The 466,029-nt window shown below is 40.9% G+C and overlaps 1 protein-coding gene and 2 non-coding genes across 4 annotated transcripts; 2 read left to right on the top strand and 1 right to left on the bottom strand.

Moving 5' to 3' along the window:
- Positions 1 to 34,716: 34,716 nt before the first annotated feature.
- LOC105065303 (uncharacterized) lies at positions 34,717 to 453,283 on the top strand. 2 transcript variants are annotated; one of them, XM_074346104.1, is made up of 5 exons: positions 34,717 to 35,253; positions 138,397 to 138,444; positions 211,833 to 211,886; positions 384,630 to 384,713; positions 452,980 to 453,283. In XM_074346104.1, the coding sequence occupies exons 1-5, from the start codon at positions 35,185 to 35,187 to the stop codon at positions 453,004 to 453,006; spliced, it is 282 nt and encodes a 93-aa protein (XP_074202205.1). In that variant the 5' UTR covers positions 34,717 to 35,184; the 3' UTR covers positions 453,007 to 453,283. The 2 variants fall into 2 exon arrangements, with proteins under 2 accessions (XP_074202205.1, XP_010948692.2); XM_010950390.3 differs by lacking the exon at positions 452,980 to 453,283 and adding an exon at positions 448,812 to 452,654.
- TRNAD-GUC (transfer RNA aspartic acid (anticodon GUC)) lies at positions 40,977 to 41,049 on the bottom strand. The gene has a single exon. It is a non-coding gene; the product is annotated as a tRNA-Asp (tRNA).
- On the top strand, positions 198,048 to 198,154 carry LOC123615491 (U6 spliceosomal RNA). The gene has a single exon (XR_006723079.2). It is a non-coding gene; the product is annotated as a U6 spliceosomal RNA (small nuclear RNA).
- Positions 453,284 to 466,029: the final 12,746 nt, after the last annotated feature.

The following is a 466,029-nucleotide window of genomic DNA, read 5'->3' as shown; positions in this document are numbered from 1 at the left end:
CAAATTATCTAGTCAGGAAGTAGATGATTTTTCCTTCCTCCCTGCCTTCAGGAAGCTGCTCAAAAGACATCTCTTCAGAGACGCTGTCCCAGACCACCTACCTAAAACAGCACCCTTCTTTGCTCCATACCACCTTCCCTGAGCACTGTTCCAAAATGTAGGTTTTATTATCATTCATGTACAGTGAGGGTCAGGGGATGATTGCCATAGAAAAGGTAGTTCATTATTCACAGTTCCCAAAAGGAAGGGACATGCCATGCCAGGCAGGGCCACAGGGGGCAGCACCAGGGCCAGTCAGGAGGCAGAGGGAGGGTAGAAACTGGCAAGAGCCTTTATTGTGGTTCCCATGGGAAGGAACAGGCAGGCAGGATGGGCAGGCTTAGGACTGACTAATCTGAATAACTCTGGTGGGGTTTTGGGTTGGCTGTGCCTACTTGTCTGGTACCTGGCCCTGGGTGACTAGGGCCAGAGCTAGCGACCTGAATGAAGTAGCTGGGGTCTGGGCTTGGAGTGGTTGCTTTACATATGAAAGATTTGCTGGAAGGGGAGCTGTTTACTAGCTCTACAGGAATTGGCTACCCTGGGAGGGGTGATGGAACCATCAGAATAAAAAGGCTTGCTTAGTAAGGCACCACTTGACGTTATACTGCATGTTTGTTTGTTTGTGGAGCAGAGCCACAGCTGGGGCTGGGGTGAGGGGAACGAGGCATTCACCTCAGGCACGAAGTGTAAAGGGGTGGCTGCCAAAAAGCTCACTAATCAAGTTGAATAATATGTTACTGTTTAAATCAATCAACATGAATACAGAGATATCCATGATGAACAAAATGCCAAAATTTAAAATAAAGACAGCATCCGTCACAGCCTGCTGGAGCCTGAAACAAAAGGAAAAATCAGTAATATGGATCCTGTCTTTTTGATTTTTAAAACTGTTGCATTAAAATTAACCAGCCTTAAAAAGGAAGGCAGTTCTGACACATGCTACAACGTGACTGAAACTTGAGGCTAAGTGAAATAAGCCAGTCACAAAAAGACAAATACTGTATGACTCCACTTATGGGGAATACTTCGAGCAGTCAGAATCACAGAGACAGAGAGTAGGATGGTGGCCTCCAGGGGCCGGGAGAGTGGGAAGTGGGGAGTTAGTGTTTAGTGGGTGCACAGTTTTGGTTTGGGAAGATGAAAAGAGTTTGGAGATGGATGGTGGTGATGGTTGCACAACATTATGAATGCGTTTGATGTCACTGAACTGAACACCTAAAAATGGTTAAGAAGGGAAGGGTAGGGTATAGCTCAGTGGTAGAGTGTGTGCTTAGCACGCACGAGGTCCTGAGTTCAATCTGCAGTACCTTTGTTATGGAAACGACAGGCCAGTCAAGAAACAAGCACCACTCGGAGGGTTGGAGTACTCAGATGTATTACGCCAGTGGGCTCAGAGGGGCTTCTGCTCCGAAGCTCTGAGCACCTCCAAGACGTGCGCGTGAGGTTTTATAGGGTGAAGTACAAGCTTGGGGTATTCGGCCAATAGGCGTGGAACAGCTTTAGCAGCATTATCATCACAAAAGTGGAGGTGGGGAGGCAGCAAACCAACATTCCAAAGCCAGATATATATCTTTGAAAACCCAGCTGGCTAGCAAAAAACATGAACAGCAAACCAACACTAATTAACCTAGATTTACAAGTTAGTCCAGCAGAACTCAGATCAGTATTCCAATACTTAGACTTGTGAGTTATCTTGTTAGCCCAGCCCAGCCTCTCCTTCACATTCCTAGACTTGTGAGTTATCTTGTGAGACCAGCCCGGTTTTTCCTTCACACCTTCATTAAAATAATTAAGTAAGAAAATGAATAAATAAATGTAATCCCCTCCCTATAAAGCTTAAAAAGGGAATTTAAGGTTCAATTAAAAAATTTTTTTTAATGGTTAAGATGATAGATGTTATGTGTATTTTACCATAGTAAAAAAAAAAGGGCCCTGTGAAGGTAGTAACCATGTCTGCCACAGGCTTCTTGACTGTTGACTTCCTTCCACAGAAGCAAAGATACTGGTACTTTGGCATATTTACATGTTTTTCCTCTTGCAGGTAGAGTAAGCATTTTCTCCACTGTACTGTGTGGCATCTAGCGGGTTGGTTTTATGGGCTTAATATCCTGAATCATTTAAGGGTACCCCTATGGTACTCCCGTGGGCCGAGGTGGGGGGTCTACCCTTCTAGCTTTGAGGAGTGATTAACACAGAAAGCATTAAAAAAAAAACATGGCCCATTTTATTTTTAAATGATGTAGAACTGGCTTAGTGTGTAATCCTTTACTCCTGCTGGGTCTTCTGTCCTGTGTCCTCACCTCATTGCTGGAGACAAATGACTTCCCTGGGCTGATGAGCCAGGGAAGTGGATCATTACATTTTTCTCTTTAACTACACACTGAATAATCAACCTGCTATTTACTGAGTTGGAAAACTTTCTGTCTTAGATTTAAGATCCACTCAAACAGGATGGAGATGCCTGAGGTTCTCATATTTCATTAAAAAAAAGTTTATACAGATTCCATGGTCTAGATGTCCCAAGGTCAAACCCATATCTGGATACTCCCCAAATATTTTAATGTGGAAGAAATAGATTCACTAAAACAGAAAAGAAAAAAGAAATGGACAAAACATCCTGAAGAAGTAACACGTCAGTTGAGATGGGGGCAGGGGGAGGGACCCCTGCCTGGGGGATGGTGGAAGGAAGAGTCCCACTGATGGGCAACAAGCACCGTGGCTTCCGCATCAGTGTCGATTGCCACTTGCTTCTTCATCTTTTCTTCCTCTGCTTCCCTGGGTCTCAGTGAATTCAGAGCCTCCATTCCTGGTTCCCGTGCTTGCCCTCTCTAGAAAGTTTTCGGGGGAAGGTCTTCATTTTGTGCACACAGAGCACAGCTGTAAGTTGTACCATGTTTTACTACAGATCCTTACAGTTAGAGGGGTCCTAAAGCAGGAACTGAGTTCTTCTTACCTTCTCTTGAAAGATCCCCCCAGAAATGGATGGTGTTTCCATGTGAAGAGCCAGAGAGACTTTGGCAGGGCTGATCCTAACTACATCCATTGCAAACTAAATTTAGAAGCTCTGATAAATATGTACTTGCATATGGTAGTTTTCTAGGCAATGTACAAAGAAAGAATCCCAGACCTGCTATCTGGATACTCAAAATCTAATGTGAAAAATGAAGTGTAGAATAATTGACCATCATCATTGTGTTGTGGAGTGACTGTTCTAGGTTCTTCTCTGTGATGCACAGACATCATCATATTATCATTATTATTTTCAAAAGTGAGAAATGGAACAACTACCTCACCGGTTCTGCAGTGACAGCCTCAGCATACCTTGCTTCTTGCTCAGAACCTTTCCCTGCCTGTACTGACCCTCAACTTAAGAAGTCGACCAGTCCAAAGATGCACCTGCTTTTGATATCCTAAGAACTCTCAGACCATTCTATAAGCTATAAAAAATGGACATTCACTTTCTCTAATGAGACACTGTTTCAGAATTTGTGTGGTGTTCTCTCTAGCTTTAGTAATTAAAACTCAAAATAATACTGAAAATAGAACTCAAAATTAAAATTTGCTTATTCTCATAAGGGCTTTTCCATGTAGATAAATTGAAATAAGTGCATCTTTTGAGGATTTGGAGGAAGGTTGCAGGTGAGGATGAAGAGTGAAGAGCAAATCCACTGAAGTTCACACTCAGGGCACCTGATTCTCCAGGTTCTCCCTGGTGTCTCCAAGGGAACTTCTTCCATAATCTTTTCAGGATAGTTTAGTAATTCTTGGCATAAATATTTGTTGCATAATCAAAGGCCTGAACGTCTAGGTTCTCCGAGCCTCCAGAGAACCCTTAACAATGCTGAAGACCATCTCTGAAGATATTCGAGGATCCTCAGATTCGTGAACACCTCTGTAGCTAATAATTCCCCCAGAAAATGGGTATTTTTTCCACTGGCTGGAGCAGTCACTGAAATAGGTTCAGGATACCCCTCCACCTTGTTTTTATATAAAGCGTATTGTGGACTCTTTCAAGTCTTAGATCCAAGTTCACTGCAAAATTTAACATTCTACCCTTAACTATCCAAAATTCCCATGGGAACTCATTTCAGTACCTCCAAGGAACCCCCAGGGAATTTCAAATTATGCTCCAAGTGCTAGGTATCTTTCCTTCATCTTGTAGCATTTACCCTGATGCTATAAGGTGGTACCTCATCCATCTTGTGCCTGCCTCACTGGCCACTGTGGCGATGTTCCTTTTGCTGCTCGTCCTGAGAGTGGCTCCTATGTGGCTGATGTCCACTGAAGGCACTGCTGAAGATACTACGTGAGCTGCTGATGCCAGTCAATGCCTGAGCCCAGGATGCTCAGATGCCAGTGCCTAGTGGTGAGGCCCTGCAGTCTGTACCAGGAGTGCTGGTTCCCAGGCCACAGAGCTGCTGGCACCAACGCCAAGATGCCTTGTCTCAGAGATTATAATTGTGTTGTTTTCAGCACCATAGGGTTATCCCAGGCACCCTTCCTTCCTTAACCAAACCGAAGTAGTAAATAATTTAAGATAGAAGAAGAATCAGAAACCCTTGTAGCATAAAAATGTGTAAGAGAAATGTTAAGAAGAGGTCAGTTGAGGCAATGTGAAATGTCTGATAGTCTTTGTAATTATTGTTATTTGTAATATACCAAACTTGGGTAGTTTCTTGCTTCTTCAGTTATAATAAGTAGTTATATTGTATACTGTGGCTACATTCTAAAGCCTGTGTGTAAAAAAAGGAAAATAGACAAAGCCTCTCTTGAAATCCCCTAAACTGCTCGTAGACTAAGTATATGTGGCCATATTTACATGCCACAGTGTAGGCTGACAGGCCATCTTTCAGTGAATCTAACACCGCTGGTTTTCCCACTGGCATTGAAACAAACCATTGTTTCTTTGACCGACTGCTAAAAGTAGTTGACTTGGGCATAGGGGCCATGTTGTATGAGAAGTATAGATCTTTAAATATTAGCTCTGTGGAATGCAGTAAGATGTTTACACTATGAGAGGCATAAAAACTGAAGCCAACTAAGCAAAAAAATGTGGCGTATCCACTCCCTTCCTAGAATAGAATAATAAATTAACATTTATTGAAGACTTAGGCTGTCAGGCACTCTTTAAAACACTTTACATGTATTAACTCATTTAATCCTTACAACCCCTGAAGGAATTCATTATTATTACACCCATTTTTTTTTTAAGAAGTAAAACCGAGGTCAGGTAACTTATAAAAAGTGGCATAACTGGAATCTGAACTCAGGCAGTCTGGCTCAAGTGCTCTTGCTCTTAACTGCTTTCCTCTACACTTTTAACCATTACTGCACTATTTAAATCACTTTTTGTCTCCCTCCTTTCGCTTTGGACGAGGTGGAATTTACCTATTTAATGTTTTTAACGATGTGACTCTATCGCGATTTCTTACTGTAGCAGAAATTCAAACTATACCGAAAGGCGTAAAATATATAAAGGGGTGATGTCTCATGTTCTCACCCTTAGATAGAACAAATGTTAATGGCTTATGCGTTCCCCCCCCCCCCCAGGGATTTCTTTCATGCATGCACTCACACATTTATTTTGTTTTTGTTTTGTTTTTGTTTGACATATAATTTATTCTAATTTCCCCTTTTTCACTTAGCAATGTCATAGACCTCTTTCTGTGTCAGAATATAGAATTCCACCTCCTCCTTTTAAAGACCTGTTTTAGTAAGCACATATTATTCCAGTGCATGAATAAAACATTATTTACCCTTGCATACTCCCTTACTGATGGATAATCTGGTTTAAAATTTTTTTTGTCAAATTTCTACTGTTATAAACTCTGGCAAACATGATCATTTGTTCTCTTAGTATTTTGCAGATTTGTTTTTTAGTTTTAGATCCTTAATCCACATGGAATTTATTTTGTGCCGGAGGTGAGGTGGGGATTACATTGATTTCTTGACTTTCCTCATTCAAATGATTACCCACCTGAAGAGATTCAGTCTCCAGGCGCCCAAGTAAACACGTTACATCTGTTGAAGAAATACACTGAAAATTGTAATAAGGAGAATCTCTATGGTGGAAGATAGTAGGTAGTGTGTGTTGGGGAGAGGAAGCAGAAACAGCGGGCTCCGCCAGTATGCACTGGAGGCGGGAGCCCCGCTTTCAGGTTGAAACGCTGCATTTTAATTAGTGATATTACTCCCAAATGTTTAGCTGCAACAGTGGAGGGGAGGTTTGAGACCCCTGCTTGCTCATCATAATTCAGAACCTGCACATCAGAGTGTCTAAGTAGATCTTCTCACTTTTGAAAGGTCAGCCAATAAAATTGTCATGTTGTGTCATTCAAGGTCTAGAAGTTACTCTGTTGGTGGATTTTTTTTTTTTTTTTTTTTTTTTTTGAGTTAAAGATGGCCTGTTCACATCTAGTGTCTTTTAGCAACCTTTGCTAGACTAAAATTCTGGCAGGCCATCACACAAAGGATCTCTGAAATCTTTCAGCTACTTAGAACAATCCGTGTCCTTCGCATTTTTTTTTCTTTATCACTTTGGACACTCAGCTAGAGAGAGCCTCTGTATCTTAAGCTATTTGGTATATTTTCCTACTTACAAGGAAAACAGCACTCAATTCAGTCTTTGTTTTGGGTCTTGGACTCTGCAATTGAGTATTAATTAATTTCCACTGGAAAAAAATCCCCAAATAAGCTGTGCTTTTCTGGAAATACTGTCATCATACAGAAATTAATGGAGCTAGATTTTCTCAGTTTTATTACTTGGCTATAAGGGAAGTAAGTTAGGGAGCTAGCTTCATTCTTTTAAGCCACCGGGATCTTAATTAGAATTCTGAAGGGGGTGACAAGTTCAGGGGAAAAAAAACCGTGAATTATGGGCAACCTTTCCTATGACAGTTGCTGCAGTCTCGCTCGGCTTGCTCAGCCTCCACTAGAGGGGCTGCCTCCTGGGCTCGTCAGAACCCATACCAGCTTTCTACATGCTCCAAGCAGTTGGACTTTTAGCCTGAGGATCTGTGACTAGGGGAAGGGAGTATTCAAAGCTGAAAATGATCATGACTCCTATTTCAATTATATTATGGGTGAAATTAGCTTTTGTGGGGGTATAAAGAAAGTCTTATCAATACTGATAATGATGTTTTCCAAAGTGTGGTTGCATCAGAATCAACTGGGTATTTAATCAAAATGCTGCTTGTTGGAGTCCATCCCAGAATCGGACTCTGGTGGTAGAGCGCAGGGATCTATTTTTAACAAGCCTCCTATGCTATTCATTTGTGCATTAAAATTTGAGACCATTTGATTTATAGCATTACTTCTATGGGAAAAACGGACTCCCACTTCCTACCAATCGGCTTTCAAGTGTAACTTTGGAATTTAGCATGTGGGTACGTTGGGGCTTCCCTGTGTATGAAATCAGTGGTCTGGATGACAGTCACATTTTAAACGTGTAAAGCTAACAACTGGTGAGCAGATTATGGCTCTGAGTATTCAGGTTAATTAAGTTCTAAGACATGGAGCCGAGGACTACACAGAGAGAGACTTCCTGCTGGAATTAAAGCACACAATGGATATTCAGCTAGCAGGCAAAGCTACAAGAAGAGTTTAAACATCTGTACCCAGATGTCAGCTGGTTACTCTAACACTTGATCTCTAGATAAGATGGTTCAAGCCTTTTTCTAAACCCTTTGGAATGTCCAGTGCTATTTCCAAGATTTCTGCAAATCCTGGTGGATTTAACCTTCCCTGGGCTACTTCTGGGGGATCCTTGTTTTTTCTGCTCTGCTTCTTACGATGGTCCTTTATCTCTGTCCAGGATAGAAGGCTCCTTCTTTTTGATTCCTCCAGCAACAAAGAGTTGTTTCATTAATCAGAATCTTTACAGAGGCTCATGGAATGAAAGGGCAGGAGTCACACTGCCACATCACACATCACAGATTACAGCACACAGTCCTGTATTAAACATCCTTGTCCTTCAAGGTATTTTTGGCCACACTGTCATGGGACTATGTCTCACTGGCCCAGCCACACCATATTGTATCCTGGCCTCTCTCCATCTTGCTGGCTCCTGTTTTGTCTTGGCTACTTCTCTAGGCTTGCTCTCAGAACTCCAGATTCTTCTTACTCTTTTATTCAGAAAATGTCAACGTCTCATTCCACCCCCTCCACTCCCAAACTCATCCCCAGGACAACCTTTGCACCAGCCAAGGTACTTGACTGAGCAAAAGGGCCACCCTGTCTTTTTTGAACAGAATCCATCCTCCTTAGAGTACGGTTTTGGGATTAAGTAGAATTTTCCTAAGATCTATTATATATTTCTTCTGTGGAAAAATTAATTCTGTCTAGGCTTTCCTGAATGCTTAAAAGCTGAGAAAGAATCTTTTCTTCCTGCATCATTATAGAATCCTCTTTGTTGGGAGATGCTCATCTGGAAAAAGTGAAACAGGATTTTTAGCAGGCGTGTGCACATCAGTGCACTCCTGTTAGTTAACCTCATCAGTCTTTACAACCCTTCTGCTAACATGTTTAGGAATAGATCATCTCTATTTGTAGCCAAATAAATGCAAGCAGAATTATTTCTTATTTGCCAGCAAAAAGAGTGCCACTGATGCAAGGTGAGTGGCACTGGCAAGGCCACGCAGGGCATTCTGTGTCATAAATTGTATCCTGAGAATAAAGCAACAGAGTTAAATTGTTTTCGGGAGGGTTTGCTTTCTTGCTCTCTTGTCTTTTGTATATCTGAGAGCTTTTCTGCTTTCTTTGAAATGGAAAGTCATTTCTCAGGCGAGAGATCATTTTATTTAGTGCTCTTATTTTCTTGGTAAGTATTCTGATTTTCTTCCTATCAATTTCTATTTTTATGCACAGCGATTCTCAATTGGTGAGAAAATTATGATCTCATAATCTTTTTTCCTTGTACTTGCTGAATGATTAGCCTCATTTGCTGTGTGGGTTCCACTTCACGGCTGTGAAATGATGACTCTCCCTGACTCTGGCTAAGCATGTCGACTTGATGGCTTTGACCTTTTCCATGAAAACAAGGGAGATGAAAAGATGTGACATGTGTGTAAATTGTCACTCAAATGGGGTTATTTTGGCTAACGGCGCGAAATACATGCTTTGCTAAACTCCCAGAATGTACCAGTGGAGTGTTTTGTGTTTGAGGTTTTCTAAGGCATTTGACAGTCTTGTTATTTTTAAGCAATGAGAGAAAAAAATCCTGATTGGCCATTAAATACAAACAATAAATGTATATCCTCAGCCACAAGCTGTGTGAATAAATGCATTACAGATTCCCAGGAAAAACCCTGTTCTCAATTGGTGTGGTTAAATTTGCTTCATCTGAGCTGTGATAGATATTACTTCCACTGCACTTAATTGGGATAACTGACAAATTCAGATTCAGAACATTTCAGTGACTCCAAGGGATGTATAAATATTTCACCAAATCCATTTAAATCGTATTCTGGATTTGGTCAGGGGTCTCACTGTAGTAATTTGCAGGTGTGACCAATATTAACTTATAAATTTCCCATGACTGGTCCTTTGTTGATTTCAGGCTTCCCTCCTGTTCAGTAATGATGGCTCAGCAAGCATATTTTACCTTCCTTCTCTGCAGGCCCTTTATTGCTTTGAGATGCGTGTGTGTGTGTGCGCGCGCATGCACGCCATGTTTTTAATAGTAATGCACGAGACAGTATTTCCCACTAGAGCATATTCATATGAGCTGTTTCTTACTGGACATATTTCTCTCTTCATTTGTGCTTTTAGTAAAGGGGACTTGGACGATGTCTGACTGGATAAACAATGAGAAAACAATAGGGATGGTGTAGAAGTACATACATGCTCCAATGACCTGTACAATGTCACACTTGGCTAATGCTCCTATGATATTTTTAGTAGTCACCATCAGGGTGGGTTTGAAGAACAGCACAATAACCCTAACTTGTTGCTGTAATGGAACTAATACATTTATATATGGGTGGAAATGATTAATTTTTTAAGTTCTTTTTCTTTTTCATGACTGAAAATGAGATTCTTATTCCCTGGCATGAGAGCATGATCTTTCTATCATTTGCTCTTTTTTCCCCCAATCACTAGAATTTTAAACTGTACTGTATGGGGTTGCGTATCTCACTGGTTAGTTTTGGATTCATTTCAGAGACTTGGAAATATGAAATGTGTTACAAACGTGTAAGATTATTTAAGGCAGGACTGCTTGGCTTGTGCTGTGAGTGATCATTGTCCTCAGCTAGCATCTTTCTGTTCGAATGAAGATCTTTAGGGTATTTGTTACTACTTTAGAACCATTTTTTCCACTGGTCATTCCAAATAGATTTATTTATAACTAACTTAATTTTTTAAGCTTTTTTGAGGTATAATTGGCTAATAAAAAGTATATATATTTAGAATGTATAATATGTCTTTTTATGGTATACAGTGTGATGATTTAATATAAATGATTACCACAATCAAGTTAATGAACACATCCATCACCTCACATACTTACCATTTTTTTAAAAAAGATTTGAACCATTTTGGTGTTACAACAAATTAGCAGTAGAAGAGGTACCTGTGTGGCCCTGTACATGCGGATGTGTCTTTTTGTTAGTAATGAAGAAGGCATTTCTAACATTCAGTCTCACTGATGAGCATTAAGGCGGGCATAAAACCTACCTTCATGAGATGAGCATTAAGATAAGGACAAAACTGCTAATAATAATAATGGCCATTACATAGCTACAGTGGTTAATATCGAGAACCTACATGACATTTGGTGTTCTAAGTCTTTTATGTTTATGTGAACTCATTTAATCTTCACAACAATTCTAGGAGGCAGATATTTATTACCCCAATTTTAAAAACAAGAAACGAAAGGACAGAAAGGTTAATTAACTTATCTGAGGTCACACAGCCAGGAAGCCACAGAACTGAGGTTTGAACTTTGGTAGAATTGTCAGATTCAGGGGGAAACACACACACACAACACCAGCAGTACTTATGTTCTTTTTGAAATATTTGGGACATACTTACACTAAAAGGTTATTCATTGTTTATCTGAAATTCAAATTTAATTGAGTGCCCTGTGTTTTCTCTGGCAAATCTAAACCTCAATTATCTAGCTTCAGAGCCCATGTTTTTAACCTTTATGCTAAGTCTGCCTATAACCCGAGCTTAACTGATCAATGTTGACTTTCACATCTCAGGTCAATTCCTTTTAAAATCTAGAAGATTCTTCTTTCTAGATGTAGAACTACTGTCTATGATAATGAGAATGTATCAGTCGGCAAATACATACTTATAATTTACTCCATGTTCAGTATTGTTTCAAAGATTAGTGAGATGTGATTTTGCCCCTAAAAGAGTTCACAGTAGATAAGATGGAAATGTACAAAATACACTGTACTTTCTATTACAATATAATAATAGCTTTGTTGAACTATGAGCTGTTGGCTCTCCCAAGGAGGTTTGGGGAAAGCATCATAGAGTAGGGAATATTTGAATTGGGCCTTAAAAGGTGAATGAATGGGAGTTCATCAGGGAAAGAAACTATGGGTAGAAAGGAAACAACATGAGAAAAGGCAAAGATTTGTGAAGGTGCGGGGTGGAATCATTTTTAAAAAATGTAAGGCACTTGTGCTCTGCTTAATAGTGAGTGATGAAAATTGGAGAGTGGGATATGGATATAACCTGAAGGACTTCAATACTATACTTCCAAAACCTCATCCTAGACAACTGGGAGCCATTGAAGATTTTTAAACAGAGAAGTGACATGATCAGATACATGTTTAAAAAAAATAACTTTAGTAGCAGAGAGGCAGAGAGATTGGAGAGGAAAAGACTCTCCATTCATCCATGGATGGGATGGATGGAACCCATCATCCATGGGTCACTCATTTGGAAAGGACAGCTGTGGCTTAGAGGTACAGATGAGTCATGTGAGTGGGTGGGTTTGCTCAGGAGAGTGTGCAGAACAAGGAGAGAAGAGGGCAATGATCACATCCTGGGGAGCACTGGCATTTAATTTGGGAGCAGGATGACAGAAGTCAGAAAAAGAATAAGAAAGGGCAGCAGAGTGTAAGAAGAAGCAGGAAAGAGCAATGTTATGAAAACCAGGGCACAATGGGTGGGTCAGCAATGTGGAATAGTATGCAGGCAGAGATGATGCCACTGGATTGGACAGTTAGGCTATCCTAATTTATTTTTAAAAATTTTAGCTCTTAGGGGCCATTTTTGAAAGCACCGTTGACCACCTCTTGGTGGTTTGGATGTGGAATTTGCTACAGGTAAGGACTTAAGTCAAATGCTCTGAGCTGCCTTTGATCACATATTCTCTAAGAACTCATTTTATTTACATGATGCTCCAACTTCTATAATTCTTAATTATTGTGTATAAAACAGGACAAGAATTTACATGGGAAATAGTATGGTCTAATACTACTCGGAATATTTCAAAGTATAAAGGAATTTGGCTATTTTTCAGTGACATTAGAGAAAACTTGCCACCCACTGTTGACGGAATTCTGTTGACTAGTGGACGTTGCTGGGTCTCTACCTGTTTGGCCCTCCAGGCCCAGGAAGCTGGCCTGTAAGAATCACCTTGAGGAGATGCCCCTGCCTTCTGGCTTCTGGTTGGGTTTGACCAATGGAGTGAACTGTCAGGACATCAGGAGAGGAAGGTGAGTGGAGGCCCGGCTGCCTCCGTGCTGGGTCATCACAGGTCGGCCGCTGCCTTTGCCTGAAGGCCACAGCTCCAGAGCCAGGCAGGGACTTCTCCATTGAGCTCTTCTCCCTGTGTTCTGATAACCCATGCTCTGTCCTTGCCTTCTCAGGCCCTCAGTCCCTCCCCGCCATCTTACTGGCTCTAGTGTACAGTTCTGTCCTTTACTGATTTCCCTAAACCGTATGCCCTGCCCACACCCTTATGAACAGTCTCCTAATGGCCCAGGATGAATGTGTCATCTTTTTCAAGCTGGGACCCTGACTGATACAACTATGGACCCTCCTTTCAGAGTAAGATTTAGGACACAGTGAGAGATGCTAACTTGGGAAAACTAAAAAGGAAAACGCAAGCTTCCTGTTAGAAACGGTGCTTCCTGAGGTCATTTGTGTTGCATGCAGGAATACTGAAATTGCTTTTTGTTTTTTTGCGGGGTCAGAGGCAGGAGAGAGTAGATTCTCCTAAATCATCAGAGGACCTCTGCTGGCTTTTAGATGTTACACTGGAGAAGAGAACAGCTCTGTGCTTGTGCTTTGTGCTTGTGTATAAGTCCTTGAGGGTTCCTAGGGCCGCAAGAGGATGTAGCCCAGCATGGTACGGGGCAGATTAACCAAGCTTAATCCTGTGCCTCTGAGTCTTGGTCATACTACATTAGCTTGTAAATTTTATTTTGTTAGTGGTGAGGTAAAATTAGAAAAAAAATTAAACAACAAATGGAAACTAGTTCAGGAATGTATTTTTAGAGTATTACAAATCTGAGAAGGAAAACAAATTGCAGAGGCATAATTATAGAAGGAATATCTGGATTTATATTGTTAATAAAATAAAGGTATTGTATGAAACTAAACACCCATTCAGGGGGAGTGCCAAGATGGCGGAGTAGAAGGATGCACAGCTCAACCCCTCCCATGGATAAACACCCATTCATTTCATCACATGATATTAGACTATGCAGATGGATTATAAAATGTAGGCATTGAGAAGGAAACAAACCCACGTGAAGCGTTTTGCAAACTATGCTGTCCTACATAAATGAAAGTTATTACAATAGTAATCCTACCTTTCAACATAATACCATTATATTATAGGATAATATTATAGGATATATTATGGAATACTCAGTTTAGTCTTACTTTCCAACTTTAATTGAATTCTTTTAAGGAAAAACGAGAGGGCCATTTTTTGATCAAGATGACTTAAATTTAATTTCATTTGCTGCAAGGACTTTATAATCTCCTGAGTTACCTTACAACCGTGCACTTCCGTGGGATAGGACATTTTGCAGGAAAGATGCTTTAGCGAAAAGAAATCTAAAATATCTTCTAAGCATCACATTTTGATGATGATAATGATAATTTTTGAATGTTCTGGCTAAGAGGACCTGAACGTGTTGTGAATAGAATAAGCAATAGGAAATGTGACCTAGGAAGAGAGGGTCATCCCACTGCCATCTTAAACGCACGTAGGCCTCAAAGGAATAGTGTCCACGCCTACACGTGTTCTCAATGCTGCTTCATTATAGCCCACTTGGTGGAAAAGGAGCTAGAAGCTGTTTGAGTCTGGGTCCCAGAGTGAGTATGCACAAACTGGGACCATAATCCAAGTCTCCTGACTTCCACTTATATGATAGACTGTCCCAGCTTTCACTCTGGAATTCTACAACTCTAATGGGAAACTGTGCAAGCAAGGGAGGGAGGAGAAAACCAAAGAGCCTGGGGCCCTCTGCAGTCAGTCTTTTAAAATTTTGTGACTTGCTGCTGGTGAGAAAGAATTAATTTGACAACAAAGCCACCATAAGGTTCTATTCATCAGAGAACCATGTAACTGAAATCCAACCCAGTGTTATAATTAACAGATACAGCAGGCTCCCTATCTGGGCCTCTGGAGCAGACAATAGATGTTGAATTGAGAGTATGAAAGCTGGTTCACATTAGTGTCTCTCCCTAGCTTCTTTTCTTGATAGCTTTTGCCATCAATTCAGCTATATTTGTATTTGATAAAGTGACTCTTACTACTTTACATGCTTCCAATGTTCACATCTGTATTTTTGACCTCTCTTTGCAAATCTCCTATAAACAGACTTCCGAGACTCAAATGAATAATAGGTCTCAATTATAAAATTTAATGCAGTGAAACCAACAGTTACAGCAATACTGCTGTCCAACTCAAGTAACTCAGTGGCTTCCTGGTTGCATCTGTACTTGAGAATCATTGTGGCAGTGACAAATTCACTGCTGCAGGTTTGAACTGTGACGAATTAATACCAGTGGCGTAGTACCCTACTGATGCAGCTCTGGTCGCCCAGCTGGAGTAGGGAAGGATGCTCTGGTGCACTTTTTATGGCTAATGCAAATTAGCAGATAGTTGTGGGAATAAAGTTCTCTTCTTGATCTATGGCAGGAGATAGCTAGTCTGCAAGAGTTCATTTCAAGACTGTAATTAGTTTATTCATTAAGGTTGGGGAATTCAATGACACAGCTGCATGAGGTACCATTGAAAGCTACCTGAACATATGGCAGAAGGATAATGCAAATTTAGCTCCTGAAAGAAAAAGGCAAAATGGTACAGCTTTGTGCTTTGGTTTTACATCCTGCAGTGATTTCCTGAAGGGGGGTGGTGAGTTGATTACAACCCAAACCTTCTAAAATACATTGATTTTATTTTATTTTCTTCTAGAATATATACACTTCTTTATTGCTGACGTTGTATGTGTTTTATATTTTTGGGCTTCCCACTCTTTTTTGCAAAAATATACATTGATTTTTAGATGGAGGTATTTATTTTCTTTGAATGTTACACATAATACATGTAAATGTTATGACACATCCCCACACACATCTCTAGACATCTAGGTACATACACAGCAGACTAAATGCTGTTCTTTGGTTTCTAGCAAGAGAGACTAACACCTACAATTATTTATAATGTTTCTGTTTCCCCTTATGTTTTTAGTATTATTAATCTAACAAAGTTTTAAGTCTGATTAGAGGTACATATACAGAGGTGAAATAACACCATTATATCTGATCTGTAAGACTTACAAGTATTCAAACATTGTAAAATTCAACCTTTTGGTTGTGAAATGCAAGCACTTGGATAGCAGAGATTCTCTTAAGTCTGTTTTTTGTATGGTAAAGGCTAATCTGACTTCAGATGTAGCCATGGTTATATAAGGTTTAACATTCATATATTGCTTGACTTACAAAAATCAAGTCCTGTAATTCAAGTAGGTTACAGAAAGAATTAAATTTGCATTGTTAGGAAGGAAGCTCAGTAAATTGGGAAAACTTATTAGAGCAAAGCAAAACTCGATTTGAACGGTTACATCAAACCATTCTTGTGTTTCTCTTTGTATTCTTCATGTGTCACCTATAAACATTCTCAATGAAAATGTTATTGAAGTCAAAGCATTCAACCAGGGAAACAGACAGGTGTGGAATTGCTCCGGATCCCTCATACTTCTGTTCTTGGCAATTGATGTACTCTATTTTAGTGCCAAAAGCCATTTACTGACTACATCATGTGCTCATATGGTTTCTTCTTCTTGTAACTCTCAATCCAAATTGATGGATAACACAGATGAAACAAGAGTCTTCTGCCAAACCTAAGATGTTAAATTAGGAAGGATCTCACAATGCACAATAAGATGTTACCAGTGATTGAAGCTTTACATCCTATTTTGTGGTTTTCTGCACTGTATAAATTTTATTAAAATGTGTGTGTGTGTGTGTGTGTGTGCTGCTTTCGTAATAATTCAAAGCCTTTCATGTCCAGGAATATAATTTTTTTCTGTGCAGAACCTAATGTTTGTGGTTGTGGCTCTGAGTGAGACGTGGTTGTGAGAGGCAGACAGTTGTAGGTAAACAGGCAAGAAGGGGCAGCCACAACTGTCAGTGGAAGGTTGGAGACATCAGGGAATCAGAGTGAGGAGAGGACCTGAAACTAATTTGCCTGTCAGAGCAAACCTATCCACAAATTCAGCCAAGTAATGGGTCTAATTAAGTGAGCATATGAAGACTCAAGTGATGATGAAGTCAAGGAGTCAGGCCAGGAGCATAATCCAGGATCTAGTCTGATGGCAGTCAGTGAGATCTGAAATGAAACAAACCAGGAGTCAGATGGTACAGGTGTCAGATCCTCCCGGAATCACGAGGCCTTCCTAGATAAGGCAGCTTCCTACCTCATTCTCCAAAACGTTCCCATCTTTAGATAAAAGAATCCCCATGACAGGGAGAAACCTACTCAAATGTAGACAGGAAGAGGCAAGTGGAAATACCTGAATGGGTTAGGGAGTGCAGGGCCTGGCCTCAGTGGCCTTTATAGTCCCTGGTGTTAACCTCACGAATATATTACCACAGAGGATCAGGACATTTCTCTGACAGTCAATGGACAATTCTGCAATTTTTAAAGAAACTTTTTCCTCTGAGAGTGAGGAGTGGAGCAGCAGAGTTCTGTATCTCCTGGGAGCACATTAATTTAGGTGGGTTGTGTTGTGGGTTTAGAGTCTAGACTGTTCTGTCCTTCACTTTGGTGAAAGCTGTTTCTCTCCAGAAAATGTATCTGCTAAGGAGTTTCTATTGACTGATTCCTAATTAGTCAATCATCTACTGATGTTTTGTGTATGAAGAAGAAATAAAAGTTACAATCCCTGCCTTTGGGAATTCTATAGCTCCTTGGAGGAGACAAGATAAAATTGTGCATTCATTTTTACATTCATTTACTTACTAACTATGCTAGATGCCTACAGTAAATATGGTAGATACCTCTCTGTCTTCATGGAGATTATAGTCAAATGAATTACTTACATGATGCAAAACTTCCATTCTACTTGCCTGCTCCAAATGCATACCTTTTGCTTAAGTCACCTTTTATTTTGCAAATGAATAATAGAATAACATTAAACAAGGCTTTGTAGTGTTAAAGCTTTGTTAATTTTACAAGATGGTTTCAGCACGTTTACTAGTGTCTGGTGATGAATTGTGATAATTAAAATTCAGCTATACTAATTAAAACAAGTGAACAAAGTCTTTAATGTCCTTTTCCTCACAATTTTTAATTTCCTTTTTGCTTACTCCTGACTTTGCAGAATTCTGTAATCCTCACTGGGGTTTTTACTGTCATTAGGGAAATTCATGAAGTTCTATAGCTCAGGAAGCCTTAAGAAATTCTGTAACAGTAATATTTGAATAAATTTAGGTTCCTTTGGGTCAACTTTTTAAAATCAATGAATTTAAATTGATATGTATTCTGAAAGTCAAACTTTCATAAGAAATTCTGACCAATGTTTATTATTTTAATATGCTAAGGTTAAAACTGAGTGCCTGTATGCTTCCCCAAGTCTCCTCAGGAATTAAAAGCTGTATCTGTGATATGAAATCAACTAAATGAAAACTGCATAGAAAATAGACAGGAAGAAGGAAATTATACAAAATGCTAATAGGGGTTGTCTCTGGGTGCCGAGATCAGAAGATTTTTGTTTATTTGTTTACATTTTTTTCCATATTTCTAAATTTCAAATTTAGCATATAGGAGACTTAGAAAACCACAATAATAGCAAGTTATAAATGCTTTTAATGGTTGAAATTTCTGCCATAGATAGGACTCTTCTTTCAAAGGCAGGTCTCAACTTCCTTTCAAACAATCATTCACATTTAGGATGGAGGCATCCTTTGGCTTATTTTGTTTTATGAATTGGTGTTTAATTTATTTCTTTCTTTAGAAAGAAATTTGCCAAGAACATTTCTTTCTTTAGAACACTAACTCATTGGGTCCTTTCTGAATTGGTTTGATAACTTGGTGTCTCCACTGGATAATGGAGAGCTCGCTTCATGTTTTGAATTTAGTCCACCTTTGAAAATACAGCGCTGCCTTGTGATTTAGTTTAACATCAGTAATAGTAAAGATGATGATGATAATAATAATTTCTTTATAAAGTGCTTAATCATATAAATGGGAGAGTTTTGTGGGAAATCAGACTTCCACCTGTCAATGTAATTTCCAACCCCATCCTCCACTCCAAGAATAAGAGGAACTTGACAAGTGGTTGGAAATGAAATGAGAGAAGTTCAACCCTGGCTTCATGAGTATGGGGGTGAAGTTTCAGGCTATGAGTTGTGTATCTGGTAAGGAGATGGGCCTTCAAATCTAAGAGCTGGTTTCAGCTTCTAACTCTTTTACTGGATAGCTGTGTGACCTTTGACAAATTATTTAATCTCTCTGAGCTTCCTAATCTGTGGTATATAGAAGGTAATTGCTACCTTTCAAGGTTGCTTTGAGTAGGTAATATGTGTAAAATGTTTACCATTTTGCTTGGCACGCATGGCTATTGTTGGACCAGGAGAAAGATGCCTATGGGTGGAAAGGTCCTCATGTAAGTGAATATTCCTAGACTACTTAATTTAGGAAAATCAACCATTCTCAAGAATAATTGTCAAGTCTGACAGGAAGTCATGAATTTTTGTAATACACAATGTATTACAAAGCACCATTGGGGTTTAGAGTCTTGTTAATGACACTGAGTGGTCCTCCAAGCATGGAATGAGTACTGTTGCCCACACACCAATTAACTTCCCCCCTCATTAGTAACGTGTGCCTGCAGACATTACTTCTATTGCTCTATCTTATGTCGCTAGGATGCCATCCAAGAGAACACTTAACTAAAAATCCAGTTGTCATGTCTTGCTGTTAGCTGAGCAAGTGTAGGGTAAACACCATTAAGGTTAAATGTATTACGCTAACCTCAGCTGAATGAGTGACAAGAAGGCCAAGAAGAACTCCATCTAAGCTGAGGAACAGCCGATTTTGAGTGACCAAATGAAACCTTCTAAATGTAGACCTGGGTTGAATTAGGGGTGTTGGGCATTCTTACCTGAAATCACAAGAGAAAAACTAAAACTGTTTCTTCATTTAGGGTCTGTTTATCACCTCTCATTATTCTCTCTATTCAAGATTATAATTGAGAATCTTTCATATATATATATTTCCTCCTTTTGCTTTTTCATTCTAATTAAGAATTATTTACTTCTAATGCACAGGGAACTATATTCAGTTTTTTTTTTTGTAATAACACAAAATGGAAAAGAATCTGAAACAAAAAAAAAAGTGTATGTATAACTGAATCACTTTGCTGTGCACCTGAAACTAACACTGTAAATCAACTGCACTTCAATAAAAGATTTAAAAAAGAAAAGGATTATTTCCTGAGGATCTATGGCCAAAAGACTAAGCTAAATTTTGGGAGAGCCGGAAGTGTAACAGAATTGCTGCCCTCCGTGTCTGTTCGGGCAGTTTAGTTGCACACAGAGGGGACAGAATAGCCATGGTAGAAGGGAGATTGGATGATGGTAGAAGGGAGTTTGGATGATGGATGCCGGATGAGTTTCTATATAAAATACTCTGTGTTGAGTTTGGTAAAAGTAGAGAGTGAGCCTGTAGTTCCCTCCAACTCTAATACATGAAAACACTTTATTTACCTTCAATTTTCCCAGATCACGGCTGGTGCTGCTGCCTTAATCTACCTTTTTTATGGGCAGTAAAATTCCAAGGTGTCATCTGGAATTTGAGAGCCATGCTCCATTAACACTAATGAGTGACTTATGGTTAAATCTTCATGGATCAGGCTGCACATCTCCCTGTAGGTATTGGTTCACATTTCATTTCAGTGGGCATCGCACCGGCTTGCACTCGAATTGTTTGCATCATTTAACCTGTAAGGGTGTCCAACAAACCTATGATTTATGGCTTGGAAAGTGTTCAACTTAGTCCAGGTTGTTTTTGAAAACTTCTTGGTTTCTTGTTTATAGTTTTACATTCAGGTCAAATACAATTATAAATTTCCAGGCCCCTCCCTTATTTCTTGTAGGATGTGGGTCAAGATACTTTATATATGGGCTAATATGACTTGAAAGTGACTGCTCTAACAATAATGGAATCATATAAATTTACTTCTGAAAGCTAGAGGTTTAAGTTAAACCTCCCTGGCAGTTGAGCTGCCAGACCATGTATTTTTGTCGTTGTGATGATTTGTAAAATAACCTTCAGGTTTACAGGCATGTGGGCGGGCAATTTTTAAAACACTTTCATGAAAAACCCAAGGGGCCTCCAAAAAATCGTATTTCCATTTCCTACTAAACTCTGAATAGTGTTTATATTAATTGTATCTACCTTGATTGCAAATGCAAATTTAATGTCAGGAAACATTGTTGAGCTGTGTCATTCAAGGTTAACAAGAAGGTGTTCTGTTATATGATTTAGTCATAAGCAGCAGCTTGAGGCCTCAGCCTCCCACCGCTAATGAGTCACCTCCAGATTTTCCTCTCAAGCTATAAGATTTTGAGCCTTTGAACTGCTGGGGGGGGGGGGTGTCTTTGTGGCTGTGTGTTTGCCCTTTTGTTTAGGGAACTGGTCCTCGCCAGCAGTTTCTTAACAAATCTAGTCTCTGTTGCTGTCTGTCTGTTAGATGGGGAGCCATTAATAATTGGCAATTTGTAGCTGTCACAGTGATGCTGGGGACTTTCCAGATGGCTTTTCCCTTTTTCTCTAGCAGGACTAAGACTTACGCTTATTCCCTTTGATAGGGTTTTAATCCAGCAGACATTGTTCATGACCCCGACCCACAGTAGGGACAAGACTTGGACAGCTCATCTTTGGTCTGGGGAAGGGCCTGTGTCTTGTTTTCCCTGGGACAGGCTCACATGCTCATCAGAGCTTTGACTGTCTGATTGAAGGACAAGGCTTCAGGAGTGTAGGAGTCGGGCGTATTAGGATGGACATGGTGGAAGTATTGGGGTGTTGCAAGTATGTATTTGAAGAAAAAAAGAGAAAGAAATGTCCCATTGAATTTTTGAAATAACTAGACCAACTGTGACGGGAACAGAAAGTAGGGAGAGGAGGGCACTCTGTTTCCTTTGGGCCGGTCTCTGTGCTGCTTGCAGGTGAGGCACCTAAAACAAGTTTAGATCAAGGACAAAATGGGAGTTTCTGCTATTAAGTTTAACAGCAAATAATTTTCTCACATCCACCTTTGTTCCGCTTCTTGTTCTACTACACCTCCCACAGAAAAACAGGAAAAAAAATGGAAAATGTTTCTCCTGTGGAACGGACGAACGGTCCAGTGTCAAGCTTCTTTCTGTCTTGGACTGCCCTTTGACTAAAATCCTCCTTTTTGCCTTCACTGAGGTTTCTGCTTAGACATTACCTGCTTCCATGCTTTCCCTGACCTGCTCCATCCGAACTGGAGTTCCCCATCCCTGCCCTGCAGTATCCTCAGCCCCCTCACTGCTTTCTGCTTCACGGCACTCATCACTCCCTGGGAACTGCTTATCCTCTGCCTCTTCTACCAGAACATAAGCTCTGTGAGGGCAGGGACTGTGTCTTACTGCTGTACCCTTAGCACCTAGTACCTGGTAGAAATTTAAAAAATATTTATCAAATTAATGTATTCATTTCTCACCTTAAATTCTGCCTGTGGAATCTGAGCCTCTATAAAAATGCAACTCTGCTCTGCTTGTTACCTTATCATAGATGCCCTAGTCTGGATGTGCACTTTTTCGTATTTTCATGTTTCTGAAGTCAGGATACATACTAAAAATATACATTTAATTAGGTGGTGACTATCACCCATCACAGCTGTCCCTAAATTGATACACACGTTAACAATTAAATATGCCTTAGAATCAAGGACATTGTGGTAGACAGAATCCCCCCACCCAAAGGTGTCCATGCTGTCCTAATCCCTGAAACTTGTGAATGTGTTTCCTCACATGGCAAAAGGGACTTCGCTGATGTGATTCAGTTAAGGATTTTAAAATGGAGAGATTATCCTGAATTATTCAGGTTGGCCCAATGTAATCACAAGGGTCTTTATAAGAGGGTGGTAGGAAGGTCAGAGTCAGAGAGGAAGATTTTTTCCCCCATTTTATTAATGATAAAGTTTTTTTTTTTTATTGAGGTATGGTTGATGTATAATGTTGTGTTAATATCTGGTGTACAGCATAGTGATTGAATTATACACACATACACATACACACACACATATATATATTCCTTTTCATATTCTTACAAGATGTTGAATATAGTTCCCTGTGCTATACAATAGGACCTTGTTATTTATCTATTTTATATATAGTCACTACTATATATTTGTATCTGTAAATCCCGATTTCCCAATTTATCCCTTCCCACCCCCTTCCCCTCGGTAACTATAAATTTGTTTTCTGTCTGTGAGTCTGTTGTTGTTTTGTACATATGTTCATTTGTGTCTTTTTTTTAGATTCCACATGTAAGTGATATGGTATTTTTCTTTCTCTTTCTGGCTTACTTCACTTAGAATGATGATCTCCAGGTCCATCTATGTTGCAGCAAATGGCATTATTTTATTCTTTTTTAATGGATGAATAGTATTCCATTGTATAAATATACCACAACTTCTTTATCCAGTCATCTGTTGATGGACATTTAGGTTGTTTCCATGTCTTGGCTATTGTGTAGAGTGCTGTTATGAACATTGAAGTGCATGTGTGTTTTCAAATTAGAGTTCCCTCTGAATATATGCCCAGGGGTGGGACTGCTGGATGATATGGTAACTTTATTTTCAGTTTTTTAAGGAATCAGAGAGGAAGATTTTATGATGGAAGCTGAAGTTAGAGTGACTCAGGACTGTAAGCCTCGGGAAGCAGCCTCTAGAAGCTGGAAAAGGCAAGGAAACAGCTTGTCCCCTAAAGCCTCCAGAAGGATCATGGCCCTGCCAGTCATTCTAGACTTTCACCTCCAGAACTATAAGACAAGAAATTTGTATTGTTTTAAGCCACTCAACTTGTGTTGATTTGTTATAGCAGCCTTAGAGAACTCCTACAGGTATGTTGTTACAGGCAATACACATATTACATTCTTGAAATTTTAAGTTCTATTTAATCTCTCCAACAAGGAGGGGTGAGAGTCAGTGGATACGTGTCCAGAGTCCCTGCCCCTTGATGGGAACATTCTGAGGCACGTTTCATGTCACCTCCCAGAGGATGCCCTTCAGGATAGAGCCCAGATTGCCCACAGCACTCATTACTGACTCTCTTACTGACTTGCCTGGCTACCATGTCTTCAAGCTTCCTGGATGACTTCCCGAATAAGCCTTTTGCACCCTAATCCTTGCCTCAGGATGAGCCCTAATGGGATGTCACCCTAGGCTCAAGAGCCCTGGCCCCAAACTGCTAGCCCCCGTCTTCCCCTCTCTCTTCGCCCCTGCTGCCCTCTCTCTGGCCCACCCAGCCACACGAGCCGTTATTTAGAATCTCACCTGTTTCAAATTCCTTCCTCCATAGGCTGTTTGCACTTATTCCTCCTGCCTGGATGCTCCTCAGTAGTGTTCATCCTTTAGGTTCTCAATCAAATGTCACTTCCTCAAGGAGGTTTCCCTGGCCCTCCAGACTATGACTGTTTTTCTTGACCCTCCTGTACTTTTCTTACGTGGCACTTACTGCAAAGGAAATGAGTTCATTATTTTATGGGAAGAAGAGTATCTGTTTCTAAGTGGGTCTTGCAAAAGACTCGAACTCTAAACGTGGTGTGGGTGTAAGGTAAGGTTTATGGAACACTCACGGTGGGGGGGCAGCGTGGTGCATCTGTTCTGGTCCTCTCACCTGCTAGCTGAGATGCGTGCTGGGCAAGGCGCGGCTGGACAAATCGTGGGAGGTGCTTCAAGAGAAGGCTCCTGCTGTGTACCATTCTTTTAAATAAGGTAACTGGGAGGAGAAAGGGGACAGCTAGTGAACACGAGACAGAGATGTCTCTCTTGTACCGGAGCTTAGCTGAATGTGTCATCCTAATTTTTAAGTGAAAAGCCCCATCAATTAAAAAAAACGTTGAGTTCACACTTCCCAATATATGTATATTTATTTATGTATCCCTGTCAAGTTAAATGTCAAAAAGTAGAGAAGCTGAATTTCTTTATGGAGATCATCATAAGCAAAAATAAAAATAAGCAAAAGTAGAAATGAAATTTTAAAAATAGAAAATTGTAAAATTTCTTTGTACATCCCGACAGATCATTTTGTCCGTGCCCTGAGTGCACACACCGCGAAGTGGAGATGATTGCTCTGGGGCAGTGCTTTCCTGAGCAGACAGGTCCCCTGGGAGCTGGTTAACAGGCAGACTCTGATTCAGCAGGCCTGGGCGGGGCCTGGGACTCTGCATTTCTAACCAGCTCCCCAGTGATGCCAGAAGAATTGGTTTGAGAACTGCACTTTGAGCCACCAGGCTCTAAAGCATCTTGCTGTCCAAATATTCATAAGCTGCTGAAATTTCGATGATCAGGTTAAAAAGAGTGAGATGGTGTCTTCCATTATTTTGGAATGCTTTTCTCTGTCCTGGCTGTTTCCAGGTGGAATCAGTGGAATGTGTGTGACTCTCGCTGCAGTGTGGAATGATTGCCCGTCAGAAAAAACAAAAAGTGAAGGACAACTGGGCAAGGTAAAAGTCTGTTGACTCTTCGTTTCTCCTGGCCTTTACAATCTAATAATCTGTTCTTATTCCTCTGTAGGGATGGCAAAAACACAGTGAGCCCCGCGAACAGGGTCTATGCTGGCTGCTTCCCGTGTGCTGTTTCATTTCCGATCTGGCTCTAATGGCAGAAACCACACTGAACACAAAGGGACCCGGGGTGTGTGTGTGTGTGTGTGTGTGTCTGTGTGTGTGTGTCTGTGTGAAAGAGAGAGAGAGCACCTCGGCCTTCTTTTTGGACCCTCCGTCTGATCTGTCGTGAGGCCTGGGCCAAACCATTCAAGCTCCCTGTGCTCAGGGAGGCAGTGAGGATTTCCCAGTTAGTGACAGAATCTGAGTGATTTGTAGGCATTTGTGTGCTGATTGTCTTGCCCTCTAGGCATGAGCTATGTTGTATCAGGAGGGCAAGAGGGTTCCAAATAGATTTAATATTCCTTGTAAGAGCTTCAACCATCTGCCCGCCAGCTCTCAGTGTGAGCATAATATATGTTTCCAGAATCAAACACAAAGAGCCTGTTTCTCCGTCCTTCTTTTTCCTTTTTTTTCAAAGGCTTTTAGTTTGGATCATTTGTCTTTTCCTAGTCTTTTGGGATAGGTTACTAGGGTCGCCCTCTCTACAGTTATATTTGATTTCATTTTGTTTTCTGATTCCTCTGGTACATTTAAATAAATGGTTTCCTCTTTCCTGATTTCCATGTACCCCCTACAGAACTGTACCCTTGAAATTAGTGTATATACCTGTGAAACCTTGTGGTACACCTGTGAGGTGGTAGGGATTGAACTGCAGGCATTCCCAGTGGGTACAGATGAGACTGTACAGGCATCTGACAGTTCTTTCCAGGCTAAATCTGAATGCTGTTCTCCTGAGTGACGAAACTTTATTTTTCCCCCTTCTTTTAGGGGAAATTTTGTGACTGTTGATGGGCCTGCCCTAGTAGCTACAGCTCATTGTGGGACTAAAGTTATTTGGATGTTGGGTGTCTTTCACCTGGAACCCTTGTGTTGTTTAAAGTAATTGACATACGGGGATCTTAAGCTCTGAAAGTGATGAAAGAAAGGGAAGCCAATCAAGCAGAGTTCTTCGCTTAAAATCTCATTTAAGTTAGAGAAATTTAGCAGGAGATTTGGAAAGTTCTTTACATGAAAGTTGGGTGGGAGCACTATTAGGACTCTCCTAGCATTACTCAGCAAGCAAGTGTTGGGCAGGGAGTGACTGATGGAAAGTGAACTTGGAATATTGTCTTGTAAAGGCTTCAGGGCATAGGGGTCAAAATTCTTCAGTTCTGCTAATTTTTATTTAGTCAGCAAAATTTGCATTGTTTTGCATTAGACAGTATATATTTTAAAACTGCTTTCTCTTTAAACACATTCTACATTCCACATTCGGTTCTCCCTCCAGAGGGGAGGCTAAAAGAGCCTCCCTTGCTGCTCTTCTAGTCTAATCGTGATGGGATGTAGGGGAAGGACCTGGGCACTGGAGGACTGCCTGGATGCCTGGCCAGGCTCCATCTTTTTCTAGCTACATGACCTTGGGAAGGTAATAAACATCTCTGCGCTGTATTTTCCTCAGTTGTAAAGTAGGGATTATGATAGTGTTACCCGGAGGAGTTGATGAAATGATCACATGTGATTGTGCATAATAATATGTGTGAAGTGCTCAGCCCAGTGCCTCCCACACTGCACCTATTGTTGGCTGTTGTTACTGTCATTACCATAGAAATGAACGATGGGGAAGATTGGGAGTGTGGATTCCACATCCTGACTTGGCTGTTTGGCTGTGGAAGATGTTGTCTGAGACACACCTCTGCCCGGGGAAAATTGGAAGGTCAGGGCTGACAGGAGAAGGAACAGAGGAAATAGAAATATTATTTTAAAAAAAAGCTTCGGTCTAAGTACGTGGCTGTTATAAAACTCATGGAGTGGTACGGTTGGATGGGAACTGTCCTTTCCTTCCCTGCAGGCTGGTGCAGGACTTGCCTTGCTTTCTCCTCCTTTCAACCCCCAAGTATTTAGATTTGGTCTGAATTTGAGTCTTTTTTTTTTTTAATTGTGAGACTGATGGGGCCCTAAGGGTGATCTTGTCCAGAACTCCTTACTCTCACTGACTGTCTAGTGCAGAGTGGATCTGGGCCTCTGTGGATAGTTAGAACTGAACAAACCTTTAGGGGGATGGTGTGCTTTTGGCCAGAGCCAAGAGCCTGTCCATTCACTGTCGCCGCTGTCTTTCCTGTGGACTTTTAAGGACACAGGCCACACCAATTATGATGGACCAGTCAATGGAGGGATTTGAAGCAATGAAATGCAAACAAGAATGGTGTTTAGTTTCTGGTTCCCATGGGATCCCTTCCCACCGGGGAGTCAGGCTGCCACGTGTTCAGCTCTATCCCTGTAGCAGTCTGCTTTTTAGTGCCAACTTCCTCTGCCTGCTCCATTGTTTGTGGCCTGTGTGGCCACCATTGCTCCTGAGTGGTACCACGGTCCTGGCCCTGGTGTTCCTTTGCCTAGTGTTGGCTATGCTCCTACTTGCTACTGGCCATTGGTGCACTTGGCCCCAGGGGTTTCATATGATGCCCCACTTCCTTCCCAAGTGAAAATGAACTCTGGCTCTTCATCTTTGAGCCATGGTTTCTAAGGGTGTGGCATAGCCTTGATGCCACAATGGGTTTTGTTGTTGTTATGCGGTATCAGTCCTCTCATTGTCATTGTGGTCACCTAGGCACTCTCACCATCACCAGGATGAACTAGGCCCTTTCCCACAAGCATAATGACACTTATTTAAGCCCCAAACTGGGAGGAGTAACTTAGTCTCTTATTATACCTGTAATATTTCCACTTTCCCATTTATTGATTCAATTTCTTCAGACTGCACCTCTCTCATGAGTCAAAATACAAGTTCCCTCCAGCACTGGGTTGGAAGATTATTAATATCACACTGAATGACTTAACCCCTTAAATAGCCCAATTTCCTTTTGTGCTGACCATCAGCCAATTATATTACTTAAACATTGAATCTTTCCCACATTAGACAACGTCTCCTTTCCAGCCCAGACAGCCAGAACAAGGCTGGGAGGATCAGGTGTGTCTCTTTGTCTATTGAAGAGTCTCTAGCCATCAGTTTCAAATATCTTGCAAAGATTCTTCCAGGGAGCATCATTATAGCTTTCAAATAAATAAACCTTGACATGTCCCTGTACCAGGACTGAAACCCCAAATTCCTGCATCAAAGGAGTAAGCTTGGCTGGGATGTGGGAGTGGAACCTAAAGGACATGATGCTGGGCCCTTCTCCCTCCCTCCACCTCCTTCCATCTCTCTCTCTCTCTCTCTCTCTCTCTCTCTCTCTCTCGCTCTCCCTCTTTCCTCATTTTTTCTTTTGTTTTGCACCTAGCTCAATAGAAGTGCTATTTTGGGGGGCAAAATCTCAGCCTTGGCATGATTTAGTGAAGATGTGAAGGGGCACTGAAGAAATGACTCAATGGAAAGAGCATGGGCTACCAGGAGATTTAGAATATGGGTTCCCCTCTGTCAATATACTAGCTGTGTAAACTTGGGCAAAAACCTTAACCTCTCTGTGCCTATGATTCTGTAAAGTAGGGTCAGGGGAGGGAGAAGTGGTGGATTGGACTAAATTCTTAAAAACATTCTCTTTTAATGGAAATGACCTTCTAGCAACTAGTGATGGAGAAGGCTTAGTATATACTAGGCTTTCCCACCTACCTTCTGGTTAAGGAAGAATGGAGGTCCAGCCATGTGCTCACTTGTTGTACCAAGAAAGAAGTGAGGCAGTTATTAAATTTAAATCAGTAGTATTACTTGAGCACAGAAGATGGAACTGTTTTCCCCCAAATTGTTTTGATTGCTGCCAGTAGCTGCTATTTGGTATGAAATCCATTCAGATCATCAAAAGCCAAAGGAACATACAGTGCATGAAAAGATTTTGTAATTGGCACCATTGTAACTCTGTACGGTGTGTGATCTTAGCTGGGAGGAAGGGAGGGCTGTCGGATAACTTGTAATCTAATTTTCTTTGTTGTAAAATAGAATGTTACTATTGTATTCCTGTGGAATAATAATTATACCATCTCAGCCAAATAGAGCGCCTTTCTCAGGAGGTGCTTAAAGAGCTCAATAGACATCCATTCAGCCTTGTAAACACAGGAAAACCTGGCTTGCTTGCATTTCTCTCAACTGAAAATTCCTATTAGCCAGCATCTCCCCTCATCTGTCCTACCAGGATAAATGATTTTTATGCTGGTGAACCTGACGGGCCAAGAGACACTGAAGTGCCTTCTGAATCATCAAAGAATTATGAAACCTTCAATGGAGTTTCAGTATTAACTGCAATTTATGACAGCCTAATTTTTTTGAAAAGTGGTAATTCACGTGTTGCATAGGTGATAATTGGTTGGAATAGTTGATTAATCAGACTGCTCTATTTTCTGACCAGACTGAAGTACAGTATTTACAGTAACTGCAACACTGGCTCTCAGTGGAAGCAAGGTAAATGAAACTAGTATTCTCTATCCTTACCATTTTTTTAATGAGGTATAATTGACATACAATATTATATTAGTTTCAGATGTACAACATAATGGTTTGAGATATATATATATATAAATGATCACCACAGTAAGTCTAGTTAACATCTGTTACCATACATAGTTGCATTTTTTCTGGTGATAAGAAATTTTAAGATTTACTCTCTTAGCAACTTTCAAATATGCAATACAGTATTAGTAACTAGAGTTGCCATGCTGTACATCACATTGTCATGACTTATTTACTTTATAGCTGGAAGTTTGCAGCTTTTGAGTCTCTTCACCCATTTCAGCCCCACACCCCAGCCCCAATCCCTGCCTCAATCTGTTCTAACTATGAGCTTTTTTTTGTTTAATTTTTTTTTTTAAGATTCCACATATAAGTGAGGTCATATGGTATTTGTCTTTCTCTGTCTGACTTATTTCACTTAGCATAATGCCCTCAAGATCCATCCATATTGTCTCAAATGGCACAATTTTATTCTTTTTATGGCTAAATAATACTTTATTTATATATAAATAAATCATCCATTCAGCCATTGATGGAGACAGTAGGGTTCTCTGTGGCTTGGCAGGCATACATTATTACTCTTTCTGGGAAAATGATCATTTCTAGAACTTATTCTTCAACTTCTACATTAATTTCTAAAATAAATGAGAACAGAAAATAGGTAAATTATAAAAATAGAATATATTGCTTCTTATGGCTTTGCGATCCCCAGGGTCATTGTTGATTACTAGACTGTTAGCTCTTATAGTACAGGTGAGTATCTTTAAAACTTAATTTTGTATGATATTTATTACAGCCTCTTCAAAAACAGAGATTCCTTAAGGAGAGTATCAGTGCAGTAGATTTAATTGTGTTAATTGATCTATTCTAAATGTTTTATTAAAAGATAAGATCTTAAATCAATTAAGGTTAACTTGATCACTTTTTTTTAAATGTCCAAGCTCTTAAAAAGAAGTATTAGAATTGGTGTTGTGCTCAGGTTCACTGCAAAGAATAGAAAAACTCAGGAATATGTAAAGAAGAAAATAAAAAAATCCATTATTCCATCACCCAGAGAAAACTATTATTGCCTTTTGGTATATTTCCTTTCATTGTCTTCTTACGTAGACATGTAAACATTTTACATATAGTACAGGTACTGTATGCTGTCCCCCACCGACATTACATAAAGGAGATTTTCTAGGTGAGTTAAATATTCTTTAAAGACATAGTTACTACTGACTATATTTATGAATCATCATTTATCAATCCAATCTCCTGTTATTAGACTTTAGGTGGTTTCCAAATTTTGCCTTTTTAATGCTTCAGCAAGTATCTTTGCTCATTTGTTTGTCCATCCATTCATTTATTCAATCAGTTTTTACTGAGGACTGTGTGCCAGGCTCTGGGCCAGTAGTTGAGAATACAACATTAATCATAACCCTCCTAATAGCTAACATTTATTACCATTACTAACTATGGACCAGGAACCTTATTAAATGTTAGTATGTTAATTATATAAATATGTATTAGTATAATACTCATTCTAATAAGTTAGTATAATAGTATTAATTAAATCCTTATGAGGTAGGTATTATTATCTGTTTTCTTATTTTCTAGATAATAAAATAGAGGCTTACATAATTGAAGTTACTTGCCTAAAACACTAAGTTGGTACTTGGGAGAGCCAGAATTCAGTCCCAGGCAGCCTGACTCCAGTCCAGTTCTTTTAACCACAGTGGCTACTTTGTCAGTAAAAAAGACACTCCCTTGCCCCTACGGATGTGCAACAGTTTTAAATGTTATACTCTGAGTGATTCTCTGATTATTTTCTTAGGATAAAGTCTAGAAATATACTGGGTCAAAGAGTACAAATAATCCCAGTGAACAATACTGTGGTCAAGGTCCTAAATGGGGCAGGACCGGAGATGACAAGATTACCTATCTATCTATCTATCTATCTATCTATCTATCTATCTATCTATCCATCCATCCATCCATCCATGCATCCTGGGTCTCTGTTGTTGCTCTACCAGCAAGGTAGATAGCAGGAGATAGGTGTAGGGGTGATTCAGGCCCCGGGGAAGCTCTGGGCAATGCTTTTTTTGCTGTCAAGGCAGAGTCAGTGGGTGGTTGCCCTTCAGAAATGTGTATTTTCTCTTGACACTGTAGGATGCAAGATAGCAGAGGGGAGGCAGCAAAAAGAGGAAGAGCTAGCTCATCAGAGGAATGAGTCTAGATGGCAAGTGAATGTGTAGCCCCTTTGAATGAATAGCGTCACAAGAAAATGCCTCTGCTCGCTACAAATCACCAGTGCAGTTAGAAACTTTCTTATTTCAATCAGTGTTTAGGAGAGCCTTCCTTGCACCTAAATCATAAATTACTCATATGGCAAGTGACTGTAAATTTTCTTTCTGCTCCTCATATTCCATACTTCTTAAGTTCCACTCCCCCAGATGAACATTACCTGTTCGTTGCCAGCTTTTTGTGATGCAGTACTGTGTAGTAGCAAAAACACAGACTTGATTGGTGGCTGTCCTAGCTTTGGTTCCTGGCTTTGCCACTAACCTGCTGTGTGGGATTGGACAGTCTTTTAAATTCTCGATTTCTTACCTTTAAAATAATACATAGTTGTAATGATAGTCAAATGAAGTGCCACGAGCTGAAAAAAATAACAGCTAACCTGTACTGAGTTCTTATTATAAGTAGCACAAAATAAGACACTGTTCTAAGTATTTAAAATGCATACATGTATGTATTCCTCTGAATAATCACATGGTAAGCTGGATTCTAGATAGCTCTATGGCTTTCACACCTGGTGTTACTTCTGTGATTATGTTACATAATGTGGCAAAAGAGACTTTGAAGATGTGATTAAGGTGACTAATAGTTGTCCTTAAGATAGGAAGACTATCTAAGTGGGCTTGGATATTATAGTCATGTAACCACATGAGCCCCTTTAAAGCAAAAGTTTTCTCTGGCTATTGGCAAAAATAGAAGTCAGGGAGATTTGAAGCATGAGAAGGACTCAAGGCAACTGTTCCTTAGAAAATGGAAGAGGTCATATGAGGAGCCTGGGCAGCCTCTCCAAGCAGAGGTCGGGCTCCCTGCTGACAACTGATAAGGAAACAAGGGCTTCAGACCTATAGCTGCAAGGAACTGGATTCTGTCAATAACCTGTGTTTGGAAGTGCATTCTTCTCAGAGCCTCCAGATGAGAGCCCAGCTGGCTGTATCTTGGTTTCAGCCTTGTGGGATTCTAAGCAGGGAACCCAGTTGAGCCCGCTAAACTTCTAACCCACAGAGCTGCAAGATAATGAATGGGTGTTTTTTAAGATGCTAAGTTGTGACAACAATAGAAGAAGAATACAGGTTGCATGCAGTAGCTACCTTTATTCTTATGCCTGTTTTGCAGATGAGGAAACTGAAGCACAGAGAAGACACTTGTCTGAAGTCTCACAGCTATTAAATATCAGAAGTGGGATGGAGGTAGTCTGTCCCCAGAGCCCACAGTCTGTCACAGCAACACAGTGCCTGAGACGTTTGTGGGTACTCATTGCGTATTAATTTTCCTTCTCGTCTCTTTTTAGTGTAGCTTAGAGGGCACCCAGCTGCCACATTTCTCGATTTTGCCGCTGGTGGGTGTCTGGTGTTATGGCACTGGGTTTGGGATAAAGATTGCATACTTGGAGCATTATTTTCATTCATGGGAGTAGGTCTTTTTATAATATAACAAATCTGAATATTTCATAGGCCATAGAATACAAAAGGTAAAACCAGAGATTTCAAAGAAACTATGTTTTTGATGATCTCTTTACTGTGAAAAATACTTGATTAAAAAATAGTCTGAGACGCACTGAGCTGATACAGTCAAATTAATTTACACCTTTTCTTCCCATTTTCTTTCCTAAACTCACAGTGAGTTTGCTGTACCAGCTAGAATTCCTGAATGAGAATCAGGAAATCTGGACCCAGCTATTCATCGCCATCCATCCAACCATCCATCTTCTATTCATGGAGTCAAACAAGCATTTGTAGAATGCTGCTATTTGCCTGGAGTGTCTCGAATACAATGTGACTTGATGAAGTAATACAAACTTTTCTAGTTCTGCTTCCTTGCATTTAAAACTAGGCGATTTGAAAAACCTTTCTCTAGGGTCTCTCTATTAACAAATGAATGCTTTTTACAGTTCTTGTATGTGCTGACCTCTGGATTTGACAAAGGAGGACAATGTTTCAAAGTCCAGCCTGGGCACCACCTGCATCAGAATCTGCTCAGTGAAAAAGCAGATCCTGAGGCTGCCCCAAACCTTCTGAATCAGAAACACTGGGAGTTGGGGCCCAGGACTTCTGGTTTTAACCAAGTTCTCCGGGTTATTCTCATGCACACTTAAAGTTTGAAAGGATACGAAATAAAGATATAACATAGGCTCTGTGTCCTAAAAATATCTCCCTTATTAAAAGACAAGCCTTACAGGTTTGGAAAGAGAAACAGGGCATACCTGCGTGTATCGGTCTCCTGGCCGTCTCCCCCACCCCCACCGGAACCTGCGACCCCAGCCAAGGCTGTGATTATGGAGCGCATCTGGCCCAGCTCCTGTGCCTGCAAAGTCACCTTCCCCCTTCTGGGGCTTACCCCCATTCAGTCACAGGGGTTAAGGTGAGAACGTGTGCGGGAGTTCCCCCTCCCAGGCTTCGGGAGCCTTCCCTTTCCCAGAGGGAGGGTGGGGCTGGCGCAGGCCGCCCGGGAGCCCCTGCGGGCAGCTCGTGCTTTGCAGCGGTAACCTGCCTGGCAGCCCCGGCCTGAGGCAGCCCCGGCCTGAGGCAGCCTTTTCCACCTCCTTCGGCGCGGAGAGGGGAACTGGGGAAGCGGGTCACCCCGGCCGGCCCGGTAAGCAGACCCTCCCGGCCTTAGCCTCTAGCTCTCCCGCGGAGCGTCAGGCCTCGGCCACAGCCGAGCGGCGTGGCCGAGGCGTGGTGCCCGGAGCCGGGCCGCCAGTGCCCGCGCCTCGGCGCTCTGCCCGCCGGTGCCCTTGCCGGCGCGCGGCGCCCGTCCTGCGGCGCGTTGGCCCTCCCGCCACCCCCTCGGCGGGGCCCTTCCCTTTACTCTGGTGATAGTGACATTCAGCGGGAAAGGCGAGCGCAGACGGCAGCGCCCCGCTCCCGCGGCGCGTGCGGCTCGGGCGGTGGACCTGGCCGCGCGCACTCGCACCCCGCACCCCGGGCGGCGGCGGCCCGGCAGCCGGCGCGCTCGCCCCCGGCCCCGCCCGGGCCCGGCCCGGCCGCGGGCAGCCCTCAGCCCCGGGCCGCACAGACCGGCCGGCTGCGGGTGAGACCTCGCCGCTCCGGCTCTCGCGCAGGGAAAGGACGGATCCGGCGCCTCGGGAGAGACCCTGCCTCACTGCTCGTATATGGCAAAGTTTCTCGCCAAGCTCTTGGGCTGCACGTTGCCGAGCAAGGGCGCCTCTCCCATGTTTGAGGTAGGTGGAGGGTGTGTCCCCGCAGCGACGGCCGTCTGCGGTGGCCGGCGACCCCTGACTGGGGCCCTGTACCGTCTCACTTGCTTGCTTTCCACCTGCAAGTCTGGGGTGGGGCAGGGAGGATGGTCGGGGGAGACCAGAAGCCCGGGAGCCTGAATTCTTGCTTCCCTGGACTCAGTGAATCTTTTTTTACTCCCTTCTCCAGTTGACAGGTCAACACGTTTTCTGTCAATCTGGACGAGTTTTGAGAGTTGCTCTTTACCTAAAATACCACGAATGTCCGAAAATGAGGGGTATCCTGCCGTCCCTCTTTGCTGCCTAATATGTTTTTCCTTTTCACCTGAAAAAAAAAAAAAAGCAATACGTGCAAGCTTTCAGAAGGTTCCCACCTTCCCGCCTCCTCTACTCCCTTCCCCCAATCTCCAGCACACCGCAAACTCCGTTGAAGTTAACTCATTTCTTCTTCTGGGAGTGAGATACATTGGGGACGAGAAGGGTTAAAATGCCAAGTCAGGTGAACAAATCGCAGTTCTGAAGGCAGGTCCATCTAATTGCTCACACCTGTCTGAGGTGGCGGTGATGCTGCTCTAAGCATCCCTGCAAGGGGTGGTTTATGAGAATGCTGGCTTGCTTCCCCTCCTGGGGCCGAAGGTGGTATCAACTGCTTTATAGGAAACCTATATTGGCCACTCAGTGGGGACAGATTCACACTGTGCAGAGGCAGCCTCCCAAACCCCCAGCTCCGAGTGGGAACAATGTGTATCTTTTGTCTCTGTCTACTCCTGGCCTCCCCTAACAGACTGCCTGACTACTGACTACTGGGCCTGGACCAGAGGAAGGTGGCTGTGGCCAGGTTAACCAGTGCTGCAGCGTGTGCCTACCCGGCACTCCTCCCTCAGTCCTAGGCCTCAGACAACTTTCCCTGCCAGACCCAGGTTGCTTCAGGAGCTGCCTCAGCCCTCTGTCTGCAGTTTCCTGACCAGCTAGAGAGAAACCAGACTGAAATACCTGGGTACTTGGTAGCCTGAAATCTCAACAACTGTGAGGAGCCGGGAGAAGTAAAAGTTGTCCAGGCCTGCAGATAAAATTAGCTACTTCCTGTGGCACATGGCATCTCTGCCCATTTGCTTCTCTGTGACGTAAATGTTAGGCAGCATCTGGGGGTCGTTCTAGAGACCTGAGATACTCCTTTAAAATTGCTTTTCTCCTTGGCTTTCTCTTCACTTGTATTTGGATTTTTGTTCTTAAATTACCAGATCCCATGACGAGCAATTTCGGTTGTATGTGCTGCTTTTGGGTTGTATATTTTTGCCTGTTTTATACTCCAGCCAATTGATGCCCCACCTTGATTTCTTAGAACAATTGGCTCCCAGTCATTGCTGGGAGGAGGGGGCCTCAAAAACTAGTCACAGACCTATTTTGACAGTTGAGAAAATGAGTGGCTGTTTTGTCTTTGAAGAGCTCTAGGGAAAGGGAATTCGGTGCTTGGTAACTCCTTACATCTTGCTCTGTGTTATTTTAATAACAAACTTGAGGCAGGCGCTGCTGTAGCATCTGCTCTCTCCTTTCTACAGATGATTGATTCAGTGTTGGCTGAATCAACCCCAAATACTTCACCCGGGTATCACTTTTAATCACTGTTGCTGGAAGTGTTAAGTGATCATCCGTTTCCTACCTGTGGGGGAAAACCTTTGCTCCCAGAGAAATGAGTAACTGAGTCAGTAATGTGTTTCGAGGATGCTTTCTGCTCAGGCAATAACACCCTTCAGCACACTCTTACTCATAAATGAAGAGGCAGTTGTTGAGAGCTCTCTGCATCTGGGAAGGAGAGAAATGTGTGAGAAAGAGGGTTCTTAAACCTTTCTAAATATTCATATCCTGAAAGTGGAGGCAGTGCTAGGATGTGAGAGGATTTTAGGCAGCTTTTCATTTCCACCAAATGCTCTCATTCTAACTTCGGAGGTTACCTTTAGTTTCAGGGAGATCAAGAGTGGAGATGGATGTTTTCACAGCGCGTGGTCTTTGGTTTCATTTTGGTCAGGAGGTGGGCCAAGAATGTAGTTTCTCCCTGCACAGGCCAAATAGGCTTGCACAGAGGAGATTCTGCCTGAAAGAGTACTGAGTCCCGATGGGACCTCTTGTGTGTTTGCAGTTGTCTGACAACTGGGTGACAGGTTATGGAGAACATGGGAGCAAAAAGTCACTGTGCTTGAAAGACGACGCCCGTGCGTGCTCTGCTGCGTCATCTTCAGAGGCTAAGGACAGATGGTGTGCGTTTGAAACACAGGATGTCTTCATGATCTTTTTGTTATCCTTTCCTTCTTCTTTGTCAAGTATTTAAGTTTACAAACCAAGTCTTTGAGAAGTAATTTTAAAATTTCAAGAAAAAGCAAAGGATGCCAAGTTTACCCCAGCCGCATCAGTGCCCTGAGCACCGGGCTAGATGTTTGGAATGATGTTGGCGCCCCACCAAGGCAGGGCCCCTGCAGAATGAGTGGGCTTGCTGGGTATCCAGCTGTCTAGAAAGGTGGGGCTTGCTGAGCACACAGCTAAGGGTTTCAAACCTAGCAGGTTCTGCTTATATGTGTCCTGTGTGCTTGGGTGGATGGATGTCTGGCCCTGGCATCCATACCTTTGCCTTTAAGCTCTGGTGTATTATGAACCTGTCTCCCTCCTCCAGCCTCAGTGTTGCTTTGCGTTGTACCTCAGGGCTAGTAGTGATGGGTCGGGCTCCAGGACAGGAAGTGACAGAATTACATAGTCAGAGGTGATGGCTTTTTCTTCTTCCAGGCCTCTCTTCCCTCAGTCTACAAACCTGCATTTTTAATCCTTCCATCCTTTGTCATTTAATGGTGGGGGGACCTTTCAGCAGCCCTGCTGGACAGAACACATCTGGCTCCACAGAAAAAGGCTGTCAGTTCCACGCCCACTGTTCATGGATGTGGTCTCTAGAATTGTTGCTCCTCATGGATATTTACTTATTTCCACATTCTCTTTTCTGATCCCACCAGTACTTCTGCCTCACTGCAACTACAGCTTTATTTAAATTTATCCATAATACATAATAACTATCACTTATTGCCTTCTCTGGGCCAGGCATTATTCCAAGGGCATAATATACCTGGTATCAGCTATCCTCTCAATAGTTTCACAGTATAGGTGTTAACAGCCATGTTTTCCAGATGGAGAAAATTAAGGTTTAGAGAGTTTAGGTAATTTGCTTAACGCCACTCTGGTAATATGGGCTACCGTGAGGATCTCAAGGTTCACCTCCCTCAACTCCTCAACTGTGGTGACTTGGTGTTTAGGGTTTTGCTTTGTTTTGCTTTTTGTGTTCTACCTCAGCTTCCTTTCTAGATGTACTCTTTCTCTTTGGAAGTAGGAAAGGCAGCCCCCCACTCTTTCAGTTTCTTTCTTTCGTTGCTTCACTCTCACTGTGGTACCACTGGGATGGCATAAGTACCTTACTCCTGGAAGGGTTCAATCCAAGGTTGACTGAACTCAGAGGGATTGTTAAGGGAAAGATTCAGGGTCAATCGTGGTGACCCTTCACAGGCAACTTCCATCTGTGGAGCATTTCCTGTATGTTGTCCTGTCTTACTCTCCTATAATATTGAGAAGGAAGTCGTGTTGTCGTCCCTGTTGCAGAAATGAGGAAGCCAAGGCTCAGTCATTACATGAATTGTCCAAGGTCACTACCTACTAAGGGTCTGATCTGGGAGGTAAATCCTGGACTCTGATGTGGCATGCCTTGCCAGCCAGCTGGGATTGATTTACCTCATCTTTTTCTTGCCTCTGATCTCTGTCTCACCCACTCTGTCTTTTGGACTATAGCCAAAGTCATCTTCCTTAATAGCCCAATTCAACACAGTATCCCATTTATAGATCCCAGATCCTTTGGTGGTTCACCATTGCATGCAGGTTCAGCAGGGTGCATGATTCCCCTCGACAGTGTATTCCTACCTCATTTTCTTGTCCAGTCTTACCTTCCTCCTCTTATCTTTCCAGTATTCCAGAAACTTTAGTCTATTCCGATTTCCTGATCATGTCCTCTCAACTCCTGGCTGTTCCTCTGCCTGGAATATTCTTCCCCTAATATTCACCTATTGATGTCTCTCCTTTCTTCAGCTCAAATCTTATCTCCAGATCCACCCCTTGGGCATCATCCAGCTCCCCACACAGGCCCACTGATGTTAGTTGTGTTTGTTTCTCTATGAGACCTTGGACAACTTTCTCTTGTAACTTCTCAGTGCTTCAGTTTTCTGTGTTCAATGGGGATAATAGCAGTGCTGAATGATAACAGCAGGGCGGTGAGGGCCAAATGAGTTAATGCCTGGAAAGTACTTGGAATAGGGCTCAATGCATGGTATTTGCTGAGGTTCCTGCCTGTGTGTCTCTGACCTCTTCAGCCTCAAGAGCTGAGTACTTTTTCCCCTCATAGCACCTAGCAGAGGATTTTACACATAGTTTTGCACCAGATAAATGTCTGATGGGTTGAACTGATCTTTCATTCCTGAAAGTTCATGATTTTCTTTGCCCTTGAATTATTTGTTGCTTATCAGAAATTCCAATTTAACCAGCATCTGGTATTTTTATTTGCTACATTTGGCAACCCTGTCTTACCTTCTTCCTCTTCCCCTCAGCACCCAGCTCCTAGAGACCAATCCCTCTCAGTTGGGGATGACTTGTCCCCATCCTTCCCTCTTTATAGCTACTGTGCCAGAGGTCCTGTCCCAGGCCAAGGGTACCACCTCTAGGGACTTGCAGCCGAGCAGCTGTCTATACCCAATGCCTGACTAGTGAGCAGGCTTGATAAGTGATGATAAAGCTAGCAAACTTCCCACTCCAAGTGCCAGAGCTGTGGCTGAGAGAGGCGTATTACTGGCATTCTGTTTATTCATTCTTCACGTGTTCGCTGGTTCACTCAGTCATTTACTCATTTAACAAATGTTAAATGCCAGCTTTGTGCTAGATGCCCCATGGAAGCCTTGCTAAGAGACATTCAAACAGTTATGGCTGTGACCCACAGTCAGAAATATCTTTTACTTAGCAATACTGAATGCACATAGCTATTTATACCTATAACTCTGAAATTAAGTTTCAAGAATAATACTTTTCCTTATGATGGGGATGTACTCTGATGTATGCAATTCTGTTCTTTCCTTTCCGTTCCATTTCGTCCATTCTATTAAGAATTAAACTGGGAAAGACTCACTGAATTGATTTCATGAGTTGTGACTCATAAATTGAAAAGCGCTGCTGTATGGGATGGTAAGATTCTATTTGCACAGAACAGTTTGTATCACTTCATTATCCCCAAACTGTACTTGCACATTACTGTACTATACATTGGGGGATTTTTTTTTTTTTTTGGTCTATCTTGGGAAGCCAGTCACCATGCAGAACATTATTTTGGGGGGAGAAAATATTTTCAGAGTTTTAAACATCTAACTTACCAAATAACTTTTGATGAATATCCTGCCTCTAAATTGGGTAAAAGGTTTGGTCAGGTTACATGGGCATATTTCATGACATGGTTTTTTATTTTGAACACTGTACTCAAATTTCAGTTTATTTCTCTCTTTGCATCTGGTAACAACAGATTTGCTCCATGGGTTGGATTGACTTCCTAGCCTACATTTAGTGGGTCTTTCCATTTATATATATATATATATATATTTGTTGTTGTTGTTGTTGTTTTATTTTTTCTTTTTTTCCCTTTAAGAGAGGCACTGGTGATTGAACCCAGGACCTTGTGCATGACAAGCACATGTTCTACCACTGAACTATACCATCCACCCCCTCCAGTTATATATTTTAATTGACCCTATCCCTTCCCCCTTGAAGGGAGTTTATGCTTTGAAGCAGTTTCTTCCCTCTAATTTGCCTGGTGAAGATCTTGATTTTATCCATTACAATGAGCTCCTTTGTTGGTTTAAATGAATCTTGCACACTCTCATCCACTTGATCATTCTGATCGGCTTCAAGCATCTAAAGGATGAACCATGTGGTCTGGCTGTTTTGAAAGCAAATAACTTGGATGAGTGTGGCGGTAGCTTCAGTGATTGGATGTTGGTGGATGATCATAAAGGATAAGTTTACTTTAAGAATAATAGCTCCTGTTGCCACAGCTGGGATTCCTATGAGGGTCATTTGAATTTTAAGCTAATGGGTACTGAGTTTGCCTTTTAAATTTACCATTCAGTTGATTTGAGGGCCAACTGGATGTCTCTACCACATCTGAGCCATTATATACACACGGGCAACTCTGCTTACCTTTTGTGTTAGCTGCTTTTAAACCCTGCATGTGGTCCTAAATGCACGCATTTCACTTATAAGAATATTTGGTCCCATTATGATTACATCTGTCTAATGGCTGCGTGCTGAGAAACTGTTACATGATTTTCTCCTTTTTTTGTATTTTGATAAGGAAAGGCTGGTGTTTCACATCTGTCAGATCGCCAGTGCTGGCTGCATGTCACAGGGAGCAGGGTTAGGAGCTTAACTCTTTGGTTTATTTCCTTCTGCTTAGGTCTTTTCAATTTGTAGTGATGTTCTTGTACATTATGAATTTCTACTTTGCAAATCTTTGATAAGACACAATAGGTCTAGTAGTGATGTTTATATTAGGAAAGCTCTACCTACTTAGAGTTGCCTATGGAAGTGGCCTATAAATAAAAGTACAACTTTAATTTGAATTTTGTGAGGAGTAAGGACTGTGCTTTCCACCCTTGGAGAGTCTTAAAAGTATTCTAGGCCTATTTCTCCAAATACCTATAGTATATTAACGATATTCTATGTCTCTTTCAAACCTCTACATTTTCAAACCAAAATAGAGGACTCATCATCCTGCTCCCACGTGAAACCCACTTCTCCTTCTAACTCCATCGTCAGCCAAAAGCCCCACACGTCCACGTCTTTTTTTTTTTTTTTTTAACTCAGAGTAGCATTTTGGTACCATCTTTCCTTCCTTCCTTTTCTTTTTCCTTCGTGAACAGTTTGTCAGTGACTCCTGTAGATTTTTTCTTGCCTTTATGGCTTTCTTTTTATTCCTACTAGTCATCATCCACTGACCTGACAAGCATTTATTGAGTATGTGCTATGACCAAGCTCTGGTGGGGTCTGTAGGGGATTTCTCCATAAGCCCCTAATTAGCTTGCTTCCCTGAAGTCTCCCTCCTCGCCCCTTTTCCTGGATGTGCTGCTAGTGTACCACAGAGCCTTTTCATTGTTACTTTCCTGTGTGAGAGTCTTCATGACTTTCTATTTCCAAAGGCTCAGGGCTCTAAATTCTGCCTAGGTTGTTTGTAAGGTATTCACTTAAGTGTCTCACCCTGCCCGCCCGACTTTGCTTCCTGCCGTTGACTTCCTTCAGGGATCCTCCCGTGTCCCTTCTTGCCCTGTGCCTTTGTTTATGCTCTTTGTCTATCCTGCTGTGTGAGGACCTCTCCTCATTCTTTCCATTCTTCCTACCTAAACGCTATCGAATCTTCAGAGCTGTAGTAAAGACCCAGCCCTTCATGAAGCCTTCCCTAAATAAAGCAAAGAGGCTAGGAGTACACAGGCTGGCAAATCAAATGCTAAGATTGACTTCCAGTCTTAGCTCCCTCACTTCCTAACAATGTGCCCTTAATTAAGTAAATTACTTGCTTGTGTCTCACTTTTATTTTCTGCAAAATTAAAATGATAATAGTAGTTATCTTACTGAGTTGTTATGAGGATTAGATAATTCAAATAAAATACTTAGCATAGTACCTGGCATGTGGTAATTGACAAAAATAAATAATAATAATCATTATAGTTACTATAACATACATTTTCACCTTGATCCCCATACCCTGAGTATTCTCTCTTCTTTGACTATTTTAGAACATACCTTATACTTTTCTGAATTCTCTACAGTGCTGAACACAATATAGGTGCTCAATCAATGCTTATTAATTTTGAAAACATGCCATATACTGTTTTATCAAAATCTGGGAACTGACTTATTTCTGCATATATTTAATTGTATTTCATGGAAATATGACAGCCACTGTCCTTCAGTGACTTGCCCCCTCATCTGTGGGATGTATGTTGATGCTAACTTAGGCTGCAGTTGGATGAATGATGACAATGCACTTTTACATGCAACTGTGGCAGAAGCAGGACTTGAAAAATGTGCCAGTTGTAAATGCCATTTAAATGGAATTCGACCATAGATTGCAATACAATTAAACAAAGCGTATTTTTAATTTTTCAATTGGTTTGCAGAACATGTATCCTCAAAATAGGTCAAGTGAAGCAAATCCATGCCATAGTCAAGATTTTAGTCCTCAGACTTTTATGTTCTAAGCTGTTGATGGAGAATTCTGGCTTAAAGTCAGGTTAGATTATTCCAAAATTAATTTACTCCAAAGAACATTTACCCAGTGGGCTGCCTTATCATTTCCAGTGGGAAAGAGGCAGTAATGATGCCCTGCTTCCCTGGAAAACTCTGTTAGATGGACTGAGAGCATGGGAATTTACTGTCATGGAGATTATTTGAATTTGGTTGAAAGTCTAGTGAGGATGCCTACAGAGAGGCACATGGGCTGAAAACTAAAGAGAGTCAGCGTTATGAATTGCAAAGAACCTATACCCGGAGCCTTAAGATCTGGATTCTGAGCCTGGCTCATCTCCTCACTAGCTGAATGCAACTGGAGGAAATCTCCTTACCTCTCGGAGTGTCAATTTTCATAGCTCTAAATTGCAAGGATCAATACTTGATTTGCTTTACTCACAGAAATGATGTGAGGCTCTAGTGTGGTAATAAATGTGAAAGTCCTTTATGAAATATCAAGCATTATACAAATGTGAATTGCCATCACTGGTCCTGTGATGAAGAGGACAGAAACATAAGGTGTATACTTGGCATCCTGGGCAAGCAGGGACCTGCTGGCCAGTGGGCTATTCGGGATGGTATGAATGATAAAGAAGAGAAATGCTTCTGTTTGAAAGATAGAGAAGGAAATATGAAGCAGTCATAATTTACAGCTAGAACTTTGACCCTTGTGTGATAACCCCTGGGATCTCTTTGTATCCAGAGGTTTCCTTAGGGAATAATGCACTTTTTGATAACTAAACTTGAACTAAGTTTATGAATGAAATTCTATCAACATGGGGGAAGGAATGCAGATAGCGGTGACAGAAGGCAAATTGCAGGGAAGGACTGCTGGACCAGACTCAGAAAGAGGGTCTCAGAGTATAGGATTATAGATTGAAGAAACATATAGTGGCTATTGTTTGAATTCACTCCCTATTCCGTCTGTCCCCCTGAGTCTACCCTGTGCCAGGAAAAAGAGTCTGACATACAATGACTCAAGCAACCTTGTTATGGGGCCATTTCCGAGAGTAGAACTCAGAGGAGGGAGCCTTTTCATTGCAAGGGGAGCACTGATGGTCTGGCAGGAGCAGAACAGACACCCAGACAACCTGCAGCCAGCACGGTCTGATAGGTGTTTGGACTGGTTTGAGAGCTCATATGATGTAATTTCCTCCAGAGGACACCTACTGATACCAAAGGAGGAAGGGATCCTTGGAAAAGAATCTGATGTGCTCAGAATGGGGATGGAATTATGTAGCTAGCAAAACTGGGATATAAGTGATAAGGTGACTTCATTTGTAACCACATTTGGGTACATAAAACTGGCCCCATATTATCTTGTCAATTTCCTTCTTTCCTATTCCATTTTTGAATTAGGGTAGGCCTTTTGTGAAATCTAACCCCCAAGCCATTTTTTTTTTTGGCCCAACAAGCTTATTCTTGATATTTATTTTAACCAAATTTCATGTGTGTTAAAATGTATTGTGTGTCTGTTAAGAGAAGGTGGGGTAGTGTGGGAGAGGTCAGACCACATGCATAGCCACACACAGACAGAAAGACACAAAGACATACAGTGACTTGATCCTGGAATGGCCATGGTGATTGAACCACATCATAATCAGTGGTTAAAATGAATCCAGAAATCTCACTGATTTTACTTACCAACTTTGCTCCAAAACCTTAAATGTGCTTATGTATGTGAAACCAAGCTCATGGGCCACTTCTCAAGGGTTAACAGATTGAACTTCCTTGCCTTTTGAGTTTCCCTTTTGCCTCCTTCCTCTCCTCTAGTTTAGGGAAGTCCTTTCTAAGAGTCTGTGACATAGCTGTGTGCAATTTTCATTTTTTCCATCTCACTCTGCAAATAGAAACTGATTTCATTTTTTTCTCATGTATAAAGAAATAGTGCATCTGATTTCACAGGCCAGAAAAAAATGATTGGAAAGCATCCAGCCAGGCCCTAGGGAAGCCCCTAAAATTATTCTCTACCTTATGGACTGTACAGATTGTTTGTGTGTGTGGCTGGGGAAGATGAGGGCAGGGAAGAGGGATTTGGGAAATAAAATTTTCTTGTGCCCAGATGTTGTGAGTGAGTCAGATGGCTGGGTGAGTACCCTGATGCCGACTGTGATTTTTAGGAGTCCATTTGCTCAGTGCCAGGTTGGATGTCCAAGCAGCTGGGTGGACCCTTGGGGGTTCCCAGTTAATGTAGCTCCCTGTCTCTGCATGTTGTGTGGACTTCCCTTATGTGCGACAACTTCTTGGATAGGTAGAGAGACTTTACTTGGCTTACCTTGGATTACATCTTTGATTTGGAATTACTGCACGTTAGAATGACCAAGAAATCTGCCCTCACCTAGCAGAGTTGATGGATAAGAGACAATAATAGCAGCTCTTTAGAATTCACCAAAACACCTCACATACATAATTTTATTAGAAATGGAGAAACAGTAGGGGGTTATTTTACTCTAGTTACAGATGGAAAAACAAAGGAACAGGGAATTGAGAAATATTAGCTATTGGTAAATAGCTTGGGTTTAAAATTGTCCAATAGCCTTGCAGATAATAAAAATTATTTATCACCTTTTCCTATATATGTCATTCTCAATAGAATTTAGAAGATAGCACTATAAAAACACCATCAATTGAAATCACGAATTATGAAATGCTTTGAAAATCATAAAATAGTGCAAAAAATTTGAGGTATCTTGCCTTAAATACAGTTTGGAATAATACAAGGTATACCTAAATGCCGTAAAATATTAGTAGTGTTATTTAAATGAAAAATTCCATTATTAGTAAAGGTCCTTCCCATTTCTGGCCTTGCAGATGAACATGATAACAAATGGGAGCAGCTTTGATGATCTGTTTCCGAAATTATTTCCAAGGCCTTCTTTGTCCCACAAAATTAGCATAAATCCCACCTGCCATCTCAAACCATCCCCATCTCTTCCTTCAAGTTCCTTAATCACTAGATGAAGAGCTCCCAAGCCAAGATCTGTAGAGAACAAATTGGTTTTTCTCTCTAGACAAACTATTCCTGAGGTACAATATGTTGGAGTGATTGCCCAGGATTTTATGTCACATGGGGTCTCCTTGCTGCTGGTGGAGAGAATAATCAACAAACTTTTGGCACAGTGCTTTGAGATTTTGAAGCACTTTGATTGAGTCCTCTTAAAGAGCTTTGAAGCACTATCATCCTCACTTGACAGATTAGAAGCCGAGGTTCAGAGAGATAAAGCGAATGTGAATGTGCCAAGATAACCATCACCAGGAAGCCATGGAGCTAAGACTTCAACTCCACTCTTTGTAGGGCAAGCTAGGTGTTAACTGTGATGCCCTCACCAGTGTAAGGAAGCATCCAAGACTCATATACATTAATCATCTCTGTAATGACTCTTCCACCATCAAGGCAAAGGCATGGCCCTTCTCACTCCCTGTATCTTTGTTGATACTAAAGGCTTCCGTTAATGATTATCTTCTAGAATTTGTGCTAAATCTCTACTTTCACTTGTCACATTATTATGTGACCACAGACAAGTTACTTACCTTCTCTAAGCTTCAGTTTCTTCATCTGTAAAAACAAAGATGGTGGTTATTATGAGGATTAAATGAGAAAACATGTGTAAAGTATTAAGCACTCTGCCTGGAACATAATTAACATTTGATGTTACCTTTCTTCTGCTTATTTTAAAAAATTTTCCACTTCATGGTTGGGCTTGATTTACATTTTAGCCTAGTTCTTCCTGTATTAATGTTTTGGAGGTCAGGTGAATATTGAGTGGGCATGTGATGAGAGTGGGAAAGGCCCAAGAGAAGGCACCTACTGTATATTTTCTTCTTGGCTCACGTGAAAACCAAATAAGATTCCATAGCACTAGTGGTGATAAAAGATTGGTTTGATGATTTTTTCTGGGTAAGTAAACTGGTGTTTACTTTTCTTTCTGCAGTGTCTTGCCTATCACATACTCTGCTATGTTGATTACTCATTGAACAAGTTTTTTTTTTTTTTTTCTGGTGTGGGAGGTGATTAGGTTTATTTATTAATTTTTAGAGGAGGTACTGGGGATTGAACCCTGGACCTTGTGCATGCTAAGCATGCGCTCTGCCACTTGAGCTATACCCTCCCCCTTGAACAAGTATTTTTTAAATTCCAAGTATATGCCCTATTCATGTGGTTCCTTACAAAAGGAACAAGACATGGTCTCTTCCCCAAGTTCACGTGAAGAGATTTAATTTCTAAGCACAAAAACAGAGGACTATTCTGAGCTGATGCCTGGTAGGAAGCTACTATGCCTATTCCAGTGAAAAGATTTTATAGGCTCTTTCCCCAGAATCCTTCCAAGTGCTGTGACAACCATTTAAAATATTTTCCAAAAGAAGAAGTTGACTTTAGAAGAAATTCTGTTTTTCCAGATTGGTATTATAAATAGGCAGAATAAGTTATCCTTTGTGGTTTACCACTTTCCAAGACACAAGAAATGGTGGTGGAAAGGTGGGATTATGTCTGAGGTCACATCAGATGTAAAACCTTTTTAAAACTATACCTCTTTATTGGATTTTCAGATTTTGTTTCATAGTGCCTTAGGCAAATTACTTTCCTCATATGTAAAATGTTCTAAACAAAAATATCTCACTGGGCTTCCATGCAGATTTCATGAAATATGATGTGAAAGCACTTAGCATAGGCCTTGGCACAAGTTAGCAAGTTAGCAGTATTTTAGTATCCAGTTAGCAATCTTTTTCTTTTTACATTGATGAATATGCTCTTTGTCTTTTCTAGACCAGAGGTTTGAATTAAGTCCTCCTTTTGAAGCCTCTCCTCCTGTTATCCACTTTTATTTTGGAACATTTCAGTATTGTCTACAGCTCAGCATGGCTCTACATAGCCCATCAAAGAGTTAATAATGCTGTGCTTCAACCTTTCCAGTTTGCTAGAGCTACTTAATCAGGGAAATCATTGTGGCTCTTTTTGTGCAACTCATTGATGTCCAAAGCAACTAATTAGAGAGAGGGAATATAGAAAATCAATCTTTACTAACATTGACATTTCTTCCACTTTAAGCAATTGGTTTGCTTACATTCTTTGTGAAAACCTGTTGAGATCTAAAATTACCCTTGATGACTACATTAGAGGGTTCTAATAGGTTCTTGGTGTTAGAATAAAGATTTTCTGAACATTAAATACATAGCCAGGGTTTGGAAGGGATCCAGCATATTACAGGAACTCACTAGACAGTAGTTTGTACCACGACAACATTAAAGAACCTTTAGGCAAAGATGGGACTATAATTCTGTGAGTCTAGCCTACTTAGAGAAAACAGGATTGTGTTAGATCTGTTTCTCTTTGCACCTTTAGTTCTTGATCTTTCTCCAGGAAGTTAAGCTGTATGAAATACATCTACAGAGTTGGTTTAGCCTCAGCATCTAATTGACTTTGACCAGTGGGGGACATTGGTTAGAGACTGTAGGGAGTGGAGATTGTGAAGGCAAGATGTTTATTACCCTGACTTGCTATTTGCAAGTCACCTTGATCTGGCTGTGTCTAAGATCACAGCTCCTATTTAAGGTGGTCCTCTCCATGTAGCCTGCCTGCCTCTAACTTCTGTGACTCTCCTTTTTCTTGCTACTTTAATGGGGGGTAATTGGGCATGCTTCTAGCCCCAAGACATTGTACCATGCCTAATGGTTTTCTTATACCCTTCTAGCATCTTTGTAAAATTTTACTGAACTTTCCTTACATTACCCAATTTGAGTATGTCATCTGAGTCCTACTAGAACCCTGAATGATTGAGGAACAACAGCAACTTCCTCTTGAAAGATCACTGTATGAATTACTGGTCTGTAAAAAATTCTGCCAATTCACAAAAATGGTGTGTGCCTCATTACATATTCAGGTCAAAGTGGGTGAATTCACAAGAATGATATATAAGATGTGGCTTTTGTTGGTTGTGACTGTGGTTACATGGAATGTCATTTGGGTTGAATGAGATATTAGAGTGTCAGTAAATGCCAGAATCTTTAAAGAGTAGAGCCTTTAGAGATGGAGTGGGAGGCTGAATGCATTGCATCTCAACTTTGTAACTTGCAGGTGAGGAATCTGAATGGCCAAGAAGTTAAATGAGTTGCCCAAGGTCAGATGATTATAGTGTGTGAACCACGTCTTGTGTCTCTAAGGTTAGTAGTTGTTTTAGTGCTCCAAACTGTGGAAAACAGTTAAATTTAGTTTCCATGAAGCAGAATACTTTGTTCAGCTTGCAATGAACTAGAAATGTGCTTGAGCACGGTGTTGTGAGTTTTGATTTGTCTTTAACCAGGAAATTAAGTGTAAGAGAAGAATTTCAGTTTATAATAATTCGTCTGTCACATCAGTTTAGCCAAATAGAATAATGTAACAATGATGTTAACATTGTTTTAGAATTGGTCTATTGGTAAGGGAATTTTTTTGCTTTATAGCACTTTTAGTTTCAGAAAATATAATTTATACTTGTACTGAGTGATGGATTATAAAAATGCTCAGAAAACAGTCCTAATCCCTGTATGTATTTCATTATCAAAAGAGTTTTTGGGGTGCTGATCTCTCCTCACTGTTTCATGCTAGAAAATATTTGATTTTCTATTTTGTATGTGGAGTGTATACCCTGAGAATTGATGTAGTTGTTATATGAAAGGTGTCAGTGTTTCTGCCCTTAAGATAATAACAACCTAATGCTGTTTTATGGGTAGAGAGGATAGAGGTATATGCAAGGTATATGGGATAGAGATTATATCCAAATGGGAAAATAAACAGGATAAATTTCCTGCTTAAGTCAACTGTTGGGAAGAGCTGCAAGATAACCCCTTCAATTAAAGTGTAAGCCCCTGAAATCACAGGTAAAAACTTACATTTCTTCCATAGTCTCTTCTGCCTCTTTTCGTGGTGAGCAGAAAGAATGATAATTACTTAGTAAATATTTGACAAATAAATAAGTGAAACAATGATAGCTGTTCTTGTAGCATTTCAGGAGTAAGAAAGGGAGTTTGGTCTAATCTGTTGTTTTATCTAGTTCGTAATTGCTAGGCTAGGTGGCTCACACATTGGGAGTATTACTTTGGTATATACATTGTGTATGTGTGCCATTACTTTTTTTTTTTCTGTTTAGGTTTGCATATAGAAAATTGGATTGTTAATTCAATCTTATCTTTTTAATAAATTAAAAAGTGAAACTGTTTAGGTAAACAAATCAATAATAGGTTGATTTAAATCAATTTTTACTATGAGACATCAATTTTCTTATACATAAAACCTAGAAAATTAATAAATATAAGCTGTTTATTGGCTTCAGTTTTTGTTCTTTGATCCGTAAAAAGTGACTCACATCAGCTAGAGATGTTAGTTTTCCTTGTACCTCTGTAGTGTGCTAGGATGATCTTTGCTTTGAATCTGCTTTCCTGGATAATGCTACACATTGCTATATTACATGCATATTTTAGAATTTCGAACTATTGGTTTTGTCCCTGTGTGGTGCAAATACATGCCATTCCCTTTAAAACATCATAAATTGGTCCTTTTTTTTTTATATCAATATTGGCTTAATTATCTTTTGAATGGTAGAACTTTCAGAGAAACAGTTCTGTTGAAAAGATAGCGATCATCTATATGCTTACCCATATGTAAAAATTATATTTTGATAATGACATTTCCTCCAAACAGAAAGTTAAGTAGAAATTTACACCATAGTCTATGGGGTGAGTACTCAGCATTCCTTATTGCTCTTCCTATCAAATTAGTTCTCATTTGACTCCAAGGTGGAGGAATACAAATCTGCAGGTTGCAGACCTCAGACTGGGCCATATCTGTGAGTAGGGGGGAGTGTCTGTATGCATATATCTGTCTCTTTTTCCTTCTTCCTGTCTTCCTTGTAAAATAGTAAGGACCAGGGATACTTTGCACTTAAAAAATGCACAGCTAACTACCCCCTCTTTCCCTCCCCCCCTTTTCTTTCTTTTTCTTCTGTATTGTGAAAGTAGAAAGCTGTTCCTCAGAAGAGGTCCAGCAAACTTTCTTGCTCTCTCTGAATTCACTCTCTTCATTCCACACTGTAACAAATATTGAGTTACTGTCCTAGCAAGCAGCTCAACATTAGCAGTGAGAAGAACTGTGTTTATTTCTTCACTGTTGTGTCTCCTGCATATAACAATGTTTCCCAAATAACAGGCTTGTAGAATTAATACACATATAAATAAATTCATAAAACCATACCATACCTTTTTCCACAGACCTTCTTCTTTCCCTATCACCAAGGAAACTTGAAAAATTTCTGCTATATAAATGTAAATACTTAAGGATATAAGATACCTTTCCGATGAACTCCTTTCCCCTTTTTCTTTGGCCTTGAGGACTTACATATTTGACTTTCCTTTAGCCTGACTTCATTTGCTTTCAAATATTGAGATGAATAGACAGAGACATTAGAATGTGATTTTGCCCATCTTTCGGGAAGGCCCTGGACCTTAAAATGTCTTAGGATGACTTTGGTTGTAAATTCTAAGATATATTATGATAACAACTTTAACATTGTTTAAATTGATTAACAATATTTTAATGTGTGTGACATTTTTAGTTGATATAGTCGAAACTGTTCATTATTTTTAAGTTACTAGGATTTAATTGAAGAACATAAAATTTAATATACTTTTACTTCACATTTTTGTTAATTTTTTGTGTGTTTATTTATGCCTTTTGAAGCATTTTTTGGTGTAAGTCTTTAATCACTATTAATTGGAACACTTGTGTAATAAATACAGATTTTCTTCACAAGGCAAGTTGTTTCTGCTATATTCCAAAATGTTCATAATTTTGAAAGGTGGTTATAAAAAAATCAAAATGAAAAAATTTTCTTATTATCATAAACACCATATTAACTTGAAATATTAAAACCATTTGTGCACTTTTGCTGCATTGAGTTTTAAAACAACACCATTGGTTTTTTCTGCTGGAGTCTGTGACCTTGTCTTACTTGTAACTGTCCATGGTGCTGAAAGCATTCTGTCTTGTTAGACATAGTTACAAAATGATGGGAACGTGAGAAATTTTCAGACTAATGCCCCCATATTCAGTGAAGAATTATAGAGAGGTGAACTTACTTACCTAATTTGATATAATTTATAGTGGCTGATCAGGACAAGAATCCATGTGTTTTTTTCTACCTCGCGAGGCTGGCAAACCTGTCTTCAAACCTAGAGGACCCCGTAGAGTTAAATGCACAAAATGCTAGAGTTCAATTTGAAAGAGCAGTTTCTGCATTGTGAGTCTTAATAAACCTTTTGGATACAGAAAATATATAGTTTTTTTTCTTGTTCGGTACACTGATGAGATTTCATCAGCTTGTAACAACTCTAATGGTGAGAGCTATAAACCCATTTGGAAAAAAATTTTTTAAAATTCTGAATCATTTCTCACATTTGAGTCTTTTGAAAGTGTTCTTAAAATTCTAACTGACTTGGAGTACTTTCCAGATATGAACAATTACCTCATTATCTTAGGACTAACTATTTAAATTCAGTGTCCACTCACGGTTTAAAAAAAAACTTTGGGGAAAGATAGCAAGACATAGAAGAATAAATCTTGAGACTTCTAAGTAAAAATTCTGAGATAGAATATGAGCCACCCTTATGAATCATGTTTAGAAAAATTTTATCTGGTGAAGGTTTTATTTCCCTTCCTAATAGTTTGAGATGCTACTTAGTTTGTTCTTGCACATTGCATTACTAATTTTATTTTTCCCATTATTTTTGTCTTGGTTTGACTGTCTTTTGGAAGGATTTGAAATCTGTTTTGGTACCTCTGTTGAAAAATTAATAAGATTACTTGTATTTTATTTAGAATATGGGGAAAATTTTAGAACAATTCAGACATTTTGTCTTCCAAATGTAGGGAAAATAGCAAAAAAATCCCTTAATTTAAACTTATGTTTTCATTGTATTATGCAAGTGCATACAATTTACTTTTTTGTTTCTTGTTTATAATATTCTTCTTTTAAAAATTGAAGTGCATTTGATGTACAATATTATATAAGTTACAAGTGTACAATATAGTGATTCGCAGCTTTTAAAGGTTGTAGTCCACTTATAGTGCTTATAAAATATTGGTTATATTTCCTGTGTTGTATAATATAATCTTGTAGTTTATTTTATACATAATAGTTTGTATGTCTTAATCCCCTATACTGCCCCTCTCCCTTTTCCTCTCCTCACTGGTAACCACTAGTTTGTTCTCTGTATTTGTGAGTCTGTTTCTTTTTTGTTATATTCACTAGTTTGTTGTACTTTTTAGATTCCACATATAAGTGATATCATACAGTATTTGTCTTTCTCTATTGACTTTTTTCACTTAGCATAATACCCTCCAAGTTTATCTGCATTGTTGCAAATGGCAAAATTCCATTCTTTTTATGGCTGAGTAGTATTCCATTGTGTGTGTTGTGTGTGTGTGTGTGTGTACCACATCTTTCTTTTATCCATTCATCTGTTGGTAGACACTGAGGTTGCTTCCATTTGTTTGCAATTGTAAATAATGTTGCTATGAACCTTGGAGTACATCATACTCTTTAGTCTTAACTGTACTAGAAAAAAATTAATTTATTACATTGTACTGATTTATCCTTCTTAGCTTGTAATTTAGTTTGTTTAAAAACAAACACTCATTTTGTAAAAGCTTTATTGGGATATAATTGATACACAGAATTTTGCTCTGAAAGTGTACAGTTGCTGCACAGTATACAATTTGATAGATTTTGACATATGCATGCACATGTGAAATTATGATAATTAAGGTAATGAACTTATCCATCATTCCCAAAAGCATCATTGTGTCTGTTTATAATCACTTCATCTGTTCCTTACCCCTCACCTGTACCCATAGGCAACCACTGATTTGTCTTCTGTCTTTATGGGTTAGTTTGTATTTTCCAGGGTTTTGTAACAGTGGAACCATACTGTTTGTACTCATTTTTTCTGTGGTTTTATCTTGTTCTTTCATGTGGAATATATCTGTTTCTTCATTTTCCTTGACTCTCTGGGCTTGTTTCTATGCATTAGATGAAAATAGCCACCTCCCCCAGTCTTGAAGGAGTGGCCTTGTAGGAGATAAACTTTATCATTCAACCTCACCCTAACTCTTGGTCCTCTCTCAAACCTTTGTGATGTCCAAACAGCTTACTTTGTTTTTACTGGCTCCCAGTAGTTGAGGATGTGCCAAGACTTGTCAGTGTCTCAAAAAGGAAGATCTAGTTAGCATGTAGATTCAGGCTATTTGGAAGCCAAACCCTCAGGCAGCAGCTTTTAAAGTTTGCAAATATACCTCTTTCAGGGGGAGACTGGAAGATGGGTGTTTCTGCCTGCTCCCTTTGCATTCAGACTTTGTACTTACTTTGTCTTGCTTTTTTCTCATTATTTTGTGATCAAGCCATGTTATTGTGTGTATCAATAGTTCATTATTTTTCTGAGAGTATTTTTTTGTATAAATATGCCATAACTGGTTTATTTATTCACCTGTTGATAGACATTTGGATTGTTTACAGTTTTTGGCTTTTACAAATAAAGTTGTTATGAATATTCCTGTGCAAATAGACATATACTTTTATTTCTTGAGTAATACTAGAAGTGGAATGGCTAGATTATATGGTAGGTGTTCATTTATCGTTTGAGGAATTGCTGAACCGTTTTCCTAATTGGTTGGCCTACTTTACATTTTCATTGGCAGTGTATAAATGTTCCAGTTCCTCCACATCCTTAACTAGCACTTGGTATGGTCAACTTTTTAAATTTTAGCCATTTTTTAAAAATTGAAGTATAGTTGATTTACAATGTTTCAAGTGTACAGCAAAGTGATTCAGTTATACATATATATTCTTTTTCAGGTTCTTTTCTATTATAGGTTATTAGAAGATATTGAATATAGTTTTGTGTGCTATACAGTAGGTCCTTGTTGTTTATCTATTTTATACATGGTAGCGTGTATCTGTTGATCCCAAACTCCTAATTTATCCCTCCACTGTTAAGTCCGTATTGTTTACCTGTTTTATACATATTAGTGTGTTAATCCTAAATTCCTAATTTATCCCTCCCCCCATCTCCTTTGGTAAGTTTGTTTTCTGTGACCATAAATTTGAGTCTATTTCTGTTTTGTAAATTCATTTGTAACATTTTTTTAGATTCCACATACGATACTCGTCTTTCTCTGTCTGACTTACTTCACTTAGTATGATAATCTCTTGGTTCATTCATATTGCTGCAAATGGCATTATTTTGTTCTTTTTTATGACTGAATAATATTCCTGTGTGTGTGTGTGTGTGTGTGTGTGTGTGTGTGTGTGTGTCTGTGTGTCTCAAATCTTCTTTATCCATTCTTCTGTTGATGGACTTTAGCCATTCTAATAGGTGTGTAGAGGTTATTTCATTTTGGCTTTAATTTATGTTTGCCTAATGACTAATGATGTTGAACATCTTATCATGGATTTATTTGACATTCATATATCTTCTTTGGTGAAATGTCTATTCAAATAATTTGCCCATTTTGATTTTTTTTATTACTGAATTTTGAGAGTTCTTTATTCTGGTTACAAGTACTTTATCAGATAAATGATTTGCAAGTATTTTCTTCTAGTCGGTTCCTTATTTTTTTTATCCTCTTAACAGTATCTTGTGATAAGAAATTTTAAATTTTTATGAAGCTCAATTTACCATTTTTCCTTTTGTTGATCATGCACTGATATCATAGCTATGAAATATTTATTTAATCCAAGGTCATAAAGGTTTTTTCCTATATATTCTCATGGAAATTTCCCAGTTTTACGTTTTATATTTAGGTCATCTATCCATTTTGAATTAATTGTTGCACATAGTTAGAGGTATGAATCAAAGCTTTTGTGTATGTGTGTACAGATGCAAAATTATTCCTAACACTTGTTGAAAAAATGATCCTTTCTCCACCAAATTGCCTTTTTATATTTGTCAAAAATCAGTTGTCTTGAGAACTCTGTGTACTTTCTACTCAATTTTGCTGTGAACCTAAATCTGCTCTAAAAAATAGTCTAGAAAAAAAGAAAAGAGCAGCAAAAGCAAACAAAAATCAGTTGTTCATGTAAGTTTGTTTCTGAAGTTTCTGTGTTCCATTGATTTATTTGCCTATCTTTGCACTAATACCAAACTATCTTGAATACAGTAGCTGTATGGTGTCTTAAAATCTGATCCTCTCACTATGCTATTCTTTCTTAAAGTTGTTTTGGCTATTCTAGGTTCCTGGAATTGCCATATGAATTTTAGAATCAACTTACCAATTTTTATAAAAAAGCATGCTGGGATTTTTTTGGGGGGAGATCTATAGATTAGTCTGAGGATAACTGACCTCCCAACAATATTGTATATTCTGATCTATCAGCACGATGTATCCTCCCTTCATTTAGGCCTGTTATTTTTGTCAGCAACATTATAGCTTTCAGAGTATAGGTTTTGCATCTTTTACATTTTTGCAATGTGTATCTTTCATCTGATTTATCCCTGAGTATTTTGTATTTTTAATGTTATTATAAGTTGCATTGTTTCTTGAATTTTAATTTCTGATTATTCGTTGATTGTTTACAAAAATACAGTTGGTTCTTCTATATTTTTCTTTGATCCTGCAAAACTGCAACCTTCACTGCTTAGTTCTAGTTGCTTTTCTGTAGATTCCATTGTAGTTTCTACATAGGCAATCATATTGACATAGTTTTCTTTTGTTACTTTAAAGATGTTGCTCTATTGTCTTTTTCTGTATCCTATTTCCCATGAGAAATCTGCTGTCATTTTATATTTGTTCTTGTGTGTATAATGTGTTTTTTCCCCTGGCTGCTTTAAAGTTTTTTTTCTTTTGTTTTGTTTTTGTTTTTCTCTTTTTCTTATTGAAGTTTATTCAGTTACAATGTGTCAGTCTCTGGTGGACAGCATAATGTCCCAGTCATACATATACATACATATATTTGTTTTCATATTCTAAAATTTTTTTTCTTTATGTCACTGGTATGAGTAATTTTATTATGGTGTGCCTTGGTGTCATTTTCTCATGTTTCTTGTGCTTGAAGTAAGTGAGCTTCTTGGTTCTGTGAATTAATTTTAATTAAATTTATAATATTTTCATCAATTATTTATTAAATGTTTTTCACTCCCTACCTCCTCTTCTTTGGGACTCCAGCACATGCATATTAGACCTCTTGAAGTTGTCGCATGGCTCACTGACTCTCCATTCATTTCTAAAATTCTTTTTTCCCTCGGTGTTTCATTTTGAAAAGTTTCTATTAGTCTGCCTTCAATTTAATAATATTTTCTTCTACAATATCTAACCTGCCATTAATCCCTTCCAGTGTATTTTTGCTTTTAGATGTTGTAGTTTTCATCTTTAGAAGTTTTGTTTGGATCGTTTTCATATCTTCCTTATCTCTACTAAGTTTTTGACAATAAGAAATATAGTTTTAACAACTATTATAATGTCCTTGTCTGTTCATTCTAACAATTATGTCTGTTCTAGGTCAGTTTTAATTGATTGGGTTTTTTTCCTCATTAAGATTTATATTTTCCTGTTTCTTTACATTCTTGATAATTTTTGATTGGATTCCAGACATTGTAAATTTTGCCTTTTTGAATGCCAAACATTTTTGTATTCCTGAAAGTATTTTTGTGCTTTATTTTGGAATGCAGTTCAGTTACTTACAAACAGTTTATTCCTACCAGGTCTTATTTTAAAGATTTGTTAGGCTCACCTAGAAGTGTGTTAGTTTAAGGGAATTATTCCCCACTTCTGAGGCAGTCTTCTTCCCAGTACCCTACCCAATGATGCATTGTGATGCTTCCCTGTCTGCCTTGAGGGAACAGGCACTATTTGCAGTCTTAGGTGGACTCGAGGGTTGTTCTTTCTAATCCTTTTCGGTGGTTCTTTCCCCAGCCTCAGATCGTATCCTCATATTTATGTGCAAATTGGTACCTTGTTCAATTGTTTAGAGAGATCTTCTGCAGATCTCTGGAATTCTCTCTCTTTGAAAGTCTCTGCTCTTTGGTTCTCTGTTGTGTACATTCTAGCTGCCTTGGTCTCCCTAGACTCTCACTCTGCCTTTTCAGCCCAGGGAGTCTGCTGGATTCCCACTGAATTCCCTCTCCCTGGGCTGCACCCTGGAAGCTCTCAAGGCAGTATCCTGGCACAAATGTAGGCCTTGCCTTCTTTGTTTCTCATTTCTCAGGGATCACTGTTCTTAATGGCCTGCTATCTAGTGTCTTGAAAACCATTGTTTCCTATATTTTGTTTGTTTTTTTGGTGGTTTCAGGCAGGAGGGTATATCTGGTCTGTATTACTTCAATACTCATTTTTATTGGGGAATAATTATATGCTAAGCCATGTGCAAGATACAGTAAGTATAGCTATAGGAATTAAGTAGAAGTAATTTCCAGAGTGATAGGAGAAGGATACATGAAAGAACTCATGTTTGAAGGTTAAGTAGGATTTGGATATATACAGTGGAAGTCTCATATCCCTGAAGTCAGAAATAGTCCTCCTGTCAGAAAGAACTATGGAGGCATGAATGAGCAAAATTTTTGCTGTTGACTATTTTAAGGGAGCAGCCCACATATTTACCTCAAGGAATTTGTGTGTGTGTGTGTGGTTATCCATGTCTTTTAGATGGAAACTATTAAGAGATACAGTGAAATGTAAAGTTTGGCCATTTGGGAATATGTTATTTGTTAATACTAAGTTTTAATTTTCAACATCAAGTTATTTTACAATATGAATTTTTATTGTAAATAATAAACAAATATTAAATAAATGGGTTTGGAATCCAACAGATCTGTATTTGAACTGGCTTTGTCATTTATTAGCTGTGTTTCTTTAGACTAGTTACTTCTCTTAGTTTCAGTTTTCTCATCTTTAAAATGGGAATAATGATGGTTGTTACCAGGGTTAAGTGAGGTCATTCCTATAAAGTACTTGGAACAGAGCCTGGAACAGATTGAATGTTCCATAAATGTGGGTTGCCCTTACATGTTATACCACGAAGGTGAAATGTTATTTCTCTTTCTTGTTTTTCTCATAGACTTATATAGTTGGGAAAAAAAAAACAACTATTCAAATGTAATATTCCTCTATTCATTTCTTAATCTTCATTTTATTTCGTATTCTTAGTCTTTGCCTACATAATAACAAACATCTGGATAAAAAAATGAGGAAGTATTAGATTTGGATGAATGGATTCATCTTAATGGCCATACTGGATCAACCAGATGACCTTGCCTGAATTAACTGTATCTGTGTTTCTTTCCCCAACTTTTTATCTGGATCTTTTCTTGTTTTGTCTCTGTTATCCCTGTCCTGCTCAAGTTGGCATCTCCTCTCCGCAGTTTTTCTTCTGTGGATTTCCTTCTGGAAGGGAGCTTTGCTTGGTTAGTTTTGAGACTTTGTGGGAACCAAGCTCCCCCAGCCCCTTTAGATGTTGCTGAGAACCTCTTGCACTGCAAATGGGAATGTAATGAGTTCTTCTGAGTTTCAACCACTGTCTTCACATTGGCCCATGGTGCTTCCCCGTGAACACTTGCTGCCAATTTTGGGGTTTTCCTGTGCTCAGATCCATCAGATGCTCTTTGCTTCTTTCTCTTTCCTTGTGCATGGCAGGGGATACCACATGGTTCTTGTGGCTGCTGGTAGCTTATCCCCATCTGCTCATATTTTCAGGTTCCTAGGGAAATCTTATCATTTGTTTGTCACCATTTGATGTAAATATTGTTCATGAGTTTTTGGTTTTAGTATCCTGGTTGCTCTGTCTGCTTTTATGGGGGGATTTGGGGAGATTTAAAAACTATATTGTGGCTGTCATCATATTCCCAGAATTCCTCCCTGATCAGTGTGTTTTTCACATTTATCTCTCCATTTGAGATACAGCCAACAGTTTTCTGGAAGCTCTGACCCAAAGGTTAATGAAATGGAAACTAGATTGTGATAAAAGAAACTAGCCTAGCTGGAGGTGGCTTGCTAGTGGGGTTATTTTAATGCAACCATTTAATTTTTCTGAATGTGTCTGTCTGTGGCTTAGGATACATTGCTTCCTTATTATTTAATTTACAAATATGATGACAGTGTATATATCATTTTTATGCATTTCAGATATGCCATAAGCCAGTTTCTGTTTTCTTGCCCTATAAACATGAAAATTACTAAAAAATTTTTGATACAGCACCATTAGCTTAAAATTCAGGTATTGGTTCTATTCCATATCACTAGAATAATGAAGGGATTTTACTTTTTACCATGTTGAGCACTTTTTTTTTAGTCTTCTTTTGTGAGCTGGGGTTGCTTTCTTTTTTTCCCCCGACCTCTTGTTTTTCTTGGTCTTAAAAATCATTCAGATTGGAAATCTAGGTGTTGAAAAGCTTTTTAGGGTTTTCATTAGCTTCAAACCTAGACAGTGTCAATTAAACCAATCCAATTTCTTTTGGAATTTTTCTTCTTTTTTTTTGAGGAAATTAATCACTGCAGAAATAAACATGTCATCTGGTCACTTGAAACCTTATAGATTTTTGTTCAAGTTTAAAATTGATTAGAGGTAGTGCTTGGTAGTGGCATGGGGTGAGTGAGAAAGGAAGGGGACAGAATTAATTATCTCCCCAAATCTATCACACTCCAAGGGCATTTTCTGAAGCATTCTTATTAGGAGTGTATTGTTAGACCTCATCATGAAAGGTAAGTGTATTAGCAATTTTTCCTGATTCACAGGAGAGGAAAATGGGAATCTGAGAAATTCTTAAAAGTCCAGAAAGATGTAATTAATTCCCACATGTCTTCCTTGTGTTCCGTGTTCTGCCACAGAAATAGCTGAACTTCCATCAGCAGTGATCATTAATGACCTATACTCTCCCTTACAGTAACGATTTTCTCTTAATTTTCAGAAAGCTCTCATTTTGGAAACTAGAAATTACTGCTATCACACAGATTTTTGTGCACAGGTGGACTTTGATGTACTTGGGTGATTTACGTCCAGGAGAGGTTTTCTCCTTTTCTGACCTCACTGCTTTGTCCCCAGTACAGCCCATGTGCTCCCCTCTTGAGTCTCGCCATGTGTGGTACCCAGCTCAGGATTGTTTAATTCCCAGTTCCCCACCCTTGCCAGGCTATTGTCTGCTGCCTGAAAAGCCTCCTAGTGTCAGCTTTGTTAGTAAGAGTTAATCTCTCCATTCTTATCTAGCTCAAACTCAATTCCTGCAGGAAGTTTTCTATTAAAGCTGTTTATTCCCTCTGAGGTGCCACTGGGGCAAAATCCCTTCAGCACGTATATTTTTGATTTGAATAATAATGCTTCTCACTGCATTTAATATGGCTTTTAGTCCAAACTGAGCTCTGAGTAATGATTACTAACCAACTAACCTATTACCTTTCCTTGTAGGAAAACCAGTAAGTAAGACTCATGTATCAAAAGTCTGTATTTATTAACATTTTGAGTGTAAGAGGGTAAAACAAATGTTCTATGGAAACAAAAGGAGGATGAGTTTAGATAAATTGGGTTTTATACTAGAATTTGGTTATTTGCATATCAACATTTAAATATGGCGTATAGTAATAACTTTATAAATGTTATAATAAATAATAAATGTTTGGATAATAAAAATAGCTACTATGTATTACTGAGTACCAGGCACTCTGTAAAGGAACCTGGATTACCTTGTCTTATCCTCCCAATACTGGGAGGTATGTACTATTATTGTTATACTCATTTTACATGTAGGTAGCGACCTTGATACTTAAAGAAGTTAGGTAACTTGCCCAAGATCACCCAGGTTATAAATAGCAGAGAAGTGGTTTTATTACAGTTGATCTGCACATAGAACTTAGGTTTTTAACCACTCCATTCAGTTCTTAATACCAAGAATAAGAGCACCATAGTGAATCATCTTTTGTCCTGTCTGTTTTATCATATCCAGGCAGATTTAAATAGTCTAGAGCAGTGGTTTACAAAAACGTTCTCCAGACCACCTGAATCAGAATCACTCTATTAATATGACCGATTCAGTGATTAAGTGTGACATGTAATCTAAGTGCAGCTTTAGCTTTTTCTTCTACCTGGTTTTGTTCACAGGTCCATTCCCCACTGATTCTTGCTTTAGGAGGTCTTCCTGGGCAGGACCTAAACCAATCAGAGGCCTGCTCTTTCTTGTGTGGCCCACCTGTTCTAAAGAAAACACACATGCATCTCTTGCACCTGTAAATTCTGAGAGCACATACTGATCATAGCCCCCAGCCAACAAGATTTTGTGACTTCAGGACACTTTCACTTTTTCAGAGATTATGTGGATCCCTGTGTCTTTCCATGACCAGGAATACATTGCAGGTTCTGGGAGTGGTCGCATGAGAGCCCCACTCTCTTTTCGTATTCTGACTGTATTTTATTTCCTTGTACAGATGAGGCATTTGATGTCATGGAACTGGTTTGAAACATTTCTTTCATAAATTCTGTGCATAGAAGGGTCGGTGAGCAGGTGTGTTTTATGCTCGCTTTGATATCTATTGTGTTGGTGCCTGTGTCCCTCCAGACCCACCCTCCATCTCTACTATCCTCCTGTGTGGCCCAGGACACTGATCAATATGGATTTTACCAGTGGACTCCCTTGCCTGCTGGCTTCCTGTGGAGTTGGTCAGCAGGGAGTCTGGGGAGAAGCCAGGAAGAAGAGTAAGGTGGGTTAGTAATCCCCTGGCCCTTCCTCCTGGTCTCCCTGGGCTGCCTGCATCCCTGAGCCAAGGCTGTTTGTCAGGCAGCCCTCTCCACCCAACTCTTCTTCTCACTGATTTTGGTGACAGCTCCCTTCCCTTGTGTTTTTGGGTATAGGGATGTTGACAGGTGCCATGCTGTTACTAGACTAGGGCCACTGCATCACCCCTTGTGGTTTTGCTATACTCTGCCCATACCTTTTGTAAATCCTCCCTTTGTTAAACTCTCTTCATGTTACCCAGCTTCAGGGTGCCATCTGCTTCCTGCTGGGATCCTATTTGATATGACCCTTTAGTTGAAATGGACATAGAGATGCTGCCATTTTAACATTCTGTTACGTGCATTAAAAATAGAGATTCCTTAGGCCCCCATTAGACCTACTGGATCACAGTCTGTGGTCGTGGCATTTGGGAGTCTGCATTTTTAACAAGCACCTCAGATGATACTAATGCTCACTAAAGAGTCAGATTTAACAGAAGCCTAACATCAGTTCAGGAAGTGTAGAGATCAAGTTTTGAGTGAGGCCCAACCTGTAGGGATTGAACTATTTTGCCGCCTAGAAGGCTTACTAAGTTCAGATTGGCAAAGTGCTTCCAGGATCAGTAACTGAAAAATATTGTTTCCATATTATCCATGTAGCATTTGTGTTTTCTTATATTTTCTCTAGAAATTACTTCTTTTAAGTGAATTAATTGGTATTTTTGACTGCCACACAAAACTCCTATGTGTGGTTATTTTCTTTTACTTTCCTTGAGATTACAGACATCGATTACCAGTATCAGTTCAAGTTAATTGTTGGCCTAATACACAGATCTAATATCACATGTTGTTAATACTCCAATTTAATAAGCAATGTTTGAAATAACTATTACTGCTACATGTTTCCAGAACAACATTTTTTAAAAGGGAGATTTTTGGAATTAATTTTATTAAGGACGTGACAGGCATAATAATGGTCCACCAAAAATGTCCATGTCCTAATCCCTGGAACCTGTAAATGTGTTATGTTACATAGCAAAGAGGAATTAAGGTAGTAGATGAAATTAAAGTTGCTAGTCAGATGACCTTGAAATGTTGAGATTATCCTGGAATATCCGAGTGGTCTCATTGTAATTACAAAGATCCTTCTTAACAGTGGAAGAGGAGAGCAGAAGTCATTGCTATGTGATCTGAGAGGGACTAGATCTGTTGCTGACTTTGCGGGTAGAAAACGGTCATGAGTCAAGGAGTGAAGGCTCCCTCTAGAAGCTGGAAAAAACAAGGAAATGTGTTTTCCCCTAAAGCTGCTGGGAAGGAACACAGCCCTGCCAACACCTTGGTTTTAGCCCAGTGAGCCCTGTGTTGGACTTCTAACTTACAGATATGTAAAGATAACATGTTTATATTATTTTAAGCCAGTAAGTTGCTGGTAATTTGGTACAGCCACAGTAGAAAACGGATATAAAGGTTTAAAAGAAATACGGAGAGATTTCAAATAAGAAATCAGTGCTTTAACTGGGGTCATTTACCCTGCAAACCTCAAAGTATTGCAAAGGCTGTAATTATCATGTCTGAGTGTTTGAAAATTTAAATTCATTCCTTTGGCTCTCTGGTGGGTGACATCATGAGTTTTTGATATTTTAATTATGGGGTTGGTCGGGGAAGCACATTATACACAGAGAGCAAGAACGAGGAACCTGTGACATGCTGTTGGACCCACTCTGAGCCAGGGCTTGACTGCCTGGCTGACCTTCAGTGAGTGGCAGGCCAGCCCCTGAGAGAAGATACCTCCTTAGAGACCCTGTTCTGTTGTGTCTCTGGGAACCTGTCAGCCCATCACTGTGCCGGTGGTGGAGGGTAGGCAAGGAGCAGGAGTACCTGTCTGATTATCTTTCTTATCTTTTCCATTTTCTGTTGTATTTTTTGTTTTACTTATTATCTCCCAATTCTCATACTAAAATCTTTACATTTGCTATCATATTTTTAATTCCCCAAAACTAGTTTTTTATTTTTGAATGATGACAAAGACTCCTTCCTTGACAAAACAGTAGTCAGGCTCTGCTGAGCCCTCTTCTTGACATGTCTCTCCTTGACCTGCTGGCCCAATTTTAGTGAGAATCCTGCTAAGCCAGTTTAGTGAGAATCCCCCCAACCCTTGATATCCAATCAAATTCCTCACCCCCCCTCCAACCCCTTTGAGACCTAACAAATTTCTTCTTAGCAATTTCCCATCTGCTGCCGGACTCCCTCATCCTGCCCACCGGCTGTAAATCCCCAGCCGTCCCTAGTGTATTTGGAGTTGAGTTCAATCTCTCTCTGCAACTGCAAATAGTCATGGTCCTTGTTGCAGCAATCCTGAATAAAGTTTTCCTCGCTTGTTTGACTGTCCAGTGCAGCTTCTCTTTGACAATGCTTCTTTCATAGACTCTTTTCCTTCTTTGTTTTAGTTCAGTATCTTCTCTTATCAATCAGAGAACATTAGGGATGGGCTTTTAAAGTTTTCTTTTCTCAGCATTTTTGAAAGTCCACATTTAGATAGGTTTTTTTGAAAATTTTATTTGCCCCATTCTGTTTTACATATTTAAGAAGGGGGCACTAAAATTCTGATTGGCAGTTCTGTGCGTGACTGGTCAATGGAAGGGTTTAGTGGAGGGTGATTAGACGAGGCCACTTCAGTTGCCTCTGCCTCTTCCTGCATTTCCCCACCATCAATACCTGTGGCTCCATTCTCTGGGCCTGAGTTTTTCCAAAGAGAAATTTCCCAAACTCCCAAACTCCTGCCTGTTGGGAAAGATATAAGGCTAGCTACGTGAGTTCTGGATGCAAGCGTGAGTGAGACACGGGGAATCTCACCTTCTAATATGTGGCTTTTATGTACTCCCCCCGTCTTTAGTGTGATACCCCTTATTCTCTGTGTCCCTGGTGTCCGCTAGCCCACAGTCCCTCCCATTCCCCATCTCCAGAGAGTGGATTTGGAGTTCTCTGCAGGTGTGGGGTGATAACTAGAGCAGTCTTACGCAGGTGCCCAGTCAGTCGTCCTGTTTTAACCCCAGCCCAATTACCCAGTCTTTTGGAGGTATATGGTTACTCTGCTGAGTCTTTTAATCATTCTGAGGAAGTAAAGTTGGTTGGTTTCCTGGTTTCTTTCACTGCTGTTTTAAGATTAAATTTTCTCAGGTCTGCGAAGTCAGGATCACTTGTTTGTCTACTCTCCATCCTCCAATATTTTGTTTCTGTCTTCTGTTTTTGGAAGGTCTTTCCTGAAAGTGGAGTATCAGAAGGTGTTCAATGTATCATGTTTAACTGGAAGTAAATGTACATTTTAGAAAGGTTTCCAAGTTATTAACCAATTATCTTCTGGTTTCTTCTCAGTCAATAAGAAATTCAATTTATCTTAACATCCCAGTTCCTCCCAGCAAATGTAGAATTAATAAATGGTGATGGAACTATTGATTTATTATATAAATAGGTACACTATGTTTCCTTGACACTTTTAAAAGGATATAAAGAAGTACTATATTAAAGAAATCCAATTGAAGGCAAAGAATTTACAATAGAGTATAAATTACATAAATGGGAACTACCTCACCCAGCATATTGCATTAGAGCTGAGGATTATCTCAGTAATCACCTAACAATAGGGGTCCATATTGATTTTAACTGCTAATTATGTCAGGGATGTGCCCCTGAGTCAGAATTTTAAATCTAATTCTGTTTAATCTGAAAACACTTCCTGAACTCTGAGTTGTAATTTAAACAGAAAAGATTACAGACCCTGGCAAAACAACAGATCTGAGTAGCTTATCCCACAAGAACTGATTAAGAACTTTTTCATCATCTTTTATGATGACAGAATCTGGGCTTGTATTTTGGACCAAGGGGTTATAAACTGGGATAACCCAAGTGGAATAAAGCTCCCAACAGACTCAGAATTAATAAATGATGATGGAACTATTCAGCCATTAGGATTGGGTTTTCCCTTTGTTTGTTAAGGGCATTTGAGTGAAAAATAAATTAGAATTTTATTAGAATCTAAGGAATGAAGTAAAGAAGAATCAAGAGTAAACATGGAGGAAGATAGTGAGTTCCTATTTGGTAAAATCCAGGACTCACCTTTCTCTGGAATAACGCCCAAGTCTCTGCCTTCCTTTTAAAGGATCTAGAAGTAAACACTGACAACAGCTTTTTGTCAAAGCCAAGACTGATTCTTGGATCAGTGCTGTCATGTTCTTCTTTTACATAAATTAAATTTGATAGTGGCTGAGATTTTTGAGAAATATTTTAGGTCATTATTGATCAGCTCAGCCACCCAAAGGACTCTGTTTAAAACAGTGTCCTGAAACATCATATGAATGTTTCATTTTCTTAGATGTTTAGATCCAAAACAGGGCTTAAAATATCTTGTTGGTAGATAGATACGAATTTTTGGCTGTCAAGGAGATGCGAAAGATTAGTTGAATTGACTCCTGCTTCACTCCATTCCAAATACATGTTATAATGTTCCAGAACATTTCCAAATTAAAAAAAGAATGCTTCTTATTGAAAACAGAGTTCCACAAGTTGATGCCAGGTGGTAAGGAGAATCAATTTCTAAAGAATCCTCTGGCACATTTCTTTTTTTATGAGTAGCATAACCTTTAACAATATTCTTTCCATAAACCTCTTTAACCTACAAAATAAGATTTATTTTCAGATACTCTTTCAACAAAACCAAACAGTTTTTTATACAAGGAAAAGTATACTAGATAGGCCTTCATACTATGTCTTTAGTTTCAATACAACAAAACAGACTTAAAATATTTTTTTGAACTACTTTTGTCAAATACCCGGTTAGACTATTGCATTGTCAAATATTTAAGTCTACAAGTATGTATCAATTAAATGTGTTATTGTGTCCTAGACTACAGAAAAATATGTTTTCTGGTTTAATTTTATGAAAACACCTACCACAGTGCCTGTCACATGATAGATGCCTATTAAACATTTTCTGGACTTCAACACCTGTTAAATTTTTTGACTACCCACTGAAAAATAAAAGGTTTTCAGAAGCAAATGATTAAGCAAGACTTAAGCCTTTTAGGCAAGTGAAAATGAAGAAATGTTCAAATCATAATCCTAGAGCAAATAAGTTATCTATCACTTAACTCTTAGGTAGAATTGCTATTTTGTTAGTACTGGATGTAAAATATCAACTGTACCAGTTGGTGTATGGCTGCTGCTCTGAGTACCTACCCCTTCTACTGCCCTCAGCATCGTGGACCTCCCTATGACCCAGCAATTAAATGATTTATTAAAGAATCCAGCTTGGCACAATAGGGGGTCTTTAGGACCCAGAGGCCATTCTGATTGACAGATGTCTGGGGTATACTGTTGTCAAAGATCTTGACTATCTATCATTCTCTTTACTCACCAGGTGATATTTACTTGGGAAAATCAAATAAATTTCAAACATAACTGGAGGCAGATTTTATTAGTGTGCAAACCAGTTCTTTTTGGGTGGTGGGGGAATAGGATGTATCATTTCCTAAGCTCTTTTTCACAGAAATATAGTTCATTCACTTGAAAAATGCTGGATTGAGCAAAGTTACACCTATTTCTTTGTTGTAGAACTTTTCAGAGCCTTTAACATATGACTTTACATTTTAAATCTCTAGGAAGGGATATCTCTATTTCCAAACCTTACTTAATGATGAAACTTTTTTTTTAACCATGGACACCAATTAATATCAATTGATATGATGTGTATTAAAATTTTAAATATTTAAGATAGCCCTTGCTGCTTCTCATATTTATTAAAAATCAGCATTATTCACTTTTTGAATTATCAGTTTTATGGCAGAGCAGAAGAAAAGTTAATGTTGATCAAAGCAAAGAAAAGTCAGAGCTGACTATTGTAGTCAGAGCAGGCTAGATCCAGCTGTGGGAACGCCCAATCCCCGAATCCTAGCTGGTTTCACACAGCAGTGGCTCATGCAAAGGCTGCTGTGATTCGAGACACTTTCCTTCAAATAGAGACCCAGGGATGGGGCTGCTTTTTTCTTGTGTTGAGGAGCTGGTAGAATCTTTGGTGAGCCCGCTGTCTCTACTGAAACTGTATTGCAAAAATCAGGATTAGGTACTTTCGTATGTTGGTTGTCCTTCATTTTAATTTTAGTAAATAAATACATAACAAGCTATGTGTTTTCACCCTCCTCCAAAAGTATTTTTTCCATTCTGCAAATTATCCATGGAAAAGTACCAACTGGCTTTGCTTAGAGTGTCTGTCATTTTTACCATCACATGCTCAGGTATTTAGTTCACGTTTTTGAATATTCAATCGATGCTGTAGACACACAGGTTGAGAATTTGGTTATCAGATTTCTATGCTTTTTCGCAACTTGTTTACATATCAGTATTGTTCATTTTAGTGTTACTGACTCTTTGTGACTATTTGGTTAATTTATGTGTAGATACTTAAACAAGAATGCTACATTTTTTCCCCCTAAACGTCAAACATGCTTTCTTTTACTATGATTATTTTCTAAAAGACACTTGCCAAGTGAGAAATCATCCCTGATTTTGTCACAGCTGACAGTCTCTGTTGAAGAGATTCTTGTCTTTGTTATCAAGGGAACAGTGCAAAGGGTACGAACACTGATGGAACTTCACAAGAGCAGATGAACGTGGTACCCTGTGGTGCCTGGCCTAATCAATTATTATTAATCTTTCAGCTTTGTGAGTAGCATAGCCACTCACATTTATTCAGATGTTAATAAAGCTTCCAGTATTACCTCCTGCCGCTCCTTGCTTTGGAACACTTTATTGGAAGGAAAGCAGCTCACTTTAAGCTGATGTAGACCGGTGCTGAGGGATGCTGTGGTGAGGGAAGGGATGAGCTCCTTCTACTATTACTTAGATATTTTTCTGAAATGATTTGGACTTAACACGGTATGCTAATATAGTTTTTCTTCATGATGCTATAGGGGGGGAAAGTATCTTTTCCTTCTGTTGCAGGAGAAGAGGGTATGAGAAGATGGTGGTGTCCCAGGTCTCTTGCAAGTCTCTGGGACGCACCCTGCCAAGTGAGGATCCTTGGCTTCCCACGGGAAGGAATTCAAGAGTGAGCTGTAGTCGAATAAAAATAGATTTATTCAGGGAGATACACACTCCATAGACAGAGTGCAGGCCATCTCAGAAGGCAAGAGAGAGCGACTAGAAGTTATGGGGTGGTTAGTTTTTATGGGTTCGGTAACTTCATATGCTAACAAGTGGGAGGATTATCACAACTATTTGGGGGGAGGGGTGGGGATTGCCAGGAAATCGGCCACTACCCACTTTTTGACCTTCTATGGTTAGCCTTGGAACTGTCACGGCACCTGTGGGTGAGTCATTTAGTATGCTAATGAATTACAGTGAATGTACAATGAAGCTCAAGGTCTACTGGAAGTCATATCTTCTGCCATCTTGGGCCAAGTTGGTTCTAACCAGTTTATGTCATATCCTCAATTGCTGTGTCATTCTTTTAATGGTTGTGCTGTGCCCCCTTCCCTTCTGTCTCACTTCTACCCTTCTAAGTTCTTGTCTGGGGCCCCTATAACAAGACAGAATAACAAGAGAAAAACATATCAAATATATTAATGTAATTTTTACATGATACAAGAGTCTTGATAAGGAAAAAAAGTCTTAAAGAAATAGTTAAACCAGAGTGTTTTCACTCTAGGTTTGATGAAGAGTGAAAAGTCATGGGAAAATGTGATAAGACAACAATATGGGCTATGCTGGGGGAAAGAGCATGGCCTGTTCAGATTCCTTTCAGCGTCCCTCCATCTTGGAGATAAGGATGTCCCTTTCCTCCCAGCATAGGGAGGGCCCCTCTCCCATGAGGGTGTTGTGACCTACTTCGGGGGAAGTTCAGAAAGTCCCTTCTGCATGTGCTACTTCTCAAGTTTTTTCGACTTAAAATGTTCAATATGCCCTATTTGGGGGTAGGTTGTTCTGAACTCCATCAGTGCTATGAGCAAACATCCAGGAAAGCTCACAACTGTACCTGGTACTTTCCTTCCTGGGTTGCCTTACTCATTCTTCCCAAGTTCTCCCAGCAGGTATGGCCTTTTCCAATTTAAGAAATTCATTTTGAACAGGTACTGGATAGCAGAGATACTAAGCCCCAAACAGTAGTATTTTCTCCTAGTCTTGTGAATTCAACGCTTTGAGAAAATAATTTTCCCTACAAAGAAGTTGGAGTTAGGGTTTAGGGAGGGTTTCAGCCTGTTGGATCAAAAATTAAAAAAATTAAATTAAACTAAAAAGCAGTATATGTTCATTGTAAAAATATTAGAAATGACCTATAAAGAGTAAGGAAAAAAAAATCCATCCTTAACTGCTACCACTCTCCTACACAAAAGTGATGATTGTCATATGTGTGTACATTTTATGATCTTTTTTATGATCTTTTCTCTGTAGGTATAAATAATTACCGCTATATAGATCCTCAGGGTGGCAACAATAGAATAGACAATTCCATGTTTTCTTCTGCTCTTACATTTTGTAGGTGCTTTTCTGTGTTTTTTACATAATCTTCATGGTTATCATTTTAGTGGCTAACAGTTTACTGAGTTCCATTTTTGAAAATGAGCTATTGTTAGAAGAAACAGAAGAAACAGTGCAACATTTCCCCTTCTATCCTTTTGGTTTGAGCAGCGTTCTAGAAAATATAGGATGTTTCCCCCTCCACCTTGGGCATGTGTTCAGTCACCTCCTTATTCCCCTGTTTTCCTCTTTCACATAATATGATAAATATTTTTTCATCCAGGCATATGAATGATATTAGAAATTTACTTGGAAATAACACGTGAAAGAAATATTCTCTGAGGAGGATCTTTTTGGATAGGGTTGAAGACAGCGTTTTTCATTGTATCTGACATTGTCTTCCAAGATGAAAATAGAAGGAAGGGCAGCTGTATTTTAACTGCAGAATTGTGCATATATGCATCTGAGGAAATTTGTGGAAACAGCTTAGAAAATGATCATCAATGCCTTGAACAGATTCATTACAACGTGTGTACTTATTTGAGCATATTCTTGGGTCCTCTGCATTCACATGGCCTGATTTGTAATATATGCCATTTTTTCCCCAGAGTTTGCATATCAGAGATGATTCCTTTTTATTTTTTTCCCCTTCTTGTGCTGCTGCTCCTGCCTCTACCTGGGATTATGCAGATTCTGGTTTAAGTCTCTTTATTCTTTTCTGCAAGTGCACAGCATGATGGGCTTCATTTCTGGGAGGAAATGATAATGGATTTCAGTTTTCACCAGTGACATTTGGAAACTACATGTCTTAAATAATATGTGTGCCACACAATAGAAACGGTCACCCTGTTCCAAGGGTGTGAAGACGTAAATAAAATAGCAGTGCTGTAAATATGTAGAGGCTAAATCTTAAAATGAAGGTAGGGGGTCCTAATTATTTTAATGGAGCCAATTTTATGATTTTTTTCAAGCTGGATGTAGAGGACAGTCTTATCGATAGTGGGTACTTGGGATAATCAAGGGAAGGCTCTTAGAAAGGGTTTAATTTATTCTGTCAGATATTCAAGGCCATAAAACACTTCAACAAATCAAAGCCATCATTTGAGAAATAATAAAGATTAAAAGGCAGCGTCGGACACCACAAACCCGGGTCCTCCCTGCCCTTTAATCCGAGTACCAGTTTTATATTAAATAGAGCGTACTTAGCATTGATTAGCATTTATCTCAGTCTGACTGGGTGTAAGTGCCTTTTGATGGTCTAGATGTAAAGGGACTCAATTTCTTGTCTCAAACAACTGAGTGTCTATCTTTTGTTTATAAAGATAAGCATACTGTGTGGAGATTGTGAAGAGAGAGCTTCCATGCACTTGCCAGACCTGGGCTTAATGGCACGGTCCGCAGACGGAGGAGAGGAAACAGTACTTGAAAAGAGCAGCGGTATTTCTCTAAAAGGCAGTGATCTCGAGACATAAGATTGCTGAAACCCCAAATCCCAGTTTTGGCTCTTGAGGTCAAGAAATCTTTGCCTTATTCCCAAATTTCCATTTTCCACCTTCCCACTTCCCACTGGCAGAGACGGGGAATCAGTTACCTACCTTTACGAAAACACATTTTACCGGGCTTCTCACTCCCACGCTGTCTATTCTGTAAGAGAGAGAGGAGGCTTTTCTGTTCCAAATGCCTGGGAGGCCCTTCCTCATTTCATATGCCTGAATCATCTGGGCCCTTGCGCTTGGAGTATTGACTGGTGGCAGTGACACCTCCACCTTGGTGTAATATGTCTTTCAAGTGAGAAGCCTCTCCTGGTCAATACTGAATCAATTTGCTCTGGCAGTCTAATTGAATGCCTCCCTCAGACAAATGGGTCACTGGGGGAAAGGGTAAAACCTTGATATGCAGATCTGCTTTGAGGCCCCAGAGAAGGCTGTTTTAAAATGTATATTCCTCTTGAGAATATATCTATGTATCTCAATATTGTGTATACATAATATAGCCTGTAACAGAAGCAGTGCTGGTTATTCACTCAGCAAAATGGATGTAAATCAATCTGTTGACAGCCTTCTTTTTTGTTGAACTACTATTTTACTTTAACTTGATCCCTGTATAGCAAAAGAGAGACAGACAGACAGAAATGGAGAGGAGAGAGAGATCGAAGCTCTAGAATCACTCCTAGGATGAGGAATGTATTGCCTTAGAATTTTAGGTATGTTGATGTCTTTTTAAAAATTCACATCATTTCCATTTAATAAATTACACTGATGTTCAAATTATTTGATATCCTTAATATTCATAAAATACAGCTTTTTCCTAAGAAGACCGTGTTTCTTTCTTAGTGTTCCATGGGGGGCTTATAAGAAGAAAGGGACAGGAGACGCTCCTGTGAGTGCTCCGCACTGTGTTAGCTCCTTTCTGGAAACTCTCCCTTTCTGCCCTTACTCCAGCCCCACGAGAAGTAATAATCCCTGATTTACAGAGAGGAAGGCTCAGAGAGCTTGGTAACTTGCCCAAGGTCATTTAGTTACTTATCAGTACAAACCAGACTCTGGTGTCTCCAAGCCAGTGCTGCTTTTCCCATGGGGCAGGATTTCAAATCACTTTTGAAAATGGTGTCTTGGGGACAGCTTCTCTTACTCATCTTTTTACCTAAATGGTGTGAAAATGCGTTCACACTGTGCAGACCAGTTTTCCGTTGCTGCTGTAACTAACTGCCACAAACAGTGACTGTAAACAAAACAAGTTCATTAGTTTTCAGTTTGGCAGATCAGAGTTCAAAAATGGGTATTACTGGGCTAAAATCAACTTGCAGGCAATCTTGTGTTCCTTTCTGGGGGCTGTAAGGGCGAAACTGCTTTCTCACCTCTTCCAGCTTCTAGAAGCTGCCCTCACTCCCTGGCTCATGGGCCCTTCCTTCCTCTTCCCGGCCAGCAATAGCCGGTCTTCCTCACGTTTTATCTGTCTGACTTCTGCTTCTGTCATTGCTATGATTATTTTGGGTCCAACTGGATAATCCAGACTAATCTTTACATCTCAAAGTCAACTGATTGATAAGCTTAATCCCATCAGCAACCTTAATCCCCCTTTGGGTGTGTAGAATATGGACATCTTTGTGGGACTGTTATTCTGCCTACTGTATGTTATGGAATCTTTTTAACAGAATAATACAGTAGTGAGAGACCCAGGATTTGAAGTCGGATGGCCTGAGTTCAAGTTGCTCTCTCACTGTTTTCTGGGGCAAATCAATTACATCCTCTGTGCCTTGGCATTCTCATCTATAAAACGGGAATGATAATTTGTGGTGGAGATTGAGCTAATGTGTACAAAGTGCTCGGCACAACCAGCACGTGACATACAGTAGATGTCCAATCATTCTTGGCTATTATTGTCTACAAAACATTACATGGGTGCATGGTGCACTGTGCTGCACAAAAGGTTTCACAGATATTATTTTATTAGATTGTATACCATACTGTGGCACTTACTGTTAATACACTTATAATTTATCATGAAGTTATTTTAAATCAAAGTTGAAATTGTAAAAAAATGTTAGGCTTAAAATTAAAGGGAATTTAGGGGGAAATCCACATATTAATACTTTATAATTATTTAATTTTTTTAATACTTTACCTACATACCTTCTATAGTTATTTTCAAGCTTCTAGAAAGTAGAGACAATATTGTTCATTCCGTAGGCACTTGCTTGAACATAATTAGCATGTGATGAATGCAGGTAAATGCCTGAAGGGATCCAAAGAGATAGAAGTGGCCAGAGGTGAGGGCCGAGGCTGGGAAGTGGTGAGCTGTTTGCATTCTACTTTTTTTTGCTGCATTGAAAGTCTCCTAGTGGGTCCCTTGACCTTGATATGTTTAAACTTTTTGACTCGTGGAGGACATAGAAACTCACTGAGGGCGTAAGAGCTGCCTTGGTCAATTCAGTGATTTTGGCTTTGGCCATAGGCAAGTAACAGAAAACTGTCTCAAACTGGCTAAAACAATGAGGCATTTATCAGCTCATGTACCTGAGAAGTCACAGAGGTGAGTCTTCAGGTCAGGCTGGAGCCAGAGGTTCATTGATGCCATTGTTTTGTCCCTTCCTTCTCTTCTCTGTTTTCATTATGCCTCATGTGATCAGCAGATGGCTGCAAGCAGCTTCTAGAAGCCCTGTGCTTCCTTGTGTATGCCCTGCAGGGGCAGACAGCACAACTTTCAGTAGCAGCCACAGGAGAGCAAAGAACTGTGTTTCTTAGAAGGTTCCAAGAAGGACTTCTCTATATCTCATTAGCTGAGGTGGAGTTTCATGCGCTTGTGACATCCCTCAACCAGTCATCACAGTGGCCAAGGGAGAGCAATGTGAGGTCACCTGGAACCACTGTGTGTGTGTAGGGGGGAGGTGGGGGGGCCAGCTTTTCCCTAAAGTGGGGTTGCCAGCTAAAATATAGGATAGACAAAGGTGCATCGGGGAGAGGTGGATTCTGAGCAGCCAAACCCAGCAAAGGTGAAAATGGCTCAGCACATCTCGGGGTATAAAAGAAGAAATTCTTCTCGTAGGTAGTGAAATCTGGCTGAGTTGGGGTCCTAGTCTCTTACCCCTTTGTAAGCAGATCTTGTGAGTCATTCTTCTTGCTCATCATCCTGTTGATTTATGGAGCATTTCCTAAAGGTTTCGATGGAGAGATTTACTGTTAGAGTGTAAGCACTTCACTTAGTCACTCAAGGGTAAATCCTTGTTGGGTTCCCAGTCTGACTGTAACTGGGCCAAGGAAGCTAAATCTTCATGCCTGTACACAAGTGTGAAGAACTCACTTAGCTCAGACGGAGGGATTTTGGGAAGGATTCAAGTAGTGTGGGTGAAAGGTGCATAGTCAGTAACAGAGATTGACAGTTTAAACTTCTCATGCTGGAGTCATAAACCTAGGGTGGCTAGGAGTGGGACAGGCTGAAATTGGAATATAAGATGGGGTGGAAGCCTGACATGCATTCCATAGGGCCTGGTGTGAACTGAATTGAATGGTTTGAAACCAAGCAGTTACATCACAGTTCATGACCTCTACTGGGAGGCCCTAGAGAGGAACCTAGGATCGAATCTGTCAATTAAAATCCTATTTTTCTCTCCAAGAAGTAGGCCCTCTGGGTCATCCTGAGAGCTTCCACTGATGATGGACTTCACATTTTAACTGCTCTCTCTCTAAGTAACTACCTCCCTAGGGTGGAAGGTGCAGATCCCTTGGTGCATACAAAACTTCCTTAAGCAATGAATTGACTTCCTGCAGGTCAGCTCAGGAAAGGCCACAGGGCAGGGGCTAGGCTGAGGGCAAGGACTAGGGTTAATCCAGGTTGCTTAAACAGCATCCACTTATGTGGGTGCCATTTTTTCTCTGTTTTGTAATGTTTGAGTGCTAGAAGAACAGAGGAAGCCTAAGTATATTGAAACACATTTATTAAATTTCACACGTTAACATTTCAAAGAAAAATAAGAGGACCCACATTAATCATATTTTCAGTAGTTATTATATATACGACAATTAGTCATAATGGGATTTTCTGCCAGTTATTCTAATTAGTATTACATAGCCAGACCAGTATTGAGTGTTCCCTCTGCTTTGTTAGTTTTCCAGAATCCATAAATAGCATTAAGGCTTGTTGGGATCCTTGAAGGCAGCCCATTAAAAAAAACCCTGTGTCCTGCCTGAGTGCTAAGAAAAGTAAGAATTAAGACAACAGAGTAAAACAGATGAGAATTCAAAATACTACCTTAGTTACTCCTAAGGGCTCAGTTGGAGGGTGCTTTCCCACCTGGTCATTGGCTGTGCTGGGCCGTGGCTGACTCACTCTGCCGGGGGACAGGGACTGGGGATAAGGGATGCTAGGGGCTGACTTGGGGCTACCCTGGAGGAACACCAAAGAACCAAGAGGTGTAAAGGAAGGGCTGAGTTGAGCATGTCCAGTTTATTCCTGCAAACTTATCAGTCAGATAGATCACTTCCAGAGAGAGGTCAATGGGAGTTGCACTAGATGAGTTCCCTTCATCAGGAGTAGAGAAGTATTCCTACTTTGTTTGCTTGTAAACAGTTTTTCTAGATGTTTTATACTGTGTAATCCTCTCTTTATATACTGACTCAGCCATACTGTCATCCAAAGACTAGATCTTGGACTTGGAACAGCCATATGATTTCCTTCATCCTCCATTGTCCCTTCCTCTACCCAATTCCTCCTCCTTTTCTACTAAATCTGGCCTCAGGATTCTTGAGGTCCTCTTCTATATTTATTTAAATTATTTATATGAAATCCCATATTTAATCCCATTTGGAAGGTTTATAGCTTGTCATGTGCTAGTCATTTTGTATACATTATCCCATTTGATCCACAACAAACGTGAGGAATAGGGCTTATTCTTATTTATTCTTTATCTAGATGTAGAAACTGTCTCTCAGAGAGGGTGATTCATCCAAGGTTAAAGGGATAGTAAGTAGTGAAAACAGGATTCATGTCCCTTCACTCCAAAGCCTGTGAGGAGCTGATAACCCCCAAGCACTTAGTTCTGCAGTTGTGGCAGGAGTGAAGGATGAGCATCAGTCGGAGATGAATGCAGCTCCCCTGACCCAGGAGGTGAGCAAGGTCACACAGGTCTTTGATAGAGGTGGGTACAGGAAGGAGCATAGTTGGACATAAAGCTCTCTGATAAAGTGGAGGGAAGGTAAGAGAAACATAACTTGCATTTTTAATACAGGTCTCTGTCCTCCTAGGCCCTACTCTGTGGGAAAAGAAGTTAGAAGCTGGGCAGGCTGCAGAGTTAACTTTTCTAGCTTTCATGCACACTGTAGGACATGGACTTGGGAAAGGCTTGGTTTGCCTTTGGGTGGCAGCCCTGGGGTGGAGAGATAGATGTTCAGGTGTGTAAACAGTTGAATTGAATAGTTTCTTGACCTGCTCTTCTCAGACAGGCACCTGTTCTCAACTGCTGGCCCCCAAAGGCCTCTTCTCTCCAGGGACACCTCTTTCCTCTCCTCCGCTCTTTCCCCAGTCCAGGACCCTGGCAGGAGAGGAGTGCATGGCAGCCTGCACTGCTGAGGGTTCTTCTGGCTCCACTGTCAGCAGGACCTCTCTGTTGATGGAGGAGAGAGAAAAGGAAGCGTGTATTCCATTTTTCTTTCTTGGTGCATGGATAGCTGTGCCCTTGCAGGGCTGTTTCTGAGGATCTGTGGTTTCCTAACCATCTTTGTCTCTGGAGCAGAATGTTTTCCTTTACTTTCTTCTGGGTTGGTAATGCCATAAACCTTGTATTACTTCTTCCTCTGGGAGACCTGTGTGTGCCACACCCACCCAACTCCTGACCACTAATCTAAATATTAAGACAACCAGTCATTCAGACCCCATCTATCTATAGCCGTGCACTAGGAATAGTCATCAGATGACTGTACCATGTGCACCGAATTTGCTTTTTGATTCAGCAGAAACTTGCAAGTGTTATAGCTCAGGGATAGTGTGCTGGTAAATTTATAATATTTGGTTTTCTTCTTTCCCACTTGTCTGGATACCTGATAGCAATAATAAACATCGCACCCAGAATTATGGGCACTATCCTAAGCCTGCAGTGTTAGCATGACTCAATATTTGGCTGAGACTTGTGGAATCCATTGGTAATTTACTGGTCTGTTTTATGGTATGGGCCCAAGTTATGTCATGAAATTCTTAATTGCAGAGGGGTGGCAAAAGGAGGTTTTAGAACATTATTGATGATGTTTTTGAAATACTTAGGATTTCCCAAAGCAGGGTATCCTATTGCTTGATCTCTGGTCCATTGGTAATTCTAATTGGCCTCTGTAGATTTATTCATTTCTCCTGTTTATACTAAAAATAAAATTAATAAAATAAAACAATAAAAATTCATTCTCTTCATTTCTACCCTGCCCAAGGAGACTACATAGTAAGTGCTTTAGGATACTTAACTTGATTTTAAATTCTATCTGTAAATGTAAAAAAAAAAAAGAAAGAAAAGAAAACCATTTTGATTGATTTCTTTCACTTTGCATCTATCTCCTTTGCAAACAAACAAACTGGAAACTCTGACAAGATTCTGTTCTATTGATTTCTCTCTTGTTTGGGGGTGATGAGGGAGTCCATCAGTCATTTCTTTAAAATTGTGTCTTTGAGATATCTGTGTTGTTTGTGAAGTACTTAAAGGTTTTGTCCTTGAACTAATTCCCAAGCAGGGACTCATTTATAGACTTCAGTAGAAATATGTAACCCACATGACCTTAAGTTTGGCAGGACCACAGAAAAAGTGCTCACATGTTATGTACAGTATGTTTTTTTTACAAGGCACTTTAGTGCCATGTCATAGATTGAAATGGGCAAGGTGATTCTGGCCAAGAACATAGAGGTTGTTAAAGCTAGCTAGAGATGGAGAAATTTGGTTTATGTTTAGCTCGAAGTTTCTCTATCACTAGACAATAGTTTGACTCAATTTTCTTTGTGTAATTGCAAAGGTGAGGAAAAATTGGAGGAAAATTCTTTAACTTTCCAGAAGGTCCCTGCTTCATCTTTTCTAAAGATAATAGCTCTGATTTCTTGAGAGCTAACTATGGGCTAGCTCTTGTGCTAAATGCCTGGGTACACTGATAAACGCTAAGCAATCAGCTCTCAATTAAAAAAAGTGTTCTAATTTGTAGCGTCTGCCAGTTTCTGTGGTTTTAAATACTCTCACCATGACCAGTGTCAAGCCATGAGTGTGATGTCACTGACAAGAGACTTGGGAAGAGATGCTGCCCATAGGCTCTTGCGAGCTGATAGGAGTCAACACCAGTGCGTCCCTGGCTAAATGTTCCACGTGTGCTCACTCTCACTGCAGCTCTATGATGTAGGTACCTTCACAGCCTCACTTCAAAATGAGAACACTGAAGCACCGAGAGGTGAATTAACAACCACATTACACAGGTGCCAGGTAGGACAGCTAGGATGTGCACACGGCAGTCTGGCTCCAGAGCCTAGCTCTTTTTTTTTTTTTTTAAATTTAAGTCTAATGTTGTGTTAGTTTCTGGTGTGCAGCATGGCGATTCAGTCATATACTCATATACACATGCACATATTCCATTTCCTGTTCTTCATTAGAGCAAATCCCGTGCTCTTACCACAGTGCCATGTCACCTGCAGTCTTCTTAGTGGTTCCACTTCCAGTTTAGGAACTTGGTGGAAGTACTGTTTAGGAATATGAGGTTGTTGAGTGTGGAAACCATGAAGCAGAGAATATTCCTATTAATCTATTCATTTGTATCAGTGTAAGTTCATCTCTGTAAAATTGCTTTAGATAATGGTTATGAGGAGCCCTCATTTGGGGGCCAAGAGAGGGCTCACATGGGGCAATGTCTCTACAACTAAGTAAAAACCATCTCAGGACAGAGTGTACAGGTAGAAAGGTGGAGGGGAGGGTGGGGAGACCCTGTGCTGTGGATGGGTGGTGATGACAGGAGGTAAGGCTCTGTGTGCAGGGGCAGATGAGCCAGATGCCACCAGCTGGAACAGCTTCATGGAGCACTTCTACCTGGGTTTGCTAGAGAAACACTTCTGCGTGTCTGCTCATCCGCCAGTGAACTCCAGGGAGCAGCTTGGACTTAGCGTAGCGTGAGCGGGGTTGTCTCCATTATCTGAGCCATGAATGCTAAGGAAAGGTAATATGCTCCCTCAATAACCCCTCTTTGGCTCTTTGATGTTGCAGTTTTCTTCTCTGTGTGTAGTTATGTATGTCGGAATAAATGAGATATATATATATATATATATATATATATATATATATATATATATATATATATATATATATATATATATGTATATATTTTAAGGATTGTGAACGAAAACACTGTTTCTGTACTCACGAGACTTCTGACACCAGATATGGTTTTTTTCCACACCATGCAATTTTCCAGTTCTCAGCAGACACCAGCTGGGAATCCTACAGTTTCACTCAGTTTTGGCACTAACTGCCCAGAATTAGCAGACCTCACAGGCTAAGGACTCACAAGACTGTCCCGCAGTTTGGATGCCAGTCACAAGTCCCAGGTTGTGACCAACTGGCTGTACATTGGAGGTTCCCACAATCCCCTCCTCAGATTTGATAATTTGCCAGAGTGGCTCATGGAATGCAGGAAAGTGTTGTACTATTACTGGTTTATTGTTAAGGATACAACTCAGGAACCGCCAAAAAGAAAAAACAGATGCATTGAGCAAGGTCTGGGTGCATGGAGCTTCCACGTCCTATCTGGGTGCGCCACCTCCCAGCACCTGTGAGTGTCCACCAACCTGGAAGCGCCCTGAATTCCCCCCATTAGAGTTTTTATGTAGGCATTATTGATAAATCATTGGCCATTGGTGATTAACTCGATCTCCAGTCCCTCTTTCCTCCTTGGAGGTTGGAGGTTGGAGGGTGGAGGGTGGAGCTGAAGGTTCCAACCCTTGAATCTCCTGATTGGTTCCTGTTGGTTCCATCCTCCAAGAGTCACCTCATTAGCAGAAACTCAGGTATGGCTGAAAAGAGCTTGTTACAGATAACAAAATACATTCCTCTTAATGCTGTCACTCAGCAAATTCCAAGGGTTTTAGGTGGGCTGTGCCAGGAATGCAGGATGAAGACCAAGCAGTATTTCTTATTATATCACAATATCACAGAGCCGTTTCTCTGATTTAGGCGAAAGGGTCTGTAACAAAGAAAATTATTACTAATCGTAATTACTGTTTTTAACATTCACAATCAATCTAGTCGTGCTGGTGTAATCCAGGTGTCCCTTGAGGGAGGCTGTTTCATGGTCACCTCTGGCTTCTAGTTCTGTTTATTAAATCAGTGCACTGTTTCACACGTGCTATCCCAGTATTGCAGAGTCAACAGAAACAGAAAACAAAAAAATACCTTTTTTTGGACAATCCCTTACTGCATATCCCCCCAACCCCATACCAAAAAAATACCCACCAAAATCAATCACCAGAGATCTCTGAGTAGGACCTTATGGAGCATCGAAGGGGGCGTGCATTCTGTAACAACATTAATAATTTGAAATTGAAATTAAATTTTGATATTTCCATTCACAAAAAGACCTCTTGGCCATTTCCTTGAACTCTGATTTTTCTGGTTTTCTGTTTCTGAGTTTTCCTTTACTGGTCCTAGCTACTCTTAAAAGTTCTCCTTGTCTGGTTTTCTCTACCTACTGTCTTCAAAGTCTGCTCCAGGCTTCTCTCTCTGCAAACGGAAGAGCTGTTAATGTACTCTGAAAAATATGGGCCTTTCTTCCTTCTCTGGTCATCTTTAATAGAGAAAGAAACCATGCAGAATAGATCCTCACTGATATGAAATATGCCCCCGTGCACCCCCCTCCCCCACCCCCCACACAGTAGAACTGGCTCATTCATTTTGGTTCTGGTAGCATTTGATATGATTTTCTGTTTGCACATAGAAGAAATATAGTTTTAGAATTTTGCTCAAACGTGCTTTGGCTATAGGATAAGTAGTGATGATCTGGCATAAGCAATCATTGCTTAGTGTGACTGTCTTACTACACAATCTGTCCTGCCCCTCAGGGGCACAATTTGCTTTGTGTTTTCTTATCTCAATATTGGTTTTATCCGTTAAATCAATCCATTAGGATAAGGGTAGGTGTGATGGAATAGAGATTGTAGAATTGTCTGGCAATAAGCAGTGTGTCCAGGTATGTTTGGAGAGCGGCTGCCTTTTGTGAACAGGCCCAAGCCAACTTGGATATTGTTTTTGGATGGATCTCAGTGGTCCCTGCTAGTTAGAGGGGCAAGATGATAAGCTACCCCTTCCCCTCTCCCTCCAACACATGTATACTCTTGATGCCAGGTTATAATGAAAGCAAGCCTTAGACTAAATTGTTCCCCTCATGAAGATGCTAATTTGCAGGACAGTCATTTGGCTTGTTCTGCAGGCAGGTAGACGAAGCTCCAGCTCTGCCCCGTGTGGTCACCTGAAAGCATCTTGCAGGAAAGGCTCGCCTGAGGCAAACGTGGCAGCATTCCAGTGTCACGATTCAGTGAACTGCTGGGAAACCACAGATCCTCCGACCCACTGGCTGGGCACTCATCTGTAGAGATTAATCTACAACTACAGGGCTTATTATATTATTATAGTGTTTTCATGTACATTCAGGTGAGTGTCCCAAATCATCTGTTCTGATTATACCTAATTTCACCAGTAACCCATCCCTAGCATCCGTGGTGCTAATTAACAAGCCATTAATTTTACCAGTGAAAACCTTTTTCAGCATTTCTTGAGCCGAATGTCAAAACCTCTGGTGTTGATCAGAGGTAAGGAAAGCTGAAGGCTTGTGGTTGCCCCTGACTAAGTGGTGGCTGACTACCTTGGGGTGTGCATTTCTAATTAGGGCAACTGCAGTTTGAGTGTAGTGTAAACCAACAACGATGTAACATCATGCTGTAACAAACAGGAGTTGTGAGGGGGAGCATCTCTTGTTCCAAGATGTTCAAGTATCTGGAATGTTCTTTCCAACCACCGGGCATCATTAAGAAGCCTCCTAGACTACAGAGACAAAATGACATCTCTCCTTTCTCTGTGGTGCAAGATTGCAAACAAGAGCAGAATTCGCTGTTGTAAGCAGACATGAATGGAGACAGTCTGGTTTCACAGGAGCACGTCTTGGCAGCCGTTCTGACGGATTAAACTGTAGACCTTTCTAAAGGGATAGGTATCTACTTTTCTGGAGTGTAAACTTTGTTCCCCTAAAGTATGAATTGAAAGAAATGCTAGAAAAATGCAGAAAATAAATTCCCAGAAACCTCTATGTGATTCCTTGTTTTTCATTTCTTGTGGTAAATATTGCTCACAATTTGCAGACCAAATAAGTGCCATGGCAACTTGAAACTCTGCCCATCATTAAGTCTGTTTTTTTTTTTTCTTTTCTCTTCTTCCTGTTCATTTTGTGTGCCAATTCAGACAAATTGATAGCTTGTCCCATTAAGGAGAAAAAGACAAATAAAGGAAATAGACAATTAACCTTCCTAACCAACCTCCAAAATAAAATATTCATGGAAACTAAGGTTCTTAATTAGCCAACAGCCATGGAAAAACAAGTTTATGAAAGGCCACTTGAAAATTGGGATTGCAGACACATCTGAATTTTTACATTGTTTAAGGTAGATTGCAAATTAATTTCCCTAATTGGGATCTCAAACATTTCAATAGTAGAAATCTTATGTCAAGTTCTTTGGGAGGAGTTAGATATGAGTTAATGATTTGACTGATACTTGTGTCCTAGAGAGCAGAGTTCAAATTATGATGTGTGCTATTTTATTTTATTTTTTTATACATACATATATTAATTTTCATATTCTTTTTCATTAAAAGTTATTACAAGACAAATGTGAATGAATGGGTTACTATCAGTCATTGTGAATTGCTTATGCTTGGACTAATTCTACACATTGTGGCCATCACATCTATGAATGGATTTCCCTCAGTCTGCACTGTTCTTTTCTTGCTGTCACCCTGACCTCTCCAGTCTGAACTATGTCATTTATATTGTGCTAAGTCTGGAGTTTCTTCAACAATAGGATAGTGAAGCCAGAGGGGAGACTTGGATTTGGGTCTGGATCCATTCTGAGTCTCTGAGGTAGGGTCAGAAGGACAGATCCAACTACAAGTGCTGGGAAGTAGGTGAGTGTGGTGAGTGAAACATGGCACTGAGTAAGGAGGTAATTAAAGGATAACAGTCTGTGAACAGGGTCAGGAAGGATGCAGCCCTGGTCCCCACCAGCCCTACGCCTGCATGCCATGGTCAGCCGTCACTATTGATCATGACGTCCCGTCCTCTAGGACCTAGATGAGACCTTGGACTTGTTTTCAACAAAGTATTCTAGGCAGCCAGGACACTGAAGTGAATTGATATTTGTGGTCTAATTTGCTGACCCATCTGGAGCATAAGAAACCACAGAGCCCGCAGTCTGCGGCCCAGCAGTCAGGCAGGCCGCAGCACTGTTGGAGCAGGCTCCTGCTACCTACCGGCCTGAAACTCCAGTCCTCTGGAGAGTGTCAAGTAACAGCAAGGCACAGAGCACTCAGCTGTTAAGGATGTGGATCCAGGATGTGGGCAGGTTACCAAGATGGGGAGCAGGACAGAGTTCTAGAACTGGACTCTTAAGTGGGGCCAAGTGCTCAAGAAGCAGGAAAAGTCCTGTTATCAGGACAGAGGAGCAAAGGTAAAGCTGAGTTGACCGCGAGGAGAGCTGCCACTGCTCCCGGGAGTCATGGGAGAGAAACAGGAGAGAGAAAACACAGTCTTCAGTGGGTGCCTGCTGTGTGCCAGGGACTGTTTGGTACTTTACAGACGTGATCTGATTTCAAGGGTAGCTTCCAATATCCCTTCTGCCTAAGAGTAGATTTATTCCTGAGGTGGATCCAGGCCAAGCTGCAGAGGCCTAGGGCCAGGCCAGGGCCATCATTTGCCACCTACTCTCATTACTTGTCTTTTTAAATCCCCAACTAGATTTTAAACATCTGAGGGAAGACACTGGGCCTCCTGCTTCTTTGTATTCTCCTCAGCATCCGACTTGCTGTAGGCACTCAGTACATACTTGTTAATTGACTGCTGTATCCTGGTACATGCAACATCTGTTTCAGAAGAAACCTACTTCTGGGGATTGTGTCTCAGAGCAGATCTCTGTGAGACCAAGTCCCAATTGGCCTTGCGTTGTTATCTCATGGAGTCGTTGAAGCAGCAGTTAACAACAGGAGGAAGCAAAATCTAGATCTAAACATGGCATAAGTGATTGGACAGAATTCATCCAGTGGGACACTCTCCACGTGGAACTTCTATGTGAGGAAGAGTCTAGGCTGAAAACTACGAAAGCCATGAAAGGAAACAGTACAGAATTCTTACCATGTCTCTAGGATGGGACTTCACGTGTCCCAGGATCTGTCCTCCACAAGCCCTGTTCACCTCAGTGTGCCTTTTGTGTTGTAGAAATTCCTATGAGTGAATATGTTAAACATGTTAAAATATACTCTGTCAGCCTCTAGAAAATTTAAATTAAACCAGTCCTCTGTTTTGCAAAATCAAGATTATGATATTCTTTCTGCTAGGGCTGTCAGGTTAAGATTGGTATGGCAAGAGGAAACTTTTGCCTAAATTAAAAATAACCCTAAAAGACAGACCCAATCGTCATTTCTCAACGGGGGCATCTCCCTTTAGATGTGCATGGTGGGTGCTGTGACATGTGGGTGAAATGACAGGGCTCTGGTCTTCTACGTTGTCACTCACTTGTTTGGGCAAGGTGATTGGCCTCTCTGATTCTTGCTTTCTTTGTCTGTAAAATGAGGATAGCAATGCCTGCTGTGCAATTTTTATAAGGATTCAAGAGAATGCTCACAAACTGTGTAGCGTGCAGTGGCTGCCAGATGAAATGTGGGCATTATTACTAAACTTTTGATTGTTTTTTGGAAATAAGGAGACCAACCCATTCTTACCTGTTTTTCATTCTTTTCTGACTTTTCCTTTATCCAAAAAACAAATCAACAAATCAACAAAATGCAAAGTCATTATGATGATTTTTTTTGGTCTTTTTGTTCATTGGATGTGGAAGTATTTGTCATTTATTATTTTATCACTCAGGCAACAGAAACCATAACGTGTGTGCAAATGCAGACATCGAAGTGCATGCTTGTAATCAGAGCAATTTATACGAAAAGTTAGGGAATTCACAGTAGGGAGACAAGGGCAAGATGAGTCTTTGATCTACAGGTACTACTGAAAGAAACAAACATGAATTCCAAAAAGCAAATTTCGAGGCTGTCTCCCCACCACACCCCCATCTCTGCCATGTTCTTCCTTTCACGTTACGGTTTTGAGTATTTGTTCTAGCTTTCAGCCATCTTTCAATCCTAAGTGATCTTACTTAGGAGCTGTCTCTCATATCTCTTAGGCAACCATGAAAAATCAGAGCGAAATGACCTAAGGCAATTCTAACCCAACAGCATCTTGGTGCACCTTTTCACTTAAAGGAAAACATCAACTCATGATAAGAGGGAGACTGCTATGTTGTGTGCATGGGTGTGTGGCCCTTGTCATACAGAACTGTTTAATATTCTGCAAAAATATTTTTACAAGCTTAGTTCCAGTTACCATAATCATGACAATAATTTTTCACACCTTGGCACCTATTAAATTAGCAACCAAGTTCTTTTCTTGAGCCATTATTCAAATGGATTCTGTCTGCATTCAAATAAACCTCAAGATCATAGAAATTAACAATGGGGAAAGTACATTAAATCACCTAGTCTATTTCTTTGATAGGGGAGAATTGATCTTTACATCATAATCTCTAGTGCTTTGTCCAGTCTGTTTTAAATGTCTTAAATGTTATGCTCATTCTGGGTGGTCATCTTATCAAATTCCAGGGGAAATTCTTTTTCACAGCCTGCTAGAATATATATGGATTTTCTGATGCTCTGCAATTTGCCAGTGTTCAGAGCCGCCAGGAATCAGGCAATGAATTTTCCAGAGCAGAATGTGTGTGTGTGTGTGTGTGTGTGCATGCATTGAAGTGGGTAGGGTAGGCTATGTGAGGGGGCAAAAAGACAAACAGAGGGCAACCTGAGAAGGATGATACGTTTGATTATATTTGAGATTTGACAGTTGTTTGTTTTCATTTTGTAATATTCTGAGTGGCGTGGGGAATTGAAGTAGATGTAATCACAAAGCCAAGAGAGAGGCAATGAAGAATGTGGGCAGATCTGATGCCAGTTTGAGTAGTAATTATGAAATTTTTATTAGGTCAAATATCTACAAGCTACCTAAAAAAATTCTTTAACTTAAGTTTAAATTTTATTAATCTTACACATGGATAGTGTAAGTTACAGGCTCTAAAATAGAAAGTCAGAGTGTAGGCATTCTAATGTTACCTGTTTTTCTCTCTTTATAATTCATTTGCAGTATTCCAATTAGATACCTAGGAAGATAGACAGACAGACAGATGGACAGGTGAAATAGGCTTCTGTAGTCACCATCCAGCTCAAGAAACAGCATTATTAGTACAATGAACCCTTCCTTGATTGTTGTTTTATTTAACTCAAATGTTCTCTGTGTCCTTTTTTACAAAGCGAAATAAATGGAAAGTATGAATCAAGCACGTCATGAATGTTAGGGCACAACAAAAATGAAACAGATTTTATGATCTTATTACAACATATCCAGTATTCAGATTTAACAAGTTTAATAGAAGACAGGGAAGGAGTTGGTGCCCGGAACTGACATGAAAAGCAGAAGGATCGCTTCTTTCAGAATCTCATGAAATACAAGGCTCAGAAAGCACTTTCAGTTCATTCACCCTCTGTTGAGCGGCTTGAATTCCCCCTTTGGCATTGAGGACAAGTATTTGTTCAACTCCTGCTTGAATACCTTCTGTGATGGAAAAATCATTAGCACTCAAGCCTTCAGAAATAATGGTTTGAAGTTCCTTGTTTCCACTGAGACCCAAACTCTGCCTCAACACTTTTACCCATAGACCCAACACTTAAGGGCCAGACAGAACGAATCTAATTTCTTGTAACAACTCTTCACACACTGAACACAGTTGTCATGGCCCCTTCCTCAACCCTCTTGGTGTTCCCACCCCTGTCCCTTAAGCTCATTCACTCTCTTGCAGATGAGGCCACTCCTGCTTGGCTTGTACCTGCCTTTCTTAAGCGGTGGGGTGGCTCCAGGCAAAGCCATTCTTCACAGTCTTCCTGAAATTCGTCCCTCAGTGCCTGAGATGTAACAAGGGCTTAATAGATACTTACTCAATGGATAAGCATAGACTAGCCAGTCCTGAAGCATGTTTGTCTATGTTGTAAACCTTAGATTAGAAAAACCCATTTTGTTTTTTTTAATTGAAGTATAATCGATTTACAAAATTGTGTTACTTTCTGATGTACAGCATAGTGATTCCGTTACACATATATATATTCCTTTTCATATTCTTTTTCCTTATAGGCCATTACGAGGTACTGAATATAGTCCCCTGTGGTATACAGTAGGACCTTGTTGTTCATCTATTTAATATATAATCATTAATATCTACAAATCCCAAACTCCCACTTTATCCTTTCCTATTATCTACCCTCCCCTCCTTGAAAGCCCATTTTCTTTAATACCTCCCATATCATTCTCTTCCCAAGTTTCAGTCCTCAGGACAGGTGAAAACACCACCTTTGCTTCCAAATTCTTCAGTCTCCCAGGAACTGAGCCATCCTTTTTGATAAGCCAAAAACACAGCAAGCATTACTTCAAGCCTGCCTGTCCTCCACCTATTCTTCAGAGAAGTATGCATCGAACACGTACAATGCCTTCAATCGCCAGCTAAAATGTACTGAGTGTGAGCTGTTCACACACCGCAGAGCCCTCCTATGACCTCTAGAGGCTGTGGCATAGATTTTTACAGCAATGGCATGGTGCTGTTACTCGGGCTGCTGCTGGCATGAGGGAGGTCTTTGTGCAAAGCAGGAAAAGGGGCCCCTCTGGTGGCTCACAGAAAACCTCTTGCATCCCCAATCTTCTGGCAGCCCCATTGCCTTCCCCACCAGACGCCTTTGTGGGCTCAACTCTCAGACAAGCCAGTAATCAGATGACTGATAATAGAAAAACTCTTGGAAACATTTGTTGGTTAAAGGATGAAATTATTAAAAAAAAAACAGACCAAATGCTCATAATTACTTTAAGGGAAACAAGCCACATGAATTTGTTTAAATTTGGCCAGGCCCGCAAACCCAGTCCACTTTGCTCAGACATGTGCACTTTTACATCGAAAAATCTAACAAAGCCCTGAAGGGTGAGGAAGGCTTGTAATCTGAAAGTGGACCTGCTGTGGTTCCCAGTGCCGTTGAGTCTGCTGACTACAGAACCACGAGCTTTGCCTGTTCAGTTAAGCGCTGCTGCAGGGACAAAAGGTGGAGGAACCAACCCAGTAGGTTGCCTGCTGCTTGATGGTCCCAAGTCTTCAGCCCAGATATTTGTCTAGTGAGGAAAAGCTGAGCTCATAAGGAAGTGGGGAATGCCGGGAAAAGCTTTAGCACATCTCTCGTAGGGAGGCCAAACACGAGATCAGTCACTGCTTCCAGCCACTGCGGCAACTGCAGAGAATGAGATGTTAATTTATGCACATTGCCATCAGCAGCCTGGGAAGTGAGTTCTGTAATCTGTCTGATTCTCAGGCCCACAGAGCTGCCGCTCTGTAACCTCTGGGCTCCAGTCAGGAGCAGAGCCTTCCACTGCAGTGGCCACCACTGGGATCAGCAGACCTGACCCTACTTCCTAACTTCCTTTTCCATCCCCACGCTCTCCCACGAGTTCTTCCTTGCATTCCCTGTACAACTCTGAGATGCCCTGGTAGTAGGACAATAAGGAAAACTTTGCATCCACTTAGAACAATTGGTGACTGGCTGGAAATGGTTTTCTACAGCCCATGGGGAAACAATGATTTGTGCGAGAATGAAATAGGTTTATTTCATGTGGTTTTAAGAGGCCATTTGGAACCACAGAAAAATAGCACCCAGCTTTGCAGTACTGGAAAGTTGAACTTGCAGGTTGTTTATGATTTTCCCCCCTAGAAAAGCCTATAATTTGGCTTTTTGGGGGGAGGGGGATGGAGAAGAGGTAATGAAATTATCAGCAAGAAAACCAGAATTCACCGCCTAGCAGTATGAATAATTGGAAGTTCCTAAATGGAAATTGGTAAGGTTACAGATGACATAGTATTTGTTGATGTAAAATGGGATGTCCCCAGCGGCATAGATAGCTTTAATTGTTCCTATATGAGAGCTCTTATGAACCCGGGAGCTGTATTTTGTAGTATCTTTGTGGCAGGTGCCCTGGATAGCAACAAAGATATGTTTAATAAAGAAAACTTTAGACGGAGCCAGAAGACTCACAGGGCAGTGCTTTGCACTGCATTGCAAGCATCATATGCCAAAGCTAATTTCCATTTGCTTTTTGTTCGAGTTCTATCACATGTAGGGTGTCCTGTAGGGTTTAGCCATGTGCTTGACCTTGATGAAGTTCTCTGTTCATTTCCTGATTCATGTCCTGATCTCTGCAAGTGTTTCTTACTCAGTGGTGCTGGAAGGAAAGGAGACATGATTGGAGTTTTAGAGAGGCACGTGGGAGATGTGCATGGTTGGGTGTGAGGAGAGGTCAGACCGAGCAGACTGAGTGAGAGACTCCTTCTGGTGGACCTCTTATGCTGATGGCCCCGGTCACCCTCCAAGAGCTTGGGAAAATGTTACAGCTTTGGGTCATGGAGGAGAGGTCTGTGCCATTATTTCTGAGGCTGGTTGGTTCTTGATGTCGACTTGCCATGGTTCACTGGTTATTCACAGAATCACAGACGAAGAAACCCCACCTCAAGGGGTGATCTCTGCAGTGTGTTCAAACTCATATTCACTAATTTCTGAGCCTCCTGCAGACCCCGTCTCAGCAGAAACCCTCTTTGAGCCCACTGTGTCCATTCTAATGGTCACTCATCCTCAGAGGAAAGAGTTTTACACGCTGCTCCGGTACAGCAGTGCAAATATGCCCGGACCTTGGGACATGCGTCCTCCTCCCTTGGCTCCACCCTGAGCACAGGCCTCACCAAGGACTGGTCCATCTCCGAGGCCCAGACACCGCCCTGGTCACTTTTTACCCACTCTCTTTGAGCTGCTCTAAATCTCACGTACTGGCTCTTCGATCTTACCGAGATGGCTATGCTCTGGACTTGCCTCCGGGGCTTGTCAGCGGCCTGATCTCCACTGCTTGCTCTAACCAGGCCACACTTCATGGCTCTCCCTTCATTCAACATATTTCTAGATGCAGGCAAAGAAACCTCTGTCCTCATGGAGCTTACATTCTAGTTGGGAGAGAGAGAATTAAAAAAAAATAAGTAAAAAAAGAAAATAAACAACACACACACACACACACACACACACACACACGACTATATATGAGGGTAGCGGGGGCATGTCAGACCTGTGGCACTGAGCTGCCCCTCTTCCCATGCTGAAGGACTCTACTAAGTACCAACCACCTTCTTTCTGGGGAGCCACAGAATGAGCCTTCCTCATCCTTCTTGGAGTTCTATTACTAGCTCCTAAAGAAACTGGGTAAAGGGAGCAATTTTGCTGAAGATGGAGAGCTGCTTTAGTCACGACTCAGGAATAGACCCAGTATAGTAACCTGAAAATACGTGCCTTTGCCTTCATCCAAGTCTGAGTATTTGATTTGGGTTGATAGACCTAGTTAATTGTGGCACTGAAAGATTGGGCTCATCAATGCTCATGTCCAAAAGAAATGGATGTACCTATACAAAAAAAAAATAATAATTTTTCCATTTAAACAAAATGTTGTTATCAACACAGTCTCATTTCAGCCTCACGAGAGTCTAAGAGGAAGGCAGAGCAGAGAGCACCTTCCATGTGACAGTATCATACCGGTGAAGTCTAGGCCTACACTATGTTTCCGTGAGCAAGTTTCTTAAATTCACAAAGTCTGTTTCTTCTCTAAAATGGGAATAGAGATACTTACTTTTCAGAATTCTGGTGAGGTTTTCATGAAAAATACGTAGGTAAGGTGCCTGCCTAGATCGTGCCTGGCACGTCATAGGGGTGCTGGATGACAGCTGTTCTTGTCATTATTACTATTTACAACTGAGGAAACTGAGGCTCACAGAGGAAGACCCTGGCCCACGGGTGTTAATGGTGGGCTGAGAACCCAGATTCAGAGGCTGTCATTTTCCCACTATAGCACCAGTGTCCAGAGTCTGTCATGTGGTTGGTAGGAATCTCTGTGCAGTATCCACATTAAATTTCGGGCAAATTGTCTTTTGTGCTTACGAATAATTAGTGCGGGTGATCTTGTCATGCGATGCTCATTTCAGAGGGAATTACACCTGTAGTCAGAGACACTGGCTTTTTAGGATCTAGATGGTCTCTTTAGGTCCTGAAGCATCATCAGGGACTTGGGTGAAGAAAGCACCAGGCTAGAGGAAGGAAGAGACGGCGAAGAAGGTGGCCCCAGGTCTTTCCGGTTCACTGGGGAGCTTCATGTGCCTGCTCCCAGACTCTCTTTTTCTAAGGAATAGGGTCTGCCATCTGAGGTGTGTAAATGAACTGATTCCCTAAGTGTGAATGATTGAGACCTTATTCCCTTCGCTCCTCCCTGAAAAAAAATATCAGGGTAGACATACTGCTTGACCAAAATTGGCATGAAGAAGTGTTTAAAAACAACTCCACCCACCAGATTTTATCTGTCTTCAGACAAGACTGTTCTCTGCAATACAGCACAAATGGGTGTTAAAAAAAAGGCTGAATGTCCCAAGTTTCAAATAATCAGTCCCGTTTTATAGGGCTTTATGATGATGAAGTGCCATGGACAAATGCCGTCTCATTTGAACTGAGCACCAGTTTTGCCAAGTAGAAGGGCAGATGTTCTTCTGCTGGCTTTAGTGGTGGCGGCTGAGACCATGGAGGGTGATCAAGTTGCAAACTCAAACCCCTGGTTCATCAGCCATGAAACAATAGGGGATGGGAGGCAGTCAAAGACTGCCTGGCCTGAACGTGTTTACATCTAACCGTGAAAACAAACAAGCCCCGTGCTGGCCTATTAAGATGTGTCTGTGGGGTCAGCGGGGCTCATCTCTTCTTTAGCATGTTATTGATAAGAACTTGTTGGTGGCAGAGCTGGCCCTAGATTCTAGGTCTCTGTCTCTGCATTCAATGCTCTTTCTGTAGATCCTTATCACCTCACATGTGTAGTCTCTTGGATTCTGTGAATAATAACAATAGTACTATTTACTGAGCATTTTACAATTGCCAGGGCCTGCTCTCTCTCCAGTGCGTTTGCTCATTTATTTAAATATCATGACAACCCTATAAGGTTCTACCATATTGCACCCATATTGCAGATAAGGACAGTGAAACCCCAGGAGGGGAAGAGAGCTGTCCATCACCTTCACACGGCTCAGAGCCAGAGGAGCCAGAGTGTATGGTGTATGCTTTTAGCCGCTGTGTGGTATTAGAGCACTAACCCATTCTCTGAAAACTGAAAAGCAAACAAAACCTTTGTTAACCTGAGGCACAAGTACAACGTCTTCTTAAAGTATGCTGTTTTTGAGAAATCTCTTTATGATCTAAAGGTAAAGTAAAGACTGAGCATCACTCTCAGGGCTCTGGCTGGCTTTCCAAGCCTTGGCCAGGATGGCATCTGGAAGTCAGGACCCTCTAGCAGTAGGAGAAGCCTTGAGGCAGCAGGAACAGAACAGGGAGAGCTAGCCCGGGGAGATGCATGCTTCTGTTTGGTAGGAAATATGACGGGAGGTATAATGGATGTATGTCCTCAAAGTAATTTGCATATGTTCTCATATCTTTCTCCTCTCAATCAAAATTTCCTTTTATTTAATTATATTTATTTATTTATATTCCATTTATATATATATGGAGGTACTGGGGATGAACCCAGGACCTTGTGCATGCTAAGCATGTGCTACCACTGAGCTATACCCACCCCCTCTTCCACTTTGCTTTTTAAATATATTTTAAAAAATGGTTCCACCACTTATTTGCTGTAATTAGGGATGTGGCCTAACCTCCCTGTGCCTGTTTCCCCCTCCATAATGATGTACTTACATCAGGAGTAATCTGAGGAATAAATGAGTGTATGCAAAGCTCTTAGCATAGTTTCCTGGCATATCCATTATAAATGCTCAGTAACTGTTAACTGTCATCATCATTATTCTTTTAAAGAGTGAAGGTAAACTCTTATGACTGGTATATTTCAACAGGAGCCAAGTTGGAAACACGTAAGTGATCACTCAGGTTAGAGACTTATTTCATCCCAATGAAAAAATGTAAACAGAACATTTACTGAGCCTCCCTGCACATCAGGCCCTCTGCTGGGAGTTTACGTGCCACTTACTGACTTGATCCTAGCTAGTGTCAAGCCCCTGAGATAGCTAATGCAGAAACAAATATTCTTCCCATCTGATGCATGTGGAAGCCAAGGCCCAGAGGGAGTAAGTGGTTCTCAAAGTCATGCAGCTAATAAAGGGCAAAGCAGGACTAAAGTCCAGGTTTCCTGACTTAAAGCCCAGTGCTTTCTCCACAGTCCCACCCTGCCACTCTCCCCAGACCTGCTTTTGTCCATCTCTGCTGGTTACCGTGCTTCCCCCAAGTCCTAGCTTGGCACAGTGGCAGCCTCAGTCCCTCTGCTTGCAGTCTCCAGGATCTGCTTCACTCTCCTTGCTTTACAAAGATTTTTAATGCTTAAAAAGTTTTTTTTTTCCTTTTACATGGAAAATTTCTTCTCTTTCAGTTTCCTAAGTCTATAAATTCAATGTCCTATATCCTATATCTCATTAAAGAATCAGATGATGGCTATACTGAGTAATCTTCTGGGTTTATGCTGAGTAACTTGAAAATGACCGTATTAAGATGAAGATCAATTCGAGCTGGTGGCTGTACCACCTATGAGAAAGGCTCAGAGTACCATAGAGCCTGTGTGTGTGTTTTGAGTCATGAATGAAAATTTGCCAAGTTGTGCAGTTGATTGTAGCAAAAGATGGGAAAATGTTCCTTTATAAAGTGAAAATTTAGCTTTGCAAATCTTAAGTTTTGTTTGACTTTTGGTTTTAATTTCATTCTTGTCTTTCCTTTTCTCTGGGCACTTCTCCATCCACTGTGATTCCCAGTGTCTCAGTCTCTATGATAGTCCACATGAACGAATCCTGCAGAGCCCTGAACAGGTCCACCCACAGTCAAGGCTTGGCGCGCTAGGCTGGTGCTGTGTGCTGCATGGTTACGCGGGCTGCAGAAATGCAGCAGCTTGAAGGGGACATCATGTTAGTTAGGTCCTGAGTGGGGTGGGGCTAACCCCCTCAAATCCCTTTACCATTGGCTGATGTCAGAGAATTACTTAGTAATCTGGACAGTTTCTAGTCTGTTCCCGTGGGGAGAAAATGCTAAGGATCAGATACACAAGGGAGTCATTTGTATATTCATCCATTCATCACAAAGTTTTTGGGGCCGCCTAAGTGTTTCTCTCTAGAATGTAAGCTACCAGTACTTGGCATGGTGCCTTACATGATAATTTTGTCTTGATTCAATGAATGCATGAATGAATGAATGAATGAGTGAGTAGAGAGAAAACACTGCTATGGGAGCATGTTAAGAGGGAGAATTAATTCCTCAGGAAGACTCCAGGAGGAAGAGAAATATAAGAGGAAACTTGAAGGACCAGTAGGCATTAGTCATGAAGTAAAGAAACGTTTGTTTGAGGATCTGTGTTGTCCAGAGTCCTCATAATAAGAGAGGACAGTAAGTGGCAAAGAGGGGCACAGCCAGCTGCAGAGAGACCCTCCAGAATGAGAGATGCTGGCAACACAAGAATAGAGCTGGATATGCGGGAAGGGGTAGCTAGATCAATTTTTTATTTGTTTATTCAACAAACATTTATTTGCACTTAATATGAGTTGGGCACTCTTCTCTGTGCTTTATAAATTCATCCTCATAACAAAATTATTATTCCCATTTTACAGATGGGAAACCAAGGCACAAAGAAGTTAAATATCTTACCCAAGGTCACATAGAAGGTGGTAGGTAGAGCCGGGATCCAAACCCAAACAGCCCAGCTGCAGGGCCCAGTTTCTTAATCCCATTGCTGTGCTCACGCTTGCGGATGAGTGAAACAGATGACCAGAGATTTGGTCTTTCAGGGCAGCAAGGGGACGGTTACATCTGGACTCCTCGAGGCTATCCGAGGGCACGGAGGGGTCCTCTACCAAAACGGATGGACGGTGCAGTTACCTCTTCCTGTTGCATTTAAAGAGGAAAAGTTCTTAACATTTTCTGATTTTGCTGTTGTTTGTGTGAAGAGGAGGACTAAGTAGAGAGAGGAGACTGGCTATACAGATAGGGGAAGTCAAGCTCAGCGTTTTGGGTGTTCAGCCAGACTGTTCATTCCCAGAAAGTAATCCCTGCCAAAGCTTGCTCCTGTGTGCCCAGATCTGCTTATTACTAAGTCTGCACTGGCACTTTTGCTCTGCATTGCTTCAGGCCCAGACAGAATCTCCAAATGATTTTTTTTTATTGTATTGTGGTGCGAACACTTGATGAGATCTACCCCTCTTGACACATTTTTAAGTGTACAGTACAGTGTCCTTAACTACAGGTACAAAGTTGCACACTGTACAGCAAGCAGATTGCTAAAACCTACTTGTCTTGCAGGAGTGAAACTTTGTATCTGCTGAACAGCAGCTTCCCAGTTCTCACTCCCCCAGCCCCTGGCAACCGCTACCCAAATAATTTTAAAGTGTCTGAAATGGTGGTGAGCAGAGAGTCTGATGCAGAGATAATTTGAAGTTTCCCTCCCCATATTCCCTAGACAAGAGCTTGGTGGACATACTTACAAAGTTTTATCAGACATAGTTATAATTATGACCCCAAAATAAAGAGTTTGCCTATTTCTGACATTTCTGGAAAGATATTAAAACAATTTCTATGTTTAGAGTAAAAAAATGACCAATTTCTCTTACACATGTTTCCACACAGAGCTCTTCTGGGGTACTATGTTTGCCAGTGAATATAATGCTTATGGTGGGGTCAGGAGAAATTGCATGAAACTCGAATATGGGTAAGATTCATGGTTATGAGTCCGTGGAAGAAATGCTGGTGACTCGGATTTGCGAGGCTGGATCAACAGAAATGACTCTTGGTGAAAACAGCAGGTAGCTATTGTTTCCAATAGATTTTGTTTCTAACCTGTATTTAGTGAGTACTGTCTATTGGCTTCTGGACCCAGGAGCTCAAGCTCATTTTTCTCTCCCTAAAAGCACTGTCGTTTCCAGAGGGCAGCGTGTGTTAGAAACCTGTTCCGGGGGCTGCTTTGTCAGGAGTGGGAGATATAGTAAGAGTCTGTTGGGAACAAACAAAGACATCCTTGACAATGGCGATTTATCTTGCTACCTGCAACATGCCCTTTGGTTTGATAGCTGCCTGGGCTGGCTGGGATTATTTATCTTGCGCACACACTGATATATGGAAGTGTGCTCCTGGCAGGCTTCCTTCCTTTCTTCCTTCCCCGCCTGGCCAGTCTTCTCCGTTCACTCTTCCATATCAGAGGGCTGTCAGCCAGTGTTGTCCTGGGGAATTAGAGGGGAGGGCAAGTGCCTAGAAATATCTTAGGAGAAATGATCGTCTTTGCAAGCAGGACTTGATCTAGTTTCTTTTTTCCTGTCAGTCTAGCCTTGGGAAATCAGAGATGCCCAGGGGAGTGTCTGGCAGGTGTAAGGAGTGGAGAGCTGTGCGCCCCTACAGCGGGGAGCTCCTTTCAGCAGACCCTCCCTCTCCTTCTGCCTGCTCAGAGAATGGCTTCTTCCCTGCTTCCTTGTGCTGCTAGGGCTTATTCCAGGTGATGCTAACGGTTGCAGGAGAACCCCTGACAGCCATTCGCCTCCATTTGTGCCTTGGAAAAGGCTACCTCCTCTGTTAAGAATCTTGCCTCCCCCTCCCCTGGCTTCCCCGGGCTAACTCCTGCTGGATACTATGCATTCAGCTCAGGCATGACCTCTTCTCAGCATCCCTTGCCCGGTTTCCCATCTCAAATTGTGCAGAGTTTTTCAGGGCAATGGAAAGCTGGAGAAAGAGTTATTGTTCAGGGTCCCTGAGCATTTTTCCCCACTCCCAAAACAGATATGCAACACACACACACACACACACACACACACACATACACACTCACAATTTTGCACTCTGCCCTCCAGTGAGAGTGGGGTCATAGCCTTGCTGGTTTAGTCTACAAATCGTGAGCCTAGTGTCTGTAAATGTTATCAGGATGGCAGGAAATGGAAATTGTTTTCAAAAGACTTTAGCTGAGCAGAATTTAATGAGGGGAGCTTTCAGCAGTGTGGGTGAGTTAAGGAACCAACAAGGGTTAAAATCTCAGGGACTGGTAATGGGAGGAAAGGACAAGGCTCAGGAATAAAGCTACTGGGGCCTTGGGAGAGATGGAGCTGTGAAAGAGGGCTGACTGTTGGGAGCGATGGCTGCAGAGGAGTTAAGTCTCTACTGGAAGCCTAGTGAGGCAGGGAGGGAGCGGGGTTTCATACATCGCCAAACCAGGGGAGGGGAGGGGGGAAAGAAAGCCTTCAGGTGAGTCCATGCAGGTCACACTTCCGGGGCACAGGGCAAGGCAGAGGAGCATGGAGAGCGAGGGCCATGTGGGGCAAGGATGCAGGGGAGGTGGTGGGGGAGGGTGGAGTAAACGGAAAATAGCCACCATATGAACATACTGTTTCTCCTATGAACCCCTTTGGCAATCTGGAAGGCTAGCAGATGCTTTTTCAAAATAATGTTTCTAAATGCAAAAAATAGAATATATAGAACTACAGAGGAAACCAGTTATATTGAAATACAGTTATCAAAAGACTAAAGATACAAAATAGTGATGTAGTAATATATATATGCTTGTTTATTAACACATGGACTAAAATACCCAGTGGCAGAACCAGCAATCACCAAACTTTCTAAGTAATGAATAAGGGTAAGTGATATTTCAAGACATCTGCAACAGCTGAAATGAATATGAAAGCACCTGATGTTTTTATTGGTGATAAAGTCTTAGATGATTTAATACTACTGTGTTTTGTTGCTTATTTTCATAGTTGAGGAAAATGCTAAATTTCAGTTGAGTAGAGTTTAGTGATGTAGACTGATACACAGTTTTCTTCCATCTAAGTTCACGGAGCCCTGAATTCCAAGGGCTCCTTGGGGGTCTGAAGGCCCCAGGTTGAGAACACTTGCCTTAACTGCAAGCACAGGGATGCTGAGATGCTGAGTTCCAGTGAAGTGATGATGGAAGCCAGAGTATGAGGGACAGCAGTGTGGCCAGAACCCAGCTTCTTAACAGTAGCAGGATCCTTTCTGGGCAGTGTCCCAGGGCCCCGGGAAAACCCATGCTAAGAAATGATGCATCTGCTCAAGTCTCGGGTCGCCTTCTGCTTCTGTTACATACCGTACCTCGGCTCTGCTAGATGTAACATCATGAGGACATACAGTTTTGAAAACTTGTTATTGAAGTATTACATTTATAAATGTAACTTTCACCCAGCATATGGCTTAGTGGATTTTCATGAACCGAGCACACTGGTGTGAGCAGAACCTGGATGTTACCAGCATTCCAGAAGCTCCTTCAGGTCACCTTCCTGACACCCCATCTCCCCTAAGGGTGGCTTCTAATCTGATTTCTAGTAATAGAGAACAGTTTAGCCTGGTTTTGTTCTTCTTATAAACAGAATAATGCACTGTATCCATTGTTGTGTCTGGCTTCTCTGAGTTCACACGTATGATGCTGGGATTGTGCATGTCTACGACCACCTGCATCATTCCCCGCAGTTGTGGACTGCTCAGTCTCTGTGCTGTGTAGCATCCCATTGTGTGACTTCACCATACTGTGTCCATTCTGCTGTTAATGAGGCTCTGGGTAGTTTTGAGTTTGGGGCTATTTTGATGAATACTTGTTAAAAATATTCTAGTAGGTGCCTTTTGGTGAACATACTGAAAAATTTCTCTTGAGTATATCCTTTGGAATGGAATGGCAAGTCTTGTGTCTGAGTGTGTTTAGCTTCAGCAGATGTTTTCAGTTCTCCAAAGTGATTGTGCTGACTTAGGCTTCTACTGGTTCCAGTGGCTCCAAGCCCTCCCCAGCACGTGGCATTCCCTGTCTTTTCATGTTAGTCATTCTGGTGGTTTGATAGCTCTTTGTGGTTTAATTGGCCTTTTCCTGGTGACTGAAAAAGATCACCTTTTACCCAGGTATTGACCATGTGGATATCCTGTTTGATGAAGTGTCTGTCTAAGTCTTTTGTCCATTTTTCTGATGTCTGTCTTTAGACATCTTGAGCAAATTATTCAATCATTCTCAGTTTCCTCATTGTTAAATTAGGACATTAATAGAGCCAACTCATAGGGTTATCATGGTGCTTAAGAGAGAAAGGCGTATGAAATGGTTAGCCTTGTACCTAGCCCCTGGCCCACAGTAAGTGCTTAATAATTTGTAACAATTATTGTTAGTTAATCACCAATGCAGTGCATGTCATGGATACTCCATCTGTTGCATAACCAAAATTTAAAAATATCACTGTGATAGCATTGTGACTGGCATCTGCTAATCTTGGCTACAGCTGGGTGGGAAGCTCAGTGGAAGCTGAGTCACGAGCTATATTATCTGTGCTGCCACGTACATCCAGGTTGTGCACGGAGAACAGGCATGTTTAAGGGTGGTGCAGGGGAAACCTTTAGAAGACACAGGTTTATTCAGGAAGCTGTGATGTCCATGTGTTATGTAAAAGTTATAATAAGGGAAGGAGACGTAAATTATGGTGTATGATTAATGTTTGAGTGTTCCCAGACCTTAGTGAGATGGGCAACAAAAATATCAGAAGAAAGAAGTGGAATGTTCAGTCCGGCCACTCAGGGTTCCAAGAGTCTTGAAAGGACGTATTTTGACCCAGAGTCCTTGAGAGTGAAGGCACACATCTCCATGTCTCTTGGAGGTTTTTTTTTTTTTTAAACATTTTTTATTGATTTATAATCATTTTACAATGTTGTGTCAAATTCCAGTATAGAGCACAATTTTTCAGTTATACGAACTAAATGAAATGAACATATATATATATTCATTGTCACATTTTTTTCTCTGTGAGCTACCATAAGATCTTGTATATATTTCCCTGTGCTATACAGTATAATCTTGTTTATCTATTCTACAATTTTGAAATCCCAGTCTATCTCTTCCCACCCCCCACCCCCTTGCAACCACAAGTTTGTATTCTATGTCTGTGAGTCTATTTCTGTTTTGTATTTATGCTTTGTTTGTTTGTTTGTTTTTTAGACTCCACATATGAGTGATCTCATATGGTATTTTTCTTTCTCTTTCTGGCTTACTTCACTTAGAATGACATTCTCCAGGAGCATCCATGTTGCTGCAAATGGCGTTATGTTGTCGGTTTTTATGGCTGAGTAGTATTCCATTGTATAAATATACCACATCTTCTTTATCCAGTCATCTGTTGATGGACATTTAGGCTGTTTCCATGTCTTGGCTATTGTAAATAATGCTGCTATGAACATTGGGGTGCAGGTGTCATCTTGAAGTAAGGTTCCTTCTGGATATATGCCCAGGAGCGGAATTCCTGGGTCATACGGTAAGTCTATTCCTAGTCTTTTGAGGAATCTCCATACTGTTTTCCACAGTGGCTGCACTAAACTGCATTCCCACCAGCAGTGAAGGAGGGTTCCCTTTTCTCCACAGCCTCTCCAGCATTTGTTATCTGTGGATTTTTGAATGATGGCCATTCTGACTGGTGTGAGGTGATACCTCATTGTAGCTTTGATTTGCATTTCTCTGATAATTAGTGATATTGAGCATTTTTTCATGTGTCTATTGATCATTTGTATGTCTTGCTTGGAGAATTGCTTGTTTAGGTCTTCTGCCCATTTTTGGATTGGGTTGTTTATTTTTTTCTTATTGAGTTGTATGAGCTGCTTATATATTCTGGAGATAAGCCTTTGTCGGTTTCATTTGCAAAATTTTTTTCCCATTCCGTAGGTTGTCTGTTTTACTTCTGGTTTCCTTTGCTGTGCAGAAGCTTGTAAGTTTCATTAGGTCCCATTTATTTATTCTTGCTTTTATTCTTGGAGCTTTGTTGTGCATAAAAAGGCATTTGTCTTTCTTGATGAATTTTATGTTGCATCTATCCAAGATAAGTGGCTTTGAGTGACCCAAGAGAAGCAACAGAACTCTATCAGGGTGTATTTCTAAATTATTATTACTGATAACAGTACCGCTAATGACGTCCTAATTTGCATCATGTTTTTCATAGCGTATCAAGTATTGTCAAATACATGCTCTTATCTTCTCTTCGGACTAACTCCCAAGAAGGACAGCTATTGTCATCTCCATTCTACAGGTGGAAGAACTAAGGCTCAGGGGAGTAAGGAAAACGAGGGAGCCAGCACTAAAAGCTGGTTTGAAAGTGGAAGAAGTCCACAGTACAGTGGCAGGTATCAGGGTTGAGATGAGATGTTTGAATGGAGAATGATGACTGGAGAATAATGAGAATAATGAGTGGAGATGTTTGAAAGGGAGAGAGCAGTGACTGCTGCCACCCAGAGGGATGGTTGTGGTGCCATGTCCTGTGACATGCCTACAGATCGTGTCAGTTCTGAGCTTTGGTGTAGTCCCAGGACAGTGAACTTGTACCAACATTCAATGTAGTGACTTTCTAAACGGTTCTGCTTTTCTGTTTAGATAGTATTGTTGTGTGTGTGGTTATTTTTAAAAAGTATCATTTTAATCACCACACTTCCTTAATCTTCTTTTCCTTTTGGATTCCTTTAATTACAACATCTCCCCGTAAAAGACAGTCACATTTACTACTACTTGATTTCCCAGGTCATTTATCTAGACTAGTTAAATGGTAGACTTGGGAAACCCATTCAAGATCACTTACAACCACTTCCTTCTAATTTTATAAATGAGGGACATCAAGACCCAGAGAGGCAAAGTGACTTGTTCAACAACACACAGCTAGTTAATGTGGAGGATGGAATGAAATAAGCTGGAGGAGAGCGAGAGAGCAGAGTTGACTTTCCACAGGGAGGATTTTCTGTAGAAGTTAATTACATTGAGTTTTAAGGAAGACAGAAGTTCTGGTAGTCCCATGGAAAGAGAAAGATTGCTTCTGGATCAATAAGAATTTTACTCCTCTACCTGCCAGATAATGATGGCAGATGGGAGCCACAGGATTATTGTAGCTGTGGACCCATAAGGTCTTTAGTCACAGCACTCACTGATATACCCTCAGCTTGGCACTTTGATCCTGAACCAGCGCTGAAAATAGAAAGTCATTCTGAAAGGACATGGCATATGTAGTAGGCAGAGCACCAAGGTGGCCCCCAAGGTTATTGCCCCCTTTTGCACACACTCCTTGTAATGCTCTCCCCCTTGAGTATAGGCAGGTCTGTGTATATAACACTTTCACTCCCATGGTTAAGTTACATTACATGACAGAGATGAAGAAATTTTGCCGATATAATCTCACGTCAGTTGACTCTGAGTGGGTCAAAAGGAGATTATCCTGGTTGGACCTGACTTAATTGGGTAAGCATTATTCAAAAGGGACTGAGGTTCAAAATGCAAGAGATCCTCCTGCTGGCTTTAAAGAAGTAAACCTCCACGTTCTGAGACAGCTCCTCTGGAAGCTGAGGGTGACCTCTGGCTGACAGCCAGCAAGAAAGCAGGCTCAGTCCTATGACCACAAGGAAGTGAATTCTACTAATGACCTTAATGGGCTTGGAAACTCTGCTAATGAGCTTAGAAAAAGAGCCCCAGGTTCTGATAAGACCATACCCCCAGCGGACACCTTGAGACCTAGTGAGACCCTGAGCAGAGGACTCAGGTAGTCTGTGCCTAGACTTCTAATGTACAGAAATTGTGAAATAATAAATTTTTGTTGTTTGGAAAAAAAAAAAGAATGTTACCTAAGTACCACTGTCCTGGAACGTCCCCAGGTTCAGGAGCATAAATTCAGGCAAGAACAGCCCTTTGGGGGATGCCTTGTTTCCACTTGGGGTTCAGGGATCTTGTGTTTCTTCACAGTATAGCCTATTAATTACGCAGGGCAATGATGGTAAGATTTTCAAAGAGTTGGCTCATCATAATTTCTGTGAATCATTTTGCAGAGAAAAAATTTTCTCGAGGGTCAAATCAAACTTCGTTAGACGCTTTACTTCAGGGAAGATAATATCCCTGGAAACCTATCAGAGATTCAAAGCAGATCTCCCTGCCTTGGATACAGAATTTCTTCATTTTAAGCAAAATCTTCGCTTGCTTAAAGAAGAAGAAAAAAGTCTTTCTGATCTATGAGGGAGGACACTTGGGTTTTTCTGCCCTGTTCCTTTATTTCTAGACTACCTCCTAATGCTTTCTTGTACTTACCAAACAGGAAATGCTAAACAGCATTCATTTCTGTTTGGTGCAAAGTGTGCTGGGGAGAGGAGGATGTCTATGTGTGAAAGGGCCTGGCCTTTTTCTTCCCTTTAGACAATGCCCCTTTGTTGAGTGGGGCTCTCTTAATCAGCTGCATTTCTGGTGGTGCCCCTGCTGCAAAGCCTCTGCTCCCAGTATCGGGCCCTCTCTGTTGTGAGGGGAAAAAGGCGGGTTGACAATATTCTCGCTCAGGAAGAGCCACTTGGTGGGACTTCTTTGTGATATTTCTAGTACACAAATTTAGAAAGTTCTGTATTTTGACTCTCAGTCGTGGCGCAACACCTGTAAGGAAAAGATTGTTCTAATCATGTTCAGCTGTATCCTCCAGATTACCTGGACATCGTGACTGTTCAGCCAAATCAAAGTGAGTGACAAACCTCCTGCTTTGTGGGTCTCACAGAATCGTGTCTGTCACCAAGGGACCCCTAAGATGTGGGGGTGCTGCTTGTGTCCACAGCTCAGTGTCCAGGCTCCTTTGTGAGATGCAAGCAATGAGGGCAAAGGGATGAAGTAAGAATGTCGCCTCCCAGGAAACATGCCAGATTCGTTCGAGTACGTTCGATAGTCAGAAATAAATCCTTAAGTGAGAGTCCTTGCAAGCGACTCCACGCAGGAGAGTGGGAAGAACACTGGACTAGGATTCCTTCCTTTGTTCTTTTACCAGCCAATTATGTGCCCTTTGCCAGTTCACATAACCGTTCTGAGCCTCAGCGTCCTCGGGTGTAAGTATGGGTGTTTCCATCAGCGTTCTTTGTCTGCAAGGAGCAGAAACCAGCTTTCGCTAACTGAAGCCGCAGGGGACTGTTGGGAAGGTGCTGGGCTGCTCACAGGACCTGGGGAGGCCTGCGCCCCAGGCTGGGCAAGGGTAGGAAGCAGAGCGGGCCTGGGCTCAGCCGAGCAGGAGCTTCTGCCACGTCGTGGCCGCGCTCGGCCTCGGTGGGCTCTCCGTAGGAGGCGTACTTCCTTCCCACGGCAGTCCAGGCAGCCCAGGGCTGGGCCCGAGGCTTCACAGTCACTGAGGGGCCTCCTGGCTGAGTCCCTGGGTTTGGTTTCTCACTTAGTGCAGAATTTCGGATTCATGACAGGCATTTTTAATTTAAAAGAACAAAAAAAAGATGGACATGTCCAGCCTTCTTTACTGGAACAGTTCCTCTTCTGGAATATATACATCCGTTCAGCAAAATTTTGATTTGATTGAAGTTAATATACCTGGAACCAACCTGAAGCTTCAAATGTTTAATACAGCTTTAATTTTATTACTTAATGATATAAATAAGGCAGAGAAGGCCCTAGGCTTGACATACTTGACATTTAAATCCAGCTTTGCAAAATAATTTACTAGGCAAGGAAAGTGTTTCCTCTGCTTCTCAGGTCTGCCCGGATGTGTTGTTAGAGGGTGGTAATGAGCCTCTCTAGAAGGGGCAAAATGCGTATTTGAAGTTACATTTTTATTTTTTACTTTATTGAAATAGATTCTCTAGGTCAAAGGCTTTTAAACTTATGTTTTCTCTGTGCTGGCCACATTTAGCCATAGTTACTATAAGAATTAGGACTTGGAAGATATTTATAAGGAAGTATATTGGCATTGAATGCATCAGAACCCTTTTCCTGCTGTTCTGAGAGTCAGTTCATGCCATTCATTCTGTTTACTGCATATTAATCACTCACTTGGGAGTTTAACCATTTCAGATTATTTTCTTCATCTAAAATGACTGAGAATTTCTGTGTACTGATACCAGAAATATTTTTCATCAGCATAAGCAGATATTTTAATCAGCAAGTATTAAGTAAACACAAAGGATTGACTTTACATCCTTTTTTTTTTTTAAATACTAGGTGATGGGTGAGGATTATACGAGCCTTGATCTTGGCTTTATAGTCAAGTTTAGGAGACCATGGTCTGTGCATCTAGTGCTCTCAAGCAGCACTGCCCTCCCCATCACCAGTGACTGGGATATGCTGTAGAAATGGGGTCGATTGTTTTCCCATCAGATTCCCCAGGGAGCATCTCCCCTAGGGAACATCTCCCACAGACTATCCTGTATCCCTGAGTAATGGAGAGCCCACGTGATCCCCATGTGGCAGAGGTGGCTAGCTGTACCCCCCAAATTCATGTTCCTCTTTCAATAGTACACAGTTGTCCCTGGTAAGTAGCTATCCAGCTGGGGCTAAATTTCCCAGCCCTTTTTGCCCCTAAGCATGGCCATGTAGCCGTTTCTCACTAATAGAATGTGAAGGGGAATGATATGTGTCACTTCCTGGCCATGGCGTTTAAGAAGCAGGGATGCTTTTGTGTTCCTCCTTTTCTTCTCCACTGGCTGGATGCAGATGACTCCACCTGGGCTGGGCAGAGCTACAGGACGGAACCGCTGTGAGGAGCAGCGCCACCTGTCAACTAGGAACATCCACCTTGGATTCTTCCCTGAGCAGGAATAAATTGTTAATTGTGTTTGAGCTTTTGTACTTCTGTAGGTCTGTTTGTTACATCAACTAGCATTACCCTATTATAGGAAATAGATTCCCCCGGGTAGACCTCTGATCTTGCTACTCAATATTTATTGTATCTTTTAAATTCTTTGTCATTCTGAACTTACAGTAGAAAGAGAAGACTAACCTATGTCTTCCAAGCTTATCAGATCTACAGGAAGACACAGACATGTGATTATAAATCATCTTCCTAAATTCTTCTCCCCAATGTTTACCCTGTTGAGAGACAGTGTTGCCTAGTGGTTAAGCATGTGGACTATGGAGTCAGAATGCCTGGATGTAAATGTTGCTTCTTATCTGTTGCTTATTATCTCTGTGAACTTGGGCAAGTTGCTTAACCTTGCTTTGTCTCTGTTTCCTCCTCCAAAATAGAGCTAACTGCCTACCTCAAGTGGTTGTTACGAGGATTAAGTGAATTAGTGCAGCTTAGTGCTTGTGGTGTTTTCTGGCTTGTGGTAAGCATACAATAAATGCCATTTCTTACGATTATTGAGGGTCCTTGTTGTGGGTTAGCCTAGGATTTCTAAGGACATTAGCATTTATGTTCTTTGACCTTAGTGTCAGGAGAATCCAGGAAGCTTATATATGAAGGGTGATGTCATTGTTCATAGCACAGAGGCAAATCTAATGTTAAACAAAATGAGCAACAAACACTAGCTACCTTGTGGATTAGAAGATCTAAGAACATGATGAGGATGGTGACAGTTTACATTTTTAGTGCATAATAAGTGTCAAGCATTGTTTTAACTTTGCATGTATTAGCTTATGTAACTATTGCAGGGACCTTATGAGGTAGGTATTATCATTGTCCCTGTGTTCCAGATGGGAAATTTGAGGCTCAGCGAAGTTACATTACTCATCGCAGGTCACACAAGCAGTAAGTGGCAGAGTTATTGCTTTAAATCCGGGCAGTCTGACTGCAGAGGCCATGTATGGGGCACTCCTGTTCCCCTTGAACCCCTCGCCCAGGGGGCCCTCTTCCGTGAGGGCTTCTGTGCGGTCTCTCCTGGTCTGCTCAGGAGGTTGTTCCCTGCTTTCTATGCCCGTCACCCCCCATCTTGGACTGATCGGACTGTGGTTGGAGCTGTGCTGTGTTGTAGTTATTTGTTCATGTTTCAGTGACATCCTTGGGTGCGTAGACCAGACTGGTGCTTCTCCGACGGGCCTGTGAATGGCCTGGGGGATCTTGTTAAAATGCAGATTCTGAATCAGTAGGTATGATGGTTAATTTCATGCGTCAACTTGACTGAGTTCCCGGATAGATGGTCCAGCATTATTTCTGGGTATGTCTGTGAGTTTTTGGGTGAGATTAACATTTAAATGAGTGGACTGAGTGAAGCGGATTGCCTTCCCTAATTCTGATAGGCCTCATCCAATCAGTTGTAGGCCTGGATAGAACAAAAAGGCTGACCCTTCCCCAAGTAAGAGAGAATTCCTCCTGCCTGATTGCCTTTGAAGTTGGACATTGGCACCATCCTGCCTTTGGACTCAAATTGAAACATCAGCCCTTCCTGGGTCTGCAGCCTGCCAGCCTTGGACTGGAACTATACCACTGCCTCTCCTGGGCCTCCAGCTTGCCAACTCACCCAGTAGATCTTGGGACTTGTCAGCCTCTATAGTTGTGTGAGCCAATTTCTTGTAAGTCTCTTTGTGTGTGTGTGTGTGTGTGTGTGTATCTCTAAATATATCTATCAGTCTCCTATTAGTTCTGCCTCTCTGGAGAACCTGACTACTACAGTGGGTCTGAGCGGGGCCTGAGATTCTGCATCTCTAACAAGTTTCCAGGTAATGCTGATGCTCCTAGGCAGTGGACCGCATTTTGAGAAGCGGAGACAAGACTGCCTCATTCACCTTTTTATCCTTGGTCTCTAACACAGAGGGCATTCAGTGAGTTTCTTTTGAATGTTTTGGATGAAATTTCTTACCAGGCAAAAGATTCTCTAAAAGAAAAGGAAGTAGTGATAAGATGACGTGATTTTGAAATAGTGAAGTAGTGAGAAGATGAAGTGATTTTGAAAACTGTGACTTCAACTTTAATATAGTCCCAGTTTGACCTAAATAAAGAGGAGAAAAGAGAAGGGAAATCAGGAAAATGACAGATTGTAAAAGCTAAACATCTAGGAGGTGGAAAGTAAGATTAATGAGACTGATTGGGCCTGAGTGCCTCTCAGCATAGAGAAGATGAAATTGGTTTTAGCACTTGTGGTTTTAATAGCATGGATCTGAAACTATGCACTGCTTGTGTGTCTTAATGTTATAGAAAATTCAGCTCTATGCATTCATGCATCGAGAGTCTTTTTAATCATTTGTAAGTGTGATAATGCATCCATGAAGTCTGAGCCCGATAACCTTCAGTCAGTTTCATGAGTCATTATTTTCTGCTGTGGCGATGGTGCGGCTCATTGGCTGTGTTTCCTCTTGGAACTTTGTTCCTAAAGTTTGGTTACACTATAAACAGCTCAACCAGTGCAGGGCTTAATTTCCGTATGGTGAGTGTTGACAACAGGTTTCATCATTGACTAGTAACTAAGGTTTACTTACCAGACTTACAAACCTGTGACTCTAAGACTGACATTACCTCAGGAAGCACGTAAAAGATAAAAGCGCTGAAACAGTAACAGCAGAGGAAGACAATAGGAGTAAGACACACACACAGAAACGCACATACAATTGAAGACGTGTTGATTGTAAGGTGTACCGTTAAGGTATGTGGTGCTAAAATGGAAAAAACTGCTGCACTATAATGATTTTAGTATTATAATGATGTCACGTTATTATATTATAAGATGCATCCCAATGTCAGAGATGTTAACATGTGAAAAAATGTGCATTTTAGAATTTCTGGAATACATTGTGAATTTTGTATACATGTCCATAATGTGTGGATGTATAAATAAATTAATATATGAATTTATTTATACATACCCACTTAGATATACAGGTAATATTGAGAGCCTTCTCTCTATATGTTGAAGGCCAGACTCTGTCTAGAAGGCTACAGATAGTCTATGCAGAATGTCAGAAAAATCTGTTTCCTCTGGTTCTCCAGAGCAAAATAGGAGCTTATTTTAAATGTCGGGAATGACTGAAACAGAGGCTCACTGTAATGTTCCTAGGGCTGAAACTATTGGAGGCTTCAAAAATAATATTTATTTTGACCTGTGAAATTGAGGCTCTCTAGTTAACAAAGAAAATTATAATTCAAATAAAAGCTGTTTAGTTATTTATATGAAATATATATCTGTGATATGCCTTCATGCTATCTTGATTTTTTCCCAGACATTTTGGTACAGATCTGCCGCTTTGTACAATCGTGTTTGAGCTGAGGTATCGCTGAAGTTGACCCTGTTAATAAAGCCAGCTTGCCAAGGCTTTCACTGCTTGACCTTGGTTACAATTGCAGGGCAAGTTCAGAACTGCTCCACACACACAGAGCTCCCAAAAGTTCAATAATGATCTTTAGGGTATGTGGGCTTTGTGACAAGTAGCAATGGACTTTATGTGGGAAACAATTAAAATAGCATCAGTGCCCACTAATGTCTTGCACCGAGGGATCAGAATTGTGAAAAAGCTGTGAACCCCGGGAGCATGATGGATATCGTGGGCAAGCCACAGTTGTCATGGAAAAGCTAATGATCATTATTTTCCATGGGTGAGACTTTCACACTGCCAATAAAACCTTTCAAATGGTGGACATGTGTCCCCCAGGAAACATGTTTAGGCCTTGCTAAAATCTGTTTCCTTTCTTCTCTCTCCCTAAAGTCCCTTTAAGAGATTGATTATTTAATGTTAAGCCTTGTTTTATTTCATGTTGCCTTCTGTTGATCTTGTATTTGAGTTAAGGCTAGCTTGTTTACTGCTAAAGCAGGAGAGAGAAGAGGAACATTAGGGGGTTCCAAGATAGCAAGACCATAGTGGTCAATAGCAATAAAACCTCATTTTTAGGGACAGAAGAACCACGGGAATTCTGTAAAATACTGTTATTATGCAAAGTAAAGTGTATTTTTTGCCTTGAAAAAAGAATCCACACTGTTTGAATAATGACCGAAGACACACTGTACTTGCAGTTAACAGAAATTGAGAGTTTCCTGGGAGCCAGGCACTGGCAATAATCCCATAAGGAAGATACTCTTACTTGGCTGGTTTTACAGATGCAGACAATGAAGCACAGAAGTTTTAGATAACTTACCTAAGTGTGTCAGTCAAGGTCCTGAAAAGGAACACATTCAAATTGGGTAACTGGAAGAGAGTTTATTACAGGGGTTACAGAGTATTGGCAGGGTTTAGGGAAACCAACACAGAGTTAGCAAGATCGAGGGTCATTTCTAATCCTAGGGTTGAGGAACTGGGGGGAGGAACAGTTTCTGGATTCAAGCTGTATAGAGAGGACCGCCTGACAGGATCTGTGGATTTTGGGAGAGATGTTGGCATCTCAGAGATTTTGTAGAAAGGGAGCTGGGGCAATAAATATCCAACCTCACTCTCCTTCTGCCTTTGGATATCCTGCTGGTCCCTTCCACTGGCTGAATCCTATTGGAAGCTGGAGGGCAGAAGAGCCCATTGATGTGGTCAGTCCCTGTGGCTCAGCCTCTTGGGACACAGAGCAGGATGGGATGTGGTCTAATTCCAGCACCAGTGCTCTGAACTACTGCCTCATGGCAGATGCCTTCAGGTCACCTGAAGAATGAATCTAGGATTTTGAAAAATTCCATAGAAATGTCTTAGCAGCCCCAAACATCATTAATTTGTTCTTTATTATTCACTTAAAATTTTATGATCTCTAGTATTACACAGAACATCTTGTCTTTCTTTCCCAGGATTGCATGAAGTTCAGGTTTATCTTTGGCTCTTGAAGACTATGTGTTTTGTTACTTCTTCATCCTTTTGTGCAGTGTTCTTTTAGTTTTGGAAGCTCTTCCCTAATAATTATTTTAGTTGAGGAGAAATAAGTTCTTTTCTTAAAAGTGATCTTTAAGCCAGGTAGATTTGAGAGTATTTTGTAGTGTCAAGAAAGTATCTGTTTCTAAAAAAGACAAGAAATTGCCTTTTAATATACATGTTAAAAAGCTAAATTGTCTGGAGAAAAATAATCCAGATAAGTAAATAAATGTCCATTTTTGTATTGAAATGCAATTATTTCCATAGATACCCGACCCATAAGGATTAATTATACAGTTATGTTTTCGAAAGTCTATTTGAATTATATATAACAATGGTATAACAAACTTCTAACTTCCTATTCAAATACTTTGTGCACTTATTTTAGAAATTGTTGATGTACAGTGCTTTAAATAAAGATTAGTTTAATAGATTCAGTGTTCTGTTTTTATTTTCACTTGCTACAAGATACATTTTGGAAATATGTTAGAGCTTATTAGCTACAATGATCTTGATTTTTATTTTTTTATTGTGTAAAAAAAGTGTAATGAAGATTTTATATGTTAAAATGGGGTGGTATGATGATGATGTTTTGACCAGAGCAAGCTATTCTTTGTAGGGAGGAGGGAGCTTCAGATTACCCAGGAGTCTACATCTAGTCATGGGGTGTGTGGTAGTCACAGAGCTTAACGTGGTTTCTGGTGGCCTTAGTAGACAGCCAGTTTGGTGACTATCTTGCTTAATAGTAGTAATAACTAGTATTTGTATTCAGCTTTAAAACTTGCAAGATACTTTTATATGCATGCATTATTTGATCTAATTTTCAGCCTTAGAAGTTATGTTTTTATCATTAAAGTACAAACAAGGAGACTCATTGTCTAGTTTCACAACTAGTAGATGTTAAAGCCAGAACCCTAACAAGTTTTCTGACTCCCAAGTTTGGATCTCTTTCTAATTTCTAATGCTGACTCACAAGACATCGCCATCCCACCCAACTGAGCAGACAGACCTGGGCTGATTGCCTCCCACAGTGAAGATCATTATCTCAACAGAGCCTTGGTGGTGTCTCCTTCAACCATGCCATGGCTAGGATTTTACTGAGAATTGGGCGTTTGGTTTAAGGTGAGTCTTTCAGTGAGGGCACGTGACTAGGACTGAGCTGAGTAAGGATGGCAGTGTAATAGTTCAGGACTGGTGAAAACAGAAAGGTGAGAGGGTCCAAGAGTGTTGATACTTACTGAAGATTTTGGGAAATTCTTGTGATGAACAATCAAGGTACTTTCTTCAGCAAGTGTCCCCTGGAATAGTAAAGTAATGCTAATGGGGACAGTGGAGAAGGAAAGTCTTGTAAATGTAGCTAGTTCTGTGTGTGTGTGTGTGTGTGTGTGTGTGTGTGTGTGTGTGTTTGTGTGTGTGAAAGTAGGTCATTCCACAGTAGTTCCTTGGTGTCCAATCTGTGCACTGAAGGTACAATCATTCCCCCTTTATCTGTGGGAGATACGGTCCAATACCCACAGTGAAAGCTTGAAACTGTGGGTGGTACCAAACCCTATATATATACTATGTTTTTTCCTATACATACATACCTATGATAAAGTTTAACTTATAAGTTAGGTACAGTAAGAGGTTAATAACAATAACTAATAATAAAATAGAACAATTATAATAATATACTGTAATAAAAGCTGTATGTATGTGGTTTCTCTCAAAATACCTTTTCCATCTTAACTAACCACTTACCATGCCCTGTGGCCTTAACTTTTATGGTTTGAGGTGTTACAGTAAAACTAGCATGAATTTCTTTTTACTTTTTCACAATTTCATAGATAGATTTGTTCTTACTATAGATCTTAGCATGGGATTTTTTTCTTTTCCTATTAAGTTGATAACTATCCCTTTTTCACTTAAAGGACGCACTTTACAGCTTCTCTCTGGCATATCCAAATTGCCAGCATCACTACTCTTGCACTTCAAGGCCATTATTAAGTAAAATAAGGGTTACTTGAACGCAGGCACTGTGATACTGTGACACTTTATCTGATAACCCAGATGGCTACTAAGTGACTAAGGGGCAGGATATGCTGGACAAAGGGAGGATTCATGTCTTAGGCAGGACGAGTGAGATTTCATCATGCTTAGAACTGCATGCAGTTGAAAACTTAGAATTGTTGATTTCTGGAATTTTCCATTTAATGTTTTCGGAAGGCAGTTCACCTTGGGTAACTGAAACTGCAGATAAGGGGGGCCTGCTCCAGATGGCTTAGTGTTCCAGTGTTCCCCTTGTGGCTGTTCTTCAGCCTGAACTGAAGGACAGGTCATTTCTATCTGGGGTGTGATCATGCCAGGTCTTCACCAGTGTTTGAGGTGCCACTGTTGCATATCAGGTATCTGGGGGTTGTTGTTTCTACCCCTGTCAGTATCAAATTTTCCCATTCTTTTTGCTTAATGATTGCTTGTTGGGTCATTTGATAGGATGAAGGCCGCACAGCAGGATTTAAGACTCCAGAGATCATACATCTCAACTCCGTGACACAAATACTAAAAGAAGGATTGTGATCAGAGTTCTTAGTTTGCTTCTCAATCAGAAGTCCAGAGTGCCCAAATTAAACCAAGAGATTACGTCTTATACCAAATGTTGAAGAGCTCACAGAACAAGATATGGGATTATTAGCGACGTTACCAAATTTCCTTTGCTTCTTGGATCTTTTTAGTGTTATTAAAGATCCAGGAGAAGTCTGTTGGGATGTAAGTACAATATTCTTCCTCTGTAACAGCACATGTTCCCCCTCAAAAGGCTAGTATTGTATCTCAGGCAGCCCTATTCTGAGCCACTGTCTGTCCAGTTTGTTCTCTACTCTTGGACCCATTGTTTGAGTCACCTGCGAGTCTCTGAACTGTGGCATTTAGGATTCTTCTTACTTTCCTGGACTCTTGTAAATCATGATGTGAAAAGGAGAAAGCAATCAAGAGTTTCCCTGAGAAGTTATGATTTTGGTTCTCTTACGGGGACCCCATTTTTCTCCTTTTTCTTAGAGTACAAACTGATGAGTTCGAATGGGCCCTGGGTGATTTCAGGGACAATCCTGAAAGCAGGCACTAGTTTACCAAAGTAAGAAATTCCTGTTCAGTTATTGGTAGTAGTCAGTAGGCTTATCTTCTGCAAATACAAGACCAGTCATTAGGGACTACACATTTGTCTGCTTTTGGGCAAAAGACTCCTATAGGGTTATCAAATAGTACTGTAACATTTGGTGCCACTCATTAGCTAGAGTTTAGCATCACACAATGAAATTTGTGGTATTGAGATCGTTAGGTAGGTCTGAAGCAAAAAAAAAAAAAGAAAAAAGGTGTCATCCTTGTAACATCTGTGAAAGGGGGACAGCTTACAAATCCACACCAACTTAATAAACCACCACTACCTGTCCTAGTGACTGTTTCTCAGGAAAATGAAATATTTCTCCCCCTGAGAATTCACTTATGCTTTCAGTTAATTTGGCGCTTTTTGAAATATGTCAGGCATTGCACATGTTGCAAAAATAATTGTCTAAGACCTTCTTTTTCCTTTTTTCTTATACTGGAAGTAAGTAGCATAGCTGGCGAACCCTGCACCTACTGCAAGTTCCCTCATGGCCACTTCTGCTGCCATTGTGACCCTGAGACATGCTTCTCTCCCGAGCCCCCTTGTGTTCCTGTGGCTGCCCAAGTACTTCAGAATCCTGGAGAATACTTATGTGGGTCTGTGTTCTGTGAAGCTGTATGGATTTCTTTTTTCTTTTAAAACATTGTATGGATTTCATATACATACTGATAATTATTTGGGAAATGAAACTGACAATTCGGGAGGGAAAAGAGAGATCAGATGAAGCACGTGGGAAGGTTGAAGATTTTTCACAATACAGCATTGAATCATGGAAAGAAACTGAGGTCTTGGGACAGCATTCCTACCTTTTAGGACAGCCCACATAAAGCAACCTAAGGGATACACAGAGTATCTTACTATGTTTTGATGTGTTCTTAGATGAAAGTACCTTGGACTGGGTTATGACCAGAGAACTTTATGTACTCAAGAGTTGGCTGAAGAAATGTCATGAAGGCATAGTCAGATTACACCGTAGCTAACAATACCACCACCACCATGACTGCCTTGACACCTATCATTTCTTGTCTGCTTACTCTAGGCCAGGAAACATGCTAAGTGTCTTATGGCATTTCCTCATTTAACCCTCTAGCAACCCTATGAAGTGACTATTATTAGTATTCTGATTTTACAGATGAAGAAATCAAGGCTTAGAAAGCTTAAGTAACATAGTCAAGAGCATATGAGTAGAAATATGGTAGAACTTGTGCTTGAGGACAGGCCTCTGATTCAGCAAAATACATTAATAAAGTTCCAATTTGAGCATCCAAATGGTTGGATGTGGGAGCAGCCCCTATGAGACCTGAGAGTGAATCTCAATAACTTGGCATAGTTAGCAGGACCCCTAAACTCATAGTAGCATGTCTACAGTGATGTCATAGAAGTACCCAGTGGGCTCCCTGGCAAAAGGGAGGCTTTAAATGTACAATTGGGGAATTTATGTTTAGTGTCTAAAATTCCTCTGGGAGTCCTTTAAAGAGCTGATGACCAGATGGGTATGAATGAAGGACAGTTGTGACTCCTAAAGCCAAATCAAATTTTTTGAATCGAGAAAAAGTAGAATCTTCTTTTATGCCAATGGAATAGACCAACAAGCAGAATTTGTAGGAAGTGGTGGATATACATCAGTCCTAGGAAATTGCTGAATAGGTCAGAGTGGAGGTCAGAAATCCAAACTGAAGTTCTGCTACAGAGTAGGTGGCAGAGAAGGGGATATACTTCAGACTACCAGGAATTTATCCTACTTCTGGGGTCTCTGAACCTTTCTTGTGAGGTTTATGGGGACTACTCTGACTCTTGTGAAGAACATGAGGTGGCTTTCACTAGATGTTTTCAGAGTCTATACTTCATGTATATTTCTTTCCATCATCTTGAGAGTTGGAAGGGGGAACCACAGTAGTGAGAGTGTGAAAATATTGGTCATAGCGTTTTGTCATCTATTATTTTAAGAAAACGTAGGTTTTATTATTTGGTATCCACATTAAATTCTTCAACTAATTAAGCAGAAAAATTAGAAGATCAGTATCTACTTTTCAAAGGATCCTATGCTTTAAAGAAAAGATTCACTGTAGGATTTTTTTCTTACACAGTGTTATTCCTTGGGCATTAAAGTACACATTTATATAGAATTAATTCAAAGTGACTAAGGAGAAAAGGAACATAAATGTGAAGAGTTAAAAGCCACTATCAGTTGGAGATCAGTTAGAAACAAAGATAGACTTTTCTTAAGGCAAAATGTGAGTCAATAGGACAACCAGGTTTGATTTACAAAAATCCTGCTCAGAGACGTAGCTTATCAAGTATACTTGTGCTGATTCTGTGTTGGGCACCTCTCTTTGTCTTGGTGTGTTTATGTGGTTGATTCCTTAAACCACTGCAGTAGGAATGGGAAGTCAGCTTTCAGAAACAGTTGGTACTATAAGGATCCCCTTCCTGGGTAAGCAGACTGCCCCTAAGATGGCCATAGATCTATCATATATTTTTATAATTTCAAATCAGCACTCAGTATTGACAACTGGTAGAGCAGAAAAATAATGGTGCACACCTATGTATAATCTATGTTTATGAATTTTCTACGTAGGGATTCTCTGTAGATGAGTTCAGTATTGTGGTCAGAACTTTGTATTCCTATGTTTCAGTCATTTATAAATAATACAGAGGGTGATAATTAGTCACATAAATAACACAGAGGCTATCCATGACCTTATTTCTTTTTATTACAGTTATCCCTACTTAGACCACTGTAATATATATTTGGAGGAGAAATGGAATTAGTCCCTACGTTTTTGAACCCCTTCTTGTTTATTGCCAAAAGGAAGACATGAAAAATAGATAAAGGCTGAAATAGCCTTAACCATTTAAAAACCAGGAGAAATAACTACACATTAAGGCAGGTAGCCATGATTTACCAAACATGATGTTCAAAAGGTAGTCTTCCTGTCTGACCTCTCCCTGGAGACATCTCACAAACAGCTCAAACGTGGCACATCCTAAATGGAACTCTTATTTTCTTCTCCAAGTCTATGCCCCTATCTTCAGTTTCCTCCATTTCCACAGATGGCACCCACACCCACCCGACTGTTGTTGTAGCTGTTTCTGATACATCTCACATACAGTTTATAAGCAAGTCCTGCTGATTCTGAAGTGTCTTGAATCCATATACTTTATCCACGAACACTGTCATTTTCTTAGTCTAAGGCGTTCTTATTGCTCACCTGTACCATAGCGTTAGTGTACTGACTGGCTTCCCTACTTCCACCCTTGGCCCCTCCCATCAATTAGCTACCCAGAGATAGGAGTGATTTTCTAAAAACATTTATCAGACCATTTTATTCCCCTGGCTATAATTCATTAATAGATTCCTATTGTATTTGGAGTAAAATCCAAAGGCCTTTTAAGGGGCTACAAACTCTTACATGGTGTGGCTCTTGCCTCTCCTCCAGCACTTGCATTCTACTCTTCAGCGCACACTGTCCAGTGTTTCGAACACATCGTGGGCTCTCTCCTTGAGGGCTCTGCTGTGTCCCCGCACACCCAGTGTGTATGCACAGCTCGCTTTCCATCCTATAGGTCTTGGCTCAAATGTCAGCTCTTCAGAGGGGCCTGGCCCTATAGGTTTCTCTGGTTATTCTCTTTCTCACTTTCTTTTTGTTTCATTTATAACATATAATGTGAGGCTATCATTATTTTATTTGCCTGTTTGCTTGTGTATTTCTCTCTTCCAAGCCAGTATGTAAACTCCACGAGAACAAAGACAGTTACTTTTGAACAAGTTCCATACTTAGTGTCTTGCACATAGTAGGTAGCCAGTAAATACTGGTTGAGTGAATCATCTTGGAATTGACTGTCCCACAGAAATGTTAAAAATAATAGTTGATTTCATAATCACCTCGTAAAAGCCTGTTTATTTCAAGGCTGTAGTTTGCCCATGGCTCTAGGATTAGCAGCTCGAGCTACGGGTTCTGAGAGCCAGGGCTATGAGTGGGGTTCAGGAAAAGGAGGAAGGTAGTTTGCTCTCATTTTCTTTCTTTCTTTCTTCTTGTGATGAAAATGTTTAAGATTTACTCTCTTAGCAACCTTCAAATATACGATACAGTATTATTAACTCTGGTCATCATGCAGTACATTACAACTCCATGACTTATTTTATACCTGGGGTTTTGTACTTTTTAACCCCCTTCACCCATTTCTTCTACCCCCTCACCCACTGCCTCTGGCAACCACCCATCTGTTCTTTGTGCCCTGAAGCTCATTTGGTTCTTTTTTGTTCTTGTTTGCTTAGATTCCACATATAAATGGGATCACACAGTATTTGTCTTTCTCTGACTTAGCATAATGCCTTCATGGTCCATCTATGTCGCAAATGGCAAGATTTTCTTCTTTTTTATATGATAATATTACATGGTGTATTATATATATATATGTATACATATACACACACATCATTCATTCATTGATGGACACTTAGGTTGCTTCCATATTTTGGCTATTGTAAATAATGCTGCGAACTTGGGGGGAGGTGCATGTATCGTTTCAAGTTAATGTTTTCATTTTCTTAGGATATATGCCCGAGTGGAATTGCTGGATCATATGGTAGTTCTATTTTTAGTTTTTGAGGAGCCTCCGTACTGTTTTGCGTAAGTGGCTGCACCAAGTTTACATTCCCGCCAGCAGTGCACAAGTTTCCCTTTTTTCCACATTCGTGCTAGGGCTTGTTATCTCATCTTTTTGATGATATCCATCTTAACAGGTGTGACGTGATAATTGACTGTGGTTTTGATTTGCATCTTGCTGGTGATTAGTGACATTAAGCACCTTTTCACATACGCATTGGCCGTTTGTATGTCTTCTTTGGAAAAATGTCTATTGCCCACTTTTAAATTGGGATAATTTGGTTTTTTTGCTATTGAGCTGTATGAGATCCTAATGTACTTTAGATGATTTTCAAACATTTTGCCCCATGCGGTAGATTGTGCTTTCGTTTTGTTGACGGTCTCTTTGCTGTGCAGAAGCTTTTTACTTCGATGTAATTCCAGTTACTTATTTTTGCTTTTGTTGCCTTTGCTTTTGGTGTCAAATCCAAAAAATTATCTCCAAGGCTGATGTCAAGGAGCTTCCTTTCTTCTGGGATTTTTATGGTTTCAGGTCTTATGTTCAAATCTTTGATCCATTTTTAATTAATTTTTGTGTATGGCGTAAGATAGGGGTCCAATTTTATCTTCTTACAGATTTAGCTGTAGGCAAATTACAAAACTGATACAATTTGTCTTCAGCATCTTTATAATTCCTTTCCTGCAGCTTTCTTTATTTTATATTGACTGTTGTAAGGGACAGAGATTAATTCAGGAAAGGCCAAGAGAAAAGGAGATTATATAATGGGCAATGAAGAAAGGAACTAGACCTCACAGAAATAGGAACTGGGAAGCCATTGAGAAAAAGCTTGGTTTCTCTCTCTTTCCCTACCCACCTCAGCGTCCAGCTATTCTCTGTCGTATGTTTTATTCTCTGCTATCTCATTTACTTTGCTTATTTGTAACTTGGATTTTTAAAAAGTCATAATGGCCAACACTTTCTAGCATCCTTTTGGATTGTAACTCTTAACCTTTGGTTCCCATCACTGACTACTTCAGACTCCTTCTATTTCTGAGAGAGAGAGAGAGAATGAGAGAGAGAGAGGTATCTTACTGGTCCTCCTTATCTTTCTGAGCCAGGCTATAGGCTGCTTTCCAGCCCATCTGTTGGCTTCCCATTGGATCACTTGTCCATCCTCAGACCAATTGTCTGTGCCTGAGGTGAGGAGCGAGGGCATGTGATGGGAACATGGCCATGGAGGCAGCAGGTGTTGTGAGTTGGTCACCCTTCCTTAGAAAGGAATATGCATGGGCAGGAAAGACCTACATCTCCAGTACCATGTCTCAGTCCATAATGCCCTCTTCCTGGCCTAATACCCTTCCTGTGGCCTAAGCATCCATTCTAAGCCTAAAGTTTGCCCAACACAATCCATAAGTACTCATCCTTTTTGTTCAGCTAAAGCCCTTTACCTAGATAGAGTGGATATGGTCCCTACGTGTCAGGCACTGAACCAGTCACTTGAGATACAAAATTGAATGGGATATGGTCCCTATTTTCAAGGAGTTTGCAATATAGTTAAAGAGATGGACCAGTATACCATCAACTAAGTTTTAGTGTGCTCAATGCTATTACAGATTGGTATAACTAAAGTGTGTTTTCAGAGTCCAGTGGTGAAGGTTAATAATTTTGCATGAATAGAAAGAGAGAGCTGAATAAGACTTCACAGAAGACCTGACATTGCAAGTGGGTTTTGAAAGATGAATTGGAGTTGAGAAGGGGATGAAGGAATCAGCAAAGCCGTAGAGATATCAGTCACAGCCTGCGAGACAACTGTTCTGCCTGATGCATGAAGTTCACGGGAGCAGGGGTTCTGCTAAGTTACGGGCTGGAAAAGTAGGGTGGAACCTAACTACTGTCACGGTGCAACAGCAGGTGCTTACTAAACCAACAATAGGTGTTTACTAAACATCTAATGTGTGTCAAAAAAGAGCTCAGAAGAGAGCTGTATTTATGACATCATAGTTAAATGCATAGGTGTGGATGATATCTTCCAGGAAGACCATGAAAAGAAAAAATGGACTGGGGGTGGTGATGAGGGGGAGATATCCCCAAACAGCATATTGAAAAAGTAGGAGGAGAACCAGGGGAGTGTAGAGGTAGAGGCCAAGGGAAATAGGAGTGGTCAGCAGTGTCAGGAGCTGCAGAATGGTCAGATCAGTTGAAGACTGCAATTTGGCGTTTAGGAAGATTATGACAAGTGAGATATAGAACAGCGAGGGAGTGGGGGTCTGGGGGTTGAGGGTAGCAGGTAGTCACCTCCCCGTTTCGCCTAGAGCTGACCCTGCACAAAGCAATCTCATCTACATCAGACTGAATAATTTGTTAGAAGCTCTTGGAAAAGGTTTGTTGAGGAAGGAGATTGAAGCTCTTGGCTTCAATGAAGGTTCTGGATTATTTATGGATTTAATTTATCCCTGTGATCCATGTCCCCAGTTGACACAGGCTATCCAGAGCTAGCTGCATTTTTTTTCTTCTTGAAAAAGTGGGAAGAATATTTAATCACAACTGAGTTGCACTAATAGAGATTTTAATAAAACTGGGCTGAGCTAGGACTGGGAGGTTGCAGGAGCAGTCAGAGAGTGAATGTTCCTCTGGGTGCACTCTGTGCATGGGCAGAATTTTTAGGCCTGAAATATAGTATTTAATCCAGAGAGCTCACATGGTTTTCACTAATGCAGTTTAATTTAAAGTCCATACAAACGCATAATATATAGACAGAATTTTCTGAGAATGTAGGCCTCCCTATAACTTGGACAAAACTTAAAAAGAAAATGTTTGATAAATTTGATAGCATGCTCATTTAAATTAGTGTACCTTCTGTGGAAATCAAGGTAAAGACTATTGACTGACACCCCACCCTCCCCTTCTACATATTTGTCAACCTTTCTTTGAAAGTAAGTGAGAGGGTCTGAAGAATTATCACCACCCGCAGCTTAGGGATCATCTCATACAACATCTCCATTTTGTGATGAGGAAACTGAGGGCCACGGAGGAGAAATGATGTGTCCAGGGTGCCTAACTGTTTTGTGCCAGAGCTAGGAAGAGAGCTGCATTTAGGGTACTTGCTAAAGGGCAAAACCCACCTTACTACTGACGCTAGCAATAAAAAAGCAGCATGGGCAAAATCCTACCAACTCCCCTCACTCCTCTCTAGGCCTCTTTAATCCAGCCGGAGTTTTCTTTCCAAAACAAGTCTAATTGTGCTAGTCCTTCTACATAAAAGTCTTCAATGGCTCCCCATTGCCTATGGGGTGAAGTTCAGATTCCTTTGGATAATAAGCAGAGCCCTACCCATTTCCCTGGTCCTGTGTGCCCACTTCCTCCCCCTCAAGCTCTGCCATTCGGACGTAATTCCTGGTGTGCAGTCCTGGAGTCATGCTCTCACACCTCTTCTCTGTCGGTCTCTGGGGTCCCTGTCTGGCTCCCAGTGCTTAGCAATGCCTGTTCATCATCCAGACTCAGCCTAGGCACCGCTGCCGCCAGAGGCTCTCCTGCACCTTCTCCCTGCTGCTCCCTGTCATGGAGGTTGCATTTCTCTGTATAATACCTGCCACAGTGATTGGAAGTCATCTGCTTATACGTTTGACTATTCGACTAGGAGATCCTTGAGTTCAGAGAGAGTGTCTTACTCATCTTTACATTCTGAGTGCACAATACCTGGCATGTGCGGGTGCTCCATAAATGGTCATCGAATTGGATTAAACAATAACACCAACAAATCCAGTAGTTGTGAGCCCCTAATAGAAAACTGAGGTGAGGTTCTCCCGTGAGCCCTTACCAGTTTGACACTGCACCCCACTGTGCCCACCTCTCCCATCTGCTCTCCGTAACCTGATGGAAAAATTGGCCAACTCATTACTCTCCAGGGACACCATGTGCATTTATTGCTCCCACTGTGCCCTCGTCTGTAGTGTTACCCTGCTGGCAAGCCCATCCTCCTTGTTTATCTAGAAGCTGTTGACTACCTGTATGCCTGACAGTGTGAGGCCTCGTATCTTCACCTTCCAGGCCCTTCAAGTCTTGTTCATACTTGTGTCTTCTAACCAATGGCCTCAGCCCTCTTTATCACTTTATCACTTCCTATAGGTACTGCATGTTTGATATTTAATATAAACTATTTTTACGGTTAATTTTCATTCTGGGACTATTACATACCTATTCAACTAAGTTATAAGACTCTCGAGGGCGGGAACCGTATCTTCAGCTCTTAACTTTAGGAAGTGCCTTAATAGATATTGGCCAGTGTTTCAGAGGACTCAGGGGACTTTCTCATGGTGAGGCTCTGTGATTTTGCTACTGGATTCAGCTGAGTGTGTTATTCATGGTGGCAGGTCAGGCTGGCCATGGTCAGGGATTCTGGAACTGAATGGTCATTTTCTGAATAATTGTCCCCAAGTTCACTAAAAGTAAATATCTCCCAGATGGGAAGACTAGATCATGTAAAGATTTCCCCAACTTTAAGTGATTTACTGACTTAATACATTAGCAATTAAAATCTGATTGGAATGGAAGAGAAGGGTTTATCTGAAAGAACAGTCAGAATTTACAAAGGAAATTCTGAAAAAGTGTATTTTGAGAGGTTATCCCTATCAGATCTTGAAGCACAAAAAGTTATAGTAGTTAAAATATTTTGTACTCATCCACAGATTGAAAAATATTTCATTCTTTTGTTGTTGTACGTATATATGTTTCATATTATAATGCATTTGTAAAAAATGTCTGTAACCAATCTCATCTTGCTCTCGGTCTTCACCGGAACAGTACAAATCTTAGTATGCCTTTTCTTTTTCTCTTCCTAGGGACAGCAGGGGAAGGAAGTAGATTATCCAAAAGAAAAAAAAAAAAAAAAAAAAGGCATTGGGAAGTATTTCAAAAAACCATGGCCCTTTCACCTGAAAAAATTAATTGTATGATTCAAGACATAACAGAAAACAGAGGCAAAGGACAGATTTTTTTTCTTCTTGAAAATACTATTGGGATGACTAGTTAGCAGTTGGGGCTGGACTTAATTTAGACTATCTAGTAAAATAAATACCAAATGGAAAGTATAAAAAGAAAAAAAAAGTAAAAAAAGTCAAACCACAGTTGAACATGAGGAAAATAATGTGAAGGTTTATCATAAACCAGAGGAGGGTGTATTTTATGTGTTTGCATTTTAGAAAGGGCTTCATGATGACTTTGCAGCACATGGAGATCTACAGTAATTGTGCCGACTGCCCAGCACTGTGTCCCTAGCAGCGTCTGGCATGTCGTGGGCTCAGTAACTACTTGTGGAATGTGGGGACGCGTGGACATCTGAACGGATGTGTAGACCCTTCAATGTGATGAGCTGTGAGGGGTCTCTGTATGCCTGTTTTGGTTCTCTTGAACCTGGGAGAAAGGAGGCGAAAAGACCTCCTGGGGCCATCAGGCATCACTTCGGACACTTCAGGGCTGAGCTAGTCTTCATGCTCTGTGGGAAGATGGTGCAGAGGAGGATGAGACCTCAGAATCAAAAGGTACAAATATAAAGCTCCTTCAAGGCTGTAGGATGGGGAGGGAGTGGACTGGTGGAAGAGGTGAGTTTCTAAGTGCTCTTCAGGTCGTCTTAATCCTCTTCTCCTTTCTGTTGTGGCAGATCCAATGGTGGCCTCTCCTATTCCTGCTCCCTTTTCTAGCTAAAATAGCTCGCAGAGGTGCAAGCCAAAAAAGGAGTGCCTTCCTCTGGACTTTTGTTGGTTTCATGAATTAGTGCCTGCTTTGTGCCTTCACAGAGCTAGAGAGAAGACGGACATTACCCTTCCTTTGGAGTTTATCAAATGAAAATATCTGGTCTTTATTAGTATTTTCCTTGTGGCATTGTGTTTTCAGAGAATGCTGAAGATTAGGCTTTGGCAGGTTAATTAGCCTTGGAAATGTATGAATCCAGAATACATTATAGTCATTTGTCTTGGCCTTGTTCGTGCGGCAAGTTCATCATTGTTTTATTTTTGAGCCCTGCTCCTTCTTTTCATCCTGTATGTAGAGTTATTAATAGTAATAGGAGCTTCCCGGCTTCAGTCAGCGGCGTGCCTGAGAGGGATGTTCAAAAGAGATAGGAAGGATTCATCTTCCAAGTAATTTGTATGCCGGGGAGTACTGCTCCTTAGAAACCCTGTTCTTTGTAGCTGACGTGGTTTGTGATAGGGCTAGCATAGAGGGGTGAACCACAGCAACCAGGGAAGACAGGGAAAAACTGGACCTTAGGACTGAAACCCTCCTCCCCAACCCCAGGGCTAGACAGGTGCTAAGGTTGGGCCAGGTGGAGGCACCAGCTAGCAGTGGGAAGAAAGAACAAGGCAGGTAGGCAGACCAGGGCACCCAAGTGGTCATGGGACAGTCTTAGAAGAGGGTTTGAATGTGGAGGGCAGGCAGCAGGGCATATGGGAGATAATGATTAAGTGCAGTGGTTAGAAAGGGCAGCTTTCAGAAACAATGCAGATGTTCATCAACGAATGAATGGCTAGGCAAAATGTGGTATATACATATAATGGAATATTATTCAGCCTTAGAAAGGAAAGAAATCCTGACAGATGCTACAATATGGAGGAACCTTGAGGACATTATGCTAAATGAAATAAATCAATCACAAAAAACCCCCAAACACTGTTTGTATGATTCCACTTATCAAAGGTTCTTAGATTAGTCAGATTCATAGGTACAGAAAGTAGAATAGTTGTGGTTTCCAGGCACTGGAGGAATTGAGGAAGGAGGAGTTGTTTAACAGGTACAGAGTTTCAGTTTTGCAAGATAAAAAAGTTCAGGAGGTCAGTTGCACAACAACGTGAATGCACTTAATATTACTGAACTGTACACTTAAAAATGGGTACTGTGGTAAATTTTGTTATGTGGATTTTGCCACAATTACAGATTTTAAAAGATCAGAGATGATCTAAAAGGGAAAAAGGAAGATGGTGTAGAAGACACACTGTCTGAGTCCAAATCCTGGCATAGACACTGTAATATGGGACTGACAATTACACTACCTATACTATAGGATTTTTTGTGAAAACTAAGTGAGATACTATATGGAAAGCCCTTGGCTCTTGGAAGAGCGCAACAGTGTTAGTTTTCACCATGATTATCAGGATGATATGTAACATTTTAAGTGCACAAGCAGGCAGTTTGCTTTACAATGTCTGCAAGTGTTCTAAGGGCATAGGGTCCCAGATACCAGGCTCAGATTGAGGAACGTGACTTCAGTTCTTAGTGGGGCCTGTAAAGAACAAGGTGTGACCTCATGTCAGAGTCAGCAAATGTTTATGGAGTACATGTTAAGGGCCAGGTTCTGCTCAAAGGGTAGAAAGACAATTAATGTAATCCTACTCACAGTATGGTGGATGTATTGTTGAGTTATTAACGGGAAAATCCAGTTATCTGAATTGCAATACCTCATAAGGACTTTGTTAAGTATGTTGCACAACCCCAGTCAGTTATTAGAGTAACGCCGCAAGAAAAAAACAAGATTAACAGTGATAGTTGTGCTATTTATTAAGACTTTGCCGATTCCTAGTGACAAATTCCACCCGAAACTAGCTTGAGCACATCATTTAATTTATTGTTTTCTGTAGGGAAAATCTGGTCATATACCTGACTTCAGGCATGGCTGGACCCAGGTTGTCACATGATGTTGGAACTCTCTCGGCAACTCTTTTTTTTTTTTTTTTTTTAACATTTTTTAATTGATTTATAATCATTTTACAATGTTGTGTCAAATTCCAGTGTAGAGGCCAGTTTTTCAGTTATACACGAACATGCGTATATTCATTGTCACATTTTTTTCTCTCTCTTGGCAACTCTTGACTCTGCTTTTCCCGGTATTGGTGTCATTCTCTGGCAGCTCTTCGTGACGTGGGTAACACAGCCACTAATGATCCGTGGTTTATATTCTAGTAAATTAACACTCCTGTTCTTCCTCTGTTTCTTTTCTTCCCATCTTTTCCTTTCCCTTCCTGAACCGTTCCACTTGAAAGCCATTAAATGGGGCTGAGCAAGATAAGAGTCTTCCCTGGGGGCAGGGGTGGCACAGAGCAGGGTGCTGGCAGTGAGAAGTGCATCCCAGCGGGAGGGTGGTCTGTGCCAGGCATTAGAGTCCAAGGTGGGTAACGAGAGCATCCAGGTAGGAGGGCTGCTTGGTGCATCATGTCTGAGCTTGAGTTGGGTGAGGAGGTGTCCATTCAGTGCCGGTGCTGGAGATCAGTGTCCAGGACGGAGGATGGCCTGGCATGGAGTGTCGGAGCCCAGGCAGGGTGAGGAGGGTGTCCATGGAAGAAGGTGGCCCAGAGTGAGGTGTCAGTGCCTGAGAAGTGTGAGAAGGCTCCCCCTGTGAAGGTTGGGGGCAGCTCTGGGACAGGGTCAGAGCCCAGGCAGGGAATGAAGGGGCCAGGTTGCAACTGTGACAGAAACGTAGTACAAACATGGAAAGGGAGGAAAGTAAAATCAGCCCTGTGGTCCTGGGTTGGAACTGGAGGTACTGGTGTGAATTCATGATTTTCTTGTTATGGATGGTTAGATAGCTAGCTAGATAGCTAGATAGGTAGATAAATAGGTGGAAAGTTAGAGATGTAGAGTAAAATATACGTATAAATGTAAATGTGTATCTATGCAGTAGAAATTACTTTCTAAATGTAAATATCTATAGTTTTTAATACCATTCTTCACTGAAAGGAACCAGGGGTCCTTGGAGAAATGGTTGATTAAAGGGTTGGGTCAGGGAAGGCACAGTGTGAGCTGGAAAGTTTTGTGCAGGAAAGTAAGGAAGGGCTCAGAGGATGAGAGGGACATGTCCAGAGGACTCAGGAATAGTTTGAAGGTCCCCACTGGCCACTTCTGGGGGCCAGTGGAATTTCAAAATAAATAACGATTCCAAGAAGTCAGTACCCACTGAATGAAACAGGGAACTGTGAGTTCAAACGGACACAGACTGGAAGCTGATGAAGAACTACGAGGCAAGGACATACATGTAGTCTCACCACAGAATACTTATTCACTATGAAGGGAAGGGGGTGGGAAGGAGGTGTTTCCTAAAGAAAGGCTGACGTGCAAACTCGTTCTGCTCGCTGCATGACAGGCCAACACATTGGTAGACAAACTGTTGAGACAAGGAATAATGACTTTATTTGAAAAGCCAGCAGACTGAGAAAATGGCAGACTCATGTCCTGGAGAGCCATCTCCCCTCCCCCACGTCACAATTCAGGCTCCTTTTATACTAAAAAGGGGAAGGGGTGTGATTAGTTGCTGTAAGCCTCTTGGTGTCAGAATCCTTTGTTCTTGCAGCTGTCCATGTAGGTCAGGTCATGGTGTCCCTGTAAACCTCCAATAAGGCAAGTGTTATTTCCTATTCTGCAACTTTTAATCTTTATACGAATGGGAAAGTGTTATAACCTTAAAGGTTGGAGCTTTGAGAATGGGCTAGCCTGTATATTTCATGCTACGGGCAAAATTCTTTTACAAAAAAGTACAGAACCAGCTTGACTGGAAGCAGCACAGGGTTAGAGCCAAAGGAACAGATTAATATGAAGTCAGATTTGTTCTTCCCTATTACAGGGTTGGAGATGTCCTGTTGCATGAGGAGGCTGACCTCACAGCCTCTAACTCTAGGGTCCTCTGGCTCCATTTGGGTTTGGCCACTGGGCAGTGGCATTGGAGTGTGGGAGGGTGCGGGGACAGAGTTCCCTGACTCTCTGACAGCTGGGTTGCAGTGTGGCAGCTGCGGGGCTCCCGGTGCCCCCCTCTCTCATGGCTGCAGCTGTCCCCTGGGCTGGCGGCACTGATGTTAGCCTGGGGTGCATCCCCACCCCTTACTGGTTTCCCTTCATCCTGTCTACACCTCTGTGCCACATCCTTTCACTAAACTCCCTTTAGAATGCCCTCTGTCTCCTGCTGGGAGCCCGCCTGCTGCAGTGATGTAGCACTGTTAATGGAAAGAAAGGCAAAGAGACGTCCAGCAGCAGCTGAGGCTGACTCACCGCTGCTCCCGGATAAGAACATCTGGTCATCTCCCCCAGACGGGACTGGGCCCACGGCTGTGCAGTGACCCACTGTGTGGGAAGAACTGAAAATCAGAGGAAGGGAATCTGGGAGGGCCTGACAGCAGCTCAGTGACCAGAGAGGAATTCTGTCCCAGTCACTTACACAGATACTCCTCCGCAAGGGGAGACTCCTGAAATTTCTGTTGGAGGTTCAGATACTTTCCCTCTCCCTCAGTCAAGGAGGCGGTGGTCCTACGTGATGAAAGAATTGCCGTTCAGAGCATCATAGGTCTTTTGAATTCAACTGTCTTCATGATTTCTTCCAAAGATAATCGGGTTAAAAACAATCCACAGGTCAAGGGAGTGTCTTCTTTTAACACTATGCAGTTTTACTGCACTGTTATCACCTGACAAAGCATCCAGTGGCGGATACTCCTGTTTCTGGAACCTTTCCATTTTTAGCCATTTCTTCTTTTGTAGTCTGGAAGGCAAGCACAGACAAGGACACGAAGTGGAAGGGGAGCGTTCTTAATGTCACATCAGCTCAGCGGTGTCCCTTGTCCCAGTCTCTGAACCTGGGGGTGACACTTCTGAGTACAGCCTGCTAAGAGAGCCGGCTTACTGGGTTGCTAATCACCCCATTTGCAGAGTGAGCCCTTAAATTACCCTGCAGCTCCAATTAAGGGAACTCAAACCAGGGCCCAAATTTAAGATTGCTCCCTTGTCAGTTTCATCTTGGGGTTTAAATTGAATTCTTAATGTTGGTAGAGAAAACTGACATGTGTCCTAGTTCTGTTGGAAGTAGGAGAGAAATCATATAGTGGGGCCCCTTTTCCAACGTGAGCAGGATCACTGGTGGGGAAAAGGGTTGATATTTGCTGGGAGAGGTCACTTAAATTCCCATTTGGTTTCCATTAAAGTCCTGCTTGTTCTGTGCTCAGTCACAACTGTAGACTTAGCTATCAGAATGCTCTTTGTCATAAACAGATCTGGTAAACATAATCATATCCCCCCCTGCTGTTTTCAGCCTTGGAATAACTTTACAGGACACACTGTTCTAATTCACATTGACTTACAAGAGTTCAGGTCTCAATTCCAGGACACTTGGTATAATTTGATTATAGAAGAAAATCATGGATTTCTTTTGTAACATTTCCTTCAGCTACTGCTGCCTCTTGTCAAGTACGTATGTGTCTGTGGTGGTGGAGGATTAGCCTTATTAGGTAGCCTAGCTTTATTTAAAGGTATTGAAGTCTACAATAAAGTACCTTGCAGAGGGTCGTCAAGTTAGATGCACCTGATATTGTGAATGTTTGTTGCAGATGTGGTGCCAGTTAAATAATAACCCTTCCCCATTCTGCCTCCCCGCAGAGCTGCCTCTGGACAACACCTTGGCGTCCTTGGCCGCTGATGCCAGCTCAGGTCTGACTTGGGTAGACTTCTGATCTACTACCTTTACCCCACGACTTCCTTTCTTTTGAAGCAGTTATTCGTGCAACGTGGTTTCTGGGTAGTCTCTGATTTCTGTTACTCTAGACACTGCTAATTCTTCCTTGGGCAGTTATTCTCATATAAATAGCAGGGTTTTTAAGACCATGGGCTTTGAATCAGATGGATTGGTTCAAATCTTGGTTCTGCCATTTCTCAGCACCATGACTTTGGGCAAATGATTTTGCTCTGTATGCCTCAGTCTTCCCATCTATAAAACTGAGATCGTAATACAATTATGCTTCTCTCGTGGCCGTATTATGAGAGTTCTGTAGAAACATGTAAGTTGGAGGGCAGGTGGAAACACATTGTAAATGCTCAGAAAATGTGCGTTGTTGATGTTATTATTTTTATTTTAGTTTCTTCTTTGTCTTTCTTCCTTCCCCATCTTTCCTCTCTTTTCTAATTTTTACTCATTTATTTGAGGAAAGCAAGTTTTTTCTCCCCCTTTTGATGGTCTCTTCTCATTTCTGAGTTTTTCGAGCTTGAACACAGGTGACAATAGGCAGTAAGTAGTCAGTCCCCAGTGCGGGCTGGCCTGGGCACGGTGTGCCCTGTGCAGGGAGCTGCTTAGCAGCTTGTTTTGTTCTCCTGCTACTCTTCACCGACAGTCGTCCTAAGTGCCCCGAGTCGCAGCTGCTCCAGAGCAGAGTAACGCTGGGCTGAACTTGAATCAAGAAAAGCAAAAGCATCTGCTTGGGAGGGAAGTTGGGGGTATCAGACCCGAGGCATCATTTATTAGCAGTGGATACCATGTCCTGAAATTTCTAGTAAGGCCTCTTCAGAATTCCAGAGTGTCTACTTCAGTCTCCATCTTCTTCAAATTAAGTATGCTTTTTTTATTCACACTATTCTTCAAGATATACAGAAAAAGCAAAATTGTTCTTAAATTGATTTTAGTATTTTTCTGCTTTGTATAAGTGTTAGTATTGTGATAGTGCACTATTTTTTAAGTGGACTTGCAGAGAGCATTTCAATCATATCAGAGGTTAAATAGGCCTTTGTGTTTTTCCCCTATAAAATTACTTCTATGGGGAAAATAAACTCTATGTCTTTAATGCCTAACTAATGAAAGACATTTTTAGAAGTTTATAAGTGGGGACTGAATGCAAAGCATGATATGGACAATACAGGTGATATTTTACCAGGCCCACTGTCCATTCTGTCTAGGTAAGACATTTACCAGGAGAGATCAAAGAACTCATTTATGTCAAATGGAAATGATATTTCTCTGGAATTGGATTGCCTTTTGTATTAGTCAAAATTCTCCAGACAAATAGAACCAATAGGAAATACACATATATATTATCACATATATTATATATATTATTTATATATAGTATATATTTATATGTTATACATTTATTATTTATATATAATATATATTTATATATTATACAAAGGCCTATTTAACCTCTGATATGATTGAAATGCTCTCTGCAAGTCCACTTAAAAATAGTACAGTATCACAATACTAACACTTACACAAAGCAAATATACTAAAATCATGTAATATATATATGATGTCCTGAGAACCAGGGAACTGCTAGTGTAAGTCCTGGAGTCCAAAGGCCTGAGGAGCAGGAGCGCCAACGTTTAAGGGCAGGAAATGATGGCTATCCCAACTCAAGAAGACAGGGAGTTTGCTCTTCCTTAGCCTTTACTCCCGTTTGGCGCCCCAACGGATTGGATGATGCCCACCCACATTGGTAAGGGTAGATCTCTTTTCTTCTGTCTCTTAAATCAAATACCAATCTTTTCCAGAAACACCTTCACAGACATACCCAGAAATAATGTTTTACCAGCTATCTGGGCATCCGCTAGCCAAGTCAAGTTAAGTTGACATAAAATTTACCATCACAGCTTTCAATCCCTTTTATAAATGGAAGTCTTGTCCTTGAAGTCATGTTTGCTATCATGATTTTGAAGTGAGTACAAAGGCCATATTCATGGATGTTTATGGCATTTAATATGGCATAGAAACCCAACTAAATTTCTAAAAATGTAAATAAGCACAAAATTTGTGTGTTTATGTTTTTAAACTGGGGAATTTAAAGAACTAGTGCAGATCTGCTTTTGGACTAGTTTGAGTAATTTACCAACATTCAGCCTGTTTCCATTATCCCGGCCCACCCACTGGCTCAATCAAATTAAGAATTTTAACACCAGGCTTTTAAAAGAGAAGCGAAAAGGGAAAAGAGGCTCATTTATTTGTATTCTTCAAAGAGAAAGGCGGGCAGGAATCAGCACCCATTTCTGTATTTTCCTACTTCTCATCCCAGATTCCCACAATCCTTGGTAGGCAAGTGGTCCTCAAGTTGTAGTTAGTGGACCATGTATCTCTTTGAATTTCCTTAGATGCTCAGTAACACTCACATTCCTAGGAGCCACCTCAGACCTCCTGACTTGGAATTTCCGGAGTTGGGTTTCAGCAAATTGTGTGGTGAACAGCCCCCTAAATGATCTTTGTGAGCTCTAACATTTGAGAACCAGACATTTTTCCTTCAGATGTATGTGGTTGACAATGAATGTGAGGATAATGGCCCCTTTTGATTCAGGATTCGGTTTTGCTGGACCTCCATTTTTGGATTCTTAACTTCTTTAGGGTAGATTAGTCAGGGTCTATGTAATACCAGGTTGCTAGGATTACATGATAGAGTGCCACAGACTGGGTGGCTTAACAGAAATTTACTTTCTCGTGGCTCTGGAGGCTAGAAACCCAAATCAAGGTGCCAGCAGAGTTAGTTTCTGGTGAGGTCTCTTTTCTCGGCTCCAGATGACTGTCTTCTTTGTCTTCACTTGGTTTTTCCTCTATGCTCATGTGCTGTCTGTGTCTTAGTCTCTTCTCTTCTGAGGACACCAGTCATGTTGGGTTAGGCCTGCCCGTAGAGTCTCATTTTACCTTATTTTACCACTTTATAGGACCTATCTCCAAATATAGTCATATTCTAAGATGTTGGGACTTAGTGAGTCAGCATATTAATTTTGCGGGAACAATTCAGCCCACCTCAATCTAGACGGATCTCAATACACCATATGAGCACGTGGGAGATGACCACTGTAGACGTCTTACGGTTTCTTTCCCCACTCCGACTGTCCCCCAGAAGGCAGTGTGCTCCTGCCTGCTCTCTTGGTCTCTCTTCTAAGGCAGCAGGAAGGAGGGAGGGAGGGACAATGGTAACTTGCTTTTCATTGGCTTTGCTCCTCCTAAGCTCCATTTCTTTGAATGTTCATTGAGAGTCGAATTACCATTGGCTCAACTGCTTCAAACGCCTAAGCAGCAGTTATCAAAGGAAATCTGAGAAGCCAAAGCTCTTTTCATAATTTATAGCAAAAACGCATTCTTTGCTTTTTTTAACCGGATGACATCTGCACTGACCGCAAGGGCCACGGTGCTTTGGCGTGGATGAAGGCGGTAGCACCAAGCTGCACCAGTAGTCCTTATAATTTCACCACCGTGCAACTGTATTGCAGGAAATAAAATGTCACAGTCACTTAAAAATGCCCTTGATGAAGTAGGAAAAATTCTGAAGTTCACTAAATTGCAACCTTTGAAATTTTAGTATCATCTTTTTAGTATCTTATGTGACAAAATGGGAAGTATTTGTAAAGCACTTCTACTGCATGTAAACATTCAGGAGCTGTTTTGAAGAAAAGCACTTCTGTGACTGAATTGTCGGCCAAGCTAGCCTCTGTTTTCATGAAGTATCAGTTTAACTTCAAAAGACAAGTGACAGGTGAACTCTGGTTATTCAGACTCACGTAGCTGGCAGACATGCTCGCAAAAATGAATGGAGTGAGTCTGTCGCTTCAAGAAAAGCAATTGACAGTCTTTGTTGCCTATGATAAAATTCAAGCTTTCAAGTGAAAATTAGAATTTTGGGAAACTTGGGTCTGTTACTGTGAGCTTGCCAGCTTACCAAGAGTTGAAGATTTTTCTGGTGAGGCTGGTGACTAACAAATATGATTGTTTTTCCATCTTATGTGATGAAATATGTCAATAGTTGGGAAACTTATAACTCACGGAATCACTGTTTTCCAGATAACAACCAATGCCTGATGCTATAAAACCAAGTGTGGGTAAAAGATCTATTCAAACTGCAAGATAGAATGACAAATTTTTATATAATAGAGTATAAAAAGTTCATTGATATAATTTAGATTCGACATAGTAACTAACCTTTAAGAAACTATCAATTGTCAACTTTTGGCGTATTATCAGAGAAAAATATTCACAATTATCTGAAAAAATTATTACAAATACTCTTCCCTTTTCCAACTACATATCTGAGTGAGGCTGAGTTTTATTCATTTACTTGAACCCAAAACATATCATATCAAAACAGATTAAATGCAGAAGCAGATATGAGGATCTGTCTTCTATTTAAGCTAAACATCAAAGATTTGAAAAACTGTGAAAGAATACCATCTTCTCACTATTTTTTTCTGCTTAGGAATATGCATAAAATATGTAAACATTTGTTACTTAATATGTAGTGGGTATATTATTGCTATTTTTAAAATGAATTAATAAATACATTTTAAAAATTCTCATTTCCAGTTGCTGAGTGAATATTAATGGATATAACCCACATAAACAAAAGCTATTTGGGGGCTCCAATAATTTTTAAGAGGGCAAAGGAATCCTGGGATTGAACAGTTTGTGGACTGTAGACTTAGCATTTTTCTAGCTACATTGTAGTAACTGGTTTAGAGTTAACTTTGATTCATAGTACACTTAATGCCAAAGGTATTCACTATCTGAATGCTCAACACAGTAAGCTTGATTTTTCCCTTTTCTCATTGGGAGAAAAACCATAATGGTATTCTATACCAAAATATTCTTAACTAATGCTTGCTTTACCTTTCCTAATCCCAAATAAGATTAGATATCATAAAGAAGCTGGAAAAGAAAAAGCCCTCTAGAAAAACTAATGTTTTTGAGAGCTTTGTTTCTGTCTACTGAAAATGTATTTAAATTAGCAGAGATTAAAATCCGTCCTATTGAAAGGCACTTGGAAATCTTGCCACAAATGTGCCCTTTCCTTCATTCTGCCTCTATTTTCTCTTTTTCTAATTTATAGAGCATTGTTTTTTCTTTCTTCTCCTTCTTTTCTTTCTGACTTATCTCTTCTTTTATTCATTCCCCTCCTCTCCCTTTGCCCGATTATAGCTGGAAGTATTTTCTCATGTGTTGTAGCTTCTGCCGGCATCCTCTAAGAAAGATGCTGAATCAGTAAAAATGAGCAAGGCATTGACAAAGCGTAGGTGCATCTTTGCCTTCTCAGCGCCCAGATTTAAACAGTCTTCCATTCAGTATGTAAAATTCAGCCCTGGAGTCTATGCTCTGCTTCTATTTTAGATTTCTAGGGGCTGTGAAGGAAGGTTAGGGGAAAGGATTTTAACTTAAAACTTATACCTTCTATAAGCCAGAAAGAGAAAGAAAAATACCTTATGAGATTGCTCATATGAGGAATCTAAAAAAAAAAAACCAAAACATAAATACAAAACAGAAACAGACTCATAGACATAGAATACAAACTTGTGGTTGCCAAGGGGGCGGGGGGTGGGAAGGGACAGACTGGGATTTTAAAATGCAGAATAGATAAACAAGATTATACTGTATAGAACAGGGAAATATATACAAGATCTTGTGGTAGCTCACAGCGAAAGAAAAATGTGACAATGAATATATGTATGTTCATGTATAACTGAAAAATTGTGTTCTACACTAGAATTTGATAAAACATTGTAAAATGACTACTACTCAATAAAAAATGTAAAAAAAAAAAGCATACCTTCTAGAAGAAATGACTTCAGAATAAGTTCTATCATTATATTGTGTTCTTCATAAATTCCTTTCTCATTTTTCCTCTAGTCCAAAAGTCACTCCCGCGTTGGCCTGAAATCAAGCACCAAGCAAAAGGTATGTTTTCTTTCCTGCCTCTGTGTTATCCCTTAAAAAATAATTATTTTGGTGACTTGTTTTTGGAAGTCAAGGATACACCCAGAAACAAAGTATTTTTTGATTTTCATTTCCTTTGCCTCCATAATAGCCAAACTGAAATTGGAAAGAGATCCTTGAAATGAAATGGAATGAGAGAGATTCTAGAAACCCAGTGAAAGAATCTGAGCATTTCCCCATGGCTTACAAGCAATTCTGAAAGCCAAGTCAGAAGCTACTCTCCCAGATTCAGCTCTTTTATTTTCTCAGCCCTTCACAGTGAAGGAATTTGTTCCTATCTCAGTTCATATTTTTACCAAACTCTCAGCATCTGCTGTGGAAAATGACCCTCACCTATGACCTGTGATGAATTGGCTAAATCATGAGCTCCGTGAGTCAGAAAAAGTTGGTTTCAATTCCTGATTCTGTCACTCTGCTAGCTATGTGACCTTGGACATATTCGTACAAAGATGATTGTACCTCCTATGTAGTACGTTTTAAGGATAAAATGAGATAATATATGTGAAAGCACTTATATCCCAGTGCCTAGCATAAAATAGGCAGTTAATAATTTTTTTAATTCTATAATATTTCATTGAAATTTTATGTATAAAAACAAAGGAAAATTTGAAATTCCAAAGTGTTAATCCTTGGACACACACGCTATGTTTAAATTATGTTATTTCCTGATGACATAGAGGGTGGTGAGGTAAAAAGATTTATTAGAATTTGGGAGATGTTTATGCTTAAAATTATGCTTCTCGTGTAGATGTTTGAACTATTTGGAGTACTTGCCTAACCTCTGAGGATAATGGGATCTTAACTCAGAATACCTTTCTGATGTCAACTGTTAGAGAAAAAACACTTCATGAATGTAAAGCACCTAAGAGGTGTTTAAGGAGATTTAAAGAGAGCGTCTGTGAAGGCACCAAGCCCAGTGCCTGAGATCACAGCTATTGTTACTAGAGAAACATCATGTTGATCTGGAAGAAGATGGACAGACCTGGGTTCTATGCCAGCTTCAACACTTTGCAGGAAGTCATAGCTGGCATTGAGAGGACAAACCCTGTGCTCCAGGTACAGTTAGGAGCACTTTACAAGGATCAACTTGTTAAGTACTCTCCAGTAGGTGTTCTTGTGTCCCTCAGGGTCTGTCAGCAGAGTAATCACACCAGCAATTTGAACGGAGACAATTTGAATATGAAGAGCTGCTAATTGGTTGTGAAGTTGTTAACTGGGAAATGGAAGGAGTGAAAAGAGAACTCTAAGGTGTGGGTGGGGGTAGCAAGTCCTGGAAGCGGTTACCACCCCCAGGGCTGAGGGAAGGAAGGAAAGAGTTGGGATTACTAAAACTTCAGAGACACTTAGAGGACGGGCCCCCGCAGAGCTAAAATGCAGATCTCTGAGGGGGAGGGTGCTGGCCCGCACGCTGTGAAGCTGGTACTACAAGTCCTGGGAACAGTCCAGCCAGATTCAGTGGCTCTGCAGGGAGGAGAGAAGGGTGGTAGCATTGGGCTGAGGCTCAGAGGAAGCGCGCAGGAAGGAGCAAGTTCATTTTTGCTGCTCCAGCTCCGTAGCACCCTCCCCTCCAGCGCCCCCTACTGGTAGAGCCAACAGGAAGCCTGCTAACTAAGCAGGAGTGTCTTGCCAGAGTCCCAGACTTAGCATCACAAAGCTGGTTATAAAAACCAAAACAAAACAAAGTAAAGCTGGTAACAGAAGGATAGGTGTGGAGATGAGAAACTGGTCCACTTGTGAGCTCCTTTCTGAAGATCAGGAAACTGAGGCACAGATATATTAAGCTGTGTTTACCCAGTGCTAGGGTCTGAATATTTGTTGAACCCTAACCCCTAAAGGGGATAGTATTAGTAGGTGGGGCCTTTGGGAGGTGCCTAGGTCATGAGAGTGGAGCTCTTATGTATGGGATCAATGCTTTTATAAAAAAGACCCCTTCCACCATGTAAGGACACGGTGAACAGTCTGCAACCCTCACCTGACTATGCTGGTACCATGATCTGGGGCTTGCAGCCTCCAGAACTGTGAGAAATACATTTCTGTTGTTTATAAGCCACCTAGTCTGTGGTATTTTGTCCTCGCAGCCTGAAAGGACTAAGTAAGACACCCATCTAGGAAGAGGCAGGGTCAGAACTTAAACCTAAACAGCCTGACTCCAAAGTTCATGCTGTTAACTTTTAGAACAAATGACTATAGGCAAACACACTTCTCTAAAGCTTACTTTTAAAATCTGCAAAACAAGGATGATACTCTCTGACTTGTAAGGGTTGTTCTAAGGGTTCCATAAACAATATAAATGACGTGCCTGTTATATTTCCTGGCACATAGTCAGTTTTGAACAATACTAGCTCTTACTAAATATGGCATTTTTCTCTCTTTGAGTATAGAAGAGTATTCATTTGCCTCCGTGAATCTATGTGTAGTTTTGAAAGTATTGCCTTTGCCTTGGGGTGGTTTCATCTCCGATGGGTTGTTTGTTTAGTTGATTATCTCTCCAGCTTAGCATAGTTAAGTGTTTCTGTTGGAAGGTGAGCAGCAGAGAGAAGTTCATGCTGGAGCTTGATCAATGGAGGCTTTCTTGACGATGTCCTGAAAAAATCAGAATTTATCAGGGGCTGCCTCAGGGCACTGAGTTAGCCTTTCACTTTGGGTTTTAAGTGGTGGGGGAAATCATTGACTGTATTCATTTGCTCTTTAATGCAGTAATCATTTATAGGGCACTTAATTGCAGCAGACATCGTACTAGGCATGGGGGGTGATATAAACAGACATAGGGACCCTACTCTAGAGACTGATTCTTCCAGCCTAGGGGGGAGTATGATGCAAAAACTCAACTGCTCATTTTCCCTCCCTCCTCCTTATCCTTGACAGGTGTGCATGTGTAAATATTTCTTGTTACACAGATATCATGTCATCATGTGGGTAAAATATCTCCTGGGCCCACTATGGAGTCAACTGATATCCAGGGGAGGTTGTATGGGGTGTAGAGGTGTGAGGGAAGGCAGCTGTCTGTCCTAAAGGACAGACTCATTCATTCGCTAGAGAAGAGGTAAGTCTCAGATCAGACACAGGGATTGTGTGGGAGGGGCTGGGAGGCAGCAACACTAGGAGGCTCCTGGGTCCCTGGCTGTAGGTTGTAAGACGTTTGTGTGCAGGTGTAGGAAGAATTAAGGGCTTCAGGGTGCGGACTGTGATGCTGTGTGGGCCCTTTTTCTCTAGAGTGCTCCATAGAGTCGGGGAGAGCCTGGACTGGGCAGGGCCCTAGAGCCCTGGAAGTAGCTACCTGGTGGGATCAGGAGCCTCTCCTGGTAAATCAGGCTGTCTTTATGCTTTATCTCTCCTTTGTGTTCATTTTCTTTTTGCTTAAAAGTGCCAAATATCTTGGTATCCCGAAGGGAACTAAGGGAAGGGCTTTATGTATGTGTTTTGGTCCGAACTTTAAGGGGAAGCATGGTAGTTGTGGCTTTCAGGGTGCTCATGAGAGAACCCCAAGGTTGTAGTCAGGTACTCAAGGTCATACTAGGTCTTGTTGCTTTTTCTATAAGTTCTGGTGAAAATTAAGGAGGTTAGGTTATATTGAGATATGTTTTGTAGGATGTGGGAATATCAAAACCTGTTCTTGACCCCCTCAGCTCAAGGGAATCAGAGGAAAATAGATACACAGAGGGCAAAGACTGGCAAATGAATATTCTATTACCCCAGTGGAGAATTTCAGTGAGCTGTGTTGAAATAAATAGCAGACACTTTTGTCTCCTTCCTGCAAAACTTTCTACTCCCCAAGTATCTTGTCAAGATTAATAACAATATTAATGGTAAAAATAACATGCCATCAACGTTCTGGTTGCTTTGCAAACATTCAGTAGTAGCACTGTTTGCCTTCGATTTTAATCAAACAGAAAATTGAATTGCCAGAGCCACCAGTTAACAGAGTGTTTTAAATCTTCTTAGTCTCCTGCCCACACATTTCTCTGGTGTTCAATGATCTTGAGTTTACTACATCCTTGCTTCTATCAAAGCCATCTTCTCAGATCTGAAAAAAATGAATTCACAGTAAGTTACATTTGAATTATATGGCTTAAAGTCTAATCTCTCCCAAGAGTATTTGCATTTTAATAGATGACAGAGCTAATGAAATCGAGTTGAAGGGGTGGAATTTCTGGCATTAGAAAACAGGGAACAATTTTTGGTTGGTAGAAAGATCTTATCCTTGCTCCTAAAATTACATCGTTTACCTGTAAGATTGATTCCGAAGGAGACATTACTGGTTAGATGATCTAGGGTCACAAATGTGTGTAGTTGGTAGGGAGTCAGTGATTTGGTTTGTAGCACTGATGCTGGCACTTGTCTGTTCAGCCCACGACCATCCCCTTCCATCCCCATTCTCCACCAACGTCCCTGTTACTGAATATAATGTCCCTCTTTCCCACGGAACTGGAAGCTCTCCTCTAAACACAAATCGTGTTTTGTTAATGTTTGTACCTTTCCTCTACCCCTTTCTTTCTGGCACCAAGTATCTGAGAGCTTCTTACACGCTGATAAGTGTACTGAAAAAAACACCCCATGCCCCATTTACACCTGAGCAGTCCATGCTGCAGACAGTAAAGGAGCCCAGTGTTAGCCTCAGCTCCCTGGAGAAGTTTTTAGTTTTTCCTGCTAGACTAAAAGAGGCTCTTGAACTTTTCCCGTGGTATTATTTTCATTTTCTATTTCTATCCTTATTCTCCATCAGCAGTGTTCTTCTGCCCTTCTGATTCCCCCATTCAACTCCCGCCACCCCTGCCCCAGGAGCGGACTTCCCCTCTGTCAGAATCCTGCACCACGTTGGTGCGTTTGTTAAGACTGGTGAACCTACACTGATGGCCCGTTATCATCCCAAGTCCACAGTTTATGTTACGGTTCACTCTTAGTGTTGTTCATTCTGTGGGTTTTGATAAATGGATGACACGTATCCACCATTTTCATTTCACTGCCCTGAAAGCCCTCCGTGCTTTGCCTGTTCATGTCTCCACCCCCAGGCTCTGGCAGCCACTGATCTTTTGAGTCTCCATTGTTTTACCTTTTCCAGAATGTCATGTAGTTGGAGTAATACAGTATGTAACCTTTTCAGATTGGCTTCTTTCACTTTAGTAATATGCGTTTAACGTTCCTCTGTCTTTTCATGGCTTGACAGCTCATTTCTTTTTAGCACTGAACAATATTCCATTGTCTGCCTGTACCACAGTTTGTTTATCCATCCACCTACTGAGTAGATAAAACTGATTGCTTCCAAGTTTTGGCAGAATAAATCTGCTCTTAACATCCATGTGCACGTTTTTGTGTGGACAGAAGTTTTCAACTCATTTGAATAAATATTAAGGTGTACGATTGCCACATCATTTTTTTCTTTATCATTTTCTTCTCGCAAATGACCCTCAGCCTTTGCTCTATCGTCCTCAAGTGTCTGCTCCAACTTGTGTATTTTCCCATATGCGCTTCTTGTTGTTGGCTGAGTCTTTCCTGCATTGAGCCTCTGGCACCCCCAGGAATGATCTGTGCCTCACTTGAAGGAAAATGTAAGGAAAGAGAGAAACTCTATGCAACATTAGTACAGAGAAGTTTTTAGTGTAGCCGCTAGATTTGGGCAAGTGAAGAAGGAAAAGCCATAAGCTGCAGTTATAGCACCCAAGAGTTAAATTCTATCTGCCCATGCAGTTCTTACTGGTATCAGGAAGAGTAATTTGGGCCTTTTACATCGTTGTGAGGATCTGAACACTGAATCTAGCTTAAGGGGAAGTTAAAAGTCACTGCTTTCTGGTGGTGACAATTCCCCTTGAAGGTCCTGACAGGAGACAGAGAAGAAATCGGACTCCCTGAAGTGGGGCCCATATTATCTTTCCATCCATGTTATCTTTTCATGGCTATGAAAGATGCCCAGTGGCTTTCTAGAAGATGTAGCTTGAATAAAAAAATGACAAAACCAACAAGATGAATTTAAAAGAGATGGAGATCATCTCTACAGACCCCCAACAATGGGGACTCTAGGAGAGCCTACTGTTTTTTTTTTCCCCCCAGGAAAACAAACAAACCTGAATTAGCATTTTTATATTTTGGGTTTTAAAAAATACTATTTTTTTTCTAGAAAGAGGGAAGGTTTTGAGACAAATATTGTTCAAAGGATCAAATGCCGTGTGTATCAGACTCACTGACGCTAACTTTTACAGTCAGCTCATTTCTGAATTCTAGCCATGACAGACCCAGAAGGACAAACTGGGCATTGCAGCAATGTAGGTCAAATTCTGTTGCCATAAGCTCCAGGGGACTGGCTGTCCAGTGCCTTTTTTTCCCCTTGAACTTGTGTTATATTGAATGGTATTTGGCAAAAATGAGCCCTGGGCGGAGGCTTTGGGAGAATATCATGGATTTTTAATGTGACAGCATTTGTTAAGTGGGCATCAGAGTCATTTAATTTTTCACTTACTCCTCTTTTCCCGCACCTGTCTTACCTAAGCTTGTGTCTCTCCGTGTCACATTTCCTTGTGGCCAAGGGTCTCCTTCAGTTCTGTTTCCTCTCCCTTAATTTTCTAGCACCCTGAGACATTCCAGAAATAGAATGCATGCTCAGGCTTGCTTTGGTTGCAGCTGAGCATCTCAAACTCAAAAAAAGGAGTCGACTTCAAGGGCAGTGTAGGCCAACAGCTTTAAGAATCCCTTTCAAAGAGCAGATATATTCATATAAATCCTGTGGGAGGTGAGGCCCAAGTGGGATTGCTCAAAGCATCCGCCTTGTATTTCTGGAGCAAAGGAAAAATAATAATGCCTCCGAGTACAGCTCTCCTTGTTAAATATTAAATGTGGTCCCAGCCCAACTCCCCTGTGGTTCTCTGAGTTTGGGTGGGTCTCTTCAGGCTGGTCCTCTAATGGGCTGTTCTCGCCTGTGAGTTAGACCCAGTTTTTCAGAATGACAGTCATTCTACAAGGAGAGCCAATGAGCTTAAACCTAATAGGAGGTAGAGACGAGGTGAGATTTTTCTGGGAAATGTCATAAAGGATCTATAATAATGCAATTTCTTCTCTTAACAGAATGAAATATTAGCTCTGAAAAATTCGTGGCACTTCAGTTTAGAAAAGTCGGTCTGTGTACCCTTGTGTCAGGCTGTTTTGAAGTCAAAACTTTGATTTTTGTGTTCACGGCTTTCTCTAAGTGGCCTTTTAGTTTAACTAAAACAAAGAAGGTGTTTTGATTTGCATAAATCAAAATCTTCCATGCTTCAGAAATGCTCTAGATAGGATTTCAGAAGGAAAGAATGAAAATGTATACTTTTCTCCCTTTCCTTGTAATAAAAATGATTCTCTTTGCGGAGGTTGGAAAGTCACAGTTCAGATATGTTTTGCTTTGTCCATTTGAGTGATTTTTCAAAATACTGAGCTAATATTTCAAAGCATGAGTGTTTTCACATAAATACCTGGATTTGGGGCTTGTCCTGAAAAATTGGAATAACTGGAACCTTAGTATGGATTTCCAAATGACAATAATCTACCGTAGCTAAGGGGTCACTGCCCCCTCTGAATAGAGCGAGGCCCCTCCAGTTCACCATGTTCCTTACTTTTCCCCACTGTCTTCCCAACACCCTCCAACTCATGCCTTTCCCTGCTTTTCTGGCCCCAAGAGGCATTTGAGCTTTTGACTTCTATCCTGTGTATAGTATGCTACTTCTTCCCTTGAAGAGTTCTAAGTCCTTATATAGATATTTTAGCTGAGATTAATCCCGAGCTGTCTTGCAAATGCATTCTATTTAGCAAATTCATTAATTAGGGTTCAGATTTTCTTAGTAACATCTTAGGCTTCAGCAAAGAATTGCTTTAAGCCTTCTTTGGTTTAAACTTATTTTCTTCGATACATGCATCCCAATGTTCATAGCAGAACTATTTACAATAGCCAAGACAAGGAAGCAACAACCTAAATATCCACTGATAGATGAATGGATGTATATATATATATATTACTCAGCCATGAGCAAGAATGAAATAATGGATGGACCAGGACATTGTCATTCTAAGTGAAGTAAGCCAGAAAGAGAAAGAAAAATACCATATGATATCACTTACATGTGGAATCTAAAAAAGAATGACACGAATGAACTTATTTACAAAGTGAAACAGACTCACAGACATAGAAAACAAACTTATGGTTACTAAGGTAGAAAGAGGGGTGGAGGGATAAACTGGGAGTTTGAAATTTGCAGATACACACTACTACATATAAAATAGATAAACAACAAGGTCCTACCGTATAGCACAGGGAACTATATTGTTGAATATAGTAATTCAATAATATTTAATTATTGTAATAGCATATAATGAAAAAGAATACGAAAAGGAGTATATATGTATAACTGAACCACTGCGCTATACACCAGAAACTAACACAATATTTTAAACTGTCTATAATTCAATAATAATAAAAAAACAAAGCTCAAGGAAAAAATAAACTTATTTTCATCTAGTGTATTATGGTATTTAAGACTTTTTTAGTAAAAGATAATTCCATGTTATCACTCTTCTGATGAGATAGGGCGCGTTCAGGGTGGTATGGCTGTAGACGTGTTATCACTCTTCTTTTTCCCACCAGGCGCTTGACTTACAGAACAGCAGTTCTGCATTCTAGTTAAGCTAAGAATAAATCTCCTTTAAAATGAAACTAAGGACAGGAGTCCACTACATAAATATGGTAGCTTCTGCATAATGACATTAGTCCAAGTCCCAATATTATTCCGGACACAAATTTTGCAAACAAAAATATTCTCAAACCTTAAGAACTCAATCATAAAACAACCAAAATGGGGAAGAAATAGAAGAGAGAAATAAGATAGTCCACAAAAGGAAGGAGTAGCAAGGGAAATCTGGACATTAAAATGCAAATGGTAGGTTTCTGGGAGGCAGCTGCCTGAGCTGATGGGTCCAGAAGCATAGCGTCACCGCCACAAGCAGGTCTAGATCTAGAATGAGGTGAGTGAGGTAAGCACAGTATTTGAGAGGGTGCCGAGAAACCTAGTAATCATGATGAACACTTTCAGATAATGTAATCTTTTAAAATGTTAATGCACTATTTTATAAATCAAAATTAATGTTTTTTAAAAAAAAAACTATGATGGATAACATGGTCTTGTTGGCCAACAGGCTGAAATCTGGCCAGCATTTAGGAGCTACCCTATGCCAGGTATGGTGCTAAGCACTTTTCATGCTTTTTGAAAAAAATTAATATACAGAACAACTTCATAAGTTCTATTATTTCCTATGTATCTCCACATTTTATGGATGAGAAAACTGAGGCTTAATGATGGTGAGTAACTTACTCAGGTTAAAGCTAATAAGTGACAGGGCCAAGATCCAGGCAGTTTGACTCTAGAAGCTACTTAGTCCACGGTACCATACCACCCACATCTGCTGGGGTGGCTCAGCCCCCAGATCATCAAGTTCTGTGCTTGCTGATGTGCCTCTGCTCTCCTGGCGTTCCTCCTGGATCAGGGATACAGTCATGAGCTCGGAGAGGCCATGTGTAGGTGACTGGCTCAGAGGAGCTGAATTAATTTGATGGGAAGACGTAGCTTATTGGTTTTTCTATACTATGTGGTTTCTGTTCAATCTGATGTTGGGAGAGAGGAAGAAAGAGACAAAGGAGGAGAGGGGAAGAGAGAGAATCAGGACACACACACACACACACACACACACACACACACACACACACCTAAAGACAGTGAGACCAAGGCAATCAATACATCTGTTGTTGGAAGAGGCAAGAGCAAAGAGGAAGAGGCTGTTTCACCATAAGGTTCAGGCCCAGAATGGAGAGTGAGGGAACCCTGCAGCTGAAGGGGACCCACACAGCTCAGCCCTAGAACTGCAGGGAAACGGTGCTCCAGTGTGTCTGAGCTCACTCAGGCCTGTTTTCTGGCTTCTTTACTGTGTGTACTTCACTACATAACCTCCTCATCGTAATAGACAGCCGGAGGTGTTTACCACAACCCAGAATAGCCCATCATGCTGTTGTTCCCAGTCTCACAGTCCTCTGCTCCCAGTTTGAGTTGTCCTGTCTTCCTATCCTTTCACTGTCTTCCCCCCTTTTCCTGGCCATCCCACCTCCTCTAGCCGTCATTACACTGATGGAAGAGTCTTCATCAGTGGAATGACCTTGATTTTTCCTTTTGCAATGCTTCATGTAACTGTACAGAGCTCAGCTGTCTGTGATGCTTCAGCTGATTCTCCAGATGCTTCATTATCTGTCAGATTCTCCATGCCTGCAGGGCTGGAACGGGTAAGGAGCTGAGAGGGCTGGCCAAGGAGGGGGCAGGGTCTGAGAATGCACGGGTAGGTAAGAAAGTTCAGTTAAATTAGCCGTACCCTGTAAGCACATCTGCTCATTTTAGTAGCATATTTACCATAGAATATTTACCTTCAACTTCACACTTGCTGCTACTGCTGTGACCAGATTTAATATACATATGGTAGATTTTTCAATACCACTCAGCTCACTAAAAATAATACCGTCTAACTGAGTCGTTGTTGGTCCTATTGGATCCAGTGACCACTTTAGGCAGTAAATGTTTAACAAACATTTTGTAATGACTCCTTTACTATTTGTATGGATAATATAACCTGTTTACACATACTTTAAGAAATGCTCCAACTGTACAAAAAATTAAAAGAAAGTAAATAAATGTAAATTCTTAGGTAGAACTATATCAGAGACATAAAAGATTGTGAGATATTTTCATCTCTTTTTTTAGAATCATTGAGAATGAGACTGTGAATAATGCAGACTGAGCAGGTGTTCTATCTTAGCCACTCAAAACCCAGGATCCTTGTCATCACAGTCAGTGATATGATTTCTCCAAATGGTGACTGTGCTAAGCAGAGTAATGGCCTTGCCAAGGATGTCTATTTGCCAATTTCTGGAAACTGAACACGTTACCTTATGTGATATAAGGTGCTTTGCAGATATTAAGTTCAGGATCTCGAGATGGAGATCGTATACTGAATTATCCCTGTGGGCCCAGTGTCAACCCAAGGGTCCTCATAAGAGACAGACAGGAATGTCAGAGGCAGAGAAGGTGGGACAGTGGAAGAAGAGGTTGGAGTGGTACGGGGCCTTGAGCCAAGGAGTGTGAGCAGCCTTTAGAAGCTGGAAAAGGAAAGAAAAGGGATTCTCCACAGAACCTGCAGAAGGAACACAGCTGTGAAGACCACTGTAGACTTCTGATCTCTAAAGTTGACAGATGATAAATATGTGTTGTTTGAAGCCACTAAGTTCGTGATCATCTCTTACAGCAGCAAAAAGAAACTAATACAGTGACCAACTCTTGGAAAATGCCACACTATCAAAGTTCAATCTTTATAAAATTTATATGATTGTTTCCTTTCTGGAAAATTTATTGCATAGTCAAAGTGTGCAAAAATACTTTGTGATGATATGTAAAATGGAGCTTGATTCTAGACTGAAATGACTATAAACACAGTTTTCATCGTGTTACCAGGTCTTCTGTTTTTTCACTCTTATCCTCTCCCTTCTCTTCTCTCACCCATCGTAGTTTCTCGTTTATATTTGGTGTGACTTCCTGCTTGTTGTGAGATCTCCTTGCTTTGTGGCTTCACCTTCCCTTTGCAGAGTAGTTTTTCAAGATCTTTTCCACGAACTCAGTTCCCTCCCTAAGGCTACCAGCTGTTACTGTTCTTGTTCGAGGAATGTCCTCTTTTTTAAAAAATTTTTTCTTTATTTTGTTTTGGGGGGGGTAGTTAAATTTTTAAAATTCATTTATTTTAATGGAGGTATTGGGGATTGAACCCAGGACCTCGTGTATGCTAGGCACACACTCTACCCCTGAGCTATACCTTCCCCCTCAACATACTCTTCCTTTAGCTTAAAATGACCTTCAGGCTCCAGTCCTGGGTTTGACTGATGCCTGGTGACCCTTCAAAACTCAAGAGCCCTCATTTCAAGCAGCTCCTTTGACCTCCACTGGCACAGGTAGTCCTCCTCTTGGGTTTTCATTGGCCCCTGAACTTACTTGTCTTTATCACCTGTTTTTGTTTTTTGCTATGTGCAGATACTGTACCAAGCACTTCAGATATATTTTGTCATTTCTATCATACACCAATCCTATGAGCTAGCTAGGTTTTACAGATGGGGACATTGAGATTCAGAGAGTAAACATTTAAAATCTAAAAATTAAAAAGAAGAGAATTCCTGTTCTTAGAATTCTTTATGTTCCTGAAAGGTTAAATTTCAGTGGATTACATTGAAAAGGATGAAATGTTTACTTTTTACTTATTAGTAACCATTTATTGTGCTTGTATATACATAGAGGAAAGTTTCCACATGCTTTAGGATGCCTGTTTTTAGAGTGAGTGAATGGTTTATTTTATCCATTTGTATCATTAGAACTTATTGCAAGATCAATTAGTGAAGTCAAATTTATTTGGCTTTCTTGTATAAATTCTACTTTGTATGGTGGTTTAAACGTTTTCTAGGCCCATTACTTGTTTTTATACGTAATTTTTCATGTGTAGGTACAAATTTAACTCATTCACATGTTGAATTGGTCCATACTCACTGAGGGTTACTCTGAACCAGCTTCTGTTCTAGGGACTGAGGACACGGCAGTGAACAAGAAAGACCATGGAGCTTAGGGTTTAGTGGGGAATATATTCACCAATACATTGAGTGGCCATCAACTAAGAGAGAAAGAAGGCAGGATAAAGAGATAGAAAGTGGTAGGGGGTTCTCATTTTATAGTCAAAGAAGGCCACTCTGAGGGGCTGTTGTGTGAGCATTTGCCTGAATGAAGTAAGGGGAAACGCCTCGCGAATATCTGATGACGTGTGTTCCAGAAGGTAATTTGTAATTTGTCTGCAATAGTTTGGACTTTATTTTAAAATCAGAGTTAATCATATCAGAAGTACTTATTGAGCAGGTACTTGGTGCTTGGTGGGTGAGGGGGGCTGTTGGATGACAGGGAAACATGAGATCTGACCTCGAGCACCTCACTGACAGCTTCAGCGGGAGTGGAGAACGATGCACATAAACATATCAAATGGCGACGCAGCATAGAATTGTTTGGTGCTGAACTGTGTGACACAGAGTCTAGAGTGCATCTTACATCTTCAGAAGTGAACATCTAATTTTACTAGATTCAAACATTTTTAAAGACAAGGCAGTAGAATAAAACCAGAGGTGGAAAAAATAATGTTCTGTAATGGAACTTTAGTTCTCACTCCTGGAGGGATTTCCTTTTCTTGGGAGGTTATTTATGTATTTGGAAATACAGTGCTAGTTGGGGATGGCAAACTCTGTTGGGAAATCAGACAATTGATTTGCTGTCTGCGGCATCCTAAGCAGTGGCAGCTATCCTTGTACTGTGTCACTGCAGGATGAGGGGAGGGTAGCAATGCCTTCTTTCCCCTGCCTCTCCTCCCCATCGCTCCCCTGTGCTATGAAGGAGTGGGAGTTGTGGTCTTAATTTAGACTTTTTAAAAAACCACCTTTATTGTGGTATGATTCCTGTACAGTCAACTACACATATTTCAGATGTACAATTTGTTGGATTTTGATAGGTGTATACACCTATGAAACCGCCACCACTCTCCATCACTCCCCAAAAGGTGCAAATCTCGAATTCCCAATTTATCCCTTCCCCACTTCTTTACCCCCTGGTAACCATAAGTTAGACTTAAAATCAAATTGGAACTGTCCACTGTCTAGCACAGAACTCTCAATAATGGATCCTGTTCTGGGCTCTCAATAAACAGCTTGTGACTGGAATACCAATATGCTAACTGTATTTGGGCCGGTGGAGCTATGACATTCTGTATATTTTCCAAGTTTCCTGTTTTCCACAAATCCCAATTGCTCATAACACAGTTTCTGATTGTACTTCAGTTTCTGATGCTATTACCACTGAAATTTGAAAAAAGGAAAAAATACTGGGGGGATTCAAACAAATCATTGGATTTATTACGTTAATAAGTGCTTGTTCAGTTTGCACAATAGACTTTTCTCTGCTAAGTTTAATTTTTGCATCAAAGACTCATTCTTGAATAAATTTTTTCTTTTCTTTTGATCCTGAGTATCATTGCAAGCATTAATTATAATACCTGGTGTTTACACAATGATTTTCACCTCAAATTGTAGAAACATATGTTTAAATTCAGCAATCTCTTAAACTTAAGCGTAGGCAGCAAGTATTTACATGTTATAGAATAACTTGGAGGTTAGGTGATTACAACAATAGACCAGATACATTTTTCTTCGTCCTGAATGGAAATACAGCTTTTTGCAAAACCGCCTAGTCTGTTCACAAAGCTGTTCCTAAGGATGCCAATGAGAAGGCTTGCTGAAATAACATTTAAGTGCTGCTACAAACCTGAGTCAGAAGGTTTTCCTTGTGGTTTTGATTTGTAATTTCATGAGCTGCAAAATCAAAGACTAGATTCCCCCTCATTTTGTTCTCTGGTGTTAGAATTTCAGGCAATGATCTGGATGTGCTGCTTCTCACATGGGCGCCTTCGATTATATGGGATCTTTGCTGCTGTGTTTAGAATGTCGAGGTGCTGGTTCCAGTCCCGTTTGCCTGCGTGTGCCTTCCTTGCCCTTCCTCTGCTCTGTGACCCCCTGTGACGGGGGTCGGGACCCCTGGCGGGCTGGATTGGTGCCCAGGCTCCTCCTTGTCAGTTGGTCTTTGGAAGGGGTCCACCGATGGAGGAAACTGGAGGTTGGGGGGAGGATGGAAGAGGCAGGGCCCTGGCTCCTCCGGGGCACCCTGGCTGCCTCCTCCTGCCTTCATCGTCTAGCCTGCGGCTGGTTGTGGCTTTCAGCTGCTGTAAACTCTGGGCTGCCTCGCTCTCCTGTCTGGTTTCTCAGCAGCTCTTCCATCGCGGTGCCACTGCCTCTCTTCCTCTTACGGAAGTCCCTGTTGTAGGTGTGTACTGTGGTTTCTGATTTCCTCATTAGACCTTGATTGATACAGGTCTCAGTTCTCAGGGATGATTGCCAACAGAATGAACCATCATCTTTGTGAGAATTTTCAGAAAATTAACGTTCATAGAATTTACATCACTTTAGACCTTGAGGAACAGGGTACTATGGGAAAAGTGAGAAAATAATTGTATCATTTTGTAGGCAGGTACTTCTGATGAACTATTTTATACGCTGCTATCAAATGAGACGTGTTAATTGCATCGACCTGTGAGTTTCTTTATTGTCCACCTTGGATTTATAGCACTTTGTAATTAGTGAAGGATATTAAGTGGTATAAAGTGACACTGCTAAAATGTATTAATTGAAGTATTTAAAAGTTTATACCTAAAAGCACAATATCTTTGTCCCCATCTGAGGCAGACACACTTCTTGGTAGTATTGCTAGAAGATCGACTGAGAGATAAGTTTACATGATGTTTCTGAAACACAGGAAGAATGTCTATCCCGGATGAGTGGCCAGCATTAATAAGTAAGTGGTTAGTATGTCGTGTCTCCTGCATTTCTTTAGCTACGTGGTGTTCTGCAGTGGGAAACCACCAGACTAGGAATCATGAACTATGGATCTTATCTTGGGTATGGTTCACTAGAGACAGGGATGTGTGAATGATTTATTGAGTGAAGGACTTGTAAGGAAGTGAGAGAACGGGACAGGGCAGGGGAAGAAGATTAGCAAAGATGGGTTTCAACTGAAATCTAGCCTCATCCTGATCACACGGGGAGCTTGGGGGCATGAATGACACCAAGAGAAGTCCCATCCTGAGATGAGGTGGCTGGGCTTTGGTGGCCCTTTGTCTGTCAGTTATTAACTCTGGGAAGCCCTAGAGTACGGTGGAAGTACACGCCCTCCCAGGCATTGATGTCCACAGACGGCAATTCTCTGGAGAAAGGTGTAGCTGTGAGCTCTTAGCAGCAACACCTAGAGCAGCTGAGAGATGGAGAAACTGACCTGATAAAGGAGATCTGTGTGGGGTACCCACAGCACCTGCGATCAGTATCAGGACACACAGTACCCTGTCCACACCACGTACAGATCCTTTGTTACTGGATGAGACACAACCGCTCCAAGCCTCAGCTTCCTTGTTTGTTTAAAAATGGAAAAGACTGGGAGTTGGTAATAACAACCACCCTGTCACTTTCCTTGTCACTCATAAGTGTGATATTTCTTTATTTGACAGAAATAGAGTGCCGTGGAAATAAGTATTGTTTCCCTGAGTAGCTAGTCTGTAGGAGAGAGGGCAGTGTAAGGTTGTAAAGTTAACTTGAGAACTCGAGTTTAATAGATAAACAGGGTCATACTGTTTAGCATAGGGAACCATATTCAATACCTTGTAATAGCCTATGATAAAAAATATGAAAAGGAATATATATAAATGTGTGTGTGCATGTATAAAACTGAATCACTATGCTGTACACCAGAAACTAGCACAGCATTGTAAACTGACTATACTTCAATATAAAAAAAAGAAAGAAAACTGCAGTTTAACATGATCATGCTCTTCCCTTGGATTTCTGAAAACTGTCTGAAACAAGGAGGTAGTTTATTTTGGAGGTGATCCTAGCAGGCAGGACTGAGCGGGTGGGGCGGGGGAATCAGGGACGGGGGAACAGCCAGTGGACAGGTGTGCCACTGGGGTCCGTGCAGGGCTGTGGGTTGAGCTCAGTCACACACCGGAGGGAAGGTGCCAACAGCAGGAAGTGAGCCAAGGCCTGTGTGGCCCTGGTCACAGCGCCAGAAGTGCCCTGTCTGCTGCGCCACGGTCTTGGCAGTGCTCAGATCCAGTGATGCTAAGTCCCTGCTCTGAGGGGGACCGTGGGGATCGGGAAGAGAAATGGGGGTCCTTGGTGGGGAAAGTCGTCTGAAGTGGTCTCTGATGTTCCACGTTCGTGCCTTCTGGAAGTCTCAGTGCTAAACTTGGCGGATCAGCAAATGACATGAAACTGGAGGTAGTGGACGCAGATTACAAACATTCTGTCTTTGTGTTGCTCTGAGCTCTTATCTTTTGCCCTGTGGTGACACCATCTTCTTAATTTGATCCCTAAGCTAGTTATCTCTGTTGGGAGGAGAGGAGCAGAGTGGAGAGGGAAGAGAGGGGAAAAGTCCCCTGTGAGTGGGGGCGAGCAGGACACAGGGGCCTGCCGGAAGTCCCTGTGGGATGTCTTCACACCACCCACGTCTCTTCTTCATGAGCAGAAGAGCTGGTAATGCCCCGTCCCGTGGAAGATGGGATGTGACTAGTGAGCCTGAGTCACAACAGACTGTGTCCTGTCTCTTAGGCGGGGTGGGGAGAGAAGAGGCTCAGAACCCCTGATTTAACCATTTCTTTTGCCTTATCTGTCTGAAAATTCTGGGCAGAATCCTTTCTAATTTCATATTCTTCATGATATCACAAAATTGCTAGCTCCCGTGTATGTTTGTTTATTCTTGCCCTTTGAGTTTATAATTAATTTTAATTAATGATAGTATGATATACACGATGAATATCACTACTAAAAGTCTTAGGCTCATAAGGTAGACAGTTCAGGAAAGTGTCCCCATTTCTTTCATGTTTTTGCAGTCGGGAATGGGGTAAGAGGGAGGCGGTTTTGTGTGTGTGTTGTAATACTCTGTCATGAAGACGTCCCCAGTGTTCTGAGTCACTTTTAAACACCTACAGTTATGGGTGAATAATAATGATATGAAAAAGAAAGACGACTGTAGATAGCTTTGTATTTTGGTCATTTGTGAGCCATAATTGCGGATGAGGGGGAGGGATTAATAATTTATTACCAAATCTTTTAAATAAAATGTTTAGTACAAATTGGTAGCTTAGCTCCACTAATGAAAAAGGCTTTTTTATTTCCCCAATGTATTTTAGAAATATTTCAGTTGTAAAAAGATAGGGCACAGGGTTAACTGTATTGTAATTTCATCCAATTTTTTAAAATATCTTTTTATTGAGTTATAGTCATTTTACAATGTTGTGTCAAATTCCAATGTAGAGCACAATTTTTCAGTTATACGTGAACATACATATATTCATTGTCATATTTTTTTCGCTGTGAGCTACCACAAGATCTTATATATATTTCCCTGTGCTATACAGTGTAATCTTGTTTATCTGTTCTACGTTTTGAAATCCTAGTCTGTCCCTTCCCACCCCCCGCCCCCTTGGCAACCACAAGTCTGTACTCTATGTCCATGAGTCTGTTTCTGTTTTGTGTTTATTTTATTTTTTTTTAAGATTCCACATATGAGTGATCTCATATGGTATATTTCTTTCTCTTTCTGGCTTACTTCACTTAGAATGACATTCTCCAGGAGCATCCATGTTGCTGCAAATGGCATTATGTTGTTGGTTTTTATGGCTGAATAGTATTCCATTGTATAAATATATCACATCTTCTTTATCCAGTCATCTGTTGATGGACATTTAGGCTGTTTCCATGTCTTGACTATTGTAAATAGTGCTGCTATGAACATTGGGGTGCAGGTGTCTTTTTGGAGTAGGGTTCCTTCTGGATATATGCCTTGGAGCGGGATTCCTGGGTCATATGGTAAGTAATTTCATCCAATTTTTTAACTTACATTTATTTTTCAAATTTATCACACAAATACATACACTTGGTTTTAGAAGTCAAATGGTGCCATATATATATATATATATATATATGTGTATATATATATATATATATATATATATATATATATATATATATAGTCATTCCCTCCCTCATTCAATGCCATTCTCCAGAGGCAATTAATTGCTCCTAATTCTGTAATTTGTTCTATGACTTCCAATTTTATAAAGCCAGAACTTTTCGTCTCATGCCCTGTCTTCTCACTTCCTTTATCCTTTCAATATAGTTAGTTACTTTACAACTTTTGGCATTTTTTTTAAAAATATTTTTACTAGGTAAATATACTTTTTTTCCTGAGCCAAATAGTAGGCGATGGTTACATTTCCTTTATTTTTATTCTGGAATTAATAATCGCCTCATTCATTGTTTTTATTTGCTTCACTGCCTTCAAATCTCTGGCCCAACTCTTTTCCCCATACCCTCCGATAGCTTTGTAAGATGTCCTTCTTAAAATTTTTCTCATAGTCAAACCTACCAAACAGTCCATCATATCCCGTCCTCTGTTTTATTTGTTATTTCTGAGACGTCTTCTGTGGCCCTCGGTTATTCCATTCTGCCGAGGTTGGCTGCTCCCTGGACCTGCTGCAGAAATGCCCTCCTTTGCCCAGTTCACTTTGCTTCTTTCTCTTGTGTCCAGGATTTATGTCATTTTCTTTCTTAGTTTGTTTCTTCATCCTCTTCAGCCTCCTGAAGAGCCATGGGGGGTAAATTTTCTGAGACTTTACATATTTGCAGAAAAGAGTTTATTCTCCTTTTACACTCGATTGATAGTTCGGTTAAATTTAGAATCATTGGTGGCAAATTATTTTCTTTCAGAATTTTGGAGCTGTTACTACATTGACCTCTACCTGTAATGTTCCTTTTGAGAAGATGGGTACTTTTCTTATTTCTGAGCCTTTGCTTGCGACCAATTTTTCCTTGCTAGAAAACTTTAAGATCTCTTTATCCCTGGTATTCTCAGCTTCTACACTGCCATCCTCAATTTGTGTTCCTTTTCCTTCATTTTGCTGTCTTTTAAGCAGGGAATTTCATTCTTCAGTGCTGGTGAATTTCCTTGGAGTATTTCTTTGAGAACGTCTTCTTCAGTGATTTTTCTCTGTTCTCTCTTTCTGGCACTCCTATTGGTTGGATTGAACCTCTAACCTTCTTAAATATTTTTGTCCTATTTCCGTCTCTTTGTCTTTTTGTCCTACTTTCTGGGTGAATTCCTTGACCTAATCTTGCTGCTCTTTTACTGTTTCTTATTTTTAAATGTTAGCAATATTTTTAATATCTAAAAGAATTTTCTTCTTTATGTTTGTTTTTATAATGCTTTAATTTCATGGATGTACTTTAAAAAATTATGTTTAAACTGCCTATTTCTCTCCCTCTGTCAGAAGAGCGCTAATATGCCCCTTTTGAGGAGAGGAAGGAGCTGGGAAGTCGTATCCCTTAGGCATGCTGGGTGAACAGTTTCAGGACCCCTGAGGACATTGAATAGAGTGTCTTTGTAGTTTTCTTCTTCTTCCTGCATTGCCTCCATTTCTCCTGACTTCCTCTTATTTTCTCATTACTTGTTTGCTTGTCTCACTTGAATATTGCAGAATTTACTCAAATACCTACAGTCCTCTGCTGTCCATTCATTTTTAAAAAAATTAATTGATTAATTTTTTTAATTGAAGTATAGTCAGTTACAATGTGTCAGTTTCTGAGGTACAGCATAATGTCCCAGTCATGCATATATATACACACGTATTTGTTTTCATACTTTTTTCATTAAAGATTGTTACAAGATATTGAATATAGTTCCCTGTGCTATACAGAAGAAATTTGGTTTTTATCTATTTTTATATATAGTGGTTACCTTTACAAATCTCAAATTCCCAAATTTATCCCTTCCCCCCCTTTCCTCCAGGAACCATAAGATTGTTTACTATGTCTGCGAGTCTGTTTCTGTTTCATAGATTAGTTCATTAATGTCCTCTTTCTTCTTCTTTTTTCTTTTTTTAGATTCCACATATGAGTGATATCATATGGTATTTTTCTTTCTCTTTCTGGCTGACTTCATTTAGAATGACAATCTCCAGGTCCACCCATGTTGCTGCAAATGGCATTATTTTTATTCTTTTTTATGGCTGAGTAGTATTCCACTGTGTAGATATACCACAACTTCTTTATCCAGTCATCTGTTGATGGACATTTAGGTTGCTTCCATGTCTTGGCTATTGTATATAGTGCTGCTATGAACCTTGGGGTACATGTATCTTTTCGAATTAGAGTTCCCTCAAGTTCCACTCCTGGGCATTCATGTTTATGAATGAGCCTTTACTAAGCTGTTTGGAAGTCCTGTGTCTATTCATTGGACTTCACAGCTGGTGGCTTTCACTGTAGGGTCTTTAGGATGACACTTATTTTTCACTGGGGACCTTCAAATGTCAGAATCTGTAGTATTTTGTCAGGGAGTTGTTCAGGTTTTCTAAAGTTTCTTTCAATCTTCTGCAAGTTCTCTCTGTTCAATCTGCAGACTTTTCATCTACTCTCTCTGTTTCCATCTGTATGCCTCACCTCTACTCCCCCATTTTATGTCTCATCTCTGAGTGTGGACCCTCACTTTCTCCTGCAGGGGTGGGAATGCAGGAGTCAGACCTAGCTTTACCCCACCTTCTGAGATTCTTGTGTTCCCAGCCTGCCTGGATTCTGTAGGTATCTTTAACTTGCTTTTTGCATTACCTTCCTTTGCAAGCACTTAGATGTATGCATTCTTCCTTCTCTCTAGTGAGTTATCTTCTTCTCTGTTGCTTTCTGCCATCTTATAATTTATTTCAGCATTAAAACTGTCTCCTAGACTGATCAAAGATTGAATTTCTATTTCTGGTTCTTATTTCCTTGAGTATTGGGGTGATTTTTAAGATGAGAAAGGTTGGAAAATGTCTACCATCTTGAAACTAAAAATTCAGTAATCATCACTTTAATTATAATGGAGAATGATTGGGGCTGGCTAAATTTGTCATTGTTGTATGAAAGGACTTTTTTTCCCCTCTTAAATTCCCCTCCTGCTGAAAGCTGAAACACTGGTATTATGATAAAGTAATCTTCTTCTTAAATGTGTGAAGGTAGTTGGGGGAACAATGAAAGCGATTGATTCTGGCTGAAAATCACATTGCAGCAATTTTTCCATCATTGATGGGGGGGAATTTCTTCCCTTTGTTTCATTGAAATTCATACTTTCAGATCACACCCAGGTTAGAATACAGTCGGAGGAAATTGTGACTTCTCACGTGGTCTGTGGTACTCTGCATTTTTGCACACAAGTCCTGAGTACAGCCTTAACCTGTGGGAAGAGTGCTTGGTCTTCTGGTATCATCTCAGCTGATGCATCGTGTTTCAAATAACTGAGTCAAATGGCTGGATTAGGTTGGGGGAAGGATGTTAAAGGGTTTCCTGGGAGACAGGAACTAGGTTATAGGTGGTCAGAGGGCAGTTGATGATAATGGATATTGAGCATTTATCACGTGGCAAGGACTGAGCTTGGCAACGCTTTTTATATACATTATGCCATTTAATCCTCATAATAGCCCTATGTGGAGAATACTGTTACCTGTTTCACAGATTAGGAAGCAGAGGATGAAGTGACTTGCCCAAATTTATCCAGAACCAGGATTCAATCCCTGGCAGTCTGACCCTGGAGCCTCTGCTCCTAACCTACTTCATAGTGATGAAGAGACCATGGAGAGAGTGAGTATAAAAAGGGAGGCAGTAGGGACAGACAAAGGAGGAGGGAGAGAGCCTGTATTGACAACATTCAAGGAAACTGTGCCCCAGGCGTCTTGTGAGTATTGGTGAGGAGAGGGGCTGAGGAGGAACTGTGTAAACATTTGCTTCTGCTTGAATGTGCACCTCCCAGCCCCCCTCCACCAATTAGGAGAGCCATCTTGAAGAATAAAGAATGCTGCCTTGGCTTCTGAAAAGAAGACCCCAGGACATGCCTTAATGAGAGGAGGGGGAGTCACAGCTGACAGAAAGATAAAGCTCTCCGCAGGAGCCCAGCCCCAATGAGGCCTGGAGCTTGTTGACTGAGCAGCAAGAGACCCTGCCTGTTGGCTCCCCCAACTCAGTGGCCTCCCCGCTCCATCTTGGAAGAGCGCTCTCTCCCCGCCTTGAGTCGCCTTCGATGGGACAGTTAATGAGCAGCATAGTGACTGCAGACAGCTCTCCATACTGTTCATAGCTTGGGCTTGTGACCAGACAGTTCGCCATTGCCCTCCTGGTTCCACTGGAGGAGAAGTTTGTAGAATTAGGTTGCAGAAGCAAAGGGCACAGAGTTAACTGCGTCACATCTTTCCTTTATTTAGTCACTTGCTTTTGGGAGCAGCATGGATTTAGAAGGGAGGGCTGTTTTGTTCTGAGATGTAATCCCTCTTTAGTCAATATTAAGATGCTTTTTAGAATTACTTTGGACAAGAGTGACTGGATTCTGTTACCCACTAATTCAATACAAAAGGAAATCCCTTAAAGTAGAGTTTTTGAAGGGCTTTCTTCTACTTAACCTGTTTTGCTTCTAAGAGGAAGGTATTACTTTCTTTCTAAAGATGAAGAAACTAAGGTGGGGAGAGGGATAAATTAGGAGTTTGGGGTTAGCAGATACAAAGTACTATATATAAAGTAAATGAACAGTAAGGTCCTACTGCGTAGCACAGGGAGCTATATTCAATATCTTCTAATAGCCTATACTGAAAAAGAATATATAACTGAATCAGTATGCTGTGCACCAGAAACTAACACAACATTTTAAATCAACTATGCTTCAATTAAAAAAATTTTAAAAAAGATGAGGAAACTGAGGCTCAGAAATGTTTAAGTAGGTGCCACACCCATGGCCACGCGGGGCTTGAAATGGAAGCGAAACCAATATCCACTTGCTCACGATCCTGGGCTCTTTCCTCAGCACCGTGTTGAGTTGCCTGTTGCTCAAAGTTTGCTAAAGCCCACAGAAGGCTTAAAAGCCCTCTTGTCTTGAGACCCCAGGAGATCATCCAGGAAAAGACAGGCACTCCCTAGGCATTTCTTTCTTTGATTATATAAGTGCTCAATGCATTTCTGGGCACACGGAGAAAAGAAATTAGGTCATGTTTTATGTCTCTGAGGAGTTTTCAGTCTCATTGGAAGAGGAATAATGTAAACAAAATATTTAAAGGAGAATTAAATTCCTAATTACAGCTAAATGGCAAATGTAGAGTTGCTCAGAAAAGGGAAGGAGATGGCGTAGGCTGAAACACCTGAGGAATGGGGAAGGTGGGGTATGAGTGGACGTGGAGGGGTGAGGGGGATGGAAGATGGACCGGACACAGGAAGGCAAGAAAAGGATTTTCTACCAGTGAAAACAGAATTAGGACAGGAGAGGGAAGGTTCTGGGCCAGCCTTGAAGTTTGGGGTAATGGAGTAAGTGTGAAGGGAGATAGGAATGTGTGTGTAGAAATACAGTTCTTTGATCTCTTATGCTCTACTTGGTTTTTTTCCCCCTCTCACCAGAATACATAATTTAAAGTGAGACCAAGAAGGGAAAAAAGCCACTTTTTATTGCACCTATACTTACTGTAGTTCTTAATCTATCCATTGTACTAACTAGTTTTTTGAAGGCAGAGGACAGAAGTACCCAACATTCAAAAAATTATTTTTGGGGGAGCCATTAGTAATCACTGAATATATTGTCTGACTTAAAATTCTAACAACTCCCCTCCCCCAATTCATTTCAGGGATTTTGTTTATTTGTTTTGCTTTGTTTTCAAAACAGGTCTCTATGTTTATCAGAATATCCACGTGGAGAAAATCTATATTAATGTTATACATTTAGAAAATATAAGTGAACATAAGATTGCCATGGAAATAGCAATGCCTCCCCAGGGGAGAAACCCCATAAATGAGTGCAGGCAGGGCTAGTCATTCCCCCTCAATATTTCCATAGTGTGAACAATCTTCTTCATTGCACCATGAACTCCTAGAAGGAAGAGACCGTGTCACTCGTGTCTTTACATCCTGGTGTGCAGTATATACCTAGCTGGTAGAGTTTACTCCAGTGACTGCTGCCATCCATTCTGTTGAATAAATAAGTGAATGCATAAGTGGAAGTCTCGCTTTCATGTTGTGTGCTAACGAGGGTAGTGCTAGCTGTAATGACAAGTAAGCCCCTACATGTCAGTTTTGCACAGCAGAACTGTGGCTATCACTCGCGATAGTCTAACATCGATGGGTGGCTTTCCTCCACTTGGTGATTCAGGGATCTGGCCTCTTTCTATCTCATGGCTCTGCTTTCCACTGGGGCTGCAGAGCCCACTGTATATGGCAGGCAGACAGAGAAGAGAGCATAAAGAGGGTACACGTACCACATAGCACTTCTGCTCACATTCACTTAACTAGAACTAGCCACAGGACCCTACCTAAGAACAAGGAGGGAAGGAACACGTGGTCCCTGGTTGGGTGGCTTCCTCAAAGAGACACTTAATATCAAGAAGGACAAGTATGGATTTTAGTGAACAATTGGCCATCTCTGCTACATTCAGCCTTTAGCATCTCCTAGCTGTGTAATCTTAGGCAATTTCATAGCCTCTTCAAGTCAGTTTCCTCCTTGCAGATGAGAATCCTGCGAGGTTGTTGTCAATATTAAATGACACATGGATCTGAAGTAGCTAGCAGTAGTGTTGATGAACATTTGCTTCATGTAGGAGAACTAGCATAGTATTGTTACTTTTCATGTTCCAGTTCAATTAAGATATTTATTGCGTTAATGCTTATTTTTCTTTGGCCGTGATCATGGCACATACAAGACTTGGGCAACCCAAGGAGCCGATGTAGTCTTATGTATTAAGGTAGAAGACCGGTAGAGACTTTTAAATTGACAGATCCTACTGCTGCCTTGGCACATACTAAGGCTAGGGTAGCATGTGGTGCCTGTTTGGGAGTGTGGACTTCAGATAAAAAGGAGAATTTTCTCTTGAAAATTTACTGCAGATCTGCTAAGAGAGGGTACATGCTGTCAGTGTGAAACGCTGATTGGCTTGTAGATATTACCTCATTCGACTGGAGGTGGATGGAATGGAAGTATTATAAACTTGTCCCATAGACCAAGGAGAGGCAGGACCCTGAGGAAGGGAGGACAGAGGTATGTAAGGACTCAGGACCATGGGAAGAGAAGAGAAGGGGAGGGAAGGGAAGGGTTGAGAGAGGAAGGGAAGGGGAGAGGAGCAGTGGCTGTGCCTGGCTCTCCCTCTCAGGACTGAATTACTCATTCCCCAGCTGCTGGCAGGGCAGTGTGTTGGCTGCTGAGGGCTCAAAGCTGAGTCCTCTCCCAGAAACTGCCCTTGTTTGAAGGGCATTGCCTCTCTCAAGGGCCCAACCCCCCCCCCCCCCCCCCCAGTTAAGGCAGCACAACCGAGACCCACTGTGGACATCTCCGAGGGCCACCCCAGCTTTACATTTCCCAGCGGGGATGGTCGAGGCCGCAGTGACAACTGAGTTCAACTTCTCTCTCTGCCCAGTTCCGCCTCCCTCATCCCTGCACAGCTGTGCTTCCCAGCGTACTTCCTAGGAAAGTTCCTGCACCGGACTCTGCATCTCAGAGTCTGTGCCCTGGGGAACTGGACCTATGAGAGTAGAGAAGGAAAAAGCAAGAAAGAGATGGGAAAGGAAGGAAGGTGAAAGGAAGGGAAGAGGAGAGAAAATTTTCCCTCATGGGTTGTCATATGTCGTAGTCCCCAGAGAGACATCAGCATAAAAGGACTTCACCTCTGGGAAAAGTCAGTGTCATTAGACAACGTGACTCCAACTTGAAGCAAGGGGCTCTTTGTGCATTCTTCTGGATTCTCTCAATCTGCTTGCCCAGCGAACAATGAGTTTGTTTACTAATGACTGTTCTGCTGACCTTCCACCATCAATGGCTGGCCCTGGTGTTACATGGTGGTTCTACATACACAATCTGCTTTTTACAAAATCTGTTTTCTCCCTTCGTCCTCCTCCTCATCAAGCATAGTCTAACTTACCCAGTTCTTTCTGAACAACAACAAAAATGTCCGTTCCAAATTCGCGTGTTGGAAGACAAGGGGTGAGGGGCTTTCGCTGAGAGGGCTCGTGCTGCCTCTCGCTCCTGCCAGTGGGGTATGGGAGTGGGCTTCATGACCTTCCGTGCCAAGCACACAGTGGGCCTGTAAAAAGTGCACTTCTGAAAGAATTGCACAGTCTGTAATCAGTGTGATCTCATTGGCTGGGGTGGAGGGGATTCCCTGGAAACCTGACCTGAGGTCACTCACCTTCAGACATTCTCAGCCTTCTCTATTTGATGCTTTTCTGGAGATTTGTTTCATAACAAAAGCTCCTGCTTCAAGGATACTGTGAATATTCTAAAATTTCCCTTTAGTTTATGCGCTTCTGTTTTCTTTGTGGGTGGGTTCGCCAGGATGAGATTCCATTTCCCTGATAGAAGTGTGTTTCTGGCCTCCCGTGTGTGATTAATTCAGAGGAAGCCTTTATCTGTTGTGATCTAAATGTGTATTTGTTTTACCCTCAGCCAACAAGACAATTACAAATGTTGTCTTGCCTGCAACTACAGGCTTAGAAATGCAGTTGTCACCGTGAAAGCCGCAAAGCATATGAGATCCAGGCTCTGGGCTGACACTTGACTAGCTGAGTACATGCAGGAGCCAGAAAGTGGAAAATTTTTTACAGGAGGTGATGAATGCTTTTCTGCCCCCCACAGAATTGGCAATGGGCTTTGCTTGGGCCTGAATTTAACCCAGAATTGTTCCTGAAAGTGTGCGGAGTGACATAATCGTAACTTCCCTACAATACCGTATGCCCAAGTGTAGGTACTGCAAGAATACTCGTTGTGGGGAAGTGTCCTGCCTTCTTCCTCCTGCCTCAGGGTTCTCGTGGACCCCAGAAGCTCTGGTGGGGCATCTGGGACAGACTCTGACTGGACAAGTGTCTCATTCTGTCTTCAAGAACTGAGATAGGCCGGTGCTCATGGGGGAAACTCAAGGGTGGAGTGTCTGTCTACCTTGCCATCCTGGGGAAGGTGGAGCCCCCTGGACCATAAATCCACATCTGTCATACTTACCTGCCCCAGACCCATTTGTCCTCTACTATCACATGTTTCTCATTCATAGCAAGTACCTTTCTGCCCATAGTTCTAAAGACAGAGATGATAATGAAAATATACCGATAACCGTGCCATCTTTGTTATTAAAGCTGAAAAAAATGTGACTTAGGGGGTGCCCTTCCTAGTGACAAGCCTGAATATTTGATGCTATCTTGAGATGGTTCCTCAGGGAGCAGTTTTATGTCATTTTCTTGTAACTGTCACTCTAATGTGCTGAAGGGAAGGTTTATTGTCATTTGCATATTCTGAAAGTTTACTGAATTTTAAGAGATGTGTGCCTGGGAAATAGCTCATCTTGATATATTTAGGAATTCAGTTTTTTTTTCCCCGTGGTTGGAACTGCCAAGCCTGGCTGTACTCTAATCATTTATTTAATACAGCTTTATGTGGATTTAGTCCAAGCCCTTGGAATTTAAAGAGGTATGACCCATGATCCCCTTACACAGTAAGCAGAGGGCGTCGCACATGCAAGCGAGCACTTGGAGCCCAGAACCCTCAGCAGAGCCTCTGCCAGGTCCTCTGAGGGGAGTGAGGAGGGAGGGAGGAAGAGATGACCAAGTCCCCTTGGGATACTTTCCCAGTGGGAGTGGTGCTTGAACTGATTTTTTGTTTTTGTTGTTGGTTTTCTTTTTCTCTTCTTTTTTGTGAGTTGGAGATGATTAGGTGTTTGAGGTACTGGGGATTGAACCCAGGAACTTGTGTATGCTAAGCACTCACTCTACCATCTGAGCTATTCCCTCCTGCCCTGAACTGGGTTTTGAGGAATAATTAGGAGTTTGGAGGATGGGGAAAGGCAGTGAAGACCACCCCAGACAAGGGGCAAAGCCCAAAGAGGCAAGGAGATACACAATGGGGTCTACCTGTGGATTTGTAAAGTGCTCTGTGGGCAAGAAGGCACTTAGAGATTGGGAATAAGCTTTGTATGATAGTCTAGGGGATTTGAAACTTGGACAGGTGGAGCCATGGAGAGCTTTTAGGCAGGAAACTGAGTGTAAGAGTGGGCATCAGTCAAATACTGTGTGTGGAGGGTGTGTGAGATGAGAATGAAACTGTGGCTGTAAACAGGTCAGCCAGGAGCCCTGTAACCTCTGAGGGAGCAGTTTCAGTGGGGCGGTGCTATGGAACCAGGCAGCAAGGAGTGACAGAGCAGGTTGGAGGTCAAGAATGTTAGCAATAAAGAGAGAGGGAGAGTGCGGTTGGTAGAGAGAGAGCGAGGATGGTTAGGGGAAGACAAGCTGGTGAAGATTGTGTAAGAATCACCACTCTGATGAGCATTTGTTGTTTGTATGTTCTTCTGGACTTCTTTGATGTGCTTGACCCCCACTAATCGCCCCAGGTTGAGATGAGCATTGCTTGGACTTTCTTCCTGTCTTCTGAAATATTAGAGAAAACTTAGCTGCTTATATATTTGCCTTCCCTTTCTAGACCGCAAGCAATTTGAGGGCAGGGTTTGTGTTTTATTAATATTTGTAGCCCCCATTCCTGGCACTTAGTAGGTACTCAAATGGGGTTTGTTGAAGAGGGATTGAATAATGGTATAAATGTTATAGGTTGAAGGGAAAGGAACCATAGAAACGGAGAGGTTGAAGATGGCAGAGAGAAGGGAGATATTGATAAGAGGAAATTTCAGAGGGTAGAAGGGGATAGATCCTCCAGAATAGGGGTCAGCAAACTTTTCTGTAAAGGCCTGAATAGTAAATGTTTTAGACTGTGGGCCAGATGGTCTTTGTTACTCAGCTCTGCCATCACAGTGTGAGAGCAGCTGTCCACAGTAGGTCAAAGAAAGGCATGGCTGTGTTCCAGTAAAACTTGGCTTATAAACACAGGCCCTGACCCCTGCTCTAGAAGATCTGGAAGGAGAGAGAGACTGGCACTGGCTTGAAAAGGTGTAGAAAGAAGGTGAGAGAAAAGGAGGGGAGGGAAGTTGCGGTAGTTCGTAGGAGAAAGGCTGTGTTAAGAGAAGAAAGGGTCAGAAGTGGGGGAGCAGGGTTTTAAGGAGAATGTTCTAGGAACGAAACCAGGAGCATTTCAGAGTAAGAGTAGGGCCAGATATAGAGTAGATAGCGTGGTCGCAGCGTGGTTATGTGAATTTCACCACTTTAATAAGAGTGTCCACTTCCCTCTTCCCTCAGCTTAGTGTGCACCTGCGTGCCCTGCCCTAGCATGGGCATAGATGCTTTTCCAGGTTATGTGACATCAGTACTGATCCCTGTCACCTGGTAGGGTGATCCTCATCAGCTCCCTCTCCATCAGGAATGAAGGAATGGCCTCTTGCTGTGGGTAGGATGGTGAGTGCCGATTTCAGAGTTTGTCATTTCTTGCATTAGGGCTGGGGATCCACCACCCAGAGTTCTCCTTCTTTCCTAGATGGTCCAGCACTTCCAATTTTTTTAGCCCTTAGACATAAAGGATTTACTACATCCCATCTCAGGAGATAGAACATTCCACTTGCCCACCTTATCAAGGGGCACTGCTATGAGGACAGTCTTCAAGTGATCCCTGTACCTTCTCTTTTTGACCTGTAAACATCCATTCCATGTCCAATACCAGACACCAGCACTGCCTGTTTTCTACTGGTGACTACTCTGATTTTCTCTTCTGGGATTCAAGGGTTCTCACCAAAAAACAAACAAACAAACACAACAACAACAATAAAAGACACACACACATAAAAACAAAAAAACAAGCAAACAACCATAAAACCCTCAGTAATTACAAGACTCAGCAGGAGCACCCAGGTGTGATCCTGGGCAGGGACTTGGTGGTACTCGCTGTGGACTGCCATGCTGGACTGCCATTCCACGTTCCCTCTAGTATGCTCTACACTGGCTGCCAGATTAAAACCTTTTAAGATTCTCTTCCCAGTGTGATTTGAATCCCTGCTGTGGGACCACTAGTAAGAGATTTGATGTGTAAAAGGAGCAGGAGTCAACCTGTGAGGTCCTACCTTCCTGATTCGTTGGCTTTTGCAGCTGCAGGGCTCTCTCTGTCCTGGTGGAGGAGGCTTGGTTCCATCAACAGTTCCCTGATGGGCTGTTTCATCCTGGGGACAGGAGCTTTTTAGGTCATGACAGAGGCTCAGCAATCATGGGAGCTGTTCTTGGAAGCTTGACTTAATCTGTTTCTTTGTTTCCTTTAATGATTGTTTTAAGCATCTAAAACCCAGCAGTAAAATATATTTTTTTGCTTAAACGAGGTATAGCAGTGTATGTTGTCTGCAACTGGACCTAAACGGATACAGTATCCCACCAGGCTGGCAGGTCGAGCTAGGAAGTCGAGAAAGAGATGGCTGAGTTTTGTCAGGCTTGATGAGTGGGAGAATAGATGCAGTGGGGGTTAGGAGGCAGGACACGAATGCTCACTGAGATGGTGAAGCCAGGTGGAGACTGAGAGAGCTGCGAGGGTGGGGAAGCCTCCTGGCACTGGGAGGTGTCCATGAAGGTAAAAGTTGCTTTCACTGGGTGTAAACAGGTGAGGTACACCTTGGTGTTAATCAGGGAAACATACCAATACTTTCGTCAATCTCCCAATATTGCTATTATTGGGGTAACATTTAAATTTCACAGTGCAGTGAAGTATGTCTGGAAACTTAAATAAACCTCTTTTAGACACCTTGTAAAGATTTGTGTGTGTGTGATTTTGCGTAGAGAACAATAAAACTGGGGAGAGGCACATGCTAGGTAATAGCTGGGTTCACTCACCAAGTTCATCATCAAGGAGCTGATGGATCTTTACATGTCATGGCCCTTTAGGGGTCACTTGCAAATAGTGAAACCACAAATACTAATGGTGTTTGTATGTTAGTTGTTGGCTTGTTTTTTAGTTAAACTAATACATTAGATAGTAAGTATGCCAGCTAAATCTTTACTTTGCTTTTTAAGTACTTTGTATGTTGATCAGAAACTTGTGATTATTTAATGAATACCTGATAACTGAATTGTTAGCCCTGAATTGTAATTGTGACCTTAAAAGTAATTGTGACCTTAAAAGTCTGTGGATAAAAATGAAGTCATCTTACCATTAATGTCCCATTTGTAAAGCCTTAGCTGCTATCTTGTGTCTCGAGTGTCTTGGATTTCCCTCAACCTTTCCCTCATTTATAACTAACAAAGACCTGGGTTTGTGTAGGTGGCAAATATTTTTAAGGAATTTAGTCAGATGATAAGGAAGTGGATCTATCACTTCTGTTCTTCCAGTGAGTTTCATATTTAAATAATTTGTCACAAACCAAAGGAACTGGAATGTGTTTTATTTGCGTGGCTTTTATCAAGTGTTTGAATTTGTTGCTGACAATAAAAATCAAGAATTCTTAGCAGAAAACCAGGTTTCCTAACGCCATGGGTGCTATTCCTGGCTGGGGCGGAGTAGCCGCTCTCCCAGTGGCAGGCCGTGGCAGGCCGTGGCGGCCGTGGCAGGCTGTCTCCAGGCAGCCCCAGACCCACCTCCTTCATTTACATTGCCTGCCTGACTCCTGTGGGCATTCAAGTTTATGACCCATATAATAGCTATGATTGAATAAATAAAAATTGTCACCTAGAACTGGAACATGGGGTCCTCTTAAAAAGTCACGATGTTAAGAATATCCAGCCATTGGTCATAAAAATTGTATTTGTAATGTAATCTTCCTGGTGAAAAAAATTATTTGGGTTTCTGTTCTGGGCTATGCAGATTTTGAAGATTCACCAATTAATTTCTATACTACATATCATCAACCTATTTATCCAGCATCCATTGAGCACTTTCTCTTGCTGAGTTATTATTTATGCAACTTGGAAAACATTTTCACAACCGTAGTATTTGTTTATCTGATCCCTCTGTGTGATCCTCTTAGCTCGCTCATTTATTCCATCATTTAGGAGTATCTATCTTTGCTGTGTTCCTAGGGGAATGGGTTCGGCTCTGTTTCCTCCTCTTTCCCCTAGAGCATTGTTTTGTGCACTAATATCTGTATCTTTTTCCCTCACTCTTTTAGCTTGAAAAATATATCACTTAATCATGAAGTGTATGCTTAGAAAATGAACATATACCTCCAGCCACTGTTTTAATAAAACATAAACAAAAAGCCAGTATAGCTCCTGTACTATAGATCAAGGAACTAAATTGCTTCATTTATTCATTCAGTCGTTCACTCTGCAGATACTTCTCGAGCACCTAATGAGTGCCTGATTTTCCAGATCCTCAGGATGCAATGGTAGACTAAAGAGAACAACATTCAACCACACTCTAGCAGGGAGACGGCAGTCAAGAGATACCTTATACCTGGTCAGGTGGTGCCAGTGCTATGGAGAACGGTGATGGAGGGGCAGGTGATCAAGTCCCATGGGTGCTGTGCTAGATGGGGGAGACAAGTAAGGCCTCGATGAAGAGGTGACATTTGAGCAAGAGACCTGAATTAATTGTGATGGGAAACCATGTAAGGAAGACGTGTTTGTTTTTACGATGGGAGACCCCTGAGCATCTACGTATATAGGTGGAGAGCAGAGGAACTGGCTACAGAGAATGCCTGATCAGTGGTGGGCTGGTTCCCAGGCTCAAGTTCAGGTTCACATGACCAAGGTGGTACACAGAGCTTGACTGTAACTATGGCGGGCTGTTGTGGTTGCCCTGCCAGGGCCCCTGGGCTCCTTCCCCTCTCCCTGACTCCCTCCTGCTGGTGCAGAGTATTCACTGCAGAGTGTGTATAGCACACTGCAGAAGTGGTGCATGCTGGCTTCTCAGACATGTGTGATTTGTGGTGTACCTGCTTTGGTGTTCATTTGAGTCTTCCCAGGAGCACATGGATTCCAGGAAACATGGTCCACATATTTTTGAATATGTGATCTCACCAATATGAATATCTGAACCCTTACTTGGGGACGCATCAGTGTTTATTGGAACTGACAGCGGAAACTCTGGCTCTGCAGCATCTTTATGTTCAGAATCCTCCAGGTGCACGTTTGGATGGATATGCATTTAGTCCGGTGTATCTATTAAGAGGGCTAATTTTGACAGGCAAATGAATTTGTGATACCCCATTGATCAAATGACAAAAGCACTCACTTCCCCATACTCCAGAGCAACTCGTAATGACTTAACTGTTTGGAATTATCATTCTCATGTTAAAGACCTTGTTACTTCTTGTAACACTGATTTACCTGTTTTTCTAGTAGAGAGGGTGGTCCACCATGGAGTTCTAACTAAAGCCCATTGATAGTAAGTATTCCCTTTGTCAAAAATCATTTGCACCCTAAGTTAGAAAATTATTAGATTATTGTTTTGTTCCTACTTGTGCTTTGGCATGATTTTAAGCAGCTCAAAACGCTACCTCATCACCTGCTCTGCCTCTCATTCACGGTACTCCCGGATCCGGGCTTTCCTGTTTCCAGCCTCAGTTTTTGAACTTGCTGTTTGCTCTGCCTTGAACAGTCTTCCCAAGACCCACATGGCTGCATCCCTCATTTCCTTAAGGTTTCTGTACAAATATCAGCTTTCGGAGGCCTCTCCTGACCACCTTCTGTTGAATAAATTCCCCACCATGGCACTCATCACTTTTGCTCTGCCTTGTGTTTCTCTATAGCATCGTCACCATTGGCATGCTGTTTACTTTCTTGGCTGCTTGTTTATTGCCTCCCTCACTAGAATGTAAGCTCTGTGAGAGCAAGGACTTTGTTTTGATCATGGCTTGCATCCTGAGTTCCTAGACCTATGTTGCACAGAGAGGAGTCAAGCAGTATTTTAAAAATAGAGCTATGATGATCATGGCTGGTGAAGTCAAGTTCGAGTTCTAGACCCCCATTAGCAGCACATGCTCACCTGAACCAGCTGCCATAGAGATATTGGAAGCCCAGAGTAAGCACTCATTCCAGCCACAGATTTGTACAGGATGGTTTTCTTTGGATATGGGGCTGTTTTCTCTTAGGAAAGAGAAATTTGCAGGCGTGACTAGCAGACTATATTGGAGTGGATCTCTGAATCCTTGCTCCTCCAAGTGTGGGCCGCCCACCAGCAGCGTTGACATTGCCCTGAGCTTGTTAGAAATGCAGGAGCTCAAGGCGCACCCAACCCGCTATATCAGAATCCTCATTGTATACAGGTGATTCCTCTGTATAACTAACGTTTGAGAAGTATGGCTGTAAATCACCTGACTGAAATATCAGAAGATGTCTTCTAGAACTTGGTCACTTAACTTGGTTTTGGAAATCATCATTAGTAAAGGGGACATTTTAGATATCTTCTATTCCTTTTTTTTTTTTTTTCCAAATTGAAAACAGATAGGGATTTGAGTTGGTCACTTAATCTCTCTGTCCTCAGGTTCTGTCTCTATGAGGAGGCAGTTGCTCTAAATGTGTGTGTGTGTGTGTGTGTGTGTGTGTGTGTGTGTGTGTGTGTGTGTGTGTGTTGGGGGTGCCTTTCAGGCCCAAGTCAGAGCAGATCTTTGGGTATCTTCAGTTCTACTTCCTCCTCCTCATTTCCAACTTCTGTTCTTCTGGTGATCTGTAGAGTCTCAGACAGAGAAATAGACTTTCTGGGGAAAATGGCGACCACATTCTATTTGAAGAGACCAGTCCAATGTGCTGGTCCCCAGAAAGAATTCCAGCTGATGTGTTAGGTAGGCTGGAAAAATTCGTGTCTGAGCTCTTACTCTGTGTCAGGACCCATCTACGTGCTTTACATCATCAACTTCTATAATCCTACTTGATACAACGAAACAGATGCTCTTGTTCTCATTTAAAGTTGTGGAAACCGAGGCCTGAAAGGTCAGTACTTTGTCAAGTTCACCCAGTTACTGAGTGGAGGAGCTGGGATTCCAGCCCAGGTAGACTGGCCCCAGACCTAGGCACATCACTGTTTCTGAGGGAGAATCTTGCAAATTTACTACTATCTGTTGGAGAGAAGTGTGGATTAAATGCTGGTCAAAGGCGATTGTAGGTTCTTCAGTGAGACAAAGTATGAAATGCTGAATTTTGAGCTGAGTGATCAAGCTTTATTTCGTTTGAGGCTCACATTTAAAGCTTTTGTTATGTGATGCTGCTAATGTGATTTTCCAGTGCAGAAACCCTCCGGCATGTCGATCATGTTGTATGTATTATTCACTGTGACTCTGGCAAGTAGGATGACTGGAGATTGTTAAAGCTGCTCTTGAGCCGCCTTCAGGGGATCGTGAGCATCACGTGGAGGCAACACAAGGGCAATTCCGGGGCGATTCCACCCCTAGTAGGCGAGGGGAAGAGGGGAGAGTGAGAGGGAACCCATGATGTGTGTTTAACACCTTGCTGGATGTCTTACACACATTGCCTTGTTTAATCCTCACAACATGCCAGGGACAGTGTATCATCTCCTCCATTTTACAAAAGAGGAATACCAAGGCTTGGAGCCATTACATACTTGCTTTGAATCTTACAACTAACTGCTAACTGATGGAGGCAGGATTCAAACCAGGTTCACTTGCTCTCAAAGTTTATCCTCTTCACAGTTTAGCATTTTGGAGAAATACTGGGAAGGTGCACATGGTGATATGTTTAAAATATTAGAAATATGGCTTTCAAGTGAACATATTTAAAAATAGGTATTTCCACATCCTGGTAACACGATGCTACCCTCACGGCCTCCCAGCTCAGATTCGTTGACAACAGTAATATCAGTAAATTAAAAAAAAAAAAGATAAATGGTTTCCAAAGACATCACTGATTGACTAAAAACAAGAGTAGTGAACAATTGGTTTACTTGTAGTCAAACACATTATCTATTGCATCACCAATCCTGCTAAATTATCCATTTGTTCACTTTATTTGAGGGAGAGTTTGGCTTTGCAGGGAGGTACTTGAGGCTGTAAATACACATCTCCAGGTACCTTCTTCGCATTGTGCTCCGCAGCTGATGTGCATTGATCTGTGCTGTAAATAAGCTTGGCAGGAAATCCACCCCAAGACTTCATTCCAGTAATTTGCTTCATTGGATGAAGTTGCCCTGATGCTGGTGAATTCTCCAAATTAAAAGCCCATGCTGACTTTACTTATCCTTGTGCTCAGCCTGTCTCAAGTAAGGGAACTTTGATCCAAACAGGTCGGGCTAGCCACCCCTGTGAGGTGGATTTCTTGACATAGTTCCAGGTGTGTGGATAACGCAAAGTCTGCAGAGGAGAGGAGAACCTCCTCTTACTGGAAATGCACTGTATTTGTCACACTCCAGAAGGACGAAAGTCCAGCCCCTCAGCCACTGGAGGCCTGCTGGCTTTCTGCATTTCACAGAGCGCCTTTTCCGGAGGCAGCGGCCCCCGAAATTGCTAGGGAATCAGCATACTTCCTGCATTCTCACTGTAAGTGGTTTCTGCCCTTTGAAATTAAGGATTTCCTGGAAGTCCTCAGAGCAACCCGTTCCTGTGCTGCATCTTCGTGTGACCTTTCTCAGATAGGTCTCTTAAATGGAGTAATCTGGGGACAGATTTTGGAATATAGAGTTATTAAGGCTGAGGGAGTGATCATTCTAATGTGAATCACCCATGCAGTGTCTGGTACAGGATGAAGAGGGAGGCCAGTCAGGTCTCCATGCCTTTCCCCAGCTGGGGCTTCTTAAAATGCTCCCGGTTATTCTTGAGTGACAGTGTTTTTCAGCTTCCCGAGGCAGCCAGCAGAACTCTGATGTAAAAGGATTTGTCATTTTGATTCTAGTCGAAATGAAGCATTTTGTACAGTACATGAAAAAATATAGAAGTCTTTTCAGTGGATGAACAGCCTATTATCCATAGCAGAACTGCTGTGTTTTATGTCTGTCTGGGAATTACCGATGGCAGCGGCAGCCCGGGCGGGGGGCAGCCAGGCTGCTGCTAAATTGTCGAGGCCTGGAAATGGATGGGAGCTTTATTTTTTAAAGCATGTTCAGTTGGTGCCATCGTCTCCGTTTTCTAAAGTACAAATGAGCTTTTTGCTTGGAAATCCTGAGGGTGAAAGGCAGCCCCATAGACAGAGGAGACCTTCCCCGACTGCCCGTCAGTTTTGGAGCTGGAGCGGAATGATAGATCGATCTCGCATTCATTCCGCTGGTGACAAAGCCCCAAAGATGCCTCTTTGAAACCTATTTACTTCCGCAGGATGATCTGTCAGCATCCCGTCTTGTCCGTGATTAACACTTTGAGAGAAGATCAGTGCCTTTTATGACTAACATGTCTTAATTTTGGCAAGAACACAAAACAGACTTTATGGGGACTTACTACAGCTTTGGTATTCAGACGTCATGACCACCCAGGTTTCAGCTGGCCTTTTTCGCATCTTGGGTATGAAAACCCTGACTCCGGAATGGGAGACAAGAAAAAATGTAATCACAGAAGGAGTCGTTTGATGTTGTGAGGAATCTGGAGTAATCCTAATGACATCAAGCTTTCTGTTCCTTATCCAGGGTCTGCGTCATGGGGGTGTGGGGACATGGGGCTGGATTGAAGAAGGGCCCCACACTTGGTTTGATGCCCTATGGTCACCTTCTTGAAATTCTTTTTTTTTTAATTTTTTCTTCTCTTATTGATTTTTTAATGAAATTTTGTTCATTCTTTTGTTTTCGTTTTTTAAGTTTTTCAGGGGGAGGTAATTAGGTTTACTTATTTATTTATTTTAATGGAGGTACTAGGGATTGAGCCCAGGGCCTTGTGCATGCTAAGCATGGGTTCTACCACTGAGCTATACCCTCCCCACTACCTTCTTGAAATTCTTAACTTTTGAGCAAGAAGTCCTTCATGTTTATTTTTCATTAAGCTCCACAAATTATGTACCCAGTGCTGCTTGTAATTTAGTCTTAAAAGATGGTAAAGCAGGGATTCTGACCAAATATTCCCATCACTCATGTATTACCAGTTGACTTTCTTTTTGACTTTTGTTCTGCTTTTGTCCTTCTGTTTCTTCCATACAGAGAAGAGATTTGTATAATGTATGGATGAGACAGATTAAACTTGGAAAATGGAAATGATGATGGTATCTAACATAGGATGGTTGGGAGGATTAAATTAGATAATGCTTATAAAACATCTAGCATATTACATGGCAATGATAAGGACTCATTAAGTAAGAGCTATACATTTTATCTTTTACTGATTTTCTCCAACACCTTATTATGAAAAATCTCAAACACAGAAACGTTGAAGAATTTTATAGTGAACACTCATAATATGTCCTAGATTCTTCCATTAACATCTTACTAATTTACTTTATCGTATATTTATCCATCTATCTGTCTCTTTGTCCATCCACCAATCTTATTTTTGTGATCCATTAAAGTTTCAGACATGAGAACACATTTAAATATTTCAGCAAGTGAATCATTAACTAGAGTTCAATATTTGTTTAAGTATTTTTCTTTTGAGGTAATGTACATAGAGTGAAACACCCAAAGCTTGTGTGTATTCACTGGGTTTGGCAAATGCTTGTACCTGTTTAATGCAAATTCCTATTAAGTTACAGAATTTTCATTACCCCAGGAAGTACGTTCATGCTCCTTCCCAGGCTGTCCCTGCCCCACTCTCCACCCCCAAAGGCAACCATTGTTCTATTTTTTAACCTTGTTAGTTTTGCCTGTCCTATAACTTTATATAAATGTCATCATACAATATATACTCTTCTGTAAGGCTTCTTCCTTTCAGCATAGTGTTTTTGAGATTCATCCATTGTAGTGTGTGTTTGTTTCTCTTGCTGAGAACTAGTTAATATATGATGATACCACAGTTTGTTTCTCCATTCTCCTGTTTATGGACATCTGGGCTATATTTAGGTTTTGGTTATTATGAGTAAAGCTGCTATGAACACTCCTGTAGAAAATTTTTTGTGGAATTGCTAGGTCAGGGAGTAGGTGTATATTTAGTTTTATAAGAAATGGACATGAATTATCCTAAAGTTGTTGTACCCAGTGATATGTTGGTAAATGTTTATCAACTGATTCTCCAAAAAGGAAAAACAAACAAACAAACAAACAAAAAAAACCCAAAAAACAAGGAGGAGGAAAAGTAGGAGGAGGTAGAGGAGGAGGAAGAGATGGAGAAGACAATGATGATGAAGACTACCCATAACAACAAGTGCAAAATTGCCAATTTCATGATGTAAATACTCCCATTATGGCCAATTTCAGGCTACCAGTGTGAAGTCATTAAGAGCTAAGATGGGAAGAGATGTGCAGGACTGAGTCTTGTGAACCAGTGCAAACTAGCTCCTGCACACCACCAGTTGTACTGTTTTATATTCCCACCAGACTACAGGAGCATTTCAGTTGCTCTACGTCCTTGTCAACGTTTGGTGTTGACGGTCTTTTTAGTTTTAGGCATCTTGGTGGATATTACTGGTATCTCATTGGTTTTTTAAAAAATTTCTCTAATGAGAATGCAAATGTACTTATTGGCCTTTCATATAACTACTTTACTAAGAGATCTGCTGAGATCTTACCCATTTTTTACTGGGAAGATCAGCTGAGAAACATTCATTTTCCTCCAAGTGTTAAAGATATTCCCTACCTTTTCTTGCAAAAGCTTTATTATTTAACTTTGGTGAGAAGTGTGCAATCTATTTCAAATTAATTTGTACTTGATATGAAGTAAAGGTCAAAGTTCATTTTTTTGCATATGAATATCCAGTTATTACAGCACATTTGCTGTGACTTTTTGTCTTTGTCAAAAAATTAAAGGAACGTTTCTATTTCTTGTCTTTCTATTCTGTTATGTTGATTTGTTTGTTGATTATTATGCCAGTAACACATTATCTTAATTCTGTAGCTTAATATCTTGAAGTCAGGTAGTATACGTCCTCCAACTTTATTCTTCTTTTTCAATATTGCTTTGGATGTTCTAGATCCAGTGCATGCATTTTTCCATATTTTCTGCTAATTTCAGTTTGAGAACTTAGCAAATCATCTTTTTTTACAATAACCCGTTCACTTTTAGAAGGTAAAATTCCCTTTTTAGCATTTAGCATATTATGACTATTTTATAAATACTACTACACACCCAATCAGCAATTCTCCAACACTGTAGTAAAATGTTGTCATTGTTACTTTATTTCACGCAAAGGTTAACTAGAGCCAAGGGGTTAACTGATAAATGCCATATGGCTGTTCAGTGAGGTAGGAATCAGGTTTTCTGCTTTTAGAGACAGTGAATTCCATTAAATCCCACTGCCTGAGGTAAACAGTGTCAGTTTTCAATAAAAGGATACTGGATTTTCTAGTGGTCTGCTATCAGGTAAAAGTCTCAGACTGTTTCTGAAGAATAGACATGTACGAATAATTACTGGCTATTTGCAGTGACCCTTTTTGCCTTGCATAACTAGTGTTATAGATTGGAAGGAAGTCTAGTGGACTATTCCAAACAACATCCCCACTCCAGACACCATTTCTAGGCCAAGTCTGAATCACTTCTGAAAATTGTGAGGGATTAAGGGAGCCAATTAACCACACTCCCCTTCCTTTTAAATTCTGAGCGACTTAGAATACACATGGAAGTGAGATAAGAGTCAAACATTGACTCTAATACTGGCAAAGGTGGTTCAGAATCCTGTGGTCAGAGTGGCTTCTTGTGTCTTATCTCTGGGATTGAGCCTCCTGCCCAGGTGCAGACCCTAACGCTGGATGACTGGAGTTCTCCCCAGCCATTGCAGGGTCCATCCTGGGAGCATTCGCACAAGAGGAGGAGAATGGATGTGATTCTTGTATATAGGCAGCTCTGCAAGGGAGAGAGTCTGGAGAGAGCCTTGGCTGTATTACAATGAGCATCAGGTGCCTTCTCCTCCCAGGGAGAAGAAGAGCATGAAAGGGTGAGTAGAGGGGGCAGAGCAGCTTCTTTCCTAAGATGAGAGAGACGTGGGAGGGAGGAAGAGTCTCTGCCTGTCCGCTTCAGTCACGGGGAACCAATCTGTCTCAGGGCTGCTTCCTTAATTTTAAACACCTCGTATTATGGTTAAGTTCTTCCTTATGTTAAAGCTTTCTCTTTAAAATTCTACTTTTTGGTCCTTGTTCTGTTCTCCTGATACTCATGGCATAAATCTACATACTGTTTTAGCATATTTGAAGTTCTTGAGGTACTTTTTTTTTTAATTTTTTTTTTTTGGGTGGGGGGAGGCAATTAGGTTTACTTATTTATTTATTTTTAGAGGAGGTACTGGGATTGAATCTAGGACCTTGTGTATGCTAAGCATGCACTCTACCACTTGAGCTATACCCTCCCCCTGAGATAGTTGTCGTTATATCTTTATTAGTTGATCTCCTTTTAACATTCCTTAACTTTCTCAAATTCTTCTTCTCTTCCTCTTCCTCCTCCTCCTTCTCCTCCTTCTCCCTCCTCCTCCTCTTCTTCTTCTTCACTAAAGTATAGTTGATTTACAATACTGTGTTAGTTTCAGGCATACAGCAAAGTGATTCAGTTATATACATATATTTTATATATTTTTTGGATTATTTTCCATAATAGGTTATTACAAGATACTGAATATTGTTCCCTATGCTATACAGTAAATCCTTGTTATTTATTTTATGTATAGTAATGTGTTTCTGTTAATCCCATACTCCTAATTTATCCCTCCCCACTCCCTTTCCCCTTTGGTAACCATAAGTTTGTTTTCTATGTCTGTGAGTCAGTCTCTGTTTTGTATACAGATTCATTTGTATTATTTTCTAGATTCCATATATAAGTGATGTCATATGATATTTGTATTTCTTTGTCTGACTTCCTTCACTTAGTATGATATTCTCTAGGTCCATCCATGTTGCTGCCAGTGTCAATCATTCATTCTTTTTTGTGGCTGAGTAGTATTCCATTGTATATGTATATCACAGCTTCTTTATCCAATAATCTGTTGATGGACATTTAGGTTGCTTTCATGTCTTGGCTATTGTAAATAGTGCTGTTATGAACACTGGGGTGCATATGTCTTTTCAAATTAGAGTTTTCTCCAGATATGTGCCCAGGAGTGGGATTGCTGGATCATATAGTAGCTCTATTTTCAGTTTTTTTAAGGAACCTCCATACCATTTTCCATAATGGCTGCACCAAACTACATTCCCACCAGCAGTGTAGGAGGGTTCCCTTTTCTCCACACTCTCTCCTTTAGCAGTCCTTTATTTTCTCAGATTCTGAAATGAACACCATATGTTGTCACCTGCCCAACACCCATTCCCTCACTCTCTCTTCTTCTGTTAACAGCCCTCTGTTTTTTCTTTAGTGAACACCCTTTTTCCTACATGAGCTATTTAGTTGGGTGGGACTGAACACTGCCTCCCTCCACTCCCGTTGCCTTTAGCTCCAGGAGTAGGTAACTGATACCATGGCCAGTCAATGGGCTTGAACTCACCAAAGTTGAGAACTGACAAGAACTTTCACTTTCAGGAAAAGAACTGCATGCCTAGAATATTTATCTTTTGGTATGCTGCAACTTCAAAGCATTAAGGGGGCTCCAAATATTTTATTGAGGCCAAGGTTAGTATCCAGTCAATTTTCAGGAAGAGTCAGTCATTAGCTAAATATTTTGTCAGTTCCACCGGCTTGCTATCTATCATTGGCGTGACCTACAATGACTGGAGAGACAGTCCTTGGCAGTTTGTATCTGGATCCCCTGCCCCTGCCCCTTGATAGCAAGCAGATTGCTAAGAATATGCAGGCAAAGCCCTTTCTGCTGGGTGAGATTGCCTCAGTGAAGCTGGGCTTTTCTCCTCTATAAAATAAAACAAAGTAATCTATACTTCCCTTTGGAGTCCTTTAATGTACAATGAATGATGAAGTTTTCTTATTTTGCCCTCCTTATTTTCCATAATTGAGAATGAAATTTATTTAGTGGACTGTATTGGCTACTTAGCATCTCTACATTACCCAAGGTAATTGTTACTCAGAGCCAGTTCTCAGTCGCTTGCATTTAAAGGTTTATTTTTCTTTTGTTGTGGTTTCTTGGCTTTGCTTCTGGCAGGGTAGACAAATTAATAAGCATCAGGTACTAAAGTATTTGCAATTAAATCTAAGTGGTATTAAAGGTCACCTGTTCCAAGAAAGCTTTTCTTTAAAAAAAAACAACAAAACCCTGCTTAAATCAATGCACATTGTGTATAGATTGTTCTCTGCTGCAATCCCTTTTGCATAGTCAGGTTTGATATATTTTTATGCTAATTTAAAATGGGTAATAATTGCAAGTGTTAATCTTTAGCTTTACCACAGTTCCTTGATTGCTGTCAACTGTATTTTGAACTAGCTTTCTCTGATATAAAATAAGACAGATAGAAATGATGGCATCTATTTTAGCCCCCATACCATTCACTTATTCAACAAATATTAGCTGAGTACTTATGTGTTCGCAGCTGGGGATGTAAAGATGGAAGGTGATGGATTGTCCGCTAGCGGTGTCCCAGTTTGGTAGAGAGACAGAGGAAGGAATAATTGCTAAGCTATGTGATTAGCTCAGCAACAAAGTGATGTTGAAAGTAGAGGGGAGGCTTTGACTAATTCCATGTTGAACCATAGTCTTTAGGGAAGAGATGTGTTTTCAGGGACGAGTAAGAGTTTTTTTTCCCAAAACAGTGGGAAAACAGCATGTCAGGTGGAGGAAGGAGCCTGTGCAAACCAAGGCAGTGTCAAATAATCTTCCTTATTTTGAGAACTATAAGCAGTTTGATGTTTCTGGAATATAAGGTCTGAGGTGGGAGGTCTGGAAGTCTAGGCTGGGGGATTAAGTTGTGAAAGAACTCATGTTCTACCTGTGTTGAATTTTATCTTTTGGAGATAAAATGATGTTTAAAGCAAGGGGAATGAATGACATGATCAACACTAATTTTAATGGAACATGTAATCGGCAGCTGACTATTTATGATAGCATAAGTAATTACACATAAATAATTAAAATCCTTAAATGAAAATTATTTGGCATAGTAAGTAAAAAATAGGTATCAGGCCGGGTCCCATTCCATGGACATTAAGTAACCGTGTGACTTTCAGAAAGTCATTTAGCATCTCTTGGCCTTGGTTTCCTTCTGTTTCCTCTTCATCTGACCAGTGATGCAATTGCACACTTTCCCTGCCGTCTCCTCCAGTGCTAACTAATACTTTATGGATGTCACCCAGTGAGTTTGTTTCCTTCCTCCCCTACATTTTAAGAGAGCTTAAGTGGCAAAGAAAGGTGACTATCTCCAGCCCTGTTCTGCCAATAAAGGATAGGACATGTTCTATTCCCTCGTAACAGGATGGATTATTTTGATTAGCTGACAATTGCTGGGCTTCCTTCAGGACTGTTGTGCTTGGATAAATCTGAAATTTCATATCCTGGGTTCTGGCTGAAAGTTAAAAAATCTGAGAAGATTAAAGGCAGAAATCACGTTTTATTTATCTATCTCCATTCTCCTGTGGTGAATTTTCTTTCTAAAGAAGTGACTGGCAGGAATCTTTTTGGACTTGTTTAATTGGCTTTCTCCATGCTCATCATATTTTCTGTGCATCTCCTTTTCTGTTTCTTCTTAGCTTGAGGTATTCTTTTTCATTTATCTCAAGGGTTATAGATTCAACAGAAAAGGCAGTGAAATAGCTGTTCTGTGTTACTGGAATGAATTGAAGAGGAGGCTTTTTCATGTCTTCATCCGAAGTCAAAATGATATGGTGTCGAATGAGTTGTTCCCAGGGAAAGGAGTTAGCCAATGCGAATGACCTCAGAGAATCAAATACGGCTTGTTGTCATCTAGTTCGCTGGTGTATGAGTTAGGATATATTCATGGTCAGACTGAGTCTTCTCACCTTTATGACACCAAGTCTAATGTGACATGCATAACTTTTGATTAAGTGATCCTTCTGCTTCTGAGTACTCATTCAAAAGGGAGCTGATATGCTGTATGAAGGCTGAGGTCTGGAAATAGGGAGTCCTAAAACGTACTTAAAAACCGTTTTTAAATGATCATAGTGATACAAAGATCACAACATTTTCTATAGGATTAATTTACATTTTTGAATATGTGATTAATGAAGTTTTCTATGAGCTAGACTTCAAGTTCCTAGAAAATCTTACTATTGTGAGATTCACATTCAATACCCTCACTGCTCACTTCAGAAGATGTTTACATAAGGCTGAAAAGAAGAAGAAAACAGCTGCAGATTCTCTTTCCCTGGCTTCATGCAGCCTTGCATAGTTTGCATATGATTTGCATAATTTAATGTCAAAATGTACAGAATCTTCTTCCATCTTTGCAGCTTTCTCACCAGGGTCTTTTAGTCTTTACTTTATTCTGTAAATATCTTAAACTGTGGTTCTTGGTTATATTTACTTGCTCTTTAGTTTCTAGGATAAAATACCTGTAGTTGGAGGAAATCCCATCTTCACTTTGTCTAATAGTATTCATTTATCTATGCAAGTTTCAGTGGATCATTTGGCTTAGGAGTGACTGGTTTCCTCATTATTCCAGGCTTTTAGGTATATATTTACTGACTGAAGTGTGCTGCACAAAGACATTGTTTGATCGGCTTCCTCCACGGGGAAGAGTAATAAATGGCTTCCATTTAAGGAAAATACACATTGTGTGTTAACAGTATGAGGCAAGAGGATGTGGTAGTTAACCACATGGGCGTGAGATGCCAACTGGCTGGATGGGAACCTTGGTGTTGCTACTTATTGGTTATATAAGCTTTGGCGATTATTTAAGCTCTCTGTGCCTCAATAGAGATATTAAACTATCTATCTTAGACAGTTTGTTGTGAAAACTAAATGACTTCATTCATTTAAAAGCTTAGATTTGTGTTAAAAATATTAGCTGCTATCATCATTTCTTAATAATGATAATAACTCATAGACTTAATGACTGTTCCAAGCCCGCAAGTAATCCTCTGTATCTCTATGCCGCAATAATCGGTAAGGCTGCTCTTTCCTTTTCAGCTTGGTACCACAAAGGGATATGGGAAGAGGGATCTGAAAAGCCTGTTTTTTTAATGTTAAGAAGTCAAATGTAACTATATAAAGCTGAGCTGCTTTTGAGTTAATCTCTGCCCTCTGTCACTTAAAAACAAGCCAGAAAAACCCCAAAACAAAAACAAAACCCAAACTCTAAACACCTGTCCAGTAGCACAATGAAAAGTACTGAAAGTAGTTTTAATTGTAAGTGTCTCAGCCTCTTTACACAGTTTAAGGAAGGAAACAAAAACTCTGTCCCCATCTCTTTTTCTTTCAGTTCTATATTTCGTCAATACATAAAATAATGATGTCCTTTCTGAGCAGTAGCATCTCAGATTCAACGAAATAGGATGTCTCACATGGCATGGTAGTTGCTCCCCAAACTTCTTTCCTCAAAGGACTCTGCCACAAACAATCTGCATCTGTGTGTATCTTTCTCATTGTCTTCTTTGCATTTCTGGATCTCGTCTCTCCTCCTCTCCCCTCTCCCCTCTTCTTCTCTCTAGATACAAATCTTGTTAGCTGTTCTGACTCTTTCTGTCCTCTAATTCATCCTGTACCTCAACTCAGTGCAATGACAGACCCAGACCTGGTAGCTGTCCCAGCCATAAAGACCCATTTCTCTGGTAAAGGAGAGGAAAGGGAAAGGTTATGACTATATTAATTTTGTTTTACAAATCGTTTTGCAAGTATTTCTGCAGAAGCATGTTTCCAGGCCAAAACTCACCTCTCCAGCCTGCCTTATCTGAGCCCATTACCACGTAAGTCTACTCCTCTTTCTTAGACATCACCAAGTTAGAGAGCATACACCTGCTCCACCTCAATCTACTCTTGATAGAGAGCATGACTCAATAGATTAACACTGTGGCAGGTCTCAGGGTGCCTGAGATTTATTTTGGAGTTGAAAATAGCTTATGGTTTTCTACAATCTTTCCCCCAATATGATATAATAATAATCTGTGCTTCATTGTTAAGTGTTCGGAACATATAGCAGTCAGTGGGAACTCACAGGAGGAATGGCCATCTTTCTGAGTGGGGAAGGAATTTGAGAAGAGGTAATAATTCAAATATATATTGAACAGATGAGTGATTGCTGAATAGGCATGTTGCTGGGGTGGGGAGCAGATTTAGGAAGGGACTGGGTAGAAATGAGGAAATATAAGACCAATTCAGGTGAAGACATGAGCAAATACACAGAGTCAGGAAACTTTTAGAAGTGCCCATTCAGTGGACAATGAGGAGATTGGCTTTTGTGAAGCATAGGGCTCAAGGAGAGGGCAGGGTTCCTGAGGAAGCCTGCTAAATTTAATTTAGATGTGCTGAGTTTGTATGTCTAAATTACCCAGGTGAGGAGATCTAAGAAAATTATACACAGGTTTGAAATAGTGGTACATCTTTGAATGGAAATACAGATTTGGGAGTTTTGAACAATTTAATGAGTTGTTTGGAGAAATGGAATAATAAAGATGGATGGGCAGATGATTGTTGTCATAGATCATTATATTACAGTTTAGGATTTTAGAAGTAGAGCCGGCCTGAATGATAATAAACTCTAGGATGAGAAAATTAAAATGAAGATGATGCAAAATAATGTTAACTGATCGCTTTTATAATAACATTTGAAAATGCCTCTGCTGTTTTCAGAATGATTTTCAAATAAAATAATGAAGAACATCATAAGAACCAGATTAGGAGTCTGAATGTCTCCTTGTCTAGCTGCCCTGCCTTATTTCTTGTACAACTTAATCCCTGGTAGAAAGTAGCTACTCTTAGGCTCACATAAGCTTTGGCTTCTTTTTAGACTTCTCTAGAAGAGGGAGTGGTGCCTGTAAAAGTGCTCCAAGTGCAAGATAGTTGTCAGCAGTACTACACTGAAGACATTAGAGATTAGCTGTCAATAGGGAATGTTAACATGTCCCAGTGTAGGAAAAGTAATGGTCCAAGGCCGGTCTGAAAGTGACTGTACCTAGAGGTGAGGTTGGGGCCTTCTAAGGACTGCTTCTCGGTTCTCCTCCTACTTACGGTGAAATTCACTTGGGTTATAGATGATGTGGGTACCTGACTATCATCTTCTTGAAGGTGTTAATGAACTTTATACTGCTTGTTCATAGATGATACAAGTTGTCTTGTTCTCAAGTCTTCAAGAGGGACTAGTTTCCAACCTCTCCCTTACTTCACTCTGTGCGATCGTACAGTGATGCCCTAAAGATGTAATGTTGTATTCACCATCTGAGTCTTTTGGAGTGGTAATGGTCTAATCTTGTTTACTGAAAGCAGTTTTTCCTGATCTATATATTTATGTGTTAATTATTAATTATGTCAAGATGATTTTGACCATGATTGAGCACTTTAAATCCTTAACCAGTCATTTACCCAAAAAAAGATACACACACACACACACACACACACACACAATCAAGGCTAGACAAATGCATTCTCCTTGTTATGGAGGTTTTAGGTCACAAACCACCCTGTAGTCTCTTAAGTCTTCTGGACAGCAGTGAGCATGACCCCTTCCCCAAAGTAGGTCTGAGGCTCAGACTGAAAACATGCCCCTACTACTTGCTCAGCCTCCTTCCTCTAGTTTCACTCTGTACCATTATGTGCATCCTGGTGGTCAGAAGAGGTAAGAAAAGAGGGTGAAAGGAGAAGGAGGACATGTCTCTGGTAGCCTAGCACTAAGGACTAAGGCAGCTTCTACAGAGCTCATTTATCCTGGGTCTGACCCCTAATGTCTGCTTGCCTTTCTGAGGAGGGGATGTGGAGGGGATGAAGGAAGAAGAGAAAAAGAGGGAGGAGAAGAATGGCGCCCCCTACTGTTGGTTAGCAGTTGGGGATCCAACAGGAAGAGGGCAGGAGAGAGAATCCTAAAAGAAGTCAGGATTCTAAATCACTGAATTACCCAGAAGGCAGACCTTTAACCCTTGTTATACCCCTAACGTAACTGTCTGTGATCCAATACTGTCCTTGCTGCCACCATCCCCATCACATGCTTCCCTTAGCAGTGGAAGTAGAAAAATGGGGGAGGAGCTGTGGGCTCCTTCTAGAGATCATTTGTTTGTTTATTCAACACATATTAATACTTACTGAGTACCTGTTTGTGCTGCCATTTTTCTAGACACCATGTACAAACTTACAGTGAGTGAGAAAGAGAGACTTAGAAAAGAAACTGAAATTTTGATTGTTGTCTCTGGATTTAAACAGAATGAAAACTGTTCTCAATTACTCTGATATATTTAATTTTCCTTGTGAACAAGTGCTATATAGAATGTGGGTAGGTGATTTCTACATCGATTTAGAGTCTCTTGCTTCTATATATTTACAAAAAATTTATTGATATATTGTATTGAATTACTATAGATTGGGAAATTATACAAGTCTATTTCATTCTGAGTTAAATTTTGGAGGAGATGTACCAATTTACTGCCTTGGCAGGTTGCTTAAAGTGGCTGTATGGTTTTTAGTCTTCTGATAGCCAAGCTGAAGAGTGCCAGGGTATTTGGCAAGATTTCTGTCCCACTGTGCAGTCAGACAGACATATGTTGAACTGTGGAATAAGCCCAAACCTTTTCTTGGACTGGAGACCTGTAGACCCCATGAGGATGTAAGTCATGGTCACTAATTATAGAACTTTACATTGAAGACCTGCAAATGTGTAGCTGAGATGGTAAGTGTGTGGTTTTCTGTTAATTGAGAGCAGATATGAGCCACTTTGACTGAAGGTAGAGTTTCTGGACTACTGGTAAATTAGCTAGAGATTACCAACACAAGGATGTCCCCATGCTGATTTTTGGCCAGAGAATCTTGGCACCAAAGAAGGCTTTCTTGGCCAGCCCCCATGAACAAACTGGCCTAGAGTCTGACATTGAGAGTTGATAATAATCCAAGACAAAGGTGCACTTTTTGAAGAACATGTGAAGTCCTGATTTTACTCATTTTTATTTCTTTCCATAATTAATTTCTCTAGAAATAGTTATAACTGAATAATTTCTCCTTTATGAATTTCTCTATTAATAATTACATTTGAATTCAGCCCATCTGCTCTTCTGTAATGCTTTCTAAGTGAAATTACCAGTTATTTCTAAAGAGAGAATTGGTATGTTGTTCCCTTTGTTTTTGGTTAAATTTTAGAAGTTGAATTCTGTGTCTTTGGGCAGTTTAGTAGGTTCCACATACTTCTGATGACGGTGTCTGGAAACCTCTTCCTAAGTACTTAGGAGTAAAGAGTCTGGTAGGAATAACTGGATGTGAAAATGTAAAATTATGACCACATTTATCATCTTATAACAAGTTTTGTGCCCCTTGTGGCGAACCTTTCTGTGACTATGAGAGTTTGAACAGCAATAGGTTGCTTCCTTCCCTTAAGTTATGAATTAAAAGTCCTTGATCCTTCCTTGGTGAAAATGGGGAGATTTCCAGCAGGAGAGCAAAGTCGGCAGTGTTGGCATGGAGTGCTGTTAGCTGGACAGCTCTACCACCCAGACCAACCTGGTCCAATCTTTTTGCTACTTGTTCCATATTTTGGATAGATTAGTGTCCCTCTTAAGTGCTTACATATTTAATCATTCACTAAAATATATTTAATCTCTTCTTTCTCTAGGTCTTCATTTTGCCTTGTTTCAGGTTTTCATAGTATTGCATTATATGGAAACATGACTCATGTGTCTTATTATTTCTCCTATTATAGCAGAGATCAATGAATTTTGCTCTAAATTTCAAATAATTTTTTAGTAACTAGCCATGAGCATTATGACATAGGTGTATTCTTGTGAATTATGTCCTTACTTGAATACCTGCCTATACCGCTATGTTGAAATAGAATTAGCTCTGAATTAGTATGATTTCAGAAATAATGCATTCTTGAAATTCATATGAAAGCTGAATGCATCAAATATGTTCAATGGACTTCAAACTTTCATGATGCCATGGGGTCAGATGGAGAGCTAGTGCTACAAAGCTAAAGTGTATTTTAAAATCCTAATCATATTTCATGCACATTCTTTAATTTTTTTCTTTCCCATGGAACACACAGTTGACTTAAGTCCCATTATGTTCTCACTGAACATTCAGATTTGTCACTTTAAATAGAGCTAAAATTTGCTTCTTTTATTTTTTTAATCTAAGAACTTGGTATTTTTCTCCATTGATTCTTCTGTTATGACTTTAATTGAAGTTCAGTAGTTTACTTCTTAAGTAGTCAGCTACATTTCTTGTTAAGTTTATTCCTAGGATTTATCTATTTCCTATAATTTCTGGAATATAAGAAATCTATTAATTTTTCTATATTGATCTTTAGTTAGCTTCTTTGCTAAAATCTCTTATTAGCTCTTAGAGCTGTTGATTTTTCTGAACAGACTACCATGTGGTCTGCAACCAATGGCACTTTGTCTCTGTTTCCAAAATTTATGCTCATTTCATTTTCTTTTCATATTGGATTGGCTTTTAATATAATATTAAACAGTAGTTACAGTGGATGTCCTGTCTTTCTCTCTCTTTTGTATCATACTTTTCATGAAATCTTTATTTCTTATCATAAATTTAGCATATGAATCAATTGATTTTTATTTCATTTTGCTTTTTAAAAAGGGGACAAAAAGAAGAAATGAAATATTCAAATAATTGCACATAAGGTACTATGACATGGGCAAAGGGGTGTCAATGCTGGAACTGAATTGATGGCCAACTGGCAGTATTGCTGTACAATGGCCTGAAATGTTCTTGGGAAGTTTATGTTCCAAAGACTACCTTATGATAGAACAGGTTTGTTTTGGGATGTTTGTGAAGGTGTGAGTTGTATCATAGTCCAAAGTTATAAACTTGACATCTTCCTATAATAAATATGGCTGTGACTGTTGAAAACATGGTCGGGTTTTTTTTTTTTTTTTTTAATGATTGCTGGGATTAGATCACTAATTATCAAGAATGGGAGAGGGTACAACTGCCTTCCTCATTACCTCATAAATAAAAATTGGAACATGGTTTTCTAACAGTTTATGATTTTAGGCCAAAGTAAGTAGAAGTATAGAGTAAGAGAGGACACTGAGTAAGAATATTCATCAGCAGGGAATTAAATTGCTTTCATGTAATGAAATTGTTGGATCTTTAAATAAGAATTGATAACTTAGAAATATACATAACCAAGCACCAAAATACTCTATGAAAAAAAATCATCCTCTGATAGCAAGAAGAAATTCTAGAAATACTAAAAGATAACTGTAGAAATTTAGCTGATGAAAAAGTTTAAAACATTTCCCCCTGGCCTGGAGAGGCTGTAGTTTTTGTTTTTGTTTTTTTTAAACAACAATGGAATAGTATATTCAAAGTAACTCATGGGAAGAGGTTTGACTGAAAATCCCTCTAGGACGTTCACAGTGGATCAACAGAAAAGCAAATGCCTCTGTAGTGAGTAGTGGCCTCGTGACTGCTGAGCTGGCCAGGGCCCGAAGGGCAGTCACCAGCCTTCCTTATGACATATCCAAAGATGTGTGATGATCTTTGGCTTGGTCAAGGCCCCTGTCCTTATCTGAGGGTGTCTGATTTGGAGAGTATAACAGAACAAGAAGATGTGTTTCCAGGTGGATTCCCCCCTCTAGCATTGACTTCATTGATCCTTTTTGTACATCCAATGCTCTAGTCAGTCTGGATTAGTAGCTTTTCCCCAAACACTGCCACCACCCTTTACGCATCTAAGCCTTTCCTCTTGGCTGTTACGTCTGTCTGAAGTTACTTATCTGCCTTTTTCATCTGCCAGACTCCAACCCAGTGCTGAAAGGCTAGTTGACCTCGAGTGGTTTAAGCAGGAAATTGTAGCAACACTTCACGTCCCACCTGCTCTCTCTCTCCAGTCCTCTACCACTGACCAAATACAAAACTAACAAAATCATCTTCTCTCTGAACTTCCTGAGCACTTTTTACTTCTTTGGTACATTTTAGTTTTCACAGCAATTGTTCATTTTGATCTCTCTACCAAATTATAAACTCAACAAGGAAGAAAACACTGTGTCTTAGTCATTCACTTATTCATTGTGCATTTTCCTCTGCCCTCCCCCTATTCACTTTCCATTGTACTTTGTATATTGTAGATATTCAAACAAATATTAACTTACCTTGAAGGTAAATTTCATTGTTGAAATAAGATCAAAGCACATGACATGAACCGTTTAAAACGCTCTGAAATAGGAAGTTAAATAAAAGAAGGTAAAAGAGTCAAGAGCTTTTGTCTTTAAAGTCTCTTACATCAAGATAATGATAGTAGTGTATCTAGTGGAACAGTAAAAGGGCTCTTATTTGACTGGTTTATGTCAGATTCCTTGGAAACACACTCTGACATGGAGATTTGCGCATAAGAAGTTTCCTGGGGAGTCCCTCTTGCCTGTATGAGGCCAACGCTTGTGGGTGGGAGGAAGCAGGAAGCAGGCAGGACTGAGGAGTTCCAACATAGGTCTGAGCTGATTCCCCGCAGAGTTCTGATCTGGATGTCACTTCAGAGTTGTTCTATCTCATGTCTAGAGGGCCAAGTCTTTATACCACCCTGTTGACCATTATTGGAAAAGGGTCGGTGACCTTGGGCTAAGTGGCACCTTTTGGCTGGAGGCAATCATGAGAAAGGGACTCAGCTGAGAGCCACCAGCTGCCAATACTCCCAGCAGCTCTGACCTGGCCTCAGTTCTGAAGAGGGGATCTGAGTGGCACACCGCAGCATCCATCAGTGCTACACTAACACCATCAGGGTACAGGTTGGTTAAAACTCAGGTAAAGAGGAGAATAGTAAAAAGCAATACATACATCAACAAAAGACTTTATTTCAACTTAAATATATAAATATGTGTTTATTTGCTAGTCTTTCAATTATAGAAACAAGGCTTTATTTGAGCACGGACTCTCTGGTTGATGTTTTGCATCTTTCATCAAGTGACACGAGAAGATCATTGTGCAAAACATCCTGTTTCAATATTTGTGAAACATCATTGTCCTTTTTACATATAATTTGAAAGCAGTATTTTTACTGATTTGCCTTTGTTATATCTTAGTTTTAAAACTTGATCTTATATTTCATCATAGTGTTAATGCACCTATATGGAAGTATCAAACAGTTCTATAAGCCTTATCATTAAAAACAGCCGTACTCCATCCCACCCACCCCCACCTTTGATCGTCTCTCCATAGGCAGCCGCTTTAGCTCTCTTGTCTCCTTTTCACCTGGACTTATATCCGTATAAACATCTCGATGTTTATGTTGTTATTTTTGTCTTAATTTTTCAGTTTAGATATTTTCTATTGATGTCTACTACAGAAATTGATGATTCAGTTTTCTTATATCCCTAATCTCTGTCTCCCTGGCTCTGTTCTTCAACACATACTTCCCCTGATGTCTTCCAATTATCGTTATGTTTTAAAGTTGTGGTTTGTATTTTTAAGCCTACGTTACTCTCATTTACAGCTGAGCCATGGAGTATGCTATGATTTCATTTACTTTTCTATGTAGCTTTCAGGGGTTTTTTGGAGTTAGTAATTACCAGAAACTCTCTATGCCTCAATTTCTTCAACTGTAAAATGGGGATAACTGTACCTACCTCTTAGGGCAGTCAGAGCTATAAAAGTGTTAATTATTAGTTTTCATTGATTTTCTTCTTTATATATATCAATCCCTAATTTATCTCAAACTTTTTAACAGGTCTGTAAATATGCTTTCAGTACACTTCATCACATATTGAGTGCTCAGTCAGTAAGTGCCAAAAACATGCATAGCCAATACTCTAAACTGTGCAAAGTAATTTAATGGAGAGAACAAAGTGTTTGGAACTGGGAGGCCAGGTTCAAGGCTTGGGTCTCCGCTGCCTAGCTGTGTGACCTTGGGCTAGTCTAGTTGAATCGCAGTTTTATAATCTGCAAATAAGAGGATTGGATTAGATAATCCCCAGGGTCTCTCTCCAGTTCCATGATTCTGTTAATGAAATAAAGGATATGCAGAAAATGTCAAGCATGTTAAGATTGCAGTGATATTAGCTGCCACCACTTCTAGTGCCACGTCCATAAGACCTCTTAATAACCTCTGTCAGGCAAGATGATGGAGACATCCCTCACACTGCAATAAAGGAGAATTTTGCTTAGTCATTCCGCTCGAGCAATTGTCCCACCCCTTTGGGACACCTGGTTGTAATTTGAGGGAGCCACCACTAAATGTCGCTGTAGGTCACATAACTGGTCATAAGTGGTCAGGAGTACTCTGTGTCCGCCTCCAAGCCTCAGAACTACCAGTTGGCTCCTTACAGGTTTAGAAGTACACACTTTAAATACCTGAATGCAAACATCAGAAACAAGGGGATGGGAATTAACTATGATTTTAAAAGGAGAATGGTGATAGCTTCCAAACTCTTCCATTTGCCTGTTCCCTCAAAGGGTGTTTCTGCATATCTAGTTACTGCTGTAAACTGGGCAAACTGGTATTTAGAGGAATACCCAGTTGAGCAATTGCTAGACTGTTTGGTCTACACCTTCATGATTCTTCCCCCTCAATAGAAAGAGATTAAGCTGCAGAAGGGAAATATGGGACTCTTTGTTTCCTGGTTCTTGCTTCTGTTGTATCTCCAAGCTTATCTGGAATTCTAGATACTTAGTGTACTTCATTGATTTTATGGAAATATGCGCATATTTTCATATTTTAATGTTTCTGAAATTGTGATGCTTCATGGAATCAATGGCAACATATGATTAGTAGCACTTTTTCTTTTTTAGTGATGTCTTATAATCAATGATGTCTTTGATGCGATACGGTATTGTATCTGATACGGTATATCCATCTTAATTTATCGGTGGTCAGTACCGTGTTAAAAGTTGTTTGACGGATAAACTTCCTTTTCCAGTGTAATTTTTTAAGGAGCTCAGACTGGAAGAGAAAGCAATATTTGTTGAATGTCCACTGGTGTCTGAGCTATGGGCCATGCATATATGATTGTGTTTAATCCTTTTCATGCTATGAAGTGGGTTTTTGTTTCCATCTTACAGGAGACAAAACTGAGGCCCAGAAAGTTCAGTCATTTGTACAAAGTCATACTGCTAGTATGAGTCACTGCTGAAAACTGTGTGTTTATGTATTTTGATCACAAACCCGACACTTTCTGTACCATATTATATTGATATTTCAGGGTACACCACTTCTCTTTAACACCAGGTTTTTCTGACTTAGCCCAGAGAACTTAGCCCTCTTTCTGACAGCCTTTAAAAATGTTGAATTGAACAATGTAGAAGTGGTTTCTCTGAATTCCAGCCTCAATCTTTGTGATTAAAAGGATGGAGTGAGACTTGCTGCAGCTGAGATGTGAGTGGCTTCTCTGTGGGATGTGGGCTCTGGGAGTAAACAGGGCTGGGTAAGTGCTGCCTGGGACCCACCCAGCACAGCTCATGCGGGGCCTTTGGATTCCCGTAGTCTTCTGGAAGACCTTTCTAGGAAATAGTTTTCAAAATGCCTTGAATTAAAAAATATATATATATATTTTTCCTCCAAGTCTCTAACTTACAGAAAGCCAGTGTATCAGTTTCAGAACATAGTTCTAATCAGAGCCCACAGGGTCCTGGAGACCCAGGCACGATGCAGTTCGTAGGAAGGATTTAGTCCGTTTCCCTTAACTTTCCAAGGGGCAAAGCTGAGAAATAAGAGCAAATTCCTTTCACACACCTTTGCTTTGAGAGCCCCTCCCCCTGTACGCAGAGGGGCCCCCCCTGGGAGTCAGGAAGGACCAGAGGGTGGAAGGCAGTTTACATCATATCATCATTGTGTTTGCACAGGCCCAAGAGAGCTGAATCTTCCGTTCTCAGCAACTCTCAGAAATTGCTGAAATACATCCCATTCTACTTCCCCACCTCCTGTTCTGAAGGGCATTTGTTGTTTACAGGCTGCACTTATATTTTCCAATTCCAATCCTTTTTGTTTCAAGTTCTCATTTGTAAATCTAAAAGCAAAGCATTACCAATCTGTCAGAGGTTCTGTTCCATTCATTTGTCTAGAGATTTATCATACAAATATTCCTTTGATATCTACAACTTGGGGTCTTATGATGATACGATAATCTGTGGTTCCTCTTTGCAGTGATTCCTCAAATAGAGGGCATATGATTATAACATATACAGGACATAAGAGACAAAAATTCAAGGTCACTAAGAGATGAGTTGATTACAGTTTCTTAAAGTTCCCTTGGCTTAAGGAAAGTACTATTTGCTGAAGCAATTTTGAAATTATGCATTTAACTTTCCACTTCTTAAGGGAGGTAATGACTTTATATTATGTTTCCTGAGTGAAAACCATTGGATAAAGCCTGTCTGTACCTCTTCAGAGCCATCCATCCATTTCGTAGTGATTTGCTCTTGGAAGGAAGGCCAAATGACAAGCATGAGGCTTTTCATTTTATCTAAAATTCTTGAACCTTCCAATGTGAAACACATGAGAGTTACATGGGTATATGTGGTAACATACAAGAATAGAAGTCACCCAGTATCTTCCCAAATACTAAGATCAGGGGGCATCTTGCAATCCTCATTTTATGTGATTTCTTGACTGCATTTCACTCACTTATTTAATTATTCACCTCTTCAATTATTTGACAAATATTTATTGACCAGTAGCTATGATACCATATGCTGTTAATAAGACATAGTCCCTGCTTTTGGGAAACTAATATTCTGTGAGGGCAAGTAGACAGTTAAAGTGTGCTGTGGCAGCCACTCAGACAGGGTTTAGAATGGGATGAGGAGGGAGCACATAAAGGAGGTTCTAGTCCTGATTTGGGAGATCAGGAAGAGTTCCTTTGAGGAAGTGCTGTTCTGTGACAACATTCTGGCTCTTCCACTCCTCTGCTTTTTCTTAATTTCCTTAGCTGATTCTTCTTTCTTTTCATCCTAGTAAGTATCAGTGCTCCTGAAGGGTTTGTCCCAACCCCTTATTTCTTATACATTTTCCTAGGTACTTAAAATCATAACCATGGCTTCAGCTACCCTCTACACAGTTGGTGCTTAAGTATATCTTAAACTCGCCTTAGACTATTAAATTAGTGACTCATTCATTATTCTATCAAACATTCATTGACTGTCTACCTCATACCAGACCGTGCCCAGAGTAACAGAGATGAGTGAAGTTGACTTCTTTAGTACTTGCTGAGTTTTCAGTCTCACCAGCAAGAATTATGTCACAAAACTATAAAATATGTGAGAATTAAAAACTTTAGCAACACAGGAAGAGAAACCATTAACTGCTCTTGGTGGTGTCGGAAATCCTTGCAGAGGGAAGTAGGAATTGGCTAGGTGATTCAGGAGAAGGGACTTCAGGCAGAGGGAATATAATAGTATGTGCAAGGACTTGGAGGTCTCCTTGACTTACCCAGATAGCAATCAAGTGTTTATGTGCCTAGATTATAGGATGTGTAGTGGAAAGAATCTAGCCTTGATGGTACAAATTGTAATCAGGTTGTCAGTAGATACCATGCTCAGAAACAGGGACATTTTCTTTCAGGCATTAGAGAGCAAGGAAAGATCTCTTAACTGTCAACTTACAGAATCAAATTCTGCAATATCAGGCGGTAATGTAGAGGCTGGAATGGTGGCAGAGAGATCTAGTGGGAAGCTAAATAAGAGGTGACAAGGATCTGAACTAAGACAGTGGCAGAAAAGAAAATTTTATGACTTGAGAGTTTTCTGTAGTCACATCTGTAAGATGTGATAGGGAGGGAGCAGATAAGAATCAAAAAAGACACTGGAATTTGTGGTTGAAAGAGGGAATAGATGGTCTCACTGTTAACCAAGATATGAACAATTGGAGGCAGGTATGCAGTGGGGGAATACAGCTGTGGACAAGTCAAGTTGTCAACGCTTGTGCAACATTCCAGTGGAGATGTTTAATAGGCAATTGGAAATAATGAATTTGAAGCTTGGGAGGGGAGTCAGGGATGAATATACACATTGTGAATGAACATCAATGCTCATTTTGGCAGCACATATACTAAAATTGAAATGACACAGAGAAGATTAGCATGGCCCCTGTGCAAGGATGACACACACGTTCGTGAAGTGTTCCATATTTTTTAAAGAATGAAATAATGCCATTTATAGCAAATGAATAGACCTAGAGATTATCATATTAAGTGAAGAAAGTCAGACAGCTAAAGGCAAATATCATATAATGTCACTGACATGTGGAATCTTGAAAAAATGACACAAACGAACTCATTTACAAAACAGAGACTCACAGACATAGAAAACAAATTTATGGTTACCAGAGGGGAAAGGGGGGAGGGATAAATTGAGAGTTTGGGATTAACAGACACAAACTACTATATACAGAATAGATAAACTACAAGAGCCTACTGTATAGCACAGGGAAGTATATTCAATAGCTTGTAATAACCTATAATGGAAAGGAATATGAAAAGGAATATATATGTGTGTATAACTGAATCACTATGCTGTACACCAGAAACTAACAAAACATTGTAAATCAACTGTCAATAAAAAATTTTTAGAAAGTCAAAAAAAAAGAGAGCATAATATAGATTGTAGTTGAAGCCATAGAAGTGATGGATTATGTTCATATTCAACAAATTTTTTAAAAAGTCTATTATGTACCAGCCATTGTGAATATGAGTTTGTGTAAATTGTGAATTCACATTGTGAATAGGAGTGTGAGTCTGGCATGGCCTCTGATTCCAGAGTTCCCTGGGGCAAGGGACATAATCAAATAAGTGCAATATAATGTGAAAAAGGCTATTATGGAAATATGTACAAGGTACAGAAGTAACACAAAGGAAGAGATCACACAGAGAGGATGGAAGACACAGAAGAGAAGAAAACCAGAGTCAGAACTCAGTAGCACTTCTTCAAAGAACACGAGAAGCTTCACAGATTTGCTTGTTATTTCTTCAAGGCACATGTCATATCTCATTCATCAAGAGATCATCCCAGCAGAACCCGACCTAATGCCTGCAACATAAGTGCTCAGTAATGTTTGTTGAATAAATGGGCCCAGGGCAGTTGGAAAGAAATGAAAAAAAAAAAAAAAAAAAAAAAAAGCATGGGGTTTCCCCAAGCCCTGGGGAACACTTTAATCATCTCTTATTATCCTTTCACATGGAGAGCTTGTGCAGGTGGAACTCAAAATAAACGCTCTGAAGAAATGAAGATGCAGTAATGTAAAACTGGGCTAAGGGCCGCATCTGTCAGCGCTCTAATTATGAAATGTGCTTACGGCAAGCTAGATCTTTTATTTTTATTTCTGGCGTGCAGGAAAATTGTGTAGCCATCGACTTCCTGTCAGACCATCACTTGGAGGGCCTGAGATAATGCCACATCACCATTCATTGATTAACGACACTGCTGGGCTCTTAAACAGGAACCCATCACACTGAGCCTTGCAACCTCCATTCTTGTTGTGCGTCCATTTAAATGATTTGTAATAGCCAGTAATTATGAAAATGTCTTTCCTTCTTGACCTTCTCCCCCCCGCCCCCAATTTACAGGTTAGTATTTCATCAGTTTGGATTACAAATTAACATACTGGTGGGGTGTTTTGTTTTTTTTTAAGATGGATCTGTTTAGGCATATATGAATAAACAGAATTACTATGAAAAAGAAAATGAGAAAGACACCGTCAGAAAGCCTTATGATAAAAGATATTCCTACCACTTTAGCAATAAGAATCCCTCCAAAGGTTGAGCACCTCAACTTCATTGCCCAAGGCTGGTTGGCAGTTTCATTACCATCTTACCTGAGAAGTCTGAAGGAGAGACTCATCCTCCAGCACCTATAGCTAGGCTTGACGCTTAACGGTACTTCGTAACCACCTACCCCCTCCACCCAAATAACTACATACGGTATAATGTTTTTCATTGTTTTATCTGACTGATGTGTAGTTTTCCCAAGCTAATTTTTTTTTTTTTCCTGATCGTATCCTCTCTCTTGCTGCTGGAAAGATTATGCTTTCCTAGAAAATGAGCTATAAAGGCTCCTGGAATGTTTTCTCAATTACTCAGACCTGCAAGCATAGCTCTGTGTGTGTGTGTGTGTGCGCGCGCACGCGTGTGTGTGTGTGTTGAAAGTGATCATTGACATCACTTTTCTTTCCTCTCAGGTACTGCATAGTATTCACAGTATAAGTCATTATCCATCCAGTTTAACCAGGAGTGTGAAAAGGTGACAGCATACAGTCACCTGGAGGAGTGTGAGGGAGGTCATGCAAGGGAGGAGAAGGCCAGTCCCTAATCTCTGCCCCCACCCACATGCTCTTCTAGAGCCCAGGCTTCCAGTAACCTTGGAGCTTTCCCCTTGCTTTCTCATGCACCATTATGGGCTTCAGGGGCACAGATACATCCTGTAAATAGGCATTTGTGAAGTCTGTAGGGTGAATGCGGCTGGAGACAGAGCTGGAGACAAAGTCCAGAATTCTCTGAAATAGTAATAATAACTGCCATTTTTTTGAGCACACGTCCTCTTAAATTCTCACATAATACTCTAAGGTAAATGGCCTGGTTCCCATTTTATACATAAGGGATTGCGGTTCAGAGAATTTAAGAGATGAGCCCTAATCACATAATGTGGGCAGAGCCGGGGTTGGAGCCCATGCCCTTTCCATTAAGCTTCCCTGCTCCCAGGAGGAATAGGGGCACCTTTGGCAAAGCCATGCTTTTCTGTGAGCATCTTTTAGAAGAAGGGCATCACGTTGCTAAGAGATATTCAATCACCATGGCTTTCTTCTCTGTGCTTTTGAAGGCAGATGGTGATGATTGCAGGGTGGAGGTGGGAATGGAGAGGAAGGTGACAAGGAGGATGAGACTTCAGATCCTGGGGGCAGCCAGGAGTCAGCGTAAGATGTGAATTCTCTCCTGTTCACTTCGAACATGCATATGAGGAGTCAGGAGCTGAGAGTAAGTTTAGTAACAGCACTTCTCGCTACATCAAGGAAATGCATAGCCTTAGGGATAAAGGAGAATCAGGATAATTAATTTGGAGAAAAATCCCTACTTTCTAAGACTTATGACCATGGTGGGTTATGCTAGTCATTTGGAAGGGTCTGCTTCTCAGCTCCTCAAGGGAATAACTCAGTTCCGGCATGTCTACCGCCCTGCGCAGTGTGAGCAAAATGCTGTTTCCTCCTGTGAACTATTTTCTTTATTCCTCATTGCTTTCTTCAGCTTTACTTTGTGCCAGACCTGAAAGTCTGGAGCTGTCAGCTCTAGTCCAGCCCCTGCAGAGCCCAGTGGCAGGGTTCCAATTCCTGACGGTGGTGTGTGTGAAGACAGTTCTGCGTGCAGGGTGATATTTATGGCTTTGTCAGCTGTTGGCACCATAGAAATGGGCTTAAGATGGCCAAAGGAGCTTTAGTGGATGATGAATGTTTGTTTAGCATGATGATCTAGGGAGCTGAGTTACAGGACAGCCTCTCAGCAGCAGGTCCATCCTGGTCCAGAACGTTCCCTAAGAGAAGAAAGTCCTGGTTCAGCAGTTAGTCCAGGATCAAATGTGACCAAAGATGATGAACATTTGCCTTGGAGCTGCTGTTTACTCTAGAAGGTCCTCTGTCTGCCATGGCTTCGTGTGTGGTAGGCATCTTCTTGTCCTCTTCCCTGACCCATCCTAAGACTGGGTGATTGAAGGGGCTATGTCTTTGTTTCCACTCTGCTCTGACTCCATGGCTCAGAGTCACCTGATCAGCACCCTGACCTTAGTGTTAATATTTATTTCTGAAGAGTAAGACAGAGCTACATAAATCAAAGTACCAGTACTGTTAACCATATACAAAGTGTTTTAAAGTACATAATTTTCATTTCATCCTTAAAACCTTCCAGGTGGTGAGGAAAAGTTTACTGTGCTCTTCTGAAGACAAAAGCCAATGATTTAATCAATGTTACAAGAATAATAATCAGTGGAATCAGGACTAGAGCCAGGTGTTTCTGATTCCTAGAGCTGTACCCTGAGGTAGACCAGCTATAGCTTGCAGGCCAACTCTGGCCACTGTCTGTTTTTGTATGGCCTGCAAGCTAAGAGTAGTTTACACATTTTTAAATAGTGGGGGAAAGACAAAAGAAGAATAAAATTTCATGACATAAAATTATATGTAATTCAAATTTCAGTGTCTATAAAATAAAATATAAGCCTAAAATATTTTTCATATGTCCCTTTTTAGAAAAAGTTTGTCCAACCACTGTCACAGATGATCAGTAGAGACCCCTGGTACATTCTCTCTGCATCAGTTTGCTAAGGCTGCCGTAAAAAGGACCATGAACCGGGGGGCTGAAAACAACAGAAATTTATTGTTTCACAGTTCTGGAGGCTAGGCCCAAATCAAGGCGTCAGCAGAGCCATGCTCTGCCTGAGACTCTGAGTAGACTCCTTCCTTGCCTCTTCCTAGCTTCTGGTGTTGGTCCGCGATCCTTGGTGTTCCTTTGTTTGCCTCTGCATCCATCCAGTCTGCCTCCGTCATCACATGGCTGTCCTCTCCTCATCATCCCTCTGTGTGTATCTGTGTCCAGGTTTCTCCATTTTTATAAGGACACCAGAGTTACTGGACTAGGACTCACCGTACTGACTTCATCTTCACTGGGTCATCTTCAAAGACCCTATTTCCAAACAAGGTCACATTTACAGGTACAAGGGGTCAGGACATAGACACCTCTTTGGGGAGGACACAGTACAGCTCATAACACATTTCCTGCTGCAGAGTGTTAGCCCCACATTATTATCATTCTTCTATCATCATTCTTCCTTCTTTCCCTGCCCCCACCCTGTGCCCCCTTCCCTGCTTCTCCCTCTCTCCACCCTCTTGCTTTCCTTACCTCATTCACTATACATTCAACAAACATTTCTGAAGTTCCTACTGTGTCCTCATTCCTGTGCCCCTCACTGTGCTAACGTGTAGTGGCCGAAAATGCTTAAGAATTGGCTTCTGGCCTCAACGAGCTTACAGTGCAACGCAGAAGATAACCACCTGTGGTTAAGTTCCATCAGAGGGGTTTGTGTAAGGTACACTAGAGATTTGGAGGCATCTTAAGGTTCTAAATTATCACATAGTGAGTAATCTTTCATAATAATTGATGTGGTCTTATTTAAGTACCACAGTAATTAACTCAAAAAGTACAGATGCGAATATACATTGAATTGTAGTGCAAAGTCTCCTCACTGTTCTTTTGAAGTCAAAATGTACAGAAATCTTCTGCCCTTCGTATTTGCCTTAGTTCATTCAATCTCTCTTCCCTTAGCACTTATGTCAGATGAGGATTCTCTGCTCTGGAAAGAACAGTGGGATGACCCTGAGGAGGGGCCTCTGGCCTTGTTATATTAAGTTGATGGCTTTTAGGGAGCCTTGGTCTGCAGCTTTGTGGGGTGGAGCTGGACAGCACTCAGGGCCTTTTGTCTCAGTATGTTGCATTTTGTTGTGTTTTCTTTGAAGCTCTTTGTTGCTCTGCTCTCTCCTCCTGGCACTAATTGGTTACATTCAGATACCTTCGTGGAGTGCATGAAATGTGTTCTGACAGCTTCTCCTCCCCCTGCCCCAGAGCTCAGTGTCCCCCTGGTCTTGCAGGATCCTCCTGGGTCTGGGGTGTGAGGGCGCAGCAAGGGAGGAGGTTCGTCCTTCTGCAGGGGTGCAGGTGGGGACCGCATCCTCAGGTCCTATTGTTTTATCTCTGTGCAGCTTGTAAACCATTGAGTTCCTCGTGGTCCCTGCAGATTCAGAGCTTCCTACTGGTTGTCAGCCCCAAAGATGCTAACCTGGTGGAAGCATGGAAGACCCACTCCCTGTAGGAGCAGGGAACTGGTACTAAAAAGTAACACCTCTTCTCCTCTTCTCTTTAAAACAGAGCTCTAAAAGTAACACATATTCTCTTCCTAGGGTTCAGAGTTGCTGCTGACCTTAACTTGGTATCTGTACTTTGTATGTATTTCTCAGTCTCTGTTCTCCGTAGCCCTTATAAGGGAGGTTTTTTGGTCTCTTTGCTAAAATTCACTATGCATGCAAAGGCTCTTCAGCTTTTGCAAATGGTGCTGAGTAAGAAGAAATTAATATTTATTTAACAATAGTCTGCTCTGTTAATTTTAAGTGGATTTCATATTGCACCCTGATGCTCCCAGAGTACAGTTCTCACAGCACAGTCTACCCCAGAAATACTTCTGAAGGCCAGTGACGAGCTGTGGTTTGAGCACTTACTAGTGAAGAAAATTTGGGCAAATCACTTAACCTCTCTGTTTTCTTAGTGTCCTAGAGTTGAGCGTAGGACTACTTCATAGGGTTGTTTTGAAGTTCAACTGAAACAACGTGCGTCAAGGAGCTTTAGAAATTGGAAGTTTCATGTAAATGTCGGGAGGTATTATCACTATTGTCCTAATTAAAACTGGGCTATGGAAATTCCAGGCAGAGATACCGTTTCTTCTTGTGTGATGTCCTAAAAGGCATGATTATCATTGCTATTAATTTGCTTTGGGTATTTCTTACTGGTTCTCAAGGTATGGTTACCAGACCAGGAGCATCAACCTTACCCGGGAATGTGTTAGAAATGCAAATTCTTGGGTCACACCTCAGACCGCCTGAATCAGAGCCTCTGGGGGTGGGGCTCAGCCATCTGTGCTTTGACAAGACCTCCAGGTGATTCTTCTGCCACTAATGTTTGTGACCGACTAGCTTAGAGATGTGCCCAACCGGGTGTGTGTAGGCTCTGATATTCTTTACCTGGCTTTTCTTTCAGACATGGAAGGGATTCTGAAAGACAAAAATGTGTGCATCTAAAAGTGAGTTGTCCTTGTCAGTTGACCTCCCAGAACGTGCCTGCCAGCTGGGTGTGCCATTTTCAGCATTGAAGTAGATCCTAGGAGTACAGGTCCTTAAAGCATCACCTTGGTTAAACCCACTCTTGTTGGAGATATGCTGGGGGTCCAGAGAGGTGCCCCCTACTTAAGTGGGATAATGACTTAAGTGAATGAGATGACTGGTAAGCTATTCAGTGAAATTCAGTAGAGTTGCACTGAGCTTGATTCCTTTTCTGGCCACCCTTAAACTTCAGGTACCTCCTTCCCTCTAATGGTCTTTAGTCTTCCTCTCATGAACCCCCACCTCTGATGTGCTCTGACAGGTCTTAGAAACAGCCAGGTGCCCCACTGCACACTGTGTACTTGCCCTTCATGTCCCTGGATGGCACCTACGCCATGGCTGTCATGATGGATAGGTGGACAGTAGTTGCTTGAGTAAAATGAAAAACAGAGCTCTAAAGGTAATTAAGATGGAAGAGGGAAAGTGGTGGGAAAAAAATTAGGGAAATCATGGTACTCTTGGGATGATCCACAGGGCAGAGGCACATGATAGGTGTTCAATAAGTATGTATGGAATGAATGAATCAGGAAGGAATTGTGTGTTTGGGGAGCTAACCTGCCTACTTAACTTACGAGCATCTGTCTCATTACAAATGAACAGACATTATGCCTTGATTGAGTGAACTATTAGATATGTTTAGTTTTAAACGCAGTCATAAATAGATTTGATCTTTCCGTGGTTCGAATTCCCTCCCATCAGCTTTCCCTTAATTATCCACAAGTGTTCCAAACCTTCATTAGCTAAATAGGATGCAGATGATGGTCATTAGTCTGGGATATAAATCCTGCTGGCATATTCAATGGCTTTTCACTTGGTTAATTGAAATTTTCAGTATTCATGGACTACAAGAAAACACTGTAATTTTATCATTTATTCAGGGGTATAATTTTTTCCTTTAGCTGGTTGTGTTTTATAATTATGCAGTTTAAAAAAATAAATATGAATGCCACACTTTGCCTGGAGGGGAGACCACTGTTGTTAGCGCACATGTGTCAATACTGGTCTGGGAAAGCATGAAAACCAAATGGGAAGTCACACTTTGTCTAGAAATCATAAAACTGGCCAACTAAAATGTCTAAGAAACCATCTAAGTAGTATGTGTACTTTGGGGACCCATCGATTTAAGTGTTTAAGAGACTTCCAAATTGTTACTAATATGAGTAGATCTGGTCTTGACATCTACCAATGAATAAGAACTCATTCAGTTATCTGTGGGGTGCAAACTGCAGGCATCAAACGGAGATGCTTTATGCAGGCATCAATCCTTTAAATGGTTCTTTGCTTTCAACTGCATTTGACAATTTATCAAAACTAGCCAGCCTCTGGTGATACCTGATTGAGAGTGAAACACACACACACACACACACACACACACACACACACACACACACACACACACACACAGGAACAATGAATACTTGAAACAAAACTTAATAACGTTATCATCAGAGATTCAATTTCTGAATTCTTTAAATTTTTATAATCCAATACTTAAGCAGTTCTTGCCTCTTGCCCCCGACATTGTTCCAATTTAATCGAGTAAGTGTCATATGTTTGCTGTTTTAAAAACATAAATCCTAGATATAGACAATACGTGGCAGAAATTGGCTCAGTAGAGGCAGAGTGTCTCTATTTCTGTTCTTTTTCCAAACCTAATTTAGTGGGAATGAAACAACATTGTAATAACTCTAAGAAGTAAACTCGTCTTTAAAAAGGGGTGTAGAACCAATGGAGCCTCTTTTCAGTGCTCAATCACTTTGCCAAACGCACCCGCCAGTGAGGATGGAGTGAGAAGCTGCCCTTCCAGAAGTCTCTTTTTGTAGGCTGGACTGGAGGAGCCATCAGTTGTGGCCCTCCATCCAGTTCTCTGACCAAGGCCTTAGCAGCCTCAGTCGTTCATCCCAAGTCACTCTTCCTTCTGGGTTGCTTTAGCCTTTTGGCCCACTTGGAATATTTCTATCAATGGTTGTTAATGTTAATTTAAGGAAGACATGTTTAAGCACATCAGTCTTCTAAGTGAACCTTTATATATATATATTTAATATATATCAGTCAGTATGTAATTTATGTCTGTCTCAAAGTTGGATATAATGGCATTTTGTAAGTTACACTTTTGTGAATCCGCTGTGAAAGCCTCTCTAGCCCTGTAGATAATCAGGAGCAGACCATGTTATTCAGCCAAGTGTTCTGTCCTCGGAGGATGGAGGAAAGAAGTAGGCAGTGAGCTCACTGATTCTAAACAATGCCTGATAAAATCAGGCCCGTTTTCTTCAAAGTAGCAGGGTCTCATGGCCTAAAAGAAAAAAATTAGGGGGTTCCTCATTTCATAATGAAGAACGCAAGACCTCAAGGCCAGCAATCCGTCTTAAGCTCACAAGGACGTCTATTAAGAAGAGAGAAGAATTAAACGCCTAGACGCCTGAGCGAGTGGTCCGCTTGTTTATCTGTCCAATGACTCCATCATAAAAGACCGGCAAAAATATAAGCTCTGATAAGGGTCATGTTCAACTCAAGCACATCAGCCACAGTCAGTATCTGCCCTTGGCAAAACTGTGTCAAAGTAAATTGTATCATAGTGGACAGAGCAATGCTCCACGCAGATCTCTGAGCACACTGCCCTCAGCTGTCAGCCCTCTCAGGAAATTGCCTTTGGCTGAAAGAGACATTGTGCCCAGCGTCTGCCCTCTTCCCAGGGCATCCCTTTCCCTCACCCCAGCTTAGGACAAGTCTAACCCAGCTTCATAGCTCCCCATTTGGTTGGCTGAGACCTTTGTTGAATTTGCACCACAGCCCAACATCTCCCCCTTCTCAGTCCTGCACCTTTCCCTTCCCTTCTCCAAGTGGAGATCCAAGAGCACTCCCTAATAAGCCTCGTGCTTGCTGATCTCCATCTCACAGTCTGCTTTGCCGGGAGCCTAACCTGCGACCTGTGTGACCTATTTCTATCACCATTGAGTGTCTGGTGTCTTTGTGATGGAAGTCTTCATTTCTCTCCTATCGAAATCTGCTTTTGAAATTAATAAAAGACAAGAAGAACCTGCTTGTAGGAAAAAGAATGAATAAATTTATTCCCTCCAGGGTGTAACAGACCAACAAATTACAACACATGAAATTTCCAATTTTCCCCTTTGCAGTGACTCTTACACCCTAGCATCCCTTGAGGGATTGTTATGATTCAAAGTCTTACGCTGAAAACAGCTCTAACAAGTGAAATTTCAGGCATCAGTATATAAATGGACAACAGTGAGGCTTCACCTTTCTAGATTCATTTCAGGAAATTGCTACAACCGTCCATGTATAATACGGCTCACCCCATGCTGGTCACCCCGCCGACAGCGTTAGATGCCTGTACTCTAAAAAAGTCATTGTGCTTCTTCATGCTTGAGCTCCCGTGACAAACGCAGCACCAGGCGAGCTGTGCTGGAGGGACTCATTAGGAGTTTCCTCTTTAGTAGAAAAATATTGATGCAACAATCAAGAAGGTCATAGCATGGGTAAGCCATGTTTTGAGTCTTTCATTTTCGCTAATTAAAGTGAACGTGTTACTGGAAGATTTAGAAAGCCCACCCAGAGTCATTCACGATAGCTGCAGTTAGGAAACTGGGATGCCAGCTGAAGTTTTTCAATGGAATGAAATGAGACTGACCAAGCGTATAGGTAAAATCCCCTTAGAAAATGGCCAAATTAAGGACGTGGACTCTCATTGGCCAGACCTCTTTTACACTCGTCTCATGTCCTGAGATTTCACTGTGTATTTTGTCCTTTGGCTCAAGTGGTTCTTTGCTACAAGTGTAACGTTTAGAGCTGCCTGTATTAATATTTTTAGGGAAGCTCATTTTACCCATCTCTGACCCTAATTTCTCCTCCAGAAATTGTTCTCAGGTTATCTGAGACTGTTTTCGAAGGTTGAATAGTATTGTTTAATTTCGAAGATCATTTTCCCAGGGGCCAGAGCACTAATGTCGGAATTCTTAGACATGTTCCTTAATTTACTCTCCCCCGTGGTGTATCTTAAGCTTAGTTAAAAACGCAGTTAGAGTCACTCAAGTTGCCCCCGTGTGGATGACCACACAAAGTCTTCAGTAGCTGGAATTTCTGTCTCCCCTAGATTTTACTTCCATTTAGGACAGAGAATGAAACTAGAAATCAGGAACAGGAAGAGAACTTCCCACCATTAGACTTCTGTGTCCTGGAAAATTTCCCACTAGTCAGGGAATCAGCATCATTTCCATAACCAGCTCCTTTAGAGTTTAGACCTGTTGTTCTCGACTGGGGATGATTTTGCACCCTGCTCCAGGGGACGTTTGGCAATATCTGGAGACACAGTTGGCTGTCATGACTGATATGGGGAGGCGGGTGTGCTACTGGCATCTGGTGGGTAGAGGCCAAGGATGCTGCAAACACCCTATGGTGCACAGCACAGCACACACATCCCCACAATAAAGAGTTATCCAGTCCAAAACATTCATAGGCCTGGCCCTGAAAACGTGATTTAGCCAAACTAAGTGGATAACAGACAATAGATACATGCTCGATGGAGAGAAAATGTATTTCACTCTTCAGGACCCTTGCGTGTCTCTCCCTTGGCTTCACTTTGTAATGCTGCGACATGTGAGGCTGCTGTTCCAGCAGTGTGCTTCCAGAACAGTGTTTTGGGGTAAGGACTGCAGTCTTTTTTTTTTCCCCATCCAGTGCATATTTAGTGGTTACCTTTTTTGTGCCGGGCACTGGGCCAGGTAATTGGGTTACAGTGAAGAGTAAGTCTTCTTGGGTCTTTATGTTCCTCTGAAAGCGAACATTGAGGTCTTTCTCATGATATGGTACAAATGCATAAAGATGATGGAAGGTCATGAGAAAAACATTTGGTGGGAAGATTGTAGGGGTGGGGTGTGGGAGCTGTCTGCTTCCTTGGCTCTTCTCGCTTTCCTTACTGGACCAATTTTGACTTTGACCTTCCTTCTTTTTTTTTTTTTTTTTTTTTTCCCACCACCCAAATTTGTTCTTACTTTCCTCTTTTAATTTAAACTTTCTGAATAACATGTATCCCTCCTCTTACAAACAAAATGAAAACACAAATAAAAACTGCCAGCAAACCAAGTTTAAAGATCACACCCAACCTAAACCTTAAATTTAATTTTTCTTCATTAAAGATGCTTTTCTGTATGTTTATCCATGTCTGTGTTTTCTGTCCTTTAATACTGCCTATATTTTGGGTCTGAATATGTGCTGGCTCAGATTCTTAACTTTTTCTATGGGTTGTCCGAAAATGAATCAAAACCCTAGATGGGCTGATAAATATTTTTATGTTGCGTGAGGCAAGAATGGGAAAAAGTTGAAATACATTAGATCTTTGAGCCATATAAAACTCTTTATTATACATTTCTTTTAGTTCTTTTGGTTCTATTCAACCAAAATAAGATAGTCAGTATATATATATATATACACACACACACACAACACACATACATACATATATACACACATATGCTTAATGTGTAAGCATGCATATATTATAAAGCAACAACAAAATAATAAAATCTTGAAAACAATCTAATATTCATCAGTAATGGAAAGCCTATATAAAGTATGGTATATCCATATTGTGGAATATTATGCAGCTATTAAGAAGAATGAGTCACAGCATATTTACCTAGCAGTCCATAAATCCGTATGAGAAGAAGCTGATATGGTTTACACTCTTGTGTGCTGGAGGTTAACCTGCGGAAATAGAAGAGGTGTTCTGAGTTCATAGACTAGAAGAAAAATTAACCCCAAATTATTGTATCAACTCTACCAATATTTTATTTTGCTATCTGTACATTTATAGCTTTTTCCTGTATGCATTCATGCATTCATGGAATCAGGCCTTTTTATTAATGATTCTTTCACTAAGAACTATAATAAAACTTGGACACAGACTCAAAAAAATAAAGAATCAATCAATATGGACAGATTGGAAAGATGTTGATAATATGGTCTTAGTAGAATGGTATAATCTCAGGAAAGAAACTTCTCTATGTGCATGTGTAATATAATACATATAATCAATATGTAGTACTTATATATTTGCATAAAAATAGACAAGGTGTGGAAGGATGAACACAAATTTTTACTATTGGTTACCTCAGAAATATAGGTTAGAAAGGGGGCTGACTCATTAAGAATATATATTAGTTTTGTAATTAAAGAGAAAGTGGAAAATTTTACAGAAAAAAAAAATGTAATACCATTTATGTGGTCGACCATAGCTCCATTGAACTCTTCATAGAATAGTCCAAATGCAGCAAACTTGCTTGTAAATCTCAACTGGCCTTGAATGCTGACGTGAAGTGTCTTTTTAGTGGCTCATCAGGCCACGAAAATATCCACACAAATATGTGAAAAGTCAGTCACGGGGAGAATGAGGGAGCTGAAGAAAGTGGGGAGGAGATGGCAAACCCCAGGTCTGCTGTTCAGACTCATACATCTCGCGATGGGGAGAAGCTCCACTCCATCCCTCAGGCGCATCACAGGTCTCGCTTGAAAGATGTAGGCATCTGACAATTTGCACGTATCTCTTTGTGATCAAGATGGAGTACTGTGGATGGTTGAGAACGTGGGTTCTGGAGTCAGACTGCTTGGCTTTCTTTCCTGATCTAACTATTTCTGAGATATGACAATTAACCTAAGTGTGCTTCAGTCCTTTATTTGTGAAATGAAGATAAATACAAGTAATAACGAATGTTCCAACTTGGAGGGGGTGGCAGTGGGTGCAGTGAAGGGCAGACGCTTGAAAAACGCTTGAAAATCCAGAGAAATCAGTGGGGTTACGGCAGGTGGTACCCACCTGGGATTGGCAATGCACAGGGCAGCATCAGTATCATTGCGCTTTGACGGTTCTTACGTGTCTCCCCCCTTCTTGTTTTGCAGACCACCATTTTCAGCACATTGGCCAGTGAGAAGTCCTTATCTGACTGCAAAAAGGTAAGTCAGCCTCCAGGAATTCCAGCCAGCTGTCAGAGTAATAAAAGGCTTCAGAATTGATGACACTCAGTTGAAAAGCTCTGGTATCAGTGAGAATGTTCTGCTGACATATTGTCATCCTCTTTCCCCAGAGATGGAAATTTGAATGGTTCTTTTTAAGGATGTGGAAAACTCTGTTACAGTTGACAGCATTTTCTTATAAAGAAGCCTTGGTTCCATATATTTCTATCTCGCTATTATCTGATATTTTATTCTGCAAGATGAGCATCAAGGGAGTTCAGGCCAAGCGGCATGGCTGGTGTCTGTATCTTTGTTTGCAAATTTAAATCTAATAAACCTAAACCCACTACAATATAAAAATGATTTTGTATTTTGAAAGCTGATCATAGAGCATAAAAATCTGGTTTGGATTCACCACAGTCAAGTTTGAGAAGCTGTCATGCTTTGCAGAAGGATTAGCCTCGCTGGCATCCGAGGGAAGCCGCCCCTGTAATGGATCGTGTCTGAAGCCTGCCTGCTGGAGCGGTAGCAGCATGTCTAATTCCTGGCCTTTGCAGTCCAGGGGGCACTTTTATCTGCCCCTTTAATCTTAGGTTTAACTAGATCTTCTCCTTCTTGAGGGGAAAGAAGTGATTTCACAGTCTGAAAACTCAGATGAATCGGTTGACACTATCTATTGATATGGAAAACCAGGTGCATAAAGTGTTGGCCCGTGTCTCCTATGTTAGTGACTTGGCATTTCTAAGGATTTTATACCATGACATTGTTTGCTGTGCTGTTTCCATTTCTGAATTTACTAGATATGGAAATAGGTAGCAGGAATCATCTTTGAAGGTGGCGGGTCGGCCCACTGTTCTGAATGCCATCCATTTCTTTATCTTGAGAGTTGTTTTTATTGCTTATTAAGTCTCTGATTGAGTTCTGCAGTGTTTGTCTTGTTCTCAGCTTCCCGAGGGTGAGGTCCATGTAGAAAATTGTAGATCTTAGAAAACAAAAGGACTTTTGGGGTTCTGTAGTCCCCCAGAGTGGGACTGCCGCCGATATGGTTTATAGGTGGACTTCTAGTCTCCACCTGCATGTTCTACTGACAGGGAACTTAATGAGCCTGACTGTTCACTAGTGAGACAAAGTATTTTACCGAGCCAGTGTCTGCCTCCTTTTGATTTCTGCCTGGTGATTTAAGTGTGAAGCCAGCTAATATGCTTTCTTCTGAATCTTCTCCCCACCCCACTGCTAGGCTAATTATCTTCCTTCTTCATTTCTAATAAGATGTTGATAATGATTGATTTCCAAAAAACATGGCTGCCAGGAACTGGCCATCTGATTTCAAAACCTGGCTCTGCCACTTGTTACGTTTGTGACTTTGAGTTGGTTGCATAACACACTTGTGCCTCACTCTTCTCATCTGTACAATGGGGATAATAGTTGTACATAACTTGTATGGTAGATGAGTTAACTTGGAACAGTGCTCAGCACATACTAAGTGCTGTATTAGCTATTATTATATGGCTTCTAGACCAGGTTGTCTTTTTTTTTCCTGCATGGTCTTTATTACCAATGTCAAGAATTGTGCTTTTCACCCTTTATTCAACAGGCTTGGTTTACAAACTTGGTGCACGACAGGCACAACAGAAGACATGGCCTGTGGTGAAAGCATAAGCTGTAGGCATTCTTGAGTGTAGCACTAACGTTTTACTAACACAGTGTAAGATGGCACATGTTTCTATTTATAAGTGTATCCTTCTGTTGACTGTGTGAAGTGTAACATCTTCACATGTGCCCTTAAGACCTTTTTCCATGAGCTGGCGTTAAAACATGGCTCTCTTTATATTTCTGTAAGTGATTCTTTTAGTATGAATGCAGGCCATTGTGTTTATTTTTATTCATTTGAAATTTTTCATCAGTCAGGATAATTTAGAAACCCAGGTCTGTTATCCAACTTATTACTGCCTCTCCCAGTTCTGTCAGGCACAAACTGGACTAGCAGAGTTGGTCTCTCTGACTTCACTTTCACTCATCCATTCACCCATGTCTTCAGTGAACAGGGGTTCACTGAGCGTCTGCTGTGGGATATGAACTGGAATATCACAATGAACAAATAACATCTGACCTTTATCCTCATGGAACTTGTACATAGTCATTAAATGAGTAAAATTGTGATGCATGATACACTCTGATAGCAAAATTGTGATGGATGATATGACTTTTTTTTTAAGTTGGGAAGTTCTGAGGTCATATACTAGGAGGGCCTAACCAAATCTAGGAGTCAGGGGAAACGTTCCTGAAGAATTGACCTTCACGCACAGTGAGCGAACGGGATCTGGCCGTGTGAAGGCAAGGTGGCGGCAGAAAAACAGCAAGTGTGAAAGTCTGGAGGGGAGAGGTGGAGAGCTACAAAATGTTCAGAAGGTCTGGAAATTACAACTTGAAAAAGAGAACGAGAAGAGAGATAAGACGCAGCCCGATCATGAAGGGCCTTGTAAAACTGTAGTAAGAGTTTAGATTTATTGTAAGGGTCACAAGAAATTTTTAAAGGACTTTGAACTTGGGAAGGTAGGTGTGTGTGACATGTTTTTTATTTTAAGATCACTTGGCTACTGAACGACAGAGAAGCAAGATTTTAGGTATGAAGTCCAGGTGGAAGGCTATAATCTAGGCAAGAGATAGTAGTGGCCAGAATCAGAATTGTGGCAGTGGGATCGAGAGGTGCTTGGGTGATAGAATCAGCAGCGTATAATAATAGTTGGGTATGTGAGAGAGGACGACCCTAAGGATGATTCCCTGATTCCTGACATGGGCAACTGGCAGGACTACAGTTTTCTGAGAAGGAGCAGGGTTAGGGAGGAAGCTGATGGGTTCAGATTGATATATGTCAAATTTGTGGTCTGTGTGAGGTCCCTAGTACAGATGACCAGCTGGCATCTGGGCACATAGAGTTATAATTCAGGAGAGCTTTCTGGGCTGGAGATACGAATATGGGAGGAGCATGCATGTAGAATAAGATTGAAAGAGTAGGAATTGGTGAGATCACCCAGGGAGGGTGTGGAGAGTGAGAAGGAGGAGGGTTGAGGAACAGTGATACACAAGGGCTGGGAGAAGACTACGGACCTGTGAAGGAAACTGAGAAGACTGAGCCACTGACGTTGAAGGAAACCAGAAGAAAGTGATGTCACAGAAGTCAAATCGATAAAAAAAAAAGTTGTCATTAAAAATGAGGTAGTAATTAACATCAAAGCTGTTGCTGAAAAAAAAAAAAAAAAAGAACTGCTGCTGAAAGGTTAAGTAAAATAAGGACTGAAAAGCTTCCACTGGGTTTACCAGTATCATAGGTCACTGTTGGTTTTAATGAGAGCAGTGATGGGTGCACAGGCCAGACCGCAGCGGATTTAAAATTGAGTAAGGAAGGAAATAGAAATGGTAAAATAGATTCTTTTTAAAAGGAATTTGTTGCAAAGGGAGGAGAGGGATGAGCAGTTGGAGGGGGGTTACAGGGTGAGAGCGGGATCCTTAGGATAAATGTGAGCACATCTAAACTCAAGGCACACTCTTAGAGGAGACGCCTAAGTTATTATCTTCTGACTTTCTCCCTCCATGATCTCTCCAGCCCAGACTGTTTAAGTAGAGTTGACAACACGGGGTGGGTGTGTACTTGGGTAGAAGGCTCCCCAAGCATGTCTCATCGTGTCTCCTGCCGCCTGTTTTCTGTTCATTGATATTTATATCTTTGTGTCTCGATGCTTTTCCGTCTCTCAGTGCAAGATATTTGGACCCAGATGTGTTGTCTCAGCAGTTTTTGTGTAGGGACACTCTGACTCAGCACCATTGAACTTCCAACATTTTAATTGGAAGTAATGTGCAAAACAGATACCCTCACTCCTTCTCCCAGGCTCCTTGCTCTGATCCTGACCCCCACCCCTGGGGCATAGGTCAGAGATAGGTGAGGGGTGACGGATAGGTGAGGGTGATGGATGGGATGAGGGTCAAGGCTAAGATGAACCCCAGGGATGGGTTACAGGTTAGCGATTTCTGTTTCACAAATTACTTGGAAATGAAAAATGGTGGTTTTCCAGTTTGACGTCACAATGCCCTACCTTATCCTGCTGTAACTTCCGTCTACATAACGGTAACCCAGACTCTAGCCAGAATCCCTATCCGTAGATGTATAAATAGGTTTCTCATGTTGGAGAGTTTATTTTGAAAATTCAGCTGTCATTTTGATGGTTCATTGTACCGTGTGTGTGTGTGTGTGTGTGTGTGTGTGTGTGTGTGTGTGTGTGGAAGGGGCTCCATTTCTCTCTCTGTATGTCTCTCTCTGTTCTCTTTTCCTGGACTTCTGATATCTTAACCCATGTAAATGAGAACCTTTGAAAAACAGTACATTTAGGAAATATGTCCTTATATTAAAAGATGGTTTAGGGGCTATGTGGGAACCTCAAGGAGTGCCGCCTGTGGATGGTGGTAGTTTGTGGGGGTACTTGTGGTTGTGTTGACTGTGCTCTCTCTTCCATCCAACCCTTGGCTCTGACTTGAATCCTCCACTGTTACCAATGCCGTGTGCGTATGTGCAGAGCACGTGCCTTTGGCATCACTTAGCCCCTTGGATAATGTTTTTATTTTTAATAGACACAGATGACGCTTCACTCACATATGGAGGAAAGGTAATTTTCTTTCAGGAAGGAAAATATACAATGTAATGGGCTTTTGGAAGTTTTCATCCATGTTGATGAATGGGTCTCTGTGTAAATACAGCCCAGATAGTGATATCAGTGGTTAAGATATTTACTTACAGTCGGTTCCTCAGCCTCTGTGACTATATTATATCTGGCTTCCTCTTTTAAAGACCAAGACTTAATGTCTAGACGGTGTGCACTGACCTCCACGAAGCTGGCTGGGCAGATTCCCATGACTCTCAGCCTCTTGGCAGGCTTTCCAGGCTGGTAGGTCACGGTGGCTTCTTCCCATGCCCCGAGGAGAGGCACAAGGACAAAGCAACCCTGTCAGCAGTGAGGAAAACTTTCATTTCCCCCCGAGAAAGACAGAATCGCAGTTCTGGAGCAGTCCCAGTGAAGGGTATCATTTCAAGTAAACATAAATGCTGTTTACTTTTGAAATAGATTGTTTTGGAAGCTATGAAGGTTTACTTTTGGCAGAGGGCTGTTTTTACTGACTTGCTGTAGGGCTTTCTGCTGGATAAAGGGTGATGTATACATACGTGCAAAGTTCTGTCCCTTTCTCATATGTGCCAACAGAGGCCAGTAATTTACAGGAAGGAAAGTTGTGTCTCTTTGAACAGATGGGGCAGCGTTGCAACCAACCCACCCTTCCTCCCTCCCTCCCTCCCTCCCTCCCTCCCTCTGTCTTCCCCCTCACTCTCAAAGCAAAGAATGAGCTTTTAGCACTCATTTGCAACATTTGGGAAAAGGAGAGGTGGTCCTGGATTCCATGCACTCTCCTTTCAACTCTTATTGCCCAGTTTTGGTTTTTATTGTTGCATTTCCCATCCCCACTCTCCCGAGAGGCAGTATGGTGCATAGTCAAGAGCACAGACTCTGGAGAACAATCTCTGTGACTGCAGCCCCGGCTCCACCGCCCTCTACAACATCTTCCAGGTTACTCAGCCTCTGTGTGCCTCATCTGTCTCGTGTATAAAATGAGACAAATAATGGTATCCACCTATAGACTTGTTGTGAGGATGGAATAGGTGGATCCCACATAAAATTCTTGGAACAGTGTCAGAAAGAGATGTTCATTATTTTTCCATGCCTGTGCTTTCAGAGAATGTTTTGAGCTTTGGTACTTTGAGCCCCACTTTATCTTTCTGCTCTAAAGGAGCAATGACATCAAGGAAAGCACATCGGTGGACCTGGGCTAACATCAGCATCTGGAAAAATGTGAACAGTAATCGCACTAGAGAAGTACCCTCATATGGGTCTCTAACTCTTGCTTGCTCTAATTCTTAATAATTAGAATGCACTCAAGTTCAATATTGTTACGGATTCTAGCTCTGTAGAAGCAAAGCATTTCTTAATAAATGTAAAAACCTTCCTAATAGTACAGTGAATATACTTTTCTGTATCTCTAGCACCTGACACAATTTTGAGCACATAGTAGATATTTAATAATGCTCGTTAATTCATAAGCTTGGCATGGTATTCCTCCAAAAGCCTCCAGGACAAGGCTTGGAATGGAAAAGAAAGAAAGAGAAAGAATCTACTCTTTGTAGATGGACTTGTGACTTTTCTCTTCATCAAGAGAAGGCATTTCAATGGATGGAGCGTTTGGGTTGGTGAATACAAAGTGCTACGGGAATGTTAGGCTTCCTTGCTTTCAGTGTAGTAGCCATGGAGAGAATTGAACAGAGTGAATATTGGTGATTCTTCCATAATGTTATCACTTTATATCCCTAGCCTAGGAATGTTTTGTTTTTGGCCTTATGATCTTGAAATTTTCTAAGGGAAAGACACATATACCCAAGGTCAAACCAAGTAGTCATAGTTTCCAGGATTAAAATTGGTTATGATACATAGTCTTAGGACCAGAAGAAGTTCATTGCCTATTTTTGTGTATCTCCTATCTTTAAGCAAGAATCAAGGAATAAATTATAATCACTTTTTTGATGAGGTATAATTTACAGCAAATGAAATGTAGTGATCTTAAGTTTATAGTTTAATGATATAATTTTTTTTTAAATGTAGCAACAGAACCCCATCAATGGCATTAACTTATGCCTTTTGGGGTGTGGGCATTTTCGTGAATTGGGTCAGTGCTGTCCTTAGCACTGACCACGCCAGAGTCCCGGCCATTTTTCTCTCCCAGCAGCTGCTGTAATTGTTACTATCATTTCAGAAAAAACAGCACATTCAGATCCATAGATTGTGTAATACAGTCATTGTCTGCAACAATAACACTGCTAATAGGAAGGAAGGTAGTTAAGGGCAAATGTCATGAAATATGTTGCTCGAATCCCCTTTGAGCTGTAATTATCCCTCTGCATCTGCATTTAAACCAGTTTCAAGACTATGACCTTCGAAGTCTGTGGTTCATGCATAACTGCCCATGCGATCTACATTTTAGGATATGTTTGAAACAGTAATAATTAGCAGCACTCTCCGCCCAGCCCCACAAGTACACCTGAAAAAATAAACTATCTTGAGCTACAAATAAAACGTGTATTTCTATCACAGCCATTTCAGACTGCCAAAATCGTTCGATGGGGTAGTAGAAATAAAAGAACGTCGACTAATCTTGCAAATTTTACATGCAGAAGGACATAAGGATTGTATATACATGCGTTTCTGTGGGTGGGGATAAATGTCTCAAACAACTGCACTCCGTTCAGCTCTGTAATCACTACCTTGATTCCACTAGTTTCTTTTTCAAGTACTAAAGATATTATGGTGAACATTTGGCTGTAAATGGTGCATTTCCCCTGTGATTCTAGAGAGTTTTCTTTGTGGCTGCTCTATTGCTGAGTCTCAAGGGCACTCTGGCAGCTTTCTCTCTCTCTTTTCTACCCATTTTCTTTTTGGATTTTCCAGACTCTTCCATAATCAGGATCTGGCTATAGTCATTGAAACAGGATCGTGGCCTGTGCACAGATACACACATTTAATTTTACATAATATGCTCTGAAAGATGAGCTTTCAGAGAGATCTGTCTTGTTTTCTTAGTCTCCAGCACAGTGTGCTAGCTGTGAAAAGAAGCAGGAAAAAAAAAATTGAAAGATGAATTAATAAGAAGAATGGAGCAGAGTTCATGTAAATTGGATCTCTGTGCGGGCTTACAACTCTTTTTAGAAGAGAAAGTGGAGTAGTCAAGAATACTTAATTTGCCTCAATTAAGAATGCTCACTCTCGCTATTGTTGCTCAGAAATGGGACCAAGTCACTCTGCAATCAAGCTAATTGCAACCTCTGATTTAGCGGCTTAAGCTCTGCGCTTTGCCTTTGTTTTCATAAATGATCTGTACAGGCCAAATAATCCCTCCCCGCCCTCTCCCCGTGTTGATTGTTTTTCTTTATTATTTTAATTCCACACTTTGATGATTGCTCTAATCCCCTGAAGCCGTTGCTCAAGCCAACCACGAAATAAGACAGCTGTGGTAGCGGTGAGGGCAGGGCGTTGGGAGAGGGAGCCGGGGTGGCGGCTGCCTTGTGAGGTCCAGCACCAGCCCTGAGACGCCACTCTAAGGATTTTATGTGGATCCACCTCTCAACCCTTACAACGATTCTGTAGGTGGGTACCACTATTTGGCTCATTTTACACAGGAGACAAGTGAGGCACAGAGAGGCTGAGTAACTTAAGCAAAGTGGTAGAGCCCGTGGGGTCGTAGAGCTGGGCGTCCAGTCGCAGAAAGCGGTCCCCAGAGCCTGGACTCTGTCCAGCCCTGCCCTGGGACAGTGGGAATGGAAAAATGCAGCAAAGAAAACCCAAACCAAACAATATGAGCTGAAAGGAGAGTGCGTGGAATCCAGAACCAAATGTTGCAAATGAGTGCGCACAGCTCTTTCTCTGCTGGGGAGTGAGAGGAGGAGGAGAGGAGGAGAGGGAGGGGGGAGGGAGGCTGCCCTCCTCCACTCCCTTCAACGTGATTCAACTGCATCAGTGTATCAGCATCTGCTCAGTCACCACCCTACTTAAAATTGCAACCTGTTCAGTCTCCACTTCGTCAATTTTTTAACTTCACAGTCTAAGATACGATGTAATTCATCTTCCCTGTATTGTTTATTACCTTCTCCTGATTTTTTGAATCTGCTTTATTCATGGATGTGAACTGAGACTTGAACATAGTAGCTCCTTAAACATTCGTGTGAAATGAGTTACTAGTACTGCTGTTCACCACCACCACCAGCACCACCACCACCACCACCTTCAGTCATAGCAAGTGTGACCACAGAAATGTCGAGCTGGAAGTGGCCAGAGACCACCTGTAGTACGGCTCCTCCTTCTGTAAAGACAGAGACTACTGAGTCATGTCCTGGTCTGGGGCTGGAGGATGGGCTTCTCAAAGCCTTGCCTGCCCATGAAATGAGTGGGATAACTCTCCAATTTCAAGTGGCTAGCACTTTAAATTTTGTCTTGGGAGATCATGCCCTCTGTCCTGCTCTGGGGTTGAGCCTAAATTTGATGATCTTTAAAACCGCAGAGCATGAAGGCTGGCAAAACTGCTTAGATATGTTGGGGGGGAAAATGGTGCTGCTGGTGTGGAGTTGCAAGATAAGCAGAGAACCCAGTAAATGACTCAGTGGGAGTTTCCCCCAAGGGAAGGATAAAGAAAAGAGTGTACTGTTTCCTTGGCAATGGAAACTGGCACTTAACATGATTATTGCAACTCAGGGCCCTTGGCTTTTCCCACTGGGGAGATCAAACGTGGTAAAAGCAGAGCTGCTCTTCCAGAGCTGAACCTTCATGAGCTCCAGTCTCCAACTGAGATGTCAAAATGGCCAATATCCCTGGCAAGAAGAGCACTTTAATTAATTAGAGCCTTGTGCTGGCAGCTTGCCACAAAAGCACCTGAACACGGTTGCCCATGAAAAGAGGTGCTGAGGGCCACTGCCAGTGACTTGCTGGTTCCCCAGAAGCTGCCACAGGCATCCACCTGTCTCCATGGGAAAGAGAGGTGCCATGTGTTCCTGATGAGGGATCTGTTTCCACTTGCTGTCCTTTAGAGAGAGATTCCTGGAAAAGTCTTTCTTCTCATGTAGTTCTAGAGGTGAGAAAAAGATGAAAAGGAAATTGCAGCTTTCCATTTCTGCTCGGGGAGCCACAAATGTTGGCATCAGGAGCAAGCAGAAGGTATCCAACGAAAAGTTGCACTTCTGGCTGAATCAGACCTGTCAGCTTGCATTAACTCTGGAAATCCCAAGGTTATTTAAGGGCTCTTTAGTGTCATTGAGGTGATGTGGTGTTCTGAGGCATGTCCCCCTGTTATCTCTTAAGGGGCTTGGGGATTCAGGTGTCAAAAGCAGTGTTGCCGGGTGTCTCAGGGGAAGCACCCTGCAGGTTTGCAAATGTTTCTCACGCCCTTGTTGTGCTTCCGTGTGGCACCGTCTGCTCCTGGTGCTACAAGGGATGCCCTTTGGAAGATGTATCTCTGTTTACTTAGAAAGACAGAGATGTGCTGGGGGACAGAACTGTGCTCATTTCCCCCTGCAGAGAAGTGCTGAGATTGAAGTCATATGACTGGAACGAGGATCACTGACTGTGCAGCTTTGGGTCCTGATCCGCACAGGGCGTCTGACTTCCTTCCTCTTGTTTTATTCCTGGGCCATTCTTAATCTTGGTGGGGGAAGTGCTTTCTGTGACCATTTCTTCAATTTTCCTCTCAGGTCTCTAAAGTATTTCTAAAAATCTTTTAAGCCTCTAAAGAACACAATAATGTACTTTCACGCATTAAATGGAGTTGTTACGGATTAACTGGTCACACAGGCTATGTAATATATGGAATATTTATAGCATTGTGTGATGTAATTTACAGTTTCTAAGTAACTACTAATGCCTCTGGAACCAAACTGCCCTAATAAAATGCTACCTTAGCACCATTCGCTCTGTGATGCTCATTGTTACCTAAACTTCTCTGTGCCTCCTTTTCTCCTCCTCCTCCTTTGCCCGCCTCTTCCTCTGTCTCCTCCCCTCCTCCGCCTTCTTTTTTGGAGAAATCATTTGTTCTGTAATAATTTAGAAAGATCTGTCTCATTTTTATTGAGCAAAAGTCAGTAACAAACTTCCATATTGTGCTTAAGAACAGCTCAAAAAGCATCTTATACAACCTGTCACTGTAAGTCAGACTGAAATCTAGAGTTAACGTGTGCTTTGTTTTAAAATTTGAAAAAAAATGCAAAATTAAAATATTGTGTTACTTAGTGCCTCAGTGTGCAAAATTGATTTGGTCCAAAGGAGAAAATAAAACTTGGCAATATGTGGATTTTGTGTGTGCTTTCCTTCCAATCTCTTCTTAAAATCAACATTTTAAGCTACTTTAGTATTACTAACAATTTAGATTTGGAAGTGACCAACGAAGGATATAGTTACTAAAGCCATGAAAGGAACTGAAACCCTTCAGTTCCAGAAGAGGTCAAGGTTAGGAATGAAGTGAAAGGAGAAATTGGGGAACACCGCTATTTAGGGGTCAAACAAAACAACAGATGGAAAGGGAAACCAAGCAATGGAGCCTGCAGAGAAGGCTAGAGAGTTTGAAGATGGAGAGAAAAAAAAAAAAAGGAATCAGCTGATGCAGGAATGTTTTAGAGTTGGAGAGGAACGGGGATTGGTCATGGGAGCCAGTGGTAAGTGCAGAAATTAACCTTGACTAGAAGGAGAAACAGCTCACCTGCAAAGAGAACATTTCAGTAGGAATAGATTTGGGTGTGGATTCCTTCATTTTTAAAGTGGAAATAACAATAGTACCCTGCTCGTGGAGAGACCGTCCCAGTGGTAACATCAAGTCCAAAGTCCAGGATCTCATGAGAATCTCTACGTCGTATCTGGATCTAACGTCTCTTGATCTAGAGACACATCCACCCACCCACTCCAGGGCAAATCATCTATGCCCCACACATGCCGCAGGCAGCGATGGAACAGAAACCAGATGGCCACATGAATCCCTCCCATGAGAAAGGGGAAACTCATACCCACATAGCAGCTGCTGGTGGTACCGTCCTGACATCCGTGCAGGCACTGTCTCTCGGGTAACTCTCACTTCTGTTTCTCAGAGATAATTTCGCAGGCCTCTGGCTCTCCCTCCGAGAGGGTTTTCTTTTTACTGTTGTCCTCCTTGGCCACATGTGAGAATGGCCTTAGAGAATATGTCCTCCTTGGGAGAAAGGAGGACTTTCTTAGTCTTCTACCTGCTTGTTGATCAGCCACAGTTCCTTTTGGTCCCAGGCTCCATAACTCACTGGAAAACTCAGCTGGCTTTTTCTTATTTGATTCCCAGTCAGTTCCCTGTGCTTATCGGCATGCCCATGATTCTTTTATGTATTTTAATTTACATCCCCTGCCTTGTATCTTTTTACTGAGGTATAACCTATAGAAAATGCACATCTTTTTTTCCCCTTTCCCTTCAAGAAAATGCACATCTCTTAAGTATCGCAGCACAATCACTTTGTATATTGCTTTGTGCCCACCCTGCATTTTGAGCTGTAGAATTTTCAGCACCCAGAATTTGCGTGTCCCCTGATAAAGTAACCACTCTGCAGACCTCTGTCTCTGACTGTAGATTAGCTTATAGAAAGTTTTTGAACTTTCTATAAACGGAATCACAGAATATTTACTCTTTTGTTTCTGGCTTCTTTGGTCCAGCATTCTGTCTGGGAGAGTCATCTGTGGTCTTGCACGTAGCAGGAGTTCTTTTCTTTCCAATACTGTTTAGTATTCCATGGCAAGAACACACCACAATGTATTAATCTGTTCAACTGTTGGTACACTTTTGGTTGCTTCAAGTTTTAGGCCATTGTAACTGACACTACTGGGATGATTCTGGTACCTGTTTTTTTTTTTTTTTTTTTTTTTTGGTGGCCACAAGCACTCTTTCCCCTGGGCCTGCACACAGGAGTGGCATTTCTGGGTCATAAGGCGTAGGGCTTTCCTAATCTTTTCCGCAGTGGTGTATCGCCCCTTTTCATAATCGGTAAGGGATGAATTACGCTAACCTAATGCTCTGTGAGGCTGCAAACTCTTTACCACTTGTAGTAAATTTTGCCCCATTCTCCGATGTTGCTCATGGATCCTGGGTGAGGAATCTTTCTGACCAGAGCCCCTTGTTGGCATGGGCTACTTCAGATCTTTGTATGTTCCCCTCCATTCAGGGAATGGGAAGTGGGGTCTGCTCAGGGTTCCAGGAGGTGTGTTGGCTCCCTGGTCCTCTTTTTAGGGGTCTTAAGTTGCACCTCCTCAAGGGCCATCCTGTACCTCTTGGGCTGGTGTCTTCCCTCAACCCTCGAGGGACTGCCAGCTCTCTGTGCACACCCCAGGCATTATCGGTGAGAGCCTGGGAATCACTCTCCCAAGTGAACAGTGATCCTAGAACTTCTGTAAGAATGCTGTTCACAGACAGCTACCCCTTTGTTCAGAGACTCCTTGGGGGGGCAAGGACACTGCCTTCTCTCGTCCTTGGGGCTTGTTTCCTGATGGCCTTTGAGGGAACCAGCAGCCCTGACCTTGTGTCCAGGTTGTGTGTGACTAGAACCTCATCTCGTCCTTCTTACCTTTTGAGTATTTCCTTCCCCAAGGACATGCTGACTCTGGTGACTGTCAGAGCCCGCCATCCACCCTCCAGTTTATTCTCATTAGTACTGAATTGATTGAATTTAGGTCCAAGGTTAAAGATTCTGAGGAATCATGGCCTTATGTGCCCAGCGTGCGGGAGTCCTGGGGCTGGAACCGGATGAGGGAAGAGAAGACTGCTGGTCCACCCAGTGGCATCTACTGGAGTTTAGTCAACCTGAGGCTTTTACAAAATGCAGCTTCACTTTTGCGTGATATGATTGGGTTGATCAGACTGGAAGGCAGAAGGGTGGGCAGATGTGTCTGAGGAGGTGCTAGAGAATGACCTTTAATTCCCAGAGGCAGCCTGGTTGAGATGAAGGTCAGAACCCAGAATCTTCATGCTGTTAAGCTGGACTGCATTATTCCTCTCCCTCACTATCCTTCTATTTCTGTTGATTTCTTCCTATGAGATTTTAAAACAAGCAACTCTAGGATTTCTTGATCTCTCCAGTGTCTTCTACCCAAAAGTCCCAGGTTTCACCAGGCTGTGAAGACAAACATCCACACTGAAGACTCTACTTTGCCAGCTCCTGGCACCCACTAGTTGACATAAGAAACTCAGTTCTCAGCCAAGTTTCTCTCACCGTGTGTTTCTGAAAGTTCCCGAGTGTTTCTCACACGGACTTCTCAGGTTTCTTTATGGAAGTCGGCTGACTAGAGCCACCTGAGGGAAGCTTGTCACCGCCTGACTGTGAGCTCTGCGGGACAGCCCTGCTCCTGATGTCAGTCGGTTGGGTGGGCACCATGCCTTGTGGCTCTCTCTGCCCTGTGACCCGCAGGGCGTCGCCATGCTGTAGTGAGGAAGTGTGAGGCCCCTCTGCCCGGCCCTGGGAAGAGTTTGGGCCCTTGGCCTCAAGGCAGCCCTGCTTGTTTCAAGAGTTTCATGGTCTTTCTTGACACAATGCCTCCAGTTTCTGGTCTTAGCTACCCTACCCAGTGGGCTGAAGACTGGTTTATAATTCCCTTCCATTATGCTCATCTACCCCTCCGTGCCTGTGTCTTCTCTTTCTCCTGAACACTCTTGCTCCAAAATTTCTTCCTTCTCTCTCATCTAGAAACAGCTCCCAGATACCCTAGTCTGTAAACGTATGTGCTCAGATGGTCGCCAGCCCAGTTCCATAAGCAGGGAACCTTCGAATTCTAATCAAGATGGCTAGGATGCTCTGATAATTGGCCTCACCAAGCTGGTGAGTAGCCCAAAGTCTGAGCTCCTAAGACTTCTAGTTCTAGAAATGCGTGAGTTAATTAAGCAAAGTGTAGGTCTTTTGTTCCTCCAGACACCAGTCCTTGCGGGAGGAAATCCATGTTTATGTTTCTAATGCTCTTTATCTCTGTAATGTGCATTACAGCAATGTCTGGGTTTAACGGGTTGAAAGAGCCAGGGTATCTATAGATTCTTATCTCAACCTGCATTCATGAGGAAAGGAAGCCAGATCACTCATTGAACAGCCCCTTCAACATCCTTAGAACCAAGCCTGCTGTCTCAGCATTTTGAAAGTTGCCTTTTGTCTGCAAAGTCTTTCTAATGGAATCAGCGAGTAAGGTCACGACCTGGTCAGGAAAACCTGTCAGTTTGGCTTCAACTTAATGCCATTTTATTGCCATTTCTAACTGTAAAGTTGGGGGGGGGGAAGATTTTAGAAGAAAGCATAGACATAACTCCAGGAATAAAGGAAAACTGAAGTTTGTTGGATTCTGTGAAAATTAGTCACGTAGAAGCTCTGGGAAAATAATATCGACTGATTCAGCGGAGCTCCTGTTGGAGTTCGCACGATGCAGTGGAAAGACCTAGGTCTTAGACCTGTTGCATCACAGGTTTGTGTGTTTTGGGCACAGGGTCTTAAGTCTGACATCTGTTTCCTCATTCAACAAATGATTATAATAGCATTTAGGCCCAATATACCAAGTGATGGTGGGGATTAACTGTGTACTTGCTGGAACGGCTTGAACACGGCTCCCTTGCATGAAGGTGGAGAAGAGGTGGAAGCGGAGGGGGGGTGCGGGCAGGAGACAGGTTTTCCTTCCTTAAGGTCCGTGGATGGACAGAAGGGGAAGGTTTAAACCACTGTTGCAGTTTCTGTGAAGGAAAGAATAAAGGAGGAAGATCCCATTAGGGGAGGTTGGCTGGGGTGTTTCATGCCTTACTAATGAGAGAAGCTAGGGCAGTGCCCTTCTTCATGAAGCAAACTGTAGTGAACCCTACATATTGCTGGCACCTCAGAAGCAGGAGCCACAGTGTGGTCATTTCTGTCATCCCAGCACATCCAGACCAGGTGCTGGAACACAGCCGGTTTTCAATAGATGCATATTGAATGATGCATAAATGGGTGAATAGATTTAGGGTACAGCTCAGCCACACGAGGGTACAAAGCAATCTTGAGATGAAGGCTTGTTGCATAAATGAATAAGTGAATGCTCAACTCATTTCTGATGGCGGGGCAATGAGGTTAATTTGAAGACTGTAAAGTATACAAATAGGTGGGTGCAAAACAGGCCAAGTGCAAAACATCAGTGAAACAGCAGGGAGAGCGTTTTTAACCCCTGCTGCTGTTAGGGGTGGTTGGGAATTTGTTCATGTAGAAGAAATGATGGTATAAACATAGTTTGGGGACGTTCAAGTAATAAAGGAATCTCTTTTGTACTTTCAGTATGCAGATTTGCCTTCAAAAACTAGGGCTATTTGTAAGACCCCCGTCACCACAGTGATGTGCCAAAACAGAGCAGCAGCCTCTGTAAAACTGGGTGGATCTGTAGATGGGCTCAGAGCTGTGTCCAAGTGTTGAAAATCTGAGCTTGAGGCATTTGCCAAAAATGTAGACTTTAAAAAACTGTAAACTCACCAGGGCTTTCTTTGGCCATTGTTGAAGCTTTGTTTACATTTGTTCCATGAGTAAGTCAAGGGAAGTGGGATCAGAACTTCTAGAATCTTCTCTTCTGTTTAGCTCACCAAAATGTTAACTCCTAAAGAGATTGGGCAAATAGTGGATTGAGTAGATGGAAGACTGTGATACTTAAACAGCTCCATTCGTGCATCTGTTCAGGACTTGGCAGGGGAGAATGAGGTTATCTGCGGGCTTGCATTTAATTTTTTAATTTTTAATTGGAGCATAGTTGATTTACAGTGTTTTGTTAGTTTTTGGTATATAGCACAGTGAGTCAGTTACATATGTGTGTGTGTGTGTGTGTGTGTGTGTGTGTGTATGCATTCTTTTTCATTATAGGCCTGCATTTTTCATTTAAGAACAAAGAACAATTTTAGCTGCTATAGGGAACATCCAAAGATAAGCAGGCTATAGGTATGAATCAGGAAATTATTTGAATAAGGATATGCATCATTAGATGTTTTTTAGGAGTGAAGAATGAGGATAGTTGAATTTCTTGGGTCACCTCTGGGGGAGGAGGACATTTTTTATGCAAATTGACAAGGCAAGTACCCAAAGCCTAGCCTGCTCTGGAGGCTTAGAATGAAAGAGAAGGAGGAGCACTGATGCTGGTGATACCAAGTCCCTTGAATTAGCTGAGCCCTCTTACAACTCTGGGTCCTTGGATACGCTGTTCCTTCTACTTTCCCTCCCACGCTGCCAGGAAAGCTGCTCATTAGGACCCCCTTACCAGTTACCTCTGTGTCAGAGCCTCGCGTGGCACTCCAGGCTGCTCTCTGTTCTCTGTTCCCGAGCACACTGGGTATTTGTTTTGTTTTGACAACACTCATTCATACACATGCACTGAGCACCTACGTGGTGACAAGCACTGCGATGAACAAGTGTCTGCAAGGGGCTCACAGTCCAGTAAAGGAAACAACATTTGCAGTCGGATGATTAGGAGCTGGGTACGGAAGACGTGCTGTGGAAGGTGGCTTGGTGGGGAGTAGGGGGTATCATCAAGCATTTCAGGTGGAAAGGACAACTTAGGTAAAGGTGGGGAGGCTGGATGTGCCGGTGGGTGCATTTTTAACATTGCTACTAGTTCCATTTGGAACTGTCAACCTCATCTCCTGTTCTTTAAATGAAACTGATGTGCCTATAATATAAATCACACGTGGTAAATGGCATCAAAGAAAACCCTATGGAACCCCAGCTAATCCCATTCCAATCACGTCCATGTTGGAGCCAGACCTGTTTGCTTTACTATTCACTCTTGCCTCCTGGATTCTGAATTCCTGACTCTGTATCTCCACTGAGATAGAGACCCACCTCTGGGGCCCCCCTCAGGTGGTCCACACTTCTCGACCCTCCTTCCCGACACAGCTGCCAGTTTCACTTCCTCATCCGGTTCTGGTCTCTTCCTGGTGAGCTTGCTCGCTTTTAGGACCAAACACCGTGGGTGGGTAGCCACCTCTGCCTGGCTCCTCAGCTGGTACAGAAGACCTCCCGGGAGTTTGACTTTCCATCACCCACCTGACTGGAGCTGCTACCGCCGCTTTTTACTGCCTGTGCCTGGGAAACACGGGCCGGGGTGAGAAGAGCATGGACCTGGGCACAGAGGCAGCAGATGGCCATGCTGACGGGCACAGAAGCTGAGGAGAGAAACTCGAGGGGCAGAGTGGTGCGTGCCCCCACTCCTGAGGTCAGGAGCTAAGGCAGAGGTTACACGCCCTCACGACACCTCAGCAACTCCTGAGCACAGAGAATGAACAAAACTCGAGGAGATTCCTGAGCTCTCCTTCCCTCCCTGAGATCTGATTCTGTTATTCTGGCAGGATGCCTGGACACTGACAAATTTAAAAGCTCTCTGGAGGCTTCTACTGTGCAGCCTGAGTTGAGAACCACTGAGCTAAAGGACTGAGTGGGTTCCCATGTCTAAGTCTGTCTTCTGATGAACTGGCTCTGGTTAAGTGGACCTAGCTTGCTACCCACCCTGATCCCTTCTGTTCTGTGGACACGTGGACACTGCTCCTGGATCCCCGCAGTGGGGGGAGTGGAGAGCTGTGGCACTGCCCTCACTGACCTTTGTGTGACAGCACCCCTGAAGGGGCCTCAGTGCTGTCACTGTCTGGGGTGGCTTGAACTAGCCTTGCAGCTCTTAGATCTACCCCTTAGAGCTCAAGTCCTGAGCTGTCTGAGTCCACCCTCGTCTGGGTTTCAGAGAGCGGTAAGAAGTCACCTACCTAGAGACTTGGAAGTTCCTGACTGGATGCTGCCGTTCTCTCTGCACAGTGCCTCACCATCCTTCCCCACAGTGCTTCTCAACAGAGACATGTGTCAGAGTCCCCCGGGGAATTTGTCTAAATACACATACCCATCCCCACCAGCCCATCCAAGCAGAATGTTGGGTCTGTGAGTAGATAGGATTTGTGCATACATGGTTAGGAAAAACTTCCCACAAGACTCTAATAATCCAGACTCTGATTGAAATCTTCTGCTAAAGGTGAATTTGTTGGAACCGACACAGTTTGGACATTACCTGAAAGAGACCAGTATGTGTTTTAACTCCTGACCTGAAAAGTATATCCATTTAGGATGGAAACTGCTAGGCTGACTGCCCACCAAACCTGTTCATCCCTTCTTCCATAATAATAAGGGCCCATGGCTATTTAGACAGGAGTGAAATTTCCCAGCCTCTCTTGCAGTTAGTTGTGGTCCATGAGACTTCTCACTAATGGAAATTAAGTAGAAGTGATGTTTGCTGCTTCTGGGCTGGGGTTCTTAATACAGTGAGCAGCCTTCTCTATAGTCTGTCTCTATTTTTCCTGCTGGCTGATCTGAGCAGCATTGGAAGCCATATGTGGAAGATGGCAGAGCTGTTGTCAGCCTGGAGCCCTGAGAGATGGCATGAAGCAGAGGGGCCAGCCGACCTGAAACACTCTTCTCAGACTATTACCCTAGAGAAAAATGAGCTTCTGTTCCTAAAGGGTTGCACAGTTTCTGCCTGAGCTTGACTGTTCCCATCGAAATGCATGCCTCCGACAATGCAATGGCTACGGTTTTGTCCCCAAAGAAATGTTAGTTTCAAGTTAAGTTCCCCATTGTTTGGAAGCACTGCTTAGGAGAGGACCATCTGCTCTGACTATCCAGGGACCCCAATGGGGCCTTGACTAAAGCTGGATCAGAAGGACCTCTGTCTTCTAGTATTGAGCTTTATATCCACTATACATCTGGCACCTGAATGGTCAACCACTTTTTCTCATGAGCCGGAATATCAGGGAGTGACAGAAGCTTCCTGCTCTGAAAGATGGACCAAAGATCAAGGATACATCTAATGTTCTTAATATCTTAAATGCATTAAGCAGCTGTCAGATATGCCATTTAGCGGAATTTTCAAGGAAATCTGGTAGAGGCAACCAGCAGACGCTGCATACTTACTGAAATTCAGACAGACCTAGGATGGCTTCCAAAAGGTATTAAATACAGAGACGGTAGGTCCTTGTCTGATGGATTATTTGTCTACTAGTTATTTGTGTAGGGAGGCAACCCAGATACTGTGACTCTGCCGTATTGTCATATTACCAAACTAGCTGGCCTTTAAAAGTGATCCAAGATCCTGAGCATGGCTGTAGGGACTTTTGGGAGCCCTAGCCAGCAAAGCCCGTTTCTGTACAGCAACCACTGGGATACCCGTGCTTGGGCCAGACTCACCTAGAATTCACAAAGGCTGATAGACCACTGTTACAATGGATTTCGTCACGGACCTGCTCCCCTCCTGTGGCCACAATGAGGGTTGATACCCTCACCAAGATGGCAGATCACAGAACATGTTATCAGTTAGCTGTACTCTGTTCATTAGAGGAATTCCTGTCTCCACCATTAGTGTAAAACCTGACCTCTGATTCTAGGTATCAGTTATATCCTAAGTCTAGGAGGCATAGTTCAAAATTCTGCTTTTCCAGAACCATCCATGCTCTGCTGCTCATCCTCACACTAATGGTCTAGTGGAACATACTGTGGCCTCTTCTACACAGAATCTGACATGCCATGTACCTTGATACTGCTAGGTCTACATATAATGGTTTACATCTCTTCGTACAGAAAGCCCTACAGTTTCTCTTCTCTCTCTCTTTCTTTTTTGCTGTACCTCCAAATACTGCCACACCCCCAACATCTGGCAGGTACCTGGAAAAACTACCAGTTACCTAAGAGGATCTAGAACACCATTTTCTACATCAAGAAGCCATTCAGTGCTGATTCTTACAGTCTATGGGCATCAGGACAATAGTCTGAATGGAAGAAACCTATTTTCTAGAGGACCACTCTTTGGAACTATTTAAGATCAAGAAAAATAATGGCACTGCATTTCCTACTATCCTGTGCCTGTGGACACACCCTGGCTCTCACTGGTCTCCATTGCATCTGTCCTCAGAAACTCTGTTCCCACCCCCAGTTCTCAGTCTACCCCTCAGAGTCTAAGGTAGAGAAACAATGTGTGTGAGTGGAGTTCGTCACTGCAGAGAACAACAACAACTTCCAACACCTGACTGCAGGGATTGGCATGGGCCTCAGCCCACCACTCATCTCATCAGTCCCCCGGTGTGTGCCATCCAGCAAATCTGCGGTGGCCTCAAGACCCGCTGCCCAGGGATGGTTTTCTGCATTGTAAGAATAACAGTTTGGGGGAAGAATTTAATATATATCTCAAGAAAAAATGATGGAGCCCAAAGCAACCAATGTCTGCTATATGAAGCCAGCTGCTTAGAATAACTTGGCCAGAATATGGCTCTGAAGCACAACATTCAGGTGGAGTTTATAATATGAATATAAAGTGAGGAAGCTGATGAATAAAATCAGCAAGAATTATATACCACAATAAATAATAGATGCAAAATGTGAAGTGAATAAAATACTTTTTGAAACTCCAGCTACAGCAAAAACCAAATTATTTTTTTCCTAAAAAGCTGGAGAAAATCAGCAGGTAAAAAGTTTGAAGCTGTTAGAATTCCTATAAGAACAATGAAGAGAGGCTTATTATCTAAAAGTGGAAAAAGTCTGGTGACACTGAGGAAAAGCTGTGAGTCTAGAAAATTTCATTGTGGAACTGTCTCATGGCAGTAAAAGTGATTAAAAATGGGAAAAGGACAAATAACGCTAAGGCACTGGAAAATGAAGAAGAAACAAAATATTTAATAGCAGACATGGTGGCTGAGAAAGGGAATAGCACAACTGAGTTTTGAGGAATGGAAGCGTTCCAGGGCCTGTGAATCCACGGTTGCACCACACAAAGCTTTTTGAGGACCTTCGGCAAATAGAATGAAGGAGAAATAAATAATGAATGTCAAAGACTAAGAAAGATTTTAGAAACTGTAGAACACCACCACTACTGAAGACTCACTGCAGTAGATTTTACCTGCAGGACCTGCTGTGGTTAGCTAGGTTAACAAAGGGCGTGTCACAAGGTTTTGCAATACAGCATATGTGGTAGTAAATACATGAATGGAACAAAAATCCCAGAACATTCCAAAGGAAAATAATAGAATCTATGTTATATTTGAATTAATGAGATGCTTTTGTTTTATCCAACAAACTATGATTGTTTTTCTTTAAGACCGTGTTAAAATTTATGGTGCTTTAAGTTACCCTCAGCATATCTGGCCAGCCCATGTGAGCATTTTTGAAATCACTGAATAGAAGAGAGAGGAGATGAAAGCCTGAAGGCAATGAAATATGTCAGCCAACGTCTGGCTTTATTCTATATGTAGTCTGTTGATAATCTCTGCATTCACCCAGATATCACTGAGAGAAGCAGAACCAGTAGGAGACATATATCAATAAATTTATTTCAAGGAATTGATTGCACATTTTGGGGCTGGCTGGGCAGGTCTAAAATCCATAGGTTGAGCTATCAGGACAGGAAGGCTAGGACTCTCAGGCACAGGCTGGAGCTTCTGCCCACAGGTGGAATTTTCCTCCCCTTCTGGAAGCCTTAACTGTGCTCTTAAGGGCTTTCAACTGACTGCATGAGGCCCACTCAGGTTATCTAGGATGATCTCCCTTACTTAAAGTCAACTGATTATAGACTTTAGTCACATCTGCAAAATATCTTCACAACAGATAGATTAGTGTTTGACTGAATGACTAGAACTGTAGCTGGCCAGGCTGGCACATCAAAATACTACCAAACTCTCTTAGGGAAACTTGGTAAGAATGAGGTGTGAAAGGAAAAGGAATACAGTTATAGGAGCTCAGCCAAGGAGCATGTTGGTCATTTATTCTGATAATAAAGAAATGGAGAATGCATTTTTTAACCTATATGACTGGAATTTGAAAAATACTGGATGGAGCAAAAGTCATTAATTCACTCGCTTAATCATCGACTCACCATTACCCTTGTGCATTCATCAACATTTTTTTCCATCTAATGTGTGAGGCACAGGGTTATAACAATAAGGCACAGCCTTTTTGAATAAATGGCTCCCAGCCTGGTAAGAGAGATACAGAAGTAAAAAGGCATTTACAAAATGTAGAAGCGTATTTATGCTATGGGAACAGCAAGGAAGACCAATGAGATGGTAGATAAATGGAAATGAACATGTATTGAAGTGTAGAAATAGGTGATAGGCCAGTGAAAATTCTTGGCATATATGATAAGAAGATGAATAATGAAAATGGTAATAAAAATAGAGGAAGTAAAAAGTTAGCAGGCAGGGGAGGGTAACATTTTATGCTAATTTCCCTCTTACATATTCATGAAGTATGGCTCCCCCACCAAGAGTATGTGTGATCCCACCAACAGTAATGAAGATCTTTTTACGGCCTGTGGACAAGCAGCACGATCTCAGAGGGCAGGTGCCCATCTGCTGGGCTGGAGGGGAATAAGCATGCTGTGTAGGATTTTTTCACACTTCAGGGTTGCGGCATTTCAACTTTAAGAGGCCAGAAGATAAGAATGATGGCTGAGTATGCGGATAACTGAAATACCAAATTTCTGAGTTGGCTCAGAAGGCTCCACTGGAAAGGAATAATGTTTATAGTGAATTTCTCTGTCCCCGAAGGCATCAGGTTATGTTTCCTCCTTTCCCCCCGTCTTCCAAAATAGACCTCCACTGTATTAACTTGGGCTCTTAGTGGCAAGTAATAGAAATCAATTCAAACAGGCTGAACACAAAATGATTGTTGTAAGAATGAAGGAATAGATCATAGAACCGAGGGCGGGAGGGTAGCTGGGTCTCAGACGGGGGCTGCACTGGGGGTTTTCATGCTCACTCTCCTTCTCTCCTGTCTGCTCACTAACTTCATCCTCCCTGGGAACCAGTGGTCTTAGGTCTCCCGTCCCCGTGGTGGAATATCTGCTACATCACGGACTGTTTGCTGCAGAGTTAACAATTACAGCTGCAGCTACACAGAGAGATGGTCCCAGTTCTAAACCGCATGGACCTGGTTTGGACCAGGTATCTGCCCATTCAGTCAGGTACAGCCCAGGATGGGGAGCAGAGAGGCTCTGAGCTCTACAGTGGGAGAGATGGGGCATGGGCTAGTTAGATGTCTCCAGGGAAGATTGTGAACTCATGGAAGACGAGGTCATTTGCATCATACCGGGTTCAGTCTCTGACCTGCTGTATTGAGCCATAGGAAACTGCTGATATTTGAGTGTGTCTGACCTGTAACAGAAAGCAATTACATATGGTTCAATCCAATAGAAGTATATTGTATTCTTGTATGACAATGGCCAGAAAAAAGCATTTCTAGATTTTTTCCACTTAGTTTCCTTGATTTAGAATCAGGGTTTTTTTTTTTTTCTTTTTATGACCAGTGTAGTGAGTATATGATAAAGGTAACCAAATACTTTATGTGAATAATACACAAACTTGGGCAGGACGATTGACTCTATAAATATTTTTCATCAAATCTTGGAATTTCAACTCTTTTCTGAGTACACGACAACACTCCTGAAATCATAGATACAATCTCTTTTCCCCCTTAATGTAGATTCCACCTACGGCACATTCCACGCAAGTGGACTGGCTGTATACCAGGCGTTCACATTGATGCTACTGAAGTGCCAGTTGGTGTTCAATGTGTCCCTTAGTTGTTATCAATAAAATCTCTAGCCGGGCAAGATCTGTTTGTGTGTAACAGCAATGCCTTACACTTGGGTAGCCCTTGACAGCTGAGAAAGCTCATTCTCCTGTCATCTTCACACAAACATCACACAATACGTTGTCTTTCCCATATTTATCACGGAGAAGACGCAGCCCAGATAGCCGAACTCACTTGCTGAGGTTACATAACTTAATGGAAGGAGCGGGAACTTTAAGTCACTCTGGGCACTGTTACTTTACCACCAAGAGATTGATTCCCAGCTTTTCTGCACCTCGCTCATCTCCTTCCAATTTGCTTCTAACCCATTTTTGTGGATTAGCTCACCGCAGGACCATGAGTTGCTCATGTCACAGGATTCTGCACATTTTCGAGGCTGTGTTTTCAAGGAAAGTCTTAGCAGTTCCCTGCTGCATTCTGGTGAATGATCTCGTCTATCTCTGAGCTTGTTCTTGTTCCAAGATACAGAGCTGGCTTTGCAAATGGCCCATAAAGCACGTGTACTTTGAAATCATAGCCATCTGCGTGTGGCGGAGCTGGGAATGTGGCACCGAGCAGCAGGCTGTTTACAAACCTCATTTGCCTGGTTCGCTCAAAGAGGAGACATCAGGATACCTGGGTAGCTGTTGTACAGTAAGCTGAATTCAGAAACTGTGGAAAATGAGGGAAGAAAAATTGGTGAGGGACTTCTTAAGGTCCTGCCTTGAGTGCTGGAGAACAGCAGGGACTAAGTGGGAAATATGTGGCCATAGGCCAGCCTGGCTGTTACCAACTGGCTAGAAGAGTCCTTTCCAGCACAGGTGCAGATGGAAGGTTGGTCTCAGGCAAGATGCCTTGGAGTCCAAGGGCTGTTCCCAACTCTGCTCTGTGTCTGCCCGAGGACTGTGCATACAGCCCAGACACATAGATTGGAAGAAAAAAATTGTCCAAATCAGCAGAACGTTCCTTGTGGTCACAGAATAACACTGACTTTGTAGTTAAGGAAAAATTATTTACCGCTTTGTTTCAGTATCTTTTAGCACCGTTGCTGGTATCTTTTATTCTTGGAAGGAAAAAAATTACAGTTCTCATTTGCTATTGGGTTATCTGAATCTGTCTTGACTATTGTATAAATTCACAGAGTTTGCAGCTGTATCTTCAAATGTAGTTCACAGTTTCCCTAATTATGGATTTTCTTTCTTGTGAATTTATTTTTCAGGCTTTTGCCTAGACATTTATAGTTGCTTCGTGCTTTCTGGCTCAGTGCCACAGGGACAATTCAGGCACAAAACAAACATTAGCAGACTAGAATACAATATCAGTCTCCTCTCTTACTAATTACCACCCATTCCCGCTGACAGAGTCTTCAGATCTTAAGGAGAAAACACACGATTTACCTGAAAAGCAGGGGCAAGCTCTGTGTGTAATTTCACCTGACTGGGTGTGCTTTGTCAGAGCAGTTTTCAGTGCTGACTTTCTGGTTGGCACAACTTAAACAACAGCTGCAGCACCAAGGTCACCTCTAGCATTGGAATTGAACCTCGATTTCCCCATCTGTAAAATTGGAATAATCATAGCTACATCATAATGTTTGAAGGTCAAGTGAGTTAATGAATGATAAATGGCTTTGTAAGCTGTAAAGTGCTGTTAAGAACTTCAGCTGCTGTGATGAAGATTGCTATGATTTTTGGAAGTTAGAGAATTTCTACACTGTCAATTTTAAATTGCCCTTTCCTTTTTTTGTTCCCTTAATGAATTAATTTGCTTATAGGTATTATGATTAGAATACATACACATACACACACCACACAATTCCTTATAGATTACTTTCTAAGAATTGTGAAAGGATTGGTTTTAAAAATCATGACTACATAGAATTTTGAGAGGGGTTGGCAAACTGCAGCCCACTGACAAAATCTGGCCAGCTGCCTGTATTTGTAAATAAAGTTTTATTGGAACACAGCCTGCGCATTTGTTTACAAACTGCCTATAACTTCTTTTGAGCCACAACAACAGAGTTGGTTACTTGCCATAGACTGTACAACCCGAGAAGCCTAAAGCATTCACTGTCTGGCCCTTTACAGAAAATGTTTATGACCCCTGAATTTGACCAAAGGATTTGACAGAATAAAAGAAATGTTAACTTCTCAGCCTGAACATATCCTTTAATGTCCCCAGTGGTTCAGTTAAATGAACATTTTGACACACCAGTGGGGAGAATATAAACTGATGTAGCCTTTTTAAAGGACAATTTGTCAATACGTATCAAGCGTTTGAAAATTTTTCCTTCAATTTTAGTCGATGAGTATTAATAGTGTTTACTTCTGAGTCATGGTACTTCATGTGCTTTTAGAAACAAGTGAACAAAAACTCTTCTAACTCTTAAAATTCCCTGCTGTCAGCTTTAGAATCTTTATAAGAACCAGATAAAAACACAAACATACCAACTCATATGATGTTGTGGGGAAAACAGGCCCCTAGTTCAGTGCCACTTCAGCGGCTATTGTTTAAGGAGCTGTAGAGAGAGGCCCTTTGGTCTGTGGTTAGGCATTCTGTATTTTGTTTTGCAAGTTTAGAGCCTTATTTTTAGATTTCCTTTAGGTTGAACAGATCCTAGGCTCTAAATGCTTCTATGTACTTTCTGATCAAACATTTCTGTTTCTCTTATAATTGATACACATGTGTGCGTGCACACTCACACACCCGAAATGACGATTCAGGATTAGTAACAAAAATATTATTATCTATTTTCAACTTTTCTTTTTCTGGAGCAATTAATTTTATGTGGGAAGTCCTTGTGTTTAACCAATAATGTCTTGTCTTTGGTAGACAGGAATTACAGTGGCTAAATACATTATTTTAAAGATTCAGTTAAAAAAAAAAAGATTTCTAGTTAGAATAGCTAAAGTTGCAATAACGAAACTCAGAAAGAAAAAAAGGGAAAGAAATGGAATACGTTTAGAGCTTTTGCTATGGTTTAAAAATGACTTTATTCTGGAATCTATTTGCATTTATTATTCTTTTGTAGTCAGTGGTGTTTCCCTTCTTTGCTATCTTAACATTCTTCCTTCAGGGATAAATGCATGAGAGGAAGTGGTAACCCATGGCAACCAGGCACTGTGTGAGAGGGCCAGACTAACTTGGAGGTGTACTTAATATTTTCTTGGTGAGGAAACCTTGTGGAAATGATTTCCCTTTTCCCCATTTTCATAATTCACAAGGAATGCACGTGGAATGCCATAATGAATGCACTGTGAGATATGCTGCTAGAGGATGGAACCTAGTTATCAGCTTCTGAAGTTCTGTTTCAAGGCTGCATAACTGTATTAGAAAGCCTGGGGGCTTCTCAGTACATATGCAAAAGCTAAATGAGTGCTTATCAAAAGCATGTGTTTTCTCACACTCAGAGATGCAATTTTGGTGATTACCAAGTGACTTGTGCTTCAAGAAAGAGTCAAGAACTAGACTTATGAAAAAATAGACTGTGTCTTCTGTGTGTATATTGACTGAGATAAAGCATGCATACACAAGTAGGATCTATAGATAAATGTGTCCCTGAGCATAGAGATGGAGTTCTACTTTCTTGGAAGGGCTAGAGACTCTGATAAAAATTCTAAGAGAGACCTGTCTGTCCCCACTTACATAGATAAACATATCACAATGTATTATTTGTTTCACTATGGAAATGGAGTATTGCTTCTATTTTTACTGTTAATTTTTTCCTGCCAAATAGGAAAGCTTGACAAACTGATTATTAAATCTGAGTATAGACGAAAGCATGAAATAGGATGTAGAGGAAAGGGCTTACTGTACTTCACTCTCTAGAACAAAACTCGGTGACAACTCTTCTCAAATAAAAAGAAACCATTAAATATTTAATGATAAGAAATTAATGGTGATTCTTTGCATTTGCAAAATGTACCTCCTTCATTACAAAGATCATGAGCACATGGTGGCCTTATTAATTTTACTTTGCCCTGTGAGTTAAGTAGCAGGGCAGATTTTACCACAGGGGGAAAATATCACTGTAATATCTGTAAGTGTGTATTAGTGATATACGTGTGTGTTGTTATATGTGCACTTGTGATATGTATGTATGTGTGCATACATATGTACATATATATCCTCCATGCATACGTATACAGGCATCAGCATTATTTACAACAGCAGAAAACCCTAGAATCAGACAGCTTGAATGTGTATCAATAGGAAGTGGGCTAAATAAATCATAGTTCTATGAAGAGCCTTTAAAAAAATTAAGTTTGTAGGAAAGTGGCCAAAAGGTACCAACTTCCAGTTATAAGATAAATAAGTACTAGGATGTGATGTGCAGCATGATGGCTCTAGTTAACACTGCTGTGTGACACATAGGAAAGTTGTTAAGAAAGTAAATCCTAAGAATTATCATCGCAGGGAGAACATTTTTTCCTTCTTTGTTTTCCTTGTATTGTATCTCTATGAGATGATGGATGTTAGCTGGACCTATTATGATAATCATTTCACAATACATGTAAATCAAACCATCAGGCTGTGTGCTTTAAACTTATACAGTGATGTATGGCAATTATTTCTCAATAAAATTGGGAAAAGAAAGGAATGTAGTCCATTTCTATGGGCTACTATGAATGTTCTCCAAGATAGCAAATCAAGTAAAAAGAAAAAGTGCTAAATAGTGTGAATGATCTCATTTATATAAAGAAAAGACACACCCATGCTGGCCAGTTATAACTTTCTGTTTGGGAAGGATGCATAAAAAGCTATTGTTAATAGTTAGATTTGGAGAGAAGGTGTGGGGTTTGGAGGAGAGAGAATTTTACATCTCATATCTTCTTAACCTGCATGAAATTTTTATGTGCCAGTAGTAATTTTGTCATTTAAAAGTATTAAGGTTTATTTAGGGGGTAGAAGTTTTGTTTTGTTTTGTTTACATTTCATCATTTGAAAATATCTATGTGATTAAAAACAATTTTGTTAGCTGTAGTGGCAATTGACAGCCTTTTTAACCATATAGAATAGGAAGAGAATTTTAAAATTGTGTTCTTTTTATTCTCTAGTTAATAATGAAGTCAAGTGGAACTTAGTGTCATTCTCAGCCCTCCAGACATTTCCATTATCCACAAAGGATGCTCTCTGCAGTTCTAGCTGACATATGTGTTGAACCACCACAGTTACAGTTTCACATCTGACAACGCACAGAGCTGACTAGATCTAATAGCTGGTACTCCAGTAATTGAAACATCTAGGCTTGGGGTTCAGAGTTTCAATCTTGCAGAGCTTCAAATTCCATAATCAAGAGAGCCCAGATTTCTGAGCTATGTCTCCTCTCACACAGAAGAAACCAGAGAAGGAGTGAGGAGAGACGTGTCATACCCAGGGGGACCCTGTATCTGTATAATCACCTGTAGTGTCTGGTTTCTAAATTTTATGTCAGTAGTTTGTCTCCAGTGAGTATGTAAGTAAAGCTTTCATCAGTTTATAAACATTGATTTGAAATTGTGTTGTGAGACAAATCAGGGGGAAATATCACCAAACCTCTAACTTGGGGGCTTGTGATTTAGATAACTTTGGAGTAAGCCCTTTTTTGGCTCATTCATGTAATCAGTGTGTAAGAGAGAGTAACCCCACACCCCCTCACATTAAATCAAAGGAGGGGGTTACTGACTCCCCTGTCGGGGAAGTCCAGTGGTGACTGCAGACATAGGTAGATGGCTAAATCAAGGGCTCAAATGATGTTATCTTCATGTTCTTGTTTCTGTTGCATTTTGCATGTTGGTGTAATTCTCTCCTACCGCATACCTGCCTTTTCCTATGTAACAAAAAAAGATGGCTCCTGGAAACCCTCCTCTTATGGGGGGTGTACTTCTCTGTCCAGTGGGATAAGGACAGTCTTTTTCTTATTGTCCATTTTTAAAATAATCTAAGGAGGATTCCTGTTGGCCTTTTGCAGATCATGTGCCAGTTTCATGGCCAATCATTTGTCCTAGAGGATGTAGTGCTGTGGTTGGTGTGGCTTGGATCATTTACCCACTTCTGTGTCAGGGGGTGGTGACTGAAGGGATTTCAGGATTGGCAGCCCCACAGGGTTCTCCCAAGGAAACCAGAAGAAGCGTGATGTGCAGCATTTTGGAAATGAAAAAAGAAAAAACCCTGCAGTTGTTGTAGTCTACTACAGATGCCCTCAAAAACCATCATTTCCCTTTCATGCTTACCCCGAATGTAACTCTGTTTAATTCTGCTTCTATCCACAAGTACACTGACGTGAGGGATTGGGATGGAGTTTGGGAACTACAGTTTTTAAGTATCTTTCATTAACAAAAGACATTCTTGAACTTAATTGCCTTCCCCCAAATTTTCTCTCATTTTTTATAATAAAGTATCAAGAATTTTCAAAGCCAGGGCTAGTCTATATTAATTAATTTAAAAAGAGTCCTTGTCCTCCTAAACCTTCAATTAAGAAAGATTGTTGAGAAACCAAAACAAAATGAAAATAGGCTTGTTAAATTACCTGTTCAGCACATCACCTGGAAGTTAGAAGTTAAAGTGATGGCAGCAACGTGACTGAGTAAGATGACCCTCATTCGTATCCTCCCCTCAACAACTACAGTTTGGCAGCTGTCAGTGGACAGAAGTGCTGTGTGGGAGCTGTGGGATCCGGCACCATATATCAAGCCATCCCAGGACAGTCTCATCCCTGGTGCAGGCTGCCCGACCTTGGTCTGTGTTTTGGACCCTGCAGTGGCCCATAAACCGGCTCTACTCACCTTGGATGTGGTCTGGCAGCCCCTGGAAAACAGTCTTAGACAATCACCCACAGACGAGATAGCCTCTGTGGAAGCCTAGGTTTCCAGAACAGAAGTTCCAACAACTTTTTTTAGAGCCAAAAAATAAGACATTGGATACACTGGAGAGGATAAGAAATGCAACTTGACTTTACCAAGGTACCCTCTCCCAAAGACAGCGCATCTCAGTACCAAGAGAGACCTTCCCAGCCGTGATTTCTTTCTTGGGTGAAAATGGAGTGCTTGGCTTCCCCAGCTGTGTAGGATGCTACCAAAGAGGCCCATCTCTCTCTTGCCCTGTCCAGAGCACTGAAACAATGAGCTGAATGACAGGGGTGGGAAGAGGCAGGGAGATTCTCAGAGGGCGTTAAAGGGATGTGGGTCCTACTAGCTGTGTCCTGGATCCACCAAGAAGTGTGCCCATGAGCTGCTGGCAAGCCTCACCCACAAATCCCCCAGCTGGCCCAGAGGCACCCCTGCCCTTGATGTGCCTCACCACACACCCCCTCACCCTGTGGCCAGCTCTCTGGGCAGGCTCCTGACCATGGCAATAGTGAGCTTTGGCAGACGGCTAGAGAGCATGCATAGACATTACAGATGGCCAACAGGTACATGAAAACATCACTGATCATCAGGGAAATTCAAATCAAACACTAATCACTAATCATCAGGGAAATGCAAATCAAAACCACAGTGATATATCTATCACCTCATACCTGTTAGAATAACTGTTATCAAAAAGACAAGAGACAAGTGTTGGCAAGAATGTGAAGAAAAGGAAACCCTTGTCCACTGTTGATGAGAATGTAAATTGGTGCATTCACTATGGAAAACAGTGTGGAGGTTTCTCAGAAAATTAAAACTAGAACTACCACATGATCTGGCAATCCCACTTCTGGATATATATCCAAAGGAGATGCAGTCAGGGTCTTGGAGAGACATCTGTATCCCCACCCCCTCATATTCATCACAGCATTGTTCACAATAGCTGAGATATGGAAACGTCCTTAGCATCTGTTTTTGAATGTATGGATAAAGAAAATGTGGTTTACATAGTGAATGAAATATTACTCAGCCACAAGATAGAAGGAAGTCCTGTTATTTGCAGCAACATGGATGGACCTTGAGGACATTATGTTAAGTGACATCAGAGAAAAACAAACACTATATGATGTTACTTATATGTGGAATCGGAAAGAGCCAAACTCATAGAAACAGAGAGTAGAATGGTGGGTGCCAGGGGCTGAGGGGTAGGGGAGATATTGTTCAAAGAGCACAGACTTCCAGTTACAAGATAAATAAGTTCTGGGAATCTAATGTACAGCATGCATGGTGATTATAATTCCTAACTGTATTACGTACTTGAAAGTTGCTAAGAAAGTAGATTTTCCATGTAGTCTACAAAAAAGAAATGGTAATCATGTGAGGTGATGGAGGTGTTGGCTAACTCTACTATGATAACCATTCCACAATAGGTAAGTGTATCAAATTAATACATTGTATGCCTTAAACGTACACAATGTTACATGTCTATTATATCTCAATAAAGCTGGAAAAAAGTCAGAAGTTAATCACGAATATAGAGTTTATATCTTACTATGCATACTTTTATTACTTTAGAGATGTGGAGAAACCCCCAAACTTGAGTATAGCAAATCCTAGTAGGCTTTTAGGACCAATGGTGATGCAATCGGGAGACCACCATTGCTTTATGACATGGTATTGGCTAGAGGTGATGTGGAGGACACCTGAAAAGTCTGTTTCTTACTGGGGAAATAATCAAAACTTTGTAAATACGGGGTCCTTTTCTGAATGGAACTTTGTAAGCAGCCCTTTACACAGCAATTCAACCCATAAGCTGCCTGGAGATCTCAGTGAATGTTTCCTATTTCCAAAATTGCTTTAAGGCTCGTTCTAACTAGGAAACGCTGAGCCACAAGTTGTTTCAGGTAACCTCTCAGGTATGCTCATCCAGTTGGTCTCAAAGTGTGGTTTGGATGCTGAGTTATAAAACATCAAAACTGTAGAGTCATCACTTTTCTGAATATACTTTCAAAACTGTATTCTACCTTTGTTCTAAAAAATGCATATTTGGGTCTGTTGGGCCAATATTTTACATGAAGAAACAAGTGGGTTTCAGGCAGAACTCTGCTACTAAGGAAAGCAGGAAGGTAAAGTAGTTACAATAGTTTGGAGTCAGGGAATTTTTATTTTAACTTTGCTGTGTGACCAGATTCTTGGAAAAAGTTTCTTCACCTTTTTGAGTCTTCTCACTAAACATTAGAAATACTTAATAGATAGTGTTGCAAATGCTGATGAGATAGTATTGGTTAAGGACTTATGCCAAAATCAGGTATCTAGTAAGTGTGCTTAAGTGTATGTTTGTTTAAATTATTGTTGTTACTTTTTACTGTTATTATACATTTTTAATAGTATGGGGAAAATGTGTCAAAATCTGTACAAGATTATTTTCCCCCTTTATTGATTTCTGATTCTGTATACTTATTTATGCGCCAAGCGATGTGAACCTAAATTTCTCCTTGGTAAGTAAGGTGACTGTTTTAACTGTTGCATAAACCTTACCAGGTTCCCTCTTTTCAGATGTTTCTGCATTTGCCCTGAAATTGTAAAGATATTGTCTCTTTTGTCATTGAGTGATCCCTGCTGCCTCCTTACATGGGAAATTTCTGTCAGAGGTTTGGTTCTAGGAAAAGCTTTATCTCCCTTGGGAAAGTAGTGAGTTTCCTCTTCTCAGATCAAAATGACTTATGTGATTCATCACGTTTTCCTCTTAGTCTTGTTTGTCAGGAAGATTATATAGTTGGTCTTTTCACTCAATCGCAGCCACTTGACTCATTGTTATATTTTGAATATTTACTTTTCTCCTCCTATTTCCTATTAAACGTTTAGTTTATTAATTTATTTTTGTCTTCTTTTGACCAAGTATCCTTTTGCAAAAGAGGTAAGGCAGAAATGTATATTTTATATAAATACATGTGTGTATGTATGTGCGTGTGTGTGTGTGTGTGTGTATATATGTATCTTCATGAAGAAATAGTTTCTTGTTAATTTTTGTTTGGAATTTTGACACCCAAGTTCTGATATTAGCAACTTCTTTAATCCAGCTAGTGCTTTCCCCCTTTTTCACTTCCTTCATATGTTTGTCCAACAAATACTTCTTGGTGCCCAATATAATGGTTTTTAGGTGGGGAAGACTCTATGAAAATGAATCAAATTGTCATCAGTGAGCATCTGTGCTACCAGGGAATATGGACTCTTGAGAGGAGTAACAGGCCTAATGAGATCAGAATTGCTTTCTATAAAAAAAAATTCCAAAATTTGAATACCATGCTGACTCTGATGTAAAATGACAGATAGGAGAAAGGCCTGGGCTTTTTTCCTGACATTATTACTGAATCTAATGGCATTCCACTAGTTTGTCCACAGCCTCAGGAGAAATTGTTTCTTCTGTTCATTATCTTGGTACCTTTTCTACCATAGTTACAAATAAGATGTCCTTTCCTATCTGCAAAGAAAGAGAATGAATTTTGTTTTGTCACATCCCTGACTGTGCTTTTAAAGACAAGGAGAAAATATGGCTAAGAGCCTGTGGTTGTTGAGACCTATTTCCTTGTCATTTTGTACTACACTTTTAGGATGTTTCTCAGGACAGCTTAACTCTCCTAGCTTAATGTTGTCATATTTTCCTCCCTGTGGTTGTTTAAGGCAACGAGAGGCCTTTTATCCTATTTCATGAGGAAATGCAATGCTTATTAATCGTGGTTATTTTATTCATAAGTCAACACTGCCTCAGCAGAGCCTGAATCACCCCAAGGATAACTCTTCCTGTGTAAAGGGAGGCTTTCAGGTCGTGTGCCTCTTTAGGGAAGTTTCTTTTCATCTCAGAGAATGTTTTTTGACTTTAACTTAATGATACATTTCATTTAGGAAAGCTGCTCCCCTGTACTGGGGATAATGGTACTTATTTTTGGACTCATTCTCTCAATGCCTGTTGAACCACCATTGTGAGTTTTATGCCATGTTGGGACCTGGACTGAACATAACTGCACTATTTTACATCTTAAAACTGTATTAAAGTCTGGAAGTAAGGATATAAGGTAGTTTGTCGGTCTATAGTTTTGTTGGTCTTCTCTCAAACTTTGATTCTAAGAGCAAATCCTGGATATGAGAAGGGCTTTATGAATTTGGTATAAACCCTGTTATTGAAGTTGCGGTAACCAATCAGATTTTAGCACTGAAAGCTCTGGGTCCCAGGAAACTCCAGCAAATTAGCACAGTTGGTCACATTTGAAGCATAGACAGAAGCTGTACCGTAATACGACCATAAGGTGGTTTGGACTCTAGAATCTCAATTTCCCATAAGGCTATCTTAAACACAGCATTCTGTTTGCAAGGAAACTATACCTATTTACTAGCTAAATTATAACAAGGAGTTTTACAGAAATCAAGAAGGGTGTCCAGGGTCCAGGCTAGGTGAGACTCAGGTGGCTCTGAGGACCTCAGCAGCTCAAGTTCAAGGAATTTCAATGTAGTATTCTGCCATTAATATAAGCTTGCTCTCAACTCCCTTAGGCTCCATGCCCCTTAGTTCAAATTTTTGAGAACAAAAATCTCAGGGGCTCAACCATGCCTGTGGATTGGTTACTCTTAGGTCTTGTGTCCAAACCTGGTCTATGTAGCAATGGCTCCGGGCCCAGGCAGTGATCATTGCAGCCAACTGCCCAGCACAGCTGATCATGATAATTCTCTTCCCCTTGCCTGGGATCTGTTTAGGAATGGATATGTTACCCAATTCTGGTCAATGAGACCTGAGGGGCATATTCTGGAGGGCTCTTGGGAATGGTTCATAAATCCCCAGAATGAGATGCAATGTCCTCTCTGTACTGTTGTGTCTGCTTGTGTTGCCTGGAACTACAGCAACCATCTTGCTGGTGACCTGAGGATGAAGGCAACACAAGAAGAGAGCATCTCTGAGAGAGAAAAATCCTGAGTCTTTGATGAAATCCTTGAGTCCGTGAATCAACCCAGAATGTGCCCTACCTCTGGACTTCCCGTAATGAGAGTTTAAAATATTCTTTCTTTGTTTAAGCCATTGAGAAATATATAATATACCCTGTATCCTAGGGTAATAGTAATTAATAGTAGTAGTAGTAGTAGTAGTAATAATAATAATAATAATGACAACAACAACAACAACAACAACAATAATAATAATAGTATATCCTCCATGAACACCAGTTGGCTGGCAGGAGCTGGTAGGGCTGCTCCTCTGGGTGGAATACATTCTTTAAGAAAGCTCAAGAGGGAAGAAAAAATGAGGAGTATCCCGTCTGCATGGATCAAGCAGACTCACTGCAGTTCTTCTTTTGACTTGATTCCTATTTTGAATGTGCTGCATACACACCCCCTTTCTCTTTAAAGAGAATAAGAGATAAAAGATTCTACCTCCTTTTACTTACAAATGCACTGTCTCTAATCATAGCCCAAGAAGGGCTCCAATAAGCAGTGAGCCCTGGTATCTCTTAGTTATCAGAAGGAAGCACCTCAAAAATAAAGTTATCATGATCAGTTAGACATCTTCTAGTATTAACTGGATTATAATATAATTATAAGATAAAAAGTATCTTATCTGGTTACCCAGGGTACATTGTGTAAGCAGTTCATTTTGGAGTGTGTAGGAGGAGGTTTCATTGTTCAAGGGTAAACATTTAACAGGTGCTCTACATATGTGTGTGTATATGTATATTTTTTTTAATGGTCAAGCTAGGCATTTTATAGTATCTAATTCTGTAATTGTCCAGGCTTAACATGCTGCCATGTTTGTGTCATGGAATTCTGGATGCCATGACTGTTGACTCATCTGTGAGTTAGACTAGGAGGATCTCGGCAAGAGGGAAGCTCTGTGGGAAGGAGGGTGCTCTTGCCTAGCATGTCCTAGAATAATCTGACTAGCTGTGGAAGCATGTGTTCAGAGTTGGTTTCGCAGGTGTGTGATCTATGCGATCACACACGGCCCCACCTTCAGAAGGGCCTTGTGCTTGGTTTAATATTGTAGCCATCTTGAAATTCTTAATCATTTTGAACAAGGGACTCTGTAGTTTTATTTGGTATGGGTCCCTGCATGTGGTTCCATACTCATTGGGATCTGGCAGCACCAAACAGTTACATTCTTGGTCCTGATCAGAGAAGGAGTTTTGAACACACAGCCCTTAGTTCTTATCGAAGCTCATTAAACAGCATTTGTGGAGATTGGCTGAAGGATCTGTGGCCTTTCTATTCCACAAAACATGCTAAAATCAATTTCTGGGTTAAGCCAATGATCAGAGTGCCTGGACCTCATCATTTGCTGCTCTCATCCCTGTGGACCCCACATTGCTTTCCTGAATTGCCCTTTTTGTGGTAGCGAGCCCTCATATTGCAGGATGTTTAAAAAAGTCCATATCCCATCATCATCCCATTTCCTGGAGAAATGTCGTTGAGGGTGTTGTTTATAACAATAGGCATCATCCTTGTTACTGGGGATCAATGGATGATGTATTTCTTTGTTCTCAGTACCAAGAACGCTTTTCTTGGCCAGTTTAACTGGTTTATCTCTTGCATATAGAATTCTATGGTTACATTTTCGGACTTGTCTTGGTTGCTGGAAACCTTCAGAAAAAAGTGACAAAGGACTAAAGGCACAAACCTCATTGTTTGCATTTTGTGTAGTCACTTCATCCTTGCTCTCATCTTCCACACCTCATTTTCCCTCTGCCTTCATTTTCTTACCCACTTGTATTTTAATAGTAATCTATTTTTGTCATAGCATATGCAATATTGTCAGCTGCCTTAAGTTCTTCTGCCATATGGTGAATAGTAACTATAACAAAAGTTATTTCTCATATATGCTATGTTTCCACAGGGGAATATAAGGGGAACATTTTTAAAGAGTGGCAAAATCTGAGGGATAAAGAACAGTGACAGAATTTTTACTGTGTAGAGATAGATACAAAGAAGTCATTTTAGAATGGTGTTAATGCAAGAAATGGTAAGGAAATGCTTGGTAATAATAAAATACGACTTTGAAATAGATAGCTTTTTACCTGAAAATCAATTGTGTTTGAGTTTTACTTCATGGTGACTCTTGAAAAATCCTCATTTCTTTGTGCTTCAGTCTCATCTCTGAAGAGTGGGTAATAACATGTTTCCAAATATGTAGGAGAGGTATTTAATATTACCAGAGTTCAAAGAAAAAAAGAATTGCCTTGAAATACACATTTTTGTAAGCACAAAGAATTTATTATTGCTGATTTTTAATAAAGCTACTTTTGTTTCAGTGCTATTTTTTCTAGTTGTTTTGATTTTTGTAAAGAGTGGAAGATTGCTAACATTGGATATAAAATAAGTTTAGGAAGAAATACATGAAGTTGTAATACGTAGTTTTGTTTTCTCAAGTCTTGTATTGTCATGTTTTTCTCATAACATTTTTTGATCCAGTAATTAATTCAATATTTATTCACAAATGTATATTGAGGATCTATAACATATCAAATATTGTTCTAAGTGACAGCGTTCTTGTATCAGTGAGCAAAAAACACCCTGCCTTCATGGTTCTTACATTCTAATGATTTCTCCCAAATCAGCTCCATTGATTTCTTGAGTTTATGTTCCTTTTCCAGTGCTATATTTTACTTTGTTATTGACATATTAAAATCAACTTTGCCTGAGATATAACATCTACCAGTGTCCTGGGTTCTCCTCCTCTTTCTTTTTCTACTGATCAAATAGCTGGAAGCCTCACTTGATTTGCTAGTGAACTACATATTTTACGGATTATGGGGGTTATGTGATGTGCTTGATTTGGGCTAATTTACCTAAATTTCCTGATTAAGCTACGTATTAGCCTTTTGACCTTTGCACTTCTTCAAAGGTAGAGAATAATTAGCCTGCACAATTTGATAGAATTCACATCTGCTAAATTTTTTTCTTTTGCTTCAATTAACAGAGACTTCTGATAATATATAGATTTTCTTCCACGCTAACTATGAGTAAGCTATTTTCATTCTGTCAGGAACGGAACCATTGAGAATTGTCCGTATTCAAAGAATAAACTATGCCACTCTTGTTCAAAGCAAGTAGAAAAAAAATCAAGGCATTTGCCAATGGAGGACAGCAGTTTTTTAGCTGCAAGGGCTTCCTTTCTTTACAACTTACAAGGAAACGAAAAGGGGGATGCTGTTTGCAAAAACATGTGAGTTTTCGGGGAGCACTCAAATGAACATCTAATACAATGCCTGGTTAGATGGGGGTTTGACATTTCTTTTCTGGAAGGAATGCCACTTAACTATTCAACTCACTTCTCTGACTAGATGGAGAAAAGCTACCTCAAAATAGCTTTGTCCTGAGGATAACTATCCTGGAGGAAAGAAATAACATGACTTTTTATGGTAAGGCTTGACAAAGGCCACAGAGACTTTAAGCTGTGATCCTGTTTGTTTTGAGGCTCACTGCTATTAGCAGCTCTCCGGGGGATTTCGATGGCTCTAGGATGTCACTCTCCCTTCTTAGCCCAAGGGAAACTCACCATGAAGAAAAGAGAAGGCTTGACTTCTCAGTGCAGCTCCCATATCAAGACTTACAGGTCCAGATGAAGGGCTGATGTTGACTGAAAGGTTTTCTCTACCTACCTTGGCGTTGCTTCAGAAACCCCGGCTGGCTGTGTTACCTTAGCTAAAGAACAGAGACCTTGGACGTCAAGGGGTTAAGCTTGAGGGAACAGAATCTGCTTCCCTTGGCAAACCAGGCTGGCCCGTGCAAGCCTCTGAGCCAGCAGCGGAGTCATAAGACAATGGGCAAAGGCCTTCCAGGTTGTGTGACTTTTCAGCAGCGACCTTGTGTGGTGGCCACGGGAGCAACATCAACCGAGAGATGAAACTCACTAGTGGGCGGACAGAGTTTCGTTTTCTCAGTGTGAAGGTTTGGGTTAAGGATTCTGAGTAAACTTCCAAGGCGCTAGAATAACTAGGCAGGGAGAGGGGAAACCTCTGAAAGGGGGAAACTTCCTGTTCATCTGTGATGCCGGTGGGGTGGGTGCTAGAGATGGATATTTTTAAATTTGAAAAATAAAAGAAATGAAGTGGGATAATCTATGACATACATCCTGTTGGTCCATGTCAAGGAGTCTGCAAGTGGATGGACTGGGACGGCTTTTCTAAAGCAACAAGAGACCATTGTGAGCACTCCCAGGAGGAGCATTTCCGTGAAGCAGCACTTATGGATCCCTTGGCCAAGTTAACTCCGTGGGTCTTTCCAGTAGTTAATGTGAGTGGTATCATTTCAAATTAGAGTGTTCCCACTTAGTCTGCCTATGAATCTTTGTGTAGGCGTCTTACTGTGGGAGAAAGTCTATGCATAGTTTCAAATCCAAGCCTGTTTAAGGAGTTTACACTTTCTCATGAGCCAGGGGAAAGGAGTGAATTTTGTCTCTTTTCAAAAATTACCTCAAACCACTTCAGTCTAGGACACTTTTCTATTCTCTCTACACACAGAAATAGTATTTTTCGTTCTTTCCTTTTTTTTTAAAGGCTCTGGGAGGGACTTACTTGGTTCTCATCATAGGGCTTTGCTATGGAGCTTGGTTTTTCCCTCTTCCCAACACTCCAGTAGACACTATCATTTTTTTTTCCTCCTTTATTAAGACTGGTTATAATGCCCATGGGCCCCAGCCAAACTCCCAGAAGGCACGTTGCATAATAGTGGTTTAGCAGAATGTGAGGACTGGTTTCTCATAGATCTAAAATTTGTCCTGGAGCGCAGTCCTCGTTTCCATTTCAGAAACTATGTACAGTATTTAAACACTCAACATTTGATGGCCATGGAAAGCTATGGCAGGAGTAATAAGTGTGACATTGCCTAGCAGATAGCAGATACACAATAATATCTAGCACATAGCAGATATAAAATAAATGTCCACTGAAAAAATCAATGAAAAACTGCTTATTAAGAAAATATCATCTATTTGAAAGGGAAGAGACAAATTAGCTATAGTGATAAGTCACTGTCACATTTGCTAACTTACAAAGAGTCTGCCTAAAATTCCAAGGAATAACTATTTAAAGGAATTCTAATTAGCAAAACTTGGAAAAAGCACATAGCCTGTTTACATCCTGCTCTATGAGAAAACACCATTAGCAAGGTTAGCCAGCCTAAATCCTAGTCATTGCTTAGGAACAGGATTTACTCCTTCAAGGTTTTAGTAAACGTTCAAGGCTCCTGAACAAGTCAGGGAGGAAACTGACTTTCAGCAAAAACCTGAAACATATATTACATTTTCTAAAACTCCAGTTGTGCAGGATTAATTTAAATGATCTCAGGAGGCTCTAAAACCCCCAAACCACCTTGTACACATTACTCATATAACCACTTTTATGATGTATAAGGGGAAACAGAAAGAGAGCTTCTCAGGGTACCAATATTATGAGCACAATAACTTTGTTTTAAAAGCAGTGATGTTGAGCCAGTGATAACAGAGAAACACAGGCATTTAATGCCTTCAAAATGGGTTTCAAATCCACTGCATTACACCTTGCCCGTATACAAAAGACATGGCTAAACTTTTCCCTTAAATTGGAAGCTTCACCCTGAATAAAAGACACACATTCAGGAGATGATTCCAAATCACCAGTTGGTGGGCCAGCTGCATTAGAATGAGCTGGGAACTTGCCAAAATGTTGATTTGCAGGTTACACTCTTGAAATTGTGCCTCAGTAGGTCTTGGTGAGGCTCAACTCTGTGTGTATATTTACAATTTCTATTTATAGTGGTAGAATGGATCAGATGATTGGAGAAGTCTTTCCTGATACACATCTAAAAATTCCCAGTATGATATTTAAAGTTAGGAGTATCTATGTATTGTTCTTTCTAAACGAGAGGAAGAGAGCCCTGATCCCACACTTCATGCTTTTAGAACCGTGAAGTAAACACACACACATCCACACACACCCACACCCACACACACATTTTATAAGCAGTTGACTTGGAAGCAGAATAATGGAATTCTTTGTGTTCGAGGTGGTAAAGAAGATTGACTCCACAGAATGAAGCCCTGCCCTGGGGTCTCTGCTGATTGAAAGTGGTCTGCAGCGTGGGTTTCAAGAGTCCACATGTGTGCCAGAGGGAAACAAAGCTTAGGGTCCCACGCAGATTGAGGGGTCAGATCAGAGTTTGCACATAAACTCAGAACCCCTAAAAGATAATACACTCAGAGGGTGCCAGAAAATTGTCTGCCCCTGAGGTGTTGTGGCTATGCACCTGTTTAGTTCTGCCTCTGGGCGGAACAAAGACTGAAAGAAGACTGCCTCCTCTGATAATCCCCCCGTAAGCTCGCACTCACGCAGGACAGTGGTTTGAATTCACACTATCCTGTAGGTGCCAGAACACCCCCAGAAGTGTGTTTAGTGTGAGATGGCCCTGGCTGGTGTGGCCTCCAGGTGGCAAGTAGAAGCCAAACAAACCCTCCCTGAAGGCCTACACTTTAAACAGGGCCTCAAGAAATCCCACGGATGATGTTCCAAGTCAAATGAACTCATGATTTATAAAATCCCTACAGGTACGAGGAAGTAAGCCACTGTGAGTGAGAAACAGCAGTAGCAGAGACCTACAGAAGCAGATGTGCAAGAACTAGAGGTGTTGGAATGGTCACACATCAAGTATAATATGTAATGAAAATAGAAGGTATTCATGCATTTTATGATCAAGAATAAGAAGATGCCACTGTCGTTGCTCTGTATTCTCCACGGGCTCAGGAGCGCATCAGTGATCTGCGGTTTGCGTTGGTACTTTTTTGACTTATAAACAAATAAAAGTATAGTATGTCTGTACTAGTTAGCTAGGGTTGCCATGACAAAGAACCACAGACTGGGGAGCTTAAATAACAGAAATGTATTTCATCACAGTTCCAAAGGCCTGAAGTCCGGGATCAGGGTGTCAGCAGGGTAGGTTTCTTGTGAGGCCTCGCTCCTCAGATTGTAGACCACTGTCTTCTCCCTGTGTCTTTACAAGTCTTCCTTCTGTGCATCTCTGTGTCCAGATTTTCTCTTTTTACAAGGACACCACTTATATTGGAATAGGGCCCATCCTAATGGCTCATCTAATTTATTTATCTCATTAAAGACTGTTTCCAAATACAGTCGCATTCTGTGGTAAGAGGGTTAGCACTTCAGCATATGAATTTGAGGATGTTGTAATTCAGCTCGTATCAGTGTACAAGGATGAGAAGTGCAATAAGGGAAAACCAGGTGGGAAAAGTGGTTGGAAATATCCACAGGCTGCGATTTTAAATTGGGTTGTCAGGGAAAGTCTTGCTGAGAAAGTGACACTAGCAAAGATCTCAAGGATTTGAGGAAGCCGGCGGTACATAAGTCAGGGGCTGCACTTCTATATGGAATCTAAAAACGAAACAAACAAACAAAGAAAACAAAAGAGACTCATAGATACAGAGAACAAATGGGTGGTTGCCAGAGGGCATGGGGGTAAGGGAGTTGAGTGAAATACGTGGCTTGGATTAAGGCGTACAAACCTCCAGTTATAAAATAAATGAGCCATGGAGATGTAATATACAGCATAAAGAATAGGGTCAATAATGTTGTAATAACTTTGTATGGGGACAGATGGTTACTAGACTTATCATGGTGATCATTTAATAATGTATACAGATGTCAACTCCCTATGTAGTACACCTGAAACTAACAATACTGTCTGTCAGCTATATTTCAATACAAAATGCACAAAAATAAATTAGATGTATAAATAAAATACTATATAGCAGTAGAAGTGGATGAAATGTAGCTATGTGTAACAACATGGATGACTATCAAAGAAACAGTGTTAAGCATATATACAGTATGCTTCTGCATAAGTCAAGTTCAAAAACAAGCAAAACTGAATGATTTCTTTTAGGGATACACACACATACACACACAGATGCAGGTGTGCATAGCACACACACATTTGTGGTAAAACCACGAAGAAAAGCAAAGAGATGATTCACAAACAGTCAGGATGGAGTTTGCCTCTGATAGGGAGGGAAGGAAATTAGATTGGGAAAGAGCACACAGGGGAACCTGAAGTTCTTTTTGTTCTATTTCTTAAGCTGTTTTGTTACAACATGGGTGTTTAGATATTCAAATATAAAAATCCTTGACATGTTAAAATTTGTATAGATAAAGTATACATCGTGAATTAACACATAGAATAAGGATTAGGAACAGATTTTTTTCCCCCTAAATTGTCTCATCTGGTAATTGGGAATGTGTACTCCTGGTTAAATGAGCACTTGAAAACAGTGTTTTCTTTACAGCCTTATGTCTTGAGTGGTGTTTCTGTTTTTGTTTTTAATATAAGTGTGTATTTTCTGTGAGAGTTGGGAGAATTCTACATAATTTCTCCTGGCCACCGTAATGCTCTATTTATTAATGTGCTTTTCCTTTTCATACATTAAAAGAAAACGCTAACATTTTATCTCTAAAAATGTTGAAGCAGATTCCACACGAGGTAGTCAGGGCCGTGGTCTAATTCAAAGCAGGCAAAGCCTTGCTCGAAACACTGTCCAAGTGTAATTAGCCCTTATTTAAACTTTCACTTCTTTTTCTTTCAACCAACAGAGGCTTTTAGTTTCTCTGACCAGCTACTCCTATTGATGACCCAGGTAAATTCCCAAGGGAGAGAATATAACATAAGCTGAAATTAATAAAATAAAATATTTCTCAGCATTGGGGTATTGAATTTGTGGGATTAAAATCTGAAATCATTTTCCTTGGAGGCATGTCTTTAATCACACGCTGCATACGCTTTGTCGTAAGCATGTTCACGTGTGTTTGCTGACTTGGGCCTTAAACAACCATAAGATGTGGAGGCGCAGTTGGAGCTACAGAGTAAGAAAGTGTCCGTAATGCCGTCTGGTCCCTTTGTTAATAAATGGAAGGGTCAGAACTTGAGTCCAGTTCTTTTGACTCCTGTACATTTTCTCTTATAACATGTTGCCTTTCACTAGTCTCCCAGTTTTCAGTTTGGGAAATACATCATTTAGGAAGAGGCTTTTATTCGAAGTAACAAAACACAGTGACCGTGAGTTACATAAAGAGTGGCTTGTTCTTCTCACAAGCTCAGGGCAAAGGTAGGCATGGCTGATGTTGGTTTAGATGAAATGCTCAAAACTATTCTAACTGCTGTCTCTGTTCCCTCATGATCACAAGATAGTTGTGGCCGTTTTAGGTGCTATGTCTGTATTCAAGGCAAAAAGATTGGAAAGGCGATGCCAACAGATTTCCATTTACATCTCTTTTGTCCAGGGCTGTGGTATATAAATATCTCTCACTGAAAGAGAAGCTGGGAGATTATTTTGTTTTGTTTTATTTTCCAGTCTCTACAGTAGAGGCAGGCAAAGGAGAATGGGGTCAGCACTGAGTTGGGTTTTGCATAAGCTAAAGCCTACCATGTTTGTCACAAGAAATTGGAGGCATAGCTTGGATGCTGATATTGAAAACTTTGATTAATCGAGATCTGCACAAGCATTTCATTTTTAAGCTTAAGAAATTCCTTGTAAACCCTTTTTTATGGGTTGTTGCACACTAAACCATAAGTAGTTACTGAGATTCTGTCTCTCAATTAAAAAGGGGATTACTGGGAAAGTTGGCACGACTGTTAGCAGTTTCTCCGTGGTCATGTGACTTCCTAGTCAGTCTCCTGTAGGCATAGCAGCTGGCATTGCCCTTGGGCACTTACAGCTTTGCCTTTTGCTTTCACATAGCATCAGACAACTGGAGATTCAGGAGATCAAACCAGGGTCTAGATGTTAAGGGCTATTTTTTTAAAAATTCAGCAAAACATATCTGTAAAGAGTCATCATTACTGTCTTGTAATTTATCTAAACCCTTCGGGGATGCGCAAAAATAAGGGCTGGCAAACTTACTATAAAGAACCAGATAGTACATGTTTTAAGCTTTGTGGGCATTACTGCCTTTCTGCTGGAACTAATCAGCTCTGCCATTATACAGCAAAAACAGCCATAGACAATACAAAAATGAATGGGTGTGACTGAGTTCCAATAATACTTTATTTACAAAGCAGATGAGGGACTGAATTTGTCACCTGGGTCATAGTTTACCTGCTCCTTCTCTAGAGAGGTGCTCTGGAATAATTATAATAATATCAAATGATAGCCAAACTTATACAGTATTTATTAGGTGCCAGACCTTGCACAAAGCCCTTTTCAAATATTGTTCCATGTTGTTTTCATAATAATCCTCTGAAGTGGATACTATTGTTAACTCATTTCACATAGGAGAAAAGAGACACAGGGAGTTTGTCTTGCCCTACGTCCTCAGCGGGTTCAATCCTAATGAGCCTTCAGATTCAGAGAGTCTGGTTTCACTGTTTGCGCTCTCCTAAGATGGTTTTTGTAAATGTCTTTTGAGGAAAATTAGATAGTTAACAAAGCAAAAGAGTGTGTCTCCATAATCTGTCTGTCCTCCCTTAGATGCACCCATCCACTTATTCAACCAAGTTAACAAAATTTCTTTACTGCCTCTCATGCAGTGGGCGCTGTTCTAGGATGTGGAGACACCTCAGTGAACAGGGCTGACAGGATTTCTGTCCTCTTAAGGCTTGTTGTCTGGTAAGCAGAGCCACCCAGGAAAGGCAGTAAGCCAGAAAGGGAGGACGGTACGCCCGGGTGAGGTGACAGTGACTGCATTGGCCAGTGAAGGGCTCCCTGGGGGGGTATTATTTGATTTGAGATAGACATCGTGAGAGAAGCCAGCCACGTGATGGTTTGGGAGAGTGGGGGTTCCTGGCAGGGAGAAAAACAAGTGCAGCACTGTGGGGTGGGGATGAGCTTGGCTCGAGGGATGCACAGGAGGGTGCAGGAAGGGCCTTGCAAACAAGCAGCGTGAGGGCAGCACATGGAGGGCCTTTTAGGCAGAGGTGAAGAATTTAAGTCTTATTCTAGGTTTGGTGAAGAGTCATCGAGGATTTGAAAGAGGAAAGAGAATGATCTGATTTTCTGTTTGACACAATTACTCCGGCTTCTGTGAGAAGATTATAGCAGGGAGAATAGAGGCAGGAGGAGGGCAGTTAGGAGGCCAGTGCCCGAGTCCAAGTGAGGGAAGTGGTTGCTTGACTTAGGGGTTAGAAGGAGAGGATAAAAGTATAAAGTTTGGGGTTTTTTTTGTAGGTAGGGTGGACAGACCTGGTAGATGGATTAGATATGGGGTCAGGGAAAAAGGTAACACAAGGCAACTCCATCTGGTTTGACCTGAGCACAAGGTAACACTTACAGAGATATGAAAGCCCAGGAGAGAGCAGATTAGGAGGAAAAGAGATAATCAGGAGCTCTATTTTGGACAAGTTTTGAATGACTATTACATACCCAGGTGGAGATGTTAAATAGACGGTTATATATATGGATCTGGATTAAGGGCAGATGTGATGGCTGAGATAAAAATTTCAGAGTTATCTGCATGTAGGTGATTGTATCAGTTACAATATTTCCTGCTGCATGTAGCAGGAAACTCAAAAACTAGTTTAAGTGATAATGATATGTAGGAGTGTTACCAAACTCAGATCTGGTTACTCATCACTCATAAGCCACTACTCAAGAGGCAGGTGTTGGTAGGAGAGGAAAGGTTACTTTATTCCAGAGGCTGGCAACCAAGGGAGAAGGAAGACTCACGTCCAAAAGCCAACTCCCCCTGCTGATCAGGGGGCAAGAGCTTTTAAAGGGGGAGTTTCAGAGGTATATAGGCAGAGGGAGGGGGCTACATGCAGAACAGTTCAATCAGCTCTGACAGCCATCTTGAAATTGGTCATGAATGGTCTAATCAGTGTCATCTAGATTGTTTTAAGTATAGTTAATCTTCAGTTCCAGGGTCAGTTTGTTCCAATGCCTTAGAGGCCAGTTCTCAGAATTGTGCAAGATGGGGCAGCTTATGTCATGGCTACAGTCTGGTCATCATGTAGTTAACTTCTTCCACCCAGTGGGGGTTTCAGTATCTACAAAACAGCTCAAAGGATGTAGTTCAGAGTATTATCTATAGCCCTTGAGGAGGAACTAAAAGTCCTTGACTTTGCTTAGTGACTAAATTGTTATTTAGTCTTGTTTGACTGTTTTCATCTGCTTCTGCATTTTCTCACTTCTGTGATTAAGTTTATTCTTTGGCTCAAGTTTTTCTACAGACAAGATGCAGGTGGAGGACATGGAGAGGGTCTGTCCTGGGAAGGCCCCATAAGTTCCTGCTCTGTTTCAAGAGGAATCCCAGACATAGGTCAGGCTTCTGGTTTGGTTTGTCCAACACTTCAGTGACGTTTTCAAAGACTCAAATATTTCCTTCTCTTTGTTGTTCTGCACCAGTGTCTTCTATATCCCAAAGCTGGTTTCATGTAGTTGGCATCAGAGCTGTGAGCTTCCTCGTTCATATGTGAAAGGGGGAAGAGTGACAGACAGACAGACAGACAGACAGGCACTATGATTGGCTAACTATGGCTCTTACTTAAGAACAAAAAGGGAGCCCCCAGCAAACTTTTGCTCACACCTTATTGGTCCAAATTGGCTTAAGCCTGCCCATCCCTGAACCAATCACAGGCAACGATCCTGGGATTTCTGCTATTGACTTAGACAAAGTATCTGGTGTGAAACCAGTTTGGGAAGCCAACCTCAATGTCCATGATTTAAACCCATGAAATCACGGAGGGAAAAGGTAGAGAGAGCAGATGGAAGAGAATCCAGGCATGACGCCCTGTGGAGTTCTGATATTTAGAGGCAGACCTGAGGAACAGGCGGAGACAACAAAGTAGACTAAAAAGCAGAGGCCACTGAGGGAATAAGAAAACCAGGAGACCGTCATGTTACAAGGGTTGAAAGAGGAGAAAGTGTGGAGAACTCTGCAAAATGCTGCTGAGGGAAAATAAAATGAGTCAGAAAAGGGATCTTTGGATTTTATCAGAGTCAAGTAAGGGCATTGTCCTGTAGAGCATTCACTCCCTGTTGGATTGAGGCTGGAAGCTGGGTGCTAACTCCAAATTCATTAAAACCAATATTGATGAGTTATTGTTTCTGGAAAGGTAAGGAGTGGTAAGAGCTATGGTTCTTTTTTCCATTTACTAATTGTGAATTGATAGTCATTAGGAATGGTTGTTGTCCGTAATTGGTCTTGCTATGCAGGTAAAAATGTCTTTTTCCCAGACTTTTATATAGACTAAAAATCAGGTTTCACACATCCAGGTTTTTGATCCTTTATCACACCACAAGCTGGAATAAAAATGCAAAATGAATATGAAAATGTTAAAATCTGATCTCTTTCTCCTACTTCTTGGATTTCTACATGTTCTTTTTTTCTTTTTTCTTTCTTTTTTTTTTTTTTGAAAACAGAAAAGGAGTTTATTAGGTTACACTGCCGTAGACAACAGCAGGCTACACAGATAAGAGGTGCCTGTGTGAGCCTACGTGTTCTTTTTCTTTCTTTCTTTTTTATTGAGTTATAGTCATTTTACAATGTTGTGTCAAATTCCAATGTAGACCACAATTTTTCAGTTATAAATGAACATACGTATATTCATTGTCACATTTTTTTCTCCGCTGTGAGCTACCACAAGATCTTGTATGTATTTCCCTGTGCTATACAGTATCATCTTGTTTATCTATTCTGCATATGCCTGTCAGTATCTGCAAATTCTGAAATCGCAGTCTGTCCCTTCCCACCCCCTGCATCCTTGGCAACCACAAGTTTTGGGTGGATGGATGATGGTGACGGAATGCTGGAATGCTAAAATGCTGCATGTTCAAAACTTCTTAATCAAGCCCAGGGTGGGACAAAGTCGTAAGTCATACATACGAGGTGAGGGGCCAAAAGGAAAGGGAATCTGGAAGAATGGTAATATAGCAAGTCTTGCAGGGCATTTGGACTTCCTTTTGTCTTTGTTTAAAAGTCTGTTTCCCTCTGGAAGTTCCTAATTCCTTTAGGGAAAGGACTATATTTTACTTACTTTTGTATTTTTCAGGGCTTAAATGGAATGCTATGTCTATAAAAATGTTAAGTAAATGTAAGGAGGAAGGTTGGCTGGAATAGGATAGTTTGGTAAAGACTGAAGTCACACGAAGGAAACCAATAGTTTTGCGTCTTTGTATGAAGCCATTAGTTATGTTGTGAAACCTAACAAAAGAACCCCCATGTTAAGAAATAAAAGGTTTCCTAAAAGGCTTCATCAGTTCAACCAGGACCGATTTTGCTTCCCAAGGGACATTTGGAAACATCTGGAGACATCTGGCACCGTTTTCTGCCTAGCAAACTGTGCGTTTCCTTCCTGTTTCCTTGTAGAATAGACCCTTCAGTAATGACACCTGACAAAGAGCAAAACCCATCCTAGATGCCATGGTTGTGTGGAGCTTTTTAAAAATATTCTGTGTCGTGTGTTTGTTTGGAATTTACAGACACCTTGGTTGCAAAGAAGTTGAGCTTCACCTACTTATATTGTTTCTCTGGTTAGAGAGACTTCATCATCTTTACAGGAGGACCTAGTCGAGACACCTTGAGTGCATAACCAAGATTAAACAATGATCAAATGAATGGCAGGTGTATAATGAACTGTGCTCCCCAGCGCCCACACTGTACTCAGATGGCACTGAAACATGTAACAGTGCTGCTGTGTCCGTTCAGGTTTTCCATTTGGAAATGAACAGCAGGTGGTGTCTGACAAGCTAAAGGATGCTGAATAAAGACTCCACACAGCTGTAAATAGTAGGGAGCTCCCCAGGACAAGGCAGGGAGTGTTTGGATTCTTCCAGATCTGGCAGGCTTCTGTGCAATCACATCTGCGTGCATAGGCGCGATGTCTCTCATTACAATTTCAAATGACGAGCTTATTTTTTAATGCACGTAAATTGCCTTCAATAGACTTGGTGATTGAACACAGTAAATATTTTTCTGTGCCGCTAAAAATAGTAAGCCTGCTGGAAGGTGTTTCTCTTTCCTTCTCTGCAAAGGCTTGTCTCTTTGCAAAGCGTGAGCTCTTGAGCATGACTGTTTGCACATACCCTTCTCACTGCATTTTCTTGTCATCTCCTTTACCCGTGCGAGTTTTGTCAGGGTTTGGTCAAACTCCACTGCCCTTGCTAAGGCTGAGCTGACCTGGGGAATCTGTTGCCCTCAGTGTCTGTGGGTGTGTGGTGGGAGTGGGGCAAAGCCTTTGGGAAAAGCTTCTGGTCTTGGGACAGAAAAGGGCCCTCCTCCAGCCGGCTGCCTCGTCACATGCCTGGGCTGCTGCACCTCTGTTCCTTATGGCAAGAAACCTGCTTGCTCTTTCTGCATATTTTCAAGCGCTGCCATCCCCCGAGGAGCTGCTCACGCAAATTACATCTGGCAAAGATTGTCCCTCTCTGCCTTATGTTTTCTGTGCACGTTCACCTTTATGTTGCTGTTAGCAATCTTCGTATCTGGCTAAGGGGTCCCCGTTATCCAGACCCCAACAATGCATTCCTGTAAAATGCCCTTGGGCAGGGAACTTGTATAAAAAGAATCTATGCTTAGATGTTTCCGAGTATGACTGTTTAGGGTGGCACTGAATGAAATAGCTTCTCTTCAAATTCATACAAAGGACAAGTGGATAGAAAACAAGAAGTCGAAATCAACAGCCTAGGACAAAGTTCACAGGTATTCAGAGGGATGGATAGCTTTCAGACATTTCTCTTCAGTGTCACTCCATATTTCCAGAAGCTGGTGCATTTCTATCTTGCCTAAGAGTTTCGTAAAATTAAAGTAAGTTATCGTGGAGGAAGAATGGGTTTCTGTCAATTTTGCCACTTTGTTTTCTCATGTTATCTCTTTAAAGTCAATACTTTTTAAATTTGGTAATCTCATAGAGAAAATGCAAGAAATATTGCTAATATCTTCTGCTTACCTTTGAGAAAGTTCTCGTTCCATTGATATGTCTCCTTTCGCAGGGCTGGAGGGCAGCGGTTTGGATGAGCTCTCCCAAGTCAGTGGCAAGAATTCAGCATGGGAGTGGGTACCAGCTCTGCTTGATCCTTTATGTGTCAGCCTCTCTTTTGACTCCTAACATTCTTCTTAGTTCTTTCAGCTATAAAATGAGGAAAGCATGAGCTGTTCTTCCCCTTCTCCTACTTCTAGGCTAGGACCTCTGGACTGAGTTCTTTGGTGAAGATGAAGCAGGTGCTTATTCCTGATAACATGGTGATTATTGCCTCAATCGACTCCATCGAAAAGTCAAAAGGGAGATGCTTTTAAAGTCCCAGGGAAATTGCAGTGTCTGTTCTTTGAGGGGAAGACACTGGCTGACCATCCTTCCCTGTCTGATGTGTATATGTGTGTGTGTGCACGCGCGTGCGTGTGCGTGTGTGTGTGCGTATGCATAGAAGTCACCAAAAGCTGCTGGAAGGGAGTGCCAAGTAAACCAGAGGAGCAGGGAAAGAACTTTGGGGCTTTGCAGCTGTAAGGTGTGGTTCTCACCACTATTGTCACAGTGCCAGCAGGCAAGGGATTGCCTCCAATATGCTATTCAGAGACCAGAGGGGCTTCTTGCCAGAGAGGCTGCTGCTAGGCAAGGCAAGAAGAGCTGGGAATGTAGCCCCCTGCTGGCGGCGGGCCTGGCGGGTTGCAGAGCGGCAAGCTTGATGCACAAAGCAAAGGAGCTCCAGCCATAATTTCTGAGTGGACCCCTTCTGGCAGCTCTTTCTTGGAGCTCAACTCAGAGGAATGGAGAAATGACGTAGACTCTCAAGTCCTCGGTGGAAACAGGGCTACTGTTAATACATTTGCAAATAAAATAAATTAATGAGCGAGATTGCCAAGAAAATGACATCCACCTAGGTGTCTTTTATTTTCCAGTAAGCGTGTGAAACACTCCATGGTGTTTGTTTGTTTTTAATTTTAGGACTTGGTGTAATGTTAAATTAAGACTCCAAGGTTTAGAAACTAGCTCACTAGAAATTCTTCAGGCATTTTTGTGAGGAATGCAAATGAAGACACGTCTCAAGAGAAGGGAAAGGGTGAAATATGCTGATTTTCAGCCTACAGCTCTACATATATATCTTCTGTTGTGGGCTGATTGTGTCCACCCCCAAAGTCATATGTTGAAGTCCTCCCATCCAATACCTTAGAAATGACTGTATTTTGAGGTAGGATCTTTAAAGAGGTAATTAAGCTGAAATGAAGATTTGGGGTGGGGGGCTAAGCCTATATGAGTGGTGTCCTTATGAGAAGAGGACATTTAGGTACAGAGATGTGCAGAGGAAAGGCCACGTGAAGACAGAGAGAGAAGACGGCCATCTACAAGGCAATGAAAGAAGTCTCCGAAGAAGCCAACCCTGCTAACAACTTGATCTTGGACTCCTAGCTTCCTAAACTGTGAAAAAATATTTTTCTGTTGTTTAAACCACCCAGTCTGTGGTATTTTGTTAAGACAGCTCTAGCAAACTAATATAGCTGCCAATTCAGTTGAGAGTAATGTAAAATGGGCTACAAATTTTAGCCCAGAGTCTCCCTTCACTCCACATGTAAAAGAAAATATGAATAGAATGTGTTCTTTCCAACTCAGTCCATCCAGCCAAGCAAAGAAGCAGGTGGAGAAATGGAAGAATGTGGAGGAATGTGGAGAAAGATGCAACTGATGGACAGGAAAGTGAACGTCTAGTCCTCGACCATGACAGGGATTGAGGTCGGGAGAAGCATGACTGTGGATGAATTTGGGAATGGTGAGAAAGAGAAAGATGTTGAGGGGATCCATGCCTAGTGGGCTCTTTATTTTCCTGTGAAGTAAAAGGAAAGCTCGTCTCCTGAGAACAGCAAGTAGGGGATGGGATAGGGGCCTCTAAGATAGGAATGAAATATTGAAATAGCCCCTTGGTGAAATGCAAGAGGAAATTCACTAGCTCAGGCCGAGGAATTGCCGGGTGGTACTGCCGTCTGCAGAGCCTGGAGCTGTGAGTGGTCCCTGTTGATAGAAGGGTGTAATCTTTTTCAAAAGGGATCCATAGTCTGGGGAGAGGAACAGAGAACACATGGTCCGCGGATTAAGGAATGTGAAGGGCAAGTGCAAGGGAAAACGTTAAGTGGGTGAAGGAATTAAAGATGGTCGTCAGTGAGGAGTTGGAGTAATAATGTCGGTTAAGCCAATCCTGGGAGAAGGAAATGAAGCTAGGAGAGGGGAAGTGAGAAGTCGAGCCATTTAAAACCTTAATGAAGTCTAGATGCAAAGGTATTCAGTGCTAGGGATCTGAGGGCTGGTGGGATAGTATTTTGTGGTCAGAATGTGGCATTTTGGGATGTAAGATTTTGGAGATGGAGCAGTATTAGATACAGAAAAGATTACAGTAGCAGAAGGGATTACTCAAGTAAAGTGTCATTAAAAGTCATTGAAGTTTAAAAAAAAAAAAGAGGCAGAGGTTTATTTTTTATCACAATTTACCATGAAAAATAAAACAAGGTGAAATATCCATGAGGAGTGACCAGTCAGGCCTGGGGTTGCCAAAGAATGCTTAATGATGATTAATTATGAGAGATGTTCCCCCTAGGAAAGGGCGTTTGCTTGCTTATTTATTTTCGTGCACGCTTATTTAAATAAAGGCAATAGACAGTCTGGTTTTTTTCCATTCCTAATGTCAAATAAATCCCTAGGAGCTGGAGAAAAAGCAACACAGATGTGATTGCTGCTCTAAATAATGAATTTTCCCTCAATGCCACCAAATTGCAAATGAGTCATGATACACTCATGATTATTTCTTTAATGAAAATGTGACATTAAGACATTCCTAGCAACATAGTGAACTTCTGTTTGCTGATACAGCTGGCCTCTCATTAACCTTTTCACACATGCCATCGGATTCATCTTCTGTTCATCAAAGCTCTATATTCAAATCCCTCATAAATATGATATAAATATAAATGAACTTGGAGAGTTTTCTCTTCAGCTTGTGAGACAAGAGAGTTGGAGGCTCTACCTCCCAGTTCCACCAGCACCAAAGCCACTAAAAGCAAGATTGATGGCTGGAACAAATTGAAAGCTTGGATGACAGTTGTCCTGGAAAGTTTTAGGTCCCTATAATAAGTTCTCTTAGTGCACTGTGGTTACCTAACTGGCTCAGAGTCAGTCTTCACAGTTTACATTATTTTCTGTCTGCTTGTCTTGAGAATGAAGTTGATAGAGACAGAGAAGAGGTAAGACAACTTAGAAAATGCTTATCTAACAACTTGAAAATGCTTATCTAATACTTCTCAGCCATAAAAAAGGAATAAAATAATGCCATTGCAGCAACATAGATGGACCTGGAGACTGTCGTGCTAAGTGAAGTAAGTCAGCAAGAGAAAGAAAAATACCATATGCTGTCACTTATATGCAGAATCTAAAAAAATGACACAAGTGAACTTGTTTACAAAACGGAAACAGACTCACAGTCGTAGAAAACAAAATTGTGGTTACTGAGGGGGGAAGGGGGTGTGGAGGGATAAATTGGGAGTTTGGGATTTGCTAACTACTATATATAAAATAGATGAACAAGGTCCTACTGTATAGCACAGGGAACTATATTCAATTCCTTGTAATGGCCTAAGATGAAAAAGAATATGTGTGTGTGTGTGTGTGTGTGTGTGTGTGTATAACTGAATCACTATGCTGTGCACCAGAAATTAACACAACATTGTAAGTCGACTATACTTCAATTAAAAAAAAAACAACCAAAGAAATTGAACTTTAAAAAAAAGGATACTTATCTAGGTTAAGAAGAGTCTGTGAGGCTGATCTCTTTGGCTTTGAAGACTTGATTCTCTCACTTTTAAGTGATTTGTTAAGCATATCAAGTCCCAGGCTGTGCCCTGTAAATTGTCCATCAAGAGAATTCCAAATGACTTAGGGTGCAGTTTTCTTCTTCAAAGTTGTGTCTCAAACTGGTGCATAGAAAAAGCCAGAGCAAATTTACCTGAGCAGGGCTTGTATCTGCTGGCAAGGCGTCGGGATAGCCAGGCTGCTATGAAACATGCATTTCTCAGGCTTAACTTCACAGGGCCAGAAAATCACCTGCCCTTGTTTTCCTCTGCTTGGTTTCACGTTATACACTGTCAGTGATGCTGCTGTCAGAAAGTGAGTTGTGCTGGTTTGGATCAAAGGGCTTAGTCAGACAGTGTGGGCAGAGGGAATGCTGGAAAGCCACTGAAATGTAATTGGGCTAAGCCAGAAATGAGCTGTGCACAGTAAGCAACATTGTTGGGCTGCCAAGGGCACAGGTTCGCCCCGCACAGACTCTGCACCCTGGGTGGAACTTCCCTTCCTCCACTCCCCCAGGTATCTGGAGGTCTTGAGTCTTTTCACATGGGCTCATATCCCTTATGCCGGTACCAATATTTCCTGGAGTTGGCCTGTTATGCTCACCCCACCCCAGTCCAGTGTTCATTGTCAAAGCTTATGGGTCTATATTTATCCAACAACACAGATTTTCTAACCTCAAGTACCTGATCTTTTTCTGGTCCAATCCCTGTGAAAATCTTGCTTGCAAGAATCCCTAATTGCTAAGGAGAGTTTGCAGATGTTCCAGTCCACCCACTGCTTCAGATAGAAGAAGCTTTTCCCTTGGATGAAGAAGGCCATCAGAGGACTGTCTGCCTCCATCCTAATTATCAGTTCCTTGTTGAAACGCTCTAACAGAATTGCACTGCAGAATTTGCACTGCTCTTGGCTTGCAGTGCAGGCTGTCGTCAGCAACAGCAGATGATTTTACTGTGAGATATGTTTGAGGACCTTCCCTGCCACACCCGGCAAGGTCCCCTGTATGAGATCCCACAGGTGACATTGCTCTTGAGTCTCTCAACCAAGAAAAACCATGTTACTCCTGGGTAGCTAGTTTGTTTTCCTCTTAAAGACATGATTCATCTCATAATATGTTTTCCCCTCTTTGCTTTAGCTGTTAGAAAGTTAGAGCTAAATTTGGAACATAGCTCTGAGAGGGTATCATGCCAATTTTACCCTTAGCTTTAGTGTCTTCTCTTCCATTTTAACTTCTATACTGTCTCCTTCAAGAATTTCGTATCCTTTTGTGATTGGCATAATAACAATATTGGCATAAAGAATAAAAATGGAATTTTCTGCAACTACATAAAATTTCTCTCTTTGAAGAAATGAGGCTATACCATCGCAAGGGTTTGCAAGTAAAGTAGTAAAAATATACCTCTGATACTCAAAGAAAATGGAAGTAATGAGCCCACACCAGGGAGCCCATGAGTGGACATGGCTCAGTTCAAAGCACGTGTACTTTGCCAAGGATGTCTTCCATGCTGCTTCAGGTCATTTATTTTAAGTCAAAAAGATGTGGCTGGAATCAGCGTTCCCTGCAGTGTATTCCATAGGGCGTTAGTTCTGAAAGGATTCTATGTTCAAGGATGTGTGGGACACTCAAGGAATATATACAACTTTCTTTTAAACCCAAACTGCAGGATTTCTAAAAGTTCTTAACATACCTTCATTGCGAATCTTCAGAAGGCAGACTACGTGGTACAGAGTTTCTAAATTTATTTGACCATTTATTTTTCCTGGAGCATCTCCGAGAGCTAATCTTCTTTGAGAAGTGCTGGGGTAGAATAATGCCATTACCATTATTATTGTTATTAGAGAGGATCTTCTGTTTTTTCTTAAAAAGGATAGGGCAAAGGCTTATTTACTTCTTGCTAGCATTCTGAAGTTCGTTATTTTCATATTTAAAGTGAAAATGCACTGAAAACAAAGCAATAAAAGCCTTCATGAGCCGTGTGTGATGTCTTGTGGATTTCTTTAGTGGAGTCTTTTATATTTAGGTCATACTTTCTTAATTTAATGTTTAAGGTTCTTAACTGTAGGAAAATATGATGCTGAGATGGGATCCTTGGCAACGCTCTGGTTTGATGCCACCATTACACTTCAGGAAGGCACAGTTGTGAAGTGTCTGGAGTCTAAAATAGGACATGGTTTCAGTTTATGGCTCTGTCACTTATTAGATATGTAACTTACTAGATCTGTGACATTGGGAAAGATGTTTAAATTCTATAAGGCCTGGTTTCGTTGTCTGTAACATGGGGATTATTATGTAACTATCTCATAAAGTTTTGAAGACAAAATTAATTCGTGTGCATATGTGTGTATAGTACTTAGCGCAGTGACCTTCATATAGTAAGTACCTAATAAACTGTAGTTGTTATCATTTTTGCTTATTTGGGTAATGTTTATTGAGCAACTGCAAGGCGATGGGTACCATGCTGTATATGTGGATGTAAATGTGAATGAGTCACATGCTCACCCTGGAAGAACAGAGTCAAGTAGACAAATAACGGACTGTTACATAAATGTGTCAGGTGAAGTGTTTATGGATTAATGATAAACATAGGTGCAGAAACAGTGGTGTCATAGAAGAGAGGGCTGTCAGTTCTTTGGGGATGAGGCGGAAAGGTGGCTTACAGAGAATCCACAGTGAATGCTACCTTGGAGGTGAGTTTTAAAAGGTGGTTAGATGTTTGACAGGGAGAAGACAGTGAGGCCAAGGCTGCTGGTGAGAAGGATTCCAGGCTGACTTATGAGAATGAACAAAGGCAGAGTAAATTCAAGAAGCTGCAAGTAGCTCAGAACAGCTGTGAGTGACGCGTGCAGGGGGAGGTGGGATGAGAAACAGGGAGTGATGGAATGGAAACCAATGAAGGCTATTCTAGAAGGGAGTGGTCAGTAGTGGCAAAGCTTCCAAGCAATCATGTACGATAAAGACTGAAAATGTCCCTAGGATTTGATAATCAGGTCACTGGTACCCTTTGCCAGGATGGTTTCCAGGGTGAGCTGGCAGAGTAGAAATTAGATTTCAGTGTTTGAAGAAATGTTAGTGGATAAAAGTAGAGCCTGAAACTATGAGGAACTGGCCAAGGCTAGAAAGGATGGAAAAAGACATGGGGTCAAAGGAAGGCTTTTCAAGATAAGAGATGATTTAACATATATGGACTGTTGAGTGGGGGCCTGTTGTAATGAGGAGTCTAAAGTAAAAGAGAAAGAAGGAGAACTGAGCCTGATTCCAGCTTCCAGGAAGGGGTCAGGCTTCATGAAGGAGGATTTGCCTGGAACTGGAAGAGGGCCCGGAAGGGAGTGAAGATGCGTTTGGATGTTGACACTTTTATACGGGTGGGGAAGGAAGTTTTATAGAGAAGACGACTGATGCTTAATTTTCTCAGTGACATAGGGGACATGCTAGAAGTCCCTGTTCATGAACTCGTGTGTGTGTAGAGGGTGGTTTGGACAGGCTTGGGGTGTGTTCATGAAGAGGACTAAAGGTTCTCAGTAGTCCCGCGAGAGCTGAGAAGGAGCTGACCAGAAACACTGTATTCTTTTCTTAGAAGAGGAAGTCCTATCAGTTTAAGGTTGGTGCCCCTTATGAGTTCTGAGTTTATTAATTTATATGAGAACTTTGTATTGAGTATATAGGGAGTGCCACGAGGTCATTATTGATTTATGATATTATGCTTGAGAGACTATCACTGAGGGGAAAAAAATATTTTTAAAGGGCTATCCTTCCATAATTCAAAGAATGTTATTTGTCTCACCATCTAGATATTTATACACTATGCAAACAGCCTGAGCATTTAATAACAGTCTGATCCATGTCAGCCTCCCACATCACAGAAGGAAAAGGAAGAATCCAAGCATGTTATTACTTTGGTTGAATTTGTTACATCCCTTAGTTAAATGCATGAGCGAGCCATGCTGTCCTGCCTTGAATAAACTATTAATCAGTATAAAAGTATAAGACATACACCTTAAAATTATGGTTTTATGTCCCAAGTGCATATTAACATTTATTGAATTCTTATATAATGCCATATATTATGCTACAAACTTTCCTAGCATAATCTCATTTAAACTTTCTTAATAATTCTAGGAGGCAGGAAATCTTTAAGTTGTATTTTATAAATGCAGAAACAGAGGCTTAAGAATAGGTACCTTGCTTCTCTTTTAGCTTGCCACTCAGAGGAGAAGATGGAAAGTTCAGAGGGCCTGATGTTAAATCAGAGTTCTGCCTTTTAACTGTAATTTTATAACTTTTTCAATTTTACAATTTTACAGCATTGAATAACCTAAGAAGGGAGTTTGAAAGTCCAGACTAGCCTGAACTAGACCCTTGGCTGACGATGGACAAATACATGGCTGTCGTGCCTTCCCATTCCCCTCTGTACCCACTGCAGACATTAATAATCAATCCTGGCACACTTTTCAGAACTGGTCTCAGAAACCCTCATGAAGTAGTGATCCAGGCAACCACTCCTAATTGGTTTGTCATTCAGAAGCTAATATACCCAATTATTTTGTGAATCCACCTGGTGGGCAGAACAGTGTGTCATTTCAGATCCTGTGAGAAGCAACTAAGTTGGGATAAGATCTACATGAAGGCTTTATTGGGGGGAAATGCCAGTGAATTTAAAGGGGAAGGGAGAAAGGGAGCCATTGTAAAAAGGGGAGTGGTCTTCAGACCACAGTGCAGGTTTGACACCTGTGAAAGGACAGAGGGAAGGAAGGATCCAGTAGGTAGGGCTTCTGACTGTAGTGCATTTCTAAGAAAGTCTCAGCCAGGATGATGCATTTCCTGAGCAAAAGTGTTACTGGAAGAATCCCACCCTGGGCAAGAGAGGGCTGGCTCTCATTCCTGGTTTCCCTTACATGCTCAGTAACTGGCTGTAGGGAAGCATGGCCCTGGGCCTGGAAGACACAAGTCAACTAAATCCTCAGTGAGGATTTGAGTGCACTTTCACAGCAGCCATGACGAGTGTCCCTAGAAATATCTCAGCTGATTCTCTGTAGATCAACTAGGAACGATTGTGCTGCCAAAGCTGGCAGTTCACAAAGCCTTTGAGGGGTTCTCAGCAGCTAGAAGATTAGAACTCCATTTCCCTTTCCTGGAGTTGTGGCTCATCTTCCAGAGTTTCAGGAGTTGAGTGTGGAAGAAATTCCTGTGTGTTTGTGGAGCCCCCGGCTCCTCCCTTCACCATCAAACCCTGAGGAAGAAGAGGAAGTGACAGCTGCCATTTTCCTCATTTGCTCACTGATCCCTGGTCTCATCACTTTCTTCGGTTGGATATGTTTCACCTTCACTTAGCACAAGCTATCCTCTTTGTTACCAGGACTGTAACATAGTAACATAATGATTTACAAAGCATCACAAAACATTGGTATCTGCAGGGATATATTTAAGATCTTCAAATACTCCCTGAAATTACAAAAAAAAGAAATGTTTAAACAGCTTATTGGCTTTCTCCCAAATTATGTTTTTACTGAAAGACACATGCATTTACCTTTTTCACGTGATGGACTTAAAAATTTTTTTTTTCTTAGCAAAGAAACAAATTTTGCCACTGTAAGTGTTACTAACAATAAGTAGCAACTCAGCAGAGCTGACAGGCTGGTAGCTAAGTTTATTCACTAGTTAAGTGGATCGGTCCTGTACACCACTCTCAGAGCACGTGGGATTCAGGTGTACTTTTGGTTAAGATTCTGCATTACCACACACTGTAATGAAGACAACACAGTTATTCCCTGCCATTTATTCATTGCTCATTACCAAGGCACTGCATCTGAAATACACGAGTATCAGAGATTTATAACAGCCCTTTGAAGTAGATGGTACTACCCCTTTTAGAGAGAGAGGGCTTTTTTGTTTTTTCTTTAAGGATCAGAGAAGTTAATGAAGCTCCCAAACAGTAAGTGACAGAACTAAGATTTAAAGTCACACATCCTTTGACATTAAAAATAGAAAAGAGTTTCTCTGTTTGTCTCTTCTCAAAGTTATCTTTGAGGCCAAGCCTAGTGTTGTAAGGTCTAGGTGAGCAGAGGCCGTGTCTGGTTTATCCCCAGCTCCCAGCACCAGACCTGGAACAAAAAGAGCTCCATATAGACCTAGCATGAAGGCTTGCTGGCACATTTGGCTGCTGAGAAAATGTGATAGTCATTTAATAGAAGACCATAGGCAGGAAAAAACTATTATAAGTTCATATAAGTTAAGATGGAAAAAATCCAGAAAATTGGGGGCCCCAAGTCTGATCAGTAGTCTGCTCTTCTTTGAGGTTGAGGGTGGTTCTTTGTGGATGTGATTTTCCTAAAGGACACAGAAAGGGGCAGTTGGCTTATCCTTTGAGAAGAGAAAATGAAAAGGAACATCTGACCACTATTTTTTTAAACGTCTTATTATAAGTCCTGGAAAAATGTGTGCAGATCAAAACAGCCAGGTGCTTGGATAATAGCCCTCTGGGGCCAGCTGGCAGAGGGCAGCTGGTCATCAGAGTGGATGGAAAAAAACATCTTCCCAAAAATGAGGAGTTAGCCTAAGAGCAGGGACAGGAAAGCACCAGTGTGGGGGAGGCTATGGACAGACTGTAAATTATGTGGATGAAAAAAGGATTAAAGGAGCACATTTTAGAAGGTGCTGGGGTCTAAGAAAAGGTCTTTTTAATCAGTGAAGGCAGACATCCAGCCAGGGATTCAGTTGACCCTTGTGATGTTGACGGGTCAGAAGAGAAGGAGAAACTTACTTCAGTGCCAGCTCTGATGACACTGAGCACCTCCAGCAAATGAACCCTCAAGCTCAGGGGTCTAAATTACCAGGCAAGCCTCTCCAGGTTGAATGCAGGAGACTGAAAACTACTACAATTTGGACAAATACCATGTGATTAATGGCCTGAATGGGGAAGCGATCCAAAATATGTCTTGGATTTTGAACTTCTCGTCCAGTAAAATTATGAACTGGACAGCTGGCCTTCTGTATCTGTGGTTCTGCATCTGCAAATTCAACAAACCACAGATGGAAAGTATTTTTTTTAATTCTAGAAAGTTCCAAAACAGCAAAATTTGAATTTGCTGCATGCCAGTAACTCTTTACATAGCATTTACGTTGTATTTACAACTATTTACATAGCATTTACATTGCATTAGGTATTATAAGTAATCTAGAGAGGACTTAAAGAATACAGGAGGATGTGTGTAGGTTATATGCAAACACTACGCCATTTTATATAAGGGACTGGAGCGTCCACAGCTTTTGGTATCTGCAGGGACCCAGGAACCAATCCCCTTTGATACTGAGGGTGACTTTTTTGATAAAGGAGAGATTTGGCGTATTGCTTCTCTCCACCCCCTTCACTCTCCTCTGACTCCACTTATATTTCCAAGCCAACAACTTTCTGTAAATAACAACTAACATTGTTCGACACTGCTCTGAGTGTTTTACATAAATTAACTTGTTCATCCTCACGGTAGCTCTCTAAGGTGACACTTTTACTACCCCTTTTTACAGATGAGGAAACTGAGTCACAGAGAGGGAACTGAGAAAAGAAAAAAAAAAGAGCACCTAGGACTCAATAGGGTGAGAAAACGTATTCCCACTGTTATTACAATAAGCAGCTGGTTACAGACTAGCAGATGGGAGACATGGGCAAGAAACAAGACAAGAACGACCTTTGTGAGGGTACCAAATACGAGTGCTAAAAGAAGCAAAGAAATAGGCCTAAAGTCTATAAAATTAGACCAAAATTTACTTATTAAAGGGACTTTAGAGCTAGAGGACAGTCTCTAAATCTTGAAAATAAAACCCATTTGGCCTGTTTCAAGTCAGACTAATGAGTACAAACGCTGAGAAAGCACTGAGGATGCAAGGAAGTGAAACAGGAGGGATTGAGACCACAGACAAGGGGGCGCAGGAGGACACGTGGCCGTGTTGTTCCCTGTGGGGTGATGGCCATCTGTGGTGGTCTGTAAACCCTCAGAGCTTTGGCTCCCAAGCCCAGAAACTCTTTATGTCTTCTGGGGGCCCTCAGAGAGAAATTAACTAGGCCCCTCCCACCCCAAGCCCAGCAGGCTGTTGTTACACATTATGTTCATGTTGGGAGCTGGATGTGAACTGAATCAGCCACCAACCACTGGAGGTCCAAGGCCATTCCTGGCCGATGTCTTTCTCAGTCCCCATTCTTGTCTGGTCCCCTCCCTGGCTTCCATTGCTGCCTCCAAAGCAGGTGCCCTCACCCCAAGTCCTATAGTATCAAATGGTCCGTGGTCAAGGGCTCTTTCTGCCTCGTGATTCTCAACTCCAGTCACAACAAGAGACACTGTTGCCAAGAACTGGGCCAGTGAAAATACAAAGACATTTTTCAACCAGGCAAAAATATGCAAACAAACTGGTTTGGAGGGAGGTCCGAGGCAAATCCAGCGTCTTAGCATCTGAGCCAGAGCCAAGGGAGAGAACTCGGGTGTCAGTGTGATTGTCTGTGGCTCAGAAGTAGAAAGAAAGGGAATCCATGGCTTTCAGTATCCCTGTTGAGCCTGCAAGCTGAAAAATAAAGCATGAATACAGCAAATTTCATCACACTGGAGTCCTTAACATACAAGTATAGGTGAAAATCTCTCTTCTCTCATTTTGTAAGATGTCTGACGCTGTTTATTTGGAAGCTCACCTAGCAAATGGAATGGTTATCTCCTCTAATTTCCTCTCTGCTCTGGTGTGCCTTTGGGAGCATCCAGTTCCTGGCCACTCTGCCCCTTGTCCACTGAATAAGGAGAAAATCTCCTCCCTGCCTAAATTTTTTTTTAAAAAAACCCTCAAAGATTACTATCTCTTTTGTGAGGAGTTACTTAATCTCCAGAATCATCATGTTGAGGGAAGGAGAGGGGTGTACACAGTAAACTTCCTCAGAGGAGAGAGGGGGCAGAGGAGCAGAAATACCTCTGTCAGTTGCAAATCAGTAAAATGGGGCAGGCAGAGGGGGTGGGGTGGTGTGTGTGTGCATCAGTGTGATTGCCAGCGTCAGCGATCCTGTCAATTTACCGGGTAAATCTTCAGGACTGGCTGATCACAGACCTCTATTTAGGCTTGTGTCTTTGTTAGGCTCAGGGATATCTACACCGTTTTGTCCAACAGCAGTTGTCAACACTGGCTGCACGTTGCCCTTATCCAGGGAGCTTTAAAACACCCAGATGCGCGGAAGAGTTAGATTCAGTTGGTCTGGGTGTGGCCTGTGCATTGGGGCTTTTAAAAGCCCTCCAGAAGATTCTAATTTGCAGACAAAGCTAAGTACCAAGAGTGCAGAGTTACTTCCTAGTGAGAAACTTAGGAGGACTCCTCGGTCTCCTGGGCCAGCTGGAAGGATGTGTTACAGTGACACCACTAGTCAAAAGGAGGGAAAGACACTGGAAGTAAATATCTAAATTCAGGCTTTTCTGTTTACAAAACATTGGTACCAACAGCTCTGAGTCATTAGGGGAGGCCACAGAAAACACTTGATCTCTTTCAAGGTTCAGTCTTCTTGTCAATCCGTTGGCATCCAGAGTATGTTAGATCGATCCCCTTCTCTTAAACACTAAGAGATCTCAGGAAGCCTGGAGGCCAGGGCTACAGCTTTATTAGCAGTGTGTCCACTGGTTCTCTCTGGAGTTCAACAACAGAATAATCTCTGCAGACAAACCCCCCGTTGCTTTCAGTACGCATCAAGATAGACACCAAGCCAAGTTGTTTAAGTCTGTCACCCCTGATCTCTGGGTGAATAAACTGTGAAACCAGAAAATTATGCCACTGAGGGTTTGGACAAGAGAATGTCAGTCAGGTTCATGTTGCCTTTCTGCATCTTGGACGCCCAGGCAGCTTTTAAGATGTGACTTTGTTTTAGTTGGGGAGTTCCCGTCCTTACAACTCTATCAGATACGATCACTGCTATGTACCAGGCGTTCTGCTAAGGGCTTTACACGGATGGTCTCATTTCATCCTCACATCCTCTACAGGAAGTAGATGCTCTTTCCCTCCTTTTACGGGGGCAGAAATTGAGACTTATTGTGGCTTTGTGACATAGTCATTATCTAGTGGCTGGCATGTGACAGAGCAGTGGTTTAATCAAGATCTGTGATTTCAAAATCCAAGCCTTTATCCCTGAGTTACTGCCCCTGGTGTATAGATTTCCGGGATAAAACAATTCACTTTTGCTTGTTTATCAGTCTCTTGGTTTATCCCTTCCTAGAATCTGAACCCGAGTCATTGTAATGATGAGGAATTTTTTTGTGGTTGGTTTCTTTAAACAGGACCCTTTCTCAAAGAGTTTGCCAGTGCATATGGGAACTTCAAACAATAGCTGACTTTATGACTGGGGATTGTTTCTTTATGCAATCGGATTAATCACAAGAAGGAGGCAACAGCAACGAAGGCTTAAGGAACTGCTGAACGTGCTCGTGTGTGGACTCACACCACTGGTGCTGCTGTTTTGTCAACATGGAAAACCGGATTTTAATCTTGATACGGCTCCTTTTCTGTTTTCGCTAATGGTTGTTATAACATTTTGCTCAATCTGCCAGAGATACTTGAAAATCTTCCCAAAGCTATCATTAGCAAGTATTGCAAGACAGGGCTGGTCAGGGTTTCTCTGCCTGCCGGTCCGTGGGTGTATCTGAATAAGATTCCTGAGCTTTTCTAACCTGGACTGCATTGCTTCAGAGTAATAAACACAGAGGACAGGAGGATCACTAGTGACGGTTTTGTTAATTTACTTTCTCTCTGGGTGTATAGGAGTCCCCATGTGTATGTCTTCTACCAACTTCTGTCCTGCACACCTAGGGTGATGCCCAGCCTCCGAGAAGCCCTGCCATTTTAGTGCATGCTGAGTGCAGGGCTTGGGTTTAACTACTGTCTGCCCTTGCCCTGTTCTTCCAAGGGCCTAGATGGGATGGCTCTTCTCTGACAGGGGTGTGTCTTTGTCCATTACAGAACATTCAGGGGGTCTTGTTTGGGGCTCTGCACTTGAGCTCTCAGTGTCAGGGGGTGAAGGCCATCCATGTGGATTTATGGAATCTCTAGTGCCTCTAAAATCTGTCGCAACTTGTCAGAGTCTTCTGAGGCCAGATAGCCTAGAATAAATAAATCTCAAAGATCAGTTTATTCCCTTTTAAAGGTTTTACTCCTCTGAGAACATGACTGAATTTTTTACCTCCCCCAATAAAGCAAATAAAGGCATGTCTTTTTATGCTGGGCTCTTCTAACTTCTGAGTTCAAGAACGTGACAGACTTGGAAAGAAATCTTCTTATAGACCCACCATGGACATGCAGACAGAAGAGGAAATAATTTTTTGTTATTTGAAACTTGAGTTTTGGGGTTATTTGGATTGACGACATAGTCTGATTGACAAGAAAATCATCGTGTTAAAGCTCCACATTGAGGGGCAGTAGAAATATGACAAAGGAGATTGCTCAAGAGGAAAGGACTTGGAAATTTCTTGGTTGGTTGTTTGTTTTAACCTTAGGAATTGCTGGCCAGCAAATGTAGGAAAGGATTGAAAAGATATTAAAATGTCCAGGCCAAGCCCTAGAAAGCCTCTGTTTTTTTTTTTTTTTAAAGTTGTAGTAAAATATATAAAACATAAAATTGGCCATTTGAACCATTTTTATGTACTGTTCCATGACGTTACGTACATTCACGCTGTTGTGCAACCATTATCACCATCTGTCTCCAGAGCTTTTCCATCATTCCAAACTGAAACCTTGTACCCACTAACAATAACTCCCTGCTCCCCCTTCTCCAGTCCCCGGCAACCCCATTCTACTTTCTGTCTCTACAAATTTGACTTCTCTAGATAGGTCACATAAATGGAAACATACAGTATTTGTTCTTTTGTGTATGGCTTATTTAAATCCCCTACTCCTTTTTTTAAAGATGGCATTGTAGTTTTTGCTAGCAACCCCGATATCTGTTTAGCTGTTTGTAAGACAGTCTTTGCTCCAAGAAGGGAGAGGGGTGACAAGAATCTGTCTAATCACTGGCTCTGGCAGTGGGTTGAGGCGGTTGCAGGCTCTCCAGGCCAGAGCTCAGCGGCCTTTCTAAACTGGAATGTCAGAATTCCAAGCCCTGCATTACCCTTGGGTCAGGGGTCAGGGCGGGTTTCAAACCCTGAGTGGCCAAGTTCTGCCTCCTGCTGATGTGGGAAAGGCAGATTGCTCTCCTGCAAGTCGAGGTGGAGAGACAGCTTTGATTTCTTTCAGTTGTATAGGAAAGGTTAAGCCCAGTGACGGCAGGCGGTTACAGCTTTCAGGAGAAGCTGTGACAATGTTGACCATAGAAAACCATCCCATGGACTGTCAAAGAAGGCAGGAGGCTTGTTTGTCATTCTTTTCACTTGAAGGAAGGTAAGTTGCCAGAAGTTGCCTGGGGAAGTGACTACCTTTTTGGCCACTGCTTTTCTTTTTTCCAGAATTACACTTGTTAGAAGTGCATGGATTGTCTAAGGTGGACTTCGGAGAGGTGAGGGATGGCAATGGGAGTGGGGTCAGAGTTCTGCAAGTTGGAGGATGCAGACTGAACTGCATTGGTGTGGTGCCTGGGCTCCTGTTCAGGGAGGTGAGCCACCCTTGGAGGAGACAGGTGAGCCGTGGAGGCTGCCTCTGAAATCTAACTTCTGCATGTTCCATTAGATCTGAGGGCCACGTGGGCAGAGTGATGAAATCCCTGTCCTCTGGTCGTATTGAAGTTTTTGTTTGGAAATTAGCAGAATTAGAGGTTTATTTCTCTAAAAGAGTCACAGGAAATTTCAGTGATCGCCATAGAGATAATAAAACCGTGCTCTGGTTTACGTATTTGCTCAGTAGGTATCGGCTTTGTGTCAGGCATTTAACTTGGTGCTGAGGATGCAACAGACGCACAAACACACGTGGTTTCCTCCTTCATGGAGCGCCCAGTCCAGGGAGCAGACAAATATTAATCAACCAGTAAGTCGGTCAACAAGTATTCATTGAACATGCATTATGTTCCAGACACTGGGGATCTTCCAGGAAGCTAAGCAGACACAAATCATGTAAATAAAATGTCAAATTGCAACTCTGATAAAGGCTAGGAAAGAGAGGTGTTCTAGATCGTGAGAGCCTATAAGCCAAGCTTAATAGCCAGGGAGAGCTTGTTTGGAGATCCGATGCACAGAAGAGCTTGTCCCCAGGTGAAAGGGGACAAGAGTGCATTCCAAGCAGAGGGAATAAATAGCACATGCAAGGGCCCTGGGGGAGGGAGCTTGCTGAGAATGAGGATGAGTGGAGGCCATTTGTGGTTGGAGTGGGGAGAGAAGGATTGGTGGACAAATTAACGTTGGAGGGGTAGGCAGCTACCAGTCAGGAAAGACATTCTCAGAAACGTGAGAGGAGTCTGACCTGTCATTTTCCTCCTTAAAATGTCTTTCTTTTCCTCCTCAGCATAGTTCCATGTAGAAGAGCATCTATTCTGGAGCCAGACTACGAGGGTTGCTCTCCTACCTACAAGCTTTGTGTCCAAACACATGTTACTTAACCTCTCTGCCTCAGTTTTTAAATCTATAAAATGGTGGATATAATAGTACCTACCTGATAAACTTGTTAGGAAACCTAAACGAGTTTACATATGTAAAGTGTTTAGAACAATGCCAGGCACTAATAAGCACCACGTAAATAAGACCTATTACTATCTTACGTGATACGGGGATGGTAGAGAGCAACTTTAGTCACCAGATATCCCCTAGTCAGTTTATAAGTAAGAAATCCACGCTAAATATTCAGAACATGTAAGTCACAAACAGAGAAAACCTAAAACAAACTGTAGTCCTCTTAAATGTCCCTTTGTGATACGGAAAAATGCATTTCTCAAGTAAATCATCTTGGAAAATTGCTCTTTCAGAACTGAGAGAACTAAATGCCTTCTTCTTCTTCTTCTTTTTTTTTTTTTTGAGAATTAAATGCCTTCCACCTTGCCCCATGTGTATTTTGAGATTTTTGAAAGAAAGTGTACTCTTGTTGATGATTTGGGTGATACTCGGAACTGAACAAAGGGCAGAACTTCCCTCAGATCCTTTCATCACTTTATCAGCTGATGCCACTGAGCAATCAGAATGGTTGAGCCAGAGGCGACCTTGGAGATCAGCTAGTTGTTTGTTCTGATTTAATTGGCTATTGGTTTCTGCATGAAGTGATCACATTGGGGGAAAAAAGAGCTGGAAGTGTAAGAATCTAATAGACAAGTTGTTAATTTCACTGAGACACTCCTGGGAAAATCATAAATACCATCTACAGCTTCTCCTTTGGAAGGTGGTAATAATTTTTGCTGAAGTTTTTTTGGTATTTCTGAAAAATAAAAATAGTAAACAGCGTTACTTTGTTCCTATAGATTTGGTAACATTGTGAGTCATCAGGTCCTCCATGTGGACATTGGAACAAACAAACTTTCATTGAAAGCTCACTACGTATGAGGCCTTGTGATGGATGCTTTTATATGATGCCTCGTTTAATCCTCACAGAAATGATATGGAATCTTGAAGCCTGTGTCACCTGTCCTCTGCTCTGCTCTGGATTGCAGGGGGCCTGAATGCTATAGCTGAGTTTCCTAGCCTCTCCTGTCCACTGATTCCTGGCTGGGTTTGGGCACTGGGAGGCACTGGGGAGGTGGAGGGTGGGGTAGTGAGAGAAGTCATTTTTCTCCCATCCCTCTCTGCCTTGGGCTGCATCTTCTCTTTGGCTCCAGCTCCCATGGGTCTGACAGACCATGGTTCTAGCTTCCACTTGGTGGATCCATCCCTAGGCTCCAACAATATTCTCTCCTCCCTTGGTCTCTACAGCCAAGGGTTGGTAGAACTTCCTGCTCTTGTTCATTTCTGGATTACCCTGTTGTCAGCTCTTTGGCTTACAGTCTTTGTCACCTGTATAACCAGTTCCCTGCGTTAAATAACCTCTATTAAAAATAATTAAAGTGATTTGTTTTGTTTTATTTAGGCCCTAACTGATAGAGTTCAGTAGAATTATACCTGTTTTTTCAGTATATGGGGAAACTGAGAACAATACAGTTCACATGTCCCAATATTAAGCCCATTATCACAAATTTACTAATTAACCTTGCACTCCTAAGTTAATATATACCTCTTCTACTATTATATTATAGTGCCTTCATGACTTTCTAGAAAGGAGAAACCTTCTTTATAGGGGTTATTTTTCTTGGATCATCAGTATCAAGAGTTTGACCACAATCCCATTTTCGTTCAATTGGATTGTTGACTTACTGCAGGATGAGTTTGAGGGTCAATGTCTTACATCTCTCCAGAGACAGAATTATTAGACCCTTATGCAGCAGATCAGAAAAATGCCCATTTATATGTACACAGATGCTCATTTATATGTACACACAGCTTGGTTCTCTGGGAAATTCTCCATAGACCCACAGAGCCAGCAAGTTTGGGCCACTCTTCCAGGCCAGGTGATGGTTGCCCTCTGTTCCAATTTGTATAGCAAATTGAGATCTTTATTCTTCACCTTGAATTTATGCAGAGTCAGGGGAGGAATACTCTTAAATTATCGTTAAGTCCTACATAAGATCAAAGACTTTGGACTTTACCATAATTTTAGGCTTAATTTTTAGACTCTTTTCAAAGGAATAAATCATAGGCTAAAATGTCTGTGGTCTAAAAACACTGAAGGAATGTTTGGATACCACTGATTTACATACAGAAACTCTTTTTATGAAGACATTGGCATTCTAAAAAGTCAAATAAAATTTGAATCCTTTCCTGTTAATAATAAAAATAAATGGGACCAAGTAGTGGAGAAGGACGGAGTCTTGGTTAACAAGTATATGTGTGTGCGTGTGTGTGTTTGTATGTGTGTGTGTAGGGAGGTGGGGTTCAGTGCAAAGCCAAAGCCATCAAAGCAGTGAATGATTTGACTATGTGTTTAGGAAAATAGGTAAAATTGTGTTGGTTGAACTTAGAGATGGGGAAGAGGGTCTGGATGGAGGAGACTATTATAATACTAATCACAGATTGTAGACATAGCAAATGCTATGTATTATAATGCTAGGCAGTAGTTAAGAAAAAAAATGAAGACTTGAACTAAGTGACTTCAGAATGGAAGCTACAGGTGGCTACCTGAGATTATGTGGAGGTAGAATTGGTAAGATTTGATCATTGATTGCGGTAGGAAGTAAGGGAGGAGAAAAAACTTGAGGATTATTCCGAGGTTTAGAGTCTTCATGACTCAGTCTTTTCCTTCATATAATATCCAACTCAAGGAACAGTGCATCCTATTCTGGAGCTTTCAGATTACTACTGGAAACTGGTTTCTAGCCATCCTTCTTTGATGAGAACAGAGAAACATGCCAAGTGGCTTACAACACCTCTATTTCCATCTGAGGCAGGGAAAAAAAAGCATCTGGGAGATGCTGAAGTCATCAGGATTGCTGACCATGTGCTGAGACCATGAATGTCATGTAAATGGGGAGCCTTCCAGCTACTCATCACACAGATAGGGACTAAAAATCAAGGGGCTTGACAGTATTTTTAGATCTCTAGGTAAGATCTAAAGATCTCTGGGTGAGAATTTTGTACAGGCTCAGGCAAGGGGTGAGGGAATTATCCACTGCAGACTCACCAGGAATCAGAAGTAAGCCTTGCAGGGTGGTTCTCCTACCTTGCACACCCCAGCACTCTAGTCAGGAGGGTCTATGCACTGCCTGATTGTGCCTTTCCTGTCCTAGCTGCTGATCCTCTCACCTGCAGGACCCGCTCCTCACCGCCATTCAGATCCTCCCATCCTCAGAGCCTGGATGCCCCCTGCTGCCCAACGTCCTCCTCAGTCATTGGCTTTCCTTTAAACTGTCACAGTGCGCAAATTTCCCGTTATTTTATACTTCACCGTATCTTGCATTTTATTACCCTTTCATTTTTCCATTTGTGTCCATCTTGTCTTTCCAAGTAGATCGCTAACTCCTTGAGGGAAGAACTATTTCTTCCTCTTTACCGTCATCTAGTACAGAGTGAATACTTGTGGAGTAACTGATTTAGTGTGGACATTTTTTGCCCCAGTCTACCCCTAGCTCCTGGCCACCTGATCTACTTAGCTACCTCTTGCTTCCTTCTTTAGCCATTGGGCTGATGGCACACAGTCCAAGTTCTGAACACTCAAATCTTTCTTCCAGGACATAAAGAGCTCCAGACATGGAGTTAAGGAGGGAGGGAGGGAGGGAGAAAGAAAAATGTGTTTAGGAATAGCAACCTGTGACTATCTTTATAATAGCACCTACATATTATTTCACTTGGAAAATACAGTAATATAATATAATAATCTGTTTTGTGTATCTGTCTCCTCTATTAGACTGCAGCTTCCTTGAGGATAAAGTTCCATTTTTAAGTCTGGTGCTTTTTTTTCCCCCTCTATGTTACGTTTACACTGCCATTTTCAAACGTGCCATAGATCTTGGAATTTTAAACTAAAGCCTTCCCTTCAGTTACTGAGAATAATTACTAGCCTTATTATATAGTGACAGTTATTCAGTGCGTCCTTCCTCTATATGGAAGGGAGTATTTAGGACATTTTCTTTGTTATGAGACACCAGCCCCACCACATTCTAGAGGACAGGGAGGCTCTGCTTCTCGAAGTTAACATCAAAAGAAGATCACTTATGGTTATAATTGCTCCCTGGCAGAAAGGTTGCCACGGACACTGGAGAACATTCACGGTTAATTTCTTAGAACCATAGCTAATGGGACAAATCGCTCGGCCATGGAGACTCCTCAAGCTGAAAGGGCATAAAGGGATGTAAAGGGGAAAGCAGGTCACGGGCTGTGCCCTGGATCCTGGGGAGGTTCATGGCCAGGAGAAAGCAGGCAGATGTGACTCACTGGGATGGCTGTGGGAGGCATTGGACTCAGCTGTCCCAGCTGGGCGGACATCTGCAGCACGTGATTGATACCAGTGCAAAGACCGCGCCAGCCAGCCAAGGGTGTGTCGCAGGGACAATGAGGGTGTGAACCTGTGAGAAAATCTGATGAGGGACACCGAATAGCAGCAGCGAGCCCTCTCCTCCCGCTGAAGTCTAACTAGGCTCAGCTGACTTGGAGCACGTCAGAGAGGGGCTGTGACTTATCCTAGATCACGTGGAATGGTAGCGGCCAGGCTGGGACTAACAGCTGGATGGTCAGACTTCCGGGCTAGTGCCCTCACCGTAGACCACACAGAAAGCAAGACATAAGCAGATTTTTAAGAAGCTGTGTAATCAGGCCAGGAACAACCTGACTTTTGGGCAGCTTGCTTCTTCAAAGCCCAGAAGGTCTTTAGGATGTTCAGCGACCACAGTGACTTGACAGAGCGGCTTGTTATTATTTCCTGGAGGTGATTCTTGTAGATTAAGTTGGAAAAATATTGCAGTAGTGCAGTCATTACACATGTGCTGATCTTTATTGATGTATAAGGAGGAACAACAATGATGCATATAAGAAGGAGATTTAAGTGGGAACTCTTCCTGTGCAAGCAGCACTTTGTCTTTCAAACAGGAAGCAGTAGTATGTAGTTAAAACTAGAATAATCTTTACAATAATTTTTTAAAAGGTAATAAACAGCTTGAATTTGCCAAACACTTCACTTACTCAACATGCTTTGACAAATCCTATCTCACTGGAACCTCACAGCTAATGCATAACTTAGGAGGTAGTAGCAGTCCCCCGATTTGTAGATGAAGAATCTGAAACCGGGAAGGCTTGGTGATTTGCCCAAGAGCACACAGTAGTTACTGTCAGAACCAGGACTAGAGTTTTGCTTCTTTATCTAGTGTTTTTGTGTTGTAAAGTTCACAATCCCTTTCCGGAAATTTTGAAATCCGAACAAAAATAACATGTCTATTTTTGCTTTCCTAACTTACTTGGGAGCAAAACTACCTGTCCTGAACTACTTTGGCAACAAAACCTGTTTTGAGATGATGTGAAAGGTCTTTATTGTCCTCTTTAGGGAGAATATTCATACATTTTATTACAGAAATTTTAATGTGTTCAATTACAAGTTGCCCCAAACCAGTGTGTTATCTTTGTTATATGAGCCATCTTGTCTTTCTAAAATAAATTCGATTTCAAAAGCACATCTGAACAGAAGAGTTTTGGGTAATAATTGTAACCCTTAAATAGCCTGGCTCTGCCATCTGACAGGAAACTAGATGTTTATATTAACCAGATATAGTTAATAGTCAATATAGGTGCCATATATGTATCACTGATGTTGAATAAATTAGACTATATTGAAACAGACTTAATATCGATTCAGCAGTTGTTGGGAGGGTTAAAGAAGATAATTCAGGTAAGTCATTTGGCACAGTGGTTTACGGGACACATTCCCTAACTAGAGTGGTGTTAGCTGTTACCTTTCTTATTAACTTTGTATCCCCACAAGGAAGCAGTGACAAGCAGAGGTTAAGGAACTTGCCCAAGGTCACATGGCTAGTAAGTGGCACCACTAGGACTGGACACCTATACTGTCTCTTCCACCCAAAGCATATGCAAAACCAGTAGGGTAGAGATCATTCTTGGATCTTCCAGGGGGCTCTGGAAATCCTTCCAGATCATCATTATGAAAATTAATTACTGAATCATTGGACTGTAGCATGTGGAAGTGCTGTTTAATAGCCTGCTGGTTAAGCCAGGTTTTGTTGGCTACAGATGGAGAGAAGGAGAAGGAGAGGGAGGGAGAGAGGAGAGGACAATTCTCTACTAGAGAACGCCTATAATTGGGAGTTGGGATTAGCAGATACAAACCACTATATTCAGAATAAACAACAAGGCCCCACTGTATAGCATAGGGAATTATATTCAATAACTTGCTATATAACCTATATGAAAAAGAATATATATATAATTGAATCACTATGCTGTACACCAGAAACTAACACAGCATTGTAAATCAACTATAAATACATGAATAAATAGACCGAAGAGAATGCCTTATAAATTAAAAGTGTGGAATGATTTTACAGGGTGATTGGCAAACCTCTAGTCCAGAGAATTCTTACAAGAACAGTAACTTCCTTGGGTGGATTCCTGAGGTCTTTCTGGGAATTAGAGCAAAGAGAAGACACTCCCAGGACTTCCCCCCACGCCCCAATTCTGTGGCTTGGGCGGATGGAACCTGTGGTTTGAGGGGGAAATAATCATGACCTACGTATATATCATGAGATTTTGCTCCGCTCCCCTCCTCCGGCCAGCTTCTCTCACACTGGCTTTTGTGCTTTCTCAGCTTCCTTACTTTGAATTTAGGACTTTTCATCTTCCAACCTCCCTTTGGAGGTGAGGGCCTACCTGAGGGTGGGGGTGGGGCTGATAGGGACGAGGACGGGGATGGACTCGGGAGATGAGAGGAGATTGGTGCTGGCCTCACAAATGGCTTCTGATCTCGCAGCTCCTTCCTGCCACAACTCACATCCCCACATCCCAGATGGTGGGAGGAGAGCTGTGGTCCGGCAGGACAGGCTGGCGAGAAAGTGAGCCCCTCGGCAGCTAAGCCTGAGATTAAGGGGGCCTCGTGCCATTGTGCTGGCAGCTGCTCCGCCTCCCCCGCGTGCGGTGCGGCATCAGCCCACGTCTGGTTCTATTTGCTGCTTGGGGATGCGGCCCTTGAAAGGCGCCCCTCCCCCAGACTCCTTGACATTTGTCCAGAGATTAATTGGGCTAATCCCCTTCTTGGAAGAATAGGTTGGAGAGTGTGTGTTGGGGGAGGGTGGGGAGGCAGGCTGGGATTGAAGACAGGCATTAATGAAGGCGCTGGGGCTTCTGGAGTCTTTGAAGGAAGAAAAGAGCAAATTTCTCTGCTGTTCCCGGACAAGGCTGACAGGTGGGCAGGGAGACCGCAGTTCTTCTGTTCTGCCCGGCTTTGCCAGAAGGTCTGTGCACACCAGCAGTAACGACTTTTGACAGCACCAGCTGTCACTCAGGGAGGAAGCTCTCCCAGCACACCTTGGCTTGCCATTCCCGGCTCTTGTCGTGAGGGCGAAGGTGAGAGCCCCAGGGCAGGCTGTCCTGACTGTCCAAAACACACATCGCTCAGATACTTGTCTGGGAGACTTACAAAAGAACATTTACATTTTATTTTGAACCAGGCATTCAAAATAAGCATCATTTATTATTTGAGATTTCGGGTCGAGGGAAGGCAGGGGACCACGGCAGTGTTTTCTTGGGCTTCGTGCAGCTGTCCAGATTTCAGAGAGCACGCAAAACTTTTCACTTTATTGTCGAATAGTAATAGCAAGCATTTATTGGGAGCTATTTTGCGCCAGGACATTGTTCTGAACATTTTACATGTATTAATCAATTTTTTTTAATTCGTCACAATTCATATGAAGAAGATGGTGATATTGTCTTCATTTTACAGCGCTAGTAACCTGCTCAGGGTCCTTTGTAAATGGTGGCACCAAGACTCAGAATTCTACAGTCCAGAGGCTCCAACCTCTAACCACGGCACTAGGCTGCATTGCTAACAGAGAAAAGGGAATAAGCATTTTGCTGGGCTGGTCCCAGGTTGGAACCTGACTTCCGTGAGATTGAACAGTTAATTGAGGATAATGCATCTGGGGAGAACTAAGGCTAAAGAGCCATGGAAATACCTGGAGGTCCCTGGGAACCTCTGAAAGATACGTGCTTAGTTGTACTATAGGTGGAAATTTTCCTCCAGCGAACAGGATTCCAGTCATGTACTGTGTTTCTTTGTAAATTACTGCAGACACTGGCATGACGAAAATGAAGAGAGTGCTGGCTAATCAAATGAACTTATAAGAAGAGAGTTCTTAAAGTAGGACTATGTTAATGCACATTAGAAAAACTATTCGTAGGAATTTTTTAAATGTCACTGCAAGGTGAACGGAAATCTGCATAGGTATGAATATCTGACCATCTTTTATCAGAGGTAAGATATCTAAGTCACAGAAATTGCTTGGGGGGGGGGGACCTGAAATGACAGTTGCTAATTTCAGAACAATGATTGGAGAGTTTGGGGCATATCTTTGTGGTTTTTGAGCACAGTGAGCAATCTTTGACTTAGGAGCATCTAACTTAAATCTGCTTCTCCCCTCTATGTACCCGCTGTCCGCACAGCAGGCAGCACATACAACCTCTCCTTTTCCAGCCATGGTTCTTTTTCCTGTTGTGAGCATCAGTTTCTGGGCACTAGAGACCAGTGCAGATTCTCAAGTAGGGTGAGGAAGATAAAGGAGAGTAGATGTAGAGTCAGTTCGCCTCCTGTTTGATCTTCAAAACTATCCTAAGAAGGAGGGCTGTCTTCCCTTGATGATGTGGAAACCGAAGGTCAGAGAACTTGCTAACCCAAGACTCTCCAATGAGGCAGTAGCCGAAATGGCTTTATACCCAGGCTGTGGTGCCCAGAATGGGGCTTCCCACATTGCGTCCACTCCTACTTGTCACCATGGGTCCGGCCCCAGGTGGTAAAGATGGGGAATGAAGGAAGGGACAACCTTATCCTGCCACCTTGGTGTCAGCCCACTCCTTCCTCTGCTTTGCTGCCAGGCCATTTTGCCACACCTGGAGGAGTCAGTCTTCTTGCTTTAGCGCTGAGGGGGAAGGGACGAAAGTAGGCATTCCTTCTTCTTGATTTCTCATTTTGTACCTTTCTCCCAGTTCAGCTGCAGCCCCCTCTCTCACCTCCCAACTCTGCTCTCATCCCGTGCGGATCCTCATTGCTCACTTGGCCCTGGGAGAAGCTACCCCATTCTTGACTCCTTAAGATAGAAAAAGACTTTAGTCATCTTCATTAAACTCCTCAGCCTGACAAATCTGAGGGGGAAATCCTCCTGTGTCCTCAGGAAGCTGGTTTTCAATATTCCTCACCGGTACAGGGGTGCAGTTGAAAATTTACTACACCCAGAAAAAAACATGATGCTACAGTTTGTCACAAGAGAACCGGTTCCAAACCAAAGATTTCCTGATAAACTGAAACAGCTTCTTTTTCTGAGTTGAGGATCTCTAGCCAAATCTCCTGTTCCTCCATATAGAGTCTTTAGTTCCTGATAAAATGCTCAGTGGTTTTCAAGTCATACTCCTTTTTGCATGAATTTGATATCTTAATAGGTAATGTCATCTACACCCATCTGGCTTTATTTTAGCATGGCTTAATTTGCTAGGTGACAGGATCAAACCCAATCTTTCCTCCTCGGTGCCTTGGGTGGTGCACGCACCCCACTCTTCGTACTGCACTGTGGTCAGTCACTCACCTGCCTTTGAGTCACATCAGAAGTGACTTCTGTGGTTGCACAGACCATGTTGTAACTTATTTTGCATCTTACTCTAACATCCTTCCCCTTTTCCCTGTCCAATCCATTTTCCACACAGCAGCCAGAGAGAGCTTTTGAAAACATAAATCAGATTGTGTCATTATCTCGCTTAAAACTTTTCAGTCTCCCCACTGCCTTCAAATGCAATGTGCTTGCCTGACAGGGGCTCCCCACCCCCTCCCCGGCAGGTCCTGGCTCTTCTCCAGCCTTGCTCCAGGCCTGCCGGCCTTTGCTCCGTGCTCTGCTGCCTCAGGGCCTTGGAGCCTGCTCTTGTCTCTGTCTGGAATGTTCTCCTGGCTTTTGCATAGTTGGCTCCTTCTCATGCCTCCAGTCTTAAATGCTTAAATGTCACCTTAAATGTCAGAGAGCCCTTTCCCTGAGCGCTTCATCTGAAGTAAGTCTTCCCTGGTACTTGCTGTCTTCTGCATTCAGTTTCATTTCTTTGTAGCATAGATTACAATCAGCAATGACTTTATTGACCCGTTTTGCATTCTCTATTTCTCTTATTAGAATTCAGGCATCATGAGAACAGGGTTCTCATCTGTTCAAGGATGTATCTTCAGCACAAAGTGTAGTGCTTGGCTTGGGTCAGTGTGCTCCGTGTGTATGTGTGTTTAAGAAATGAATGCGTGAAAGAACAGATGAACAATCACCATTTTCTTACAGTCGTTACCCAATAGGAATTATGTGTAAAAATTCTACCAGTGGTTTGTAACGTTTGTGTGTATGCAAGTGGGCAGTGTGACATTTGTGAACATACTAACCACAAGGAACCAGAGAAAGGCAGCTCTTCCTATAAGAGCACAGCCTGAGAGCAGAGATGGTGTTCAAGGGTCCCAGGGCTACTCTGCTGCCCACCTCCTCCTGCTAAATCCTGTATCTTTCCAAGCCTGGGATGGCCAGCCTGGCTTTGGAAGCTCTAAGTACAAATAAGAATGGATTAGGAGATTCTCACTCCTGAATTTGGGAAAGTAGTCCAGCTCTTTAAATAAAGTATCTGCTTTTACAAGAAGCTTTAAAATAGATGGTAGTGGAGAACTGGGATCTAACCCCTCTTAAAGCTGCTCCCTGATACCGGCCTCACACCCTCTGGGAGCTGACTGACGGAAGCCGCTTATTTGTGCTCTCATATTCAAAGCCCTGTGGCTCTTTTCCAGGTCTGTTTTAGCATCCTGAGGAACAAGGGGGCGAGTCTCACCAACTCAACCAGCATTCAGGGTGACTTATTTTTTGGTTCAGCCTGAAAAGCCCTGCATGTATCTTAAAGGAAGGATGATGAGAACCCAGCAGACCAAGGTGTCGCCTGTACCCCTGTTGCTCCTCTGTTCAGTAAGGCCCGGGAGCATCCTGTGGAGACTAGTTCCCCTGACACATCCATGTGATATAGGTCATCTGGAATGTACCTTCTTGAACAAAGATGCTATTTCGTTTGACACTTTCTATCTGTTTATATTTACACTGCCTGCTGGAATTTTCAGTGTGGCATTTTGTTTAAGTTCCTATAGCACTATTAATGATGACTAATGTGGACTCAAAATATAAAATAACAGGGATTGTTCTAAGGAAAAATTTACTTCCTCCTTGCATTATCTCTGGAGACTGAAAAATGATTTCCTAAATTGTGGCCTACGGTGATAATCTCCTAAGTACAGTCTCCTCTCTCAGTAAAAGGGTTGGAATCCTTGTTTTGTTTATTGTCTTTGAATCATTTATGGATTTAAAGCCGCCCCACCGAGCACTGACTCATCTCTGCCAGGTGCGTTGGGCCTCAACGGGTTGGAAGTGAAGTATGGGGTCCCAAGCAGAGAAAGAGATGGAAACCACATTCACAGTTTATTTGCTCACAGATGTTCACATAATAGAAGCTGAAATTTAAGAAGTAGCTTCTTTTTCTTTGTATTTAATAGGGACAAAGAAAACCGGTGGTGTGGGGGTTGGAAAGGCAAGGGACGCTGAAACTGGGAGAAGAATTGGGAACACCCGTGTTCACCAGCCCTGGCAAGAGAATAAACTCATTGACAAGAGTATTGATTTTCTTTCCCATAAACACAGACCCGGGCCTTTGGCTCTTGAAGATTCATCGGCAAGTGACTTTTACATGAGAAAGGAAGTAGGGCTGATCCGGGATGAGGACCCATCACTGATTGCTCCTCTCTCCCAGTCCCCTGAAGAGCTGGGAGAGATCATCACGCAGCATCAGGGCCATGACAACTCCGGGTGCTTTGTGGTGCTGCCACGATGTTGCAGACTTCCTCTCTGCCCGAGTCAGCGCCGTCAGCTTTGGTCTGTTTACTGCAGTGACCTGTCCCCTTGTGGTGTTGAGTTCTCCGTTCTCTCGTGCAAGGAAAGGTGGGACGGTGTGATTAAAAGAGAGACGTCTGCTGTGACTGTCTCGGCTCGGACAGTCTAGGCTAGAAGTAGACGCTGCTGTGTTTCCACTGATGTGTGGTGCTCCCATGATCAATGACCAAGGGAATAATTGCTTCTAAATTGTGACTCTTATGGTCTGAACAGCGAGATTTCTTTTACGTTTGGTTAAATGAATCAGTGTTTAAGATGCATTTCCAATATATTACAATTTTTCTAAAAACTATCTTTCTCACATCATATGTTAAATTAATGTTTTAACAGGCTGGGAAGTTTCTCTCCTCTCCTTGCCCTAGCAACCGGGGCTTATTTTGATTGGAGCAGCAATGCAGACAGGACCATGCCTGATTTTCCAGACGAACAGACATTATTCCACTGATATCTCCAAGTATCTTATTTTTATCAGTATGAAACTCTAAATAAGCATATAAATAAAATAAAATAAGCATAAATATATATGTAATTGAACTCACATCCCTTACTTTCTCTAAAAGTTTCACTTTATGAATAGTAATAGTAACACTCACTAGTTGGGACAGGCTTACTGCTGTATGAGACAACCCCCACACGGCAGTAGCTTAACACAATACAGATGTGTTTCTTATTCAGATGGGAGGGACGGGGAGATGTTCCATTCAACCATTCAGAAACTCGGGGTCCTTCTGTCTGTGGCTCCACCTTCTTCTAGGGCCTTCTTCAAGTCCCTTCAGCTGGTGATGGGAAGAGGGTGAATACTGTGCACTGGAGCTGTTTGTGGGTCAATCCTGGAGGAGTCCACATTACAACCACTTAATTTTGTAGACTAGAATTTAATCACACAACCATACCCTAGCATGAGGTGGATTACAAATACAGTCTAGGCATGATGGCCAGGCAGAAAAGGAGAACACAGATATGGGTAAATACTAGCAGTCTTTACCACATTGAAAAACTAAAAAAAGAAAAGAAAGCTTTAAATAAAAAAACCCATTTATTGTTGAATATAAGGCACTACATAAATTTTTAAAAAGATGACATTAAACTGCTATAAATGCAGTAAATTTGGCAATAGCTACACACGCCACTAGAACAACATTAACTACAAGATCAGCCTGTGCAGAGGAAGTATTTGTTGAATGTCAGTGCTGGTGAGCACGCTCATCAACGTTGACCCCAGCAGCATCTCCATCCAGACGTGACTCAGGAGCACCTGGAGTTGAAGCAGTAGCCGATACAGAGGTTGTAGGCGAGTGCCGGATGCCTTCTTGATGATGTTCTGACATCTGCTTCTGGTGGAAATCAGTTTAGCTCATAGACGTTGTGTTGACTGGCTCATAACATTGAATACACTTTATAAGCAGTCATTGAGGGTAGGCTAACTTACTTCTCTTAAAAGGATTTTCTTCTTTTCTATTTCTTGGGAGATTTCTGAGTTAATGATAGATCCGTTTGGCCAGTTAAGGAAATTCATCCTAACAATCAACTTGTGACTAGCAAGAGCACAGGACATTAAGATGTTCTGTATTACTCTACCTTCGACTGAAGGTGAACCATCGGGGTATCTGGGTTACTGAATGCTGGATTATCAGACTTCTACTGTACAGTAAAATGATCTGCATGACACCTTTTTGGCCCATTAGCTCCTTGAGCCCTGGGACTTGTTTTATTCATCTTGTGCCCCTAGCTCCTGGCTGTCGTCTCTGATGTTGAGGCCTTCAATAAATACTCTGCAGTGGTTCTTGAAGCGTGGCGCCTGGACCAGGAACATCAGTGTTGCATGGGAACCTGTTAAAAATGCAAATTCTCGGGCCAATCATAGACCTACTGGGGGAGAGCCCAGCAATTCATGTTTTAACAAGCTGGGGTTCTGATACAGGGTTAAGTCTGAGAACCACTCCTTTACTAAACTGAAATGGACAGTATATATATCTATATAGAGAGTATATGTATATATATATGTGTATGTGTATATAGAGAGAGAGGAGAGAGAGAGAGAGGGAGAGACAATATTAGTTACTTCCTTGTTGTTCACTGTTCTCAGGCATGTTATTCTATCCTTGGTTTTAGTCCAAGTTTAGATAAAATACATTAAAAATCTTTTCTAGAATCAGACATTTCTTTGATTTATCCATAATAATGACATCCCTTCAGTTTCACCAGATGTCCCATAAAATCCCAGCTGATAACTTGATTTCAGCCTGGTGATGCCGCTTTTGGACTTCTGGCCTCCAGAACTATGACAGAGTAAATTTCTATTGTTTATGTGACCAAGTTTGTGAAAATTTGTTAGAAAGCCACAGAAAACTAATATAAGGAACCTTCTTTAAGTTTTTTTGTTTTTGTTCCTATTAGCAAAATCTTTTGAGTATATCATCCAAAATATGTTTACTCATAAATATTTGCACATAATGTTATGCCAATAGATTATATAGATTATATGATATATGACATAAGAATAAAAATGAAGTAGTAAGAAGGGAAATAAATAATTTTATGTTACTAATGATATAAAAATATTTTATTCCTACTTAGAATTATGTTTTAGTGAAAGCAATGTGACTGAATATGCTTCATTAGTTTGAAAATCTTATTTTAACACTTTCTTTAAGATCTTTATTAAGACTTTGTTAAAGATCTGGTTCGAAGTTTCGTTTATTTAAATATTTCATTCTAATGGCTATTGTAGCTGAAAAAAATTAGCTCACAGGGACCTGCAGATCCAAGAGAAAGAAGGACATCCTTGACTATGCTTACTAAATCAGAACATTCTTTTACTTTCCATCTCATTTACTAATTATGGAAATAATTTTAAAATCTCATTCAGCTAATATATTTCCACCTTAACTTTGTCAATCAGTTGCTCTTGTAAACTAACCAGATGATGTCAAGGCCCTAAACTTTTATCAGAGAGTTTCATCTCACGCTCTCCTAACGAATAGCTTCAAACCCCATTGAATGTCTTTATTTGGAAGACTTGAACATAGATGCAAGTCGTTAAAGAGAGCAGATAGGAGAATATTTTAAGAGAGACATAGTGTTTTCAGGCAACAAGATCACGTAATCATGGAAATATTTCTAGACATCTGTTTTTAAAATGTTCCCTTTTTTTAAAAAGCAATTTTTAAGTTCATTGTTCGAATACTGCTCTATCATGGAGGGGCAGATTGAAAAGAAAAAAAATGAGAGTTAAATTAGTGGATTTATTATTAGTGGATTTATTATAAGTTAATTAGTGGATTTATTATTTTGAAAAAAAATCTTCTAGATACCTGCAAGGGTTAGCAATCTCTTACATGACAGAAAGTACACTTGTATTTTTGTAGACAAGGAGCATGAAACTCACCGTCAAGTGTGAAAGCTCTTCAGTGCTGCCAGGAAATAGCCAGTGAACCTCTGTGGAACATAGGCGTTCATAGATACCACCATTCCACTGCAGAATGCTCAAGGCACTTAATGAGTAGTAATTGAATGTGTTATATGGGTGTAGAGGGGGTTTACTCTGAACATTTTAAATAAAATACTTAGAATTCAGGCCAAGAAAGACATAAGCAAGAAGAGGAGAATGCTTCCTTCCCCACAGAGAACCAAGAGATCTTTGAAGAAAAGCCTTTATTTCCCTTCCTGTCATCTTCAGGTCCTTTCAAACTCCTAGGCAGGCATTTCTAAACCGAGGCCTGAATCTTTTCTGCTGCTAGTGATCACTCTTAAAAGGGCAGGTGGCCCCTGTTTGTCGTAGCCCTGGGGTGAGGATATCAATTACCTATTAAGAAGAAGGAACTTGAGGCCCAGAGGAGACACTCAATCCACCAAAGGTCGCGTGAGTCAATGGCAGCTTAGGACCTAGAACATTAACTGGAGCTTTATTCACTTGAACACCCAGTTTTCCAGGACAGAAAGCAAGCTGGTTTCTCCTCAAAGATGGATATTTTTTTCTGTGGCATCTGGCACTCCATTTTTCTTAATTACCTGATTGTGGTGTTCAGGAAGAGCCAAGTGTGTCTTTGGGGGACTGAAAGAGAACAGTCAGACTGTTTGAATAGGAAACATTATGTGACCCAAAAGGGACATATCATCATCAACTAGCTGTCAGAAGAAACAGTGATGAAAAATTTCATTCAGAGAAAACTGATTTCTTTATCAAAAGGAATCAGTTTCCAAATACTGTGTGATGCCGTGTAAGCACTTAGACTGGGTCTTAACACACCATACCTTCCCTGGAGGGTAAACAAGCACCCTGTGAGTTGTACCCACAGAAGTCATAGGCCCCAGTGAGGGCAGGGCCAGGCACATAGTAAGTACTCAACAAATACTTGCTGGATAAATGCACTGGCTGCTCTCCTCAACTTCCAGAATCATTTCCCTGCTAGACTGTAGCAAACCCTCCTCTGGTCTTCCTGGTTGGGATGCTGGAACACAGGTGGGGTGGGATGACCTGTTGTTTCCAAGGCAGGTACCATTCTCATCTTCCTTCTACAGATACGTGTGTGGTGGCTAGTGTACCGAGGGCTTAGGAACCAGAATGCCTGTGTGTTCCCTTTGTCCTAGAGCCTTGGCTTAACTCTACTGTCAAATAATGGTGAGTTGGCCTGGACCTACACAGTAGTGGCCACCCTACCAGCCGTTCAGTGAGTACTTTTTGAAGACCTACTATGGCTGGGCATTACACTATCCTGGGAGGTATAAAGATAAATTTTATAGACCCTTCTCTCAACTAGTCTGTTATTTAATATGTGGCAGCCCCTAGAAAATTGGGGGTTGTGGGAAGCGGGTAAGTTGACCAGTACAGGAGCTGCCCAAGGTGTGTGCACTAGAAAGAAGGCTGTGCTGTTGACATATTTTATGGGCCTCTTGGGATGTAGTTTAAGACAGAGATGTCAAAATTGAATTTTAATGATACTCAGAAAGAAAGGAGAAAGATGAAGCTTCAGTGGCTCACTCTCAGTGTCACCCTCCATTCCCCAAGCGTGGGCCTGGGCAGGGGTCAGTTCCCCACCTAAGGATGGGCCTAGAAAGATCACTGTGGCAGCAGTGTGAGAGGGCAGGGAGGGTGCAGTTGAGGTCTGAGGAGAACCAGAGTGGTGCGGGGGCTGTGGAGGAGTGGTTGTGAGGTTGCCGAGAACTGTCTGTGTGTGAAAGACACGCTGTGTACAAAGATGTCATCAGAAGTTCGTAAATGGCCAGTGTTTGTTGAGCGCTCACCACTTGTCATACACAGCTCTCAGCCCTCTACATTCATCATTTCCTTGAATCTTTACAACCACCACGCATGGTGCTGGTGTTTTTCAGGTGAAGTAATGGAGTCGTTCAGTTACTTGCTCAGGGACACACAGCTAGGAAGTGGCAGAAGCAGGTTTTGAACTCTTAACCACCACTCTAAGCGACACCGTACTTGACAGATTGGGTGTGAGAAGGGCATGGAAGGGAGAGCCCCAGGTTGACACCAGGTTTCTGATTGAGAAACCGCTGCCCGTGATGTCTTCACTGTGATGGGGAAGACCAGAGCAAGAACACATTTGGGAGGCTAGGAGGGTGTGTGGTCTGGAACCGTTTGAGACTGAGACATCTTTGGGACCTGCAGATAGGATGTTCAGTTAGCCGATGGCATATGGTTCTGGAATTCAGGAGAGAAATCCGAGCCAAAAAGAAATTGAGCTAGATCTGAACAAACAAGCAAAAACAAAGAAACAAGAAAAATCAAACACGCACACACCTAGCAGGAAACCAAAATTTTAGTGATACTTGAAAATTTGACCTTATATTTTGAGCTGCTGATATCCGGTGTCACCAGATATCCCAACCCATAGCATTTATACAAAAATCGGCCTTTATACATAAGGCTGGTTTCTCTGGCTCTTCTCATTAGGAGGCCAAACTCTAAATGATATACATATACACACACATATGTATATACATATATACATGTATACATATGTATATGTATGTAATATACACATGGGTTGTTTTTTTTTTTGTTATCAGTGGTGGATTGGCAACCGTACATGCATAGCCCTTCACTCAGCATTGGTGACACCATTGGCTGGCATCATTGGTAGAGTCTGTGTCCACAGAACTAATCACCGTATACAAACACCAGATGCACGCCATTGGTCCCCTGGCACCACATGCCCACCAAAGGGGCTGGCCGACAGCAGTATCAAGAGAGGGGAGATGCTGTTGACATTTTTACGAGCCAGTAAAAATAGTGTTTCAGGGCTTATCTATTCCATAAATCTACTTCCAGAACTGATGGGACATTCTATATTGTGGGGAAGATGAATTAGCCTCAGGCCCATGCAGTGCTTTGTTCCTTGTTCAACAAAGGGAACTACCCACATGCAGCTGTTGCCCACAGGAAAGTGCATTTCAGTCTTTAATCAAGAGTGTCCTTCAAGGGCTGCACACACACCCTTTCCAACCCCAAATCAGAATGTGCCCCCATTTTCTGACCTTTGTTGAATGCCTATCAGGGTATCAGTTTCACGGAGATCTTAGGTGATGAGTGGTTTAAAACCAGAGGTCTTGGCGTTAGGTTAGTGATGGCTTCTGGTAGCAGGAAGTCACTCCTTGTGAACTCTCAAAGCTTCTCTCTGTCTTTCTGTGGGGCGGGGTGGTGGGCAGTGCTGCCCTACACCGGAACTCGGAGCCTGCTGGGACCCTACTAAGCAGAAAATGGACGGAAAACTGCAAAGAGAAAGAAAACCAATACAGTAGGCAACCAGTACTTTAAGCAGTGGAAATTCACTGTGAGGAAAAGCTGGGCCTGCAGAATTCGGAATAAGCAGGATGACAGGTGCCCCGGGACATGCCTCTGTTTTTTCTAATAGGAATTGCCTCAAGGGCCATTCTTTCTGTTCTCTGTGTAGCCAGGGTAGCTGTTGCTGGGTGAGTCACCTGTGAGAGAAACCCGTGTTGTCCTGAAAGGGGTCTAGCGTTATTCTCCCTTCTCTCTTTAAACAACCAGTCTTTAAACTTTTTAAATTGTCTTCCCCTGTCTACAGACAAAAAGTTGAGTAAAGATTCTCAGTAAACGTATGTACCCTTAAATTGTGTGTGTGTGTGTGTGTGTGTGTGTGTGTGTGTGCGTGTGTGTGTGGGCGTGTGTGGGCGTGTGTGCGCGCGTGCGTGTGTGCGCGCGTGCGTGCTACTGGCTATTATGTTATGAACATGACAACAGTTCTGCCTCTTGCTCACTCAAGTGAAGCATGTTGGAATGCCCATGAGTGAGAAGGGCGTGATCATTTCAGTTGTTAATTATTAGTCATTGTTGGTGAAAAAGAAAAATTCATTGTAATGCAATCTGTCCATTTCAATCTTGATACCCCAGACTAAGAAAGCCTGGGTTGGAGAGAGGAGACTGGGAGAGACTCCTGCTGGAGGCCCCAGAGAAGCAATGGGAGAAGTCAATACATTCGTCGTTCAGCAGTTCTGCACTGCACACCTACTGTGTGCCTCCGAGCAAAGCAAGGCTCTGGGTCCCATTTCCAAAGGCTCGATGGAGGCCCTGGGAGGGGGTGATGGTGTAGGAAATGAACATGCCTGCTGGGTCAGGTAGACCAGGAGGAAAGACAAGCAGAGTGAGGGGAAGGGGGATGGGAGGGCCTGCTCGCTCTTTTCTTTTTTTTTTCCCCTCTGTGTTTTATTTTTAAATGTTTTTTACATTAAAATTTTGTTATTGGCTTTTGTTTTTTATTGGAGTACGGTTGATTTACAATGTTGCGTTAGCTCTTTCTGATGCGGGAAATCTTCTGAGACGTGGAACTGAGGCCTGACCTGACTGCAGGGAGGCAGCTCCCGGGGGAAGTCCATTTTGGTACCCATTTTGGGTCCTATTCTTGTGTCCCTGGTTGCAGATGACCGCAGCCCAGTGGGCCTGAGAGTGACCTCCCAGGGGCCCGCAGGCTCCTGGGGAACAGGAGGCCCATCCTCGGCAGCTGTGAGCCGCCACATAAATAAGGCGCTGGGCTTTGTTACACTCAGTGTGCTCCCCGTCAGCCTGACAAGCGCAGTGCCCTTTGTGCTTGCTAATAAAGGATCTGCTCTCTGATTAAGGTTCCCAAATGCCAACTGTGAGCTGGTGAGCCCTGCTTCTCTCTCCCTGCCTCTTCCAATGTGAGGCCGGGGCCTCAGGAGCCTTGGAAGACGTTGAGGAATGTGGATTGCCATTGCCTTGTATAAAATGATGTTCAAGACATGCAAGCAGTTGGCCTCCACCTGTAGACAAATGAGCCTGTAGGACAGTGCCTAAGGAGAGGCTGAAGCAGGAAGTGTGAACTTTTGTTTTAAGGACGACTAGAAACCTTCAGAGTCTCTTTCCCGAGATATTTCTACTGAACTTTTTTTCAGTGATAGAAATAACACATTCTTTAATAAGTCCAACCACGCAATGGTATTTTAGAAATTAACCATCTCCATACAAATTTTATTTACAGACCAGAAGTAGACTCATGGACATAGAAAGCAAACTATGGTTACCAAATAAGAAAGGATGGGGGAGGGATAAATTGAGAGTTTGCGGTTAACAGATATACACTACTATATATAAAATAGATTAACAAAGACCTTTTGTATATCTCAGGGAACCATATTCAGTTTCTTGTAGTAAGCTATAATGGAAAAGAATATGAAAATACATGTATATTATGTATACTGTGTCTGTACATGTATAACTGAATTGCTTTCCTGTACACCTGAAACTAACATTGTGAATCAACCACACCAATAAAAAAATTTTTTTAAAATTAACAATCTCCAATTTTATCTTTCTCTGATCACTTGTATCCAAGAATAGCACAGAGATCAAAAGTGTAGGTTCTCAGCCAGACAGCCTGGTCTAACGCCTGCCTGACCCTTGCTAGCTGTGTGACCTGCAGAGGTAACCTATTTTGGCTACAGTTTCCTTGTCTGTAAAATGGGAGTGGTACGAATCTTTTACCTACCATGTGAGATTGTTGTATGATGCCCTTAAAATCTGATAAAAAGTAAGCACTATGTTCATATTAGCTATTATGAGGTGTCACCTCACTTTTTCCCTCTTAAATCAAATCATCGTATAGAACTTAGCAACTCTTTCTTTTTTTCACTTAATCTATCACAAGTGTCTTTCTAGATCCAAATCCAAACATAAGTAGGTATTAATTTTTAGCAGCTGCATACCACTACTTAATATGAATTGCCATTTATTTGAAGATTACATTTGTAGTGGCATTTGGTTGTTTATAAGTTTTCTTTCTTACAGACAAGGTAGTAATGAAGATTTTTGTACCTATTTCCTTTGGTACTATTGCTTTGGTTTCTAAAAGATTCTTAAAACTGGGATTTCTGGATCAAAGTGATGAGATTTTTAAAACGGTAATAGATGTCCCAAAATAACATAGCAATTTGCACTCCTCCCAGAAATATCTGAGTGCTCATTACCCCGTGTGCTTACCAGCAGTGGATATGATCAATCTTTAATTTTTTCCAGTCCAGCAGGCAAAAAATAGAATCTCATTGTCCTTTCAACTGACATTTCTCTGACTGCCATCGAGACTGGGTGCATTGAAAGGTTCTAAGCTAGGGCATTAAATAGTAAGATTCCTACTTGGGAAGATTCCTGGGACTACAGTATGGAAAACTGGTTAGGATGGGAGTGGGGATGGCTGCTCTGGGACGAGGGAGAATGGTCAGGAGGCTGTTCTGTTCTACCTTTACCCATTATTTTGACAATAACCTCTACTCCCAAGTGTCAACCTCTAACCCTGGATCTTTGCCCTGGGTTCCAGCATCGTGTTTCTTTTTCTGAATTACTCCATGGGTGTCAGTTGTAGAGGCAGCTCAAACTCCAAGTGTCCAGAATAAGTTCCTATGTCCTATTTCCTCTCTCTCCCAAACCAATCTTTCCTCCTATTTTCTTGATGTAGTTAATGGCCTTACTATCCCCCTAACTCACTCTCGGATTAGGTTTAGTTATTCTTGCCTGAACTACAGAACTTGGAGTCGCTGTCCAGTCCTTATCCTTCACCTCCCACAGCCATTCCGTCTCTAAGCCCTGTGACTTTTACCTCTGGTGAGTCCTTCAGGTCCCCCCGCCTGCCATTCCCTTTGCAGCTGCCATGTGCTCACAGCTTCATCATCTTTTTCTGGATTACTTACCTTCATGAGTTCCTGGCCTGATGATGTTACGTCTGTTCTCTTCTCTCTGTTTGAAATTCTCGTCCATCATTTACCCCCCAAGTGGTGAAGTGAATCTTCCTCCTAAGCTCAGTTGGATGTTCCTTACCCTGTGAAGCCCCCTGATATTCGCACTCCTACTCCAGGCAGAGCTGGTAACTGCTCCTGTGCTCCTGCTGTAATCTCTACATCCTTAGACGGCAACACTTACCCCCTAGTACCACCACTTGAATCCACAGCACTTTTTCTCCTTCAGATACCTATACTCTTTGAGAAAGTGGGCCATGACCTCCTCACCTTTCTAGCCAGCACACTACCTGGCAAAGGTAGCAGTTAACAGTTCGTTCAAACAAAGAAAGCACAGTGGTTTCAACTTTTGCTGCTAAGAATGCAATTACTAGTCAAATTATTTTAAATTTTAAATTGTAAAACACCACTTACTTCTTGTGGAAATTGTGGGGAACATACAAAAAGTAGAAACAAAAAGTGACAGCGAGTCATCCGTGTTCCCACTTATAATTTTATCTTGCCTTTCCCCCTCTTAGTTTAATGATTATATAATAATCTATAGTGGGATGAGTTTCCCCTCCATCTCCAAGTCTCCATTCCTATAGTCTGGGAATCTTAGACTAAACTGAAAAGGAGGGAACCTGCTGTAATGTCAATTAATACTGGGAAGAGAAGGGCATTCCATTAATATAAGAGAAAAAATATGTTAGCATAAGGGTATTCTTCACAGTGTTTTGATAAGATGTAATATTTTCCAGTGTAGTGCCATGGGTCTAGAGTTAAATTCTTACAGGAATTGAGCTTGGGATGAATGAATAGATTGTTGGCACTCATCTTGAATCCCTACCTGTCAGTGTAGGCTTTATCACTCATAATCGTGGTTTTTTTTTTTTTTTTTTTTTTTTTTTTCCGTAACAGTAGAGTTTCTCCAGAGAGAATCTACTTATCTGCCTTATTCATTTTCAATGACTGACTAAAGCAATGAGCAAACTTGCATTTGTTGTCTGCTTCATACTAGGGCTTGAGAAAAGACAAGGGAGATGGGATAGATCTCATCCCACCACATCTTTGCATCATCAGACTCAGAAACAAACAAGCAAAGCAGTTGAATTTCCTTTGGGATTTCCAGTGGGTGATTTCTTCATCAGCTATGACAGTAAATCTGTTCTGTAACTGACTCTTCTCCCTCCCTCTGCCATGATGAGGGATGTGATTGCAATTTCCATTTGTTTGATACAATATCTTAATTTATATCCTCAGTCCCATGATGTTGGATATTTAAGTTTTTCCTTTTTTACTATTATAATAATTATAATTAGTAAATTTTTGAGGCATTAAACATTTTTCAGTATTTCAGCTTTATATCCTTAACCCTGTTCTAAAATTACTGGATCAAAGGATAAGTATAGTTTGAGGTTCTCAATACATTTTGCTCATATTTTTTCCCAAAAGAGTTTTTCAGATTTATACTCTCTCCTGTAATGAATGAAAGTGGCCATGTTTGTGATGTCATTTCCAAGACTAAGTGTTAACAATTATAAAATAAATCCCTGCTAATTTGCTAGGTGATAGGCTGTTATAGCATTTTTACACATTTTATCCTCACCTCTTAAGGACATCTGTAGACTGACCAAGAGTGTTCATCTGTCTGTAAAAGTTTTAACTGGGCTAAAAATCTGTTAGAGATGGCTCTAAATGTTCTGGTAGTCCTATAATTCTTGGCTACCCTGAGCATTATTCCCACTTACAAGGTACACAGTTGTACTTCAAAAATGGATAGTTATAGATAATGTGGGCAGTGTCATCTTCGTGTAGGAAGAATGACTCCTTGTAAGAGAGATGGCAGCTGGTGGCCCTAGGGAGAAAAGAAAGGCAAGAAGATGTTTGATTAGGGGTAAGTCATGTCATCTGGGGAAGGATGAGCTCACTGAAATTTACTAACCATAAATCATAGTTTTTTGACCAAAGGACTGCTAGAGAGTGTAACTAAATGCTTGCTTTCTTTTGCAGCTTAAAAAAAAAAAATCACACATAATCCTCTAGGTAAAGGCAGGGGACTGGAAAGGAGGGAAAGACACAGCAAACGCCTACCTTTAAATCAGGACACTCTGAATGCTCACCGGGACTCATTGAGCATCTCTGTCTTTCATGACATTTGGTTGTCCCTCTAGCTGTCTGCCTTTCCCGAGCATGTATAATGCAGAACGCAAAGTTTGGATTTCAAATCGCCATTTGGAAAATCATAATTCTGAAGTTCCCGAGAGTAGGATGTTGCTATTTGTGGAAAATGCTTCTCAAACAATTTCTAGCACTTCACAGGTATTTTCTTACCAATCACCATGCATTTTTGTTGCTATTCTTTAGCAGGAAAGTTGGTCTGGTGAGATGAGGTTCTGCTGCTCTCCCTTATTCATTTTCAGTGCTAACTAAAGCAATCGACAAATGTGTATTGTTGTCTGCTTTGTGCCGGGCCTTGAAAAGGACCAAGAAGGGTGGCTGACAGAGTCTCATCCCACCTGATCCTTCTGGTTAGGAAAAAAAAACTCAAGGTGATTGATAACTAAATGAAGTTCTGCTTTCACATAGATTACAGTCAAGTTTGGTAGAGAAACATGTTGCACCAATAATGGAGTTGCTTCAGTGGGTGATGGTTAGGTACCAAATGTTGGGGTACAAATGTGAATGCAGACCAAGATGAGTAAGTAGCTGAAATTCTCTAGAGTCTAACAATTTAGAAGGAGCTTATAAATTATTCTTATTTGAGCTTCACCAAAACCCCACTTGGTATTATAGTCCTCACTTTACAGCTAAAGAAACTGAGGCTCAGTTTTTAAATAAATTTTAAATAAATATCTTGTCAAATAGAACCCCACGAGTAAGGGCATAGACAGGAATAAACATCACGAGTTCATGACTCAGTGAGGAGATCTGCCTACATGGAATAGAGGATTCTACAAAGTGATTTGCAGAGAATATGATTTCAGAGGTAGGGTGGAGCCTTGGGAACTAAATCAGATGTCTTCGATTTTTTTGAAAAGTTTTTAGCAGGAATATGATGTATTAAAAGTGATGCCTGGCATAGGTATACAGGTTGAATTGGAATGAGAACTTGACTTAGAGAGGATGGCTAAGTAATATTGTGATGGCCAATATGGGATCCACTGGACTCAGATTTGGATGGGAGGGTGGTGGAGGATAGAGACGAGAGGATCCGAATGAAGGAAACATCAAAAGAGAAGTGTGGAGGTCTTCGTAGTGACCTGGACATAGTTACTGGCAAAGGAGGGGAGAATAAAAGGTGGTCTGGGTTTGAGGCTGGGGACAAGAAGAATGGCAATTCAGCTGACACAGAATTGGCTCCTTGAATTCCCCAGCAACCAAGCAATTCTCTGAAAGCATTTCTGGTGCTGGAGGAACACAGGATTGAAGGGTAGTTATGAAGCAAGAGTTTTCAGGCTTGTTTATCATCACCAAGTTAATTCAATGAGGGAAGCTATCAAATAAGAGGTAGGGAGAGTAACTTTCACCAAAATAGTACTTCCACTGTTGGTGAGGGGGTTCTCTGTTATAAGAACAATACCACTAAACTACTTTGTCCAGTTTTCTGCCTTGCTTGGAGGTGGTATTTTTGTCAAGCTGCAACATAGGACAGATAGAAACTAGGGTTCTTTAATAACAATATTTTCATTTGTGAAGATTTGTAAAGTTTTCCATCTCCTTGAATAGAAGTAGCTATAACTGCTATGACAATGTGTATTTCTCTGGCTTCTGCTGACTAGCACAGCTTCCAAATGCACCTTTGAAACAAGTTACTGCTATTTTAGGAATGTGGTCATTTGAACAAGTCAGTAATAACAGAGGCCTTTGAATATAGCGTCATAAGCAGATTTCAGTATAATTAGTAGCTCATGGAATAATTATATTCCCATGTTCCAGAGTTTTCTTACTTAAATGAGAAGTAGAATATAGGGGAAATATTATATAACTAGATTTCACAGCTTTTGGTGAATAATGGTGAAGAGGCTACATGAGATATTGTTCACAGACTTAGAGGAATCAGAATTTTAAAGTGGCCTTTTAATTTACATGAGTCCTTGAGTGAGGCAACAAGCAAAATGGTAATAGGAGTTTTTAAAGTCCTTTTGTTCCGGAGCTTTTTTTGAGTGCATGAGACCTCGAGCCAATACAGACAGTCCCTGACTTAACGATGGTTTGACTTACGATTTTTTGACAGTGTGAAAATGATACGCATTCAATAGCAACCATACCTTGAATTTTCAATTTGGATCATGGCTGAGGATGCGTACGATAAAGCCTCGTGGTACTGAGGAGCAGCAGCAAGTCGCAGCTCCCAGTCAGCCATGGGGGTGAATGACCAACACACTTACAGTCGCCCTGTACTTGCTAACCATTGTGGTTTTCACTTTCAGTACCATATTCAATAAATTACATGAGGTATTCTACACTTCATTATCAAATAGGCTGTCTGTTGGATGATTTTGCCCAACTGTAGGCTAAGGATAGTGTTCTGAGCACGTTTCAAGTTGGCTTGGCTAAGCCATGATATTCGATAGGTTAGGTGTATTAAATGTATTTTCAACTTAGCAAAAATTTTAACTTACGATGTGTTTATTGGGGTGTAACTCCATTGTGAGCCAAGGAGGATCTGTATCTGTAATCAGTGGCTTCCAGATGCAGAATCTTTGATCTTAAATGAAAAAAAAAAAAAAAAAAAAAAGGAATGTAACCAATGACCTTCGAGTGTCGGGGGCAGAAGAGAAGCTGAGACCTCTTTCTTCCTGCTCTTCTACCTCCTCCTCCATCCGATGACTGTCTTGCACGTTCTCCTATCTTTGTGAGGTTATTTATATGGGCTTTCTGCTCTGGAAGTTATTATATGTTGTGTCCTGAAAGTGTATTCCAGTTTCTTTACAGCAAGTTGACAACCATTTCCTGAAAACCTACTGTATGACCCATGCTAGTTCCTGTGCAAAAAATCTCCTGTTGACTGAGTCTGGCTGTTTGTCTCTGTGGAAACCTTGATGGAAAGCAAAGTAACACCCCCAGTCGGATGCCATTCAGTTTGGACAATGCTGGTTCAAGAGTTCCTTAGTGAATTAGTATCGTATGTTACTGAGACTCCTCAATATTGAATTCCTTTCAGCAAGTATGAGCCTTCCCTGATGTATATATAAAATATCATACATATCTCATGCCGTAAATATATATGCCAGAGGCTACTATTAAGGAAACAGAGACAGAATGTAGTGAATAGTGAAAAGAGACTTGAACTGAGGATTTCTAGACTGGAATTTCCCTAACCTGCTGGGAGGCTTTGTCCTGGTTGTCTGACTTTGGGCAAATCCTTTGGTTTCTCTGGACCTCAGTTTCCCCATCTGTAAAATAAATGGTCGGGCTGGAGGTTGCTTGTAATTTCTGCCCTTTCCCCTAGCTTGAACATTCTGTTATCATATCTTATTTAACTTTTGTTAGGAAAAAGTGGTGCCTTTTATACTCTCAGAGCACAGTAAACTGATGAAACTGTATTAAGTTGATAGTATTAGTAAAGGATGCTTTGCTTGCCATTCATAAACATACTTTTCCCACCATCACTGGAAAATAAGTCTACTTGAATGGATTATTTGCGTAATGTCACTCTCGTGCCTCTTTTAACGTGGGGTGTTTCGTATATAGAAAGTAAGTGTAACTTTTTTCAAAAGAGATAAAACCTCAGAGTTTAATCGGACCGTGTCCTGCGTCTGCTGTCTGGGGACAGTGTATTTTCGTTTCATGGAGAATGATTTTTTTTCATCAGACTAATATGGACACAGTGTTATTTCCATGGTGGGAATGGAGAAATGGGGAATGAGGTTGGCATGGAGGGCTGGGGGAATACAGAGGAGAGCGAGCTAGGTGGGAACAAAATGAACCCTATTGAGTCTGTGTTCCCTTTAGAAAGGAAAAAAAAAAAGACACAGCTGCTCCTGTGACTTGAAAATGAATAAATAAAGATTTGTTGTTTAATTATTCAGTTACATGCCCCCTGTTAGTCATGAGACTGAAGGGAACTGAATAGTCTATTTAAATTAAACTGTCACAGGGCATTCTTTGGGGCCTTGCTGCTTCTCTGACTCGCCCTGGGAAGTTTGCTTTCTGTTTTGGCATCAGCCCAAAGATGATGGTCCTTCTGTCCTTGACTGTGGTGGGCGTGGTAAAACTTATGGGGTGGGGAGGGAGTAGGGTGTGGAGCAGGGGGGAGACTGGGGACACCTGTATTTATCCTCCGAGACTCAATCAGTGAAACACACACCCTGTGAGAATGTAAACTCCGGCCTGGCCCTGTGATAGGCTGTACCCTGTAATTCTAGGGCAAAATCATCATTCCTTTGGTAACTTTTGAGACCTGTTCTTTTGAACCAAAGTTGGACTCTTCCACAAAGTTTCCTACCCAGAGTTTAAAGCTCCCTGTGATCTTTCCTGAATTCACTGCAAGCTTTTATTCCATTGCCAAAGCTCTGTGGCCTTCAGTTACAGGACCCAGGTGCAGTTTTGCTAGCAGCTAAATCTGGTCCCTTGATAACTACCAAAGGAAATGGCTTCCAGCGGAGGATGCCCTGGCCTTGGGCTTGTTGTGTGGTGAGACTACCAATTGCTGCCTTTGATGTTTGTCTCAAATGCCTAGGAATGAAGATATTTTAGTCTAAGGTTTTTTCCCCCTACCCCTCATGTGAATTTGAAGTTGCACATAGATGGTTCTAAAGGGGAGCAAGTAGGTTGACTGAGGTCACAGTTCCTCTCTGGGTCTCACCTTCCTCATCTGATCAAGAAGAGGGTTGTCTGAGGTCATTGCCAGCTCCAGCACACTGAGCTACCACAGTATCCACATCTTTATCACTGTTTTTCTACCAAGTTCCTGCTGAAATCCCATCTACTCTGTGAGGCCTCTTTGTCCAGACTCTCCTGCCGCCATCAAAATTAATGTCTCTCTTTGCAGTATCATCTCGCCACGTTCTATAATGAGCCTCATCACAACTCACTTTGTGGTTTAGGCCTTGGATCTATGTCTGTCTCCCTGAGCAGACTGTTAACTCCTGGATACCGGGACAGCTCATGTCTTATTTATCTTTCCATTTTTCCCGGCACTCTCTGCACTGCAGACAGGCACTGGAGAAATGTCTGAGTTGAGCAGAACTTCTCACTTGCAGGAAACAATCTGTAAGCGGGTCCTTAGGAATACAACAGGTAGAATCTCCAATTCTATTAACCTCTTTAGATGCTTAGCCATTGAGGAAGCCATTAGCTCCTTGCTCCCAGACCAGTGTTAATTAAAAGGACAGTTGGCTCCGAGAATTCTAGTTCCTTAATGCATTTTTAAAGTTCTGTAGCAAATAAGGTTATTTCAATTCCTGCAGATTAATGACCCCACAGAGAAGCAGCCTGTACAGGTAATCCAGAGACAGCAAGTCTTGGAATCCACTGAAAACAGAGACCAGTCAGAGATTTTTTTTTTTACCCTGTTGCTGCAGAAAATTGAAACGGTATCATTTCAGTGTATTCTTCCAAGATATATTAGTCCATGGTATATTCAAGGTGTGGCAAGATGCACAAAGATGGAGAGAACACAGCCTCGGCTCTTATGAGCTAGCAGCTTTATAGACATTCATGAGGAATCGCTTACATGACTCTAATGTGAAGCTGAGTTTAATCATTGCAATTAGCAAGTGAGAAAAATGCCAGTTATGGAATTCAAAGGAGGGAAAGCTCACATCTGACTGGAGTAATTCCAAAAATGCTTTCAGAATGTAGAATTTGAGAATGGCATTGGAGGATAAATACAATTTTATTAGATAGGGGAACTGTATGAGCAAGGTGAGGAAGTGGGAAGACCTGGAGAAATAATAGTCTAGCTTTTTCAGATTGGAGATTATGTTTGTCAGGGTCATGGGAGATAAGGCAGGGGAGGGAGTGGGGTTCATGCTGTGGAGGAGATTGAATTCCAAATGGATGGCTTGTCCTGAAATTGGTAGGCAGGCAGTAGGATGTGAGAAAAAATTTTGGTAGGGGAGTGAATATTTTAAGCCAGAGATCGGCAAACTTCTGCCGGTGGACCCAATCCAGCCTGCTGCTGTATTTTATTGGAACGTAGCCCAACCCATTTACGGGGTCTACGGCCACCTTAGAGTGACTTGGGAGAGTTGAGTAGTTGTGACAGAGACACATGGCTACATGGCCCACAAAGCCTTGGCTATTTACTATCTGACCTTTTCTAGGAAAGTGTACTGACCCCTGATATAAATGTCATTCATTCATTCAGCCATCTACTCATTTACTCATTTATTGATTCATTCAGCAAACACTCAGCATTTAATGAGTGCTAGGAATATGTCCTGGTATTTTTTTTCCCCGTCATTTAATTTAAAGTTGGATCCTTATTCAAATTGCCCTTTAGAATTGGTCAGAGATATTTAAATTCTTGTGTAATCCATGATTAGACATGCAGTTTCTTCAAATGTCAGGAAAATGTTCCTTTTTCAAACATTCTTGGCTAATCTTACCAGGGCTAAAGTTCAAGCAATGTTTGTTATCAGTGATGCGAGTAGAAAGTGATAATGTAAGATAATAAATAATGCAGCAGAGAGGGTTAACCATAATGTAAGTTAAAGACAGGAGGCCAACTGTACTATAGAAGTAAGAATTAGTTTGGCTTCTTTATTGATAACTGCTTGTCTTAACTTTCCTTCTGAGAGGGGCGGGATATAGCTCAGGGGTAGAGTGCATGCCTAGCATGCACGAGATCCTGTTTTCTATCCCCAGTACCTCCATCAAGAATAAATACATAAATAAGGAAACCTAATTACCTCCCCCAGAATATAAATAAATAAAAATAAACATTAAAAAAGCTCCAACTTTTCTTCTAAGGAAAGATGGGAGCGGAAGGAAAGAGTGTGGTCCAGTCTCCCCACAGCCTCACCTCTACAACTGTTGTCACCACTGCTATGTCTGCCGCTTCTGCTATTACTTCTCGTGGTGTTCAGCTCTGGAACATGAGCGTAATCCTATGAGGACTGTATTCGGTTGCTAAATCTGCCATCTCAAATGTCAGAGATCAGGTGGCTTAAACAACAAAATTTAATTTCCTCACAATTCTGGAGTCTGGAAGTTCAAGATCAAAGCGTCAGCAGGGTTGGTTTCATGCTGAGGGCTCTCTCTGGCTTGCGGATGTCTTCTTCTCTCTCTGTCTTCACGTGGTCTTTTGTCTATGTGCCCACATGTCTGTGTCTTAATGCCTCTCCTTATAAGGACACCAGTCCTATCAGATTAGGGCCCACCCTAATGACCTTGTTTTACTTTAATCACCTCTTTAAAGACTGTCTCCAAATACAGTCACGTTTTGAACACTGGAGGTTGGGACTTCAATATACAAACAGGGAGTGTGGCAGGGAGTCAATTCAGCCGGTAACAATGTGTAATTTGTAGGATATGTGCTTTGTTTTTATTTTTAAAAGGCTATTTGTGAGAACCTATTGCATTTTAAGCACACTAATCTCTGTTCCATTTATGAGCAAAAATTGTGACATCATGGCTTGGAACAGAGAGAAATCAGTCTGTGCATGTATTAAGCCATGGTGTCCATCTCTTTGGCACCATCCTTTGCCTGGCTGACCTCCAGCCCCCTCACATCAATGCTGTTGGACTCATTTTTCTAAAGAGCAACTCTGAGTATGTCTCTCCCACCACTATGAGCATTTTAAGGGAAGGGACTGTGTCCTTGGACCTCAGGAGCCTAGCTCATTGCCTGGTGCACAGCAGGTACTCAGTGAATGTCTATGGAAATGAAAGTGAGATCCCACATGCATGAAATAGGTGCTGCTCTGGTTACTGACGTTGCGCAGTAAGTGCCTCGACAGTGTAGTCGCTCCAAAGAGCAACCGTTTTATTATTCACAGATACTGTGGGTCAGAAATTTGAACGAAGCACAGCAGAGATGGCCTGTATTTGCCCCGTGTGTCAAAAACTCTGGCTGAAGAGACTTGAAGGCTTGGAATGACCTGATGGTTGGGACCTCTGAGCTCACATCCCTTGTGCCTGGGCTGGGCTGACTTGGCAGTGCCACCTAGACCGCCTGCTTGTGGGGTCTCTGTGGGGTTTGAGCCTCACAGCCGCAGGGTAATCAGACTTCTTACCCACTGGCTCAGGGCCCCAAGCACAGGTATATGTGTATATTTAAATATACAGTAATACCATCATATGCGATATATATAGAATCCACACATGCATATATGCACACACACATAGTTAAACTCTATGTATAAAAAGAGACTGAGAAAAATACACCATAATAATAATACTAGTTCTCTTTTGGCTGTAGGACTATGGGTATTTTTTCTTTTCGCCATGTTTTAGTATTTATCAAATTGTCTATAATTAATAAGAATTACTCTTTAATGAAAAAGTATACTTACTAAAATTTATAAAGTAAATTATTAAACTATTCATCCCTTGACAAGTTACTCATAACAAAACAGTTGACACTTCCCACTGTCTTTTGGAATAAACTCTGTCATAGAATTACTGCAAAAATTAATGAGGCACTTGGGAGAAAGAATATTCTAAGAACATACTTCTCTTTCTGGAAACTGAGAACAGAAAGTCAAAATCTAAAACTTGGCTAGTCTATGAAGAAGTGAAAAACTATCTAATAAAAGGTAAAAAAGGAATATAGAACAGTTGAAAATACAAAGTTCTAAACACACATATCTTTTAAACTCTGTTTCCAGAAGGATTATGCTAATATGGCGACACTGATTATCTTTGGGTCTTAGACTTCTAAGTGCCTCTTGTTCTTTTATTAATACTTTGCTGGGTTTCAGTCATGATGATATATTACTTTAATAATCAGAAAAAAAGAGAGAGACAGAGTGTGTTTGAGAGCTAGCGTGCCAGTGATACCAACAGAGAGGTCACATCAGGGTCCTGACTTGGATTTGGGTTTGGTTAGCATAATTTCTGCTAGGAAATTTCTTTCAATAAGAAAGGTAGCAGAATTGGAACATTTTTTCCCCCAAATTGAGCTTGGTCCCTGACCTGGGTTTGTTCTCAATAATCTGGAGCTTTTTGAAAGTGAAGAACAGCCATTGTCCCCACAAAGGCATAAAACAAGGTTCAGCTGCAGACACCTGTGGCATACGGACAGTGGGCTTGGGCAATGAATGCAGCCCACTTGTGTTTTCTTTGGGATATTTAGAAAAATATTTAGAATTCTGGCTTCTAAAAACAATCTTAAGATGTCTGGTATGCTTTCCAGGATGCACCAGCTACTGGTGTCGGGGAAGCAGGTGGTAGCTGCCACTCACCCTTGTTATTTCCAAAACTGTCGTAGGCTTGCGGTTGCAAGTCATCGTCACACTTGTACTGCTCCTTTGAACAGAAGGCCGGACCATGAGCACCTCGTTTTCAAGAAGAGCTTTCTTGAGGAAAGGTGAGGAGTTAATAAATCTTTGATATGAATGCACTGGCCTGTTTACTCATTTAGGTCACCTACCCACCCCGTACTGATTTGAAGGGGTGACCCTCGTGTGGACATCGGGGAAGTGGTGCTGAGAGTCTCCCAGGGGATAATAGAACCCAAAGGAAACAGGCCTCACAGCCCAGGACCAGCTGAGCGAGGTGAGGGGAGGGCGACAGTGTAGGGATCCTACCGCAGCCCTCTGTCATCCTCCCACGGGTTCTGAGGAGCTCTTTACCCTGGGGAGAAGCTGAGTCAGCCGGAGGGCCTTGGTGACACTATGGAAGCAAAGAGCCCTCAGGTCTCAGTGTCATAAGGCAGTGGGTTTAGTTTCTTCCTCTCACCACACATGTCCATTGTGTGTGAACTGTGGCCTCTGCTCTGTGTCGTTGCCACTTCAGCATCTTAGCTGATGAAGCAGACACTTTGTCACCAGGAACACTGCCAATAGCTCGGGTAGTGGGAAAGAGAACTATGGCCAGTTGCTCACTGGCTCTTCAAACTTCTGCTTAGAAATAAGATATATTATTGCTGTTAACATTTCATTGGCTAAACATCACACGGCCATGCCTAACTACGACAAAGATTATGCTTCCTACACCCCTACGACGCCCAGAAGTCAGAGGTGGAAATGTCTGGCAGGTAGCAATAAGGACCAGGGCATAAACCTCTAGAGGATCTCTCTTAATTTATTGGTACTGCAAAAGGAGTTTGAATCAGTCCACCTTAATTGAACTTTAGAAAAGGATTTCTGATAAAAATTCGCATGACCCGTCACGTTGACAGCCAAAGAATCAAAGACCATGTGCTTGGACGTGAACTTTGAGGAAGTGGATCCTGTTTGTCCAGTAGAAGCTGCCCTTTGGCCAGCTAAGCTTAGTGAACTTTTAAAGGATTTCTGACCCAAAGCATTAAAAATCATTCCCCTTGTGACAGCACGGCAGAAGGACTGACACTTTTGTTTTCTTCCAGAAAGAAAAAAGATAGAATACCTCCTTTGGCCCTTCATTGCTTCTTTCTCATCTCACCCTGAAAATGGCTTTCAGCATATATGCTTTTTGATGTCGCATGATTTGAATGTATTGACAATTTAGTGTATTCTTTTAAACTCCCATAAATCCTACACAGACATTCCCCAAGTATGTATAGTGGTAGTGAATAGCTTGCTAGGCCTTTAAAATTAGATCATCAAATAACCAAGTGTGATTTCAGAAGACTCTCAGGACTTCTAATCACTAAGTCAGTGTACTTGACTGGTTTATGCTCTCCTAAGGGAATGCATCAGTGTTGTTCCCTGAAGGATTTTGGTGGTGCAGGGGTATTCAGACAGCTTAATCTTCCAGGGGAATTTTAGCTCCTGAAAAGTCACATCTACTGTTATCAAGATTTAAAGTACTTCTGTGTGTTTTGTTTTTGTAGAGAGAAGAAGGTTAATTATTGAATGTTCATACAAAAATAGAAGTATACTGCCCGAAAATGTGACCAGCAGCTGGGAGTAGTGTGGTCTGACTGGTCATTTATTTTCTTTAGTCAAGAAGGGGTAATGAGAAATATTTCTATGTATTAGTTAAATAGAAGATATATAAGACACAGATAAGTGAAGTTCCACATGTTGGGGCAAATAAACGACGTAAAAGTTCTATTTTGTTCATGTATAATTTGAAGTTCTTTTATTTTCATCAAGAAATGAAAAACCCTTTTGTGGGTCTCTTTATTGTTATCATTTTTATTGAAGTTTAGTTAATTTACAATGTTGTGTTAGTTTAGGAATACAGCATAGTGATTCAGTTGTGTATATCTATGTGTGTGTGTATGTGTGTGTGTGTGTGTGTGTATACACTCTTTTTATACCCTTTTTCATTATAGGTTATTACAAGATATTGAATATAGTTCCCTGTGTGTCTCTTTATGCTTTACTTAGCCCAAAAAGGAGACATGAAAAATATGGTTAGAATTTTTTTTTCTAAAGATCTTTTTTCTAAAACACGTAATCCACAATGACATCATATTTGATCTCCCCAAGTCAAGATCCATGAAAGACCCAGCAAGCAAGACTGCACAGCTGAGTTGGATTGGTCATCTCATACTACATGAAAGGTCCTAGTCCGAGTCACACGTATCAACGGATTTCTGATGACTGGCTTTGTATTTGTACAAACCCTTGGATTAAGAGCAAGAATGAAGATGTCATTAACAAAAGAGACAGTAGAATCAACTGTCTCTTTGCGAGAATGGAATGTAACCACCCTGAATGCCAACAAACAAACTTCCCAAGTTCTCCTTCAGCATCCTGGCCTCCTGCGGACTGGCTGTTCTGAGACTTTTCTTCTGTGGAGCCAGTCCCTGGGTGGCCTTTATGAAAGACGTCTGGCATTTAGTTTCCCCCCAGAGAAAAGCAATTCCATTCATCCCAGCAGCAGGAGGTAGCATTTCTTCTTTCTGTAGCAATGCGTACCTTCTTTTCATCCAAGGATTACTGAAGGACTTTGCGAAGAATAAAGAAATACTTGCAAATCGTGGAAAGCATGTCATCCCATTTTACAGATGGAGAAGCTGAGCCAGAAAGACTTAAAAAATAAAAAAGGCCATTTCCCCAAATATAGCAGAAACCAGAAGGCATAAATCATGACTATGATTCTAATGGAGTAATCTGATTTAATTGCAATTCATAGCACTTTTTTTTTCTTTTTGTGTCTTCAAAATCAGCCGTGCAATTAAAACATAATTATGCTTTGCTTCTTCGTGGTACCTTTCACCCAGGGAGCAGAAAGTGCTTTACACATTAATTAAGCAGCACAACACTCCTGTGAGGAAGGTAGGAATTATCCCGCTCTTAGGGGTTGGTGACGTGGAAGCTGAAGGATTTTGTAACTTATCCTTGAGTACAGTGGAAATTGTTGCTCAAGATTCCATATGGTTGAAATCTCTCTGTGGTCCTATCCTACAGTTAGACAGTCTTTGAAATACATTAATAACCTTTTGTGAAAAGTATTTCCAACTGCTTATTGTTATTAGCATTTAACTTAAAAAAAAAACTGTGCTTCTGTGAATCCTTTTCATTAGATATCTGTTTTAAATTTTAAGTCCAAGCTTAATGATAGGGAACTTTTTGGTATTTTTATCGATTAGAGTACTCTAAGTATCTAAGGTCTCACCTGAACCTGAAAGTCATTTTAAGTATTTTTATCTTTTAGTAAACTTTTATGGAACTAAAGTAATACATAGGTAAAGAGACAGAACAAAAATCATAAATATAAGGCTTGATGAATTTTCACAAAGTGAATACGGATGTGTACCAGCACAGAACATTAACAGCACCCGGACCCCCTCGCCCTGCGTGCCCACTCCCAGGCACCACCCTCCCAAACGTAACCAATAGCCCGCGTGATAACAGCATAGGCTAGTTGTGCCAATTTTGTACCTTGGATGCATGGAGTCACTCTGTGGATACTCGTCTGTGTCTGCCTTCTTTCACTGAGTATTACATCTGTGAGTTCATCCATGTTGCCGCTGGCAGTTACGTTAAGTTCATTCTGATTGCTATAGAGTATTCAATTGTTTAAAACACCTTAATCTCTTCATCTATTCTACTGTTGATGGACAGTGGGGTGGTTTCCAGTTTGAGGTGATTTAAATATTATTTTAAAGGTATGCTGCTGTACAGACTCTCCTTAAACTAGGCTGAAATAAATCAAAGATAATCTTTTTTACATGCTTTATTTACCATGAAGCCATTGAGATGAATGATATGCACTAAGGAGTTTCTGGATGTTACTCATATAAAGAAGAATGAGAGTCTTAAGGACCTGCTTCCCAATTGCGGGGTGGGGATAATTAAACTTCTTCTCTAAACCTGACAATACCATCTGCCTCTATTGGTTGCTGAATTCACAAGCAGCATCTTAGAGAAGTTCAAAGAGCTCAGACACCAGGTAGACCTGGGTGTGAACTCCAGCTCCACCGCTTACTGTGTGACCTTGGCCGCCGCAGCCTCACTCAACTCCACTTTCTTTAACCATCAAATGATCTCTAGAGTTGTTAAGAGACATGAATTTAAATACATAGCATGGATGTGGCTGTGTCTTTTTTTTTTAATGGAGGTGCTGCGGAATTGAACCCAAGACTTTGTGCACGCTAAGCATGTGCTCTACCACTGAGCTACTTCCGAACTATATTCAATACCTTGTAATGGCCTATAATGAAAAAGCATGTGAAAAGGAATATGAATATGTATGTGTGTGTGTATATATATATGTATATATGTGTGTGTGTGTGTGTGTGTGTGTGTGTGTGTATATAAACTGAATCACTATGCTGTACACCAGAATCTAGCACAACATTGTCAACTGGCTATACTTCAATTTTAAAAATGGGGAAAAAATACATGGCACGAAGTAGGAACTCAGTGAACTTCATATATTATTAGATATCTTCTGACCCAATGTGACTCTCAGTCCTACCAAATGGTGGTCTGACTGGCCTGGATTATAGTTTGGGATTATTAAAAATACATATTTGAAAAATTCAATAAATAACTGTACAGTGAATGTGGAAGCATCTATATTCAAAGAGACCTCCAACGCTAAAGGGACCTCCAACATTAAGGATTACTATATTTCTTTTTGAGATTGTGTTAATGATGAATCTGCAGTGGACAATTGATTCAACCTTGGCTTCCCTGTAAGAGTTTATCCTAGATATAATGAAAGAGCAGACCGGGTATCATTACAGACATTCTCTGTAAACAGCTTGACTTAATGTATGATTTAGGTTGGAAAATTGTTGGCTCTAAGCTCAGAATTCTGTGGAAGTGGAAGCTTGGGCAGAAAATTGCCATGGGACTTTGCATTTGTTGGATCCTAGATCAAGGAGCCTTGTGTTGAATGACATTTTAGAAATGACAGTAGTTGTAGTGAGCTGAATGGGAGGGGTGGATATTTTTTGCCTGATTCTCATGTGACTGGCTGCCGATTAAATGCATTTCACATATTCTTGACTTCCCACTGGAGACTCACTTGTCTGAATCACAGCCTTGTCCTATTCTATCTTCTTCCATCTGAGGAAATGATACCCAGTCGCTCAAGCTAGAACCTGGGTGTTCTTGACTCCTCATTCTACTCAAACCCAACCAATCCAACAATTCTTGCCAATTCTACTTCCTGAATATCTTGTGACTGCACCCACCTCTCCCTGTCCCATTGCCGTGACTACAGCCCAGTCTGCCAGTATCTCCCACCTGGACCACTTCAGGAGCCTTGTACCCGATCTCCCAGCATCCGTTTTTGCCCTTTCACAATTCCATCTCTGTGTTACTGCTCCAAGTGATCTTTTAAAACAGCAAAGCAGACCAGTCCTGTCTTCTGCTTCTAAGTGATTCTTTAATAGTTTCACACTGAATTTAAGGGTAAGTCCATAATCCTTAACTTAGCCTAAAGAATGGCCCTCCTCTCCTCTGCAGCCCTGTCCCAGAGACTTCATGCTGCAGCCACACAGGCCTTCTTTCTGGTGCTTGAGTGTCATGCGTTCTTCCTTTATGTGCCTTTCTCTGTACCCTCTCTTTTCCTAGCAAACTCCTGTTAATTCTTCAGGCCTCAGGTTTAATATGTGTCTTCAGGAAAACACCACACAATTCCACGCATTAAATCATCGGATCCCTCCACTGTGTGCTTTCATAGCACTTTCTACTTACGTTTGGAGAATGCTCACGCTTGGAATTTTGCATGTCCCTGCTAGTCTGTGAGTTTTCTGAGAGTAGGGATTCTCTCCCCTTTGTTTACTTATGTGTCTTTCATTGCTAATTGCTCAATACAGATTATCGATGGATTGAGTCATATATGTCTACAGGGTGGGATTAGGTTGTTAGTATCTCCAGAGGAAACGGCAGGCACATTTTTGTCTCTTCAGAAATGTTGAAATGATGTTCTGAAACAGGGAAGGGAATTGCCAGTGTTGTTTGTGAAACGCGAGGTAGAAAATCATTCAAAAGGGATTAGGAAGATTTTTTGCTGGTACTTATTTTGACAATTTTTCTTGATTTATTTTGTTAGCAATAGATAGGACTTCACAATATAATTTAAACAACAACAACAAAATACAATGGATATGGTCTTTGATATCAGTAGTAACACGCAGCTGCAAAATATACGGTAAAGGAACCCCTTTGCCAGGCTGCCTTTTCCGCCCTCTCAACTGCGCGTTGTCTCCATATACTGGACAGCAGTAGCCCATCTGCAGGCTCAGAGACGGTGCTCCTTTCTCTCCTTTGCTACATCAGCAAGTGCAATGTTGGCTCCTCAGAGTGGAGCACGTGAAGCATTTCGTTTAGAATTACCTGGGGTTTTAACAACACATGCAGATTCCTACTCTCATCAGAAACCTGGGAATTAAAATCTCTAATGGATGAGGCCTAGGGAACTATATCTTTAACAAGAGCCCAGTGTTGAAAACGATCCACCTAGTGCCTGGTCATTACAGGTTTAGGGATTGACAACAGGCGTGTACAGGGCTGACTTTGGGAAACACAGATTAAGATTCATGCATGCCTTCGTCAGTAAGGCCACTGTCAGCTCTAAGCTTGAAATAAGGAGTTACACAAACACAAAGATAAAAGGACCTTAAAAGACCATTTGATTAAGCTTTATGCTTCAGGCAAATTTATACCCAAACCACATAGGACGGCTAATGGTCTGTTTTCTTACTGGCGATGTTTAAGGACAGAGAATCCATTAATATATGTGTATCACTGAGATATTCAGATAATTTTAGGTGATCTTTCAACTCTAAAACCTTTTGGCCTTGCCTAAGGTCCCTTTCTCCTTGTTTGATATTTTGTAAACATAGAGAACAAACTAACATTGTCACCATCTTAAAATACTTAACATCTCATCATCCTCTGGGACTAGTGCCCAGCTGTTTCCCCAACGTAGACTCATTGAGTTAGAAACAATCTTAGACGCTACTTGAGTTGAACCTCCTCATTTTACAGACATGTAAACAAATGCAGGAATTAGATGTCATGAAGTTATAAATCTGACAGATTTATGAGTGTATTTCAACACCCCAACTTACTTTTTATCCTGGGTTACATTTTCCCGCGTGGTGCAGTGGGGAAGCATCTGGTCCATCTAAATTTAGATCTGGTTCAAATCCTTCTCTATCACTAACTACCTGTATGATTATAGCACATTATTTGACAAAGCTGAGCTTCCTTTTCATCAGATGATCTATGAAGATGTAAATCTGAGTTGTATAATTGTATTGAGAGTTAAATAAGATACAGCATAGTGCCTAGCACATAGTAGGTGCTCAGTTAGAAAGCTTATATATTTGTTGTTGGTATAATTTTTGGAAGGCAGTTTAGCAACATGTATCAAAATGTGTGGTGTGCTTATCTATGACTTGGCAATTCCAGTCATCGTAGTGAAATCAAGCACCACACACAGCATGCAGAAACGTGTGAAGCAGCTCACTCTTACAGGGCTTCAGTTACACAGTGGGTCAGCACTTATTTACTTAACCAAGAACCCAGAATAAATCTTGATCCAACCCAAATATCCTAGAACAGTGGCGCTGCCTTCTGACAATCTTCTAGAAGAATTTAACTGCAAATGCTTTAGTCATAAGAAGAAAAATAATTGTGGTAAATGAGTTAATAGTATATGTAAAATGTATTATGTGACCATCCTAAGCTTATTCACTTAATCTTTGCCATAGCCTTTTGACACAAATACAACATTACCCATATTTTAAAGAGATTAAGTAGCTTGTGCATCTTTGGGGGAGTAGCGGAGTGGCAGGGGTTGTCACATGGTTTGTTAGCAATTGAATCAGGATTTGAACAGAAGTTGTTTTGATTCCAGAGCCAACTGCTCAATTCTGTAATTCTTATATGTGGAGATTAAAATTAAACAAACAAGCATTAATGTGAAGGCCCATCCCAGGCTTTCTGAGCCACAAAGGTGTAGGACAGGCCAGGCTGAGGGCAACTGTCATAGCCATCATGCTCTCTGGTCCCCATGTGCCTTGGATGTGGTCTACTTACTAGAAAGAAAACACACTACTATACACGGGATTACCTTAACCATTTCCTGTGGTCCTATTTTCACCCATCAGACTCTCCAGACTGCATCTTTGCACTGCCTCAGGGTACGGGGCCCCCATTTGAAAGACCTTGATGAAAAACCTAATTACGCACAGATGCACTTGGATGTTTGTTTTACTTACTAATGGTTGGGTGTAGGTTTCCTTCTTTTCCCTTGTCAAGGAAGCTGAGGTTCTGAGGCAGCCACAGACTACAACATAAATACAGGGAGGCAGGGAGGAAGAATCTTGGAAAACTCAAAAGCCTGCTATTTCCCAGCCAAGCCCCAATCTGCTTTTGACCTCGCTCCAAAAGGAGTGGTTTCCATGATTGATTGTGGGTAACACTACGTAACGTGACCCTACTGGAGCCCTTGCGCATCAAATGTTAGCTTTTTCTTCCTCACAGCTGGGGACTCGAGTCCTTGTTTCTACTCGCTGATGGCTGAGAGGGGCTGGTGCTTGGGTTCTGCCATCCCACACCTGTCTTCGTGGCACCTCCGCTCTCAGTACCGATTCCTTCTCCACCAGCGTCGCCAGGTCCAGTGGGAATAGTTTGTGCCCTAGGTTATATGTGTGGTTTACAAGTGCTCATTAATGATATCCTTCCTCTTACTTCCAGCCAGCCCTGCCTGGTAAGCACTCTGAGAGCTAAAATAGTTTCTTTTTACATTTGGCAGCAGAAAAGACTGAGCAAGATTTGGGAGGTGAAAAAGTCTGCCCAAGGCAGCGTGGGGATGGAACCAGAGCCAGACAGAGCTCAACAATGTGCGTTTCCAATCTATTAGGCAAGATTACCTCCCGGTTTGTCATGTGGGCTGCCTCACTCTCCTTGGCTCTCCTGATCCGAGTTTTTCTTCTGAGACTAACAACAAGGTTAGAGGAAGGGTCAACCGTCTGGGTGACTTGGCAGTGGCTTCCATTAGGACTGCTTCTTTCCTGAGAATGATGAAATTCAACCTCACAGTTTAAATGCTTGTCCCAAAATATTTCAAAATGTGAAATGCATGCAAGCCAAATGACAAAAATGTTTTTTAAAAAAACAAAAACATGGGCTTCTTGTCATCCACCACACTGGCTGTTTCAATGTCTGTTCAGTCAGTAAATTATTCTTTCTGATCTTCATTTCTGATGACATCCAGATGGTCTAAAAGTCAGTCTTTTTCTGTGAGAGAGAGTCTCAGTGAAGCTAATAGTGAGTAGCCCTCACATTCATATAGTGTGGCTAAGAATTTAGTGGAATGACATAGAATTGTCTGTACCCAATTAACATAATATTTAAATAATTACAGTGCCTATATCTTCAGCTTGATGTTGGGCTTAATTATTAATGTTCTTAACTCTTAAAGAGATACTGTGAGACTGTATCTTTCTCCCTAAATTATAGGACACTTTATAAAAGCCAAAATTGCTAATTAACGTTTTTTCCTTTCTATTTCTTCCAAATCTTCTAGAATTAAGGTACTGTTTTGTTAGAGTCAAAGATACTCTATAGTCAACCTACCACATGCCAATTCTGAGAGCTTGAAATGGGTCATGGTGTGGATGATGGTGTTTAAGATTTATTCTGTTTCTTTTTAAATATAGCCTTAAGATGACTAATTAATAATAAGAACAAAATGTTGATATAATTTTTGTCACCATTATTTATCAGACTTTGAAAAAAAGATAATATTCTTTTTCAGAATGAAAAGAGCAATACTGGCTTCTATTCAGACATTATAGTAGATGCTTTCATTTGTTATCTCATCTAGTTCTTTCTAGAACCAAAAGATGGACATAATTACCCATATTTTATAGATGCAGAAACCGAAACATGAAATACATCAGTAATTTTCCCGGGTTGCAAAGGTTGTAAGGATAGGAATTCAGGAATGTTAGCCTCCAAATCCGTGTACTTTTCACTTCTCTAGCCTGTTTACCAATTTAAACTCATCCACGGACTGTGTTCGTATACAGTGAACTCAGGGTGAGCTTTGTTATGCAGTAGCTCATTCCTTCCAGTAGCCAAACCAAACAGGTGGTCCTGCACTTCCCTTCCCACACACAGGTATGTTCCTACTGGACTCTAGAATACAGGTTGGTAGCCACTGATTTTCTCATTGGCTCGGATTCAAGGCAGAGAACCCTACATGATTGTACATTATATGGTAGATTCTTAGACACAGAACTTCAGAAATGCATTTAGTTGTGAAAATCAAATAATAAAATACAAGGATTTGAGAAATACTCTGAGGGGAAGAAAACTGTAAAATGGGTGTTGCTAAACAAAGACAATATTCAGAGAATGTCGAAGACCTAAAATCTCCTACTTTCCCTCCCCTTTTCTTTTCTTGCTTCTCTCTCTCTCCCTCTCTCTCACTTGCTTTTGTGTTTTATTGCTCTCATGCTTTCTGATTATAAACAGTTTCTTCTCTCTTCTCTTGCTCACCAGAAGGCTGTAACTCATTCCACCAGGGTGAGAACTCACTATTGCCGTAATGGAGGTGGCCTTGGGCACTGACGTGGAGTTTGAAGTGGCTTCCTGGATCCTTGCTACTCAGAGTGTGGTCTGTGAACCAGCAGCATTTAGCATCACCTGGGAGTCTGTTGGAAATGCAGAATCCCAGGCCCTATCCTAGACCTAAAGAGTCAGAATCTACCTTTTAGCAAGATCCTCAGGGAACTTCTGTGCATAGTAAGTTTGAGAAGCAATAGCCTAGAAAAGTCTAATAGGTTTTTCCCTCCAGAGCAGAATCACTGCTTTAAAGGAAAGAGGGGTTGTTGGAGAATATCAGTTCCAGGCTCCTTCTGGGGTCAGCTGTGGTTAGAGCCAGGGCTGACCTGTTGGTGGGGAGACTTGTGTTACTGCAGGTAACAGAATAGATCAACCCTGCACAGGGAACAGAGTGTCTGGTGGGAATTCTGGCTACCATTCCACCACCACCATCCAGTGTTGCCACCGTGCAGGTCCTTTGGAGCCTGGGCTCTTGTGGCAGCCGCTTCCTCGGTTCTTCAGTAGATACACACACATACACACATGCATGCACGTGTGTGGCACCCACATCACAGATAGCCGCGTGTGCACCTGAAGGAAAGGGAGGAGAGAAATCCAGATTACGTCTCCTGTGTGCCAGACGTTACAGCAGGCGCTTTCATTTGAGAGACTGAACAGCACAGAGAAAATTAGATTATTGTGAGCTCACGTTCAATTACTAGCCAGACTTCGTTAACCGGAACCTCTGCACGTTAAGTAGATCTCTAGCTGGTGTTTTAAAGGATGACCTCATTAAATGATTAAGTTAAATGATGAAATCCTAAAACTCTAAATCATAAAAGAGGAATTCAATTATATTAGAGTTTTCATGTTTACAGTATCCTCTTAAAAGACAGTTTCCAAGTGACTTCAAATGCAAAAAATATATTCCAGCCTGAATATTACACATGTGACCCGAGATGTTAGTGGCTTGAAAGGGACGCTCTTTCCCGAGAGTAGTTTTGTGGAGTTGGAGGCTCTGCTGCGAGCACTGTCATCTAAACAGCTGTTTCCTTGCCATTCCTGGGAGGCCTGTCTTCTACAATATTCCTTTCTTTCATAGGATCTAAAAGCTCCCCAGAGTTTATCCTCTTCAAGGACCAGTGTTCCCAGGATCCTTGGATGGGATTCTAGTCCTGTTACTGTTTTGACTGGCTGGGAGATTTGGGGCTGTCACTGAATCCCTTTGGGTCTCATGTTTATCTTCTGTAAAAAGTAGTGAGCTTGACTGCACTCTAAGGTCCCTTTTGTCCCACATGAATATTCTAGTGTCTGCAGAAAGAATATTTTATAATAGAACATGTCAACATGGATTCAGTTGGGTCTTATCACATGCTCAGAGCGTTTCCAGGATCCCCGAGTCTGCATCTCCCACATCCCCGCTCTTCCCACAGGCTTGGCTTATGTCAGGTGGCAGCTCAGCTACTGGACAAGGGGCAAGGTAGTGGGGGTGAGGTCCTGACTGGTGATCACTTAGCGAAGAATGTGGGTCCCCTGAGTACACCGTGGCTTCAGAAAGGGGTTTGGGTCTCTGTAGTTATAGGCTGCATGTTTAACATTTTTTTTATTTTTGAAATTTTCACCAATGACTCAGGAAAATGCCAAATATATTTGTTCTAGTTATTTGAAAATTATAAACCCATTGAGGGTTTAGGGAAGTAACTTTCTATAGAAGCAAAATTTTGATTGACAACTGACGCAAAAGAAAGAATATAAATTTTGAATTTAGAAGGACCTGTATTTGTATAGTACCCCTTACTAGCTGAGTGACTCAGGGTATGGCAGTTACATTCCCTGAAACTCAAATTTCTAATCTCTCAAATGGGAGTAATGATATTTGCTTTGCAGAATTACTATAAGGATTCAAGATAATGTCTGCAAAGCTCCTGGCATATAATAGATGCTCAGTAAATGTCAGCTATTATTTGGAGCTAGAATAATTGTTCCCAAGTGCTGATCTGTGAATCAGCATGATCTTTGACACCGTTTTCATGACTCCATGATACACATTGTAAAATAATTACAGTGTAGGCAGTTTTTCACTAATTTAAATGGTATGTTTTATGAGATGATATTGACAGTAAATGATATTTTTTAGTTTATTTAGCAAAATTTTAAAAAAACTGGTGATTCTAAGACATCTACCCTTATTTTCCTTGCCAAATTTATCTGATGTACAAATGCGATGTAATAGGACTCAGTGAATTAAGACATCCTAATCATGCTGAATATTAGGGTTAATTGAATCAAATGATTTTCACTTTCAAATTATTTTAATGGGGGCAATGGAATTCTGGGCATTCCTTAGCCACTTCATACTACAACCAGCTGTTATCTCCTGAATTCCTATAATACCTATCATCAGGATAACTCGGTTCACCCTTACTCCGTGTGTGTGTGTGTGTGTGTGTGTGTGTGTGTGTGTGTGTGTGTGTGTGTTTTCTTAGCACCAGTCCTCAATATGGTCTCAGTGTGTCTCATATCTCTGTGTGTCTGATCTTGGAGTCAGACACAACAATACAAAGAGGCCATATACTATTGTAGTGGAGTCCTGGGCTCTGCAATCCAACTGCCTGGGTTCAAGGCCTGGGTTCACCACTGGGTAGCTGTGTAACCTCAAGCAGGTAACTTACCTTTCCTGTGCCTCAGTTTCATCATCTATCAAATTTTAAAGTTAACATTACCTACCTAGTAGGATTGTTCTCAAGATTTATTCAGATAATCCATGTGAACATTTAGTATAATGCCTGGTACATAGTAAGAGCTCAATAAATAGCAGCAAAAACAACAGACAAAGAAGAAGCAAACAAGAAACTCTGGGGAGTCAGACAGGCTTGCGATCTGACACACCCACCTCCATGACCAGCCCCTCCTCCTCGATTGCACAGCGTGGCTTTAGGCAAGTTACTTAGCATCTCTGCATCTTGTTTTCCTCATCTCTGTAATGCTTACCTCACATGTTTTGTTGTCATCATCAAATAAGTTACTATATGTAAAGTATTTATATTGTGTTTGACTCATATAGGTACACAATAAATGTTTTATCAATTCCTTCTACTTTTACGCATCTGTATTCACACAGCCCTTCCTCTCTGTATTTTGCACGTAATAATAATTAACAAGTATTTGCTGCATCCTGTACCCATCTCTCTGTCTTACTGCCTGTCACCTACATTGTCAGTTTCTCTACAAGGAAGAGCAGAAACCCATGCACAGAACAGGAATCTTACTGGTTAGGATTCAGGTTACTCAGACCTGTTGCCCAGTCTTTTTGCTTTGGCCAAGATCAATCCTGACAGACCTCTCTGATGACAAGACAGCCTATCAGAAAGGACGCTGGATTGGGACATTTTGTGATATCTTGGCACAGATGGGAGAGTTATGGGTCCAACACATTGTTTTAAAGACATGCTGTTTTTAAAGAAGTTTGTGATTTGGTCTCTTTCCTGAGAGCTCCAACCTCAGCCTCTTCCTTTATGTGATTCTCACATTATCATCTCATGAGGCAAAGGTGGACTGCCTTGGACTTGACCACCAGGGCTGGCACACACGGGCAAAACTTGTGAGATGTATTTTTGGGCTTATACTGATATGTCCCTCAAGTTAAATAAATTCCATTGCTCTTTTTTTTTTTAAGGCAACACCCTTTTAAAAGACATTTTGGAGCAAGATAATGTTTATTTTCACTGCTGGAATGAGGGAATGAAGGAATGAGTGATTGGAGAATAAATCAGTAAAACAGTTTTAAAATATAAACCCCATCCCCCTCCTTGACATTAACGTTTCAATGTATGAGGATGCAGTGCTTCTTCCACTAAACCCTGGTCCTGAGTTTTTTTCCCTTTTCTCAATCTCTTCTAACTTGGAACATGACTCTTTCCCTTTTTCTCTTTAATATATATTTTTTTCAATCAGTGCAACATTTTAGGAGAGACTCCTTCCAAAAGTGAGAATTTAGAAGGGGTGGTTAAAACGTTGACGCTTTGTGATTCCAAGATGTACTTGGACAGTTACTGGGTTATAAGGCAGAGGATGGGTTCTGCCTCCATGGGCTGCCTATCCATCCGGCGGCGGATGGCTTCTTGCCAGGAACAGGAAACACAAATGTTCACCTTGGACAGAATTTGGTGCAATGTGTTGCTCCTCGGGTGTCTACCATTTTCACTGCTCAGAATAGAAGATTCCTTTACTGCAATTCAAGCACCTACAACGGCTCCAAAAACAGTACTGTTTGCAATTGTTGGGAAGAGGCTTTGTAAAAATCTCATTAAATATTGACACTCTTGCTCTGCTCTGTCAGAAAAATGAACTTAGATTCCCTTTGGTGTCCTTTCCCTGGCAGCCTTCTTAACATTACCTTTTGTTACTTTGTGACACTGTTTCTTGAGTGAGACAAAGTTAGGATCTCAAAGAACTTCGCCCCCTATTGGGGAGACAAGAGGAGCAAGAAAACCTTTATTAACATGAGCCAGACTATGTAAGCTTTCCCCAAACTTAAGACATACAAAGACTGTTCATGATTTTTCCCCCTTATTTGTATATCACTTCTCTTATTGCTTCATAGATTTTTTTAAAAATTATTTTTTATTGTAGTATAGTCAGCTTATAATATGTCAATTTCTAGTGTACAGCATAATATTTCAGTCTTACATACACATACATATATTCCTTTTCATCTTCTTTTTCATTGTAGGTAACTACAAGATATTGAATATAGTTTCCTGTGCAATATGGAAGAAACTTATTGTTTATCTACACAGGTTTTTTTTTTTACTTTAAATTGATGCACTTTTTAAAATGTAGCTTTGTCCTGAGCAATAATACCTAAGAAATGATAGGTTTTATGTTCTAACTTCCTAACACATACAGAAAGAAACCCATGACAGCTAAAATTGCATTTTTAAATGTGTGTGTTACTTCAGATCTTCCTGTGTAACACAAGTGGTAAGGAAATGAAACGTTGGGAAATGTTGAACTGGATTGTCCCACTGTTGAAGTTGAAATCAGGAATCACGACCACATTCCTGAGGGACTGGAATTGTAGGAGTTGATTCGCAAGGCCAGGGTTGGAAAAATACCTGTAGGTGTGCCCAGGTGTTTAAGGCCTCCTTCCCTCTCTGTCTGCTTTCAGTGTACTCTGTCCTTAGGGCTCATCCTCCTCTTCCTTTGCATTCTCGACCTCCATTCTCAGTTACTTCCTTTGCTCCACCACTGGCTGTGATCTCTGGGTTGCCAAGCTCAGACTGGAGACTTGATGTCCACGTGCAGAGCCCCTTTGCATTGGTTTCCTTTTGGCCCTTTGGACTGCGGGCTTTCCACCAATTTCTGTTATGGAGCTGGTAACAGCAAATTTGTTCAAAACAGCAAATTAGAGCTGAAACTGCTCTGGGAAGAACTTGACCTGGAAGGACTTTGTGTGACTGGGAATGGGGCCATTATCACTTAAACCATAAAATCTTGTGAGAAGAGAGGTTATGAGAAGTTTAAAATAAAAATAGAGTGTCTGCTTATATCTTTTATAAACATTTTGTATCTTAACTGTGAAAAATGTGGACCACCCTCACTGGTCCTCTCATCTCTTGAGTCAAAATGATGTTCCAAGCTGCAAGAGTAATTTCCAAATATTCTTGTTTTTTTTTAACATTTTTTATTGATTTATAATCATTTTACAATGTTGTGTCAAATTCCAGTGTTCAGCACAATTTTTCAGTTATTCATGGACATATACACACTCATTGTCACATTTTTTTCTCTGTGAGTTATCATAACGTTTTGTGTATATTTCCCTGTGCTATACAGTGTAGTCTATTCTACAATTTTGAAATCCCAGTCTATCCCTTCCCACCCTCCACCCCCCTGGTAACCACAAGTCTGTATTCTCTGTCTGTGAGTCTATTTCTGTCCTTTATTTACGCTTTGTTTTTGTTTGTTTGTTTGTTTTTGTTTTTGTTTTTTAGATTCCACATATGAGCGATCTCATATGGTATTTTTCTTTCTCTTTCTGGCTTACTTCACTTAGAATGACATTCTCCAGGAGCATCCATGTTGCTGCAAATGGCATTATGTTGTCGGTTTTTATGGCTGAATAGTATTCCATTGTATAAATATACCACATCTTCTTTATCCAGTCACCTGTTGATGGACATTTAGGCTGTTTCCATGTCTTGGCTATTGTAAATAGTGCTGCTATGAACATTGGGGTGCAGGTGTCATCCTGAAGTAGATTTCCTTCTGGATACAAGCCCAGGAGTGGGATTCCTGGGTCATATGGTAAGTCTATTCCTAGTCTTTTGAGGAATCTCCACACTGTTTTCCATAGTGGCTGCACCAAACTGCATTCCCACCAGCAGTGTAGGAGGTTTCCCCTTTCTCCACAGCCTCTCCAGCATTTGTCATTTGTGGATTTTTGAATGACGGCCATTCTGACTGGTGTGAGGTGATACCTCATTGTAGTTTTGATTTGCATTTCTCTGATAATTAGTGATATTGAGCATTTTTTCACGTGCTTTTTGATCATTTGTATGTCTTCCTTGGAGAATTGCTTGTTTAGGTCTTCTGCCCATTTTTGGATTGGGTTGTTTATTTTTTTCTTATTGAGTCGTATCCAAATATTCTTAAACATGATTTCACCACTCTTCTCATGCATCCCCAGAGACTCAGGACACTTTCAGGGCTGGAGGAATAGAAGTTCTAAGACACCGAGGAAATGGACTAGTGGAAAACTCAATCTTCTACCTTCTGTACTTTGGGACTCTGTTCACTGATTTTTGTTTCTTCATTTTTCTTCACTCAAAATAATATGTACAATTTGGCATCAAATAAAAAATACCTAAGACTTTTCTTTTCACAGGCTGTTCTCTGAACAAGATGTGAATTTTTGAAGGGAAAAAAATCTGCAAATAACCCTGCTAATAATATTACAACTGTAACTGGCTTGTGAAAGTCATGAGAATGCCTTTGATAAAAATGCCAACTGAATGGTATAGTTCTGGTAAATGGGATCACATTCTGGGGCCATGGGATTCCACTGTCTGCACTGACCGTTTTCACTTGGAGTCTTATTTACATCGATGCAGTTTTGCAAGTTGACTTTTAGACAAAGAAGGGTCACATGATCAACACTAAAATAGAGGAATGTACAGATTCCTCCCAGCACCTTTAGGGGATTCTTCCTCTTAAACGTCTGAGTTTTAACTGGGCTTTGGAAATATGAAATTCCTGAGTCATACTAAACAGCATAAGCAAATTTCAGACCAAAGTGGCACATTTGAGAAAGGCCTGTTGCCAAGGGTGGAGGTAGAAAAATGTCAGTGTTTTTGAGGCCAGGGCGGGATATTATTCATGCGTGTGGGCAGCTGTTACATTCGGAGTCCTCTGAGAGCCGGCAGAATGTGCTGTGCCTGCGATACTGACTCGTTCTCTCTGTCCCAACAATGTGGTTGCATGTGTCTGAGAGTTGCAAGCCCTTTATGATGGTATCTACAAATTCTTGCTCTTTTTTTTTATAACTTTTTTTTTATTGATTTATAATCATTTTACAATGTTGTGTCAAATTCCAATGTAGAGCACAATTTTTCAGTTATACATGAATATACATATATCATTGTCACATTTTTTTCTCTGTGAGCTACCATAAGAGCTTGTATATATTTTCCCCTGTGCTATACAGTATAATCTTGTTTATCTATTCTACAATTTTGAAATCCCAGTCTTATCTCTTCCCACCCCATGCCCCCTTGGCAACCACAAGTTTATATTCTATGTCTGTGAGTCTATTTCTGTTTTGTATTTATGCTTTGTTTGTTTGTTTGTTTGTTTAGATTCCACATATGAGCAATCTCATGGTATTTTTCTTTCTCTTTCTGGCTTACTTCACTTAGAATGACATTCTCCAGGAGCATCCATGTTGCTGCAAATGGCGTTATGTTGTCGGTTTTTATGGCTGAATAGTATTCCATTGTATAAATATACCACATCTTCTTTATCCAGTCATCTGTTGATGGACATTTAGGCTGTTTCCATGTCTTGGCTATTGTAAATAGTGCTGCTATGAACATTGGGGTGCAGGTGTCATCCTGAAGTAGATTTCCTTCTGGATACAAGCCCAGGAGTGGGATTCCTGGGTCATATGGTAAGTCTGTTCCTAGTCTTTTGAGGAATCTCCATACTGTTTTCCACAGTGGCTGCACCAAACTGCATTCCCACCAGCAGTGTAGGAGGGTTCCCTTTTCTCCATACCCTCTCCAGCATTTGTCATACAAAGTCTTGCTCTTGGTTTTGCTGGGCACAGTCATCAACATATGAATACCTTCCAACCTAAAACAGCTAAAAAACATGGTTAAGGAGAAGCAGAAATGGAGAGCTCTCGGGAAGTGTTTCTAATGATTATTTGGGAATGCTGAAAATGTTGACTCACATAGCAGATCAAAACAGGCACTGTAGGTTGTCAGAATAACAGAGACTTGGTCCTGACCGATGGCACCCACCCAAAAATACCAAAGAGAGTACTTCTGAGGAAATCTAGGTCAAATTTCCCTCTTTACTAGTTTCTATCTCACCTCCAAATTCCCCCACACACCAACCCTGTGTCTTCACAATTTACAAGGCAAGGATTAAGATTGAAATGACTTGTTTATTTGTAATTCAATTCACAACTCTGCATAAGTAAATAAACTAATAAATTATTGCAGAGTTCCTTAATCCTAGAGCTCCATCTTTGGCCTGTTTGATTTCTTTACCTGACTTTAATACTACAAACACTGGTAATTCATGTATGGAAAGAAAAGGACTAATTTTTTTTTTTTTTTCTGAGCAGCAACTCATAAGCAGCTCCATCTATCAGATGTCTGCAGATGCCTTTCAGAAAGAGTCTGCCCTGATAGTATCCATCAACTGGATTCTTACACTTCCGGGTGGGAATTTAGGTTGCATCAGCTCACAGACCACAACCCTCTGTGGTTTCAGTAGAGTAGTGCATCACAGCCGAAAGAGCACCAGAAACTTAATTTCAGATTCTGGCTTTGCCACTAACTAGTTCTGTGACTTTAAGCAAGTTATGGAACCTTTCTGGCTATCACTGATAGCGAAATACAAATGTCGGATCAGGTCTGGGCTTGTCCCAAGCGCTGGTTCAGGTTCATTGGTTGCAGTATGCTGGAGAATGTTGAGAACAGTAAGACGCATCCAGCCACAGTGGGAATGAGTACCCTCGTTGGTTGTTTCAGACTCAGGCTTATCCTAATAGATTAGCTATGTCTGTCCTGTGCAGGTGCCTTATTTGGGTCAACCCCAGCTATGCATTTCACCTCTGAGAAACGTAGAACACATGTCAGAGCAGCAAGAGTATTTTCTAATTTTCAGAATCAGAAGTAGAAAATTCTCTTGAACAAGACAAGATTTCAGAGAGTCAATTCTTTCCAGTTCCTTGGCCCAGCATCTCATATTTTCCTCCTGATTATTAATAACCAGTTGGAACAAATGGCCAGTTGATGCACCCTGCCTGGGAATATTTGGAAGCACCCAGAAATTCCTTCCTCATTCACACTCATTAGGCAGGACTGGGAAGGTTTACTTTGCTTACCAGTCAATGAACTCATAATATGTTAGTATGAAGTGCTTAGAGCTAGTTGTAAAACTGGCTACTTTATATAATTTTCATTTGATGGGATCAATTTCAAGAGATCTTTAAATCGAGCAGAAATCATAAAATTATTCAAGCCTACACAGTCTTAAGGAGAAAGTTCACCCATGTCACTGTAATGTTGACGTCCATACTTCGGAATTCATGATAAATGCCCTGAGCAGCTTCAAATACACAAGTCTGTCTTTTATTAGTTAGTTTGTTTAATGAAGATTTCCCTACTTCCTGAAAATCTCAGAAATAAAAAACTGTTTATGTACCCATTAGAGTAATTTGCTTGAATTAAAGCTGAGGCTTTGGAATCACCATTCTTTATCATTCGGCAGTGTACTTTATCCCTGACTAAGAGTTTGGGGGCTCTGGTCCTATTTTTTTTTTATGGCCTATTTTTTTTAATGGCCTATTCCTAAATTTAGGAAAATTATTGAAGCCCACTATGTCTGCTACCCTCCCAAACAATTGGATATTTGCCTTTGCTCCTTGACTGTACTTCAAGGATATTCGAGGACTTGAAGAAATTCCAGGAGGTCCATTGAGGCCCCCTGCTGAGAGTCACTCATACCATTAGCATTGTTGCTGTTGACGAGATTGTCCCTTACCCTGTGCCTTCATCTTAAACAGCCCTGTGTGTTCTCTTGGGCACAGAGATGCCATTTTACATGCCATTTACAGCACCTAGAAATGCAGAGGCTCAGAAGAAATAATTTTGACTATGAAATACTAATATAATTTTTACCTTAATCCACAAAACAAGTTCATCTACTTTGATTTCTCAAATGTCTGGGAGAATTTATGCAACAAAGGCTGCTACCAGGACATAAGGGTGTGTTGGTTGATGTCCTAAGCAGGTTTTACACCCTTCAGACTCCTGTAGTCTCTTCTCTTAACATTCACTTGTTCTGTTAATGGCAAAAGGAAAAGGAGTAACATGTCCTTAAAAATCTATTGTCCTTGTCCTTTAAAATCTATTAACTTCGAGATGCATATATCTTCAGAGAATATGGCTTTATTTCACTGATCCTTTCCTAGACTATAATTTCAGTGGACTTTCTACATACTATTAGAAACAATTGACTGTTTTTCCGCTAAGAACCCTATTTTGCTCCTTCCTAGCCAATCTCCCCACTCTTTATGCCATATGAGCAGTGGTGCATGAGTCAAGGTTTAAAAACTGAATCTCTGAAGAAAAAGAAATAAGTCCTGATTTGTAGTGCTTGCCAGTTTTGCAGTGTGAATAGTCCCACCATGGCCATTATTAAGTTACCAATATGGCATCTCTGAGCACAGAGTTGGGAAGAGATTCATGGTAGATACCATTGCATAATGTTACCACCACCCAAAAACAGTAGATCAGTAAACTTAGGACCATAGATAATAGTAAAATGTAGTGAAATAATTAGGAAGTGATAAGATTTTAGTATATATTACCCTTATTTTAAACATAGTTTATTTGTTAGTGCATATAATTTAATTTTTAATAACAGCCGTGTTTAACAGCTGGCTCACAAATTTCCTGAAAATTTAATAGTCAGTTCTTGTGAGCTGGTGTGGACTGGTTCCAGCACACCATTACAGATGAGTTACTTACAGACTAAAGTTTATTTATTCCCTGGCAGTGCTTGGAAAACTGGGCAGGGAAATGTAAGTGATTCTAAACTCCCATCCTAAGCAAAGTAAATTAAAGAGCAGGGATGTATCTGTTTAACATGCTTTATTTGGTGCCAGTACAAAGCCCTGGCATTTGTGCACTTAATGCATAGATCATATCAACCGCAAAGGGTGGAGAGACCAGGCTAGCCAGATAGGCCACTCCTAAAAACATCAAAAAGACTTTTAAAATTTTGAAAGGAGTATAAACACAACTGAACATGAAACCAGAAGAACTTGGAGAGAGAGATTTTTTAAAAGTTAGTTTAATCTAGACAGTATAAACACACAGAGATAATATTAAATCTGTCTGGGGAGGCAATACTGGAAATATCATTGTTCATTGTGTATGAAATGAAGGAAGTAAAGAAGACAGGCCAAAAGGAAACAGAGCCTTAAAATTTGATGTATGTAGGTAGATTAAGAAACTATAATTTGTATTTACTTTGGCTACAAGTGAATGGACATGTGACCACCATTAAGTCAGTCTTCAAAGCTTGGCTGCTTGGTTAGAATACCTCAAGGTGCCAGGAGGGAATATGAGTTCTACTGGGTCTAGTAATAGTGGGAGAAGACAGTGAAATTGTCCTTCTAGTCTACAGATCTTTGTTCTCTTCCTCCAGAAATTGCCTCCAAGCAACACACTCCCTCTCTCCCCAAGCCCTGTTGATTCTGCCTTCTCCACTTTTGCCAAGCATTTACTTGGACGTTTCTTTATCTGTTACTTGCCTTGTCTCCTTCACTGTCTCTTCCCAACTTCTGCTGTTCTTAGAATTGCAGTTTGAGTATCAGTTCCAGGAAGCCTTCCTTGACCCTCACAATCCTACTTGGAAGATACAATGAATTGACATCCCTTGCAACTGGTATGTCTCTTCCAGTAGACTTGAAACTGCTTAAGGATGGAAATGTATCTTATTCTATTGTATCCTATGTGCCAAGAGCAAATCCTTATTATGTAGTGAGTGCTCAATGAATGCTTTCTCTGAACGAGTTAAATAAATGAATCAATGCCCACAAAGAAGACAGAACCCAAAGGAACCTGGGAGGCTTTCCATTGCTTAAAACACATAGTAACAACTACATGACTGGATGAAAATACTGCTGGTACCACTCTCTCTGAATAAATGAGTAGAACAAAGTCGATTATGAATTCTCCTTCAGTGTACATGCCTCCTGTCCCCCTTCCTCATGCCAGTCCCTGGTATTCTCCCATCAGCTATGTTAATAGCCTTTTCCCTCTTTCCCCTAATTGCCTTCTGGAACCCCTTGCTTGGTGCACTGAGTACAATAGATGGTCTGTAATTAAGCAGGGTGAAATGAAGGAGGAAGTAGATTCCAATGCGAGGGCCTTGCCGCCTTCGAGCACCTGTGTTCCCTCTCTCCCCTCTACCTCCACCTGAATAATTAAATGCATGCTCTTTTGTATTGCTCTCCAGCACTCTGGCGAACACTGCTCTCTACATATTCATGGAGACAAAATGAAATGAAGTAGGGCGAAATTACAGGTTAGACAAGTGTCTGGTGATAGCCTAAATTATTATCTTTGTAGAAAGCTAAGGGTTGATGTAGGGCTTTTATACATCTCCCAAGACATGAAATTCAGGTTCTGAATTAGAGATAGAATTACACTATGTAGCTTGATATCTTATTCTCAGGTGTGTGGGAGATGTCTAGAAGTAAAATAGCTTTAGCCCTTGTAGACTGGGGCTATTTAAGTTGGGAGATACGTCACATGCATAATCTTTAAAAGGCAGCGATGCCTTGCACTTTGACTTTTCAGAGATTCACTCCCTTCAGCCTATTACAGTCCACATGGACTTTATTCACTGCCCTCAAAGCCATTTAGACACAACTGATGACCATCTGTCAACAGCGAGAAGAACTTTTACTTCCTTTGTGACCATAGCATGTGGAATGTCCCGTCAGCATGGGTGAGGTTTGAGATATGAGAGTCTCAGGCACCCTCATTACTCCTTCAAAGTCTCCCAGAGCAGAGTGAACAGTGCTCAGCACTACGGTTATCTCCTTGGCCACTGGAAATGACCATTTTTGAGTTCTGGGTATTTAATAGTCTCTTCTCTTTTTGTTGAATTAAACAGCAACCTTCGTAACTGGCAGTAATTTAAAACCTTGAGGTTCCAAAAGATATTTATATTCAACTTTTTAAAGGATCGAAAAGTGTAACTGTCCCTTCTGAATGTGCTTAATATAGAACTTTGTCTCTGCCAACTTTTTAGGACACCAGCAAAAAGTTCAGAAGAGTTTATATCCAATTGCATCTCAGGAGTATTGGTTCAAAATATGTTAGCTGCATGAATGCCATTAAGGAAATGTACGATAATGGTTTTCAGTGCAGTCTTTAAAATATTGTTTCTCAAAAGGTGGACCAGTCTTCCTGCATCTTACTTGGAGAGCTTGTTTAAAATGCAGATCCCTAGGCCACGCACCAGATGTTACGAACCAGAATATCTGAGGGTGGGACCCAGGAATCTGCGTATTAAGCAAGTTCCCAGATGTTATTGATACACTTTACAGACGAATGACCATCAATTTAGAGCATTAAAAAACAAAATGCAAGAAATACCCTGTCATTTTTCGTTAAACACAATGGCAATAGAGCTTTCCTCATTAATGCTATGAGTGGATAAAGGTTTTTTATTGGGCAGCCACGTAGGTGGGTGGATGTGGCACAATCTGAGCCATGGTGGGTAGGAGTTTGGTGGGAGTTCTAAGAGCTGGCAGCTGTGTGAATCAATAGCAGAATGGCCTACAACTGAACATTGTACATTGTGCATGAAATGACCTATGTCGAACGGTCAGGGTCAATAATCCAGGTGGGACTGAACAAGTAAGTTTCCTCGTGATCTCTGTAGATTAGGTGAGATAAGGACAAAGATTTCGTAGGACTGTTCATTCATTCACTCATCCATTCATCCATTTGGCCAATAATTATTGGGCACTTAGTTTGTCTCAGGCCGCTATGCTAGATTCTGGGAATACAGATGTGAGAAAACATGGTCCCTGCCCTCACAGGGCTTAGAGCAGCGTGAGAAGGGAGATATTAATAATCCTAGAATCATAGAAGTAAGTACCTAGTTATAATTTGTGGTGAATGCTATGAAGAAAAATTACATGGTGCCAAGGGAGCATGACAAGAGGACCTAATACAAAGCAGATTGTAACATTTAAACTTACGATGAAACCGGTAACTCGGCAGAACAGCCTGAACGCGTCTCCTCCATCTCTTTGTTATCTAGGTAACAAATATGGTCGAAATATAGCTAACATTACTGAGTGCCAACTATCTGTCTTGGCACCGTGGTAGATTTTTACAAGTGTTTCCTCATTTAACTTTCTCCATGACCTGTAAGTTATGTCTCATTTCACACAGAGAAGCAGAAGCTCCCAAGTCTATTAAATGCCTCCACTGGGATTCAGATTCTGATCTATCCGATCCTAATGGCTGTATTCTATTCACTAGTCACTATTCATTAGACAGATACTGTAGATGATTCGTAGAGGGTTCATGGATGGCATATCAGAGTCATTAGCTCACTACCAGGCGCTCCATTTTATAGATGCAAACACAGGGTTAAGCACCCATCAGAACTCACATCAAAATTTGATAGCAGATCTGAATCTAGAACCCAGATCTTGAGCCCCTGTTCAAAGCTCATCTCACTCTATCACATTGCCTCTGTATCTCATAATTATATGTGCCCTGCTAGGAGTTTAGCATTTAACTGATTCTCTGTGCTAAATTTTAAAAAACTGGTTGGTTTAGGCTGCAGAATTCATGCCCAGTGATCAAAAGTCATACTGTATTGTTCTTATCTACCATCATCCCCGTCCTCCTAAGCATGCAGAATCCACCTTCTGATCATTAGTAGTAACATGCTGCTTTTTAGGTGCAAATAATATGCTGTTGGTGCACTGTCTGAAAGGAATGAACTTAGTTGTATTTTCAGTAATGGAAATGGATTTTTTTTCCTACCTTTTACCCCGGGTTACAGTAATCCCAAGGGCAATAACAAGGTGTCTGGGATCCACAGACCTGCAAGATAAATATGGGTACATCTTCCTAGAGCATTAATTTAGCCAACAGCAAGTATTTTTAATCCTTCCTTTAATATTACAGCAAGCATGAATATATTGTGGAATAGAATGTAAAATTAGAACGAATTTTTAGATAAATAGAAGACTTCAAAGAAGTTATGTGCCCGTAGCCAAATGCTTCAGACTGACATCCTCAAAAGCATACTGTACCTCTCTCCCTCCTAACATGCGCTCACACCCACATATCCACATACATTCACTCTTCTCTGCCATTAGGGTTGATTTGTTGAAGGAAAATAGAGAAAATGTGCCTTAGATTCATTACACTCCCAGGCCTTGTCTATTCCTGAAGGTATAATGTAGAAGAAAAATTGTGTGCTTTGGAATCAGTAAGCCTTGAGTCTGAATCTTGAAACCACAACTCCCCAGCTGCCTGACTTCTGTCCTCTGAGCCTCGGTTGTTTGGCTGTATACTGGAGGTGAACTGGCTACATCATGTGCCTATTTTGATGATTAAATGAGATAAATGTAAAGTGCCAATATCTGGGACATGGAAGGCACTCAAGAAATGGCAAGTGATGATGATCTTATGTATCGTGGAGGGGCATGAAGAATGGCCAGGGAAATGAGAGAGCTACTGGTCCAAGAAGGGTTTCCACCACATCTTGGCTTCTAGAGCATTGAAACAAAGTGCAAGAGCAAAGTACACAGACACACACACACACACACACACACACACACACACTCATATACCTGCACTCGTGGGAGGAGGGGAGAAGCAAATAATAGATGGGAAAGATTGGACCACAGGAGAGAGGCTTGAGAAGCTTGGAACTTTGGAGATGTGTGGAGTATGAATCAAAGTTTCATAAGAAGACCAAGGGTTACTCTCCATTCTTGCTGCTTCTTCACAAGTACCAATTTATAAAAGGTTAAGGGAACAACTGGGGTCAGATTCGTTTCTCCCACAGACATTTTGTTTTAAATCTAGTCTTTATTTTCTTCACATCAGTCGCGGGACGGATCTTATTTGTGATGTTAGAATCAGGAAATACATTGTGCCAGAACTAGTACAACTCAGATTCTGCCTTAAATTAGGATTTTTTGATTTTCTGGTTTATTTTCCCACTTCCCATTTCTTAAGCTGAGAACTTTAAAAAAAAAAAAAAAAAGACGAGAAAATAACTATCACACAGTATTAGGCCCATAGGAAAAAAATGTTTTTGTGAGTCAAGTGCTAATTCATCAGAATTATATAGCTTAAAATAGCTTTAGAGGCTATATATAAGTTCATAGGCAAAACCCCCTTGGATTTGATTCATCCAAGCTATGAAAACTCTACTGTCAGTTGACAAAACCAGCTGATGAACTCCTGCGCCCCTTATGCACTGTGTTTGTGCGTGCCCTCCTGCACGCCCCCGCGGTGCACGAAGGCCCAAACAACAGTTCTGTATGGACCCACCTTGGGTTTGATTCTTCCAGGGAAGAAGTGAAGAGAAGGCAGTTGCTCTGAGGATCAGAAGAGTGTTGAGCTTGGCTTTTGGCCTGGGGGAGGTAGACAGGATGAATTCCAGACCCTTCTCCAGGAAAGATATTCTACCCACCTCTGTTCTCTCTCAGCTGCCACCTGCAGCTCACTGCACTGAATTTCATCACACTGTTTGGGAATAAGAAGATAAGGGTCCGAATACCATCTTCCCTGGCCATAGAGAAGACAACCTCCTGGTCTCTATCTTCAAACCAGTAACATCTCCCTGGGTTTCTTACTTAATTTGAACATCTTTGTATTTTTTTTAAGTTTTAATGTTGCTTCTAAAAATAGAAATATCAAAGAGAAATAAGAACCTCCCTGAACCACATTCCCCAGTGGGTCTGTCATACCCCTTGCTCAAATACACTTCTCAGGGCCTCTATTCATTGTCTCTTTTAAGGGTATTCAGGGATGCCTGTCCCTTTGAGGAATCAGAAGTAGGTGGAAATGACAAAGCTCTCAGGAATGAATGCTTACCTTTTTTTCTTCCCTGCCAAACACCTCTGGGGATTGCATCACATCCAGATCTAACAGGGTGAATTCTTGCCTAGTTGGAAGATATCATTGGCTGGCCTGCTTTGGAGAGCAGATCCACCGATCATCTCAATAGTGTATGACTAAAGCACAGAGGAAGGAAAATGCTGACAGTTTTGATCAAAGACAGAGATGGTCTAAACCGGATGCAGGCAATTGTTGGGACTAATAGCATAGGCCCAATGAATCATACTTGCTTCCCAGAGATTTTAGGAACTTGTTCTGCCTTGTGGCACCAGGACAAGGTGAAAGAGAAGGTATTGAAGAGATCCTAAAAAGTACTTTTTGAGGATCTGCTTCCAAAGAAATGCCTGGGTGTTTGATTTGCACACAGTGAAGAGCTTAGATTAATTTCCTTCTCCACTGAATTGACTGTCATTTTATAGAAACAGCCATAATTAGGAATGTTTATTTTCATAATACATACTTTCAGATGACAACTCTCGGGGCAGAGGGTCAATGGTATGAATTAACTAAGGTCAAGAACACTTGGCATGTGGAATGAATTATTGTTGCCTACCTCCCGTTCAGCAGAAGAGGGAAGTTTAAAATTTGAGGCTAAGTGCAAGCCTTCCTAAGACTCTTCTGAGCCACGGGCAGTTACCTATGGAATGTGTACACGGAGCATTTCTTCATTCTACAATGATTTATTGAGTCAGGCACGATGTAGATGCTGGCAAAAAAACAGAAGAGGAAAGTCCCTGTCCTCACAGAGTCTGTAGACCAACAGGGGAGAGACACGTCCAACATTCCCACAGGTGGCTGGAACCCCACACCTCCTTGGGACCCTATCAGCTTCAGTAAGTACTCTGGTCTCTCAACTCTGTCAAGAGTGTTCTCAAAGTCTGGCCTGCTGACCTGCTACATCTTTGTCTCCTGAAGCTTGTTTGCCATGCATGTTTGTGGGACTCACCCCAGCCCTAAGGAAGAAAAATCTCTGGCCTTTTAACAAATGTCCCAAAATACTTCTGTTGCCATAAATTCTCTTGTTGCCCACTTTAACTGTGATGAGACTTTACAGTGTTTCTGCAAGAGGAAACACATGAGCAAGCATGTTGGTTTGTGGTGGAGTGAGCACTGAATTTGTGGCTTTTAGACATGACTTTAAATGTTTTTTTATTTTTTATTTTTTTGGGGGGAGGTAATTAGGTTTATTTATTTAAATGTTGGTTTCCCCAAGTACAACTTTGCTTTTGAATCTGAGTTTCTTTTCCCCCTAGCCCACTGAAGTATTGTATGTGATGGTGCCAAGTGCACTGTCTGTGATTGCTTCTTTTAGCTTCTTTATCTAATAACTGATTCATAAATAATGTTAAAACACAAGCCAAGGACAGGGAGAAGATACTTGCTATGTATATACATAAATTATTATTGTTCAGAATATATGTTTAAATGGATTTCTTTAAATCAGTAGACTAAAGACAAATAACTGCATAGAAAAATGAGCAAAGAATGTGAACAGGAAATTGACAGAGAAGGAAACTGAATCAGAAAAAAACTTAATGGGTCACAAGGAAATGTGAATTAAAACATCCAAGAGGCAGACACCTTTTACTGTAGTCTGACATTAGCAAAAACTAAGAAGTCTGATAATTTGAAGAGCTGTCTCGATGTGGGTGGAATAGTATCCTCCTGCACTGGTCTTGGGAATATAAAACCCACTTTCAAGCTATACTGAAGCATCTAGTAAAATTCAAGATAAAATACATAGATCTTAATACTCCCACTTGCGTGTCCATACCCAGCAGAAACTCTGGTGTATGTGCGCCAGGCCATGTAATAGGATGGACATTGCGGTGTTGTTTATAAGCGTACACAAAGTTAGAAACAGTCCACATGTCCACTACAGAGGAATGAATGGGCAAATAAAGTGAGCAGTGAAAAGGGATCATCTAAATCAACTGGTTAGATCTCAAGAACTTTATGTTGTGTGAAAACAAGGAGAAGAGCACAACACTCAATATGAATCACTTGTGTACAAACGATAATATTTTGGGTTGCTTTGTAATGCATGTTTATGTATGTAAACTTTAAAAAATGGAATATAAGGTATCAAAACTCATGATATTTGTTGCCTGAGAAGGATGAGGGGAAAAGGACAGGTGGCTGAAGATCTTTGACTGTATCTGTCATTTAATTCCACTAAAACAAAATAGTAAAACCTGGAAGACAGACAACCAAATGGAGCAGTTGCTCAGCCTGGATCATAGTACAATGAGTGTGGTTGTATCGTTTTTTGTAGTTTTATGCAACGTTAATGTTTTTGAAAATTAATAAGTGACACTGAGTGCTCTTCATTGTCTCATGGTGGAAGAAGCTATCTGGACAGACGAGAAGTAGTTGCTGACCCGGAAATGTGGTGAGGGGTCCTGGTTTACCTACCAGAGGATCCAGGGTTGGCTGGGGAGTGTTGCAGGTCCCCAAGAAACTTTCAGGACTTACCCATGGAGGGAGGCCCCAAGAATATGGGCCATGTTTGCGGTATGATTCTATTTATTTTTAATGCTCTCAGCCACTGTTTATGTAGACAGCGGAATTATCACTCAGAGACTCAGAGGCTAAATGGCTCTCTTCTTCTCTTCCACGTCGTCCCTCCATCACCCGCCGCTTGCCTGTGGTTTGGCAACCACACTTGACTGCCTTCCAATCGGCCACTCCTCTTTATTTGTTTTATCTTCCTGTCTGGTAGGTGGCTGCTGCGGGAGTATGAAGGAGACAAGGAGAGGAGAAAACAAAGAGGGAGGATGTAATTTACTCTGGCTAAAAGAAGGCTATTGCTTGGTTTACCATCCAAAGGGTCAAATTTCACTCCCTGAGCCACAACACGTGATTGTAGAGATGAGGACAACAGGGATTCTCACTTCCAGGCCCCTGAGCAGTTTTGTAAGTGACCCTAAGCTTCTTGCAGCCCATCCTGCAGAAATGCAGCACACAGAGACACAGAGACACACACACCCACCTCCAGCTTGTTTGGGCAGCATCTCTACCCATGGATAAAAAGCAGTATTCAAGAGAGAGCAGTAGGTTCATTTTCACGTGCTTCTCCACGTACGCATTTATCTTGCAAGCTCAAAGTAATGCAAGTCAAAGAAAAAGAGGGCTTATTTTCCTTTGCAATTAATGTGTTATTCGTTGGCTTTGACATACCATCTAGGTTTTTCTCTTCTTGGAAACACGATAGATGTTTGTTGATTCTGTCCTGCTAGAAAAACGTTGCCTTAGTATAAAGCAGCAGATTTCCAAAAAGTGTGCTCTCTGTGCTAGCAGCATCAGCATTATCTGGAAACCTGTTAGAAGTGCAAATTCTTGGGCCCTACCCTAGACCTACGACTGGTGAAGTTCTGGCAGTCTGTGTTTTAACAAGCTTTCCAGGTAATTCTGATGTAAAAGTTTGAGATCCTCAGGGGAAGGGTATAGCTCAAAGTGGTGGAGCACATGCTTAGCATTCATGAGGTCCTGGGTTCAATCCCCAGTACCTCCTCTAAAAAAAGTAAATAGATAAACCTAATTACCACCACCACCACCCCAAAAAAGTCTGAGACCCTCAATCAAAAAGAAACAGCATAGGACCAAAAATCTGGAGATGTGAGTTCAGATTTCAGTTCGTTTACTTACCAGCTCTGCCACCTTGGACAGAAAACCCATTAGGATCCAGTGATTTTATAAAATGTAAACATCAGCTAGTTACTGAATGAGTCATGTCTATGAAAGTTGCATGAAACCTGTGAAGGATCGTGTGATGTACGTTGTTATGATTGCTGTTATCTCATCCTGGGAGTGGTTTTGTTTGCTAAATCAGATGTCCAGATATAAGCATCTCTTCTGCTTCTCTTAGAAGCTGTTTACTACTATTCAGAAAAAGCTGCCAGATTTAGCAAATAAAAATACAGGACACCCAGTTCAATTTGAAGTTCTAATAAACCACAAGTTTTTTTTTTAAATGTAAGTATGTCCTAAGTATTGAATGGACATACTTGACACTGAAAAATTACTCATTGTCTTTAACAAGTACTATATTTAATCTGGTGTCTTGTATTTACTCTGGTAACCCTTTTTTAAGGGGTCTTTTTTTAAGGTTAGAGAACAGTTTTTATTGATTTCAAAACGTTCATATGTAAAAAGGAATGCTTTAAGCTGGAAGTAACAGAAACTCCTAGTGTTTTTAATAAACAGTTTATTTCTCTTACATAGCAGGTAGTCTTGGAGAGAGGTGATCCTAAAAAAGGTTCAGTGGCTCAAAGATATCAAGGATCTGGTCCTGGGTTCCTGTGATTCTCTTGGCCTTTCCCTCATCATCACAGAATGGCTGCAGTAGCACTAAGCATCATATCCTCACAGAGTTTTCTTGTCAGACAACTTTATAATGTTAGGAGGAGAAATATCTTTCCCAGAATTTTTTTGAAAACCTGGTAAGTTACCTAGCTTTTCCAGTCTCCAGAGTGGAAGTGACCAAGGAGGGATGATGGGCTCAGGAGGCACCTGGGGTAGCTAAGTGAAAGTGTCTGCCAGTGTTGGGCAAACATTTATTGAGTGCCTACTGTGTGCCAGTCCCTCTGCCTAGTATGAGAAATGTAGGCTATATCAGACGTTTTTGCCGTCCAGGAACTTATAGTTTATTCAGGAAGCAGATGTGTCACATGAACCGGTGTGACTGGCTCTGTGCTATGTTAGAGGCATGTGCCAGGTGTGATGAGAGCTCACAGAAGGGCCACTTCTCTTAGGCCAGGAGGTTCAAAAAGGCCTCCCGAAGACAGTCTGCTTAGCACATAGTAGATGTGTGGGATCATGTGAGGATCAGTTTACGTATATACAAATCTTTATTGTGGTTTCTGGCACATAATAAGCATGCAATAAATGTGAGCTTTTCTAATGATTATTATCCTTGTAGGAGCCAGTGGCTGGCCTGTCACACAAGTGCTCATGTGAATGAGGGAGTGTGACCCACCTTACCTGACACAGGGTTAGGAAGCTGAGCAACGAGAGGTGAGAATGAACAGAAACTGAGTAAAGGGCAGAACCAGGGAAATTAAAATGCACAGATCTGAAGAGCTATCTAATCAGTGGTTCTCAAAATTTTAATCTCAGCTCTTTTTCCTTTATGTGTATGAGTGTGTGATCTTCACATGGCTATTGATGTGAATTAAAATTTAAAATAAATTAAGTAAACATAATAAAGCAACTAAAAACAAATCAAAACATGGGGATACTATGCTGCTTTGTTTTCCAGTTATATCATACTTCCCCTCGCCCCACAAAACCCATTCAGATGACCTCCCCCTGCCTCCCGGGTTAATACATTACTGCACTGAAGAGCATGTAGATTGGTGGGTTTTTTCCCCTGTGGCTTCCCAGGTCTCTGGAGGGTGCCATAGGGCAACCTCAGGGGATGAATGAGAAAGCCAAGTTTTCTGGACTCTGTTGTATTAACAATTTCACCTGCCCCTTTCCCCATAACATAAAACACATGCAGGCACACAGACAACAGACACACACACACACACACACACACACACACACACACACACACACACATGCCAAACAGGGCTTCCATTTAGTCTGGAGGTTAAGAGCCACGACTGGAGAGTCAGACTCCCTGCTCTGTGCTAGCTGTGTGATCTTGGGCAAGTTTCTTAACTTTTCTGTGCCTCAGTTTCCTCACTTGTAAAACAGAAATGACCGTAAAATTTCTTACATTATAGTGTTAAGAGTGAGAATTTAAATGAGGTTGTCTACCTAGAGTGCTTAGTACAAAGCCTGGCAGAGTGTAGATATGCAATCACTGTGAATTATGACTGGTACCACTTTGATTATTAGATACTGGGTTTTTAAAAATTTTATCATTTTTTTGTTTGGGTCTTTTTTGGGGGGAGGAGGGATTAGGTTTATTTATTTATTTATTTAATGGAGGTACTGGGGATTGAACCCAGGACCTCGTGTATGCTAAGCACATGCTCTACCACTGAGCTATACCCTCCCCCCCCCCCCGATATTGGGGGTTTGAATATGATTTATCTCAAGAAAGAGTTCCACTGCTAAAAAAAAAAACAAATGGAGGGGCCACTGTTCTCATTAAACCATCAAACTCCCTTGTTCTGCTCTGAAGCCACTGAGGTCCAGAGAAGTCGTGACTTGTCTGAGGTCATTCGGTTAGCAGTAGACTTCGGCCAGACATCAGGCCCCCAGACTCTCACTGCAAAGCTTGTACAGGCTCACAGTTCACAAGGTTTTTACAGCTCAAAAGAATTTCACTTGAATTATTGTAAACCTGGCCACAGATAGCAAGCACTGGGTTCTGTGCTTCGAGGTCTGATGTGAGTAGTGGAGATACTTTCTTTAACAGCAGGTATTAGCATCCACTTGGCCCGCTGACAGGACTCCCTTCCGAATCTCTTTTCCATTGCTACCCCAGACCCAGTTCCACTCTCAGCCAATTTAGAAAAGACAGTCCCTCCTCCTTGCAGGCTGAACCCTCACCGAGCCACACACTCAGAGAGATGGGCTGAGAAAAAGGACACGTTCTCCCAGAGGAGAAAATGACCCACCTTATAGGTATTCCCTTTCCACAGGCTCCCAGCCTAGAGGCTGAGCATTTATTTCTAATTCTTCTTTCTCTTCCCCACATTTCTACATTGCTTTCTACAAAGCCCTCAGAGGCCTTTTTCCAAAACCTGGGTCTATTTGGTTTCACTAATGTGATCTCTCCCGTTCTCCTCCCTGAGCCAAATAAGTAAGAAATCCAATTAAGATGGGCTTAGACAACGGGACATGACAAGAAATCTAAGGACGGCAGTTACAGAGTTGATTCGGTGGCTCGATATTGTCAAGGGTGCTGGAGCAGCCTCTCTGTCATTTTCTTAGGTTCACCTCGTGGTCCAAGGTGACCGCCACAACTCCAGGGATTCTGTCCTCGAAGCCCAGAGTTCTAGGCAGGACCTCCTGCCAGCACCTGTCTCTCCTGTTTATGATGGAAGAACACCTTTCCCTGCGTCCCTCAGTCGACTTTCCCTTCTGCTCCAGGATGGGTCCAGCTGTCCGTGGCTTAGCTGCAGGGGCAGCTGGGAGACTCTGTGGTGGGAGGTGGGCTCTACCAGGTGGGAGGGCGGAGGGGAGGCGTGGCTGAATGGTCATCTGCTAGGGCTGCCATAACGCAATACCGCAGCCTGGCTGACTTAAACAGCACGTTGATTTTTCCACCGTTCTGGAGGCTGAAATTTCGCGATCAGGTGCTCACAGGATTGGTTTCTTCCAGGGCCTCTCTCCTTGGCTGTGGTTGGCTGTCTCCTTGCTGTGCTCATGGGTTTTCCCTCCGTGTGCATCCCTGGTGCCTCCGTGTGTGTGTCCAAATCTCCTCTTTGTGTAAGAACGCCAGTCAGATTGAATTAGAGCCCACCCTAATGGTCTCACTTAACTTAATCAGTTCTTTAAGGACCTATCTTCAGTCACACTCTGAGGTCCTGGGAGTGGAGAGTGGGGGTTACAGCTTCAACACATGCATTTTGAGGGGGGCAGAATTCAGCCTATAGCAGGAGATGGCTGAGTATACCTGTCATCTTGCCATATTTCTACCTCTTCCTGGGCCTTTGTTTGTTCTGTCCTTATTCGGAATCACTTTCTCCTTTCCAGGTATCCAAAAGACACTCATTTTCCAAAACAAATCCAAAGCCCATCTCTCCCAGGAATGCTATTCCTGTGCCTTCTCTCATCTTCCCAGCCCACTTCGATTGACCTCTGCCTCAATTCATATGCTTGCATCTTCACCACTGAAGATTCGTCAGCCTGGGGATGACTTGATTGGAGCTGAAGAAATGTTATAGGCAAGTCATGACATCACATAGTGTGAATTACTGTTTAGAAAAAACCTGGGTTTGTATGAAGTTTGGCTGAAGTGAGGGAAAGAGTCATTGTGCTGAGATGGGAATGAGAGTTGAAATCTCTTCTAAAATCTGCATGTTCGTTTGTCAGTGTCCAGTGTTGAAGTGAGAATTTGAGAGGAATATTACTCAGCCATAAAAAAGAAATGAAATAATGCCATTTGCAGCAACATGGATGGACCTAGAGATTATCATATTAAGTGAAGTAAGTCAGACAGAGAAGGACAAATATCATATGATATCACTTATCTGTGGAATCTAAAAAAAAAACACAAATGAACTGATTTACAAACCAGAAACAGACTCACAGACGTAGAGTACCTTGCATCTTTTGAGACCTAACTTGTGCATCTTTTCCCTCCCTGTAAAGTCTCATTACCCACCATTGTCCTGTTGCCCCAACGTCTGTGCCACTGCTCTTTATTCCTTCAACAGACCCAGCACTGTCACTCCTCCAGGCTCTTGCCTTTGCCCAGAATTCCTTACCCTCCAATCTGGCAAAATTCTACTCTGTTCATTGTCGAGGCAAATCCCTTATCAGACATGTAATTTGCAAACACATTCTCCCATTCTGTGGTTCATTTTTTCACTTTCTTGACGGTATTCTTTGAAGTGCAAAATTTTTAATTTTGAGGAAGTCCAAGTTATCTATTTTTTTCTTTTGTTCCTTGGGATATTGTATCTGAGAAGACTTTGCTTAACCCAAGGTCATGAGGTTGCCTTCTGTGCTTTCTTCTAAGAGTTTCAGTAGTTTTAGTTTAGACATTTAGATCTGTGATCCATTTAGAGTTAATTTTTTTATCTATGGTGTGAGGAAGGAGTCCAACTTCATTTTTTTGCAAATGGATATGCACCATTTGTTGAAAAGACCATTCTTTCCTTACTACATTGTTTTGGCACCCTTGTCAAGAATTTATATGTCTAGTCTTATGCTACCATATCCTTTGAATGAGAAAATAACCCAAGTTTGGGAAATCTCAGGATGTGCTACTACCACTGTCCTTTGTTAGATTTATCTTATGCCATTGAAACATTTAAAATGATCCACCACTGCCTTTTAAAAATTTGATTGATCTGATTTAGACTTTATCCTATATTTCACATAAAAAATTAAAAGTGAGAAAATTATTACCAGCTTTTTGTTTGTTTGTTTGTTTTTTCACTTTTCCAAAAAAGAAAAGAAAAAAAGCAAACCATGGAGATGTGGCTTGGTGCACACGCTACTTACTGTCACACGTTTTCCTGAACATCTCTCTCTCTCTCTCTTTCTGCATTCTTCCCTTAGTGCATAACCCGGCTGGACCAACAGTGGGTTTTGTGGCTAGGTAACCATGCTTAATTCTTTCTTTATGTTCATCACTGTGGATTTTCAATAGACCTCTAGCAGGCTTGTTTATCTACCCCAAATATCTCAAAAATCCTTTTGAAAATGTGCACTGTTTCTCTGCCCTGAAGGTAAAACACAGCAACCTTGTTTAACAGCAAAGCTCACGTGGCTGGGAGTTGAGGAACAGCAGGGTTGATTGTCTTCCCTCTGGGTCTCGTCCTTATTTGTTCGCTAAGGGCTGAGGAGCAGAGCTGGAGAGGGGCGCACCGGCTGGCCGGCCAGAGCCGCGCCGTTGACAGGAAGGCAGCATATGGGGTGCCTTTCATGGGCCGCTCTGCCTGCAGAGTGTGTGAGAGGCAGACGGTGGCAGCAGACCTCGGGGCAGAGTTAATCTGTATCCCCAGGGGTACAGAGGATTTCCAAATCTTTAAGCCACCCCGACTGGTCTCGGGAAATCCAGACTAACAGAGCAGAGGGTGATTCGGACCCAGAACGGACGGTAGAAAGTGATACTGGAATGGAACTTGGTATCTACCTACCGATCCCTCCCCTGGCCTGGAGTCCCAGTGTTATCTCCTTAGTGACATATGCTGTGGTATTTTATCTTACCCTCTAAGGAGGAGCAAGGTGGACATATGGGGAAGTGACGTTCAGTGCATCCAGTAAGAACACTAAGCAACAAACTCTGATCAGCCTTGAATCATTTTTGCGAGATGATGTAAGGACTTAAAGCTAGGAGTTGTTTTCTCTGAAGCCAGTGCCTGGATAACTCTTTAAAATAGCCGGAGAAATTAATTTGCTGACGATTCTGAAACACAACTATAACTTTCCATTCGCATAATTTGTGCCAGCTTCTGCTTTGTCCTCTGTGAGTACTCACCAGACATACAGAATTGGTCTACTCTACAGCACAAATGAGAACTTACTATCCTTACTTAGGTTATTTCTTCTTCGTAGGTGAAGGTAGGATAGAAATGTATAAATAACATGAACATCACTTATTCAATTGGGATTTTCCTTTGAAGAACTCTGTATTTATCAGTTTAACTTGCACCATGGATGTATTCTGAAGCACTTACCTTTAGTAGAGCCTGTTACTTTGAAGTTCCAGGTCCCTCTCTAAACCTTTTCCAGGCTAAGAGTTTCTCATCTTCCTTGATTAAGGGATGTTTTCAATTCGAAATACTCTTGGTTAAAGAGCTGGTTCTCAGTGGTGGACAGTCCAACCTGAAGGGTGTTTAGCAACGTGCTGTCACAGAGACAGAGGGGACCACTGGATATAGTGGATGGGGCAAGAGATGCTAAACGTCTTGCTATGTGAGGGACAGTCCCGCACGACAATGAATTTTCCCACCCAGAATGTGAACAGAGCCCCCGCCCCCCGCATTGAAAAGCTGAGCCCGAGTTGTTAGCGGATAGAGAGACCCCCAAATTGGAAAGCCTGCCAAATGTGTGGGTCCCTGCCTGCTGTTTGAGAAAGAATTCTCAGCTGAGGCAGGTGGACAAAGTGAAATGCTGTTTTATTAACAGAGTCACATTCCTGGGCTGTTGTGTGGACTGGTGTGTACTTGTCTCTGTGTCCTGGGCTGACAACCATAAAGAGCAGACGCAGGAAGGTCTGATGCAGTTAGAGCACCGCCTGGGTCTGGGTGCTCACTGCCCTTCCTGCCTCCTCATGATCTGGACTCAGCTGAACCACCTCCCCCTGCAGCCTCAGTCCTGCCACCTTAGGCAGGCTGTTGACAACAACTAGCATGCACCGAGTGCGTACTTGGCGTCAGGGAAGATGCTGGATGACTTGTTAATACATTATTTAATTTTGTTACCACAGTAATCCCAAAAGGAGGACATTATAATCTCCTTCACAAAAATGACACATGATGTTTTGAGGGGTTAAATCATTTGCTTATAGTCATGCAGAGGGAACAGAGAAGACTGCAGAGCTGGCATTTGTTCCCGCATCTGTACACTATGACACCCTACCCTGGGGTCTGCTGAGCTGCGCTGTTTCCCCAGCCTTTGTCTCTTCGGCAGACAGACCGTGCGTGGGCTCCCCTGCCAGCTCGCTCACCCTACGTGCTACTCCCTCTGCTAGGAAACTTCTTTCTTCCTCATCCTTATCCCAGGCTCCTTCATCTGGCTGATTCCTACTTGGTTTCCAATATTATTTCCTTGGGGAACCCTTGGTGACTTTCCCCACTTTGGGTTAGGAGCGCATCTCTGTGCACCCTGTATGTCCCCAGTCGTGGGCAATAATGACAATGTTACAACTGCAGTTCACATGTCTACACCCCTTACTAGACACCAAGGGACTGTGGCTTGTTCCGCACTCTGTCGCTGATGGCTAGCTCGGGTCTGGCACAGATGAGCCGCTACACAGATGTGTGCGGGGTGTGGAGACAGTGGCCTGAGCTCACCCCTCTGGCTCTTACCATTCCTGGACTGATGGGTCCTACCCCCTAACCCCAGCCCTCTCTGATCACAATTAGCCTTCTTGATTGGGACCCCTGGCCAGGCCACCTCTAGTGGGGAGCATGAGCAGAGCTTGAGTGGGAGACGAGCACTGGTGGATATGGAAGAGGGGGATTTCATGAGAGAGGGGGCCGAGAATTTGTGGCCCCACAGCAGGACTTATGGGACAAGTGCGACCAACTGTCATAATGTGGACTCCCTGGGCCATGTAAGGAATTAGAAATCGCTTCCTGATCCACCAACTTCCTCTAACCTATTGCAATCAAATGAAAACCCAACCTGGATCCAGTGGGGTTCCCACCCCCAAAACCTCCAAGTGACTTGATAGAAAAAAAGTTGTGGGTTTTATGAGAAAAACAACAGGGAAGACACGTTTCTTGAGTAATGCTGTTGGCATTTAACATTAAAGAAAACCGGTTCATCACTCAGAAGTCGGCAACTCAGGCACGTTTTTATAGGATTATCTCGATCCTCAGCATAATTATGACCTCGTGATGATACCTACTGTGTGCCAGGGCACTGCACGTGAGCCTGTGTGGGTTCATCTGTTTGCTTACTTCTTTTTCTCCCTAATATTTACCACAATCCTAAGGCTTGGGTGTCATTTCCCCTCTTTCCCACATAGGGAGCAAAGATTCAATCACTTGCCCAAGGTCATGCACCTGGTAAAAGGGCTGAGACGGAATCTGAACTCAGGTCTGTCTGAATGAAAAGTCTGATGAGTCGCTGGTTGCCTCATGCAAAAGCATCTTTGCTCTCATCTGGTACTGGCTTCTCCTCCCCACAGACCTTTGCTTCCTCATTCTTACAGAGACAGCTTCTCTGTCACATGGGATGAGCCCTGTGGCCCAAGAAGGAATGATAGGGGTGGGTGTGTGAAGAGGAGGAGACTTGGCTTTTCTTGGCCAAAAAATGTGATAAAACCTCTGCCAAGCTGCAAGCGGACGTGAACGGGAAGTCTTTCTTTTCCTTTCGGACTGCTTTCCATAAGCAGATATGATTAAAGATGCCCCGGGTCAAAGACTTTACCTCACTTGGTTTATTCTTATCCAAATGTTCCTTTTTTACACGCAGAACAATATTCAGTCTGGCTCAGCCCGGAAACCTGTACTCAGAAATAGATCCTCCTGAACATCATCAAAATGCTTCCTGCTCCTCTGGGCTAGACCAGCCCGGGGCCGCCTGACCGCAATTATCGTGGCTCTGCCAGTCTCCTGTGCCCATTCACTTTGTCAGTCTATACTCATTTCCAGGCAGTGTGAAGAGAAGAGTTTTTTTTTCCTGCAGCTCACATCCTCCCAGTCTCCAGAGGCAAGCGTGACTGCTATAAGTCCAATCGAATTTGCAATTCCCAGGTTAGCCTTTATCACTGTTGTGCAAACACTGTCCTCCTGAAAACCTGTCTGGGGCGGCTTTCGATACCTCGGTGTCGCCTGACTCCATGAGGTCAGAGTAGAAAAGCTCACTTTCCTCTGCACACAGTGCTGCCACGCCAGCATGGATTGGGCCTTGTCATGCCATGAAAGGGCTGCTCTTGTCTGAAGTGTCCCCCACGTTGGCGGCTGGGTCATCACTTAATACAGGAAATGAGTAAGTGGAAGTGGGGAGGGGGGTGGTTGTAAGTGTTCCCTGGTGGTTAAATATCTTAAGTGTGTACATAAGTGTGCCCATTCCTGTCATTTTCTGTCCTGGATCCCCCCTGTGAACACAGGACAATGTCACAAGGCGTATGATGCAGATAATCACATGACGTGGGGCACAGACATACTGAGAGCTTGTCATCAAGAGGAGTGTTGATGACAAGCTGGTGAGGGCTCTGTTTCCATCGTCCGGAGAGAGAAGCTGATGGGAGGGGGATTTCGGCATCCCAGCCTTGCCTGTCAGCACCGATGCAATCAGCTTTTGATAACTTAGAGGCTGTTTTTCTGCTCAGTGAATGATTTAGGGCCTTTTACTCTGTGATTGCCAGCACTTCTTTCCCAAGAAGGGCAGAGGGAGGGGAAATGAGATGAAACTCCAACACGTCCATTTTCCAAGGCGTTGGCAGCTTCACTGAGGGAGAATAACTTGCCTTGGAATGGTTTTGGGAGGAAGGATATTTACTGTATCTGAATGACTCTGTTCCTTAGAGTTGATGCAGATGAGGAATTTTTTTAGAAACCCGGGAAGCTGGGGCTCGCGTTCCTGTGCTCCAAGTCTAGAATGTCCCCGTCTCTGATGAAAGAGCTCGCCCAGCGCGGGGCGCCGTCGAACACACTGCCTCCTGAAACTCCTCCTCTTGTTTCCCTTGGCCTGAATCTTCTCACTTCTCTCCTACCTGCTGACACATCCTTCACCTCCTTTGCTGGTTCCTACTTTTCCCACTCAGCCCGGTGATGGGGGAGCTGCCTTAGGATCCATAGTCACCACCCTCCTCTGCTCCATCCTCTTCCCACTGCGATCCCACCCACTCCTCTGTCCTCACTCACACTTAGATCCTTTCCTGTCAGAAAACATCTCACTGCCTTCTGGGTATCAACATGCTCACTTCTAGCAGGCATCCAGGCTTCATTAGTCAACAAACTAAACTATGGTCCCTCCCCCGCCTCTGCACCACCTAGGCCCCCAGTCCTCACAAATGCTTGTCATCATTAAGGATTTCCTTTTATTGCTCGTAGAGCAAAAATTGCTTCACATTCTTTGAAAAAAAAATCTGGAAGGCACAGTTCCAAAGAAGAGTACATATATCCTTTAACCCAGCAATCCCACTTTTGGGTTCTCTTATTGAAATCAAGTCATATCTCTACATGAGAGTATGGGGGGAGGGTATAGCTCAATGGTAGAATGCGTGCTTAGCATGCACGAGGCTCTGGGTTCAATCCCCAGCATCTCCATTAATAACAAAAACAAAAGTTTATAGGTAAGAATGTTTATTGTCCATAGCGGTGGGAGCTTGGGAACAACCTAAATGCCCTTCTGGGGAGAACAGATGACAGTGAATTATAGCCACTGCAGCTATTTGATGTGAAAAGATGTCCTTGGTGTATTCTGAAGTCAAAAAGCAACTTGCAAAGTAGTATGTATAATATTATCTAATTATTGTACCAACAAAACAAAAATAGAAAAGTCCTATATGTGTATATGTGTTGTGTGCTTGAAAGGACACGAGGAAGGCCATGGAAGGATATTCAGCAGACGGTTAGTATTGTTTCCCTGGGCGGGGCAGCAGCCAGGAGGGCTGAGCATGTGTTGCTTTTGTAATATTTGGAAAAATATTTAATTGCTCATCCTCCTGTATTTCTTGCTAGTCACTCAAGTAAGAATCTTAGCATCACCTAAGGCACCTCCTTCCCGCTTCCTCTTTCCAGTGAGTCATTGTTTTTGTGTTTGCATCCTCCACTAGACTATACATTTCATTGGGAGCCAGGAAGCGAGGGCCTTCTGCATCGCACTTGGCAGATATCGCTCAGTATCATGATTATTGATGTATCGCTCAGTATATGATTATTGATGTGAAATGGTTTTCCGTGTCATTGCTCCATATTTCTATTATGTATATATCTCTAGGTTTTTATTTCTAACTCAGAATGATACCAGTGCTTTGATCAAAACCCTCAATGCACATCCCCTTCTTCCACCCCTGCTCTGGAAAATATGCCCTTGGAATATAAAGTATTACAAAATGTACCCTTCCATCCCAAGTTTGCTTATTTGCTCTTCTCTTATAGATATTTTTACTTAACTCTGCATCCTACTTTCATTGTCATTTAGAATCCCTTGGATGGGAGGCAGATAAACGGGATGAGCAGCCCCATGAAGGGCTGTGCGCATATTTGCCCTGAAATAAGCAAAGAACAGCACGTGTGTCAAACATAATGATGAAGAATTTGGTCCAAACATCCAGGTGTCTCCTGAGGTCAAAGCTTTGGCAATATGAAACCACAACATTCAGACATTTTCGAACCAATTCTTAAAATAGTCTGATCTCTACACTAAAGATTACATAGGGAACTTTCTGCCACACCCAAGGGAACCTTTCAGCACACCCACGCCCTTCATACACCCACACCCACAGCCAAACACACACACACTGCATTGAACTTTGCCTGAACCCCAACTTGCTGAATCATGATTTTGCTGGATTTGCTCCAGTGGCTTTCCAGGACTGATAGTTCACTTTTGAGTCGCCTAAAAGGGGAGTGGTAGACGTGCAGTCAGACTTGATGGGTGAATTGCTCCACCGATCTTTGTACCAATTCTGCATATATTATTTTGGTCTGCATCCCAGAGCCTGGAACAGATTCTGATACAAAGATCTGCAACTGCCCATCCTCACAGTGTGTGGGATCACACAGCACACTGACCAGGCATGCAAATAAGCAAGTACATGGGATCTCTGAAAGCAGATTGAGTTCAGTGATCAGCATGCTGTTTATATCCCCAGCGGTTTTTGGACTGAGAGTTTGCAATATCCATCACGATGCTCCTGGAAGTTGTTGTGTATCACGATTGCCATTTTACTAATAGGGGAAGTGGAGACACTGACTTATCCACAAAAATGCTGCTCATAACAAATATATGATATCACTTTTGTGTAGAATCTAAAAAATCACACAAATGAACTTATTTACAAAATAGAAACAGACTCACAGACATAGAAAACAAACTTATGGTTACTAACAGGGAAAGAGTGGGGGAGGGATAAATTAGGAATTTGGGATTTGCAGATACAAAGTACTATATGTAAAATAGATAAACAACAAGGTCCTACTGTATAGCACAGGGAACTATATTCAATATCTTGTAACAATCTATAATGAAAAAGAAAATATATATGTATAACTGAATCACTATGCTGTGCGACAGAAGATAACACAGCATTGTAAATCAACTATACTTCAGTAAGAAACTACTGCTCGTGAGAGATAGAATCCGGCATTCCATTGAAGAATATAAACTCTGCAAATAGTGAAATCCATGTAGTTAAAAATAATTGGCGTGAAACAGATTGTCCCTAAAGAATGCTGCCCTTTGTGATGTCATCCATACAGTTGTGATAGATCAATAAGTTCCAGGCTGAACATAACCAGCAGTTAGAATTTCATACCGGAATTATGCTTCTTGAATCCTCTGTGTGTGGGTTCTGCGTTTTTAAGGGTTGATGTCAAGCTAATAACTGTTAGGGGACTGTATTTCCCTCTATTGGTAGTGAATTCTGGATATGGCCTCTTTGCTCCAATCAGTTGACTATTCTGATTGGAGTCAGCCCTTTGTAAAGATATTCTTACGCATCTTGGCTGTTTATTGAGCCCTCCTTCTCTACAACCCACCTCCCCAAATAAGCAGGAAATACTACCCCAAGCGGCAAAATGTCCTCTGAGCGAGCATAATCTCCTAGCATCAGAAGTTAGTGGGAGCTTTGCCAGGGGAGAGAAATTAGAAATCAGACCATAAAAATAAATGAATCTGTTTCCATAGTGACGGGAACCTTTCTCCTCGTAGTTTTTATCCCGTGTTCCCCCATGGATCCCTTAGGCAGAATAACAATCAACTCGAAGAAAACATTTTATTATCCTAATGGATTCTTAATTTAAAGCCAAAAGCCTTTAAATTATCTTCCCAAGGATACCATTGGCCGTAACTTTTGGAATTGAATACCTGAACAGAGTTGCAGGAGGAATATCACTTTCCAGAATCCAGCCAAGCAGGAGAGGCGGGGTGGGGAAGACCTCGTGGGTTCCACAAGCGTTTTGTATGCAGCTTTCCTGATGGGTAACACACCTGTCATGTTAAATATTTCATTGGTGAAGGAAATGTGCATCTGTCTGTGTTCATCTGCTGAGTGAAATTCTGCACCGATGAAGCCTGTGTGTGTGCAGTGAACATGACAGGGCTGCCTCATTACACCCCTAAATCGTATTCCACAGCAACTGGGGGATCTGTACTAGCAGCAAAGCCTGAGCCACTGCTCTTTACCCACCAGCCAGCTCCAGGGAGCCCTTTACCTTTGTTTCTGCAGCTGCGACTGGTCCTGCCTCTGCCCATCACACTGAAGAGGCTGAGGGCAGCTGTAGTGTGGGAAGTGCGGCTGCAGAGACAAAGGACCCAGAGGAGCAAATTCCTGGGCAGAAATGTCCTAGGGTGCAGGTGAGAAACCAGGTGGAAATGTCCTGGTATCAACATGGCAAAGTCTTAAGACAGGTGGTCGGTCCATGTGTGGAATGGTGCACGAATGGAAATTATTTCAGCGTTGTTGCAAAACCAAATGAGAAAGGTCTGAGTAAATACCCTTGTTTCTGTGAAGTCATCTCGATAGAAAAAAAGTCATGACTTCCTTCCTTAGTCCCTTATGAGTCCCTTATATGTCCCAGTTTTCTTGGAAGGTTTAGGGTTTACTTCTGTTGTCCCAGGGTAATGATTAATGCCACCTCTTTCCATTCTCAAAAGTATCTTAAAGGTTTAAACAATAAATGTGAAAGTCACCCTACTTACAGTCCACAAATGTAAGTCTAATCTTCCACCACAGACATTATCTCTCATTTCTTTCCATAAATATTACGTGCTGTTTCTAGATGGATTTGTGCGACTTGCCCATAACGTAGCAGCTGCCAGGGGTAGGCCCTTTCGAGCTAAAGATAAGTGGAGCCATGAAGACATGATCTCAAGATGAAAAGTGGAAAATGGAGTCGCTTTTTCCTTACATTTTAATACTTAAGTTGTATCATCAGAGCCCATGATTAGTTTTGCACGCTAGATGCAAATTTCTCGAGGACAAAGAGAAAGTATTACTTATCTTTCTATTGCCAGGGGCACTGATAGGCGTTCAGTAGAAGTGTGTAGCTGCAGTCATGAATGAATAAATACAGCGGTAGTAAAGAGGGGGTTTATTTGGGCTCACCATCAAGCGGACTTTGGAGGAGTGGAGTTGGGTACTAATACATGACAGCGGGATGGATAAGGCAGGAGGGAAAAAGGAATTTCAGGGACTATCATTTTCTCTCTTCTCATCATTCATTAGCTTTTTGAAATTACAAAATTATTACATGTTTATTGCATACAACTTAGAAATAGAAATAGGCAATTTAAAAAGATTTTAAAAATCGCTCACTTCCCAGAATAATCTAGATGGACTTTTCGGGGTTCTGGCATGTCTTGTGTTTCCCACACATGAATGTGTGTCTGTATATTCGTGTGGTTTTCGGCACACCATTTCTTATCAGCGTCACTGTTCTGGGGGGGCACTGCACTGTTGCCATTAGCAAGAATTTTCATGAAGTACAGTCTACCACTGCTTCTTCAGATGGCAAATGTGAGCCTCGAATCGTTTGGAGAATTTAGGGGTGGAAGAGAAACTTGAAGAAAGAGTGGGGATTGTTTTCATTACTCTATTTGGACTCGAGTTTTCCATATCCTTTTCAAGGATGTTCTGCCCAAGTCTTCTAAGATCAAATGAGTACAGTCGGGAACACTGGATTTGGAATCGGAAGATTGGTACCTATATTCTGAATTAATCATTTATTTGTTTTCTGAACCTGGGCCAATTCTTTAACCAGTCTGAGCCTCAGCTGTATCACTGGGAAGGCATCTATTCTCACTACACACCATCAATATTAGGATCCAATGAAATCAGAGACTTACTTGAAGGTCTAGGCAGTGATCAGTAGATGGCGGCTGATGTTAAGAGCGGTAAATATGTTCTTTATAGTTCCTGAAGGAATGGTGCCGTCGTGAAAAACAAAAGGATTTAGGGCATGGAATTGGGTTTGAGACTGTACTTAGCCCACAGTGACTGTGATTTTAAGGCAATTTGTTTAACTTTTTTGAGCCTTTGTTTCCTCAGCTACCTGAAATCAATTATAGAGTGTTAAATTAACAGAGTTTCACATAGTAGTAGTAGTAGTAATAATAATAATAATAATAACAACAACAACAACATGCTGCTGGTGGTGGTGATGATGAATTAGAGTTGCAGAGACAAGGAAGAGAAGAGGAAGAAGAGTTTATCATGCTGTTAGAAAGATCGATGAGAAAATGACATTTTATTATTATTCCTTACGTCCCACCCTTTCAAACTGAGGTCTGTCTTATTTCAGCTGATTTCAACCATGGCTGTGCATTAGCATCCCTGGGAAAGTGGAGAAAAACAAGCCAAAACTAGTACCTGAGACCTTGCTGAATGCAAGGTTCTGAGGGGTTACATTGGATGTCATTATTTTTAAAAGCTCCTGAGATCATTGTCATAAGCTGTCAGGGCTGAGAACCACTGCTATATGTCCATGCCTCCAGAAGGAAGCTACTGGTAAGAAGTATGACTCATTTTCACAACTCCGAAGGGCTTGGACAGGAAACGTGTTTGGACCCCAAACCCCAAGTTGTCAAGAAGATGGAGAAACCGGGGGAGGAGGCCAGTCCGTGGAAAGTAGCTTCCTCCCAAGTGCTGGGTGTTTACAGCACCAAGTTCACAGGCGGTGGTGCGCTCAGCTCAGCAGTGAGGCCTCATTGCGATTCTGGGCATTCAGCCCATGTCTGGATAACTGCGGCAAGCCCCTCACTGTCTCTCGTCTCTAGTCTTAATCCTTGCAAAGCTGCTTTCCACACAGTCCAGCAGCAGAAGCCTGTTTGTTTTCTACCCCTGCATAGCAAATCACCACCAACATGGTGGCATCAAACCACACCCACTTGTCAGCACACATTGCTGGAGATACAGAGCAGCTGGATTCTCTGCTCAGGATCTCACCAGGCTGAAATCAAGGTGTTGGTTGGCTGTGTTCTCAGCTGGAACTGAAGATGTTGTTCCCAGCCCCTTCAGGTTGCTGATAGAACTGTTGTCAGATTGAGGCTTCAGTTACCCTCCTGCCTGTCAGCTAGGGGCCACCCTGAGCTTCCGCACACCATTCCCATTTCTTGTCACACAGCCTCTCCAGCAACGGAGAGTTTCCCTCATGCCAAATTTATTTCATGTTTTGAATCTCTTGCGCTCGGACTAGCTCAGCCCCTTTGAAGGGCTCACCTGATTAGGGCAGGCTCACCAAGGATACTCTCCCTATCTTAAAGTCACTTGACTTGGGACCTTAATCACATCTGCAAAATTAGTATTTAATTCAATAACTGACGGATGATATGTGTACACAATGGGCTGGAAATTTGAGGGACTACCTTAGAATTACGAAGTCCAAATATATGCTCAGAACTTTTCAGTGGGCACTCATTTTACCTACTAAATGAAGCCCATGCTCCTTAGCATGGAATCCAAGGCTCTAATGATCTGGCCTCTCTCTCCTGACTTACCTTTAGTTACCCTATGCTCTGCACCCTCCTCCAGCTTCATTATACATATATGCAACAATTTTTTCATGCTCCGTGGCTTGGTACACTGTTTTGTTTCTCACTTCTAAGCTTTAGCTAATGCTGTTCCCTATGCTTAGGATGCCTTTCCCATCTGTACTTACATGAAAATCCTTTATGATCCAGCACAGGCTTCGTCTCCTCTAGGAGACTTTCTCTGGATTCATTCACTCAATACATATGTATTGAGCACCTACTGTGTGGCATTTGCTGTCTCAGGCACGGGAGACATGGTACTGAATCTGGCAACGTCTCTCTCCCTCTTGCAAAGCTTATCCATCAGTGGGGGAGACAGAAAGAACACAAAAATAATGATGCAATCTGTCAGATGGTAGTAGTGCTATGAAAAAGAATCAAGCAAAATAAAGAGAGAAGGAGAGAGATGGGCAAGTTGTCAATTTATATACCATCAACGGGTAATGCTTCTGTCATAGGTGACATTTAAGCAGAGACCTGCAGGAAGTAAGGGAGTAAACATTGCAGAAATATGGGGAAGAGCCTCAAGATCATTCCTTTCCATTTCTTTTGTCTCTATGATTTGCTGAATGGATGGATGCAAAAGAAAAAGAAAAATGTTGTGGGCAGAGGGAACAGTAAGTACAAGCTCTGAGGGAGCAAGACTTTCAATGCTCAGTTAATATTTGCGTGATCTGATACGAGCAATTAGACTTTTCAGGGATGAACTCTAGCCACTGGAAGCTGAGAGGGAGGAGGAAAAATATAAGTCATGGTCCAGTTCCTGGGCAGTGACACTGGCAAGAAAGAGTATCATCAAGCACCAAGTAGTCTGATTCACTGCAGAGTATCGAGTCCTATGGGGTCTCTAGGCCCGAAATTGGGAAACTGAGGCTGGAAGCCTGGGTGTAGGAATGCTCAGCACATCGAGCACAAGGGATGTGGAGACAAAAGGCTGACCCCTGGCTGTGGCTGCTGATGTGAGTTGTCATCCTCAACACTCACTTTGCGAGTCTGTATTGCCATTTATTTTATTTCATTGAAAATAATGGTTTCCAGGCCTGTTTCCTGGCCTCCTGGAGGTGGGAATCAATAAAGATCTCCTTTCTGTTCCGGGTTTCTGGCACAGTGGCCATCAAACAGTCTCCTCTGCATGGTTGTTGGTTTACAATCCAGGGAGCCTCCTGGGTGAAATTAGAAACTGGCCCCAGACACGGAGGGCAGGGAGAGACTGAAGAGTCGGACCACTCTGCATTGGTAGGTGGTAATTTTATTTTTATTTTATTTATTTATTATTGAAGTATAGTCAACTTACAATGTTGTATTAGTTTGTGTTGTACAGCACAGTGATTCAGTAATACATATGTAATTCCTTTTCATATTCTTTTTCATTATAGATTATTTACAAGGTATTGAATATACTTCCTCATGCTGTGCAGTAGGACCTTGTTGCTTATCTATTTTATATATAGTAATGTGTATCTGTAAATCCCAAACTCCCAGTTTATCCCTTCCAACCCTTTCCCCGCCCCCAGTAACCATAAGTTTGTTTTCTATGTCTGTGAGTCTGTCTTTGTTTTGTAAATAAGAACATTTGTGGATTTTTTTTTTTAGATTCCACATATAAATGATATCATATGATATTTTTCTTTCTCTTTCTGGTTTACTTCACTTAGAATGACAGTCTCCAGGTCTATCCATATTGCCACAAATGGCATTATCTTATTCTTTTTTTATAGCTGAATAGTATTTCATTGTATGAATATACCACAACTTCTTTAACCAGTCATCTGTCGATGGGCATTTAGGTTGTTTTTATGTCTTGGCTATTGTAAATAGTGCTGCTATGAACATTGGGTGCATATATCTTTAAAATTACAGTTTCCTTCAGATATATACTCAGGATTGAGATGGCTGGATCATATGGTAAGTCTATGTTTAGTTTTTTAAGGAATCTCCGTACTATTTTCCATAATGACTGCACCAAACTACATTCCCACCAACAGTGTGGTAGGGCTTCCTTTGGTAATTTTAGTAAGCAAGAGAATTTTAGAAGCAAGTAACATAGAGTTTTGTCTCAAGTAACTGCAAGACAAGTAGGTCTCTGCACCCACCCACCAGAATCTTATAGTTGATATAGAGGCCTATCTTAATGGGGTTCAGTCACGTACACAGTTCAAATGGTCTCAACAACACATTGCTCTCTCAAGGCTGCATCCTTGAAATAGCTTTGGCTATGGGAACTGTGGGCAAAACATTCCAAGGACAGGGGAGGAGGTGAGGAGCCTCTGATTGCTGGGGTTCAGCCCACAGGTTAATCAGTGGTCAGGTCCTCTCCATCACCCCTTCCAACAATGGTCAAGTTGCCAAATGGGGTGGGTGAAGCACGAAGGCTACCAAGGCCAATAGGATCTGGCCATCGATCAGTCTTTTCTGATCGACCTTCTCAAGGTAACTTGGAAAAAACAGTGTTTGTTGTAGGGATATATATTGATTTAGTGCTCTATTTAGAACAAAAACTGGAAGCCCTCATGGTACAACTGTAGGGGTGATAGAGTACACTCACTCCTTATTTTCTCTCTCCTCTTTGTGGGCCCATCTCTGAGTGTTCACTTTGTTTTGCTTTATTTGCTATGAGCCTTCTTCTGCTTACTATTAGTTTCTGCTGTCTCATAAGTTTGAATTGCATGTGCCTTTGGCTTGCCATGAACCCGACTCTGCTTCATGGCTTTTTTCAGCTTCAGTTCAGATCACCAACTGATACACTCTGTCTGCATGACTTAATTCAAACTTAGGAGACAGAGAACTTAGTTGTCCCCGCTCATTTTTCTTTTTTTTTAACAGCAGCAAGCCAAAGGCTTAGCTCAGCTCAGGTGCTCACCATTAGCTTAAGTACCTGAAGTCTAGCTGGTAGGAGGAGGGAAACCAAGAAAAGGGAGTGTGCAGTATAAAACGGGGTGGCTTAGGACGTCAGGGGCTGAGGGTGGGAAATATTCTCTCACAAGACAGCACAGGTGAGCAGACAGCAATTGACATCTCTAATTCGAGGAACAAGAGGAGTCCTTGAGGGGGAATTGAGAGCTAACTTGGGAGTTTAAATATCATCACTAAGTTCTGAGAGTCAAGAGGAGGTCTGTGAGGGAAAAATGAAACCAATATTCAGCCAAGTCCAGGTGGGACTAGAAGGCGGTGGGCAGTGTCTCCCTGAGATGGCTGACAAGGAGCCCAAGGAGCGTCTCCAGTGGAAGCAGAACTTAGCAGCTGTCACTCCCGTGCTGTTGGGCGATGGAAGAAACGGGGTGAGTCCTCAAGGCCGTACACATGTAGAGCGCTATATTAGGCTGACCCAAGACAAGAGCTGAAGGGAAGCTGAGAGTTCATACAAGCACAGGTAGTATGCTCCAGCGCTCTGGCCCTCAGGCACTGAAGACTGAACTCAGTGCCAGGCATTGTCATAAATCCTGGGAATATGACAGCTCTTCCTCGCCCTTGACACTCCCTGTCCCCCTTCCCTGATTTATTTTTGCTAATAGCACTTTTAACTTTCCAAAACACTTCCTATTTCTCTTACTTCTTAATTTTTTTATTTCTCCCTTGGAATCTAAAATCCATGGGATCTAAGCTCTATGAGAGCAGGGGTGTTCTCTGTTTTGATCGGTGTTCTATTTGTAGCATCCGCAAAGTACCTTGCTCAGAAATAACTGGCTGAATACATTAATGGATCCCATCATTTATCTGTGTTGCTTGCACAGGAAAGAAGAGAGGTCATATTCATAAGTCAGAAACTATCTGAGTATTTCCTGGAAACATTGATGAGGCATGTATATATGTCTATATTAATAAGAATTTTCCTCTCTTTTGGGCATAAATAGGTCTGAACACGTTTACTAGTATATTAATCAATATAGGCTACATTATGCTGTGATAACAAACTCATCCCTAAATCTCAATGGTTTACCTCAACACACATATGCAGTGCTGGACAGCAGGAGGTTCTGCTCCATATGGTCACTCAGGAACCCAGGATAACAGTGTCTCCACCATCCTTTGACACCAGCACCTCAGCGTGCTACTTTAGAGTTCGCTGCTGGAAGGAAAAGGAGAACAAGGAGGATGTATAACCCTCCTCACATTTGCTCAGAGCTTGCTCCTTTCTCCAGAAGGTCCACATCTTTTCCCAACATGACCTCAAAGGCAGCTATGTGAACGTTACTGCATATGTATGAACAGCACTTGAAGCAATTTTTTTTCAGTAAATTAAAGGGAAAAGAAATCACACAAGGATGTCAACAGGTAGTCACTGACCTACTCAAGTGACTGGACCAAGACTGGCCGGCTGTGACCGTGTGTGTCTGACCCAGCACTCTCCCTACTCGTTTTCTCTCCATCTCCTATTGAAGTAAAATTGCTCCAGCAGAATCCATCTTTCTGAATAGAGATGTCTGTGTGGACCTGACCTACCAGGCCCCATGAAGCAGGAAAAGCAAGTGCTTACTATCTTCTAAAGACAACAGATTCTGGCTTTTTATCTTATTATGAAGGAAATTCCATCACACCAGCTCAGTCACTGGCCTCGAACACTCAGGCTTGGCAGGAGGAGTTGTGCATAGTCTCAGCATGTCCTGTTAACATAAATTCACGCTGCTCCTCGTGGGAAATGTTTGCAGAAGGCAGTTGTACAAGCCAGCAATTGATAAAGCTATACTGACACCTCGTAATCACCCAAAGTCCACAGTTTACCATAGGGCTCATTCTTGATGTATAATAACATGATAACATGTATCTATCAACAGATAGCATCACACAAAAGCAGTCTCACTGCCCTAAAAATCCTCTGTTATCTGTCTGGTCATCCCCGTCCCTTGGCAACCACTGATCTTTTTATTGTCTCCATAGCTTTGCCTTTTCTAGAATGTCACAGAGTCGGAATCATACAGTGTGTAGTCTTTTAAGATTGGCTTCTTTCACTTAGCAATATGCATCTAAATTTCCTTCATGTCTTTCCATGACTTAGCACTGAATGCCATTCCATTGTCTGGATGTAATACAATTTATTTATCCATTCACCTACTGAAGGACATCTTAGTTGCTTTCAATTTTGGGCAATTATGCAAAAAGCTACTATTAATATCCACACACAGGTTTTCGTGTGGACATAAGTTTTCAATTCCCGTGGGTAAATACCAAGAAGCATGATTGCTGGATTGTATGGTAAGGGTATGTTTAGTTTTGTAAGAAATTGCCAAACTGTCTTCCAAAGGGGCTGTACCATTTTCCATTCCCATCAGTAATAAATGAGAATTCCTGTTGCTTCACATCCTTGCCAGCATTTGGTGTTGTCAGTGTTCTGGATTTTAGTCATTCTAATAAGTGTTCAGTGACATCTCATTATTTTAATTTACATTTCCCTGATGATATATGATGTGAAGCGTCTCTTCATTTGCTGATTTGCCATCTGTACATGTTCTTTGGTGAAGCGTCTGTTAAGATCTTTAGCCCATTTCTTAAACTAGTTGTTTTCTTATCATCAAGTTTTAAGAGTTCCTTGTATGAGTTGGATAATGAGCCTTTGTCAGCTATGTCCTTTGCAAAAGTATTCTCCCAGTCTGCGGCTTGTCTTCACATTCCCCTGACACTGCCTTTTGCAGACCGAAGGTTTTAATTTTAATGAAGTCCAGCTTATCAATTATTTATCTCATAGATGGTGCCTTTGGCACCGTATCTAAAAAGTCATCACTATACCCAAAGTCATCTAGGTGTTCTTCTGTGTTATCTTCTAGGAATGTTATAGATTTGCATTTTACATTTAGGTCCATTTTGAGTTAATTTTTGTGAAGGGTGTTAGGTCTGTGTCTAGATTCACATTTGTTTGTTTGTTTGTTTGTTTGTGCATGTGGGTGTCCAGTTGTTCCATCATCATTTGTTGAAAAGACTATCTTTGCTCCACTGTTCTGTCCCTTTACTCTGTTGTGAAAGGCCAGTTGAGTATATCGGTGCAGGTGTGTTTCTGGGCTCTCTGTTCTGGTCCATTGGGTTTTTGTCTGTATTCTTTTGCCCGAATCACACTGTCTTGATTGCTGTGGCTTCCTTCTAGTCATTTTCATTTTTATTTGTACACAAACACACACACACTCTTTAGTAGAATGCAGCAAACAGGCCTGGCTGCAGTTTACAGCTGCTTTGGGTGTAGACTATTTTCAAATCAAAGTCATTGTTAGAGTGTATGAGAATTCTCACACCCTCTGAATCAGGACACATGCATTGGACTGACATAGATTACAAAAAGCAAGGAAACACCAGCATCTGCCCTGTGATTTTCACTAAATTAACACAATTCAGAGCTACATTTCAAGTCTGCAGATGGTACCTTTAAAAAGTAACCAAGCAAGTGAATCCTCTGAATCCATTACAACGTTTAATACTAAGCTGAATTCTTGGTTAACATTAAGGCTAACAATGACCTTAGCCAAATTCCAAATTTCAGCCAAAACAAATAGATTTCATAGAGATCGTGGCTCAAATTCAGACAAAGAGCAGAGAGAGATAAAAATTGGTTAAACAACTCTTCCTTCCTCTGTGAATTCTGTCATGCTTTCCATCACTCTCTCATCTATTTGGTTTAGGTGCAGAAAGTCCTTATTCCTTATCATACCAGGTCAAGCTGAATCCGGGTATAGATCAAATGCGATGATAAATTAAGGTGGATCAACTTTTGTTTTTCTCTCATTCTGCTATTTGTATACACACGCTAAGGTTCAAGGGTAAATCCTGAAGTTAAAAAGAGAAGGTTAAGAAGAATATAGTAGCTGTGTTGCCATGTTTTATTTGTATTTTTAACTTTCTCTAAGACTTTAAGTAAAGAAAAGCCATTAAAATCATACACTGGAGAGTAAGGGATTAGAGGGAGCATGACTCAGAGAAACTAAACACTAGGCTGGCACACGAAGCACCTAAATAGCAGGTTCCAAACCAGTAGTGGTGGCCCATCCTCTGAGTTTCTTAGACGGATTTTTTTTTTTTTTTTAATTCAGAGCCTAAATGGATTGCTCTCCATCAAGAGCTTAATTCTACTTTAATTGTACTTAACGATCAAGTACACTTTTATGATACAGAAGTCATTTTATTTATGATTATAAGCTAAACAGAGGAGACACTCAGGAAGAATAAACTGTCCACTCAGAATACTGAGGATCAGAGAGTGTTACCTGAATACTATTACCAGGATTTATATTTTCCTGGTGTTGCACAGGTGGGCCTTGCATCTGCTGTGTGTCTGTCCTTCTCCAGAGGAAGCTGCCTTTCCCTGACAATTTCCTTGCCCATAAATATGACTGAGGATGAAGTACATGAAGGTGTTCAGGCTCATCTGGTCTAATGTACGGAGTTATCTGCCCACGTTCTGAAGGCAGAAGTGGCCCCAGTGGGAGCAGCAGCTCATATGCATGTGCTCACATCAGCCTAAACTGCAAAAGCCAAAAGTACTGGCACCAAAAGCTAGCTTTGCATTTGGATGGAGGGCACAGTTTTCACTTTTCTTCAAGGCTGATTAATTACACAATTTGCATCTAGCAATCACTTGTCAATTATAAGCAGCAGACAGCAGATGATACTGTAACTGTCTGCTCCATGATAATTTTTAGAGAGGCGTGTTCAAAAATAGAATTGGTTTAGGAAACAATGTAATTAAGTAAGCAGCCGAGAGAAAATATTTCAGCTGTTTCTATTGCCCTACTCTACATCTCTGTATTCGGCTAAGAGAAGTCTTTTCTTAGGGGTTGATTGTCACTACCGATTTCTAAGCGGATTCCAATGTTGCTTTTTGATGTGACATTTTATAACTACAGCTACATGATACACAGAAATGCCCTTAGCATGTGCCAAATCTATTCAACTTAAATTGTTTCTTTTAATGTCATCTATGTTTTAGAATGATAGAAATTTAAGAGAATTCAGGGAAACTCCACTCAAGGAAGGAACACTGTTTATTTTAATAAGTTGTCCCTGAAGCATTTATCAGGAGCTCTGAACCAGTAACCCTTTATGGCAATCAAGCATTAAGAAACTACTGTCAACTTAACATCAACAAGGCCAACCAAACAAGAAGCCAACACACATCAATCTTATAACCTGTAAAATTATTACAGATGAAATCAATTCAGTAATTTGAACTGATTCAGATTTAGCATTTATCTGTTAAAAAAAAAAGAAACATAACAGAAAACAATTATATTCCTTCTCTAGTCTGTACTCACCCTGAAAAAAATGGCATCTTTCAAAGAAAGTCTTGAAGGTAGATGGTGAAGAAACATATCGCTATTGATGACCTAGCTGCATTCTGGCCTGTGTTTTAGGGATGTAAAATATTTTATGAATATGAATTACCATTATTTGCTAAGATTCTCTTTAGCAGACCTGGAATGCAGCATCAGTGTCTGCTAGTAACTGAAGAACATTAGCAAACAACTTGTCACATTCACCGCTCCCTGGAATGTCATCCCGTCCAAGACTATCTACCACTTTGCCCATGATGCTCTACACAGACACTGGGAAAAAATAAAGAATCATGGAAGACAGTTGGTGCTATTCAATGTCATTTAGAGTTAACAGAGTCTGCTCTATATGCCCTTCATAAATTAATCAACTCTTTTCTTGGTTTTAAAAAGAGGCAGTATCAGTGTGATTTATTGGTGAACAGCATAGCTTTTGGAGGCAGACAACGTTGGGTTCAAATTCTTGCTTTATCATTACATATAGATGATCTTAAGCAATTTATTTCAGTGTATTAAATGTCAGTTTCCAATCTGCATAAATGTTAATCATACTTACTTAGAGGGTTTTGCCTAACCCAGTGCCTGGTGTATCACTGTCGAGTAAGAATGAGTAACTGGGCTAATCTCTGGCTATCTATATATCTGTCTATCTAGATGCATGTGTGTGTGTGTATGTGCGTGTGTAAACATTTAGGCACAGTATCAACTTGGTAAGTAGTCAACACAAGTAGTTAAATGATGGCCCCTGACTCTTTCTCCCTCCTACTTTCAACCTGTAACACTCCTCTCCAGGTTTTTCACATGTCTTATGAAGGTCTTATTTGCAAGCAATGGAAACCAGCTCTGGCTAATAGAAGCAGAAAAAGAAATGTATCAAAAGATACTGCTAATGACAGTTATATAATGTTATCTCAATAATAAATTAAAAAACACATACATACATACATAAATGACACTGCTAAAGAAAGTCTAAGTTTGGTGAAGTACATGTTGGTACAACCACTTTGGAAAACTGTTTAGCCTTGCCTACTAAAATTGCATATATGCAGAGTCTGTGATCTCACAATTCTTCTACCACATAGATAAAATATACGTAAGTGCACCAAAAGGCATGAGTAAGGATGTTCATGGCAGTATTATGTATAATAGCTCCAAACTGGAAATAATACAAATGTCTGTTAGCAGTGAAATGGATAAACTGTGATAGAGTCACAGAATGGAATACTATGCAGCAATGAGTCAGTGAACTATAGCCATGCACAGTGGCATAATGAACCTCAAAAACGTAACATTAAGGAAGAGAATGGAGATCCCCCAAAATACGTTGTGTGTAATTTTATTTGTATGGCATTCAAGCAGGGTGTGTATGTGTGTGTGGAAAACTATGGTGTTAGAAATCAGGAGAGTGGCTTCCTTGGTGGAGTGACTGTGAGGTGGCGTGGAGGAGATGCCGTCTGGACGGGGCCTTGCTTGGCCCTCAGGTTGCTGAGCAGGAGACCCATCTGTCCCAAGGGAGGTAGAGAACACTTGTACCCTCCTTGGCCTGAGAGGTCTGGGAAGCCGCAGACGGCCTTGATAAGAGATGTGAGAGGAAAGTCAGACCCACTAAGGGCCGAGGGGCAGAAGTGACTCCATGTCCTGACATAGGTCTGCTTTTATATTTTTACCTTTTATAATAAAATTTCAGATTAAAATGTCATTGGCATGCATCCTCTCTACTAAAATATTCCTGTATATTCCACTTCTCTTGTCCATTTGTTTGAGAGAAACTAGTGTTTGTGTGGGACTCTGCATTCCAGTTTTTAAGTCGTGCTCACATGCTTTCTCTCATGTAGAGCATTGCTTCGAGAATAAAGACAATGGCAAAAACGCCTCTATCACTGTGTCTGACCAGCACAGCCATTCATAACAAAGCTACGAGCTGGGTAGGGCAGGGAAGAGAAGTTGTTTAGCAGTATCGTTACCTTTTTTTTTTTTTTTTTTTTTTTTTGAGGAATCAAAAAGAGAAAAGACTCAAACCCAGATCTTCTGACGCCAAATTCTTTGCCCTTCAATCTGAATGCAGTTTGGATAATGGATCACATCTGATAAAATCAAACGGCTGATTTAATGATGGAAAAGTAAAATGAGCACACAATGCTGTGCCATGATCCCCACACCAGCTGCCTCCCTGAGTGCGTCCAACTGGGGGGCACCTCTCTTTGTTTCAAAAAGCGGCCCAGAGAGGGCTCTTCTGCCATCAGGTCCAGAAGAGCTTGTCTACCGATAGGTCAAGAACTATTTCCATAAAACACCACTCCTGCTCCTGAGAATTATACCCGTAATAGCATTTAAATACCTAAAAATAATATAAATTACATGGTGTAGAGTCTACAATGTGGGCAGGATTTTTAGGAAATTCTTCCCTGTTAAACTGGAGATTAAAATCGGGAGGACTGCTTTCGGCTTGTACATCGCTGTGACGTGTAACACATGACAGGGACCAAGACACAGTGATGGGGCAGAAGCGGTCTCAGTACCCTCTGCGTCCCTCTCAGTTGCAGTCATTGGTTACTCCTTGTTGCTCTGTTTCCTATCAAAACCTGGTGTAAGAGATTACTCTCCCTCAGTCATTTTCCGCTTACTGTGAATTAAAACCAGCCTGTCATCTCTCCCAGGGAATTTTACGCTTTAAGCCTTTTGCTCACTATTAATTACAGAATGAATGTCTTTTCCCTAGAAAAGATATTCCAGGTACAAATAATCAAAGGGTGGGGCTTCCTTAACCTTTGCACTTGAAATTGTACCACTTGTCTGCTCTCCAGAAGAATTATGCCCATGGGTTATGGCTCCATTTGTGATCTGCCAACTCACCTCACTTAATTTCTAGTAACACAAGAAATTTCTAGGACGACTAGTTAAGGGCTATATTGTTTGAAAATATTATTACTGTACATGCTTCTTAGAAATGTTAGAGTAACTCTGAGCAATCTTTTGGTTTCAAGGAGAGAAGAATGATTAAGATTATTTCCACTTTACTATGTTCAGAGCTGAAAAATGAATCCAAGAGTCACTGTAAGGAAGATATAAGAGTTGAAGCCCAAATGCTTCTGCTTGGAACACAGAGAAAGGCCCAAAAATGTGAGAACAAAGGCTTATTCCCTTTTCCTTAAAAGTTGCATTTGAAGGGGGCAGAGTGTAGCTCAGTGGTAGAGCACATGCTTAGCATGCATGAGGTCCTGGGTCCAATCTCCAGTACCTCCATCTAAATAAATAAACAAACCTAATTACCTCCTCCCCCACCCCACACAAAAAAAGTTGTAATTGAGTGTATATATAAAGGATGAATGAATGTTTTCATTTTTTATCTTAGCATTTCATAAAACTTAATTAATATGAATTGATTTCATCATTGAGAACAGAAATTTTGTCCATATAGTGTCAGAATCCAAAGCTTAGCTTTAACCTGTGGTTGGAGCACTCGCTGGTGCTTGGACCAGATGAAGCTCATATATTTTCAAACAGACTGTTTTCAGTGATTTTGGAATCTGATTTGAGTATCTTTGTTACTTGTATTTTCCTGAGCTCCTGATTTGGAAAAAGTGCTACAACGTAACAAGTCTAATTTATCGTAGTCCTCTAACATTATTTCAAGATAAATTTGCCTAAGAGTGTAAATTTCACCTGTTAGACCACACACACTGTGGCAGTTACTTGGACAACCCAGTTTTTTAAATAAAATTGAATTTTGTTAGCTATTTTTTAAGTGCTTACCAAAGGATTGGTGATTGTCTTATCGCTGCTTTGGTGCCTGGCAATGCTTAGACTTTCATCAGGGCTAGCTTCATTAATTGCAGGGCCCTTGATTCAAAATCAACAAAAAAATGCCACTAAATATACTAAAATATGAAGTGTTTTCCTTTCTTCTGCAGTCTCTCTCTCACCTGTTTTTTATTGGCTACTTATTGTCATTCTTAGTAAAGAAATATTAAATCAAAGTATGAATTTTATCATTTGTATCTATCATATGCAATGTCAGCTTTAAATGTAGATATAAGAGCATTTAACTTGTATGCAGGCTCACTGAAATTATGCAATTAATGCTTAGTAGCTTGTGCCCACAAGTGCATTTCATTCTTACCACACCAGTGGACACACTGCACAACAGGATGTGTGCAGGGGAGAGAGCAGAACATTTTGGCAGCAGCGAGAAGTTCGAGTCGAGACAAGAAGGGTTAAGGCCAAAAGGTAGTATACATTTTATACTGAAGAGTAATACATTTAAAATCAGAACTCCAAAGTAGTGAGCACTCTGTGCCTTTTGGTGCCCAGGGCTTACCCTGATACAAACGAACCGCCCCTCCTTGCCTATCACCTGCACCCTCATGTCCTCCCCTTCTCTTGGAGGCTCTCAAGTCTCTACTCCTTGTCTCCACTTCCTCACTCCCTAGACACTGGTCTTTCCTGGTTTGTGACAACAGTAGCCTAAGTATTTCCCTAGCTTCCAATCTTTCCTTCTCTCAAATACATCCTCCCATCTGCTGGCCGAGTAATTCATTCAAACACTGCTCTAAAAGCACCCTGCACTTCCTGCCTGCCTTTCCAGAGTCATCTCTCTCCCCCTCTGTCTCACCCTATAAGATCTAACAGCCCCAAATTATTTGTGGTTCACATCAAAACTCAGCATTTCTTTTTGTTCCATACCTCTTGCCCGCATGACAGTTCCTCTTCCTGCAACACCATAAACCTCTTTTCGTACCCCCAGACCCTCCCTCCCTTCCCTGCCCCACACCACTTTGTCTACCTCACTTTTGTTCTGTCCTCCCACACGTAGCTCCTGCACCGCCTCCTCCTGGGAGCCTCCCGGCCACAGGAACTCCCTCCTGGCGGGCGAGATGCACTTCCTTTAGCTCCCACTGTATCTTCTGCATCCGTGGGTCCTAAATATGCACTGCTCCTTTGGAGTGTTGTTTGATCACCTCTCTTCCCTAGTAGGCTTGGGGGAGCTCCTTGAGAGCAAGGCAGCATCTTCCTCACCTGAAGACCCCCCCGTGCCCGCTCAGTACTGACATGCAGAACGCTGCCCATTCCAACTGCCGCATCTGTTTGTCACTAGTCACTGCAGCACCTTCTCCCCGGTTCATTTGGAAACCTTTCCTACACTACCTGCCTAAAGGCCCGTAGAAGGCTTATCTCCTAAAAGTCCTTCTCCCCAATACTGATGATTTTTTTTTGGCTAGGAAGCCTTGTTTGTATTAGTTTTCTATGGCTGCCATCAACTCCCACAGACAAGGTGGTGTAAACAACAGAAATTGATTTTCTCACAGTCTGGAGACCAGATGTTTGAGGTGAAGGTGTCAACAGAGTTTGTTTCTTCTGAGACTTCTCTTCTTGGTTTGTAGGTGGCTGCCTTCTCCTTGTGTCTTCATGTGATCTTCCTTATGTGTGTGTCTGTGTATAAATTTCCTCTTCTTGTAAGGACCCTGGTTGTTTGGATTGGGGCCCACGCTGATGACCTCGTTTTAATTTAATGACCTCTTTTTAATTTAATCACCTCTTTTAAGATGCTGCATCCAAATGCAGTCGCATTCTGAGGCACTGGGAGTTAGAATGCCAGTGTATGACTTTGAAATCTGCTTATAACTTGCCTCTTCGACGATAATCTTTCCCTAAGTTTGCTGCTAGTCTCCAAGCAGCCCCACCTGCAGAGAGGCAAGTGACCACATCCCCAGCCCCTTCCTTCCCTCTTGTTGAAAGCACCACGTGCTCATTTCAGATTTGGACCGCTTAGAGCCCACCCATACTTCCCAGATCACTTTGTGCGTGAAGTTGACATCCAGTGCTGCATGGGAACTGTGCATGGCTAATTCTTCTCCTGTGTGATATTTTCTCATGTTCAAGTTGATGACTTTGCATTTTCATTTTCCTTCCTATTTTTTTCTGAACTCAAAGACAAATTAGTGTTCATATCATACAAGTGAATGGACTGTTGGTTGGCGTAACTATCATGTCTTGGTCCTAATGTACCAAAAAGATGTATAATTTTTATCTGTTGTTAAGAGTTTTCAGATACATTGCCTTACTGGATATTCTTTAAAAGAAATCAAATTATGTGCTGTACATTTTATTGCTAAAGAAATGTAGAACCCCAAAGAGGTCATAAGAAGTGAGTGTCAAAGCTCTTCTGAAATCCAAGACTTCAGAATTGGGGGCCAGGGCTTTTTCTATTTTATCATTGTTATCTTGTTTATAAGGTCCTTAGAGCCAGACAAATACTTTTTAAATAAGCATTTACTTTTATGAGCCTATGCTTATTTTATTAACTCATAATTATTTTTTAAATATTTAAAATATTTGCCTATTTTATAGACTTCGTGTTTTACTTAAAATTTGTAATTATAATTTATGGTGTAAAAGTTCTGAATATTTTTTAAATTAAAAAATAAATATACCTATTTAAACTTATTTGATAGATTTCTAAATATTCTATTTGTGCTTTTTATAATCTATAATTGTTATACATTTTACTGAAACATTTTTATAAACTTTTAGATTACTTATGTAATCAATATGTTAATATAAAAATTCTTATAAACTTAGCAGTACTCATAGGATTGTTTGTTGATTGACAGGAGGGGAGGAAATCTACTTATTAAATTATAGTGGATACCTAATAATAGATACCTAATATTTCACTCTGAAGAGGGCACCAAGGAAGAATAACAATGAAACATTCGTCATTAACGTGAAAAATAATATTAGCACTTATTACGTAAGCTTCTTTGCTGAGCTGAATTTTAATTTTAACCCCCCAGACAAACCTCTGATGTAGGTGTCGTCATGTTTTACGTTTGGGGAAACTGACGCTTAGTGACTCAAAAGCTTAGTCGAGATCTCAAAGCTACCACGTTATGGGGCTGGAATTTGATCTCGTGCCTCTGACTCCATGCTTGTTTCATTGTGACACAAGCTGAAGAAATTACAGGATAGAGACAGAGTCAGCAATTACTCATTGAAACCAGGGACATGTTGAATACAGACACTTGAAGCCAATGAAGCCCATAAGAAAGGCATTGCATTGCTTTGGTCATCTGGCAGGGAGTTACTGACCTCAGTAGCCCATAGTGTCCTCGTCTGTAAATATGAGGTTACTTGTGGCATCTTCCTTATAAGTTTGCTGTGTAGAAAAAAAAAGAGTGTGTACATACATGCATCTGTACGTGATATATGCATATATATGTTACCTGGTAGCTGTGTAAATCAGTCCAATCCTTTTGAAAAGCAATAATCAAATGGTAAATAACAAAAGTTGTAAAAAAAAAAAAGTCCATATCTTTAGCAGAAGAACTCTACTCCTGGAAATATATTCTAAAGAAATGATTCAAAAGACCAAAAAAGTATATTTGCATAGCTATTAATTATAGGAAGTAAATAGTTTGGTAGTTCCTCAAAATGTGAAACATAGAAGTATTTTATGATCTAGCATTTCCACCCCCAGGTGTATAACCAAGAGAAATAAAAACTTGTACGTGAATGTTCATAAATGCTTTATTCATAATAGCCCAAGTGGGAACAACTCATATGAGTAAACTGATGAATAAAATGTTGTATATCCATTCAATGGAATTTGGGAGGGAATAAAAAGGATGAAGTGGTGATACATCTGGATAAATTTTGAAAACATGACACTAAATGAAAGCCATAGAACACAACATACTGTATGATTTCACTTATATAAAATGTCCAGGATAGGCAAAAATACAGAGGTAGAAAGTTGACTGTTGGTTTCCTAGGGCTGGGGGAGGGGACAGGAGGGCTGGTGAAGGACTGCTAATAGGTAGAGAGGGATGGGCAGGGGGCATAAATATTCTAAAATTACATTGTGTTACTGGCTGCACAACACTGTGAGTGTATTAAGAAACATTGAATTGGGCACTTTAAATAGGTGACAGAGATGTCGGTGAATCGTATCAATAAAACCTTTAAGAATTTCAAAAAAATTCAAGGGAAAAATGGAAATAATCAAAATATCTATCAATATATCAAATACATATACTCCATCCTGTTGATGGAGCATGATGTAGTCTCTAAGTATTATAAACCCCAAAGACTGTGTAACAGCACAGAGTATATGTAACATGATGGTAAATGAAAGTGTGCAAGAGTGTGATGCGAAGTGGCCATTGTAGCTAAATATACATGCATTTGGATGAAGGCTGGCAGGAAACTCAAGAGTCAGGAGAGTAGGTGAAAGGAACATGCCTCCTTCTTTCAGAAGTCCCAGTAATGTTGCTGAGTGTTTCAAAAGCACTCGTTTCAATGTTTCTGGTGAGGTAGCCTTGTGGTAGTTACAGGTGGTATTGAAGATGCGTAAAACACAGTAAAGAAAGGACAAAGCACAAGGACATTAAAAAATCAACATGTAAAACATCTAAGAAATAGAAATGTAAATGCAAAAATCAGCAGAGCATTTAAGGGATACGGGTACTGTGGGAGGTGCCAGAGGATGGAGAAGCAGGTCAGGCTCTAACAGGATTCTGCACGGAAAACTTACTACCTGGAATGGTTGCGAGTATGTTCTGTGCTCTGAGCCTCTCTCTGCTGGCAAGTTTTGAGGGCAGGGGATTTTCATGTACTGGAGCTGGTGTAGGTCTGTGATAATAACCCAAAGGAAGTGGGAACACTTAGCAGTATGCACAGTTTACTTAAGTTCACCAAAATTGTACTGGAGTGTGGATAAAGGGAGGAAGTCTGGTCAAGCCTGAGTGAGTCAACATTTCATGGTCCTCCACCCAGCTCTCCTCCCTTCCCAAGGCCACCTCACCTCTGTGTCTGTGTGCACGACCTTTGCAAAGAAGGAACTCCAGTTGGCATGGGTGGAGCAAACCCGAAGTCCGGTTGGTTGGCTTCAACTGTCGAGTTGGGGGCCCAGAAAGAAGAGGGACCAGAGCAGTGGGGTTGATCTGTATCCGGTCTTTCTTCAAGAACTTTCTCCTTCCTCGGTTGCCACTGAATGCTTAAAATATCACAGTTCCTTCAACGTTCTCCATCCCAGAAGCAGCTCAGGCTTTTGTGTGGAGCAGCTAAAGAGCTGTGTCAGCGGTTCTTTGAAAGCACCCTATAGGTGGAAGGTGCGGTTATTTTTACTCCAGATAAAGAATGGGTGACAGGAGGAGGCTGGAGAGAGAGATGGCAGTCTTAAAGTAGAATCTGCTTCCATCTCCAAACAGAACTCATTGTTCCCAGCCCTGCACTGTAGGGAAGAAGGTCGGGCAGTCAATGGACATCAATGCCCATGTTTCCTATGGAGTATGAAATCAAGATTTCTGAAGGAGGACGCATTCTTTCCTTCAGAGATGTTAAGATTGTTTGAGCCGGTCAGTGATGCACCACCCTTAAGCAGATGCCACCTGGATGGATCCCACTGCTCGGTCAACTAGCTGAACTTGCCAGGTGATCCCTGCATCCTTCCTTCTTAAAATCCTTGATTAGTTTTGTCCTTTGGTGCCAGGAGTTACCTTTATATTTCAGACTCCAGGATAAACACTGAAGCTTGTAATTATAGGTCATGGCACTAACCACTTCTTTGGTCTCCTTTTAGGAATCAGCCTTAGAAAAGTAACCCCAGGTACCTGCCATGGGGAGCTCTCTGAGCAGTTCTGCATCTTCTCAGGAATGCTCTGAAGTTATTATGGGAAGGAGATAAAGGGGCAATTTTGCCCTTAGTGTGCAGAGAGTGGGAGAGAATGTCCGACTTGCCTGAGGGCTTCAACAACTTTTCTCTAATTCTCTATTATTCCGCTTTGTCCAAGTCCATCCTCAGTGTCCCTGTCCCTACATTTAGCAAATGGTGAGTTAGATGGGGAGCAACACTTAACCCCAGTCACCTAGCCACTCAGCCATCCAAACAGCAGCAACAGCAAACCCTGCGTGGAAAGCCTGACATGAGGAAAGGAGCCCGGGAAAGGGAAACACTATCAGTGATAACTATATGCCCCTGACCCTCTGCGTTTTGAATGTAAACCCATTATTTCAGAAATTCCCTTTTATATACAGCCCAGAATCATCACATATTTTCCCACCCAACAAATAATTTCTGGGTAAGAAATCTCTGTGTTGTGACTCTTGGGTTGCTTTAGTCGTTAGTATGCCCAGTGCAGTCGTATCAAGGGAATCTTTGGTCTAAAGAAAATCAAGCTGCACAACAACCTGAGAAAACTAGTTACACGTTGCCATAGCAACTGGACCAGCCTCAGAGGAAGGGCAGGTTTCTTCAGATTCATCTTCTGCATCTGCACATTGACTTCCTTGAACCAGAATCCTGTGTCCTGATCATCATCAACACCGAACCTGTTATTTTCATTAGGGAAAAAAAAATTGCAGTCACAGTTGATATATTTGGGGCTTTTTCCCTGGTGCCATTCAGTGTCTTTTTATCTCTGAAAGGTGGAATTTGGTAACTGGATCCTTTGGAACTTTCATTCATGCATTCACTAACATGGTTGGGACTTGAGCCAGCAAGTTTGGTAGTAATTAAACTTTGATGGCTGGAACATGACCTGTGAAATGAGTTGCTCTTCTCAGCTTAACTCCTAATGGACAAAAATCCACATCCCTCGGAATCCAACCATAACCCTTATTTCCAGACCATAGGAAGAAGTCGGAGGTTTGACTCGCTTCTCCTGGGGGCAGAATGCAGGGTCTTTTCCCCGGGAGTGATGCTTTGCCTTTCCAGGCCACAGACAGCTCCACAATTAGTCTCAAAATACCCTGTGAAATGTGTGTAAATAACACAAACCACATTTACAGGCAGGGCCACCCTGGTCGAAAGTACAAGTTATTTGCCCAGAGTAAGATAATTAGTAACAGCAGGGGTAGAGATTCCAGAGGGCCCTACTCCATCCCTTTGCAAAGACCACTGAAAAATCTTTCTTTCACTCAAGAAACGTGGCCAATTAATGGACAGCAGGAGGCAGGGATGGGTCAATACTTGCTGATTCATTTCTAAAGGTCATTTTTATTTTATGGGGTTTTGGTACCTGCTGTTAAGTTTTATTTTATTTTTTTTTTCAATAACAAGTCTCTTGATATTTCCTCTAATGAGATTGAAAAGAGATTGAAAAATCTGTGTAGTGAGAATAAGAGCTGAGGGTTGGAGAAAGCTCGATCTGCTGGGATGTTTCTACGTAAAGAAAAGATTCAGCTGAAAAATGGGAAGCATACTCTAGCAGAAAGCACCTGTAACAACATACCACAAACTGGGTGGGTAGGGGAGGTGGTGCAGAGGGGCTTTATAAACAGCAGAAATTAATTTCTCACAGTTCTGGAGGCAGGACATCTGACATCAGGATGCCAGCACGGTTGGGTAAGGGCACTTTTCCAGGTCACATCGCAGAATTCTGGTTGCATCCTCACATGAGAAAAAGGCAAGCAAGCTCTCTGGGATCTCTTTTACAAGGACATTAATCCCATTCGCTTCCCAAATCATTTCCCCAAAGCCCCTCCTCCTCATACCATCACCTTGGGGATTAGGATTTTAACATATGAATTTGGGGGTAACAAATGTTCAGACCAGAGCAATGCATAAGACCTGTATTAGATTGTGAAGGACACAAAGATAATTAAGACTTGAGTCCTGTCTTCAGTAGCTCACCTTCCCAGCAGACAGTGACAAGTACTCTAATAATAGTACATGGATCCTGTGATGGGAGAAATGTATTCTGACTTTAGCCAGAAGTGGAGGAATATAGTGAAATGTTTCTTAGGGAATCTGAGCTGGGCTTTTTAGGACAGGTAGGAAATCATAGACAGATACTGAGGAAAGAATATTCTAGAAACCAGAAACAGTATAAACAAAAGCACAGATTGGAGTCTATTGAAGAAAAACACATTGACCAAAAGTGCCTTGAGGTTTAGGTTAAACTGTGGGACAGAGTTGGAACTAAAATGAGAAAGTGAAGAAGAGACACATTTTGGAGTATTCTGAAAAGTAAGTAGAGAACTTTGGACATTATCCCACATAGAATCAAAGATTCGAAAACCAGAAGTTTAAGTGTGATCGGTGTTTTTATGTAATGAGATGTTAGTCAAGTTATTTTTTGAAAAAAGATTCACATAGTCTGATCTATGTTCTAGGGAGATAACCTTAACAGATTAGGCTCAAAATATTCTGCACTTATGTCAAAATTCCTTCAAAATGTCATAAATGGTTTTGTAATATACCCCTGTACAAGGTTAAATGAGTTTGCACAGACTGCAAACTGAAGATGCTTGGGCAAAAACGCTGACTCGGGTATTTCAAGTGACAACCATTAAGTTTAAGTGCTTGAGGCACTCTTGTGAGAAACAGGGAAATGGTTTCATGCAGCAGGAAAGCCAGCCAAGTCCCTGAAATCTCTCTCTCTCTCTGTTTCCTTTCTTATAGGACCAGCAATGGAAACCTTCGATGTACGGCAGCATGACTCCAATCTGCTTTACAAGCCCTCTGATTGAGAAACCAGTTGGCAAAGTAAGAATTAAGTCACTTCTTGTTGAACAGTATGATTCGAGCCTGTTGACTGTTCTTTCTCTTTGTCTTGAGTTATCTGGGTGACATAATCACATTGATCTCATAAGAGGGGCTGATAAAATCCAAATTTTGAAGTCTTTAGTTGGCCCTAGTGGCATTTGCTCTAGGCAAAATGTTGAGCTGAGTGATGTTGATCTGAGATCCCTTTGCCTCAGTATCTGCCTGCACTTCCATCGTGATAATGTCCTTCCCAACTCCCGTCAGTGCCCTGCTTTCTCATTTCGTTGACTCACCTTCCCTTGCCTATCAGAACTTATTAGAAGGAAAGAGGTGGCCTTTAGTCATTTACATTGTAGGGGATGAAAAAAAATCTATTTTCTCTATTCTCATGGGCTTAGGACATCGGGTGATGCAAATTAAACTGGGAAAAAAAAAAACAAACAGATAAACAGGAGAAAGGGTTTACCACTATGAATAAGGAGGCCTTCAGAGAAAAGAAGTGAAGACCCAAAGAAGCAATTGTATTTGAGGCTTACATACCATTTTAACAAAGAGTGATAAGCTGTGGAGCAGTGACAAGAGACAGGAAAAGGGGGTTGGGCTTCTGTGGGTGGTAAATTGTGAGATGTAAATATATAGGAGAAATTAATGGAAGATTAGGAGTTATTTAGTAAGGTTTGTTGTGTAAACTCAAGTTGGTGCCTTCCATAGATGAGTTATCTCCGGTGATTAAAAGTCATCTTCCCGATATGGGAAAGAAAGACACCTTTACAAATGTATGTTACCTTTGCAAAGGGAAATTTATCTGCTGCTTTTAGACAGAAAGGGAGAGGACAGAGAGCTTTTCCCATATCTGCTATCTCTCAGTTGCCTTTGGCTCAAGATAGTCCTTATGCCGAAGTGGCATATTTTGGGGTGGCACATTCTGATCCTCTTCAACATCTTCGTGTGAAATCCAACCACCATACCGCCTCTGTCGAACATATTTGTTATTTAAACTGTCTTGTGGAACGAAAGACTTTGCCTCTAGAAGAGAAATTACAGGTATTTGCCTAGACTGCTGCTGTTCCAAACCTGAACTCACACCCACAGTCCCACCAGGGAGTGTAGAGCCAAACAGTTAGGAGTGTGGGCTCACTGGAGCCAGCCTGCCTGGGTTCAAATCCCAGCCCTGCCGTTCACGGGCTCTGGGGCTTTGAGCAAGTCATCTGTAAAGAGGGCTCCATAATAGTACCAGCCTCATGGGACTGTCATCAGAATGAAATAATTTAATATAAATTCACAAGAACAAGAATTTTTTTAACCTAGTTTGTTCACTGTGTATCCAAGTACTCAACAGAGTATGCAAATAAATTGAATGAATGAATAAATGAAAAACTATACACATAGTAGACTTAGAGGAAACACACGCTCAATTAATTTGTGTATGTCAAGAAATGGGAGCCGGGGGGTGTTACATGTTAGGAAGAGAAACAAAACTCTGGTGAGTACATCGAGGACAGTTTCCAGGCAAACCCTAACAGAAGGACCAGTCTACCTGGGGTACCAGCCACCTTCCTGTCCTTTGCTAGTGGTGCACCTCCGGACCACAGGAAAACCAAAGACTAGGATGAAACACAGTCATTGTCAGCACAAGTCAAAAACAGACAAAAGTTCTTTCAATAGGGCTTTTCTCTCCAAGATCTAGATATATGTGGGCAGAACTGGAGTTTTTGCAGTTTTTGAAAGGAAATGAATCTATTCTCCCAAAAATTCCTGGTCATTTTGCCTTGGCGGCAAGTCCTGCCGAGACAGCTTTCTGCAGAGTGTGAACTCCTGGCTGAACAGGAAGCCTCCTTCCCGGGCTGTCAGCGCTGCTGACGTTTTGCAGGCGTAGCAAGGGGAGCGACCCAAGCTTCTGGAGACTGATGTTCTGGACTTCATGCTCAGTAAGGTCAGCACTTCCCCTCTGCTGACTTCAGTTCCTAGTAAGAGGAGTATCCTTTGGCCCGAAGATTAAAACAACAAGCAAACAAAACACTCCCTGAACATCACAGAATGTGTTGGCAACAGCTCCATTTCACTGCCTTGTCCCTGCCTCTGTCCCCTCCGGCCTCACCTATTTTGACTCTGTTTGTATTGGTTCTGAATAGACCACCACTTTGTCTGTGGGGACGGAAAGAAGCCATTTCAAAGGCTGAGGTCAGAAGTCAGTGAACCCCAGAGGAGTCTTTTGACTAAATTTCATTTCAATCCAATAGTTCTGAGTTTACTCAATGTTTTCCTAGACCTGATTTCGATAACAGTAACAACAGTATAGAAATGGTAGAGAGTGACTTTTGGGTGTGCTTGTCAGAGAGCAGAAGGAAGTGCAGTGCAGTATGACTATTCTGGGTTCAGTGGTATTTCGCTTTGTGCACCTGAGGTCTCCCTCCCCACAGGGCAGAGGAAGCAGGGAGGTGTCTGTCTGGGCAGGGACACCAGGACTTCCCTGGGGTGAGTGGGGCTGCTCCCAAAGGATACTCTTGCTCTCTTTTCTCCCCATAGTTTGGCTTCTGGGCTCATCACACTTTGTGTAAAATACTCTAATGAATTCATTTGGCAACCAGCTCTGTGATCCATCCACCTGGAGGGGAAAAATTATGCCAAAAAAGTAAGAAAGGCAAGCTTTAATTATAGGGGTCAATGGAAGGCAGCACTGGGGGTGGATAATTGAAACCTGTGGTTAATCTGCCCTGAATCCAAACTCTCTTCCACTGCCAAGAAACTTTCTGTTGAGTAAAACACTGCAAGCTGGACCCGGATGCAATTTCTATCACCCAAATTATGGAGCCCCAAGCTGAACCAAGGACCAATGTTTCCTCATTATGGGAAGAGGGGCAGAGGGGAGGAAAGGTGGTTTGGTAACACCATTCAGAAAACAGAGGATTCCAATGTGAGCTCATAATAGAAAAAAAAAAAAAAAAGAATATTTTGGAGCCAACTCCAGTCTTACCAGTAAATGATAAGTCTTTTCATGAGTCGTTATGATTAGAGGGTAGGAATAAAGGAGGGAAACTTCTTGGGGCAGAGAGGGAGAAGCCAGAGAACTCACTCTGGCAGCAAGCAAGCCTGGAATGTGTGATTATTCACCCTCCGAACCAAGAAGGGTTTCCTGTTTTATTTTACATAATTGGAGTCAGCGCCTTTTGAATGGAGCATATGAATTTATGTAAATAAGAATGCAAATGTTAAAAATATGTGTCTTGGGATTTCCTGGGGATGACCCGGCAGCTTTGTCTTCCTTGCCTTTGCAGCAGCTAAATATTGTGTTGTGAACACTCAGGATGAACTTACTTCCCCAAATCCCACAATGTTATAACTAGAGGACTTTCTTTGTAATTCATAGGAGATACTCAGGAGAATGAATTAAGACAGACTACTTTAATGTATTTGACAGTAAACATGTTACCCCCAAGAGGTTGCACAGGCTAACAGTAAGTGCAAGGAGGATTGGAGAATTTCAATTAATTAATGGCAATTCAAAGTGGACTATTGAAAGGGGATTAGAGAATAATGATGGAAACAAAAGCAGGGACTTAGGGAGATAGGTAACATTAGAAGATGACATAAAATTCAACTTCCATGTTCTCCCACAAAATTCTCACTGGTGCTACGGACAAGACAAGAAAGTGGGCTGAAAGAAGTGTTAGTTCAACTCAGCAAAGCATTGTGCAGATCATACCAAGTCAAAACAACCCAGGAAAGTGCTGTGACCTCTGACAACTGCATAGAACACACAAGCAGACAGAGCTGTTTTGGGTTAAGGGTTGTCCATGACCATGGCTATGCCAACATGTCTTTCTCAGAAGAATTCAGATGACAGGTAAACTTGTCCTCAGTCTAAAGAAATGTAAATTTAATTCATTATTTGATTTGACTAGGAGGAAATGGAGAGAGAAACCACCTTGAAGGATAGCAGTGTTCTTGAATGGAAGGGTGGCTAAGAAAGTAATTAAGGCTCCCTGGGCCTTCTGTACTTCTGGGTGAGTAAACGGGAAACTGGAGGAGTTAGGTGGAAGTAACTGGATAAACAACAGATAAAAAGAAAGGAACTGGTGAACTCAGGATCAGAAAAATATAAAGCTGCTTTATTTTAAAGTTGGGAGGCATCTGTGGGAAGAAAAGAAATAGAGGTGTCCCTTTTTGCAGATTAATCTTTAGCTCCTTTAGAACTGGAGAATTTTTCTTACCAAAGGAAAATTTAGCTTAGCCAACAAGGGCCATTTTAAGAATAGTCTTCTAAGTCATGGCCCATTGAGAATCTTTGAACTTTACATCATTCTATCATGGCTGCATCTGGATAGACAGCACATATTTTATGAGAACTACCTTGGGACCTAATACTTAATATTTAAGGCTCTATGTAACCAAGGAAGATGGAGAAACCAACCCACAGACTAGTCTGTGGCTGTGGCCTACTGCTGCTTCCAAAAAAATACCCAAAGTCAGAAATAGAATAATCAGAAGATAATAAAAATTTTGAGCAAAGCAAGCCACTATAATTGCTACAACTATAGATAAACATAATTTTAATTTTGGGGGTCGGGGTTGAGTGTCCCTGATTTGACTGGATCTCTTTCTCTATACATTTAGCTTCTGAACACTGAGGCGAATGCATTAAGCCAAGTATTTTTCTTCTAGGGCTTTTTGTGACAAGGTGAAAGAAGTTAAGGAATCAGTTTTCTTCTTCTTCTAAGATAGTGGTGGTTTTAGTTGGGCTTATGTCCACCCAGCTAAAGAGCACATTTTTAGCCTCCCTTGCAGCTAAATGTAGCCATATGATGAGATTATGGCCAATGGGATGTGAATGGAAGTGATGGATGCAATTTCTGAGTCATGCTCTTCATAGGAAAGGCATGCCCTTCTCACTGGCTGGAATACAAATGTGGCAGAAGCTGAAATAGCCACCTCAGACCAAGAGAGCATGGCAGAGAAACAACATAGAACTGTTGGTGGCTTGAGTTTAGACTGCCATTGCTTAAGACAGAAATCAACTTGCATCTTGTCTACATCACTGCTAATTTGGCCATTGGTACAGTAGCTGCAATGGTATCCAGTGCACAATTACAACAGGGGACAGAGTAGTCTGCATGCCCTTTGGTAAGTCACTTGGCATACAGTGTAGGTAGAAGGCAGAGCCTGGTACAGTAAGTATCAGTTAAATGGATGAAAATGCTGGGTTGCTGACACTTGTCTCCCAAATCAAGCCTGGATGAGGAAGAAGAGATAAAAAGGCTACCTTCTAGCTCTGAGGATAAGGTGATGAACAGAACTCTGCCTAGCAGAGAACCCCATCTTGAATTCTAACATAGTAAACACAGATATCTATCATATCCTGAATTTTCGAGAAATTCTCCTTAGAACTGAGGCAAACAAATTCCTACTGAAAATATTCAAACTCAAACACCCATTATCTGGTCAAATAACATTTCTATTGACATTTATTGTATGTAAGTGCTGTCATCAGTTTGGAAAATTTATAACTATCCTTTGGTATTTGGCATAATATTCTATTCTCTCATCATCTGGAGTGGGTTTGGATTCCCTGGGACTCTGGGGAATCATCTTGGACTTCGGCTTTTGCTATAACTCTGTTACACAGGGTTTTATGGGAACAGTAAGTTGTTACCTCATACCCCATTCTAGATCCACTCTCCTTTTATTAACATAAAATAACACTTATGATTTTGGCTTAATAAATTAACCCTCTGAAACATCGACTGTTACTGCTACCACATGTTATTAGAGTCCATGTCATTTTTTCCCACCATCTCTTTCCTCAGAATGGCAGACAAAATAACATGCACATAGTAGGCAGGTAGTGCTTGTGCACTGACAGTTAAATGAATATGGAAGTTTAGTTTCATCTTACCCTTGTTCACAATGGTTGTTGAATAGTATTCTATGCGAGTGACCTACTATATCTACTAAAGACAAAAAAATTTTAATCAATACCATTAGCACTGTCCTATAAATGTTAAAGTAACCAGAGGTGAAAGTACATTTCCCTTATATTTGGTTTCCTGGATTCTCACTACCACCCAAGCAAAACCTAGGCTGACGTTTACTACAATAGGTCCATTGGTAAGAGTTCAACTGGATGAAAAATGCAGCCTGATTCAAAAGTACAAGAAGTCTTTCCATCCCAACATCCCTAACAGGCAAGATGACTGTATAAATGGCTTTATAAACTCCAAAGAGTTGGAATAAGATTAAACAAATATACTTATGCCAATGGCAGTTCAATTTATGTCCTCCTGTATGCATAGAAACCTATTCAATTCTGGCTCCCAAAACCTACTGGAAATAAGTGAAATGTGAACAATTAATATCTATAGAACATATTTTATTAGGCTTATAAAATTCATTAATTCAGAAACAGGTAGATGCCTATACACTAAGAAAATAGGAAACAGCAAACTTAAACAAAAATCATTCTTGTTCTGTGATCTTGCTTTACAGCTTATCTATAAAAGCTGAGATATGTAACACAACATACATGGCCCAACTGCCCAAACATATCATGATGTACTTTTTTTGGATATATTAATCAATTTATTTGTCAATGACCAGAAAACCAGGAAACAGAAACCATCTTAGGGACAGGATGAGCTCTTCTTTGAACAGCACTCAACCTTTCACCTCCTCACCTCCCATTCAGTCCCTAGCCTTCTGGAGTCTGGCTTTGCTCCCTAATACTCTAGCAAAAGTCTTTTTTATGGTCACCACTTACATCCTAATTGCCAAATTAGAAGTGCACATTTTATTGCTTACCTTACTAAAACTTACTGTGCTTTTAAATTTGTATCATGATGCACTTGATGGTAAAGTATGAGATAAATGTTTTGTTAACAGTGCATGCACGCACGCGGGCACACACGCACAGACACACACACACACAATCACCAGACCCTTGCTACTGGGGACTGTGCCATTATCAAAGGTCTTGGAGTCATATTTGTATTCTACAGAACTACTATTTATTCTTTCCTTGTCTTGATGTGCTGACATTTTCCCATTAACACTGCCTCAGTTTCGCTCCCAGAAGCCAGTTGAAAAATGTCATGTGGAACTTTTGATGGAAAAATGCTAAATAAAAATACTTCCTGGTCTGTTATTGACCCTAAAAGAAACTTTAATTTGTCCACTTGGGCGTAGGGAGAAAGATGACCTGAGACTGGCGTAGTATACATGTACTCTCTTCACATAGATCAGAGAAACGTAATATCACTAAATTCTGAGAATTAGCTCTATAGAATTATCAGCAGCATTAATACAGAATTTATGCAGTTTTGCTGTAGTCCCAATACTGTGGGTAACCTTGAGAAAGCCAAAGGAAGATTCTCTTGGAAATCTTACATTCTAAGCATTCTATGCCAGCCACTTATTTCCTTGAAGAAATAAACAGAAATTGAATGCCTTCCATGTGTGAGGCAGTGTGCTATAAACAGTAATTCAGGGCAATTTGGTATAAATGATAACAGCAATGATAATTATTATAATGGCTACCATTGTTTGAGAACTCTGTGCCAAGCACTAACCTAAGTTCTTCATAGCCAGTCTCTCATTTAATCGTTTTTACAAAGGAAGCCTGGTAAGGATGGAGAACTTATTCAAGGTCACAGGCTGGTAAATGGCAGAGCTGGCATCCAGAACTGGGCATGCCTGACTCTAGAACCTATTCCTTAACCACCTGCTGGAGAGACTTTGTGAAAAATTTATTTGGATGATCTCTTTTCTATTCCTAGTTGAAATATAATCAGTTTCCTGAGAGGACACAGGAGGATGCCAAAAAAAGTATGACCCGGCTTATAGTATGGGTCACTCTGGCTACAGTTAACCAACCTTTAGCTTTTCATTTTCCAAAAGGCCCCTTTATAAATAGCAACCCTGCACAAGAGGGAAATAATGCGTGTGCAGGCAGCGTTAGGTTGCCCCTGTAAAGGCAGTTGCTTTACAAAGAACTTTAAAGGGGGACTGAACTGCAAAGAGAACACCATGAGGTTACTCAGATCAGAACTGTATCCCTCAGAAGCCTTTCCATATATTCGGGTGTCCCAGTTTATCTTCTCTGGAAGGAGGAGGCTCAGTGCTCAACTCATCCATGAGGCAATGCATTTAATTTTAAGAACTTTAACAATCTCAGTGAAGAGAATTAAAGCGGTATTATTAAAGTTCAGTTTAATGCCAGAATCACTGTACATCCAAGGGTAGAGCTGAAATCACCACTGGCCACTAAATTAGGCCTGTTAAATTTTTCGTATAGGCAGTTAGGGTGCCTGGTAAAATAATGGCATCTGTTCTCTTTGGTGAACGGAGAGCAGATTGCATAAAAGTTTATGGTCTGAAGAGTAGGGAGGTAATTAGTGGCGCGATGAACTCCCCAATTGTGTCTATGTTTTTAAAGGTCATTTCCTGGATTTTATGAGCAATGGGGAATTGCATTTGGGCCCCCAAAGAAACTTTGCTTTTACTATTATGCACATTTATTTCAGCCTACCTTACTTTCGGGTTGGCTTTTGTGTGTCTGACTTTTTGCGGGGGCTTATAATCTCCTTGTCTGGGGGTTTGGGTGGGGCAGGATCGTGCCTTACTCATTATTTTTGTGCCCGAAGCACCAAGCATAATTCTTTCCGTATCTTAGCTACTTATTAAGAAGGAGAGGAAAGTGGTAGAGAAAGGAAGTGAAAGAAATTCTCATTTTGTTTATCTGAGATCACTGTTTTCAAATTACCTGGGTTCAGGTATGCCTTTTCATTATATGCCTTCTGAAACCTCTCTAACGAACAGCTTAGTGACAAAATTCAACTTTACCTTAAAAGATGTTTGCTTACAGAATAAATCCTAAAAAGCTCTATTCATTTGCAAAAGGCAGAAACTGCAATTTTTACACTAAGGACTTTCAAAGAGAATCACAGATAAGAGACATGTGGAGATTAAAACAAAATAGAAGAAAAGAGAGAGACAGAGAGAGACAGAGAGAGAGAGAGAGAGAAGGTTTTCACTCAAGCTTTGTGGCGTGGAAGTGGTTTCCTTCCTTTACTACACCGGTGAGAGTGATCTTGCCAAGGTCAGTAGGAAAATCCTAATTGCTAAACCCAGAGTACATTTCAATCCTTCGCCAACTTGTCTCAATTGACCTCTTCTCAAAAGTTGTTCCTCTCTTGGCTTTTATGAGAGCTTACTGTTCTAATTCTCATCTGACCTTCTCGGTCTTTTTCGCTATTTCATCTTCTTTCAGTAATACCTCCAATTCTGTGTTCCCCATTGTTCCTTCCTGGTGCACTGAAAAAAATCAGCTCTCTCTCCTTGAGCAATGTACTTTATTTTCTTGTTTCATTTGCTCAACATGCTCGAAACTAAACTGGTTAACTTCTCTTTCCCATCTTCTGATTCCACTGCTCTGCAAATGTTCTGTTCTTCTCTCAGTGAATGCTCTACCTTCTACCCAGCAATCCAAGCCAGATACCTGAGTGTCAGCCACGATTCTTCCCCCTCCCTCATCCATCCAGTCAGCCACCCAATTCAGATGGCTCTAAACACTTATGTCTCACCCTCTTCTTCCCTATCATGATCGCTGTCACTCAGGCCCCCGTCATCTCTCACCTGGCTTCGGAGGAACCCTCTAAGTGGTTTCCCTAACTTCACTCTCATCTTCTTCTTTCAATATCTCATCAATATCAGTACAGCGTTATCCTTTCAAATTGCAAATGTGATCAAGTTACTTACTTGACTAAGAGATGAGATGGCTTCCCACTGACTGCCGAGTTAGTCTGAGTCTCTCTGAATAGTAGAGTGAGGCGCGAGTGACATACTCCCCTGCCCCTGACCTCAGCTCCCATTACTCACCACCCCAAACCTGACACTCCACTCTCTACTTCATGACTCTGCCACTGTGCGTGCTGTTCCTTCTACTTCTTCCTGCCGAATCCCCTCCTCTTTTGTAAAATTCACTTCTACTTCTCATTTGCCCCTCCTACAACCTGTATTTTAACCTGAATTACAGCTGTACTTTGTGTGTTTTCTATTACAGCAGTGCTCTCACTTGGTTGAAATTGCTTGCATCTCTGCCTCCTCTTAATGATGAAGCCCTTTTCTTATCTGGTCTTCCTCAAGGTGTGGCACATTGCATGGCTCATGCCAGGACTGGATGGTCCATAAACCTCGTGGGTGCCTATGAATACCTTGTCTATTCACTTCACTGCAACCCAGAATTCAGAACTCATTCAGACCCACAATCCAGAACTCATCTCTCCACTCACACATTTTAGGATTTCCTTGGCCAGTGTACCTGACTCTAAACTTTCATTAGTGAGGAAAGTTAACACTCCTCACAGTTGATTAATACCTGTTATTATGCTGAAGCTCATCATAACAAAGGAAAGATTTTCATCAGTTGGAGACCATAAAGACAGCCCCTGACCTATGTGAATTCTGTCCTATTAACTGATAGCAATGAGATCACTGAGGGTATAGGCATATTACCCTGGTCAGGTAAATCTACCAGATCTCTTTTATTAAATAGAATTGCAGTGGGAGTTAGAAGCGCCTGCTCTGCCTTTAGAAGGTGAGGGTGATCATGGTCAGTGTTTCCAGGTGCTGTCTGTACAAAGAGGAGGAAAAATGGTTACTGGCTCCAGCTTGGACTTTGGATAGCAGGTCAGTCACGAGAGAAAGTTTGGCCTTTTGTACCTTGAAAATATCTGACCTGTTTAAAATTGGACATTCTGATAGAGAAATGCCAAGTGTGAAAAGATGAGAGCTTTGGACATACCAATTTAAGTGTCCCACAGAGAGGAGTTTGTAGCACTAAAATTTACACTCTTTTGTTTTAGTTAATAAGGTAATCATAAAAATAAAGTTCAGTGGTATACTTCTTTAAGAGGCGAAGAGATACCAAAAAAAGAAAAAATCAAGAATCCTCACACAATTTCATTTCAGCATGGACCAACTCTTACTATAGAAAAATATACGCCTATAATTATATAACCAAAAAGTGTTCGTTAAATGCAGTAGACAGACATCATTGGATCATAGTGCTAGGTATTCTGGGAGATACTAAGGAAGTTATCCTGTCTTAAGGGGTACGGAATTACTCACTCAGCATTGGAGGGTAATTTAAATGTCAGCTAGCCCAACTTCTCACCTAGTGTTAAAATCTATCCTCCCAAGTATCTGCCAAACCTCCTCTGAATATCTCCAGTTAGAGGGAGCTTTCCACCTCCTGAGGCAGTTCATGTCGTATTTAAATAGCTGTTAATATTAATGATAATAAATAAAATTTATTGAGTGCTTACTATGTGCCAGACACAGGGCTAAGCATTTTATCTTCAAAAATCCTATTTAATCTTTACTACAACCTTGGAAAGTGGTACTGTTATTATTTCCATTTTACAGGTGATAGGGAGGGGGGGAATGGGCACCTCCCCAACATCACACAGCTGGTAAGTAGAAGACCCACTTTGACTACTGGGTCTGCATTCTTCAATAGTATACACATGCAGTCTCTCTCCCTCAGCTTCTTCCCTGTGTTGACCTGAAACCTACCTTCCTATATCTTCTATTCATGGGTCCCAGTTCTTTTTTTTTTTTTTTTTTTTGTATTGTGTCCTGTTTTTTAATTCTTATTTTTTATTGAAGTGTAGTCAATTTGCAATATTAGTTTCAGGTATACAGCAAAGCGATTCAGTTATACTCATTCAGTTATATTCAGTTCTATATGTATGTATTTTCAGATTCCTTTCTGTTACAGCTCATTGCAAGAAACTGAATATAGTTCCCTGTGTGGTACAGTATGTTTTTGTTATTTATCTCTTTTATATATAGTGATTAACAGATACACATGGGTCCTAATTCTTAATGAAATAACACTAAACATGTCCAGTCTCTTGCCACATGATAGCTCTTCAAATAGTTGAAGACAGTTATCTTACCCACTCTACTCTTTCAGTCTTTCTACTGGATACATAATTGCATTGCCTTCTATTTTTCCTTGTGTGAGATGGTTTCTAGGCCTTTCAGCATCATGGTCACAGTTCTCTGGACAAACCCGACTTCAGCATCTTATACTTGTAACACAGCATAAAATCATATTAGCTTTGTTGTAAGAGTGGAAACCCAAGGTTGAGTCATGTGCTTGTGCTCAACCAAAGCCCCTGAGTGTTTTGTGTGTATGTTGGTAAGCTATAGCACTGCTATCCTGTACTCACACAGTTGGGTTTTTGAACTTGAATTCAGAGCTTTCTACTTAACTCAGTTATATTTTATCTCCATAGTATAGTTTATTGTCTTAAAATGCTTAACTCTTTTAGGATCAAGATTCTGCCATCTAAAAATTTTTACCCTTTGTATTCATTGTTTGCCATGTACGAAGCCATCCCCAACTTGGTGGATTCAAATAACAATTTGGCTTCTAATTCTGCATGTCTGAACTTAGACTGGGCTCAGCTCAGTGGTTCTTTTGGATTTGACTGGGCTGATTCATTCATCTGTGATCAGCTGCTGGATCAGCTGGGGGCTGGTGGGTCTAGAAGAACCTCAGCTGGGATGGGTAGTCTCTGCTCTACATGGTTTCTCATCCTCCAACAGGCTAGACTTGTCCACATGTCAGAAGAGGGGTCCCAAGAAAGCAAATGAAACCAAGAGAGTTCCCATGTGTCCTAAGGTCAGGACAGAGATGCCATCATTCTCCCTGTGTTCTATTGGCCAAAACAATTCCAAGGTCAGAACCTTCAAAGGCTGGAGAAATAGACACCATCTCTTGATGAGAGGAGCTTCAAAGTCACTTTACAAAGAGTCTAGATAGGAAAGGAGAACATGACAATTGTGTCCATTTTTAAAAATCGACCACACTCTTAGGGTCATGCCATTTGTGGATTTAATAAGCCCATCATCAAAATGATCCTTTAAAATTCAGAAGAGTTGTATTTTAATAAGATCTAAAAATAAAGTCCTATGTAAACACACTATTTTCGCTCGTACAATCTAGTTAGGCAACCAAAATAAATACACTGTAAACAGTAAAAAAAAAAAAAAAAGTACATGCTAAACTATACCATTCTGTTTGTACAGAGACATATTTAAGGATAAATCTACAAGGGCCACGAGGAGCATGCTTGTAGATAAGTTTAAACTTGATATGTATATATTTTTAAAAGGCTAGAATCTATACTGGTAGAGAGAAATTATAAAAGTGTTCATATTGGGGATTAGCAGAAGCACAGCAGGCTCAGAGAACAGACTGGTGTGAGAATATTGAAGACTTACTCTGCAGAATGGGAGCCAGGAGAAGGGCGATTAGGTGATGGGGGATCTGCAATGCAAGAACTTGAAACTAGGAATTTGAGTTTGATTTTGTAAGCAGTTGGACACTATGGATGGTTCTTGAACAAAAACTAAAGTGATTACAATTTCTGCACAATTAGCCTAGCATTAGTTTGAATGACACATTTTTGTAGTCAGGGAAACACTGAGAAAAACCTTATAGCTTTTTTATTCCTGATTAAAATCAAGTACCTAATACCATTTTTCCTATGATGGTAAAAAAAATATGACCTAAATAATTATCCTGCCAATAAGTTTCATTTCTGCCAGTTTAAGGAGAAGACAGAAAGAGGTGAATCCGTTCTTTCACTTTAAGTAAAGAGGAAGTATAATTTTGCATCTGCTTCAATCTGAGTCATCCTATCACGTGTGGAGATTTTTCAAGGTTATTTCCCCCAATGGCAAAATGATAATTTTTAGAAATTAAATGCTGATGTTTTGAAAATTCAAAAACTTAGTGATTGAAGAAAACTCTGAGTACTCACATATGCCTTAGCTTCCTTTCTGGTGTAGACGCGCTACTTACCATAAGAGAATGTAACAGTGCTCCAACGTTCTCAGATATTCTTAGTCTGAGTCCTACTATAGGGTCTCTGCAAATAATGAAATCTGTCTCTCATCAGTGTTCAAAATTATTGAATGTTCGGAAGACAGTATGAGACCCCCTTAGGAAAAGCATGATAGCCAGTCAGAAATTCCACTGCTAGGTACATAGTGTAATAAAGGCCATCTTGACTACTTGTCTGAAGACCTTTCTGGAATACATCCTTTCTAGAAGAAATCAATTTAAATCCTCATTTCCCTTGCACACTGAAGTGAATTCCAGATTGATCCAAGACTTGAATATTTAAATACACACACAATAATGTCCTGGGAAAATAGTTAATGATCTGATATTGTAATAGATTCTCTTTAAGCTTAAAAGTATTGGAACCCTAGTGCACTAATGGATCTAGGAAACAAATGTCAATGACCATTAAAAATGTTAGCTCAAATGCTGATTAGGAATTTTATAAAGGATAGATCAGGCTGACAATCTTTGCAACCAGTAGTTAATTTTAACATCGCTAAACGTGGGATAGTATTCACATATTATATGTCCCATGACATGATGCCAAGGCAGGTTCACAGCACCTCCCATGAAGTATTCTGCCCTCCAAACTTACACCTGAAGTTTATCAAATCTGTAGATCCAACTATCACTTGGTAGACAATTCAAGGGACAAAGAAACGTGGTAAATGACATCACAAGAATACAGTCATCCAAATCCAGAAAATGGGATATTTCTTTGGACAGATGATGACCCAGTTTCTTCAGCAAATACATGGCATGGAACCTAAAAGGGAGGGGAAACCTCAGTGACATATCAGCCAAGTACAGCACATGGACTTATTTGAATTTGGACTCAAAAGTCCAATTCTGAAGTGACATTTTTTTTAATTAGAGAAAATTGAGCCTGACTGGATATTAGATATTAAGAAATTATTATCAGTGTTGAGTGTGTTGGTTGTAATTTGAAAAGTTCTTATCAGCTAGAGGTATATATTCTGAAGTACTTACATGTGACATGATATTATGTCTGAGGTTTACTTTAAAACACTTCAGCAAAAGAACAATGAGGGGAAGGGAGCTGATAGATAAAACAAGAATTGCAGAATGTTGACAGTTATTGTGCTGAGTAATGAATACCTTGGGTTCATTTTAATATTCACTTTACTTTTGTTTATGTTTGGAAATGTCTGTTTAGATTACTTGATAGTTGTTGGAAAAATCATGAAGGCAAAGGTTAATATAATCTACTATATAAACAAATTTAAGTATTTCTATGCCTTAAACAACAGACTGGGGAAAATATTTCTTACAAATATGGCAGACAAAGAGTTAACATTCATTTTAATACATTTATATGTGTGTGTTTGTGTGTGTATACACACACATATACACACACGTACTGATAGGGCAAATACTAAGAACCCAACAGCTAAAGGATATAAACATAGAAATCAGAAGGGGAAATGCAAATTGCTTAAAATATCCCTTTGGAAATAATCATAAAAAAAGCAAGTTGAAAATTTTTGAACCGCTAAAATGAGCAATTCTCTAGAACATATATGCCTTTTATGTCCTGGAAAACAATCATTTCCTATGATCAATAGAGAAATTTTTTAAAATAGTAGCAGCCTTTTTATTAAATGCCAAAAAAGTGTCATGTGTTGTACAGTAAGAACTATTTTTGGAAAGTCTTTCTAACACTTCTCCAGTGCTGATAAAATCCTGGCCAAGAATCCCTGCTGGGCCTGAAGAAGGAGTGCTTGGAAAAAATGAACTGAGAGGGAGGGTTGAACAAGGGTGCTTCTAGGGGTGTTGACAATGTTGTTAATTTGGTTGATGGCCATATGGGTGTTCCTTTATAACTATTTCTTAATAGTGATTTCTTATTTGTACATACAAATTTCATTCCCTTTAAAATAAATGCATTATATTTTGTAATAACTTCTTTTAAGTAAATTCCAAAAAGTATAGTCACCCACATGCCTTGAGTTGCCTTATGTGCTGGATGTCCTGAAATCACTCTGATTGAGCAGAAGAGCATGACTGCCTTGGAATGGAGTGGGTGTGAGGTTCTATAATGGTAGAAGCTGTTTCCCAAGAGGAACTCAACTCATGTTTGGCTGTAGGGGTTCCCCAGAGGCATTGTTGGCTGTTGGATGAGTGTTCAGCTCTGGAACTACCCTAAAATTAGAATACTGCAGGAAAACCCAAGAATCCCCTGAGACTGTTTTTTCTTTTTAAAATCCCAACCATATGGGATGTGTTTAATGACCAGAAGTGATCTGTGTATATTATACATAACGATACTGGCATCAGGACTTTCTAAGAATGGGCAGACTCTAAGATGGTTTTCTAATTGTGAAGATGGATTTATTGTTAATTATTTTAATCCTCTTACCTAGTTCTTCCAGGTGACTAACATGTGTTTGCAAGATGGAGGGCAAGGGTAAAGGAGTGGATGATTTGGTTAAGCTATGATCTTAAAATTAACCAGGTTGGTTCTCCAACGTTTGCTTTCAGCTTTAAGATGCTGTGCACGATTTGTAATTGATGTATCCAGGCTTGTGTGGTAAGCAATTGTATCTGGTCAATATCAAATCCTATTATTAGCATCAGGTACCCAACAATGATTTCCCATGGTCATGCAAGGAAAAAAAAAAGATGAATGATAAAACAACCCCAAATTATCAAAGAAAGTTGTGACTGTTTGTTGATAAAACTGTGGAGGTAATTTGTTAGAAAGTGATTTTTTTAAAAAAACCTCTTGTGTCAGACAAATGGGAAAATATAAATACAATAATAATTCACCTTTAATGGCTTCTAATAATTCATTGCCTTCTTAATCATTTAGAACAAGGAACTAAGACTTTTCCTGAAACCATACAACTTAGTTATACACTATAATTTTCTCTCCCCAGTTCTCTCCAACTTTGTCAAGTTACCTGGGACCTGAATATTATACTCTATCCTCAAGAAAGTCTCTCCCAGGGACAAGAGATTTCGTCTAAGTTTCATCCGTTAGTTTGAAATATCAATTAATGACAAATAGTAATTGTATTTGACTTGATTATTTACAATAGAATTTGGATATCTTTTCTTGGTTCTTAAGAAAAAAAACTCTTCTTCTGATTATGGAAGTAATATTCCCTTGTTCTTCCTCATTATGGGTAATTTGGAAATTCAGGGAAGGTTAGAAGGAAACAAAAATTCCCTCAATCCAAAGATAACCACAGGTAACATTTTGGTGTATTTTCTTCCTACTTATGCATACATTTGTGTTATATAACCGAGATTATTCAACATACACAGTATTCAGTCAGCTTTAACTTTACATTATTGCATGAGCATTTATAACATCATTACATAGATTTTTATTTTTTATTTAACATTTTTTATTGATTTATAATCATTTTACAATGTTGTGTCAAATTCCACTGTAGAGCACAATTTTTCAGTTATACATGAACATATATATATTCATTGTCACATTTTCTTCTGTGAGCTACCATAAGATCTTGTATATATTTCCCTGTGCTATATAGTATAATCTTGTTTATTCTACATTTTGAAATCCCAGTCTATCCCTTCCCACCCCCCACTCCCTTGGCAACCACAAGTTTGTATTCTATGTCTTTGAGTCTGTTTCTGTTTTGTATTTGTGTTTTGTTTGTTTGTTTGTTTGTTTTTTAGAGTCCACATGTGAGCAATCTCATATGGTATTTTTCTTTCTCTTTCTGGCTTACTTCACTTAGAATGACATTCTCCAGGAGCATCCATGTTGCTGCAAATGGCATTATGTTGTCGGTTTTTATGGCTGAATAATATTCCATTGTGTAAATATACCACATCTTCTTTATCCAGTCATCTGTTGATGGACACTTAGGCTGTTTCCATGTCTTAGCTATTGTAAATAGTGCTGCTATGAACATTGGGGTGCGTGTGTCATTTTGAAGTTATTACATAGATTTTTAAATCTTTATTTTAATAAATAATATTTGAGTGTATCATTAGAGCTTAAATTATTTTTACCAACAAGCCAACTCTGATCATTCTGGTTGTTTCTAGCTTTTGTCATTATAACTAATGCTAAAATAAATAATGAACATACTTATACATAGATCTGTGTATGTTTCTCTGTTATTTCTTCATAATTATTCCTAGAAATGGCAAAAGTTAGAAACTTTTAAAATTACACAATATGTACTACATAGTTGCATTTCAAACATATTGTTCAGTCTATATTTCTACCAGCATTATGTAAGAATGTCAGTCTCACCATACCTGTATCAGCATTGACTATTATAATTTTTAATCTTTGCTAAGTTAAATCATGGTATGTTTTCATTTGCAATTGTTTACTAGTGGGGTTGATTTTTTTTCCTGTATCTGTGTGTTTTTTATATTTCTGCTTCTATATAGTGGATGTTCTCTTGGAGTTTTTAGTATTTTTATACTGACTTCTTTTATATGTGTAACTAGATAAAAGGAAGCTGTGTTAAACCACAAATGTTTGTCATCCTTCCACCTTTCCCCTCCTCTCTTTTCCAGTCCCTTTTTCTCTACTCATAAGAAGGAGTGTTGAACCTTTAGCTCTGCTAATTGGAGTGAGGTGTGGTTGGGAGAACACAGGCTAAACTTATGTACATAAGAAAAGGCATGGAAATATATTTTTTAAATGTGGAGACATGGAGATAACTGATTGGGGGGAAAAGTTATGAAAATAGCAAGAATTTAGAGACATTTGGCAAGAGAGAGAAAAGAAAAAAAATCCAGAATGGGGCTACAGTTTTGGAAAAGGATGATGAGGAAGATGAGACTCTACTCTGATTGATGAGGCTTTGATGAGAAGGCTAGGCAAAGAGGGTCTTTAGTCTATTTCCCTGTGTTTTATGCAGTGAAATCTTATGTTTGCTGCTACCCCTGCCCCTCAAAGCCAAATAAAACCATCTTCAATAGAGTATATACATTACTCTTCAAGGTCGTGGAATTAGACTTGTGTTTCTTTTGGATGTGTCACTGGGCTAGAAAGGGCCTTAAGAGAGGATAAGATAGCCCAGGTTTGCTATTAAGGTTAAACTCACATAATAAATATAAGTAATCTTATCATATTCTTAAACAAATATTTTCCCCTACTGGCTGTTTAATTTTATTTGTGAGAATTTGCACAGACATTCTAGAAGATAGAAATAGCAACTTAAAAAATGAGGCTGAAAAACAGACCTCTCCTATCTGGGAAAGATACTGAACTTCTTAAAAAAAAATTAATTCTAATGTTTTATTAGTTGATTCTCCTGGGGCTTTCTAAGCAGATTTATACTATCTGTAACTAGAAATAAAATATCAGAAAGGAGTTAAAATCTATTTTGCTTCTTATATTTTGATTGGAAGATTTTCCAGGAATATTTTTACATAATGTTGTAAAACAATAGCACAGCTCAGTCTGAAACACCAGAGGCATTCCTGTTTAATTCAGAAACAAGACAAGAATATCCATTAACCACATTACTAACATTATTTAATCTTCTCATCAACTTAGTATAGAAGGCATTATTGATACAGGATACATTTAACCTTTATGAAATATACAGTACATCAATATTGCCATGCTATAGATGAGGAAACTAAAATGCAGAATGGTGAGGAACTTGCCCAGGGTCACGTAGATAGGATTTGAACCCAAGTCTGTGATACGTCAGTCTGTCCTGTTCACTAGACCTTTTTGCTTACTTGACCTTCCAGCAAAAGGAAATCACTTTGCTTGTAAATTGCTTAAAATTTAATAACACACTTTTATACACTTCATCTCACACTTTCTCTGAACTAAACTTTAAACGGGCCCATGATCATTTCTAAATAATACTAAATAAACACAGAAACTCTGTCTCTTACTTCGTAGTTGATTTGGCTACATCAACCATTCCCTGAAAAAAGATAAGGCAGATCACCCAAAGAAAGGCTACTTCGTATCCAGAGATGCCCCTGCTGCTCTAATTACACCTGTGGGTTTTCTCTTTCACATGTATTTGAAAATACTGAATTGGTGTAATTTTGTGACAACATTGGTGTGAGTTTAGGGGTTTGGAAAAAAACCCATCGAGATAGAATATCCTATTATGCTGGGAAGGAGAGCTACAGGAGAAATTTCAAGTTACTGTGTTGATAAAATTTGTATAAGGGAAGGTGATAAACTTTTTTCCCAAACAAGTTCCAAACCCACAAAGAGCAGCACTTGATACTGTATCTTGAAACAGAGAGTGGAGCACAGATTCCTCATACGAGATTTTACCAAGCATTGGTGCCAGTCTATGAACTGGTAACTGTTTCTGTTCTTCTTACAAAGGACAATCATGACATTTTATATTCTTTCAGTCTTTCCATTAGAAAGAGAATGCAGATTTAGGGTTTAGGTGCACGTGTTGATTCTGTGTGCCTAACCTGCTCATCTGGCCTTTATCCCAGATTTTCCTGTCCTGTGACTAAGTTCAGGTTAGGGTGGAGCTCTCCCTGCCTTATTATGAGCTCCAATGGCATGGGGAAGCTGGAAAAATACCCACTGAGCCCTCATAAAAACGTCTGTAATCAGTTCAGTTAGGAAAACAGTACTCAAGGGATTGTTGAAGGCAGGCTAGACTTCTCCACACTAAATTCTACTCTCTGAACTGGTGTGTGTGTGGTAGTGTGTGTGCTGCTACATCTGGTAGGTAAAAAAGATTCATGAAAGAACATTGGAGATCTTCCTGAATCATTTGGGCAACCACAGGTCTTAGATTTCTTAATACTCAAGGAATAATTTTAATAGCATTAAAAGTAGTCAACTTCATTGTCATTCAGGTTTCTTATACAGTGTATTCATACTGTATGAATGAATGATTATTATTATGAATGAAATATTACTTAGCCATTAAAAACTGTGTATTTAAAGCATATGTAGTAACTTGGGGAAATATTTCAAATAGTCAATTAAAAAATGTCAATTCAAATTTAAATTGTTTTGAGTCAGGTTTCCATTTGTGACACTGGCCCAGCTCAGATTAAAGGGGCTTTGAGTGTGTTCCAGAAGTCTCGTGAGGATACAAAGCCTAGGAGTCAGTTCAGAGAGCTCTCTTGGAAGTTGTATCTGGAAAATCACGGAGCATAAGGCTTCTTTTTCAGGCTACTAGGTTTTCCCTGGTTTGCCATCTCCCTGCACGCCTGTGCCCTACTTCTCTCCCACGCCAACCCCCTCTCCTTAAACATAGCTTTTTCGTTGTCTCATAATGTCAGCTTGCACATAGTTCAAAATATTTTTGTTAGCTTCTTTAATGTCTCATGTGTGTTCATCTCATCTTCATTACTCACTGGCTTCACCTCTCAGCCTCCCAATTCCAAATTCCTACACTGACTGGCTCAGCTTGGCTTTCTGAGCCAGACCGCAACTCAAGAGTCTTGAGTCAGTCTAAGAATGGGCCACCCTTGAGTCTGGTGACCAGACAGATCAGCTCCCTTTATGCTTAAGGCATAAGAGTCCCAGGTGAGACGCATCATACGTGTACCTAGTATTCAAATGCTATGTAGAAATACGTATGGTTAGAAAGTAGAATTAGGGGAATAAACCAAAATATTAACAGCAGTTATCTCTGGGCAGTGATATTACAGAGATCTCTTTTTCTTCATTTTGTTTAACTTTTCTTCAGTGAACACAAATCATTTTATAATTACAAACCTAAAAAACTTCAAAATACTAAAAATTTTTTTGAAACAATGACCTTAGAGAAAAAAGATTTCAAGAGAATTGAATTCAACACCATTTCAATCAACAGGCCCCTGTAACTAAGTGACTTACCCGGAGTCACAGAGCAAGGGAGTGGCTAAGCTCTGAGTTCCCTGATTTATTCCTGAATGACCTCAGCCACACACGGTACTGCCTCGTCTGAACCAAACAAGATTAATGCCCCTGATTGCAAGTCAGAGCCTGTGGGTAGCGGATCTCTGAGTGTGAGATCTAACTGTAAAGCTTGCTCCCAATCTTTAGGACTTGAGCAAATTTGTTAAAATAATACCCGGTTGACTTGAAACAGAACCACACCCCCCAGGTTTCATTAAACCATCACTTTGCTATGGGCTATATTTTGCTAAGGACTTCTACTTACACACTCCAAATTTTCAGCTCTGCTTTTTGTTAAAATAATATCAGCAGTAGAGAAGCAAAGGAGGAATTAGGGAATTTCCAGACGCGAAGTACACTCTCCCTCCATGCTGGTGTCTGTCTCTCTACTCTGGTGGTTTTGGCTTCCTTCCCCTAGTGTATTTCTTCTTGATGCATTAGCATGATCTCTTAAGAAGAGAATAAAGTCTTTTGGGGTGAGAGTGAATTAGAGGCTGGGAGGGACATAAAATCAGATCTAAGCCAAAAAAAGAAAAGGAAAGAAAAGTTAGACGTCTCTTAAGGTTTCATTCAAAAACAGAACTTCAAGCTGAAATAAAATACCATGCCTGGCAGGAAAAGGTTCCCACACAGTTTGAAATTGGCTCCTGCTTAACCTAAAGGAAACAAGAGTCCTAAGGGATTTAGTCAGTTCTGGGCATCAAAATGCTCAGAGATAATCCCAGCTCTAAAGCACTTCCAGTGGGCTTTGCAGTGTGTGAATTCCCCCTGCAGTGAGCCTCAGAGAAGCTCAAGATATGACTCAGGTAGAAGCCCCTGGACCATTTAGTGTTTATTTCTCTGTTGGCTGAGAAGAGGATGAGCTAATTTGACAAATGTCAAATGAATGATGGACTCAAGATTCAAAAAATCTCAATAGTCTATAATGGTAGCTTGAAAAATTATTCTGCCAAAAATGAAATGAAAAACATTAATGTATAAATAAAAAATTCTAAACTCAGAAACAAAAATGAACCATACAAATAAAAGCTAGGCCAATGTTGCCTAATAGAAGTTGACATGAAAGCATCTTTGTGGTGTTGGTTTCAAGTTTAGTGTGAGTCAAGCATGCCTAAGACAATGAATGTAGAAAAACATGTCCAAAATGATTTTTCTTTAGGTTTTAGTATTTTAGGTTAGAAAAATAGCACAAGCAGACAGGAATGTGCCCAAAGTAAACAGGAGGTCTGCAAACCAGGCCTTAAGGAATCAGGAATATTTACTTGAATAAGGATACTCAGTTTGGGGGAGGGAAGAGGAGGAATATATAATAATGATTTTCCAATCCTTGAAGGATCATCATTGAGTTAGAGATCTTTGATAAAAGACCAAAGGGTTGAAGGCAAAATTCAGTTCAAAATGAGAAAGGTCTCTACAATGATTAGAGCTACCCCCCAACTGGAATGTGCTGCCTGGGGAGGGACTGTGTTCTCTGTCATTAGAAGAGTTTAAGCCAAGGCTAAAGAATGTACTAGTTGATGGTGGGGGTTCTCCTAAGACTGTATGAATCTGTGTTTTAAAACTTAGTCATTTAAATTATTTTTTCTTTCTACATTGTCCTCTGCATTAACTTAGTGGTATCGCTGCCCTTGTTATTTCAAGGTAGACATTGAGAAAATTTGGATATTAAAATGACTTAACAGCAAAACACCAGCAGTCAAGGTTGCCCCCTGCATTCCTTAAGGAATGAGTTTGCTTACACTTGTAGGGGTGCTATGAAACCTCTACAGTATTTATATACAATTCTCTCCACTAGTATTTATTGCACATCTGCCACGTGCTAGGCAGGCACTGTGCCAGGGTCCAGGATACAAACATGAAAAAAACACAGTTCCACAGCACGCACTTATATTTGGGGTTATAATGCATATAAATGTGCAGGGTATGACATTCTTGATGCTCAAATGAACTTCTGTTTTAAATTTTCTTTCTTGATTTAATGCTTCCCCATTTTGCTAGATGTTTTGGTGTTCTTAGATAAAAGTTGTTCAGAGATACCTTGGTTACCCATCTGTAATGTAGTAACTTTCAGTTGAAACCTTTCAATGTATGCAAGTTAAGAACATGGCTTTATTACATTCTATTTAAGTGAAATAGAAAACAAGTAAGCATGTGTTTATCACAAGCATCGTCCTCTACGTTGCTGCCTTAGAATACCAAGCAGGTTTATACCTCAGTACTTATACCAAAGATATCTTCTTATCTTATAAGTCAAGCTGGTGAAATTCAAGTTCTGAAGAAATTTCCAATAATTAGAGGCCCTATGATCTGGAGTATTCCACAGTTAATGTGTGAGCAGATGTTGGCCTGCATAAAGCATTAAGATCAAAAAAAGAGTTAAATAGGAGGTTAATTTTGCAAAAGTCTTCAGTGGTATCCAACCAGTTCTTTGGACTTCTGCTTAGATAAGAGGCAACTGCAAATTAAATTCCAGAGTTATTTGTTTCTTGACTGCTTTGCAACTATCTGCTTTCTTTGTGTTTTGTATAAATTGCATCAAGTCTTAAAAAAAAAAAAAAAAAAGCAGCCTCTGAAGTTGTATTCAATTTGTTGAAACCACCACAAACCATCTGTGTGTGCAGGTGAGGAGGATGGGGGAGGGGATCCTTGACCAAGCCTGTACTGCTGCTTTTCGGGCTGAAATGTGATCTTTTCCAATAGAAGAAAAGGCAGATTAATTCCCCAGTGGGGAACAGCCAGGCTGCTTACCAAGCTGACCCCTCTTCGTCATTGCTTGTTGCTTAGGCTTGGCTGTCTAATGAATCTCTATTCTGAGGATCCAAGCATAAGAGTCATGTTCTTAGAAAGATTCATATCCGCTTCTCAATACCCATCTCCTTAAACAGGACAGCACAGTGGAGGGTAGATAACTTTACTTCAGAATGTCCAACAACTATTTTAAAGCAATAATGATAGCCTATGACTGTTTTTGTTTTAAAATGTGTCAGCACTGAAACAGAGTCACTGGTGTTGAGACCCACTCTCCATCAGGAAAGGTACAATTGTAGGAAATCAGCTGGAGCAAAGTAATTACACTGAACCACACATCAGTGCATTATATGATACCCACCACTTTTGCTTAGTTAATGCAATCTAATGAAATGCAGGGAGGAGCCCTTTTGTGTCTGTATATGTTAGTGGGAACAGAAGTATCAGGTGTCTTCAGCAGCTGCTGGGATCGAGAATCACTGATCTGTGTCTTTCCAGTCCTGGTGATCCTTAGGTGGGGGGCTGAAATAGCCATGCCTGGTGACTTGAGAGGAGTTCTTTCTAATAATACTTTTTCCTGGTGACCCTGGAAAAAGTATCTTCATAGTCCTCCCTGCGGCCACACCTGAACCCTGGCTCTTGTAGAAGACAAGCCTGTGATACCCAACAGTAGCGAGAACGCACATTGTATGTTAATCTTATATCCTGGCACCTTGCTGAATTTATTTATCAGTTCTAGTAGTTTCTGAAGAACTCACATTGATCTGCTCATGGTTCCTTGAAATATTTAACAGTTATGTCAGAAATGAGCACAGAGTAAGAGCAGGTTCAAAAGAATCCATTACTTTTATTTGTTTAATAAATTTTCATCTAAGGCAAGACAGAGAGGGACCACATAAATAAGTCTTCAAGACTGACTTGTCTTTTTCAGTGTGTAATGAAGTATGTTCAGTCCCCGGTATCCTTACCAAGCTGTTCATCCTTGCAGCATACTTTCATTCCTGTATCATACAGCATAATATCATCAGCGGGAGTAAGTCTCCACACCACACTTTCCTGAAGGCCAACTGAGAGAACTACAGGATTAACTGACAGAAATTCCCAAGTGTTAGTCCCATATGTACAGGGTCGTAACTGCTAATGTTAAGGATGGAGCAAGAAACACTGATACCATTTTGCATCATAATTAAGAAAGTTCTACAGTCCTGTAAATCAGTATAGATTCCTAATGATTCTTAATCACTTTCTATGGATTTTCTATAGCCCTGTACTTTTACGTTTTTCTCAAATTCTACTTCAGACCATTGATTCTGGACAAAACTTTTTCTTACTTTTAATATTTTTCAGATGTCCTGCATATAGCATAGGCAAGATAAAATATGCATGTCTCAGGAATTAAAAGTGTTCACAAGCCATCCATATAAATACCTTGCTCACAAATGTGATGAATTCTAGGGAGGAAGTCATGCTATTATGTCAGGAGCCTCTGACTGCTCTCGTCTCTCAGTTTGACAGGAATCAATCTGAACTCCTATAAATTATATGTACATTCTTACTCTAATAATGAGGCGAACCAGGGAAGCTATCAAACATCAAAATATCAACCGGAGCTGGCATACGATAAATTAAGGTCCCCTTTTACAAATGGTTCAGGACCTCAACATTGGTATGATGGCTCTTCCAACTTCAATAAAGTGTTTAACCAAAGATGCCCATTTAGCATCCTTGATGATGAATCTAAGTAGGACATTGAAAATAGCCTAAGAAAAAGGCAGCAGCCATGACACTGTATTAAAATACACAAATGAATTAATAACTATTATTGATGGTGTTACCACCAAACTCAGACCAACCAAGGCCCCGGGCCAATGAGAGCCAAAGGGCTGTTGCATTAGGGCTGCTCTTCATCCCTGCTCATTGGTGAGTGGGGCCTGGAATCGATGTTTCCTCTCCATCTTTGGTTGAACCTCTACTGGCTTTGTGAACATCAAGCCTCTTAAAGTTTCTGAGCATGGCAGGTCTCAGTGTCTGGCCCGTTTTCTAGGTCCCTGGTGCCTAGTTACTGCCTTTAATTCTTTAGCTTTTGATAACTTTCTTACCCAGTTTCTGTATGGCCACTTTCCATTGGACAGGACCTCGTTTCTTGCCTCCCTTACTGGTCTCATCGTGGGCTTCCAAGGTTAACTGAATATTCATACCATGGGTCCCCAGAGCCAAATACTGTGAGACCCAGGCTAGATAACTTCCTGCCACCCCTCAGAGCTGTCTTCTCTTTGACCACTGAATCTGACCCAGATTGGATAAGGGTTCCTCACCCTTCCTCAACACTTGTTTTTATCTAGCAATCCTTCCCAGCTTTTCCAGGGACCCTGACTTGGCACTGGATTTGTCTTTTCTCCCAGGCAAAAGCTTCTATCACTGCATGGCCTTGGCTAATCCATGTATGAGACCTCGTAGTGTATGTCACAACCCAAAGTAAAGGGAGCATTCCAAGAGCATCAGTGATCTAAGACATTTCAGATATTCTCAGAGGTGAGAGACCGCAGAAGGTAGCCACCAACATTCAACTTGCAGATTCAAGGGTGTGGCAAGCTTAAGAAAACTGCCTTTCAAAGTCCATTAAATTGTGAACTAGGAGTGTGTTTTTGAAGTCCCATCAAGTGGAATTAGTTGATCTTTATTATTCTCTAATATTAAAATATGTGAATTGGATATATTCAGCTGGTATAGAGCAATAGATCTCAAAAAATTTAGTAATAGCTATTAAATGACTTTATTGCTATGAGAGCCAGATGGATTTAATTCTAGTTATAGTATATCAATAATCAGAAAAATGATTTATCCCAAGGTTCTTTACTGAATTTGAGAGACTCTGTAACCACAATCAACATTGCTGAAATTACAACATGAACATACAAAATGGCTTTTTCACAGAAGAGCTTCCACTTAACCTTTTGAGGGGTCCAGGAAAACCTCTCAGAAAGGGAAGCAGTTCCCAAAGAGAATGAATGGTCAATTCAATCATCAGAAGAGACCAACTGTACAAAGTAGCCAACATATATACCTGGCTATTGCCCAGGAAAATTGGAGATTACAAGTAGAATTGTGCTATTACATTTGAACACCACCAATTCACTACTTCATTTGCATATTAGAAAAATATCTTTTGTTTGAAGAAATAATTGGTGGCTGAGTTCCCGAGGTGGTATAATCTAAAACAGTGGTCGTCAATTGTTCCAATGCTTGAGAGTTACCTAAAGAGCACATTAAAAGGGCAGATGTCCAGGCCCCACTGTGACTGACTCTGGTTCAGTAGTTTGGGGGAGAGGCTCAGTAGTCTGCCGTCAAAATAAACACCGAGATGACTTTGATGCTGGTTCCGTGAAACACACTCTGAAAAGCTGAGGAAAGAATACGGATTTTGAAACCAGATAGAAGCTTTCAAATCCTAATTTAACCACTTATTTGTAGCCTGAGACAAATTATTGCACTCTCTGAGTCTGCTTCCTCATCTGTAAGATGAGGACATAATACTCTCATAGGATTGTTAAATATAGAATAAAATTTGTATAGGAAGCACATAGGGCATATACTGGATGCTCAATAAATGCTTGTTTTCTGCCTAAAGTCCTTGGTGGGTTTTATCAAAGGTCTAATGATAAGTTGAGATTTTTGGAACTCTTCATCTACTATTAGTACATAATTATGTGATCTATTGCCCAAGCTGGGACAATTTTGAGAATGAAAGAAGACGCTATTAATAATTATGCTGAGACAACAGGTATAAACGCAGCATTGCATAGTCACCCTAATTGTTAGTAAGATAAAAGAGCACACAGTGACACCACCTTACTCCATTCTACTCTACACTCTTAAACTGGGAGAGTTGGAGCTGATCTTTGCAGTTATTTACTTGGGAAAAGCTTCTCAACCACTGTTGATAATCTCCTTGCAGTCAGAATCTGTCCTTAATGCATTTTTACTGTCTCCACAATGCCTAGTATTAGTACTATGTACTGAATATAGTAGGTTCCTCAGAAAATAATTTTGAATGCTTAAATGATTTAGTTTCTCTGTTAATTCAATTATTTAAAAAAACAAACACATTCTAAGTCAATTCCCATTTTCTATTGTGTCTGAAAATTTCCAAAGAACCAAACTAATGAAGACCATAGCACAATTTTATTCAAATTCCTCTATTTTTCCCTTCTATGTAGAATATACAGAATAAAACCCTCTCAGCCTGTGAATTTCAGAATGCAGGCCAACTGGCATCTTCATAAACCCAAGAGTGCCATTTTAGCAACAGAAATGGTTGCTCTTTTATTTTAACAGGATCTCATACTTGCTGTGAATATATACTTCAGTAGTCATGATGAGAGAGAAAACAAAGAACTTTTAGCTCTTTAATACTCTTGAAGCTTAAATCATTTTTCAACTGGAATATTAATGAATATTGATCTGAGTTGATTTATACAAAAATTTGTATTAGCATAGGACTGGAAACAATCTAAATGTCCAATGAGGTGGGACTGGTTAAATAAGCGGTAACAGCCATTTGCAAAGTGTGATCCATTGACCCCTGGGATTGACTGTGAGATTAAAGCTGTTTTCTAAATAATAGTAAGACATTATTTATCTTTTTCATTGTCTTGATGTTTGCACTGATAGTGCAAAAGTCATGATAGGCAAAATTTGAAGTTTCTTAGCATAAATCAGGGTAGTGGCACCAAACCAAATTAATAGTCATTTTATTCTGTTATATAGATGTCATTTTTTTAAAAAAGCCAGTTTTACTTAAGAATGTCTTTGATGAAGCAGTACAAATGACCCATTTCATTAAATCTTAACCCTTTAGTACTTGTCTTTTAATATTCTCTGTGCAGAATGGGAAATGTGCGAAAAAAGCTCTGGTACATTCAGAAGCCTGGGGGTTAGCACAGGAAAAGTACTTAAGCAATTGTCTGAGTTGCAGATTGGACTAAAACGAGACATTTTTACTTGAAAAACTGATTGCAAATGGTAGTTATTCAGATTTGGGTATTTGGCAGATACTTTCTTAAAAATAAGTGAGATGAACTCATCACTTCAGGGAAAAACAATAGACCACATTTCTTGCCAATGGTAAAATTTGAGCTTTTAAGAGAAAATTAAGATTTTATAAAGCCCCTAGGAACTTGACAGGTTCTCAATATTTAAAGACTTCTGGGGAGATTGGTGGTGATATTAATAAATATTATGTTATGATATGATATAATAAAATTGACCAACATTTGGGAGATCTGCATAACTCACTATATCCTATTTTTGAAATGATTAATGTATGATGCTACAAAATCATATATAGATGAATGATCCATTCAAAGTATAAGACAGACCAATAGATTTTCATGCAACAAAGTAAAGGAAAAAGTTTATTGCTGTGGTTTCATATTCCATATTGTGACTAACCTTTAAGAAAACTACCACTTTGTTGAGTTTTAGTGCACTCAGAAAAGAATATTCACAATTTGAATATTTGCATATCTGAAAAGATTGAAAATATTCCTCCCTTTTCCCACTACATATCTATGTGAGAGGCCAGATTTTCTTTATGTACTTCAACCAGAACAACATTGTGCAACAGATTGAATGCAAAAGCAAACATGAGAATCCATTTGTCTTCAATTAGGACAAACATTAAAGAGATCTACCAAATTATAAAACAATGCCACATTTTTCACATGAAGTCTGGAGAATATAGTTAATTTTTACCAAAAGCACTTATGTTATTATGCAGTAGGCTCACAGTTGTCATTTTAAATTAATTAATATATATTTAAAATTTTTTCCCAGCATTAATTTGTATTACATGAACATTTATATATAATAAGTATTATATAAGCATCAATATAAGAAGAAATCTTTGGACCCTTCAGTAATTTTGAAAAATGTAAAAGTTCCAGAGATAAAAAATTTTGAGAATTGCTGAGTTACGGTGTATTAATAAAATGGAGTTCTTTACAACAATGGAAAAGAATGAAAGTGTTTATTGGAATTCACTCCATTATATGTTGTTAAGCAAATGAAGTGAGTCGCATTACATTATGTATAGTATGTTTCCATTTGTGTAAAACTGGGGGACTGAAGATGTATAAGAATATAGCTACATATACATGCATATACACATTATTATTTATGAATGGAGATTTCTTATATATCCTAAACTGGTTGCATCTGGGTAAGTGACCTGGGGTTTGAGTAGATGGGAGAATAACTTTCATGGTATATATATCCTTTTGTATTTAAAAAAATTTTTTTACAATGAACTCATGCTATTAACAAAGCTATTTAATGATTTTTAAAAAAACAAAAATCATACAAAGAAGTGACAAACTATCCAATATTAGACAAAAATACTCAACAGGACAAAATCAGTAGAAGACCCTAGATATATTAACACTGAGTTGGCCAACCTTGGCTAATTGTCTATTAAAAGAAATGTCTTCTTTTGAGTTCACAGTTTCAAATTTTAACTTCAACCATAGCAAATAAGTACTTTTTGTCCTGTTTCTTATCTTTCTGCAAATATTTATTTTTCATTAATGTTAAGCAATTCTACTGGCAGTGCTTATTTTTGTTAAAGTGGAATGGCAAAATTTCACCGGCAGGAAATGTCTTTTCTTCTCGCTAGATTCAGTTTATTGGAAGAGGGAAAGAAAGACAAACAGGACATGAAGGACAGAAAAGATAAGGAAGTGACCAGAAAGAATAAGGGAAAGGATTAAGAGGAGGAAGAGAATGGACGGCACTGAGAGGGGAATGAGGGATGGAAAGTGAACTGGGGAAAAGAGTCAAGAACAGCGTGGAAAGAAACCAGGAGACGAGGAGGCAGAATTAGTACAAGGTCAGAGAGCAAGTGCTTAGAGATAAGAGGACACGGGAAAGAAAAATAGAAATCCAAACAAAGGGAAGCTGAGTTGAAAACAAAAAGTAGTTGATGGAAGAGAGACAGCCTCCTTGGCAAATAACTGAGGGGCCGCTGGCCTTGGCCCTGAGAGAAATGGGAGTGAAAATCACTAGACAGAAATTCAGTGGAAAGTGGGAAACTGAGTGGGACGTGACCCTTGACAAGATGGGATCTAGACTGTTTTGATTTAGATGAGCTTCTTTTTTCAAAGATATGAATTCTAAGTAGATAGTTTCCAGGCACAAATGATGGGTGCCCTCAACTTTCTGTGTTCCACCCAGAAGGCTGAAAGTGGAGGGAAGGAGATGTTGAGCTGTGCTGGGTGGGCAAAAAGCAGAGACTGAGAAACTTCTGGGATCCCTTATCCTATGAGGAGAAAGGGAGGGGAATCCTTTATTCCCTGGCCTTGCAGCTGAAGCCCTGTCACTTCTGAGCCAGACAGTCCCTGACAAACAGTGCTCCACCCACCAGACTTGGGCTGCGGCCAAGGGCTGTGGAAGGCAGGGAGTAAGCAGAACAGCCTCTACACTAGCATATTAGGGAAATGGAAACTTTGAGAGAAAAGGAGAAAGAGGGGATTAACATTAACAAAAGTGAAATTTTCCCGGTAGGAAAACCTGAGCACCTAAATTGGGGAACAAAGGTAGCAAGAGGAGCACTTGATCAAACAAACAAGGATCCATCAAACACTTCACACCCTTGACATAAGGACGTGCTTATTATTTCTCTTCAGAAGTACTATTATTCTGTGATGAGAAAGAATTTGGGGGTTCTGTGTTGGCACTTTGTCTTTGTTATCATCTCCTTGATCCTAGATCCCCCAATTTTTTTTATCTTTTAAGGCGGAGCTCTTGTAACCAGATTAAGTCTAACCACAATCTGTTCTTTGCAAGCAACTAGTTGTGCCAAGGCGCTAAAGAACTAGCCACACGAGAATAATTTACCGATTGGCTGGTGTAAGACATTTATGAGCCTACAGTGGGTACTGGGATGAACATGCACAGAAAGCAAGGATGAGCACGTTCCTGCCTTTACCTTCTGTCTACGTGGTATTCGTCTATAGGGGAACTATTAATATAGTAGTCCTAATACTCGGTTAACACTAACCAAGAAGGAAGCCTTCTCAAGTTATGAGAAAAGTGAGCAAAAGGTTAAAAGATTGCAATAAAAATAAATTATCCTGAAATATCTGGGGATGAGTCATTCAACATAGTTGACAGTTTGTCCCCTGAAGCACAGGAATATTGTCATTGTTTTATGTGGAAATCATATTAAACAACACAATTCATTCTTCTTTTCAAGAGTGCATTCTGATTATATTTTTGCCTTTCCTTTATTATTCAGTGTTAATTATTCTTAAAATTAACTCCTTTTCTTCTACAGCTATATTATGATGATCTCTCAGAAGGATTAAACTAGTTACACCTCTGCTCAATCTCCAGGTTAACTGGATATTTAAAGGTTTTCTCTTGAATTTTCTCTTTATGGCTTTCTGTGGCTTTTCTTGTTGCTGGGTGTCCACAGCTGCTCCACCCTCTCCCCCTTCAAACTTGTTGTCTCTAATCCACCGAGGGCTTGAAAGTCAAATAGCTATGTGTACAGAAGGTAGGGATAAGATATCAGGAAATAGCTCTGAATCAGCTCAGGAGCAGAACGCCTGAACTTCAGTGTGTCAGATTTGTCGGTCTATTGGTTTAGGGTGTGACCTTTGTGACACCGTGGTTGTTTTTGTTTTATTTTATATTCTCATCTATGATCTTGTTAACAGAGACGGCCAGGTGAATTCAGGAAAGATGGCGTACTTTGAACATACATGGAGGGACTCTAAGTCAGTTGTTAAAGCTTTATCGAGCACAAACTTGACAGAAAAAATAATATTTGTGGAAAGGAGGGCAGATTCCAATTCCTCCCACCCTCAAATGAAACATGTTTATTACTCTCAAAACTCAAATTCATGGTTATTTTACGCAAATTCAAAAATTATAAAAAAGGAAAAACAAGAATCTCAAAAATATAATTAAAGAAATCTGCTATTAATATCTTTCTGGAAGCACTGTTTAAATAACTGCTGGTTTTCTTTTACATAAGAGTAATTAGACAGAGGAGTTACTTAATGCCAGTCATTTTGTATATAAACTTTGTAGCCCATCTACTTAATATATCATAAATATTTTTTGCCTTCCTACATAATCTCCACTAAGAGTTCAATTACTGCATAATATATTGAATAGATGTACTTTCATGTGCATATTTACTACATCCTGGTGTCCTTCATGTTCTTCCACTTACTTTACGAATTTGTCTATTTTGATATTTTGAACATAATTGTTCTTTATCAGATTGTTGTATTTCCTTAATATTTTATTTTCAGTTAGTTTTAATCATACAACTACATACTACATAATAGTAAGTTCATTCTTCTAGCAAAGCATATTTTACAAACATGAACTAAAAAACAGAATTCATTTGGATGGAAATTTTGTTGACAGCAAACTGTGAAAACACACTAATCAAAGACATCTGAGGTTGTTTTGCTCACTCAGATGTCAAAAACTTCTTTCTCTCTTGCTCATCTTGCTTATTTTAAACTGTCTTCTCTTTCTCACTCAAAAGAATGATTTTTAAAAGGCCACCCTTTTTCTGAATCTCTCATATTCTCCAGCTTACAGATAAAACCTTTGCCTCCTTTTGAAGTAGCAGCTGGTTAGTATTTAAACCAGGTATATTGTTTGTATATTCATTGGTAGTAGAAGATAGTATTACTTTACAGCGTCCAAGTGAACCAAGAATATTGCTATTATAGAATTTATATGATGCAGAGAAATCTGCTCATTACTCATCTTCCTCACAGATATCTTGAGAAAGAAAACACAGCTTTGAGTTCTCTGCTTCTGAAGTACATGAAAAATAGCAAGGAATTTAAAATCAGAATATATGACCGATCATATTTATTAGAATTGTATTAGTTTCAGCTGTCTAACGTGAATTTCTGTAAGAGGAGAAACTTCCATTTGGAAACTCAATAATGGATTTAAAATACTTAAGTCAGATATTACACCTCTCGCAAAGATTATCCCGAGATGTCTTTGAGAAAGAATCTAAACACAGTAAGTCAAAGCAACATAATTAATCTGCTGAGGGAGATTTGAGGCATCTCAGATCTGCTAGGAACTGGCTTTCTGACTTTGGGCTCATCACTAGCTTGCCCAGGCCTCTGTCTTCTCACTTGTCAAGTGAAGTGGTTGCATGACAAGATCCCAGAGGATCACAGGATGCGTCCCCTGGATGGAGTCTCAGAGACAGTCAGCATTAGAAGGCTGATCCATCTGCAGAGCTGAGCTAAGGACCTCCTTCAGTTCGGACTCTGACTCAACTACCCATGGAAGTTGTAGGGGGGAAAACCAATACTTTCCCACTTTCATTATTTCAGTCGCTGGTTTCATTTCTGCCTTTGTAGGAACCCCCTGCTGTGACGTACAGGAAGGATGCTTGAAGTGGAAGTGAAAGCAGAAACTCCAGGCAATATAGGAAACACCACATGAACCTATATGCCTGTAAGGGGGCTGGCTATGTATTGTTCTGAGTAATTTGGAAGGAACGGTGTTTAACAATATCCACTTCCTCAACTAGTACCTTCCTTTAGTGAACGTACTGCCTAAAAGATATTAAACGTAAGAGTCAAAATTTCAAAGTAAAACCTCCCTAGGAATTTTCTTATAAGAGAAATAAATGTTGTCACCAACTGTTAGAGGTTCACAGGAATTCCAGGTCAACTGGAATTTTTTTGTTATAAGTGCCTATAAATGTACCATTAAATAAAATGGGGAGCATTAAGTAGAAAAGCTCTTGAACAAGGCTGGTAATAGAGATGTCTTGTAAGGAGCATAGATTCATCGGAGATTTGTGTATGAGTGGCTACTTCAAGCCCTTCCACAGTACCATTTTATTTTGCCAAGTATGTGATTGGTATGGGTATGCACAGGCTGCTAACAAGGGAGGGCCAAAGACATTCCCCAAATTCAGCGTCTCTGGTTGCTCACGCTCCAAGCTATTTTCAATAGCCATGGCCACTGCTAAGGCTGGGTCTACAATAGCAATTTTTACGTCTTTTTTGAACACAGCCCAGAATAGAAGCACATTTTAAACCATAAACCAGTTCTCGTATTTGTGAACATATGCATGTTTGTAAATAAGTAGATACATCTGAAAAAAGTCTCAGGAAGTGACCCACTCACCATTAGGGGATGTACTCTGAGACTTTCCGTTTTAGTCTCTGCTGCTCAATTTGTTACAATCTTATGATAACCCACCATATTGACTATAAAATCCAAAATAGGTTGCCGTCCACAATTTGAAAAACACTGGCCTAGATTAGTAATAATGATGGTGATAAATATGATGATAGTACAATGAAAGCATCAACCAACAGAACCCTGAGCCTTCTGTAGAAGAATCAGGTATTTAAGAGTGACCTCGATTGAGTAGAAGATGTGGAGGAACTCTCCTACAGTCCAGCAGAATTTTCTGAGATAACAACTGACAACCATTGGGGAGGCTTTGTCCCCAATCTACCTGTGTTCCTGATTCATCTAAATAGTGTTGCATTAGAGGTTTGAAAGATCTGCTTCTGTATATACTCTGCATTTGGGAGTTAAAGGGAAATTCAATTGTATAACACACCATTATTTTATGAACTGCTAAGAAGGAGAAAATGCTGTCAGTTACTATGATTATAAAATGTCAGCAGTTATATGACATATCTTTATTTCAGATAGAAATCAACACTGGATTAATCACTTTGAGAGCTCTCCCTCAGGCCTTCTAGATCCCCTGTCCTTTCCTCCAGAGGACCAACAGGGGCTTTCTTATCCATGGGGGAAATTGCCTAGGATTTTATTTTATTTGTCTTACACAATTTCGTAGAAGTCTAAGTTTGAAAGGCATTCTCAGTGATAGTATGGTTTGTTCCTCCTCGTGCTGCAGTTGAAGAATCTGGTACCCAGGGAGATGATGTGACTTGCCTCAGCTAACATACCAACATAGAGACCAAAAGAAGTTAAAAACAAACAAAAAGATCTAGGTTGTCAGACTGGAAAGGAGAAATAGTAGCACAGAGTAAATCAAGGCTGGAACAAAAGCCTCCGGTTCGTTTAGTCTGTCTCCTCAGTTTTTGATATGGAATTGATCATATCAAAACAAGTTCATTAAAAGGAGGCCCACAGGCTCCTTCTGTCTTTTGGATCCAGTGTCTCCATTCTGTGGAGAGGGAGAAATTATTGCCAGACCCCGTCTTCCTCAGACATCCTCGTAGTCGTGATATTGTTCCCTTCTCAAGAACCCAAGAGCTACTGTGGTTTCGATCCAATTTCTTATTTTCTGTCAGGCCATCAGAATCTTCACTTAATTTGTTTATTTATAACTTATACTCCATCCATTTCTCATAAGGATTAGCTGGATCAGCCTTTCCACCTCGTTAACTTAACCCAGTTATACTAGCACCAGTCTCCTTGATTCTTGACGAAGTCCCAGTCTACTGTTTAAGTAAATCCCGCCCGCCCCCATCCACAGGTGGTGTGAGGCTTCCCACTTCCATTACGTTACAAATGTTCCTCATACCGATTCTTGTTTATCTTTTCTTTTGAATCCAACTTGTACCTCGCTCTGGAAAACATCCTTTACTTAATGTTGTTTTGTGATCCCTACGTGCTTAAAGCATTCTGCATTCCTTTCATTGTTACTCAGAAATTTACTTGCAAGATGCTTTCTAACTGATGTCCACTTTTGCTTTCAGGGTACCACTTTTGCGCTGCCCATAACTTTGAGGATGATGCTTGGTAGGAAGGAATATCCAAGCACACACACATACTCCACACTGAGACCCAGGAAGAAATACATGATCAAAACAGCAAAGCTGTACTAATGTTTATTCACAAAGGGTTAGTTCATCATCTAGTGAACAGCCGAGGGACAGAACGTGTGACTAACGGAGAGACTGCTAGATGTCCTCTCTCCACACTCACCATCTGCATCTTAACACATAACTCATACGTAACTGTCCAGCTCCTTGAGGATGCGTTCTCACACCTCTGTGCCTTTATTCGTGATCTTCTCAGCCTTAGCACCCCTCACCACTTTCTTCACCTGGATCACACACGTCCTTCCTGAAATCTCTCAGGAGTTCTCTCTTACCACCACTCTGTCCACGTTCCCCATCACTGCACACCCACGGAGTCCTGAGCAACCGTGGACCATGATAGCACTTCCATGTATCTTAATCGTCTGCTCATGGGTTCCCATCTCAGCTAGCCTGAGAGGTACTTGAGATAAGGTGCCGAGGATCCTCTTTGAAACTTTGCCACCTGCAGTGTCACAGGAAAACAAAAAGAAAATAAATTTGAGAGAAATATTATCTTCACCACCGAATGACTGGGGTTAGTGAGCGAACAGAACCACAGTTATTCCTCCTGGATACTGGAGGTTATTCTTGGAGTCAGGTTGCTCTTTAAAGCTCATCTTTGGTGCTAAATAAGTCATGTAAGCTTGTTAGCCGTATCTTAGGAAAAAAATGTTATGTAAAGAGCCAGTTGGCCTTCTGCCCAATGACTCACCAGGCAGCCTTAGAAATGCTGTTTCTCTCCTTAATGCTACAGCAGTGTCACTGCCATGCTATTGTCTGCGTTGGATGACTCATACTGACTGCTCATTTCTCTTGAATGATGGTTTTCTTTACCCTTGAAAATAAGTTATATGTGTATTAGCATTAATAAAGTTCTATTAATTCATTTCACTTCACCTTTTTCTCTACTATTGCTCCCACACCACTGGCAATGTTTTCAGAGCCAGGGAAGGGATCCTCTTAGGAAAAAGGAGGCCATTGAAGTTTATTTTCAAGTATTCAGTGAGCAGCCTGACTATCAGTCAGTTTGCGTTCTGGAATTCATAATCTGAGAGGTATTCCTTTTACTCTGAACCACACGAGGAGGATATCACTGGACAAACCAATGGTGGGACTCAAAAGTAGGTCATATTAGAGTTTCTCATTTTCCTGCTTTGCTAGACATCGTGACATTTAGCATAATGGAAATGGAATGGACTCTGTAGTCATATTCCAACATCTGTGGAATGCCACATACATTGTAAGGATGGTGCAAAGGACATCTGAGTCACACAAAGCTTGATATACCCTTCTCTGCTGTTTGCCACCTGGGTGATACTGGGCAGTTGACTTTCCCTCTGTGCCTACATTACCCCATCTGTAAAATGGGATTTAAACACTTGCCTCATAGAATTGTTGTGAAACATGCATGTAAAAGAGTACATGTAAAGGCTCACATATATTGAATGTCAGGTACATTTCAAATCTTTAAAATGTTGACCATTACTAGTATCATCACTTCCAGGTTATTTTATAAAATTGACACCTCATTAAATATTTTTTCATTAGTATCTCACATTATTTAAAGATTTAAATTTGAAAAGCACAATCAGTGGCCTATCATGCATGACCGCCAGCACTGATATTGTAGATTTAGGATTTGTAATGTAATTTGTTTTGTTTTGTTTATCATTCAAGGTTTACTCCAGGCTTACCTCGTGCCAGGCACAAGGATTATTACAAAGCTGAATCACTCAGGACCCAGAATACCATTACTGATATTTGACAGCTCCTTCTATGCAGGGTCCTTGGTAAAGCAAGCTCTCTGGTGGTTTCTTTTGGCTCAATCAGTTACTTTGGAAAATTTTTATTGATCCAGGAAAAACCTGAGCTGGAGAGACAGTATCATAAAATGACTCAAAATCCAAAGAAAGCTTCCAAATGATTTTTATCCATGCTGTGTAGGAAGACAACTCTTGGTAAGTCAGCAGAAACAAGAGGGTCTTTTTCCAGAAAAAATAGGCATGACTACTTAGGCCATGAGTTGTTACCTCAAGGTTCTGTGTGTAGATTCAAGGTTGTGGGGCAAAATCTGTAAGCAGCAAGTCTATTTAAAAGAATATGGCATTTTGGAAAGTTGTTCATAATTTAGTTTTTTTTTCATTGAAGTATATAGTCCGTTTACAATGTTGTGTCAATCATAATTTTAAGTGAAAAGACAAATTCCAAAATACAGAAAATCTAGACACACCAACATTAGAAAGTGAAGAGGAAGTGGTGGGACTGCAGGTGGATTTTCTTTCATTTATGTGTCTTTCTAACTTTTAAACAGTCAGCGTATGCATATTATGTAATAAGATAAAAACCACATGAAAAAGAAAGTGAATACAGTCCAAAATTTATCTGAATGAAGTTCAAGGATGTCTATAGCAGTTCGTATCACCTGGTAACAAGTCATTTAAGTATTGATACAACCGTGAAAGGAGAGGCAGTGGATTATATTTAAAGTATCCAGGTGACCCCTAGAAAGTGCAGTGTGCTGGAGTGCTCAACAAAACCCAGGAGTACAGGATAAATGTCTACATTTGCTTCCTACTCACTTGGGTAAGAGCATCTCCCACAAAATATTTTCAAAGGCCCTTTTGCCAGATCATTGAGACCAACATGCTTCCTACAACATTTCAGTAAAAACAGTTGCTATAAACTGTTATTTATTTGTTAAAACTATGATCCTGTCATAAAAAAGACTTGTCATTGCAAGGGAGTAGCACAGAAACCTCTTGGTAAAGAATTAGTTTATCTTACTAGTCATAAGCTTAACAGAGGTTATTCTAAATCCAGAGGATTAAAAAGAACTGAACAAATAGAATTTTACCCCCCCTAGTTTTTCATATTCATAAAAATTAAGATTGACCATATAAAGCAAAACTTCTCAAAGAAAGACTAAGCTTGTTAACTTCCAAAGTTAACTTCGTAGTAATTAGAATTCAGGAAACAATACAAAGGATTGCTGTATAATTGCTTACACCCAAAGAACAAAGCATGCCAAATGTCAGACCACAGACTCTCACAGACCTCAACTTCTTTCTAAACAAGGAAGGATAAGGTGGTTATAAAATAAAGGATACTTTGTGTTTAAAATTTTGGTTTAGACTGCAGGTAGCAGGATAAATGCTATCTCTTTGCTACAACGAGGCCAAGCGATCTGGAAGGTGAACAGTGCTGGTAAGAAGCTAGTAGACATTGAACTTTTAATTAGACCTCAGTTAAAGCAGAACTCCAAGTTAGAGAAAGAAAACCCAGAGGCAACTTCCTTGAAAGACACAACCAATAATTCCACTCCTACCAGTGGGTGAGCCTCACCCTCTTATAGATTAAAAGCTTATGTCGGTGAGGGCAAGGACAGGAAAGATGTTGGGTATGCCAGAGAAGTATGGTGTGATACCGTTCTGTTCAGTTTTGTCTGGCTGCTCCTTTCAGATCTGAGTCTTTCATGATTGAGGAAGTAGAGTACAGGTTAATTACATCCTTCTTCATTCTACTAAGGTTTTGTGATGAGCCTCTGCCTTTTTCTGCCAGTCTAAACACTGCTTGTCTTGAATGACAGATTATATGTTCTGTGAGTCATTGATCTTTCTTGGTTATTAATTCCTAATTATCCAGAAGTCCACAGGTAAGTAGACCCCTCCAGTCTTAGCAGAGACAGGTAGTGATATTCCTAGTCTTCCATTTGTAGACTTTTCAAGAGTGGGACAGAAGGAGAAATTCCAAACTGTTAAATACGTATTTACTTGAATAAAGGATGATTTCTACCACTATAGCATTCTGGAGTTCATAATCTGAGAGGTATTCCTTTTACCCTAACAGAGTTAAGGAGAGTAAAGTGAAGCTGTAGGTTGGGCTTACCACATACATAATTTTGCAATTGATTTATTAGGGTAGGCACAGTAAGAAATAGACTGTGGACTCCATGTCGGTATCTAGTCCGTCTGTATATAATACCAGTAACTTTAATTATAATAGAAAGTGTCATTTCTTTCCATATATCTTGTTTGTTTGTTTGCAATTCCGTAAGTAGAGTTTGTATTGGTGCCAAGGATTTCCCAGATATTTTTAAATAAGTACTATAACATTTCCTGTCCAGAAACATGGTAACTTGATCATTATAAAATCTATAGCTGTATAATTTTTGTTTTAAGGATAGATTCTGGATTGTCCATTCACAGAAGTATTTACTGAGCATCTGTTATTTGCCAGGTAGTAGGAATTCCGATCTCTAGGCATTTACAAGGTAACGGAGGAAACCGACAAGAGACAATAAGAATTCAATTTGATAAATATGAACTTTAGGCATAAGAACAATATGCTACAAAAAATTTGGAAATTTATTGACTGTTTTTCCTGAAACATATAAAGTTACACTCGTTTAGGGCCAGCTAGATCTAGGGGCTCAAACAATATGTTAGGACCAGAGTGTCTTTCTGTCTTTCCATATCTCAGCTTTTCCTTCTTTGAGACAGCGTCATTCTTAGGCAGCAGATTGGCTCCAATGGCTCCAAGCTTACTCCCACCAAAACAGAAATTTCATCCCATTAGTTCCTGCAGAAGTCCCAGGGCTGGCTCTGATTTACCCTTCTTGAATTCTGTGTCCACTTCTGATGTAAGCACTGTCGTCCTGTGATACACTACTCTCATTGGCTACTTGGTGATGTGGACATAGTTAGGGATGGGTGAGTCTCCAGGGAAAAAACCAGGGTGCTACTAGCAAGAGAAGCAACAGATGTCCACCACACATGATTACTGATTGTATTAAACATTTAGCTCATTAAGCATGAGCTCCCATAGCACTGGATTCAATGACTCTCTATCCTATATCAATTTCTACTTTATACCAAATATATTTATTCTATATTTGAATATAGTCTGTAGGAGAGGTCTATACTAGGCTATTCAAGATGAACACACACAGTCACTTACTAAAACTGAGGTCCACTAAAGAGCTGAGCAACCTTCAGATGTATCACTGAGAATACCAAGGCATGAGCAGATAGGCTGAAAACAAAAGACTGAAATAAAGAAAAGGAAAGGGAAACATAAAAATAAAAGAAACATGGTGGACTCAGTAGAGCACGCTCCCAAATCTTTGAATCCATTGATATTTAGGAGCTGCCTCCATGACTGATTTTAGAGATTTGTCCCTCTCAATTTAGCTCAAAGAGATAAATAGAGAACAAGTGAGCTACAATGACTTCCAAGTAATTAAAAAAATGCCAAACGAAAAGATGTGTTTTTCAACTCTTTACCTTTTATCTCAGATTACTGAACAAAAAAGCAAGGAACAAACAAATTTAAAAACTTGAAATCAATCTCTTCTCTTCGGAGGAGCTTATTTGTTTGATTTCCCCAAATGTTGCTTGAATGATGCTGTAACGTGGCAGGTCAGTTACATAAGCAGGAAGTAATTTATCAGTAAACACATAACTGTATTTTTCCACAGGACCAAGATGTTCCAATAGTTTCCCAGTAAAATGAGTTTATTTTATTAGAGATCTATTTTCATAAGCTGAAGGTCATTACTGGTCATTGCTACTCTGAGTATGCCCTAAATAAACCCCGAAATAAGCACGTTAAACAAAAGCTATGGTAGAAATTCAGGCTTGGGAATCGTCATGTATCAAAAAAATAAAGCCTAAAAGCTCATCATCTTTTGTATGTTCTCAAATCTTTCCAATTTAGAGACCTCCTAATGATTATATTAAAAAATACTTGTTCCCCGCTCTGTACTTCACAGCATTTTCTGTGCTTGTTATTGTAGCAATTTTATACACTTTGTTGTGCCTGCCTTCTTGTGGTAAAGGATTTATAACGGTGTCATTTGCTTTTCTACATGACTGCCTTTATACCTGGACTTGAGCTCCTTAAGGACAGGGAGTAAATCTTTATTTATCTTTTGATCCCCAGAAACTGTGTTTGGTGCCTACTAAATGAATGCTGAGTAAAATAAAGGAGCGATAAATGATTTAATGGGCTCTTCTATTTAGATTAATTCCTGAACTCCTGTTTATTATCATCTTCATTAGTTTCATGTTTGAAGAGCTTCAAAGCTTAATTCTCCCTCACTTCACCAGCTCCTAAGTATATATCTGCTTACAGAATTCGAGCATGATTTATGCAGAGATTGGAATGACAGCTTGGGCCTGGGCCAGGTCTCCGGCTGGAGTACAGGCATGGCTGGCAGTGTCTGGTTAACTCACAGGACAGACGACCAATTGCCTTTTTGTGCTGAGTGAAGAAGAGACGCCTGGTGAAAAAACAACCAACTGTATTTACTGCTTCCAGCTATGTTTACCCATACACATGTGGGCATGTTTGGCAAGTTCTTGAGTCTGCTCCAAAGAAGATTTTCAGGTTAGGGGACTGTGATAGCCACTGGAAGAGAATTCATTTTAAGAGAAAATAGCCAAGCATGACAGGCCAAGCCAAAGGCACACACTTCCTTACTTTGGAAGGAGAAGGGGTTCTGTGCTCAAGCAGGGTTGCTGCTTGGATTGTCTCTGCCCACCCATTAGACTCAGGGAAGGCAGACGGACAATAAGCCAAAGCTGGAAGAACTCTCTTAATAAACCGTCTAACATCTGGGGTATATTTTTACAGTACTTTGAGATCCCGCAAATAGAGTGCAACACAAAGTAGGCTCAGCCATTCTCCTTCTGTCCCTTCCTTACCAGCCCTGTATCACGTTCTCCTGAACAGTTTATCGGGAAGAATTTTTTTTAATCTATTATATTGCTAAGCATCATTCTTTTCTTATTTAATTTTTATGTTTTAGGGAAGTGTAGTTGATTTACAATATTGTGTTGGTTTCAGGTATGTAGCAAAATGATTCAGTTATACATTTATATATTCCTTTTCATTTTTTTCCATTATAGGCTATTATAAGTTATTGAATATAGTTCCCTGTGATATACATTTAATCCTTGCTGTTTATCCATTTTACATAAAGTAGTGTGTATCTGTTAATCCCAAACTCCTAGTTTATCCCTCCCCCCACCTTTCCCCTTTGGTAACCATAAGTTTGTTTTCTATGTCTGTGAGTCTGTTTCTGTTTTGTAAATAAGTTCATTTGTATTATTTTTTAGAGTCCACATATAAGTGATATCATATAATATTTGTCTTTTTCTGTCTAACTTATTTCACTTAGTATAATCATTTCTAGGTCCAACCATGTTGCTACAAATGGCAATATTTCATTCTTTCTATGGCTGGGTAATATTCCATCATATGTATATACTACATCTTCTTTATCCATTCATCTGTTGATGAATACTTAGGTTGCTTCCATGTCTTAGCCATTGTAAATTGTGCTGCTGTGAACATTGGGGTGCATGTATCTTTTTGAATTAGAATTTTTTCATCTTTTCAGGAGATATGCCCAGGAGTGGGATTGCTGGATCATATGGTAGCTCTATTTTTCATTTCTTAAAGAACCTTTATCCTGTTCTCCATAGTAGCCGCACCAATTTACATTCCTACCAATGATGCAGGAAGGTTCCCATTTCTTCACACTCTCTACAAAATTTATTATTTGCAGACGTTTTGATAGTGCCATTCTGACCAGAGTGAGGTGATACTTCATTGTAGTTTTGATTTGCTTTTCTCTGATAATTAGCGATGTTGAGCATCTTTTCACATGCGTCTTGGCCATTATATGTCTATTTTAGAGAAATGTCTGTTTAGGTCTTTTGACTATTTTCTGATTGGATTATTTGTTTTTTGACATTGAGTTGAATGGACTGTTTGTATATTTTGGAAACTGAGCTCCTATTGGTTACAGTTTGTCTCTGTAGTTTGGATCAAGTATTATAGTTTGGGGTCTTTCAAATGGCAAATTCACATCTAAATTGAGTTTGATAAACTTTCACATCACTAATCTATGCCATGTATTTAAGAGACTGGTTACAAAATGACATGTGTTCTCAATATTCTCAACAATAAGATGTTTTTCCAGCTTTGTTGACAAACTGACAGATTTTTCTTGTTTGCAGTCCTGCCCCAGCAGCTTTGTCTCACAGGTAATAATAGTAATGCTCTACTCTGAGCATGGAAATGACCATGGAAAGGTAGCTCAGTATGGTGGAGGAATGGAGGGGACTTTTGAGACAGGAGACGTTGGCTCCAACCCTAACTGTACTATGTACTAGTTGTGTGATCATGAGTCAGGTCGCTGCACCCCTTTCCACCTCAGTTTCTGCACAGGTGAATAGCAACCATGCACATGTATGGGCAGACTAAGCAAGAAACAAGACACTGTTTGCTAAGTACTTGTGACACGGTAGGCACTGAAAAAGCCAGCTTTATCATCTAGTAGTGCTTCTCCCTGGAAGCTCAGCTATCTCTATGGGTTCAAGATATGACTCATCTCTTTAATAAAGTCATTGTACTTTGGGGCTACAAGTTACCTTAGAGATCTGTTAGTTAGTGGTATTTCACAGACGGGGAAAACACGGCACTGAAAAGTTAAATGGTGTAATAGTATTTTTCTATTTTTTTTTTAATAGTAAAGAAATTGGAGGCAGAATCATCACTTACTCAAGTTTCCATCTGAAAATGGTAGCAAAATGAACCCTCAGGAAAGTGGTAACAGGTATGAGGCAAGCCTCAGTAACAGTTTGCTCCTCAAGTAAGATAAACCCAACCTATTTTGAGAGAGGAGTTCCTTCACTTTACTCTTATAATGCATCTGAATGCTTTGGAGAAGCTTGAAAATTATGAACTGAATGTATATAATCAGTTGTCCAATATAGAAGAAGTAGACACTGGCTGTGATTGAACTCTACATCCCAAAGGTTTTTCAGATCCACTTGAACTATTTTTATCCAAGACGATTACTATTCTAGGAGTTTGACTCTGAGAAGTAAGGAATCCTAAGCCCTGATTCCCGTGACCTTACCATGTACAGGGGGCTTCATATTCATCTGAAGAACAAAAGAACTGGATTACAGGAATATTTCCCACGTTGCAATCCTTTACCACAGCCACAATTTTCATTGTGTACACACCTGACGTGTTATTTGCTGTTTTAAAGTGGTCTCATTTTTTAAAACTTAATCATAAATGATATTATCTGGAACATTTGCTAAACTGATTCTAGCTCTTCTAATATAAAGATACCCTCATGACTACAAAAATAAAAGATTCCTGTAGATAGCACCTAAAATTGTCCTATATATCACCCTGGCGTCTTTACAGACCTAGCAGAGTCTTACTCTTACTCCTGCTGATCCCCAAGTTTGGTCAGAATGAAGTAAAATTCACGTCGACAAAGCCCTTTCTAGTCTCAAGGGTTTAATCTCTGGGAGAACAAAGAGCCACCATCCTGGGTCCATGTGCTTTTTGAGTGGAGAGGCTCAGGGTAGGATCTCTGTGCTTTTGGATAGGCACTAAGAGAACACGTAGCCAAATCCAGTAAAATTTCCTGTTTAAAATAGCATTTAAAGGATTGAACCACCACCAATAGGAAGTATTATTTATTTTCAGATTACTTCCAATGACATCAAATGAAATCCACATCTTTCGTATCAATTATACTGACCCAAGGAGATTTCATCTGAAAACTAACATTCTTAAATAACGTTCCTAAAAGCCTATGGAAATTGTAACAGCCCCCAAAACAACATTCCTTCAAAAATAAAATATTTGAACAGGACCAAGTGGAAGAAAGTACATAAACAATTAGCCCTCATTAATGCAGAATGTGTATTTTGGAAAAGATTTTGTAGAGTAATCCCAGACCCAGAGACACGTTTCCCCATAGACACTGACCTTGTGATTGAACTGGTTCATTTTCATGAAATTCCTTCTCTTCACTAAGAACTTAAAACTGCATTCCGCCATTTCAAATCTAGTAAGTCCATTTCCTTTTTTGTTTTCACTAAATGTATAAATAGAATCATGGCTATTTTCTACTACATAGACATAGAGATAAATCTAGTATGCACACATATAAATATGTACATATGTCTAGAACCATATAGTTAACACAGACATAGAATGCTTTATTTGGGAGGACTTTTGTGTTCATTTAGCCCAGCATCACCCAACTGTGTTCCACAATTTCCATGCAATGTTGAACAGGTGTTCCATTGAAAAAGGGATCCATGATCAAATAGCTTTGGTAAACATTGGATTAAACAAAACTTAACTTATAACACTATAGACGTTTTGATTTCCAAGAAGAGCATATAGCAGTGCTTCTCAGACATTAATATGTGTATAAAATTGCATGTTCAGTAAGTCTAGAATGGAGCCTGAGATTCTGCATCTCTAACAAACTCCCTGTGATGCTGATGCTTCTGGTCCAAGGACCACACTTTGAGTAACAAGGGTGTCTTCCTTAAAACCTTCTTTTACCAGAGAACCGTGCCCCTCTTACACACAGTTGGTATTTTGAGATTTCTGGTTGTTTGGCTGGCTGGCTGGCTGGCTGACTTGTTAGTTGGTGTGTTTGTTGGTTTGGAAAATAAGCATCAATGATTTTCAGTTTTTGAAACTGTTAATATAACTGAATCCCCACATTTTATAGAATGTCATTATAGATGTCATTTTTTTAAAAAATCACCCTAAATTTACCTAATTAGCTTTTACCTTTTCGTGGCTTTGCCTTGTTTCACTCCAGCTGTGCTGGGGAAAACTTGAAATCCTATACCATTCCAGGAAGAGGTGAAGGAAATAAAAGGACATGTGTCTCTTGTGTTCTACTCCAATAGGCAGTGAAGGATGTGCTCACTTTACAAGTGCACTAAAAAAAAATCTTTGACTCTTATAGACAGACTAGTGAACAGTTGTTTGGATTTATATTATTGGCATTTTTTGGTTAGCTGTTTAACCTTTAATCATGGGATCATAAAGAAAATCATCTAACTGCTTTAGATATCCAGCAATCCAGACACTCAGTCCTCTGCCATCTGTTCAACCACCCACCATTGACCAATCCATCCACCTGTCTGACTATACACTCAGCTACTCACACATCCATCTCCACCCATCCATTCAGTCACATGGTGGCCACGTGTCCACTCACCCATCCATCTGCACATCCATTCCTTATATTAATTTGTTCAACAGTATTTATGTGGCATTGTTTCTTTGTAAACATGGAGTAAAAGCAAAATTAATCTGCTAGCTTAAGGTAGGTAAGAGTCAATTACATGTTGTTCTACAAACTCCTAACCTACTTCCTTAGGTGCTAACCTCTCAATCTGTAAAAAAGAGTTTTCTATTGGTAGATTTTAGACAATGGCTGAGACAGTGCCATTGTAGGGAGAGAAACATGCTGCCTGTGAGCTGAGAGCTGAGCTGCCCAGTGTATTTCCTCAACCTGACATTCCTTCTCCTTCATTCCCTGAAGAAAGTCATTCAGTCCTTTGTACCACATTTCCTGGTATTCCCCTTCGTGCAGCTCTCCAGCTCACTGAACTGAGCATTTTGAAATTGCCCAAATCATGCCTTTGATTATATTTTCCCTCCATCTGGACTATGCTTCCTGACCATCCTGGATGTCTAGCTCATAGCCCAGTACATCTCTTTCCATCCTAAACTTTTCCCAGATCTTCTCTGATTTGTCATCCTGACTTCTCCTGTGACACTCATCACTTTTGACCTTAATTTCCAGTTGTTGTGGTCATGTCTGATCTCACCTATTAGACATAAAACTCCCTAGAAACATGAGGTCTCTACCTAGTTTATCTTTGCACCCTTCACAGAATCTCAAACAAGGCCACTCAGTAAATATTTCTGGAATGAATGTATCAATCCATCTACACTTCTGATTGAGTGAAAAGTTTGAGTATGCTAATTTCATGAGTAACAAGAGTTTGAGGCTAAGAAATATCCAGGTATTTATAAAATTCTTAGTTAACTGGATTGGTGGATTATTACTGCTGAATCTTTTGTAAAATACTTTGCCATCCTTCACCTGAGGGTGTTAGTATGTTTCAGATTGATGGTATATAGTCTCTGTATATATATTTTTTATTGAAGTATAGTCAGTTTACAGTGTTGTGTCAATTTTTGTTGTATAGCACAATGCTTCAGTCATACATGAATATACATATATTCATTTTCATATTCTTTTTCACCATAAGTTACTACAAGATATTGAATATAGTTCCCTATGCTTGATGGTTTAATCTTGATTTAATTAAAGTATTGACTTTCTGGAGCATAGCTATTAAAATAATATATCCTTACTCCTATATGTATTAATTCTAACACTATTTATTTTTTCCCCTAAAACTTTTCTGCTATTAACAGTCAATTCATTGTCAAAATTTGTAAAGAATCACATGGAATTGTGGTTTGAAACTTACTATCCACTGACAATTTCTGCTGTTCCCTGTGGCTGTCAGATCACTTGGACATGCAAAGTCTCTTTACCATCTGCAGAATTTTTGCCTACTCTTTTCTGTTTAAGAAAATGATTATAGCTTTTGTTGTTCCTGCTGTTCATTCCTTTTCCTTGTTGTAAGCACTGTATGAATCATGAAAAAGATAGACAGAGAGAGAAAAAGAGAGAGAGAGAAAGGGGGAGAGAGAGAGAGAGAGAAGAAAATGACTCAGCTGGAGTTCAAACTTGTAGACTACAGAATTGTCCCGAGGCTGGAAACAAAAGTGAATTTGTGTTAAAACTCTTACTTTCCAGCAAGCATATCTCTTTAAGATGTAGGCTGACCCTTCGTGTCCTCCCCTCAGCGTCTTTGCTAACCTGTGTGATTGTGTTGAGGTAGAACTAGATTATTTCTTGTTTTTTCCCCCTTTATCATGAAACTTTTGGAATTTTACAATGCCCGTGTTGAAAATTATCTAATATACATGTTCTTTTGCTTTGGTGATTGAAAAACATAAAGAGGGTTTGATTAATACTGATTTTGTTGTTGATGTAAATTAACCCGGACCTTTTCAGACCGTGAGTGGAACTGGTCCGCTCTGAGGGACGGAGCTGCTGCCACAAATCCCCAGGCCTTGTGACTCAGTTGCCATACTTTGTCAGCCCTGTCAACTGAATGGACTTCTTTAATTTGAAAGGAACCATTTCATTCTGGTGACAACGAGCAACCATATTTAAAGCACATATAAAACCTTCCCGTGGTGTCCCCTGCCAGAGTCACCCTTGTTTCTCTGCTTCTGCCAGGCTGCCGCTGGCCTGGGGCCATCTGACCACCAGGAATGGAGCTGTGACTTTAGGCCCTTCATAAAAGAAGAGCAAAAGAAAAAAGAACAAAAAAAGTAAATGTCAGCCAAAGAGCAGTTTTCCCTTTCTCAAACCTTGAACTAGACAAATGTTTGGACACGCTTTTTAATTTCCAACAGTCCTGAAGGGCGCTTTTCTTCAGTGCTTGGGAATGGGTCCTCTGATACTTACTGAGGTCCCCTCTGCCCTGCCTCCCTTTGGAAGCATCCTTTGCCACCAGCATCCTCCACTGAAGGGAGGATGTCTCCCCCACTCTCTCTGTCAGCTGCCCAGGATAGAGCGCCACTGAGAGATGGCCCCCAAGGGAGACTGAGTGTAACCACTTCCCTTTGTTGGCTGTTTCTGCTGACCCAGTCCTGCCCCTTGGTCTTCCCCACCAAACCCTGCACCCCGTGGGGCTTTGAAAGCAAGAATGACCCGGAGGACTTCCAGCACTGTCTCCTTTGGAGACCTGGAGAGAGACCCAGTCCATCATTTCTAACATGGTCTTCAGAATAGATAGTGTAAATTCCAAGCAATCAACTTTGCAATGAATTTGGAAAGCAGAGTGTGTTTGATCTGGGGACTGTGTGTACTTACATTGAGGAAGTGGGGTTGCCTATACAAAGTACAGTCTGACTGCTGAGTGAGCACTTAACATTTTTTTAATATAATTTAATTCTCTAAAGACAGGAAACAGCAGGCAGCTGCTTTGCACTATTCAAGAAGCACTTTGCTCCTTTACAGCAAAAGAGCTGAACTATGAAATGAACTTTGCCGTCTGAATTGGGGCTAGGTATTTTGGCAGCCACTCAAAAGTCTTTTTCGATGGTGTGTCCATCAGATAGCAAGTTTATGAAGTCTGCTTAGAAATGCTTGGTCTTATTCTTTGAAGATTAGAACAGGATATGGTGGGAGTAGGATTCCAGAGTTACACATAATTTTTTTTTTACAGCTGGAGAAACTGAGGCAATGAAAAGAACATTATGCAAGGTCACAGAGGGGAGCCTGCAATTTTGAGAAAATGATCTTCATTTACTCTGTCATTTCCAGGCAGCTGGTTGAAAGCTAATTTTATTTTTAGATAAGCTTAGTTGTCTGGGATATTATTGGCCACTCCATCATTGGGAAAGGTGGTGTGTTCTAGGAATAAGGTTAGGTATCAGAGTTCTATCAAGTCTTAAATTTTGCCTTAAATTTAAGGAAAAAATAGATTTATTTCCTTATAAAGCTATATTAACAAGTTCACTGTTTATTGTTGGATACAAGCAACAAAATTAATGTGACTCAAATTAAGAAGTGTATTTAAGTTATGAAACATAATAAAACCCATCCCACAACTTAAGAACTAGAATATTAACAGTGCCATAGAAGCTTCTGGTATGTTCTTCTCAATCTCTTTCACTTCCCCTACCCCCTGCCTTCTGCACAGAGGAAACTATGCTCCTGGATTTTATGTTTGTCTATTCTGTGGTTTTATTTTAATAGTTTTATATAAGCAGGTATCATTAGGCAATGTAATATTAATTTTCCATTTTATTGAGCTTCATTGAAATGGAATCATATTGTATGTACTTTTCTTCATTATAGTTTTTCATTCCAATATTGTTTCTAAGATTGATCTACATTGTTCCTTTAAGCTGTGGTCTACTCATGTTCACTGCTGTGTAATATTCATCCTGTGACTATATCAAAGTGCAGCAAGTCACTCTTGACTGTGGATTTTTGGGTTTGTGAGTAAAGGATTAACAGTCAGGACTGGGCTGCTCTACTTGTCCAACAATCTCTCCAGGTCAGTGGCTTTCAAAAAAAATTTTTTTTTTACTCTTATCAAGAATAAATACTTTATATTGCACCTCAGTACACATTCAGATATACATAATTGAAACAAAGTTTAATAAAAGAATACTATTTTTACCATGTGTGATGTAATCTAATATTTCTATTCTAGTCCATTCTATTTCATAGAACTTTTTAATACTTAGCTAGCCTTTGATGAGGTCCATCAAACTAATTTTATTACCCTGTGTATTGAAGATCACAATTTGAAAAACACTGCTCTAAGTCTTGCAGCAAAGAACGAATTAGTAGGTCAAATAGTATCGCATGCTTATTTTTAATGTTATGAATTTTATTGGGGTCAGGAAAAACAATATAGCAAAATCCATATAACACTAATGCACAGTACTCTTTATGATGACTATAATTGTAAGATTTTGTCCCCCATATCAATAAAGCTTCCTTAGTGAAATTAAAAAAAAAAAAAATCCACAAACTTAAACACTTCTAGAAGTCTTTTTATGGAAACTAAATTTTGAAAAAGTTTAGCACAACATCAGAGTCTTTAATAAAGTACTTTTTCATATCACTTAAGAAACTTTAGTTTTGTGATCAGAAAAAGAAAAACACTTTTTCCTTTCCTTTGCCATAGGAGATGATAGATGGCGTTCCGGATCAGGAGTCAGAAAGCTAAGCACCCACAGACCTTCCACTTGTCATCTCCTGTGTGAGTTTCTAACTCTAAGCATCAGGCAAGAGATACCGATATCGTCAGGTCTCCACCTCTCTCCTACTGCACAGACATTAGGAACAATTCTGTATTTTAGCCTCCTGAAGGGAACACTGGAGAAGAATCTCTTCCATCTATGCCCAAATTTAAAGCAGCCCTAGGAGCTCCTTTTTATACTTTTTCAGAGTTGATGAGGAGTTACCATTTTTTATCCCAAATTACAGACATCTTCAAACCCCAAGGGACACAGTTTCTTTCCTGTTACAAGAGAATTCTGGAAAGCTGGGTAGATCTGCAACCTGGGTATCCTCACCCAAAGAGGATGGAGTAATAAGAACGGACTCTGTTGTCACTTTCCCCTTTCCACCTTGCACACCCAGGGTGAGGAACGGGTTAGAGTTTGGGGTCCTCAGTGATATACCCAAGATTTTAGAGTATCTTATTTGTCTCTAGGTCCTTTCTCTCTTGCTTGGGAACAGAATGATTCTAGGTTGGAAGAACTACTAGTGTCCTCTCCAAGTAAAGCAGGAAATATTTTTAGGAAGAATTTAAAAACATGTTTTTACAATTATGATAACATTGGATTATTCTTGGATCATAAATTAGTCTTTTCCTTCTTAACCTTCCTTTCTCTTTCTTCAGAAACTAGTGAAAAGTTAGAAATATTTCCATTTCTAGATCTTTAAGAAGATTTTTTATTTTTCATGATCTTTCTTCCTTTCTATAGGATTTTATTAAGGACTTTTGAGTACATTTCACAATAGTGCCTATTCCTTTTTTTCCCTTTATTTGTTTGTAAATCACTGGTTGTTTTACAGTTTTTATTTAAGAAACAATGTTTAGATAAGGGACAATTTACATTTCAGGAGTCTTAGTGGTTAAGAGTGAGCATTCTGGAGCCAGACTTCTCAGGAAAAGCCCAGCTTTTCCACTTACTGGTTCCATGATTTTGGCAAGTTACTTAGATACGTGTGCCTCAGTTTCCTCGTCTGTAATATGCAAATAATATTTTCTTCATGGGACTTTTGTTGACTTAAGCAAGTTAATACATAAAGTGCATAGACTAGTAACATATATAACAAAGGCTCGATTCATGGTGTTCTTATAACTATCATTGTTACTACATTGTTATACAGTTATGATATTATATGGTAACCCACTGCCTCCCTCTCTTGCCTAAGAAACTAAGACTGATTTGTTTGTTTGTTTGTAAATTTGTCTAAAACAACACTTTTTTTTCTCTTTGGGGAACTATATATTCAACATAAATTTCTGATGAAGTTTAGCTTCACTTAGTTATCCCACGAGATGAAGTCTATAAAACACTTTGCAAATCATAAGGCACTATACAAATGTCAGTTATTATCAGACCTACTACTAAGAAAATGTCTATTTTCCAGATGCCTTTATTTAAGAGGTCTTATCGTTCCTTTTGGAAATAAATTTGATGTGATTTGTCCCATAAAGAATAATCTTTATGGAGGCTCAAAGATCTTAGACTAAGATTTGTCGATGGCATTTTTCATCATGGGGATAGGGATTTAGATTGTATCAGATTTAAACATATTTGCAATTTCAGCTTTTCCTTCAACAAAGATATGAACAGATTGCCAGCCCTTGTCTATCAAAAAAAAAAAAAAAAAAGCAAAGCACTCTTGGTTGCAAGAGTTTCAAAAATAAATGATAAATAAGATAAGTCTGCAGAAACTTCAACTCTCAGGACATTTGATGCATACTTCATTTAACTAACTATAAAACTGTAATTAATTGTGTATCTTATGAAATTTCCTAGGAAGAAGACAGCCAATCTGCAGACCAATATTCAATTGCTGAAATTTCGCAGACCATCAACACACCTTACATAAGACCTTATCATGTTATATATTATCCTTTTCCCAGGCTGTCAGCCCTACACAATCTGGCATTTCATTATCAGCATATAATGTTATATGTTAAATGGCTTCCAGAATGTACTTGCCTCCCCTCAGTTAAATTTTAAGCCCTTGAAATCAAGGATCATATTTTATACTGTTCATAATCTTTTTTTTTAAATACAGCAAAGTCCTAAGCATATAATAATTGCTCAAGGAGTGCTAATTGATTCATTGAAACTCACATAAGCCTACTCTAGAATCCAATGAAACAAATCCATATTTTCCCCAAATGAAAAAGGCCTCATAACAGAATTTTTTGCATTTTTCCTCAGCCTCTTCTACAGGCTCCTATGATGCCTCTGTGACTTTCAGATACAGCAGTACAAAAGAGAAAGAGCTCCAGTTGGGGTTAAAAATGTCTGAGTTTCAAGAACTGAATGTAAGCAGGATACTTAACCTTCCTGAGCCTCAGTTTTCTCATCGAGAAAATGGGAAAAATCACGTCTGCCTCGGTATTTTGAGGATTGGAGGAAATATTTCTACAAAGTGCATAGCACAGCACAGTGGCTGGGGCACAGTGAGAGCAGGCTGTCGAACCCCTGCTTAGGTGGAGGTGTTCCCTGGATGTTTACAGCTGGCGTTCTGAAAGTCTCGGTATGTCCAAAACCAAGCCTGTGATTTTTCCCGGCTTCCAAACCTGCTCCTCCTTCAGAGAGGAGCACCACCACCCATCCGCTTAGGCAAACCAAAATCTAGACTTCACACCTCTCATACCCCCTTCCACACCTCCCATTTCCAAACCAGCACAAATTCGTTGTCTCCACAGTCTTCCCGCACCTTCCCATCTTCCCCAACCACTGGATCAGGAGAAGCTTCCATCACCCCTCACTTGGTCCACCTCAACGCCTCCAACTAAGCTTCCTGTAGTTTTCATGAGTGGCTCCAGTCTGCTCATATGACACAAGTGACCTTCCTTGATGAATGCAAATCTAATTGCATTTTTCTCCTGCTGCCTGTCACTTGTAGAAGAACAAATACCCGAATCCTTCACTTGGCTGATAAGATCTGGAATGATCTGGTCCGTACTCTGCAGGCTATTTTCCCTTTGCCCCTCCAGATCCACTGGGTTCTTTCCCACCCTGCTCTGTGCCCTGGGAGCTGGCTTTGTATAGGTGACCTCAAAGGACTCCCTCACCTGTCTTACAGCTCATTTAACTAAAGAAAGGTCGGAGATGGTGGGAGGGCTGGAGACTGCATATATATATTAATATATGGTGTTTATTCCCCTGGAGCTCTCCCTGCTGTGTAGCCTCAGACTGGCTGTGTCTCCTTACAGTCCCAGCTCCTGCAAGGTGTCTCTTTCCTGTAGCTGTTTTCTCTGATGAATACTCCTGCCTTCCACTTCGATCCCAGGCACAGGGCAGCTTTTCGTCCCTGTTGGCCTCCTTTAACCATTCAGACACCATTGCAAAGGGTCCCTTCATTAAACTGACCTCAGTGGCCCCCATTTTCTGCTGACCAAATCATTCTTTCCTCCTTAAGCCACTGGCCTTTCAGTTCTTCGAATATTCCATGGTACTTTCCACCTCTGCCCAGATGAACCTTTCTCTTTCCCTAGTTAACACTAATTCATACTTCAGGTCTCAGCTCAAATATCAACTGCAAGGTGGAAGCTTTTCCTGACTCCCAAAGTAGGTCAAGTACCTCCCCAGTATGCTCTCCTACTTCTGTGTAGTTTTCCACAGCACTTATAATAAGACAACAAATACATCATTTAAAGTACTTCTCCACTGTGAATGTAGGAATCACGTCTGTTCTGCTCATCTCTGTACCCCAGTTCCCAGCACGGTGTTGACACATGTGGTTCTCAGAGCATAAATGATCAAAGAATGAATGCATTCAGTTTGCTAGCCGCTGACTAGAAACATACCAGTCTTTAGGTGTGTACAAGTGGACCACATTCACCTGTTTATTTTGGAGATCCATGTCCATATGCTAATCATGTTTTGGACAATGGGATTATTTTTATTATTTTTTCCAATCACAGTTTCCAAAGCCAAGCATTGCAAAATTACATTATTTAGGAACTTCCTGGAAGCCTACTTGCCTCCAGTGACTGTCCCTTTCTTCTTCTTCCTATATTCTGCTCTTTGTGTTTTTCTCAATAAATAATTCCCCACTTTCTATTATCTCTTATTTGTAGTCTGGAATGCCCCACCCATCCCCTCATATCCATGGGATTAACTCCTTTACCTCCTTCAAGGCTTTGCTCAAATTGTCATGTTATCTAACACAAGAAGCCTCTTATGAATGTGTCCTTTTGCCGTTCTGGGTCCTCAGTGGCACCTTTCTTAACCACACTATTTAAAATTTCTGGAGCAACCTTCTCTCGGAATCTCCCATACATTGCTCAGTTTTTTGATAACTTTTATTATCATCTAGCATCATTTATATTTTTATGATGCTTATTTATTGTCTGTTGCCTCTAATAAAATCTCTGTTATCTCAAGGGCCTCCAGCAGTGCCTGGAACATCGTAGGCCTTCAAAAATATTTGCTGCATGAATTAAATCAGTGTCCTTTTTGCAACCTTTGACTGGCCTGTACCTCTTTATTCACATCTACACTTTTCTTACAACCCAAATGGCAGTTCTAGATTTAAATATTCTCCCTTGCCTGTTCCTATACCTAGACAAAACTTTACCTAGACAAAATTTTATGGTACAAAAAATTTAGAAGAAGTCTCATGATTTAAAGGAAACGCCCTTACCATACATACATCTTAAATGATTAAGTAAGCCATGTGAACACAAGAATCATGCTTTTTTCATTAAATGTCCTACATTCAGTTAATATTTTGTTATGAAGGCAATAAAAATGAAAGCAAGTGTTAATGAGAGTCCATAAAAGTGCAAGTAAAATGTCTAATCTCTATTTTCTAAGCAATTTTCTCCATTTTATCTGCAAGTCACTTTAGAAAGGTTACATAAAAAGCAAAATTAAGTAATCCAGCAAAAGAAATCTCTCTTGAATTTGTACTTTTGCCATTCTATGTTCTATTCATCACTGGTCTTCAAAATAATTAGTCAAGGCTCTACAAGATCCCAAAGTGCCTTCTGAATCATTAAACATTAAATTTTCAATAGCATTTTTGGCCTCATGTTGTTTATTGACTGTTGGCTCTCCCTGTCCAGTGTACATGGCTACCCTATAGTAACCAGAGTATTCCAAGCAATCAATCTGACAGGAAGTATCTGTTTAATGACTGCCATGTGCTCATCCTTGCGTTGTTTTCATCAAGCAGAGCACTGTGTCTGTGAGCAGGCTAAATGCTGAGAATTTACTGTATTACTTACAACTGCGAATTTCTGTTAGCCTGAAATTACTTTTATACCGATGCTGCTAAATGGCTGAAGGAAAAGAGGTGAAGCCTGGTTAACAGTCATATGGGTGCTCATCCCTTCATAACGCTGCCTCTTCTCTGAGGCTTATACCCCCTTACTTCTCATGATGAACCATGTCAAAACTATAATTGCTTTTTTCTCCTTTAAGGGAAGCATGGTAAAAAATTGTATCTGAAACACTTTACCTGTCTTTTTTTTTCCCTCCCTTTTACATCACGTTAATAAAAAAGCAATTAGGAAACACAGAGAGGGAAACAAAAATGAATTCCCAGTTCTCCCATATAGTTCATCATTAAAGGTAGCTACTGTTGTTTGGGTACATATTTCCTTTCATGGTATTTATACACACACACACCCCCAGTGGTCTGAAACATGCCAATGGTGGTAAGCTAGGAAAAAAAACCAGTCCAACCCTATAAAAGTAACATCTATAAAAAACATACCCAAAAGAAAAAGAATGAAAACCTAGCCTCTAGGGTAAAGGTTAACAACTAAACTGTCATTGAGAGTTGATGATTTGCTTTCCCCTGAGCTTAGGACCTTTGGGGAATTAGTTTATGATCCCAGGCAGCTTTCTTGGCAGGGGGGAGGGTGCCCAGTTAGCCCTAATTATGACATTTTGTTTCACATTCCCACTTAAACAGCTAACCTTTCTTTTCTAATGGGTCTGGACTCTGGCAGCCACAGCTTGAACTGACTGAGCTGTTCTTTCTCTAAATGGCCTTTTGTGTGTGGATAATGACTCCACTCTCTTGAACAGGGATTTTTTTTTTTTTTCCTGCTGGCTGTATCTAAATGCATCATTGGAAAAAACAAAGAGAAATTGCAGTAAAATGGTACATGATGGCCCCCTGGGGTGGGGGTAGGCTTGGCTCTCAGACTTTCACACTTGGCCTTCTTCAAAAGTTTCATACAGAGTAAGATTTCACCTCAGAGTGGGGATGGAGAGGGTGGGGATGGATTGGGGCCATGTTCTGGGCTGGGATTTGAGAAGACAAACTGTCGCTGAGTTGAGGGCTGCCTGGGTCTTCTCAGTGGAAATACTGACCCATCTTACTGAGTCAGGGCCTGCCTCAGAAGAAGTGCTCAGAAACAAGAGTTTCTTCTCGCTCGACCTCCCAAGGGTCATTGGTCATTCTTGTCTTTTGCTACACTTCGATATGCTACCTGAATTTACCATGTCCATGGCATGGGAGAGCCTTGTGAAACAGATGAATGAAAGCTCTTGGAAACCCACTTTATGTACCAAGATTTAGAGTTCTATTAAAAAATGTCCATATAATAGAAGAGGTGTTGGTATCAAAGTTTATAAAACTTGAAGGCAGATTTTGATCTTTTATATTTTAAATTAATTAGGAGCTACCTAGATTTCTTTGTAGTCCCAATACATTTCATTACCACAGTAACTTAAAATCACAATGAGGCAATTTTAAGGTCTAAAGACAGTATGAGTTAGTGGAGCTTCCCTACCTATAGTAACCCACTATGCTCTTCTCCACTGCTTTTCTTTACTCTCCTCCTGGATGTAAAAAGCACTTTGGACATTACTAGACATTATGTAAATGCTAGCCTGTGTGATCTAATCACACTCCTCTCCTGTACTGAACTCCCTCCATCGCACTCTGCATACTTGGTACTTAACCAGTTCTGACCAATCCATTTCTACCACCTCATCCCTTGGGTACTTTAATAGTTTTGTTTAATAAAGTAATAACTCATAATGGGTTAATAAAGGGCACTTAGGTATGCTAGGGTATAGCCCTCTGAAGGTCTGTAAGGAACTTCCCTAAGGTGAAGTGTTCACTCCTTCTTCTGAGTGCCTTAGGTACTTCGTCTTAAAGGGGGTGATAATGATATAGCTCTTCTTCATTCAAACCAGTGAAGATGTCAGTGTGGTATATGTATGTGGGCTTAATACTGTTAAAGTTCGACCTCTACATGAGCAAGAGGGCAGGAAACAGGACTGAAACACAGACAGAAAAAAGCTGAAGAGATTTTTTCCTAAGACCAACTCTGCAAGGGGAGACAACTATTAGCAATCACAATATATAGTCATTGAACTTGACCATTTTTGATTCATCACCAGAAATTCTGAACAGGTTTGAAGCATGTTACACTTTTATAAAATACTGTTAGTTTTAAAAATCCAGTGGGGTTTGGAGAAAGGTCAGGTAATCGAACCCATTCTCTATGAAGGTGTAATTCAATCTTTATAGAAATTCCTACTCTTTCCAGAAAATTTCTGAGGCAAATGCAGCTTTGCCCAATAGCTTTGGGCTATGGCGGCTGGAGAGGAGAGTGGCACTAAAGAAAAATACTGTTTTCTAAACCTTGACTTTACACATGGATTGACTCTGTCAAACCGACACTTGAAATGTGAGCTAGTCTTTATACCCCATGTGAGAATCTGAAAGGTGACTGAAGTTTCTAAGACTAGCAAGGCTAGTAGGTTTTAGAGTCACACGCCTCCTAAGTGCTCTTTGTTGGTCTGCTGTCATCATGAGTCAAACCACTTGCTAGCGACCCGGAGCAGTGCAGACAGCCTTGGGACACTTACTGAGCAGATGCTGAACAGTGAAGGCCAAAATACAGAAAGGTCATGGACTAGGGGCAGAACAGTTACAATTTGATCATTACTGATGAAGTAGTGGCATTCTGTGTCACTTTACTACATGTGGAATTTATTCATTCACGTATTCACAAATCTTCATTGAGCATCTCTTACTTGCTAGACATGGTATTAGGGTCCCAAGGTACAGAAGCTAAATTAAAACAGGATTATTTCTGCCCTCAGGGGGTCATATTTTACTGGAAGAGACTGAATATAAATAACAAGATAATAGCTCTCATTTACTCGTGCCAAGTGAGTTCCTGTTACTGTTCTAAGGGATTTGCATGCACTTGCTCACTTAAGCTCACAACAGCTATATGGGGTGGGTCTGATTATTATCCTTTTCTACAGATGACTGAGCTCAGGCCCAGAGGTGTTTGTACTGGTTCAAGGTCACACGGTAGTAAGTGGTGGAATCAGGATTCAAACCCAGACCCCATGACCTCCACCTCTGCCTCTGACACCATATTCTAAAAGGAAAGCATAGAAAGGGGATCGGGGATACCTAGGGACGGATTAGCCTTTGTTTCAGTCCCATCTTCCTTATATAACTACTGTTCAGAGTTTGGTGAATTTTCTTCCATTTCAACCAGTCTACGTACCTGGTTTTGCTGCTCTAAAAAAAAAAAAGCTGCAATTATATTGTACATACAATTTTTAACATGTAATCTTGAAGTCTGTCTGTAGGCCTTGAGTGTCTTTAAGCAATGACAGAGAAAGTCCTTGAAAATCATTGTTTAAGGCTTTCATGGCCCAAGAGATACTATTTTTTTACACTACGTTAAAAAAAAAACTTAACTCATTGGGGAAGTATTCATTTACTTGGACAAAGTATATATTATAAAAATAAGCAATTTATCTTTATGAATCATCATGAAGGCCCACCTACATATTGAAATAACAGAAAGTCTCAGGTATCAAAATGATATTTAAATACTTCTATATCCTCTTGTGACTTAACCTTTGTAAGTTAAATTCATGCATCAGAATTGTAAATGCATTTATAATTTTAGAAAGTTCCACAAATTTTCATCAAGAACTCAGTAAAAATAATGTCTCTTTTATAAGCAGTGCTATAAATGGGAAATAGGGGAGGGGATTTACAAAATCATAATTATAGTCAGTCTTTCCATAGAGTGTTTATCTGTTTAACTTTTAACGATGGTATAAAGAGGAGTACATTGCACTCTGTGGGGTACACATCTCCTCTATTAAGAAAGCACATGAAACTCTTATTAGAAAAATAAGGAAGTGGGTGGAGGAAGGGGAAGAAAATGTGCTTCAGACTTTTAAACTGTAGCTACTGACTTTTGCATCAGAAACCAGTTCTTACGTCTGAAACCCCAACTAATCTGAGCAAATTTTTAGCTTGTGAACTAATGAGTTTAAAAATGAAGTCCTCCTGTTGTTGCTTGATTTTCTTTCTGCTTCAGTTGTTCTTTCAAATAAAATGCTGAAATGCTAAGGAAGCAATTTTCAGAAATGCATTGGTAGCTAAATCGCAGCTGTACATTGAGATCACATGGAGGTGGATTTCATTAGCGTTACCTAAAGCCTCTATAACATTCTAATATTATTTAAAGGTGGAAAAATCAATGCTTAAGAAAGGGAACTTCTTAACCTGGATAGACAAAAGCAGAGTAAAATTGCATGGTCACGAAGTCATAAAAAAATCTAATCTTTTCCTTATGATTGCCACATTTGCTAAAACCTTGCTCTAACATTGATTTGATGGTCAATTCTTCAATATAAGACAAATTTGCTTAAATCTGATCCAAGGTAGGCTTTTAAAAAGCAGTAATGTTAGACCCACACACTTTACTTAGATTATCTTATTTGATCCTCATAACGACCATATGAGACAGCTGCCATAATTTCCTTCATTTTACAGATAAGGAAGTTGAGGCACAGAGATTGTCAGTCACTAGCCCACGTTTACAGTCAAGGAGTGGCAGGGCTGGAATGTGAACATAGATAAGGTTTCCCAATCCCTTATTTTTTGTTACTTCCTCCTTCAAAATCTCCAATGGCAGCTAATAGCCTATCAATCCAATCAACAAGAGATAATATATCTCTTTGGAGATACCTTTGGAGAACAGAGAATGAAGGAAGGCATAGGGAACTGAAGGCACAATTTTTTTAAACCAGCTTTCATGCAAATTGCTAAGAGAAGAAATTGTGAGAGTTCTCATCACCAGGAAGAATAAAGTTTGAAGCTATTAGTGGTGATGGATGTTAACTAGACCTAGTGTGGTGACCATTTCACAACATGTACAAATATTGAATCATTAAGTTGTATACCTTAAACTAATATAATGTTGTATGTCCATAATATCTCAATTAAAAAAAAAAAAAAAACAGCTTTCAGTTCACCCAGTGGGCTGGTGATTGTTTCCCCCTGGTCCCAGATCCATTCTCCAATGTTCTCCATCCTGCTCTCATGCCCTCTGGCTTCTACTTGGGCTCAGCCAATGGGAGGATCTGGTAGGAGAATGGAGGGTGGAGGAGAGAGAGGTCCAGGTATTTTTCCCCACGTTTTCCTACTTCAGTACTTGTCTCTGCAAGTAATTACTGCATCTTTTCTGCCAAATGGCTGCTCCTTTGAGCCTTATGGGTGCTACCAGCCTCCTATTGATAGTCTCTGGGTGCTTCAACATCACTATTCCTCTCCTTAACCAAACTTCCTTAAGTCACCCCTTTACCAAAGTGGAACTTGAATTATCCAGGGGAAGTTCTGTTTCCTGCTAAGACCTGACTGATAGACTTTGTCTTTCTTGTCTTACTCCTCTCTCCTCTCTACAGAAACATATTCATTTATTCATTAAACAAACATTTACTGAACCAGGTACTCTTCCAAGGCTGGTAGTGAAGAATATCAAGTGAATAATATAGATAAAGTCCTTGCTCTCCTGGAGCTTAAAATACCTTGTGCTTTCATTTCCCTATGCTTTTGGTTCATTCCCTATGCCTCACTCATCTCTTGCCAATTGTAATTCTTTAAGCCCCAGTTCCAATATTTCTTCTTCAAAACTGCAACATTTCGACTTCGTTTGAGTTCTGTGAAGGGCTAGGTTCCGTGCTAATGACAAAGATTCTAAAAAGAATTCTGAAAGTATTTACTGGTCACCCTCTCATTCCAGATCTTCTTTCCAAGAATCCATAACTCTGAAAAATCCACAGAAGCAGATAGAATTTTCCTGAGTGGACTGCCGCGGACTGTTTGCCGCTTTGAAACGGTTGACTTCCCTGGATGATGAAGAGATGTTTGTGTTGCAGAATAATTTACTGGATTATTAAAGTATTTTTCCCTAACCATTTCCAAACAGTTAGAAAGGCTTCGGGGCTCCTTTGCCTCAGGATAGGTGTGTGTTAAAGAAAGCAGAAGTTCTCCTCAGACAACGTGCCTTTGTGATTTTTGTTTCTAGAGGCCTGAACCCCTGAGGAAATCATGGTGGTGGGAGAGGAGAGATGAAGGCGGTTGGAGGCGGGAGAAGTAACTGAGCGGAGACTCAGAGAGGGCAGGGCTGCTGCACAGAGTTCCAGTGAGGTGGCCGTGGCTGGGTGTCCCTGAAAGTCTGACTGCTAGTCTCTCAGCCAGGACAAAGGCCCAGGGAGGCCAGACCAGGGTGCTCCCGAGCTCCCTGCGTCCCCTGCCCAGATTGGCACCACAGTGCACAACCCCTCGCCTTCAGGGGACACAGTTAACAAGATGTAAGACAACCTTCCTCTCCTCTGAGGTTCAGTTTTCAATAAGGTAGTTACACACTTCAGAGGCTGGTGTGTAATTTCCTAGCAGCTGGACATACTGTCTACTTCTGCTTTTTCCAGCATCACTCGTGATATTTAGTTGACACCACCTCAAACTGTATCTAAATTTGTATGTGAATCATTCAACTGTATTTATAAAACCCTAAGCTGCTTATGAGAGAAATAAAATTTTAGCTCCCTGGGTGAGTAGGAGGATTTCTTCCCAAAGGCCCTTTTGTTTTCCCTGTCTGCTTGTAATTATAGTAGAAGAGAAGGAGAGCAAGAAAGAGAGAGAGAAAGGAAGAGAGGGAACTGACCAAGTTCAAAAGATGTTTTATCAAATCATTGTCATTTAGGGTAGGGGTTGGCAAACTTCCACAGGCCAAATCCAGCCACCATCTGATGTATGGCCCATGAGCTAAGGATAATTTTTACCTTTTTAAATGGTTAAAAAAAATCAAAAGAAAAATATTTGGTAGCACATGTTACCAAATATTACCAGAGTTACATGAAATTCAAATGTCAGTGTCCATAACAAAGCTTTATTAGAATATACGTACCCCTCCTCATTTATGGGACTGCTCTTGGGCACAGTTGAATAGTTGCAACAAAACCCCAAAAAGCCTAAAATATTTACTGCTTTACCTTTATAAAACTTTACTAACCCTTTATGTAGAGTGAATGTGGTAATTCTTGTTCTTGGGTTTTAAAGCTGGCTGTCTACAAGAGGATCTGGTCACCTAATACCCAGACTTATTTCTATTTATGTAAGGAGTGGACAAAGTTTATTACTCACTCAGGGGTAAGATCAGCATCAAAATAGACTAAGTCCCAAAAGGGGTCCCCCTCTGTGAGTTAAACAGAAATCAATACATTTTGAATGTGCTTAGCCTGAGGAAGTTCTCCCAGAGAGATGATAATAATAGCTCCCACTTATAAGAAAGGGGAACCCTCCTACACTGTTGGTAGGAGTGTAGATTGGTGCAGCCACTGTGGAGGACAATATGGAGGTTCCTTAAAAAACTAAAATAGAGTTACCATGTGACCCAGCAATCCCACTCCTGAGCATATACCCAGAAAATATAATTCAAAAGGACACATGCACCCTAAAGTTCATAGCAGCACTATTTACAATAGCCAAAACATGGAAGCAACCCAAATGTCCATCAACAGATGGCTGGATAGGGAAGGTGTGGTATATATCCGCAATGGAATACTACTCAGCCATAAAAGAGAATAAAATAATGCCATTTGCAGCAACATGGATGGACCTGGAGATCGTCATTCTAAGTGAAGTGAGCTGGAAAGAGAAAGAAAAATGCCTTATATGTGAATCTTAAAAAAAAAAAAAAAGGGACACAAATGAACCACTTATTATAACATAACTTAGATGATTTATTTCTTGATTATGCATAAGCACATTTGACTGTCCTTTATGATTGGACTAGCTCCCACTTACAGAACTCTTACAATAGTCCACATACTTACTAGCAACCCAATTTAATCCTCAAAACCACCCTGAAAAGTAAGCATTTTAAAAATGATTTGAAGGTAGGGCAATGAGTTGAAGTCTAAAAATCAAAAGGTGCGTGGTGTGTTCAATCCACATAAAACTCTGGAGGTCAGAGAGCAATGAGAAACTGCTTCTTAAGTACAAGGCCAAGGGCTGGGATTTCTGCCCACCAGGCATGAGGTCTGGTCTTAGGGCAGATAAGAGCAACTTTACACAGTTGTCATAAAGCATCAGCGACCTACTCATGGAAGAACTAACAGTGTCTGGCAAGTAGTGGTTGCCCAACAAATGTTGGTTTATTTTCTTCCCCTTTTGTTTCTAATTAAATATTTACAAAATGTACGTGGGTTATGGAAAGACTATAAGTACATCAGAAATTAATACCAATGGTTATTGGGAGGCACTGGGCTGAGTACAGGGAAGACAGGGACAGGAATGGACACATTGCTTCTCTGCCTATTATTTTCATATTGTTTTGATTTTCAGCCATGTAAATATATTTGCTATCAAAAAAATTAAATGAAAGATATGTAATAAGGTTCGATTTGGGACCTATGTATTTTAGAGCCTCCCTACTACTGAACAGGCCTACTCAATTTTATGAGATATATATATATGTTTCATTTCATCTTATTCTTTTTGTTTTTATTTATTTACTTTGGAGTTAATTTATTCCTTGATTTGGAAACATAAGTATCCCAATTTCTTTGTTATAGAAATATCTCCTATGGATAATAGTGATTCTTAGCCAGTGGCTTATTTTTATAACTAAAACTTAAGTGTCTGAGAGCTTGTCACATCTGGTTTTCAGGTCCTTTTCTATCTACTGTTATTTCACTCTGGGAGCATTACTGCTACAAACACGTGTATTCTGGAGTGGGTAAAATCCTATTTACCCATGCTGTATTGAATTAAATAAAAACATACTCAACAGTGAAAAGAATTGTTTATAAACACACTAAAACATTTCAGTGGCTTGCAGTTGTAGCGAGAAGCACGTGCTAGCTCCCTAGGAGAACGTGCACACCCTGGGGCCGGGACTGCCGTCCTCTCGGGGGCTCTGCCCTGCCCTTCCAGCAGCACCAGGCCACTTGCACGTCACAGCACCCCATTCTGTTTCTCACCCAAGTGCCTACCGCTCGGTGGATGCTTAATCAGTATTTGATAAATTGATGAATGAATGGCCAATAAACTCTCTCCTATTGATTGGATTTTCCAGAATGCTGCTCCTACCAGAGAGGAAGGAGCTGGGCCAAATTCTTTACCATGCATACAACCCATTTTTCCTAATAATTATGTGCAGCTTCCTAAATTATTAAATTGGCTTTTTATTAACCGGTCTCTCCTGAGCTTAGTTAATATGGACCAAAGCATCTGTAAGGAAATTGGTGAAAACAGTCTTGAGACTCACTAAGCCTCTGGCTTGGAATGGACACCTCGAAGGAGGCATTTGAGAAACACAAACAGCTTAACCCCCTCACGTGAGTCTAGCAAAGCCCCTGGGTCTGCACCATGTCCCCCATCCATCCTGAAGAGCCAAAACCTCTCCAGAACTCTGCTTTTCACTGTCTATCTGAAGACTTCAAAGGTCATATTCTGTTAATTAGGATAATATCCGAGGCTCTTTATCAACTGGTCCAATTTATTCTTTTGTTGCCATTTCCCCCAATAAAGCTGTCTGCTCTGGTTCTGTCAGTTTCCTGAAGACATGTGTTCTGTTCATTTCTACCCTTAAATCTTCAACCACATTCTTCCTCTTAAAAAAATCCTGAGGTTTGTTTGTTTTTAAAGAGATTTGTTTGTTTTTAAAGTGGTTTGTTTATGCCAATTAAAACTATATGTCATAAAAGCCTAAGTAAAACCCATCTCTTTCCCATCTTTCTTGGCACCTGCTGTTTATACCATAACATCTGACACTTGTCTCTATGTGCCCTAATTGCTTCCCGGTTGCAAATAGGAATTTATTTATACCTCTTATCTCCTCAGATAGAAGGACTGTTCTTCTGAGACATAATCTGTGTCTTCTCCTTCTTTATTATTTCTTGCAGGGCCTACCACAGAGCTGGCTGGACTGAGTAGCTGTTCTAAGGATACCAATTAAATTGAAAAAAAAAAGCATTTTCTAATTGGGAAGAATAAAATGAATACATCATACCTGCCATGATAGGTGTTTATTCTTTGTTAACTAGGTCATGCTCACAGAATGCTGCCAAGTATGTACTACTAGCCCCATCTTTAAGAGATGAAGACAGATGTTCACAAACATTAGCAACCCACCTTACACCACACAGCTCGTATGTGGCAGGGCTGGAAAATCTGCTTGATGTCAAAGCTTTTTTCTCTCTCTTTCCACTTAGTCTTTTATTAGTAGCTGACAATGGTGGTATCTTTCAGACTGAAGGATATAAAATGTTAGTATGCATTCTTAGTAGGTAAATTGATCGAAAAAAATTAGTTTTGCCTATAAAATGGCATTCTTATCTTTCTTTAAAAATAAGATCAAAATTGCATAAAGGACAGCTTCTCTTTATCGAATAAAATATGGAAACAAGGGGGGGGTCATTAGGGAAATAAGGCCAATAGTTAGAGAAATAAAGCCTTGCCCATCTTAGTTAACTAACAAAAAAGTCCTGAATTTAGACGAACTTCAGTCTCCCTGATTTCTTGGAGAGGCAGCAAGAATATCGAGGTAAATTTTCTACTGCCTGCAAAAGGGTCTTCGAAAGACAGTTTTTTTTCTTTCTTTCTCTCTTGTTTAATTTTAGAAGACAAACTAAGAGAGTGGGTTTAGTTTTAATTTCTAATCTTCCCCAAATAAAATCTAGGCCCAATATGCTAAGAAGGAAAAATGGCAAAACAAAAACAAAAAAACTTGTAAACATCTTTCTTGAAACCCAGATCCTCTTTTCCACTATAAACCTCAGCCACATTACCCGTTTTCCCTGCCCTGAGCCCGCTACCCACCCAGAAACAGTCTATGTTTGTTTTCTCCTTTTTTCTCTGTGGGGTTTTTCCTTTCTCTGAAGGGGAGACTCCAGTGTCATGTGGCGGGTGTGCTGGATGTAGGCAGACTGTATCTCTAAAAGCTGCCTGACCCAGGCAGGATGGCATATGGCAGACGGAAGGAAGGATGCAGCATGACTCACAGCCAGGACCTCCCCCTGAGAAACTTTCAAGCCCCTGTTGTGAAATGACTACAGAAAAATCCATTTTATTGACATCTTTGTTTCTCGTTGTTCCCACTGCCTTTCCTCCCAGTGAGGTCTGGAAATTCACGTGAAACGCCATACCCCTAAAAGTCCTCCAGCTGACAGACAGCATTCTGAGGCTGGATAGCAAGAGGAAGGGAAAGGATGAGGGGAGGGAAGGGGCTTTTTTGAGAAGGTTGAAGCTTTTTTAAAATAGAAAACCCATTTCCTTTTATTCTAACCTCAGGCTTGTTTTAATTTTAAGCTATTAATTTGAAATAGCTAATCAGTTGCCATGGGCATACACACATTGCCAAGACTGCAAAATACCTGTCCTTTTCTAATCAGCCCCAAAGTGATCATGATTTATATGTACAATGTTCACTTAGCCTGAAAAGCCCAGACACTTTCTGTAGGATGATTTGCAGAGATTTTTCAGTAGGATTTTTAATTAATTTTTTTTAGTTTTTGTGATTTTTTTTAAATTGAAGTATAGTCAATTACAATGTGTCAATTTCTGGTGTACAACATAATGTTTCAGTCGTACAAATACATACATATATTCATTTTCATATTCTTTTTCATTATAGGTCACTACAAAATATTGAGTATAGTTCCCTGTGCTATACAGAAGAAATTTTTTATCTATCTTATATATAATAGTTAATATTTGCAAATCTCAAACTCCCAGTTTATCCCTTCCCAGCCTCTTTCCCTCCAGTAACCATAAGTTTGTTCTCTATGTCTGTGAGTCAGTTTCTGTTTTGTAGTAAGTTCATTAGGACTTTTTAATTCATACTAATGGCTGAGAAGCCCATGGAGGATAGCAGTGTTTCCACATTTGAACAAGAAAGTAAACACATGCTCATAAAAACAAACACAAAAACCTACAAACTCTAGGAAGAGATTTCACAAAGCTGCTTTTTCCTGTTTATTTGGACAAGTGTCATTTTGTTCTGAATGTTTATCATTCTCAGTGGGGTACTCGTGGAAATGTCCTAGGAGCCCCCAAAGAGAAATAAGGTTTACAGAGCATGAGCTTTCATTGCTGCTCTGATACCAAATATTTACTGGGCAGCAGGATGGGTTTTTTCATTTAAATGAGAATTATTTGGTTTGGCCTAGTGAAGCAAGAATTAACTGTTAGCTCCATCACTTAACCCACTGCTGTGATGTATCTATCTTTATTAAGGGAACCTAATACAGTCTTGGCAGGTCACTACAACACTATACATTTGAGGGAATTGGTGAGAAAGACGACCAGTGATTCTAAAGGAACTGACAGCAGGAATTTGAACAGAATGCAGCAGTCTGCATTGAGATACTACCGCCATCCTAGTTAGAGCATGCATCCTGCCTTCTACCTCAATGGTCAATCAGATCTTCACAGACCTTGCAAAGCAATGTTTACAGCACCTTCTAAAATCCCTCTCTGGTGACCCTATTTCCATAATGGGGTGCTCTCTCAAGGGAAAGCACAACTCCAGCATTAAGTGTCAAACCCAACTTAGCAATTTCCCTTGGCGGTCTGCCATTCAAGTCAGTTGCAGTGTTGACCCAATTGAGATTATGAAACAGCTTGGGAACACCATACTCCTAGGGGACGTGGTTGCAAAAAGATCAATTTACACTTACTTGCATTTGACTCATCTTTTCCAAAAAGCCTTTCTCAAACTAAGGTATATTTAATATCACAATTAAAATATATTCAACACTCAAATGAACAGATTTCTTAGGCAAGGTATTTTTATTAGTAGTATAATTACAGTATTAGAGATAGGAACTCATGAGAGAAAAAGAGTGTGGGAACCAAGAGAAGTAACTGAAGATTAGTTTTTCAAATATATATTTTGTTCAATATGCTAGTTTATGATAGGCTATTTTATTTTAGTGCTTGCTTGTCAAAGATCTCAATACACTTTACTAAAAATATCCTTTTATTACTGTGTCTCAGGTTCTGAATTTTATAACTTCAAAAATATGCCTTTTCCCAGTCATAAAAGAGAATCTCTTACTCTTTTTTATAGCAGATCCCTGAAACATCATTTTGGTAGAATAATCTTTTTGTCCCTTTCTATGGATCCTTGTTGCTGTTTCCTAACTTAATATTTCAACGGAGAAAGAAACCCTCGACCGCCTAGAATGGATAGGAACATGAACGTCTTCCGGCCACAGTCTTTTTATGGGACTTGTTTTCAATTCTGTGTTGGAAACATGGGAAAATAAGCAGGAGATTTTACAGAATCAACTCGTTGTGTTGCATGTCCTTCTCCAAGTAGAGTTGCCAGTTTATAAACTGAATCAGTAGCAACTCAGATCCAGTCAGTGCCCAGTACTATTTGGATAGTTATAGATTGAGCAATTATTTGGTGAAGCTATGTCTGTAGAACACAAAGATGCCTTGGGAAAACATCGGTAATTCAGTCCCTCCCGGCCAATTCTGAACAAATGCCTGTACGTGTTAAGGGAACAGAGCATGTTCCTTTTCTTGTTCCAACTGAGGTAATTCCACCTAATGTGCCTGCAACCTATCAAAATGGATGTCACAGTACATTTCCCCCGCAGGAAATGGCTTCTGTGGATGAGCACAGGGATCTGGATTGTCACATGCTCGAGAAACCTGGTGGGTTTTACAAATGTGCTGAAGATATAGATGCTAGTTTTAAGGTGTGTGAGTTGTGGGAGACTGTCAATCAAAAATGGAGCTTAACATTTACTGTGACTTTTTATATTGAAATGTGATTCCTTTTTGTTGTCTGCTGTAAGCTCAGAAATAGAGTGGAACAAGTTAATTAAAACACCGTTGGCTTAATACTTTTCAGCCACTGATAGTTTCCCATCAGCACCTCTTGGGAGCATTCTGTGTTGCTGCGAAGCTCATCTGGAGCCCCTAGAAAGATTCTTTAACAAACACGATAATTTCTTCTGAACTCTTTCTGCCCTCTCTTTTAAAGATCTAAAGGCAATAACTTTGTGGACTATTTATTAATACTTTAACCCCTCTCTGATACCATGAAAAGCCTGGAAAAACATTACATTTTCTAAGCACATATCTAGAAAATAGCCTTATCAGCAGGCATCAACTTATCTTTACCTATGCACAGACTTTGAACAGTCTGCCCACCAGCAACCAGCTAAATCCTGAGGAATAAATAACAACAAAATCCTTCATAGGTGTTTTTCAGTTATTTTTGGCCCTTGGTGTCCTAGATATAGGAATCTGTGGGAAGAGATTTATTTGTATGTTGAACTCTGCTCTGGGTGGAATTATTTGAAGAATTATCTCAAAACTAAAATATTTCATTCTAAGAGGAGAATGCAGTCATGGAATGTTCCTCTTCCAGACGTCGCTCGCTGGTGGTCCACAGGCCATGACTAGCCTGCAGACGTGCTTTTTGTGGTCTATGTGTTTTTTATTAATTGGCTTTGGAGCCATTTTATGTGAACTGGAAATTTCATATAGAAGTGAGTTTCAGAATTAAAAAAAAAAAAATCTGTCAATAGTGGGTCTACACTACCCAGAGGTAGGAGCAAAGTAGCAAATGCCTCCTTTGAATGGGGCTCCAGCCCTCCTGTAGATGGGGGTGGACCCCCTTATATCAGGCAGAAATCCTCTAGTTGTCGCCTTCAAATGGGACGTGGGTCCTCCAGTCACTCCTTTAAGATGGTCATAGGCCTTCTTATTTACTGCGGTTTTTGGCCAAAGTCACAGATCAAATTCTACCATAGGCTTACCAAAGACATTTGCTTCTGTGATCACTATTCTTGACAAGGTACTTTTTGATATCATAATCTTTTTTTTAATTGAAGTATAGTTGATTTACAATATTGTGTTAGTTTCTGGTGGACAGCATAGTGATTTAGTTATATACGTATATATTATTTTTCAAATTCTTTTTCATTATAGGCTATTGCAGGGTATTGAATATAGTTCCCTGTGCTATACTGTAGGACCTTGTTGTTTATCTATTCTGTATATGGTAGTTTGTATCTGCTAATCCCAGACGCCCAATTTATTCCTCCCCAACCATTCCCCTTTGGTAACTGTTTGTTTTCAATATCTGTGAGTCTGTTTCTGTTTGTAAATAAATTCATTTGTGTTTTTTTTTAGATTCCACATGTAAGTGATATCATATGGTATTTGTCTTTCTCTGTCTGACTTACTTCACTTAGTATGATCATCTCTAAGTCCATCCATGTTGTTGCAAATGGCATTATTTCATTTTTTTTATGGCTGAGTTGTATTCCTTGTATACGTACACCACATCTTCTTTATCCAGTCATCTGTCAGTGGACATTGAGGTTGCTTCCATGTCTTGGCTGTTGTAAATAGTGCTGCTGTGAACATTGGGGTGCATGTACCTTTTCAAATTAGAGTTTTCTCTGGTTATATACCCAGGAGTGGGATTGTTGGATCATAAGGTAAATCTATTTTTAGTTTTTAAGGATGATATCATAATCTTTATTAGCAATAACAGGAAAGAAAGTATGATAAGTACTTTTTCGAGTTCCTCAAGTAACTTCCTTTTCAGGAAGATGAACCATCATTTATTAAGCACCTACGCTGTCTCATGTGATCATCACAACAACCCCATCAAGCAGGTATTTTACAGAGAAGGAAAGTGGAGCTTGGAGAGACGGAGTAACTTGCCTAAGCTCTTAACTGGCAGAACTAAATTGCATTGCTAGACCTGCCTGGTTCCAAAGCTCAGACTTCTCCGCTAAACCTCCCAAAGACTTCAGATGACTCCATACAAAATCTCACCCCTCTTACCACATCCCTGTTGAGACTAAGGAATTGGGTCAGTGAGGTGGAAGAGGGAAAGGGAAATTCTAAACGTATTTTTCTCAGTTGCTACGTAATCATTTCCTTCTTAGAACTGCAATAAAATTTCCTATTTTGGTTTTTGTAATTCCCCAGGACAAGCGATGAAACTTTTCGTGTGGTTCCTGCAGGCCACGAGAAAGTTGGCATCCACGTGCCTTTTATTTTTTCACTGGCTGGGTATTCTCATCTCTCAATTGCTGCACAGCTGTACGGAGCTCAAACTGTAATGAAAGTGGTTTAATGCCAACTGTACATATATAATGGTCTTTGATTTCCCCCTAGGCTTTGAAAATCTCTCTTAATTATCTGCCTGTAGGCTTGGAATTTCTTTGCCAAGTCTATCTTCATTTTCGGAAGTGTCTCCAAGTCACCACTTTTAGAAGAATTTCTTCAGAAGAGAAAACTGGCCTCAAGCCCTCAGGTGGGGGAGGTCAGTGCAGGTGATAAAGTTGACTTGAAAAGTGACTGTGAGGAAGCTCCTTAAGAAACGACAATCTGGGCCCACTCTTGTTTAAAAAAAAAAAAAAAAGTTGTAGAAGTGGGAGTCAGGGAAGAACACTGTACAGGCTGAATTGGGCGAAATAACAATTGAGTTGAGCTGATTCCCTGCATGGAGGGGGAGTCTTCCCTCTGCCCTGTGTAGTTGCAGGTCCCGACTTGTGCCCCGACACACTTCCACAACCTCCTCCACACCTTCACCCACTCCGTTATTCATTCAAGCCATCTCTGGGAACCTGTATGAAATGACACCTCCATCCCTCTCAGGCCCCTTGCCCTCCTTTATTCTTTCCTTTTCACACTTATCACTGCCACGTTATATTATATATTCAATTGTTTTGTATACTGTTTGTCTCTCTCAGCTAAGTGTAAGCTCCATGAGCACAAAGACCTGTTCTGTTTTGTTCATTACTATACCTCTAGCATTACCCACAGTAGGAACTCAATAAATATAAGTTATTCCCACCACTATGCACTTAGGATCTGAAAATGAATAGGACATGGTTTCCACCTCCAAAGCATTCATAGGCTTTTTGGAGAGATGGATAGAAACATAAATGCAACTCATACTATGAGAACTTAACTTGTATTCATGACTGTAGCAAAAGTGATTTACATGATTATCTGCTGGCATGGTGGGATGGTTAGTTTTATGTGTCAACTTGACTGGGCCGTGGAGTATGCAGATATTTGGTTGAATATTATTCTGGGTGTGTGTGTGATGGTGTTCCTGGATCAGGTGAACATCTGAATCAGTAGACTGAATAAAGGAAATTGTCTTCCCTGATGTGGGTTGGCCTCATCCAGTCAGTTGAAGGCCTAAAACAGAACAAAATCATTGACACTACCACCACCATCACCATCCTCCCCCGCCACCAGGAGTAAGAGGGAACTCCTGCCTGAGCACTTTGACATTGTCTGTCTGTTCTTTGGACTCAGACTGAACCATCTGCTCTTCTTGGATCTCAAGCTTGCCAGCTTTCAGACTGGAACTTACACTGTCAGCTCTCAGTACTTTAGATTCCAGCTGGAAGTACACTTTGGCTCTCCTGAGTTCCCAGCTTGCCAACTGTAGGCCTTGGGACTTCTCAAACTCTATAATCATGTGAGCCAATTCCTTTTAATAAATATATCTCTCCTATTGGTTCTGTTTCTGTGGAGAACACTAACTAACACGTTGGACCAGGCATACAAACTTTTGAAAGTGTCATGCCCTGCTTCTCCTAGAAGCAGATGCCAAATGGAATTAAATGTGTAAGAGGTTTACTGAGAGGAGTGCCTGTGAAGGATAAGGGGTAAAGTGGGAAGGAGCAGGAGTGGGCGAGGGGAGCCTTCAGCCTACGATACAGGTCTGAGACCTATGACAGGAAAGAGGGAAGGAAGGATTGAGTAGGAAGAGTTTCAGACCACAGCACAGTTCTGAGAAACTTCTGGTTATCCTGATGGAGATCCCCAAGCCAAAAGTGCCCATTTGAGGAATCCCCCCTTAAAACAGGAATGACCCAACTCTAGTTCCCTCACTGGGCTCTGTTGCTGGCTGCGAGCAGCCCTGGGGAAGTGTGGCCTCAGCGTGAACACTGCAGTGGATCCAAAACCTGGCAGCTGGAAGCTGTCAATCAGCGACACTCCACGCCAGGTTTTCTAATCAGGATACCTTCATGACCTGTTCTTCTGGAGTTCCCTTCTGCTTTAAAAAGCCCACTGGCTTTCACAAGTTTTGGTAATCATAAAATCTCTATGTGGAAGGGACAATAAGTTGATTTCTTTTTTAGTTGAAGTATAGCTGATTTACAATGTTGTGTTAGTTTCAGGTGTATAGCAAAGTGATTCAGTTGTATATGTACATACATACATATTCTTTTTCAGATTATTTTCCATTATAGGTTATTATAAGACATTGAATGTAGTTCCTTCTGCAACATAGCAGGTCCTTGTTGTTTATCTATTTTATATATAGTAGTATGTATATGTTAATCCCAAACTCTTAATATATCCTCCCTACTCCCTTCTCCTTTGGTAACCATAGTTTGTTTTCTATGTCTGAGTCTATTTCTGGTTTATAAATAAGTTCATTCATGTCATTTTTTTTTTTAGATTCCACATATAAATATATGATGTTTGTCTTTTTCTCTCTGACTTACTTCACTTAGTAGGATAATCTCTAGGCCTATCCATGTTGCTGCAAATGGCATTATTTCATTCTTTTTTATGACTTAGTAGTATTCTATTCTGTGTGTGTGTGTGTGTGTGTGTGTGTGTGTGTGTGTGTGTGTGTGTATATACACATACACACACTACATCTTCTTTATCCATTCATATGCTGATAGACACTTAGGTTTTTTCCATGTCTTGGCTATTGCAAATAGTGCTGCTATGAACATGTGGTGCATGTATTTTTTCAAGTTAGAATTTTCTCCAGATATATGACCAGGAGCGGGATTGCTGGATCATATGTGAGAGGTGTGGGGAAAAAGGAACCTTCCTGCACTGTTGGTGGGAATGTAAATTGGTGCAGACAGTATGGAGAACAGCATGGAGCTTCCCTTAAAAACTAAACATAGAGTTACCATATGATCCAGGGATAGTATGTTTATAAGGGGAGATTCTAGGGGCTTATCTTAGACCACATGGTCTTACTCAGATTGTATATTTACCAAAGCCAATCTTAGAGCCATCCTTGCCTACAAACAAGAGTGGGATAGGCTGAGGAAGGATGGTGGTGGGAATCAAGGGGGAGGGGGCATAGAAGCTGGACTACCTGTCCACTCTGATGAGGTCAGCGGCATGGAAACAGCAGGCACTTACCATTCTAAGTGATGGGAGGAGGATCTGGTTTTTGAAACCAGTAATACATCAAACCATGGAGCAGCTTTGGTGCCCACACTCTACTTGACACACCTCTGGCTAAGACTTTGAGGCTCTGGATACATTTCAGTGGAGCTGGGAGGAGTGTGGCAGAGATCAGCTTTCCTGAGCTGGAGCAGAAAATCTCCAGTGAGTGGGCAGGAGAAGATAGTAGGTCACCTGTTCTTCTGGCAAACCGAATAGTGCTTGTTCTGTTAAATGGTTAAAAATCAAGTTCTTTCCTTTGTTTCTCCTTTAGGATCAGAATTTATTAACAATTCAGAAGATTTGTGTGGGCTGGGCGTTCCCCCGTAAATATTTTCCTTCCTTATTGTATTTCCCCACCTCTACAGATTAAGAGAACTGCCACTTAAAGCTTATATAAAACAACCTTGTCAATTAATTCTGATGGAATCACAGTGATAAAACATTAGTGCTACACAGGAGTTTGGAGATTTTTTATTGTTACACAGAGGGAAATTGAAGCCCAGAGAAATAAGTGATTGCCCAAGGTCACTGGGCTGACTAACAGCAGAAAGAAGGCTGGAACCCAGAGCTTTAGTTTTTAAGCCAGAGCTCTGCCCACCACAGCAGGCTAGCTTTCTTCTCTGCTTGTACCCTACTTTTTATTTTAAGTTCTTTAAGTCAAATACATATGTGGTTAGCTAAAGATTTTTCATAACCCTTTCTCTGGGAAATCACTTTTTTCCTCTGGCTGAGAGTTTTGCTACCTAACTTAATTTTAGAAATAAACAAACAAACAAGTAAACAAACAAACAAAAACAGTGCTGGGCTGCAGGAGCCTGTGCAAAGGCCATTGCCTTGAAAATTGACAATGGCCAAAGCCTAATATAAACCCTGTGAAGGGAAAAGAGGTCCCCAAGTCCCCCAGCTCTGTACCTGGTAGAGCTCACCCTTGTTCACTGCTGTGTAAGATCCCACAGCTGCTGGTCTGTACACTTTGAAACCTCTCTGAGCTGCAAGGAACCTTGACAATTATCTGTGAGGAAACAGAGCTCCAGGAAAAGCAAGTTAGGACTGGAATCTACACTTTCTGACTCTTAGCCAGATGACTGTCTACAGTGAAATACTTCAAAGAATCCAAAGATGAGTGTTTTAATTTAAGACAAGCAAGGACCAATTAAGAAGTTGTGTCCAAAGTGAGGGCACATCGGCAATGAGAAGCACTACTGAGTCCTTCTGATGTTCCAGGCACTGTTCTGAGCGCTTTACGTGGATGGAGTACTCCTTTCATGGGGCAGTAAGTCAGCTACACCAGGTTGTGTCTCAGTAACAACCCCCAAATCTCCGTGGCCTGTAACAACATTGGCTTATTTCTCATGTGTTGGTTGTTGGTTGTTGGTTGTATGGTTGAGGCTCCACTCCACATGACTCCTTCTCTCAGGATCTAGCATGAATGAGATGAGCCTCTTTGAGATGTGCCAACCTTGTGGCAGAAGAAAAAGGGTACAATGGCTCTGAAAGCCTCTGCCCAGTCATGACATATGTCACTCGAATTCCACAGGTCAAAGCAGGTCCTATGGCCAAGCCTGCTGCCAATGAAAGAAACACAGTAAGTCATGCAACTGTGTGTGTGTGTGTAGTTTTTTAACACGAAAGGCACCAAAATATTTGAAACAGTATTTCAATCTACCACAGTGGGAATCACCACTTGATATTTATTAGCTCCTTTAATCTTTACAAAAACTATGAGGTAGATAAAAATATCATTTGTTGTTCAGAGTTTATACAACACTGAAAGAGACAGAGCTGGTATCTGAACCCGAGCAGTCTGGCTCAAGAGCTCACACTTCATCAGTAGGCTCTGTCGCTTTTCATAATCCAACACCTTTAATCTGATAGTCCTCTGACAAGTTCCCTTGTCCCCCCCACCCCCACCAACTAGTAGTCTATCTAATGCCTCATGCCGAGACTTCAGCCATCTGTTATTTTCACCTGCATTGCCACGTTCATTTATTTATTCAAAAAATATATATCAAGCATCTGTGAACACGACATGGTACAAAGCAGCAGGCAGGAAGTGGTTACAAAGATGCATCAGAAGTAGATGATGGGTCCTGTTCTCAGAAACCTAGTCAGGATATGTATGACTATAATGCATGGAATAAAGTGATAAATCACCGGCACCTATGAACCTACTGTTAATTGCTACAGGGAAGTAATCGAGAGATTTCTTCTGAGGAGGGAGGCCTAGCAAAGGATGGGAGAGGGGTATTTAGTTTGGCCTTTGAAGGAGGCGTTGGGTATGAAGATGTGAAGGTGGAGAGGAGGGAATGGGATGCAGGAAGACAGGGCTGGGGGGAAGCGGCTGGGGGTAGGGGGGCAGCAGGGTTCAAGGCGCACATTCAGCAGGGGCCTCAGTAGAGTCTGTGCTCCATCTCAGCAACGGATACAGTGGCAAGAGTAAAGAGGACCTTGTCACCCTATTTTAAACTGCTGTTCCATTAATACCAGACTTCTCATTTATCCCTCCTCCACTACTGTACATGAAATAGATAAACAACAAGGACCTACTGTACAGCACAGAGAACTATATTCAATATCTTGTAATAACCTATAATGGAAAAGAATGTGAAAAAGAATATATATAAATATATATATAATTATTTATATCACTTTGCTGTAAACTTGAAACTAACGCAACATTGTAAATCAGCTATACTCCCACCCCACCCCCCCCAAAAAAACCCTGGTGTTCTAGTACTGGATCACACTGCCTACAGTGACTAGGAGTGAGTATTTTTATAACATCTGTAATTATCCTTGAATGACGCAATTATATTACATTGTGTTTGATCAATATTAAAAGCACTAATTTGGTAAACATTATTTTCTAAAATTTATCAAACATTTAAAAATCCTGTTTTGGTTTTTTCTTCATTTTTAAAAAAATATACCAGCATCTTCAAAAAATGAGTGCAGGTTTTTTGTCTTGCAATGTCCAGCAGGCTCTCCAGTAAAGCATGGTGGAAAGAAAGTTCAATAATTTTGGCTGGGAAGATTGTTTTCATTCATTCATTTAACAAATATTTAATGAACACATACTATAAACAAGCTATTATTCTAAGTACTGGGGATGAAGCAGTGAACAAGAGGCAGAAATTTTTGCCCCCATGGAGTCTGCATTCAGCTGAATACACAGAGAGAAATAGTGAGAACCAAAAAGCTAGGGTGCACATTTATGGGGGAAGTGAACTTTGACTGTCAAGCTGACTAGTCTCATTTCTCTTCTGAAGACTGTGGGTAGTCATTGAAGGTCTTCCACAGAAGATACAGTGAGAGGTGTGCAGCCCAGTCTCCGGTGGCAGTAAGGAGGTTTAGCCCAGAAGTATGCAGACTGGGCCTTGGCACCAGATGACCATAGCTTTGAAATCTGGCCTGACACTGACAGTGGTGAAGCTTTGGGGAGATTGTTTAACCTCGCTGAGCTTCAACTGCCCCATCTAGAGAAGTGAAATATAATCCCTAACTTGCAAGATTAAATAATGTAATAAATATAATGCTCAGAACACAGACTAAGCTCTCAGTAGCTTTTTGTTGTGATTATTATGGTGACATGGAAGATGAATCGGCTTGGGGTATGCATTTGAAATAACTGCAAGGCATCCAAAGGGAGGTGTTAGGTGGACTATCAGAAAGATGGGAGTCTTACACGACCCCCTAAATTAATAATAACAACGTATTCACGTCTATTTTGTAAGCATCTACTGTGCTAAGCA

The sequence above is a fragment of the Camelus bactrianus genome, chromosome 2, assembly GCF_048773025.1.
Source record: "Camelus bactrianus isolate YW-2024 breed Bactrian camel chromosome 2, ASM4877302v1, whole genome shotgun sequence".
NCBI classification, from domain to species: Eukaryota; Metazoa; Chordata; class Mammalia; order Artiodactyla; family Camelidae; genus Camelus; species Camelus bactrianus.
This window is presented reverse-complemented; position numbering and strand designations above follow the sequence as displayed.

Coding starts and splice junctions, on each gene's coding strand:
- LOC105065303 (XM_010950390.3), top strand. CDS start 35,185: ATGGCAAAGTTTCTCGCCAAGCTCTTGGGCTGCACGTTGCCGAGCAAG. Junction 211,887..384,629: donor CCTTATCTGACTGCAAAAAG/GTAAGTCAGCCT, acceptor CCTTTCTTATAG/GACCAGCAATGGAAACCTTC. Junction 384,714..448,811: donor TTGAGAAACCAGTTGGCAAA/GTAAGAATTAAG, acceptor CTCTCATTCCAG/ATCTTCTTTCCAAGAATCCA.